Source organism: Lissotriton vulgaris, chromosome 11, assembly GCF_964263255.1.
Source record: "Lissotriton vulgaris chromosome 11, aLisVul1.2, whole genome shotgun sequence".
NCBI classification, from domain to species: Eukaryota; Metazoa; Chordata; class Amphibia; order Caudata; family Salamandridae; genus Lissotriton; species Lissotriton vulgaris.
The window spans coordinates 261,885,269-262,461,984 of NC_141699.1; the positions used below are offsets into that span (position 1 = coordinate 261,885,269).

General features: G+C 46.7%; 3 protein-coding genes across 3 annotated transcripts; 1 reads left to right on the forward strand and 2 right to left on the reverse strand.

Annotated features, from left to right (window-relative positions):
* Nucleotides 1-42,925: 42,925 nt before the first annotated feature.
* On the reverse strand, nucleotides 42,926-247,859 carry CCDC157 (coiled-coil domain containing 157). Its single transcript, XM_086944736.1, has 10 exons — nucleotides 247,509-247,859; nucleotides 207,212-207,383; nucleotides 175,517-176,204; nucleotides 171,590-171,667; nucleotides 165,400-165,590; nucleotides 142,256-142,432; nucleotides 136,477-136,645; nucleotides 70,452-70,591; nucleotides 53,081-53,178; nucleotides 42,926-44,022 (listed from the first exon to the last, which is right to left on the reverse strand). The coding sequence occupies exons 1-10, from the start codon at nucleotides 247,757-247,759 to the stop codon at nucleotides 43,806-43,808; spliced, it is 2,181 nt and encodes a 726-aa protein (XP_086800862.1). The 5' UTR covers nucleotides 247,760-247,859; the 3' UTR covers nucleotides 42,926-43,805.
* Nucleotides 247,860-256,357: 8,498 nt separating this feature from the next.
* On the forward strand, nucleotides 256,358-469,667 carry SF3A1 (splicing factor 3a subunit 1). The gene is made up of 16 exons (XM_086943206.1): nucleotides 256,358-256,553; nucleotides 282,679-282,791; nucleotides 282,897-283,098; nucleotides 284,336-284,593; nucleotides 314,948-315,022; nucleotides 317,688-317,838; nucleotides 340,237-340,454; nucleotides 364,296-364,413; nucleotides 364,859-365,044; nucleotides 410,561-410,682; nucleotides 413,472-413,783; nucleotides 414,043-414,250; nucleotides 449,819-449,967; nucleotides 459,902-460,003; nucleotides 460,887-460,958; nucleotides 468,313-469,667. Exons 1-16 carry the CDS (start codon nucleotides 256,506-256,508, stop codon nucleotides 468,412-468,414), a joined length of 2,436 nt encoding a protein of 811 aa, XP_086799332.1. The 5' UTR covers nucleotides 256,358-256,505; the 3' UTR covers nucleotides 468,415-469,667.
* Nucleotides 469,668-486,002: 16,335 nt separating this feature from the next.
* Nucleotides 486,003-490,968, reverse strand: LOC147679631 (uncharacterized). Its single transcript, XM_086942462.1, has 2 exons — nucleotides 490,406-490,968; nucleotides 486,003-487,251 (listed from the first exon to the last, which is right to left on the reverse strand). The coding sequence occupies exons 1-2, from the start codon at nucleotides 490,966-490,968 to the stop codon at nucleotides 486,003-486,005; spliced, it is 1,812 nt and encodes a 603-aa protein (XP_086798588.1).
* Between the last annotated feature and the right edge of the window lie 85,748 nt (nucleotides 490,969-576,716).

Below are 576,716 nucleotides of genomic sequence, written 5' to 3' on the forward strand. Positions count from 1 at the left end.
ATTGATCTATCGTGCCCATACCCTTTCTAAAACCATACTGCAAGACTGAAAGTTTATTAATTTCCTCCAGCCAGCCCGTTAGTTGGCTTAACACCACCCATCCTAGTACCTTAACTGAGGAAACAATAAGAGATATTGGGCGATAGCCGCTAGGAAACCCTCTATTGCCTTTCTTAAAGATGGGGACTATTACAGATTTTGCCCATGTATTAGAAAGTCACAAAAGCGGAGCTGGGAGGAACTTATAAAAAAATGAATATGAAAACTGCATACAGAGGTAACTCTCTGAAAACCCCAATCAAATACAATAAAACGTCAAGTAAAAACAGAGCGGAGACGAGTTTTTGAGTGCTTATTGGGTGAGGGATTCTAGGGCCGGAATTTGTTGAGTAGGTCTCTTAAGGCAGATGCCCTTCATGAGACGGCAGACCAAAAGGTTTTACCCACAGAGGATAAATTATAAAAAGGCAGTTGGGCTACAGAGAACAGAGACCAAGTGATAAACATTAATAATCCTGTGGGTAAGACTGTTGGAAAATAGAGATGAAAGGAAGTTAGACAGATTAATTGGAGATGAGAGTAAGGGGCCTTTGAGGCAGAAGCTCCAGCTCAGCAAGTGCCTTGAGTCCAGAACTCGCCGACCAGGTCTGCAGTGACTTCAGATAGGTTTCACCATTTTGAAGATCCCAAGAGATTTTCCACACAAACAAGTAGAGGTGGCTCAGCAGATGGGTTTTTGGGTTAGCCCTCTGGATTCAGGAGCAGGTAACTGAAGGAGACGAGGAGAGTCCATAGCAAGCTCTGGAAGTTGGGTAAATCAGGCATGAGAGGGCCAATGGGATGAGATCACTATCATGTTATGTAGGAAGCACCTTGTGAACAGGCCTAGAAGGGCAAAGAGAGGGAAGACATAAGAACAAAATTGGGACCAATCCAGCAGGAAGGTGTCTGTTGCCCAAGCTTCTGGGTGCTAGCTCATAAAGGTGAGGAGCTGGCAGTTCAGGTGTGCGAGAAAGAGGTCTACTGACTCCTGATCCAGCTGCTAGAACCTTTTGGGTGCCTGGTGCACCAGTTTGCAGTAAAAGAAAATCAATTACTTACCTGTAACTGCAGTTATTCAGTATTGTTATCTTTCATAGATTCACATGCTTAAATAATTCCCTGTCGTCATAGTGAGAGTCCCACGGTACCATAGTAAAGAAGTGTGTATAACTATCGTAGGCTATAATGGCACTAGTTCATCAGTTTAATAGCTTGTCTATGTGCTTTTTAAAAAAGGACCTCACTTGAACTATGACTAATCAGGCTAAAACACCCTCTAGAACACTCTCAGAAAGTTATGTCTTTGCCTCTGTACTTTCAATGTGAAGTTGGGGGAAAATAGTTATAGTTGCATTGTCAAAGGCCACCGGCGGAGAGCTGCGGGCTGTCTGAAGCACAACGTCACAGTTACATAAATTGAAGAGGCTGGCAAAGATGGGTTGCGGTGGTGCACCTGGATGAGGCCGCCTGCCCAGCACTTGTTGGCCCCTTTCTATAGAAAAATACTTGGAGGGCGCGGGGTTGGAGGTGGTTAAGGATAAGGTCCTCCACAAATAGATCTGTGGCTGGCTCTTCTTCCTGTTCAGGGACTTCCAGAAGGGGACATTATTATGCCTACATCTGCCCTCGTAGTCTTCAAGTCTAGCTTCTAGGATTTTGTTAGTGGCCTGTAGTTTGCCCACCTGTACTTAGAGGACCTCTGTCTCCTGACGAAGAGTTGCAGCTGAATCCTCCACCTCATTAACTCTTGCCCCCATGTTGCGCAGGTCAGCTACATCAGCGAGAATTAACCCTTGAATGGCTGCCATGATATCGTAGAGAAACAGAGTGGCACCCCCAGACAACTGGGTGGCCGAGGAGGGTAGTTGGTTTTGGGAGCCCTCTTGAACCTCCGGTCATTGGGAGCTCAAATTTGTCCAGTTTGGTTTGGTGGGAGCTGAGCATACTCTTTCCGCCTGTCATTCTGTTGAAGCAATTGCAAGAATCGGTATGGGGCTTATCGCCACCTCCACGCAGGCTGTCGGGTTTCTCACTGCATGTATTCTACCCTACCAATGTCCTCAAAACCACGTCTATCAGATGGCATGGAGCTCTCCTAGACACGGGGTTCATGCAGCATATGGCCGAATGAAGGGGGTCACACGAGGGTCAGCCCCTAAACACCCCAGCACAAAGTATGTTGTGGCAAGGTGGGACACCGCACTCCTTTTGTGTGGCAAAGCGTTCACAGAAGCCTCTATTTCCACCCTACAACAATCAGCAAGGCGTAATTCAGTGGTGCAGTTAGTTCTTGTTTGCCACCTCTGAGTGTCACTAGTGCGGCGTCGAGCAGCTGCCACGCCGTTCACCCAGGGGTGCTGCAGTCACCGTACTGGCCGCTTGTGCGAGGGAAACTCTCACAGGAGGCCCTCTTAATGTGCCACACTCCGCCACGGACTCCGACTCTTCTGCAGGTCAGAACACCGCTTCTCAGACACCGCATGGTACTCCCCTCTAGCTGCCAGTGGTATGAGAGGCGGGAAGGTGACTCTCTGTTCCCCCTCAGACACTAGTAGTGTGTTGCATGCATGGCGGTCGCATTCGCGGCACCAAGCACTACCAACCTCCAGAAGTGCCTTGCAGGCTCCCGACCTTCACCAAGCCGAAATCGAGTACAGGACGTGAAAACATGGTGTAGTGTTCTCAGCTTAAGCTGAGTCAACCTTTCTAGTTGTCTTCCTTGGCTCATGCTCTTGTATTATGTTCCACTGTAGAATGTAGCTTTCATAGAATGTTTGGTCCCAAACTGAAGTCAGTTGTATGCTGGACTTTGGAGGATGAGGTCTCTTACTTGAAGGTTACAATAAAAACCTTCTCAACTTTAGTTTACAGCACAGAAAAGGTGGCAGGTACTATTGCTGCACTAACAGACAGTTGTTACAACCGTTCTTTGGTTCACGCTAAAGTTTCCACTCTTGCCCCATTCCTAAGACCAGCCACCAATGTTGGTCTTTACATATAAACTTATTTTGCACAACTATGGAGAGGCAAAGTGTATCAGTACATATTTGTAGCTTTAAATGCCATACATATAAACGAACATAGATGACAGGAGTAATAGTTTTCCAAACAGTGACGTGATTTTCAAGTGCCTTTATTGTGTTTCATAAAATCCACAGCCTACGCGTTTCGCCCAACACGGGCTTCTTCAGGGCTGTAAATAATGTATATATACACATCATAAATAAAGTGTAAAACACACACATATATAATACCTATTTACAAAACAATTATGACATATTACAAATTTATTTATAAAAAACTCACATTTAAAATATCAATATCAGAAAAAGGAGAAAAAGAGAGTTTAACAAACGGCCTATCAAAATGCCACAGTATTGCATCAAAGTAGCTAAAACAGACGAGCCAAGATCAACACATGATTTGCTATAGGTGTTACATATATTTATATTAGTTGTCCTTGGAATGGTACTACCAATATTGGCATGCACAAGCTTGTACATAAATGTATCACAGTAGAGAATGTCATGTTATTGGAAGAGAGAGGTTCCAAACTTCACATTTAGTCATAGGTCACCTAAGTTAAGGGCAGTGGAAAACACTAGAATCATGACAATATTGAAAATTATTAAAGGAATGTGAAACAACTTCCTAAAAAATATATAGAGAGCTATTGAAGTCAAGGTGATTAAGGCTCTAATAATATGCATGGGATTGCTAATAACAAAGTATTCAATAAGTATACCTTAGTTTCGTATCTTGGTACTACAATGACTCCAAATCTGGGTATCTCCGTTAATGTAGTCCCAAACACTGGCGAATATGTCCCACTTCCTGAGATCACGCTTTCATTAAGGGATTAGGTATTGTCCTGTGATCTAAAAAGATAGTATTCCACCGATTTACAATAATTCTAAATAAATCTTTTTTAGAAATTGCACACAATGTCTGTGATACACAATAAACTACGCACGCTTACCCTTTCTATGTTGTCAAATTCCTTGCTTCTGAGGATGAGGGAAAAACTTAGAAAATAGCCGTGTCGCTATACCGTGCCGATTAAGGCACAAAGTACTGTCTGCAAATATAAGATGGAGATATACATTAGCCTATTCCCCTCTTACATCCGCTGATCCTGGTCTTTTCCAAAGTTAAGATACTACTAAATTACACGAAAATATAATTATATCATTCTTTTAACCCCGTAAACACAATCCTCGTATCCACTGCTTCTGCTTGTATTTATGACAACGTCGGAAAAATCTCTATGTCCACAGCTCCCTCTAGGGGTCAGATAGACATCGTTTATCTGCCAAAGTAACCGATATACGTTCGATACCCGTGTCTCAACTCATGACTCACAGAACGTATGGCTCCCTCTAAACATATGTGCCCAACAATTTACAGCAAATAGAAGCACAAAGAGATCTAAGTACAAGACCCTATTGGCCCCAATTGACCTTAACATCCATCCCACCGTGAAAGCGACTTCTAGCCTACATCGGACCAGTCAAGGCAACTGTCCTTACCTCCTACGTCGGAGCCCTTCTTCTTTCTTTCCGGAAAGTGTATGTGGAGAGACGAGAGGCTAGCCTGGCCCCTTTTTATGCTGAGTCTAATTAAAAAATTCATTTCACCTGTATCCCGCGCGAAAATTAACGCGGTGTCCCAGAAAACACGTACTGGAACCAGTGGAGACCGGCATCAATGTATATACCGGGGTTGTAGTTTTAACTTCGGACAAGGGATGTAGCAAAGAAAGGAATTTAGATCATGTTAATGCTGTTGCTAATTCTATTCGTGGCACCAGACTGCTCAAAATATATTCTAATGAAAAAGGTAAAAAATAAGAAGTGAAATTCAAAAGAGAGTAGTTTAGTCACCCTGTGCCGGCGCGAACCCCCCGTACCATGGGTTAGATGTCACAGGTTTCTACCAATGGTGCTATGTCCAATTCCAGTAAGAACCTACGCGATCGGCAGGGGCTAAATTAAAGGCCCTAAGGGGTAATGATAAGGTTAGTGTTTTTAACTAACCATATTTCCGTACACAGAAAGGGGAAGAGACCCCTAACATAACGCAGGCTAAGGTAAACCTTTGCAATAGATTAAAAATTATTATATAGAATGCCGTTACTGGTACAATTCTTTATATCTAAGAGCTCATATTTTAATCGGTAAAACAGAGGAGGTGTTGTTGCTGTGTACCAGCGAGAACCCACTATACCTCTGGTTAGGTATCACGCGTCTATACTGTGAGTGCTAACACCACCTATAACGAAAACCTGGATAAGCCTTGGGACTAAGTAAGCGCTGAGAGCTAGGGGAGAAGTTGACATTTCTAGCCATTTAGAAGTTCGATTGTTTGGAAAGAGAGGATAGTTAACGCAGCCTTGACCAAATAGGTCTAAGCATTTACTTCAGGAATAAGTGTGCAAACAGGCAGATTTGGAAAGGTCACTGATAAATGTTGTGTTGTATCGTCACCAGGGTCGTCATGGGACTATACAGTGCAACCTAGGTTGGAAATCATTATATTTAAAGGTTGCGGTATAATTTAAGTGATTATTGGTTCAACATCATCTTGTGGAGAAGGAAACTATATTGGACTTACAGATTCTGATGATACAATCGGTACCTCGCTCTTCCAATAGAAAATTAATTGCAAATAGAAACAGAAAAAACAGATAAAACAAGTAAATAACTAACTTTTCCTGGTGCTATCTTACATCTTATCACACCTGTATGTATCATTGTAGAAAATAATGCATCTCTGAGTCGATATTTAGACCTTTCGAGATGGCACGTAGCCTACAGATCCACTTAGCTTCCAGTTGGCGCAGTTGTAACTTTCTATCACCTCCCCTTTCTAATGCTGGTAGATGATCAATTGCGTGAAATTTAAAGTTGGATCTATCACCCGTGCTGTTGCACTGATGTGACACCAACGCATAGGACAAGTCTTGGTTTATACAGGCTCGTTTGTGTTCCTGTATACGTGTTTTAAGTGACCTGACTGTACTCCCTACATAGATTTTGTTGCACTTGCAAATAATGACATAAACCACAAACTGAGTCAAACAATTGATAACAAATCTGATGTCATAGGTTTTGTCTGTGTTGTATTTAAAACTAGTCATCTGGCTTGCTTGTGCACACATATTGCAACACCCACAGGGAAATAAACCCATTTTGGGGCTTAGCCACAGTTTTTGTCTCTCTCGTGTTGGTCGGGTGTAGCTTGGACATAAGGTTTCCCTTATGGTTTTGCATCTCTTAAAGACTACGTTGGGTTTATGATGAACCAAATTACCAATGCCCGGGGCACCTTGTAACAGATGCCAGTCTTTAGCTAATATTTTATATATGTCTTGATTAAGATTGGAGCTGGTGGTGACAAACGATAGTCTCTCCTTTGGGGTTTTAACTCTAGGTGTTAAGGTCACTCCCTGATCTAATTTTTTTGCTTTCTCAACTGCCTGTTTCAGAATCTCTTTCTTGTACCCCCTCTGTTTTAAACGTTGTACCAAATCCAAACTATGTTTTTCAAATTCTGCTGTCTCACTGCAGTCCCTTTTGATTCTTACTAACTCACCAAAAGGGATGGCATTTTTGGTGCAGTAGGATGTGAACTTTTGTAATGTAAAAGACTGTTCACTGAAGTTTCTTTTCTGTATAAGGTACTCTGTAAGATGTTGTCTTTCACATAAAGTGTAGTATCAAGAAATTCTATTCTAGCCTGAGACATGCTCATAGTGAATTTTACATTCATGGCATTGTCATTTAAGTAGTTATAGTAGGCTTTAAAACTGTCTTGCGATCCTGACCAAATGACAATAACATCGTCGATGTAACGGCCCCAAAATTGTATATGTTCTGTCCACTGAGATGCTGCATGGGCCCATACATGTCTCGCTTCCACCCACCCCATAAACAAATTGGCATATGACGGTGCTACCTTAGACCCCATTGCGGTCCCTTGTAGCTGCTTATACCAGGTAGTGTCATATAAGAAAAAGTTGTTATCTAAGATTAGGTGTAGCATTAACAAGAGCATTTGGTTATGATCATAATATTGGGCATGGCGTGAAGAAAGAAAGTATTCTACAGCTCTTAAACCCAGGTCCTCCCGTATACACGTATATAAAGATTCCACATCTAGTGTGCAAAGCCAAAATGAATCATCCCACGGTAGTCCATCCAGTTTGTTTAGCAGGTCCATAGTATCTTTGATGTGAGACGGGAGATTATACACCAGGGGCTGCAGGAATGAGTCCACAAATTGAGCCATTGGTTCAGTTAAAGGTCCAATAGCTGCAATTATGGGGTGTCCAGAGGGAAAACTGCCTTTTTATGGATCTTGGGCAATAGGTATATACACGGATATCTGGGATATTCCACCCATAGATATCTGTGTTCAGTATCCGAGAGGAGGCCAATCTCCATCCAATGGCTTAACTGATCTTTTTTTTTTTTTTTTTTGGTGTAAGATGTTTATTGCACATTTCGCATAGGTGAAATACATATCTTTGCCTACAACCTTTCGAGGCTGGCTACATATAGGTGCAAGTTATATAAGACTTTTAGTACTGTACACAGCCCATCAGCTGACATCTTTTGGGACCGGCGGCGAGACATGTAAAAGCATACAGAGTAGTAAACAGTGCTGTATACGCTGCAAAGCATGTTCATGTTCTTACATTTTTTGTATTATTTTTCTTAACAACTTTTGTTTATGAAATAAAACAGTTCATAAACCCTTCAACTACTATAAAACAACCTGAGATTAATTATCTTCAGTCACTGTGTCACAGCATTCTCCCTCTCCATTAATAACTGTATATGACTCATCCCTGTGCACTATGATTTCAGCACATATATGGTCCCTTTATTCTATTTGGTCCTTTGTGTGCGTCAACAAGTAGTCACGCAAATACATCCAATAGTCCTTTGGGCGTGAACCCAACGGCAATTCCTCTTCATAAGTGGCCAGTGTGTCATGGCAGTACGTCAGATCTTCCAGCCAATTTTTCATTTTCGGCCCTATCTTACTGTTCCAGTGTAAGGAAACCCTTCTTTTCGCCATTAAAAGTGCTACCACGCAGAACCTACGCCTCGCAGCCCGGAGCTGCGGGACAATGCCCAACAAACAGATCTTTGCCTTACACTCCAGCGATATCCCCAGCATGTCGCCTATGGCCTTTGTCACTTGCTCCCAGTATCGCGCTACAGTATGACAGTGCCATGCTAAGTGCATAAAGTCGGCATTTTCCTGCCTACATCTTACACATCTGGAGTCTTCCCTCAACCCGTATCTATGCAGCCTCTGAGGTGTGTAGTACATTTGGTGCACGTATTTATAGTGTATGATCCTCAGGTTCCCATTGGCAGTTAACATACCAGTGAGTAGGCACATGGTTAACCAATACTCTGTCAATGCTTCATCTAAGACTTTGCTCCATTTACCTCTCATCCCCTCTGTGTTTCCACCTATGTCACTCTGCATGCTTGTGTATAATTTCGACACTAGGTGGGCTGCTGTGGGAGTGGTGAGAACTAGTTGCAAGGAAGTCAGGGTCTGAGGTTCTTCAGGGAATGTAGGGAAATGTTCTTTCACCGCCCTCTGTAATCTGTAGTGGTTAAATCGGAATAGTAGTGTCGGATTGCTAATGTAGTCCAAGTTGTCTAGAGATTGAAAGACCCCTTCTTTATACAAATCTCCCATCTTATCAATACCAGCCCGTTTCAGTAACTCCATCCCAACCTGCTCCTGTGTGACCCAAAGCGCTGGGTGATGTGCCAGTGGGAGCGCAGGTGCATAGAGCGGGAGGCGATTAGTCATCTTGCCCATCAGCCTCCACGCCTCCGCAGTGATGTTTACTGGGTTTATGTATCGCTCGTGTAATCTAACTCGTTTATGCGGCAGTATGCTGGACAGCGGGATCGGGTCTGCATCACTAGCTTCCACCGCCACATGTGTCAAGAAAGGAATCTCGTGGTACCAGTAATGCGCGAATTGCGCTTGTGCGCATAAATAATACAGATATAGATCTGGCACTTTGAAACCCCCCTCTGCATACGTCAGTTGCATTGTTCGTAGTTCCAGTCTGGCTTGCTTTCCCGCCCAAAGCAGATTTAGCACCAACTTTTTGATATTTCGAAACACCTCCGCAGGAGGTTTTATTGGGATATTATTAAACAAGTATAGGAACTTGGGCAGAAGTACCATTTTCACAATTGCCACCCTGTCCGCCAGCGACAACGGCAGCTTATTCTATCGTTTAATCTTCTCGTCTAAGGTTGAGAGTACTCTCCCGTAGTTGGTCCGGATGACAAGTTCCGGGTCCCTATGGAACCATACACCCAAGTATCTGGTCGGCTCATCTTGCCACTCTAGTGGATAATCCATGGCCGTTGGGTGTGTGCCGTCCGTTAACGCCAGGACAAGGGACTTAGCCCAGTTGATCTGGAGACCCGAGTACCAGCCAAATTGGATATATTCGCGTAGCAGTGGGTTAAGGTGCTGGTCCGGATTTTTTACGTATAGCACCATATCGTCCGCGTACAGGGAGATGTGTATTGGACGTGTCGGTAGCTGTATGGCCGAGTAATGGTGGTGGTGTCGAATTTTGCAAGCCAGGGCTCTAACACCAGAGCAAACAGCATCGGCGAGAGCGGACACCCCTGTCTAGTGCCACGGCATATAGCAATAGGTTCCGAGACATGCCTGTTCACCTTAATGCGCGCTGTCAAATTGGTGTAGAGCATCGCGATCCATCCCGTGAAGATTGGAGGGAACCCCATTCGTATTAGGACTGCTTGCAGATATGACCAATCTATCGTGTCAAACGCTTTGGCCGCGTCTAATAGCACTGCCACTGCTTTTACTTCCGGGGCCAGATAATGAGCCAGCGCGAATAGGGTGCGTGTGTTATGTGTCGTTGACCTGTCCGGTATAAAGCCAGATTGGTCGGGTCTTATCAGTAGAGGCATGAGCGGCTTTAGTCTGTCTGCTAATAAACTAGCTATGATCTTTGTGTCCACGTTTATGAGCGATAGTGGGCGGTATGAGTCGCAATGCTCCCCATCTTTACCTGGCTTAAGTAGAGCAATCAGCAATGCCTCCCTCATAGATGCCGGAAGCTCCTGCGCCTCATGCGCTGCTCCATATAATCTCACTAAGTGTGGGGCGAGCAAGTCAGCGAATGTTTTGTAAAATTCTATCGTGTAGCCGTCGGGCCCTGGCGCCTTGCCATTTGGGAGACGCTTGATGGTGTCCACCACCTCTTCCACCGTAATAGGGCGAGCCAGATATTCCCTATGCCCATCTGCTAACCACGCTAATTCGATGTCTGCCATGTAATCCAGTAATTCCTCTTGTGATAGCGAGGGGCGTGCCTCATATAGTGTGCCGTACGTGTCCATAAATGCACGTAGTATCCCTTTTATGTCATGAGTCATGGGTCCCTCTTTGGTTTTAATAGCTGTGATGTTTTGTGGCTGTCGTCCTGTGCATATTTTCTCCACTAGTGCTCTCCCTGGTCTACCCCCCTCACTATATCTTCTAGCCGTTGTTCGTTTTGGAGATATATTTAAGTTCATCTTCTACAAATTGTCGATGTTCTGTCAGGAGGACCTGAATTTCCCCCAGCAACGCCGTGTCTCTAGTCTGTGTATATCTGTGCTCTAGTGTGTGTATGGCTCTTTCACGTGTTTTTAGTTGTTGCCTTATGTCTTTTAATATGCCCGTGGTCGTGCTAATGCACACCCCCCGTAGTGTAGCCTTGAAGGCTTCCCACAGCAGGCAAGGGTCTTCTGTCGTGGGGCAGTTTAATTCAAAATAGTCTAGTATTGCTCTATGTATAGTGTCGACGTATATAGGGTCTTTCAACGCTGTTGCATTAAATCTCCATGTAAAGGGCGGAGGCACATAGTGTGGCATATCTATCTCTAGCAGCACAGGGCTGTGATCTGAAAGTGTACGTGGGAGATGTTTTATGTGGATGGTCCATGACATCACTGCCTGTGTTCCCAGCCAGTAGTCCAGTCTGGACCAACTTTTGTGTGCAGCATTAATGTGCGTTGCCACTAGTTCTCCAGGGTGTTGGACCCTCCATATGTCCCCCATCTGTAGGTCTTGCATAATGTTCAGGAGTGTCGCCCTCGCCTTCACGTGGGGTTCCAGTGTGTTTGGTGATCTGTCAACCCCTTCCGCCAATGTCACGTTGAAATCGCCTCCCCATAATATATGCTCGATTTGGATATCTGCCAATTTGTTCCATATTTTCTCGAAGAAACCCGGGTCATCTATGTTCGGGCCATAAGCGTTCACCAATGTTATTTTTGGTTGTCTTACTGTGCCCACCACAACCACACTCCTGCCCTCGGAGTCTCTGTGTGTGTCCGAGATATCGAAATGCACCCCTTTTCTGATCAAAATGCTAACCCCTCGAGCGTAGGATGAGTAGTTTGAGCTGGTGATCGATTCTGCCCATCTAGCACCTAATGTGGATGTGTTGTTAGTCGCTATATGCGTTTCCTGCAGGAAGGCTACATCTATATGCAATCTATCAAAATATGCGAACATCTGTCGAATTTTCTTCGGGTTACCTAGGCCTCTTACATTCCACGTGATAAATTTCAACCCTGTGGTGCGTGTCATGTTTGCCGTTGTTGGGTCTCCTGGTGTTTGTTAGAGCATCCCTCCCCACCCAATATGGTAGCCGTTTTCTCCGTTCCACAGGTGTGTGTACTTGCTCTGACTATGATCAGAACTTGCAATACAGTGCATACAATAAATAAAGAGGTTGCAATGCTTCTCAGACACAGTAAATTAAGTCGAACATCTCCCAATTCCCCCCTCCTCCCCCCTCCCACTTCAGCACCCCAACTTTGCCAAAGCCATCCCCTTGTGATAACAGAACTAGTACCAAAACTTGAATTGGGGCGCACCCGCTTGGGGGTGTCGCCAGGTGCACACATCTCCATCCACATAATGGATGTGGACGGGCGCGTTCCCTTAACAGTATAACACGCTACCTTATTTTCACCTCATTCCCCCTTCCATAGTCAGTAGTTAAACAAATGCACCATCCCTATAAATGCGTTGGGTCCCCGTTTGCAGTGGTGGTTATTGAAATCGGACGTGGTATTTGAGTGTTCTACGGTTCCCGCCCCTCTGATTTCATAGTAGTCCTCACCTCAGTTACGCAGATTGGGCCCTGTGTACACCATCTAGCATGTATGACGCCGCATCTTACCGCCATTGCCATGTGGCCTCACTTCCATGTTCCAGCACCTTGTTTTCTTACTTGCCTTATAGCCTATTTTGACTGTCAGATAGCTCACTGTTCAGGACCTTGACTCACAATCAGACTGTCAACAGTTCCTGTGTGTGCATCTGGCTCCGTTCCACCGGTATTTCCATCCTCCTCCTTGAATGTCGTCTGTTTGCTTCTGCCCGCTGCATTGTCAACCCGCAAAAGTTCAGTGCGGTCCGAGTTCGGCGGCGTCACCTGTGTCATGTAGTGCTTTTTACATCGGTGACATGTGTTTGTGTAGCGGTTCAATCGTTGTCACTTAGCTGGCCATCTCTGTCCTGTGCCTTGCGCCGTTTGCCCAACCTCTTGATATATTCCTGCGCTGCTTGCACCGTTGGGAGAATCACGGGTTTGCCCGCGTTTGTGATTTTGAGCTTTGCCGGGTATAGCATTGCGTATTCAACTCCTAGCTCACGCAGCTTCTTTTTTACAGCTGCGAATTCCTTGCGCGCCAATTGCACCGCCATTGTATGGTCAGGGTAGAATTCCAGGGTATTACCTTGATATGTGATGGTACCCTTCTCTCTGGCCAGTCTGAGGACTGTGTCCCTGTCTCGGTAGTTGAGTAAGCGGGCAATTATCATGCGCAGAGTTGCTCCTGGTTTTGGAGTGGGCGCCAGAGAACGGTGCGCGCGTTCGACGAGGAACACAGAAGACAGGTTTTCCGCTCCAGTTCTGTCAGCATCTTCTCGATGTAGCTTTCCATCCTGCCAGTGTTTGTTGATTCCGGCAGGCCGGAAATGCGGACGTTGTTTCGTCTCGATCTCGCTTCTTGGTCCTCCACCTTCGCTTTGAGGACTTCCATCGTTTTCACCATGCCGTCACATACCTTCATTGTGGATCTGGAGTCGTCCTCCACTCTGGAGATCCTTTGTTCAGCCTCCACAATCCGTTCATCGTGCTGTTCTTTTTTCGCTGCCATGCTGTCTACACGTTGCACCACGTTGTCCAGTTTGTTATTCATTTCCTGTAGACTGTGCTGAATTGCCCTTAGGACTGCCTCCATGCCGGTCCCTTCATTGGCGTCCGGCTCCCCTTCCACATCTGAAGCGGTCGCATTGGTTTTGGTTTGCTTCCTTGCCTCTAATGACAGCTTAGGTTGCTGCTTGTCCGGTTTTCCTATGATGTTGGTACTCTGTAGAGGGCTTCGTCGTGAGTTCCCAGGGCTTTCTGGTGTCTTTGCTTTCGTAGTGGTGAGAGTTCGCCGTTGGAGTGTTTTCGCCGTCCGCTGCGTCGCGGAGTTATGCATCTGCCAACACGTTTACCCGCATGTCCGTTGAATAACTTTGCTATATTAATATCGGGGTCGAGATGGCAGTCTGAGAACCCCTCCCTCTGCTGCGCAGCGCTTCACTTCGTTGACTCTCGGTATGCTTGCAGCGCTGTGTGGAAGAGGCTGCACCCGGGAGCTTTAGGACTGTGGCAATTTCTCGCCTGCACCGCCACCCATAGTTCTCGCCCACACGCTGGATTCACGCATGCAGGTCCCTGCGTGTCACCCACCTCGGTAGCAGTCAGTGAGGAGTTGTACTGCAATCCGCCTCTTCTGCTCTGCATCCCCTTTGTCTGGTGCATATGTTTTAGCGGGCTACTCTCGGTTTCCTTCGGCAGTCAGCTTGGCTGGTTGTGCACTCGGCTCCGTCATGTAGGTGTGAGCGCCATTTTATTTTTGGATTCTTCCCGTTTCCGTAGTTGTGGTAGCTCGTCCTCCGAGCGAGCAGGAGTTCTTTGCAAGTACGAGATGCCCCACCCGTTCAGGCCACCACATTCGCTCTTCTTTCCAGATTGTCGGGAGTCGCCCTGCCTTCATGCGGCCCCGTAGTGGTACAGCTGCGCCGCGTAAGGGATGCGTTCCATTATTGCCGCCATGTTTTTCTCCGTGGAACGCAACCCCTTAACTCACTCTGCTGACTCCTCCCGCCAGAGTGCACGTTACCGTTTCGGCTTCCCTCGGTCCCGGTGATACGCGGTCTTTGTACTGTCGGCTCATCACACAGTTTCCTTTAGTGTTTGCAGAGTAATGTCCATCAGAGCCGACCGTCGGGGGCGGCCCTCTTGATTCGCTCCTCACCTCCACTCCGTTATTTCACCTTTTCGCCCAATGCCGACTGTGAAGCAGGAGTTCCCATACTGCTATTGTATGCTCGGCATGGTCCGATTCCCAATGGTACCCTTTTCGTCACTCAGGGGGTATTTGTTGGGGTGAAAATCCGCTTTTACTTGCACCCGTCCGGCGGAGCTGACCGATTAGTCAACCATCCCGCAGTGCGCCCTCTAGCGCCCCCGGCTTAACTGATCTTTGATTGATGCAGATGCATTTGCATAGGAGTTAGATGTTAATTTGTTATAGCATGTTTCCACAGATAGTTGTCTATATACCTCCAACTCATAGTCCTTCCTGTTCATGAGGACAATGTTTCCCCCTTTATCTGCCTCCCGGATTATTAAATCTTTATGGTTCCTGATCTTTTCTAACAATATCCTTTCTCTTTTGTTAAGATTTTCATACCTATAGCATTTGTTAGAGGTAAGTAATTTATCTTCCAGTTCGTGCAGACTTAGTGTAACTTGTTGGTGGAAGACGTCAATACTATTTAGATGGGCTCCCTGTGGGATAAACTTGCTACTGGGGTGTAGACCACTATCCAGTGTGTAGTCCTGTTCCATACCCATGTCTTTCATGGTCTGTTCCACAGTCTGAGAGTCCCCCTCCATGATAGACAGTAGCAAAGACACATTTTCCACAGCTGACACCGATAAATCTGAAGAAACCACAGATCTTTGTTCAACATTTTTATTGACCTTATTCAAATGCAAAGTGACATTTAAGTTTCGCCAATCTTGAAAATTTAAACAGATCAACATGTATGTCTGGAAAATTGCCTCTATTTACTGGACAAAAACTTAAGCCCTTATTCATAGCAGACAGTTCATCTTGATTTAATACATAGTTTGACAAGTTTACCACCAAATTAACCTCTTCCTGTATAGTCTCATCATGTGCATCATTCCCCTCTACTTCCATTGTTACTGTTTGTTCATTTGCTTTCTCTGATACCGGGTCTGGACTCCTGCTTTTGCATCGGTTTTTGCGCCTGCGCCCCCCCCCCCCCCCCCCCCCCCCCCCGTCTGGTCTTTCTGTTTTTTGTCTGTTCCCAATTCTGAAACGGCGTACTTAGTCTAAAAAATGCACCAAATTATTCTGTAGCCCCCTTGTTTCTGAACTGCTTGCTGTTTATTTCATCGACCAAACCTAATTTTGGCGACGATTGGACTTCACCCACGCATATAGACCTCAACTGAGCTCGTCATTTTTGGCATTTATTTTATCTTTAAATGGATTGCCTCTAAACTTGCCTCCTACCCTCTCTGGACACTTTACTTTTTACAAAGGGCCAATGCACCTCTGCTTCAGGATTGTATTTCCTGTTTCTACCTTGGAATCTATTTTCTACATGGGTTGCTTTCTACTAGATCGTGTCTCTTTTCATGGACTGAAAGCGGTGTCACTCTCTACTGGATGGTCTCTCATTTCATGGACTGGAAGCGGTATTTCCTTGTTTGCAGATCATTCTACAAACATTTGGATGTGAATTGCCCCTTACCAGCGGTCTCGGCCACAACAAGCGTTGGCCGAGCTCCTAGCAACCTGTCGTGTCTGCAGCAGCGTCAGCTTTTCCTGGAGCGACGTGTAAATTCCACGAGCACACCATCTCTGACGCACTGAGAGGAGCGCGTTATCTAACATTCCGGGTTACCAGCACCGATGCGCCTGACGTAGCGCATCCTCATCCTGCGCGCTGACGTTGCGCGCAGCGCGCTTACATCACTACGCTAAGCGTCATCTTGCTCTTAACGCGACGCTGTCCAGCACAGCTTATCCGACTGCCGAGTGCTGCATCCCTGCTTCATCTCACGCAGCGCCGTCAGCCTACGACGTCCCTACATTATCAAGTGAGATTTAGTCTTTGTTTCTTACTTACGCTGTTCTGCACAGCTCACCCCTCCACGCTGATTGGCACAGCTTTTCAGAATGCTGATCAAGTCAATGTTTTTGCTCTAGTAACGCTGATTGGCACAGCTTATTTTGACATTCTCAACTGCACCAGTTGTCTTTAAATCTGTGCTTTCCTTCCACGCTGATCAGCACAGCCTTTTCACGCTCACAGATCCTGGCAACTTTCCTAAGTTTGCCTTCGAGGGTCTAGGGCTTCTCTAGCACAACGTTTTAAAGCAAAAGAGGTTCCTTCCTTTCTCCCACACTGATCTGCTCAGTACTTAGCAGATCATTGCCTGAACGCCCTTCTTGCTTGCCTTTAGCTGAACTTGTTTTTTTTACTTGCCTGAGCCTTTTTTTTCTATAGTGTGTTTAAAATCATTTTATTCTGTGTTTTGCATGCCATAACCTCATTTTCTTCCTACAGTTGTGTCATACTTTCATTTACCTCAACCAGGTAAACACCACACATTTTTATTATTACTTTATTTATACATTCTCTTTTACTCTTAACCATGCAAAACGTTACAGCCCCACCATTGTTTCTGTCTGAGCCTGGAGATCCACCCATACCTTGGCTCAGGTGGAAAAAAGTCTTCTCTCATTATGCAAGGGTATGTGGCACCTCTTTGAGTGCGGAGAGAAAATCTTCATTATTTATGCACTGTTTAGGCTCAGAGGGACAAGATGTCTTTGGGAACCTTCCTGATTTATCTGATGCCGAAGGGGGGTCACTTAATGATTACGAAATATGTATTAAGAAAATGGATCTGCATTATCTTCCCAAGTTGAGCATGGTGTTAGAACGCTTTCATTTTGGAAGGAGAATGCAGAGGCAGGATGAATCCGTAGAACAATATGTCACTGTCCTACGCAAACTGGCTTCGACGTGTACTTTTGGAGGTACCCTGGATGAGCGACTTAGAGATCAGCTCATGCTTGGTTCATCTCTAGAAAAAGGCAAGGACAGTTTGTGGCAGAAAGACAATCCTACACTTCAAGAAGTAATAACTGCTCTCAAATTGCATGAGCATTCCAACACCTGTTCTGAAGTAATTCGCAAGAATAACATTGATGAGAAAAAGAATTCAACTGAGGTTAAAGAAATTAAAGCCTACGCCTCAGTTCTTCCACACAAAACATCTCTTCCTGAATCAGGAAACCTTGTAACAACAAGAGTTCAAACCCTACTACCAAACCCTCTACCTTCAAATGCTTTCGGTGTGGCAACACTGGTCACTTGGCTAATGCGAAGTATTGTCCCGGCTGGAAAGCAATCTGTTCCTTTTGTAAGAGAAAGGGGCAATTTTCTAGGTGTTGTAGATCCAACAAAACTCAAAGAAAGGTGAGGGAGGTGGATATATATGATCACAGTGAGGATGAATCTGTGGTATGTCAAGTTGATGACTTTAAAGTGGATGGACCAATAGAGAAAGTTCTAATTAATGGCTCTTTTGTGGATATGTTATTTGACTCTGGTGCCAAACTCACACTAATACCTAGGTCCTTCTTTGAGAAATAATTAGTAAACAAAGTCAAACTACTCAAACCTGACATTGTTCCCAGGGGTTATGGTGGTCAGATAATCAATCTCTTAGGTTGTTTTATGGGCACAATTGACTTCTAAGGAAGGATCGCGGCTGGAAAAATGTATTTATCAATGAAGGGGGATTCCCTTATCAGTTGGGCGCATCAGAGAGACCTTGGGGTCTATCTTGACCCCAACGAAGTTCCTGCTGTACGTCTGAGAGATCTTCCTCGTGTATCTGTGGTGTCAGAACATGGTGATTGGGTTAAAAGATTTCCGAATGTTTTCGACAAGAAACTTGGCTGCCTTAAGAAATACCTGCATCTTATTAATCTAAAGAAGGACTCTATACCCATACCCAAGATTGCCAAGGTCAGAAATGTTCCACTGCTGGTTAAGGACAAGATGAAGGCTGAGTTGGACTAGTTGATAACAAATGATGTTATACAAGAGGTTGAAGCCACAGAATGGGTTTCTCCAGTGGTGATGGCCCGTAAGCCTAACGGTGAGGCAAGATTATGAATCGATATGAGAAAACTCAATAAGGCTGTGGTAGTTGATCATTACCCACTTCCCAATATTACAGATATGTTGTCTTCCTTGGATGGGGCTGAGAACTTCTCCTCATTAGATCTTTTCTCTGCTTCTCATCAGGTCAGGCTTCACCCCTCTTGTCAAGACTTCACCACTTTCATCACTCCCTTTGGCACCTATAAGTTTCTAAGGATGCCTTTTGGATTGCTTTCAGCCGCCTCTGTGTTCCAAAGAGTGATGGAGAACATTTTGGTTGGTCTTCGTGGGGTTAAGGTCTACCAAGACGACGTTCTAGTGCATGGTGTAACTCTCAGAGAGCATGATGATAGAGTGTGTGAAGTTTTGAGTAGGTTACAAGACGCAGGTCTTACTCCTAGGCTAGACAAGTGCAAATTTGACGTGGATACTATAGAATATCTTGGCCATTTGATTTCTGGGGCTGGCATCAAGCCTAAGCCGTCTCTGGTGGAAGCGATTATCAATCTTAAATATCTCGAGAATAAGGATGAATTGGTAAAATATCTTGGCATGGCTGAGTTTTATAATACATTTGTTCCAGGATTTGCCCAGAAAACTAAGAGAATGAGAACCTTACTAAAGAAGGGACAGGAGTTTGTCTGGGACAAAGGCTGTTGTGCTGAATATGATCTAATCAAAAATTGTCTCAATCATGCTCAAAATCTTTCTAGTTTTGACCCTACCAAAGACTCATATATTATGACGGATGCCAGTTGCAAGGGTATTGGCACTGTTCTTTTGCAACAAGGAGAAAAGATTGACAACACCATCTTGTTTATATCGAGGCCTCTAAGAGGGGCTGAGTGCAACTACTCAGTCGTTGAAAAAGAGGCTCTCGCCGTTTATTGGGCAGCTCGCAAACTCAAAAAATGTCTGTGGGGTAAGAAGTTCTCTGTCTTTTCAGACCATAAACCTCTTAAAGAAGTATTTGAGAGTAAAGGGATTGACTGTGTTTCTCACAGAATAAGGAAGTGAGTAGTTGCACTGCAGGACTTCAAAATTACTATTTCTTATTTGCCTGGTTCTAGCAACATACTGGCGGATTGTTTATCCAGACTGGGTGGTGACTCTATCTCTGAGCATGAGGAGGATGTTTCTCTTCTTGGTGAAGACACTTCTGAAGATTTTAAAGTATGTGTTGTTACGGGAGGCGTTATCACAGAGACTGAATGGGTAACCGAGTTGGAGACTGAGTCCAGTTTGCAGCGTGTGATGGTCTTTGTACGTGATGGTTGGTGTGAGAAGAAAGAGTGCAATGAAGAGATTAAGGGATTTTGGTGTGTTAGAGAACAATTGTCCTTGCTCAATGGGTTGTTGGTGAGAGGAAGCAGACTTGTTCCTCCTACAAGTTTGAGACCTAAAATAATTGAAAATGCTCACTCTAGCCATATGGGGATTGCCAAGACAAAGGAAAGGGTCAGAGAAGTGTATTGGTGGCCTGCTATGGACACTCAAATTGAGAGATCTGTGCGGGATTGTGTCCAGTGCTCTGTAAGTGACAAAATACTCAAATGTAAGACTCAACCAATGGTTCTCAGGAAACAGTCCACAGGACCTTGGGTGGATATTTCTGTAGATATCTTAGGACCTGTCAAGGTTAAGAGTCTGGATAAGTATGTGTTGGTGTGTGTTGACATGTTTTCCAGGTGGCCTTTCATTAAAATAGTCAATCAAGTAGATTCTTCTTTAGTAATTTCTTTTCTGGATGACTTGTTCGCGTATGAGGGTTTGCCAAGCTCAGTACTAACGGATAATGGTGTACAGTTCACTTCAGGTGTTGTTGAGCGTTTTTTGGATGAAAGAGTAATTGTGCTTAAACGTGCATCTCTTTATCACCCTGAAAGTAATGGTGTTGTTGATAGGTTCATCAGAGTCCTTAAGGAAGCCATGCAACTTGCTCTTGTGTCCAGTTTTGACTGGGAAGAAGCTATTAAAAAAAAAAGGTTGTGAGTATAGGTTCACAGCGCATTCCTCAACTGGTGTAAATCCTTTTACCTTGTTCAAAGGAAGGTCGGCCTGTACTCATCTCAAACCTTCTTGGATCTCTGCAAAACTTTCTGGTGTTGCTGGTTTAGATGACAACACAGCCGGTTGGAGAGAAAGGGAGATTGAAGAAATGGATAGGAGGAAGAGTGTGTATGATGTAAGGAAAGCTGTAAAGAAAACTGTCATAAATGTAGAGAGATGGTGAGGATAAAATTACCTGAGAGCAAATTTGGTGTTTCTAAATATAGTCAACCTACCAAAGTTATCAAACTGTTAGGTAATGCTGTTGGAACGCAGGATTGTAAGGTTTGGAACCTCAATAGAGTTGCCAAATGCTGTTCTAATGATGTTGATCTAAATGCCTCTCTTCCTTCCACGTCTTTGCCAGATAACACTGTGAGAAGATCAGAAAGAGAAAGATCTGCTCCTTCTCGTTTGAAAGATTTTGTTTGACATGTTCATTTCTCTTTTTACCTATGTTGTTCTGTTGGTGATAAGAGGGAGGTGTTGTAGTGTTCTCAGCTTAAGCTGAGTCAACCTTTCTAGTTGTCTTCCTTGGCTCATGCACTTGTATTATGTTCCACTGTAGAATGTAGCTTTCATAGAATGTTTGGTCTCAAACTGAAGTCAGTTGTATGCTGGACTTTGGAGGATGAGGTCTCTTACTTAAAGGTTACAATAAAATCCTTCTCAACTTTGTTCCTGTCTGCTTGCTGTTTATTTCATCGACGATACTCACATGGCTTTACCAGATGTGAGCTGCGCCTACCTTTTCCCAGCCCCACATGTAGCTGTTTTCCTAGTGCGGGGACACACCTGTCGGTGTAACCAGGTGCTTTATTATTATTATTATTATTATTATTATTATTATTAAAGGGCTCCTCCCCGCTGTACAGGCCTCATTCAATACTACACAATCTGCGGTCGGGCAAGGATTTATATGGCATCCCGAAAGCCTGCAGACCTTGTAGTGGGTTGGGTCACGGCTAGGGGGCAGATTGTTTGCTGTATTTCAGGGGATGAGGTAGCAGGGTTACAGAGCCGCTCTAAGAAGCGGTCATCTTCCTCAGCAGTCAGCCACGTCCCCAATGTCTCTGCATTCCTGAGAGATCTTCAAGTCTCAGAACTCATAGAACTCAGGTGCCATGATTGCAAGTGGAAAGAGGCTGGCTGTGGATGTAATATCTGGCCCTGGTTCATCGTCAGGAGCATTTGCGTTGTTGAAAGCCATATGGGACTGATCTATGACAGGAAGATGAGTAGTTCCGTAAACCACTGCTGCCTGGGCCACTTGGGAGCGATCAAAATGAGGGGACAGTGTTCTGCTTTCATCTTGTTGAGAGCATTGGGAATTAGTGGGTAGAGGGGGGAAGCGTATGCATACATTCCGGACAATCTCATCGAAAGGGCATTTCCCCACGATCCTGGGAGGGGATATAGACCTGTGTTGAACTGGGATTTGATGTTGTTGTTTGTCGCGGAGATCCAGTGCTCGTTCCCCCACAGTGAGAAGATTGTGTCCAGCTGTAGATGGTCCAGTTCCCACTTGTGGCAACTGTCTTTGGTGTCAGCCAGGTTGTGGTGTACTCCAGACTCATGTCTGGTCTTCAGGGATATCTTGTGGGCCATGAGCCAACTCCAAAGCTAATGGGGTTCGTCAGACAGTGTGAGAGATTTAGTACCCCTTGCTTGTTAATTTAAAACATGCTGGTCGAATTGTCCATACGGACCAGTACTGAGGATCCTGCTATCCTAGGAAGAAAGGCCATCTGGGTGAGAAAAAAAGCTTTCAGTTCCAGGCTGTTAATGTGCATAGCCTTTTGACGAGTCAACCACTTTCCTTGGATCTGTAGGTCCTGCCAGTTGCCTCCCCACCCTTCTAGCGAATCATCCTTGGTGAAGACGAAATTGAGTACCGATTGCAGACACGTGAGGCCTTGTGATAGTTGAGGTCTATGAGACCACCACACTAGCGTGTCTATCATCCTTGAGGTTATGATTATCAAATCTTCTAAGACCCTTCTGATTGATACCCATTAGAGCGGCAGTTCGTCCTGCATGGTCTTATCTACAGGCATGCCTGCGGAACTAGGTTGATTGCTCAAGAAATCATGCCTAGTAGCGACTTGAACACTGTTCAGGATGTGATGGATGTCGGAGAGAGAAATCATCCGAAAGGATTGCTTGCGGAGGAATTTGTTTAGCTTCCTGAAATCTAGGATTCATCTCCATTCCTCTGATTTCTTTGTATTAGGAAAAACAGGAGTAGAATCCTCTTCCCTTTTGAGCAACCAGAGCCTTCTCTATTGCTCCCTTGGCAAGCATCATGAGGACCTCCTATCTTAATAAGTGAATATGAGGGGGTTGCGCTTCCCCGGCGGAGTGTTTGATGGTGTTTCCGTAAACTCCCCGGTATGGCCATAGGTGACTTGGTCCAATACCCATCTGTCTGAGGTGATGCTTTTCCAGTGATGGAGGAAATTGGAGTTATTCGCACCTAGGGGGTGAGAAGACGGTGGTGTAGCTGGTACCTCAATAAGGTCACTGTTGACAACCTGTGTCCCGGCTCTGAGGTAGTGGCTTTCTGCAGGGATCTTGCTTATAGAAACTCACTGGGGATGGTTGAAAGTGTGTTTGCTGTTGGCACGCAGACCTGTATTGGGGCTAGTAGGATTGGTATTGCTGGGAGCGGTGGTAGCCACCTCTGTAGGTTGAGACACCTCGCACATGCACCCCCCGAAAGGGCAACTTGCTGTACTGGAGGGTGCCAATGGATTTGGCTGTGCTAGTATCCATCTTAATGGCAGATGAGTGTCATCAATGTGCTTGCCAAATGTGTCCCCATCATACCCCATGTCAAGTATCTTAGATTGGCCTTCGGGCCTAAAAGAGGTTGTTTAAGCCATCCTGTGGGCCTTAAAACTGGTTGCGCCTGCCAATTGACAGAAGCTTGTGAAGGTGATGTCCATGGCGCAATCTATAATCTCGGAGGTGGTGCTCTCACCCTCCTGTAAGATCTTCTTGGCTTCAGGTCTTTTGTCTTCTGGGATGAGGTCAATGATGGATCTAATATCTGACCACATCTGTGGGTCCTAGCAGTGCAGAATTGCCAGGGAGTTGGCCGCACGAACTGTGATGGGATACATGGTGGAAAACCTCTTGCCGATGTTGTCTAAACTGTACCCTTATTTGTCCTGTGGTGCAGATGTAAGAGTGGAATGGGTTTTTTGGATCTACGTTGTGAAATTTTAGAAATTACAGAATCGGGTTTTGGGTGTCTTGTCAGGCATGCAGAGGAATCTCTGGGGCCTGGCCACTTGGGAGGACGAAATCCAACCTGCTACTCGAATTTCTGACATTATATCAGAGAATGTTAAGATTCGCTCTTGGCAGGGGCCGTTGTGTCGGAGGGTCCCTATATGACTACGACAGCTTGTACCTGAAGGGCGAGAAAGCTGAAGTTTTAGTGGGGCGAAATTAAAGATCAACCAGCTAAGGCATGGCTAGTGGTAAAACCCGAGGAACCCACAGATTGAAGGAAGGCCATGAGCCTCCTCCGTCACTCGCAATAGTTCCAGGACTCATAAGTGACTAAAACTTGCAGCACAGCCTACCCACTCTTACTGGACATTCTTACCAGATGGGAATCTGTCTTGTCTGCTGACTAGATGCTTACAATGTGAATGCATATCTCTGTTAATAGTAAAGGCAACAATAGCATAGTTCTTTAGTGGAGTTCATTAATTATCTGTCAAGTATACTTCAAGGTATACTTGACAGATAATAACATCTGTCACAGACAAATACTGAGACACTGAAAGATCAGCAGATATTCTACATGCCTGGTCACCTTTCTGTTTTCATCTTCGAAGCAAGTGTGTGGCCTAAAAGGGGTTCCCTGGTATCTTAACTTTCTAAAGCATGAAGGAAAAACTTATCTGAGGCGGCTGTCTTGCTAAGGCCTGGGATGCAGAGTCCTCATTGAGGTAATTATCGTTGACAGGGTCTTTGTCAGTGGGATCATCGTCGATGACAGGGTCATCGCCGATGGAGTCAACGATGGGACCATCGTCAAAAAGGGAGACAAGAAGCCGCGGTTAGGGGATCCAAACTGGCCCACAGCCCTAAACTGCTGTCTTCCTCCTCTTGTCATTCTTCTGTCCTTTCAGTGTTGTGCCTGGCCAGAGTGCATTTCAGAAAACAAGAATAATTATTTTGTGAAGTCTTCTGATGTGGGACCACAGGTTATCCTGCTTTCAGTTGTTGTGTTGTACTGGACATTGAACACAGCACGGAGATGGCACTTGTGGGTGGAACTACATTTTCCTATATAACCTCCTCGTACATCCAAACTCTCCTAACCATCCAACTGATTTTTCCCCCTCCACCATCTTACTTCTCAAGGAGATGGGCACCTCAGGAATTAGTGGGCCTGCTTGACATGTCTGCTGGTTAACTAATACTTTCTAAACACAAGGATATGTGTTTGCTGTGTTCACTTTAAGTTGGCAGGGTATACCCACACGTGGTCCCTTGCTCGCTTTGCCACTGGATTCAAGCTAGCCTGTGTGATGAGAGCTGTTAGCCCGAAACCGGTCCCAGGATGCTTGTTTCCAGTTCAGGGAAGACCTGGCTTGGCAGTTCGGGCTGGACTGTTTCCATGAGGCACAGGGTCAAGACTGATTTGCATATAGCTGTATCTGAACTGGGGTGGCGAAGTGAGCTAAAGCACGATGATGGATTCAACCCAGATCTGTGACTGGGGGTGAGTGTCTGAAAAGTTTCAGCGCTCCGTCCATCATCTCCTTGTGTTAACTAATACTTTCTACCTGCTATTTTCTTTTTTATCCGTGCTGCTGACATACAAAGACACTGCTGTTCTACTTCTAGTAAGGGGCTAAGAACAACACAGCTGTCCAAAGTTTAATATAACTTCATCTCTTTTAGCCATAGGTGGTTGCCTTTTCATAGAATGTCAATGAGATGGTTGTGCTCAGTGGCCAAATAAGTGAGAACATTCAGTAGGGGTCTTCAAGAAAACCTGACACCAGCTGAATGTGTAGTGACTGTGCACTGGAAGCAATGTGCCATATGAAATGCGTTACTTACCTGTAACTGCAGTTATCCAGTATTGGTATAATTCCCCGTCGTCGGGATGGGAGTACCCGGTACATAAATAAAGTAATGTCCCATTAGACATATAGAGTAATAGGCCAAAGGCCCCACATTAGTAACATATCCATGTCCTTTTGTAAAAAGGACCAAACTCTAGAGAAGAGCCAATCAACTATCACCTCCCTCTAGAACCCTCCTGGAAGGAGCTCTTGTCACTCAGATGTTCGTAAGCACCATGCTAAGTAGGCGTACTACTGAGAGAATTAGAGTCCTTCCAGGGGAGGCGGGAGGATTGCATGTGAATCTATAAAAGATACCAATACAGGATAACTGCAGTTACAGGAAAGTAACGCATTTCTTATCCAGTATTATGGTATCTTTCATAGATTCACATGCCTGAATCATAGTAGTAAGCAACAATAAGCACATTTCGGGTAGTACTGCATATACAAATCAACAAGATAATCACATATCAATGCGACAAATAGAAAATATCAAAATATAAGCAAAGATGCCATCAATAAGTACAATAGAGAATTGTGCGTATAATAGAAAGGATGGTTGGATGAAAAGAAGGCTCACCTCTATTGAAATAGATGACAAAGTACTGCTTGTCCCACTGCAGCATCCTTCATGGGATCCCACCCATACTGTTCAAGCAAGATCCCGAGTTTTGGGCAGCCGCCCTCAAACCAATATTTGTCAAGATTCTGCAGACATCATTAATCCCATCATCATGGAGGGGAGCCATTATTTCAAAAAGGAAGACCAAAGTGACCCAAAATATTATCGGCTAGTGGCTCTGCTCGATAACGAGGCAAAACACTTTGCGGGCCTGCTTCTAGAGGAACTGTCATCCTGGGCAGCTGATGTCTCAGCAATCCCATACAGCCAAACAGGTTTTTGAAAAGGTATGGGCACAACTTCTAATATATTAGCACTTTCTTTACTAATTGACGCAGCCCATGAAGCGAACCATCCACTCTACCTGTGCTATATTGATTATAGCTCGGCTTTCAACCATATCGACAGAAACCTTCTGTGGGAAAAGCTACACAAGCTGAACATTCCCCCGCTGCTTTTAAATCAATTAATTCTCCTACATAGCGAGACATTCGGTGCAAGTTAGGCTGGGCACCGGCGATTATCTTTCAAGAAAGATTCCAACTTACACAGGAGTAAAACAGGGCTGTGTACTTGCCCCAATACTTTTTTATCTTTTTATGGGAGATCTATCCACACTGTTGAACGATTGCAATTCGCACGCCCCAAAGCTATGGGGCTCACAGATTTCAAACGTATTCTATGCAGACGACTTGTTACTTATCAGCCGGACCCCGGTCGGCCTCCAGCGGCTGTTGGATATTACCTCAAGATATTCCGCTGCTAATAGACTTACCATCAACCGTGAAAAATCAAAAGTTATGTGTATCAATCTTTCTAAAAAGAAAGCTTCAAAAAACTGGCTTTTGCCATCCAGAAAGCTAGAAAAGGTTTGCGAATATCGATACTTGGGGGTCATCATAGACCGCAAAGGCAACTTTACGCCGCAACGCGAAGACATAAAAAGGAGAGGATTAACCGCTGCTGCGGCACTCAGAAACTTAAAAAACACAGTTTCTAGCCCAAGCTTACTTCCACTTATAAAGGTAATACAGGCAAAGCTAATCCCAGCCATCACTTATGACAGTGAAGCCATGAGAGGGATGGACGCTCCTCTATTAGACAGAACAGTGGCAAAAGCACTAGGCATGATCTTCGGCCTTCCTAGGTATTCATCGCCTGCCCAAATGAGACTAGAGTTCGGGTTACAAAAAGAAGAGCTGGCATGCAGCGGGCCCATGGCTGGCTTACAGTTCAATCGTACATCACTCCCTCGCCTCAAACCTATCTGCAGATAGGTTTTAGTAAAAAAATAAAAGAAAAATTCTTGAAATTTCGCTCAGGGCTACTGCCATCAGCGGCCTATCTACCTCTATGGCTACGGCCACACTCACCAACAATATGCCGACTTTGCGAAAATGGCAAGGAAAACATAGCCTATTTGATCACTACCTGTACCGAGCTCACCCAAGATCGACGCGTCTTCCTGCGTCCCCTTTTAAATTTCCGCATGATACGGACCTGCAGGCAAGCAGTACTAGCCTGCTTCAAAGGGGATGACACCCAACTGAGCTGCTGCATGGTAACATTTCTTGAAACAGCCGAGGCCCGCTTCAAAACTTTGAGGGAACCAAACAAATAGAGTAGTACCGTAAATGGTCCGACGGATGAGTTCAACGGTACCCCAGAAGACCAACCTCTAGAGTGACACCTTTGACCTTCCCTTACACTGACTAGTATTGAGCACACAATAGGGACATCCCGAACTGTTATTATAATTTAACTATTTTTCTCCGTACTCTGGCCTTTTTTATCTCCCCTTGGCTGGCAGTGAAGAAGAATCTAGTTTTTAAATTGTTTTTAAGATAATTAGACCGTTCAACAAGATGTTAAGCTTCCTTTAACCCCTTCGACGCTAATGACAAAGCCAGCTCGTCATGGGCGTTACCTGCGCTGCGCGGATGACGAGCTGGCTTTGTCACGTTACGCGGGATTTTTGAAAATGCCGCGCACAGCGGGAAAAGCCGCCGCAGCGATGCGGTTAATTGTGTTGCTGCTATTTCACCTTGTATTCTTGTTTCTCGTGTTTTATGGACGTAACTCTTGTTTTAACAAGTTTAAATTTGATCTACGTTTTATGAATTGAATTTCCTTTTTTCAATATTGTAAATGTTTTAAATAACCATGCACAATAAAGTAACATACTTCTTCTTCACTGCAGCATCCTTCATGAGTTCTGTATCCAAGCAGTAATGCTTGGTGAATGTATACGGCGTCTTCCACATTGCCGCTCTGCAAATGTCTATGATCAGCACACCTGCGAAGAGCGCCATGGATGTAGACATTGCTCTAGTAGAATTGGCCCGTACTTTAGATTGCAGGGGCTGCCCCGCCTGACATAGCTGCAGAGATCCAGCGAGAAATACTTTGTTTAGTGAGTGGAAGGCCTTTTCTAGGTCTACTGTAGGTCACAAAGAGTTGGTTGGATTTGCGGAAGGTCTTTGTCTTCTCAATATAAAACTTTAGGCAGTGTTTAAGATCCAGAGAATGTAGAGTTATTTTGCCATAGTTTGAGGATTTAGAAGGAACGAGCTTAAGACTACAGTTTCGTTTGAGATGGAAGTCCGACGGGACTTTTGGTACAAAATTTGGGTTTGTTTGTAATAGCACTCTGTCTTGTTTGAATTGCAAGAAAGGGTCTTGAATTGAGAAAGCCTGGAGCACACTTACTTGTCTTGGTGAAGTAAGGGCGAGAAGGAGTGCCGTTCTCCAAGAGAGATACTTGAGAACAGCTCTGTGTATCGGCTAAAAGGGATGTTTCATGAGCAGATTAACACCTTAACTGCTAAGGCAATTCCCCTCCTGTGCTGCAGATCCATGAATCCCATTATTCATGACGAGCTCAGCTCGTCATAAGCATACGAGCAGTGTACTGCATGACGAGCTGAGCTCGTCATGAGCAGCGAAGGGGTTAAGAACTGTGTTGAGCTGCCAAGTAGGAGGTAAAGTCTTCACCGGAGGAAAAGTCCTGAAGAGGCCTCTAAGAAACTGTTTGATCAATCTGTCAGACCAGAGAGAAGGGCCAGCAGAAGACCGTCTGAAACGGTATATTACCGCCAAGTGAACCCTGATGGAAGCATGAGCCAGTCCTGAGTTCGCCAAATGGAGAAGTTTAGGCAATATTTGAACTGGAGAAGAAGAAAAAGGATGTATTTTCTGAGTTTTACACCAAATGCAAAACCTCTTCCACTTTAAAGAATATGTCTTGTTAGTACTGTCTGCTCGCGCCCGAGCTAGAATGGCCCTACAATCCGGTGGAATATTTAAATTCTGAAACTCTTTGAACTCAGGAGCCAGGCGGATAACCTGAGAGATGCCGGATCCGGATGCTGGACTTGCTGGTGGTTCATCGTGAGGAGAGAAGGAAACTGCTTCAACCATATTCGAGGTTCCAGCGAGAGAAGGTGAAGCTCTGTGAACCAATGTTGGCGCGGCCAAGCTTGGGCTATTAGAATGAGAGTGTAAGGCTCCACTTTCAATTTCCTGAGGAATCATTGGAAACGAGCATGTAACGACGTTGCACCATGCAATCGGAAATGTATTCCCTAGAGCTCCCTTCTGGGGATGCCAGCTTGCGAAGTGTTGGCATTTGGCGTTCTGACTTGTAGCGAATAGGTCTATGAGAGGAGTGCCCCATCGTTAGAATATTTGGTGGAGGATCCCCTGGTCCAATTCCCACTCGTGACACGTTGTGTGTTGCCTGCTTAGTGAATCGGCCAGAACGTTGTCCGTTCCTGGGACATACTCCACCCGAAGGGAGATATTGTGCAGGATCAACTAGTTCCATATTTTTTGCGATTCACGAGAGAGTGGTAGTGAGCGAGCCCCTCCCTGCTTGTTGAGATAGTGCATTGTCGTGCTATTGTCCATACGCACAAGCACTAGAGAATTCCTGATTCTTGGAAGAAAAGCCTGAAGGGCAAGGAAGAACACTCGCAGTTCGAGGAGATTTATATGAAACTCTTTCTCAACAGGGGACCATTTCCCACTTATCTGCAGTTCTTGGAGGAAAGCTTCCCAACCTCCCAGTGAGGCGTCTGTTGTGATGATATGCGGCGAAGCTGGAAGCAAGAAAGGCCAGCCTTGAGAAAGGTTCTGAGGACAAGTCCACCATTGCAGAGCCTTGAACATCTGAGGGGTCATTCGAATAATGTCGTTGAATGAACCTGTGCATTGTACCCATCGCGCTAAGAGCGCTTCTTGGAGAGGGTGCATGCGGACACTGCAGTGTGGAACTAGTAAGATACATGATGACATCATCCCGAGTAGGGACTTGAAGAGGTGAACTGTCAGGGACCTTTTGGAAGTTATGAGAATAGCCAGTGACTGCAGCTTGTCCTTTCTTTCCTGAGATGGAAAAGCTTTCTTTTGCCTTGTGTCGAGGGTAGGGCCTAGGAAACTTATACGCTGAGAAGATAGAAGGACTGATTTGTCCCGATTGAGTGTGAGTCCCAGACGATTGAAAAGCTGTAGACAAGCGTTGGAAGACCTGAACGCGTCTTCTATGGATGGAGCCTTGATTAGCCATGATTAGCCAGTCATCCAGATATAGAAATACTTGATGGTGTCGTTGCTTGAGATATGCAGCCACTGGAGAAAGGCATTTCATAAAGATGCGTGGTGCTGATTTGAGCCCGAAAGGTAGGATGCGGAACTGAAAGTGTCTGCCTGCTACTGCAAACCTTAGGAACTTTTTGTGATTCCAGTGAATAGGGATATGAAAATAAGCATCCTGAAGATCCAAAGACACCATGTAATCTTCCACATCTAGAAGTTGTAGAACCTCCTCGATTGTCACCATATGAAACAACTGCTTTTTCAAGAAATTGTTGAGGGATCTCAAGTCTAAGATTGGTCTTCATTTTTTCTCCTTTTTCTGAATTAAGAAAAAACGAGAGTAAAATCCTTTCCCCCGTTGAGAAAGAGGAACTCTTTCTATCGCTCCCTTCTGGAGCATAAGAGAAATCTCCCAGAGAAGTATACGTAGATTTTTGTAAAGCATAGGCCAGGGAGGGGTTGGAGGAGGGATGTGAACAAATTCCAGTGAATGACCGAATTGAACAAATTGTAGAACCCAACGGTCCGTTGTAATTTGCGTCCAATTTGTTAGAAAATGGGAAATTCTTCCTCCAATTTTTGAGGGCAGAGATGAACTGGAGACTGGCTGAAGTGAAGGGTCATTGTCGTCGAGCAGTGCCTTTTTCTTGACCTTTTTCACAAAAGGATGATTTATTATAAGAAGATTGCTGCTTACGTTGTTGATACTATGGACGATGTTGTTGACCAGAAGAGTAGGACGACAGATATTTGTAATCGCCTCTAGAAGAAGACTGCCCTCTTCCTCTTGATCCACAAAAGGAAGGGTTTTTAAATTGGAGGGTTCCCAACGCTCTGGCTGTGTCCGTATCTTTCTTTATAGTTTGGAGATCCTCATCAATTTTTGTCCCAAAAAGAAACTGTACATCATAGGGCATATCCAAGATCTGTGTTTAAATTTCAGGTCGAAAAGAAGTTGCCTTCAATCAACCGTGCCGTCTCAACACTGCCGCGCCAGCCAGCTGACGAAAAAAAGTCGACGCGATATCCATCGCGCAATCTATTATTTCTGATGCCGAGCGTTCGCCTTCAAGCAATATCTTATTTGCCTCCTCTTTTGAGTAACTTTTGGGGAACTGTTTAACCTGCCTGATTGGGGCTGCTCATACGGAGGTCGCACCCTGCTTCATTTTTGCCCACACCTTGCAGCACCCGCCACGCGGGTGCCGCTTCGACTGCTAAGATACCGGGAGGTGTCCTTTGGTTGCTGATTGGGCTGTGCAAGTGCCTGGGTCCACGGAGGGTGAGCGAGTAGGATAGCGTCCGACGCAGGGACTCAGTTGTCCAGGAGTCTCTGCAAAACAACAACACCTGGTCTGCGTTGCTTGCTCGGCCCCGCCCACGGCTACCACGGCTTAAAATCCACCAACTTTTCCTTCCAAAACGGGAACTGTTTAACCTGCCTGATTGGGGCTGCTCATACGGAGGTCGCACCCTGCTTCATTTTTGCCCACACCTGGCAGCACCCGCTACGCGGTTGCCGCTTCGACTGCTAAGATACCGGGAGGTGTACTTTGGTTGCTGATTGGGCTGTGCAAGTGCCTGGGTCCACGGAGGGTGAGCGAGCGGGATAGCGACCGACGCAGGGACTAAGTTGTCCAGGAGTCCCTGCGAGACAACAACACCTGGTCTGCGTTGCTTGCTCGGCCCCGCCTCGGCTACCAAGGCTTAAAATCCACCAACTTTTTCTTCCAAAACGGGAACTGTTTAACCTGCCTGATTGGGGCTGCTCATATGGAGGTCGCACCCTGCTTCATTTTTGCCCACACCTCGCAGCACCCGCTATGCGGGTGCCGCTTTGACTGCTAAGATACCGGGAGGTGTCCTTTGGTTGCTGATTGGGCTGTGCAAGTGCCTGGGTCCACGGAGGGTGAGCGAGCGGGATAGCAACCGACGCAGGGACTCAGTTGTCCAGGAGTCCCTGCGAGACAACAACACCTGGTCTGCGTTGCTTGCTCGGCCCCGCCCACGGCTACCACGAGGGTATTAAATCAACATTGAAACCCGCTCCGCGGGAGCGCCCGGGGTGAAGCCCGGGCCAAGGGCGGGCCTGTTTAAGCCCGTTATAGTCCGGGTAAGACTGGACTGGGCCACCTTATTTACATTTGCACCGTGAAATCTATCTACCTATCCTCATTGGACTAATACTATCCTACATCTTCTTATATATTGTATTAATCTTGATAATCCCCCAATCACAACATGACAACTAGAAGTAACAGAAGCAAAACATCACAAGGTGCTGCACAGATAATTGGCCCAATTGACCAGTTTATCACTAGGGCTAACGAGGCAATTGACCAGGGCATCATCCTGCTAGAACGTAGGGTGTCGCAGGATTTGGCCATGGCCAAACGGTCCTCGTTGGGCTCCCTTGCTGTTGCTAAGACACCTTCACGCCTATCGGAACCCGGATCACTACTGGAAGTGCATGTAGAAACACACACTGCCATGCACGGTCGACCTGTCAGCATCTTTAGAGTTTTCAGACTCGCAGTCATCTATGCTGTTAGAGAAAACCCCTGTTCTTTTTGCGAGCCCGAACCGGGAGGATTCCATCACAGCACCAAATAGGGGAAATAGGGGATTAAGGGAGGGAGCGATACCTAAACATAAGAAACCAAAGAAATCGCATAAAGCGAACCACCCCAAGAAACAACCTAATTATAAAACCTTACCTACTATTCAGCCTTCAGGACAAGCTGGTCCAATACAGAGAGAGTTAATCTCTTCACCAACAGAAATAATTAATTTTTCCACAAATATAGCAAACCTCAGTGTAAACAGTAATACGGGTGGAGGGTGTAAAATCTGCGGTATAAACAACCAACTGCTAACTAGATTAGGGGAATTAATTAAAATCTATATGCAACCCATTGAACAGACCCTCCAAAAGATAGAAAAACAGATAGCAGCTCTGACTGCAACTTCAAAAACCCAAAAGGGGACGGGTCCTGGACAAACAGTGGTGCAAAAAGTAAATAACAAAACTACTAAGGCAGGGGCGCAAGCCACAAAACCCGCCACTGAAGTGTCATCTGTACAACAAAAGACCCCTGCCACAGTTGTGAAGAAGGGCCCTGTTACAACAAAAACTCCAGCTCCCCCTACAACCCAGACGTCCGACCAAGTTAAGCCTCCAGGGGTACAAAATACCAACACCAGGTCCGGGGGGGGGGTGGACGCCCAATACACCTACCACCAGAAGCAAGTCCCTATGTGGGGATTATGACTGGGGTTCCTGAGCGGAGTACAAATACGGAAGAACCAGGCTGGTCTTTGAAAAACAAAGTTTTGCACTGGTTGTCTATCAACAGACCTCTACCACCGTACTCTGCTAGAAGAGTCTCAATGGTCCGCAGGGTCCCATGGATAGGCAAAGAGCCGAAAAGAATCCTGGGAGACTGCGTCATTGTCAACTTTGATGACCCTCTCACAGTTAAGCACATTTGCTCCTGGGGTATGCCAACAACAAACGACGGGATAGATACAAAAAGACTCTCCTACTTCTACCCGCCAACACCTCGCTATAATGAAGGCCCAGAATGGAACTGGACCCAAGTAGGAAACTGGGACAGGAGAAGAGACTGGGCCGACTGGCCCGGATATGGAGGTAGAGATCCTGCTCTCCCCTTGGGCTGGAGAGGCATTCCACTTGCAAATAGATGTGACTGCCTAGAAATGGTAGATTGACCATCATCGTGTACTAGACAGGAAAGCATAGGTCCCCAGCTCTCGGAGTTTAAACCCTTACAATCATCTTCACGCTCCCCGAGATCATGTGCAACAAATGGTATCCTTGATATGACGACAGAACTAAAATTAATAATACCCTCCTCCTCCGTAGAAACAACCTCCGATTCATCAATGTCTTTAGCTGCAATAAAATTTATCGAGTTATCTGGTAACACTGGGAAGGTAGTTCCCCCAAGATCAACAGACCCAGATTTATTGCTAGAGAACTCTATCATCCCTGACGACCCCTCTGAATTACATCCCATTCCTTCAATATCACATTCATATTCACAGTCATGTACTTTAGCTCCCAACGCCCTCTCTAATATAAATGACCCGGTAAACTCTACCCAGACCCTTTCTGTCCTATTTTGGAATGTTGCTGGCCTCCGCTCCAAGATAAACCACAAACCATGGCTAGACACAGTAAGTGCACACCAAATAGTATGCTTACAGGAAACCTGGGCCATTGAGCCTATACACATTCAGGGTTACAAAACATACTATGTTACAGCTAGCCTTAAAACTTACGGTAGACCTAAGGGAGGTCTAGTAGTATATACCTCAAATAATTTACCACCCATGAACTTAACTGTTCTTCTTTCCAGCGAGAACTTTCACATTTTAATGGTCTCATTTAATAAGTGTACACTGTACTTTTTTGTTAACTTTTATAATAACCTCCAATCCGCCGAATGTGTCAAAACTCTATTGGAAATTACATCCTATCTAAAAGAACAACGGAATAAGTACACCTCTCTTACTTGCTATGTGATTTGGGGGGGGGATTTCAATGTTTCTCTGTGCAATAACCATAAGAATGGTACCTGTGGCCTCCAAGACGAAAACGGTTGCTCCCTGACCCATTTCACACATACAAACTTAGGTAACTGCCTGAACGAGTGTCTTTTCTCATTGGAGTTGGAATATGCAAATGACCTTGTGGATCCACCCGCTGAATTCCTTCCAACATTTCATGGAAGGGGTCTGTCAAGTCTCATTGACTATATTCTATGCTCCCAGATACTAAAGGGTCAACTGAAAACTTTTAAAACAGGTTCAGATATTAGTAGCGATCATTTTCCTAATAGTGTCACCCTGTCAATTAACAATGCTTTACCTCAGCTAACTAGGGTCAGCTTATTAAACCAACAAACATTGTCCATGGATAAAGTAAACGGCTTTTCTGTAAAATGGTCCAAAGTCGACCCAGAAGTAATTACTGGCAAAGTGATATCTAGAGCCCTTCCATGGATGAATAATTGTTTGGCAATAGATTCCTCACCCCAGTTGATTATATCTAGCTTTATGGAAATTATCAAAATTATACGGGCAGAATTGTTTCGCAATCATAAATCCAGAAAAACGGAAACAAAAGGTTGGTTTAACTCAAACTGTCGTAAAGCTTTAACTGATCTAAAAAGAGCCCTCCACAACCAAGACAGAGATCCTGCTGAGATAGTTAAACTTAGAAAGGTTTACAAATTGGCACAGCACAACCGCAAAAAGGAAATAAAGAAAAATCTATGGGCCCAATTACACGAGAGCTGCCTACGCAAAGACAGCTCTCTGTTTTGGCGCACGGTCAAATCACCCTTTTTGGTAGATGCCACATCTTCCCAACACCTAGATGTGGCAGTGATGGCCGACGAGTGGGTGGCTCACTTTTCAAAGATATTTGGTGGCCCCTCCGCAGATACTTTAACGGAGGTTCAGACGGTAAGTGAACGTACCGGGGACCAAATATTTCCCATTGACCTTCATTTTGATCCCAATGAGGTCATTAATGTGCTGTCATCCTCCAAAACCGGTAAGGCCCCCGGCCCGGGTGGGGTTCCACTAGATATCTCTGTAAATAACATGGAACTCTGGTCACCTCTCGTCACCCAGGTAATGGCAGCAGTTACAAAAATAGGCCTAATAGATTCTTGGTCTTCTTCTATCCTGCTCCCAATTTTTAAGACGGGCGAACGTAATAATCCAGCTTGTTACAGGCCCATCTCCCTCCTGGACTCCCTGGGGAAAGTTGCTGGCCGGCTGATCTTGGAACGTCTCCAGGATTGGGCGTCTATGAACAACATCCTGACAGATCTCCAGTACGGCTTTCAGGAGGGACTTGGTACTGTTGAGCAGGCATTGAACCTAACCCTTCTGATTGGTAAATATGTAGGGGCTAAAAGAGGTAGCCTGTACCTAGTCTACGTTGATCTCAGCGCAGCATTTGATTGCGTGATACACTCAAGGCTGGTCCATTCTCTGCCAATCCTCTTATCCAATTTCTCTGCGAACTCTACTCTGATGCTACTGCTTGCGTGAGATATGGGATTGGCGGCGAACTATCTCCATCTTTTCCAGTAAATAAAGGAGTTAGACAGCGTTGTGTCCTGGCTCCCTTCTTATTTAATCTTTACACCAACGGGCTGGAAGCAGCCATGCTAGAAGGGATTCAGGACCTTCCATCTATTAATCACCGCCCTATTCCCGCGCTGCTTTACGCGGACGACTCTGTAATTTTAGCAAGAACACTAATTCAGTTACAAAGACAGCTAGATAAATACTGTCAGTTTATGCTCACCTTAGGGTTGAAAGTGAATAAAAATAAAACCTTTGTTATGCACATCGGCCCCAAGGCGAAGAACCCTAAACCAGTCTTCATCGAACAAGTTAGGTTGGAACGCACCAGGGAATATCCTTATTTAGGTATTTTAATGGACAACCGATTATCCTAGAAAAAAGCCATGATATGTAAAAAGTTACTTTTTCAGAGAGCAACATCAGCTCTTGTTTCCTTTTCGAGGAAACTGGGTAAACCTGCCCCAGCTGAGTTGCTTAAAATCTACCACGCTAAATGCCATAGCGTAGCAACTTACGGCGCAGGGGTTTGGGGTTATGCTCCTGTAGATAACTTACAAAAGATTCAAAACGGGTTTTTAAAATACATATTGGCACTTCCCCAAAGTGCCCCAACATACGGCTGCCACATCGAGCTGGGTATCGATTACCTGGCAGATAACATCAGATGCCAGCCGATCCTGTTGTGGCACCGTATTTGGTCCAAAACGCAATGCCATTTAACCCGTTCATTGATAACCGACTGCTTAGCCTTGGCAAATTGGAGCAAAATCCCTTGGCTTCTATACGTCTCCAATTTCCTCAAGGATTTGAACTGTACAATTTACTTCTCTGAGCCCATGACAATGGCAGATATCACCAGGAAAGACCTGAAAAATCTCTGTCTAATCCATCTCAGAGATTTGCGTCTTTCCCAAGAAGTAATTAAACCATCAAATGTACAGATCCTATCGGTCCAGTCGGCTCTTGGTATTCAACCATACCTAACATTTTTCCTAACTAATCATGAAAAATATGTTTTGACTAGGTTTCGATTAATACTTTTTTTCGCCTTGTTACTTTTCCCAACGAACATGACTGGTTGCATGATTTAATGAAATGCCCATGTGACGGAACATCATCCCAGTCTACAATGCATGTAACTTTGTTCTGCAGATATTACGAGCTCCCCCGCAAGCGTTGGATCATTCCCCTTCTTCGTAAAATGGGCCTGAGAATCTGCCGGCCCGCTTATCTGGCCTTGCAGTCATTAGATTCTCAATACGCCGCTAAGTGTGTAGCTTGCTTTTTAAAATCATGTTTAAAAACTCGCTGTAAAGTCTGAGCTTCTGTGTACTTGATTTCTTGTTCACTTGCAAAGCACCTTAATGAATTAGTAGATGGAGGATGCAGCAAAATGACAGGCTCCAGCTGTAAATTTAAAGGTGGAGGCCGTGGTCTTGGTGGTGGAGACACCGCTGGGGGTTGAGGTTTAGAAGATGTTGGAAACCTCTGTTTGTAATCTGTAATGAGGTATTGCAAATCCGAAACCAAGAACGTTGGAAGTCAAACCATTGGTGGAGGAGGCGGTTGATATTCTTCCTCCTGATCCTGGTTTTCCTCATCTGAACTTTCTTGATATTTTACATTATGTTCAGAGGGGGTTGCTGCCCTTTGAAACAATCTGCCCTCATCCGAATCCTCCTCTTCCAGAAGACATGCTGGAGGCAGTGGTTGGACCCTACTTGGAGATGTTAGGGCTGGCGTCAACGTTTTCTTCGTAATTCTTAAATACACATAAGTGCTTTTCAGATTTGGATCCGTCGTAATCGACGATGTGGTCGTCGACGGTGAAACGTCGACAGGTGTCGTAGTCGATGGAGTTATCGGCGACGAAGCCGTCGTCGTATACTGTCGTCATCACAGATGGAGAACTCGTCGCCGGTATGGTTTTCGTCGACGGAGCCTTCATCGACGATGGCGTGGATGTCGACGGGACTGTCTTCGTCGTCGAGCTAGTCGACGACCCAGTCGTCGGCGATTGCAGCGCCGTCGGTCGGCTGCTTCGATGTCGACGGTGTCTTCTTGATCTTTATCGTCGTCGACACAGTCTTACCTGCCGTCGATGATGGAGTCGTCGTCTACTATGTTAATGACGACATCGCCATCGACGTGGAGACAGTTGTCGTCGACGAAGTGACACCCAAGGCTGTAGACACAGATCTCTTTGTCGCTGAAGTCGTCGTCGACGATGTCGTTGTCGTCGACTGAGTGGAAGAAGGCTTTTTGAAGGTGGTAACTTCCTGAGAGGACACCTTTGATGCTAGAGCCTCAGAATGGACCTCTGAAGACTTCTTAAGTGTCTTCTTTTGAGGAGGCTGCGACGAAGGGCCCGGAGATGCCACCCTTGGTCTTTTTGAGGGACTTTAGAGGATATTGAAGAGCCCTCACTCTCCTCTGAAGACTCCAGTTGGTCTCTGTCCTTCAGCCTTTGTAACCATATTAAAAGGCGTCCCGCTCGGTCTTTGAGGGTTTTTGTGGAGAAGGTACGACATAACCTTGCAATCTTTACAAGAATGGTCCAGATAGAGGCAGTAGAGACAATCTTGATGTTGGTCATCTACATGTAGTCGCTTTTTCCCCCAGGAACCACAGGGCATAAAAAGTCTCTTCTTAGGTGTCTCAGCCATGAGGATACCAAGGAACTTCAGTCAAGAGATGAAATATAAAGCCAGAAAAAACACTGGAAAACCAGATGAGAAGTAAACTGCACAGAGCTCAGAGGAGACTCCCTTAGCACAACGTGTGGCAGAAAATCTGAGGGACAAGAGCTCCTTCCAGGAGGGTTCTAGAGGGAGGTGATAGCTGATTGGCTCTTGTCTATAGTTTGGTCCTTTTTACAAAAGGAAATGGATATGTTACTAATGTGGGGCCTTTGGCCTATTACTCTATATGTCTAATGGAACATTATTTATGTACCGGGGTCTCCCATACCGACGACGGGGAATGATTCAGGCATGTGAATCTATAAAAGATAACCTAATACTGGATAAGTAGATATATACAGCAGAGCAATATGTGACCCTCTGTAATCTCATGTCCTTGTTGTTTCCATCAAAGGCAACAAGCAGGATATGATGGGCTTAGTCCTTTCATGGTAAGAATACTAGTCTCTGGAATATTTTGCCTTTTCAGTTAGGGAATAAAACTGCAAAAGGCACAAAGTGGTTAAGACGGAAGTAAAAAACTACCTTAGGCAAAATGTGGGGACTGCTCTGAACGTTCATCTTTTCCTGTGCTTTTTAATGAGGATCTGACCAAACAAACTGTATCTTATTAATATCTATTGCAATCAACAGCGATCAGTCGGGGAATCATTTAACCCTTCCAGGCTTCCTGACCCAAGCATCGGGTGACAGAGACACTGCCTACTCCCCCCAGGCTGAAAAGCTCCTCTGGTTTTATATCCTCCACCTAGGCATTAGATTCAGTGTGAGCGGTGACCATGTAAATGTACAATATCATGGAAGTGGTAAATGCTATTTATTAAGATGGTGTTAAGGGGATATGGAATGCAATGATCACAACAACTAATGACCTCCCCCCGCCCATCTGTTTTAATTGCAGCATTAAGGAGGCAGTGAATGAATGGATGAAGAATAATGTATAGAAAGCCACTGCTGCTTCCTTAGAAGCAGTGGTGCAACTCTAAAATTCCATCTACATGTCTTCAGGCGTGAGCCACGACGCCCCGTATAATGGAACTCGACACAGAGAACTTCCTTGGGGTGGGGGTGGCGAGTCCAAATAATCAAAACTCACTTCCTATTACTTTTTTTAATAGCCAGTCAGGTAGTGAATGTGAGCTGTGCGCTAGAGCAGGCTTGCTTAGCTTACTGTGGTTGCAAACTCATTAGATTCCTTCTCGAGCAGTGTGTGGTAGCGGAATCAGTTCTAGGCTGATTAATGCTGGGGCTTTACTGGCTACTTTGTTATTCAGCAGCTCGTTTAATAGCAAGAACTCTTCTGAGTTGAACCGCCGTGCAGAGTCAAACGGCTCAGATTTATGAAAAAGTCATGCAACTCAGAGCGGCAACAAAAGAGGCTGATCTGCGTTGCGTGAAAGGGAGAGAGCAAAACAGCGCCATATCTGCCAATATATGGTCCAGGTTTCTTCTACACTTGTGCTGGAGCACTTTAGGCTGTCGTGCACAAATGCACACACCCTTGCGCCATAGTGCAAGCAGTAATTAATTGTAGCCGGTGGTTGCAAGTGGGGCCAACCAGTACTCATTTTTGGAGACGGGCCCTTATTTTTCCTGAAAAAACTTCGTTCCAGAGCAACAGGTAGAAAAACACAAAAGGGTGAAGGGAGGAGAAAGATAAAGATGGAAACATGGTGACAAAGGATAGAGCAGCATTAAAAACTAGCCTGCAAGAGTGAGCTAAAAAGGCAGGTAGTATCTAGTAGTAAATTAAAAAGGCATGAGGTGGAATCAAAAGTACACAGCCTTGGTGTTTGGCACCCCTCCCTTCGATACAGCCCGCTCCGGGCTTCCGAAGAAAACTTTGGGCAGAGGCACTTCTAATTTGACAAATTAGGCACTGAGTGGGGTTCGTGCAATCTGTAAGGAAAACCTTTTGTACTTAATGGCCACCATCAAGTGCTTAATTTGCAAAAGAATGAGTGTCAGGGCCCAACGCTCAGCTCAGAAGCCTGTGGACAGCACTAGTACATGACAGCACAACGAATACCAAGGCTGCGTAGTCTGGAATTCATCATATGCCTCTTTAATTTACTACCCAACACTCCCTGCCTCTCTTTTGTACTCTTGCAGGTTCCTGCTTTCTCCCTTTGTTTCTGCCTTTCTCTCAGTCTCCTTTCCCTTTTGTTTGTTTTTTCCTCTCTTGCTCTCAGGAAATGTTTGATGAGGAAAAATAAGGGACGGGCTGGAAAAATAAATGCCGGTGGCCCCCACCGGCAACCATCAGCTCAAATTAAGCACTACACCCTTCCAGCATAAAAATCTTCCTTTAACCACATCCGTGCGACAGGAATTTCAGCACTGTGCTGAACATTCCAATCGCGGGTGTGGTCTTGACGGAACCATTCCGTCATCAGCACAGCTCAACCGTGACTGATGACGGAATAGTTCTGTCACCCTCGTCGAAGGGGTTAACGCTTCTCCTTCTTTCTATGTGTGCTACACAATACCATACAACGTAGGAAAATCGAGGAGAAATTGAAGTACCTTCCCTTATTACACCTGCTTCAAGGAAGAGTAAGATTCCGGCACAACCACTTGCGTACAAATGTTTGTAGCTAGAGATGTGCGTCAAACCCCTTGGGAGGTTGCATAGGAATGCCCCTGTACACCCCACCCCCCCTACGACTCCCCACAAATTTGTGTTACTAAAGGAAACTAAAACACATCTCAGCATAACAGTTTGCAAACCCTGCGCAAGCATGAGTAAATCTGCCACTTGGTTTCCACGCCAAAGTGCCATCCTCTCGTAAGTTTATGTAAAAAGGGCATGTCTGGGTTGGGCATAACTTTGCCTAGAACCCTTACACCAAGTCAAACAAGAGGGTGAGCAGTATTTTGTGTGGTATACCTATGTGTGACACGTGTAAAATCACACATCTTACATGAGTGTGAGTCTGCTTGGCATAATTTGCACTGAAAGGTATACAGATCCCTGCTAGACAACATTGATTTGTATTTCTGCTACACATATAAGCTCTTGTTGCACAAGCGCGGCTGGTGACATTATCAACCAGTGACCCTTTGCAAGCCTGGTGCTGCCTCTATATTTATTTTTTATCCATCGTTGCACATTTTCAGGCTGTAGTCCATTGTATGAAGGATAGTAACTCTAGGCCATGATTTTAAAGGTCTGGAAGTGACAGGTGTCAAGTTGTTGCACTATCACACTTACAAAGACTTGATAATCCCAGAGTTTACTGGTCCAAAAGGGTTTTGCTCCATAATCCATGTACGCTGATGGAGAATACTCATAGATGCTGAACACAATGTCCTTGGTACTTGTTTTTCAGTGAAATAAAGCAAATTGTTTAATAAAGACACGCAGGATGACACCTTCTGAAGATGATTTCATTGTTAACACATGACACAAACAAACACAACCTGGGCAGAAGCAAACGTATGAAAAGCATATGAAATCAAACACATTTCAAATTCAAAACAGCACAAGAATAACCATAAAAAAGTGAGGGCTCAGCTAAAATCCTAGAGGCCTCACTGTCCCAGAGCTGGACCTATATGTGCACTGCAATCCACAGTAATATGTCCTTTTCATAATGTGCAGTGAAGGCCTCTGCGTGAGGTCCCTTTTGCATATCCTGCTATCAGTCTCTTGTTTGAAGAATCTGCTTTACTCCCACAATACACATCTGACCAATGCATGAACTGGCTGTACCAATAACCCAATCAACAGTTTGCCATTCGCTAACCCTTCAGGAAATCTAATTTCTAATTACGATGGGGGTACGCCTAGAGTTCCTTCACTGCAAAACTGCCCACTCTAAAAGTGCCGGTTCCTTATATCCTCTGTGTTCATCCCATCAGCAGTGCTGAGCTAGACTTCATTCAACAATACTCCTTGCACTGATCTCACCAGAATTCCAAGGCAGGTACCTTTGATACTATATCCACTACACATGGCCAACAGACTGCACAAGGGTTGTGATGTTCATAAGACATCACCGCAGAGGCCCAATCAGAACAAACCAATGGAATTTAATTGGACCACCGCTTCTGCTGATATCTCACTGAAGGTCCACAGTGCTCAGACATTATCTCCAACACAACTCACAATCCGAGCCTACGTAGCTGAGGCTGTCGCAGGTTACTCCAGCACTAGATGCCACCAAAGGGCTGGGACTAGAGCCCTAGATATTCTGTCATGTTCCTGTTTCATCATTTCCTGTGAATTCTGCTCCCACCACTTCCTCTCCTCAACCGTGTGTAGGATCCAATTGCTGAGTTCTCCTTTGGAAGAGAGAGAAAGCTCAAAGCGGTGTGCATGGCATCTGAAGAGGGGGCCTTCTCCGGTTGGGAGCTTGGCGGACGTTGTGTCCTTGCTTTCTCTACTACACTTCCATCTTTACTTCCTGCTTCAGACACTCCGCTACCCCTGCAGCAGATATTGGATAGAGAAACAGAGGCCATGGTTCCCAAGAATGTCTACACAAAAGAGGTTAGACACGAAGTGTCCAGGAAAAAGCATACACAGGGGCAAAGAAGGCAATCAGATTGACGAGTAACAGTGCAAACAGACCAGGACAAAGGAGATCAACAGATTGGCAATTCAAAGAGAGTTCGATGCAACAGTAACAGTAAAAGTGAATGGGATTCGACTAATCACACACTGAGGGAAGACACACATCAAAGGGATACAAAGATTGTCAGAATACATGGTGAGTGCATGCACAAAAAATTAGATACATATCGAAAAGTCAACGGGTAAGTAGGGAACCCGGAGAATTGATACAGAGGTAATCCTGTCACATGGGGAGTGCATGCATAGGAAGAATGAGAGACAAACTAACCAGGCACATGGTGAATGCACAATTGCGAAAAAAAGACAAACTGACAAGTTACATGGTGACTGCACACAAAGGAAAAGGAAGGTTAGAATAGGGTTGGGTCACATGGAAAGTGTAATCACAAAGGAAAAGGAGATACACAAGGTTTTGTGGAGAAAGGAAGCACAATATAGGAAATACAGATTGACAGGTCACATGTAAGTACATATACACAAAAAGCATGCATTGACACAAGCCAATAGGTGTGGCTTGATAGTATGTGGAAGGGCTTCATTGTTGGCAGTTTGGTGGTGTTTGGTTCTGTGGGTGGCTGAGAGGAGGATTGTGAGCATGAGTCAGCAGCTGGATGGAGGTGAGTGATGTATGGTGACAAGCCTGAGCCCTGTTCCAAAATACGAAAGTGCAACTGAGGATGGATGGATGTGAGGACTGTCAAATAACAAGCATTAGCGTAGTCAATAGGTCTCGATACAAAAAAGAGTGTAAGGTCTGCGAGTGTAAAGGGGGTGTCATCACCTGCAGCAGCGCGGGAAGTGGTGATGTAGCAAGGGCAGATGGAACTGGGAGCATGAATTGCAGGCAGCAAGGTAGGATAAAGTGCCGGGGCAGGGACAGCTGGCGTATAACAAGATTAGGTAGCAAACTGTGAGTATATATATATATATGCCGCACACATAAAGAGTGTAACTGACAGACGTTCTCTTAAACTAACCTGTGCGGCATGTCAGGTAGTGTGGCAAGTCTGGGTTAGTGTGAGTGTAACGCAAGATGTGCATAAATATGAGGAAATATAAACAATGGACTGCTGTGAGTGCAACATAAGAGCGTCAACATTACGCTAGTTTTGGAACGCTTTAAGTTCTCATAAAAGCAAAAAGTGAGCTCAGCAACACAAGAGCTATTGTTTTTGTTAATGTTAATGTTTTTTAGCCATCTGCGAGCATAGTCGAGGGGGAGTGAGGGGTGATGGCCTTTCCTGCAGCAGTGGGGGAACCAGTGACGTAGGAGCAGCAGACGGAACTGGGAGCATGAATAGCAGAGGTCGAGGTGGAAGGGAAAGTGAAGTAGGCAGAGACAGCCGGCACATATAACAAGTTTATGTAAGAAACTGTGAGCATATATGTATGTAGCTCACATCAAGAGAGTAACTGACAGAAGTTCTCTCAAACTAACCTGTGCGCCGTGTCCCGTGGTTCAAAAAGTCTGGCTTATTCGAGTGTAACTCAAGATGCCAAAAAAAAAAACGTGTGTATGAATGCGGGGAAAGATAAACCACAGACTGGTGTGAATGGCCCATGAGAACATCAACATTATGCCGGTATGTTGGAACGGTTTAAGTTCTCATAAAAACAAAAAGTGAACAGTTGCAAAAAGCACGAGCACTGTCTAGAGTGCTGTTAATATACATTAAAAAAAAAGTCTGAAACTTTTTTTCTAAAATGGCTGCTGTATATAAATAGTAGTACTTGGACCATGCTCTCAGGGAGGGCTAAAGATCGGAAGAAGCATGACGCCTGCATGCCATGGACAAATGAGGAGAAGGAATAATGGAGCGACGTGAGAACCAGCAAAAGGCAAGCCTATGGGCAAGCAGCAGCTCATAAAGTACATACAACAGGTCTTTTTTAGAGACAGCACATGAGCACCATCTAAAGCCAAGACCTAAAAAGACAACTAAGTATGAATTCCTGTGACATCTTACGAGAGGATTCTCCTCACAGTCACAGCATGAAATGCAAAATAAGGTGGGGGCGGCCAGTACTACCAGAGCGCAGCTCGGAATATTGTGCCCTTGGCATCTGTACTATCTTTTTTGCTGAAGGCCTCGCACTACATTGAGCTGCAGATGCAATAGGACAGGAGTCTGTTAATGGTCGCATCTTGTGTATTGTATTGTATTGTATTGTATGTGGATTTATAGAGCGCGATTGCTGCCCGGGGGCGTCCAAGCGCTAAGAACCAACAGATCAAGGAATGGTGCCGGGGGATTTATTGAGGGGAGTTGAAGAGGAATGTTTTAAGCTGTTTCCGAAATGAGGAGAGATTGGGGTTGGATCTCAGATGAAGGGGCAGGGTGTTCCATAACTTGGAGGCATTGTGAGCGAAGGTCCTACCGCCAGTTCTGGATTTCTTTATTCTAGGTGTTATGGCCATATAGGCCTGGTTTGATCGGAGATTCCTGGTAGGTTGGTAGTGAGAGACTAGGTTGAGGGTGATGAGGGGGCCCGTTTTCCAGAAGGCCTGGTGCGCGATGCATAGGGCTTTGAATTAGATTCTTTGGTGGATAGGTAGCCAGTGTAATTTAATCAACCCAGCTTTGGCTGATTGGCGCCGAGGGAGCTGAAGTAGTGTGCGGGCTGCGCAATTCTGCACAGTTTGTAGTCTCCGCAGCGTATATTCTGGGGCAGCAAGGTAGAGGGTGTTGTTAAAATCCAGTCGGGACTGGATAAGGTCCTGGATGGCTACCTGTTTTGCCTCCATAGGTAGAAGATGGAGAACCTTCCTTAACATCCTAAGGAGGCCAAAACAGGTAGCTGCGAGTTTGGTGGCTTGGGTGCCAAAAGACAGAGATCTGTCCAGCCATACCCCAAGGCTCTTGATGTTGTCCTTGGGGGCCGGGGGGATACCTAAGAAGGATGGCCATAGAGCATTGAAAGAATTGGGGTCGGCAGGGCCCAGGAGCATTAGCTCTGTTTTATCCCCATTCATTTTGAGAGATGAGGAGGACATCCAGCTCTTAACCTCCTCTAGACATTTCTTGAGCCCTCCTCTCGTTGTCAAGTTAGCTTCCTGCGCCAATGAGACCACCAGCTGAATGTCGTCAGCGTAGGAAATGATCTTAACTCCAAACTGACGAACAACCTCAGCCAGTGGCCTCATATAGATGTTGAAGAGCGCCGGGCTTAATGAGGAGCCTTGTGGTACTCCACATCTTAATGGTCTGCTGGTAGATGATGATTCTCCGTCAAATACCCAGAAGGATCTGTCCTTCAAAAAGGATTTAAACCAAAACCATGCTTTGTCTTTTATGCGGATGTTCGACATACGGTCCAGCAGTATGTCATGGCTGACCGTGTCGAAAGCCGCGCTTAAATCAAGGAGGATCACTGCCACTGATCCTCCTTGATCCAGGATGGTTCTGGATTCCTCGGTAACCATGAGGAGCGCGGTTTCGGTGCCATGTTTTGGTCTGAAGCCTGTTTGAGTGGGATCCAATAAATGATGGTTTTCTAGGTAGTCGACCAGCTGGCTGTTGATATGTCGCTCCAGGATTTTGCTCAGCCAGGGCAGTAGAGAGATTGGCCGATAGTTACTGAAGTCTAAGGGATCCAGGCTAGGTTTCTTTAATAAGGCTCGAACCATGGCTCGTTTCCATTCCGGCGGGACTATGCCGGTAGTGATGGAAGAATTTAGGAGGTCCATTATGATGGGCAGGGTGATTTGGGAAGCTGACATAACGATGTCTGGCGGGGCTGGGTCGTCAGGAGACCCTGATTTGACTTTCTGAGCCACGGATTCCAGAGTCGTAAGGTTGAGGGGGGTGAAGTGGTCCAGTGTGGGAAGAGGCTGAGAAGAAGGGGATGTCGGGTTAGAATTGATCTGAGTAGAGGGGGTGTTGGGCACGGAAGGGAAGGATTCATAGATGTTAGTGATTTTTTGGAGGAAGAAATCTGCCATCTTGTTGCAGTGTTCTGTGGACTTGGTCTCACACAGGCTAGGTGGCAGTTTAGTGAGACTTTTCACGATCTGGAAGATTTCTCTAGGTTTAGATTTGGCTGAGATGATTTTTTTAGAGAAATATTCTGCTTGGCTAGCATTGATTTGTTCTTTATACTCTTTAAGTAGCTTTCGGTATTGAGTTTTGAATTCTGGTAAGGAATCCAGACGCCATTTCCTTTCAGCTTGCCTGCACTGGCGTTTCTTTGTCCTAAGGGATTCTGAATACCAGGGAGCAGATTTGTGGGAACGTTTAGTAGTGGTTTTCCTTTTGGGTAGGGAGTGGTCAAGTGATTGGGTGATCCATTCTTCGTATGTCAGGTTTGCGAGGCATGGGTCCTCATTATGAAGTGGTAGGTTGCTGGCCAATTTAGTGGTCCATTTCTCAGTTGAAAGGCGAGACCAAGGTCTGGTAATTCTTACAGTGGGTCTGACGGCTAAGGGTCTAGGTGTAGACCAAGAGAGGGGGACCAGTAGATGGTCAGTCCATGGGAGAGGGATGGGTAGACCAGTTTTCAGGTTAGGACAGTTGCTGAATACTGGATCCAGCAGGTGACATTGAACGTGGGTTTGGGAGCTGACCGATTGGTGTAATTGCAACGCTGCAAGGTCATCTGTAAGTAAGGTTGCCGTATGGTCTGCTTTAGAATCGAAGTGAAAATTAAAATCACCTAGCAGGGTGAAGTTAGAGGAGGTACTGGCTCGTTCGGCCACAATCAGTGCCAGTTGGTTGTGGAATTGCTTAGGGGGGCCGGGGGGACGGTAGATGAGAGTACCTGAAAAGCAGTTGTTCGGGGAGAGCTCAAGGCTAAAGGCTAGGCTTTCGCAATCCGGGATGGTTTCTGGGATGACTCGGCAAAGGAACTGCTCTTTGAAGAGGATTGCTAGTCCTCCTCCTCTACCTTTAGGCTGGTCTTGGCGAGAGATTTGAAAACCAGATGGAAGGGCTGTGACCAGGGCCGGGTCAGAGTCTGAGGTGAGCCAAGTTTCCGTCAGGAAGACAATGTCAGGCATACGTTCTTCCATCAGGAGTGCAAATTCGTCCTTATGTTTGGGCAGGGATCTGCAATTTAGTATGAACATGCGGTACTCGTGGGATTGGTCTAAGGGTGGCTGGGGTTTGAGGATCGAATTGCAAAGGTTGCATGTATGTGGGAGGCTTTCTACATGAAGCGGATGTTGGCTACACTTCTTTTGAAGGAGCCTTAGTTCTTGGAGGTTAGCATAGCTGTACTGCCTGGGTATTGCAGTTTGGGGTGTAGGGGGGGTGGCTCTAAGCCCGGACTCGGCGCGGACGAGAGCAGACGAGCTTGCCTTAAGCGCACCTTCGGCGCGCAATCGTCGCGCCCGCTGCGCTCGTCCGCTGCGCTTCCTCCACATACACATGATTTATTGGAGGTGGAGGCTGTTAGGGGGGCGTGGCCTCGCTGGGGGCTTGACCTGTTTGCACGCCGGTGATGGCGGCAGCTGAGGGGTGTTTGCCGGAGGGCCGCGGCTGCGATAGGATCCGCAGCGCGGAGTGCCAGCGACCGTCAAGAAAGCTAGTGAGTGCTTTTAAAATCAACACCACACGCAATTAGTGACTTGCAAGTGAAAACAATTATAATTTCAGACAGTTTTAAAAAAGCTCCAGGCTGTGCCTCAGGAGTGAAGGTTCTAACTGAACGCTCGTGTTTCAGCGCTAGTTATAGGTCAGGGGGCGTGGCCTCGCTGGGGGCGTGACCTGTTTGCACGCCAGTGATGGCGGCAGCTGAGGGGTGTTTGCCGGAGGGCCGCGGCTGCGATAGGATCCGCAGCGCGGTGTGCCAGCGACCGTCAAGAAAGCTAGTGAGTGCTTTTAAAATCAACACCACACGCAATTAGTGACTCGCAAGTGAAAACAATTATAATTTTAGACAGTTTAAAAAAAGCTCCCGGCTGTGCCTCAGGAGTGAAGGTTCTAACTGAACGCTCGTGTTTCAGCGCTGGTTATAGGTCAGGGGGCGTGGCCTCGCTGGGGGCATGACCTGTTTGCACGCCGGTGATGGCAGCAGCTGAGGGGTGTTTGCCGGAGGGCCGCGGCTGCGATAGGATCCGCAGCGCGGTGTGCCAGCGACCGTCAAGAAAGCTAGTGAGTGCTTTTAAAATCAACACCACACGCAATTAGTGACTCGCAAGTGAAAACAATTATAATTTCAGACAGTTTTAAAAAAGCTCCCGGCTGTGCCTCAGGAGTGAAGGTGTGAGGGCGCAGGAGTCATAGACAGTACTTTATTAGTGCTCACCTACATAAAAGTATAAGTGAAAAGTGAGCAATGTGGCTGTAACTAGTGGTTAGAGTGGTGGTGGTTATGGTAGGGAGGTGGTGATTAGGACAGAATGGTGGGGCTGTAGTTTGAGGTTGTGGTTAGGGTGGTGGTAAGGTAAGGCGTTGAGGTTAGGGTGGTGGTAGTAGGATGGTGGTGCTGGTTAGGATGGTGGTGGGTTAGGATCAGCTAGTGGTGGTGATGAGGGTGCTGGTGGTGGTAAAGATGGGGCTGGTTAGGGTGTTGATGGCAGGGTAAGGTGGTGGTGAGAATGGTAGTGGTTAGGGTGGTGGTGGCTAGGATGGTGGTCTGGGTTGTGCTGGTTAAAATGATGGTTTTGCGTGAATTTGGTGGTTGGGGTGGTAGAGATTAAGGTGACAGTGGTGGGGGTGAAGGTTGTGGAGGTGGATAGGGTGATAGTTGTTGTTGGGGCTGCCCTGTCTGCAGGGTCACCCCCAAACCTATTGCCCTCACACTTCCTATTTTTGCTGTATTCGTTTTTGTTGGCGTTTGTCAGTACACTTTACCACTGCTAACCAGTGATAAAGTGCTCTCTCCTTTCAACATGATAATATTGCATTACAGCCAATTGACACATTTAATTTACTGGTAAGACCCTAGTAAAGAGGTACTGCATGTACCCAGGGCCTGTAAATTAAATGCTACTAATGGTCCTGCAGAATTGTGCCATCCACTTAAGTAGCCCTTCAAACATGTCTTAGGACTGCCATTGCAGACTGCGTGTGCAGTTAAAACTGCTGTTTCGACCTAGCAAAATCAACCTTTTGCCACGCCTAAACCTGCTTTTTAAAACATATAAGTCACCCCTAGGGTAGGCCATAAACAATCCAGAGGGCAGTGTGCAGTGTATTAAAAAAGCTTACCAAGTTTTTTTTTAAGTTTTACATGTCCTGGTAGTGAAAAACTCTTAAATGTGTTTTTCACTACTGCAAGGCCTACCTCTTACATATGGTAACCTTGGGTTAACTTATTACATTTAATAAATGATAACTTTCAATTGGAAGCAGGGAGGAGTATTGAGTTTGGTGTCTAAAGAATTGTAATTTAAAGCTCTCCTTATAGTCGGACTTTAAGTCACAACTCTGAAAATGCCTCTTTTAGAAAGTTGGCATGTTCTTGAACTAATCATTTGGTGCCTGCAGTCTGTTTCCTGGGTCACATGGATAGTTGTAGCTGGCAGTTGGTCTTTGTATATTGCTCAGACAGTGAGACAAAGGAGCATAGATGTTAGCAGGATGGGCCATGTCCGACTTAATGAGGGGGAGGAGCTGTCACCTACCATACTTGCCCATCACAAAGGATCTGCCTGAGATTGGGGGGGGCAGGCTGGTGGTGGTGCCGTAGCAGTGAAGAGGGTGAGGATGGTGGTTCACTGTAGTAGTGGTGGTGATAAGGTTGGTGAAAGTGGTGGTGGTTAGGATGGTGGTGGACATTATAGTGGTGGGGGTTAGGGATGAGGTGGTGGTAAGGTTAGGGTGGTGGTCATAGGGTGGTGGCAGGCTGGTGCTGGCTAGGGGTGATAGTGCATGTTGCTGAAAGGCAGTTGGTGTGACAGTAATATTAGGATAGTGGCAGTAGGGTGGTGGTAACTAAGATGTGGTGGTTTGGGTGGAGGTCGTAACTAGGATGATTACTGTTGTGTATGGGTGGTGGTTAGGCTGAGGGTGGTGGTGGTTAATATGGTGGAGGCGGTTAGGGTGGTGGTGGGTAGGGTTGTGTGGTGGGGATTAGTATAGTGGTGGTGGCTAGTGCAGGGTGGTAGTGATTAGAGTAGGTTGGTGGTGGTTAGGGTAAGGTGGTGCTAGTATGAAGGGTGATGGTATTTATGGTATGGTTTGGTTATGGTAGGGTGGTGGTGGTTAGGGTGGTGGTCAGGGTGGTAAAGTGATTAGGGTCACCCTCAGAATTTTTGCCTTCATGCTTCCTATTTTTGCTGATCTTATATTTGTTGGCCTTAGGACTTGCCACACTTTACCACTGCTAACCTGTGGGGTTATGGTAGGATGGTGGTGGTTATGGTAGGGTAGTGTTTGTTTGATTGGTAGTGGCTGTGGTTAGGGTGTTGGCGAGGTTGGTGGTAGGCGGTGATAGTGGCATGGTGATGGTGTTTGAGTTTGGATGGCGATAGTGAGGATGGTGGTGGCTAGGATAGTGGTTAGGGTACTGTTTGGGTGGAGGCGGTGGTTAGAGTGCTGGAAAGGGTGATGCTAGCGGCTAGGGTGGTGGTTAGGTTGATGGTCATGGTGAGAGTGATGGTTAGAATGATGGTAGTAATGATGGTGATGGTTAGGGTGGTGGAATTTAGGGTGCTGTTTGAGTGGTGGATAGGGTGGTGCTAATGGCAAGTGTAGTAGCGGTTAGGGCATTGGCTGTGTTTAGGGTGGTGGTGGTTAGGGTGGTAGATGTAGTTATGGATAGGATGTGGTGTTGGTAGGGTGGTGGTTTGGGTGGTGGTGATAGGGTGATGGTTTGGGTGATGGTGGTTAAGGTGCTGGTGGTGGCAGTTGCTATTGTGAGGGTGGTGGTGGTGGAGGATAGGGTGGTGGTTATTCGGGTCGGTCGGGTGGTGGTGGCATTTAACAAATCTTGCTTGGTGGAGTCACAGAGCATAAGCGGGGCTTACCGGCTTTGATCTGTGTGAGTTTCAATTCTGCTGCCACCTGACCCACTTCTGCGCGCAGGAGTGTCAGACCGACACCAAAGCTGGGTCTGCGGGATGAGCTGAAGTGAAAGGGTAAAGGAATGAGAAAGGAACAAAACGCACATTATCTGCAAATGCTTGGATATCACAAAGAAGATCCCCTTCTCGCCGCATGATAATGTGCATAACGATGAATTACTGTCCAGAACCCCAAAACAATTAATGAAATTATGTACTGAGGGTATAAGTTCTAACGTCATGTTTGATTGATTTGTTATAAAAAACAATTGCCCCAGCTTGCTGTTCTCTGTCCACTTCTCCTGCTCAGCCTGCATATTTTGAATATTTTGTATCAATGAAATTATGATGATTCAGTGTCTGTGTATAACTCTAGGGGCAGAAAGACTAAGAATACAGTTACAACTAATGTATGTAAACTATACTCATTCTTACAGCCCAGCCCTTCACTCTTACGAAGGAGAATATTCCAAAGCATGAAAACTCTACAGAGATAAAACATGTGGTGTTCAGTATGGAATCAAACCAGAAATGTACTTTAATTTGGGCTGGCCAACCTGAGTGAGAACTCTTGAGCTAAGCTTGGTAAAATCCTCTCTTCAGTCCTAGACGAAGGGACATTTTGGTGCTCTATCACAAGGTCACTGTACCGCATTTGGTGTTAGGAGGGTTTGGCTTGGGCCCACAGCTGGAGGTGTGCTGAGCAGATATATAAAATTATGTCTTGTTTTTCATCCTGCCACACCTGAAACTAATGTTCAATGTGTTGATTTTACAAGAAGTGTGGGGCATAATCCACATTTACAACAGATTTTACATAATGTGAGAAAGATGTTGCTCTAGAAGTAAATAACAGACGATAACTTAGCTCTGTCAACATGTGAATAAACATCTTCTGGAGCAAAGATATTGTCTAACTTGCAATATCCCTTGAATCCTGAAACAAACTATACTCTCAGTGTTGCCCCAAAGGTATTAATGACTTCAGGCCTGATGAATGATTTATATGTCGGCGGACAGTTCCGCTAGGGGGACAGAGTAGGTTACTCGGTCTCCCTGGTGAAGGGACCACCTCCAAATGTATAAATGGCAGTCAAGCTGGCAGTCATTTATAATGTATTGGCAGGAACCGCTATCACTGCAGTTCCTGACAATGCTCTTCGCTGTTTGGTGCAGGGCTCCATCCATACGACGGAGCCCTGCACCAAACACTTTCCTGTTTTACTTTCAAAAAGAAAAACCTGAAGCAGGACTTTCTTTTTTATACAAAAAAAGACAATGCCCCATCACCAGGGGAGTTATCTCCCTGGACAAGGGGGGCATTAATCCTTTTATACTGTCTCTGACCCCCAGTGTTTGCCTGGCAATGATGGACAGTAAAAAAAAAAAAAGGAAACATCCTTATATCCTCCCATCCTCACAGGATCAGAGGACATGTAGGCATTTCTCCGAAGACCGTTACTCAATTGGGCCGTCGGAGAGGTTTAACTATGGTGGTAATGGAGTATTCACCACCGTAACCAAACCTATGGACCATCTGCATCTAAATCGGGGGATAAGACCATTATCTTGGCTGTATGCATATTCTGTCGCCTTTGCGCCTTAGCCAAATTATAAATCAGCCCTTAGTCTTATCCAAAAAATACATAAAAAGTCCTGAGAATGTTCCTCTATTTGCAGATAAGTTTGCGAGAAATGTTGTAAAATAAATCTCTTGATTCATATGACACAAAAGACTCTTATGAGTAGTTGCCCATGACATACAGCCTCAATTTTGAGCATTCCTGCCTGCCCGGTGTTTTTCTCTGCCCTAACGGTTCGAATCTTGGAAGCATTGAGGGACAATCTGTGATGATTTTGTTGCTGGTATGTATCATATGCTGCACTCTTCTAAACTGGGGTACTCCTAATGTGTATTCCCTCCTCCAATGGAAGGTGGCTACAATCTTCTCGCCTGACCATGGGAGAGAATGATGTCTGGTTGCTGCTGATTGTTATGTGTGCAGGGCAGAGACATCAGCCACTACCCAGGGGGTGAAGCCAGCATTGTGGAAGGCAGGCACAGCCCTATTCAAGGTTCAGGTGCGACTCCTCCCTCCCATCTAGATGCAGATCCCTCTATTCACCACTGGGTGACTCAGCCTGTCTCCTGGAATTCCCAGCCCTGTCACTCTCAAAACCAGACATAGGAATACACAACCTAGCAGAGGCAGGTTTGAATGGTTAGACAAGCAAATACCTACTTTCTAAAAGTGGTATTTTCAAACACTGAATATTAAAATAAACTTTACTAAAAGATGTATTTTATTATTCTGAGTTCAGGCCTACTAAACAGTTCTCTGAGACAGTTAGGATTATAAAATGTAATAACTCTAACAGCCCATTCTGGCCTATGGAGAACAGGTAGCCTTGCAATAGTGAAAAACGAAAATGGCTGTAATTCACTATTAGGACATGCCACACACCAGGGCTTGTCCTACCCTATACTTACAATGCACCCTGCCCTTGGGCCTACCATAGGGGTGACTGAAATGAAGAAAAGGGAAGTTTTAGGGACTGGGAAGTGAGTGCACTTGCCCAGTCAGCATGAGAGTACTAGACTGCACGCAGGCTCTGCAAAGGCAGACCTTAGACACATTTAACAAGGCTGCTTCTGTGGGTGGCACAACCAGTGCTGCAAGCCCACCAGCAGCATTTGGATTTACAAACTCTGGGCACACTCAGTGCACTAGACTAGGATCTGACAAGTAAACTAAATAGCCAAACATGGAACTACTGATTAATACATCAATTCACAATAGGGAGCACTTGCACTGTGGCACTGAATAGCAGTGGCACAGTGCCCAAAGCATCTAATACCAGCAAAAACACATGAGGCAACAGCAAAAATGGAAGGGAGACCCACGCCAATGGTGCCTGGTCTAACAGTACCAAAGTATGAGTGCAAGTTTATCAGTTAAATAAATACGGGAATATACCATTTTACATCTCCCTTTCTTCTCAAAACACAAAATAAATATGGAAAATACCAATAAGATGGGAAGAAATATGGGTAAATACAAATGGAAATGTTAAAAAAATAAATACCGTAAAACCAGAGCCCTATATTTAAAGCTCCCGGTGAAGGCTGCCTTCTTTGATTTGAACCAGAGTTTCTACAGATGGACATTGCCTATGCCTTTCTTTTGTTGGAACTGGTCTATCTGGTTCTGAATCATTTTGTTGTCGTGCTCTCATCTTGAACTTAGTGGTAAAGTTTATCTTGAACCTACTTGTAATGTTTTGCTCTTGTCACACCTTGGTATTCTACCTACCTCAACTGTGAAGCACTATGATACCCTCCTGGGTCTTGTTCGCGCTATACAAAACTTTATAAATAAAGAAAGAAAGAAAGAAATTGGCCCTCAGTGCCAGTAATTGGTCTATACAAATAAATTCTAATTGAATCTCTGATTCCCTGGTGGAGTTAGGAAGCCAAAAGATCTGACGAAAAAAGGCTTTATTGCTGCTGGTTTAACCTCCTCCAAATTTGTCTGGAAGGCTTCTAGGCCGTATATTAGCGAGGGCAAGAACTTAGCTTTTATGGCTTGCAGTAATGGAATTAATGAGGGGCATGAAAGGGTCGATGCGATAGGCCTACTTTTTTGCAAGCTTCCGTATGAAGGCTTGAGTTGCCCGAGGCCTGGAAATCAATGCCAAGATATTTGTAAGGATTACTCTTATTGATGGTGTGATCTCCTCATTTACATGACCAGCAGTGCTGCTTGCTGGTCCTTGTGAAAGTGACAATTTTAGTTTTTCTAGGGTAATTTCTTGCCTGTTGATATTGCAGTCAACCAAGTTATTGAGTGAGGATTTCAGCCTAATGGCCGAGATATCCAACCATATTGTATCGTCAGCATACTGCATAATATGCAGTGGTTGATTATTGAGCCTTTGGTGAATGGTTTTGATTTTTTCAGAGCAGATTCCATAGAGAGTTGGGGCCAGAACACAACCCTGCTTTAGCCCTTTGTTGATGGATACTCTTTTCGACAAGGTGCCATCCCCACTGAGTATGACTTAAATCCACTTATTAGAGTAATGGGCAATTATAGCTTTTATTATTTTTGTCAGAAGGCCCAATTGATTAGATTCTGCCATAGCCTAGACCTATCAATACAACTGAAGGCTTTTTAGTATCAATAAAACATGAATGCAGGGCTCGTTTATTGGCCAAGGTTTTATGAATTCGGTGAGCCAGTCCCAAGATATCATCAGTGGTACCAGTGTTTTGACGGAACCCAGTCTGGAACTAAGGAATTATGTTTGCCTGAGAGGCCCAGCCTTGCAAGTCTTGGAGGACCAATGAAGCAAAGAATTTAGGGGCATATTATCATGACAGGAGATAAAATCGCTGCTTTAGCGGCAGAAAACTGCCGCTAAAACTGCGATAATGGGCTTGATAATATGCTCTATTGTATTCCAATTGAAGCTCAGGTTAGATGTCCTTCACATCTAACATGGGCTTCAATTGGAATTCCATAGAGCATATTATCAAGCCCATTATCGCCGTTTTAGCGGCAGTTTTCTGACGCTAAAGCGGCGATAATTGTATCGCCTGTTTTGATAATATACCCCTTAGTCTCTGCATCAAGCAGGGCTATCAATCGTTTAACACTGGATTGTCCTTGATCCCTTTTTTGTGAATGGGCACAATATAGGACCCCTGCCAGGACTGAGGAGCCAGCTGGTTGAAAGGACATTGTCAAATACACTGCTCTTTACTTTGATCCAGAATTGCAGATTTGCTTTAAAGACAGCGATAGGCAAGACATCCGGCCCTAGGGCGCCATTGCTCTTTCCCTTGATAATGATCTTTTCTACCTTTAAGGACTTGGTCCCCACAAGACTTTAGAATAACAGTAGCTTGGCTGAGTTAGCCAACTGAAATATGACTGGATCTTGTTTAGTAGGTATAGATAGAGTATTTCAGGCATCAGTGCTAGTTCTTTATAATTGGCGATGTATGTTTCTCATATTGTGCTATGAAGTTGATTGCGCCGCCGTGAGTTTGATGAAGAGGTGAGCTGATTTACCCACTTCCAGAATTGGTGGCTATTGGCAGACATAGCGTTTTTGAATAAGAATACCCACATTTTTCAATTGCTTAGCTTCCCATACTAACTTCCTGTATTGATTTTGTATTTGGTGGAGTTTGGCCTTGCGTAATTCTACACTTCAGGGTCCATTGCCGATTGAGCCAGCTAATTTTGCTACCTTTCCTTTTTCGGTATGCAGACTAATTGTGTACCATGATGTCACCCCATTTGCAGGACCATCTGAAAAGTTAACTCGTTTGCATGCCATTTTACTTAGCTCTGAATGTAAATCTGATCTAGCATGCTCCCAGATTGAAGAGTAGCAAAGCTGTCCTCTGGAGTCCCAGACACTGGCCGTACTATTTAGGACCTTTGCCCACTCCGTCCACCACGGCTAAAAATGTGAGTTTCATCATTGTTGACAAACTTTCACTGAAACCACAGATAACTAAGGGCACTGCTATATGCTTTTCAACTCTTAAATGGATAAAATAATCCTCTGGTTAATTCACCTAGCAGCTCCAATAATGTCATTCAGGCGTTGGTCATATCCAGACTAGATTATGGCAATGTGATGTACCGGGGTGCACAGAATACCTCAATACTCCGTTTGCAGATGGTTCAAAATGCTGTACCTCGGCTACTCTTTTCCTTATCTCAGAGGGCCTCAGTTGCCCCCGCTTTAAAGTCCCTTTTGACAATTAGCTCTGATCCCGGGTTAACAATGGTGTTGTAATGCAGGTAATTGCTGAGATAATACACTTTGGCTTGAAGAGTTTTCCTATCCGGGTTTAGATATATTCTAAACAGAATGAGGTTCTGGGAGAGCTTATTTGGCAGTTTTATTGAAAACCCCAGTATCCATGATTTATTAGTCATTATTTGCACTGCTTTACAATTAAGCCTTGTATGGCATAATATTTAAAGATCCCCGGCTAATCAGCCTTTTGCGGTCTTTTTTTATACTAAGGCAGCAAACGATTCATACCCCATCCATATGATTGATTCACTGGCCCAACCTTCTTGTAGACAATTGAGAATGAATTGCCTTAGATATTCTGATGCGTCTTTTTGCACTTTAATCTGATCCCAGCCAGCGATGTTCCATGAACAGAGCATTACAACGTTAATTTCAATGTAAGGCTGGATAACCTGCCTGTACATTTGCAATGTTCAGGAACTCTCTATTGCTGAATGGGTGCCAACTTTTTTTTCTTGGTTGGATTACCTCTGGGTTACTTTGAGCCTGGACCAGTCTTATTACTCTTTGAAGGTGTGTGTCTCAATGTACAGGACCGCCTACGGAGGTTGACCACAGTTACATTGATCTCCTCCGAGTCTACCCTGCTACATCTCATTGGACCAATGCCCCTCTAAGCAGAAGAAAACAAGTTACTTACCTGTAAGTTTGGTTCCCCAGTATTGGTAACTTTCATAGATTCCCATGCTTTTGTATCATTCCCCGTCGTCGGAATGGGAGTCTCAGTAACAAAAATACCATAGCAGTAGGTACAAAAGAGAAAGAAAAAGGCCTAGGCCTCATTCCCTTTTGTAGCATATCACCCTCTTTTTGTAAAAGAGACCAAACTTAGGCATCAGCCAATCAGAAGTGCCTCACCCCTTAGAACACTCCTAAAGGAACCTCAGAGCCTCAGATTTTCGTAGCCGTTGTGTACCAGACACCATATCTGTTGTAGGCTGAGCTTTCCTCTGGGAGGTGGGTGGGCGCATGGGAATCTATGAAAGCTACCAATACTGGGGAACCAAAATTACAGGTAAGTAACTTGTTTTCTTGCCCCAGTATTGGAACTTTCATAGATTCCCATGCTTTTGTATCAGAGTAGCAAGCAGTTAGCAATAAAACCACATTTTGTGTCATAAAAGTATTGCAATAGCCAACATGACATAAAGATACAAAATGTGTAACACGGAAGGGGGGATAGAAAGGAAAGCTCACCAATTATTGGAAGAGGTTCCTCAGGACAGCCTGTCCCACTGCTGCATCATCTTGTTGTAAGGACTCCAGGCAATAATGCTTAGTAAAGGTGTGAACGCTGCTCCAGGTAGCAGCTCTGCAAATGTCTTTAATCTGTACCTCTGCAAAGAGGGCCGTTGAAGATGATACAGATCTTGTGGAATGTGCCCGAATCCTGCCAGTCAGAGGTTTTCCTGCCGCAGTGTGGCAATGCAGAATGGCACTTGTTATCCATCTTGAAATACCCTGTTTGGATAGCGGAAGGCCCTTGCTTGGACCCCCAAAGGCAACAAACAACTGAGAGGATTTCCGAAATCCCTTAGTACGTTCCAAATAGTATTTCAAGCATCGTTGTACATCCAACGAATGCAGTGTTTTTTCTGCTGGTTGAGGAAAAAATGCATTCAGAATAACCGGCTCATTCAAGTGAAAGTCCGAGGGTACCTTAGGTATACACCTAGGGTTAGTTCTCAAGATTACATGTTCCTTTTAAATTGTAGGAAAGGCTCCTGGATAGTCAAGGCCTGCAACTCTCCAACACGTCTAGCCGATGTGAGAGCGAGGCGGAGAGCCAATTTCAATGAAAGGAACTTCACGTAAGAACGATTAATTGGTTCGAATGGGCCTTTCATGAGCTGAGAAAGGACTAGATTTAAATACCAAGTAGGAGGCGGAGGCCTCACTGGTGGATAGACTCTGAACAAGCCCTTAAGAAACTGGTTGACAATCCTGGAAGACCACAAGGAAGGCCCAGACCCAGACCTTCTGTATCTCGAAATGGCCGCCAAATGGACCTTAATCGATAAATGGGCTAGTACCGACTTAGCCAGGGAGAGCAGATAAGGTAGGAGCTGATAAGGCTTGGAAGCAAAGGGGCAATCTTTTCTCTCCTACATCAGCAACAAAATCTTTTCCATTTAAGACGGTAAGTCCTGTTCGTTGAAGGAGCCCTTGCCTGGGAGAGGACCTCCTTAATTTCGCTTGAGATGGGAAGATTCATAAACTCTCGCTGCTCAGGAGCCATGCTGTCAGGTGTAATGACTGTGGATATGGGTGCCAAACTTGTCCTTCGGACATTGTGAGGAGATCTGGAATAACCCTCAACGGAAGAGGAGGAGCTAGCGACAACAGATGGAGTTCCGTGTATCAGAACTGTCTCGGCCAAGCAGGGGCTATCAAGATCATCCTGCACGGCTCCACCTTGATCTTCCTGATGAGCCGCGGGATCAGAGGGATAGGGGGAAAGGCGTAGACAAATGTCCTTGACCAGGCTATCGAAAGCGCATTCCCCAGTGACCATCAATGGCGAAATCTGCTTGCATTTCTTGTTGGTCGATGTGGCAAAGAGATCCACCTCCGGTCTGCCCCACTGGCTGAAGACCTCTTCCAGAACTCGCTGGTTTAATTCCCACTCGTGGCTGACTGAGGATGACCTGCTCAGTCTGTCGGTGTTCTCGATTAGAACTCCTGGCAAGTGTTCTGCCTTTAACGATATTCCCTGAAGGATCGCCCATTCCCAGATCTGTTGAGCTTCTTGCGACAATGGACGAGATCTGGTTCCTCCTTCCTTGTTCACGTAGTGCATGGCCGTGGTGTTGTCCGTCCTGATAAGCACTTGCGAACCTCCCAAGCGAGGAAGAAAGGCTTGCAGAGCCAGTCTTATTGCCCTTAGCTCCAAAAGGTTGATGTGGAGTCGTTGTTCCTGAGGCGACCAATCACCGCTGACATGTAGGTCTTGCATCACTGCTCCCCAACCCTCCAAAGACGCGTCCGTTGTTACTACTTGAGGAGACTGGTCGTTTACGAAGGATAGACCTTGGGACAAGTTGTCTTGATCTGCCCACCATAAGGCCGCTTCCCTCATCATTGGAGTGACAGTCACCTTGTCCTCAAATGATCCGTGAACCTGCTTCCATTGGTTGTCTAGTTGCTCCTGTAGAGGACGCATTCTTAGTCTGCAATGAGGAATTAGGGGAATACATGATGAAATTACCCCAGCAGAGATTTGTAGCAGCGTACTGAAAGACACCTTTCTAGTAAGTCCCGAGCCAAGGTCCGTAGTTTCTCCCTCCTTTCCAGAGTAGGGAAGGCTTTCGAGAGCTTTGAATCCAGGATGGCTCCCAGGAAACGAGCCTTTCTGGACGGGACCAGGGATGACTTTTCTTTGTTTAGAGTGAGTCCCAGATTCTTAAACAAATTTGTACAAGCCTGAACAGCGTCCAGCGCTGCCTCCCTGGACGGGGCCTTCAGCAACCAGTCGTCCATGTAGGGGAAGACCTGGAAATGGTTTCTCCGCAGAAATGCTGCTACTGGCGCCAGCACCTTTGTAAAAATCCTCGGGCTGAGCGGAGTCCAAAGGTTAAAAACCTGAACTGAAAGTGGCTCTTGGCTACTGTGAATCGTAGAAACCTTCTGTGTGCTGGGTGAATCGGGACATGGAAGTACGCATCCTCGAGATCGAGCGTGGCCATGAAATCCCCCGGGTTGATGAGCCTCAAGATGTCTTGGAGAGAACCGATCCGGAAGGACAGGGAGATGAGATAGGTGTTGATTTCCCTGAGATCTAAAATGGGGCGCCATTTCTCTAGCGTCTTCCTTACCAGGAAGAACCTGGAATAGAATCCTTGTCCCTTTTGTTTGTAGGGTCCGGCTCTATCGCTCCCTTCCGGAGCATTTGTTGGACTTCGCGCCGCAGGAGACGTTGGTGTTTCGATGGAATGGCTGCCGAGAGCTTGGGTGGAGGGACTTGCGTAAATTCCAAGGTTTGCCCTTTCCGAATGATGTTCAGCACCCAACGGTCCGATGTTATCCTGGACCAGTTTTGAAGGTATTTGGTCACCCTGCCTCCAACTGATGATCTCTTGAAGGAGGGTTCAGTAGGAAGAGCCAGGAGGCCGCTATTGGCGCTTGGACGAATCTCGTCCTCGTCCACCCTGTTTCGCCTTATTGTAAAGCCTGGAGTAGTTTGAAGATTGGCCTGGTCTCTGCTGATAAGGCTGACGGGATTGCTGGGAACCTGAGCCTGTGGATGAATAGCGCTGCTGTTGATATGATTCCCTGTAGTTATTACCTCTGCCTCTGGAACCCTTAAAAGGAGACTTGCGGTATTGAAGGGTACCCAAGGATCTGGCAGTGTCAGTATCCTTTTTTATTTCCTGAAGAGTGTCATCAATCAGTTTTCCGAATAATGCCTCCCCATCAAAGAGAAGGTCTAGGACTTTGTTTTTTATCTCAGGCTGAAACCAAGTAGCCTTCAGCCACTCCTGGCGACAGAGGACTGCCGCCCCAGCCAAGGAACGAAACGCTGTAGTTGCAATGTCCATGGCACAGTCAATGATCTCCATTGACGTCGCTTCTCCCTCCTGCAAGATCTTTTCCGCCTCTGATGTTGACTCTGGAGGTAGCTGGTCTAGGAACTGGGCAACATCACACCAAATTTGGCGGTCGTATCTACCAGATCGCCAGGGCATTTGCAGCTCGCACTAGAAGACTCGCCATCGATGAGAATCTTTTTCCCGCAATATCCACTCCCCGCCCTTCCTTGTCCGGAGGAGTTGTTAAGGGGGCAGAGGGGTTACGATATTTCCTCTGCGCTGCCTGTGAAATAACGGAGTCTGGTTTGGGATGGCCCGTCAAGGCCGCCGGTCCATCGTCAGGTGCCCTGTATTTCTTATACAGACGCGGTAGCACAGGGACCACCGTCGCTGGGTTATTCATTGCCTTCAGGCCCTCCTTCCACAGATGATCTACAATAGGAATGGACCTTGTTGTCTTTCTAAAGGGTTCCTTGAAGTCATATAGGAAACAATCCGTAGCCACAGCAGGCATGGCCAATTTGAACCTGCCAGCTGCTCTTTCCATCAGCTGATGGAAACCTCCAATGTCCGCTGGCGGGGAATCAACTGGATCCGGAACTGGCGATGAGGGATCCGGAATGATATATTCATCCCATTCAGTTGTATGAACAGGTTCATGATCCGAATGTTGATCCTCAACTGAGGAATCATCATGGGCATCTGCCAGCCCGGAAGGATCCTGTGGGAAAAATATTTGAGGCTGAAGGGATACCTGAGCAGGTAATCCAGGCATCACCGTTGAGGCAGAAATCAATGCAGGGTAGCAGGCGCTGCCGGAACCAGAATTGGTCTAATTGCCTTAGATTTGTAGTCCTGCAGCATCCTATGCAGGTCCTGAAGAAAAGAAGATGGTACTGTAACCATATCCTGCCCAGAATGATGTTGTGACTGGGCTGCCTGATGATGTCCACCATCCTCCTGGTCATATTCTCCTTCAGAGTCCGTCTCTTGACAGTTGACTAGAAGTTGAGAGGGACTATTGGCATAACTATACGAGTCCTGGTCATCCTCATCCGACTCCCCTTCCTCGAAGAGCAAAGCTGGTGGCAAGGGGGTCACTCTCCTAGGAGATGTCATCTCCGGCGTAATTCTTGTAACAGAAATTGTAATTCTCTTTTCAGAGGACAATACCGTAGACGGTTCTGTCGTCGACGGTTGTACACACGTCGACGAGATTGGTGTCGTCGAAGATGCAACTGTCGACAATCTAGCTGTCATCATTGTTAAAGTCGTCTTCGTCGACGAGACCGTCGTCGTCGACATTGTCGGCGACGTTGTCGTCATCATTATCGTCGGCGACGCTGTAACCCTCGTCGTTGATGCTGTGGTACTCGTCGATGCCTTCATCGTCGACACAGTCGTCGGCAAACCTGTCGTCGATGCTTCCTTCTTCGACGACGATCCCTTCGTCGACAAATCCCTCGTCGACGAGCTCGTTGACAAAACCAATTTTAATTTTGACTTCGATTTTTTCGTCTACGGAAACTCCACCGTCGACGCCTTTGTCGTCGAGGACTTAGAACTCCTGTCAGAAGACTGGGAAGAGGGTTTCTTGAAGGCTGAAACAGTCTTCTCACCCTTGGAAGGCGTAGCTGGTCCTACCCTCTCCTTTTCACCTCGGTGAGGAGATTTGCTGGAACCCTGGCTCTCAGACTCACTATGGTCTTTTTTGAGGCCTTAGTAGAACGTTCCACAGAAGGAGAAGGGGAACCCCTACCCCTTTTGACGGACCTTCTTGAGGAAGATGCCGATGCTGTATCCTCACTGTCACTAGAGACTTCCTGGATTTCAGCTTCTGGAGCCATGTCAAAAGCCTATCCTCACGGTCCCAGAGGGTCTTGGTTGAAAAGGTGCGACAGATTTTACAGTCCACAGCCTTGTGGTCAGGATAGAGGCAATAGATGCAGTCCTTATACTTATCCTCCATAAAAAGCCTTTTCTTGCCACAGGTGGAACATGGCTTGAAAAGGGCCTTGTTCTTCTCCTTGTCAGACATCCTGGAAGGCAGCTAACAATTCTGAAGTGAATCTGAAAAGAATCTGAAGAAAAAACCCTGAAGAAACTCCTTGAAGAGTAGAAGTTGAGCAGAGCTCAAACGAGACTCCCTAAGCACAACGTGCGGTAGAAAATCTGAGGCTCAGAGGTTCCTTAAGGAGGGTTCTAAGGGGTGAGGCACTTCTGATTGGCTGATGCTTATGTTTGGTCTCTTTTACAAAAAGAGGGTGATATGCTACAAAAGGGAATGAGGCCTATGCCTTTTTCTTTCACTTTTGTACCTACTGCTATGGTATTTTTGTTACAGAGACTCCCATTCCGACGACGGGGAATGATACAAAAGCATGGGAATCTATGAAAGTTCCAATACTGGGGCAATATACTCCTATGTTATGAGCAAGGGCTCAAGGTCTATTGACAGGTGTGCACTAGTAAGGTCTGTGTTTCCTGCTTGAATATGTTTGAACAAGGGTGTGAGTGGTGGGCAGTAGTAGCTGTTTAAAAACGGCTGGGTATCTCTCAGTTTTGAGGTGCATAAGCTTTATGCCCCACAGTTGAAATGCCTCTTTTGGATCCGGAACTGAAAGAGCTGCCTCCTTTGAGTTGAGTGTTAGTTTGGTTGACTCATTAATTTGACTGTACTTGGACGGAAAAGCCACTTTGCTGATCATGTGGGCTGAAAATAGAAAGTTAGTCGAAGGAGCCTGTAGTAGCTTAAGAATGTTGTTACGCCTGAGAAAATCGTGGGAACCACGGGACTGATATAATGGTTTTAACAGAGTTACTGCTTCTTATGGCATATCTGCGTCCTCCTGCAGTAGCCTCACTCTATTAATTTATGGAGGTTTGGCCTGAGGGGCTTGATTTGGGCTTGAATGGAATTGGCTGGCACACCGTCCTGAGGGACCTCTCTGATTATTTGTAAGCTGATATACGACCCGAGGTTGGATTTGTTTGATGCTGCTAGTCTTTGTGGGCACCTTGGACTGAAGGCTAACACTTTGGGCCAGGGTCCTACTGTGGGGCCAATTGTGGTACTTTTGGCCTCATCAGCTGGTATACTATGCGGGTAAGTCTGGGTGCCAGCTGTTTTGACTACTTGAGTTTTCCAAAGATTGACTAATGGTGGAGAAACTGACGTCGAAAGTAACACTGAAGCAGTGAAGGGTGGTGAATTTTGGGGCAGCAGTGGAGACTTTTGAGATTCCAGATCAATTATCTTACAAGCCCCTCTCTGAGCCAAACAATCAATACTTGCATCATGCTGGACAAGTGACAACAAAAAGCAGACTTGATTTTCATGCAAAGCTGGCCTTGTGTTCACTGTCACTGTGACTGATATGTATGTAACTTCACTCGGTTTTCGCCAGGAACACCACACCCTTTTTATTTTTATTTAATTTCCTAAGTCCCTTGCAATTCTTTTGTGATAATACTGGTACGAAATCTTCTTTAGTATTTAGACCGATAAGCGAAATTTCTTGCTTGGGGTTAGTCTATGGATGTAGCTCCACATTTTTGGAGGGAACAATCCTTGGGTTCTCTATATATGTTTGAGATGTAAAACTTTACTGGATTGCCTCAAGGCAACAGATTTTCTATGACAAATGGGACATGGTCAATAGGAGATTCTGCATTACTGGGCTCACCACCTGAAAGCGAGGGTGGAGATGGTTCAATTTGTATACCAGTTGACTTATAAGGCTGCCCACCTTTTTCTGACGATTGGTCCAAATGCATGGCAGGGTGAGAGAGCCTCCATTGGCCCACTGTGGACCTCAGCCGCGGTAGCACCTTTGTGGAGTTTAAGACGTTACTGTATCTTTCATTTGGCAGCATCCCATAACCCTAAGCGGTTAACCCTACGGTTGCTACTGAGGAATTTAGCAATTCACCCTAGAGCTGCTAAGGGTAGCTATGCAATGAGACCAATGTGAACATGTGGAGTAGGTAAACAAAAGTCAGCAGTCGGGCCACTCTTGTCCTAGACACTCACCCTCTTGAGTTGCTTACACAATCAGAAGCATGCAAAGTGTGTGCAAGATTTCCTTCTATTGCCCTGAAAAATATATGATGTTGGAAGCATTATGCTCACCCCTGGCTATTTAAGGTGCCTCGCTTGACAGGGTGGTGCAGTATATGCAGGGTCTATGAGGGCAATGCTGGCTATGCAAGCAATGCAGGAATTCCAGGTCACAGAGGAGCTACAGTGCCAACGCGGGCCTCCAGGCTCCTCAGACGAGCACAAGCTGCATCTGCCCAACATCAGCCGCCTCCATGCAGCACGGGAGGCCTGCAGCATAGTGCTCTTACCACCCCACAGCCGTCGACCGACGCCTTCTACCTGTCGCTTTCCATGTGTGTTGTACTGTGGCACCAAGGCCAGCCTGTGGGAACTTTCCCTTCCTTGCTCCTGCTGTTAAGTTGTCAAGGTCCGTGGCCACCCGGGATCCAGTGCCCGCTGCTTGCTGCCGCCTTGCACTCTGCCCTCTTGGTATTTTTTCTGCTTTAGTTCAGTTTACGAGAAGTGTTGCTCCATGCTGGGTCCCTAGTGGTTGTTTACTGTTGCATCCAGCAGGTTCAAGGCCTTTCCAACTGCACTGTCCACTGCTCATGGAGCAACACATGAGGCTGCGCCTCAGAGACGTTACAGAAATCGTCACCCTCACACTGCAGAGCGCAATCTACATTTTAATACAAAAATATAAAAGACCGAACTCAACCAGTTTGATTGACATTGGAAGACCTTTTTCCAAATATTTCTAAAAATATCTTATCCATGTGCTCTGTGTGTGGACAATACACATTCTGAAGCCATTTGTAGCTTTCCCTTTGTGTCAGGCTGAGAGCTGTCTGGGGATCAAAGGTACCCATCGTGGAGCTTGGCCTGTCTTGCCTCGGGTAAACATCCCCTTAATCATTTGATGCCTGCCTCATATCCTTATTTCTAAAAATGCCCAGAAAGATGTGCACACTACTGAGTGCAATCTCAGACCCCCGAAAAATGATAAGAAATACATTGCGGAGCCAGTTCCTTTAATACATGTGGTACTCAGAATGAACTGTGCTGCCAAGATCACAGGAGGCGTATGATAAACACACCATGTACCTGTTTCTCCCCAAGGTTGGAAGCAATCCTACGAGACACCAGGTTTTCAGCCTTGCAAGAAGAGCTGCTGGACTGCCTGTAAAACTGAGGAGGAACCCTGATCAGGAGGATAACAAAATAATGCACCGCTAACTGACAGCATGTGGCAAGCATGCTTCAAAGAAATGAGCCCCCCGGAAGTCATGAAGGCAATGACACCTGAACATCCAGAGGGCTAACAACGTGTGACAGACATTCAAAGATCGCAATTGTGGTGATCTTGCACTATTCTGTGACAGCTCCTGCTGTTGTTGGAGCCCATATCGCCAAATCTGTAGAATACGAATGTTTTCTTCTTCACCCTGGACCTTCGAGTAGTATTATCATTGCTGAGGCTGATCCCCAAGATGTTGGTACCTTTTGATCATACCTGTTCAACCTATAGTTCTAGAAATCAAAAACTAAATTTAGAGGTGTGGTCGTGCTCTCACCTGAAATCCCATTTCTATAATTGCAAGTGGAAACCGGTATCTAGTGAGTCCATTGTGTGGCCCACTATTTGAAACCAGCCATTTCAGAGCTGACGCCCCTAAAGTTTTAGCTCATTTGCCCTGTTGCGGGTGGTACCCAATGCAAAAACCAGTAGCCCCCATCTTTGAACCTTCACTTTGGAGACCAGTTCGAGCCACCCACAAAAATTCCAGCTGGCCTGATACCTGACTAATAGGACTGTGGTTTGGAACAACTCTTTGCATCATAAACACAGAATATATAGATGCGGATCCCAGTTTGTTCTAGAGTCATGCACCTTTGGTTATTTAATACATTTTTGTGCTTTGTGGTGTTTTTAACAGATTTTCACCGGTCAGGCTTAAAGCCACGTAGTACTTCACAGTACTCAGTGAAACAGAGAAGCTCAACTGGCAGGGCCCCAGAAGGTCGCAAAACCTTCTGTATTTCGAAGTGTGTTTTTTTTACTGATCTGCTTTTTTACAGTTGCAAATAAGAAGCTCCGACAGGACCATGATGTTCATGGAGTGTTGCTACTTTTATGAGAGAGCGCCAGAGTTTAAAACCCTAATCACTTCCTAGATTAAGCCTAGATGCTCCAACCACCCTACCCTTTGCGGAGTCATACCCCATGCAGGGATATCTGGCATCCAATCAAGGTCCTGCGGCAGCAAATGAAAAGGACAGTTACTCATCAGAGAATTGCACAAGAACCACACAACTGCCCAGGGACGTAGAGGCAATCTTTCACAAAACCTTAGAAACGAATGTAGAGTGTGGTCTGTTCATAAAACAACATTACCCCTCATAACTGCTGAATATGGCTCCTCAGCCCAGACCGCCTGCAGGTGCTTCTTCTCTGAACTGAAGTAACTGTCACAACAGACACTCAAAAAGCATATGAAGAAATCCCACACTAGCTGAGAGTTCTTCGTTCAAGAAAAGCTAAGGTAAACATGGTCACTGTGTGCATGTGACTGCCCAACTGGCAATACCTTTATCCAAAGCCACACAACAGAACATATCCATGCACTCTACTGTTGCTTTTTAAGCGGCTGAGTTCCTGGAGGTCAGATTTAAGATTTCTTCAGATGGACAGAAATCCAGGTTAAGTCAGCAGAAGTCAGATTTCACTGGGGGTGTTCTTGTACCGGTTCTAACCTCTACAGTCTGAATGGGGCTGTTAGTGGGCTCTTTGTTGGGAGTGTACTCCACTTCAGCACAGGTCCTCAGCATGTGCGAAGACTCACGCTAAGCACTACCATTGCTTTGCACACATTCTTCTGGACCCAACTACCTGATAATCGCAGTATTGGTGGCAAAGTCTCACCTTCAGGGCCCCGTGCTGGGCTGTCTCTCTCAATTTGCTCAGCATGGCTCGAAGTCGTGCGTTCTCCTCTTCTAAGACGTTGATTCGAATGCAGTTGGCTTGTAGCTGTCTCTCCATGTCCTCGGCAATGTTTCCTGAACCTACAATCAAACAAACTTAAGTGAGCAGAGCAGTCCGAATAGGAGCGTAACAGGCTTCCTGTCCTAGAGCCCGCATAAGTAAAAATATGTGATCCTATCTGTAAAGCTAGAGTCCTTCCTGACACAGAGCTGTGCTGGCCTCTTTCTGAAAACTCATAGAGGCTACAAAATGGCTGGCACAGGACGGCATAAAGGAAAAGGATGCATTTCTAGGACTGCATTTTCATTGCACTGTACTCATTTACATTTGAAATACTTGACTGAATTTGTGTCATTTCAGAATAACAAAAGAGGGTAAAATGAAACATCACATAAGGCTGTTGTAATCTTCGTATTTAAGCTGCCGGCACTGGCGAACACTCAACAGTAGGCCACTCAGTTTCCATCAGGAGTTGATTTCTCAATCTTAGACTTACTCAAAATATTATCTAGGAATATTCATCTCACAATGGATCACAAAGTGAATCAAAAGAGACACAATAAGTTAAGTCTTTGGACAAGCAATGTCTCTGTAGTGCAGTACCATGTATGTCAGAAGGATGGAACAAATCACAAAAAATCTTCTGGTCTTGTTGGTTGCTGTTAAATGGATCTCTTTGAGTGCCAACCAAATGTTTACATAATGCATTATCCACATTTGTGGATTGGAATTTTGTCCAAATGGCTGTGACTGTTTCCACTACAGTCCACAAAGCGTGTATAATTTGTTTCCCATGTTTGATTGTCTAATATTGACAAATGTTTGACCAGTTATGACCTGCTGCTAGTCTCCTTTATTAGGGTAGGATATTTTCTTCCAAACTACTTGCATGGAAGATCAGGACCAATGAAATCTACAGATCAGTCCTACCTAAAACTCACCCAGAAGCCAAAGAGGAAAGCCTGGGTTGCACGTGCCTCTTAAACAGAGTAGATATCTCACCATACTTCACGGCGCACCCATTTCATGCCTAGTGGCCTAGTGCTTTGCAGCTCATATTATGCAGCTAATGCTTCAAGCGAGAAGGAGTCTAGTGGTATTCAGGGGCCCAATGACACAAATACATCATAAAGCAAATCTTGATTTTTTCACTCAAGCAGAGGGCAAAAATCCCATGTACTCCTCTTTTAAATGTTTATTGCCTAGCCTATGCTGCCTACTGTGTTTGTGTCTATTTATAACTGCAGTTGTTGTAATGTGCCCTTTCAAATAAGTGTCAATAAATATTTGTTGTAAAAAAAATAACATAAAAATAAATCTGGATTCTCTGTGTTTGTTTTATGAAGTTTGAAGAGGAATGACAGTAAGCTGCTAGAGCTTGGGTCGTTTTTCAGCATTCCTTGTAATAAAGTGATTCCCTCAAATAGCTGTTCCTTATCTTCAAATGTTTAGTCGATTCCCTCCATTGTTTACCTCATGCTCCCCTCTCCATAAAAAATACAGTCTTTTTCCATTGACAAAACTGGCTGTTACATATGTCAGCTAAAAACATGAGGAGCACATGTACATAATATTCTCTTTCCCAGGTCTCAAATTACCTCTTTTTCAATGTTGATGGGAATTCTTTGTTCCAGTAAACAGGGGTGCGAAGAAGGTGATGAGGGCCTTCTTAAGCCCATGGATACCTTAACATATCTAGCCATTCACTATTTATATTGCATCACACAGTATGGAAGGCCAGTTTCCTTTGATAACCACATAATTCTCAGCGGGAGTCCTCACTCTAGCGTTATTCTCATCCTACATAAATTAATTTATCTTTGCTTCTTTAGTTGACCCCAATTTAAAAGGCAGTAGCACTCCCAACACTTCAGCCCCATGCCTTGTCAAAGAGAGAATATGTCAAGTTTACTAAACATTAATTTAAGCCCAAAGGCTGCCTTGAAGGGATAAAGTGTATGAACCCGTTCTACGGGAAGGCCCATCATTTATATATAAATATCATGACATCAATATGTGCTGGGATGTGCTTGGAGTTGGTATTACCACTACTGTTCCAAATAATTGTAATGTCAATAAGGCTGACTGTCCGCACAGAGTGGCAGAGTAGGTATTACTGCTGACTCCTGCTAATCAATTCTATTAGAATCTTTTGATTCTGACTTGGAATGCAATTATTTGGATATCTTCTGTAAATTAAACACTATGGTTCAACACTTTATTCTGTTACATTGCCATTCACAACTCTTTTCAACCCCTCCGTACATTAACTGAAGACATTGGTTCTTAAGTAATTGGAAGGAATGTGTAATGCTTTCAGGTGACATAATCTGTGGTTAAGGGCGCCTACTGGTACAGCCTTGCAGTTTAAATTAAATATGTAGGTGTGTAACTTTCACTTGATAAATACATCTCCAGCTGATAATGTAGGTCGCCTCTTGGATGTCATCTTCTCCACAGATAATTCCTTAAAAGTAGGTGTTCCCATTGAACTCACCTTTAGCGTCTAATCTGGTATCTCTTTTACAATCTCGATGGGAACGCCGCCAGAGTCAGGTCAACAAATACCCACTCTACTTCAAGGAAATGGAGCCAGTGTTCCCACAACTAAGTAGCCCCTCGGGTATCGACAGATTTTAACCTTAATTGTAACTAGCAGGTAAAGGAAAAAGCCCAAAATCTTGTGAGCAGTCCCAACAACAGTTTAACCAAGATACGAGACACACATAATTCGTCAAACTAAAGTCAAGCCAACAACTTCTCACAGACTTAGGGGCAGATGTATCAACGGGATTTTTAGTCGCAAACGCTGCGATTCGCAAAAAAGCAGCGTTTGAGACTAAAAATCAGGAAAACAAGATGTATGAAGGAAATGGCATCGCAAAATGAAGGAATCGCAAAATTTGCGATTCCTTAACTTTGCGCAAGCATTTAAGGAATCGCAAAAAGCGATTTCCTAAATGCTATGTAAGAAACATTTAAGTTTTGCGAATTCACCTTAAGAAATTGCAAATTACCACCAACTTCAAGTTGGTGTTAATTTTTGATTTCGTTCACAAATGCACTTTTTGGCATTTGTGAAGGTGCCATGTGGCGCTCATACATGCCCTTAGGGCATGTATGTGCAGCCATATGCGCACAAATATAAAATTCAGGGGTGCAGCAGGGTGTCCTCAAGATACCCTTGCACCCTTGAAATTATTCTCAATTTGCGATTCTTAAATTGCGAATCGCAAATTGAGAATAACTTCCCAATCATTCCTCTGGGCCTCCTGGCCCATAGAAATTAATGGGAAATTATTCCTTAATTGCGATTTCGCAATTTGCAAATCCCAATTTAGGAATATTAAGAAATCGCCAAAAAAAATCGATTTTCTACATACATCCCAAATTGCAATTCTCAAATAGCGATTTCTAAAAAATCACTATTTAAGAATCGCAAATGATGGTGATGATACATCTGCCCCATAATCTCTGGTTTACCTTCGAATTCAATCAACAAAAATTGCCAATATGAACTTAAATGGAGGTAAACTATGACATCTTTCTCAATTATGGAATCTACATCAATGGAAAATGGCTAAAAAGCTGTGCTTTTCAGATGATTTACTAATTCAGGAACTGGACCAAAGAAGATTTAGAATTACTAATAAGTTGCAAAATCTTCAGCTAATACATATCCCCATCAGAAGAATGAATTAATGACCTTCCCTCTTTCTTCAAGGGTAAAATTAGAAAAAAACAACCTCCCAGTGTTAGATAAGCCAAAAGTGACCCTAGATCACCTTAACTTGGTGATTCCAGATTCTCTCAAAGTTACTGTAAACAACATGCACCCTTCCCGCCCCTTTTTGTGTCACCTGCCCTACTGAGTGAAAACTCTCATCAACACTTTACAAAAATACTTTTTAACCATTGTTAAATGTTCACTTTCATAACTGTAAAACATTTGTTAAAAATGTCCTCTTGTAACTTAGAACAAATTAACAACTGTAGGCCTTCATCCCATCTCCCATTTTTAGGGAAAGTATTAGAAAAACTCGTGTTCAATGAACTCCATAGCTACTTTGAAACCAACAACATTCTGGGTACCTACCAGGCTGGCTTCCATCCTGGTACATCCACATAACTAGCTGTGGTTTAAGTGCTGGATGATTTAAGAAGACTGGACAATAATTGTGGTAAAGGGTTTCTAGTGCTACTCTTACTCTCTGCAGAATTCAATACTGCCGACCAGTACATTCTAATCACTAGATTTTGGGATACTGGTGTTGATAGATCAGCTTTACATTTGCTATCTTACTTTCTCTCGCCCCAGCTACAAACTGTGACTTTTGAAGGGGGTGATGAGTGCGTTTGATCAAATTGTGACTATCCTTAGGCCGAATCCTTGCTTTTTTAATCAGAATCAGGAGTCCAAGTGATGTAGAAAAAATACTGTGTTTCGCCCCCTGTGGCGGTTTGCGCCGGGGCTTTTTCAAGGCTGTAAAAAATCAGAAGAGTAATAACTGTAAGCGCGAGTGGTTAAAAACAGAACGCCTTTGACCCAGGTGCCTGTGCGATGGAAAACGGAAAGGAAGGTGAGTAGGTGTGAGCTAGCGTGATTTTGGAGTTTGAGCGTATTTACAAAGGGTAAGAAGGAAAAGGAAAGCCCTGTGATATTATAAGATATACAAAGAAAGAAAGATACATCATGTTCTTAAGTCTATCTCCGATGTAATTAAAAAAAATTTATTGGTTAATCACTAACAATTTTTATGGAGATATTTGTGAAAGGTGCAATACAGAGGATTGAGGGTAAACTGGTCATAACCAAAATGGTGTAATCGTGAGAGATCAGGATAAGCCACCAGTAGGATGAAAAGCAAACAGAAATTAAGCGTGTTATTTCCATACCTATTTACAGTATCATGTATTCATTAATACAGATCTTCAAGTGGTTAACTTTGTTTTCAGAATATCTTATTATTTGTCAAGCATGCTAAAGAAAAAAACAAAGTTCACTCCTTCTCTACCAGCAGGCAACTCTATTGACATGTTTTCAAAAAGAGTATCTGAGGACTTAGATAAGGAATTTCAAAAACATAAAGCCAAACAGAGATATATCCCTAATAACACCACTGCAAAGGAAAGAGCTGCTCTAAAAGAACTGAAATACAATGAAAACCTAACGATCAAAGAAGCAGACAAAGGGGGGAACGTTGTTCTCCTAAACACCAATGACTACCTGTTGGAAGCTCAAACACAACTGGAGGACAAGACATGCTATCAACTGCTGGACCATAACCCTACCCAACAAATTCAAGACAAACTAACCATACTGCTGGACTGCTGGCATGAAAAAGGCTTACTAAGCGCAGAAGAAAAAAATCTACTTCTCATCAAAAACCCTATAACACCTACACTATACCTGTTGCCAAAGGTGCACAAACCAGGAAGAATACCTAAATGCCGACCGATAATAGCAGGCATAGATTCCATCTGCTCAAATGTGGGAGCACTTATAGACGCGGAACTACAACCCCTAATGAAAGCGTTACCGTCCTTCCTAAAAGACACTAAAGATGTCCTACAAAAGCTCGAAAATATAACATGGCAAGATGACTACCTATTAACACCAATTGACATCTGTAGTCTGTACACCTCAATAAAACACTCTGATGGGTTAGCTGCAGCAAGAAAATACCTACAGACTAGATCAGTCCATCTAACTGCGCGAAATAAAATGATCTTGGACTTACTAGAATTCTGTCTTCTCAACAATTACTTCCTCTTCAATGGCAAGTACTATGCCCAAATGCAAGGGACCGCGATGGGGGCCAAATTTGCCCCGCCCTACGCCTGCCTCCTGATGGGAGCAGTTGAAGAAGACTGGCTCTGGCAAGAAAGATCTGACAATATCATCGAGAATATAATTATGTGGGGTCGCTACATAGATGATATTCTATTAATTTGGCAGGGCAGTGAACAGAAACTGAGAACCTTCATCAAGTCTCTAGTACCAAACAGATGGGGCATTGAAATAACACACAACATCTCAAGAACTGAAATTGACTTCCTGGACCTAACTATCTATGTCTCGGAACAACAACTACAGACAAAAATACACAGGAAACTGACGGCTGTCAATTCAATTCTCCACGCGTCCAGCAGCCATCCATCACACACAATTGCAAACATCCCAGGAGGAGAATACAGACGGGCCCGTCTGAACTGTAGCTCAACCAATGAATATCAAAGCTACTCTGAGGATGTCACACAACGACTAAAACAACGAGGCTACAATGAACAAGCATTATACAAAGCACAAGAGAAGTTTCTAAAAACTGACAGACAATCCCTACTTCACAATAATGTCATTAAAGAGGAGAAACCTATCATCCGTTTCAATACCGAATACCACAATGGACAATACATAATCCGCAAAATCCTGAACAGACACTGGCATCTATTGAGAGACAATCCTACTCTATCAAACTCACTAACTGATAAACCACAACTAGGTTTTTCCAGAAGCAGGAATCTACGTGATATACTCTGCCCTTCTCTCTTTGAAGCAAAAACCAAGCCCAGGGCCTTTCCACCACAAATCACAGGATTCTACACATGCACAAACTGCTCAATTTGCAAACTTGGCAAATCAAAGACCAAAGAAATCAACATAAATGGACAAAGATATAAAATCAATGACTTCATCAATTGTGAAAGCACAAATACAATATACCTGATCACCTGCCCGTGTGGCAAAAACTATATTGGAAGCTCAAGGAGACCCCTGAAAATTCGGATTCAGGAACATTATCGGAATATCCACAAATCAGATACAAGACAATCATTGGTGGAACATTTCCTGCAACATCATGAACACAACCTAACATTTTCCTTTGTAGGTATCAAAAAAGCAAAGACACCCAAACGTGGCGGAGATCTGGATCGTCTTCTGCGAAGGGAAGAGAGCTCACTGATTATAAAAATGGAAACAGTAGAGAAAGGCCTTAATCAAGAATATGAATGGCATCATTGGCTATAACCATAACTCTGATTAAGGAAACTGCAGCGCCTCTACTATTATGGCCACATACTCCTGATAGACAACAGAAGGCTTTCCAATTAAAGCCCTAGCATGGCCAAACTTGTGAACATTTTCTATCCTACCAAGAATATTACATCTTGTGGAACCTACATGCACTGATCAAAACTAATAATGTTAAACCATCCATGTATCGTCTGCATCTCAGACACTGCCCTACATTGAGTGTGATGTTTGTCTGTCATGTTTCCGATTAGTTTGTAGGGGAACCCTCTAATATGCATAACACTGTTGCAGACCTCCCTGAGCAACAAGCGCTTATTCTTCTATGGACCATGCTCAAAACTCCAAAAGTCATCGTTAAAGAATTCTTTCAAAAAATCCCTTGTCCGACTCATTCACCCCGTATAAACAAAACCTTATCCATACTTATGAGTCATTTTTTCCACCAGCTCAATATGACGCCCAAAATATATCCAGCTTGCATTCCTCCAGACACACAATGGAATGTTGTGGCCGCCTCCCAGTTTACCTTATTTTCATAGTCCTCTGTATTCCGCACACAATTTTGCGCAACTCGTATTTTACACATCAGTATTAATGACATACTACCGGCTGCACTGTTTTTCTTACCAGCACGTTTTTCTCGTGTATATTATTTCTATACCATAGTCGACGAGCATAGTATCCGACCTTTCCATTATGGCGGGTTACTAATACCACATAGACTTGTCCCGAGCATGACCATACCATCATGGCCGCGTTATAACATCCGGGTTACAGCCAGTAAACTCCAGACAATATAAATATACCCCATAAAAAGAGCGATAGCTGATTAAAAGTAACAATGCACATTCCACCTGTTCTCGCCGCTAAACGAAGGCACTTTCCCGCCCCAGCTGACATAAGAACTAACTAAATAATAACATCTGGAGACCGTGACTTCCGGGTCAGTTACACTCTGCCTCCGGTTCAAAAGTGGCAGCAGGCGGGCTACCAAACGCGAAAGCGGCCGTTTGCGAGCGGAGGAAGAAGACGAGACCCAGGGATTAAAACCTGAGAAGTAAGTGGCCCCCATCGGCTATGCAGACCCCCGTATGTTTATTTTCCCGCCCAGTTAACGTCCAACTTGGCCACATTTCTAATTAAATACCGGACCCTCATCCTGCCGCATCATGACTACATGCCGGCTTGCTAATTCCCGACTAAACGCAATAATGTTTTAAATAATTCCCTGTAAACTTCTCCTCGTTCTAAGTTAACAATCTGGCATTACTTTCATTCTCCTTCCCCCCGTCCCTCCATTATGATGACTTCCTTCACCCTGAAGGACTTAAGTCTTGAATGACTGTTCTTCCGTTTATCGGCTTGACATTGTGATTCTGAATTTAAGCAACCCTTTCTAGAGCCACATAGCTACACCTGCCCCACAAATATCTTACGCCTAACCCATGATAAAAAGGCATATGATCAATGTAACGTCTTTTGGGGAGCAAATCGAATGGAAATGAATGCACTATGACGTGAATAATGCCCAACATGCACTGAAGGAAACAGCATAGGCATAAATGTCCTGTATAAAATGCCTTTGCACACAATGTCTATGTACTGTTCTGAATGTACATATATTATATATTTTTTTACAGATTGAAACTTGACAAATAATAAGATATTCTGAAAACAAAGTTAACCACTTGAAGATCTGTATTAATGAATACATGATACTGTAAATAGGTATGGAAATAACACGCTTAATTTCTGTTTGCTTTTCATCCTACTGGTGGCTTATCCTGATCTCTCACGATTACACCATTTTGGTTATGACCAGTTTACCCTCAATCCTCTGTATTGCACCTTTCACAAATATCTCCATAAAAATTGTTAGTGATTAACCAATAAAAAATTTTTAATTACATCGGAGATAGACTTAAGAACATGATGTATCTTTCTTTCTTTGTATATCTTATAATATCACGGGGCTTTCCTTTTCCTTCTTACCCTTTGTAAATACGCTCAAACTCCAAAATCACGCTAGCTCACACCTACTCACCTTCCTTTCCGTTTTCCATCCCACAGGCACCTGGGTCAAAGGCGTTCTGTTTTTAACCACTCGCGCTTACAGTTATTACTCTTCTGATTTTTTACAGCCTTGAAAAAGCCCCAGCGCAAACCGCCACAGGGGGCGAAACACGTGTCGGCTGTTCATGTTTTAAACCCTATTTAATAAAAGTATTTTTTCTACATCACTTGGACTCCTGATTCTGATTAAAAAAGCAAGGATTCGGCCTAAGGATATTCACAATTTGATCAAACGCACTCATCACACCCTTCAAAGATTTATTTGTTATAAAACTCAAGCGGTCCAGAGTTTTTTGAGTGTGTTTTCCCCAATACATGAAACGTGAAAACCGGAATAGACTTGGCATTTCCTGTGGACCACTCCCTTTTCCTACAAACTGTGACTTTACCTCCATATTGATGCAAACCAAGGACGCTCAGCAGTGGTGTCTCGCGAGGATCCATACTACCTCCTTATTCATTTAATATCACTATGCATCCTTTGGCCATAAAAGATTAAAGTTGATTCATGGTGACCACATTGAGGGCACACTGGAGTCACTCCCAGGAACATTCTGTGGAGATGGTGTGGGGTGAGGTGAGGTAAGTGTGATGCAGGTAACTGAACTGGGTAAACTTCAACCGAGTTTTTTGGGAAATCCGTTTTACCTATTCAAGGACCTCCCTTCATTGCTTAGGAGTCAGCACAGTACCCAAACAGGCATCCCATCAGAGCTTGTGGAGCAGCGTCAGATCCACATCTGCCGCTTGTAGCATAGCATAGAGTACTGTAACAGATCTGCGACCCAATCCATGCATCAGTATACATCGTAATCCATTATGACTGGTAGGGGCCTCCTGTCCCATCGCCAAGACGTTCCGTAGCTCGAGTATCAAGGTATTATATGTTGTGAATTGGCCTGCTCCCAACTTAGTACTGTCCTCCAGCTCCTGAAAAGAGCACAAGTCTCCGGCAGTGTAAAGGTCATTGAGGCAGGTCCCCTCCGCTTCCCACCAAGGTGCGGGTCACGGGCATCCATCAGGGCCCTTAACACAGACATGCTCCACAGTGGCAATTGAGGGGCATACAGCTGTGTTACCCGACATGGTTGAATACATCTATTCCAGCATTGTGTCGCAATGCGTGCCAGTCTGCTCATACCCCTGGAAGGGCCTCCTGGCGATAGCAGCCATTCCAATATTCTATGGCTGTTCAGTTCATTGCCAATCAATTTGACCTCACCCATAGTCTCACCTGCAAACCACCGCATGGGCCATTGCAACAGTGTTGCCGCAACGTAGCATTCTAGGTCAGGTACTCCCAAGCCACCTTCCAATACTAGGTGTTGTAGTGTACAAAAAGATACTTGCATGCGCGCCCCTTCCCATACCAGATCAAACAGGAAGCTCTGCAGGTCCCTGAGGTAGGCCTTGGTGGGAATCACAGGCAATGCTGCGAGGAGGTAAAGGAGCTGTGGGTATATTAACATTCTCACTATGGAGGCCTGCAGACTGCCACAGAGCTACCAAGGTCTACTGTGATTTCCATCCAGGAGGTCTTTTTCAGTGTGATATACGTTGACGCCCAGGTATTGAAACGTCTCAGGTCGACAAGGGAGACGGTAAAATTCCAATCTCTCCACCTCCACATAGCTCACCAGCCGCAGGGGAAAGATACACGACTTACCCCAAATTTACTCAAAGTCCCGTCATATCTCCAAACAAGTCTAATAAATTAAAGAGAGCTGGGAGGTCCTGAGTAGGTGTCCGTAAATATACAAGGACTAGGAGAGCTCACCTCTAGAGGGTCACTACCAGTCTTGGGTAGCACCACAATGAAGGCTTTCCTTTGAGAATCAGGCAATCTGCCCTGCTGCTAATCTTCTTCGCGATACACCTCGAGCAGACGGGGGGCCAGGGAGGCCCTGAACATGAAAAAGTATTCTACTAAATAAGTCTGTACCCCAGACTTTATTACGAGCAATCTGACGTATAGCTGCCTGTATCACCTCTACAGGGAAGTAAGGTGAGAGAGGGCAGCCCCAGCAAGATATGCCCTGAGTCACTCTAAAAGAGGATCTGTGGAGGTGGATATAATGTCTCATAGTATTGCGCAAAAACCTCACAGATCTCAGCTTGGGAACTTACAATCCCACCAGTGGGAGAACGAATCGCTACAATAACAGTTCTAAAGACCTCAGAGTGTAGTAGACACGCCAACATGCGGCCAGGCCTATCTCTGTCTGCGTGTTCAAAGTCAATTCATAATTTAGCCACTCAAATCAAAGCTGAAATTTCACTAAAAACCCTGAAAGTTAAATTTTACTCATGTTTTGACAACCTGAAACAATGAGGGATTCCGCAGACGAGTTTGCATGCTTCAGAGGAGTAGGAGGGCATGGTGATGGTTTGGGTTCTTGCAGTGAGGAAGGAGCAGATCCATCAAGGTCACTGGATGCCTGATTCATGGAGTCGTCGAATTAGAATGGGCTGGGAGACGTATCAAAGGCTGCTGATACATCTAGGAGAATGAGGGCTGCGGTTTACCCCATGTCGAGGATCATCCAGATGTCATCCGTATCTGCTATGAGGGTCGTTTCTGTGCAAGCCTACATTCAGCAGAGTATATATTTTCTAAGAAACACAATATTTTAATTAGTTTCACTTAGGATTGATAGTGACCTTCTTTACGCATACACAAGCTTTGTAACTCTAAGTATCTGACAATTCCCTGTCCATGTCAGAACCACACCAACTCCTCAGCCTAAGTATTACCGTAGCTTTATATTTTGTACAAGGCTGCGTAGGTGAATGGTATTCAACAGCCATATCCCTTTATATATTCAAAATGACTTGAAAATACCTAATAGCCTTTGTCATGTTATGAAATCTCTTCCGAGTTGCATTCGTGAGCCTATCAACTACTGGATTCTCCCCATATACTTCATAATATGCGTAAAGGTTTTTCAAATGCTAGGAATTTGGTTCTTACAAATGAATCAATCGTTAAAGCACTTTCAGATCCAAGCATTAATACTATATAATTCTCCCAGAGAGTCTTGTATGCGTCGGAGAAGGGAATATTCACTTTACTCGGACCATAGTAAATTTAGATGGTAAACTGGCAGCAGTTAACCTAGGCATTATATAAAGTGATCCAGCTTTCTTGTGCTCTTATTCCAAAGACTGGATCTCAAGCTGCAGTTATGCAATGTATGCTTCATCTGCTTTATTTATGGTTGCGCATGCTTTATAAGAATCCCTTTGAGTAATGACCTCATTTGCCACAGGCTTTGTTGCATCATAACCTTTCATACCAGTGAGCCATTAGACAAATAACCATCTATTGCCCAGATTCATGTGAGTTTACTTTTGGTTCCCAAGGCAAAGCCTTACACCTCCTAAGGCACTTTCTGAAAAGTGGATCTGATCATATATATGTATATCTCTCCATTAGGCATAGCTTGGGCCTTGCAAATATGTAAACAATTATGGTCCAAATCATGTTTACATATAGTAGAAAGGAAAATCCTGTTCCCAGGCTTAATTCTTTCCATGGGTGAACAGGTAGGTATCTGTTGCCAAAATGTTCCTCGAACCTGGGCACTCAAAATGATCGAAGTTACATTTCACAACAGTGGATAAGCACAAAAGATGTACTTGGTTCAAGTGTGCATTTCACGTCAAAATATTTAAATGCAATGGAGATTTAACTTTGCTGTGCTAAGATAGGAAAAACCTAAGTTCAGTAAATACTTGGGCAGATGCCAAAAAACGGAATATCTGCCAGTATCCGAACAAAACACCGACCCAAGGACTGAACAGAAGTCCGACATACTTATTTACACAGACCAGAAATATGGACCTGTATGCCATTTGTACCAAGATCCACTCTCTAATCTGAAATAAACAAGTACCGCAGGGTTTGATATGGACCAAATACATATACTATGAAATTCAAATAATTGTACATGTGCACCCTTGACCAAATCCAACGCACGACTTACTGTTCTACAAAGACATCAAACACATATTTAGAGCGTTTGAAGTATGGCCGAGGCTCACCGCACTTCCTCCTTTGCCCTCCTCCTCTGCACCTAACCCTGCCACAGATTGCCCTCGTCCTGCTTCCTCCCTGCCTGCTTCTTCCTCCCTATCACCCCTGCACCCTTCCCCACCGATCCTGCCCCATTAACATTCTATATTGCTCCCTTGCTTTATAGCTAGGTTCACACTTTACAAAACCACATGCATCCATAACACTCCCAGATCTGATAAGCATCCCTATGACATTCTTACACTATATTCAAACCCTTCATCGAACTCAACACACCCCAAACTGTTTTAAACTGACTGAATATAATCAGCATAACAGGAGACATTTATGTGTGCCCATATTTATCCATGTGGACAGAATATAGCCTAGCGGCAACCCACCATGTTTACACATTTCTGCAGTTCTGGTGGAGATTTTTTAAAGAAAGTGGGTTTACGACACGGCACATTCACTTTCAGCAACAATGTATTGTCTCCAGAAAAAAACACCATAGTGGAGGGTTTTTTTCTCCGGAAAAACAACAATCAAATGACTGTGACATGCAAGGTTTTTTTTTCCTAAGCACAGGGGGCATTTTTGGTATTTTCCTTCCCAGAAAGCATTCGGGTAGGAAAAATCAGCACAGAAAGTCCCACCCTATAGATATCTAGAGGAAACAGAGGCTTGTTTATTAGCATGTTTGATTGCTCAATTGTATACTTTACATCCCTTTCAGAAAACCTAAAGCCAGCAGCTGTGTGTGGGATCAGCCGCTGGCAGGCCACTTCCAACGGTGGTTTAATCTAAGGTCCTAATATTGTAAACTCAATAAAAAAAATAAAAAAAGTTTTTTTGGGGTTCTCGTGATCCCAAGGGACTGCTGCGGGGCGAGTGCGACCTTCTCCCACCCATGACAGTCCCACTGGAGTACAGCGACCCGCCCTTGCCCCCTCGAGAGTCCTACAGGATAAGAATCTTTTTTTTTTTAAAGGTTGCGTGAGTGTCTTTTGTGAGTTGGCCGCGTGCAGTCGGTTGGCCCTGAAGCTAACCCAAATCGCGCATGGCCAAAAGCCGTGCACGACAAGGGGATGGATGCATTTGGGGTAATTGGGCCAACTCAACACCCCATGGCAAGGCCATGTACAGAGAGGGTTGATTTAGTTACATATGGTAATAAAATACTACTTTACGTTAATAAGCCCCGCCCTAACCCAGCCCCATAGCGCCAAAAAATAAAATGATAATAATTATTTTATTATCATTTCTTTTTCCTCTATCCTGCTCTGAGAGCGGTCGGGTGAAGCTCTTCTGCCTTAGTGGAGAAGCTGCCTCTGGCAACTTGTGCAACTGAGCCAGTATTGAGTGCAACAAAATTGATGATTGCATTTCAGAGTTCTTCCTGAAATGCCAGGTCCCTGAGGAAACCATTCGGGAAGCGTCACGCCCTATGCATCAATTTGATGTAAGGCAGATCCAGCCTGAGAATAACAGGGGAGTGATCAGATATGGCTTGTGGTATGCAATATATGCTATCCACATTAATACCTCGACAGAGGAGAGCCAGAAGTCAATGTAAGGGGGTGTGCAGAGTACAATAACATGAATAGGCCCTCTTTATTCCTCATCGTTCACTCCAGATGTCCCTTAGCCCTTCATTTCAATAATCTGTTTCAGCACTACTGCCGTTCGGGATTATTACTATGTAACAAGGGATGCATAGGTAGGTTGAAGTCCCCCCTCCTATATCACACTGCATGTGCTATAATCTCTACACAGCTGCATTATCTCAACAAAGAATTCAGGAGCCTCCATATTGGGTGCATACATTTTAATTAGCGTGACAAGGACGTTGTTCATATTCCAGCCTGGTATATGTATGTGCCTTGATTGTCTTTATGAAGGTGGAGCATCTAAAAGCACGGGGTTTTCTTCATCATAACAGCGACCCCTCTAGTGTATGTGCTGTAGAATGTAAAGTAAACATTGCGTCTACACGATCGGGCAAACATGCCATCCCCGACTGTGCCAAGATGGGTCTCCTGTACCATAAAAATCTACATTTGGTGTCATTCTAAGTAGGTAAGTATCTCGTCTATTCACAGGGTTGCTGTCTTGCCTTACACTCCCAAATAAAAGAAGTTCAGCACTCCCTAGCAGAGGAAGTCAGTAAAACAAGAAAACTCCTGGAAAGGGGCTCCACTCTCACCAAATGAGGCACATCAAGGGGCAGTTTTCAGAATAAAGCGTGGGGTTTTATTAGTGCAACACTCTCTAACAAAAGTAAAATGAAACAATCAAAACAACATGCAAATGTGTGTGTATATATATATGTATATATATATATATATATATATGTATATATATATATATATATATATATTTCCGCACTTGCGCCTTTACTGCGACAGACTTAAATTCTTGGCCATCTGACAGGAAGAACACGGAAGACCCAGAGTGCAGGTGAGTTTCTTTATTCCTCAGCACACCACGCCAGCATAACGTTTCAGCCTACACAGAGGCCTTGGTCACATGACACACTGAGAGAGTTGCGAGAAATTTAAAGTGCTCATGCAACAACGACGGAAACATTTGATTGGTTACATTTAAAACAGTGGGAGTGTTTAACCGTATTTCCAAAACCAAGTTTATTGAGCATAGGAGTATCAAGAATGTGGCATCTCCACACACCAAGATCACCACAACAACATCAATGCATCTATGACATATATAAGAAAGGATGAAGTAAATACAAAATAAGCTCAGTTTAGAAATGCCCCAGCAGCCTACTCTAACCCCCAACTACACCTCCCCCCCTGTACCAACACTCCCCCCCCAACCCCCCCACCACACGTGTACAAAAAGGCAACAGAAAAGGAAATATACAAAGAATAAGCAGGTATAGCGCCACCAGGGCTTTGTCGCTGCAGGCCAGAAGTGTCACTGTGTTCAAATGTCCTCCTCCTGCTCCGCCGGGGGGGTCCAAGGACAGGCCACGGTAGTCGGCCCACCGCTTCCAGATCTTGAAATGTTTGCGCGGGCAGCCCCGCGCCTCAAAGATCGGCTTCTCCAGGCCCATGAAATAGTCTAACCCAGCCTTCCATGCAGACAGGGGGGGGGCCCTCACAGACTTCCATGCCCGAGCCAGGTCTCGTTTGGCCACCACCAGCCCCAGGAGCAACAGGTGACGCTTATATACGTTGCCCCCAACCCCTTCCATAATATGCAGCAGGCCCAGCCGGTGGGTACGAGGAAGATCCCAACCCAGGACCTCAGCAAGGCAACTCCACACGCCCCTCCAGAATCCAGTCAGGCGACCACACGACCACACCGTATGCATTAGGGAGCCAGGCATCGCCCCACAACGCAGGCATTCCGGGGACGCAATCAAGCCAGCCTTCCACAGACGTTCACGCGTATAATAAGCACGGTGCAAGTACTTGAATTGAATCAGGCGGAGCCGGACCGCAATGGCGGTGCCGCGCGGGGACTCCAGCGCCTCCCTCCAATCGTCCTCGTCCAGGGCGCCCACGTCAGGGCGCCCACGTCCACCTCCCACGCTTCCCGAAGGGAGCGGAGAGTGGAGGAGCAGTGGATAACAAGCGTCTGATAAATCCTAGAGACCTTCCTGTCTCCCAGGTCTCCCATAAACACTTTTGCCTCAATCGGGCTGAACTCCGGTAGGGAGTCGAGGCCGGTAATGCTCGGGGCGAGGGCATGCCGCAGCTGGAGGTAGCGGAAGAATTGGGACTGAGGCATCTGGAACTCCGCGCGGAGTTCCTCGAAGGACTTGAGAGTGGTGCCTGACATGACCTGGCCCAGTTGTGTGATTCCAATGGCCTCCCAGCCCTCAAACCCGGCCAGGGCCGCCAGTTCCGGAAGCAGGCCATTGTGCCATAGTGGCGTTTCAGCTGTTAATTTGCCCCACCAACCCATGCGGCGTAGGGATTGCCGCCACACCGCAAATACTACTTTAGTGACCGACGGCAGGCCACGGCGTATGCGAGCCGAATAAAGAATGGTGTGAAGCGTGCGATCACCCATGAGCAGTCGCTCCAGGGCATAGGCCGGATCACCCCTGTCCCCATACCACCATTCATTAAGGACAAGTAGGTGAGACGCTTGGTAATAGGAGAGGAGGTCCGAGGTGGCCAAGCCACCACAGTACGTGGACAGAAAGCACGTCTTCAAGGCCACCCTGGCTGCACCACCATCCCACAGGAAGCGGCCCAGCACGGAATTAACCTGACGGAACCATTCCATTCCAATGGGGTGTGGGAAGTTTTGGAGTTGGTATAGAAGCCTCGGCAGTGCCACCATCTTGAAGATGGCCGACCTCCCAAAAATGGTGAGCGGCATTCTGGACCAAGTTTTAACATCAGTCTGGACCCGTTCCCACACCGGCAAGACACCACGTGCCCAGGCCACGGCCCCGAGTCCGAAAGAAAAACGCCCAGATATTTCAGGCCATCCGCCGCCACACGCAACTCGGCGGCCCATGGGTCGGCGACCTCTCCGCCACCCAAAATCCACAGGGTCGATTTGTTCAGATTAAGATGGAGACCAGAGACCTCGCCAAACACCCGCATGATCTCTAAAACCCGGGGGCCCGAGCGCCGCAGATCAGTGAGGAATAGAAGGACATCATCTGCATATAGGGCAATCCTATCCGTCAGGTCATCGTTCCAGACAAAGCCACGCAGCTGGGCATCTGTCCGTATCCGCGACGCCAGGGGTTCCATGGCTAGGGCAAACAGGTAGGGGGATAGCGGGCAACCCTGTCGAGTACCGCGACCGATACGGAAGCGCCCAGAGACAGCGCCGGCCACGCGGACCGAGGCCGTAACATTAGTGTAGAGGAGACGGATATATGACAGGAAGACAGGCCCCAGGTTAAGGCGGGTTAACAAGGTGAACAGATATGTCCAACTCACCGAATCAAAGGCGCGGTCCATGTCCGCCAGAAGGAGTGCCGCTTGTTCATCTCTAGTACCCATGGCGTCTACCGCCGCCTGCGCCCGTCGGATATTATGCCGGGTGGCCCTGTGCGGCATGAATCCGGCCTGGTCGGGGTGGACCAGGTCAGCAATGTGAGGCAAAAGGCGGTTCGCCAAGGCCTTCGCCAAGATCTTGGCCTCGATGTTGAGAAGGGAAATCGGCCTGTAAGAGTCGTGCCGGTCCGGCGCCCTGCCCGGCTTCAAGAAGACCACTATTTCGGCATGACGCCAGTCCGGTGGCAACTCACCCTGAGCCCGTACCGCCTCTAGGGCGCTGCGAAAGTGGGGTCCCAGCTGGACGTGAAACTTTTTATAAAATTCACTAGGATAGCCGCTCGGGCCGGGCGCCTTGCCAGTATTTAATTGACCGAGGGCCTCCCCGAGTTCTTCGGACGTAAGCGGGGCTTCCAAGGCGGTTCTGGTCTCGTCAGGGACTGCCTGCGGGAGCAGGTCATCTAGGTACGACGCGATCTCGTCCGCCATCAAAAGATCTCGAGGAGCGTATTGCGCCTTGTAATAAAGGGCGAAGCTAGCCGCCAGCAAATCTGGATCGGTCATGACCGAGCCGTCGTCCGCAGTAAGGCCCGGCAACACTAGGGGCTGGAAAGTCGCCTGGCATAGCCTATGAAGCATGGTGCAGGACTTGTCGCCCCACTGGTATACCCTGCTGCGCGTGGCGAGCCACGCCTGTCGGGCCTCCTCGTACAGGACTGAGGCATACATCTGTTGGGCCTGCAGGAGCTGTCTCACGACCCCCTCATCACCACGGAGCCGACCACGCTGCTCCAGTTCCTCAACACGAGCCGCGGCGGCCACAATGGCCTCCCGATGTTTACGCCGAGCTGCCACACACCAAGCTATATCAACGCCCCGGAGTGTAGGCTTCAGCGCTTCCCATACAACCAGCGCGTCCACATCCCCCACCAAATTCTCGCGCCAGAAGTGGTCAATCGCCTCGCGTAAATGGCTCACATACTCAGGCCGTTGCAGCTGCCAGGAGGACATACGCCAGCGAAAAGGTTGTCGTTTCGAAGGGAGGGTCACGGTAGCCAGGACAGGGGAGTGATCCGAGAGGCCTCTGGGGAGTATCGCGGCATCTCGGATGCGACTCAGGCAGGCACCCGGCACAAACAGATAATCTATTCTCGAGAAGGACCCATGCACCGACGACACATACGTGAACGCACGCACCGCAGGGTGGAAATGCCGCCATACATCAATCCAGCCTAAACCACTCACAGTCGCACGCAACCTGGTGGGAGCAGCCGCGGGGGGGGGGGGTCAGACACAACGGGTACTCGTCTCAGGCGATCCAGGCCCACATCCATAACCTCGTTCCAATCGCACCCCACCATGGTCAGCACCTCCGGAATCTCCTCCCACAGCGCGAACAGCCGCTCAGACAAAGCCCACTGCAGTGGGGGAGGGGCGTACACACTACCAAAAACCACTGGCTCAGAACCCAGCAGGCCCTTGATAAAGACATACCGGCCCTGAGGATCAATCCATTGTTGCTCATGTACATAAGCCACCCTACGGTGCACTAAGATGGCCACCCCCCGCGACCCCCTCGTGAAGCCCGCATGATAAACCTGTTGATATCCAAACCTCTGGAGGCTAAGGGCCTTAGAGCCCAGCATGTGAGTCTCCTGGAGCAGGAGCACATCCACCATCTCCCTCTTCCCCCATCGCAGCACAGCCCCACGCTTGATTTTATCCAGGATACCCCTCACATTCCATGTCACAACCCGCAGGGTCTTTTGAGGAGGCATAGTCACAGTATCAGCCATTATCGACACAAAGTCCAAAATCCGGCCCTCCGTCCCACCCTGGCACAACCCACGATTCAACAAAAACCAAGACCTTAGACACGTGTGGTCCCACCCCCCCAACCCAAACACTCAGCAACCCCCCCTCAATCCAGATCCCCCCCAACAATAGCAACAAAAGAACCTCCCCCCACACCCCGCACCCACCACCCCAATATCTCAGAGAACTTTGAAGTATCTGTCGCGGCATGGAGAGACCCGGGTCCAAAACAGAGAACCCAGGTCCCGCCATACCAATGGATCCCAACAACCCAACCATGACACATTCACCACCCCCCCAACCACACCCACACTCACATCCGTGAGGGTCTGAGGCCCACAGAAGGTACCCTCCGAGCCCCACTGCGTCCCCATGAAAACCAACAGGAGTCCTCACATGGGAACCGACTGGTATACGAAAAACACAAAAGAACAGTCTCACCAGCCAACGTAGGGCAACTCAGTGTCCAGCAAAAAAGTCCAGTCCCAGCAATGTTCAGCTGCTGGCATCGGAGTGCTCCGAGTCCCTGGCACCACCCGACTGCGATGCACTGGCGGAGGCCGACCTCTTCTTAGAGCGAGACCTCCGATGGCGACCCTTCCTGTTCGGGCGATCCGTCCGCTCCGGCGACGATCCCTGGGACCTGCCCGGGTCCAGTCCCGGCTGGGGGTGCGGTCTGAGTCGCACCGCCTCATCGGTCCAGCGGAACACCTCCTCAGGTGAATCAAAGAAATGGGTCCGGGACTGATACACCACTCGCAGGCGGGCTGGATACAGGAGGGAGTATTGGAGCTTGAGGCCCCTCAGCTTGGCCTTAGCAGCCACGAAGGATTGTCTCTGCTGCTGCACCGTCTTCGTGTAGTCCGGGAAAATCATGATGGTATGATTTTCGAAGGCGAGCGAGCCCTTGTTCCTCGCCTCCCGCAAGATAACATCACGGTCATGGTAGTTTAGCAGCCGAGCGATGACTGGCCGCGGGCGCTCACCCTCCGGCGGCCGCTGGGTCAGAGCCCTGTGAGCCCTCTCAATCACGAAGCACGCTGACAGTGCCCCTTTGGGGAGCCAGCTCTCCAGCCATTGGGTCAAGAACCGCTCCATGTCGTCCTTCTCGCACCGCTCCGGAAAGCCGACGAAGCGGAGGTTGTTCCTCCGCGCGCGCCCTTCGGCATCCTCCACGCGGGCCGCCAGTGTCTTTTGGACTCCCTCCACCTCCGCCAATCGTTTCTTTAGGGCGCCAATGTCAGCCTCGGTCACTGTGATGCGGGACTCAGCCCCGGTGATCCGCTCCACCGCGTTGCGGAGGTCTTGGCGCAGCAGCGTGACATCCGCCCCGACCGCCCCAATTTTGGCATCAAGCATGTCCCGGGACTGGGTGATGGCCGCCAGTATAGCTGCATTGTCCGGCCCAGGGCCACCGCCGCCACCGGCCGCCACAGAGCCGCCACTCGGTCCCGTGAATTTGTCGATAGGGCCATGTTTAGGCGGGCCACCTCCCCTATCCCTGGTCATGGCACACGCTGGGCAGGGCGGACACCACCCCCGACAAGGCTTAGGGACCCTTGGGCACTGTCACAAGTCCTGAATGGAACGGCAGCAACGAAGTCCCAAATGAGAAAGCGGGCCGGTCAGCACAGATCCGGTGTCGCAAAAATCGAGGTCCCGGCCTCACCCAGGCGGAACAGGCCTCACCCACACTCGTCGGCACGAGCGGCCGTCCAAGGCTCAGAAATAAGCTGCGGCTCCGTGATTCGTGGGCGGCCGTAGCCCGGGAGCCGGGCCAAGAGCGGTGTAGCAGACGCCACCACCGTCCGCCAGTCCGCCACCGGTCGCCTCGAAACTCAAGGACCCCGGTCTCCAGCCGGTCACGAGGCCTCGCAGTGTCGTCGCTTCTTTTCGGTCACACAGGGGAAGAGCCGTCCTCCCAAGGAGTAGGAGCAGGTGGCGCCTTCCTGATCTGCAGGCGACCGCAGCTGTAGAGTTGAGCCAAAGGCGGCGCGGCGGATGCCACCCGCACCCACCAGACCGCAACTGCCACCAGGCGTCTCGAAACTCGAGGACCCCGGTCTCCGGCCGGTCACCAGGCCGCACGTCGCCGTCGCCTCCCTCCGATCACAGGAGGGGGAGAAATGCAGGATCGACACACCAAAGCAGACAGGAGACTTCGCCAGATCGATGCCAGCCACTGGGTATCAACAGCGGGCTCGGGGGCCAGGATAAATGATCGGATTAAGTCCGGGCCGGCGGGAGCTCTACAAGGCTGCGACCGCCATCTTCGCCCGCCAAGCCACGCCCCCGTGTTTAACCGTATTTGATACTGATTTGCTTGCAATTGCAAAGGCGGGGAACCAAACATATTTACACACTTGCCCTTCACTTTGATAACTGTTTAAATACATCTATGATATCCGATAATTCAAGGGAGTTATTTTAGTTAATTCATGGGCACACACGGTATTTACAAACTGCATAAGAAATTTCATATAATTACAAAATGTGCAAAGAGAAACCCTCAAACGAAGTCAAAATACATTGAGAGCAAATGTCTGAGAGCTGCCGGCATAAATGCCTTAAATGTTGCAAAAACCAATGCACAAAATACCTAAAAGTCCCACATATATAAAATATATACACAAAATTTCATATATTTACATCTATATACATCATAAATACTCCAAACTACTACCATCTAGATAATTAATTGTGGTGTAGTAGTATAATAATCGGATAAGAAGGGCACAAACATGCATACATTTTGACCTATCCCCTACCCAACCCACTATTAGGTGTTTAAAAAAATCATACCAAAAACCATCGCTGTTGAAAGTGCTAAATAGAACAAGTGCAATTAAAAACAGAATTTTTTTCTGAGATACTATAAGCTTAACAATAGTTACATGAAACTTCTGAGGCATGTAGCAACCACTTTTATCAACGTTAATCGTATGACCTGGTGTCTCTTATCTTGCATAGTCATATCTGATCAACACAGGACCACCACTAATGATTGAAGCAGGTGAACATTTCTTCGTATAGCCAACACTATTTATGAGAGAAAGTGGTGAGAGTGCAGCGGGAGGTTCTCAGATGTTGTGTTTATTACAAACACGTGTAAAAGTCCTCCGTGGAATTGAGGCCATTCGGGCTTTTGCTGTCCATCTCCAGGATGTATCTGGTCTCAAGTGCCCTTAAGATCCCATCCCGGTTACCACCTCTCCTCAAAGGGCCCACCGAGTCAATAGCATAGTATTTAAGGAGACTGCTGTTGTTATCATGGAACTCCTTAAAGTGTCGTGCGACAGGGTAAGTGGCGTCATTAGTGTTGATTGCCCTGATATGCTGGAGTACCCTTTTGTGGACCTGCAATTTGGTACTACCAATATATTGCAGGCCACAGGGGCACTCCAGCACATACACCACATACTCCGACTTGCACGTGAGTTGCTTATTGATCTTGCGAGGCACTACAGAGAATGCTGTAAGGAACTCGGTCTTATTGAGCCCCTGGGAGCAAGCTTTGCAGCTGGAACACTTTCTAAACCCCCGACTGGCAGCTAGCCAATTTTTAGGGGGTATTACCTCAGGACTAGATTTGACTAGTGCGTCCTGTAAGGAGAACGCCTTCCTGTAAGTAATGGCTGGTCTATTAGGCATGTGTTCACCAATAACTGGATCCAATTAGATCAGGTTCCAGTATTGGTTGACGATCTTCCTGAGTGCCCCGTGCTGGCTACTGTAGGCCCAAATGAGTCTGACAGGTTGCTCAGTGCTAGCATTGATGTTTTTCTGTGCTTTCTTGTGGGTCAGTGCTTCTTTGCGGGACAGGGCTTTGGCTTTTCTAATAGCTGTATCAATTAGCTGCTCACTGTACCCCCGGGCGAGGAACCTTTGTTTACTGGCTGCCTGCGCAACTTTGCAGTGGGAGTCCGTACTACACACCCTACGAATTCTAAGCATCTCCCCATAGGGGATGCTTCTAATCAAGTGTGGGGGGTGATGACTTCCCGCATGCAGAATGGTATTGCCCGCTGTAGGCTTCCTATAAAGCTTGGTTTCTAGCCTACCTTGACTGACCTCCAATGTAACATCAAGAAAGTGTGCTTCCTGCTGGCTGATGTGAGACGTGAAAGACAAGTTGAATGAGTTAGAATTCAAGACCTCAATGAAGTTAACCGCTTCTTCATATGTTCCATGCCAAACCATCAGAATATCATCGATATATCTGTACCATCGGATGATATGACGGGTACAGATATCATGGTGGGTGCCTTTGAGGACCTGTCTCTCCCAATACCCCATGTGGAGACAGGCGTAACTGGGAGAGAAACAGGCCCCCATGGCAACACCCCTGACTTGTTGGTAGTATCGATTTAGGAACATGAAGTGATTATGGTGCAAACAGAAACTGATCATGGCCAGCAACATTTTGTTATGCTCGACTAATTCTATGGGTCGCCTACCCAAAAAGAACTCAACAGCCCTTAACCCATCTGCATGCACTATACTTGTGTATAAAGATGACACATCTAGGGTAATCAACCAAAAGTCATCATTCCACTCAAACTCATCCAATTTCCTCATCAAGTCACTTGAATCTTGAATATATGAGTCAAGTGACAGAACATGCTCTTGGAGGAACAAATCAATGTACATGGTGGCTTTTTCCAGCAGACCACCGCACGCCGATATGATGGGTCTACCTGGCGGCTTGGTCGCGTCCTTGTGCACCTTCGGGATCAGGTACAGCACGGGGGTTACAGGATGGTCATTCTTTAGACACTTTAACTCATCCATGCTGATAAGTCCGCTGGATCGCCATCCCATCAGGAGAGAGTGGAAGTCCGATTGTGCCTTCCTAAGTGCATTGAGGTCACAATGTCTATAGCAGTTCGGGTCATTGAGCTGGAGGTAAGCTTCCTCCAGATATAATGATCTGGGCCAGAGCAAAATGTTGCCCCCCTTGTCCGATTGTCTGACAATTATATATATATATTCACTGAAAAAAAACATAGGTTTCAGCCACGTTATAGTTAGGAATTAGCATTTTAAAAAACTTTAGAAATTCACTGAAAAAAACATAGGTTTCAGCCACATTATAGTTAGGAATTAGCATTTAAAAAACCTTAGAAATTCAGTGAAAAAACCATAGGTTTCACACATGTTATAGTTAGCTGGACACTTCCCTCATACAAAACCATTGAAATTCCCCACGTTATAGTTAGTTCAGCTAACTATAACTCGCGCGCCCGCAATGCACTGCTGATGACGTCACATATGACATCACTGGCACCCCGGGACACTGCAGGAGCCGGCCCTGGGGGCTGGCGGTCCCCAGGGTCATCAAGGGCTCCAGGAGGGGGGCTGCGCGGCCCACCTCCCAACAGTTAAAAGCCGCGGGGGTGGTGGTCCCCGGGGCTGGGGGGTCCATCAGGGACCCCCCTATTTTGAAAATTAGTGCCCCAAGGAGGTGGCGGTCTCCGGGGTGTGTGGGGGGGCTTGTGCCCCCCACACAGGATTTTTTTTATTTAAATAAGCCCCGGGAGGTGGCGGTCCCCGGGGCTGCGCGGGGGCCGTGAGCCCCCCCGCATACATTTCATGGAAGCCCCAGAGGTTGGGGGTCCCCGGGGCTGGGGGGCCCCTCTGGGCCCCCCATTATTACAAATAAAAGAAGCTCCGGGGATGGCGGTCCCCGGGGGCCTCAGAGTCCCCCCACCCTATTAAAATAAGCTCTGGGGGTGGCGGTCCCCGGGGCTGGGGGGCCCCTCTGGGCCCCCCTTTACAAAAAATCAATTGTCCCCGGGATTTGGCCCCCCTTGGAGGCAAAAAAAAATACTATTTTTTTTATCGGCAGGGTACGGGTACCCTACGCATATCCTACGATTTTTTTTTTAAACAATTTTTTGGGCCCCTGATCAGGCCTAGGGGGTCAGGGTGTTTCTACCCTGCCCCCTTTGCGCCTTTGCGCACTTGTTTTTCAATTTACTTGTGCCTCGGTTCTATCGAGGCACAAGATGGGTGCCAGCACTTCCTGGTTTGGAATGTTGACAGACAGTTTACAGCCAATCAGCATGCAGCTCGTGCTCGTAATGGTTCGCGTATAATCCTCGGACAGTACGCGTACGGTACAACTTTGCAAATATATCTATGATTTTACTTTAGATTTTGTCAGGAACTACTGAACGGATTTACACCATTTAACAAAAAGCACAATCTACGAACCAAACTTTACCTTTTTGCCAAATTTGGTGTAATACCGTTCAGCAGTTCGGGCTGTAGCCGTGTCTAAAGGTCCCTATGGAATATTGCATGGGGAAAACACGTTTTGGGAAATATACAAAGAATAAGCAGGTATAGCGCCACCAGGGCTTTGTCGCTGCAGGCCAGAAGTGTCACTGTGTTCAAATGTCCTCCTCCTGCTCCGCCGGGGGGGTCCAAGGACAGGCCACGGTAGTCGGCCCACCGCTTCCAGATCTTGAAATGTTTGCGCGGGCAGCCCCGCGCCTCAAAGATCGGCTTCTCCAGGCCCATGAAATAGTCTAACCCAGCCTTCCATGCAGACAGGGGGGGGGCCCTCACAGACTTCCATGCCCGAGCCAGGTCTCGTTTGGCCACCACCAGCCCCAGGAGCAACAGGTGACGCTTATATACGTTGCCCCCAACCCCTTCCATAATATGCAGCAGGCCCAGCCGGTGGGTACGAGGAAGATCCCAACCCAGGACCTCAGCAAGGCAACTCCACACGCCCCTCCAGAATCCAGTCAGGCGACCACACGACCACACCGTATGCATTAGGGAGCCAGGCATCGCCCCACAACGCAGGCATTCCGGGGACGCAATCAAGCCAGCCTTCCACAGACGTTCACGCGTATAATAAGCACGGTGCAAGTACTTGAATTGAATCAGGCGGAGCCGGACCGCAATGGCGGTGCCGCGCGGGGACTCCAGCGCCTCCCTCCAATCGTCCTCGTCCAGGGCGCCCACGTCAGGGCGCCCACGTCCACCTCCCACGCTTCCCGAAGGGAGCGGAGAGTGGAGGAGCAGTGGATAACAAGCGTCTGATAAATCCTAGAGACCTTCCTGTCTCCCAGGTCTCCCATAAACACTTTTGCCTCAATCGGGCTGAACTCCGGTAGGGAGTCGAGGCCGGTAATGCTCGGGGCGAGGGCATGCCGCAGCTGGAGGTAGCGGAAGAATTGGGACTGAGGCATCTGGAACTCCGCGCGGAGTTCCTCGAAGGACTTGAGAGTGGTGCCTGACATGACCTGGCCCAGTTGTGTGATTCCAATGGCCTCCCAGCCCTCAAACCCGGCCAGGGCCGCCAGTTCCGGAAGCAGGCCATTGTGCCATAGTGGCGTTTCAGCTGTTAATTTGCCCCACCAACCCATGCGGCGTAGGGATTGCCGCCACACCGCAAATACTACTTTAGTGACCGACGGCAGGCCACGGCGTATGCGAGCCGAATAAAGAATGGTGTGAAGCGTGCGATCACCCATGAGCAGTCGCTCCAGGGCATAGGCCGGATCACCCCTGTCCCCATACCACCATTCATTAAGGACAAGTAGGTGAGACGCTTGGTAATAGGAGAGGAGGTCCGAGGTGGCCAAGCCACCACAGTACGTGGACAGAAAGCACGTCTTCAAGGCCACCCTGGCTGCACCACCATCCCACAGGAAGCGGCCCAGCACGGAATTAACCTGACGGAACCATTCCATTCCAATGGGGTGTGGGAAGTTTTGGAGTTGGTATAGAAGCCTCGGCAGTGCCACCATCTTGAAGATGGCCGACCTCCCAAAAATGGTGAGCGGCATTCTGGACCAAGTTTTAACATCAGTCTGGACCCGTTCCCACACCGGCAAGACACCACGTGCCCAGGCCACGGCCCCGAGTCCGAAAGAAAAACGCCCAGATATTTCAGGCCATCCGCCGCCACACGCAACTCGGCGGCCCATGGGTCGGCGACCTCTCCGCCACCCAAAATCCACAGGGTCGATTTGTTCAGATTAAGATGGAGACCAGAGACCTCGCCAAACACCCGCATGATCTCTAAAACCCGGGGGCCCGAGCGCCGCAGATCAGTGAGGAATAGAAGGACATCATCTGCATATAGGGCAATCCTATCCGTCAGGTCATCGTTCCAGACAAAGCCACGCAGCTGGGCATCTGTCCGTATCCGCGACGCCAGGGGTTCCATGGCTAGGGCAAACAGGTAGGGGGATAGCGGGCAACCCTGTCGAGTACCGCGACCGATACGGAAGCGCCCAGAGACAGCGCCGGCCACGCGGACCGAGGCCGTAACATTAGTGTAGAGGAGACGGATATATGACAGGAAGACAGGCCCCAGGTTAAGGCGGGTTAACAAGGTGAACAGATATGTCCAACTCACCGAATCAAAGGCGCGGTCCATGTCCGCCAGAAGGAGTGCCGCTTGTTCATCTCTAGTACCCATGGCGTCTACCGCCGCCTGCGCCCGTCGGATATTATGCCGGGTGGCCCTGTGCGGCATGAATCCGGCCTGGTCGGGGTGGACCAGGTCAGCAATGTGAGGCAAAAGGCGGTTCGCCAAGGCCTTCGCCAAGATCTTGGCCTCGATGTTGAGAAGGGAAATCGGCCTGTAAGAGTCGTGCCGGTCCGGCGCCCTGCCCGGCTTCAAGAAGACCACTATTTCGGCATGACGCCAGTCCGGTGGCAACTCACCCTGAGCCCGTACCGCCTCTAGGGCGCTGCGAAAGTGGGGTCCCAGCTGGACGTGAAACTTTTTATAAAATTCACTAGGATAGCCGCTCGGGCCGGGCGCCTTGCCAGTATTTAATTGACCGAGGGCCTCCCCGAGTTCTTCGGACGTAAGCGGGGCTTCCAAGGCGGTTCTGGTCTCGTCAGGGACTGCCTGCGGGAGCAGGTCATCTAGGTACGACGCGATCTCGTCCGCCATCAAAAGATCTCGAGGAGCGTATTGCGCCTTGTAATAAAGGGCGAAGCTAGCCGCCAGCAAATCTGGATCGGTCATGACCGAGCCGTCGTCCGCAGTAAGGCCCGGCAACACTAGGGGCTGGAAAGTCGCCTGGCATAGCCTATGAAGCATGGTGCAGGACTTGTCGCCCCACTGGTATACCCTGCTGCGCGTGGCGAGCCACGCCTGTCGGGCCTCCTCGTACAGGACTGAGGCATACATCTGTTGGGCCTGCAGGAGCTGTCTCACGACCCCCTCATCACCACGGAGCCGACCACGCTGCTCCAGTTCCTCAACACGAGCCGCGGCGGCCACAATGGCCTCCCGATGTTTACGCCGAGCTGCCACACACCAAGCTATATCAACGCCCCGGAGTGTAGGCTTCAGCGCTTCCCATACAACCAGCGCGTCCACATCCCCCACCAAATTCTCGTGCCAGAAGTGGTCAATCGCCTCGCGTAAATGGCTCACATACTCAGGCCGTTGCAGCTGCCAGGAGGACATACGCCAGCGAAAAGGTTGTCGTTTCGAAGGGAGGGTCACGGTAGCCAGGACAGGGGAGTGATCCGAGAGGCCTCTGGGGAGTATCGCGGCATCTCGGATGCGACTCAGGCAGGCACCCGGCACAAACAGATAATCTATTCTCGAGAAGGACCCATGCACCGACGACACATACGTGAACGCACGCACCGCAGGGTGGAAATGCCGCCATACATCAATCCAGCCTAAACCACTCACAGTCGCACGCAACCTGGTGGGAGCAGCCGCGGGGGGGGGGGGTCAGACACAACGGGTACTCGTCTCAGGCGATCCAGGCCCACATCCATAACCTCGTTCCAATCGCACCCCACCATGGTCAGCACCTCCGGAATCTCCTCCCACAGCGCGAACAGCCGCTCAGACAAAGCCCACTGCAGTGGGGGAGGGGCGTACACACTACCAAAAACCACTGGCTCAGAACCCAGCAGGCCCTTGATAAAGACATACCGGCCCTGAGGATCAATCCATTGTTGCTCATGTACATAAGCCACCCTACGGTGCACTAAGATGGCCACCCCCCGCGACCCCCTCGTGAAGCCCGCATGATAAACCTGTTGATATCCAAACCTCTGGAGGCTAAGGGCCTTAGAGCCCAGCATGTGAGTCTCCTGGAGCAGGAGCACATCCACCATCTCCCTCTTCCCCCATCGCAGCACAGCCCCACGCTTGATTTTATCCAGGATACCCCTCACATTCCATGTCACAACCCGCAGGGTCTTTTGAGGAGGCATAGTCACAGTATCAGCCATTATCGACACAAAGTCCAAAATCCGGCCCTCCGTCCCACCCTGGCACAACCCACGATTCAACAAAAACCAAGACCTTAGACACGTGTGGTCCCACCCCCCCAACCCAAACACTCAGCAACCCCCCCTCAATCCAGATCCCCCCCAACAATAGCAACAAAAGAACCTCCCCCCACACCCCGCACCCACCACCCCAATATCTCAGAGAACTTTGAAGTATCTGTCGCGGCATGGAGAGACCCGGGTCCAAAACAGAGAACCCAGGTCCCGCCATACCAATGGATCCCAACAACCCAACCATGACACATTCACCACCCCCCCAACCACACCCACACTCACATCCGTGAGGGTCTGAGGCCCACAGAAGGTACCCTCCGAGCCCCACTGCGTCCCCATGAAAACCAACAGGAGTCCTCACATGGGAACCGACTGGTATACGAAAAACACAAAAGAACAGTCTCACCAGCCAACGTAGGGCAACTCAGTGTCCAGCAAAAAAGTCCAGTCCCAGCAATGTTCAGCTGCTGGCATCGGAGTGCTCCGAGTCCCTGGCACCACCCGACTGCGATGCACTGGCGGAGGCCGACCTCTTCTTAGAGCGAGACCTCCGATGGCGACCCTTCCTGTTCGGGCGATCCGTCCGCTCCGGCGACGATCCCTGGGACCTGCCCGGGTCCAGTCCCGGCTGGGGGTGCGGTCTGAGTCGCACCGCCTCATCGGTCCAGCGGAACACCTCCTCAGGTGAATCAAAGAAATGGGTCCGGGACTGATACACCACTCGCAGGCGGGCTGGATACAGGAGGGAGTATTGGAGCTTGAGGCCCCTCAGCTTGGCCTTAGCAGCCACGAAGGATTGTCTCTGCTGCTGCACCGTCTTCGTGTAGTCCGGGAAAATCATGATGGTATGATTTTCGAAGGCGAGCGAGCCCTTGTTCCTCGCCTCCCGCAAGATAACATCACTGTCATGGTAGTTTAGCAGCCGAGCGATGACTGGCCGTGGGCGCTCACCCTCCGGCGGCCGCTGGGTCAGAGCCCTGTGAGCCCTCTCAATCACGAAGCACGCTGACAGTGCCCCTTTGGGGAGCCAGCTCTCCAGCCATTGGGTCAAGAACCGCTCCATGTCGTCCTTCTCGCACCGCTCCGGAAAGCCGACGAAGCGGAGGTTGTTCCTCCGCGCGCGCCCTTCGGCATCCTCCACGCGGGCCGCCAGTGTCTTTTGGACTCCCTCCACCTCCGCCAATCGTTTCTTTAGGGCGCCAATGTCAGCCTCGGTCACTGTGATGCGGGACTCAGCCCCGGTGATCCGCTCCACCGCGTTGCGGAGGTCTTGGCGCAGCAGCGTGACATCCGCCCCGACCGCCCCAATTTTGGCATCAAGCATGTCCCGGGACTGGGTGATGGCCGCCAGTATAGCTGCATTGTCCGGCCCAGGGCCACCGCCGCCACCGGCCGCCCCAGAGCCGCCACTCGGTCCCGTGAATTTGTCGATAGGGCCATGTTTAGGCGGGCCACCTCCCCTATCCCTGGTCATGGCACACGCTGGGCAGGGCGGACACCACCCCCGACAAGGCTTAGGGACCCTTGGGCACTGTCACAAGTCCTGAATGGAACGGCAGCAACGAAGTCCCAAATGAGAAAGCGGGCCGGTCAGCACAGATCCGGTGTCGCAAAAATCGAGGTCCCGGCCTCACCCAGGCGGAACAGGCCTCACCCACACTCGTCGGCACGAGCGGCCGTCCAAGGCTCAGAAATAAGCTGCGGCTCCGTGATTCGTGGGCGGCCGTAGCCCGGGAGCCGGGCCAAGAGCGGTGTAGCAGACGCCACCACCGTCCGCCAGTCCGCCACCGGTCGCCTCGAAACTCAAGGACCCCGGTCTCCAGCCGGTCACGAGGCCTCGCAGTGTCGTCGCTTCTTTTCGGTCACACAGGGGAAGAGCCGTCCTCCCAAGGAGTAGGAGCAGGTGGCGCCGTCCTGATCTGCAGGCGACCGCAGCTGTAGAGTTGAGCCAAAGGCGGCGCGGCGGATGCCACCCGCACCCACCAGACCGCAACTGCCACCAGGCGTCTCGAAACTCGAGGACCCCGGTCTCCGGCCGGTCACCAGGCCGCACGTCGCCGTCGCCTCCCTCCGATCACAGGAGGGGGAGAAATGCAGGATCGACACACCAAAGCAGACAGGAGACTTCGCCAGATCGATGCCAGCCACTGGGTATCAACAGCGGGCTCGGGGGCCAGGATAAATGATCGGATTAAGTCCGGGCCGGCGGGAGCTCTACAAGGCTGCGACCGCCATCTTCGCCCGCCAAGCCACGCCCCCGTGTTTAACCGTATTTGATACTGATTTGCTTGCAATTGCAAAGGCGGGGAACCAAACATATTTACACACTTGCCCTTCACTTTGATAACTGTTTGAATACATCTATGATATCCGATAATTCAAGGGAGTTATTTTAGTTAATTCATGGGCACACACGGTATTTACAAACTGCATAAGAAATTTCATATAATTACAAAATGTGCAAAGAGAAACCCTCAAACGAAGTCAAAATACATTGAGAGCAAATGTCTGAGAGCTGCCGGCATAAATGCCTTAAATGTTGCAAAAACCAATGCACAAAATACCTAAAAGTCCCACATATATAAAATATATACACAAAATTTCATATATTTACATCTATATACATCATAAATACTCCAAACTACTACCATCTAGATAATTAATTGTGGTGTAGTAGTATAATAATCGGATAAGAAGGGCACAAACATGCATACATTTTGACCTATCCCCTACCCAACCCACTATTAGGTGTTTAAAAAAATCATACCAAAAACCATCGCTGTTGAAAGTGCTAAATAGAACAAGTGCAATTAAAAACAGAATTTTTTTCTGAGATACTATAAGCTTAACAATAGTTACATGAAACTTCTGAGGCATGTAGCAACCACTTTTATCAACGTTAATCGTATGACCTGGTGTCTCTTATCTTGCATAGTCATATCTGATCAACACAGGACCACCACTAATGATTGAAGCAGGTGAACATTTCTTCGTATAGCCAACACTATTTATGAGAGAAAGTGGTGAGAGTGCAGCGGGAGGTTCTCAGATGTTGTGTTTATTACAAACACGTGTAAAAGTCCTCCGTGGAATTGAGGCCATTCGGGCTTTTGCTGTCCATCTCCAGGATGTATCTGGTCTCAAGTGCCCTTAAGATCCCATCCCGGTTACCACCTCTCCTCAAAGGGCCCACCGAGTCAATAGCATAGTATTTAAGGAGACTGCTGTTGTTATCATGGAACTCCTTAAAGTGTCGTGCGACAGGGTAAGTGGCGTCATTAGTGTTGATTGCCCTGATATGCTGGAGTACCCTTTTGTGGACCTGCAATTTGGTACTACCAATATATTGCAGGCCACAGGGGCACTCCAGCACATACACCACATACTCCGACTTGCACGTGAGTTGCTTATTGATCTTGCGAGGCACTACAGAGAATGCTGTAAGGAACTCGGTCTTATTGAGCCCCTGGGAGCAAGCTTTGCAGCTGGAACACTTTCTAAACCCCCGACTGGCAGCTAGCCAATTTTTAGGGGGTATTACCTCAGGACTAGATTTGACTAGTGCGTCCTGTAAGGAGAACGCCTTCCTGTAAGTAATGGCTGGTCTATTAGGCATGTGTTCACCAATAACTGGATCCAATTAGATCAGGTTCCAGTATTGGTTGACGATCTTCCTGAGTGCCCCGTGCTGGCTACTGTAGGCCCAAATGAGTCTGACAGGTTGCTCAGTGCTAGCATTGATGTTTTTCTGTGCTTTCTTGTGGGTCATTGCTTCTTTGCGGGACAGGGCTTTGGCTTTTCTAATAGCTGTATCAATTAGCTGCTAACTGTACCCCCGGGCGAGGAACCTTTGTTTACTGGCTGCCTGCGCAACTTTGCAGTGGGAGTCCGTACTACACACCCTACGAATTCTAAGCATCTCCCCATAGGGGATGCTTCTAATCAAGTGTGGGGGGTGATGACTTCCCGCATGCAGAATGGTATTGCCCGCTGTAGGCTTCCTATAAAGCTTGGTTTCTAGCCTACCTTGACTGACCTCCAATGTAACATCAAGAAAGTGTGCTTCCTGCTGGCTGATGTGAGACGTGAAAGACAAGTTGAATGAGTTAGAATTCAAGACCTCAATGAAGTTAACCGCTTCTTCATATGTTCCATGCCAAACCATCAGAATATCATCGATATATCTGTACCATCGGATGATATGACGGGTACAGATATCATGGTGGGTGCCTTTGAGGACCTGTCTCTCCCAATACCCCATGTGGAGACAGGCGTAACTGGGAGAGAAACAGGCCCCCATGGCAACACCCCTGACTTGTTGGTAGTATCGATTTAGGAACATGAAGTGATTATGGTGCAAACAGAAACTGATCATGGCCAGCAACATTTTGTTATGCTCGACTAATTCTATGGGTCGCCTACCCAAAAAGAACTCAACAGCCCTTAACCCATCTGCATGCACTATACTTGTGTATAAAGATGACACATCTAGGGTAATCAACCAAAAGTCATCATTCCACTCAAACTCATCCAATTTCCTCATCAAGTCACTTGAATCTTGAATATATGAGTCAAGTGACAGAACATGCTCTTGGAGGAACAAATCAATGTACATGGTGGCTTTTTCCAGCAGACCACCGCACGCCGATATGATGGGTCTACCTGGCGGCTTGGTCGCGTCCTTGTGCACCTTCGGGATCAGGTACAGCACGGGGGTTACAGGATGGTCATTCTTTAGACACTTTAACTCATCCATGCTGATAAGTCCGCTGGATCGCCATCCCATCAGGAGAGAGTGGAAGTCCGATTGTGCCTTCCTAAGTGCATTGAGGTCACAATGTCTATAGCAGTTCGGGTCATTGAGCTGGAGGTAAGCTTCCTCCAGATATAATGATCTGGGCCAGAGCAAAATGTTGCCCCCCTTGTCCGATTGTCTGACAATTATATATATATATTCACTGAAAAAAAACATAGGTTTCAGCCACGTTATAGTTAGGAATTAGCATTTTAAAAAACTTTAGAAATTCACTGAAAAAAACATAGGTTTCAGCCACATTATAGTTAGGAATTAGCATTTAAAAAACCTTAGAAATTCAGTGAAAAAACCATAGGTTTCACACATGTTATAGTTAGCTGGACACTTCCCTCATACAAAACCATTGAAATTCCCCACGTTATAGTTAGTTCAGCTAACTATAACTCGCGCGCCCGCAATGCACTGCTGATGACGTCACATATGACATCACTGGCACCCCGGGACACTGCAGGAGCCGGCCCTGGGGGCTGGCGGTCCCCAGGGTCATCAAGGGCTCCAGGAGGGGGGCTGCGCGGCCCACCTCCCAACAGTTAAAAGCCGCGGGGGTGGTGGTCCCCGGGGCTGGGGGGTCCATCAGGGACCCCCCTATTTTGAAAATTAGTGCCCCAAGGAGGTGGCGGTCTCCGGGGTGTGTGGGGGGGCTTGTGCCCCCCACACAGGATTTTTTTTATTTAAATAAGCCCCGGGAGGTGGCGGTCCCCGGGGCTGCGCGGGGGCCGTGAGCCCCCCCGCATACATTTCATGGAAGCCCCAGAGGTTGGGGGTCCCCGGGGCTGGGGGGCCCCTCTGGGCCCCCCATTATTACAAATAAAAGAAGCTCCGGGGATGGCGGTCCCCGGGGGCCTCAGAGTCCCCCCACCCTATTAAAATAAGCTCTGGGGGTGGCGGTCCCCGGGGCTGGGGGGCCCCTCTGGGCCCCCCTTTACAAAAAATCAATTGTCCCCGGGATTTGGCCCCCCTTGGAGGCAAAAAAAAATACTATTTTTTTTATCGGCAGGGTACGGGTACCCTACGCATATCCTACGATTTTTTTTTTAAACAATTTTTTGGGCCCCTGATCAGGCCTAGGGGGTCAGGGTGTTTCTACCCTGCCCCCTTTGCGCCTTTGCGCACTTGTTTTTCAATTTACTTGTGCCTCGGTTCTATCGAGGCACAAGATGGGTGCCAGCACTTCCTGGTTTGGAATGTTGACAGACAGTTTACAGCCAATTAGCATGCAGCTCGTGCTCGTAATGGTTCGCGTATAATCCTCGGACAGTACGCGTACGGTACAACTTTGCAAATATATCTATGATTTTACTTTAGATTTTGTCAGGAACTACTGAACGGATTTACACCATTTAACAAAAAGCACAATCTACGAACCAAACTTTACCTTTTTGCCAAATTTGGTGTAATACCGTTCAGCAGTTCGGGCTGTAGCCGTGTCTAAAGGTCCCTATGGAATATTGCATGGGGAAAACACGTTTTGGGACCCCTCGTTTTTCTTGGCCCCCGCTTCACGATTCACCCCGAAACTTTCAGGGAAGGAGCGGAGCCTAACACCCCATCTTCTTTGAGAATTTCACGAAGATTCGTCAACCGGCGCCAAAGTTATTCCAAATAGAATGTTGCGGATTTCCTATTGAAACTAGGTCCTAACTATAACTACCTACTGGCGACCGCCAGTAGGATAAATATATATATATATATATATATATATATATATATATATATATATATATATATATATATATATATATATACACACTTGAAAGGCGTACTTCTGCCACTTGATGCCGCGGGCACAAGACAGGGTCGCCAAACCCTAAATGTCAAACTCCCTGGTCCATCTTTCATTCAGGAAAAAACCAGCGTCGAGGCCCCGATGTTCTTGCAGTGCAGGTTTATTGGCACAAGAAAAAACACCCTACGCGTTTCGAGGTCAGCCGACCTCTTGCTCACGGGTGGAGTTTCACTTCACAGCCATTCATTTTAAAGTGAAAATTACATTTTTTTCAAACAAATCACGTGATCTGTAAACATAACAGAAATATATATCAACGTTACATTGTTGCTTGTATACATTTGTTAGAATCAATAAAGTTTGTAATACTTTAACTTCATACGTTCTGCAGTACTGCCACCTCAAAGATAAAATAAAATATTTGGAAAATCCAAAAATTATATCGGTTAAAGGTGAAAGTCAGATGTATTGCCCAAGTGGGCGATTGTCCAAAGTCTTGGGTGCTCCTTATGTATTCACACAAGCAATAATAACACACTTACAAGTAATCAAATGCAACTTTTAAATGCAAGGGATAAAACACGAGCAGATAATAGTGATAAAACACACGCAAATATTGAGCAGTTACAAGTCAAATATTTATAATGGAGCAAACCACAAGCAGATTATAATAATGGAACATTAATAACTCAAATGCAAGAGAAATAGAATACGAGCAAGTAATAATAATAATAATAATAATAATAATAATACTGGACACCCACTGCAAGAAATAGGCAAAGTCAAATGCAAGTAATTAAACACACAAAATAAACCCTTTCAAAGGAAAGCTTGGAAACATATAAAATATATACACAGAATACATCAGATGATTATAATACACATATAAATGAATGCCAATAAACAAGAACCACTGAATACCTGAATGTGCACACGGACACACTTAAACAATATAATTTGAAAAAATACCTCACCGGTTGCAATAGCTTCATCTTGGCCCACACAAGTCTGGGGGCTCCCAAATGACAATCCTGGGGCCAAGACACTTCTCAAGCTGGGAAATGCAACAATGAGCAGACGCATCCTTCCCTCAGGAAGGGAACCCAGTTTTTCCAAGTCAAGAGTCCCCAGTTTTATAATATTCTCAATGCACTAGAAGTTTCCAAGAAGACCTTCTCTGCGCTAAGGAAGCTTCCCAGAGTTGGCCAATCTCCGATAAGCATTCCAATGGCAAAGGATTTCTGACATATTTTTCTGCACTCCCACACTACATGTTTCCCTTATCTTGCACCGGTTTGAGAAAGTACAAAACATTTCACAAAGTACAAAAAAACACCATTCAAAGAGGAAAATTATCTTAAATGCGAATAACCTGATTAACTGAGAGTAACCTGGGTGCTACTTGAGTGTGCAAAACTCAGGAGTCAGCATTCAAGATGGTATGTCAACGGCAATAGTAAAAACGTCATAAAACTTCCCAATGTACAACATAATGCACATTTGGGCCTCCACTGCCTATAACACTACACTCTGAGACAGAGACGTACATTTCTCTCTCTCATGTTTTCAAACGCACTTCCCACACATTTTGTTCCTGGCAAGGCTAAATCTGTCCTACTCTGTGAAACATTCCCACTGTGAAGCTACCAGGAGACACAAAATGAAATCATAAGTCAAAATGCAAGCTCAGAATGAATGATATTGTACTTTCATGATAGAGTACATTAAAACACATAAAGTCAATAAAAACAATGGTAGTCAAAGGTCATCACGTGGTACCAATACATGGGAGTGCCTATAGCACTACAGTTGCCCTTGCTGCAGATGTTTCATGTCACAATCTTAACCGTGCCCATTTCTCATCATAGGGTGTCGTAGACATATACAAAATGGCATTACAAGGCTAGCATTAATACAGCTTCCATGTACACATTAAACACCTCGTCCTCCTACCTTCCTACCACACTGAACACCCCAACTTTCCTTGCATCCTTCTGCCAACACATCCCTTGTTTCAAAAAGGCAATTAAAGCACATTGCTTAGAGGGAGGTTTACACCAACTACCTTCTGCTCCACACCTGCTAGTCCCCGTCAATCTCAGTTCAACAGCAGGGAAAGAGTAGCATAGTTATTGTAGCAAGTATCACCTGAAGGCATGTTACATTAATGTGCAGTCAGCAACCTCCATTGATCCTGTGAAGACAGCGGTTGTTGGCACTCACCAACTAGTGTGCTGACCATGCAGTCCTGTATACAGAGCATTCTCTTGTGGGCTGTAGCTTCTCTATCTTGCCACTGAGTCTGCAAATGGCTCTCAACCTCAGTTAATCGTTTATCCGTGGAGTTGCTAGGAAGTATCCCAAAATCTGCTATGCCTGTTTTTTTGTCGAAAATCAGGGCTTCTTTAGGGTTAGCAAAGATATGCACCCAGTCATCGTACTGAACACGCTATTGAGTTGAATGGAGGATATCATATTTAATGTCCTTTGATCTCAGAACCTACCTTGTCTTGGAGAACGCCTTCCTGGCCTCTTGTACCGCAATGGTGAAATCCGGGTAAAAGAATATCTCAGAGCCCTGATAAGTTAAAGGGCCTTTCTCTCTACCTAGTTTCAGTACCATATTCCGGTTACTATACTAGAAGTAGTAGTAATATTTATTGTTTAGATTACTTAAAATCACATACAATAAAAGAGTACAAAATAAGACAAATATCCATCTGTAAAAAGAAGATTATCATTTACACTACACAAAAATAATAATAGAAGTACCATATCCCAGTTGCAATAGTTTAGTAATCGGGCAAGGACTAGGAGAGGGGGAGCTCCGGGTGGTGGCGTGGGTCCCTATGATCCATGGGCCCTTTTAACTACCAAGATGTCCGAAAAGTTATCTCTACCAAATAGCTCTCCTAGTGGTGCTTCCTTAAATGGCTTGGGTTTTTCCATATGGGTAGTCTCAGGGAAACGCACTAAACATATATTGTTCCGGCAAGATCTTGCTTCAGGGTCGTCGTTCTTTGCAGTTATCCAGGCCAACTCCTGCTCTATGCGTTACAGTGTTGCTTTAGTGGATGGGGCATCATCTTCGAACACTTAACTCCTATTCTCTACTTCATTTAAGCGATTTTCTTGTTTATCAAGTCTGTCTTGCATTAGGTCCATTATTCAAGTTAGATGCTTTATTTTGGAGTCAATCCCTTTTAATTTTATTTTCAGAAGAATCACCGTTCAGTTTAAAGACCTGATTTAGATCTTGGCGGATGGGATACTCTGTCACAAATGTGGCGGATATCACGCCATATTCAAGTGCATTGTATACTATAACACTTGTAATACAGCGGACGGGATATCAGTCACGTTTGTGACAGAGTATCCCATCGTCCAAGATCTAAATCAGGCCCCAACTCTGCAGTGGTTGTGCCATTGTTAGCCGATAAGTTGGCTGTTAACACCGGTTGAGATCCTGATCCCGCCTGTGACATCATATAAAACAAGAGCTTGTTCTGTTTGGCATCTGTTTTTCCCATGTCACAAATGGTCGTAGCAGGCAGTGAATGATAGCCAGAAAAGAGGCAGGAGCTATTATCAAAGCAAGGTTACCTCATGTATATGTCTTGTAGATTGAGAGCAGGCTGGAGATGCTCATTGGAGTGTAATATAGACTGCAGCCCCCGTTTTTAAATGTTGCATGATCAGACCTGCACTCCTCAAACAAATTATTGCTCTTACCAGAACCACAGGGCCCCCCATACCCATTGACACCACCAGCATGAACAGCACTGTATGGGGCTATTCTCGAAGATCAGAGGATGGCGATCATGTACAGTAGGATTTGGGCTACACTAACACTAGCTGTCATCGCTTGAGCAAACAGAGGGCTATCAAGCCACAAGCGTCCGGTCGGGGAGATCTCTCTTCTCTCCTCACTAACAAGGTAGAGCTCATCTGCAAGGTCCTCTGCTCCATCTACTCACCGCACCAAAAGCAGGGCACTGTAGTAATTTCACTCAATGAACCAGTTACTTACTTTCGGTAACGCATTTTCTGGTAGAGACACTATCTATCCACAGATTTCCCACCTTTTGAATACCTCCAGGCGTGAGACTGGTTCTGTAAACTTTGCATAGCAATGTTCTCCAGTGTCGACAAGTGGTGTTGTGCAGCATCATGGTTCCACGTGCTAATCCATTTTATGTGACTGTCATGTCCTTGCTTGTGCTGGCGTCAGTTTCTTTCTGCACTCCGCCCGTATCAACTGATGTGGAGCCTAAAGATACCCAATTGCAATGTGCATGTTATGTATTAAATTTTTGTGTGCAGATATTCAGAATTGTGGGAGGGCAGGTGAGGGATCTGTGGTTAGATAGAGTCTCCACCAGAAAAGATATTACTGAAGGTAGGTAACGCTTGTCTTCTGATAGAGACTTCTAACCGCAGATTCATCACCTTCTGAATAGATACCATAGCAGAATCTCCCAGGTGATAGGTCTGTGGACTGACTCAAACGAGGACACTTGCAGGACATATGGGGCAAAATGCCCTCCTCTCCTGAATTGACTATCTATCAATAATGCTTGGTGAATATGTGAAAAAATGCCAAGTTGCAGCCTGATATATATATCTAACAATGGTACACCTTGGGCCAAAGCTGTATTAACAGCCTTTGCCCTAGTTGAATGTGCACACAGACCCTGTGGAGGCTGTTTTTTGGCCAGACTATAACAGATCTTAATTTCTAAGACAACTCACCTAGACATTGTTCTTTTTTGTTCTGCCTTCCCCTTCTTTACTCCGGAGAACCTGAAAAAAAGTTTGGCATTGTTAGACCTGTCAGCCCTAGGGTGGTCTTTCCCTGTATTTTTTGCCCTTGCCTCATTTTTCACACCTACTTTTTGTTGGCTTTAGGACTCTGGGCACCCTCCAATTGCTAATCAATGCCAGGGTGCAGGTGCTCTCTTCCCCCAACATGGCTGCCACTGACCCCTGCTACTGCAGCGTGGTCTGATTAGGTGCACTCTAGTAGCCAGAAGCTGGCTGGAACCCTTAAACAATGTTGCCATACCAGCCTGCCAGCCTGCCCATAGCTAGAATGAGGGAAGCTCCTGGAACCTTCCAGAATAGGGGAGACACCAACTGCCACTGCCAACTGTCAACTGACACTATATAAGGAAAAGGAGGGAAACTTTCTAGTCAGTTGGGGCATCACTCACCTGGGGAACCCACGCAGGAGTTTTAGGCGGGAGGGCCTAGTGAGGAACCTATGCTACTGGGAGTGACAGGATTTAGGTGCTGCCTCTTAAGCAGGGTGAGGTGTCCTAAGCTAGCCCCCTGATCTGGCCCAGTGGTAGGAAACCCCAGGGTCCATCTGCAGTGACTGAGGAAAAACTCCTCAAGCCTTCAACTCATCATCACCCCCCACCCCCCCCAGTAACTTCAAGAAACAAGCAACCAAGGGCGCAGAGCCATCCACGCGCCAAGAAGACTGCTTTCTGGGACCAGGTACTGGACTGTGCTGCCCTGCGCATCCACTGTGCTGCCCTGCGCATCCCCTGCCTACAATTGGGCCGACCTGTATTCCCCTGACTGAACTGTGGGCCAAGCGCTGTAAATTGCTCCCATCCTGCTTGTCCTGAGCTGACTGTGGCCTCGAGACTCTAGTGCTGAAGCCCTCCTGTGAGGCACTGGTATTTTAAAGCGCTTCTCCCCCTCAGGGATCATCCTGTCAGCAAGGCGCTGCATCTGCCCTAAGCGCTCACCTGCTGACTCCGAGCGCTATGTGGGCCTGTCGCTGTCTGCCGCTGTCGCTCCGGGCCTGGAGGCGCCCGTGGCCTCCTCCTTCTGCTCAGCCGAGACTGCCCCTCAGGCGCTGTCGCGCAGTGCACCGGATCGCCCCGCGGCTGCGGAGGCGCTGTGACATCCCTCGGCGGCCCCCGGAGCTTGGGGAGGGCCGCCGCGTAATCCAGTCAGGCCTCGTTAGGCCTGAAGCCAGATCGCTGCCTCCGTCACGTGACGAGGTGTTCGGCCTTGTCATTGGCCGCGCCCCCGTCTCCCTGTGCCGCAATTGGTCCCGCGGCCCGGCCCACACTGCTCTTGCCTTGGCCGTCACCACGGGCCCCGCTGACACGGCCCGGCGGCTGAAGAGAGCTGCACTTCCCTACGGAGGGGGCCGCTGAGCCTGAGAGCCCCCTTCCTTTGCCGCCCCAAATGCGGGCCCAGTTTCCCCCCGGCGCTGGGGCTTCAGAACTGCCCCCGCGTCACACAGGGCCGAAGCTCCTTTCCCACAAAGCAGATACTTCGCAAGGGCCCCGGAGGGCCGAAGAACACAAGGTAACCCCCTGGGGAGGAGGGCGGTAGGCCGAGGGAGGTCCGAGGTCGCCCCTCCCCCGGGGTTAACTGAAACTGGGCCCTGTTGGCCCACCTTCAAAGGTGCCTCAAGAGTATGGAGGTTGGAGCCTGAAATGTTCATAGTGCACCATATTTACAAGCCTGCAATGTTTATAGTGCACCGTATTTGAAAGCCTGTAATGTTCAGAGAGCACATAATTGTAAGCTGAAATGTTCATAGTGCACCATATTTACAAGCCTGAAATGTTCATAGTGCACCATATTTACAAACCTGAAATGTTCATAGTGCACCATATTTACAAGCCTGAAAGGAGCGGGAGATTCACTTCACTGTACTGAATTTTCTTGCAGAGGTGGGCTTCCATAGTATTCTGATGATCTGATCTAGGTCGCAAGCCGACCGGTATTTACAAGAAGAAAGGCTTGTCACAAATGACTAAAGGTTGTGTTCTTTGGAGTTCATTGTTAGACTGATAAGTACTTGCCGATATGTTTTATTACCTTTAAGGAAAAGCGTCCAGGAGAGGTTTGATGTGTTATTTAAACGCATTACTATAGTCGCTTCTTGTAGGATCCTCCAGGTTAATACAGATACCCCTTTGCCTGTCAGAAAGTTTGATACGCCAGGTGGGGTTAGCTAGTGTTTCACTGCTAGATAAGCGGGTTATGATTTTAATGAAATGTTCACTCATTCATAGGAAATGTAACCTGAACGTGATTCATGAAATGTCTTAATGGTGGCAGCGTACCAGGGGCTCAGCAGGAGCCCACATTCTGGTTACCCAAGGAGGTGATAGCGAGCTACACCAAGGGGGAGGACATTGCCAGGTGGTTGGAGGCGTATGAAGTGGCCTTGACTGCCCATGGGGTGCCCGAGAAACATTGGGGAGGTGGCTTGTACCGATATATACCTCCTGATGTCAGGGACACCCTCCTGTATTTGGAAAAGGCAGACCAGTTTAGGTACACCCCCATAAAGGAGGCGCTTATCACAAATTTTGGCCTCAACCCTGAAAGGTATCGCCAGAGGTTTCGTGGCAGCCATAAGCTGTCCACACAGAATTGGGTGGATTTTTTAGAGTATGCCCGAAAGGCTTTGTATGGTTGGGTGCGTGGCAGCGAGGTGCGTGATTTTGAGGGTCTGTATAACCTTTTTTTGAGAGAGCACCTCTTGGATAAGTGTTTTCCAGAGCTACGCCAACATCTGGTGGACCGCAAGCTTACTGATCCCCGTGAGCTTGCGAAGGAGGCAGATACTTGGGTTAGCACCCGGGTGTCACACAAGGGCCCCGGGGGATATGGCCTGAAAGGCGAACAGGGCGCCCCTCAGAAGAACGAGGGTGGAGATAAAAGACCGGAGTTCTCACGAGGCCCACAAACTAGACAGTTTGGGAAAGGAGTAGGTACCCCACCTCAGAGGAATTCCCCAAAACCCACTTACCCTGACAAGAGCCAGCAGCCAAAAGTGGTCCAGTGCTATGAATGCGGAGAGGTCGGACACTACAAGGGAGATGCCCAGTGTCGGAAACGACCCCCAGCCCCCACTGGTGGCAAGAGTCCCGGGGTGGCTAGTGTAGCGCTTGGGTTGGAGCTGCCCCTAGATAGGGAAGGGGAGTGGACAGGCCTGACCCTGGTTTCACTTGGGGATAGAGAGATGGTCCCAGTGACGCCCTTACCATCGAATACTGCTAAGTACCAGCAGAGGGTGAAGGTCAATGGGGAGGAGGTGGACGCTCTGAGGGACACAGGAGCCAGCATGACCACCGTAGTGAGGCGGCTGGTGTCCCCTGAGCAGGTTGTTCCTGATGTGTACTATCCGGCCGTGTTGGCTGACGGCAGTCTGAGCTACTATCCAGTGGCTCAAGTTCCCTTTGAATGGGGAGGAGTGTTGGGCCCGTTGAGAGTTGCAATTAGCCCTGCCTTGCCTTTGGACTGCCTGCTAGGTAATGACCTCTAACATACCGCCCGGAAAGAAGTGGAGTTTAAGGCCCACACTGAGATGCTGGGATTACCAGGGTGGACTTGCGTAGTCACGTGGTCCATGGCTGCCCGGCAAGAAGCTAAACCGGGGTTGGAGCCTGAAACAACAGCCCCACCCACTGTCGGTCCAGAGGAGAGTGTTGTGGAGGACACACCCCGTGTGATGGATGGGGAGCCCGCGGAGGTAACCCCGGAGTCCGTGGAGGTGGATGTCGTTCCCGTGGGGGACCTGCTGACCCCTGCCGAGTGGCATGTGGAAGGAGGGCCTACCCGGGAGGAATTCTGTCAGGCGCAGAAGGAGTGCCCCACGCTTGAAGGCATGCGGCGACAGGCTGAAGCCCAAGCGTTGAATAAGGAGACCGGCAGTTACCACGCGTATTGGGAGGATGGCCTCCTGTACAGTGAACCAAGGGTTCCGGTGCATGGATCTTCAAGGGCCTTAGTGGTCCCCCAGTATTACCGGGCCTTTTTGATGGAACTGGCGCATGAAATACCCTTAGCTGGACACCTGGGCCAGGACAAGACCTTTGCAAGGCTAGTCCCACATTTTTTTGGCCTAGGATGAGAGTTGCCTCTGACACCTATTGCAAGACCTGCAAGACTTGCCAGGCCAGTGGCAAGACGGGCCCAAATTGAAGACCCCTTTTGAGCGGGTCGGTATTGACATCATTGGGCCATTGGACCCTCCGACCTCTGCGGGACATGGGTTCATTCTGGTGTTGGTGGACCACGCCACTCGGTACCTGGAGGCCATCCCTCTGAGGACCGTTACTGCACCTGTGGTGGCGCGGGCCCTGATGGGGATATTTACCCGAGTGGGATTCCCCAAGGTCGTGGTGTCGGACAGGGGCACAAATTTCATGTCGGCCTACATGCAGGCCATGTGGAAGGAGTGCGGAATGACCTATCTGTTCTCCACTCCTTACCATCCCCAGACTAACGGGCTCGTAGAGCGCTTTAACAAGATCTTGAAGGGGATGATCTGGAGTCTGCCAGAAGACCTGAGTCGGAAATGGGACATCCTCCTCCCTTGCCTGCTGTTTTCCTACCGCAAGGTACCACAAAAGGGAGTCGGGTTCAGCCCCTTCGAATTGCTCTATGGCCATCCCGTTAGGGGACCCCCCAGTCTGATCAAAGAGGGTTGGGAGAAGACTTTGCAGAAGCTTCCCCGTGATGTTGTCAGCTACATGCTGGCATTCCGCAGCTAGATGGCCAAGCTGTGGAAGGAAGCCTCAGACAACTTAGAGGCTAGCCAAGCCGTCATGAAGGAGTGGTATGACCGCAACGCTCGGACGGAAGAGTTGGACATTGGACAGAAGGTGTGAGTCATGGAGCCTGGGGAGCTTAGTGCCCTCCAGGACCGGTGGACTGGTCGGTACGAGATTGTGAAGCGTCGAGGCCAGAACACCTACGTCGTTGACTTGAAGACCCCCTGTCAGCCCCATCGGGTGCTCCACGTCAACCGCCTGAAGCCTCACCACGAGCGATCAGAGCTTGCTCTCCTCATGGTGACAGATGGGAGCGAGGAGAAGGAAAGTGAGCCTCTTCCTGACCTTCTAGCGGCTCAGGAAAAGAATGGTTCAGTGGAGGAAGTTGTCCTCTCCCCATCCTTGACCCCAGAGCAACAGAGGGACTGCCGCCAGGTATTGGCGCAGCACGCCTCGTTGTTCTCCCTCACACCTGGGATCACCCATCTGTGTACCCATGATGTGGACACAGGGGACAGCCCGTCAGTGAAAAACAAGTCTTACCGGCTATCCAATAAAGTAAAGAGCAGCATCCAGGGTGAGGTGATCAAGATGCTGGACCTGGGAGTGATTGAACCCTCCAGCAGCCCGTGGGCTAGTCCGGTTGTGCTGGTGCCGAAAGCCGCTCCACCGGGCACCACACCAGAACTTCGGTTCTGTGTGGATTATCGGGAGTTGAACTCTGTCACCAAGACAGATGCTCACCCGATACCACGGGCAGATGAGCTGATTGACCGGCTGGGAGCAGCCAAGTACCTCAGCACCATCGACTTGACATCAGGGTACTGGCAGATTGCCATGGTGGAGCAAAGGAGAAGATAGCATTCTCCACCCCCGAGGGCCACTTCCAATTTCGAGTGATGCCCTTCGGGCTCAAGAATGCTCCGGCCACCTTCCAGTGGTTGGTGAACCAGGTGCTATCTGGCCTGGAGTCCTTCTCAGCGGCGTACCTGGATGACATAGCTGTCTTCAGTATCACCTGGGAGGACCATCTGCAGCATCTCCAGGAGGTGCTGCAGGCTTTGCAACGTGCTGGCTTGACCATCAAGGCTAGCAAGTGCCAGATTGGACAGGGCTCTGATGTGTACCTGGGACACGTGGTGGGCGGAGGTAAGGTGCAACCCCTCCAGGCCAAAATTGAAACCATCATGGCCTGGGAGCCCCCCAAAACTCAGACTGAGGTCAGAGCTTTCCTCGGACTCACTGGCTACTACCGCAGGTTCGTCAAGGGTTATGGCACCCTCGTGGCCCCCTTGACCGAGTTAACGTCCAAGAAGCAGCCACGCAAGGTCATCTGGACGGCTGCTTGCCAGGAGGCATTTGAAACACTGAAGCGCGCGATGTGCACCGCTCCGGTGTTGGCCACTCCGGACTTCCAAAAAGAATTCATCGTGCAGACAGATGCCTCAGAGCATGGCGTAGGCATCGTGCTGTCGCAACTCAATGATGATGGCCAAGACCAACCTGTGGCCTTCATCTCCAAAAGACTCCTCCCTCGGGAACAGCGATGGAGTACCATCAAGCGAGAAGCCTTCGCTGTGGTCTGGGCTTTGAAGAAGTTGAGGCCATACCTTTTTGGCTCTCACTTCCTGGTTCAAACCGACCACCGACCCCTTCGCTGGCTCATGCAGATGAGAGGCAAAAACCCAAAGTTGCTAAGGTGGTCCATTTCCCTACAGGGGATGGACTTTAGGGTGGAACATCGACCCGGAGCTGACCACGCCAATGCTGACGGTCTCTCCCGGTTTTTCCGCCTTAGTGACGAGAACTCCCTAGAGGTTGGGTAGCTCTCCCCACTTTCAGCTGGGGGGGACGCATGTTAGACCTGTCAGCCCTAAGGTGGTCTTTCCCTGTATTTTTTGCCCTTGCCTCATTTTTCACACCTACTTTTTGTTGGCTTTAGGACTCTGGGCACCCTCCCATTGCTAATCAATGCCAGGGTGCAGGTGCTCTCTTCCCCCAACATGGCTGCCACTGACCCCTGCTACTGCAGCGTGGTCTGATTAGGTGCACTCTAGTAGCCAGGAGCTGGCTGGAACCCTTAAACAATGTTGCCATACCAGCCTGCCAGCCTGCCCATAGCTAGAATGAGGGAAGCTCCTGGAACCTTCCAGAATAGGGGAGGCACCAACTGCCACTGCCAACTGCCAACTGCCAACTGCCAACTGACACTATATAAGGAAAAGGAGGGAAACTTTCTAGTGAGTGTGGGCATCACTGACCTGAGGAACCCACGCAGGAGTTTTAGGTGGGAGGGCCTAGTGAGGAACCTATGCTACTGGAGTGACAGGATTTAGGTGCTGCCTCTTAAGCTGGGTGAGGTGTCCTAAGCTAGCCCCCTATTCTGGCCCAGTGGTAGGGAACCCCAGGGTCCATCTGCAGTGACTGAGGAAAAACTCCTCAACCCTTCAACTCATCATCACCCCCCCCCCACCCAGTAACTTCAAGAAACAAGCAACCAAGCGCGCAGAGCCATCCACGCGCCAAGAAGACTGCTTTCTGGGACCAGGTACTGGACTGTGCTGCCCTGCGCATCCACTGTGCTGCCCTGCGCATCCCCTGCCTACAATTGGGCCGACCTGTATTCCCCTGACTGAACTGTGGGCCAAGCGCTGTAAATTGCTCCCATCATGCTTGCCCTGAGCTGACTGTGGTCTCGAGACTCTAGCGCTGAAGCCCTCCTGTGAGGCACTGGTATTTTAAAGCGCTTCTCCCCCTCATGGATCATCCTGTCAGCGAGGCGCTGCATCTGCCCTAAGCGCTCACCTGGTGACTCCGAGCGCTGCGTGGGCCTGTCGCTGTCTGCAGCTGTCGCTCCGAGCCTGGAGGCGCCCGTGGCCTCCTCCTTCTGCCCAGCCGAGACTGCCCCTCAGGCGCTGTCGCGCAGTGCACCGGATCGCCCCCGCAGCTGCCGAGGCGCTGTGACATCCCTCGGCGGCCCCCGGAGCTTGGGGAGGGCCGCCGCGTAATCCAGTCAGGCCTCATTAGGCCTGAAGCCAGATCGCTGCCTCCGTCACGTGACGAGGGGTTCGGCCTTGTCATTGGCCGCGCCCCCGTCTCCCTGTGCCGCGATTGGTCCAGCGGCCCGGCCCACACTGCTCTTGCCTTGGCCGTCACCACGGGCCCCGCTGACACGGCCCGACGGCTGAAGAGAGCTGCACTTCCCTACAGAGGGGGCCGCTGAGCCTGAGAGCCCCCTCCGCTTGCCGCCCCAAACGCGGGCCCAGCTTCCCCCCGGCGCTGGGGCTCCAGAACTGCCCCCCCGCGTCACACAGGACTGGAGCTCCTTTCCCCCCAAAGTGGATACTTCGCAAGGGCCCCGGAGGGCCGAAGAACACAAGGTAACCCCCTGGGGAGGAGGGCGGTAGGCCGAGGGAGGCCCGAGGTCGCCCCTCCCCCGGGGTTAACTGAGACTGGGCCCTGTTGGCCCCCCTTCATAGGTGCCTCAAGAGTATGGAGGTTGGAGCCTGAAATGTTCATAGTGCACCATATTTACAAGCCTGCAATGTTTATAGTGCACCGTATTTACAAGCCTGTAATGTTCAGAGAGCACATAATTGTAAGCTGAAATGTTCATAGTGCACCATATTTACAAGCCTGAAATGTTCATAGTGCACCATATTTACAAACCTGAAATGTTCATAGTGCACCATATTTACAAGCCTGAAAAGAGAGGGAGATTCACTTCACTGTACTGAATTTTCTTGCAGAGGTGGGCTTCCATAGTATTCTGATGATCTGATCTAGGTTGCAAGCTGACCGGTATTTAAAAGAAGAAAGGCTTGGACAACCTCGCCAACCTCGGTCTCAAGCAGCTGGTGACCACTCCCACCCACTACGCTGGACACACACTCGACCCCGTCTTCTCATCTAGCAAGGACGTCGCCTTCAGCCACGCCACCGGACTCCACTGGACGGACCACAGCTGCGTCCACTTCAGCTTCAGAAGGACCACGATCCACCACCACCAGCAACAGGTTGCACGCAGAAGCTGGAACAAGATCACAGCCGACCAGCTCGCGACTTCCCTGAACATGAACCCTCCCACCAGCGCAACGAACCCAAGCCAGGCGGCCACCAACCTCGCGAATTGGATCAGCAACTGCGCAGGCGACCTCGCCCCCCTGAAGACCCCGCCTAGCAGACCTGGCAGCAAGAAAGCCCCATGGTTCATCGACGAACTCAAGAGCTCCAAGAAGAACTGCCGAGCCCTCGAGAAAGCCTGGCGCAGAGACCCAACACCGAACAACATGACTGCTTCAAGCTCGCCACCCGAAAACACCACCAACTGATCCACGCCACCAAGAAAACTGCTTTAAAGGAACGACTGGACAACAATGCCCACAACAGCAAGGAACTCTTCAACATCGTTAAAGAGCTCTCCAACCCCAACACCGGAAACAACGACATCACCCCTTTGCAAGACCTCTGCAACTCCCTCGCCTCCTACTTCCACAACAAGATCGCGGACATACACAACAGCTTCAGCCCTCAACCGACGCACGCCACGACTGAACCACCGCCCCCCACCACCACCCTCCGCGCCTGGACCCCGATCAGCACCGAAGACACCGTCCGCACGATGAACTCCATCCACTCCGGTTCTCCGACCGACCCCTGCCCTCACCACGTCTTCAACAAGGCCGACGCTGTCATCGCACCCCACCTGCGGGACATCATCAACACCTCCTTCGACACCGCTACCTTCCCGGAGAGCTGGAAGCACGCCTAACTCAGCGCTCTACTAAAGAAGCCATCAGCCGACCCCACCGACCTCAAGAACTACCGCCCCATCTTGCTGCTCCCGTTTCCTGCAAAAGTCATCGAGAAGACCGTCAACAAGCAGCTGGCCGCCTTCCTCGAGACGAACGGATCCCTCGACCTCTCGCAGTCTGGCTTCCGGGCCAACCACAGCACTGAGACCGCCCTGATCGCAGCTACCGATGACATCCGAGCCCTGCTCGACAACGGAGAAACAGCGGCCCTCATCCTCCTAGACCTCTCCGCGGCCTTCGACACGGTCTGCCACCGAACCCTAGTGCAGCGTCTCAGCAACGTCGGAATCCAGGAGAAGGCACTGGAATGGATCACCTCGTTCCTCGCCGGAAGGACACAGAGAGTCCGCCTACCCCCGTTCAACTCAGAAGTCACCAAAGTCATCTGCGGCGTTCCTCAAGGCTCCTCGCTCAGCCCAACCCTCTTCAATGTCTACATGAGCCCCCTCGCAGCCATCGCACGCCAACACAACCTCAACATCATCTCCTACGCCGACGACACCCAGCTGATCCTCTCCCTCACCAACGACCCCGCCACCGCCAGAGCCAACCTACACGAAGGGATGACAGACGTAGCCAAGTGGATGATGAGCAGCCACCTGAAACTGAACTCGGACAAGACGGAAGTCCTCATCCTGGGATCTTCACCCTCCGCCCGGGACGACTCCTGGTGGCCCCCCGCCCTGGGCAGCGCACCCAAACCAACAGACCACGCACGCAACCTGGGCTTCATCCTGGACTCCTCCCTCTCCATGACCAGACAAGTCAACGCTGTCTCCTCGTCATGCTTCAACATCCTGCACATGCTACGCAAGATCTTCCGGTGGATCCCCACCGAGACTAGGAAGACGGTCACCCAGGCCCTCGTCACCAGCCGTCTGGACTACGGCAACTCTCTCTACGCCGGAACCACCGCCAAACTCCAGAAGAGACTCTAGCTGATCCAGAACGCTTCAGCACGACTCATCCTGGACATCCCCCGTCGCAGCCACATCTCCGGACACCTGAGAGATCTGCACTGGCTCCCGGTCAACAAGAGAATCACCTTCCGTCTCCTCACCCACGCACACAAGGCCCTACACAACCAAGGCCCAGGATACCTCAACAGCCGCCTCAACTTCTACGCTCCCACACGCCAACTTCGATCGAACGACTACGCCCTCGCCGCCGTCCCCCGGATCCGAAGAGCCACCACAGGAGGAAGGCCCTTCTCCTACCTGGCCGCCAAGACGTGGAACTCCCTCCCGACCCACCTCCGCCTGACCCAGGACCACCTCGCCTTCAGGAAGCAGCTCAAGACCTGGCTGTTCGAGCAGTAGCGGACCCCCCTCCCCCAGCGCCTTGAGACCCTCCGGGCGAGTGGTGCGCTATATAAATGCTGTGATTGATTGATTGATTGAAATGACTAAAGGTTGTGTTCTTTGGAGTTCTTTGTTAGACTGATAAGTACTTGCCGATATGTTTTATTACCTTTAAGGAAAAGCGTCCATGAGAGGTTTGATGTGTTATTTAAACGCATTACTATAGTCGCTTCTTGTAGGATCCTCCAGGTTAATACAGATACCCCTTTGCCTGTCAGAGAGTTTGATACGCCAGGCGGGGTTAGCTAGTGTTTCACTGCTAGATAAGCGGGTTATGATTTTAATGAAATGTTCACTCATTCATAGGAAATGTAACCTGAACGTGATTCATGAAATGTCTTAATGAAATGCTTACCTGAAATGCTGATGAATTAATAATGCAACGCTCTATTTGAAAGCCTATATAAAAGATCTTGATTCTTTCAAATACAACTACTGGTGTGGTCTCCATTATTGCGCCACTGTGTGTTTCATTGGATGTGTGTGTCAAGTAGCTGCTTTACACGCAAGCCCCTGGCTGCCTTCCTGCTCGTGCCATGCTACCCCCTTAAGAGCTGGTGACCCCAGGTCTTACAGGCATGCATTCGAAATTCTCTTCAGTTAAAAACTGAGAGCTCCCTTGGGATCAAGACAATGTAACCCTTCCTCCTCTTTGTAAGGATGAGGTGGTGTATAAAAAGATGACAAAGTGATGGATTGTCTCGTATGAAAGGGCATTAACTACTTTAGGAAGGAATGCTGCTTTTGTTTGAGATATCAACTTTTTCTGCTTTTGTTTGAGATATCAACTTATCAGGAACAAGCATTTGCAATGCAATAGGTCTCGCATTAGGAAAGTCATTTACAATGGCAATAGTTATAACTTTCGCAAATGTGACACCTATAGCATTTGTAATGCAATATGTGTCGTATTTACGTGACTTACATGTATTGTATTGATATTACAAATAACAATGGCTTTTAATTTTTTTAATAATTAATACTTAAATAAAAGTTATTGTAATTTATAATGGCAATAGCTTAAACTTTTGTAAATAACTGTTGTGAAGATTATGTTCAGTGTATTTTATTGTTACGAAAATCCAAGAACAGAAGTGAAATATTAACATCTTTTTGTTACATTTGTCATAAAGTTTGAAACATTGAGAGAACATATTTGAACCAGTTGTTGTTGAATGGATGCACAGATTGATGCTGTGGTGGCGCTGAGTGATGTTGAATGAGTGCTGCTGCGGCGTTCAGTGATGCTGTGGTAGCGCATTGTGATGTTGTGGTGCCCCTGAGTGATGCTGTGTGGTGCTGAGTGATGCTGTATGCTATGCTATGTTTTGTTTTGCTATCCTATGCCATGATTTGTTATGCTATGCTATGTTTTGTTATGCTATGTTTTGTTATGCTATGTTTTGCTATGCTATGTTTTGCTATGCTATGTTTTGCTATGCTATGCTTTGTTATGCTATGCTTTGTTATGCTATGCTATGCTTTGTTATGATATGCTATGTTTTGCTATGATATGCTATGTTTTATTGTGTTTTATTATGCTATGCTTTGTTTTGCTGTGCTATGTTTTGTTATGCTATGCTATGTTTTGTTGTGTTTGGCATGCTGTGCTATTTTTTGTGATGCTACTATATGTTTTGTTTTTCTATGCTATGTTTTGTTGTGTTTTGTTAAGCTATGCTATGTGTTGTGTTTTGCTATGTTTTGTTATGCTATGTGTTGTGTTTTGTTATGCTATGTTTTGTTATGTTATGCTATACTATGTTTTGTTATGCTATGTTTTCTTTTGCTATCCTATGCTTTGTTATGCTATGCTATGTTTGGTTTTTCTATCCTATTCTTTGTTTTGTTATGCTATGCTTTGTTGTGTTTTGTTATGCTATGCTATGTTTTGTTGTATTTTGATATACTATGCTTTGTTATGCTATGCTATGTTTTGTTATCTTATGCTATGTTTTGTTCTGCTATGTTTTGTTATGGTATGCTATGTTTTGTTATACTATGCTATGTTTTGTTTTGCTATGCTTTGTTATGTTATGCTATACTTTGGTTTGTTATGCTATATTTTGTTATGGTATGCTATGTTTTGGTATGCTATGCTATGCTTTGTTGTGTTTTGCTATGCTACGTTTAGTTTTGTTATGCTATGTTTTGTTTTGCTATCCTATGCATTGTTTTTTTATGCCATGCTATGTTTTGCTAACCTATGCTTTTTTTTGTTATGCTATGCTGGGTTTTGTTATGCTATGCTATGTTTTGTTATGCTATACTGGTGAGGGTGTGTGAGAGTGTGAGTGATGATTTGTGAGGATGTGTGAGGGTGGGTGAGGGGATGTGAGGATGAGGGGATGTGAGGGTGAGGGGATGTGAGGGTGAGAGGGTTGTGAGGGTGAGGGGGTGAGGTGAGTCAGGGGGTGTGAGGGTGAGGCGGTGAGAGGGTGAGGGAGTTTGAGGGTGAGGGTGAGGGTGTGTGAGGGTGTGTTAGGGTGAGGGTGTGTGAGGGTCAGAGGGTGTTTGAGGGTGTCTGAGGGTGAGGGGGTGAGGGGTGAGGGTGAGTGAGGGTGAGAAGGTTGTGAGGGTGAGGGGTGTGAGGGTGAGTGAGGGGGCGTGAGGGGGTGTGAGAGTGAGGGGATGTGAGAGTGAGGGGGTGTGAGGGTCAGGGTGTGTGAGGGTGAGGGAGTGTGAGGGAGTGTGAGGATGAGGGGGTATGAGGGTTAGTGAGGGTGTGTGAGGGTGAGTGGGGGTGTGTGAGGGTGAGGGGTGTGAGGATGTGTGAGGGTGAGGGGGTGTGAGGGTAAGGGGGTGTGAGGGTAAGGGTGGGTGAGGGGGTTTGAGGGTGAGGGTTGTGAGGGCGAGGGTGTGTGAGGGGGTGAGGGGGTGAGGTAGGTGAGGGGGTGTGGGGGTGAGGTGAGTGAGGGGGTGTGAGGTTGAGGGTGTGTGAGGGTGAGGGTATGTTAGGGTGAGTGTGTGAGGGTGTGTGAGGATGAGGGGGTGTGAGGGTGAGGGGTGGGAGCTATGAGGGTGAGGGGTTGTGAGGGTGGGTGAGGGGGTGTGAGGGTGAGGATGAGTGAGGGGGTGAGAGAGTGAGGGGGTGTGAGAGTGAGGGGGTGTGAGGGTGAGGGGGTGTGTGAGAGTGAGGGGGAGTGAGGGTGTGTGAGGGTGTGTGAGGGTGGGGTGTGTGTGAGGGTGTGTGGGTTAGGGTGTGTGAGGGGGTGTGAGGTTGAGGGAGTATGTGGGTGAGTGAGGTTGTGTGAGGGTGAGTGAGGATGTGTGAGGGTTAGAGGGTTGTGAGGGTGAGGGGGTGTGAGGGTGAGGGAGAGGGGGGGTGAGGGTGTGTGAGGGGGGTGTGAGGGTGAGGGTGTATGTGGGTGAGGGGTTGTGAGGGTGAGGGGGTGTGAGGGTGAGGGGGTGACTGGGGTGAGGGGGTGGGGTGGTCAGGGGGTGGGGTGGTCAGGGGGTGTGAGTGTGAGGGGGTTTGATGGTGAGGGTGACGGGGTGTAGGTGATGGGGGTGAGAGGGTGTGAGGGTGAAGGGGTGTGAGGGGATGTGAGGGGGTGAGAGGGTGTGTAAGGGTGTGTGAGGGTGAGTGAGGGTAATGGTGAGGGTGTGAGGGGGAGGGTGACGGGGTGTAGGTGACGGGGGTGAGGGTGTGTGAGGGTGAGGGAATGTGATGGTGAGAGGTTGTTTGAGGGGGTGTGTGAGGGGGTGTGGGGTTGAGGGGTGTGCGGGTGAGGGGTGTAAGAGTGAGGGGGTGTGTGAGGGTGTGAGGGTTATTGATGGTAAGGGTGTGTGAGGGTGAGGGTGGGTGAGGGTGTGTGAGGATGGGTGAGGGTGGGTGTGAGGGTGGGTGAGGGTGGGTGAGAGTGTGTGTGTGGGTGAGAGGGTGTGTGAGGGTGAGAGGGTGAGAAGGTGTGGGAGGGTGTGTGAGGGTGAGGGGGTGTGAGGGTGTGCATGTGTGAGGGGGAGGGGGTGTGAGGGTGAGGTGGGTGAGGGTGTGTGAGAGGGTGTGTGAGGGTGAGACTGTTTGTGAGGGTGAGAAAGTAGTATGCCTGGAAGTAATCTATATGATTTTGGGAATTTGAAGAGACCTATGCAAATTTAGGCAGAAATTCACATTGCCTAGACTGCCTCATTTACTAGTGATCTGACCCCTCAGCGCCCATAATGACCAATAGCTGGCGAGTTGGGATTTTGGAGCATTTATAGTGAAAGATGATTTCCTACATGTTAAGATTTGATGTGGGCATTTCTTTTTCCCAAAGGCCAAAGTGTTGGGGCAGTAACCTTAGAACATCACTGGAAGCAGCATAGCACACCTCTCGACTAGCCATGACATGAGCAGCATGTACATTTTACAAACAATTGTGACATATTTGCTAGCCCCCTAAGCATGCCTTCTGGCACCTCAAATTTGCCTTTCATGTACCCGCAGTCCACGGTGCCCATCAGGAGGCTCGGCTGCATTGTCAACTTTACTGATGTGAAGGCTAGACGTATAACCCAGGGCTGAATGGAAAGCAACCCATTGTTTTGAGACCAGGTCATCGCACATAAACTTTGCACTGATTAAAAAAAGTGCAACTTTATTTGCATTATTTTTGGCTTCCATTACATCGAATTTGCTTCAAACACAGATGCATATTTCACATATGAAAAGCGAAGGAAACCTGTTTTATCCACTTATTACATTAAGGTTAAGAGACCAGTGCAGTGGGTCAGCTTCCAGGGTTGACCCGGTGCAAATGCTATTTGCTCGATTTCTATTTTTAAAAAAAGTACCAACTAAATGGCAAAATTGGTAGTAACACAAATTGGAAATCCGGCTGGATAGATAGGAATAATTTCGTTAGCCAATTAAGTAAATGGTGTTTAGGGAGCAAGAACAGTTATGAAATGTCACGAGGAAGGTGTCCTGTTTTTGTTATCCCACTAAAGCACAGGGTAAACAAGTCATGAGTGGGCGGTAACATTGGGGTGGGAGACGCACACACCACACACACACACACACAGACACACACAGACACACACGTTATCCTATCAGATTATTTCTGTTATTATTAGCAATCCTCTGAGCGAATGCAGCAATTACTGTGAATCTAGGCTATTACGACAAGTGACCAACCAGGTTTAAGCCCCTTTGTTATGAAAAAAATGTTGGAAAAGCGCTGTTCATGGGTGGTGTAGGCGTGGGTTGTCTGTGCGCTACTCACTTGAGCAGTGCTCCTAGCCCGGTTCATATAATCCATCAAAGGTGGCACACAGGGCTTGGCACCCCACTTACTGCGGGTTACTTACTCTTGCATATAATCTTGAATTTAATATATTCATCTGGCTAATTAGGAACAGCTTCAGTGTTAGATTACGTCCTCAACTAGCCTTCTTTGAGCGAGCCTAGCCCATTACGTGGTGAGCAGAACCCAGCGAGACGCTGGACGACAGTGCTTGTAACTCCATTTGTCAGCCAGATGTTGGGATCTCTGTAGTAAAGGAAGATGGGACACAGCACTGCTCAAACTTGGAGCCATGTGGTTTTAGGTGCCCTGAAGTCAACAGAGGAAATTAAACCCTGGTGTCATCACTGTCTCACAAATGGCAGGATAAATAAATATCTCTCACCCGGCTCCAGCTCTTCAGTTGACAGGGTCCTCTCAGCAGAGCTCATGCCGGGCCGCTTCCGGCCGTCGAGCTGCTCCCTGCGTAGTTGCTGTCTCTCCTTCTGGCCGTCTTAAACCGGAAGTTCGGAAGCATCATGTCGTGGGGCGGGACTTCCGCTTTTTGCGGTAAGCCTGGCCCACGGAGAGCAGCGGTGACGCGGGGCTCCCAGGCGTGAGGGAAGCCCCGCGTGTGGTGATGCGGCGGAGAAAACACCAGGGGAGTTCCGGAGCCTGTAGAGCACAGCGAGGCGATGCGACAAAAGAGCACAGTGAGTGGAGGGGGGGATATGTGTGTGTGTCTGTGTGCGTGTGTATGTGCATTGTGCCCGTGAGTGGTGGGGGGGTGCGCGAGTGGCTGTGTGTGTGCGCGTGAGCCCGTGAGTGGTGGGGGGGTGCGTGCGTGGCTGTGTGTGTGCACGTGAGCCCGTGGGGGTGGGGTGCATGTGTGTGTGCGCGCGTATGTGTGTGTGTAGCTGTGCATGTGTATGTGTGTGTGTGTGTCTCTGTGTGCGTGTGCGCGCGATTGCGAAAGGCTGACTTGCTGTGAAAGTGGGACAGGGGATGTGCACGGCGCAGGAATGGACGTGCACGTACAGGCGATTTAATCGCCGAGGGAAAGCGCGTGCCCATCCCCTGTCCAAAATTCCCGGCAAGTCGACAACAATAGGTCTTTCGCTGGAGGCAGCGCTTCGCGCTGCTAACACCAGCGAGACCTAAAAAAGGAAACCTGAAGAGGCACCATTAACAGAGCCTGAAGTTCACTTACTCACCTAGCAGATATAATGGCTATAAGGAATACTGTTTTCAGAGTCCACAAAGTACAACTGTCCATAGGCTCAAAATGTAAGTACATTAGATAAGTTAAGAATAGATTCAAATCCAATTGTCGCATTATAAAAATAACAGGAGGAAACTTATGGACCAACCCCTTAAAAAAACAGATGATTTACAAAATGACACTTGATCCGGTAAACGTAAGCTAGCAGAAAGGTCTGCTAAATAACATTTAACTGTAGCTACAGCCAGACCTTCCTGAGCCAGTGATATACAAAACAAAGAATATCAGAAAGGGAAACTTGTACGGGTTGGATCGGATGTGAGGCACACCAAAAACTTCTTCCAGCATTCATCATAAACAGTCTTTGTAGATTGATACCTGGCAGCCAGGATTACACCAACAACAACTGTAACCCTCTTGGGCTCTGGTGCAGAGCCTGCCTCTGCTGCTGTGACAGGAGGTCCTCCCTCAGAGGCAGCCGAATCGGTGGAGTGATGCTCATGGACAAACGTTTTGGATACCACACACACTTTGCCGAGTTTTGAGCCACTTGGATGACTTGGGCCTGGTCTCTTTTGATCTTCTTGAGCACTCTAGGCAGAAGAGGTAGTGGCCCCAACGGGGTCTCCTAGAGAAGGCTGCCCTGGATACTCCAATGCACAAAATCCTCAACCCTGTACGTTGCCTACGGTGGCGAATAGAACAAGACTTAATTCTCCCTATCATTTGAAGACACCCTAAACCACCTTCAAGCACAGATGCAATCTGTGTTCCACTAGGTATCGCAGGCTGAGCTTGTTCGCTCTGACATTTATTAAACCCCGCTATGTGTTGCCTGATCAAAGATTAGCCCTGATTGCTCAGCCACTACCAAAGACAAAGAGCTTCTAGACACAGAACCCACAAATCCACTCTGCCCTGTTTCTTGCAATACCCCATGGCCGTCGTATTGCCTGTGAGCACCTGCACTCATTGCCCTTTGATCCTTGGAAGAAAAGCTTTTAAGGCCAATCAGATCGCCCAAAGTTCTAATGTATTTATATGAAGACGAGCTTCCGCCAGAGACCAGTATAGCTCGAAACAACACTGTGCCCAGTATAGCTCCGATAAAAGGGAGTCTTTGCGAAGGAGTCAGGTGGGACTTCAGCATATTGATGGTAAAGCCCAAAAACATCAATAGAAATGAATAGGTCGTCCATTGTCTGGAGATGGTTGGCAACTACCTATGAGGATCCCGCCTTTAACAGCCAGTCGTCAAGGTACAGGAGGAGTGGTATTCCACTGCCATCACCTTTGTGAACAAACACTGAGGTGCACTAGTCAGCCCAAAAGAAGGTACGGAGAATTGAAAATGCTCCTGTTGCACCTGAAAAAGCAAATAACATCTAAGTGGAAATGTGAAAATATGCAGAGTGGGAATGTGACAATATGCATCCCGCAAATCCAAGCCTACCATCCAGTCTCCTGGATCCAGGGCAGATAGAACTCGGGCCAAAGTGACCAATTTAAACATTTTCAAAAAGAAGTTCAGGGGTTGAAGATCTAAATTGTAAGGAAAACCCTCGTCCTTTTTTGGTAAAAGAAATTAACAGGAGTAACAACCAATTCCTACTAGTAAAAGTGGAACTCTCTCTATAGCCAAATTTGCTAACAGTGCCTGAACTTCTGTCTGAAGAATTGACAAATGGTCCACCAAAAGGAATTGTAATGGTGGAGGAATTTTCGGAGGGGCCAGTTAGGGAGTAACCTTGTGCCACATTCTGAAGTAGCCATTGGTCTGAAGTTATGCTCCTCTAGGTCAAAAGGTAGCAGGTGATACAACCCCCAAACGGTCGATCATAAAGAATCAAGGTCAGCCTAGAGAGGCTTTAAAGATGTTGTAGAAGGGGGCTTGTATTTTGGGCAGATTGTTGTGTTTGGGTGGTTGTATGATGTCTACCGTCTCCTTGACCATGTCCTCTAAATGCCTGGTTGGACTGCTGCATTGCTGGTATGCACCGGGCCTACCTCTGAAGGTATGCTCTACCAAACATTTGAAGGGAGCACTGTTGTTGAGACAATTCGTACATCGGAGGTGCTAACCCTAATGAACGAACTGTTGCTTTGCTCTCCTTAAATCTCTAAAAGGCTGTATCAGCTTCCTCCCCAAACAAAATAAAGCCATCAAATGTCAGGTCCATCAAACAGTGGTGGACCATGTTGAAAAGACAGTTGAACAGATCCAAGCATGCCTTCTTATTACAACACTGGGCCCCAAGACTCTACACGAACAATCAGATGTATCTAGTCCAGATTTTATAGAAATATTGCAGCATCCTGCCCATCTGAAATGAAACCTAGCAACATTTTTCAAGTGGCATTGCAGGTAACACATCAGCAACTCTATCCGACAAAGCATGAGAATATCTCCCCAACAGACAGGAAAATATTTACTGAATGTGAGGCCAAACTCGTTGAAGAAAAACTTTCTTTGAATATGCTTCCATCTTTTTAGACTCCCTAGCAGAGGGAGTGCTTGGATAAGCATTCAGATTAGAACGACTTCTAGAAGCTTATAATATTAAAATTTCCAGAGTGGGATCCTGAAGGCAAAAATCCGGGTCTGCCGGGGCAGGGTGGTGCCTTCTCGCAATCTGCCCGTTTATTGGAGGCCAAGATCCAGGCTTAGCCCACGTGTCCAACAACGGTACACAGTCAAAATATTGAGTTTTAAATTTCGACCTACCAAAATATTGTGTTTGAAATTTCGAAGGTGCAGAATATCGATGTCAAGAATATCGTTGGACAGAATATCGACCCTAAGGTAAGTAATATTGAAAATCTTTATATCGATGTAAGTAATATCGAAGTTAGTAATATCGATAGCATATATATCGATGTAACTAATTTCGATGACACTAACATCGATATTTGTATTATTTTTTTGTTTTTTATTATGCATGTGTTATATGTTTTAGTTAAGTATTTAAAATAAATTAGTTTATATGTGTATTAATTTTATATATTAATACATTTATTTATAAGTCAATTATATGTTTTAGTTCCGGAGCGGGTTGTGGGTTTATAGGGGAATAGGGTGGGAAGTAATTTAATTGTAATTACTAAAATATTTTTTTATGTATAATTTACTTTGTAATAAATTATTATTTGGCAATTAATTATTTTAATTGATACATTAATTATATAATTGGTAATTAATGTTATTTTTAATTAAATGTTATGTTTTAGTACCGGAGCGGGTTGTGGGTTTATAGGGGAATAGGGTGGGAAGTAATTTAATTGTAATTAATAAAATATGTATTTATGTATAATTTATTTTGTAATTAATTATTAATTGGCAATTAATTATTTTAATTGATAAATTAATTATTTAATTGTTAATAATGTTCATTTTAATTAAATGTTATGTTTTAGTACCTGAGCGTGTTGTGGATTTATAGGGGTATTGGGTGGAAAGTAATTTTATAGTAAATATTTAATTATTTATACATTTTTAGTTATGGATAATTAATGTATTAAATAATTATTAATTGGTAATTAATTATTTTAATAGATAATTATTTTTTAAATTGTCAGTTAATATTTGTAAATATTTTTAAATAACTAGAAAAAGTAATTAAATATTTGAAAAAGAAATTCTAAAAATATTAATTTGTATAATGTATTTTAATTTTTAATATTGATTTAAATTTAAATAATATTTTATTGTTATGATAAATAATGTATTCTTTAATACGTATTATTTGGTGAGTAATATTTAATAATGATTATTTATTTGTGTTTGTTGTTAATTTATAGTCAATAAATTATTCAAATGTAATTGGTTTTATTAATTATTAATTGTTTTTTATTGATGTTGATGTACTTGAAAAATTAATTATACATTATTTTAAATATAAACATTATTTAGAAGTATGTGAAAATAAAAATCTATGTTATTAAACGCTTTCCTTACTGTTGCACCCTTTGGAGTTGGAATAGTAATTTTCCCCCCTACGCTATCCAAAGCTTTCCCTACTGTTGCACTCTTTGGAGTTGGAATAGTAATTTTTCCCCCTACGGTATCCAAAGCTTTCCCTACTGTTGCACTCTCTGGAGTGGGAATAGTAATTTTACCCTCTACACTATCCAACACATTCCCTACTGTTGCACTCATTGGAGTGAGAATAGTAATTTTTACCTACCCGCTATCCAACGCTTTCCCTAATGTAGCACTCACTGGAGTGGGAATAGTAATTTTTACCCACCCGCTATCCAACGCTTTCCATACTGTTGCACTCTCTGGAGTGGGAATAGTAATTTTACCCCCTACACTATCCAACGTTTTCCCTACGGTTGCACCCTTTGGAGTTGGAATAGTAAAATTTTTACCCTTACGCTATCCAACGCTTTCCCTAATGTTGCACTCATTGGAGTGGGAATAGTCATTTTTACCTACCCGCTATCCAACACTTTCCCTACTGTTGCACTCTCTGGAGTGGGAATAGTAATTTTTACCCCCTACACTATCCAATGCTTTCCCTACTGTTGCACCCTTTGGAGTTGGAATAGTAATATTTACCCTTACGCTATCCAATGCTTTCCCTAATGTTGCACTCATTGGAGTGGGAATAGTAATTTTGACCTATTTGCTATCCAACACTTTCCCTACTGTTGCACCCTATGGAGTTTGAATAGTAATTTCTAGCCTTACGCTATCCAATATAATTTATAATTATTTATGTGTTTCATAATATTTTTATTATGTTACATAATGTTGTATTTAATTAATTTTTTTAATATTGAAAGTATATTTCATTGTTTTTATGTATGAAATATAAATATTTATTATTATTTATGTTATTATTTTATGAGTGTTGATGTATTTGTAATTTATAGTATTTGTTAATATTTTTAAATTAATTAAAAAAATAATAAATATTATAATTAATTAAATATATATTACATATTGTATGTTTAATTTTAATTAAATGTTTAACATTAAATATGTATTATTTATTCATTTTAAACATTCTAAAATATTTTGACATAAGTTTAAATTATATAAAAGTATTATTTACTTTATATTTCTTTTTTTATAATAAAAAAACGATATATTTAATTACGATATTTTTAACATCGATATTTTAGTTTCGATATTTTTGTACTTACCATGTTGTAGATAGGGTGTCGATATACTTGCCTGCGATATTCCAGACTCGATATTTTGTCTGCCGATATCCTGTCTCTCGATATTCTGTCAGAGATTCGTCCAACAACACACCTGTTAATGTATTAAATGATAATAAAGACTCCTGTGAAGGACTTGACGGATCCAAAACTCCAGTCAATGAAGTAGTTTTAACCTCTTGTGTAGGTAAAATAAAATCAAGAGATTCTGCTGCTCTGTAAATTGCAGTCACAAAGGATGATATCTCCTCAGTAGCCATAACTGGTGTAGGGGATGATAAAACGATATCAGGAGTACTGTCAAACCCACTACCATCTTGCAAATCCTGCAAAATATCATCTTAAGGATATTCTGCATCACAAATAAGGCTCACTGTTTTCGGTTTTATTGATTTTTACAGATAAAGACTATCCAATTGCTTTATTTGATCCTGAAGGTCAGTTGTCTTCTACTATAGTGTATGCTAGGTCAGAACCCAATCTATATTTGTGATTAGGGCTCCCGGTTTTATGGTATTTATTTTTTCGACATTTCCGTCTGTATATAACTGACCTTCAGAATCAAATAAAGCAATTAGATCTGCTATTGGTGTTGGTGATGCCTTTTATGGTGTCGTATGCCACCTCGGGCAAGGAATTTGTGATGTCAATTGTGGCACCGATGAGAACAGTCATAGGTTCTACAACGGGTGGTCCCAACGTCTTCAGCCTCGAACTCTTAAACAAGAGGCACAGTTTGCGTCAATGACGGATCTGTTGATGTCTGACCAACCGGAGCCCTCCTCAAACCCGTGGAGCCCAAAGACATACCAACAGGATCCGGACTGACACCAGAGATCGAGTCCACAGCTTGCTTAAGCTGCTGGATCTGATCTCGTGTTGCACTGGGATTCGAAAGGGAAAAGATGTCGAAGAAGGATCCTTTGAAGGTGGATCCCCAAACGGAGAACAAATTCAAGTTGAAGACCTCTGCACCTCATGCAACTCCGAATGGCAGGAACAATGAGAGTGGAGAACAAGACTGCTCTCTTGACCTCAACTGAGATCGACTAGCCATGGACATCGAACAGGACCGAGTCTTCAATTTCCTGAACTCTGCTACTACGAGTTTTGTTTCTCATTCCCGAATCGCCTTCTTGTTCATCTTGGCGTATGACGAACACAAAAATCTTGTGGAGCTGTTGGTAACAGATCATACATGGCTTATAATCAGAAGGCTTTGGTGACATCCTGCACACAAAAAAAGCAATTTCTAGGCGAAATTACCCAACAACTGTCGAAGGACATTTGAAGCTCGGATCCGCGTCAGTTGATTCGGAAAGAAAGGAACTGAAGCCCGCACGAGCAGGTGATGTATATGTAAGGAAGCTGACGTTACAGCCACACGAGATGGAGTTACATAAGGAACCATGACATCACACGACACCACCTGTCGACGTTGGAGGACATCTCTATGCAATCGTTTCTGGATCCAATCTAACGCCTGAAGAATGTTCAGAAGGTGAGGAATCTGCAGTTACTATCAGAACTGCACTGTTACAGCATGTGCAAACCCCAAATCAACTGCATTGATTTTCTTTGCTGTGGTCAGTGACTGCTTCTGAACTGGCTTACTGCTGGGATAAGCTGGGTTCTGAGTCTCAGGGCTGCCATTCTGCTAGCAACCCAAGCGCTGGTAATCTGGTAATAATACTTAGGTCGGAGCCAAGGGTCAGGAGCTCTGCATCAATCATCCATCATGTCCGGCAGTTAGCCTTGAGTGAGTTGTTCTTGATGCAGAACCTTCCATACACTCTCATAGCTGGTCATTGTAACATAACTAATGAAATCAAATGACAAATGTCAAATAACAAACAATACTCTAGAAACACTATTTCTTCTCCATGTCATCACTTACTTTCAACATGAGCCTCGGGAGGAATATGCAGGTCTGGAAATGCCACAAGCAGTTTCTCCCTCTCCTTTCCTGCCTGGATCACGGCCTCGAGTTCTGAGATGTTCTTGTTCAGTTGTGATGTAGTCTCTTCCAAACTCTGTTTCTGCTGCTGAAGCTTTTCTATCATTTCCTATAATAGACCAATCATGCTCAATATGCAGAAAACGTCACCTTCTCAAATAACACCTAACTAAAATATGATGTATTCATTGTTGCAATACTTATACAAGGGATATCACCATACAGTGATGTTCTATGCACTCAGGCATAGATTTAAACCTCAATGCACTGTCTGTCTATACCTTACTTTCACCATGTGTGCCAACCACCACCTATTAAGTTAGCCTTGACTGACAACTATACGTGCAACCTGTTCTCCATGAAAAAAATAAAGTATATGCACCATCTCGGACCATTTACGGAGTTTCGCAAGCATTATTATACCTGTAGGATAAGGAATTTAGGCTTAGTTTATGGCTTTGGTTCAGTGCACATTTAATAGCTAAAGCTATTCCCTTCTTGGATAATTGGGCATGTATGCCTGTTATCATAGAATATTGTTTTATGTTTTTGTAATGGTGAAGATAATCTGCCAGTGGTATTTCTCTGTTGTCTACTTCTTTGTAGTAGTTTACTAAAAAAAAAAATGGTGTGGAAGGACTATTGATTGTCCGAGTCATTGTCACTAATGTAATTCAGTTTTTTTTCTTCAAACTCCGAGAGTATCACAGTAGCACTGTTTGTCATAGAAAGCATAATTTGCACCATTCCAGTGGTGACTTCCAGTTGTGAAATGAAAAAGAAATTAAATTAAATGAAGACTTGCATAATGTCAAAATGGTCACTAAATGGCCTCATTGTGCTAGGACCACTGGAAAATCAAGAAACCAGATATGACAGAACGAAAATAAATCACACATTAAAGAGAAGAATTATGAGATCCTCCCATAATACAAGGTATTCAAACATCTGATGCAACTATTGATGAAGATGTTCTCAGACACAATAGATAATAACAGGAAGGGGATGCACCCCTGTTCTCACTGCCTGCCAGGATTATAGATAAACTTATCCATGATGATCTTAGGGACAGTCTAATGGAAGACCTAATCTCAAATAAAAAGAGTCTTAAACATTATCAATTGGGTAACTCAATGCGACTCTCTCTTAGCTTCAGAGACATAATCATATCTTTGGTCTCCTGACTGGGAGAAAACTTTCTTACCATTATCCAGGTAATCCTTAATCAAAGAATTAGTAAGGAAATAACTTAAAAGGACATTTGTGATATGCTGTAATGGTAGTTAAATGTTCTTGTCTAAAAGATAATTGAAGGCCAGATCTATCCGGTTTGAGATAATCAGGCGGTACTGAATTTTCCTGGCAAGTTTCCCAGTGAAAGTTCCTCTCCAGAAATCAGATGCAGAACCTTTTCAATGTGAAAGTATATCAATATCTTGTGAAAGGAGGCTTTGCTTCTTACAAGAAAGTCATGCCATTATTTCCAAGATTCAGGTGGCCATAATCAAAATGCTCAAGAGATTGGTGGACATGCTAAACAGTGATTAGCTGGGATGCAGGATCTTGTCTCACATCCTTAAAAAGTAAATCGGTGTGTACAGAAAACTTCCTCTGTGTATGAATAGACAGATTACCAAAGATAATCAAGAGCGATGTGGTTCATTGTTTGAAGTGTTCCAGTTCTCTAGTCACTTTGGGAAGGAAAGGAATCAGAAGATATTCAAAGTAAAATGTCATTTACCGTTCTTTCAAAACGGTATTCCTTATGAAGAAGATCCCTAGATACCTGGATGCGTAGTCTTGTTATACTGTGTTTCCTTCTACAGTAAAAACATCAAGATCTGGAAAACCCTATACATGAAAGTGACCAGCACTTCATCCATCCACATCCACTTTACGTAGTGCCTTCCCATTAAGACTGTGAATACCTGGCAAGGGAACTGCTCTGATGTAAGTGTTCTGTTTCAGAAGCCAGAGCTTCCTTTGAGAGAACTGCTAGAAGGATATTTAATGGTGGTGAGCAGAGCAATATAGTAACTCTAAAATAACTAAATAAAATAATCCTGAATGTAGCCCACACCCCCTCTTTGTTAAGGTAATAATCATGACCATCCTCACCACCTGTAACAGGAGGAAATTAGAGATCATGGGCAGGAAGGATTTGAGGGTAAGAGGGACCATCCTTCACTCCATCATGTATATGCAGTATGTCTGTACTTTGTCTGATCACTTCCCCTTAGCAATGCAGTCGCACATCAGAAGTTCCCATCCCAACATAAAGGAGTTTATCACTACCAAATGACAGGGACAGGGAAAGGGTCTCCCCTCTGTCATGTTTTTCTTCTAACACCACCTTACCAGCGACAGTAGAGCCTCCTTAGTTAACAAAACTTGGTCATCGTAGGCTCCTGTTCTCTGGAGCCATTGTTCTTCTAAATACTCTTAAGAGTGCTCACGTGGGCAGTCTAGAATGTGATGATAATAGAAAAATGCAGAATTCCATTTAGCTTAGACCAGAGGAGACATGCTTGACTATTGGACAAGAAGTCATTTGGAATCACATACACCTGCTCTGCATATAGGCAGTCTGTCCTTTTAAGGACAATACTGTGTATGGATATAGCTATTTGTCAGAAAACACCTGTATTGTGGGCAACTGAAAGAAAGGCATCCTATAAATTTGTAGGGCAGATGCCATGTGGATGGAAAGAGGAAAGAAAGAAAGGCATGGAAAGAGAAAGGGAGACAAGAGTGAGTTGCAGTGTGTGCAGCATTAGGGTATGCTGATCAGGAAAAACACAAATACATCAAGAGAGGGACAAGTACATAAACCAAGGAAATGAGGAAGTGGGGAGTTTAGGGTTATGGAACAGAGGTCCATTGAAGAGTGAGGGCACAGGTAGGTGTTTGAAGGCTCTCCACAAGAGAGGCAAACACAGAAGGAGTAGGAGAAGTGGAAAGGGAGTAGGAAAAAAATGGGAGCAACATTAGAAGAGTGAAAATGGGGGCACAAGTAGCAGAAGGAGATGAAGATAAATAAGTATTGGGCTCCCCCACAACCCTGACAAAATAATATAAAAGCAATATGCAAGAAAATATTTATGTTATTTGTGTAGAAAGGGACTTGATAATGTATTTTTGACATAGGATGCGGTCACAGGATTGATGTTGACAATCTGGTTAGAGTAATTCATCTTGGAAAACATGTGGAAATGTGTTTTAGAGAAAGGCTTCATAGGAATGGGCTTCACTCACCTATACCTTACATGCAACTATCTGTGGCACTTTAGTCAGTATTTCATATATTTTACTTGATAATGAATTGCTTTTCTTGCGGTGGATATACAATTTAACCCTGTTTTACCCTGCAATGGATATCCTGCTTTTCCTGGCAGAGGTCTATCCAGAGCTTCACTGCCTGGTAAAACAAGCTTCCCCAGAACCTTGCTCACATTTAGTATGTGTCTGTAAATACACTGGTTTATTCTCTATTAAAATGATGTCTTAGTTGGAAGTAAATCCCATGATAGAGAATGTCTGGTGCATGGTTCGGGCCCTCAGCTCAACACACATCAACAGGGGCAACAATTTACTTCCTTGTCTCAGAGTCTCACTGGCACAATAAAACTTGTAATTTACACATTGCTTGCCGAATAACCAACTAACAGTCTGGCACTTAGGCATGCAAATGAACTGAGACCTATCCTTAGTCATTAGGGATAAATATGGGCCAACATATGGTGGTTTAACGGACAACATTATCAATGTCAATGGTTGGGAGGATCGCCATGATGAAGACTGGGCTGCTATCACATTATCTGTCTCGGTTTATTAGCATTCCTTTCCCACTCGCACAAAACTACCTTAAGGCACTTAGGTCACTGATTGGGTTTGCTTGGGGCACAAAATAGCCCTGTATTAAAATGTTAATCCTCCCATTATCATATAAAGGGGAGCATGGCCATACTGGACCTTAAGGTATATTGTTATTGTGTAGAAGTACAATATGCACACCAATGGTTTAATCCACTTCCCTTCACTCCACATCTAATAGTAGAAGAGGACATATTAATCTGTATGGTCTCAAATCAGTACAATTGTGGTGCTATAATAGCTGCCCTAGAGAGGCTGATCCAGTTAAATGTGCTTGATGGACTTTGGAAGAAACTATGGGAAAGAACATAAAATGATCCGCTCTATTCCCCAGAGGACCCACTGGCAGGTAATCCAAAAAATCCACCTACACTAGAGCTCAAAGGACTGTTCCATGTAGTAAGATGGGACTTTGTCCCATAGGAGAACAATAACCAACCAATAATTTTACAACACTACAGAATATTAGAGATAACAAAATTGCCAACACCTAGACATTTTGCTAAATATTTACCTGCGACTGGCAATGCACAAAACCCTTTCATTATATTCTCTTGAACTTCAACAGGTGCTCCCCTCACATATCTAATTACTACCATGAATAGTGGTAATTTGGTTGCCCTACATGCTTTCTCTGCCCCATAGTTTCAAGGAGGAACTACAAGTGAAGGAAGCTTGGGAGACGGAATTGTTTGACCCCTTTTCGGATAAACAGTGGTCATATTGTTGTGCTCAAATAGGGGGTGATTCCCTGAAATGAAAAGCATTGACAAATACACTTGAAATTTCTACACATAAACCACAGAGGTTATAATAATGTGATCTCCTAGCAGACTCACTTTACACTTGGCCTAAAAAACTCAAACTTTATATATTTAGTCCCGAAGTGTGCAGCAATATCTAACTACTTATCAAAAATATTTCGGAAAGTGTCTATCATGACAGAGATCACAGTAGTCCCATCACCATTGCTGGCCCTGATGGGGTATGCATGCAAGATACACAAGTTCACTGGCATAGCATTTTTGAGGCAAAAAGATAGGTGGCATTCAACTGAGGGAGGGGCCAATTACTAAAACACAAGAATGGATTAGAGTCCTGACATACTGTGACAACAACACTGACCTATGGTCCTCAATCATGCTACCCATAGTAAGGCCCAAAGATGTCTGCTCCTCATTACAATCTTATCTCATTGACCGCCTATTGACTACACAGCAACGAGAGAAGTGGACGGAAAAAGGCTACACAAAAAATGAAGTGCTGAGGGGTCAGATTTGTGGGACTGGCAACTCTGTACATGGTTATCGCCCGAGTAAAATGTGGATTAATATGTCCTAGGAGCGATGCATGCCAACAGCTGTAAACTACGTTTTCAGTGTCTTTCAACATCATCACATTTCAAAGGTTGTTTCATAAATGTACTCTACAACTATCTTTCATACTAACATTGATCTCATTAATCGAGGCAATGTAATGTTCTGTTTATTATCTTGTGAACATTGAATACATATTTTAAAGACACATGCATTTAAACATTAATATGAATCAGGAATGTTATATTATTATGATTCAGGAAAAGGACTTTGTCACAAACTACCATTCTTTCAATGTTGATAAAAGGAAATCGAAGACTGATTAGAAACTATTACAGTAATTGTGTCGCTAACTGGTTTACACACAATAGAGACTTGATGGTAGGAAATCTATTAAAAGCGATCTTTCCCCAGAACCTAGCTCCATCCTCACCCACTGCCCAGTTTAAAATGATTTTTCACACTCTCTCTAGCTGATTTTGGACACAAATAGCTTACATGATGCTCCATTCATGAATGTGTGCACTCACCCGTTGTTGCTTTAGTTGGGTCTCATCCTGCAGCTTACTTGTTTCTGCCATGCTCAGCTGCTCCTCCAACTGGGTCTTTTCCTCCTCTACCTCGCTCATGCTTGTTCTCAGTTCCTCACATTCCTGGTCCAAGCAGTCAAGTTGCTTCAGGAGAGCTTTTTGCTTGGTTTGTAGAGACTGCAATGATATTAACAGATAAAGAAAAATGCAGAACAACTAAACTATCACGGTAGTCAACATCACCAAGAACCTTCTACTTTAAGAGACAAAGAGAAAGCTTGTGAGGTAGAGCATTTGAGGACTGCGCTTTATATGGGTTACTTGCTAAAAATATCCAGAAAACAGATATCCAAAACAAAAAATGAAAAACTTATTTTTTTAGAGAATGAACGCTTGAAATATTTTAATGCAGTTCAGTATGGTTATCGTTGCAAAATGCATAATTTCTGAAGAACCCTGACAGAAGAAGTTGAGAGGTAAGGGAACACACTAGATTTACAACAACAAAAATATTTAGAAAGTTACCTCCATATTGCCAAGGTCATTGTAGTTATACTGTGACTCATGGTTTATCTGCAAGGGTGTGTCCACGGAAATTTGACAAAATATGGGGGGCATGGCTGGAAACAGATTGAGGCTACACTATATCGAACCTGGTATGTGGACACAGTAAACCACAATGTTATATGGTTCTCCTATGTTACCCAATGATCCAGACTTATGTAGAGATAGATGGATCTTTATTTAGCAGAAACATGGATTTATATATTGTCCTATTGAAGAGTCTGTAACAATGGTTGTTCTTTTTATTGTGTTATATTTATGAAAATAAAAACAAACCTTGAAAAAAGAATACTGCTGACTGTGCAATTTTTTAACTGCCAATTCACAGTTAGATTGTCATTGACAACTCTAAGTTAGCTCCTCATTTAGTCATTTACCTTTCCAGTCAGCTCATAATTGTCAGTTGCTAGCAAGTTATCAGTCAGCTTACTGTCATTTTCTAGAACACACATTATGACAACTTATTCTTGTCCATCCACATTTAACGTTTTCCAGAAACCAGAGGGGCATACATCGCCAAAAACGTGTAAGGATATCCTTGAGGTTCAAGTTTTTTGCCTGACCTGACCTAGTAATAAAATAACTTATCATTATAGCTCCCTGCTGAAATGGTTCTATAGTTCAACCATAGAAATCTGTATGAAACCACTATATGTGGAGAGGTTATCAAGGAATAAAGCTTTAGTTGGTACAACTGTGATAAATGTGAGTTGGTGTAGCTTCATAGCCTTCTTCAGGAAGATGTGCTTTCTCTGAAACAGTCTCATGTAGTTATTCAAATAAAGAATCCTTCTTCGTTAGAAATGTCAGAGTTTAGATGTACACTTCTGTCCTAAGCAGCGATTGAGAAGGAAGCCTGGACAAACTATTTCACAAAAAAGTGAAAAATGGTCTGTTGGTATCAGGCTTGTCGGAAACAAATTGTTTAAGGCGGATGCGCCTGAAAAAACAGAAGTAAATCCTCTTGTAACTTGAAGAAGTTACAGCGATCAGCGGGGACAAAGGAAATCCCCTTGCTGAGGAGTGAGATTTTGTCTGCGGACAAGGTGTGTTTAGACAAATAGGACCCCCTACTATCCCGGTGCCTTCTGGGAATCCCTCACTGACGTCTTCATTGATGCAGTATTACCATCTCAGGTAGTTTTTTGTCCCCTACCTGTTAATCTATCATCTACCACTATCATTTACTTGTCTCCGGGGCCTCAATTCGCATTTTTCCTTTTCCCTCTCTCCTCTCTGTACAGCACTATATTGAAATCAGTAACCATTGTACTGATGATGACCTGGAATTGAACAGGTCGAAACACTGTTGACTATTCAGCGCAAACCGTGGCATAATGTGGTCAATCAATTCAGTCCAAATCAAGATACCTACCTTGTATATATCTGATTTGTATCAATGACCACACAATTACTTGCTTTATTTGTTTTTCGCTATTCACTGTTTTCTCACCCCTGTGTCACTGGGCCATTCACCGTCACTAGCACGTTCAGTGCACACTTGTGTGTTATGGTTACCTTCTGTAAAATTGTACTGTAGTGCTGATACAACTACTTACGAATAATAATCTATACTCAATGAAACTTTCTCGTTGTCTCCCTTTCTTCTCCCCCTTCTTTAAGCGATTTATACAATCCTTGTAATTGTCCTCGCCAATGATTGCGGTTGAGACACAGTTGTTTTGTTACTTACTCCACACGGTCTCATCTGGGTTAACGGGTTTACTCATGTGTTTTGTATTCCTTCTCCTATATATGGTCACAAACGTCTCACTCATCATAAAATGTAGTCAGGGAATCTTTACTCCCTTTATAACATTTTTAAAGTTCACCTATGTTAGAGGTCTGAGCTAGCCTCGAACCCACAGGGTCTTAATGCTTTTAGGATTTTAGACAGAAATTGTTTTTGATGTGGTTTGGCGTGTTATTTAAATATATTGATTGAGTATATTGGAAAGCCTGGCCTTTTCCTGAGCGGACTAAAATAAAATGACTACATTTTCCAACACATCTCGGACTTGTTCTGATCCCTGTAGAGATATGGCTAAGCTGCAGGAGGTATATTCCGGAGCTGTGCTTTGGTAAGTCAAACACCCAGAGCAGGAGTGGGTAGCAACAGCACAGATCTACGCCCAGCTAGTTGGAAGTACGGGTTGTCCCCAGGACTTGGGTTCAGGGAACCAAAACGACAACTGCAGAAGCTTTAAAAACGCGCATGGACTGGCCACAACCTTAAAGAAGAAAGGAATATCATTGCACCATAATGAGGATTTGCTTTACCTGATAAGATATTGGTAACAACACAGAACTATCAGTATCCCAACTAGGCTCTTAATCATGGTGCCTGAATTTGCTCTATCTAAATCTCACCGCATTTGCTACATCTTGGTTGTCTAGGAAGAAACACAAAGTAAACAGAAGCGTTAAGAATTCTAAACTGTGTTCATTCACCTGGTCTAAATCATACCAAAAAAAAATACTACCCCAATAACTCTGCAACTCCAAAAGGAGTGACCAGCAGCCCAGGCTTGCCATTGGAATGCACCTATATTAAAGCAACTGACTGAAAGGGTGAAGGCCAGTGTGATTTCAGTAAGCGTCACAATATACACCTGGGCCCAATTCATGAAGGCACTTACATGTAGTAAAGTTACATGTGAAGAGTCTCCGCACTCATGAGGGAGTCACCTCATTTGTGTAGGGATCTCCGCACAGCGGACTGCAGAAAGTACGTTGTGTAGAGATTTCACCCCGAGTGCGCAGATTCCGCCATGATTGTGGAGACTCTGTACTTGTAACTTTACTACACGTAAGTACCTTCGTTATTTGGGCCCTTTGACTTTAAAGATAGATAATATGCAAGTAATTTGAAATGAAGGAAGCTTCTTAGAGAGCTGCAGCCATAGAAGATTCAATTGATACTCCGAAAGTTAAGGTGAACAAAAATGAGGCAGAAATAAAGACCAATACAAAATAAATTAAGATGTTAAGGGAAAGTTAAGCAGGACTAAAGTGAAGATGATTAGCATGAAGCGACACAAACTTGCCCACTGGAAATATTCACAGAACATTTTTAAGAAACTTACTCAATGATCCTAATGCTCTGAGAGCACACACACTCTACTAAGAGAAGACAAGTAATAAAGGTTGTTCGAGAGAAAGGGTACACTGGGTATGAGGGTGATAACATTTCTGACACTGGCTTCAGTGTTGGAGTGGAAGAATGATAGGCAACAGTTCAAAACAGATTTACTAAGATGACTGTCCAAAAATCATCACACATTACATTATATATACATGCATTCATAAAACAAGGTATTTCAATATTTGTTTTCAATTCCAGGAGAATAAAATGTGTAAGTGAGTAAGTCCATAATAGACCTCACTATGCTAATAACTTTGGCACAGTTTGACGAATATATACAAAATATTCAAAACTAGTTTGCTACTCATTTCAGCTGCAGTCCAGAAAGTTTCAGGGTGATTTGTGAAATGAGGGCTGAGAAAAGTAGGGTGGAGGGGTCCCAAATCATGTTTTCTCCATGCAATTTCCCCATAGGAGTTTCAGACACAACTACAGTCTGAATCACTAAACAGAATTACACCAAATTTGACAGAAAGCTAGATCTTGGTCTTGAAAGAATGGTTGTTGTAATTATGTGTAAATCTGTTAGGTAGTTTTGGAGTTATTAAAGAAAAAACATGCATGGCCAAAAACTTGTCGATTTGTCAATCGGGACAAGGTTCGCGGAGGGGGTAAATTAGAAATAGGATATAGGGCTGAGGATAGAGGTATTATGACCCATGAGACTTATCAAGGGGGTCTCTGAGGGACCCCCGCATGGCCTAGAAAATGCCCAAAACTGAGTTTATGCAACAAATCCGTGAATCCAGATTCCAATTTTTAAAAAATGCACCCACTCACAGACTCACTATTCATTTTTTACACTCCCACACAACCACTCACACATCCATACACCCATTCACACACCCATAATCACTCACAAACCCTCTCACACACCAATACAGTCACTGATACATCAACTCACAGACCTGTAGAACCATTCACCCATCCACTCACAGAACAACAAAGGCACTCACACACCCACTCCCAAACCCATACAGACACTCCCACGACCCCCATGTGAATCTGTGACAGAACCACGGGTCCAGATTAAAATTAAAAAACAATACATCCACTCATAGACCCACTTAGACACTCTCTCACACCCCCAAACAACCACTCATACATCCATACACCCAATCACACATCCATACAGTTATCTCAAGTAACTATAACTTGTGCCCTAAGGGAATTATAACTTGCGCCCTCACCATGCACTGCTAATTATTTCACATATCACTCATTAATTTTTCTATGACATCATTGATAATATCATTCAACATTTGCAGTGAAATTATTGATGAGAAAACTGTGCATGGTGGGAAGCGAGTTATAGTTACCTTAGGGCACAAGTTATAGTGACTTGAGATAACTATAACTATAACTGCTGAATTTCTATGGTTTTGTATGGGTAAAATCTGAACCTAACTGTAACGTCCCTGTAACCTTTGGTTTTTTTTTGTGAATTTTGACTTTTTTTAAGTCTATTTCCACACTATAACGTCCATGTAACAATTTTTTTCAGTGAAAAAAAAATATATATATATACACACAAACACACATATATATATATCCACATAACATTACCCCTACAGCCCTTTTCCACTACCCATCAGTAAAACCTAACATTTCCCTTACCATCCCTTAACCCTAAAATTACCCTTACCATTGTTTCCCACTACCCATCCTATAACCCTAAAATGTCTCTTACCACCCATCACCACTACCCAGCCCTGAACCCTAAAATATCCCTTACCACATTTTACCACTACTGCACATTAAATGTAGCTTTACTGTTATTTGTAATATAAATATATATGGTACCCAAAAAACTACTGAATGAATTACACAAATTCAACAGGAAGCTAGATTTTGGTCCACAGATTGTGCTTTTTGTGATTTGATGTAAATCCGTTCAGTAGGTTTTGAGAAATGAAAGGACAAGCATAATTATATATCTGGACGGTTGGGTCCGCGAGAGTGAGCGCCAATTTAAAAATAGAGCATTCTGATTGGCCCAGGGAGCTTTTTTATCCTTGGGCCATCTCGCTCCTGTTGGAGTCAAACTTCAGCAAGAGTGAACACTCTGATAGGCTACCAGCAACATGAGAAAAATGTTGCTAGCAGCCATTACAGGACTCTGGGACTTAGTCCCCTGTCCTGAAGTTAAAAGATAATATAAGGAGGCAGGGTTGGGATACCCTGATGCCCTAGGCCCCATGGGGGCACAGACGGACCAACGCCTCTGCCCCTCAGGCAAAAAATAAAACAAATCAGCAAAAAAAGCAGTAATCCAGTTGGATCAAAAAAGGAAAAAATGTTGGGTAGGCAGCATTTATAAAGTTTAAGCCCCGGGTAAGCCACCCTGGTGGCTGTATTCATAAAGGAGAGGGTGTCTGAGCCCCCAGAGCCCCCGGGGACCACACCTGAAATTTGTTTCAATGGGGTGGGAGCCCAGGTGCTCCCTCCCGAGGCTCCAAAGGCAGATCAAAATATTCCTCCCACTCGTAGGAAGCAGCATTAGTAGCTGATCCCTGCGGGCGGAAGCAATGCTGGCTCCTGCTACATGCGGGAAACTGGCTGAGGCTGTGGTGCCTTAGCGCTCCCTCCGTGGCCCCCAATGAGAGAATGGTGGGTGCCTTGGGTGGGCAGCAAGACACCCACCTTTTACAAATGTGGGCGCCATGGGTTGGGGTCCCGGGGGTCGATAACGGTTTCCTTATAAAAATGCACAGCCCTGGTAGATAGGGTCCTCAGGGCATAAAGAGGCTTTGGTCCCCCTCCCCTTTTAACTTATATGCAATACCCAGGGGGATGGGGTCCCCAGGGCCTAAAGAGTCTTGGGGAAGGTGTGCCGTGTGTCCTCCTTACCCTGTAATAAAAAGGCCCTGGGGGGTGGGGTCTCCAGGGCCAGGGCCTATGGCCAACCCCCCGCCACGCACAGCCAAAGGTTATGTGCAGTGTAGGGTTGGGCTGCCTTTGGTGAGGTTAATATTTAGCGGAAACAATGGTTCTGTTGTGGCCAAATGGTCCAATAGAAAGTGACCATGTGGGGTATACTATGTTGGGAATGGAGACAATTAGTTAAAAAAAATTCATGGGAGCGGTAAATATACAGAGGGACATGTAGATCAATTTATGACTGTAATTTATTTTCGTGATGGTGATTTAAAAACAAAAACATTGCATTGACGACAATATTGGAGACTCCTCAAGAGTTTACATAATGTAAGGAGTTCCTGTTGTAGGGGGTGACGGCGTTTCGATCTCAATTATTCGAGATCATCTTCAGGACATACAATAGGTGAGCAATTAGGTCACCTAAATAACCCCAGCTGTTCGCAAAACTTGGCTCTCAACAATTCCAATTCTTGCTTATCTTGGTTTCTGCGAATAATTCCGGGCATAATTAAGAAGTATTGATCACGCTTTCTCTTCATTCCTCTCATACTGCGCCGTCTAGGACCAGACCTACTTGCTCACCTATTGTTTGTGGAGGAACTATATGTTATGAATATATATGTCCCTAATTCAAATGATCCTACCTTCTGGCATGTAATTAACCTTTCTTTAGACCCTATTGTAGATAGACACTTAGCATTTAAATTTAGATCTCCCAGGGCACACAAACAATTGCTTAATATGTGCACTTCACATAATCTTCTAGATGCCTGAAGACTTCATAACCCTACGGGTAGTGATTTCACATTCTTCTCATCTCCTCACTCAAGCTTGTCTCGCATGGATTACCTTCTTGTCAAGGCCTCCCTTCTTAAAATTTTTATTTTTTTCCATTTTACTCTACTCTAGTTATTCATTTCTTCCTCTCTTTCTCTGCTTCTGCTCCTTTTACCATTGTTACTCTGGTACCCCCCCTTACTTTAGATATTACTTTCTTTTTTCCTCTATTTTTCTTGTTTTCTTATCTTCATATTTTTTGCTTTTCTCTTTTGTCTCAAATTTTTCTTTCCCTTTTTATTCGCTCTGCTTTTTATATACCACAATATATCCGCATTTATTCTATTGTTCTCCAATATTGGGTTATGATCTGCTATTAACTATTTCTTTATCATTTTCACATATTTGTTCTATTTTGCATTTGATTTATTATCATATGTATTTTCTTCTCTTGCTATGACATTTTACTGCTTTGCTTTTATCTTTGTATTTTATTCAATATTTTAATAAAAAATTTCAACACAAAAATATTTCGGATACTATAATCCACCCAATAGTTACTTCTGATCATGCAGTGATTTCATTGTCTATTCTTAGCCTCAAAAAAACAAAAGGGAGCCGAAACTGGTGCTTAACCACTTCAAAGCTGGGCAAATTCCCCTGCTGTGCTGGGGGCGGGGGGCGTGCACAGCGCCCCCAGGCTCATGACGAGGTCAGCTAATCATGAGCCGCGGTGGTCGTGTGCTCTCGTCATGACCACACACGTTTCTTTAGAACACTCGCACAGCAGGGGAATTAGCCCAGCATGCGAGCGTTCTAATGGTCATGACGAGCTCAGCTCGTCATGAGCACACGAGCACCGTGGCTCATAACGAGATGAGCTCGTCATAAGACTCGAAGGTGCTAGATACGTAGATTTCAGACAATTATGCTGACGTTGTGGATCTTAACAGTGAGATCAAGTGTTTTTTCAGAGAAAACAAACAATCGGTTGACTCTCCGATAATACTGTGGGATGCGTTCAAATGTGCCAGGGGGGGTCAAATAATTAAAACATGTCTAAAAAGAATGGGGATATTAAGAGAACCCTTCAATCTCTAGGAGACTAAATTAAACTAAAAGAAAAGTTATACAGATATTGTAGCAACAACCCCCTCCTCCAAGACATAAAACAGTTCAACTCCATAGTCAGTAAAAGCGCCTAACCTGGGGTTCACAGCCAAAAATCTCGTCAACTGGTGTTACGTAACAGAGTTAGTAAATCACTTGCAACTATGCTCAAATTTGTCAATACCAATACTTCGTAAATTACTCATATCATGGATAAGGATGGTTCGGAAAAATTCTTCACCCAGGAGATCCTTGAAGTATTTAGTGATTTCCCTGCAAATCACTAAATACTTGTTTTTTAGTTTACCCTGCAATTGACCTGCAAAAGACCTGCGTTAAATCGGTTTGTAAGAAGTTTCTCCATTCATTTCCCATTTCTACAGTATGGAAAGACGACTAATTGAATTTAGGATGACCAATTGAATGGGAGGAGATTATCAAAGCAATCAAAGCCACCCGCTCAGGGAAAGCTCCTGGCCCGATGGTTATCCCATCGCCTTTTAAACGACCTTTACCTCGCTCATAAAGTATATCAAAAATATTTTTGACCATTACATTTTGTCCGGTAAGGTCTCAGGAATGGCCACTGAGGCTACCACAGTGGTCATACTCAAGTAAGGTAAGGATAATTCGGATTTAAAAAAATCGCCCTATTTCCTTATTAAACATGGAGGCAAAAACTCTGTGCAAAAATACTAGTAGATAGAATGGAAAGTCACATTCCGAAACTCATCCATAACTAGCAGGCGGGCTTTGTCAAAGGTAGACTTGCAAGGGGTAAAATTTGTACTTTCTGTCACATCTTAGAGAAAGCTTGTCTCTCTTCGTAACCGACAGCGGCAATTTCTTTTGACACAGAGAAGGCATTTGACAAGGTATCTTGACCTTTTTTACATGTGGTTCTAGAATCACATAACCGAGGTACCCCTTTTACTAACAAGGTCGTGGCACTCTAAGCCAACCCCAAAGCTAATATTAGAATTATTGGCACAACCTCCCCCTTTTTTGACTTCCACCGAAGAATGAGACAAGGATGTCCCCTCTCACCTTTCTTCTAGCCATTGACCAATTACTTAGGCTTCTTAATGCAGACCCGGGCAGCAAAGGACTCAAATTCGGTGCACACACATTCAAGATGGTTGCATACGTAGACGATGTCCTCATCTTCCCAGAAGATGTCGAATCAGCAATTCCTTCTATAATTAACATTACACATGAATCTTCGATAGTCTCTGGCTTTACCCTTAATAAAGACAAAACGGACGTGTTCCCCTTAAATCCACTTTGCCTTCCTTCTCAGCAAGGTGACTCGTGCCTTAAATGGCATCTCACACATCTAAAATATTTGGGAATTTGGATTTGCAGGGACCTTAAAAACATTGTATTTTTTTACTGAATCTCACACTATCAACTAAGTGAAAGATCTCTTATTGGCCTGGTTAACCAAATATATTTGCTGTTGGGGTAGGCTACAGACACTTCCCTCTCGGAACATTCGCTCTGCTCACCTCTCACTTCTTACCATACCCGTATTCAAACGAGTACGACAGGGTGGCCGCCGATTTGCCACACTCTCCCCTAGACTGTGGAACTCCTTCCCGCTGGAGATCTGCTCCTGCACTGACCTATTGCAATTTAGGAAGTCCCTTAAAACGTGGCTATTTGCACAAGCCTATAACTAAAGTTGTCTGCTGATAATCTCTGAGCCTTCATAGCGCCATGAAACTACCCGGTGTACGTGCGCTTTATAAATCATTATTAAAATTAACATTAACATAACACTTAGATGATTAACCCAACAGTTATTTTCCTATTTTCCATGCTCCCTCTGAATCTTTCCTCGTCTTTCTTCCAAGAAATTTACAAACTCGCCACTAGATTTCTACGGAGAGACAAGAAGGCACAGATCTCCTAAAAGTCTCTCAGGAAAACGCTCACTTTAGGGGGTTGTAATCTTCCGAACTGGAAACTATATTATCCAGCATTTTTAGCTTCCAGATTGCCCCTATACTCCACCGTGAATATATATTGAGCGAGAACTGTGCTCTCCTTTTAATACAGCCTCTCTTGTCACAATGTCGAAATTCACACCAATACACTCTCAATGTATTATTTCTGATACGGCTCATGCGCTAAGAAGCCCTGATAGGCGTTCTGCAACACCCATTTAAAAAACAGAAAGACATCATTATTGCTCAACCCTAAGCTCATTACTGAAGTTGAGCTCAGTAACGCTTCTGAATGGGCTTCCAAAGGTATCGGATTAGGTAGAGACCTTTACGACACCAATCACGATCCGCTTCCCTTCTGTAACATATCGAGGAAATACAATCTCAATACTATAAACTTTTACATGTTTTTAAAAATCAAAGTTAAAATATCTTAACCTACCCTCTCTATGAACTCTGCACTAGTCACACATCTAGGCCCCTGTAATGTTCGGGGCACATAGGGGGTCAATAGGATGGCGGGCGGACTTTGCCCGCCCGCCATCCTCACGGGGATTGGGACCACCCGCCATAAGGGTGGGGGTCCCGTGGGCGGTATTAGGATGTGCCCGCCACAGTGGCGGGCACACCCTGCATTGTTGGCATTGTGGCGGGCAGCGCTCTCAGCACCGCCCGCCACAATGCTAACAATGCATTAATGCATTTGCATAGACAAAGCGGCAGGCACCGCGTGGTACCCCCATGTGCACCCCCACCTCTCCTTCACTCTGGGGGCCTGCAAGGGGCCCCTGAGTGAAGACCGCATGCCTTTCCATGGCGCCATCGCCTCGCGGAAAGACATCATAATATGGCTGGCAGGGTCTATTAAACACCGCCACCATATTAAACCTTTTCCGCCCCGGTCGCCTTGCGACCAGGGCGGAAAAGTGGCAGACGGACTTTCCGTCCGCATCGGTCCCCCCCCGCCATCCTAATATGGCAGGGGGAAATATAGATGCGGATGGCGGGCGGAAACGCCAGCCTGGTGGGGGCAATCCGCCTGCCATCCTAATGGGCCCAATAGTGTCCAAAGAGGAAATTATTTTTTCTCTTCTTCCCTCCCCGCAGCCTATGATTACCTGTGCCAAACGGTCAAAACACTTCGAAGAAGAAGTCTATCAACACATCTCTTCTGATACTTGCCATTCGATTGGGAAATCCACTTTATGACATAAAATTGCTCCATCACTCATTTTAGAGAAAGTTTTCACAATGAACCTTTTACACTTTTGAGATATGAACACCTGCTGGAACTGTAATCTAGAACCTGGCAACTACCAACATATGTTCTTTAAATGCACATTTTTAGATTCATGTGGGATGCCTATACAGAAACAGCAGTCTATAATCTTTAATACTCCCATTAACCTTTCGTTACCTATGATTATGCAGGGCCCCTGGGCCGCACAATTTTACCTGCCTCTTGACATTATGGACTTAGCACTGCTGGATTTCCTATTAACTATTGCAGTTAAACTCATACTTTCTAAATGAAAATCTTTTCAACACTTATCTTACCACATGTGGTTGGCCTGGGTGTCATATCTTTGGGGAGCAGATTCACTTCTCTTGAGTAAACAATTTCGCCTCCCATTGCTAGCATGGTCTGGCACTCCTTGGATAACTATATGGATCTAATTTCTCAGGGCCTGGTGGCTCAACATCCTTTTGGACCTCCTTCCTAAGATTTCTCGTAATATAGATGAAGCAGATATCCATTCACTGCAAACCCTTAAAGCCTTCCTTTCTTTCCCAGCCTTCTCCTTCCTATTTGCTCCTCTTTTTCTAACTAACTGGCGATACATACTTTCATGCACATCAGTGATGTCACTGACCATGACATGGGGGATGTAATATGTGAGGTCATGAGCAGTGCGTTGCGGCGTGCGAGTTATAGTTAGCTCAGCTATTTATAACTGCGGAATTTCTCTGGTTTTGTACGAGTGAAATGTCAGCATAACTAGAAACAGGAAAACAATGCTTTTTGGGCTCAAAGGGCTTCAGCCCCCTCCCACTCCCCCCCCCTACCGTTGTGTGTGTCAGCCCGACTGAGACAGCTTCCCGGGCACACACACAGCTGCACCGAGTACTTCACAGGTCTTTAAAAAGACCATTTACTTGCTAACAAGGCTTTGTTGTGTCTCTACCCCTTCTTTAAGCCCCTGCATCTCCACTCTGCATATTGCTGGAAGAATCAGTCCCCCCTCCACTAAATTTTTAGTAGCCCCCCCCCCCCTGAAATTTGGCTCTAGTTGCGCCTCTGACTAGAACACCCCTGTAACCTTTGGTTTTTTCATTCAATTTCTAAGAGGTTATTAAATTTTATTTCCTAACTGTAAAGTCCCTGTAATCTTTCAGTAAATTTCTAAGTTTAAAAAAAAATGCTAAATCCTCTCTGTAACGTCCCTGTAACCTTTGTTTTTTTCAGTGAATGTCTAAGGTTTTTCAAATTCTATTTCCCAACTATAACGTCCATGTAACCTATAATTTTTAAATTGAATTTTTAAGGTTTTTAAATTGTATTTTCTGTCTACAATGGCTCTATAAGAGGTATTTTTATAAACTTGTATTTTCTTCAGTCAATTAATAAGCGTTGAGTTTTTTAAGCCTTAGATTTTTTATATTTGCAACAACGTCGCGATACCCGAGGGCACATTGTGAAAACGTGAAAAAAGCAGACATTCAATGACCACCAACACATTCAAAAATAATATGTAAAAAAATCCATTCTGAACATTGCCCTACGCATATTACTATATACATTCTTCTTTCAAAGCATGTTTAAACCCATATTTTTGTAATAAGTTTCTTTAAAAGCCATCTTTCAGACCTATTTTCAGTTTTCACGGTTATTAGGGACATTGCGACAGTTGTGCCTTTTAAATAAAGTGAAAACACATACATGTACACATATTACTGTATTTTACACACTAGGGGTTTATTACTGTACACTTCAAAATCATGCTTTTCTAGTGTATTTCAAGAACAAGGATCCCTACAACCTTTTATCCGAAAGAGGAAAGCAAAAGCAGGAATTCAATAGCTACCACCACATTAAAAAATTATAGCTATATAATTAATTCTAACCATCATAGTAGATACCTCACTATATAAATAACTGTATAAAAACATTGATCAAAATCTCAATATCTCTATAAGAATACGTATTAATTATTCACTGACATCTTTAAATTTCCAATATGCGCAACAAAGCTTTATAGTGGCGATGTCCCTGCGATGTTACACAGGGCGGTGGCACCGCGGTTATCATGTGCAATGAAAAAAATCTATTTTGGGGACATAACTTGTTTCACTAACACCACCATTGCTTTGACCCCTTATGTTAGCTATTTTCCGAAATTTTCAACCCCGGGAACCATTACTGATAAATTAAATGGCGGTCGCAACTTTCTGTTCAGGTTGCGTCACACCAATCAGAGCATTCCCATTGGTGCATGCATTCGCGATTCATCGCAAAATCACAGTGAAAGATCCATGGCCAGAGATATCACTATCATTTTAAACTTACATTTATCAACAACTACTGAACGGATGTACACCGAATGAGCAAAAGGCACTTCCTTGAACCAACATCTACCACCCTACCTAATTTGGTGTAAGTCCGTTCAGTGGTTCAGGCTGTAGGTGTGGCTTAAGGTTCCTATTGGAATTAACATTACAAACGCAACCTTATTTCTTGCACCAAATTCTCGGGACCCACTGCACGGACCACCTCCAAATTTTCCATAACAATAGAACCCACCTTGACACTTTTTGGGGACAATATCATGAAGATTGGTCAAACAACACCAATGTTATAGCCAGTAGGTAATAATATTGTAAAAGCGCTTGCATGGAAAAGACATGAGTGGTATAGGCTGTATGGTACAAGTATTGGGTTGTAAATGTTGTGTGGTAAGGCTGTTTCATATCTACTGAAGTATTTCACTGTGTAATGTGTTGATTATACATTGAATACGTGGTGGTTTCTCATTCAAGGCTATTTGATAAAATGTATGTGAGAAGGTGTGTTAAACCTTGCAGGTATCTTAGAACGTACTTTGAGATTGATTAGGAGATTGGTGGGAATGACCTTGCTATTTGAGAAGAATAGTGCTCATCTGGGTTTGGGAGTCACCGTCCACCTCTTGTTAGTCAAAGGATGCATTGTTTTATCATGAACCGTTGCTAGTGGAAGCTAAACCTAAAGTTGTTTGTATATTAATTAGGGCCTATTTTCTAAGTTCTCATGAGACAACCTAATCACTCGATCATGATTAATTTTCAATTAATGAGTCCCAGAGCTATGGTATAAGTAAATCAATGCCATGCAAAATTCGGTTAAGACTAGTGTCTCATTGTGTATGAAAGTAAGGATAGTTTGAGAACTATTATACAGTTGTGCAATTATGCTCTAAAAATTTTAAGTTTACTAACAAGAATATAAATCAAAAAAGAACACAGACAAATAAACACTTGAAACCCAGTGTAACATCACAAACTATATGCCATGTTTTGGCACGGACACTGCTTTGACGCTTAATAGAGTGTGAATCTTAAAAACATATATATGATCAAGAAAACTGAAAACACAGATTTGGAAATTACAATTTGCACACATTAGATAAAAAATGTATGAAGAAAGAGAAATTTAGAGTAACAGAAGAATCGTTAAAGAGTGCTTTAAAACATAAGAGATAAGTATTCATGCAAATGTATACAATTGTAATACGTGGAAGAGAAAAGCTTAGCCTAGTGTGATTAAAGAGTGTTATAGGGAAATAATATGGAATAGGAATGTTGGCGGTATTACTACTAAAAACGTGCTAGAAGTTTGAAATTTAGATAAAGATATTAGAAATTATATAGGTTATGAAAATGTTGAAACTAATTTTAGATCTTGTAAGTAGAAAAACGTGAACTTTCATAGTATTAATGAAATTTGCAGTAATCAAGCATATCTAGGCATAAGTAATGCATTATGATGATAGTATATGAATATAAATACTGATTTATCAAAGTTATTATGAATTTATATAATTCAGTAATAATCGCAAATGCATGGTTGAAGTAAATGTGAAGTCAAGTTAAAAGCTTCGTGTTAGGACATGTCTAGCGTTTACCTTTACTCTAAATTCTTAACAATGGCTTAGCGACTGAATAATGTTGCATTTTCGTATTCCAAACTGTGCATTCCATGTTCTCTGCATAATTCCATTTCCGTGGGAATGGTAAAACCATGAACTGAATTACCTACAACGCTGTATATTGCTTTTTTGCTTTTCTTTGACAGCCGATGTGGACCTGTGAATCTTTCCGTTCTCATGGCGAACATGGGAAACTTTGCTGATGTTTCTATTCTTTAGATGGCCCAATGTGCATCCTGGACTGGTGATGGTCTTTCGATGGTGGTGTGACACCACATGACACGGACATTTCATTATGAATTTATAAAAGAAGAAACCACTGAAATGGGCATAACACTCAAATTATTTTTGGCTGAACGCACATAATTTATTTTGCTTATGGGTTGAGACCCACTTGATTGGTTGGTCTGAGCACTTGATTTTTTTTTCTAATTGTGTGCACAGAATACTCTATTCTTTCATCTATTTCCTATTCAGACTAAACTCTGAGGATTTTCAAAATTATTTTACCTTTCTTGCCGAAATTTAACTAGAACTATCCTCCTTTTTTAGTTTTTTGGACAATGCCCAAAGAGACTTTCAAATGTCTTTTTTCTACGTCAAAGTAGGTTATTGATGTAAGTCCATCCTACTAAATTATTGGTAGCAGGAGTTTGAGGGTAGGTTGTTTAGTGCTCTTATTAAAACTGTTACATCTCTAACTGAAATGCTAAAGATATTGCTTATTCTAATGAGTTTTGATTGGGTAAGGATTCAATTCAAAGAGAGAAAGTGATGGTTGTGTTCGGGTAATTTTAGAATCACCCATCCTATTGTCAGAAAAAGATTAATCGAGGAAGGATGTATGCCTTTTGGGTTATGGATCCGGTTTATGAGGTATAGAACTACATGGGAGATCACTATACTTGTAGGAGGGCCCAATAAATGTATTTCCAATTTATGACATGTCACATAGTGAGCAGAGAAAAGAGAAATATAAAAAACTCCATCCCCTTCATGTCTGAACCATTTCTTCGTGTAGGAGCTCTTTTTAGGCATCAGTCTCGTAACAGTGCCAACCCCTTCCAACAAGTCTTGACAATATTTCCTGGGTTCTTCTCTCAAATCATGACCTGAAGGTTGCTACACTGCTACACAACCAGCTCTTGGCTCCTCATGGTCACACTTGCTATGTTATTTATTTCCTTAGCTATGAATTATTTAGGTCTTGACCGTCCTTTAGTACTAATTTCTTAGAAAACTGGACATACACACAATAGACAAATGATTCTGAGTGACCAAACAGGCACTGGGGATTTTTGGGAAGGAGATGGAAGGGGTGGGGATGGATTTATTGGCTTGGTGTACTATTCCCATTCGCAAACTAGGGACGTGATATTTGTAGACCGATTGGTTTAGCATTATATTTGTGATGCTATCCATGTGGGGATAGATTGCATTGAAAATTATACATTCACAGTAAATTGCACATTGGCGTGCCTGATGTATACTAATTAGGTGGATTGCAGTTTTCAACCCTTTGTGATGGGCTGCAAGTGTAAGGATGGAGGCCTGAATGGAACAGCAAACCTTTGTCCAAACATTTACAGTCTCAAACATGAAACACGTTTTTCTAAAGCAACCCATTTCCATTAAAAGGGCAGTGCTGCTTTAAAAAATGTTTTTTCTTTTGGGAAGACATCAAGGAGAGCAAGCATTGGCCTCTAGATCCCTCACACCCTGCGCCCCACAACGCAAACATCATGATTAATAAAGGAGAAGATTTTGCTTATGAAAAGGGGCCGCACACAACTTCGCCTCAGGGCAAAACGCAGGAGGGCGATGGCGGAAAGAAGGTCACCCTTGATGACATCATGAAGGCCCTTGCTAATGTACAATCGACAGTTGGGACAATCTCCACGGACGTCACCCTCCTCAGGGCGGACCTTCACAAAATGGCGGATAGGGTGAAAGAGGTGGAAATAGAGACGAAATCCCTGGTTCAGGACACGTCGGAACTCCAAATATCTATGGTGCGCCTAGAAAAGGATAATAAGATGCTAACGGAAAAGCTGGGCGACCAAAAAGGACATGCTCGGCTAACAACGTGAGGATTATTGGTATTCCGGAGACGGAGGGGGCCCAGGCGATGGATCTATATGTCGAGGAACTGATAAAAACCAGGCTACAGCCTAAGGGACTGTCACAATTTTTTTCGGTCGAACGTGCACATAGGGTACCTGGGGAAGGCCGAAGCCAGGGGCCCCGCCGAGACCGGTCCTTGCCCGTATTTTTAACTTTAGGGATAGAGACGCCATTCTACAAGCAGCAAGAATATCCCCCCCCTATCCGGATACTAAACTCGGTCGTGACCTTCTTCCCGGATTACACGGCGGCTGTTTCAAGGAGGCGTCGCAGCTTCTTCGAAGTCAAGAAATTACTCCGAGCCCAGGAGTTACAATATTCTATGCTCTTCCCTGCAAGACTCAGGGTAGTGGTTGAGGGACAGACTTGGTTTTTTGACTCCCCTGAGGTGGCCAACGAATGGCTGGAGGGTTGGCTCCCGGTGACTGGACCGGGCCGAAAACCAAGATCTCAACGTCGCAGAGAGGCAGACGATTTCCCACATGCCCTGAACTCTGGTAGCCGGGAGGCTCATCGAGAGATGCCCCTAGATGAGGAATGACATTGGCAGTGTTGCAGACAACGCCTAGTGCATGATACGGATATTTGAACTTTTCTGTTTTGGCTGGCTTGTGGTCCTGGACTGGGGTGAGCCTGACGGGCTCCGAAAGGCTGTTGCCTCGTAGAACTCTTTCCCCCGACACGCAAGTATTGCAGCTATGGGAGGGAAGAAGCACTCTGCTGAGTTGGGGTGGCGGGCAGTTGTAGGTTCGCTAAGCAGGGAGGCAGGTGGTGTTTGGGTTGGGAAGATACCTGATCTGTTTGATTTTGTTGATTCCATTGTATGCATGGTTTTCTTTTTGAGTTTTGTTACACACAGGCTGGACAGGACAGTGACTTCTTTTGCTACAATAACGCTACAGGATATTCGCACTCCTCAATTCTTGATGCACCTCACCTTTACTGATGGCTGACACTATTTCACAAGAGCAGACGGCTCCACTTACGACACTCACTCTAATGACCTGGAATGTCCGTGGGCTGGGAGACAAGGTGAAGAGGGGTCTTGTACTGCAATATCTGAAACGCTGCGGTCCTGCGGTGGTCTTATTGCAGGAAACACACCTGGTGGATTCCACGGTCCGGGCTATGGATCGCTGGGGATACAAGATGATTGCCCACGCTGAGTTTTCCTCGGGCTCTAGAGGCACGGGGATACTCATTAGGAAAAACTTCCCCCTAGTGATCAAACAAACACGAGTTGACGAACAGGGTCGATTCGAGGCCATTACCTGTCAATGGGAGGGACGGCTATTTAATATTGTCTCCGTCTATGTGCCGCCCGCACTCCACACACAGGCCCATGCTGCTCTTACGGCGTTTCTATTGCAACTGCCGGTGGCAACACTTCTGATAGAAGGCGACTTTAATGAAATCCTTGACGATACACAGGATAGATTCCCTATTAGACGGGACACGAGGGGTGGGAGCCGTTTGCTTGGTCTTCTGGATGCCCTTGGATTTACAGACAGCTGGAGATTCAAACACCCGAATGAAACACGTTACACTTTCTACTCCGCACTGCACAACTCCCTCACACGCATTGACTATTTCCTGACATCCGCAGATGCCCTACAGGGGGTAGACAAGGTCACTATACGCCCTAGGGGCATATCCGATCATTCCCCGATGCTGCTCAAATATACCTTTCATCAGGCTTGCAGGAGACGTATGTTCCCGATTCACGCTGGGTTCCTCCAGGTGGCGCCTATTATGTTGACACTCGCACTCAATACTAACCAATTTTTCCAAGAAAATCAGGGCTCGGTGGACTCGCCCAGTGTGCTCTGGGAGGCATATAGGGTGGTCCTTCGGGGACAGGCGATGGCTTCCATCACAGGTCATAAACGACAGCGGGGGCGGACTTGGACAGACTTGAGACTGAACTGGCTTCTGCCACTCTTGAGCAGGAAGCTCGACCCTCTCTAGGTTCTGCCTGTACGGTTCGACTTAAACAAACCGAAGTCCTTACCCTCCAGAGTGAGATGGCACATACGCAGATCCGAGCCACTCGGCATAGGGTCTACGAGTTGGGAGGCAAGGTCGGGGAAAATGCTGGCTTGGCTTAATAGGAAGGAAAAGGCGGATAAAGTCATCGTGCAATTACAATCACCTGAAGGCTCCATTGTCTCTGACCCTGAGGATATAGTTAATGTTTTAGCTGACCATTACGAACGAATTTACGCTCGCCAGTCGTCCTATACAATTGCGGAGGCGTACAACTACGTTAGGGATAACCGCACAAAACTCTCCCCGGAGGCTGCGCTTCTATTGGAGGCGGACATTACCATTGAGGAGGTGGAGACAGCTACCTATGCACTCTCATCTGGCAAGGCGTTGGGACTAAATGGGTTCCAGGTAGAGCTACATAAGAGAACGATACAAACGACGGCTCCCTTTTTTCTGAATATGCTCTCCGACAGCCTCAAGAATGGGGAGCTACCAAGGGATCAGCGCTTAGCTACAATTGTTGCTATTCATAAGCCGGGCAAATCCAAGACAGACTGTGCCTCCTACCGTCCAATTTCTCTTGTAAATGCGGAGCCTAAGATATTGGCTAAATTGCTGGCGACGTGACTGACCCCGTACCTCGAGACACTGGTCCACCCAGACCATTCGGGGTTTATGCCGCACCGAAGCACGGCCCTTAACCTCCGACGGCTCCAGGCGGTCTTGGCGCGCATTGCAACTATTAAGGAGCCTGCGGTTATCCTCTCACTAGACGCTACTATGGCGTTCGATACAGTAGAATGGCCCTACCTATTCGCAGTGCTCCTGCACATGGGGTTTGGCCCCAAGTTCTGCGCCTAGATTTGGTTATTGTATACTAAATCCCTGGCACATGTCACGGCTAATGGACACATTTCGCGAGACTTTCCCCTTGGTCGGGGGACAAGGCAGGGATGCCCGCTGTCTCCGTTGCTTTTTGCTCTGCTTCTGGAGCCACTCGCAATTTGGCTTAGATGGGAGCCCTCTATCAAGGGGCTCCGTTGGACCGATGGGAGGGAGAATCGCATATCCCTATATGCGGATTATATCCTTCTATACCTCACCTCTCCCAAAAAAACTATTCTCGAGTTGTTAAACGTCTGTGAGAAGTTTGGTAGAGTATCCGGTTACAAGATCAACTGGACTAAGTCCATCCTCTATGTTCTCGTTGGCCCCACGCCTGCCTTGCCCCCGAGCTGCCCCTGAGGACCTAGACGACGGCATTTAGATACCTGGGTATCTTCATCACACCAGACCCTGACGAATTCTACTCTCTAAATCTTCGCCCCCTCCTTGAGAGGTTTCGGCGCGACGTCATGGTGTGGCAGACTCTCCCCATTACACTTCTGGGCAAGGCCGCGTTATATAAAATGATGGCACTTCCCGCTTCCTCTATGGGCTTGAAAATTCCCCGTCATTGGTCCCTGAAGCGTATTTCAAAGCAATAGCAGCAACAGTATCCCATCTGCTGTGGAACGAGAAGGCACCCAGAATTGAACAAGATAAGTTGACTAGAAGCTGGTATGATGGGACGATAGCACTCCCAAATATTGAACTATACTACTGGGCGGCACATCTCAAACAAATTAACTTCTGGTTGCACGCCCCACAAACTGAAACGGCATACTTCGCTGATAGACACTCTTTGGAAGGCAAGGGACTGCTTCGTAATCTCTATAGCCGCCGCACCCCCCCTCCCCCCCCCCCCCCCAGATCTGATAGGTCCAACGCAGCATTCCGTTCAGTTATGGTACAAAGCCAACAGACGTCTTAAATGCTCTAGAATCATTACCCAAATGACCCCACTGTGGGACTCCTACCAACTCGGCTTCCTCCGTAATAGTAAGGGGTTTTAGGCTTGGGACGCTATAGGCATATCGGTGGTGGATGATCTCTGGAAGAAGGGTGAGGTGGTGGAATTCGCCCACCTTCAAACGCAATCCGAAATGTCACAGACGGAGAGGTTTCGATACTTACAAATTAAACATGCACTGCAGTCGACTATACCGACAGGCACTATTTTGCAGGAGTCCTCTCCTCTTGAGGATAGACTCTTGACAGAGCACATGCAGGGCAAGGCTATTTCCTTCACTTATAGGAAGCTCATTAACAACCTCCCAGACATGACGTCCGCGCTGAAGCAGGCCTGGTCTGTGGAAGTGGGTCCCTTTGACGACTCTGACTGGCAGGAGGCCCTTTCCTCACCACGGGAGACTGCCATTCCCTCCAGGCTGAAGCTGGTCCAACTTAAGGTACTCCACCGCACATACTACACCAGGACGACCCTATTCAAAATAGGAAAAGCTACGCACAAATTCTGTCTATGTAACTGCGGGGAAGAGGGAACATTCTACCACACCATCTGGGACTGTAGGAACATGACATCATACTCGACAGCAGTGATGCGCACTATTTCCCAAACGATAGACATCTCCCTGCTGCCGGAGCCTCGCCGCTGTTTGCTTAATGTGTGGGAACCTAATGATCTTAACCACCGGCAGCAGGACTGGGTGATGCTGGGCATGTTGATGGCAAAGCGCAACATCGCCTTGCTGTGGGGCTCGGCTTTATCACCGACGCTCAATAAACGGTGCAATGATATGGACGAGGCAATGGTGGCAGAAAAAGCTGTCTACATCCACCGGGGCTGCCCCGGGAAGTGGGGGGAAATTTGGGGGGCTTGGAACAAGTTTTGTGGTGACATTTGTAAGCCTCCAGGTGTTGTTGGGGTAGAGGAGGACCTGGACTAATTGGCTGAGCCAGGATGTGAGGGTGGGAAAATGTGGTGTTTATGTACTTTATTTGATTTTAATTGAATTTTGGGCAGGGTTGCAAAAGCCCTCTTACAAGCTGGAAGGGCTTTTCTGACACGTAAAAAGGGTCCTGTAATTCGTGGTCTCAAGCCCTGTCTGATTTTGTGAATTGCAGGCTTTGCAATAAAAAGATACCTTTATACATATGGCCCTATGTTTTGAGAGTTTTTCATTAGGGAGAAGGATAGCTCATAATGTGAATGGAGGCAAAGTACCAAATTAGCTCTAACCGACAATGTCAAAAGTAAGAGAATAATAAAATGATATCTCTGCTGAGTCTGGTCTACAGTAGTTATTCAGTTTATGGCTGTGTGAATAGAAAATCAACATATGTTTTAAAACTCTACTAAAAGCCTGAGAATGTTCTCTCTCAACGTTCTCTTTCTCAAGACATGCACAGCAGATAACCTGGCATTATGACACAGCTATAGCTTATACGTCCTCTTGCCAGAGTACAGCCTGCCTATGGGTGCTTCCTCTGTATGTGTAGTCTCTGTGTGTTTTTGAATTGTGACATTGCCTACACTGCACGTAATGGCTATATAGCACAGCCATAGGTAGCTTTTACCTCCTCATGCCTGAGCAGACTCTCTCCACGGGCCCTCTCCTTCTCCAGCTCGGTGTTCACACTGCGTAGTTCCTGGCTTGTAATACGCAACTGGTTCGTGAGGAGTTTCACTTGCTCCTCTAGGGCAGTCACTTCACTCTTATCCACCAATTTAGTCTTCATTTCCATCAACAGTTTCTCCTTGGTCAGCTCTAAAAAAAACAACCAAAATGTGTTACTCATCTTGAAGGCAGACACTTACCTATAGAGAGGATGGTCACTCACCAGTAAAACTGTGTGTCGGTGATACAAAATGTGGACAGACATCAGAAGCAAACATTGCAGAACGATTAAGAATATAAAATCTTATGGCAGATGAGAAGCACCAGGTTAACTAAGAGTGGCTGTTTCCATTTCAAACCAAGAGCCACAATTGTATTTAATAACACATCTTCTGAAGCACTGCAATAGTCTAAGACTTCTGGGGGGATGAACAGAAAATTACATTAGGAGATGACAGATTTATCAAGATTTTGATAATGTCACATATAATCAATGGTCACATGTAGGTTTCCCTGTAAGATCCTATTATTTTAACTAACATCTGCTGGTCTCCAGTTATACTGCCTTTTCTTAGGTAAGAGAGACTTCTATCAAACAGGGTGAAGTGAATTCCTAAAAAGTGGGCAGGTTACCGATAAAATATGTTTATTTAAAATAAAATACCAAATCATGAAGAGATTTTCTTCCTGTTCTTCCTGCTGCCCTGATTTCCAGACCTTTCTGGTAAGAAACATTGCACTGAGTGACTATTTTGGGGCATTTATAAGACGTGCAAGACAAACTAACTAGTCTGTTGAGGGTTGGCCTAGGAATGAGCAGTAACTTCAACTTGAAATTGGCAGCCACATGGTGCATTGGGGACTGGTCCGCTGCCAGGAGCAAAAAAAGATATCCGAAGGACAAATCATTTAAAATGGGAGGGAATTCAATTTCGTACAACCTTAGACAAAGAAGCATCTGCCTCTGTTGGTCACACACGGTTGTGCATGATTTCAAGTAGGGCTAAGCCTGCTCATGTACCAATGGAAATTAATTTGAAACTTCTCCAACAAGATCACTATGACTAACAGTAACACATTGAAAATATATACTGTCTTGACGTTGGGGCCAACACAGTGCACTTCTGATCTGAGACATGATACGTTTTTTAGGACCAGGTGCTAGTCTTCTGGTAGATTTAGAAATGTTGCTGCTTACAATAAGTATCTTTATGAGGATAAAGAACAATACTTTTGTTCATTCCAGTTGTAAACGCACCATTGGCTGAATAGTCTACTAGTGAACAGCAGATTTTGTTGACTGTTTTTAGTAGAGTAGATAATTTTGACACAAGAACTCATATGAGTAGAGCACACATAATGCTGGGGTCAGATACTCATGATAATGATAATGAGAAGTACACTTGGTGTGCACATCATGTTAGCCAAGGCTTATCAATTATGTCTTTGCTGGCTGTCCAAGAATCAATATTATGGAAAATGTTTTGTGGGAGAATGTATTGACCAGAAGCTCCTGGGATCCCAGGATACAGTTAGATTTTGTCAGTGTATGGCTAACAGGGCGTTCCGTATTCATTCTTCCCACACACGTTTCCCAGTTCCTTCTCCCCTGGTTCTCCCCTGCACTCACGTTGCGTCAGATTCTAACAGGCCTATACCTCTGATATGCACATCCTATGAATACTGTTTACATCCCGATGGCACGTCTGTACCATTGTAATGTCACCAATTGGATTCAGATGTACTGTGAGCCCTTTTTGAAAAAAGGTTAATACAAATATTTAAAAAATAAAACAGGGCGATCCGTAGCTGTGTAATACTATCAGCAGAGAGTGCAAAGATTGTTAGATAGAAAGGAAGATGGCACAGTGTTCCATGGACCCCCACATCATCCCTGAACCAAGTGTGGCTATCCTAAGGTGAAGACAAACTAAGTTGACAAGATCAAACCAGATGACAGAACCAAATGAAGCTGCAGCAACCAAGAGGTTATCTAAAAGGCCAGAAGGGTTACCATATTGCAAATGGCAGTGAAGTTTGAAGCTTGATTGGACATTGTAGTTGCCCTTGACTATGAAAATAGTGTTGGGCATGTTTATTACTGATAATATGGAAAGAAGTGGTTGATGAGCTATTGCTTGATAGCTGGGAATATTTCAAAAGACAAAAAAGTGTTGTCCATAAATTCATAGATGACATGCCTCTACGGACACTTACAGATTCGGTGAGTAAGGACTTAGATGCCCCAATAACGATAGAGGAACTTCAGAGGGCACTCTCTGAGATGCGTCCCGGTAAAGCGCCTGGCCCCAATGGCTTTCCCTGTGAATTCCACAAGAAATACCAATCCCGACTGACAACTCAGTATCTAGCGGCATTGACGCACATTGTCTTCCACGGGATTGGTGCCATGCACAAATCGTGGTGTTTTTAAAGCCGGCTAGACCTCCTGAACATCACGCTTCTTATTGCCCGATATCGCTCCATAATGTAGAAGCCAAACTTCTCGCTAAGGTCAGAGCCAACCGCATTGTGCCATACATCACTTATCTAGTTCATACCGATCAAGCTGGGTTCACTCCGGGTCGTGCCACACAACATAATATCCGTCGTGTGCACAATGCGATAGCGACGGCAGACCGCCTGGAGAAGCCAGCTGCGCTTCCACTGGCCGATATCGATAGGGCCTTCGACTCCCTTAGTTGGACCTATCTCTTTGCACTCCTGCATCATATAAATGTCAGTCCCGCCTTCTTCAATATGTTCGACTCCTGTATACTGATATTACCGCGTTGGTTCGTACTGCTGACTCCACGTCACGGGCTTTCCCCATGGTACGGGGCACTCGCCAGGGCTGTCCCCTTTCTCCCTATCTTTTCGCTCTGGCTATGGAGCCGCTTGTGGCCTGGGTGCGCGTAGATGTGCAAATCCGGAGCTTTGAATGGTCACGGGAGGTCTCCGATACCATAGCTTTATATGCGGACGGTGTTCTGTTCTTCCTTACGCGACCGGACCGATCGGGACCGAGACTGCTTCGGATGATGCAGATCTTTGGCGAGATATCGGGACTCTATATGAACACCCGGAAATCATATCTAAGGCCCCTGCGGGGTAGCCGCCCGTAGGCGAATGGTCGGGCTGGATGACGGTTGTCCTGGATGGGTTTAAATATCTTGGGGTACATCTGTTGTTCTCCCAGTCGGTGTCTTGGGAAAATAATCTAGCCCCGCTACGGGCACAGACTCGCTCTTGGTCACATTTACCACTTTTGCATGATCTTCTTCACGGTCAGACCTAAAGTCCTTCCAGGAACTGCAGCAAGAGTATGAAATGCCCTGGTCACAATTTTATGAATACCTTCATTTTTCGTCATGCATTCTCCCCCTACATTACACATCAGGAAGCTCTGCCTGAGTTTAATCCCATAGAGGCTAAAGTGTTCATGGGTGAATTAGAAGCACACAAGATCACCAAGATCTATTGTACATTAGTGACAAATAGCTCCACTTCTCTTAGCAAAACACGCAAGGCCTGGCAGAATGACTTGGGCCCCCTGGATGAAGACGACTGGACGGAGGCTTTGGAGTCCCCACATGGTGCTTCTATCACAGCACGGTTAAGGTTCATACCATTCAAATACCTGCATCGCGTTTATTACAACAGATATAGGCTCTGGCGTGCCGGGCTTATTGAGTCCCCTCTCTGCCTGCGCTGCCAAGTTATGGACGGCACCCTCATACACACCGTATGGCAATGCAATACACTCCCTAGGTTCCGGCGGGGCAAACTCACATGTCTGTCAGAAGTCCTGGGCTGGGTTATCCCTTACTCGCCTCGGCTAGTCTTGCTTCACATTATGGATGGTATCGGGGGCAACATATATAAATGCCATCTATTGCTCCTGGGCCTCATGCTGGCGAAACGGGATATAGCAAGGGCATGGAAAGACCCCTCCCCACCACGGGTCGGGACATGGAAAAAGGTCCTTGATTTCTGCATGGGTCTAGAATTACCAATCGATAACGCGAGAGGATGTCCCCAGAAATATCCCAAGATCTGGAAGAGATGGGCAGACTATCGGGGATTATATTTGGAACCTATCCCAACTGAATTGTTCGATTAGTAGTGGGTGAAAAGGCTGTATTGTGGATGGGAGAAAACGGCTGTCATTGTATAGGTATGCGACTGGGGTGGCGAGGAAGGGCATGCATTGTATTGTTTATTAGATATATGACACTCTTGTTTATAGCTGGCGGAATATATTTGGAGTGGTGTGGCTCACTGGTTAGAGGCGGCAGACCCGGAAGCAGAGGTCGGCCTGGGACCAGGGTTCGATTCCCGACGCGGCAGGGTCTTGGGCCATGGTCAGCGGACTCGATAATTCTCGCCTCAGTGCCTACTCCAACCATGGGTCCCACTCAGCAACTCTGGGCAATAGCTTGCTTAATCTCTACTAACGGCCCCATCAGCGCCGGGGATGCTTGTCTTCACCTTGGAGATGCCCAGGAGGGACCATCTCACAGGGAAAGCCAGGATGGGTTCCCCAGCGGTATACAGCGCCGGGACGCCCCTTTGCTGGGGCAGCTGTGCGCTTTACAAGTATACAACATTTAACATTTATTTGATTGTATTCAATTTTGAACTGTTCTATTGCAATTCAACAGTCGACATCACTATTGCAACTCTGTACATTGTGCTACTGGTTAACCTGGGCTGGCCAGGCTTGGTACGGCTGTTGACAATAACATTTTGTTGCGAAAAAAAAGATAAAGATGTGGCAGAGGAAATAGCAACCATTAAAATGTGTCTTTTAGTTTACAATTGTATAAATATTTCTCAGAGGAAGGTACCAATCATCTTGGCGATAAGGGCAGCAAAATGTTTTCATTTACACAGTTATGTGTAAAATCAGTACTAGAATAGGAAACTAGTTTCATTAAAAAGATGGAAATTAGAAGAATGCACATTGACAGTAAGGCAGAGACATGGGTTGATGGCTTCTGAAGAAGATTTATGTTTATTAGAAACATAAAGGTTATCCCAGAAATAATCTGAGATTTTGTGGTATAATTCTGCAGAATCAGCAATGGTTACTAGGGTAACAGGCCTAATTCCCATACAATTCTGGTGGCAGAACCAATTTGCAGAGAATGGTAGTTATTGCCCTGATTTTCAGACCTAATCTTTTACTATTCTTTCTAGTTTGACCATCAGACTATTTGACTGATGGAGTGGACACCCAGACCATTCTGGAAACATCTCTAGCGACATTTCATAACGCAAACCTGACTTCCAAGCAATTCCATTTTCAGTCCTGGATACCAGTGTATCATTGCAACAGACTTGTCTTCCATCCAACTATTGAAAGAGGCTAGGCCCAAGGGACATTCCAGACACGGGTCGGATTTTTGGAATTTGCTGGTACACATGACAGGCTGCCTGGCCTCCAGAACAATCCAACAGTATGTGTGACTTGAACTCCATTCTGGTAATTGACTTATTATAGAGCTATATTTAGATGTTGGTTACCCCCCTCCCCTCCCCCCAGAAAAATCATGTGGGTCATAAACCAGAGCCCCTGATCATTCTGAGGACAGGCATGACTCCCAGAACACTGAGCCAACAAGCTTGATTCCACAACTATTCTGGTGACAGGCTGACTCCCTGACTAAATAACCCTTTGGGGGCTGTCTAATAGAGCATTCTAGAGGCAGTCCAGCTCTGAGAAATCCTTCCTTATTGGCTTTGACTTAAAACAGTCTTTACTCTTTGCCACATTCTTTGCGGCACCCAAAAGTCCTGCACAAAACTTAAAGCAATGTTATGTTATGTTATGTTAAGGTAGGCTTATAAAGCGCTCTGACACCGAGGGTTTCCTGGCGCTGATCTAGGTGCTGAAGGGGGCAAGGGAGATTAGCTAGATTGTGGGAATGACTTTCAGATTATCCAGATACAAGCAGCTTCTCTCCTATACAATACTGCTCAAGCTGAGGAGGGCCCATGGCCCAAAACTACTTCATTAGATAGGATTTCTGACATTCTAAGAATTGAAGCTTGTTCCGAAAGAAGGCTCTGGAAGCATTTCCAGTTCAGAAGGCCTTCTTCAAATGAAATTGCAGTGACTCCTAACTAAGGGTACTGATGCTCACCGAGGTCGCGAATGGTGCTGTGCTGTGACTTCAGCTCTTCTTTTAGGATTGAGACCCTCTCCTCGAGGACAGCAGCTCCTAAATAAACACAGAGGGGGATGTTTGAATAACAAATATTTTAATGAGCCAAGACAGCTGTCAATTATCTGAGAATTACTAGTTCTTATCTCAATTGATGCTAAACTTTCAAAAAAGCACATGTGCTTCTCTTAACAAACAGAAACAGGTTCAGCTTCTTCCAATACTGCAGCAGCTGCTATTTTTCCAACTTAAACATGTGCAGCTCTCCATACGACCACCAGCAACCATTATCTCTATAAACTGGCCACAAAGGGATCTTGTTCTCAACCACCAATACCCACTCTTAAACCAAATGAACACATATGTTGTGACTACCGTCACTAAACAGTATTTTCTTAAGGTGAGCATAAATGTATGTGAGCATAAATGTATGTTTTAACAATTCCAACAAAGCCCAAACACTCTCTTCCTAAATAACCAACAACTGTGCAACTTAGAAAACATAAATAGATGATAAAGTTGATAGCAGAAATAGTATATTTTGTATTAATTATGAACTGATTTTATTTCAGTCATGTGGCCACAGAAAGTATAATGTTGTTACCTTTAATAGAACAACATTTATTCCTGGCTCTTAACTCTTACTCTAACATAGGGTTCACAATTATTTAACTCCTGCAAGTTACAGTCTTAAAACACATGTCTTGGTTTCGTGATTACCACAAGACTTTTTATTACATATTGTTAACCCAAGATCCTACAGCTATTCTAGCCAGCATTGTTCGAATTATATGCACTACATGAGAGACGGGGCAGGGCAAACAATCCCCTTTAAAGGGATCATTCTCTATAGCAATGCGTTATAAAATAAATACAAGGATGAATGACCACCACCAAGAGAGACATGCCTTTAGTATTAAGGAAAAACAATAAGGTAGTGGAAGAAATGCTTGAAATAATCTCAGCCACTGGCAATAACCAGGGTCAACATTCCAGACCATCATTTTTCGTCCACTGTGCCATACCAGACAGAGACCTACCTTATGCAAATTATTCTTGATCCTGTTCCAATAGGAGCAGACCAGCCAGAACTGCCTGACCAGGTCCTTTCCAGATAAGAACACAAGCAATCCCAGAAAAGTTTCAACCTACGCAGGTCTATCAGTAAGGTACAGCTTGAGACCTTCAGCACGCTAAGTATGGGTTTCACATCTTGGCATACCTAACGCACTGAAGGTGTCTACCGCAAATACAACAAGCTTATGGAAGCAATGCTTGAATTGATCTCAGCCACTGGCAATTGCTCAGAGAACCAAGCTGAACCCGAGTGAAGAGGCCCAAATAATCTGAAACCGGCTCTGGGTTCTGGTTCAGAGAGCACCTGGCTTAGTAGTTCAGGAGGACTACATCGTTTGGAGCAAGACCAAGGCTGATTTGCATATAAGGATCTATTCTGAGGTCACGTGGTGGGAAAAATAATGATGGACTCACATGTGTCCCTGAGCAATTGCTGGTGGATGAGATTAATTCAAGCATTGAATCCTTCACGTTTTTTGTATTCTTCATTGTGTCACACTTTGTGTGAAGGGTATGCCCAGGAGTGGGTCCTGTGCTCTCTGTTCCACTCAAACCAAGCTGCACCCAATGGAAAAAGCCCAAATAGGCTGAAGCCTTTCTTGAGTTGCTTGTCTTCTGGTTCAAAGAGAACTTGGGTTAGCAGTTTGGGCAGGACTGTTCCTACTGGACAAGAACCAAGGCTGATTTGCATAAATCAGGGTCTAATCTGAGGTGACATGTGAGCAAAGAAACGATGGACTGAAATGAAGCCCACATAATTGCCAGTGGCTGAGATTAATTCAAGCATTTCACCCATCACTTTATTGTATTCTTCTTGTGACACTCTATGTGCGACAAGTATTCACAGACGTGGTCCTGTGCTCACTGAGCGCCTGGAACCAAGGAGCACCAGACTGAAAAAGCCAAAGAGGCCTAATACTGCTCTTGGATTGCTTGTGATGTGGTTCAGAGAATAGCTGGCTTAGCAGGTTAGGCTGGACTGATACTACTGAAGCAGGACCAAGGCTGATTTGCAAATGGCAGGGTCCAATAGGAAACAGTGGGAATGGCAAAATAATGAGGTGCTGGGATGTGGTTCAAGTACTTGCCAGTGGTTGAGAGTAATTCAAGCATTCCAGTAATCACTTTTTTGTATTCTTCATTGTGATGCTTTATTTGGGACGGGTATGCCCAGAGTTTGTCCTGTGCTCATTGTGGCACAGGAACCAAGCTGCACCTGACTGAAGAGGCCCAAATCGGCTGAAACTAGCCTTTGGTTACTTGTGTTCTATTTCAGATATGACCTGGGTTGGCTGTTTAGGCGGGACTGTTTCCATTGGAGCAAGACCAAAGCTGGTTTGCTTATAACTGTGTTTAATCTGCGGTGGCAATGTGTGCAAAAAGAATCATGGGCTAGGGTGTGACCCAAAGTTACTACTAGTAACTGAGATTAATTCAAGCCTTCCATCCATTAGTTTGTTGTATTCTTCATTGAGTATTATGGAATCAGGGCACACCTTAAAATAAGAGAGCTATAAAGAAGTTGTTAATCTCTTACTGAGATAAAGTTCTAGTCCCTTTCCTATAGCTTGTCTTAACACTTGTTATAACTTACGATAACTGAAAATGTTCTCTATTTTGGCAAAGCTGTGGTCCTATATGGTAAGGTTTGACAACATAATGAAATTTAGAAGTAGTGTATGTGACACCCACGTATCCTGAAATATTTGCCTGACTAATGTCGTAATGTCAAATACATGAAACATTGACTTTTGACAGACAGAATGTTTGGAATCAGATTCCTCAACCAACATAAATATTTCTCCCTGATATTTAGATACTTAGGACCTGATTCACAAAGGCAAATTTACAATTTTGTATAAGTTTATGATTGCTTGCTATTCACAAAGGGAGTTACAAGTAGTATCTATATGAGTGCATCCTAGTATGCTTGTTTCCAGGCCAGGGAGGACCTGGCCTGGCAGTTCGGGCGGGACTGTTCTCATTGGGTGCAGGGTCAAGACTGATTTGAATATGGCTGGGTTCAAATTGGAATGGCATGGTGAGCAAACAAACTATGGATTTAGGCCCAGATCTACGTACTTGGGTGAACGTATGACATTGATCTGGAATCTGTCCATCAATTGTTCTTTTTGTATCCACACTTAAAAAGACCTATCTTTTTATGAGCCAAGACTCCGCATTTGTAAAGATACAACTCGTTAATCCCTTTGTATATAGCAAACAATCATAAACGTATACAAAAGTGTAAGTTTACCTTTGTGAATCAGGCCCAAAGTCTTCCATAAATTAAGCTATTGTGGAAACAATCATTCTAAACAGATGACAGTTATTGCGCTAAATCTTATCCAAACTGCTTAATCTCACTAGGATAAACTTAATCCCGACCCTCCATGTTAACTGAAGCCTTGAGCTATGCCACTCCTCCTGAAATAACACTTGTTAAATAGTGTTTCTCCTTGTTTATTTTAGAACTTCCTATTCTCAATTAGTGCAATGTTCTAAAAGCATTACAGCTCTTCTGCCTTAGGTCAAACCAACTGTTAATAGCACTCTTTCTCGACCCGGGCTTATTACCCAGGAGAGGGCCTTTAACAACGTGTATAGCACTCTGCAGCAGACAATCATGCTGTACTATGATATTACAAATAAACCAGGAGAAACAGAAAGAAACACATTGGAATTTTGAAACAGGAAGTCTGTACCAATTGTTACTGGCCCTCTGCCGCTCCTCTGTTTCAATGGAGCTTTCAGACCTCTAAAGTTCTATTCCAAGTTTTACCACTGTCTGTACTTCAACACAAACATGCCCTGGGAATAGTACCTGACCTTTCTTCAACTCATCTTTATCCTTTTCAAGTCTGGCGACAACTTTGAGATTCTCTTTCTCCTTTTCCTCCATTCGCTGCTCAGATACTTTGGCCTGCCATTGCTGCTCTTCTTTCTCCCTCTGAAGTACTCGGTCAAATGCCTCAATACGCTGTTTCTGCTCCTCCTTTTCCTTCTCTGATTCTTTAAGCTTTTCCTTCAGAGGACTGACTAGTTGCATGAGCTCTGAGAGGTGCTTGTTGATTCGGGACAGATCTTTGCTCTGCTCGCTAGCCCAGTATCTCATCTCCATAGCAGACAGTAGCTTGTTCCCCACAGTATCTTGGATGACTTCCTGGAACTTGCATAAGGAAGATGGTAGGTTTTGACTATTGCAAACACTAATAATTAAATTATTGACCTCATGCAGGCTGGCCTGAGCAGAAGCGCATGCATCGCAGGGCACCAGGGATGCTTCAAATGTCTGAGAACCAATGGTACGTGTGTCTTTTGCAATAGAGAGGGACTCTGGCCGTGCCTCATGTGTGCCAGCTGCAGAGAAACGTCTGCCTTGAGAGTAGTTGGACCTGGCAGAGCAAACTTCCACTGAAGACATTTGTGATGTTGACCGTTTTTGTTTCTCATTCAATTGACTCACTGCCTTGACTTTTGCTTGAAGTGAAGATGTATTTTCTCTGCCTGAATGTTTCTAAAAAATAAACAAGAACAGAAGAAATAAATGGTATATATCAAACAAAGAAGCAGTTCTATTGATCATCTGAAACTGTAATGAGACATCACAGAACACGGTCTAGATTGTGGGCTAAAATCTGTTTATATTGAACAAAACACAATTACATAAAACAAGCACTGGCGTTGCCAATAGGTCTCGCAGTAGGAAAGTTGGAGCTATTGGTTTTGTAAATGACAAAGCCCTTTATGTATTTAAAATGATAACCAAAGTGAAAGGCATTGTTATTTGCAATTGTAATGGCTCCAACTGTCGTACTGCGAGACCTATTGGCAACGTGAGTGGTTTTTCCTGTGTGAGTGGCGTTGCATGTGTGAGTGGCGTTGCGTAGTTGAGTGGCGTTGCGTAGTTGAGTGGCGTTGCATGTGTGAGTGGCGTTGCATGTGTGAGTGGCGTTGCGTAGTTGAGTGGTGTTGCGTAGTTGAGTGGCGTTGCGTAGTTGAGTGGCGTTGCGTAGTTGAGTGGCGTTGCGTAGTTGAGTGGCGTTGCGTAGTTGAGTGGCGTTGCGTAGTTGAGTGGCGTTGCGTAGTTGAGTGGCGCTGCGTAGTTGAGTGGCGTTGCGTAGTTGAGTGGCGTTGCGTAGTTGAGTGGCGTTGCGTAGTTGAGTGGCGTTGCGTAGTTGAGTGGCGTTGCGTAGTTGAGTGGCGTTGCATGTGTGAGTGGCGTTGCATGTGTGAGTGGCGTTGCATGTGTGAGTGGCGTTGCATGTGTGAGTGGCGTTGCATGTGTGAGTGGCGTTGCATGTGTGAGTGGCGTTGCATGTGTGAGTGGCCTTGCGTAGTTGAGTGGCGTTGCGTAGTTGAGTGGCGTTGCGTAGTTGAGTGGCGTTGCGTAGTTGAGTGGCGTTGCGTAGTTGAGTGGCGTTGCGTAGTTGAGTGGTGTTGCGCAGTTGAGTGGCGTTGCGTAGTTGATTGGCGTTGCGTAGTTGAGTGGCGTTGCGTAGTTGAGTGGCGTTGCGTAGTTGAGTGGCGTTGCATAGTTGAGTGGCGTTGCGTAGTTGAGTGGCGTTGCATGTGTGAGTGGCGTTGCATGTGTGAGTGGCGTTGCATGTGTGAGTGGCGTTGCATGTGTGAGTGGCGTTGCATGTGTGAGTGGCGTTGCGTAGTTGAGTGGCGTTGCGTAGTTGAGTGGCGTTGCGTAGTTGAGTGGCGTTGCGTAGTTGAGTGGCGTTGCGTGTGTGAGTGGCGTTGCATGTGTGAGTGGCGTTGCATGTGTGAGTGGCGTTGCATGTGTGAGTGGCGTTGCATGTGTGAGTGGCGTTGCATGTGTGAGTGGTGTTGCGTAGTTGAGTGGCGTTGCGTAGTTGAGTGGCGTTGCGTAGTTGAGTGGCGTTGCGTAGTTGAGTGGCGTTGCGTAGTTGAGTGGCGTTGCATGTGTGAGTGGCGTTGCATGTGTGAGTGGCGTTGCATGTGTGAGTGGCGTTGCATGTGTGAGTGGCGTTGCATGTGTGAGTGGCGTTGCATGCGTGAGTGGCGTTGCATGTGTGAGTGGCGTTGCGTAGTTGAGTGGCGTTGCGTAGTTGAGTGGCGTTGCGTAGTTGAGTGGCGTTGCGTAGTTGAGTGGCGTTGCGTAGGTGAGTGGCGTTGCGTAGGTGAGTGGCGTTGCGTAGTTGAGTGGCGTTGCGTAGTTGAGTGGCGTTGCGTAGTTGGGTGGCGTTGCATGTGTGAGTGGCGTTGCATGTGTGAGTGGCGTTGCATGTGTGAGTGGCGTTGCATGTGTGAGTGGCGTTGCATGTGTGAGTGGCGTTGCGTAGTTGAGTGGCATTGCATAGTTGAGTGGCGTTGCGTAGTTGAGTGGCGTTGTGTAGTTGAGTGGCGATGCGTAGTTGAGTGGCGTTGCGTAGTTGAGTGGCGTTGCGTAGTTGAGTGGCGTTGCGTAGTTGAGTGGCGTTGCGTAGTTGAGTGGCGTTGCATGTGTGAGTGGCGTTGCATGTGTGAGTGGCGTTGCATGTGTGAGTGGCGTTGCGTAGTTGAGTGGCGTTGCGTAGTTGAGTGGCGTTGCGTAGTTGAGTGGCGTTGTGTAGTTGAGTGGCGTTGCATAGTTGAGTGGCGTTGCGTAGGTGAGTGGCGTTGCGTAGGTGAGTGGCGTTGCGTAGGTGAGTGGCGTTGCGTAGTTGAGTGGCGTTGCGTAGTTGGGTGGCGTTGCGTAGTTGGGTGGCGTTGCATGTGTGAGTGGCGTTGCATGTGTGAGTGGCGTTGCATGTGTGAGTGGCGTTGCATGTGTGAGTGGCGTTGCGTAGTTGAGTGGCGTTGCGTAGTTGAGTGGCGTTGCGTAGTTGAGTGGCGTTGCGTAGTTGAGTGGCGTTGCGTAGTTGAGTGGCGTTGCGTAGTTGAGCGGCGTTGCGTAGTTGAGTGGCGTTGCGTAGTTGAGTGGCGTTGCGTAGTTGAGTGGCGTTGCGTAGTTGAGTGGCGTTGCGTAGTTGAGTGGCGCTGCGTAGTTGAGTGGCGTTGCGTAGTTGAGTGGCGTTGCGTAGTTGAGTGGCGTTGCGTAGTTGAGTGGCGTTGCGTAGTTGAGTGGCGTTGCGTAGTTGAGCGTTGCGTAGTTGAGTGGCGTTGCGTAGTTGAGTGGCGTTGCGTAGTTGAGTGGCGTTGCGTAGGTGAGTGGCGTTGCGTAGTTGAGTGGCGTTGTGTAGTTGAGTGGCGTTGCGTAGTTGAGTGGCGTTGCATGTGTGAGTGGCGTTGCATGTGTGAGTGGCGTTGCATGTGTGAGTGGCGTTGCATGTGTGAGTGGCGTTGCATGTGTGAGTGGCGTTGCGTAGTTGAGTGGCGTTGCGTAGTTGAGTGGCGTTGCGTAGTTGAGTGGCGTTGCGTAGTTGAGTGGCGTTGCGTAGTTGAGTGGCGTTGCATGTGTGAGTGAATGAATGAATGAATGAGGGGAATCTTGTATCGCGCGAACTTAGCCCAGTGGGCGTCAAGGCGTTGCATGTGTGAGTGGCGTTGCATGTGTGAGTGGCGTTGCATGTGTGAGTGGCGTTGCATGTGTGAGTGGCGTTGCGTAGTTGAGTGGCGTTGCGTAGTTGAGTGGTGTTGCGTAGTTGAGTGGCGTTGCGTAGTTGAGTGGCGTTGCGTAGTTGAGTGGCGTTGCGTAGTTGAGTGGCGTTGCGTAGTTGAGTGGCGTTGCATGTGTGAGTGGCGTTGCATGTGTGAGTGGCGTTGCATGTGTGAGTGGCGTTGCATGTGTGAGTGGCGTTGCGTAGTTGAGTGGCGTTGCGTAGTTGAGTGGCGTTGCGTAGTTGAGTGGCGTTGCGTAGTTGAGTGGTGTTGCGCAGTTGAGTGGCGTTGCGTAGTTGATTGGCGTTGCGTAGTTGAGTGGCGTTGCGTAGTTGAGTGGCGTTGCGTAGTTGAGTGGCGTTGCGTAGTTGAGTGGCGTTGCGTAGTTGAGTGGCGTTGCATGTGTGAGTGGCGTTGCATGTGTGAGTGGCGTTACATGTGTGAGTGGCGTTGCATGTGTGAGTGGCGTTGCATGTGTGAGTGGCGTTGCATGTGTGAGTGGCGTTGCGTAGTTGAGTGGCGTTGCGTAGTTGAGTGGCGTTGCGTAGTTGAGTGGCGTTGCGTAGTTGAGTGGCGTTGCGTAGTTGAGTGGCGTTGCGTGTGTGAGTGGCGTTGCATGTGTGAGTGGCGTTGCATGTGTGAGTGGCGTTGCATGTGTGAGTGGCGTTGCATGTGTGAGTGGCGTTGCGTAGTTGAGTGGCGTTGCGTAGTTGAGTGGCGTTGCGTAGTTGAGTGGCGTTGCGTAGTTGAGTGGCGTTGCGCAGTTGAGTGGCGTTGCGTAGTTGATTGGCGTTGCGTAGTTGAGTGGCGTTGCGTAGTTGAGTGGCGTTGCGTAGTTGAGTGGCGTTGCGTGTGTGAGTGGCGTTGCATGTGTGAGTGGCGTTGCATGTGTGAGTGGCGTTGCATGTGTGAGTGGCGTTGCATGTGTGAGTGGCGTTGCATGTGTGAGTGGTGTTGCGTAGTTGAGTGGCGTTGCGTAGTTGAGTGGCGTTGCGTAGTTGAGTGGCGTTGCGTAGTTGAGTGGCGTTGCGTAGTTGAGTGGCGTTGCGTAGTTGAGTGGCGTTGCGTAGTTGAGTGGCGTTGCATGTGTGAGTGGCGTTGCATGTGTGAGTGGCGTTGCATGTGTGAGTGGCGTTGCATGTGTGAGTGGCGTTGCATGTGTGAGTGGCGTTGCATGTGTGAGTGGCGTTGCGTAGTTGAGTGGCGTTGCGTAGTTGAGTGGCGTTGCGGAGTTGAGTGGCGTTGCGTAGTTGAGTGGCGTTGCGTAGGTGAGTGGCGTTGCGTAGGTGAGTGGCGTTGCGTAGTTGAGTGGCGTTGCGTAGTTGGGTGGCGTTGCATGTGTGAGTGGCGTTGCATGTGTGAGTGGCGTTGCATGTGTGAGTGGCGTTGCATGTGTGAGTGGCGTTGCATGTGTGAGTGGCGTTGCGTAGTTGAGTGGCATTGCATAGTTGAGTGGCGTTGCGTAGTTGAGTGGCGTTGTGTAGTTGAGTGGCGATGCGTAGTTGAGTGGCGTTGCGTAGTTGAGTGGCGTTGCGTAGTTGAGTGGCGTTGCGTAGTTGAGTGGTGTTGCGTAGTTGAGTGGCGTTGCATGTGTGAGTGGCGTTGCATGTGTGAGTGGCGTTGCATGTGTGAGTGGCGTTGCATGTGTGAGTGGCGTTGCGTAGTTGAGTGGCGTTGCGTAGTTGAGTGGCGTTGCGTAGTTGAGTGGCGTTGTGTAGTTGAGTGGCGTTGCGTAGTTGAGTGGCGTTGCGTAGTTGAGTGGCGTTGCGTAGGTGAGTGGCGTTGCGTAGTTGAGTGGCGTTGCGTAGTTGGGTGGCGTTGCGTAGTTGGGTGGCGTTGCATGTGTGAGTGGCGTTGCATGTGTGAGTGGCGTTGCATGTGTGAGTGGCGTTGCATGTGTGAGTGGCGTTGCATGTGTGAGTGGCGTTACGTAGTTGAGTGGCGTTACGTAGTTGAGTGGCGTTGCGTAGTTGAGTGGCGTTGCGTAGTTGAGTGGCGTTGCGTAGTTGAGTGGCGTTGCGTAGTTGAGCGGCGTTGCGTAGTTGAGTGGCGTTGCGTAGTTGAGTGGCGTTGCGTAGTTGAGTGGCGTTGCGTAGTTGAGTGGCGCTGCGTAGTTGAGTGGCGTTGCGTAGTTGAGTGGCGTTGCGTAGTTGAGTGGCGTTGCGTAGTTGAGTGGCGTTGCGTAGTTGAGTGGCGTTGCGTAGTTGAGCGTTGCGTAGTTGAGTGGCGTTGCGTAGTTGAGTGGCGTTGCGTAGTTGAGTGGCGTTGCGTAGGTGAGTGGCGTTGCGTAGAGTGGCGTTGTGTAGTTGAGTGGCGTTGCGTAGTTGAGTGGCGTTGCATGTGTGAGTGGCGTTGCATGTGTGAGTGGCGTTGCATGTGTGAGTGGCGTTGCATGTGTGAGTGGCGTTGCATGTGTGAGTGGCGTTGCGTAGTTGAGTGGCGTTGCGTAGTTGAGTGGCGTTGCGTAGTTGAGTGGCGTTGCGTAGTTGAGTGGCGTTGCGTAGTTGAGTGGCATTGCGTAGTTGAGTGGCGTTGCGTAGTTGAGTGGCGTTGCGTAGTTGAGTGGCGTTGCGTAGTTGAGTGGCGTTGCGTAGTTGAGTGGCGTTGCATGTGTGAGTGGCGTTGCATGTGTGAGTGGCGTTGCATGTGTGAGTGGCGTTGCATGTGTGAGTGGCGTTGCATGTGTGAGTGGCGTTGCGTAGTTGAGTGGCGTTGCGTAGTTGAGTGGTGTTGCGTAGTTGAGTGGCGTTGCGTAGTTGAGTGGCGTTGCGTAGTTGAGTGGCGTTGCGTAGTTGAGTGGCGTTGCATGTGTGAGTGGCGTTGCATGTGTGAGTGGCGTTGCATGTGTGAGTGGCGTTGCATGTGTGAGTGGCGTTGCGTAGTTGAGTGGCGTTGCGTAGTTGAGTGGCGTTGCGTAGTTGAGTGGCGTTGCGTAGTTGAGTGGCGTTGCGTGTGTGAGTGGCGTTGCGTGTGTGAGTGGCGTTGCATGTGTGAGTGGCGTTGCATGTGTGAGTGGCGTTGCATGTGTGAGTGGCGTTGCATGTGTGAGTGGCGTTGCATGTGTGAGTGGCCTTGCATGTGTGAGTGGCGTTGCATGTGTGTGGCGTTGCGTAGTTGAGTGGCGTTGCGTAGTTGAGTGGCGTTGCGTAGTTGAGTGGCGTTGCGTAGTTGAGTGGCGTTGCATGTGTGAGTGGCGTTGCATGTGTGAGTGGCGTTGCATGTGTGAGTGGCGTTGCATGTGTGAGTGGCGTTGCATGTGTGAGTGGCGTTGCGTAGTTGAGTGGCGTTGCATAGTTGAGTGGCGCTGCGTAGTTGAGTGGCGTTGCGTAGGTGAGTGGCGTTGCGTAGGTGAGTGGCGTTGCGTAGTTGAGTGGCGTTGCGTAGTTGAGTGGCGTTGCGTAGTTGGGTGGCGTTGCATGTGTGAGTGGCGTTGCATGTGTGAGTGGCGTTGCATGTGTGAGTGGCGTTGCATGTGTGAGTGGCGTTGCATGTGTGAGTGGCGTTGCATGTGTGAGTGGCGTTGCATGTGTGAGTGGCGTTGCATGTGGGAGTGGCGTTGCGTAGTTGAGTGGCATTGCGTAGTTGAGTGGCGTTGCGTAGTTGAGTGGCGTTGCGTAGTTGAGTGGCGTTGCGTAGTTGAGTGGCGTTGCATAGTAGAGTGGCGTTGCATCGTTGAGTGGCGTTGCGTAGTTGAGTGGCGTTGCGTAGTTGAGTGGCGTTGCATGTGTGAGTGGCGTTGCATGTGTGAGTGGCGTTGCATGTGTGAGTGGCGTTGCATGTGTGAGTGGCGTTGCATGTGTGAGTGGCGTTGCATGTGTGAGTGGCGTTGCGTAGTTGAGTGGCGTTGCGTAGTTGAGTGGCGTTGCGTAGTTGAGTGGCGTTGCGTAGTTGAGTGGCGTTGCGTAGGTGAGTGGCGTTGCGTAGGTGAGTGGCGTTGCGTAGTTGAGTGGCGTTGCGTAGTTGAGTGGCGTTGCGTAGTTGGGTGGCGTTGCGTAGTTGAGTGGCGTTGCATGTGTGAGTGGCGTTGCATGTGTGAGTGGCGTTGCATGTGTGAGTGGCGTTGCATGTGTGAGTGGCGTTGCGTAGTTGAGTGGCATTGCGTAGTTGAGTGGCATTGCGTAGTTGAGTGGCGTTGCGTAGTTGAGTGGCGTTGCGTAGTTGAGTGGCGTTGCGTAGTTGAGTGGCGTTGCGTAGTTGAGTGGCATTGCGTAGTTGAGTGGCGTTGCGTAGTTGAGTGGCGTTGCGTAGTTGAGTGGCGTTGCGTAGTTGAGTGGCGTTGCATGTGTGAGTGGCGTTGCGTAGTTGAGTGGCGTTGCATAGTTGAGTGGCGTTGCGTAGTTGAGTGGCGTGCGTAGTTGAGTGGCGTTGCGTAGTTGAGTGGCGTGCGTAGTTGAGTGGCGTGCGTAGTTGAGTGGCGTTGGGTAGTTGAGTGGCGTTGCGTAGTTGAGTGGCGTTGCGTAGTTGAGTGGCGTTGCGTAGTTGAGTGGCGTTGCGTAGGTGAGTTGCGTTGCGTAGTTGAGTGGCGTTGCGTAGTTGCATGGCGTTGCGTAGTTGCGTGGCGATGCGTAGTTGTGTGGCGTTGCGTAGTTGAGTGGCGTTGCGTAGTTGAGTGGCGTGCGTAGTTGAGTGGCGTTGCGTAGTTGAGTGGCGTGCGTAGTTGAGTGGCGTGCGTAGTTGAGTGGCGTGCGTTGTTGAGTGGCGTGCGTAGTTGAGTGGCGTTGCGTAGTTGAGTGGCGTTGCGTAGTTGAGTGGCGTTGCGTAGTTGAGTGGCGTTGCGTAGGTGAGTTGCGTTGCGTAGTTGAGTGGCGTTGCGTAGTTGTGTGGCGTTGCGTAGTTGCGTGGCGTAGTTGCGCTGCATAGTTGAGTGGCGTTGCGTGGTTGAGTGGCGTTGCATGTGTGAGTGGCGTTGCATGTGTGAGTGGCGTTGCATGTGTGAGTGGCGTTGCATGTGTGAGTGGCGTTGCATGTGTGAGTGGCGTTGCATGTGTGTGTGAGTGGCGTTGCATGTGTGTGTGAGTGGCGTTGCATGTGTGTGTGAGTGGCGTTGCATCCGTGGCGTTGCGTAGTTGCGTGGCGTTGCGTAGTTGCGTGGCGTTGCGTAGTTGAGTGGCGTTGCGTAGTTGAGTGGCGTTGCATGTGTGTGTGAGTGGCGTTGCATGTGTGAGTGGCGTTGCATGTGTGAGTGGCGTTGCATGGTTGAGTGGCGTTGCGTGGTTGAGTGGCGTTGCGTGGTTGCGTGGTTGCGTGGCGTTGCATGTGTCAGAGGCTAAATGTAGCACAGGGAGACCTCCAGCGGTAAGACAATCAAAAACAACTTAGAAAACATTTCACAGTATGAAGAGATCAAACTCATGAACGAGCGTGATACACCTCAGCTAAAAATCATGATAAATAACAACACACATTAGAAGTGAAACTGCAAGTACAGAAGGACCAGCTTTGCTTGTTTAAAACTCCCACTTCAGGCAGATGAGTGTAATGTGTAAAGGGTCTTGTGCACATGAGCAGATCGGAGTCTGGAAGCAAATACAAACAAGAGGAATGACTGAGGCGCATTGGTGTGAAGCACATCAAAGGGCTTCTCCTCCCCTAATTAGGTGAGGAGAAGCTGTTCCGGGAAACTGAAAGTAAGGCCGGCCTGTGGCCGGCCATGAATAATTAGGGGTGGAGAAGCCCTTTGATGTGCTGGGCTGGCTGGCCCTGAATGCGCGTGCATGTTATCACGTGGTTCACGTGAACAGCATGAAAACCGCGGGGCTAAGCCCTTTGGTTTGAAGAGAAAATAGCCGACTTGAATTCTCCCCATTTCCCATTCCTGCGGAATGGTAAAGGCGAGACCTAAAAATACTGCAGGAAAAATGTACGGTAATATTACCAAAATTTAAATAAATCACTACAAATGTGATTTTTCATCACTTTAAAAAATATAAACCAAAAGCTAGGCATGAGAGTAACTTTGAAGAGACCTGAAAAGGTCTCTTCAAAGGGTCAGCCATGGTAGGAGGCAGAGACATAACTGGAAAATGAATTTGGAACGGTCACAGATGGCAGATCAGACTGTAACTGGAAATAACACAGGCATCCAATAGGGAACTGGATGTGGAAAAGATACAAGGCCCAGTATCAATGTGTGAATGGTTTAAGATCCGATGGAAAAAGGAAAATGAGCCAGGAGAGGGAGAAGAATACACATCAGGGGGAAGACAAGGTAAGGAGAACAGTCTATACATGGAGTTTGGAAGGCCTAAAACAGCATACACACAATTAAGGAAAGCTAAGCGAAGATCGACAAAGGAATCATAAATGACAGATTCTATTGCTGAAGTATTGAAATGTGCTGTATGGGAAGTCAGTGAAAGTAGAAAGGAGGCTGTTAAGGTCAGGTCCTTCATTGTTGGCGAGCAATTGTTTTTCACATGATTTCCTCACTACCTATTAACTTGTGTTATTTTAAATTCAAATGTACTTATTATGTTATGTGCAAGCCATGTGTTTTTATTTCTTCAGTTTTTTAATCATTTAATATTTTTTACCGATCCATGTACTGCGATCCGAAGAGTCACTGTTCCAATGTCCTAACTATACTTGACAAGTACAACTAGAGTCGTTTCTATAATTTTCAACAATTTCTAAAGAGAAACAGAGAGCACACAGATTCATTGTTTTCAAGAAAAGAAAATATGGGAAGTGTGGTAGCTGGTTAAGAATTTGCATGGTCAGTCCCCTCAAACATTCATTGTTATAACGATGTCCAACACATGAAGCTTGCTCAACATCTTCTGTATATCCACCTTATAAAATATCTCCAAGTTTATTATGACACTGTGCATTACCAGGGGGATTAAACAAGGCTCAAGTGAAGGGATTTTGAGGAGACTGCAGCCGTAAGGTCCACTTCACAATCAAGAGTCCAAACATTAATTGATTGTGAAGGTATGTTCAGATGCCCAAATTGCAAACTTACATATTTACAAACTAAAGATTGAATGTCCCTTGCTTACTTTTAGCACACAGGTATTGAGAATGGCAATATTCTCTTTGAAAATGACTTTATCGTGTAGAGCTTTGGTCAAAAGTGGAAGGATGTATGTGATCATTCCACAATCTTCCAGATTGTGTAACCTCTGAGAAGGGCACATCTTGTGTCTAAACATCACACAGGATCAGCAGGAAAGTAAGTGTGTCACTTTTTTGAGGTGGTGCAAAAACCTTCTTGGTCATGACGGGCAGCTTTGGAGTCAAAAGATCTTTCTGCACCTTAAGATCTTCAATACCAGACTATGCGCGTACAGAGGGATTACCGTGTGAGAATCCTGTGTCTCCTACTGTAATCCAGAATCCTGATTGAAAATCCATAAGCGCATGTGCCCAACAATTCCGAGGAAGCTGCCTACCACATCTCCCAAAGGCACTGCCAACTACCACTACCCACTTTTCCCACTGACGCTACAAACTTCCCACACTGGTGTCACCCGCTGCCTGCATGTACCATGCCGAAAGCAACATTACAACGTTTGGGCATGCCTGCCTCAAAAGGATTTCATGCGGTTTGTCGTTTTATTAACAAATCTGGTAAAATAGTGCTTTTTACAGCCCGAATTTCTAATACAAGTACTAAAAAACATTGTCTCTGAAAGGGTACTCAGAAAGCGCCGCTCATAAATTTTTCTAGAACTTTCATGGTCTGGATTTTCAAGGGCTGGGGCTTGTGACGTGTCACTTTGTCCCTTGTTTCACTAGTTTGAATAAAATATTACATTTATATAAGCAATGAAAGATGACATTTTGCCTTTTTTGCACTTGATTTTTTAGTCTGGCCCATGATCAAAGTGAAATGTTTTCCATAGGTGAGCTACCATTTAGGCCATCAACATAAGATGCGTAGCTTCAAAATAATTGTATAAACAAACACTTGCCATGCTATGTAAACGCCTGAGCCAGGCTCAAAAGCATATGCTGTACCAACAAAGCGTCAGTCAGCAACAAGGTTGAGACAATAAACAGAGAAGAAGCAGTAGGGTCAGTTTAGAAGGACAATCTGTGACTATCTAATATGGGAAGGCAGGTTGATACAAACCTGGTTAAGGAAAGTCGCCATTCACACGAATGGGCTAGAATGGGGGTTTGGCAATCGAGACATTGTCATGAACTGTCTCATCAGACTGCCTTCTGAGAGCACCCATCACTGGGGTTTTATCTTCTCACTCTGAAATAATAAGGTGAGGGAACACGATTGGTGGGCAGGGCGTGAACAGGCAGCAGAAGACAATGATATATGATACAATGCAAATAGATGCATGCAGTGGTATTAATTTCACCAACTGGAGCAGGGAAGTAAAGTACATATTGCTCCCACTGAGCTTTCACTCTTGTTCCTAAGCACACAGAGTAGCTCGATTGGTATAGAAATGCAACAGCAAGCCAATGATATTATCTAGGTGCATTTACAAACATGTGTTGTGCATATGATTCCTTTCACATAATCATGAGGCACACTTGAAATATCAGCTACAATAATGACATGTTTTAGATAGAGCATCATACAGCACTTTCTAAGCATCAAGAAGTGACAATAGCTGCTTGCTAGGCTCTGCCTGCTCGCTGGCAACCTGGAGCTGACCGGGAACCGTGGACTGGGCCTGGACACTGCGTACTTTGGGTGCTGCTGCCTGGACCACCTCACACAATAGTGTGCATACGTTTCCTAACAATGCAGCCTAGCAGGAGCATACAGCACCAACAGTGGACAAGAGAGTGAAATTACCAATGCCATGATGATGTCATCCAGACACCATGCAAATAGCCTTGGCTTGGGTGAGTCACGTTCCTTGCATTAGTAAAATTACAAGCTATGCTCACACTCATAATCTTCAAGCATGACTTTGCCAACAGTCCATACATTGTAATATTGTACAAGAACAACCCTGCATGCCCACGGGGACCAGGGTCAATAGCTATATACACAATGTCCTGTGAGACTCATTCAGAGTGCGGGACGCCCCTTCAAACATTTCTGGGAATCCACCATTCAATGTCATTTCATTAAATCACAGAAATATCTTATTACTTGAAACTAAAGAAGAAAGCAAGGGACTGATAGCATTCACAGTCATATGCAGTGGCCAGTGGAATAGTGTACTGTGCCAGTCCACAGCAATAAAGCATGCACCAGCAAGTGAAAAGGCATAGAATAAGTGAAGAGATCTGCCACCTACTGCTGCCTAAAGAAGGACTCTAATTTCGCCTACCTCTTCAGGTCACAGTGACAATCATATATGGGATGAAAGTAACAAAGTCCATCCCAGCAGAACCCCTGACCACCTCACCCTCATCCTATTCCTGCTTAAGACCATATACTTTAAACACAAATTAGAACAGTGTGGGGAGCGGATGGACTAGAGTTAGACGATGAAGACTGGGTAGAAGCTGTTTTCTCTATGTTAGACCTGACATCATTGGCTTGAGTCTCTCCTCCATTTTTTCTGTTTGCCTCTACTGTTTTACGATGTTTTGCTGGTATATGCTTTGGGCGCCGTGTCACTGCTGATCAGTGCCATAGCGCAAGTGCTCCCGATGTTAAATTGATGCCCATTTGTCCGCTGCGTTTGACACGGTTGACCACTCCATTCTTCTCGACCGTGTCAGCGCAGCGGGCATTCGGGGCGCGGCCTTTTCTTGGCTCGCGTCCTTCCTTCGGGATAGGTCCCAGGCTGTTCACCTCTCCGGTTTCTCTGCCCCTCCCCGCTCGGTCTCTTGTGGTGTTCCCCAAGGTTCCTCCCTGTCCCCCCTCCTTTTCAATCTCTATATCTGTCCTCTCATCTCTTCCCTTCTCGAGCTGGGGGTCTCTGTGTACAATTACGCCGACGACCTCCAGCTCGTCTTTGATCTCTCTTCTTCCCCCGACTCTCTTCCCAAATTTTGTTCCACTTTAATTTTCATTTCCGAGTGGATGAGCGCTAATCATCTTAAGCTCAATCCTGACAAAACGGAACTTGTCCTCACTGGTGGTCCCTCTAACCCTTGGTCCCCTGCACACTGGCCCCCATCTTTTGGATCCCCTCCCTCACCTGTATCCTCCGTTCGCACTCTTGGTATTAAAGTCAGTCATGACTTATCCATGCACAACCAGATCAGTTCCGTCGTGTCCTCCTGTTTTCTGTCCCTCCGTCTCATCCGGAAAATCTCGCGTTTCTTTTCCACCGACGCACTCAAAACCATAGTCGCGGCTTTAATCATCTCCCGCCTCGACTATGGGAATGGCCTCTACGTGGGCATACCTGCTTACGAGACTCGCCGCCTCCAGGCCATACAAAATCAGGCCGCCCGCCTCATTTTGTCTCTCCCCAAATCCTCCCATATCACTCCCGCTCTCAAATCTCTTCATTGGCTCCCTATCCGATTCAGATCCTTCTTCAAATTGGCTTGCTTAGCTTTTCGAGCTCATTCCCGCTTCGCTCCCTCTTTCATCACTTCTCTTATCTCTTCTCACGCCCCTAGTCGCACGCTTCGATCTTCCTCTCTTTCTCTCTTGCACATCCCTCGTTTTCGCAAATCCAGAACTGGCGGTACTCGGTTTTCTGTCCTGGCCCCCCAGTTCTGGAATAGCCTCCCACTTTCTATTCGCTCTATTCCCATCTACACTCACTTTCGTAAGGCCCTTAAAACTTTCCTTTTTTCTCAGGCTTTTCCCTCTTAGTTCTCCTGGTTTCCCGTTGTGAGCTCTGAACAGGTCCCTAGCGCCAGGAAGCCGCTTGGCCGCAGTGCGCTTTATTAAATATTTTTTTTCATTTCATTTCATTTCATTTCATTTCATCTATTGTATCCATGTTTGGCCCATTTGGGTTACTGTCAGTCCCTAGTCTAGTGCACCAGGCGTGCCGGGGCTTGTAAATACAAATGACGCTCGTGGGCTTGCAGCACGTGTTGTGCCACCCACAGGAGCGGCCTCGTAAAAGAATGTCTACGGGTCGGTCATTGCGAGACCCACGTGCAGTCTTGTACTGTCACGCAGGCTGCGCAGGTATACCTACTTGCCAGCCCCTCCAACCTTCCCTTGACTTCATGTTAGTCACCCCTATGGTAGGCCCACGGGCAGGGTGCATTATACGTCTAAGGTAGGACACGCCTGACCAAGTTGGCATGTCCTGATAGTGAAGTACCGCCATCTTCGTGCTTCACTATTGCGAGGTAGCCTGCTCTCCGTTGGATAGAATGGGCCGCCGGGATTGTTAACGCTATGATCCTAGCCGGCTCGGGGAGCATGGTGCAATATCGAGTTTGGTATCCCTGAACTCGGGGATTAATTACGCATCCGTTGGTGTGGATGGTTTTTGGACTCTGGGTTCGAAAATAGTACTTTTAGAAAGTGTCTATTTTCTTGTCTAATCATATCTGGTTTCTGCTGGTCTTGCGTGTGTGTGACAGGAGCTGGGTGGCTCCACAGGTCTGGATGAGTCAGTGTGGGATGAGTGGGACATTTACGTTGAGAGTAGGGGGAGAGTAGTTGTTGATAGCCTGCCTTGCCTGATACAATGCCGGCTCCACCTCCTGCTACGAGACTGATGGCTCTGTGCCTGCCATGGACGATCCTAGCCCCACCTCCTGCCAGGAGGGCGAAAGCTCTGCTCCTGCCAGTATCAATGCTGGCTCCACCTCCTGCTGGGCGTCTGAGGACCCAGCCCCGCTCAATGAATAGGCCAGGTGCTACTGCCTAGCTCCACCCACCACAGACCCAGGATGTTGGGAAATCCCCGGCATAGACAAAGGGATCAAAGACGAAAAGGGGTATAAGAGAAGGACCCCTGAACTAGGAAATCAGATCACTTCTGACAAGGAACCCTGTAACCAAGGACAAGAGGCCTGCTGATCTAAGGACTGCCTACCCCTTCTGCCAGAGTGCTGTTGTTGGGGGAATCCTGTAGTGCTTCTTTATTTTTGCCAAGGAACCAGGAGAGAGGAACTGTGTGTGTACTCTCACGCTTGCTAAGAAAATCTCCAAGGACTGGAAGAGTGCCAGTCTCCTGCTGAAGTCACAGGGCTAAAGGACTTCATCTGCGAAGGTGCTATTTGCTGGAAGTGTGAATCCAGCTCCTCTGAAAGAACCAGCAATCACGACGACCGGACGCCGGGCCCGACCGACGCCAGCAGCAACGCCAGTGAGTGGGAGTACGGCTCTAGCTCCAGAGGACCTCGTGTCTGCACCGCTGCTGATCGCATCAACCGTGTGCCCGCCGACGCCGTGAGCGCTGCTCACTCTGTGCAACCGCATCATCGACGACGCCTCCTGAGGCCTGCTTGACACCGAAGGCGCGACGCCGGATCGTTCGACGCCGCTGATCATCGTGTGCTTCATTTTCCAAGGTACTGTGTTGTTGGGAGTCCGTGTGACTCCGGGCTCAACGTAGCGCTCCTCGCGGTCGACGCCGAACCCTTGGATTAACTTTGCCTCCACGTCGTGTAGCCCCCGTGTGGGTTACCCTGTTGCCAAGAACTGTATTGCCAAGAAGAAGATTGTTTGATACTAAAGACTTTTGTGCTAAAGAAGAACCTACCTTGAACTATCCCTTTTTCCTTCCCAGAGTATTTATTCCGATTGTGTACAGTTTTGCCGTTATTTGGTCTTGTGCTAAACCTTATATAAAAATACTTATTTTTATAATACTACTGTGTCGTGTCCATTTGTAGTGTATTCACTGTATTACTGTATGTGGTCATAATTGCTTAACACACAGCCTCTGAGATAAGCCTGTTCTGCTCTGCCAAGCTACCAAGGGGGTGAGCAGGGGTTATCGAAGGGTGTGATCCCCTTGCCCTGACTAGAAAAGGAGTGTCCCTATTTGTCAGAAGTGTATGCCTCTGCCAACTAGAGACAGCCGGTTCTAACATTGGATGCAGCGGTGAGGATTTTGGACCTTGCATTTATGACCCATGTACAGTGATTAGTGTGCGCTACGTAGTGAAAGCAGACCATAACGCAGTCACAATCTAATTTGGAAGGATCCTATTTTTGTTCTACGCTTTCCTGAAACTTGATTTTTTGAACACTGCCAGTTTTAACCATGAGTGACAACGGAGTCACTGCCCCTGCTATCGTTGTTGTGGAGGAGTTCGAGAGGAACAAGCTTAAGAAATACAAGAAAGATGAGCTGAAACACTTTTGCGACCAGTTTAAAGTTCCTACCACAGGCCTCTCGAGAAAAGATGATTTTTATAAAGCATTACAGGCCTGGTGGGAGGCCAGAAATCCCTCTGATGTGGTGGTGGTACCCACAGAGGAAGGGGATGAGGAGGTGCCAGTGAATGGACCTGTGCCCTCTCCCGGAAGCAGTGTTTCCTCCAAAGGTCTTTCCCCTGAAGAAAGAGAAGAAAGGGCGAAAGAGCGAGCTTACAACATGGAGATGGCAAGGCTAAAAATAAATGGGCAGTTGGAGTTAGAAAATGCAAGAGGTAGAAGGGAAGCTGATTTAGAGATCAAAAAGTTGGAGTTTGAACGAGAGAAGTTAGCTTTGGAGCGTGAAGCCAGGTTGAGGGAACTGGATATCCAAGCTAAGAAGTTAGAGTTGAATCCCTCTGGTGGCAGCATTCCATCCGAGCCTGCAGAAAGTAAGTTTTACTTCCCGAAAGATGTGATCAAAGATTACAATAGGAATGAAGATATTGGTCAATGGTTTAAAGCATATGAGTTAGCATTGTTGGCCCACCAGGTCCCTGAGAAGAATTGGGGAGCGGGGTTGTGGGGTCGCTTTGTGAATGAAGGAAGAGATACCCTGTTAGACATGCCTGTTGCGGATAGGATGTCGTATGCTCATATGAAAGATGCTTTAATGTTGCGATATGGCTTAACCCCCGAGAAGTACAGACAAGCTTTTAGAGAATGTAAGAAGTTGCCTGGTACGACGTGGGTGGAATATGTGTCTTATTTTTGCAGAGCCATGGATGGTTGGGTAAAGGGCAGCAAAGTGGAAAGTTATGAAGCTCTTTATGATTTGTTTGCTTGGGAGCACTTGTCTAATAACTGTTTTCCAGAGCTGCGCCAGCACCTGATTGATAGCAAGATATCTAACCCTAGAAAACTTGCTGAGGAGGCGGACCGCTGGGTCAGTACCAGGGTCCACAAGGGTCCAGTGGGAGACTCAGCCAAAGGTGGGCAGGGTCCCCAGCAGAAGAGTGGGGGGGACAAGGGTAAACAGAAGGAGCCTCAGAAAGGGCCCCAAAGTAATCCCCAAGGGAACCAAGGGAAAGGTTCCCAGCCTCCCCCTGAGAAGAAGCCAGGGGCCCCGACGGGTAAACCTGTTCATAGGGGCCCCCTAACCTGCTACGGTTGTGGGCAGGTGGGACACCGGTTTTATGACCCCCAGTGTCCCAAAAAGGATTCGAATGCACCGCCGCGTGCACCCCCTCGTCAGTTGGCGAGTGTAGCCTTGGGAGGGGAGGAGATGGTTGTCCATGGTGGGAGGGGTCCCGCAGAAATGTCCCTGGTCTCGCTAGGAGACATGCAATGGTCCCTCCACCCCCTCTGCCTAGTAACACTAGTAAATATAGGCAGTGGGTGACCATTAATGGCCATAGAGTGGAAGCTCTCAGAGACACCGGAGCGAGTGTGACGGCTGTCAAGTGTCACTTAGTGTCCAGAGAGCAGGTGGTTCCCCACGCATTCTACCCCGTGATAGCTGCCGATAACTCCCAGAAAGAGTGTGAGGTGGCTCAGGTTTCCTTTGAATGGGGGGGAGTTTCAGGTACTCTTCAGGTTGCTGTGAGGCCCGCCATGCCTGTCGATTGTCTCCTGGGCAATGATTTAGAAGACTCCCCTTGGGCTAAGGTGGAGAGAGCGGCGCACTTGAAAATGTTGGGTGTGCCAGAGTGGGTGTGTGCAACCACTCGATCCATGACAGCGAGTAAGGGTGTTGATGGGGTCCCGGAGCCTGAAAGTACGGCCCAGGACCCAGCTGTGAAGAGAAGAGGCAGGAGGCGCGGGAAACCGGCCCCCGTAGTTCCCGTGGTCCAGGAGGAGGTAGACCCTGAGGGGGATGCCCTGGAACCCACAGGGGAACAAATTGCCGAACTGGGAGACCTGCCCGAGCTGACCCACTGGCAGCAGGATGGTGGTCCCTCCAGGGAGGAATTCTGTGCGGAACAGAAGGAGTGCCCTTCTCTTGTGGGCATGAGGCAGCAGGCCTCAGCCCAATCTTCAGGTGATCAGTCAGGGTCACATTTTGTGTACTGGGAGAACGACCTCCTGTATAGCGAGCCTAAGGCTGCTGAGCCTGGGTCAGCCCGTGTGCTGGTGGTACCCCAGCGCTTCAGAGCCTTCCTACTGGGTTTGGCTCATGACGTACCTTTAGCTGGACATCTGGGGCAGGACAAGACCTATGACAGGCTTGTCACCCATTTTTATTGGCCTCAGATGCGTAGGGATGTAGACATCCATTGCAAGACTTGTCGCACTTGCCAGGCAAGTGGGAAAAGCGGAAGGAAGCAGAAGGCTCCTCTCCAACCTTTTCCAGTGGTCAGCACCCCCTTTGACCGGGTGGGTATTGACATTGTTGGGCCCCTGGACCCCAAGACAGCCCTGGGCAACAGGTTCATCCTGGTCTTGGTGGACCATGCCACAAGGTACCCGGAAGCCATCCCTCTCAGAACAGTTACGGCCCCCGTGGTGGGACGGGCACTGATGGGTGTTTTCTCCCGGATGGGGTTCCCCAGAGAGGTGGTGTCCGACCGGGGCACCAACTTCATTTCGAACTACATGAAATCTCTGTGGAAGGAGTGTGGGGTAACCTACAAGTTCACCACTCCTTACCACCCACAAGGAAACGGGCTGGTTGAGAGATTCAACCGGACCCTGAAAGGCATGATTATGGGTCTTGAAGAACCGATGAGGCGGAAATGGGACGTCCTCTTGCCATGCCTGTTGTTTGCTTACCGTGAGGTGCCGCAGAAGGCTCTAGGTTCAGCCCCTTTGAGCTCTTATACGGTCACCCGGTAAGAGGACCTTTGAGTCTGGTCAAGGAAGGCTGGGAGCAATCTCCCAGGAAAGCTCCCCAGGATGTATACAGCTACATGCTGGCCATTCGGAACCAGACTCGGCGCTTCAGAGAACTTGCTCAGGCAAATCTGGAGGCCAGCCAGGAGGAGATGAAGCGTTGGTACGACCGGAATGCCACTCTGGTAGAGCTTCAGCCTGGTCAGGAAGTGTGGGTCATGTCCCCTGTGGAACCTTGTGCGCTCAAGGACAGGTGGACTGGACCGTTTAAGGTTGTGGAGAAGAAGAGCGATGTCACCTACCTGGTGGACTTGAAATCTCCCAGGAACCCCTTGCGGGTCCTGCATGTCAACCGTTTGAAGCCCCACTTAGAAAGGTCCGAAGTGGGCATGCTCCTAGCTACAGATGATGGAATGGAGGAGGAGAGTGAGCCTCTTCCTGACCTCCTGTGTGCTAAAGAGCAAGACGGGTCAGTGGATGGTGTGGTCCTCTCTGACACACTGACTCTTGAACAGAAACAGGATTGTCGCCACCTGTTGGGACAATTCCCGGATCTGTTTTCCTTGGTTCCGGGTGTCACTCATTGGTGTGTCCATGACGTTGACACCGGAGACAGCCCTCCTGTGAAGCACAAGGCTTACAGGGTGACTGACAAGGTCAGAGCGTACATTAAGGAGGAGGTCTCCAAAATGTTCGCGTTAGGGGTGATTGAGTCCTCTAGCAGTCCTTGGGCCAGCCCAGTGGTCTTGGTCCCGAAGGCTGCGGAGCCTGGTGCTTCACCAGAACTCCGGTTCTGCGTGGATTACCGAGGACTCAATTCGGTCACGAAGACTGACGCGCACCCCATCCCCAGAGCTGATGAGCTCATAGATCGGTTGGGGGCTGCCCGGTACCTTAGTACGTTCGATTTAACGTCTGGGTACTGGCAGATCGCCTTGACTGATGGGGCAAAAGAGAGGTCAGCATTCTCCACACCAGATGGGCTATACCAGTTCCGGGTGATGCCCTTTGGGATGAAGAATGCCCCCGCCACCTTCCAGAGGTTGGTCAACCAGGTCTTGGCTGGACTGGAGGATTTCAGTGCCGCCTACCTGGACGACATCGCAGTGTTCAGCGCCAGCTGGGAGGAACACTTGCGCCACCTCCAGGAAGTGTTGTTGGCCCTGCGCGGAGCAGGCCTCACAATCAAAGCCAGTAAGTGCCAGATTGGGCAGGGTTCTGTGGTGTACTTGGGGCACCAAGTAGGGAGCGGTAAGGTGGCCCCCCTGCAACCCAAGATTGATACCATCCTGGCTTGGGCACCGCCCAAAACCCAAACTCAGGTGAGAGCCTTCCTAGGACTCACGGGTTACTACAGGAGGTTTGTCAAGGATTATGGTAACATTGTGCACCCCTTGACTTCGCTGACTTCCAGGAAGCAGCCGCGAAATGTGATCTGGACTGATGCCTGTCAAACGGCCTTTGACACCCTGAAAACTGCAATGTGTACAGCACCCATTCTCCAGGCACCCGACTTTTCGAAAGAATTTATTTTTCAGACGGACGCTTCAGAGCATGGCGTGGGGGCTGTTCTAGCTCAGGTGAATGAAGAGGGCCGAGACTTACCTGTAGCCTTCATCAGTAGGAGGTTACTTCCCAGGGAAACGAGGTGGAGTGCGATAGAGAGAGAAGCATTTGCTGTGGTTTGGGCACTGAAGAAGCTAAGACCCTACCTGTTTGGGACTCACTTCCGGGTTCAGACAGACCACAGGCCCCTCAGATGGTTGATGCAGATGAGGGGTGAGAATCCAAAACTGTTGAGGTGGTCCATTTCCCTACAGGGGATGGACTTTACGGTGGAACACCGCCCTGGTACAGATCAGGCCAATGCTGATGGTCTGTCCAGATTTTTCCGCCTTAGTGCTGAGGACTCCCTAGGTCAAGGGTAGTTCTCCCCACATTTCAGCTGGAGGGGACACGTGTTAGACCTGACATCATTGGCTTGAGTCTCTCCTCCATTTTTTCTGTTTGCCTCTACTGTTTTACAATGTTTTGCTGGTATATGCTTTGGGCGCCGTGTCACTGCTGATCAGTGCCATAGCGCAAGTGCTCCCGATGTAAAATTGATGTATCTATTGTATCCATGTTTGGCCCATTTGGGTTACTGTCAGTCCCTAGTCTAGTGCACCAGGCGTGCCGGGGCTTGTAAATACAAATGCCGCTTGTGGGCTTGCAGCACGTGTTGTGCCACCCACAGGAGCGGCCTCGTAAAAGAATGTCTACGGGTCGGTCATTGCGAGACCCACGTGCAGTCTTGTACTGTCACGCAGGCTGCGCAGGTATACCTACTTGCCAGCCCCTCCAACCTTCCCTTGACTTCATGTTAGTCACCCCTATGGTAGGCCCACGGGCAGGGTGCATTATACGTCTAAGGTAGGACACGCCTGACCAAGTTGGCATGTCATGATAGTGAAGTACCGCCATCTTCGTGCTTCACTATTGCGAGGTAGCCTGCTCTCCGTTGGATAGAATGGGCCGCCGGGATTGTTAACGCTATGATCCTAGCCGGCTCGGGGAGCATGGTGCAATGTCGAGTTTGGTATCCCTGAACTCGGGGATTAATTACGCATCCGTTGGTGTGGATGGTTTTTGGACTCTGGGTTCGAAAATAGTACTTTTAGAAAGTGTCTATTTTCTTGTCTAATCATATCTGGTTTCTGCTGGTCTTGCGTGTGTGTGACAGGAGCTGGGTGGCTCCACAGGTCTGGATGAGTCAGTGTGGGATGAGTGGGACATTTACGTTGAGAGTAGGGGGAGAGTAGTTGTTGATAGCCTGCCTTGCCTGATACAATGCCGGCTCCACCTCCTGCTACGAGACTGATGGCTCTGTGCCTGCCATGGACGATCCTAGCCCCACCTCCTGCCAGGAGGGCGAAAGCTCTGCTCCTGCCAGTATCAATGCTGGCTCCACCTCCTGCTGGGCGTCTGAGGACCCAGCCCCGCTCAATGAATAGGCCAGGTGCTACTGCCTAGCTCCACCCACCACAGACCCAGGATGTTGGGAAATCCCCGGCATAGACAAAGGGATCAAAGACGAAAAGGGGTATAAGAGAAGGACCCCTGAACTAGGAAATCAGATCACTTCTGACAAGGAACCCTGTAACCAAGGACAAGAGGCCTGCTGATCTAAGGACTGCCTACCCCTTCTGCCAGAGTGCTGTTGTTGGGGGAATCCTGTAGCGCTTCTTTATTTTTGCCAAGGAACCAGGAGAGAGGAACTGTGTGTGTACTCTCACGCTTGCTAAGAAAATCTCCAAGGACTGGAAGAGTGCCAGTCTCCTGCTGAAGTCACAGGGCTAAAGGACTTCATCTGCGAAGGTGCTATTTGCTGGAAGTGTGAATCCAGCTCCTCTGAAAGAACCAGCAATCACGACGACCGGATGCCGGGCCCGACCGACGCCAGCAGCAACGCCAGTGAGTGGGAGTACGGCTCTAGCTCCAGAGGACCTCGTGTCTGCACCGCTGCTGATCGCATCAACCGTGTGCCCGCCGACGCCGTGAGCGCTGCTCACTCTGTGCAACTGCATCATCGACGATGCCTGCTGAGGCCTGCTTGACACCGAAGGCGCGACGCCGGATCGTTCGACGCCGCTGATCATCGTGTGCTTCATTTTCCAAGGTACTGTGTTGTTGGGAGTCCGTAGCGCTCCGTAGCGCTCCTCGCGGTCGACGCCGAACCCTCGGATTAACTTTGCCTCCACGTCGTGTAGCCCCCGTGTGGGTTACCCTGTTGCTAAGAACTGTATTGCCAAGAAGAAGATTGTTTGATACTAAAGACTTTTGTGCTAAAGAAGAACCTACCTTGAACTATCCCTTTTTCCTTCCCAGAGTATTTATTCCGATTGTGTACAGTTTTGCCGTTATTTGGTCTTGTGCTAAACCTTATATAAAAATACTTATTTTTATAATACTACTGTGTCGTGTCCATTTGAAGTGTATTCACTGTATTACTGTATGTGGTCATAATTGCTTAACACACAGCCTCTGAGATAAGCCTGTTCTGCTCTGCCAAGCTACCAAGGGGGTGAGCAGGGGTTATCGAAAGGTGTGATCCCCTTGCCCTGACTAGAAAAGGAGTGTCCCTATTTGTCAGAAGTGTATGCCTCTGCCAACTAGAGACAGCCGGTTCTAACACTCTACCAAAGTGGTTGCGATTCAGATGAGGCTCAGGTTGGTGCAACTTAAGACTCTACATAGATCATATATTACGGGGCCGAGATTAGTGCACATGGGACGAGCAGAGAGCGGAGACTGTCGGAGAGGTTGTGGAGAATTGGGCACTTTCATACACATCCTATGGCATTGTGAAGAGATACAGAATTATTGGATGAATTTACATGATGTGATCAGGGAGTGCTGGGGGAGGAGATACAACCAGAGGCCCGGAGATGTATATTGAATGTGTGGGAACCCACGGATTTGAATGGATATCAGAAGCAATGGGTGACTTTGGCATGTATGGTGGCAAAGCATAATATTGCTCAATTGTGGGGAGCCAGCCAGTCGCCCCAGCATACTAAGTGGACCCAGAATCTAGACTGGTGTATGTTTGGGGAAAGAGCAGTGTATGTGGCAAGGGGCTGCCCGGAGAAGTGGGGGAAGATCTGGGGGGCCTGGAATAGTTATTTTGGCGACTTGTGTACACCCCCGACGAGACAAAGAGAGGTTGAAACACAGGACTCCCCGTGATCCCAAAAATATATATATATTGTAATTTGTTATTCTGTACGAATGACAATTTAAACCCTGCAATGATGCTATATGTTGACAACCTGATGCCAATGGTTTATTTGTTCCTTTTTTCATTGTAAAAAGAATTTAATAAAAAAAAAAACTTTAAACACAAATGTCAGAATAGACAACTCAGTGTGGTAACCAGTTTGGTGGACTATGATCATAACAAATATCATAAACGGAAATGAGGAGCTGTTAGAAGTTGGCAACTTAGTGAAAACTACACATTTTTGCTTGTCTCACATTTCTTTATTCATCAGACGCCAAGCACTGAGCCCATAATATGATAACTGTACCTCACTTACCATATAGGATCCAATAAACCTTCATTGCTACCCATGTAGGCAAGTGCATTGGCGCTCCATTTATGGAGTAACTATGCCCTATATAAATGTTAGACTACACTACACTGTGAGGACAGAGATTGTCCAGTGGCCTAGGATATTTGTTCAGTGATGGAAACTGGGCAGTCCTGGTGGTGGTGCTTAGCTGCCGGCTACCAGGACTGCCGCACCTGGGAGGGACAAAAAGAGTCCCAGTAACCCAAAATGAGTGCTGTAGGGTATACAGGCATCTACTGGCACAAATGAGCCTGGATGCAGGGGTGAGGATGGCACCAATAGGTGGAACTGCTGACCAGAGCTCTTAACGAATTGGTGATTACAGAGCCGGCCCCACCATGCACCTTATGGGGGATACTATATACCTGGAAAGGGAGTTAACAATGAGTCTCTCCTGAAACCATAAGTTTACATGACTATGTGCATGTGTAATAACTTTCACCATTGAACTAGTGAGTTATTAGATGATTCCTCCGTATATTGTTTGGGGATATTTTGATTCTGATGAAGTCCACATGACCAGTGGGGGCAATCTGACATTGGCGTAGCATGTTGACCTAGAGTAAGGACATGGAGGCTATCATTATCCTCAGAACGTCCTCTTGGTACTAATTCAGTACTTTTAATTTTTAATCTTATTAGGATGAATATTAATAAATACCCTCATATATGGTTACATACTAAGGTAATGTTAACCTAATTTTCTCTCACTCCTGCAATATTAAAGAGCTCTCGGAGCTCACCCTAACGCAGTCATTCATAGGGTGAGGGTCCATTGATGAAGCATTTCACGAAGGCTCGTGGGTAAGGACCCTTTCAATAAACCTAAAGGGTTTTCCTCTGAATGGGCAGGGCTCTAAAGGAAAGGAGTTTTTACATGATTGAACAGAGGAGAACCTTACCTTGGTTGATATATATGTAGGGTGACTGGGAGATGATAAGTTCCCATAATTCTTTCTCCTTGTTCCTCCTTCTTATATTAAGGTAACACATTAGTGACTGCTAAAAAACCTTTTCTCAATTCTACACCCCATTTTAAGTTTATCTGATAGAACAAGTCTGGCATATACATTAAGTACAGTACAGGAATACAGAGAGCCACTTAAAGACCATGAATACCAGTAAGAGAATGCTTTGCCAAAAGCCAAATACAGTAGGTGCAAATGAAACCCTCATAAATGGCAAACTCTCAGTTTTGGGGATAAGAAATGAAGATCCCAAGGGGATAAGAATCGAGAGTTGTAAGACGGAGAAAGCTAACTGAGCTAGTTAGACGGAATACTGGGATCTACAGCTCATTGTGCCATGAAGCTCACACAGGTTTGAGTCGATAGAGACAAACAGCCATAGTTTTGCAGTAGGCAGTAGTGCTCAGACTTTTGAAAGAGTATCAATGCAGGGGGGCTGCTCTAGAATCAATAGTGTAAGGCTGTCTATTCCCATCAATTAAAAAGACGCAAAAAGAACAAATAATGGACGGAATCCTAAACAATGTCAAACACTCACCCCTGTACAGAGATCTGGACCTACATCCTAAGACGTGGGTCCGTGCTCACTATGCCATTAGATTCAAGCTAGCCTGGCTGATATGGGGTGGTACCCCAAAACCGGTCCCAGGATGCTTCTTTCGGTCTGGGGAGGACATGACCTGGGAGTTCAGGCTGGACTGTTCCCATGGGGAGCAAGTTTGAGACTGATTTAGATATGGCTGGTTCCAAACTGGGGTGGCATGGTGAGCAAAAAAACGATGGATTAAACCCAGATCTGTAACTGGCGGTGAATGTTTGATTATTTCAGCATTCCATCCATCATTTGTTCTTTTTGCTTTTGATGCCCTAAGTGGGAGGGTGATGCCCAGACACGGGTCCCGTGCTCAGTGGGTCACTGGATTCAAACTAGCTTGGCTCATGAAGGTGATACCAGGACACCAGTCCCAAAATACTAGTTTCTGGTCCAGGGGGCACCTGACCTGGCAGTTTGGGCTGGACTGTTCCCGTGGGAGGGGGTGTGAGGCTTTTCAGGGTTGAGACTAATTTGAATATCTCGCCATCTGACTCAGTTTTTAGAGTTAGACGGCGGGAGAAGATTTATTCGTACTACCTGTAAAAGCAGTTCCAAGTACAACAGTCGCAGTCCCATGTTTTTGTATTCCTCCCGGCAAACGCATCAAACGCTGGCTTCATACATTTTGTCAAAACTGCTCATACTAAGTGAAAGGGAGGTTATTGACTAATCTTATCCGGGCGTGTGGGAGTCAAGACCCATCAACGCCGCGAAGTTCAAGGCTTCGACACCCATTAATTACCAAGATTATTCGTGATCAAAACTCACACCTTGGAAAAACTAAGGGCCCACCTTCTCTTAATCTTCGACTGATTTATCACGCTGCTGTCAATCAGTGCTCTCTCCCCCTTCTACTTTTGTCATGAGGAAGACCCCAGGATAAGGAACTAATTACCTTTATTGCCCATAGGGGTCGAAACGTCGACGGTCCTTCACTACTTTTCAAGCATAGACGACTGAGATGAATTATCTGAGCCTCCAAATTGCTATGTTTGTTTTGTATTTATTTGCCTTTACTAGGCTGGATAGGTTTCAGCTATTTTGGATGTATATATTTAACATTGCCTTTCCTTTCCTACAACCCTCACAAGCATACATTCCCTCCTGAGCACTCTATCCCCCTTCTTTGTGCACTGTTTTAACCAAATGTACAGACAATCATGCTGTCCTCTATAACCATGCGATGAAGAGAGAATAAATTGCATTCATTTGATTTGTCGTGGTGATGTTTGAATTATTCAATTTCGTATCATGCAAAATTTACCTCCCCTGTGACCATTTTTTTGTTGTACTGTACTTTACCCGGGCACAGTGGTATTTCGGTTTACCCCATTGTTACATAACCCTTCATTATCCTTTAGCAGCATCCAGGGCTTGCGTCTCAAAGACATCAAAGGGTTTCACCTTTGACTAGTATCTGGCATGTAATCCACAAGCAGGTCACAGATTTGTCTCTGGTCTGTCCACAAACACCCCACACATCCAGCTGACTACTGAGACTTCAATGGAAAGTACCAACTGAGGAGGTACAAAGATGCCCCCAAATAATGAAGACCAAACATGCAAGCCAGGATAAATGCTGGCATCATTAGAGGGTCAAAGATGTGCTGGAGAACCTTAAAAACACTACGCATACAGGTGGACCCCTTATTCACACTCGACCACCTAGGGATAGGTGATTTGTTCTGAGGAATGTCACAGGCCCCTTTTAAGTTTGTGGGTGCCCATAACACCCATTTTGAGAATCACAGGATCTTTACAGATTTCCCCTCTCACTCTCAAATTCCAGTTGAGTAGGTGACTGGCTAGGGCTTATCACAATATATTCAAAACCAGTGAAACTATCAGAATGCAACTTACAGTTACTGAGCTACTGCACCTTGAATGTCTGATCATGGCTAACCATAAGTTGCCCCTTTGTTTCCAGAAAGAGATAACCATTCCCTTGGGGGCCCATGCTAACAGAAAATCTTTCAAAAGACACACAACTGATTGACGGAATGCAGAACAAATCAAAACATTCACCCCCAGTCAAGAGATCTGGGTTAAATCCATCATTCTTTTGCTCACAATGCCACCCCAATTTAGACCTGGCCATATGCCAATCAGTCCAGCCCGAACTGCCAAGCCATGTCCTCTCTGGACCGAAACAAGCATTCTAGGACCGGTTTCGGGATTTAACCCCTCTTCAGCCAAGATAGCTTGATTCTAGTGGCACAGTGAGCCCAGGACCCACGTCTGGGCATACCTGGCGCACTTAGGGTGAGAAAGCAAAAGACCCACAATTGATGGTCGGAATGCAGAACAAATCAAAACATTCACCCCCAGTCTAGAGATCTGGGTTAAATCCATCATTCTTTTGCTTACCATGCCACCCCAGTTTAAAACTGGCCATTAGCAAATCGGTCTTGACCCTGTGCCTCATGGGAACAGTCCAGCCCGAACAGCCAAGCCAGGTCAACCTGGGACCGAAACAAGCATCCTAGGACCGGTTTCGAAAATCTTGATCACGACCTGCAGCTTCCATGATATAAGCACCTAAATATGTTACCATTGAAGTGCCAGCCAACCAGGGTGATTATTCAACTCCTTACCACTCCTTGACACTCTGAACAGCTATGGGCTAGTTGAAGGGTGGCACTGTTTATGATCAGTGTACCACTACCCTACCCCTACCAGTACACTGCAGATCAGACATGCATAAATCATTGCCTGTAGCTGCAGCATAAAGCACTATTTCGTTGCTAATAGTTTTCTTATGCCAAAGCACAGACCCTTTCTCCAAAGAGCATAAGTTCAGGCCACAGGCACATACCTCAGATATAAATGCCATCACTCCAGCACAACCCGGACTCCTCATGTATGCTAATGCACAGCCAAAGATGACAGACTAAGCAGGCATGCCATTGTGCCCCATTCATACGGAGGGAACAGGCCCCATGGCATAACTTAGACTAAGAGAATCCTAGAGATTTGATGCTGCAGAGCCGCTACAATAGTGAAAAACAGTGCAGCAGTGTTCACCTCTGCCATCTATGAGAAAGTAACACTAGTCTGTGTGATTCATGCAGCACCTGACATCATAGGAATGGACCTGGTTCTCCATTCCTGGTCAACTAATCTTACACATGTATCCCCATGAGCAGCAAGTGCAGTCACCCCTCCTGGCAAGAAAGACTCTATCCTACTGTCATTTTACAGTAGCTTTCCTAAGCACCTGCTACTTCTAAGGGCAATACAGTCCTCAACAAAACGATAACGGGCAAACTTGATGTAGTGTTTCCTCATCAATTAGATAATAACTTCTGTGAGCATACAAGCCTATCTTCAACAATTAGATTTAAAATGTCCTTACTTCTTGGGGAGAATCCGTGAGCACTTTGAAAAGATGAAACTATTTTCTTTATTTTGTTCCTGACTTCTCCGCCACATAGGTACCAAAATGAAACTACCCCAATTTTGTTGCAGAGAAGCAAACTCTTCGCAGTTTTATCAGGTGGTTAAAAAATACACACCTCTATACCATCTAAAAGATCCTTGAAAGTGTAGAAACATACTTTTTCAAAGAGATTGTAAGATATTATGGCTCTTCATTTCAACTTTGAAGACGATTTCTGATTGCATCTATTATTTCTTCACTACTATTGAAATACTACTTCTAATTTAACACTGTTCTGTTGTTTTTTTAAGGGTACTCAGGAACCAAATGAGCAGGGGAAAAGCAGTTTGACATCATGCAGGTAGGCCGATAGCCATTTTGGCACTGGAACAACCATCTGCCACCTGAACGTAGCTTGACATCTAGGTCTGCTTTGAGAAAGGACAGCTTAGGGCCCAATGTCACAGGCTTTGGAGAAGAGGTTTGATATAATTGCAGGGGGACAAAATAAGTCTGGCTCCCACTGGAATGGGAAAAAGAGGAGGAAACTGACTGCTACAGATGGGATTCGGAAAAACAGTCTGGTACCAAGGTGAGGTACAGAGAAAGCAGTTTGGCAGACTGGTGGAGTAGGTGGGGTATTATAATAAATCACAAAGCAGGAGATGGAGAAAATTGTTTGGCGGTATGAGGCAAAGGAAGAAGGCAGAGGGACAGAGCATTCAGGCACCCCTTATAGAGTAGAGAGAGCAGTCTGACACTGATTGTGGTAAGAAAGAAATCAGTTGGGCACCAGATGTGGTAGGGAGACAGGAACCTGCCATGGTTTCATGTCAATTAGAAACATAGACCACAAAATCACATACAGACTGCTAAAAGTAAAATAGACCTGCAAGTACTTCTACTAACAAAAATGTTGACTTCACACAAAGTTCCAAACAGAGCCGAACTCACTTCACACCTATTGTAGAGCTGGGAACATAAGAATGAAAGCTAAAACCAGGCATTGTGGGTAAAACAGAGTATGGTACACTGGTACATGCTGTGGTAGTGAACAATCTGTCCCGTCCGGCAAAAGATGGGGGAAGATGCAATCAGCCTGGCAGCAAGTGGGGCTAGGTAAAGACACAGAGTAGACTTGTACCTAGCAGTGAGTGAGAAAGGAATTTGTCACTAAGTGGAGAGAAAAATACACAGTTCGGTATAAGGGGCAATGGGGATAAATCAGTCTGACACACGGGAGTGACAGGAGAAAGCAGTCTGGCACCAGAAGGAAAAGGGATGAATGAGTATAGGATGAAGGTGAGTCAGATAAAACAATATAGAAAGCAATCTAAAACCTGGCGTATTGTGTGGGTGCAGTTCAGCAAACATGTAATGATCGGTAACGGCAGGTGGCAGTGGGAATGATAGGGAGGAAACCGTCTAGCGAGAGGTGGGGTGATCGTTAAGATTCAACACCTTTCAGGGTTGGGGAACAAGTCAAATGAGACAGGCGAGAATGGGGAAGGAGGTTTGGCAGCAGGCTGGTGGGGAAAAAGCAGTTTGGCATTTTGATGTATGAGGAGAAATATGCTCGATAACCAAGTAGAGAAGGGAGCACATAGCGTGACTCCATGTCGAGTGAGAGTAGATAAAGTACTCCAGCTGTAACATGCAGAAAAGTAGTAGTATGGCACTAGAAGGATAGAAGACAGTGGTCCTCCACCATGAGAGGCAGGTGGAGAGCAAGCAGTCTGGCAGAAAAAGGGGGGTTATGAAGAGAAAGTGATCTGGCAGCAGGCTGGAAAGAGAGAAATAAACCTAACATCCGGTGGGCGGGTAAGTGATGATGGTCTGTAACCAGGTGAGGTACGCAGGAGAGAAGCAGGGTGACAACCAGATGTAATGGAGAGAAAGCAATGTCTTCTAAGCCTAATCAAGCTATTGGTTTTTACCTCGCTTATTGCCTGCTGGTAGAGGGACCCAAGCTTCTGCATGCTGCTCCAGTACTTCCTGGCTGCCAAACCGATGGACATGCTGGGACCCACTACTCGAGAAGGGGGAACTGTCTCCTCTCTTGTAAGACTCTCCGTGTATCCAGCAAAACTTTGAAGTAGCAGCAGCAACCTATAGGAAGTAGATGAAACGAAAAATCAATCTTTGGTGTAAGCTGGTTTGTAGGAAGAGGAGCTCACTCTGAGAGGGAAAAAACGAAAAACCTTCGTGCGTGCTACTACATAAATACAGAGGGAGAGATTCTCCCCATCACTACCAATTGCTGTTTCACTTAAGTAAAGAGGACAGAAAACTAGCGGTGGATGAATCAGTGATAATAATACTTTTATTTGATTTGTTAAAATCATGAAAAGAGTGGAACATACCACCATGATGAAATCATCATAATTCAGATCCAGAATAAAAATTGCAATAAAACATTTTTAGTTGTTGTAACCCTAACGTGGTATGGTACCATGGTACAACAGATTATTATAACAGCAATGTAAACATGTCCGTGCTTTCCATTGTAAGTAAAGTGCAAATGGCAACGAAAAATGAGGAAGGAGAAAAGTGAAAAAAATGCTACGGATAACCTTCTTTCCAGTTTCTTAAGCCAAGGTACTACAGATTATTATAACAGCAATGTAAACATGTCTGTGCTTTCCATTGTAAGTAAAGTGCTAATGTCAACTAAAAATGGGGACGGAGAAAAGTGCAAACCTGCTACGAATTATCTTCTTTCCAGTTTCTTAAGTCACTATGGCTTTCTATCCCGAAACATTTACTGGTATGAGCGTATTTATGCCTAAAACTTGTCGTAGAAAAGAGCTTTGAAAGAAAGAGAGTACAAAAAAGATCTAAAAAAGACTTAGGCCGGCTACTTTATGGCCTTCTTCCAAGATTCCTGTTTCGGTGTTTCTTTCTTTCCAAGTTCTTGTACTGTATCTTTCTTTCCTAATTCTTGTGCTGCTAGTGACAAGAATTTGACAGTCTTGCAAGACAGTTGGACTAAGGATCCACTGAGGCTTTTTATGGCGGCCGCTCTGCAAGTCCAGATTTGAGTTTCTCATAAGATTGGCCTTAAGAGCGACGTCCTTAAATTATGTAATGCCGGGCAGATGCATAATAGATGTAATAGTGACTCTGCATCATTACTACAGAGACGGCAGTCCAGGGATGGCCAAGTCTGTAGCCATTTTGGAGTAAGATCTTTATTTGAAAAATAACCCAATCGAAGGTAAGGTTAATTTTCGCTTGTAATGGTCTCTGAAGCATTCTTGCAGGTAGGGTTGTGGTTTCATTTGCTTGTAAGTTGGCATCACCGACCATGCATGACTTTTGCCGGCAAGTAAGGCTTTATTGGTTTGCAACAATATTTTTTTAGTAGATTTGTTTGTGATTTTTTTTTTAAAACAGGGTATGACATAGGTGTTTGCCAAACTTCCTCAAGATTTAGCGTTAGAAGCGCTTGTTTTAAAATATGGCATATAGAGTTTTTGTGCCTTGATTGTAATTTCAACCTCCTTCCAGCAATGGTGAGCTAGTGTGTTGTCTTTGGCTGCCCTCATTCGCCAGTAATATTTGGCCAGGACTCCTTGTCTGGCCTGTATCTGGTTCGTTAGTCCATATTCCGGACGAATCTGCACCTGAGAGATATGCCGCAGGATTCAAAATTGTTTTTTAAATAATCTGGACTGGGCTAGATTTAGCATTTGGGAGTCCTTGGTATTCAGCATATCCGAGCCGTATGTTATCGCTGGCAGAAATTTTGCAGCCACTACCTTTAGGAGATGGTTTGTTGAGCCGCCACTTAGGCTTATCTGTAAAGTTTTGAAAGCAAATAATAATTGTTTGATTTTTGTTTGAGCGTGTTCTAGGTGTTGTTTGAAACTTAAATGGCGATCTAAGAGAACCCCCAGGTATTTGTATACTTCCACCTGCGATAAGATGCTTGAATTTATCCTCCAGATTAATTTGGGACAGAGTGCTGGAAAAACATAAGACGTTAGATTTTTTTAAATTGATTATCAGTTGATCTTTCGAAATGTATATTGCTAGTTGTGAGATCAGGCGCTGCAGACCAAGTGGAGTTTGGGAGAGTAACACAATATCGTCCGCATATTGCAAACTTGCTATTGATGTCTTTCCCAATTTGGGAGGGTCTCCCAGGATGAGAGTGAGGTTGCTTTCTAAATCAGCAGTATAGATGTTGAAAAGACAGGGCGCCAGAACGTATCCTTGCTTTAGTTCATTTTTTGTTAGAAATTTCTTAGTTAGACTCAGGCCATCCCCTTCTTTTAATCTAAACCCAAGTTAGTGAGTATAGGTTGATAATTGCTTCTAATAATTTGGGGGGGATTCCCCATGCTTTCATTTTGACCCATAGCTTGGCTCCTGGCACTTTGTCAAAGGCTGCTTTTAGATCAACGGAGCATGTGTAGAGGATGTTTGAATTGACGATCGCTGTCTTTGCTAAGAGGGTGAGTGCTGAAATATTTGTTAAAGTCCACGTGCCGGCCCGGAACCCAGTCTGCGTTTTCGGGATTTGATTTTTACTGCTTACCCATGTCTCCAGGTCTGCCAGTAAATGTGTTGCGTAGATCTTTGCCTCTACGTCTATAAGGGATATCAGTCTATAGTTGCTGGGGTCTGAACGTGTCCCTGTTTTATAAATGGGTTGAAGAATGCTGCCCCTCCAAGAATCGGGAAAAATTCCGGTATCTAAGCAATTGGAGAACAGGGGGGTTAAATAGCAGGACCGAAACTCGGGATCGTACCTGAACAGAGCATTCGGTAGACCATTGGGGCCGGGTGCCCCATCCGATCTCAAATGTTTGATTGTATGCAAGATCTGCTTTTGTGTTATCTGTACAGGTTCTTCTCTTTGTGCATCCTTGATTAAATCGCTGCTTTCTTTCTGTGCTTCGCTGATTTCGATATGAAGTTTGGCTTTGGATAAGTTCTTTAGGACGTTGGCTGATGCCTCCACTGGTGTTCATTTTTCGTACTCTGACTCCTGGCTTCTGATTTTATCTCCAGACTGGAGCCCCTTTTAATCACGTGTGTATTGTCACCACTGCTGACCGTTGTCTGTGCAGTTGTGAAATTATATATATCTTCGATATGAGTGCTCCAAGATTGTTCTGTTATGTCAGAGGTGAATTGACGATGTTTGCCATTTAGCAGGAAGTTGATTTTTGCCCAAAACTGTTGCGAGTTTCTCTGCTTGCTTGCGTGGAGCAAGTTAATCTCAAATTTTTCCTTGGATGTTCGTTTGGCCACCTTTACTTCGTGTTTTAGTTTCTTTTTCATCTTTTCTATAATTGTAAGAGTCTGTTGCGAAGGCTGGGGACCCTTAGTTCGAATGAACCTTAGTTGTTTATTCAGCCGCGTTTTTATTGCCCGTATTTTTGGCGTATACCATGGCCCTCCTCCGCTTCTAGGAGTTTTATGATCTCTGTAAATGGTTTGACATTTTTTATTGATGTTGATTGTGAAAGACTCCCAAACCCCCGTAATATCTCCAGCGTGGTCTGCGTCTGTAGGTGTTAACAATGACCGGCATGTCTCTATTATTTTATCAATGTTCTTTTCATCCCAAATTAGCCGTTTTAGGTTGTAGAGTTGTGTTGTTAATGTGAGAGAATTAGCCTGCTCTGACCCAGTTGGAGTGATGGTTAATGTGAAAGTTTGAGGGTAATGATCGCTTTCGACTCAGTCTTGGATTTGAAAATCTGTTACATAAGGGAATAGATCAGAGTCAGCTAGCGTGAAATCGATAGTTGATCCCGTTTTACTTGTAATCCTCGTAAACGCAGCTGGACTGTCCAAAGGGCCCCTACCATTTAACATGTGTAGGAAAAGGTTGTTCAATTTTGCTGAACATTTTTTAACCATAGGGTCTTGTCTGCTTCTGTTGCCCTGTCTTGGCTGTATGAAACTCGGTAGATTGCACTTTTGGCCTTGGAGTTAGTGCATGTTAAAATCCCCTGTTATTATTGTGTTGGCACTTGGGTAAGTGCTTTTCAGCGTTTTGATTGCCGATATTAGTTGCTCGATTCTTTGGCCGTTCTGCTTTCCTACTGGATGAATATAGAGATTCAATATGTGAATGACTCCTTTGGAGAGAAAGACAGCTTTGGGTGCTACTTTGTAAACAGATAGATGAAAGAGTGAGAAAGATTTCAGGTCAGGGTCTGGGTGACGGATGTATCTTGATCTACATGTTTAAACATTTGCCCATGCAATGAACAGCCCAAAAAAGTTCTGGCTTGCATTTCAGTATGGCTCATTGAATTAACTTGATCTCCTATAAATTATTATCCAGTATTAACCCATTCTGACACACATTAGGACTATAATTACAAATGCCATTGATTAATCTCTGTTTTTACAAAGCAGTGATATAACCTAATGTACTAAAGTGTAATAGGCATTCAAGAAATACCATTTTTAATCTGAAAGTCATTGTCATGTTTTTGCAAGGTGGTTTCTGCATAATTTAGAAGTGGAATCTTTAGATGGGTCAGCTTGTGATTCCTTGTATTGGCACTCCCTAATTTCCTTGTGTGTCCACCTCTACTCAGCACTCACTGTTAGGCCTTCTCTGCAGCCTGCCCAGACTCTGGGTGCAGCACTCACCATTGCTAGACGGCTTTTGTGCAGGTACTCACATGAGTCAAGATGTGGTTTTTCATGTAGTTACAAAGGCCGCAATGCAGTCAGAGCCCTGAGCTGAAAGCAGCTCAACTTAAACCAGTTATTTCTCTACATGTCTGTATGCAACATCAGAGAGGTGGCAATAAATCAGGCACATCATCCATACTCACTAGAAAAACACACAAAAGGGATCAGAATGAGAATCCTTGTGGCTGTCCTCCAAACTACGGACCAATCCATGGAACTGGTCTCCAAACTACGAAAAAGATTCCCTGACCTGTATTCAAAAAGTATGGGATACAGACAAGAGAAATGGGCTTAAAATTGCTGTGTGATCTTAGATATCAGGATGTAGCCATAGACCGCTATAGCCACCGGTCACTACCTGCGAAAAAGTATAACATCTCAGATTAGGTCTTCTTCCTCTTAGTGTTCCAAGATAACTGTCGGCTCGCCCTTAAGCTGGCACAGTGGTGTTTTGACTGTGCAAGTAATATGTCGAAAGCTGATGGTTATTTTTTATTATCAATCTTTTAAAATGTTTTTAGTATGTGCTGGACTGTTTCTAAGATCTAACTGAGACCTGTTTGCATCAAGAGGGTGATCTGGCAAGGCCTAGTGTGAAAAGGGAAATTCAACCTGTTAACAAGATTGATTAAGAGAACCCATGTGATTCTGATAAGCTGCTGTGCACACTGCACTTTACAATGTTATACTGTATTGTGCTGCAAGTTAATGGTTAATTCTGCATTTTGTTGTCTTTTTAATGTGTTTTTAATATATGAGGGATTTTGGGTTGTCGACCATGTGCTGTCTTTTAGCGTTGGACTGTTAAGTGTTTAAATGGCTATTAGCTGAAGTCATGTGTGGGTCAAATTGATCCAAATGAGTGCTGCGCACTATTAATTTTATGACATTTGAGATTGTTCACTTAAGAACTGGGTAATGTGCAATATTTCTATAAGAATGTATCTCTTGGAAATAAAGTATTTTTGATTTGACTTACGCCCTTCACAAAATGTTCCCTGGTTCTATCAAAATAGATCTTTTTTAGAGGGAGAATGGGTACGAGGGAGATGAAAGACAAAAGGGATATCATGCCAAAACAGGGAGAATCAGCCAGGATCCAGTGCTACAAGGGATCAGACCCTGAGCATGTGCAAGGTATAAAATCTTATCAGGATATCACAATTAATTATAATGAAAGGACCCTGACAGAGATAGAGAACAGAGTACTAAATAAAGACCTTGATTATGTGCCCACTCCCAAGGAAAACATCTTCAAATTGAAATTGGAAACAGCTGAATTTTTACGTAAGGTTAGACTAAAGGTTTTCTTTAATGAAACTTCTCCTGAAGAACAGGACTACGACCAAAATCCTCTTTTAATCCTCTTATTTTCGAAATGCCATCGGAGGTATTGCCATTCGAGAAGGCGGTGAACCGCAAGATTGATTCCCTGGGCGATGAACACCACACTACCTTCTTCAATACTACAAAGGATGAGATAAAGGCATTAGCTGATTTGGCAGCGGATGATTCTATAGTTATTAAGCATGCTGACAAAGGTGGGGCTAATGTGATCTTATCAAAGAGTATGTAAAACAATAAATGTCTGAAACTTCTTAATGATGCCCGCAACTACAAAAATCTATCAAAAGACCCCACCCCTGAAATACAGGAGGAGATAGCTTTTTTGGTAGCAAATGGGCTCGACAACGGTTGGATCACTAAACATGAATCGGAGTTCCTCATTCAGAAGGAACCAAGAACTTACTGCTTTTATATACTTCTTAATGTACATAAGAACACATTTTTCCACCTCGGAAGCCAATTCTGTCTGGGATAGGTTCCATTGTCAAACCTCTCTCACAATTTTTTAATGTTTTTTTCATACCACTGGTCAAAGAAATGCCCACTTTCCTTGAAGACACCAAGGATGTTCTCAATATATTGAAAGATATGTCTTTCGATATATAGAGAAACAAGCATTTACAATGCAATGGTTTTGCCTTTGTTAAAGTTAGAGCTATTGGCATTGCTCTTGACATTATTTTTATTTATGTTTTTTTTAACATAAATAAATGGCATTGTCATTTACAATGCCACTAGCTTTATCTCTCGCAAATGACACACACAAACACACACAGAACCCCCCACACACACACCCACACAGAGCCCCCCACACACAGCCACACAGAGCCCCCCACACACACAGCCACACAAAGCTTCCTACACACACAGCCACACAGAGCCCTCCACACACACCCACACAGCACAAGCAGGCAACAGGGGCACACAGAGGCACAAGCAGGCAACAGGGGCACACGGAGGCACAAGCAGGCAACAGGGCACACGGAGGCACAAGCAGGCAACATGGGCACATGGAGGCACAAGCAGGCAACAGGGGCACACGGAGGCACAAGCAGGCAACAGGGGCACGAAAACGGAGGCACAAGCAGGCAACAGGGGCACACGGAGGCACAAGCAGGCAACAGAGGCACACGGAGGCACAAGCAGGCAACAGGGGCACACAGAGGCACAAGCAGGCAACAGGGGCACACGGAGGCACAAGCAGGCAACAGGGGCACACAGAGGCACAAGCAGGCAACAGGGGCACACGGAGGCACAAGCAGGCAACAGGGGCACACGGAGGCACAAGCAGGCAACAGGGGTGCACGGAGGCACCAGCAGGCAACAGGGGCACACAGAGGCACAAGCAGGCAACAGGGGCACACAGAGGCACAAGCAGGCAACAGGGGCACGAAAACAGGCACAAGCAGGCAACAGGGGCACGAAAACAGGCACAAACAGGCAACAGGGGCACGAAAACTGAGGCACAAGCAGGCGACAGGGGCACAAGGAGGCACCAGCAGGCAACAGGGGCACACGGAGGCACAAGCAGGCAACAGGGGCACACGTAGGCACAAACAGGCAACAGGGGCACACGGAGGCACAAGCAGGCAACAGGGGCACACGGAGGCACAGGCAGGCAACAGGGGCACACGGAGGCACAAGCAGGCAACAGGGGCACACGGAGGCACAAGCAGGCAACAGGGGCACACAGAGGCACAAGCAGGCAACATGGGCACACGGAGGCACAAGCAGGCAACAGGGTCATGAAAACAAGCACAAGCAGGCAAAAGGGTCACAAGCATGAATTGTAATTTAGACGGGGCTGAAGTGGAGAACGGTCAGTAGGGAACTAGTGCGGCTGGTGCAGTGGTACCAGGCCGAAAAGTGTGGCTGTGTGTGTGGGGGGCTCTGTGTGGCTGTGTGTGTGGGGGGCTCTGTGTGGCTGTGTGTGGGGGGCTCTGTGTGGGTGTGTGTGTGGGGGGGGCTCTGTGTGGGTGTGTGTGTGGGGGGGCTCTGTGTGTGTCATTTGCGAGAGATAAAGCTAGTGGCATTGTAAATGACAATGCCATTTATTTATGTTAAAAAAAAACATAAATAAAAATAATGTCAAGAGCAATGCCAATAGCTCTAACTTTAACAAAGGCAAAACCATTGCATTGTAAATGCTTGTTTATGGAGGGAGTTGGGAAAATTCCAAATCTTCCACTAAACTGAAGCGAAGCTAAAATGCCTTTTGCCACTCTTAAGCCCTTGGCGCTTGGGTTGAGGAGGAGCTTTGAAGAGCTTGAAGTTCTGCTTAGGAGCGGGTGTCTCAGGGCCTTAGGGTGAGTTGAATGCCCGTGGAGCTTAGGGTAAACTGAAGCCTCAAAGAAACACATGGTAAACATGATCCCAATGACTAAGGGGGAGAAGGATCTTCCAGGTCAGAATAAGGAAGATCTATAAGGCCTGAGGGTGAATATGGCTATCAGGGGACTGGAGCGCGAGAAGGAATGTAAGGACACCTGAGAGTGAGCAGCAGTGCTAGGGGTCTGATACCGAACAAGAATCTCAGGGGACACAAGAATGGACATGCGCTGAAAAGTTCTGAGTGTAACTGGATATTTTAGAAAACAACTATCAATGCACAAGAGCCTCGATGAGTGGCATGAGTGAGTGACAACATTTGTATCGGACCCTCCAACTCACAGGGCGTCTTCCTGCTGATTCGGTGTGAGCATGGCTCACTGGTCCCTGAGGGTGGACAGAATTCTCCAGAACTTTAGGTCTGATCCTCTGGAGACGGGACCTGTTGGTACCTGGGAAAAAAGGACACCTGGATGCACAGGAACATTGGGGGCTGAAGGCTGTTCAGGGACCTGAGGGTGAATACTAGGAAGAGGCTTAAGAGTGAGCGACACATTCTGGAACCTGAGGGTGTGAAAGAAATACATAGCCCTGAAGATGAGTGTCAGGAGATTTGTGGGTTATATACATGTGAAAAATTGTGGTTCCAATCTTGACTAAAGTTACTGGCCCTACAAGCTTTAAAACCCTTTAATGATCACAAAATGTTCCCAACTTTAGCGCCAAGATCCGATCTAAATGTCTTGCGAAGCACTGCATTCTGTGTATCAGGGACACTTTTTGGATGCTGGAGCCTCTTTCCAGTTCAAATCCCACCCTGAGCAGTGGCGTCTGAGACCAGTAGATTCTGGGCAAATATGTCACATTTCCCAGGCAGATGGAGTTTTCACCGATTGCAATTTGTTTGCAATATGGTTACAAAAATCCGACTTTTCTGTTGTCTTCTATTTGACTATTTCAGGGGCCTGGTCAAGTTTTAACTCCTATGTGTGACTGCCTACACTGCAGCAACGAGAGACCACCTAGCCAGGTTTGAGTACCACGTAGATCTCGGGTGTGCATTCACCTCATCACAGGAGCAGCACCTCGAGCTGCGGTGCATGCAGTCTCATCCTAAGTATTTTGGGGCACTGGGCACAGTGTTTCTACAAAAGGGTCTCTCTGACAAAGTTGGGAACAAAAAGAACCTGATCAATAGTAGAGTATCGATCGCTGCAGTTCAAAGGGCAGGGGCTGGTAGGCATCTACCCCTCAGATGTTCTGCCAAACGGGCGAGAAGTCCCACACTCGTGCACACAGGTTCACGCTGAGGTGTAAACAAGCTGCTTCCACAAACATGCTCAGCTCTCGCCAGGAACGGTTCCAGGAATGGGCTTTGTGTCGCAGGTCTACGGCTTACTTGCAGTGATTACTTACAGCTCAAAGTATGTTAATCCCTTTGCGTCGGGCAGAAGACGCGAACAGTGGCCCATACAATCACGGCATCTCTCGTCACGGTAGAAAGTGCGTGCACTGCAGTGTGAAGACGGACGGTGAATTAGCGAGACAAGTGCAGCAGCCGCCACATGGCGGACTACACAGCCGCAAGTTTAAAACAATTACAGTTGTCAAAGACGGATCTCGCCCTCAGACAAACGGAGAGGAAAGGCCTGTTGGACCTCATATGCCACCTTCGCCCAACCCGCCCGAGGCTGTGCCACGCACCTTCTACATATGTCAGTGAACTCAATGGCCAATAGACATTGATGTGGGCGTCCTGCCACGTGCGGGAAGGGGCCCAGTGACTCCCATAAAGTAAAATAAAAAAACACATACGTGAGCACTAGTGTTTATGAGGGCTCCCTGAGGGTGGTCCTCCCTCTGCGCCGCATTAGCCCCTCAGTGAATTCCTTGCATGCCGATCCTCGGGGGACGATGACTTGGAAATCATTCTGCTCCTGAACGAGGTCACCCGCGTGAAGGGCGGAAGTACTCGCACAGCAGTAGCCACCCACCCGCCCTGAGCTGGAGGCAGAACGGAGCGACAACTGGCGTCAGCTCACACACCCGGCAGCACGTGCCTCTACCGCCCATGCTCCCTGCATCTCTGACAGGATTGCATTCAGAGGGCTTCTTCTCCTGGGCTGCCGTCTTCCTTCTTCCCCCGGGCTGCGGGGGGGGGGGGGGGGGGGGGGGGGGCGGGCACTTCCGGCCGGCCGCGCTAGGATTGGCCGGCCGGCTAGTCACTTCCGGGTCGCTGCGGGCAGCGCGGCGGCCCGTCTCTAGCTCAGGCAGGTGGCCGGCGAAGTTTCCCGAAGAGTGGGCTCCCTCGCGGATCGCTGATGACGATCGCAAGGTAGGACCGAGTTATGCGGCAGATTGGATAACCTGGGTGGTATGAAAAAGCAGATTATGCAGTGTGACGCCGCTCATTCTGAGGCAGGAGGGCCATTATATTGCCGAGCCACGCCACGGAGAGTGAAACCACGCCCATAAAGCAGATTATGCAGTGTGACGCCGCTCATTCTGAGGAAGTAGGGCCATTATATTGCCGAAACCACGCCACGGAGAGTGAAACCACGCCCATGGAAAAATTCTCGGGAACGCCCCCGAATCTGGTCCGGCCTTGACGGACAGATCTCTGTTCCAATGGCTAGCCTCCATTTATGGAGCTAGCCAATGGAACAGAGGGGCGTATTCAAGTGTCCCTTACTAAAAACTACAGATTTCTCCTGGGGGCGGAGCTAACGCTCTGTGCCCCAGGCAAAACCTAATAAATACTAATCAGTCTAGATGTACAATACCTGTACACGAGCATTCCACAGGAGACCATTCTTGAAGTGATTAATAGGAGTCTTAATGGGAAACAGTTTGGGGGCCTATTACACCACGATAATTTTTACTAGACCATGTGCACTTGGCACTGACATGCAAATTATTTGAATATGAAGGAGAGTTCTTCCTTCAAATGCTTGAACTTCTATGGGGAGCACTTTCACCCCAAGTCTAGCTTGCCTATATGTCCATGCTTTTGAATCAGAAATGTTCTCCATCACTCTAACCCATCCAGGAATAGCGTAAGTCTGTGGAAACGTTACATTGATGATGTCCTGTTGATCCGAGAAGGGAGTAAGGAAGAAGTCCTAACTTTCTCACATTGGCTGAATGCGCTTGACCCTTTACTAAGATTTTCTATCACAATTGGTGAGACTGAGCTAGCTTTCCTTGATCTCCTGATCAGTGCAGGAGAAGAGAACAGAATTATTCTATAAATCAACTGCTATGAATAACCTTCTCACGAGCCAAGCCCTTACCTGTGTTGCTGCTGTCTCTGGGGCCATTGCAGTGTCGCCACGGGTCCGGCCACGCTAGTTTGAACGCCGCCATTCTCGGTCTGCACTGGGACCCAGGAACTACATTCCCCAGTGTGTCCAGGGGCTGCGCACTGCAACGCCATCACAGCTAAGCGCCCTGAGGCGCTTAAATCAGCGCGGCGCCTCCCGCGGCGTGGGAGGCGTGCGTGCCCCGGCGCTGCCTGGACCAAGGGCGGGCCCGTCCGCGCCCGTCAGAGCCCAGAGGAGGCCGGGCTGGGCCACATCTCTAACTTTCACTGCAGAAACCAGTAAGACTGTAAGACTGTTCACATTATTGGGACTTCTAGTGTTGACTGTTGTGTATGGTAACCTGCCAAAGCTGATCCCTGGGGGTTTCCTTTTACATTCAATCTTGCAGCTATGAACAAACGGAAGGTTGGAGACAGGGTGGTGGGCACACTTGACGCTTTTTCAAATCGAGCAGAATCAGTTTTGATCCATGAGATCCAGGCAGCTGAACGTAGGCTCTCCCTGGAGCCTGTTCTATAAAGGGGAGGATCGCTGTCTTGTGCCCAGTTACCTGTTCCTTAAATGAGCATTGAAGTGAATCGCTCAGGCGATAGTTCTTTACCTGGCTCATTAGGCGAGCTGTTCAAGCCCCCCACTCCTGATGCTTCATTGCTTCAATCTAGAACCCAGAACCCATGGTTAAAACAAGGGGGAGAAAAGCACTAGATGGGGTAGAGGCTGAACCGCCCAGTAAAAAAAGGAAAGGTTGTTGCCCAAATAAACAAGCCGCAACTGTGGCCACAATTGGTACCAATGGGGTATACGTTTTTGGGAACTCTAATGCCAATGCTCCTACAAGTAAATATTCTGCTAGTGCTAATGCTCAGCCTAATATAGCAAATCTGTGCTCAATACTAAAGGACCAGTTAGCCGCCCTCATCGAACCCATTCTTAAAAGGCTCGATTCAGTAGATGAGAGGCTCAACCAAATTGGAAAATGTTTGTCCTGTAGTAAGCAAAGGATTCCAACTAATTCTAGACTACAGGATAATGGGGGCGCTCCATGTAACCATATAGAGGTGGATGCCAACGCGCAACTAGATGACACCTTACATGCACAATTAGGTACTGCCCGGGTCCCTCAGGTGCCGGGCATTGTAATGCCTGCCAGGACGGATCTAAATAATGGCACTAGGGCCCAACCACAGCAGCGGAAGGAGGTAGTGGGTAATGGGGTAAGGGTAGAAGAAGGGTTTGTAGGGAGTTTGGATATGCTACCTAGTCTCCACCTTCCCCCCGAAGCTACACCCTACACTATCATTTTAGCAAATGTACCCCCACTCCCAGAAGGTACTCGCGAACACTGGTCTAGCCTTAAAAATAAATCTCTTCACTGTCTGGGGTAAAAGACTTGCAACAGCAAGGCACTGTTTGATGAATTGAAAATGGTGAGGCGTATTAACTGGATTGGTCACTCACATAAGACCTTGGCGGGTGATTGCGTGGTTTTGAGTTTTAGGTCACCGTCTTTTGTACAACACATTTTAGAGTTGGCTGCCCACTATCCCCCCACTGCTGACGACACAAAAATTCTACCACTAGGGTTTTTTATAAGCCTGGTAGGACCCCGCGATTTAAGGAGACCTGGGTTTCCCATAGGGCTTTTAGTTTGGCTGATCACCCAATTCAGACCAGCAATCGTTTTGAGTTATTATCCACCCTAGAGGATAATGACTGACTGAGAGGAGGTGCTATCCGCCCACGGGTCGAAGAATATGTTTCGAAGTTGACTGGTGGGTACCCACCCGGCTCTTATAACGAGTTGGGTGGTGGTAGTAAATCCACTCAGGCCATTGTTACTGGCACTGCAGGTAATACCAGTCAGAGCCCGGATCAGCGAGTGATTACTGCTGACCACGAGGTTAGCCCGGTGGCAAGCCCCTGTTTAATGAGACCCTCTGCAACCTTATCCTCGTGGAATATCGCTGGCTTGGAATCCAAATTACTCTCATCATACTGGGCAAGCTTCATAGAGAAAACGGATATATGGGTTTTCCAAGAAACCTGGGCAGTGGAAGAAATCTTTCACGTGGGGAATTTAAATTTCTTTAAACCTGCAGTTAAATGACCGAGGGGAAGACCAGTTGGTGGGCTGACTCTTTGGGAACGGCAATGCGAGGGGTTATGGGTGGATGAGGTTTCCATCAATAGGCCTGACATTATGGCTATCCAGGTTAGATCATCGAAGGGCCTTAATGCGATTATATATATCGTCTATGCGAGGGGTCTTCCGGGTGGTAGGAGCTCCCAAGTTGTTTCAATTCTGGAGGGACACCTTAATCTGGAGGATAACGTTAGCTATCGGATTATTGCAGGTGACTTTAATACGTGTTTTGAGCCCCTGGACCTGGATGATGGTAAGCTCACCGAAGCTGAGGATGTATTGTGGGGTATTCCACAGCTGGACCTACAGCCCATAAGGAAATGGTCCATGGCTGCTCTGCAACTAAAGGGGTTGTGTTTGGATAAGGGCATGAGGGCGGTAAATGGCAGGACCCAGTCTGATAGGTTGGGTGTGCAAACGTTCAACAACGGTAGATCTGGTAGCCGCATTGACTATATTTTAGTTGATGTGGCCGAATATCTTAGATATGGTGGTCGTGAGTAGGCCAGAATGCGATCACAACCCTCGGATTCTTTCTGTCAATGATAGTAGCTTTAGTAGTTCCCCCGTGTATGAAGCTGCAATAGTTCAGAAGAAGGTAATTATTACCAATGACCAACGAAGGGTACGGTGGCCTAAGATAGCCACTAATGAAAGGATCCGGGCCGACATTCGGGAAATGGTCTCAAGCTCCATGTGTAAACTTAACAGCTGCGAGTCACAAGAGGTCCTCAATGATAAACTGTTGAGCATCCACAGTGATCTTTTTTTGGGCCTCAAAAAGTATTTCATCAAAATACTTCCATGTAACAAAGACAAACCGCCGAGGCCTAGCACATGGTATAATAACAGCTGTAGGCAGGCCCAGCAAGCCCTGGTGGCAGCTATTAAAACTAGATCACCCGATATTACTAAGAGATGTAGGACTAACTACAAAGCAGCGCAGATAGATGTCAAGAAAACTTGGGATGAAGATCGCTGAAGGGAGTTGCTACAGGCATGTGATGGTCGTAATATGACCCACTTTTGGCACTTACTAAAGTGGGGGAACTGCCCGCAACTATTGACACCTATTAATTACGTTGAGCCACAGCAGTGGGTAACTTTTTTTGAAAATCTATTTAAGATTTTTGATGGGAATGCCAAGGTTGCTTTGCCCCCCAGTTATGATGCACCGTTGGTATTTGTACACAGAGAGGTGGAGTCTGTGTTGAAATTGATTCCGAGCGGCAGAGCTCCCGGGCCTGACTGCATTCCGGCAGATTAATTTAAACACGAGCATGATATATGGGTCGCTTATATAACTGTATTAGCAAATGCCCTAGCTAGTGGTGCATCGGTTCCCGATTCTTGGTTCGGAGCAGAGATTTTACCGATCTTTAAGAAAGGTGATCGCTCTGCTCCAGCCAACTATCGACCGATAAGCTTAATCAATGTGATACAGAAAATAATAGCACGCCTAGTACTTGGGAGAATACAGTGTTGGATGACCGAATTTGATATCCTAACTCCTCTTCAGGCGGGCTTTTGGTCTCATATTGGGACCCTGGATCAGGCCATCAGATTTATGCTACTGTATTGGAAAGAGGTGTTTTTAGGTGGGGGCATGCTTTTTGCGGCATTTGTGGATCTGAGATCCGCTTTTGATCTTGTGCCAAGGGCAAAACTATGGGAAGTACTTTTGGAGCAGGGGATGCCTAAGGAATTGGTTGCAATCTTGGTTAAACTCCACGAACACACCTATGCTTAGGTGCGTTGGGGTAAACCAGGGGAGGTAACCGACAGGTTTGAGGTGTGCAAAAGAGTCAGACAGGGGTGTGTGCTGGCTCCCACCCTGTTTTCTTTATTTATAAACGGGGTGGTCCAGTACTTTGCAAATTACCCGACTGACGCGCCAACACTTGCTGGCATTAAAGTCCCACTGCTCATGTTAGTAGACGACACCCTGCTTTTATCTAAGACGAGACAGGGATTACAACTGGCACTGTCTCGTTTTGAGGTGTTTTGCCGCGAACATGAGCTGGAGGTCAACGTGGGAAAAACCAAGTTCATGGTGCTCCATGGGTCAAGGCCTGTTAGAGCACGGGTTCATATCGGAGGTGACCCTTTGGAGCAGACACCTGTTTTTACGTACTTGGGCGTCACTTATAGTGACAAAATGAGCTGGAAGCCCCAAATTGACATGCTAGCTTTAAAACACATCCAACTAGGTGGCGCTCTGATCAAAGAGCATAGGCTGTCCTTAACCAAGCCAATTGCCCCACTTGTTAAAATCTATGGCTCTAAAATTTTGCCTGCAATTTTGTATGGTGCAGAACTATGGGGCTTCAGTAATCTGTCCCCATTTATTGTTGCACAGAATAAATTTCTGAGGTCGGCTGTAGGCTTACCCCAATCCTCCCCGGGTATTCCCTTAGTTCTAGATCTTGGTTGCCAGGCAGTTGAGGATGTGGCACGCTACAGACCCCTGGCTTTTTGGCGACGTCTTTGGACTACACCAGAGCTTTCTCTATATGCAAAAGCCATGATGGAAGTTAAAGGGTTGGGTGGTTCACATAAGATCTCCTGGCTGGCCGAAATCAAGTCATTATTGTCAGACATGGGGATGGGGGAACTTTGGGCTAACCCGGCAGCTGAGTTACCATCAAAAAAAATCTATAGTGCTGTGTCACTAAGAGATACTCCTCCCATGTTGGCAGCTCCTTGACAGCAGTCTTCCTTGATATTAAGGATGAACCCCTCCTGGAAGAGTATTGGGACACCATCATGAAGCTTCTAGATCGCAAATTGTATCACCAGCTCAGAGTAGGTACACTACCACTACAATGGTTATCCAGTAGATGGAATACTGCCGGTAGCGATAAATGTGTATTTTGTCTAGATCACATTGAAACCATCGACCATTTTTTATTTGCCTGCCCTGCATACCCACAACCCAGGCGCGTATGGTTAAAACCTGTTTGTTTGCTTATGGGAACAAGATCAGCACAGGTCGCAAACAGAATATTGAAAAATAATACTACTAACCCAGTTGTCATCGGTTTAGCAAAATTTTTGAGTTGGGCGTGGGTCCTTCTGATTAAAAAGGGTGGGGTTTAGCAGGCAGGAATGATCGATTTCATGGCTATCTGTTGTAGGATCTACTGTTGGGAATTATTACAGGATTGGTGACCTCACACTAGAGATCTTTAAATAGAGATATTTTTAGATATGTCTAAGTCTATTGCCTATTTCCACATTTAATTCTATTTTAGGGTTTTTATAATGTAAATATTTAAGTACTCATGTATTATTGGATTCTAGGAAAAAAATGTTATCTTGTATTTGATGAATTTTATCTTGTATGGATTTTTGTATTATTGTTTTAGATTGTCTTTTATGATGAAGAATCGCAATAAAGACTTAATGACTGACTGACTGACTGAATAACCTTCTCCATTTTGAGAGCTTCCATCCTCGTTCCTTGAGAGGAACTCACCAGTACAACAGTTCCTACGACTAAGTCGGAATTGTTTAGAAACTAATGACTGTAAGTCTCATGCTAAAAAAACTCTGTAACAAATTGTCTAAGAAAAATATCCACCACATTTGATTGAGAAGGCAAATAAGAGGTCTTTTAAAAACAACAGAGACCAATTCTTAACTAATTATGAAAGAGGTGCCCAGGATAGACTCATCTGTGTTACTATCTTTAGTCCCCTATCAAACAGACTACAAAAAATCATTAGCAAGAACTGGGGGATCTTACAATCACGAGGCCTCAACTTCAGTAAACACATGTACTCATTTAAAAGAGCTAGAAATATAAAAGGCATCTTGGTACACACCCATCTTAGACAACCAGAGAAAAAGATCAGTTATTCCACCATCTGGAACCAACAACTCCCAGTAAGTGATTCTATTTGTGGAAATTGCAGGGTATGCCCTTTCACGAAGAGAGTAACGGAGATCAACCTGGGCTTCAAAACTCTGTGAAAACTTAAATTCCATTAATGTGATTTCTGTCATTATATGCCCCTGCAGCCTTGTGCATATGAGCATGACAACAAGAAGTGTGCGAATAAGAATAACAGAACACTGCAGCACCATTAGGTGCAAATGTAATGCGACTAGATTGACTACACATTATATTGAAAAAGGACACACTGAGAGAGACATGGAGTGGTATGTCATTGAAAAATTAAGACCCTCACGAAAAGACATGAAAAAACTCCTTCTGGCTTTTGAACAGAGATGGCTATACAGACCCCTTTGTACACGGACTGAATGGTGCAGTTCCCTGGGTCCTTTTAAACTCCCAATTACATCGTAAAAAAATGTTTTCTCCCTTTAAATACAGCCTTTTGTCCGAGAAGGACCAATTACCAGAAATACAACAGGTTGGAGCGCTAGCCCCACTTATGGATCTTCCTAGATGGGAAATTTCTAAGCCGGAGAACGTGGGTATTGTACTTTCTTTTGGCAAAGAATCTCTTCCGAGTACTGACTGGTCCATAAAAAAAAGTTAACCTTATTTTCATGGTGCACACGTGTAATCAGCATTGAGGTTTGGTATATCCCAAATATGTGTTAAGTGAGTTTGGATTTTCGTGGCTAAATGTTTTTGTTTTTGTTTTTCGCTGAGGACATTTTTATTTTTTATTTTTTTACTTGGCCAATAAAATCAATATACATTTATATTTAGGGTCATTGAAACAGCAAAACAAAGTATAATGAGAGGGTTCAATACATACTTTTCGTCATCCTATACTTTTAACATATTTCACAAAAATATAAACCATGTTAGAGACCAAACATCCATGTAATTATAATATTTAAAAAAAAGAACAGAGGAAAAAATCAAATATAAATCAGGGCATGTTAACATGTGGGTTAGGAAAGATAGGACTTATTGCAGGGTACTCTACAAACGCCCCCCATATCTTAATACCTTACCTGCGTTTCTGAGGTCCCTTGAGAGCGCAAAGGCTATTTTCTAGGTTACATATGGAAAAAAGTCTGCCCCTCCACATTTCAAAAGATGGTGGCTCTTTCTACCTCCATAGTGACGCTATACATAATCTAGCCACCGCTACAGCTATGAATATAAAATACCTAAATTCGTACATTCCCTGTGTGGCTAATGATTCTTCCAGTACTCCCAACATCATCCCAGTAGATGTAATCCCAATCCGCACCCGTCAGCTCTATCAAAAAAATCTCCATCTTATTTATAAATTGTCTCAAGTCTGGGCATTCAATAAAAATATGCAAGCTATCAGCTTGGTCTCTCCCACGGCGCGTGCATTTACCTTCATTTTGGGCTCCCCACCGTGCAATTTTGGCAGGAGTATAATACAAATTAAAAATAGTTTTATAATGTTGCGTTTTAAGACTAGAGGAAACCAAAAGCTTTTCTGAGAGTGCGATTGACTGTTGTAGAACATTCCCTGCCTAATTTAATCAATTATTCCATTTGAGATTCCGTATTTTGGGATCATCCCTTGCAGTTCCATAAGATTCTGGAATAAGATACCAATCCTCCCAGGCTTCCCGATTGTCTCCAGCAAGACACTTTTTAAGCCAAATTCAATAAATCTCCTCTCTTTTGTTAATAGTCACGAATTTGTGGATATTTGAAAAAATCAGTTTTGGGGAGCTCATATTCAGATACTTCCGAGGAATAAGTCTTGATACCACTACAGTCAATTAAATCCCCCAAAGTCATAAGTCCTTTCCGTCTCCATCTAGCCATAACATTATCAGAAAAAAATTAAGTTTACCAAGCTTCAAATATTTTTTTCCTGTATCCATATTTTGTAGACGGCTTGAAGCACCAGCTACTCCTTTTTACTGTGTAAATAAAAGTTAATCAAAGGACTTCGTTACTTGGGATTACATACGGTTGGTGGAACCCCTTCCTTTTTTCCTCCCCCTTTTAATTGTGCTTCTCGGTTTTGGTCCCACGAGATTAAAAAGGTGTAGAAAAACAATTACATAGTGACTTCTGTGATAAAGTGTATCAACAGGTGTGCCCAAGTTTAGTGGTATTCTCACTGTTTTCCTACATGTTCTGTTTCCAACAAGAATCAAATTGAAAAAGCACGTCTGTACAGAGCCTTTAAACAATGTTATGGGAGGGACTATAAGCCCCATGATTCCTATAGCATCACCTGCCCTGGACAAAGATGCGATGTGTGTCCTGACTTCATCCACCAGGATTAGCATGCCGGTCATCTCGTACCAGCACTGGTTGAGGAGCATGGACGGGTGTCAGGCACAACAGACCTCTTGACGAGGTAAGTGGGGCCCAAGGATGGGAATGAAGAAATGCAGTGTGACCACATGCATCTTGAAGGAAGTACCAAAAGTTTTATTATTTCCTGATTAAGGCTTCCACTTCCACTAATGAAGCTGTGACCAAAAGAGTTCACAGCATTTTCCCACTGTCATCAATTATTATTATCCTTATCAGAAGCAGTGAGCACTTTTCAATCATCTAGGAAGCCCACTAGATTACACAGTAATGATGTTTATGCCCACTAGATTACACAGTAATGTTGTTTATGCTACACCTTTAGATAACTGACATTTTCAAATTATTTGGACCTAGTGGTCTATTTGTATTAGATTATGTCCCTTTTTTGTCTGAGTTGTCTGAGTTGATCAGAGTAAGATCAGAGAGTGCACAGTTCTAGGCCTTTAAGTCTTGTAACATTGGGCATTGCTTGGAACGGCATCCATACCCAAATTTAGGTAAAACTGGCTAGGAGTGGATAGTAATCAGGCCTTGAAAAATCTACTCGCCCACTCCCTATGGCGAGACAATTTTATCAGGTCGCGCTATTCACAGGACCTACTCATCTGTTCTGGCGAATGAACTTAAGCTGGAATAGAACAGGTGTTCTGTTCATTCAGAAACTGAATGAACAATAAAGACGCCTTTAAATCTTGTTTTTATCTTGACACATTTGCTGTCTGTGCAAGGACAGAGGTCAAATGTCTGTTTGTATTTTTACTAATTGCTGCTTATCTTATCCTGGACATTGTGCTTCTGCCCCGAGTGGTCGCTCCCCTGCCTCTCCACCGTGTAGCGGTATCGTTGAACTGCGCTGCTTTGAGCGACTGTAGCATATTTGAAGTGCCATTTAATTAATTGTTTTAACCTCGCTTGCCTGTCGGTATCATTGAACTGAGCTGCTTTGAGCGACTGTAGCATATTTGAACTGCCATCTAATTAATTGTTTTGACCTCGCTTGCCTGCCGATATCATTGAACTGAGCTGCATTATTTAACTGTGCCTTTAACTGCATTGACTGCACCTCGCTTGCTTGCACCATTGTTTTCTTGCCAAAGTTAACTGCGCGATACCCCCCAGCGCCCTGCTCGACTCCCCCCTCCATTTTGTAGCTGTTGTTGTTGTGCTTCGTGTTGACCCGAGCCCGCCCCGCCTCCCAGCTGAGCCGCCCTCACCCCTCCCTTTTCCCATCATCCATATATGACAGCAGCCCAAGCGCGCAGCGTTCACGCGCAGCGACCGCGCCCAACCCGCGCCGAAGGTGCGCCAAAGGTAAGCCCGTCTACGCCCGTCCGCGCCTGGACCGCGCCCAGCGCCAGACCCCCTGCCCCCCGCGCTGCCCAGCCCTCCCGCATTACCTTCGATGCGCCACCCTCCTAACCCTTAACCCCGGTCGCGCCCCCGATTGCGTCCAAGCCGCTCCCGGACACACCCATGGACCTTTCTCCTGCTACTCCTGCAAATTCTCCGGTACCGTCACCAACTCCGCTACGAACACACCTCAGATTCCCGACCCCAACCACCTACAATGCATCCTGCTCAACACCCGATCGGTCCACAGGCACGCCATTGACCTATGGAACCTATTAGACACCATCTCTCCAGACGTCGCCTTCCTAACAGAAACATGGATGAATGCTTCCTCCGCCCCAGACATCACCATCGCCATCCCTGAAGACTATAAGATCACACGCAAGGACCGCACCGGCCACACTGGAGGAGGAATCGCTATCGTCCATAAAAAATCAATCCGCATCTCAACCAGCTCTGACGCCAACCTCGCCAACTCCGAACACCTTCACTTCCAGATCCACATCGACCCCAAGACCACACTCAGAGGCACCCTCCTCTACAGACCACCAGGACCCCGCGCAAAATTCAGTGAAGACATCACAGACTTCGTCACTCCACACGCGCTCCCCTCCAAAGACTACATCCTTCTGGGAGACCTCAACTTCCACCTTGAAAAGATCAACGACCGCAACACCACCACCCTCTTGGACAACCTCGCCAAACTCGGACTTAAACAACTGGTCACTTCCCCAACCCACATCGCAGGTCACACACTCGACCCCATCTTCACCTCCAGCAATCATGTCTCCTTCAGCCACACTACGGATCTCCTCTGGACTGACCACAGCTGCGTTCACTTCACCTACAACAAGCCAAAACCCATCAACCACCTCCAACCAACTCTGCAAAGAAACTGGAACAAAATCACCATCGACCAGATCTCCTCATCGCTTCTTCTAAACCCCCCAGCCCACTCTTCCAACCCAGACCAAGCCGCCGCCAACTTCACCCTATGGTTATCCAACACCGCCGACACCTTAGCACCACTGAAAAAACGTCAAAACAAACCTGGCAGCAAGAAGGCCTCATGGTTCAACGATGATCTCAAAAAGTCCAAGAAACTCTGCCGCTCCCTTGAAAAGGTCTGGAAAAAAGACCCAACCACCAGCACCAAGGACGCCTTCAAAAACGCCACCCGCACACACCACCAACTAATCCGAAAGGCCAAGAAAACAGCATTCAAGGATCGACTTGACAACAACGCCCACAACAGCAAGGAACTTTTCAATATCGTCAAGGAATTCACCAACCCCTCAGCCAACTCCAACGACATCACCCCCTCTCAAGCCCTCTGCGACTCCCTAGCTTCATTCTTCCACAACAAAATTGCTGACATCCACAACAGCTTCGATAACCAACCCGGAGACCAACCCACCCAACCATATGCTGAACATTCTACCTCCTTGAACACCATCAACGAATGGAACCCAATCTCCACTGAAGACACCATCCGCCTGATGAACTCCATCCACTCAGGATCCCCCACAGACACATGTCCTCACCACATCCTCAACAAAGCAGACTCCGTCATAGCACCGCACCTCCGAGATGTCATCAACTGCTCCTTCAACTCCGCCACCTTCCCGGAAAGCTGGAAACACGCTGAACTCACCGCCCTTCTGAAAAAACCCACAGCGGACCCCACCGAACTCAAAAATTACCGCCCCATCTCGCTCCTTCCATTCCCGGCCAAAGTAATCGAGAAAGCTGTCAACAACCAGCTCGCCACCTTCCTCGAAGCCAACAAATCCCTCGACTCCTCACAGTCTGGCTTCCGAGCAAAACACAGCACTGAAACCGCCCTCATCGCAGCAACAGACGACATTCGAACTCTACTGAACAATGGAGACACAGTCGCCCTCATCCTCCTCGATCTCTCTGCAGCCTTCGACACAGTCTGCCACAACACCCTCTTACAACGCCTCAGAAACATCGGAATACAAGGAAAAGCACTGGAATGGATCACCTCGTTCCTCTCCGGAAGAACCCAGAAAGTCCGCCTCCCTCCATTCAAATCAGAGGCCACTGAAGTCATCTGCGGCGTACCACAAGGATCTTCACTCAGCCCCACCCTTTTCAACGTTTACATGAGCCCCCTCGCGGCCATCGCCCGCCAACACAACCTCAACATCATCTCTTACGCGGATGACACTCAACTGATCCTTTCTCTCACCAATGACCCCAGCACCGCCAAAACTAACCTACACGAAGGAATGAAAGAAGTTGCGGAATGGATGAAACACAGCCGTCTGAAACTGAACTCAGATAAAACAGAAGTCCTCATCTTACGACTCTTGGTGGCCGGAAGCCCTTGGAAAAGCACCCATCCCGACAGACCACGCACGGAACCTAGGCGTTATCCTAGACTCCTCACTCTCAATGAACAGACAAGTCAGCGCTGTATCCTCATCCTGCTTCAACATTCTCCGCATGCTCAAAAAAACATTTCGCTGGATCCCCACCGAAACCAGAAAAACAGTCACCCATGCTCTGGTCACGAGCCGACTGGACTACGGAAACACCCTCTACGCAGGTACTACCGCTAAACTCCAGAAGAAACTCCAACGAATCCAAAACGCCTCAGCCAGGATCACATTAGACATCCCGCGCAACGAACACATCTCTGGCCACCTGAAAGACCTCCACTGGCTACCCGTCAATAAGAGGATCACTTTCCGACTGCTAACCCACGCACACAAATCACTCTACGGCATCGGACCAGAATGCCTCAACTCACGTCTGTCCTTCTACACCCCCTCCCGCCAACTACGCTCCTCCAGCCAAGCCCTCGCCACTGTACCTCGCATCATCAAGACCACCATGGGAGGCAGATCCTTCTCATACCTGGCTGCTAAAACATGGAACTCACTCCCCACTTACCTTCGCCTCACCCAGAACCACCTAGCATTCAGAAAGCAACTTAAAACGTGGATATTTGACAAGTAATCCTCCTCCCCTCCCTAAGCGCCTTGAGACCCTCTGGGTATGTAGTGCGCTATATAAATTCTCTGACTTGACTTTTCTTTCTCTTATTACAGATAGAGAATGTTGTCAAATGAGCAGTCTGACAATCATTGTGAAACAAAAGGCTGTAAGATGTCAGGTTTTTTTCTAACACACAACATTTAAACAGCTTGTAAATTAATAGTACAAATATTTCAAAAGATATCCAGAATTACGAAAGCACATTTTACTTTATGATTGCAGAAACTCGAGTTCAAAACATGTTTATACACAATATAGTTTTATCAGTAAAACCACATCCGTGGGAAATTTTGTGGCCATTTCAATAGAAAATCTGCTGGCTGCAAGTAGGTGTCCTACTACTTCATGGTTCACGTATGCATGTAAGGAAAGTGATAGCTTTTAAACATGATGTGAAAAATATTCCTGCCCCGCCCTGATGAAAATGTTGTTAATGAAGTAATAGGCAAGTAAGCTGCCATGAGTATCCTATATATGGCTAGATTTGTGTTATATATGTATTATATATGCACCCAACAGTCTTCTCCAAGAAGGATCCGCACTCAGTAGTAAGCCAGTAAATTTAATGAAAGGTTACGCGTTTCGTCAGACAAGCTGACTTGTTCACACCTTTTAGTCTTCTCCAAGAAGGATTCACACTCAGTAGTAAGCCAGTAAATGTAATGAATGGTTGCGCGTTTCGTCAGACAAGCTGACTTGTTCACAGTTCAGTATCCGGGTCGTTTGTGTGTAATGTATTATATATGGAGCAAAAGTTTAGTCTATTAAATCAAACAAAAGTGTTTTTTACAGCAGACATGCTGAACTTGTGTATTTGAAGATGCTCTCATATGTGATAAGGAAGAAAATGGTGGCTCAGTGAATTCAACTATTTGCCTAGGATCACATAATTTGAAACCAGTTTATGGGTCTATAGCATTTTAATTAGGTCAAGTAGATTATTTAAGTCACTAGTCCTGCATATCTAGTAACATTTTAAGATTTTTAGAAGCCTGGTAATGGTATCTTCCAATACGTTTTAACCTGTGTCATAAACAAAAGAACACTTCTTTTAATTAGGGTGTGACTACAGAGGACATTGTCTCATCTCAGACCAGGAAGATAGCATTATCTAAATTAGGGTAGGAAATGGATCTCCACTTGCATGTGTATATTTCACTTAACATGTGTGCTTTTGTATGGTGTGCAGTGTAGTGTCTATAGTTTTCCACTATCAGATGTTAGGTCTTTGCACGTGAGAATTATTAGCAGTGCCAATCTTTTTTTATAAATATTTCTATTATTTGTCTCAAATTCTTTTAAGAGCAACTAAACATAGACAAGATAGGACTCACCTAGTGTGTATTGGTTACACACTGTATCATTTAACGGTGAATAGGCCTGTCCATTACGGATCCTTGGCCCTGATTATCTGTGACCTGAACAGCCAATTATCAAGGGCAGAAACATGCTGGCGTAATGTGGATGGATTAAACCATTGTACCTCTAGGTAATTTAGTTGTCTGGATTCCTCACTGTGCATGTGGAACTTTATCTAAGAACTCCCGACCCTTTTTTCTCGAGGTTAAGTCCGCCCTAGTGGTACTATCCTACCAGGGTGGACAGAGGTTTCCTATGATGAAGCATGTCACATGATGTGGGTGAGGCTTCCTCTTCGAAAACGATTAGTCTCTTGCTAGGAATTTCCAAGCCCAAGTAGGGAATTGCCTGAGGTAAAAAACATTTTGGTTGAACTCTTGCAGCTATCGCACCTTGTGTGAGTTTTTCCTGTCTGACAGCAGTGTCAGCCATTGACTGCGCACACTCAGATCACAGGTTCATTCACTCAGGCTGCCCTATGAAGAAATATATGTTACGGATGAAATCCTATCAACATGTGCAATCCTAAAAAGGATGCTCTGATTTGTTTAAAACCTTCACAGCCACAGAGTAATGAGTGCTTCCACAAGTCAGCATCCACTGTGACTGAGGCTGCAAAACTTGTATCAATATGTGTAAAAACCATCTGCCTCTATTTTACCACTTATTCTTAGATCAAAAAGCATTAAACTCCTGTGCATTGTGTGAGATTTCAGGCCTCTGGGGCCTAAATCTCATGGAACAAGTGCCCGAAGAGATGTTGTGCATAAGTTATTATTCAAATGGCCAGATTGTGAGAAGTTGGCCCGATATGCAACGTTCGCTATTCTAGCGACCGCTATGTATCGTTCCAACGACCCTTATGGTGTTTGGTTGTAAGTCAACCTATAGACCAGCTATCCTAGTAGCGTGGATACGAGCAGTCTAAGGCTAAAGACTCGAGAGGGCGTGTTAAGCCAGCTGTTTACCACACATGTACCCCTTGAATACCAAGTGAAAGGACACCACACAAGTGTTATGAAAATAAACAGGATATTTATTGAGAATCACAACAGCCCTGTACTCTTTATGAGGACAGGGTACTAAGCACAAACCAAATCTCTTTAGGAAAATACTTCAAGTGCACAATTAAAACAAGTGTCCGAGGACACGGAAAGTTTAAGGTCTCGGGCGGACCCGATAAGGCAAGTCAGAAGCGAGGGACTCGGGACCCTAGAGTAAAGAGGCTATGCAGGCACCGAAATGCCGAGTTACCTAGCCACGAGGGCTGCGGCTGCACAAGTCTTACAGGCGTCGGGGTCTTCGCTGACGAGCCAGGAGCCGGAAGAAAGGAGTTGCTGGCCGGCGACCAGTGATGAATAGTTCGTAGGGATCCAAGCCTGGATCAGAGATTGTTGATACCTGAAAGCAGAGGGGACCAAGTTCGTACTACTAGCCAGTAGTCAGAGGGTACCAGGAGGGCACCGGTTGGCCGTCACCTCGACCCGGTGGGTGGGCGACGCTAGGCTCTGCAGTCTCACGGACCAGGAGGCGTTGTCGGCGACCACGTCGGAGGTGCGAGCTGTCCCACGAAGGATGATGCTGTCGGCGTCGCTGGGCCCAGGATGGGGCAACAAGCCTTGGCAGATCTCAGGGCCACGTGGTGGGCCTAAGATGGCGTCGTGAGTGGACCAGGAGGGTCCGGGGTGCTTCTCGCAAAGATGGAAGCAAGGGCCAGTCTGGAGCAACCAGACCGGCAGAGTTGTTTGTCGGTCGTCGTCAAGGAAGGGCACAAGCCGGAGGCTAGTGACCAGACAACGTGCTGAGCAGCGAGCAGAAGGGCCCCACGCAGATCGTGGAGATGCTGGGAGACTGCACTTCGGTGCTGGAGCGGCTCAGGGTCGGGGCTTCTCGGACCCCAGAGCACTCACCAGGGAATTGCTTCGAAGGTCGTGCTGGTTAAGAGCGTGCAGGTTCTGATGATGGCCGGTCCCTCGAGGTCTCGTCGCACCCACAGATCACAGCTGAGCTGATGACGTGGGTAGAGGTCAGAGGTGCCAGGGAAGCCGGTTCTCGTCGAGCTGGGCCGTCGGATTCCTTGAGGAAGGACTTACAGCAAACCGCAGAGTTCTTAGATGGTGCCCGCTGATGCAGGGTGACTACTCCTTAGTCACAAGGGAGAAATCTTGAGAAGAGTCTTGAGTGTCCTTTCGTAGAAAGTAGTTCTTGATTCAAAGATGATCTGATTTGGAAGGGTCCCCGCTCCGGCCTTTATTCTAAAGAAAGGGGTGGGTACATGACTAGGTCCTGCCCTAAGGGTGGGACCAGGAAGGGAGGTAGTTACACCCCTCTCCCCTGCCAGACTTTCCCCAGGCCAGGGTTGGTGCCCCTGGAACTGGTTCTGACCGGCAGATGCGTAGTGAGCACCGGGGTGCCACTCCGCAGTCACCTTCTCGCAAAAGCCCTACCTACCCAGAATACACAAACCCTGTCTGGGACGGTGCGAACACCGCCCTCGACAGGAAACCCTTTGTCCAAGCTCTCCTCGCTGGAAGGACTCCCAGCAGCAGGAGGTCAGACTCGTGTCTGTGGTGGCAGCATCCATTTTGTGGAGCTGAGGCTTTAGTTAACTTTAACCGGGGTTCACAGTTACGTACATGTTGTGTCCCTCTAGAAGGGCGGAATGCTAACCTCGTCGCCAGAATTGGTGCGGGGGTAGCATCCCGATTCGTATGACACCTTACTCGACATGTCTTGATAACGCGACACCGAAGTTACCGATGTGGTACGCGTTATCATGGAACAGCCATTGGGTCTTGATTCCGCAAGCTGCAACCGGGCTCGGCTCGGGCCAGAGCCTAGTTCACACGAGCCCACGCACTCTGCCTTCAGGATTGTCAAGGCCTGCCATAGGAGTGACTGATAGAAGCTCGGGTGTCCATGGTATGGTTAGATATAGGGCTACTATATCTAAAGCAAAGTGTGATTACACGACTTCGCCCCAGCTGTCATGCAGCCAGTTGTGTCAAATTTAGGAGGCCAGCCAGGGGTGGCATAATACATGCTGCAGCCCCTGGCGGCCCTGGGTACACCTATGCCCTGCGTTACGGGGTCTGATAAGGTGGCCCAGTACCAATTGGTAAATGCACCTAGGGTACATATCGTAATTTAGAAAGAGAACAGCCAGGCTGTGGGTCTGATTGGCAGGCCCACAGCCAGAGAAAGTCGTAAACCAGTGAAACAAAAGCAAAAAATCTGGGTGATCATAGGATTGCAGACCCTACTCTCCTACATGACCCCCCCCCAAACGTCGGAACAATAAGCTAACCTTGACCAGGTGAGTCTTCTTGTTCTAAGTGGAAATATCTGGAGAGCCCATCGGCATTGCCATGATCAGTACCAGGTCTATGTTCCACTGTAAAGTCCATCCCCTGTAGGGAAATGGACCACCTTAGCAGTTTGGGGTTTTCACCCTTCATCTGATTTAGCCACAAGAGGGGCTTATGGTCGGTCTGAATCTTGAAGTGAGTGCCAAACAAGTATGGCCTCAGCTTCTTCAGGGCCCAAACCACAGCAAAGGCCTCCCTCTCAATAGCTGACCAATTCTTCTCTCTAGGGGTCAGCCTTCTGCTTATAAAAGCAATGGGCTGGTCTTGACCATCGAAATTCAGTTGAGAAAGAACAGCTCCCACACCCAACTCAGAAGCATCTGTTTGGACAATGAATGGTTTGGAGTAGTCCGGACTCTTGAGGATAGGCGCCGTGCACATGGCCTGCTTTAGGTCATCGAATGCTTTTTGACAGCTCGCTGTCCACTGAACCTTTTTTGGCATTTTCTTACTTGTCAGTTCGTTTAATGGTGTCACGATGGAACCATAGTTCCTGACAAACTTCCTATAGTAACCAGTCAGGCCCAAGAAAGCTCGAACCTGAGTCTGGGTGGTTGGAGGAGCCCAGTCCCTGATTGACTGTATCTTGCTCTCCAGTGGCTGAACCTGGCCTCCACCTACAAGGTGGCCCAGGTATACAACCTGTGTCTGCCCTATCTGGCACTTGGTGGCCTTGATAGTGAGGCCTGCTGCTTGCAGAGCCTCTAACGCTTTCCGCAGGTGGACCAGGTGATCCTCCCAGGTGGAGCTAAAGACAGCGATATCGTCAAGATACGCCGCACAGAAGTCATCCAGCCCAGTAAGGACTTGATTCACCAACCTTTGGAAGGTGGCAGGTGCATTTTTCAGACCAAAGGGCATCACCACGAACTGATAATGCCCACCAGGGGTTGAAAATGCGGTTTTAGGCTTGGCGTCCTCAGCTAACCTGATTTGCCAATACCCAGCGGTCAGGTCAAACGTACTTAAGTAGTTGGCCGAAGCCAATCTATCGATAAGCTCGTCTGCCCTTGGTATTGGGTGGGCGTCAGTCTTAGTGACTGCATTGAGACCCCTGTAGTCTACGCAAAACCTCATCTCTCTCTTACCACCCTGGGTGTGAGGTTTCGGCACTAGAACTACGGGACTAGCCCAAGGGCTATCCGAGGGTTCAATGACTCCCAGCTCCAACATTTTCTGCACTTCACTCTTGATGCAGTCTCTAACGTGATCAGGCTGCCGGTAGATTTTACTCTTAACGGGCAGGCTGTCACCAGTGTCAACCTCATGGGTGCACCAATCGGTCTGACTGGGTGTTAGAGAAAACATATGTCTGAACGACTGAAGAACCTGTTTACAGTCGCTCTGTTGATGCTCGGAGAGGCTGCCACAAAAGACAACACCATCTACCGATCCATCGTCAGGGTTCTGAGTGAGCAGGTCGGGGAGAGGGTCACTCTCTTCTTCCTGTCCCTCATCTAGGGCCATGAGCAAACTCATGTCCTTCCTGTCGACATATGCCTTGAGCCTGTTGACATGAAGCACCCTGTGGGGGCTCCGGGGAGTTCCCAGGTCAACCAGGTAGGTGACCTCTCCCTTTTTCTCCAGGATGGTGTAGGGCCCGGACCATTTGTCCTTGAGTGCTGCTGGGGCCACCGGCTCCAACACCCACACCTTCTGTCCGGGCTGGTAAACAGTCAAGACAGCCTTTTGGTCATGCCAAGCTTTTTGGAGTTCTTGGCTGGCCTTAAGGTTTTCAGATGCCTTCTCCATGTACTCAGCCATCCGCGAGCGGAGGCCAAGCACATAGTCCACTATGTTGGCTGCAGGCTTTTTGAGAGGTCTCTCCCATCCTTCCTTCACCAAACACAGGGGTCCTCTTACAGGATGCCCGTACAAAAGTTCAAAAGGGCTGTAGCCAACCCCCTTCTGTGGGACTTCTCTGTAGGCGAACAAGAGGCAGGGGATCAGGACGTCCCATCTACGCCGAAGCTTTTCAGGTAGTCCATGAATCATCCCTTTAAGGGTCCTGTTGAATCTCTCAACAAGCCCATTGCATTGTGGATGATAGGGTGTAGTGAACTTGTAGTTGACACCACATTCCTTCCACATAGCAGTTAAGTAGCTCGACATAAAGTTTGCACCTCTGTCGGAGACGACCTCCTTAGGGAAGCCCACTCTGGAGAATACTCCAACTAGGGCTCTTGCCACAACAGGTGCTGTAGTGGTCCTAAGGGGAATAGCTTCAGGATACCTGGTGGCATGATCCACTACCACCAGTATAAACTTGTGCCCTGATGCTGTCGGTGGTTCCATGGGACCGACGATGTCGATCCCCACCCGTTCAAAGGGCACCCCCACCACAGGCATTGGTATAAGGGGGGCCTTTGTCGTGCCACCTGACTTACCACTGGCTTGGCAAGTGACACAGGAGCGGCAAAACTCCTTGGTATCTTCGTTCATATGAGGCCAGTGAAAGTGTGAGACAAGCCTGTCCCACGTTTTCGTCTGGCCTAAGTGACCTGCTAAGGGAATCTCGTGGGCCAAGGTAAGTAGGAAACCACGCTGAGACAAGGGTACAACCAGCCTCCTGGTCATGCCAGGCTTGGGGTCTCTTGACTCAGTGTACAGGAGTCCATCTTCCCAGTATACCTTGTGGGTACCTGTGGCGTTCCCAGCAGCCTCAGCAGCAGCCTGCTGTCTGAGGGGTTCAAGAGAAGGGCAGTCTAACTGGTCCTTCCCCAGGTCTTCCCTTGAGGGTCCCCCTGAACCCAAGAATTCAACTTGATCAAGTTCGAACTCCCTAGGCTCAGTTTCCCTCAATTCCTGTAGGTCAGCCTCCTCTGAGACTTGATCCACGACCTGGGGCAAGGGGGAAGGCGCAGCCTTAACCCTACCGCTCTTTTTCTTGGGAGATGTCTGGTCCGTTGTTCCAGGATCCAGCACCTGTTCAGTCGGGCATTTCCTGACCTGTGACCTGGTCACAGCAAACACATGTGCTGGCAAACCTAACATTTCCATGTGAGTCCGGTGCTCCACTTCTGACCATTGTGATGACTCCAAATCATTGCCCAACAAACAATCCACTGGGAGGTCTGGACTAACTACAACCTTCTTTTGGCCAGTTACCCCTCCCCAGGAGAAAGCTACAATTGCCATACTGTGATTGGTAGTGACATTGCTTGCATTGGTCACCAGGAATTCCGTACCTGGCATGATCTGTCCAGGGTCCACAAAGTTAGGCGTCACCATGGTGACGCTGGCACAAGTGTCCCTATAGGCCTGAGCCATCTTTCCATTTATGAAAGGCGTCTGTCTGTATTTGCCCAAGGTATTGGGACTTATGTCAGGGGACACGTCCGCGTCCCCTGTACTGACAAGGACAGCCTGAGTGAGTGTGCCAACTAAGTTGTCACGCCCCTCAGAACCCAGGGTTAACCCTACTAAACCCTTGGGAGGCGCACTACCACTGCTGACTGTACTAGGGGGCACAGGTGCCTTAGGGGCTGCAGTGGCAGGAGTCTGCCCTCCTCCTTTCTTGGTGCACTCACTAAACCAGTGAGATTTACTTTTACAGTACTGGCACCATCTTTTGGATTGGCCTTCTTTCTTCTTTTGGGGAGCCTGACCCCCACCCTCTTTGGGTTGTTGGGGACCTGTCGAAGACTTCTGGTCATTTTGTTCCCCCTTAGAATCTTTACCCTTCTGGTCTGCTTTCTTCTGACCACCTTGATTCTGGCCCTGGTTCTGTTTAACTCTCGTACGAACCCATCTGTCTGCCTTCTTTCCCAATTCTTGGGGAGAGGTCAGATCCGAGTCGACAAGATGCTGATGCAACAACTGGTTCTGACAATTGTTTAAAATTTGTTCTCTCATCATCAAATTATACAATCCTTCGTAATCAGTAACCTTACTGCCCAGCAACCAGCCCTCAAAAGCCTTAGTGGCACAATCGACAAAATCAGACCAATCTTGAGACTGCGTCTTCTGGGTATCCCTGAACAGCACCCTGTACTGCTCAGTGGTTAGGCCGAACCCTTCAACGAGTGTATTTTTCAAGACTTGGTAATTGTTCGCATCCTCCACCCTTGTGGTGAGGAGCTTGTCTCTTCCTTTTCCTTCAAAGGAGAGCCACAAGATAGCTGCCCACTGACTCTGGGGTACACCTTGCACAGTGCAGGCCCTCTCCAAAGCAGTAATCCATTTGTGGATGTCGTCCCCTTGTTTAAAGGGGGGCACTATCTTACCAAGGTGTTTTGTATCAAAACTCCTTTCCCTATTGCTAGGTATATTGCTGCCACCAGTGGGGACCGCCCCACTTAACTGTTGCTCTCTAGCAAAGGCAAGCCTCTCTTTGGCCAGGGCAAGTTCTTCCCTTTCGATCCTCAGATTAGCTGCCCTTTCCTTAGCTTCGTACACTCTCCGCTGAGGGGACGTCATCCCTTGTTGCGAAGAGTTGTGAGAGCCATTGGTTTGAAGGGATCTGCCAGAGCCTCTTGACAGAGATCTGGCTCGTCCATTCCCAATGTTAAGCTGACCTGATAGTGGTCCCAGGAGTCCCCCAGTACCACTGTCATGTTTGCTTAAGTTGGACCTGCTTAGTCTAACGACTTCTACCTGTCCCTTATCTGCCTCATCCCCAGAGGGATCCTCATCCTCATCCTCCTCCACATCTTCGTTCTCGGTTGCGAGGTGGATGAGGTCAGGATCGTCTCTGGTTCCCTCGAGGGGAGGCATGTCTCCTTCTGGATTAGAAGGGCTAAGAAGCTTCTCAGCCTTTCTGGCATCATAAGTCTCTAGGAGACCAATCAGAAAGGAGGTGGTGGGGTTAGCCCCTTGCTTAATCTTCCTAGAGGTACATACTTGTCGTAACTCATGAAAGTTAAGCGCAGTATATCTTGAAGGGATGACCTGTGGAGGGTCAACTGACACAAGGGGAGACTCAGAGTTTCCTCCTTTGTCCGACATACTGTTTCTAGTGTGGTGTAAGTGATGCACCTACCTACACTATGGGTTTACCTACTGTTCCCTTGCTAAGAGTTGCAGCCAAGGTGTGCTAAGCCTTGAGGAGCTGCAACAGCTGGTTCAGTAGAACTCAGAGTATTCTAAGCTTTAGTTATATGTACTAACAGTACTTATGCGATCTTTCAACCAGATATTCTTAAGATACGTGTGGTAAAACAACAGCAAGCTCAAATCCCACCCGCTGCTCACCAATGTGAGAAGTTGGCCCGATATGCAACGTTCGCTATTCTAGCGACCGCTATGTATCGTTCCAACGACCCTTATGGTGTTTGGTTGTAAGTCAACCTATAGACCAGCTATCCTAGTAGCGTGGATACGAGCAGTCTAAGGCTAAAGACTCGAGAGGGCGTGTTAAGCCAGCTGTTTACCACACATGTACCCCTTGAATACCAAGTGAAAGGACACCACACAAGTGTTATGAAAATAAACAGGATATTTATTGAGAATCACAACAGCCCTGTACTCTTTATGAGGACAGGGTACTAAGCACAAACCAAATCTCTTTAGGAAAATACTTCAAGTGCACAATTAAAACAAGTGTCCGAGGACACGGAAAGTTTAAGGTCTCGGGCGGACCCGATAAGGCAAGTCAGAAGCGAGGGACTCGGGACCCTAGAGTAAAGAGGCTATGCAGGCACCGAAATGCCGAGTTACCTAGCCACGAGGGCTGCGGCTGCACAAGTCTTACAGGCGTTGGGGTCTTCGCTGACGAGCCAGGAGCCGGAAGAAAGGAGTTGCTGGCCGGCGACCAGTGATGAATAGTTCGTAGGGATCCAAGCCTGGATCAGAGATTGTTGATACCTGAAAGCAGAGGGGACCAAGTTCGTACTACTAGCCAGTAGTCAGAGGGTACCAGGAGGGCACCGGTTGGCCGTCACCTCGACCCGGTGGGTGGGCGACGCTAGGCTCTGCAGTCTCACGGACCAGGAGGCGTTGTCGGCGACCACGTCGGAGGTGCGAGCTGTCCCACGAAGGATGATGCTGTCGGCGTCGCTGGGCCCAGGATGGGGCAACAAGCCTTGGCAGATCTCAGGGCCACGTGGTGGGCCTAAGATGGCGTCGTGAGTGGACCAGGAGGGTCCGGGGTGCTTCTCGCAAAGATGGAAGCAAGGGCCAGTCTGGAGCAACCAGACCGGCAGAGTTGTTTGTCGGTCGTCGTCAAGGAAGGGCACAAGCCGGAGGCTAGTGACCAGACAACGTGCTGAGCAGCGAGCAGAAGGGCCCCACGCAGATCGTGGAGATGCTGGGAGACTGCACTTCGGTGCTGGAGCGGCTCAGGGTCGGGGCTTCTCGGACCCCAGAGCACTCACCAGGGAATTGCTTCGAAGGTCGTGCTGGTTAAGAGCGTGCAGGTTCTGATGATGGCCGGTCCCTCGAGGTCTCGTCGCACCCACAGATCACAGCTGAGCTGATGACGTGGGTAGAGGTCAGAGGTGCCAGGGAAGCCGGTTCTCGTCGAGCTGGGCCGTCGGATTCCTTGAGGAAGGACTTACAGCAAACCGCAGAGTTCTTAGATGGTGCCCGCTGATGCAGGGTGACTACTCCTTAGTCACAAGGGAGAAATCTTGAGAAGAGTCTTGAGTGTCCTTTCGTAGAAAGTAGTTCTTGATTCAAAGATGATCTGATTTGGAAGGGTCCCCGCTCCGGCCTTTATTCTAAAGAAAGGGGTGGGTACATGACTAGGTCCTGCCCTAAGGGTGGGACCAGGAAGGGAGGTAGTTACACCCCTCTCCCCTGCCAGACTTTCCCCAGGCCAGGGTTGGTGCCCCTGGAACTGGTTCTGACCGGCAGATGCGTAGTGAGCACCGGGGTGCCACTCCGCAGTCACCTTCTCGCAAAAGCCCTACCTACCCAGAATACACAAACCCTGTCTGGGACGGTGCGAACACCGCCCTCGACAGGAAACCCTTTGTCCAAGCTCTCCTCGCTGGAAGGACTCCCAGCAGCAGGAGGTCAGACTCGTGTCTGTGGTGGCAGCATCCATTTTGTGGAGCTGAGGCTTTAGTTAACTTTAACCGGGGTTCACAGTTACGTACATGTCGTGTCCCTCTAGAAGGGCGGAATGCTAACCTCGTCGCCAGAATTGGTGCGGGGGTAGCATCCCGATTCGTATGACACCTTACTCGACATGTCTTGATAACGCGACACCGAAGTTACCGATGTGGTACGCGTTATCATGGAACAGCCATTGGGTCTTGATTCCGCAAGCTGCAACCGGGCTCGGCTCGGGCCAGAGCCTAGTTCACACGAGCCCACGCACTCTGCCTTCAGGATTGTCAAGGCCTGCCATAGGAGTGACTGATAGGAGCTCGGGTGTCCATGGTATGGTTAGATATAGGGCTACTATATCTAAAGCAAAGTGTGATTACACGACTTCGCCCCAGCTGTCATGCAGCCAGTTGTGTCAAATTTAGGAGGCCAGCCAGGGGTGGCATAATACATGCTGCAGCCCCTGGCGGCCCTGGGTACACCTATGCCCTGCGTTACGGGGTCTGATAAGGTGGCCCAGTACCAATTGGTAAATGCACCTAGGGTACATATCGTAATTTAGAAAGAGAACAGCCAGGCTGTGGGTCTGATTGGCAGGCCCACAGCCAGAGAAAGTCGTAAACCAGTGAAACAAAAGCAAAAAATCTGGGTGATCATAGGATTACAGACCCTACTCTCCTACACAGATTGTCAGAAAAGTCCACTCCAAACTATCCCAATTGTATTTTTAGTGATAGGTCCTTTGATTTTCCTATTTCCAAGTCTGCCCTTCTTAGCCGGAGCATAAGATGGCTTTTCAATCAGAGTAGCTCCTCGTTCCAAACCATCTCCATCTTTTCTCCAGGTAAGTAATGTCCCAGGGTCTGTTTAATCGACGATTGTATCACTTTAAGAGGAAAAGCTCTTCTATTCAATAAACTTCAAGTAAGATAATTAAGCATATTATGCTAGTAATTGTTCATTGTTGCCATAGCGGGTGATATTGTATTTGTTTTATGTAATTCAGTCTTTACATGTAAATAAAACCACTGAAGGGATGCAGTTTTCCTAATTGTTCAGTGAATCCAACACCACAGAAACCCATTTTAGTTTTTGTGAAATTAGTAAGGTAGAACTATCTCACATAATTTAAGTTAAATGTAATTTGCAGAACAGTAATAGGACAGTTATGCAGAAAATGCATTTGAGTGCTGAGCTGTCAATGGCTGCAAGGAATATGCAGGATCTGAATCCTGTATTCGCAAATCATACAAAGAATTCTGCATTCAGAAATGATACAAAGTGCAACTCATATTTATTAGTTTGCATTTTTGTAAAGATCTAGCATTTCACTTCAGCATCACACATATCTGCTGTGTGCCAAGCATAGGTGAATTATACTCTCATACACAAGGGCTCCAGTAATGCAGCTCATCAAACTGGAGATCCACCATGGCATTGGGCCGTAGCCTTTGAGAGTATTGCTGGCTCCTACGTGTAGTTGGTGGTCCTTAGAACTTAGATGGAGGATGGAGTGGGCTCATTGCTGTTGATTTGATAGTCAATTTAGAATTACTTATATGGTGATTATGGCCAAATGTAGTGGGGACCACATTTCTGTTGATATGGTGGTCAGTTTCCTCCGCAGGCTTTATAAAGAGTGCATATTGTTTTAAGTTGTAATATGTTCTCCATGAAGAGCCAACGAAACTCTTCAAACAATGTTTTGTTCCTGATTCTTCAAGTTAAAACACAATATATCCACCTGATTCTTCAGCCTTTTTTTTTTTTAACTTAGCCACCCCAGCGAGCTTATTTTTCAGTAGTGGAGCCAGGAGAGAACCACAGCCCTTTTGCTTCTTGGGAGCAGAAGGGCTGTTTTAAATGTAACAAATTGGAAGCTGTTTGTCACAATTTCTGTGATTTGTTGTGAAAAGAAGAGCTGTAGCTCAGAGAAGATTCCTGTATTTTTCTTTTTCTGCGTGGGTTAGGGGTTAGACTCATGTTTTTGAGGCAGTGTTCTAATTCAGCCTCCTGAACCCCAGATCTTGGTTTTGGATCCAATGGGGAAACCAGACTGATTTAAAGCTAGTTTATAGTAGAAGAAATGTCTGCTTTCTAACAGAGAGCTTATGAAAGCAGCATGTGCCCATAAAGCATCTTCTCCAATCGGATGCCAAATGATATAGAACTCTCGGAATACATTGTGCTTATGTAGGGGGTACCGCCTTTCGCAGTGTACACGGGGATTTTGTAGAATACAGTTAGGACTATATTAACAGCATTTGATGATCACCTCCCATTTACGAAGGAAGGAAGGAAGGAAGGAAGTAAAGACATGACTTTAGCACCACAGCTGTATATTTGTATTATGTGCCCGAAAAGTGGTGAAGTTAGCACTAAGAAGACATTTATGGCATTTAAGCACTCTATGTACAAATAACTATGCATCTGAGACAGGCTAATCAAATCGTGTTTTTTAAATCAGAGATGTGTCTTCCCATTTGTAACCACACAGCAGATGTGTGATTGCTTCAGGCAGAGGCTGCACCTAAGTAATATAAAATACCAATGACTGTCTTATTTTAATCTGTTGCTTTTCTTCTAATATAAATAACCAGATCAGCCGCAGGGGAATCCTTGAGAATCCAGCAAGTTCCTGCAACGTCTCAAGAAAAAAATGATTGGTCCATTGTGGCTTATACGGTTGACAAATTTAGTAGTGTTAAAACTTTGTATTATTCACTACCCGGGTCATCAAGAAATGCTCACTGGTGTCAGAAAGGGTAGTTTCTATGCTCTTGATGAGTCTGCAACCTGGCTGGCAGATGTTGAGTATGTTGTTAGCTTTCAGTTTGTAGTTAGTGAGTGGCCTAATCTTTAAAGACCTTACAGAGAAGGAAGGTTAGATATTATGCTTTTATTATCTGTTGTCAATTAGTTCAACAACAGGACTGTTATAGTATACTTGGCTCCCTTGTGACTGACTATTCCTTGTAAGTGGGGTGCATTCAGTATTTCCATAACTGGTGAAATGATGGTGCTGACAGAGTTAAACTGCCAGGACTCCTGATGCTTGGAATAGCTAATAAGGTGTAGGTTTTTAGAAGGAGATCCAGGACAAATAGAGTTTACGGAGGGGGATGCAAGAGGTAAATAGAAAAAATATTTATGGGTTATTCCAAACAGTGGTCCAGGCTCTCTCTATTTTGTACAGACAAATGTAATCAACATTCTCGTAGAATTACGTAGAGGTCAGTGAAATATTCCTGTTTATTCAAATTCTGTAACCTTGCTGAGGGTTCTGAAGGTCTAGTTGGCTGCTCATTCTTCGTAATAGTGAGTTTTTTTGGCCCATGTATACATGAGTTTCTAACCTCTAATGTGGAGCATGCAGCAGAATTTGCTGGCAACATCAAATAGTTTCTTCCACCAGGTTGTTTCCACGCGGTGTACCTTGGGGAGGTTGAGTGGGTGCGTAGATTCTGATTAGTGATTTATATTACTTTTGTGGAAATTACTCCTTGTGTGCACATTAGGAGACGCTACACCGTCGTGTATAGATTAAACCATTGTTTCCACGTACCTTTATATGTACCAGGACCAAGTCAAACCACCTGTTGGCTGCCATTTCAACAGATTTTGGTTATTTTCCAAACCCAAGGCCACTGTGCCAAGGGTGCACGCAATTTGCCTTCCAAAATAGAATAGGCAATGTGAACTCCTTTTGCATATTTGATTTCTTACTATTAGCTGTTCAAGCCTCAATTAAAGTTAGAAAATAACAGAAGAGCAGAAATTATTTAATCATCAAAATCCAAGCTGACAGTTGCATTTATGTAGCACAATACCTTTCTGCAGCTAATAAAAAAATGTATGCTACAAAGTGGAGAAGGTAGAAATTATGCTGTGTCGTCTACTGGTGGTGTGACTTTTTACTTGTGACTTCTTGTAAAGTATTTTGGGGAAATTCCCTATACAGATTAGATCTTCAACATGAGCAAAATCTAAAAACCAGGTCACAGCAGTTTTATTGGCACTAACCAAAAATCAAATAATTTCAGCATTTTAGTAGCAATATCCTTTAAAAAAAATCTGGGTGATCTTTCTTACCGATCAATTACCAGCTCTAGTAAAACAACGTGGGAGTGCTGGGTGAACTCGGGGTCTCCCTCCACGTGGTCATAACGCTCTAGCAGTATCACCAAGTCTAGGTCACAGGAGACCTTATCAGGGAACTTCCAGGAAGGGTAGCGCAGTGCACCCACTCTGGAGAAGACGTCGATGATGGCCCCCTGCAGGTCCATTATGTCCTTTCTCAGGCTATCCATGACTGTGCTGCTCCCCAGTAGATGAGCCATCATCACGTGTCCTCTTCAAACAACTGTGCAGGAGGGCCAAGGATGGAACACAGAAAGAACCCCCTATGTCGCATGGGTCCACAACAAAAGGAACTTCAGCTAAAACTGTGAATGAGAAGAAAATAACGAATTAACTAATTCTGGGTAAAATAAAACAGTTAGCAATCTGATCTGCTGAAATCTTAGCATGCACTGCAGGATAGTTTGAATTATAAACAGTGTACAAAAACAATACAGAACTTTGTTTCTTTGTATTTTGTCTAGGTAGCCTTGGCTATGAAAATATTTACAAATTGGAGAAGCGGTCATTGTGTAATAAAAACCTGCATATGCAGGGTACAATTAGTGCAAAGGTGTTGAGAGAGTGCAAGGGTGGGTAATAGTAAGGAGGAGACATAAGCAATGTGTGGATGACCCCAAGTGTCTTTTGCAGAGTACCATTGTTGATGGGAAGTGATGAAGAGGTAACAATGGCTTGCAAAAAGTGAAATGATTTAAATCAGCATGTGCTTGCCTCTCTGTATGTGTTGAGGTGGTGTTTGTTTCTAGGGCTTTGCCATGCTCGGATAGATGCTATCTTTATTGATGGTAGCCTTAGTCAGTGAACTAACAAGGATTGTTTGTGGACTAATGCCAGCAAGGAAAAGATCTCCAATACTCACTGCGTTATGGGTCAGTAAAAGACAGACAAAATTGTGGTGAAGTGGGCTTGGTAAAAAAGAACTTTGCAGAAAAATGCAAAGCTGGATGTTCCATATGCAGGTATAATTATTGATGAGATTACAGTTTCTCAGCATATTTCAATGAATGAATGAATGAATGGGGAATTTATGGTGCGCAAACTTAACCCAGAGGGCATCAAGGTGCAAGACACACACAAACATACAGTCTCAGAGAAGCGGATGCCAGGACATTAGTAAGCCTGAGAGAAGAGCCAGGTTTTTAAAGGTTTGCGGAAAATCCCCAGTGAGGGTTGACTAGAAAGTTCAGGTGGGAGGGAATTCCATAGCTTAGGGGCCAAGGTGGAGAAGGCTCTTCCTCCCCACTTCGCATTTTTAAATCTGGGAACCGAAAGCAGATTTCTAGAGGCCGAGCGAAGGGTTCTGCTGGGAATGTAGGCGCTCACAAGAAACCTGATACCTTCAGAGCCCAATCCGAAAACTGCCCTGTGGGCTATGCAAAGGATCTTGAAAGAAATTCTGAAATGGATAGGGAGCCAGTGAAGATCTTTCCTGGCCTGAGTTGCAGATGCGATCCTAGGGAGGTTCAAGACCATCCTGGCTGCGGCGTTTTGTACCATCTGGAGGCGATGGACAGACCTCTTATTTATGCCGCAATAAAGTGCATTGCAATAATCAAGCCTGGAGGAAACAAGGGCAACTGTTGACTGTTTGCGGGCATCAGCGACAGATAGGGGGCAATCTTTCTAAGCGTCTGAATGATGGCACAACAGGTGGACACCATTCTGTTGACCTGGAGGTAGAAGGAGAGGGCCGGATCTATCAATACGCCAAGATTCCTGGCGGAACGGGTCGGGCGGGGGCAGTCCCCCAAAGAGGAAGGCCACCAATCCTCAGACCAAATATCTTGATTTCCTCCAAAAATCAAGACATCTGTCTTTTCCCCGTTCAATTTTAAGAAGTTTCGTACCATCCATTGTGATACTGCCTCCATACATGCTCTGAATTTAAGGGCTTAGTTGTTTACCGACTGAGCAATAGAGACCATAATCTGAGTATCGTCGGCGTACGACAAAACCTGGAATTCAAAAATCGTACCACTTCGACAAGTGGTGTTACATAGATGTTAAATAGCGGCGGGCTTAAGGAGGAGCCCTGCGGTACCCCACATTGCACATACTGGGAGGGGGACAGAAAGTTGCCCAATTTTACTCTCTGCTTTCTTTGGTGAAGGATGGAAGAGAGGAGACTAAGGGTGATCCCGCCCACCCCTATCCCTTCAAGCCTGTCCACCAGGATCGAAGGAGACAGGGTGTCAAAGGCTGCCGTGAGATCGAGCAGCACCAGTAGCGTAGTCTGGCCCCTATCGACCTCAGAACGGATGTTGTAGATCACAACTCTGATGGTCGACTCAGTGTTGTGAGCAGCACGAAACCCATGTTGAGAGATGTCCAGCAGTAGGAGGTCAGATGGCAATTGAGATGGGCCGCAAGTATCTTGGCCGGGGCCTGGGAGTAGTGAAATAGGCCGACGTTTTTTAGGACTCCCGGATTCAGAGAAGCCTTCTTAAGAATAGGCTTGACAACTGCGGTTTTTCAGAATATGGGGAAAATACCCTCGGTGATGGCCAAGTTCATGACCTCTAGAAGGGGAGGAAGAGCGACCTCTCTGCAGGCCTTCAGGGTTTTTAGAGGACAAGGGTCCAACGGCGAGCATGACTTGGTGGCGTCAAGGAGGCAATTTAGTTCTTCCAGGGTCAGAAGAGGAAAGCCTGCGAAACCGAAATTGGGGCCAGATTCAGAGACCTCATCCTGGGAAGGGAAAGGAGGAGGAAGTGGGGATGCACAGTTAGTATCCAACTCCAAATTGAGGATTTTAAGGTAGTTGTCAATCTCAGCAATTTTTGAGTGGAAGAAGCTTGCGATATTATCGCAGAGCTCCTGTGTCTTGACTACGGGGTCAGCTGCTTTAGGTGTCGACAGAGTATCAATGATTTTGAAGATCAATCAATAGTCATTTATAGAGCGCACAGCTACCTCTGAGGAGGTGTCCAGGCAGACTAGCGAAAGACCAACAGGGAGACTACACCTGAGTAAAGAGACAGGTTTTTACAGCTTTCCTAAACTCCACTTCTGTCTCAATCAGGAGCAGAGCAGGGCATTCCAGAGTTTTCCAGTTCTTACCGAGAATGACCTGCCACCTTGTCAGGTTTTGATATACCGTGTGACCCGAAGTGTCGCAAGTGATTGGATCTCAGTGTCTGTTCCTGCTGATAAAGACTAAGTCTCTGCTTGAGATACATGGGCCAAAGCCCCTGGTTGCTCTGAAGGCCAGAGTCAGAGACTTAAACTCTATCCTCCTGATCAGCGTAAGGTAGCCCCAGATAAATGATATTAGCATAATCCAGCTGAGAGGTCACCAGTGAGTGCACCATGACCTAATGCCTCTACTCCGGCAGAGAGCGTATGAGTTTCCTGTTGGATCTCAGCTTCCAAAAGCATGTGGAAGAGATCTGTCAGACTTGTGTCATTAATGAGAGATCCGTATCCAGTCTGATTCCTAGTTTTCTTGCTGAGGCAGCTGGGATTGGGGGTGGGGAGGGTTCAACTCCATAAGCCACCAGAGATTCGATGTTGGAGGTGGTGCCTGATTGAAGAATAGGACCTCGGTATTATCAGCATTCAGTTTTAGGCAATTACCATTCATCCAGATAGAAATAATTTTCAGGAATTCCTTACATTTGTGGAAGGCAGCCATGGAGTCTTCTTTAAAACAGAATACCAGCTGCATGTCATCCGCATAGGAAAATATCTTCACATCTCAAGATACGATAAGAGTGGCCAGTGGGGCAAAGTAAAGATTCAAAAGCAACGGGTTCAAGGCCAAGCATTGTGTCTCTCCGCACAGCAATGGTTACGGTGAAGATGAGAAAGGACGAAGAAAGACCTGTTGGGAACGGTCTCCCAGGAAGGACTGAATCCATGACAGTGCCATCCCCTGTATGCCTAAATGGCTTAATCTCCACAACAGGATCAGGTGAGCGGCCATATTGAATGCTACTGATAGGTCTGAAAGTACTACCATGGCAGATGCGCCACCGTACACAGTCTCTCTCACTGATTCAGAGACTTCTAGCACAGCAGTCTCTGTGCTGTATGCAGCTCGGAAGCCTGATTGAGAATCATGTAGGAGGCCACTGAACTTCTGCTAAATCAGCTGGATTTAAACACTAATTTTAACCAGGGGGCCAGCATTCTAAAGAACTGAGACGGGCAATGGTCCTCCGGAGAGCCAGAATTGCACTTCAGGAGTTCCAACAATGAGGCCTCAGGTGACATAGAGAGGAATTCTGAGACGAAAGTAAGGGAATCTGTGGGCCATCATTGCTGGTTAGCTGCGGGTCCTACATCCAGTAGAAATGAGGAATAAAGTTTTGGGATTTTTTTCTCAAAGAAATCTGAAAGGCTGGTACAAAGACACGGAGAGGAGTGGAAGGTACTATTGATCGCTGCCGGGCTGGTAAAGGAGTTTACAATATTAAAAATGTATTTAGTGGAGTTATCTGAGCTCTTAATATGACTTGCAAAGTATTCCCTCATCTTACACAGCATTAGTTTGAAGATTTTTTTTTTACAGCCTCTTTATAGGTACTTTTTGCTGAAAAATTATAAGACTTTCTCCAACAGCGCTCTAACTTCTTATAGATGTTCTTCTCCAATTTGAGTTTTTGAGTTTGGTCGAGAACCAAGAGGCTGAAGGTTTAGGTTTCCAGGAAGTGGTCAGTCCATACCTGACGCAAAGGATCCTCCACTCTAAGGTTTTGAATATTTGTAAAAATTAAGTCCAGCATATGGCCCGCTCTGTGGGTTAGTAAGGTTACACGCTGAGAGAGGTTAAGGCTATCTAATGTTGATGTTAGCTGGAGAGCCTGGGGCAGCTTGGATCATCAATATGTAGGTTGACATCTCTTAGAACAGTAAAATTGGCATATTGCAGTGACAACTGAGCAATAGTATCACAAAGTTTTGGCGTACAACTGCTGAGGCAATCTGGTGGCCTATTTAAAGTTTAGCTATTAGATGACATTGAATAGTCTGAATTATTTTAGCAAATTTTAGTTTTAAAAACAAAAAACGTATTTTTGTTTGTTTCCTAGACAGCATTAGTGATGCTGGGTCATGTACTATATTACAGTCTCCAAACTTCAACTTTGTCAGCCTCCACCCACATCATATTTCTCTAAAGTGACAGTATGTTGTAATTACAGTGAGCTGATCATCGGTCATTTGGGGGTATGACATCATTAAGTTTGGAAAATTCTACCTTTAGGCATCTACCCACCCTTGGATCCACTGCTCTGATATCCTTCGGAATCAAGTTTGCGCTATATAAAACTTTATAACGAAATAAATAAATATACTTGAAAAGTCACATCTTAGAAAACAACCTCTCCCTAAATGACTATGTCAGCAAGCTAACTAAGTGAACATCCTATTAACCCCATTTGCTCAATAAACTAAAAATTAACACTTCTCATACAAACTTCGATCTGTATTGCAGGCCCTAGATCGCAACGATCAAGCTGGTGAACTTTGAAGGCCTTCCAAACTCTACCACAAAGTCCTTCAAGCCATACTTCATGGAGAAGCTTAGCTAGTTGCCAGAGAAAAGTAATCTGATCACACCTTCCCCATCTTAAAGTGCCTCACTGTCTACCTCTTGAAGGAGAAGTGGACGTCAAGACTGCATGCTTCACACATAAAGCAAAGCACACTATTTTACATCCTTACCTGAAATAGAAAGTCAAGCCGACAGGTGGTCAATGAAATACGAAAAGCAAAGATCATCTAATTCCCAAAGTCAAGAAATCCAAAACCATAAAACAGGTTTCCCATGCCTTCCTCATTGACTGTGGAACTATACTACAGACTACATATTACTAAATCCTAACCTTGGTTTCAGGAGTGACTAAAAAAAAATCTCTTCAGACGTTAGTTGACTGATTCTAGTCTAACTCCTCCTAATATTCTTTTGAACCAACATAGTCCTCAGTTTACTGGAAAACACTGTACCTGCACTCTTTTTTCTATGCTCTTAGCTCATTGCTGTGTGCTAATGTTGCCCATTTTCTTCTGTAACTGCTCTGTTTTCAATTGTTAATTATAAAGAGCTGGACTGCCCTATGGTTAAACTAATAGCTTCAAATAAATCATTGATAAATACATTATGGCAAGAATTCCAGAACAGATAGCTGACAAGAGTTTCCCTTATCTACAGTGTATCTTACACTTAATCCATATTACAGAAATATATTCTTTTGCCTGCAAATACGGTTAGTTATTCATCACAACACTTCACTGGAGATGTGGCTGGGAGTTAACAACACGCACATACAGCAACATGTAATTTGCATTAGAGCACAAACTCAAAGGCCTTCCACTGTTCATTTTCACTTTCTCAGCTCTGCATCCTCCAAGGCACACTTTTCAATTCTTGAACATGTGTCACTATCTCACCAGGAGCGATATTCACATTCTCACCCGGTGTTGTACCTTGATGTTTTAATTCTTTAGACTTCATGGTTCACTTGTTTCCTTCACCTCCATGTTCTTTTGCATTCCAACGTCTTCCTTCCTCATCATTTTAAACAAAATTCCTTCATTCTAACTATCTCAACTGAACCATGAGGCACTGGGTGACTGGCCCATGCTAGGTTCCTTGCTGTCTGGTTCCAGTCCAACCCCTCAAGTAAGGTTAACTGTAACCTCTCTTACAATACCAGATTCCATTGTTCCACAAGTCCATTACTTTGTGGGTAGTAGACAGACGGGTGAATGTGTCTAATTTATCTGCACTTCAAAAATTCTTTAATTTCTCTTGAATCCAACTGGAAACTCATTTTTAGTGACTGGTTTTCACATAAACCAATCCATAACAAATAAAAAATTGAAATATTCAACTACTACTTTCGTGTTAATCAAAGTAACAATTTTTAACTCTGGCCAATTGGAATAATAATCAATTGACATAACCTCTCCTTCCGAATGTGCCACTAATTCCCAAAATGTACACAGCCATTTTTTTCCAGAGGTTACTTAGCTAGGAAAGTCAGTGACCAATAATGAATGATAGGAAGGCTAATGTGGTGCTGCCATGCCACCATGAGAAAGTTAAGCAGAACGGAATTAGGAGTTTGTAATGTGAATGTTAGATGATTGTTGAGGTTAACTAGTACATAAGGTTGAGTTGTGCATGTTTTGTGTTACTTTGAATTTGGTGGGCGTGGGTTATTTTTTCACGTTGGGTTGAAGATAGGTCACTGTAGAATGTGACAAAATGAAATGTGGAAAGTTCTACATGGTGGAATTATTAAAAGAACTCCAAAAGTGGCACTTGGCAAAGTTTCTCCTCCTTCACAGTATATCTTGTGCTTGTTCAACATTGAAGATTATTTTAAATGTGACAATGAATGGTTGTTCACCATAGTACTACACAGCACCTGACTCTTTGATAAACCAAACAGCTTGATTGCTTGGAGTGAAGTGTATACTACTAAACGGAGGAGCACTTGGTGAATTCCATTTAGGTGGATTGCAATCAAAGTGTAGCATTTCCCAATCCATCAGTAATCCATCCACCTTATTCTTATTAAATATTTGACAGATGAATTTCTGGATTCCTGCTTTGACATACAATCGCCAAAGTTATTTTATGTTGTGTTTTCAACACAAATAATTACATAAAAATGCACACCATTACACATTTTAAAGTTAAGTTCCATAAAACTTTCAAGTAGTATAAACAATACAATATGGTTTTCACTTAAGAGAAAGGAATATGTTGCATTCAAACTTCTATGTAAGTAAAAACCTAGTTTTCATCACGCCCTAAAAGAAAAAGATAAAATAAATCGAACTGGATAGCTTCCAATTGAGTCTGCACCACGTTTTAACAAGCACATGCCAACATTACCACCCCAGGTGAAGAATATCCTGGGCATGTGAAATACCCCCAATTCCAATCGTTAAGTAGGTTGGTTTCATACACCGATGTAAGTGGCGAAATTAATTTAGATGAGAGGAAGGTGCTTGGAAAAGTTGAACGAAGGACGGTGCATGAGCGTTAAGTTGGTGAAACTGAACAATGGACGTAGGGAGGTAAAGTGTGGCGTTGGAAAGATGTGGCTGAGATTCGGCAACGAATTGGTGATAGAGTTCGCAAAGAACTGCGCGATATAGGATGCGCGCACCCACCTGTACCGTCTTCCCGACTGGCGGTGTACAAATGTTGCTATGGAAACCGTAATCATACTTGCGCATGACGTAAACATGCTCCACATGGATCACAATGAACAGAGCGTAGTTGCACTTTGTCGTTTACAAACGTTCGTCTTTTGTGGTTTAGTAACATATTTCTAATAAGGAGTTACAAACACAGACGTTTAAAACGCCATTCGTTGCCTTCCAAACTGTATCTGAGTTCAGATTTATTTTAAGAGCTAGTGGGTGAGAATGATGAGAGGACGTAGTCTGGAGATACAGTTGTCCTCAGGGTATGTCAGAATTCACGCTATTACCCATCGAGCATTGTTAAGAAATACGCAGTATTTTATTAAAGCGATTTAGAACCTAGAATTTCAAACATGAGATGGAAGTTATAAATACTTAATAGTAAATAGTAACTTGTATTTCCACTGCTACTCTTCAGAACATGGCCTCCAATGACAGCCACTTTTGTTCAATCCTTCGTTTAAAATGTCAGCATTCTAGTTCTTTGTTAGAATTGTGTGGCTTTAGTCTTTCTGCTAGGTCGATGAGTCTCCGCTTCCCATGCTTAAGGCCCTCTTTTGTTTCTAGTCTATGTTATTTGGCTGAGTGGACGCTGAAGTCTTTTTTTCCTGTCTAACTTTATTGCTGGATATGCGTTGTATCCATGTCCCTTTTCGATGTCTACGCTCGCTGTTCGGTTCCTTCAAGCTCCCGATTCCTTATAGTACGGCCTAGTAGTGTACCTGCCGCTGTGTACGTTTAGTCGTACCCGGATCAGGGAGCGGCAGCACCAACCTCAGGATGCCTGCCGGACCCATGACCACCCTGCCCGGGGCAGAAAACAAACCGGTATGGACACAGCTACGTCAGATAGATGAGCACAATTCCCTGGGAAGGTGTTTCATATATTGATCTCACGAGACTAATTTGGAAGTTTTAAGAATGCGTTATAGAAAAGTGTATTTGTAATGCGAGGGAAGTTTTGAAAGGGTGGTGGTATGAAGGGCTTTGGCTTAGACCATCTAAGAAGGTAGAAGTATGACCAGCTGAGCGCTGGACTGTGTTCGAGCGTGGCACGCTGGCGAGGTGGCAGAATGTGTGGGTTGAAATCGTAATTTGACAGCATAACGTACCTGCCAAGTTGTCACTTTGCTTACGGGTGACGATTCACTTTGCTTATGTGTGACATCAGGACCGGATTTAGGGCAGTGCGACTGGTGCGGCTTCACTGGGTGTTGACTTGGAGAGGATGGGGGTAGAGGGGGGTCTCTGATCTAAGAGGGAGGGTGTTGTAGCAGATTTCCTTGTAGAATTCGTTTATAGGGCAGCATTAACAATGTCAAGATAACGCTTGTGATTAATGTTCCAGCTAGAGAGAGAGATCGGGGTTTTGTCTAGTGGCAGTTTTGACTCGCCATAAAGTAGCGCAGAAGAGTAAATGCCTGCTGCAAAGAACAGATCTGCATTTCATGTGGATAGCTGAGTGGATAAGTAAAGCCAGCCTTTACCAGAGCTTTAAAACAAATGAAATGTATGTGTGAAAGTGCTGTGGAGAGTTGAGGGGCACTTTTGCGGGTGTTACTGAAGGAATCCGAGGAGGAGGTAATCAATCATTTGTAAAGCGCACTACATACCCGCGAGGGTCTCAAGGTGCTGGGGAGATGGGCGCTACTGATCGAACAGCCAGGTTTTGAGTATCCTCCTGAAGGTCAGCAGGTCCTGGGTCTTTCATAGGCTCAGTGGGAGGGTGTTCCATGTCTTATCGGCGAGGAGGTAGAAGGATCTCCCGCCGGTGGTTGTTATTCAGATGCACGAGTGAGCGGTCGGTGGAGCGTAGTTGGCGGTCAGGGATGTTGAAGGAGCGCCGTCTGTTGAGGTAGGCTGGGCCGGTCTTGTGGAGTGCTTTGTGTGCGTGGATGAGGAGATTGAATGATATCCTCTGGTCGACGGGGAGCCAGTACAGGTTTCTCAAGTAGGCAGTGAGGTGACCGTGTCGTGGTACATCGAGGATTAGTCGTGCCAAGGCGTTTTGGATGCGTTGTAGTTGTTTGATGAGCTTGAACGGGGCTCCTGCCTAGAGGGCATTTCCGTAGTAGTCTGCTGCTGATGAGGGCTTGGGTGACTGTCTTTCTTGTATCTGTCGGGATCCATCTGTCTTGCGGAGCATGCAGAGGGTGTTGAAGCAGGAGGAGGAGACGGCGTTGACTTGCTTGGTCATTGAGGGCGTTGAGTCGAGGATGATTCCCAGGTTTCGTGCATGGTCGGTGGGGGTTGGGGCTGCCCCCAGTGCCGTCGGCCACCAAGAGTCGTCCCAGGCTGAAGGATTGAAGCAGAGGATTAGGACCTCAGTCTTGTCCTGGTTCAGCTGCAGACGGCTGATCTTCATCCTCTCGGCGACTGCCTTCATTCCTTCGTGGAGGTTGGCTTTGGCGGTGTTGGGGTCCTTGGTGAGGGAGAGGATCAGTTGAGTGTTGGCGTAGGAGATTATATTGAGGTTGGGCGAGCGGGGCCATGTAAATGTTAGAACAGTGTCGGGCTGAGGGAGGATCCCTGGGGTACGCCGCAGATTATCTCGGAGGCTTTGGAACGGAGTGGGGGAGGCGGACGGTCTGGGTTCTGCCGGAAAGGGAGGAGGTGGTCCATTCCAGAGCCTTTTCTCGGATCCCTGCGGCGTGGGGGCATGCGCGTAGAGTGCCGTGGAAGACTGGGTCGAAGGCGGTGGAGAGGTCTAGGAGGATGAGTGCTGCGGTCTCACCATTGTCCAGCAGGGTCCTGATGTCGTCGGTGGCGGTGATGAGGGCTGTCTCTGTGCTGTGTATGCTGCGGAACCCTGACTGGGAAGGGTCCAGGATTCTGTTTTCTTCGAGGTATCGGGTTAGCTGTCTGTTGACGATTTTCTCGATGACTTTTGCCCTGGAAGGGGAGCAGAGAGATGGGCCGGAAGTTCTTGAGGTCTCTTGGGTCTGCCGTAGGTTTTTTGAGTAGGGATTTGATCTCGCGTGTTTCCAGCTCTCTGGGAAGGTCGCGGTCTTGAGTAAGAGCTTGATGACGTTGTGCAGGTGGGGTGCGATGGAGCTGCTTGCTTTGTTGAAGACGTGGTGCAGGAATGAGTCTGATGGAGAGCCGGAGTGGATTGTGCTCATGGTCTTAATGGTGTCATCGACGCTCACGCTGGCCCAGGCTAGCAGGGGGTTGCGATCGATGGTGTGCGGAGGGTCTGTTGTGTGACTGTCTGTTGGGGCTGTCTGGGTGTTGAAGCTGTCGTGGATGTCTGCTATCTTGCGGTGGAAGAAGGTGGCGAGGGATTCGCACAGGGCTTGCGACAGCGGGATGTCGTTGGTGTTGGAGCTGGGGTTGGAGAGTTCCTTCACGATGTTGAAGAGCTCCTTGCTATTGTGTGCGTTGTTTTCGAGGCGGTCTTTGAAGGAGGTCCTCTTGGCTGCCCTGATGAGGTGGTGGTGGTTGCGGATGACGTCCTTCTGTGCTGCGCGGCTGTCCGGAGTTTGTTCACTGTGCCATTCCTTCTCTAGTTTCCAGCAGGTTTGCTTGGAGGCAAGGAGTTCTGGGGTGAACCAGCTGGCCCTCTTGCTGCTGTCTCCGTGTGGGGGTTTCTTCAGCGGGGCGAGAGTGTTGGCGCAGTCCTCGATCCAGCGTCTGAGCCTGTGATCAGTGTCGTCTGTGTTTGAGGGTTCGGTGGGTGGGCTGAGAGCGAGGTTTGCATGTAGTTGGTCTTCAGTGATTTTGCTCCAGCTGCAGCTGAGGGTATGTTGGGTGCAGTGGTGTTTGGTGGGTTTCTGGAAGGCGAAGTGGATGCAGCAGTGGTCGGTCCAGAGGACTTCGGTGGTGTGGCTGACGGAGACGTGCGGGCTTCAGGAGAAGACTGGGTCGAGCGTGTGGCCGGCGGAGTGGGTGGGCGTTGTGACGAGTTGCTTCAGCCCGAGGTTGGCGAGGTTATCTATCAGGGTTGTGGAGTTGTTGCCATTGTTCTCAAGGTGAAAGTTCAGGTCTCCGAGGAGGATGTAGTCGGTGGAGGTCAGGGCTTGCATGCTGATGAAGTCGGCGATGGAGTCGCTGAACCGGGGAAGGGGGGGGTCGGTAGACTAGGGTGCCTCTGAGGGTGGAGTTAGGGTCTGTGTGGATCTGGAAGTGCATGTGTTCGGCGGTGCAGAGTGTGTGGTTGGTGCTAGTCGAGACCCTAATGCTGTTCTTGTGGACAATGGCGATTCCTCCTCTGTCTCCGTTGGTGCAGTCTCTGCGGGGATAGCTATGGCGATGTCTGGTGCGGAGGAGTCTTTCTACCAGGTCTCTGTCAGGAAGGCGACGTCCAGGGATGTTGTGTTTAGCAGGTCCCAGATATCAATGGCGTGTTTGCATGCGGAGCGAGTGTTCAGTAGTATGCATCGGAGATGGTTGAGGTCTTACTTGGCGGGTGGTTCGTCGGCTCTGAGGCTGGTGTAGCTGCAGTTCCGGTCATGGGAGGTGGGTGCCAGAATAGACTGTTGCACCGGACGCCACCAGCGCTAAAGCCGGCCCCGTGTAACCATCAGTATGTTGTGCCATATTGGTTCCTTTTTACTGACTCTTTATCACAGGTAAAACGGCTTTCGAAAATTACCACCATATGTCCAATATGATGGTAATATACAGTTTTTTCAGCATTCGTTTTAGGCAGTGCGAAAATTGGGATGTAAAATAAACCCGTGTGGTAATAGCCCGCTGCAGGCATTTTGGCACAACCACGACATTTGCTGCCCCTGAATCCCAGATCGTGGACAGTGTGATGTGGTTACACTGATGGGAATTACTTTAGCCTCTAGAGCCAGCAATGCCTTACCTCTGTCGCGTAGTCATGCTAAAGTAGTAGTTCCCCAAGGTATCTGGACACAACATGAAGAAATCCTAACATATCAGTATCTGTGTCCATTCTTATCCCACTAATGTTGTGTATGTGTATATATATATATATATATATATATTCATTCATATTCGCACACTCCTTGGGATGTCCAACTTGCAGGTCGCACTTACTCCCGGATGGGTGGTTCATTATAACACTGCACGTGTTGGGCTGACCAGGTGCTTTTAAATTAAGACTAACTGCTGCCCATACCTTTTGAACGCTGTGGGGAAGGCGCACACAGGACTGAGTGCGACCCGCAAGTTGGACAACCCAAGGAGCAGAATGTTTAAGCGGCAATCCTGCCGCTGGGTCGCACCACCTCGGTAAACGGGGGTCACGGGACCCGTCATTTCAGAGAGTCCCGCAATTGAGACCTGCGCGATGGATCGAGGGTAGCAGCGGAGTCTGAGGCTCATGAAAGAGCCTTGGGATTGAGCATTCATAATAAGTGCATCCATTCAGGACTTAATAAATGGACTACTTCTCCCACAAACACTACATGCAGTGTCATAATGAACTGCCCATCTGGACGCACGATATAGGTGAAATCGGGATGAAGGTAACCGTCATGCACTTTACTGAGTGCCCCTGAGGAAGAAGATTTCGATATATATATATATATATACCGGGAGGCGAGACCGTATGTTTTCCGGTAGGGAGCGTCCTCACAATATGAGAGTATGCCCCGTTGTCTTGCTGACTGAGAAGCCTACGCCCAACATAATTTGGATGGAGCCTGGCATCTCACAACACCACCAACACACTAACACGAGGAGAAGCTACTCTTCCCTCGCTAAATTGATAGAGTAGGGTATTCCCCCACTTAATTATCCCCACACATAAAGGGGGTTAACTTATTTATGCCCTGAAGAAAGTCCGGGACCTTTATGGCCACCTAAGGACTGAAACATGTCGGCACTTCACTAGCGTCATAGGACCATAAAAATCCTTGCAAGACCCATTTTACTTTATTTTTAACAACCCAACCAGACCCATGAATAAAGGGAAACCTGGGGTCTGATTGAGGTATTTTATTTATATCCACTTGCCTTCACGATCACAAGAGCTTCCCAACACTGTGGTTGAGCCCACCCTGACCTATAGGAGTCTGGGTGACCCGATGATGAAGCATGACACCACTAGGGTGTGTGAGGGTAACTAAAAACAACTAATGTTGCCCCTCTTCCATCACATAGATATGATTAGCATATCATACACATCCCTAGTGAGTGGGTGTTTAATCTCACCCTATTCATAAGTTCCCTATTTCCAGTTGCGCTATCTACATTGATCCAGTGGGTCTCATAGTAGGTCTCCTGTGGAGTATTTGTTGTTGTAAAGTATTTGTAAGGGAGGACGTACTCCATATACCCTCTCATACCCTTAGGGACCTCTGAATTAAGGTTACAGAGGCCCGTTTTTGTTCGACATTTGCACTCTGAGAGTGTCAGAAAGTCTGCACTGGGGGCACATTTGGTGTCCCTGTGCAAAGTCAAGCTCAAACCAGTTCTGTGAGCCATTGGCTCCTGCTCTGGCACGAAACTGGAGAAAGGACATGGGTGTAGCCACCCCTCTGTCCTGCCCCTCCCCTAGGAGGGTCCACATAATCTTTCCATGGGTATAAAGTGGGTTACCCGGCTACAGGACTTTAGATTTTACCTGGACCAGATTTGGCTAAGAAGAAACCAAGTACTTCGACTGCCTGCATGACGCTGGACGACTGAAGAATCTCCCTTGGAGTAAAGGAGTTACTCCCCTGCAAAAGCAGGCAACTAAATGCATCTGACCAGTTTGCTTCTCCCGAGCTCCTGAGGACTCTGAAGATTTCAGCAACACAGGAGGTTGGTTCCCGAAGGTCCCTGAGGTCGATCTGCCCTCTCAGCAATTCTGAGACCAATATCTCTAATAGTAACCGTGCAACCCGAATCCCTGTGCACCACGTTAATTGCAGTTGCATATGCTTAGTGACGATTCCCAAGCTTGTGCATTGGACTCCATATAGTCCTGACCCAGAGCAGTATTTGCACCGAAGATTTACGGCCTCCCTTTGCAAACTTGCTTGAGGTCTCCTCTTGATCCTTGGTCTGTTGGCCTGTGTGTCCTGGCGAGGGTCACCTTATTTGTTGTTGGTCTTACCTGGTTGCTTCAGACGTGCCCTGACTTTCAATGCTTGGAGAGTCCCCCGGACCTTACTGGTCCACACCTTAACCTGTTTCCTCTGACCGCATGGGTTGCATTTGCCAAGGCATAATGGTGTTCCCGCTGGATATCGACCCCTCAGCACTCGACCTCCTTCGTGGGACAGCTCACCTCCGGATCCTGGTCGTCGATGCCGTTTCCTGGTCCCCATGGCTGCAGGGTCAAGCAACCCTTCTTTTCTCCTGAAGCACCAACACCTGTGGGCATTCGACCACTGAGCCCCTGGTCACCTGAAGTGACCCAGACTCTGTACCCTCTGCTTTCAGGTTCCTCTCACCTCGAATCCAGGCTTAGATTCCACCAGACACTCTTCGCCATCCTGGCAGCAGTACTTCTTTGCAGCTCTCCATTGAAAACAACTAAGGTTTCCAACACCACTTGACCCCTATGGACCAGGCTCTTCTGGGATAGGTAACACTGGTACTTCGGTACTCACTGGTGGATTGACTTTAGAACCTCCTTTGTTCCAAAAGGTTTGCTTGATTTCCTCTTGGAAGTGTCCTTAACTTGTACATTTGCAACCGTGACTTTCCCATAGAGTTGTATGGAGCATTAGTCCGTGTTTCTTCACTGCACCCGTCCTCCGTGGGCTCCCTCCGTCACCCTTCTGGGTTGTTCCTTGGGGTCCCAGCAATTCTACGTGCTCTAGGCACTGTGTCTAGTCAAGTCGTTATTGTTATACCATTTTTAGGTCTCGCCTGTCGATGCGCATGCGCATCGAGCAAGCGAGAGTATTGGGACTTATCCACTCTTTACCTAACTTGCAAGGAATCGTGGCGATTCCTTGCAGTGCCCGTGACTTTTAAGCTCAATGCGCATGCGCATTGAGCTTAAAAGCGCGTGCACGTCCGTCTTGGTTTACCCGCTCCGCCCCCTCCCCTTCCCGCCGTGTCGCATTTCTCCTCCCCCCTCCCCTCTCTTCCCTCCGTCTTGTTTGGTTGTCCCTCCCCTTCCCGCCGTGTCGCATTTCTCCTCCCCCCTCCCCTCTCTTCCCTCCTTTGCCGCAGATTGAATAGAAACTATTGGTTTAAAGTGGCATATATTCTGGAAGTACTACAATTTAAGAAAGAAAAAAAAGAACACTCACTTGGCACAAGTCCTACTGTCCATGAATTTGTATTTTTAAAGTGCCTTCTGATATTTCTGCTGATACTTGGCTTTAATAGTTGATATACTGAAAAGAACCCTAGAAATGGGCCTTTTTTTCCCCTTCATTTGCAATCCGTGGAAAAAAAATACAAAGAGGAGAATCGCAGCACTCTATTAAAATTCTAAATAAATAGATGGTTGCGTAAGAGCTTTCCTAGTAAACTGCTTGTGTGTTTTCTGTTTTTGGCTGGACAGTACTGTTTCTAAGCCATGTTATAACGTGCATCGGGCTAGGAATTAACTAGTCTGACACGAGGGAGACATACTGTTCTCTGTGGCAAACGCAAGGAGCTATCTCGCCAGCTTTTTAAAAGGGGCACCTTAAAGAAACAAGTGCACAACAGTACTGAGTATTATTTAGGATGGAGAGAAACACAAACAACGATCAAAATCTGCAAGACGCCTTCATTCACAGCAGCACCGTGTATACCAGCAACACTTTTAAATGCATTAAATCCTATATGTCTTCGCGTTAAGCCAATAAACGTTCATTGTGCTACATTCTGCAGCTGGAAAAAATACAAACAGCACCCTTCTCCTCCCCAACGACTCACTTTACCCTCCAACTTTGGAAACAGGATGTAAACTCATGGGTGCCTGTTAAATCCATCTCCCAGACCCAATTTTCGGTCACACTTACCGGCTGAATGGAGCTGGCCACGAGTGTTGTGCTGCTCCGATCTCGTGGGTGTGTTGTGCCTATCTCCCACCTTCCTGCGCCTGTACCCCACCCCCCTTTTCCCCCACAACAACCCTAGCAGGTCTAGCCTCACACCTCCCTAACAAACCCCCTTCATGTCGAGCAGTTGTCGAAGCCCCTCCCACTGACAAATGGGGCACGAGGCCTTCTGCCTCCCTAAAACAAACACACATCAAAGACCGCCCCTTCAAACAAGCGGTTTCCTGGACGGGTGAAGAAATAGGATGAGGAGAGGAGAGACATGGGGGAGGGGGAGCGGGAGGGCTCGTGCAGGCACTTGATTATACCAACACGAAGACTGCGCTGCACCTCGTGCCACATTGCACCTCATTAGCACTCTCTGGAGCGCCACCTGGCTCACCTCACCGCCGCTGCGCTGAAGGCTGGAAGTAACACGGCACAAACGCACTCAGTGGGGCCGGCCTGCTGTTTGCACAGCACCTCGTGTACACAGACAGCCTCAGGGCGCTAGATATGACAGACCGCGTCCACGACAAAAAGGGAAAGCGTCATATGTCCATAATTAATTTACTAATTCCAGAATGGGTTTATCGTTCCCAACATGTGTGTCCATGTGGGCACAGATACGAAAGCAATGTCAACTCCCTTTGAAGGAAAGACCTGACACGAGGAAGCAGACAACCTGAGGAAACTCAGACAAAAGACAACTGGAATGAGAGGGAGCTGGCAGACTTGTTACATTATGTTTTGGGGATTTGTAGAGTGCACAGCTCAACCAAGACTGAAAGGTTTTTTGGTCATATTAAATGTTTTGGATTTTATCGTCATTAATATGTAAACACACACATGAATTGACTGTGTATTATTCATGTTTAGATTCATTTTAGCTAATACAGCCTGCATTTTAAAATAGCTAACGTCCGGTTGCCATTTTGTTACAAAGGCGTGCGCATTTTTTTATGAGAGAAGCTAAAGTACGTATTATCAAACACAATGTATTTTGTTTTCATTCCAGTGTGAATTGTTTTCTTTTACGCGATAACTATAGAATGACCTATTTAGTTGCACCGGTACACCTGCAGAGTACAAGCTAGTATAACGAATCTTGTTTTGTAGCAGATAACTAAGTGTGAAGGACGTTTAGAGAAGCTGTATTTGGGGGGCTACGGAGCTCTACATGTTATCTCTATGCTTTAACCTGATTTGAGCGTTTTATGGGAACCGTGAGTAGGTGTATCAATTGTTAGATTTGTTGATTTAAGCGAGAGCAATGTACAAGATAGCTCAGAAACTTTTTGCAGACATGCTTTGTCCACTTTTGACATAACTTAGAGTAGAGTAGGGATTAGTTAACTGTTCCCTTTGAGGTGACTGTATGATAATTCATCCTCTGGCTTATATTGTATCACACTCACCCTCACCCTCACACAGTGCTCACAGCCACCAGTCAGCCTCCGTCCTCGGTGCCTCCACACCATTGTTGCTGCGTAGCAGGATCGGTACAGCGCTGCCACCTCACCTCTCAATGCTGTAGGTCAGGGCGCAAGGTGCGTGTCCCAGCGGCCACTCCAGCATTCAGCACCTCCTCGCCTCACCGCCTCGGTCTGCCTCTCACCTTCGCCGGCATCAGGCCTCCGCCCGCATCCCATAACTGCCATCTTGGGAGCGTAGTGCACCACAGGAAGGTTAAGGCGATCTCGCCCTCCAGACTTCTCCCCCAGGACTGCCGCCTCCGCAGTTTTCCGCTGCGAGTCTGCACGCCGAATCGCCTCCCAGCCGCTCACAAACAGAGTGCACATCTCCCGTTGCCGCAGCCGGTGGAAGTCTCCCCCTCAGTGCGCTGCCGTCATTTTAGATGCGCAGCGCCCAGCGCTCAATCGGGTGATTTTGCTGCACTTACACCCTTGTAACAGCACCAATGCGCCCCAGCAGCAGTCCAGCTCATGCACCAGGATTTCCGCAACCAGTTTTGCAGTAAGGGGCCACCTTAGAATCGCCAACCCCTCACCCTCACTCACTCACCCTCAACCCCTCACCCTCAACCCCTCACCCTCAACCCCTCACCCTCACTCACCCACCCTCAACCCCTCACCCTCACTCACCCTCAACCCCTCACTCTCACTCACTCACCCTCACTCACCCTCAACCCCTCCCCCTCGACCCCTCCCCCTCAACCCCTCCCCCTCAACCCCTCCCCCTCACCCTCACTCACCCTCAACCCCTCACTCACCCTCAACCCCTCACCCTCAACCCCACACTCACCCTCAACCCCTCACTCATCCTCACTCACCCTCAACCCCTCACCCTCACTCACCCTCGCTCACCCTCAACCCCTCACCCTCACTCACTCACCCTCAACCCCTCACCCTCAACCCCTCACTCACCCTCGCTCTCACTCAGCCTCAACTACTCCCCCTCACCCTCACTCACCCAAAACCCCTCACTCACCCTCACCCTCACTCACCCTCAACACCTCACTCACTCACCCTCACTCACCCTCAACACCTCACCCTCAACACCTCACCCTCAACACCTCACCCTCAACACCTCACCCTCAACACCTCACCCTCAACACCTCACCCTCAACACCTCACCCTCAACACCTCACCCTCAACACCTCACCCTCAACACCTCACCCTCAACACCTCACCCTCAACACCTCACCCTCAACACCTCACCCTCAACACCTCACCCTCAACACCTCACCCTCAACACCTCACCCTCAACACCTCACCCTCAACACCTCACCCTCAACACCTCACCCTCAACACCTCACCCTCAACACCTCACCCTCAACACCTCACCCTCAACACCTCACCCTCAACACCTCACCCTCAACACCTCACCCTCAACACCTCACCCTCAACACCTCACCCTCAACACCTCACCCTCACCACCTCACCCTCACCACCTCACCTCACCCTCACCACCTCACCTCACCCTCACCACCTCACCTCACCCTCACCACCTCACCTCACCCTCAACACCTCACCCTCAACACCTCACCCTCAACACCTCACCCTCAACACCTCACCCTCAACACCTCACCCTCAACACCTCACCTCACCCTCAACACCTCACCTCACCCTCAACACCTCACCTCACCCTCAACACCTCACCTCACCCTCAACACCTCACCTCACCCTCAACACCTCACCCTCAACACCTCACCCTCAACACCTCACCTCACCCTCAACACCTCACCCTCAACACCTCACCCTCAACACCTCACCTCACCCTCAACACCTCACCTCACCCTCAACACCTCACCTCACCCTCAACACCTCACCTCACCCTCAACACCTCACCTCACCCTCAACACCTCACCTCACCCTCAACACCTCACCTCACCCTCAACACCTCACCCTCAACACCTCACCCTCAACACCTCACCCTCAACACCTCACCCTCAACACCTCACCCTCAACACCTCACCCTCAACACCTCACCCTCAACACCTCACCCTCAACACCTCACCCTCAACACCTCACCCTCAACACCTCACCCTCAACACCTCACCCTCAACACCTCACCCTCAACACCTCACCCTCAACACCTCACCCTCAACACCTCACCCTCAACACCTCACCCTCAACACCTCACCCTCAACACCTCACCCTCAACACCTCACCCTCAACACCTCACCCTCAACACCTCACCCTCAACACCTCACCCTCAACACCTCACCCTCAACACCTCACCCTCAACACCTCACCCTCAACACCTCACCCTCAACACCTCACCCTCAACACCTCACCCTCAACACCTCACCCTCAACACCTCACCCTCAACACCTCACCCTCAACACCTCACCCTCAACACCTCACCCTCAACACCTCACCCTCAACACCTCACCCTCAACACCTCACCCTCAACACCTCACCCTCAACACCTCACCCTCAACACCTCACCCTCAACACCTCACCCTCAACACCTCACCCTCAACACCTCACCCTCAACACCTCACCCTACCCTCAACACCTCACCCTACCCTCAACACCTCACCCTCAACACCTCACCTCACCCTCAACACCTCACCTCACCCTCAACACCTCACCTCACCCTCAACACCTCACCTCACCCTCAACACCTCACCTCACCCTCAACACCTCACCTCACCCTCAACACCTCACCTCACCCTCAACACCTCACCTCACCCTCAACACCTCACCCTCAACACCTCACCTCACCCTCAACACCTCACCTCACCCTCAACACCTCACCTCACCCTCAACACCTCACCTCACCCTCAACACCTCACCTCACCCTCAACACCTCACCTCACCCTCAACACCTCACCTCACCCTCAACACCTCACCTCACCCTCAACACCTCACCTCACCCTCAACACCTCACCTCACCCTCAACACCTCACCTCACCCTCAACACCTCACCCTCCACACCTCACCTCACCCTCCACACCTCACCTCACCCTCAACACCTCACCCTCAACACCTCACCCTCCACACCTCACCTCACCCTCAACACCTCACCCTCCACACCTCACCTCACCCTCCACACCTCACCCTCCACACCTCACCCTCCACACCTCACCTCACCCTCAACACCTCACCCTCCACACCTCACCCTCCACACCTCACCTCACCCTCAACACCTCACCTCACCCTCAACACCTCACCTCACCCTCAACACCTCACCTCACCCTCAACACCTCACCTCACCCTCAACACCTCACCCTCAACACCTCACCCTCAACACCTCACCCTCAACACCTCACCCTCCACACCTCACCTCACCCTCAACACCTCACCTCACCCTCAACACCTCACCTCACCCTCAACACCTCACCTCACCCTCCACACCTCACCTCACCCTCCACACCTCACCTCACCTCACCACCTCACCTCACCCTCCACACCTCACCTCACCTCACCCTCCACACCTCACCTCACCCTCCACACCTCACCTCACCTCACCCTCCACACCTCACCCTCCACACCTCACCCTCCACACCTCACCTCACCCTCAACACCTCACCTCACCCTCAACACCTCACCTCACCCTCAACACCTCACCTCACCCTCCACACCTCACCTCACCTCACCCTCCACACCTCACCTCACCCTCCACACCTCACCTCACCTCACCCTCCACACCTCACCTCACCCTCCACACCTCACCTCACCTCACCCTCCACACCTCACCCTCCACACCTCACCCTCACCACCTCACCCTCACCACCTCACCCTCACCACCTCACCCTCAACACCTCACCCTCAACACCTCACCCTCAACACCTCACCCTCAACACCTCACCCTCAACACCTCACCTCACCCTCAACACCTCACCCTCAACACCTCACCCTCAACACCTCACCCTCAACACCTCACCCTCAACACCTCACCCTCAACACCTCACCCTCAACACCTCACCTCACCCTCAACACCTCACCCTCAACACCTCACCCTCAACACCTCACCCTCAACACCTCACCCTCAACACCTCACCCTCAACACCTCACCCTCAACACCTCACCCTCAACACCTCACCCTCAACACCTCACCCTCAACACCTCACCCTCAACACCTCACCCTCAACACCTCACCCTCAACACCTCACCCTCAACACCTCACCCTCAACACCTCACCCTCAACACCTCACCCTCAACACCTCACCCTCAACACCTCACCCTCAACACCTCACCCTCAACACCTCACCCTCAACACCTCACCCTCAACACCTCACCCTCAACACCTCACCCTCAACACCTCACCCTCAACACCTCACCCTCAACACCTCACCCTCAACACCTCACCCTCAACACCTCACCTCACCCTCAACACCTCACCTCACCCTCAACACCTCACCTCACCCTCAACACCTCACCCTCCACACCTCACCCTCCACACCTCACCTCACCCTCCACACCTCACCTCACCCTCAACACCTCACCTCACCCTCAACACCTCACCCTCAACACCTCACCCTCCACACCTCACCTCACCCTCCACACCTCACCTCACCCTCAACACCTCACCTCACCCTCCACACACCACCTCACCCTCCACACACCACCTCACCCTCCACACCTCACCCTCAACACCTCACCCTCAACACCTCACCCTCAACACCTCACCCTCAACACCTCACCCTCAACACCTCACCCTCAACACCTCACCTCACCCTCAACACCTCACCCTCAACACCTCACCCTCAACACCTCACCTCACCCTCACCACCTCACCTCACCCTCACCACCTCACCTCACCCTCACCACCTCACCCTCCACACCTCACCCCCTCACCCTCAACACCTCACCCTCAACACCTCACCCTCAACACCTCACCCTCAACACCTCACCCTCAACACCTCACCCTCAACACCTCACCCTCAACACCTCACCCTCAACACCTCACCCTCAACACCTCACCCTCAACACCTCACCCTCAACACCTCACCCTCAACACCTCACCTCAACACCTCACCCTCAACACCTCACCCTCAACACCTCACCCTCAACACCTCACCCTCAACACCTCAACACCTCACCTCACCCTCAACACCTCACCTCACCCTCAACACCTCACCTCACCCTCAACACCTCACCTCACCCTCAACACCTCACCTCACCCTCAACACCTCACCTCACCCTCAACACCTCACCTCACCCTCAACACCTCACCTCACCCTCAACACCTCACCCTCAACACCTCACCCTCAACACCTCACCCTCAACACCTCACCCTCAACACCTCACCCTCACCACCTCACCCTCACCACCTCACCCTCACCACCTCACCCTCACCACCTCACCCTCACCACCTCACCCTCACCACCTCACCCTCACCACCTCACCCTCACCACCTCACCCTCACCACCTCACCCTCACCACCTCACCCTCACCACCTCACCCTCACCACCTCACCCACCCTCACTCACCCTCACTCACTCACCCTCACTCACCCTCACTCACTCACCCTCACTCACTCACCCTCACTCACTCACCCTCACTCACCCTCACTCACTCACCCTCACTCACTCACCCTCACTCACCCTCACTCACCCTCCCTCACTCACTCACCCTCACTCACCCTCACTCACCCTCCCTCACTCACCCTCACTCACCCTCCCTCACCCTCCCTCACTCACCCTCCCTCACCCTCACTCACCCTCCCTCACTCACCCTCCCTCACTCACCCTCCCTCACTCACCCTCCCTCACTCACCCTCACTCACTCACCCTCACTCACTCACCCTCACTCACTCACCCTCACTCACTCACCCTCCCTCACTCACCCTCCCTCACTCACCCTCCCTCACTCACCCTCACTCACCCTCACTCACCCTCCCTCACTCACCCTCACTCACTCACCCTCACTCACTCACCCTCACTCACCCTCCCTCACTCACCCTCCCTCACTCACCCTCCCTCACTCACCCTCCCTCACTCACCCTCCCTCACTCACCCTCCCTCCCTCACTCACCCTCCCTCACTCACCCTCCCTCACTCACCCTCACTCACCCTCACTCACCCACCCACCCTCCCTCACTCACCCTCACTCACTCACCCTCACTCACCCTCCCTCACTCACCCTCCCTCACTCACCCTCACTCACTCACCCTCACTCACCCTCCCTCACTCACCCTCCCTCACTCACCCTCCCTCACTCACCCTCCCTCACTCACCCTCACCCTCACTCACCCTCACTCACCCTCACTCACCCTCACTCACCCTCACTCACTCACCCTCACTCACCCTCACTCACCCTCACTCACCCTCACTCACCCTCACTCACCCTCACTCACCCTCACTCACCCTCACTCACCCTCACTCACCCTCACTCACCCTCACTCACCCTCACTCACTCACCCTCACTCACCCTCACTCACTCACCCTCACTCACTCACCCTCACTCACTCACCCTCACTCACTCACCCTCACTCACTCACCCTCACTCACTCACCCTCACTCACTCACCCTCACTCACTCACCCTCACTCACTCACCCTCACTCACCCTCACTCACCCTCACTCACCCTCACTCACCCTCACTCACTCACCCTCACTCACTCACCCTCACTCACCCTCACTCACCCTCACTCACCCTCACTCACTCACCCTCACTCACTCACCCTCACTCACTCACCCTCACTCACTCACCCTCACTCACCCTCACTCACCCTCACTCACCCTCACTCACCCTCACTCACCCTCACTCACCCTCACTCACTCACCCTCACTCACTCACCCTCACTCACCCTCACTCACCCTCACTCACCCTCACTCACCCTCACTCACTCACCCTCACTCACTCATCCTCACTCACTCATCCTCACTCACTCACCCTCACTCACTCACCCTCACTCACTCACCCTCACTCACTCACCCTCACTCACTCATCCTCACTCACTCACTCATCCTCACTCACTCATCCTCACTCACTCACCCTCACTCACTCACTCATCCTCACTCACTCATCCTCACTCACTCATCCTCACTCACTCATCCTCACTCACTCACCCTCACTCACTCATCCTCACTCACTCATCCTCACTCACTCATCCTCACTCACTCATCCTCACTCACTCATCCTCACTCACTCATCCTCACTCACTCACCCTCACTCACTCATCCTCACTCACTCATCCTCACTCACTCATCCTCACTCACTCATCCTCACTCACTCACCCTCACTCACCCATCACTCACCCTCACTCATCCCTCACTCACCCTCACTCACCCTCACTCACCCTCACTCACCCTCACTCACCCTCACTCACCCTCACTCACCCTCACTCACCCTCACTCACCCTCACTCACTCACCCTCACTCACCCTCACTCACTCATCCTCACTCACTCATCCTCACTCACTCATCCTCACTCACTCATCCTCACTCACTCATCCTCACTCACTCATCCTCACTCACTCATCCTCACTCACTCATCCTCACTCACTCATCCTCACTCACTCATCCTCACTCACTCATCCTCACTCACTCATCCTCACTCACTCATCCTCACTCACTCATCCTCACTCACTCATCCTCACTCACTCACCCCTCACTCACCCTCACTCACCCACTCACCCTCACTCACCCTCACTCACCCTCACTCACCCTCACTCACCCTCACTCACCCTCACTCACCCTCACTCACCCTCACTCACCCTCACTCACTCACCCTCACTCACCCTCACTCACTCATCCTCACTCACTCATCCTCACTCACTCATCCTCACTCACTCATCCTCACTCACTCATCCTCACTCACTCACCCTCACTCACCCTCACTCACCCTCACTCACCCTCACTCACTCACCCTCACTCACCCTCACTCACCCTCACTCACCCTCACTCACTCACCCTCACTCACCCTCACTCACCCTCACTCACTCACCCTCACTCACTCATCCTCACTCACTCATCCTCACTCACTCACCCTCACTCACTCACCCTCACTCACTCACCCTCACTCACTCACCCTCACTCACTCATCCTCACTCACTCATCCTCACTCACTCACTCATCCTCACTCACTCACCCTCACTCACTCACTCATCCTCACTCACTCATCCTCACTCACTCATCCTCACTCACTCACCCTCACTCACTCACTCATCCTCACTCACTCATCCTCACTCACTCATCCTCACTCACTCATCCTCACTCACTCATCCTCACTCACTCACCCTCACTCACTCATCCTCACTCACTCATCCTCACTCACTCATCCTCACTCACTCACCCTCACTCACCCTCACTCACTCACCCTCACTCACCCTCACTCACCCTCACTCACTCACCCTCACTCACCCTCACTCACTCACCCTCACTCACCCTCACTCACTCACCCTCACTCACTCACCCTCACCCTCACTCACCCTCACTCACCCTCACTCACCCTCACTCACCCTCACTCACCCTCACTCACCCTCACTCACCCTCACTCACCCTCACTCACCCTCACTCACCCTCACTCACCCTCACTCACCCTCAACCCCTCACCCTCAACCCCTCACCCTCAACCCCTCACCCTCAACCCCTCACCCTCAACCCCTCACCCTCAACCCCTCACCCTCAACCCCTCACTCTCACCCTCACTCTCACTCTCACACTCACTCACTCACTCACTCACTCACTCACTCACTCACTCACTCACTCACTCACACTCACCCTCACCCAGTGCAATAGTTCTCAGACCATTTCAGTTAGAGCTTTTAGAAATGTTTATGGCTTCTTTTATTTGTAATACTTTAGCATTGGCTACAGGAAACAAAAATGCTAAACATTTACAAAAAAAACCCATAAACAATTCTAAAAGCACTAACTCTAATGGTGCGAGACCTATTGCATTTCCAATGCTTGTTTTAGTACATGGTTCAGCCTACCCAAGGAGCCCGCTGTGTATTTTGCTATTTACGAATGTTCTATTGATTCATTATTGCCCTAGTCTCACATAGAGACTAGTATAGTGTTATATTAATAAATATATATTTTTATATAAACACTGTGTGGTTCTCCTTTCATTTAGTCATTTAGAAGGTGATATTCTGGTAAAACAAGCTGCTTTACATTCCTTCAAGATTAAGCCTGAATGCTGCTCTCCATAGCTACTACTAGGATAGCTTTCAATAAAGTTATCTTTGACCTCGTGCATCATAAGGGTCTTTTGGACTGGTACAGGGTGCCCACTTTAATTAGTGGACAGCATATACCAGGCCACCTTCTCACATTGGTGGTAAAATCAAGCTTGCTATTGTTTTACTAGATAAATCTCATTGAATGATTAACTGAAAACCACTATGTATTAGGTACATATAATACATCAAGATTAGAATAAAGTAAGTTCTACTGACCTTGGACTTGGTTAGCCAAGAGTCTAGCACACCCTTTCTCCAACTTAAGAGAGTTTAGTCTCGCTTAGGTTAGGTAGGTGCCTGCACCACATGACACTTGTATGTCGTCTCGAGGAGAAGCCAGTGGCTCTCTGCCAACTAGATACAATGGCATCTCATTTCCAGAATTGAGAACCATGTGTGCATCTTGGAAGTTGAGGACAAGGAGAACAGCAACCACCCAACGTCTCATTGAGATTTTGCTCTTAGATGACCGTAGAAAGACCCCAGGGTCTGATGAGGTAGATGGAGCGGGTGGGGCAGGGAATGAGTAAAGGCCAGAAAGTAAAATGTGTTTTGATCTGGACTCAAACTCACACCAGGAGAATCAAAATAGTTCTAATCTGGGCAACATAGATCTTCTTTTAGGTGGGGGAGAAGGCCTCAGTGGCCCTCTCTTTACCCCACCAGGAAGTGTACAGAGTTTACCTAGGAGATCCAGAACTCACTCTGTGGAGTCTAATCACTCAGGAACTTCTGTAGGGACTTTCATATCAAGCAAGAGTGAACCCTCTTATGATACAGTGCCAATTTCTGTAGCTTGAGAGAGTCAAGCTCAGGCTTAAGAAAGAGCAATTGGCCCTATACCGGGAATCCCTAGAGCTACAAAAAGATTGGGACTTGAGTCCCATGGTTGCAGCAACAGTGTCCCTAGGGGTAGAGAATAAACTCATGAACATAGGAACCTGAACAAGATAGTCCCTCCTTAATACATTTGTGCCATCTAAACTATGGTTACACCTTTCAACTTAATCTGTCGCCCTGCCACCAATCTAGAATTGTAGCCACTTCCAATGAAACACTTTAGCTAAGTAAGTGAAAAAGAAGACAAGCGCTACTTAGCAGCAGTTCTAATGATGTAAATCCTGTCACAGTCTAAGGCTTCCATGGTGCAAATCACTTTATAACGTTGACACAGAATGGTCTACCACAAAGAGGTAAAGTGAGCAAAAAATATAAGCTCTTCACCTCTTTAAGAAGGTGAGGAATCCAGATGCTGCAAAATGCACATTATTCAGGACTCTGGCCCTCAACAATCTGTAGCTAATGTGAGCAGCACAGAATCGTTCCATATCCATCTCTTCCACCACTTCATCCATCTTTTACTACCTTCAGACTCATAGCAAAGGTGGGTGGCAGTAGTGGCAAGGCTGCAGCAAATCAAACCATCTAATTTTACAGTGAAACCATGCTCCGCATGGGTCTAATCTCGTATCTGATATCATAGACAAGTCCTTCTTAGGCCCACTAACTGGCCCACTGACTATCCCAAACCTCTTGTATCTCTTATAGAAAACAAAAGCCAATGCCTAGGCTCTAGCAAGCTATGAACTGATCTCTGAACTTTCATACCGCCGCACGGTTCTGGAAAGAAAGGAAACCACCCAGTTGTAAGGATATGTGGAACACAACACTATCCTGTATGACCATCACTGTGAGACTTACTTTACTTCAGAGTCCAAAACTTGGCTGTTAGCCTACTGTTGAAACTCTCAAGGCGGGCCCCATCTGACCTAGCTCTTGTCAAGCTGCACTGGTTGCCGCTGAGAAAGAATCTCATTTAAAGCTGTGTGCCTATGCGGCAAAATCTTAAACGACAAAGGCCCTCAATATCTCTGTACTCTCATCAGCCTAGTCTTAGACTTAGATCTACTGGCTTTGTGCTCGTTGTGATTCCCTTCATAAAGAGAATATGCTTGGGTGGCTGCTCATTTGGTTTATGAGCTTTCAAGATGTGAAACACTGCGTTTTGGTTTGAGTCTATTCAGAAACAACCTTTCAGAAGAGACTCGAAACAGTTGTTTAGGCAGACTTGGAGCTTTTTAGTTAGTCTGGTCTTTCCATTTTAGATTTTTCTGTTTTTAGTTTTTCTCTTCTTTTCGGGTTATGTAAAGGGCAATCCTAGCGCGGGGACGCTCCAGTTCGAGTAACAAGGTGCTTTACAACAATTTATTATTATTATTATTATTATTGTCACTTAGGTTTCACACTATAGAGGGGTACAGAACCCATCCTGGCAGACATCAGAGTGCAAGGGGGAGGGAAGCACACTGCCTCTCATCCCAGCACTGTTCACCTCATAGCATTCTGGTAAACACAGTATGTTTACTTAAAAGTTGCTGTAGTTGTTCACCAAAGCTGGTGCACTGGTATCTCTAGACATGTGTTTGAGTTTAGCCCTTCGTCAGTAGAGATCAGAAGTAGTAGAGAGCAGAGAAAAGTCATCAGGGGTTGCTGAAATGATGCTGAAATCTTCACAGTACCACTCCATAGGGACACAGATGCATCCCAGGTGAGCTTGTCAATTGAGTTGGATACCATTTCAATACAGCACCAGTTCTTTGTTAAATGCTTTTAATGGGCAAAATGTCTGTCTGGCAATAGAAAAAACATTGTTGGAAGGTTAGATGACTTACAAATGCAAGACCAATTCAGGCTCCAGCCACCAGGTCTGTATTCCATGCCTAATTTCCAGGATAACCGATGGTGATTTCATTGATCCCATTTAAATGAATTCATTTACATAGCTGATGTAGATATACAAATCAGGCATGGATTTGGTCTATCTTGGACAAACAGCTGGACAGCTTTAAAATAGACATTTTAAGAGAGCGAGCACTTCTATTGGTTCAAACTCCTATCCCTTCATTGTTGCATATTTTTAATAAGTTCGTATTGATATTCTTCAGCATACATTTACAGAAAAAGTACATGCCGTGGGCAATTAGGGGGGGGGGGGCTACTGTAAAACATGCATAGGAAGATCTGAGGTAATTGTACTCTTTCATTACAAAACCTTTGCTTTTTACCAGGGAATATATTTTCTGGATTTTTATCTTGGGTGGAGGGAAAATGATTTTGTGTTTTGAACATTTCTCAGTAACTGCTCTTCCTTATATTTTTCTGACAAAATCCATGTTAGGTTTCATGCTTTTCCTTTTCTAAAACCTAAGTAATTGTCTACTCCATAACTTGGTTTTTAGGTCTCACCTATGCAGCGTGCATCTGTGCATAGGAGGGCCTTTAGCTGTCGTTCTGCTCATTTTCAAACCCACACTTGTGCTTGTGGCGGCATCCACCTTGTGGGAGCTGGCAGCGGCACGCCACGCCACAAGCACGAGTGCAGTGCTTGAAAATGAGCAGTCTGCTCTCTCAAGCGTGCGCGCACCACTCGCGGGCTCACCTCCTGCTCCCCCTTTCTCACGCACGCACCACTCGTATTGTGAAACCAACAAAAACAAGAAGTGTTAAGTGGCCGTCTCATCGATGGAATGTACCACCTTTGCGTTTGCAGATGCCAACCAAAACATGTTGTTTCTAGCGTATCAAAAGTTGCTAAGAATGTGGCTTGGTGTTGCTGCGTTGTGGATAACCTTTGTAAAGCTAGACTGATCACCTTTCAGCTGAATATTGTATTTAGCTGTTAATGAGGTAGACCGATTTAACAGGCACAGAGTACACAGTAATGACGTAATACTATAAAAAATGTGCCACATAATTTAGCTTTTCTTGTCCTGTAATTTACCTAACCCTGCTGCTAAAATGGGTCTTCCGTTGCCGCATAATTCCACTGGCCTGGATCTTATCCACCCGGGTGTGCAAAAGTAGAGGTGTGCGCAATAGGGGTTGCCTCCTCCGGGCATTCTCGGTGTGGCTATTTTCATGTCGTAGGGCAGCTCCTCTCATCAGTCCCTGCTCCTGGGACACCACCGGAGCCAGAATACATCTCAACACCGCCCTCTGTGCTCTCGGCGGCTTTGGTCAGAAGAATGTCCGGTGTCAACATTGGCACTCTTTTCTCGTGGACAGACTCCGCCAACTACCACTGAAAACTCTAATCACAGTCTTTGGAACTACTGTTAACATGGTGTTCTTTTGTTGACACACTGACTTAATTTATGCAGGCACATCATGTCAGAGAAGCGTTCGGAATCTTTTATTAATGCAAGTGTAAGGTCTGGCTTTCACCCCCGGTGTGAAGACGTTCCGTGAAACCTGGCACTAGCTACAGGCTACAATCAGGGGTGGGGTTTCTTTTATGTACAGTAGTCCGTACTGTGGTGAGGGTGTATCGTTTCTGCGTGTGCCCTTTTTCAGTGGCTTGTGTCTGTAAGTTTCACATGTATGCCAAGTGGTCATAGCTATTCGGCAGGGGGCTTGCAAGGGTGCTGATAGTGTTGAAGTGTGACACCATGGTTTCCCTCCTCATAATTTAAAGCAACCATTGCCCCTAGGAATTAGCTAGCATAGCATAAAAGCCAAACCTTCTGTTTCTGCTTTTCAGCGGCGCTAGACCCTACAGCTTTTACAGTCATCTGATCACTGTGAATTTTACATGAGCGCATAAACTCCAGATACTTGAGCAAGAAGAGAATGTTATTTTCCGGGAGGGCCTTGTTAGGCCAAATGTCATATAGTGTCACTTAAGCTGATTCCACCGGTATGCTAATTAATTGTTTTGAAACCTAAAAACTCCTACATCTATTTAAGTCACAGCATGTTGTCCAGTATGGCGTGGTGAGTGCCGCACACTCTGATGGGGAGACTTCCCCTATAAATTCCTCCTGGTCAAGCGCTTTACTCTCGGAAGGATCATGAAATTCATATATATATATATATATATATATATATATATATATATATATATATATATATATATATTTATATATATATATATATAATATTTTTTTTTTTAATGTGCGCATGCTTGAGGCATAAAGTGGCATTTATTGATGATAACCTTACTCAGTAACAGCCCATGGTGTCTAGTAGTTACCATTACTTTTGCACTTCACGGGTGACTTTTATTTCCTTCTCAAAATGTGTTTTTTACGGACACCAGGGGCCCTAGCGGGACTGCCCCTGCAGAGTCTACTGCACTAGTTCAGCACAGGGCACACCAACGTCTAAACCTTGGTTGTGCTCCATAAAAGGGGTGACAAGACATTATTTTTCCCTTCTCTGTGTCTCTAGACACATTTGTTCTGATAAACAATGTGTTTTGGCTGGTTTTCCAAGGAGCGTTAATGTAAGCCCCTTAGCAGTGAGATGCTGGTATTTGCATCTGAAAGACTTTCTTTGCCCTCTCACCCAGTGGGCTGTTTAACCCGTAAATGCCTACAAGAAAACAGGCATTGGCATAGCCAATAGGTCTCGCCTTTGGAACCTTATACGTTTTTAGCTATGCAACAGTTGATGTTGTTGCACCAAGGATATTGTGCTGCTTAACTAAATACTTATAAGGCCCCAAAGGCAAGACGTATTGGCTATGCCAATGCTTGTTAATCTGGGCAATATCCTTCTTAGGTAATTTAAAGTGCAACTTTATTTGGCATCTTTGTATTGGATTTCAGTCTGTGTTCCCATTATCATGGAAAAGCAGCCCAGATTCATAGAAAAATTTAAATATTTGGTGAAATTTGTTAAAAAGACCGTGAATAATCTTTCCTTTTATTATGACTGCCAGAAATAAGCTCACATAACTGCACTTACTGTATTTATACTCGACATTTCTGAACGATAATTTTTCTCCCTTTTATTCACATTTCTCCAGCCACAATTTGTGATTTCTGAGTCACGGTCTTAGCCATCAAGTATCCCTCTGCACACATTTCATGGCTATCATTCAGGGGTGTCCAGTCTCTCACACATTTCTGCTCAGGCTGGGTCTTTGTTACATGGTTCTAGCAGGAAGCTGGAGTGGAGCTTGGAGCCTCTTACCAGGGGACACCACAAACAAAGATAAGAAAGGCATACTGTCCGATTTAACCACATATTAGCCTGTGTTGGAGGTAGCAGGCAGAGCCGTTTCACTGAACAATGGACTAGGAAATTGCAGTGGAATGTCACTCAGAATCCGAGGGGCCTCTGTCTCTTCTCCTTCACACCCAACAGTCTAACCCACTACAAAAGATCCTTGGAATGTCCGGGAGGAGCCCGGCATTGCACATCTGCTCTCCAGACTTTCCCCAGCTTGCCACCTCTGGTACCACTTGAATGTTGGTAAACAGAATATATTCTAGTGTATCTATAGTCAGATGTACCACACATGCTCCAGACCCATCTGTGCACAGACATTAGACATAACTGCATGGATGAGCAAATCCCACATGGATGGACAATGGACCTGGTTACAGGGGTCTGGCAGACAAATTGATGAAGATGAGAAAAAGACTAGGGGCCTATTATACGTACGGGGCATATTCCGTGATTGCAATGTGCATGCCTTTTAAAATGTGCGCACAGCGAGATCAAGGAAAATGAACCGTATTAGGGTGGATGCACTGTCATTAGGGCAGCTTCGAGCTAATGTTGCCCAGGGGCAGGGCACTCATGTGAAAAACAGAGCAGCTACTTTGAAGCCGCTCTGTGTTATCACTGTGCCGGCAGGAACCCGCCTGCACTTTGAAGGGAGGCCAGAGATTCCCTTGCAGGCATGTGCAGGGAGTGACTGCACCCGCCTGCAAGTGGATGTCTGGGGGGTCCATGGGACCCCCTTTCCCTCCTCCAGAGGGCCTCCATTAAAGGGGCGTACTGACAGTGCGCCACCTTTTAGGTGGAGCACTGTCAGTACGCCTCCTGAGAGCTTCTTTGTCTCTGCATCCACATCTGTTATATGGCTCGGACACAGACGCAAAGGGATTCCCTCATTTGCATGAGGCCCTGCCACCAATTGAAATGAGGGAATGCCCTCTTGAGGAAACGCTGTATGTGCACCAGCGCTTTCAGTATTACAGAATGAGACGCACACGCGTCTGCGGGCCTCTCTGTCGTACCGTGCCCCGGGAGTGCGCAAAGCAGGCTCAAACTCCCGTTGCGCCCCAGGGGCACTTCTATAATACGGCCCCAGGAAGTGATTCTTCCTAGCAGGGACTAGTTATAATAGGGCCTGCCTTGCCAGCAAAATCTTTACTATTGACACCACTGCCAGTCCTCTAAATCCTGGAAGCTGACTGTATTCATGCTTGTTAAATAAAGTTCACATACAGACCCCAGAACTCTTCTGCAGGTTGCAATTGATCTCACAAAATGCCTGTAATGCCCACAGTGCACCTACTTAAATATTATTTGTGCTGAGGTGGCGGTCAAATCGACAGAGCTTGCTATGATTAACTGGAGCAGGGGTGTTAATTCTCCAGAGGTGATATAATGGACCTTTCTCCATCTTAACTCTGTTTTTTAATGTTCTCTTTTGTTTCTTGTGAACAGCCTGAAGAGGAACCAAAGGAAGAAGTGCCAGCTCCTAAACCCATTGTTGGAATTATTTATCCACCTCCTGAAGTAAGGAACATTGTTGACAAAACAGCCAGCTTTGTTGCCAGGTTGGTAGTAAGCAGTCATCATTCCGTGACCACCAATGTGTGCTATGTTCCAGTTTTTACTTTTTTGATATTCTAATACCGACCACCCCAATTTTTCTGTTCCAGAAACGGCCCAGAATTTGAAGCTCGAATCCGTCAGAATGAAATAAATAATCCCAAATTCAACTTCTTGAATCCAAATGACCCGTACCATGCCTACTACCGGCACAAAGTTAATGAGTTTAAGGAGGGCAAGGGGCAGGAGCCCTCCGCTGCCATTCCAAAGGTTATGCAGGCACAACAGTCAGCCCAGCAGCTACCCCAGAAGGTAAGGTCTACATTTGAAGGATACATGCCACTTCATCAAATTGCATCTTGTGGGAATCCTGTAGATTTCAGGGCTGCACAATTGTTTGAGTGAAAACTAGGTCTGATTCTTCATGTTGGGTCACCCATATAAAATCACAAAGTATTTTATTGTTGGGATATGCTTATCGTTAACCCTTCCCATAGTAGCGGCGGGCTGTGTGGCTCTCCAATTCGTTCTAATACAGAGCTGGTTTTTTCTTCCTTACCACGTATTATATAGAATTAGGCTAAGTTTATTGTCTTTGTATAGCAGAGCATTGGGCCGTACAAATTGCTTTTCCCCTCTTATAGCAAAGCGTTTGATTATATAGATTGTCATACAAAGCCTTGAACGTTGCACAAATCCGTACATTTGCTTCTGTAGATGGTTGCCACTATTATAGACCATTAGGCTGTATCACTAAATTGTCTTCTACGAAGCATTAGACTTTGTAGGTAGCTGAACCCATGTGTGGATGAGATGATATTTCCTCTGTGCCACCTTTCTTGGTAGACCATTGATCCCTCATACAGCAATGTCTTGGGCCATGTAAATTGTGTATATTTTGTACATCTGGAAATTTAGTTTTGTGCAGTACCAAGCCCTCTTTTAGCAAAAAGAAATTGAATATGTATGTTTACTTTCCAAATGACTGACTAACCTATCCACCACTTAAAATGTTCTTGCATGTTTCACTATACTAATTCAACGCTAATCCTCTAAGAGTCCCGGAGGAGCGTGCTACCCGCCGAAAAAGGGCTTCGACGCCTCGTCCGGGGTAGTAAGCGCTATATAAATGCAATTACAATACAATACAATACCTGCAGCAAATTAAGCAAAAGTGTATGTCACTAGGTTGTGTAGTTTAGCTTTGGAGATTACTGACTTCTGATGTAACAGAGGATTTGGTGTTTAAATTACCCTTGTTACTACTGTTTCAGAACATGCACATCTTCACTATGTACAGAGGTTGAGGTGGTTATGCAAACAGAAGGCCCATGAAAGATTTTCAGTTTTTTTTTTCCCCCATCCGGTCTTTATTATCTTGGGTGTATTTCAGTTTTCTCTTCATTTAATAGCCTTGAATACTGTATAAGAGTACCCATTAATATTAGTGGATTTGTGTCACTTCTAAAGCTGGCCCCTGGTGTTACGGTTTGGTTTAGCATTGCTGTGTGTGTGTTTTCAAATAATTTTGCTATGTCACTTATTATAGGTGCAGGCTCAAGTTATTCAGGAGACCATTGTTCCCAAAGAGCCACCTCCAGAATTTGAGTTTGTAGCAGATCCTCCCTCAATCTCTGCCTTTGACCTGGATGTGGTGAAGCTAACAGCACAATTTGTCGGTCGCAACGGACGTCAGTTCCTGACTCAACTAATGCAGAAAGAACAAAGAAATTTCCAATTTGACTTCCTTCGTCCACAGCACAGTCTTTTCAATTACTTTACCAAGCTTGTGGAGCAATATACCAAGGTAGGAGACCACATTTTGAAGTGCTCTTGATCATTCCAAACAGGGGTGGCAATCTTTGCCTGTTCATAAGTGAATATAGTACACCTTATGCCACTGCCTGGTCATCTATTCGTCCGGAGAAGTTATTTAAACATTTTCTGTAATGTGGATATGATCAAAGATTATGTTAAAGGTTTTTCATAAAAATGATACAATAATAGTTTGATCAATTACCATGATCCAAGGATAAGGAAAGGTACATTTATTTAGCATTTTGTCGAAGTTGTGGCAAATTAAGAATGCAGGTTCGCAATAATTCAGTGTGAAAATTTAAATTAGGAAGTGCAAATGCACAAGTGTGTACCTGATGGATAGGTTACATTGGTGTAACCACCAGTATATGATAAGTAGGATTACTGGCCAGAGTGAATTCACAAGTTTAATGGGGTTTAGTGAGCAGTTTACGGATGAGGGGATTTTGTAAAAAAAAGTTTACAAACTAGTAATGTGCTTCCACTCCCAATTCCCAGCTGACAGTCCCGTTTGGAAAGGGGTTTATGGATTGCCTAATTATAGAATCTGTTGTGTGTCTTATTTGTAACTATTAGTCTGTCTTTGCTGTCTCCTCCTAACCACTATATATATTTTTTCCCACTTCATTCCTAGTTACAGGGAGCCCTTTAATGGAAGACAGTGGTTAGGCATGAGGGTATAAACGTAACCCATCTCCCACTTCTGATAAACACTGTGGGCGCGCAGGTTGGATAAACACGAGTGGAGGTTGAAGATAGGTGCGAACAGGTTGTTTATTGATAATTGGTTTAGGTTCAGGAGAGACAAAGGTCCGTGAGTCACTGTATGTTTCTTCCGGCGTTTCTTCCTCTTGAAGTAGGGCTGTTGGGGATGTCGTTCCAGGCTCCTCTTCATCGGAGACCACAGGATTACCCCGGAGGCTCATAAAAGAGAAAAAAAGAAAGGGACCGTCAGAATGCTAATTCTACGTGACTTAAGGACTTTAAACCATCACCACACCTGACAGTGTTTGTTTTCTGGGTCGTTCTTGGGTCAAGTGCTTTTAATAAAAAGGGAATGGTAATATCGAACTGCTGTGGTGGAAAACAAAAGGACATCGATCATCACATCCTATTTGGATGCGTAACCGAGTATGCAATCCCAATCAGAAACCATATGAAATAGGAATCGCTAACGATGGCAGGTGTTGGTACAAAGTAAGTCAGGATATTAACTGCGGCTAAGAACTGTAAGCAAGGCTTGCCGTTTTATTCTCTTCACCTTCCCGTGTCCGATTCCCGCAACATCCCACTCACCGGCCCTGCCGTAACTCTCCAGAGTCCCGGCCGCTCTCCAGCATCCTTCGGGGGACTCCACCAGTCCTCACACCACGACTTGTCCGGTTCCTCTTCTACGCTGTCCTCTTTCCGGGGCTCTGTCACGCTGGTCGGGTCACGCTGAGAGTTCTCCGCTTCTCCTCCTGGCGTCCTCTCGTTCGACTCCACTCTCCAGATCTGCCCCCTTCCTCGTCACGATCTCGGCCTTTCATTGGAGGAGTACTTGAACTTCCTGGGTTGATTCCAACCCCTTCCGGGTCTTGACTGCCGGCTCTCTGCATAGATACGGAAAGACGGCATGGAGTTTCAGAAGTAAGATCGGAACTCCTGATGCCGGTCCGACACACTTGATCCTTCAGTGGACAATGGAATAGTCTGCCCAGGGGGCTACCTCGGTGAGTCCCTCCTCACATCCCCTTTCCCTTGCTGTCCTACTACTTGGGGTCGACTCTTGAGGAAATCGAGAGAAGAAATCTGCATTGCCTTGGTCACTTCCCTTTCTGTGCTTGGTGTGGAATCGATAGGGTTGTAAGGAAAGAAACCACCTGAGTACCCTCTCATTATGACCTTTATTTCTGGCCAACCACTCTAAAGGAGCGTGATCAGTATATAGGGTGAATTCTCTACCCTCTAGATAGTATCTCAAGGATTCTACAGCCCACTTGATGGCCAGGGCTTCTTTCTCTATGGTGGCATAATTTTGTTCTCTCGGAAACAGCTTGCGGCTAATATACAAGATAGGTTTTTCTCCTTGTGTCGTTTCCTGCGGAAGGACTGCCCCAATCCCCAGGTCCGAGGCGTCAGTTTGTAGGATAAAGGGGAGGGAATAGTCTGGACTGGTTAACACTGAGTCCGACATTAGAGCCGTTTTAAGGGACTCAAAAGCCTGTATCATCTCTAAGGGGGGATGTTTGAGAATCTCTTCGGTTTTACAGTTTTTTTGCAATAGGTTGGTTAGACGGGCCGCCTTCTGTGAAAACTGAGGGATAAATCTTCGGTAATACCCCAGTAATCCCAGGAAAGCTCAAGTCTTTTTTGGATCGTGGCAAAGGGATCTGTGTTATCACTGTGAGTTTGGAGGCCTGTGGCCTAATCACTCCTTCTCCTAACAAGTAACCCAAATACCTGACTGTTTGGGCTGCGAAATGGCTTTTGGCAGGATTTATCCGTAAACCATAATTCCCCAGTGCCTTGATCACATTGGAGAGATGACTCAAGTGTTGTTCCCAAGTCTCGCTATAGATGATAATATCATCAATGTAAGCGCCAGCATACTGCTCGTGTGGTCGTAAGATTACCTTCATGGGTCTCTGAAAAGTAGCCGGGGCTCCATGTAACCCAAAGGGTAGGACCTTAAACTGGTATAACCCATCGGGTGTAGAGAACGCTGTTTTTTCTCGGTCTTCTTTGCGAAGGGGAATTTGCCAATACCCCTTACAAAGATCAAGCGTACTGATGTATTTAGCTCGTCCAATTCTTTCCACCATCTCATCAACCCGGGGTAGGGGATAGGTATCAAACTCTGATATTTTATTGACTTCTCTGAAGTCGATACAAAAACGCACCGACCCATCGGGTTTGGGTACTAGAACAATCGGGGAGTTCCATTCACTCATGGAGGGTTCAATGATATCCATCTGTATCATTTTCTATATCTCTTCACGTATGGTTTGTCTACGTGCTTCGGGAATGGGATATGGTCTTAACCGCACGCGTTTCCTTGGGGTCGTTCTTATTGAATGTTCAATAAAAGAGGTCCTGCCTGGTGAAGTGGAAAAGGTTCCCTGTAACGGTTGTAAAACCTGTGATAGATGTTCTCGTAAGGAACCAGGTAAATCAGTATCTATACATTGGTCAAATGAGGTGGCCACTATCCGCGCCATGTTTACTGTGGTCGGGACAGGACCCTCCCATTTCTTCAATAGATTAACATGATATACCTGGGATACATGTCTGATGTTGTCCAACTCAATGCGGTATGTCACTGGAGTGACTTGTCTATTATAATGTATGGTCCCTGCCACTGTCCTAATAGTTTATGGTCAGAGGAGGCCATCATCAGCAACACAGGATCTCCTATTTGGAACGTTCTTTCTTTAGCCCCTTTGTCATATTGTTTCTTCTGTGCTGTTTGGGCCTCTTCCAAGTTGTTTCTAACAATCGCCCTTATCTGACTCAAATGGGTTCGTAGGTTGGACACATACTCCGTGATGGGTTTGTTATTGTGTGGCTCAGTTTCCCACCTTTCTTGAGCCATCTCTAACAAGGTGCGTGGTTTGTGGCCATATAACAATTCAAAGGGGGAGAATCCTGTACTTTTCTGCTCTTTACACCTAATAGCAAACAAGGCCAAAGGTAGAATGTCTTCCCATTTCCTGGATTCCAAAGCCAGGAGTTTCTTTAGGGTGATTTTGATGGTAGTGTTATATCTTTCGACTAATCCATCCGTCTGAGGATGATAAGCCGAGATGCGAATCTGTTTAATTCCTAACTGGGAACACACCTGCTTCATTAGTCGAGACACAAAAGGTGTCCCCTTGTCGGTTATGACCTCTTTGGGAAATCCTACTCTGGAGAAAACCGTAATCATGGCTTTGGCAATATTAGTAGTGTCTGGTCTACGTAGTGGAAGGGCTTCTGGAAAGCGAGTGGCATAATCCACGATAACAAGAACATATCTACATCCACTACGCGAGGGCAACAAGGGTCCTATTATATCCATACCTATTCTACTGAAAGGTTCACCTATGATCGGGAGTGGTTGTAGGGGAGCTCTTGGTGGGTGGTATCTGCTATTACGCTGAAATATGTGACACTCTCGACAGTATCGCTTCACTTGTTGGTCTATCCTTGGCCAATAGAATAGTTCTAGAATTTGTTTTGCTGTCGTATCGGCTCCAAAATGTCCCCCAAGTAAGTGACTATGAGCCAGATATAACACCTTCTCCTTAAAAAGGACCAGGAATCAACAGTTGGGCCTTTTGTGTCGGACTTCCTTTTCTGTATAACAAGCCGTTCTTCTTAAAGAAATAGGGACCTACGTGATGAGGATCCTCCTCATCCAGTGCTCGATTCCAGGTTTCCTGAAGTGCAGGGTCTTCTTGTTGGGCTGCATGAAAACTTTTTTCCCTTTCCCATCGGTTTTCGTCTGGAATCACTGGTAAGACAGCATGATTCTTAATTTTCTCCGCTCTTCTTTCTCGTTTGCTTTTCCGTATTTTAGCCACTGGCCACTCCTTGCCTTCCTCTTGGACAAATGGGGCAGAAGACCACCACTCATCCTCCTGTGGTGGTTTATCATGCAACAACTGTTCCAACTTTGGGTAATCGTTTCCCAAGATTGCTTGTTCGGGCAATTGAGGTATTAACCCAACGGTCACGGTGGTTCCCTCATCTCTTGGATGTTGTATTCTTACTTGTGCTGTCGGGTACGGTTTGGTGTCCCCATGTACGCATCGTATCGTGACCGCTCCATCAATAGGACCAATGTGAGGACCCAAGTCTTGGGGACGTACCACACTATGCAAGCATCCGGTATCAGCTAGGGCAGTTACTTGTTGACCATTTACAGAAACTGTGCAATGATACGGGGGTTGTTTTCTGTCTGATGAGGAGCAATAATAATTACGCACTACTCCGATCTCCATGGGCTCCTCTTTCTCTTTCTGTGGGCAAAACCGAGCAATGTGTCCCATACCTCCACATTGATAGCACTGGGGTCCCATTGGAGCTCGAAACATTGGAGGTCCGGGTACAATGGTCAAAGGTTCTGGTTTCTTATGTGTGGGTGGGCGAGGACGACGATGCAATACGGGCCCACCTGGTTTCCCTGAAAAATCCTCTCAACCTTTCTGCAAGTCCTGGTCCCTACTATAAGCACTAGCGATTTCCACTGCCGTCTCAAGACTGTTAGACCTGACATCATTGGCTTGAGTCTCTCCTCCATTTTTTCTGTTTGCCTCCACTGTTTTTCGATGTTTTGCTGGTATATGCTTTGGGCGCCATGCCACTGCTGATCAGTGCCTCAGCGCAAGTGCTCCCGATGTTAAATTGATGTATCGATTGTATCCATGTTTGGCTTATTTGGTTTACTATCAGTCCCTAGTCTAGTGCACCAGGAGTGCCGGGGCTTGTAAATACAAATGCCGCTCGTGGGCTTGCAGCACGTGTTGTGCCACCCACAAGAGCGGCCTCGTAAAAGAGTGTCTACGGGTCGGTCATTGCGAGACCCACGTGCAGCCTAGTGCTGTCACGCAGGCTGCGCAAGTATACCTACTTGCCAGCCCCTCAAACCTTCCCTTGACTTCATGTTAGTCACCCCTATGGTAGGCCCACGGGCAGGTTGCATTGTAAGTATGAGGTAGGACACGCCTGACCAAGTTGGCATGTCCTAATAGTGAATTACAGCCATCTTCGTTCTTCACTATTGCGAGGTAGCCTGCTCTCCGTTGGGTAGAATGGGCCGCCGGGATTATTAATGCTATGATCCTAGTTGGCTCGGGGAGCATGGTGCAATGTCGAGTTTGGTATCCCTGAACTCGGGGTTTAATTACGCATCCGTTGGTGTGGATGGTTTTTGGACTCTGGGTTTGAAAATAGCACTTTTAGAAAGTGACTATTTTCTTGTCTAACCATTTCTGGTTTCTGCTGGTCTTGCGTGTATGTGACAGGAGCTGGGTGGCTCCACAGGTCTGGATGAGTCAGTGTGGGATGAGTGGGACATTTACGTTGCGAGTAGGGGGAGAGTAGTTGCTGATAGCCTGCCCTGCCTGATACAATGCTGGCTCCACCTCCTGCCAAGCGGCTGATGGCCCTGTGCCTGCCATGGACGATCCTAGCCCCACCTCCTGCCAGGAGGCCGATAGCTCTGCTCCTGCCAGTGTCAATGCTGGCTCCACCTCCTGCTGGGCGTCTGAGGACCCAGCCCTGCTCAGTGAATAGGCCAGGTGCTTCTGCCTGGCTCCACCCACAACAGACCCAGGATGTTGGGAAATTCCCCTGCATGGACAAAGGGATCAAAGCCGAAAAGGGGTATAAGAGAAGGCCCCCTGAACCAAGAATTTAGATCGCTTCTGACAAGGAACCCTGTAACCAAGGACACGAGGCCTGCTGATCTGAGGACTTGCCTACCCCTTCTGCCAGTGTGCTGTTTGCTGGGGGGAATCCTGCAGTGCTTCTTTATTTTTGCCAAGGAAACCAGGAGAGAGGAACTGTGTGTGTACTCTCACGCTTGCTAAGAAAATCTCCAAGGACTGGAAGAGTGCCAGTCTCCTGCTGAAGTCACAGGGCTAAAGGACTTCATCTGCTTAAAGTGCTATTTGCTGGAACCGGTGAATCCAGCACCTCTGAAAGAGCCAGCAATCTCGACGCCGACGGACGTCGCCGAATCCAGCTCGACGTAGTGGGTAACGGCCCCAGTGTCCCGCTTCCTCGACGACCGGCCGCCGGGCCCGAACGACGCCAGCAGCAACGCCAGTGAGTGGGAGTACGGCTCCAGCTCCAAGGGACCTCGTGTCTGCACCGCTGCTGATCGCATCGCCCTCGTGCCCTCTCGACGCCGTGAGCGCTGCTCACACTTTGCAACCGCATCATCAACGACGCCTGCTGAGGCCTGATCGACACCGAAGACGCGACGCCGGATTGCTCGACGCCGCTGATCATCGTGTGCTTCATTTTCCAAAGGTACTGTGTTGTTGGGGGTCCGTGTGACTCCAGGCTCAACGTAGCGCTCCTCGCGGTTGACGCCGAACCCTTGGATTAACTTTGCCTCGACGTCGTGTAGCTCCCGTGTGAGTTACCCTGTTGCTAAGAACTGTGTTTCCAAGAAGAAGATTTGCTTGATACTAAAGACTTTGTGCTAAAGAAGAAACTACCTTTGAACTATTTTTTTTCCTTCCCAACGTATTTATTCCGATTGTGTACAGTTTTGTCGTTATTTGGTCTTGTGCTAAGCCTTATATAAAAATACTTATTTTTATAATACTACGGTGTCGTGTCCATTTGTAGTGCATTCATCTTATTACTGTATGTGGTCATAAATGCTTAACGCACAGCCTCCGAGATAAGCCTATCTGCTCTGCCAAGCTACCGAGGGGGTGAGCAAGGGTTATCAAAGGGTGTGATCCCCTTGCCCTGACTAGAAAAGGTGCGTCCCTATTTGTCAGAAGTGTATACCTCTGCCAACTAGAGACAGCCGGTTCTAACAAAGACTAAGATTAGCTTGTTGGCGTACCCATTTTTGTATAGGGGGATGAAGAGAGGATAAGTACTGTTCCAAATATATTTTAGCCATGATGCTATCTTTGTCAGTGGCAGCCTGTTTCAACCAACGATCTGCCATGTCTTTCAATCTAAAATACAAAGCTCGGGTCCTTCTTTCATTTGACGAAATTTCTTTTGATAGGACTCATCATCGATCCCTAACCGCTCCATGATGCATTTCTTTATATCTGCATAGGTGATGCCTCCTTGTACTGTTGCTGCTTGATAGGCAGCTTGTAAATCGCCCGATAAGAGGGGTCCTAAGTATTGACCCCATTTGTCCATAGGCCATGACGCTGCAGTTGCCATTCTCTCGAAATTGTTGAAGAAGAAATCTGGATCCTCTCCGCTTACATATCTTTGTAGCACCACTGAGGGTAGGGTGGTGGGGCCTCTGTTGTCCTAAGGCCTCTGTCAGTTTACCTAGGGCTGCCTCCTGGGTTTCTCCTTGTCCTGCTAGGACTTGCTGTATTTTTCCGCGGTCCTCCTCTACCACGGTCAGGAACCGCTCTATCACTTTCCCCAGGTGTTCTTGATTTTCCGCCATTTTGGCAAGTGCGGCCTCCATTTCGCCTTTCGATCCCACTTCTGACACCACTTGTGGGAGCGCAGGTTGGTTAAACAGGCGTGGAGGCTGAAGATAGGTGCGAACAGGTTGTTTATTGATAATTGGTTTAGGTTCAGGAGAGACAAAGGTCTGTGAGTCACTGTATGTTTCTTCCGGCGTTTCTTCCTCTTGAAGTAGGGCTGTTAGGGATGTCGTTCCAGGCTCCTCTTCATCGGAGACCACAGGATTACCCCGAAGGCTCATAAAAGAGGTAAAAAGAAAGGGGCCGTCAGAATGCTAATTCTACGTGACTTAAGGACTTTAAACTGTCACCACACCAGACAGTGTTTGTTTTCTGGGTCGTTCTTGAGTCAAGTGCTTTTAATAAAAAGGGAATGGTAATATCGAACTGCTGTGGTGGAAAACAAAAGGACATCGATCAACACATCCTATTTGGATGCGTAACCGAGTATGCAAACCCAATCAAAAACCATATGAAATAGGAATCGCTAACGATGGCAGGTGTTGGTTCAAAGTAAGTCAGGATATTAACTGCGGCTAAGAACTTTAAGCAAGGCTTGCCTTTTTATGCTTTTCACCTTCCCGTGCCCTCCAGTTACTACCTTCCCGTTTCCGATTCCCGCAACACCCCACTCACCGGCCCTGCCCTAACTCTCCAGAGTCACGGCCGCTCTCCAGCATCCTCCGGGGGACTCCACCAGTCCTCACACCACGACTCGTCCGGTTCCTCTTCTACGCCGTCCTCTTTCCGGGGCTCCGTCACGCTGGTCGGGTCACGCTGAGAGTTCTCCGCTTCTCCTCCTGGCGTCCTCTCGTCCGACTCCACTCTCCAGATCTGCCCCCCTTTCTCGTCACGATCTCGGCCTTTCATTGGAGGAGTACCTGAACTTCCTGGGTTGATTCCAACCCCTTCCGGGTCTTGACTGCCGACTCTCTACATAGATACGGAAAGACGACCTGGAGTTTCAGAAGTAGGATCGGAACTCCTGATGCCGGTACGACACACTTGATCCTTCAGTGGACAACGGGTATAGTCTGCCCAGGGGGCTACCTCGGTGAGTCCCTCCTCACAAACACGTTGTAGTAATTCGAGAACCATCAAATTCAAATTTTACATAAGACGAACACTAAATATGCATTACGAATTCTGTGCTTAAAGATTTAGCCCATTGAAGTTACTTAAGTATCTTATTTGTCTCTTCCACTTGCCCTGCGCTCCATTGTCACTTTCATAATGGATTTAATGAGGTGGGATTGGTCCACATCTATGTCTCTCAGAGCAAGCATAATTGGGCTAAAATGGCAGATAGCATGCCAGCTTATGATTTTTGACATTTCGCTTCATCATAACAACATTGATGATGTGCACTTGAATTTGACGATACAATTGTTATCTTTCTCAGTTTGGGAAATAGAAATATAATATTAGCCCGAATGAGACCAGTAAAAATGCATGGCAGCTCCAACGATATGCATAACCAGACCGGCAGTAAAAAGTATTACCAATCATTCATGAGTACTTCACTGTAGGGAGCTAGCTCTTTATGTGATATATCAATAATCTGATATACCATTTAAAGAGTCCACGGGTGCTCTAGCAACCCCACGGTGCTCTATTAGGGGTAGTGGAGCCGAGCAGCCTTGGGCTTAACCGAGTGGATTGTAAGACATCGGCAAATACACACAATGATCAATAAATGATTCACACAACTCAAGAAGGAGATCCACACCAATTCATAAAAAAAGCAAGTATCTCTGTATGTTTGGCATCAGAGAAAAATCGTTCAGGTAAGTGCGTTTTTAAATATGAATTCTTTTTAGTTAAAAAAGTGGACACTGCAATTTTTGAGTTCTGCAATGTTATCCTATGGAAGGAAGAACAAGTTCTACATACAGGTACGGTACAGCGACTTAAAGAACCAATCTCCAGGATTTAAGGTGAGTGGTGGGCAAGGTCCAAGGCAGCACTAACAGTACAACACCAGCATCAATAGGTGCGGCCGGGTGCAGGATGCAAAACAGCGTTGAGAACCCAATGTTATTCTATGGAGATCTGTCTCTGCGAAAAGAGGCTGCAGGCTCTGGCTAGGAGGCCAGTTGAACTGAACCAACGGGGGGGCTCAGGCCTCACGATGCTTGGGAACGTAGGTACACCTTTAGTCCACTTCTCCACAGCCCGGGGGCGATTGGTGCAGAGGTGTCCTTAGGTTTCAGGTTTTTCCTTACTGGAGCAGTCTCAGTAGGGGGAGCCTGCGTGCAGAGGCTGCAGGCGATGTTGGAGGGTCCAGGAGGCATGAAACCACAATAGACTTGGGCTTTGGAGGAATGGGGGGGGGAACCCTGATGACACAGTTGTCCTAATTTGACTCTGGCTTGGAGCGACGGATGCAGTAGTAGCTTCAGTTGTTGGGTTTTGGCGGTTCCGGAAAGCGCAGATTCCTTTATTTTGGAGTTTCTGCGAGAACAGTTCCGCTATCCCACAGAAGTTCTTCGTTCTTTATCGAAGGAAGGAAGGCAGGCAGTCCTCCCAAAGTTCTGGAGTCAACAGCTGCAGGATGAGTCGACTTTGGTGCAGTTTTTGACGAGGGATGTGGATAGGCCGGTGGGGCTGGTACTAGGTCTGCTGGTGCTTCTTCTCTCCTCCACTTTTGCGGCTCTTCAATGTCCTCTCTCTCTTCTTGGGTCATCAAGATCTGATTCTCTGGTGACAGGGACTCGCCCTAAATACTGAATTTAGGGGGTTTGGGGGAGTTTAGGGTAGTAGCCAATGGGGCTACTGACCCTTGTGATCTCTACGCCCCCCATATGACCCCTTCCTGTGGGAAGTGGACATAACCATGTCCCAGAAATCCTAAGTATGCCATCACAAAGATGGCTACTACTAAAAAAAATCATGTCCATCTCGGTGTAGCCCACCTTAGGGGTAGTACTAGCCTTGAGGTAGCACACCTACCTGACTAACTAGCTTTCCAGATGCCAATGGTGTCTTGGACAAAGGGGGGGTAGCATCCTCTCCTGCGAGGGGAGCCAGATTTGGGTTTAAAAGGCAGCAGCTCTTTGAAGCTTTCTGCCCTAGGAAGGCTAATCAGCAGGTCATCCTATGGGAGGGAGTATACAGCTTCTTCCTAGACAGGCTTTTGTTGTGGGCCTCCTGAGAGCAAAGGCTCTCACCCCAAGATGTCCGCACTGTGTCTCGGGTGGCAGGCTGGTAGAAACCAGTCAGGGAACACAACAGAGGCTGGTAGGTTTTCAGGGGGCACCTCTAAGGTGCCCTCTGGTTGCATGTATTGGTATATCCATCACTTGGATCAGTGTGGGGTTATCAATACGAGATGGTTGATACCAAACATCTTGTATCTTCAGTTAAGCCATCATGTAGCTGGGGAACTCTTTTTCACCAGTGGCCAACACCCTGCCTTAGGGCTCTCAGACCTGCTTTAGGGGTGACTTACAAATATTACATGCAATGTTTTGGGGACGCGGCATGTTGTGTTTTCACATTTGTCTGCACCAAGACACACAGCCTTCAAAGACAGCCTTACATGTGCTTGTTGAGAGGTCCCTTAGAGTGGCATATTTCGTGCTGCTGCCCTTGGGGACCTTCATTAGTACCTTGGGCCCCAGGTACCATGGGCACAATTTACTAGAGACTTAAAGGGTGCTAAAAGTTTTGCCAATTGGGGGGGACCATTGTACCGTTTTGGACAAGAGCTCTGGACTTCCAGTCGAAATCGCATCAGTTACCAGGTAAAAAGTGGGGGTGACCATGTCAAAAAAGGCTACTTCCTATATTCACAGCATCTACAACATCGACTAATAAACATTGGCCAAGCCAATAGGTCTCACCTACAAGTGAGCTATTTTCATTTGACAGTGTTGCTCAGCAGCACGGTTTCTGTGCAGCATGGCTGAAGGAAGTAAAGCAAAGTGCGTTGACCTGACCAGTGCTAGCTGCGTCATAGCACTTTTTTTTTTTTTTATTACTGGCGGGACAGGAGGCAACACAGAAAGGGAGGGCGTGTGGGGGCAACACAAACAGCAAGTGGGGGAAAAAAGCTTGGTGACACAACCAGTGCTAACTATGTTGTAGCGTTTATTTTTGTTTTTTGCTTTAGCAGAAAGGTAACTAACAGGGAAGGTGAATCAGCGAGGCAATACGGACAAGGGAGGTGGGAGGGATTGTCACTGCCCCAGTGATTGGACAGTTCTGTCCCCATGCCTTTCTGGCACTGTGCTGCAGGTGAGTGACTGTGCCTGTGCCTGCAGATAAACAGTACCTTGCATGCTGTTCTGGTACTATGCTCCAAGGTAGAGGCATGGTACCTTGTCATTAGCTGTTCTGTTATTTTGTTGGAGGTGGGCCAAATGCCAGGGCCTGTGCAATACTGCTGCTCTGCTACTGTGGGCAGCAGTGCCATTACCGGCGATGTGGACTACCTGGCCTCTTGGTGCTGATCTGATACTGTGCTGCAGGGAACAGTCCCGGGCATTGTGTAATTGATGATTTACTGCTGCTGCTGATGTTGTGCTGTTGGGGGAAGGGTTAAGCCTGGTGATTGTGGTGTCCCTGTCCTGCTAATTTGTTGTGTTCTGTTAGGGGTCCATAGCAGTGCCACTCTAGATGCAAGTCTGATACTGTGCTGAGATGGGCAACCGTGCCTTAACCTGTGGCTTTGCATGTGGCTGACAAGTACCAGGCTTGGTGTTCAGGTCCTGTGCTACAGGTGGGCGAAAGTCGCTCCCGCAAGCAGGCACCCAGCTCTTGAAATGGAAATGTTGAAGTGCTGGTACTCGTTATGTTGAAGTACCTGCTTGCTACAAAAAAATACTGGAACTCACCCATAAAAAGTATTGCAGATTTGCTGAGAAGTGCTTGTGCTCTACTATTGAAATTAAACACCAGGTACTCAGTGTCTGACAGCACCAGCCCAGATAAAACGCTTGGGGTACCAGTGCAAATCCTGGGAGTCCGTGCAGTACCCGGCCTGCTGATGCTTTGTGGTGGCTCTGACATTGGAAGTGGGTACCGCTGCCTGCCCCAGTGGTTAATCAGTTATTGGTCTGGTGCTGTTCTGATATTGTGCAGCAGGTGAGCTGCAGCCCTGTCCTTGTGTGTGAGCAGTGCCTTGCATGTAGCTCCAAATCTGATACTATACTGCAGTGGGGTTGCAAGTGTCAGTCCTGGTGGCTAAGCAATACCTTGATTGGTGTTGAAGTGCTATGCTCTGTTTTTGGAGCAGTGTCTGTGCAAATGCAACTATGAAACTGTGTTGCAGGTAAACAGCAGTGCCTGCTATGGCAGCTCTGCTTCTTCAGAAAGCCCTGCTCCTTCTTCTCCTTGTCTTATTTGATTATTCAGCTGAAGATCCTCGGCTAGCGTAAATGAAGTAAATATTTCCAACTTTCTCTGTTAGTTTGAAATTGAGTGAGATGGTGTGTGCACTCTCCCCTCGCAACCGGCAGGACATGGGGAGCCTGGTAATCCCGTATACTGGGATGTGTCCTTGAGGGAAGCTCAGATTGGAAACTCTATATCAGCAAGAAGCCCTGGCCACCTGGAAATAAACTATAAAATGCACAGCTCTTTGTAGAAAGCATTTATGGGCTTGTTTGGCTAAGCTCAGAATTTCTGCGTATCATTGTGAATAAAAGACACACCGTCCCCTTTATGTTGCGCTGTCACAAGCAATACACGTTCCAGGTGTTGCTCTCTTCTCTATCAACATCGGTGCATGGAATAACAAGAAAAATAAGGGGGCATTAAGTGCTATAGAGAGAGCAGCAGAAGTGGGAGGGAGAAGAAATAGTAGTACAATCCCATTGGGAGCAGCAGACAGGCTCTGATTAAGTTGAATCAGTTTGCTTAGTCTGTGCTCCGCAACAGCATCGGAAGTGACTTTTCTAAAGACGAGTGACTACCGTACCTAGTGCTTAAAGATGCGTTCTGACGCACGATATTACTAACCACCCTTCAAGGCTGCATGGAAAACCTGGTGGAGGAAGCGAGTGGTTGGATCTCTAAAAAAAGAGGCTGAATACCTCTTCATAACAGATCCAAAGACCTCATATTTTTACTACCTTCCGAAGATTCACAAAAATGTACCACCTCATCCCGGATGTCCAGTCGTGTGGCATTGGCTCTATTCTAGAACCATCGTCACAGTTTGTGGACCTTTTTCTCCACTGATTGCACAATTCATGTATACCTACCTGAAGGATATGAGAGATCATCTCAATCTACTTCAAAACTTGTATTTTGACCCCACCCTCCATTTCTCAGTGGGGCTAGATATCGAATGTTTATACACCAGTCAACCACAGGAAGCCACTTTGGAGAATATACTATTCAGGGAAGATTAGAATTATAACACCCCCAGACACTTTGTCCTAGAGTGTTGTAGACTTCGAAAACACAGGACCTCAATGGGTAGTACATTCGCCCTGAGCCCGTCCAGGCTGTACGTAAGCGATTTCGAGAGAATACACATACTCTATGATGCCAATCCCTATAGGTAAGAGATATGATTCTGGAGAAGATACATTAACGGCGTGCTAGTGCGGCAAGGAAATTAAGAATCTGTTCAGGAATTCATGACCTGGCTTAATATCAGAGATAACTTCTTAAAATTTACATGCTCCAAATATGTACCGAGTTAGCCTTCTTGGATAAACATCTTCTCGGAGGGTATGAAACTAAGGACAACAACGTACTACAAAGCGACATAGAAGAACAGCTTATTAGCATTTGATACCTTTCATCTATGTCCCCTTAGGGAGAACCTTCCTTAGAGCCAGCTATTCAGAATTTGTCGCAATTGCAGCAACCTTAGGGATTACAAAGCACAAGCCCATGATATGATGGAGAAGTTGAAAGAAAGGAAATGCCCAATTCAAATCATAAAGAAATGCAGCAAATGTGCAAGGAATCAAACAAACCGATCCAAGAGCGAAGACAACGTGACCTTTTCCACCATTTACTGCTGAACATCCAGTAAGGTGAAGAAAGCTAGCCACAAGCATTGGAGCATCATCGCCGCTGGTGCACTAGAATGGCCAATGTTTGGTGTGCCATCTCACGAAGAGGACCACAACCATAGACCTGGATAATAATTTGAAATGGACAATGAAACACAGCAATTGCAAAACCACCCACATGGTCTGCATGATCACGTGTCAACTCTAGTATTTAGGCATGACATGCTGGAAGTGCAGCTAGGGGAACACTGGCATAACATCAGATGCGGCAAGATAACTAAACAGATGAGTAACCATTATCGGATGGAAAAGCACACAGAAAATAATGTGGAATAGATTGTCCTGGAGACACTTGACAAGAATGATGCAAACATAGAGAACACTCTTCCAAAAAGAGCAACGATTGGTATGTCGCCTTGACCTTTGAAAGAGGTCTAAACAACGACATCCCTTGGCTTGCATTCAGCAAATAACCCAGAAGACTTCTGCAACTATACTGTACGAATAAAGAAAAAAACAATCCATTGCAGTCCACTGCAAATATCATCCCTGACAAATGATTAAAATAGCACAAGAGACTACTCTACCACTCCCTATACTGAACCCCTACGTCCCACCGGACTAAAGTATGGGTACATCTCATCACGATGAGGCACACTACCCCAAGATATATATCACTTTATCCCCTAGGAGTCCACAAACTTAGTATAACTGAGTGTTATTAGTAAATTGTAGCTCATTAAACATGCATTTCGACCACTTTATCAGTCCTTTGAGCTATAACTTGAACTGTCATTATTTTACACTCTTTGTCATCACTTTAGAAAAATGTATGGGCACAGTCACTTCTATGTCTATTTCTGCTTAGATGATTACTTTTGTATCCCATTTGAGCCATTTAATCACACACTGAACATTTGAGAAATGTTTTGAGGTTTCTCTTGATACACCTGTTTTCACTTAGAATCATTTACCCAGGGTTTATAAACCGTGTTTTAGAATGACCACGTCCTCCTTTTAGGTCGGATAATGATGATTTAAGTTGGGATACCGAGGGCTTGCTATTGACAAGTAAGTGAAATTAGCAGAAGACAGTCCCCTTAACAAATGCTAAACATGTAATGTGATCCCTCCCTATATGAAACTACTTCCACAAGGAGTCTCACTAAAATATTTTATAAACACCAAAATGGCGCGAGCTGCCCATGTTATTGCTATGGGTTTAAAACTGCTGCGTGTAAGTCCAAATGCTACAAGAGGCATTTTAAAACCATCATTAGTCACACTTAGGTCACCGCTCTGTTAGCCAAGAGCGGTAACCAACTGAAAGGGACTCCGTCCAGCACGCTGTTTGAGCTAGGAACATCATGAGCAGCACCTCTCTATTAACCATGAGAAATAACCAACTGAAAGGGAATCAGTCCCAGTGCGTGTTCAAGTTAGGAATGGAGAACCCAGCTCTGCTCTATTAACCAAGAACTATAAGGGACTCTGCCCAGCATCTCCTTTAAGGTAGGAAAGCTATGCCCAGCAGTAGCACGCTGCTTAAAGTGGCACCTCCATTACAATAAGGCCCACCAGTTGTTTCAAACGTTTTAAGCGTTATCCCAATTCATGAAACTAAAGGATTCTGATCTTAGCAGACTCTTACCATTCCTTAAATAATGGAACCGGAACTTTGAGGATTTTTTAATTGAGCATGTCACAAATTTAACTTATGATGAAATGCAGAGGGTACTAATCTTCTTTGAGCAGATGATCCAAAGGTAACACATTTTCACAGAAAAAATACTGACTGCACTTGGTGCATCATTATTGAAAAACACTGTGGAATTATACAATGATAATGGCATACCAAGAGCGTAACTGCACTTGAAGTGGCTGTATAAGAAAAATACCAATTTATAAAGCACCAAAAGCCCGATGACTAATTCTACAGAAAATCACGACAGTAACTTAATTTCCATGCAGAAGATAATGCCTACTCATTCATGTGAACATCATAACCTGTCACTCTTTAACTTGCAAGCTGTGCTTTATTGTAACACTAGCAGCCCGTCCCGATGTTGTCCGGGTATGAATTGCTGCCGGCCAGTATTATATTGTTTTGTAGGATTTCGTTTTGATAGCATTTCTTATCTGTGACAGGACTGTGAAACGCTCTGATTCACAGTGCACTGCTGATTCTCTTAAGAGTGCGCGTTCAGTAGTGTGTGAACTTGAGTTTCCCTACTTTATTTTTCCTTGCAATATTATATAGCGTGAACTCGACAACATGGCATGAGCACAATTTACATTACAGAAGAACACATTAATTTGTGGTAGGTACGGGGAGACAAAGCGATTTGCCTGGAATCACAGGATGTTGAGCTGATGCCGAGATTCGAACCTAGCTCCCCAGCTCTAAAGTTCGCAATTCTAGAACTTGTGGCGGGAGGTGTGTCTAAAAGTGTATGTCGGTGCTGGCCATCAATGAGAGACCTGTGCATTTTTCAAATCGGTGGTGAAAAAATATGAGCATGTTGCTGGAGATGTGGGCCGCCGTGCCACCAATGTACTTTCGGGGGAGGGTAAACACCCATTATTCCGCAAATTTCTTTCCGCATACCATCACTACTCATACTTTCATAACGGAAGTACCATGACTCCGCAATGCCATTATAACGCATGGCATTACATTTTATATTATTTTACCACGCACACATTTACAACGAAATTCGTTGTAAATGCATGAATGGTAAAATGTTTGGATAAGGTAAGTATGGGTATAGGGGTATATGTTTTGGGGTACTGAGGTATATGTTTTGGGGTGTTTGGGTCTTTTAAGGGTTCAGATATAGTTTTGGGTTATGGGGTACAGGGGTATTTTTAGGGTTCAGGGCTAGGTTTGGGTTTTGGGGTACACAGGTATTTTGAGGGTTCAGGGCTAGATTTGGGGTACAGGGGTATTTTTAGGGTTCAGGGCTAGGTTTGGGTTTTGGGGTACAGGGGTATTTTAGGGTTCAGGGCTAGGTTTGGGTCTTGGGTTACAGGGTTATTTTTACGGTTCAGGGCTAGGTTTGGGTTTTGGGATACAGGGGTATTTTTAGGGTTCAGGGGTAGGTTTGGGTTTTGGGGTACAGGGGTGTTTTAAGGGTTGTGGGCTAGGTTTGGGTCTTGGGGTAGAGGGGTATTTTAGCGTTCAGGGGTAGGTTTGGGTTTTGGGGTACAGGGGTATTTTTAGGGTTCAGGGCTAGGTTTGGGTTTTGGGGTACAGGGGTATTTTTAGCGTTCAGGGGTAGGTTTGGGTATTGAGGTACAGGGGTATTTATATGGTTCAGGCCTAGGTTTGGGTTTTGGGGTACAGGGGTATTATTAGGGTTTAGGGATAGGTTTGGGTTTTGAGGTACAGGGTATATTTATAGGGTTACGATGGGTTAGTGTTTAAGGGTGTTGGGGTATTTTAGGGAGTAAGGGTGGGTTATGATTATGGGGTGCATGGGTATTTAAAGGGGGCAAGTTGGACACCCGGAGCTGGAATGTACAGAACCTTGGACGAAAAAACAATGAAATATTTGGTACAAGCTCGCTTTTTTTTCTGTAATCCCGCGCCCCGCACACGCCCCAGCACACGATATGAGACGTGGCATGAAGGGCGGAAAGTACCACACGTACCGCCCCCAGCACACGCCCACAGCACAACGCAGACACGCCCACAAGGGACTTCTTTGCTGGCAAGGTTCTTTTACTTTTTAAATGTATATGGTGGGCGCCTACATAGCCTATGTCCTTCTGCTGCAACTGCCCTTTCCAACGCTGTATTGGGTGTTGTGATTGGTGCTGTGGTTCCTGAGATTACCCGCCTCAAAGGTTTGGGCTCTCTTTATTATATTAGTATAAATTGTCCAGATTGTGGTGCCTGTTATTTTGTTAATCTTCTACTAGATTGTCACAATGCCCTCGCCTCACCTGTAACCTATGAGGCGGATTGAAGAAAATGATACGGTAATACGGTAATTCCATACATTTGCAAGTACCGTGCAAAATACCGTATGATCCTAAAATATATTGTTACATTCGAGTACTCAATACAATGCAGTCTGACGCTAGAAGGTATTCAGTGTACATTGCATTTGCTAAATGTGTCCAAATAAGCAAAAATGTAATATGACATACCTGCTGGTCTTGAATCATGAACCTTTTTGTTCCCTAATGAATTATAAGCTCAGTGGAAGCCAGTACAGCTTCCAAAACGTTATTGGAATGACGACCTGCAAGTAAAAACGTATGGGTTGACCTAGTGTTAATAAGGGATCAGTAGATCTTGGAAGTCAGTTCTGATGAAGGCCTGGACCCTTGTGGGCAGCAGAGGCCGAAACATTTTGACTGTATTTGTGTGATGCTTAGGGTAAATTACACTTCTGAACAACATCACCACCTCACCTTTTAATCTTACCCCTTATATACTTCACCTATATTAAACATACATTTTTAGATGTAGGAGTTTATTTTAAAAATCACTGCACAGGATCCCACTGAAACTTTCAATCGGTAGGAGGCAGTACTCACCCAGGGAAGTGAGCACCTAGATATTAAACCCAATGAAAATTCAGCCAGATTCAACACCATAGTGGTGATCACTTACACCACCAGTGGTAACTATTGGTTGAGGCGTTCGGGTCGACAACTGTTCTACCTTGATACCAGAAAATCACCTAGTTCACTCCCCTTTGATTTAGATACGTTGCATCTGTGGAAGCTGAGTGAACTCTTCATATGTTTCTGCCTCACCCCTCTCCCTCCTTTGATTGTTTTTTTTCGGCTGGACAAGCCAATTGGAGATGCCTCAAAGAAGAGGGACGCAGAAGCCCACAGATGGTAAGCAATGAGAGGACCCCAATCTCTTATTGTAAACAATAGTGTCTCGCAAGCGAGATGCATGTTTTCGCAGACTCTACCCTAAAAATAGATTTCTACGTATGTTGCTTAAGCAGCCTGTTGCTCTTGTATAGTTTTAGGAAACTGGGAGTAGATCTGAAAACAACAAAAGTTCCCAGGAGGGTAATTTAATTCAGTAATGAATGCTGATCAAATATAATTCTCTACCCTGGCTCCTACATAGTTAGTATTCTTAAGACAGAGGGCACACTTTTGATTGCTAGAGCATTTGTTTCTTCCTTTCAATACACTGAAGTCATCCAGTTGTAGGGACCAGACAAGCATATATGGGAAATGAACCCCTGTCTGTTCTATATATCACTTATACATGTCCTCTATCAGTTTTGTAACTCATTAGAACAGGGAGGCCCTTTTTTTCACACTAATATTACATGTGTGTTTGAAGGAAAGTGCCCCTTTTTAGGTCTCGCTATAGCCATTGCTTTAGCAATGCTTGTTGACCTGGTCAACCCCCACTTTTTGCCTGGTAAATGATGTAATTTTGACAAAGTGCACCGGGTTCCTGCTAACCAGGTTCTCCGTGTTAGATCTCTTGCCCAACACTGTACAATTGTTTCCCCAACTGGAAATACCTTTAGCACCCTCTGTAAGTCCCTAGAAAATGGTACCCGGGTACTAAAGAGGGTCCCCCAAGGGCTGCAGCATGAACTGTGCCACCCTAAGGGACCCCTCGTCAAACACAAACAAGACTGCCGCTGCAGGCTGCATGTTTTGTTGCAGACAGAAGTGAAAACACAAAATGACACACACCTCTGTGTGTAATACTACATGTGAGAGCATACCTGCATGAGCAGTTATGCCCCTGTACTGGTCAGTTCCCTTACTGCCTGTGCAAGTGAACAGGGAAGCCATTTTAGATGTGCGTTGAACAGTGGTGAAAGCAAGTTCCACAGCTACATAATGGCTTAACTGAAGAAATGGATGTTTGGTATCAAACATCTCGTATTAATAAACCCACACTGATTTCAATGTTTAATTTATTAATACATGCACCCAGAGGGCACCTTAGAGGTGCCCCCTGAAAACCTAGTAGCCTCTGGTGTATTGGCTGACTGGTGCCTACAAGCCAGACACCTTAAACAGATTTCTGACATCCCAGGGTGAAGGCCTTTGCTCTCAAGAGGTAATAACGCCTAAATGGGAAGAGGGTGTTCACACCCCCTTCCTCAGATTGACCTACTGATCAGATTGACCTACTCCTTGGGCGGTGAGCTTTAAAGAAGCTTCCGCCTTTGAAATGCGAATCTGGCATTCCTCACAGGAGAGGAGACTGGCACCCTTTGTCCAGAGCCTTTTGGAACCAGGACAGGTGGGGAATTAGCTAGTTAGGTTGGCGTTGCCCACTCCCAGGCTAGTACCACCCCTAAGGTGGCCTAACCTGATGTTGGTACGACTTTTCAGAAGTGGCTATCTTTGTATTAGCACACTTGGGAACCCTTGGACTGGGTTATGCCCACTTCCCACAGCAAATGGTCATATAGGGGGCATAGTGACCCAAGGGGTAAATAACCCATTGTCTACTAACCAACAGTCCCCTAGCGCCCCTAAATTCTGTGTTTCGGGGAGTCTATGGCACCAGGAAATCAGATCCTGCCAACCTAAAAGATTAAGAAGGATGTGAAGAGTTGCATCCTGCAAGAACTGAAGACCCAGCAGCTGACCTGTCGCCAACCTTACCTGCCTGCCTGCTTACTCTGACAATTGCATCAAGTCGCCTTGCCACCCAGTTGCTGCCCAGGAGACCTGCTAGCACTTCACCCAGGAACCAAGACCTCCCCGAGAAGTAGCATACTTGCTTCCCTGCAGGCAACCAAAGACTCCTGTGAGGACTTCGTGACCGCAGAAACCGGAGGTCTGAAGACACCAATCGCTCCAAACCAGAGTTGAAGTGGGCTAGTGGTGTCATTGTATTCCCTCATCTCTCCATAGGCCAAATACACAGTGATTTCTCCCACAGTGAACTTTCTGACATCACCTGCAGCCTCTGCAAGAAGTCCCCCTGGGTCGTGGAGAAGAGGACAAAAGGTGTTCCGATGTCCCTGATCATCGTGAAGCCTTAGTCCCTCCCCTCCCGGTTGATTCAGCACGACTTGCCTCCCATTCCGAGCCTGCAGACCCTTTACGTGTAGACTGATCCCCCTAGAGTAACATTGGGCACCCAACACTGCTTGAGATTGGTCCCGTAAGTCGCTGTACTGTACTAGAATGCTGCATTGACTTTTCATCCATAGGCTAACATTGCAGCTTCTAAAAATTGCGCGAAGTGTCAACACTTTGAACTGAATAGAATGCGTATTTAAAAATGTACTTGGCTGAACGATTTGCTTCTGATCCCTAAACATATTAAAGAGACTTGCTATTTTTATACATTGGCTAGGATCTCCTCCTTGAGTTGTGTGTCTCATTTATAGACCAGTGTGTGTATTTTCATATGTCTTTCACTCCACTGTGATCAGCCTAATGCAGCTCGACCACATTAACCCCTACCTTAGCAAGGCCCCTTGTCCAATCATAAGGTAACCCCTGGACTCTTTACACAATATCTCATTTGATATATCCTCTAAAGAGCCAGCTTCCTACGGTGTATTAAACTTACTTCTCTCTTTTTGGATGCACACAAGATTTGAAATCTTTGGCCTGGGTTCTTCGTCAGTTTTTTAACTGCGCAGATCATTCAACGAAATGTGCCTCTTGTTGCACACTAATATTGCATTCATAATCATTAGTCATCTGACTTTCTTGTCTCCATTTACTTAAGGTTATTCTTGCCGAGTCACAAAAATCCGGTGGATCCTCCTTTTCATCCAGTAGTGATACATTCAGGCTTTGTCCTTAAACAGCCAGATTTTTTTGTTTATCTCATAGTTCATAGTCACTGTAAAGGGATTGTTACTACTCCATCCTATTGATATTTTGTCGGCAACCACAAGATATTCAAGTTATATTATCTGCACTGGATAACAAATTGCTGTATACACCTATCCCTCATCAAGACAGATTGAGGCTAGTTTTTATTTAGTGTTTTGTTTTTTTCAAAGAATTAACACCAAGAGACTATTTTACCTTCTTGGTACAGTTCCAATTAATCAATCAATTAAGGGTTTATGAAGCGCAACAACTTGCCCGAAAGGGTCTCAAGGTGCTGAGGGGGGAAGGGCGTGCACATCTTTCACGGAGCTCCGTCGAAGAGCCAGGTCTTGAGGTCCCTCAAGAACTTTGGGGGTGACAGCGTCTGTCTGAGGTGGAGAGGGAGGGCGTTTCATGCATTGGCAGTGAGGAGGGAGAAGGAGCGAAGGAGGGTCCTCCTCCTCTGATATTCTTGATGCGAGGTACTGTTGCAAGGGATAGCTGGGCCGAGTAGAGGGATCGTTGAGGTGTGTGGAACGTGAGGCAGTGGTTCATGTAGGCGGGTCCGGTGTAGTGAGGGGCCTGTGAGCATGGGTGAGAAGCTTGAAGGTGATTCTCTTCTCAGCTGGGAGCCAGTGTAGTGTATGTAGGTGTAGGCTGATGTGGCAGTGGCGTTGTAGGTTGAGGACTAGTCTGACGGCAGCGTTCTGGAGTTTGCAGGCGAGGTTCTTGTTGATCCCGGCGTAGAGTGTATTGCTGTAATCCAGCCTGCTGCTGATGAGGATGTGACTGACAGTTTTCCTGTGTTCGGGGGGGAATCTTATCGAAGGTCTTTCTGAGTAGGCAGAGGGTGTGGTAGCAGGAAGAGGTGACTGAATTGATCTGGCGTTTGGAGTCAGGGATGATTCTGAGGTTGCGTGCGTAGTCTGGAGGGGGGGTCCCGATGGCTGGGTCCACCAGGTGTTGTTCCAGGCATCGGGTGTGGGTCCATGATGAGCACCTCAGTTTTGTTCATGTTGAGTTGTAGGCGACTGTTCTTCATCCACCATGCGACTGCTTCTATTCCATCTTGAAAGTTGTGTTTGGTGATGTTGCTTCAGCACACACTGTACGATAGCTACTTTGAGTTTCAGGCATACTTTTCTCCAACTCAATGAAACATTAATGGGATTCCCAACATCCCCCTGTTAAGTTAACCTCTATGTGGCCTATGGTGTATGACCATTTCCATGAGTAACAACAACTGGAAAATGGACTCAAGCTCATTCAATGTCCTACTTATTGTTTGGAAAAGAATCATGGAAGACCTAAAGTGTAACACTGAAGATCTGCAGTCGGTCAATTTGAGTGCTGAGTTCACAGTCCATATCCAAAACCAATAATTTGCATTCCTGAATGTGAGGATTAGTGTGGAACACATGAATTTGAAACCAACCTGTGAATGAAGCAATCTGTCACACAAGGGGAGTAGATTATTCTGTGGTTGGGAGATAATCATGTCAGTCTTTATCAGGTCCAGTTAGGTTTTCCTAATCAAACCCATACCTCGGTCCTGGCTAGCTGTGTCACAGAGCAGTCTGGCTTAATCAAAGCAACACGTGTAACGCATTTGGAAGTATAAAAACAGTCAATGAATAAAACACAGCACAATAATAATCTGGCACCAATTTACGAAAATAGTGTTTTGTCCTATTAAATTAGACATCAAAGTGACAAAAATCTATTGAGGGAAACCATAGATATGAATTTTTGAAGGTATGTGAATCCCTGTAGTTCACTCCTAATAAATGGAATAAATCGCTGCAAACGTTTTAACAGTTTTAGCCCACTGACTAGTGCAGCGACGTCTCTCCACTTGGAGAAGATGACCATACCGTTGGCCTGAGCAGGTATTGTCTCTGCCCATTAGAGTGCGGGCCCTCAAGTGCAGGTGATCAGAAACCGATCTGTGGTGGCAGGCTGGTCTACACCAGTCAAGCAGTGCACTAGAGATTGGTAGTTTTTCAGGGGGCACCCATAAGCTGCCCTCTGAGTGAGTGCATGTATCAATAAATCCATCTCTGGAATCGGTGTGGGCTTATTAATACGAGCTGTTTGATACCAATCCTCTTTAGTTTCAGTGAAGCCATCATGTATCTGGAGAAACTCATAATTACCAGTGCCCAGTACATATTCTCATAATGGTTTCCCTATTAACTGGCAATGTCCAAGAATTGACATGGAAATTGTAGGACGCTGGTTCTGTATATGGTATACCACTGCGTGGTTATTTAGTGCACAGAGTTCAGATATTTCCAAAAGTGGACAGGGCTCACTGTAAACCCAAAGTGCTCTATTGGTGGTTGTGTGGGCAGCCTTAGGCCTAGCACATGAGTGTAAGACATTTATTGCACAACATTGACCAATAAGGGACACACAACTCAAAAAGGAGATCCACAGCAATTTTATGAAAATAAGCTTTGGAAAATCTTCGCAATAAGTTAAGTACGTTTTGCAGGAAAAATTCTTAAGACTTTCAAAAGAGTGCATTGTTATCCTATGGAGGAAAACAATAATGTGGTTATACAGGTTACTTACAGTTCCGGTCTTCAGGTTCAGACTGCAGGTGCCACCGTGGAGACCAGGAGGGGTCAGCCAATGATGAACTAAAGATCAGGATAGATGTGGAACCTGTTCTGTGTTGGTGGTTCACCTGGAAAAGGTCTGGAGGCGTCTGGTGCAGAGTGGGCAAAACTTGCAGATTTGGAGGGCACCAGAGTCCTTTGTGTAGGTTTCTTGCGGACAGACTCTGTCCTCGAAAGTCTCTGGTCTTTGTTGAAGGGCATGCAGTCTTCCTTGGGTTCTGGAAGTCGTGCCTGCCAGACAGGCGTCTCCTTCTTCGCAGAGTATTTGAAGCTGGAGACAAGCCGGTAGTTTTGGAGTCAAGTCAGTAGTAGTCTTCAGGCTTCGCTGCATGGTCCCTTCCTAGTCTTTCTTAGGTCGGCAGGTAACTTGGTTCCAGGTTTGGGAGAGCCATCGAAATACACATTTTAGGGGTGTTTTAGGGGGTAGCAGGTAGGGCCGATGGGCACCTTATCTGGGGTGGTTACACCCTCTATTAAACCATCCTCCTGTGAGAGGGGTCATAGACCTAGCCCTGTTTGGAGGAGTCTCCCCATCTGAAAGATGTGCTTAACCTCAGCTCTCCCACCTTAGGGATGGAGTTGGCAGAGTAAGGCACACCACCTATTCTCCCAAGTTTTCCCACTGGTTTCTCCCACTCTCCCCTCCCACCCTCACCCCCCCCTCACCGAGTGGGATGTAAATCGTGGGCTGCTATCTGCTGCTAACAGCAGAGGCTGGCGATTGTATTACAAATGCGGCAGGCCTTTGAAGCTTCCCTTTTAAGCACTGTACCCATCCTGGGGGAGGATGTGTGACATCTCTGCCCAGGATGTGCATGGTTTGTGGTCCCAGACCGCAAAGGCTTTGGACCCAGGGGTCCAGAAACATGTCTGCTGGTAGCAGGCTGCCTACAGCCAGTCTGTGACCACACCAGAGTTGGTAGGTTTTCCAGGGTGGCACAGCTGAGGTGCCCTCCGGGTACATGTTACAATAAATTAATCCCACACTGGCATCAGTGTGGGTTTATTGAGAGGAATAGTTTGATACCAAACAATGCTGTGTTCAGTGTAGCCATCATGGTGATGTGGCACTGGAGTTGTTGAGTTTCCAGCCCATGTACTCTCTATGGCTGCCCTGGCACTTGCAATATTAAGGAATAAGACCCTAATATTGTTAAGGCATATCTGCTCCTGCAGATATGCCCATGCCTGTGCTATAGTGTACCCTACCTTAGGGCTGGTAAGGCCTGCTACAGGGGTGACTTGTATATATCTTAAGCAGTGTTAGTTGGCAAGGCACACAGTGTGCCATGCAGACTTTGTCATTTTGTCTGCACCAGGCATGCATGCTGCAGTGGCAGTCGGCATAGCCTAGGTGAGGGGTCTCTAGGGAACCCTCTTCAGTCCCAATGCCCTTGGTACCCAGATACCATTTACTAGGGACTTATAGGGGGCCTGAAGGGCCAACTGTCGAATAGTTTTTAGGAAAGAAGCACTGGCACAGGGGACCTGATTGGCAGGGACCCTTCACACTACAGTTGAAACCACATCAATATCCTGGCAACAAGTGGGGGCTAACAATGTCGTCAGAGGCACTTTCTCACAGACATCACAGGGGCATATCTACTCATGCAGATATGTCCTCACTTGTAATATAATGCACACTTCCCTTCAGGGCTGTAAGACCTAGAGTAGGGGTAACTTATAAATTAAATGCAGTGTTTGAAGGCATGGCACACATGTGCCATGTCGTATCCTGACTTTTCTCTGCAGCATGTCCGGCAGCCTGCAGTGGTAGTTTGCAAGAGTATGGTGAGGGGTCCCTTGGAAAGGCACAATATATGCTGGTGCACTTAGGGACCCTCTTTAGTCTCCCTGCCTGAGATACTATTTACTAGGGACTTACAGGGGGGTGCTAAAGATCCAGTTGGGGGAACAATTGTACAGTTTTATTGAAAGAGATCTGGTACTGGGGACCTAGATAGGAGGAACCGATTCCACTTCTGCTAAATCATGTTGAATCATGTTTCAAAAGCACTCTGATGTAGTAGTGAACAAAAATGAAAACCCATTTGAATAAGAAACCAATTAGGGGCCTAATATTGAGTTCTCAGAGTTTTATCTGCTGTTCTCTAAAGATAAACAACATGGGCTATTTTATGCATTTCCTCCATTCTCCTGTGACAGTGCAGATCAGAGCGAACAATTCCACCAAAATACTTTCCACTTGTATTTGGGATTTCGTAGCTGTAGGAAAGTGTCCCTTTTTGCATGGTTACCTCCTAACTTGTTGCCAAATACCCGATGCCAACTTGACTGTGTGTGTGCTGGAATCCTGCTAACCAGACCGTAGCACCTGTGTTCTTTCCCAAAACTGTACTTTTGTTACCCACAATTGACACACTCTGGGCCACCTGTAAGTCCCTAGTAAAAGGTACCACTGGTACTAAGTGCCTGTGACCAGAGAAGGCCTCTGAGGGTAGCATAATACATGCTGCAGCCCTCAGAGACCCTCGCCTTAACACCCCCACCCTGGCATTGCCGACCGGGAGTTTTCGGGCAGAACAAAGTGAAATGAAGAGTCGACATGGCACACAACCCAGTGTGCCATGCCCACCAACACTGCCTGTGACATGAGTAAGTCACCCGTCAAGCAGTCCTTACAGCCCTAAAGGCAGGGTGCACCATACCCCAGGTGAGGGCATAGCTGCATGAGTAATATGCCCCTACAGTGTCAGTGCCATTCACAAACAGTGGAAGTTGAGTGGAGCCATTTTGAGCACAAGGGCTGGGAGTTTGTCAACACTAAATCCACAGCTCCATGATGGTTTTACTGAAGTCTGAGAGGTTTGGTATCAATCTTCACAGCAAATTAAACATACACTGGTGCCAATGTTGGATTTAATTAAATCTGCACACAGATGGCATCTTAAAGATGCCCCCTGAAAAAACGACAGACTCTGGTGTGTTTCTTGATTGACTCCCAGCCATCTGCCACCACCAGACAGGTTTCAGGAGTCCTGGATAGAGAGACCTCGGCTCTCTGGGTCCGGAAACAAGGCACATCCTGGGCAGAGCTGTTATGCCTCACCCCCATGATGGGCAGGGTCCTTAAAGAGGCAGCTTCAAAGTCCTGCCGCCTTTTGTTAGCTACTCCATTCCCTTTGCTGCGATCAGCAACTGGCTCCCTCCGGTCCTTACCCACTTTTTAGGAGCGAGAAATTGACATCCTGCACTCTGCACCCAGCTGCTCTGCACCCTAGTGCTGTTGGTGGTGCCCGTTGAGGGCCAACATGCACCTTGGGAAACCTTGGTTCTAGCCCCTAAATCTACAATCCTAAAACAGTTTTACTCGCCTGCAAACTTAACACTTTGTTTTCTCCATAGGACTGAGATTTTCTCTGAAATCTTTTAAGTGTTTAACTGTCTTGTACTGTACAAAAAGTAACCTAATGCCTTCACAAGGTTTAACCTGCATGCAAATGTCCTGTGTTTAAACTGTTATGTGTGTTTCATACCACACTAGGTGAGTAATCCAAAAGTAATAACAAGCATTTTTGAATAGTTTAGAAATCGTTTTCTTAGTTGATAAAGTAATCTGAATGTTCCTACAAATCCATTATTCACTGTATTGCTCAAAGTAACATTGTATGAAGAGTTTATCTTACCTGATACTAAGTAAATCTTAGTTCTAGAAATATAACCACAAAATAACAACTTTTTATACAAACAATTGGTCTGGATTCAGTCCTTGAGTGAGTGATATCATTTCTTGCTTGAGTTAAATGCCTAACACTACCCTCCTGATAAGCCTGACTGCTCAACCCCACTACCACAAAAGAGAGTAAGGTATCATCTACCTTAGCCTCTGCTATACCTCTAGGGATCCACTGTACTTTGTGCACCCTATACCTTACCTTGGTATAATATATACAGAGAGATCTTCCTTAGATAGAGGCTTCATCAATTACATTGTATGTTTCTCGGATCCATTATCTTAGCCCAAAGAGTTAGGGCCTTCGTCCACAGCCATTCCACCCCAGCCTTTGGACTTACTGCTTGTATGCAGAAGCCATTGCAGCGATTCTCTTTGATCCATCTTCACATGCCTTAATTTCTTATTGGGTAGTGTTTGTTTCGAGCTACGACCCTTTAACCTACCACACTGTTTTCTTTGTTCTAACTCCACATACTCCTTTTCAGTGACTGGGGTGGGAGAAAATAATTTACACACTTTCTTTTTAATTACAATTTTACCATTGTATTAATTTATCGTTCCTTCAGCTCGTTATTGGAGTCAAAATTTAGTTATAAGAGAAAACAAATGACCCTCCTGTTGATGTGCTGTTAAAATCTAGTCAAGTTGAAATTTGACCAAGACTATACAAGCATTTCTTTCCTATCCCGTTTTCACAGCTGCGCGTACTGTGTAGAAACATCTGGCGTAGTACTGCTTTATTCTGTTGACATGCTTCTACTTGTTCTATCCTTATGGTATACTTCTTCTGTTCTCATGACTGCATTAAGTCGAGTGTGATATGAGATGATTGAGATGCTATCGCAGAAATGCCTCCATGTGGTCCGTCAGAAGACTGAAGCAGGTTTTTGTTTGTATTAATAACCAGTTTGTTCTGTAGCCAGTGCAGGAAACCTGGTATGGAGGATGCTCGAGATCTTGACTTGACAACAGTACTTTCTTGATACTTGTATGACCATGGGCTTGCAGGAGTGAAGGAAAAGGTCTTATTTAGCATCAGTGATGCACTGGGGGTAGTCCCCTTGGATCAAAGCAACTGAGTTGTCTAGGTCATTTATCCCTTTTTTCCTTTTACAGATTCTGATCCCCCCGAAAGGTTTATTGGTTAAATTGAAAAAGGAAGCAGAGAGCCCAAAAGATGTTTTAGATCAGGTACATAGTTATGCTTTCTGTATTTTTTTTGTGTGTTACTGTTGTCTATTACCATTCTGCTTCTCTTCTATATCTGTTTCTTTGTGTTATTTTCTTATGCTGATTATGACTACGGCGGTACATCTGGTGATTGACAATATTTGGTAACTTTATGGGTATAAAACATTGGGCCAGGATCATGGTGTCACTCTCAATTGGCTACAGTATTTTTGATCAAACCATCACATTTTAGTGGGATCCGCATAGTCCTCAGTGAGAAGAATGGTATGCAGGGGCCCAGCGGGACGTAGCCTTTCCTACTGTTAAATATTTTGTGGAGCCCACAAGTCCAACTTAAGTTCCAAATGTACACCGACGATGCTTAACTCCGCTTCCAGTGACGCCTCATCCCTAAAACAAGTTTATCGCTGGATGAAGAAGCACTATCTTTTTCTGAACAGCTTGAATACCACAATTCTGAGTGGGAGAGCATGCAGATTTTAGTCTGCTTCACCCGTAGTTGAATGGACTGGCAACCTAGGTTTAGGCATAACAGAACCTAGGGGTATGGTTTCATATAAAGATTTATGTTGACCACCAAATCTCTATGGTACTTTAACATCAACTTTTACTTCTTGTTCTGAGATAAATCCACCCAGTGCTACAGTTACCATCTCATATTGAACTGATCAAGGCATTGGCCTTATTAAGAATAGACTGTGGCAAGGTTGCCTATATCGGTGCTCACAAGAAAAAGATCTCAAAGTTTCAGGGTCTACCAAATCCAGCAACAAGATTCTGTTTCAAGCTGAAGAAATCTATTGGATCATATTTCACCTGCAAATCAAAAATCTTTATTGGCTGCCAAAAGCTCAGTTAATAAAATTCAGACTGCGCAGTGCCATCTCCAAATCTTGGGAGGTTCATGGCACCAATTATTTACAGGCCCCTTTCCCACCCTGCAGACACAACAGTGATGGGAGATATATTAAGTTAAACATGATTGTACTTGACGGACACAAGCGCAAGAAATGGGGATTGAGATTCATATTGGTACTGAGCACTTGACTCTGGATTGCAGTGTTCCCAGAACACCGGTGCCTTAACTATCTGGTTGTGTTCAAGAACAAACTGAAAACTCACCTCTCTAAAGTGGGCTTCCATCATACAAACTCTTTTTAGAGTCCAAAACGACCACAGAAGTAATCTTTTAACTTAGTAACTGATGGGTGATTCCTGACCTCCACTGTCGCTATGAGAGCATGGCCACCCAGGAACTTCGCTCGTACCATCAATTGCACTACAAAGTGGCTACCAGCACAAGGTATAACTTATCAGAGCACATAAACACATCGCTTAGGACAATTCTAAAAGAATATTGTGATATACCGTTTAAGGTGTTGCATCTTGGCATGGGGTTCTTACACTTGGCACAAGATATTCTTTCTGCTACCTGGATGAGACAGATGTGGGGGTTTGCTCCCTTCCTGCTGGCCCGCATGTCTAAACTATGCCCAAAGAATCTAAATTTCTTCCCACCTGCCATTGGGATGGGTGCGTTATTCAGACTCTGATTTCCGGGATTTGGGCTGGACTGTTTGGGGTCCAAGGGTTGGGGTTGAGGTTGTGAACAATGTAAGGGATGGCTGTCGCTCCCCAACTCTACTCTTTAAAGAAAACCATCCCTGAGCCTAAATTACACATTGGCACACTGTCCATCTTTAATCAGGTATGCCTGGTGCAGACCAAGACAAAAAGAAACAATGCCCTCAGCGCAAGTGTGAAGTCTGACACTTTTACCTATTGAGGACACAGGAGCCTAATATCCCGCTATATTGTCTGTTGTGCAAAAAAGACTAGATGGTGTAGGAGTGCAGTCATAGCTCCATGGGGTTAGGTCTATTTCCCCACGTCATAGTAATAAAAACACAAACGATTGCAGGGAACTACTTAAATAATTTAAAACAAAGAACACTGTCTAGAACATAATTATATGCCAATATTTGAAACTGATACCTCAGTTTGTTAGTTTTGTGTCTAATAAACACATAAACAAATTGTTACCTAATTGTATTCATTTGAGGTTGGCTGCTGATCTGTCCAGCATCTCCTGATGTGTCTCCTCTGTAAATATGGGGCACTCCTACCAAAAACAATTCCTGGTGCCTCTGGGGAGTGCTGATTTAATTGAAATAAATATATATTTGTATTTATATGTATATATTTGGATTTCATGGGTGGACAGGCGGACCTTTGCCTAAACAAACAGGCCCTATCTATTTTTTTTTTTTTTTAAACATGTCTAAGACACTCTCTGGTGAATAATTTGCTTACTGCCCCTCCCCCGTCACGCATTCTGTACTTGAACAGTTAAATTAGTGCTCAGTTCCACAACAAGGTATGACTATCGCATCACTTCAGAAATTTAGAGATGTGGATTGCAATGGTGTTGGTGACATTGGCAGTGTGCTTCAAATTTGAAGCTTGCATGTTTGTTGCATCTGTTGGCTTTGTCTCTCCCGTCACTCACTTTATCAGATGGTTGGCTGGCTTTGCGTGCAGTATCTGTTGTGTTTTGGGAGAGGCAATGAACATTCCCTGCATAACTTCTTTCTATCTCCTTGGGTCTCTCTTAAGAGAGATCACTTGTGATGCCCACTTAATCATGTCTATCATTTTATCTTAGGTACGTTATAGGGTCGAGTGGGCCAAGTTTCAGGAGAGAGAACGGAAAAAAGAAGAGGAGGAGAAAGAGAAGGAACGAGTTTCCTATGCACAGATTGATTGGCATGACTTTGTTGTAGTAGAGACTGTGGATTATCAACCTAATGAACAAGGTGAGAAAACCACATATAATGTAGACATTTATAGCTATATGGGTCAATAATGTACTTTAGAATGAGGGGAGCAGAGAGCCCACCAGGTTTTTGATTTCTACACTCTGCGCTTTGTTTACAAGACCCTTCATGGTCCTGCATTTGTTCTGCTTTACTAAATTACTGTCACTGTGCCACCTGACCAGGTGCTTATGGTCTGCCACCCAAAACATATCCTACAGCTCAGCCAACATTACAGACCCCAGACACCACCTATGACCACAAATTCATTTTGTCTGCAAATTATCTTCTTACCTCATATAAAAACAATAAGGTCAAACAAATGAGGAGAAGTAGGGCAGCTCTACACCACTCCAGAAGCTAGGATGATAGAAAGCCAGCATAAGGTCTTGACGACAGAGAAGAGGTATTGTATCACGAGTAGTGAGGATTTTTAGGTCTCGCCTGTCGATGCGCATGCGCATCGAGCAAGCGAGAGTATTGGGACTTATCCACTCTTTATCCACTGCAAGGAATCGTGGCGATTCCTTGCAGTGCCCGTGACTTTTAAGCTCAATGCGCATGCGCATTGAGCTTAAAAGCGCGTGCACGTCCGTCTTGTTTTACCCGCTCCGCCCCCTCCCCTTCCCTCCGTGTCGCATTTCTCATCCCCCCTCCCCTCTCCTCCGTCCGTCTTCTGTTTAATTTAACCCGCTCCGCCCCCTCCCCTTCCTGCCGTGTCGCATTTCTCCTCCCCCCTCCCCTCTCTTCCCTCCGTCTCGTTCGCATTTCTCATCCCCCCTCCCCTCTCCTCCGTCCGTCTTCTTTGTTTAATTTAACCCGCTCCGCCCCCACACAGGTTTGATTCTAGTTACTAGTTTGCCTTTCGCATGAGGCTGATCTATATTGTTGTTCTTGGTTCCCCTTAGAGCTCCAAATGTGCCCACACTATCCAGGGTTTCACCCCCCCCCTAATTCAGCTTCAATCACAGCAGACATTATCTGCTCTGAGCCCCCAGCAGCGTTTTGACATACTGCTTCTTGATTAAAACCCTCAGACGCATTATCATTATTTACTTGCTCTAAACAGATTAAGTTAGTAATTATTTTGACTAATTTATTGGTTGTTGTGGAATCTGCGTTGGTATCAGCCTCTAGCAGCTCAGCTGTCTTCCTCGAATGCAGATAACGCAGCACCGGCTTCCCTAGACCAACAGCCTGTTTCGCGTTCTCTGCTCCAGCTGCATCAGCCTTCCCTGATGCCCTCATGCCCCCGGCGTCTCCGCACTCACCGGCAATCGATTTGTGGCACGAGTCCCTCTAGTTGGATTCTTTTGCGGGGCTATTTCAGACAGCAGAATTGACAGCCGTGCCCGCAAGGCTAATCCTGAATTAAAGCAGTTGGAGACATGCTGGGTTGCTAGACGCGCCGCCACGTAGGTGAGCAGCAAGCGAGGTGTGCACCTAAATCCGGCCCTTACTAGCGTCTGCATCCAGCACTGTGGACTGTTGGTGGGGCCGCCGTCAGGTGAGTGGAGTTTCGTGGAATGAGTTCCGGGCTCGCAGGTAAGTTCCAGAGCGGCAGCACTCTCCCCTTTCTCACTACACTCAGATATTCAGCTTCCCGATTTATCGTTGCATTTCTTTCCTCACCAGTCCGCTAGCGTTCCTCTCCCATAGCTAGTGAGAAACGCAGGAGTCACAAACTTCTCGGCAGCCACATCGTGGTACAGGCTCACAGAGACAGCGTCAATCCGCCATCTTGCTCCTCCCTGATAGACCCAATTTCGTAATCAGCACTTTAAATGCAGTGAACTGTCGTTCAAATTAAAGACTACTATGAGAGTATTTACAAAAACAGTGACTCCAATTGTAGGATTCCTTCATCAGGGGGGATTGCATATCTTCCCATACCTGAACGACTGACTAATCCATATTCCATCAGGTATTTGACTCAAATGGCAAAGAAGAGAGTTGCCTAATAATTAATCAAAATATGCCACTCTAGATTCCACCACAGACTTTGGAGTTTATTGGGAATCTTTTCAGGACGGACCTAGGAAAGGTGTTTCTCCCAAAGCAAGTATTGCAGTCATCACTTCATTCTTTTTTTATTGTAACTTGGCTCCAGTCAGGTCTTGCGTTAATGTACAGTGACACATGGTATCTAAGGTGTTTCTGTTACCATGGGCGCATTACCTATTGAAGAACTTACTTCACCACCTCCATAAACAATGGAATCCAACATACAGGATGACTCTGCAGCTGTCAATCACTCTTTTTCTTCAGTTACATTGGTAAATACACATATTGAGTGCACTCACCCTCAACACCTCACCCTAACTCACCCTCACCCTCACTCACCCTCAACACCTCACTCGCCCTCACCCTCACTCACCCTCAACACCTCACCCTCAACACCTCACCCTCAACACCTCACCCTCAACACCTCACCCTCAACACCTCACCCTCAACACCTCACCCTCAACACCTCACCCTCAACACCTCACCCTCAACACCTCACCCTCAACACCTCACCCTCAACACCTCACCCTCAACACCTCACCCTCAACACCTCACCCTCAACGCCTCACCCTCAACGCCTCACCCTCAACGCCTCACCCTCACCCTCACTCACCCTCACCCTCACTCACCCTCACCCTCACTCACCCTCACCCTCACTCACCCTCACCCTCACTCACCCTCACCCTCACTCACCCTCACCCTCACTCACCCTCACCCTCACTCACCCTCACCCTCACTCACCCTCACCCTCACCCTCACCCTCACCCTCACTCACCCTCACCCTCACTCTCTCTCACCCTCACCCTCACTCTCTCTCACCCTCACCCAACACCTCACCCTCAACACCTCACCCTCAACACCTCACCCTCAACACCTCACCCTCAACACCTCACCCTCAACACCTCACCCTCAACACCTCACCCTCACCCAACACCTCACCCTCAACACCTCACCCTCAACACCTCACCCTCAACACCTCACCCTCAACACCTCACCCTCAACACCTCACCCTCAACACCTCACCCTCAACACCTCACCCTCAACACCTCACCCTCAACACCTCACCCTCAACACCTCACCCTCAACACCTCACCCTCAACACCTCACCCTCAACACCTCACCCTCAACACCTCACCCTCAACACCTCACCCTCAACACCTCACCCTCAACACCTCACCCTCAACACCTCACGCTCACCCTCACTCACCCTCAACACCTCACCCTCACACAGTGCAATAGGTCTCAGACCATTTCAGTTAGAGCTTTTAGAAATGTTTATGGCTTTTTTTATTTGTAATTCTTTAGCATTGGCTACAGGAAACAAAAATGCTAAACATTTACCAAAAAAACCCATTAACAATTCTAAAAGCACTAACTCTAATGGGGCGAGACCTATTGCATTTCCAATGCTTGTTTAAAGTGCTGTGATGAACAGAAAGTAAAGTAGGTGTAATATATAGCTAGTATAATAGCTACTCAGTTGAACAGTTGTTGAAAGGAGTTGTTGTTGGATAGATCCAGTTCTTTTGAATAAACAACCAAAAGCATCATTTGATATCTACTTTTCTAGTCTGATCCAGACAGGAGGACGGGCTTTTTCTTGTGTGCATATTCTGATTGCACAACACTTTGTTTTGGGCAGGCCATGGGCTTTTGTAGTGGGCATCATTTTGCTAGTTCCAGTTTTGATTCAGTAACTACTTGTTAGTTGTATATATTTCTCTGTTCCGTGGTGACTGTTTTAAGAGGCTTGTTTTGGTCTATAGACACAATATTTCCTCATGGACCATCATCTTTCTGCTTTTTGTGTTGGCTCCTAATGGAGTTTGGAGATGGTCCCCAGGACTTCTCAGTTATTGTATTAAAATGTATAAAGAACCTTCCATGAAGGTCTTTAGAAACGAGGTAACACTACACACAAATCCACTATTTTTCACTAAGATTACTGTAAAACTTCACCTTAATTAAGTGATAGTCCTTAAAAAGTTTTCCAGAAGCTGCAGGTGCATCAGAAAGTTTTTATTTTGTGTGTGCAAGGAACAAAACACCCACAGGGTTAGATAACATTGTCTCATTCATGGACTTCAAATGCAGGTACAGTTTGCCTTTAATATCCTTTGAGATTTTTCAGGTTCTTCCTTTTTTAACAAATATACTCTATCCGCCCAGGTGTAGGTTAGGGATTACTTATTAATTTTATTTAGTCCTTGAAGAAACGCCACGGATCCCTCCCTCCTGGACCACACACGAGTGAAACGTATCTATCTTTAAAAAAAATCTCACATCGGAATTGACTCTGCTCATTATACTCCAGTGACATTTTTCGCATTTGTTTTTAACCCTACCAAGGGGATTATACATTAAGAAATTTGCTGATACTCCTTTATGCCGTTTTATTGCACAAATGTTTCACCCTGCTACACTACCCTACGTTCAAAGATCCTCACTCACTCATGCGGCTTAAAGAGATAATCTCCGCCAAAGAGTCCACTTGCTGGGCCTGTGGGGCATTGCAGAGCATGCCCCACGAGGGGCTAAGCCTTATGATGAAGCATGACAACCACTTTTTTCTTTTAAATATCTTTATTGAAATTTGTGGTACAGTTCAATTGTAGTCTACATTGTCCACTCCAAAGGTGTTACAGTGCCTTGGTGTGGGTTAATCTGGTTCAGTCAGCCTGTGCAGCAAAACTTGTACCTGTGAACGATTAAACCTCAAGAGTCCTAAGGCCATGCCATCATGAGCCAACTGTCACCATAAAGGAGAAACACATACCAAATAAAAAAAATTAAACCTTCTCATTCCCCTGTACCCGGCCCCTCCTCTCAATTACTAAATGAAGTCAGGCTGGATGTCTCATAGCACCATAGTAATCGGCAGTACTCCCTCAATGGATTGATCAAACAGCCTCAAGTTTGAAGTATATTGGTGTGGTCAATAGGATCAAGGATCATATTTAATTTGGTTAAATTCTCATTTCATTGTTCCATAAGATTATACCTCGCATCCCGAGCTCTGGTATCCATTCAAACCGAGAGCTCTGCATACGCTCATCGAATCATATCTCTGCTACCCCCCCCCCCCCTCCTTCCCCCCCACTGTAGAGGCGAGTGGAATCCTCCAGGCCATCTGCAAAAGGTTGTTACACTAGTACCATTGCTAACATCTGGAAGCCTCTGTTTAGTGTGTTTTGTCGCCATCCCAAGTGTAAAAGGCAGAATCCTATGGCAAAATAGAAGTAGGGACCTCTGACACACAAGATTAATGCCCACCATAAGACCGCGCTCTGTGGACATCCCCAGACCACGTGGAGGAAGTCAGCATTAACCTGTTGCCATCTAGGAAACATCGTCCCTGTACCCGGAAAAAAAGAATACTGTTCTGTCTGGAGAAAGGAAGGTGTGATGAATCTAATTGAATTGCGTAATTTTAAATCATGCATTTCATGTGGTCGTTCTTACTAAGCCTAAATATCTTCGCCATGTGGAGTCCTGTAATTCCCTAGTCCATTTCTCTTAAGTGTCCGGAATCCCTTGTTGTGCCCTCCTTCTGTTTCGCCTTGTGTATATATGTGCAATAGCCCATCCGGAACCCGTCAATGTTCACTCCAGTTCCAAAGGGCCAGCCTCTTGTACAGAGTTCCCATCCAACCTCCACAGTTTCTTCGCCACTCCCTGCAGCGTGGCAAACAAAAGAAACTGCTCCAGGTCAAGTCCACCCCCCACCATCAACTCCTCAAAAGTATTAATTCTCCCATACACTATTCTATTACCCCACGTCTCATACCCTGCTGTCATCCAGGATTCCACCGGGTATATCCCAGTAAAATTTTTGCACTGTGGGAGTGCCCAGAGGGGGCAACCAGGTGCATAAGGTATATTACACTTACCCTGAAATATGTACTTTCTCGACACCACCTTCACCAACATGTTAGTAATAGCAGTTGGTGAAAAATCCCCAAAGGCAGAGCCCACCATATGCCTCTTCGGGTTAACCTCCTCCAACAGCCAGCGAAGTGGCCACTGGAGATGGTCCGTGGCATAATAAAGCTCATAATTGGGAGCACCCAACCCTCCATTGTAGCATATAACATCTCTAGTTTCACCCTATGCTTTTTATCCGCCCATATCAATGTGACCATCAATCGCCGATGGTCCACAAAGAAAGGGCTCTTGAATATCACCGGGAATGCTGCAAAGAAATACAGGCATTGCGGAAGGACCAACATTTTAGCAATAGACACTTTTCCCAGGGGCGATAGAGGTAACTGTGTCCAGAAGGGTAGTGATTGTCTGGTCGAGGACAAGGCTCTCCCAAGCTTTCCTTCCACTAAGTCTTGTTCAGAATGATATCATTGCACTTCTAAATATTTGAAGGTATCATACTCGCACAGCAACGGGCCATCCCCAGTGGGCTGATGAGGGGATCAGGTGTCTGTAGCAATGGAAATAAACAAGAATTCCCACAGTTGATTCTCAGTTCGGAGATGCGGCCAAAGGCGTCTTAAGACCGACATAATCCCTGGTAGAATGGCAGGGTCAGCTCATAAATATATCAGCGTATTGTCCGCATACATGGAAACTATGTTTAGATGATCTCCAACTGTGTAACCCAAGAATGACACCCATTTGGGTGTGTGAGGGCTCAATCTTCCCATAAGGAAGACTCCTCCGCAACTGTTAGATTGCCCACCTACACCTTATTTGGTATATCTTTTTCAATAGGAACAGTTACCCTCCATTTGTATTTGTACATTGCCTAACAGGAGCATGGGTTCTGGACCTCTAACCTGCTCCTAGTGCCTGTCTTTTTTGGTTGACTGTTTAATTTGGAGCCAAGCTTTCAAACCAGTCCTCTCAAGACATAGCAACTTGCTCTGATCTTAACAGGTTTGTTCTTCTTGGTTCAATAGGATCCATGCTTCTGCAGAATTTGTTCAAGGTAACTTTCTCGTCTGACACATGGAGCTGTTTAACAGGAATAACATTTACAATTTGTGTTGCACTGCTGAGATCAAAATATCACATCCTAACATAGAAAGTACTATATTTCCCTTCAAGGTGTATGATTTTGCACCCTAATAAGTGAAAATCTGCAGCCAATACTTAGTGTTATCGTTACAGATTAGCCATATTGCTTCATGAGGATTCTTCTATTTGGTCTGATGACGAGTCCATGGTTACTCAAGAACGTATCTGTTGGTGTCTTTGCAAGCAGTCATTCTGAGCTTTTCTCCCAACTACTTCATCTTTATAAAAATATTAACCATTTGCTGGTAGTTTATGTTCCAATAGCCAGGCTTCTCAACCTGTGCAATATTGTTTATCTCTCTCTCAATTTACTAAACAAGGCTCAGTATATATCAGAAATCTTCATGAGTGTTAATACTTTGACATATGAAATATAACAACCTAGGATATAAATTCTTAACAATTGTGAAGGAAGAGACACAGAAAAAGAAAAGGAATTTATAATACCCCAAAAATTTCAAGACAAGAAATGTATTTATACATTAAAACAATGGGGAAAAAATTCTATTATAATCAAGTAGAGAAGTACATTTAAATCAACACTGTAAAATGCAATATACAAAAAACAAACACAATCGAAATTTGCCTAGCTTACGTAACGGTAAGTTTCAATTCTATTAATGACACGGAGGCGAGGATTATGCTATATCTTCCTTCGCTTTATTAACATAAAGAAACCACAGCAGCTTAGGAAAAGATATAATAAGAACAAAAAATGCTTTAAACATAAAGCATTAACGTAATGTTCAACAAAAAATCAACAACAACTCCCAAGAGTCTCTTTGTTATAATCATAGTCCACAGTCCTTTGTCACTGTTCATCATCCCTATATAACCGGACTTCCCATCATCTTCCTCCTCTTTCTTCGCGCAGATCACGCTAAGCCTCATTGGTCCTGTTTAGCACCGTCGTTGCCTGCCAAAAAAGGAACAGCATCAGCGAGGTGGCCCAGGAAAAGGTCACAACAAGGCGAGGAGCATTCAGTGAACGACACAGTACAGACAACGTAAAGGAAAACGCTTTACTTACTGCCATACGGGTGGGAAGAGACACCACCGTAGTCCGGGTGGGATAATCCTCGCCTCCGTGTCCTTAATAGAATTGAAACTTACCGTTACGTAAGCTAGGCAAATTTCGATTCTATGTCAGGACCGGAGGCTTCAGATTATGCTAGTTTAAAGCTTACTTACCACCAACTGAGCTAAATCCACCACCGGCTTAAAATAAAACCTCTTGAAGGTGGAATCCGAGGACCAGTCCGCCGCTCGCATAAGGTCCTCCAGACGAGCACCCACCGAGAATGCCTTAGAGGCCATGGCCCCCCTGGCGGAGTGTGCTCCAAAGAGAGAAGTATTGATGCCCGCTTCTTGCATGACCCAACGCACCCACCTAGCGATAGTGGGGGAGGAGACAGCTTTGTGTGGCTTCCGCAGGGCAATCAACAACTGACGCTCGACCGGAGGGCGAAGATCCAATGTCAGGTCTTCATATGCTTTGAGGCATTGCACAACACACAACTTAGGAGTGTCAGTAAAGGCTGGATAAGAGATGGAATGCGACGACGTCTTAGTGCGTCGACCCACCGTAAAAGTAACCCCCTCCGGGGAAAAAATGCGTGCAGAAACATCCAGCGCGCGCACGTCCGAGACGCGCCTACAAGAGACCAGACATAACAACATGGCTAATTTCGCCGAAAGCTCCTTCAGAGACAGATAAGAATTCGCTGGCCACGACAGGAACAGGTTCAGAACCAAATTGACGTCCCAAAGGACGGAGTACCTGGGCTCAGGCGGCAGTGCGAGGCGAACCGCACGCAGAAGCCGGCACACAAAAGGGTGTTCCCCTACCGGGTGGCCATCGATGTTATCATGGCCCGCAGAAATCGCCGACCGGATAGCATTGATCGTTCTATACGCCAAGCCCTTGTCGGCCAAATGAGCCAGGAAATTCAGCACGGGAACAAGGCCGGCGACCATGGGATCCAAATCCCTTCGTAAACACCAACGCATCCACTTAAGCCAAGCGGATCTGTAACGCTTCGTCGTACTATCGGCCCATGCCTTGGAGAGCAAGTGCTCAGCTGACCCCGAAAGGCCCGGGAGCGTCCAGCGTCTCCTGAGAGCCTCCACGCCACGAGGCGGAGAGTGTTCTGCATGACGAGAGGGTGAGGTTCCCGATCCGGGCTCGTCAGGAGCAGAGGAAACAGGGGGAGTAGGATTGGAAAATCCCAGGAAAGTTCCAGAAGAACCGGAAACCAAACTTGAGACCTCCACAGCGGTGTAACCAACACCAGGTCCGCACCCTGGCGGCGTATTTGAGCCGCCGTTCGCATGATCATGGAGAACGGGGGAAACGCAAACGGCTTTTCCCGACTCCAATCCTGCAAGAACGCGTCCGTGGCCTCCGCCAGAGGGTCCGGCCTCCAGCTGTAAAACCGCGGCAGCTGGTGGTCGAGACGGGACGCGAATAGGTCCACCGAGAAGGGGCCCCAAAGGGAGTGTAGCCACCGGAAGACCCCCGGATCCAGTTTCCACTGGCTGGCATCCCTGAGATGTCGAGAGTGCCAATCCGCCACCTGATTGGACTGGCCTGGTAGATACTCCGCCGTCACCGCAATGTGACGAGACCGGCAATAATCCCAGAAGTCCTTCGCTAAATCCGCCAATGCGCGGGACCGAGGACCTCCCAGGTGGTTCACATATCGGACCGCCGAGACATTGTTCATCCGTAGCAGGACACAAGCCTTGACCGAATCTTTGTTCCAGCAGCGAACCGCGAAGGAGCCCGCAAGGAGCTCCAAACAATTGATATGCAATTGTTGTTCTTCTGACGACCAGGCGCCGCCGGTGGAAAAATCCCCGCACCGGGCGCCCCAGCCCGACCTGCTGGCGTCGGACTCTATTATTAAGTCCGGGGCCGACCCGAAGATCGCTCGCCCATTCCATGCCTCCATGTGAGACAGCCACCATGACATCTCCTCCTTCACTTCGTCCGTGAGGGGAACCCACTGATCGTAACACATCCCACGGCGCAAATGCTGCGCTTTCAGGCGCTGAAGAGCCCTGTAGTGCAGTGGGCCTGGGAAAATCGCCTGGATGGAGGACGACAGAAGACCCACCACCTTGGCGACATGGCGCAGTGACGTACGATCCCTCGCGATCGTCTGCCGAAGCAGGTGTCGTATCTTTGCGACCTTCCGGCTCGGCAGGCTCAAAACCGCCTGCACCGAGTCCACCACGAAGCCTAAAAAACTGATCTGCTGAGTGGGAACCAAGACTGACTTGGAGCCGTTGACGACGAACCCCAGTCTCTGAAGCAGGTCGACCGCTTGACGCAGCTGTCCTGCCAGCACCTCCGGGCACTGCCCCACGAGGAGGATGTCGTCTAAGTATACTATCATACGGACCCCTTGGCTTCTGAGAAACTCCACTACCGTGTGAAGGACCTTTGTGAAGCACCACGGGGCCGAAGAAAGGCCGAACGGCAGGGCGGTGAATTCGAACACCTGGCCGTCCCACAGGAATTGTAGGAAACGACGATGAGGGGGGTGGATGGGAACGACCAAGTAGGCATCTTTGAGATCCAGTCGCACCATCCAATCCCGAGGGAGGAGCACGTCCCGAAGGAGGTGGATCCCCTCCATCTTGAAGTGACGGTAGACCAACCACCCATTGAATTCCTTGAGGTTGATCACAGGCCTCTTGCCCCCATCCGTCTTGTCTACTAAGAAGACGTTGCTGAGGAACCCATGCGGGTGGCGCGTTGATAGGCGGATGGCTCCCTTGCGCAGCAAGTCCGAGACCTCCCCGTCTATCAATCGCGCGTCGGAATCTGAGAAAACCATTGGGCGCGGGGGCCTCACCTGAGTTGGCTGGTCGTGAAACTCTATATGGAAACCTCTCACAGTTTGCAAAACCCAAGCATCGGCAGTGAGCAACTCCCACTCCCCGTAAAAGCTTGCCAGCCGCCCCCCAATCGGAACTTGATCCAAGCAAAGTACACTTACCGGGGGCATTTCCTTGTCCGGACTTCTTTTGGAATCCTCTTCCACCATAGCGTTGTCCCCTTGTGGGGTAGAAATTGGTGTAGTTGGCCGAGGTCTGGTACTGACCTCTTCCGGAGCCTTGTCCACGGTTGTTGGTCTGCTGACCACGGCCGATCGCGCGGCCCCTGCCGCGACCGGCCCCTCCAGAAAAACGCTGGTGGAACACCCTCTTGATGCTGGACTGTGCCTTGTCCAGCGACGTGAACGTGTTCACGAACTTCCCAAGCTCGCGGATGAAAGGTTCACCGAAGAGGCCACCCTGGGCCACGGCACCTGCCTCCGACGAGGCCAGGTCCCCCCAGCTTCGGGTCCAGCTTAATAAGGAGCGACCGCCGCCGCTCCGTGGACAGGGCACAGTTGGCGTTGCCCAAGAAGACGATCACCCTCTGGGCCCAGTTGGAGAGCACCTCCGGTGAAATGGCGGTGCCATTCGCTCGAGCCTCCTCCGCCATGTCGAGGATCTTCGTGGCGGGCCCGACTGCGTCCAACAGCTTGTCCTGGCAGGCCCGCCAGGACCGATCGATCCCCTTCCTGGGGTCCTTCATGAATTTCGCCAGGAAGGTGGCCATCTTGGGGTCCAATTCTGGTGTCATGGCCACCTTCCCCTCCAAAGTAGGCCGAGGGCATTCCCCGCGCAGGCAACCCCTCGCCTCCTTCTCCAGGGGCTTGCGCAGCCGGCCCGCGACAAACTTCGCCACCGTCTCCCCCGGGGCCCAGGCCGCGGAACGGGGGTGGACGATCTCGTCCGGGTCCAGCATGCCCGACTCATCTCGGGGCATCTCCTTTCCCGAAGGCGCCGGGAGCCAAGAACGGGTCGACTCCCCGTCGTCATCCGTGTCCGGAGAGTCGTAGATCGGGGAGGCGGGCGCCGTCGACAGGCCGCCCGAAGTGCCAGGGTCCACCAAGGGTGTCGGAGGCACCGCCGTCGCCTTGGCCAGGAAGGCGTCACGAAGACGCTCGAAGGCGCCCTTATCCACGCCATGGGCCTCCGATGAGGGCCCCTCACCCCGGGGCCTCTTCGGAGCGGGCGGCAACTCGCCGGACGTCCCCGGGAGCACGGGGGACGGCGGCACCTGCGCCGCTGCCAGCTTGGCACACTCCTCCACGATGCGGGCCGAAAGGCGGTCCTCCATGGGCCCTACCACCTCCGTCACACAACGATAGATGGAGTTGTCCACCGCCTGATAAAACTCATCATCCTGCAGATAGGGGCAGGCCTCCTCCTCATACTCCCCTTCCATCTCGGAACCAAGGGCAAATGCGGGGCACCCAAGAGGGCGGCAACCGAGAAAGTTCTCGAATGTGGGCAGGCCCAGCGGCTGCGATCACGTTTTGGGCCAGCTGACGTGGCAGGTGGGCTGCACCAACCCCCAAGCGCGCAGACCCTCCTCGCCGGGACCGGGTCTACGTACCCCTCAAGCGCGCTAGGCCACACACGAATAAAGAGGTGCACAGATCTCGCCCGAAGGCGATTCACGCGGTCACAACCGCCATACAGACCCCAAAGGGCGTCAAGTTTGTGAAAGTACAGACCCGGATCACCAGGTGTCAGAGGGGTACGCGAGGGTCGGCCCCTGCGCAAGCAGACCCCACGGCGCGGCTCCTCGTACCGCGGAGGCGCGCCGGAGGGTCGGCGAGGCGACAGGCCGCCCCCTTGCGGTCTATGTACACACCGCACACAAGTGGGAAAAAAGTCGCGTAGGAACGGCAGAACGTTCCCGCAACTAGGGGACTCTGAAAGGAAATAAACCATGCAAGGAGTCCCCAAAGACCGCAAGACAATCAATCACAATAAAAGAAGACAAATAGAAAAGCACTTATCTGGCTGCGGGAGCAGCGAAGAAAGAGGAGGAAGATGATGGGAAGTCCGGTTATATAGGGATGATGAACAGTGACAAAGGACTGTGGACTATGATTATAACAAAGAGACTCTTGGGAGTTGTTGTTGATTTTTTGTTGAACATTACGTTAATGCTTTATGTTTAAAGCATTTTTTGTTCTTATTATATCTTTTCCTAAGCTGCTGTGGTTTCTTTATGTTAATAAAGCGAAGGAAGATATAGCATAATCTGAAGCCTCCGGTCCTGACATAGAATTTAAAAAGTGGCATGGATAAATTCTCGACGCGCGTTTCGGCGACCAGCGCCTTCTTCTGGAGTAGCCACGTAATGCCTATAAGAAATAATGATATAAAATATATGCTATTTTTATCAAATTAACAGCGTTCTAAACAGTCTACAACACATAAAAACAAAATAATATTTAAAAAATAATATTATATAAACTTTTCTGTGTCTCGAACAGGCCTACAACACATAGACAAATTTTCATAGTCAGCGAACATTCGAATTCATTTTAGATCATTGCTCGTTAACCCATAAAAAGTTCATAAATATGGGACCGTTGGATATGGGAAGGCGAAGGTGAAAGGAGAAAAGGATAGTGGCCAACTTTAACTAAACAATAAAAGCTAGGCGGCACTCTATTACTTTAAATGTTAATAAGCTTATTTCAAAGAAAGTATTGTCTTATTAATATATAGCGAGAGTTATGGTTATACTCTATGATACATGCAAAACGAATTTAGTAAATGTAGAACTTACAATTTTTAAGAAATTAGGAGAGTGTCTTGATTTCGATAAAATCCATATAGAATATTTTGATCAGGAACTCCTATGTAGTCAGCTCGGAGTATTCACTTAAAGGAATGAATTTTCTGCAAAAAATATATATTTAAATGAAGGTGAACCAGATTGGCCTCAGTATTGTATAATTCATATTCCTGTTATTTCTACCCTATATGCTGTATATTATTGTGTTATGGCATAGGGATAGCAATGTAACAGGTCTATCTATGGCATTAAGCTGGTGATATATTCGGTTTATTTTATACCGCTATATTTTATGTAATGCTGCTAAGCGCCTATTCCATAATACATTCCTTATAGAGACCAATGTGTACAAGCAGGTCAGAAATTAAGTAAGCTTGATTTTAAATTAAATCTAGTAATCTCCTAGAGAGACCTATCTAAAAAAGACATCTGCAATTTAAAAAGGGGATGCGCAGTAAATAAACTAAATGGACCTATCTAGAATTTACATAGAAAGGTCAAAGAATAAAAAAGATTCGCATAATTACCTTTAGGATAATATACAAAACATTTCGATATCAAAAGGCAATGACGCTGATAATAACGCACACGTTACAGTCTGTAAGCTGCAAGTAAAATAATTGCAGTCACTATAAATAATCAAGATGAGGTACGACAATTGAGAGTTCGTTATTCGCAAACAATTACCTGAAATACAATGCAATGTGCATAGCCTCCTAGTTGCCGAAATAGGTAAGTGATAAGCTGGTAAGGAAAAGCAAAACGAGTATTTAAAAACCAAAGTCCGATACGTTTTTGATAATCATGAGATTTGCAAAACCTCCAAAAACAAGGTGTTTAGTCATAGGATGTCCTGAATTTACCTTAGATTTTAAATTTGATGGCAGGATACCTCTGTTCAAATCTGTTTTTATTGTGAACACAGTGATAAGCCTACAACCTCATGGTGAGGCCGGCCGCGCATGGAAAAACTCGTAGGTATATACCAACTGGGGTGGGAGAGAAGCGGTAACACAGCACCTTGCCTACAACCCCTCTAATGGGGCCGGCCGCGTGGCTCAAGGATGAAGGTCGCGAAGGTTGGCTTCACGCGGGTGCTATGTTGCTACACGAGGGAGGCGCACATGGAACAGCTAGCTGTAGTGTCACAGAAATTTAAGGCCCAACAGGGGCTCAACTGCCCCATAGTGAGGCGAAAGCCAGGATGGCAAGTAGGAAAGGAGAAAGAATCAGAGGATAGGAAGGCAGAAAGGAAAGGGGAGGCAGGGAGAAAGTGCGGCAGCATCATCAATCCGGTCAGGGGGCAGAGTGCGAGAGGACATGTACGGTTGCAATAGCGCCTGCAGGGGGAGCGGCAATCCAGGGCAAAGTCTGTCGGGGTCTGCTGGGATAAGGGCGTCTTCAAAGAGGTGGAGAGCACGGAGTCTAGGAAGCATGTGGCACGCGTAACTGACTGAGCATAGGTGGCACACAAGGGGTTCCCACACTGCTTTGAAACGCGCGTCCCTCGCTTGTAGCCGCGCCGTAAGCATTTCCATAGCCAGGACCTGCCAGAGGCGCACAAACCAAGAAGCTATCGGCGGTGCTTCGGCCCGCTTCCAATACAATGCGATGAGTTGCGCCTAGCATTTGAAGCGTGAGGATCCAGTCGCTGCACGTGAGGGCCCTAAGCGCGGGGGGTCGGAAGCCTAGCAATAGCGTGCAGACCTCCTCGGGCAGGGGAAAGCCCAGCACACTTTTGATATGACTTAGTACCTCCTTCCAGAAGACAGCTAGAGTGGGACACGTCCACCAGATATGCACAAAGTCACCAGTCGCAGATCCACACCTCCAGCACAGCGGCGAGGTGTTAGGGAAAATTCTGCTTAGTCTCAGCGGGGTATAATACCACTGGGTGAGCAACTTGTAGGCGTTTTCCCTTTGGGGGATGCTGCGGTAGATTTTGGGGGTATCGTTCCACAGCCTGTTCCATTGGGAGGGCTCTATGTCGACACCTACTGCCATTGCCTCTGATGGGGGTGTGCAGGTGTCGAGGTAGGGTGCTGCAGTATGCTATATATCTGAGAAATAAGCCTCTTCAGCCCCCCTAGGGAACGTGCTAGTTTCTCAAAGGGTGTGTAGGCCCTGGTGGCTGCCCGGTACATGTCATCACCCATAGTCCAATGGTGCAGCTGGGTGTATTGCAGGCCAGCAGTCGAGGGTAGTCCGAATTCCTCCTTGCAGTCCTTCCACGATTTGGGCAAGCCTCCAGTGAAGAGGTCTCCTATGACCCTGCAGTCTCCGTGCGTCCAGCTCTCGAATGCTCGAGTCCGGGCGGCGGGTGAAGTGCGGGCTACCAGCGATTGGGGTTTGCGGGGACGGGAACGTGGTGAGGCCTTTGGACACCGCTATCCTGTCCCAGATATCCAGGACCGTTTTCGTCGGGACCGCCATGTACGCACTCCTGGAGTGCGCCACTCGCGGCAGCCAAGGCAGATCCCAGATAGTGCGCCCTGTGACCGCCCGGTCCATGTGGAACCAGTGCTTGTCGCTTTCACGTGCACCCCATTCCACCACGAACCGGAGGTGCCCTGCCCAGTAGTAATGTAGTAAATTCGGACAGGCGAGGCCGCCTCTGTCTCTCGGTTCCATAAGGACCTTCTGGGAGAATCGGGGGCGTTTTCCACCCCAGATGAACGACGTGAGATCGCGCTGGAGGCCCCTAATGCAGTGGAGAGGGATCGGGGTGGGCAGACACTGAAAGACATAAAGAATTCTGGGGAGAATCGACATTTTGACCGCGTGAAGGCGCCCCAGCCACGAGACCATCAAGGGTTTCCACTTCCGTAGATCTGCCAGGACTTCTTTGCGGCATTTTGTCCAGTTCACCGAGGACCAAGAGTCCAAGTGGGGTGTCTAATCAAGGCCCAATTACTTGATGTGGCTCTCCGCCCATTGATAAGGCACCGCCCCTTCCAGGAACTGGGCCTCTTCCTCAGGAATGGTGAGGTTGAGCGCCCAGGATTTGGTGTGATTTATTTTAAGGCCGGACACCCTCTCGTACAGGCAAAGCACCTCGTGGACCGCTGGGAGGGAGTCGCGAGAGCGGGTAAGGGTAAGGATCAGGTCGTCCGCAAACAGCGCCACCTTGTTGTCACGTCCCCCGTGGGGTATTCCGTGGATGTTAGGAGCACGCCGTATCAGCGCCGCCAGCGGCTCCACCGCGAGAGCGAACAAGAGTGGCGAGAGCGGGCACCCCTGCCTCGTGCCTCTGTGGATCGAGAGCGGCGGTGTCAACTGGCCATTGACCCTGATTCTGGCCTGTGGCCCAAGATAAGGGGCCATGATCCTAGCGATCATTTTGGGACCAATACCAACTTTCTGGAGAACCTCCCTCAAAAAGGCCCAGTCAACTCTATCAAAGGCCTTCTCCGCGTCGAGCGAGAGAAGACAAGCCGGGATGTCCCAGTGTCGCGCCTTCCCTACTAGATGTGCCAGCCTGCGCACGTTGTCAGCCCCCTGACGATCCCGGATGAACCTCACCTGGTCCGGGTTTATCAATCCCGGCATATACGGGTCTAGTCGTTTGGTCAGTATTTTGGTATATACCTTTAGATCGGTATTCAGGAGGGCGATAGGGCGGTAGGAAGCGCATAGGTTGGTGTCTTTCCCTGACTTAGGAATCAAGGCGATTTCCGCCAGACCCATATCAGGGGACGGGCCAGAGGTGTCGGAGAAGGAGCGGTATAACCGCAACAAGTACGGGCGAAGCTGGGTCAGGAACACGCGGTAAAAGGTCAGCGGCAAGCCATCAGGTTCCGGTGTTTTCCCGGTGGGGAGGTCTTTGATAGCCGCAGAAATCTCCTCCTCCTGTATGGGGTTTTCCAGTTCAGCCGCGCAGGCCGGCGGCAACGGGGTCCCTTCATAGTCAGCAAGGACGGCCGCTCGCGCTTCCACCGTTGTTGCTTCCTCTGCATATAGGGAGGAATAGTAAGCAACAAAGGCCTCCTGCTTGGCTCTTTCAGTGGTGGCACAGGTGCCGTCCTGCCGTCTTATATTGGCTATATGAGCTCTAGCCGTTCGTGCCCGCAGTCTACCAGCTAGAAGACGTCCTACTTTGTCCCCACCTTCGTAATATCGTTGTTTAAGTGCCAGCAGGGAGCGCTCCGCCTTTTTGGTGCGCAGCGTTCGTAGTTGCCCCCTAAGGTTGGCGAGGGTTCTCCTAGACGCCTGTGAGGGACAGTCTCTGTCCTGGGTCTCCGCCTGCTTGATCTCGCTTGCTAAGTCGCGTTCCAGTTTAAACGCCTCCCGTCGTGCTACCGCCAGGGAGGTGATGTGGCCTCTAATGGTGGCCTTAAAGGCATCCCAGACTGTCGGGAAGGGCGTGTCCGAATCGTCCTTAATGGCGAAGTACGAGTCTATGGCTTCCCGGATGCTGGCGACATCCTCCGGGTCCCGAAGGATGGTCGGGGGGAGGGTCCATCTCCGTTCCCGGGGAGCGCGAGCCAGCGGATCTTGTATCAGAAGTTCCACATGTGCATGATCCGACAACGAGATATCTGAGATGGTGGCCTTCAGTGAATCTCGCGTCAGCTCAAGGGAAGTGAAAAGATAGTCAATACGTGAGTACGTCCTGTGAGAGTGCGAGTAAAAAGAATAATCCCGAGTTCCCGGGTTGTGGTAGCGCCACACATCCACGAAGCCCAGGTCCGTGATCTGCGCCCTAAGGGCAGAGGACATTGCGCCCGCGCCAGTAAACGAAGTCCCTGCGCGGTCCAGCTCCGGATCCCACACGAGATTGAAGTCCCCACCTAGTATCGTGTGGGGGTCGCCGGGTCTAAACTGGTCTTGCAGAAGCGTTTGGAGGTATTTATCCTGCGACTGGTTGGGTGCATATACACAACCCAGGGTGAACTGTGTGCTCCCCAGCTGCACCGTGGCCCGGAGGAAACGCCCGTCCGCACTCGTGTAGGGTTTAGTGGGTCCCCGTCTAAAGCCAGCCCTACATAGGATAGCCACCCCCGCCGTTTTAGTGTCAGCTGAAGCCCAGATGGTGTGGGGTATCTAGGGTGCGCCATGCGCCTGGTGTCCCCCCGCATAAGGTGAGTCTTCTGGAGGAGGATGATGTCGGGGAAGTGGTGTAGAAGATAGCGCCATACCTGATTCCGCTTATTGGGGGAATTAAGACCTTTGACATTGAGCGACAGGATCTTTAGGGGAGTGGGAATAGTCGCCGTCATCGCACTAAGGGGGTCAAGGTCGCTCTAACACCCATCGCACACCTTCCCCCGCAGACAGGGCAGCGCCCTCCTCCCTCCACCCCCATTGCGCCAGCGCCTGCGGTGTCCACCACGCCACCACACTACAGGGATAGAAAAGTTGCCAGGAGAGAGGATAGCGCAGGCAAATAGTAGGAGAGACAGGAAAGGTAGGGGAATGGAGAGTATGTAGAGAGAGTGTAACCACAACAGGCCAACAGGGCCACATTACATTGTCCCAGGTACCGGGCATCCTCTTCCCAAGGGTTCGGATGAACACAGGAATGTCACTTCCTATGGGACAAAGTGGAGGGGCGGGTATCTGAAGATAAGAATTCTAATCGTCCCGCTGCCCGTCTGCCCCGCTGTCTCGAGCAAGTTCGGGGGCAGCCAGTACCAAAACCCTCAAAAGGTAGATGCGTCAAGGTCAGTGGTGCAAATGGACAGTAAGGCTCGGTAGGGTGGGTTCGGGCAGCGAGGAAGAAGAGTGTCACAGTTTGCACCCCCCGGTCCACCAGGGGGGGGCGAAGGCACCCCGTGGATAACGATTGTAGACTCCATCAGTGCCGGCGGCAGGGCAAGTCTACTGTTAGCGACTGGTCAACCCCGGACAGCCGCGGGGCAGTCCCAACCTCCGGAGCATGCGTCCGTCCTAGAGGAGTGTCGGCCATGCCATCATCAGTCAGCGGGCATCTGGAGTCAGGGGCTGGTCTTCTCCTTCAGTCGCAGAGGCCAGGGGTTGGGAGGACTGTTCTTCGCGGTCGCCCTCAAGGGAGCGAATGTGCGCTATAATGTCCTGTTTGGCTTGAGAGGTAGAGCAACTATCCACTGGGGGGGTTCGGCGATGTCGGTGCACCGTGGACCAGTCCGGACGGGGAGGGGCCCTCTCCTGGCGGCAAGGGCGGGAGGGGCTGTGGTCTGGGGACTCTGACATGCCAAGCAGGTGGGCCGCTTCGCGGTAGGACCGGATTGCCCTGCGTTTATCGTCCCACCGAAAGATGAGGGCGAAGGGATGACCCCACTGGTAGGAAATGTTGAGGGCCCGCAGTCTCTCAGTGACCGGACGGAAGACTTTCCTCCTGTGGAGCGTGTTGGGGGCCAGGTCTTGGAAGATCTGGATCTTGTGCCCTCCGTAGCGCAGGTCCGGCTTATCCCTTGCCGCCTTCAGTATGGCCTCCTTGTCCGTAAAGTAGTGCAGCCTGGTGACGATATCAGGTAAGAGGCCCGGTTTGGTCCCTGCCCCAAAGACTCGGTGGGCACGATCCAGGAGCAGCGAGGAAGTGTCATCTTTGTCCGTCTTCGTGGCCCCTAGGCAATGTCCGGCAGGATACCTCTGATAAGATATCTCAAAGCAAGGGGCTCGGGTTCGATGCTCCCACTGAAAAATAGGTAAAAAGTGCGGCATAGTAAGATATTGCGTTTAGAGATATACTAGCCGCAACTTTGTTATATACAACATTCTCCCTAAATCGGCCCACACTCACCGTATTTTTTGTTAATGTGTAGCAAACCAGGGGCGGCATACAGGCAACTTAGTTTCGGGATACAAGCGGAGCAAACCAATGTTTACCGCGCAAGCTATTTGAGCGTTCAAGTAACGGTCAAAAGGCATCTATTTCCGGAAAAAATGATGTCAATGGGTACACAAGGCCGGAATTGTAAAGGAACCAATACGTGAACATTATTTAGTTGTTACGAAATTAAGTTTATATTATTTTTATATTTAAAGGATGTACCCGTTTTAGCGTTTTATTAATATAAAACTTGTTACGTGTCCGACTGATTACAGAACAGTACCCGACCTGTTAATACTTTGACTACATCGTCAAAACAAAATGCAAGTGTCACTGGCCAAAGTGATACTGTTCCGCTGATAACTCTGTCTGCTGTGATGCCTGACCTTTTTAGGGCTTGCTGAGGCAGATATTCCTGTGTTTCTTCTGTTCTGTGTGCTTGCTCATGATGCGATCTCTGCTGGAATGTCTAGAAGACTATAGTATTCAAGACTTCAGTCAGTGGAAGGTTTCAAACTTCCCACTAACAATTGGAGATTCACCAGGAATTTCTTAACCATTTTTAAGCTTTACACAGGGAAAAACCCTCACATCGACATTTGGGGGTAGTGTTAATAGTGCAAATTCTGTACCTCCACATACCCGTAGTTGGAAAGGTTCCCTCTTGACTTTTCTTCGCTTCCTCCAGTCCTTAAGATAATCCACAAAATAACAATTTCAGTTCAAATTTTGTCCTCCTTTATTAACCAGGCCATGCTTGAATTACTTAAAATTTGTCCACCTATAGTGCATCATTCTTCCAAAAAGTTACATTCCGACCCTAAAAGAACCTTATCTAAACAGAACCTAAATCTAAGACTTCAGTGTAAAAAGATAACTCATGCACATTATGGATTTTTTTCTAGTTATTATCTTCTTCAAAGACTGTATCAAAATGTGTTGCCTTCTCACTAACCATTCCTTCTTGGTTGACCTAGCGTGCACTCTTAAAATGTTTCTCCAGCAGTCCTTTTGTTACATTTTCTTGATGCTGACTTGAACTAATCTTGTGATTGAGCAATTTGTCCTCAAAATCATTGACCCTTCATTCCTAAGTGCTTGCTTCACTATGGATTCCTTACATGTTGACAGTATATTCCTGTACTAATGGTACTAACCTCTAAAAGTAGGTCACTGCATTGAATGTCCTTTTTAGTTTCACATTTCAAGACCTGTTCATACATCACAGGGAAACAGAAATTAACTTAAATGTTATTGTTGGGATCTTTTGTGTCATTCACAAAGGATGTTACAACCCAGTAACAGATTCGTTTTCATCTGTTAGTCAGCAACTTGTGTTGGAGAATAGCTGCATGAGATGTCACTGTAGACATTGAGGTAGAAGGAGATGGCTTTCTCTGCCCTAGAATCATGCACATTTTATAAAAAATACTTCTATTCCTCCAATCCTAATTCTACTCATAGCCCCGAATTCTACTTCCTCCCTTCTTCCTTTGCCTCCTAGGCATTTCCAGCCCAATTTCTTTTCCTGCTCACCTACCACTCCAATTCCCCCATGCCAAGTAGACACCTTATGCCAGCTGTGCATATATCGCACTATTACTTATGCCAGTGGAATACTAGTGATGTGGGGTAGACATTCTAGGAACAAGGCTACTCCCTTATTCCCTTTAACATGCCCTCTCATTTCCTCTCTCATACTTCCTCTTTTCCATGCCTCAGCACTTTTAGGAGACCTATGGAAGGCATAACGCAAAATGCTTATTGTCATGACATTTTCCATTATGCATGTGGACTATAGTAGATCGTTTCATAGTATAACCATTGGTAACATTGTTACTCTGTCTTAAGTCTGTAAAATCTAAATACTGCCCCAGTGTGAACATTTATTTTTATATGCTTTCCTCCTTAATAAAATGTATAACTATCTACAAGTGTGCCCGCTTCTTTGCAGGAAACTTCCCTCCTCCAACTACCCCAGAAGAGCTGGGGGCTCGCATTCTAATCCAGGAGCGCTACGAGAAGTTTGGAGAAAGCGAGGATGTGGAAATGGAGGTGGAGTCAGATGATGAAGACGAACCAAAGGAGGAGAAAGCAGCAGCTGCAACAACCACAGCCACAGAGTCAACATCTCAGCTTGACCAGGATACACAAGTGCAAGATATGGATGAGGTAGGTCAAAGTGAGCCTCTGCCAGTGGCTCCAAAAGCATCCGACTTGAAAAATCAAACATTGTGCTGGCAACTAACAAAGTAGGCCACTCAAAGTGGCACACTACGGCATATGTTGATAATGTTACATCTCTGAGACACTGATGGAAACTTCAGGGAGAAATGACTTATCTTTTGTCTTGCTCTAACTGTTTCTGGCAACTTAACTGATTAGTCTCATCTCACGACTGTAACCAAGTTTGGTGGGGTCGTGAGATGGTTGCAGTCCCTATTTATGCACAGATTTTTTTCTTGTGGGAAAGGGGTTTATCTTCCTGTCGGGAGATGGCTTATCCATGACCTCAAAGCATCAATAGGCAATACATGGCTGCCAGAGCAATGGGCTGCATGTCGCATTCTCTTGCTTGATTGAAAGCTTTCAAGGTTCAATTCTCATCTTTTATTTTGAGTGCGCTTATCTAGAGACAAGATAAAGCAGGGAAATGGTCTCCGTAAGATGGGATTTGCAACAGCCAGAATGTGTGGTTCACTCTCTATGCTCCTGCTACGGGTTCTTTTTATTCAGTGCTAAGATTTTTCAGGTTTATGGGATTAGTAAGTAACAAAACCAATGTCCTGGCAAAAGAAGAGTTTTGTGACTTTCTCTCACCCTTGCAGCATGATCAACTGCAAAATATACAGCATATACTGATCTGAGCTCTTATAACTCTCCGGTCCTAATCGCTAACCATTTCGATTCATTGCTAGTCCAGTTTGATTTCACAGATATCCATTACCATGAAGATCTTTTACCATGTAGCTAGTACCTAAGTAACCGGGAAGCCTGGATCTTCTTGGATTTGTCTGTAGGCATCCTAAATGTTTGTAGGGTTAACCTGTCCATAGGTTTGAAAAGTTCAAGATAGTGACAGAAGTTAAACCAATTCATAAAGGAGATTGATTATGTTATATAGATATACAGGTCGCCTTTTTCCATATCCCCATTCATGCATGTTATCTGACACTGGCAGTCCGCATTACCACTAGAAGACCTTTCCTTTTGGTTTCTTTATTGTCCTCAATGGCCTGTCAGTGTACATCACACAAAGAAAGGAGATAGGTCCTTGGCGGGGCCGAGGGGGGACTGGACCCTATATGATGCGAAACAACAGAATGTGCCCCCTCCCTCAATTACTTCAATGTTAGGGACCCAATGAACGAAAAAGTTAAATCAGGTCCGGTATGTTTATTTATACCTTTTTCTTTGAATGAATGTTTCAAAAAACACTTTTCTATGACAGATAGATAATACAACATACACAATTATTGACAATAAACATTAACCTACATAAACACAATGATATTGACAAACTATGTGAAAAACGATTTCAAGTGTAACATCCCACAAATAATCCAGTGCTAAATCATAAGCATAACGATAAGACAATTTATACAGACAAATCAGAAATACGAAAAAAGAGCCAATCCAATACAAGAGCACACAGGCGTAAGGCAATATGTTTTAGTACACAGTCAATGTATATAATTAGCTCTTGCTGGGTTGCCGACGCGTTTCAAGTTTGGGCATGGAGTTTCCAAACTATCATCAGGGCTCTTGGTAATGTTCTGTTGGAATGTAAAAAAACTGTTTTAATACAACCAAATGGCCTCTTCAAGGAAAGAAGAACCGTTTGAATAGAATTAAAAGTACCTGAATGTTGGTAATAGGTTGGCCTGTGTGGGTTTCTATCAACGGACCGAATCCTCTATTCAGGACACAACCAGAATGACTTCAATGACAACACCAACCTAGAACAGAGGTGTTGTCTTCATTTAGTATGCGGTCTCCAGTGTATGGAATAACATCCCACATTAACTTTGCAACACAGGAATGATATTGGCAGATTCATACCTTATGTAGATCGGTTTTATGGCCAAAAATGGGGGCTGAGGGGCGGAGGATTATCTTTTCTTGGAAACCTGTGCGGGAAAATTGTACCCATTTGTCATGAGAGGGATACATTCGAAATTACATGATAGTTTATTTTCCTTAAAAAGCACGATATTCTATTGAGTAGTCATACCTTTCAAGCTCTTTTACTGGGAAGCGGCAGGAACTTCTACCCTGTGCCTGTAAGAGCAAAGGACTGAATAAATATGGGCTTTTTGATGTATTGCCAAATACTCGACTTAGCGTTGTGACGCTCTGCTTAGCCGAAATTAAATGTACCTTTCGATTTGATCTTGGCAGCACACCTCGCCCCCACTCTACGGCCCCGGCCGGGGCTGTCTGGAATCGCAGGGGTTCGATTCCAATCGGCGCTTCACAGACGCGAACCGTCGTATTCTGAAAAGACGCACGAGTGGTTAGTTTACGGGAGGCACACTAAATGAAGATCTCCAAGCAGATCGGCCTGGCTGTTTATTACGCTTACCTTGGAAACCTTTTTCTTTAGCGGCTTAGACGCGGTGCTTCTCTCTCGCTTGCTGTAAGCAGGAAAAGGCGGCGGCCATTTCCATCTACTTAAAGGGACACTGTTTTAGAGAACGGGAGGGCGCTGCTTGAACCGAAGTGTATTCTGGGATTTGGAGTACAAAACCCATTATTGTGTACTTAAACCAATCCAGGTCGGTTCTGTGGCGAAGAATGAAGGTCAATCTGGCTTGTAATCAATTAAACACTATGTAATACCGGAATCCCTCATTAGTCATTAAGGGGAGGAGTGCAATAGTGACAAGGCGGCAGTATGGCACCAGGTCTCAGATTCTCGACAGTTCAGACATGGTGTTGAGGCCAGTCAGCGTGCAATTAAATTTCAAAATAAGATACGCTTCTTTCTCAAGTAACATTTTGTCAATGTCCGCAGGGCGCTGTACGTAGTTCATGGTGTGTAGAACAGTCCACTTGAAATCATTTTCATTATGGGACATTTCAATGAAATGCTCTACCACCGGGGCTGTTAATATTCTCTTTTTGATCCTTGATCTATGCTGTCCTATTCGGAGATTCACCTGCTGATTAGTCTTCCCTATATATAGCCTGGGGCAGGGGCAGATCAAAGCATAAATAACATTTTTCGTTTTACAATTTGAAAACCCCGAATGTTTCCATTTAGTTCCTTGATGTTCGAACTCACTACCCTCAATGGTGGTACTGCACGAGACACAATTCCCACACCTGTGGTGTCCCTCTACCGGTTTCATGTCCCACAAAGCTCGGAGATCATGTTTGGGTGGGGACTTTGGGAGATCTGCTCGCACAATATGTTGGCCCAAACTGCGGTTCCTTCTGTATGCAAAGTTGGGGCGTTGAAAGGGGCATTCTAAGTCCTCCAACAGATGCCAATTTTTGAGGACTGCCTGCCTCAATTTGTGAGTGTCCGGCCCAAAGGTGGTCACGCATACTAGCCTGTCCAGTTCCTTTTTCACATTGGTTTGTAGTAGGGTTTCACGTGGAGTACAGCGTGCCCTCTTGTATGAATTCCTAAGGAGCTTCCTTGGGTAGCCTCTATGAATCATTTCGTTACAAAATGTTTGTGCATGTTGGTCATAATCGTCAAGCTCCGAACAATTTCTTCGGATGCGTAACATTTGCCCATAGGGCAAATTAGCCTTAAGACTTCTCGGATGGTAGCTTTTATGGTGGAGGATGGTATTCTTATCTGTCGGTTAGGCCATACTAAAAATGGATAGTGTACATGGCACAAGCTCACATAGGGATACCTTAAACAGTATTAACTCTGATCGGTGTGTAGCTGTACCTCATGCAGACTCTTATTACAGTAAAAAACCACGCCCTCAGTGTAGCTGTGATAAGCTATGCTAAGACTACACACCTTCTGCCCAGAGCCTGCACTGCTATCTGTCTACACATAGTACCCCAAAGCGGAGAGTTTGTCACAACTATACTAAGCTCCTCCCACTGTTCTAACCAACATAAAAAGCCACATGCACAGCCCACTTCCATCCTCTTTCTAAGAAAAACTATACTAAGACCACAGAGATGGTGGTGGCATCTCTCACTAGCATAGCAATCTATGGGTGTTGCTTAGTTTGGAACTGCTCTATCTAGATGCCACAGAGTTTACTATCCTCTTTCAAAGACTCATGCTGAAAGTAGATAGGAAAAGGTAGTTCTCTTCCAGGGGATCCTCATCAATAGTCATAAGCACTGAATATTCCCGCCCATGTGGGGGACCCCGGAAACAATATAAAAATATATATGTAAAAACACACATATCTCGCTCCCCATATATGTACATACATATATTATTTTTCTCACAGCAATGCAGCTCCAAAACTGAGGCTAAAACAATGTAAACACATGTACATGTACTGCAATTAGTAAGGAAACAAAAAACACATTAGATCAAATTTCCCTTGAACTTTGTGTTTTAATGAGTAAAACCACTCATAAATCCTGAAAATTGCTTATAAATAGACCTTGTTAGCCCTCAGGCTGCATTGTAAAACAATAACATAGAAAATGAAACCATTTTCAACAAACTGGCACCGTGCCTTTCAGGCAGCCCTGACCCCAGGCTTCCCATCATGCCTCTGGGGTGACAGTTAGGGCAGTTGTTCTTTCTGGCTCCTTCAGTCAGGACCCTGGTGAAACAGCTCCCTTTCTTTTTGACTTTCTGTCAAAAAAGATTCTTGTTAATCTACAATTTTTGATTTCACTCAACGTCTTTTAGACCTAGGGTGCTAGTACTACCTCTTTTAGGCTTAAAAAAGGTGTTTTTCCTGCCAAAATGCCAACCCTCTTTGACAAATGCCCTTCATGTGGAAGGAAGATGGCCAAGACTGACACTCATTCAGTGTGTATCCTGTGCTTACCAGACTCTCATTCTTCGAAAACCTGTGAACACTGCCAGGTTTTAACATCCAGAACTCTCAAAGACCGAGAGAGAATTCGAGTTTATGGACTTTCTGAGAGAGGAAGATCTCCCAAGAAGCAGAAAAGTCAGAGGATGCAGTCGACGTCGAAAAAAGCCCCGACTTGTTCACCTTCGGCGTCTGGTTCGGCGTCGAGGAAGCAGTCGACGGCGACGAAGAAGGCGTCTTCAGCGTCAACATCCAAGGTACCTCCGCTACAGACAGCGTCGAGGGGTAGGTCACCGTCGCAGCAGAAGAGCTCGACGGCGAGCCAACCGACGTCGAAGCAGCATCGTCATGCTGTGACGTTGAGGCATTCTCCGTCGACGCCTGGCCACCGGCGTTCGGCGTCGAGACATCCTCCGTCGACGACTAGTCGTGGTCGTTCTGTGTTGAGGGAGCCTCTGCCGACACATCGACGATCGACGTCGAAGCAGCCCACGTTGACGCCCTGTCAATGGCGTTCAACGTCGAGGCAGCCTCCTTCGCATTCGACATCGAGACAACCTCCGTCGCAGCCAGATCATCGGCGGTCGGCGTTGAAGCAGCCTCCGTCGTCGTCGAGCAGGCATCCTTCAACGGCGAGACGCTCTAGGTCGAAGGACAGTCATCGACACTCGAGGTCGAGGGAGCGTCTATCTGCTCTGTGCTCGGCGTCGAAACAGCCACCGTCGACGGTTCAACGGAGATCCAGAGAGCGGAGCGTCTCGCAGCCAATGAATATATCTCCTTCAAGATCACAGGAGAGGTCACCTGTGAGGCAGGTGGTACATGAGATGGAGAGTGAACCTTTGGGCCAGACTCGAGTCCTAAGGTCTCAGCTGTGTTCCCCAGGATCAGCATCAGCTGCAGAGGTGGAGAAATCACCATTACAGGATCCTCCCGCTAAGAGAACAAGGGTTTCAGAAGAGAAAGGTCGGTCTAGGTCCTCTAGACGGTCTGTAGTGAGCCTGTCCTCATCCTCCTCGGCATCCCGAAGTGGCAGATCCTCGGATGGGGAAAACAGCTATTCGGATAGGGACAGGTCAAAGTCCCCTGCAAGGTCGCAGCAGGATCAAACGGATCAGCATCCTCAACGTTCACGTTCTCCAGTACGGGATCGCGCCCAAAAATCTCCTCCTGTTCGTCTTTCCCCAAGGTGGTATAGACCTCTTCACCACTGGGCCAAGGACAAGGAGACGGCGGATTGGTTGAGGGCGTATCGAGATCACACCTCCCGCCGCAAAGAGCGGTCTCGTTCTAGAGGACATTCAAGTAGAAGGAGATCTAGTCACAGGGAGCGATCTCATTCTAAAATGCGCTCAAGTAGGAGAAGATCTAGGTCCAGGCGGACTTATAGCTCTTCGAGTTAATCGAGGACCCGATCACACAGGAATTACTCTCCAACCCTAACAAACAGTCCACACTCGAGAATATCTCCAACAGAAGATATTTTCTCGTTCCAAGACCTCTTGGGCAGGGGAGCCCTGAAGCTAGGAGTGCCTATGACACCCCCGCAGATCAAGACGAAGGTCATCTTTGAAACCCTGCAGCACAGAACGGCTCCCAAACCTTTATTACCGTTGGTCCCGGTGAATGAAGTTTTCCTGACTCCGGCTACGGTGAAGTCAGTCCCAGCAAGGATTCTCAAAAAGTATCGTCCTCCTGAAGAGGATCCTCTGTTCCTCAAGTCCGATCCACCGCCAGATTCGGTAATCATTGCGGCGGCTAAAAAATCCAATGCGGTGGCCTCCTCTTCCACGGTACCGCCAGATAAGGACAGCAAGCTACAAGACTCATGGGGGAGAAGAGTATGTAACACCTCGGCTTCTTTCCTCAAGGTCTCCAATGCGGAAGCTCTGCTGAGCAGATAAGATAGATCTCTGTGGGACTCGCTTCAGAGGTTTTCTGCAAAACTTCCTCAGGAAGACAGAAAGGACTCCGAGGAGATTCTGATGGAGGGCAGTCAAGTCTCCAATCAGATTATAGGGGCGGCGGCAGATGGAGCAACGCTGGCTGCGCATGGTTATGCGCATGTAATCACAGCAAGGAGATTCTCGTGGTTGCGCCTTACAGCATTGAAACCCGAGGCTCAGGCCAGAATACTAAATCTTCCTTTTTCAGGCACATCTCTCTTTGGGGCGAGCGCTGATGAGGAGATGCAACGGATAAAGACGGAGTTAGACACCCTTTAAGCCGTGGGGCTTGAAAAGAAAAAAGGAATTCTGGAAGAAATTCCGTTCGGACAACAAGGGCTCTTCGAAGCAGAGGGTTCAAACCCCTCACTGGCAGAAGGGTCAGAACCAGCAGGGCCAACAAAAGACTCCAATATAAAGGGAAGCGCAATTCCAAAGGAAACGGAAATCGGCGCCAAGGCAACAGCTTCAATAAGCCTCAGCAGAAGCAATGAGTCTTCACTTCCCCCAGCGCCGTTGTCCACTCCAGTGGGGGGAAGCATTGCGCATCACAGGACAGAGTGGCAGGCCATTACAAAAGACCAATGGGTGTTGTCTACGCTGCAGAATGAGTACTGTCTTCGTTTCCATCGCCTACCTCCATCCGTTCCTCCGATGTCAACGTCAAGCCACCAGCTACAAATGTTAAAGAAAGAAGTAGCGACACTCCTCAAAAAATCAGCCTTCGAGAGGGTGCCGGTGGCGCAAAGGGGGAAAGGAGTATATTCAAGGTATTTTCTGGTCAGAAAAAAGGGCCAAAAGGCGGAATACAGGCCCATTCTGGACTTGAGAACACTCAATCTACATGTCAGAAAAGAAAAGTTTCGCATGTTGGCGCTTCACCAAATATACCCACATCTCGGGAAGGGGGAATGGATGTGTTCGATGGACCTTCAAGATGCGTACTTTCATGTCCCGATACAGCCAGATCACAGGAGATTCCTTCGGTTCCGGGTGGGGACCTCTCACTACTAGTTCAAAGTCCTTCCGTTTGGGTTGAAGTCGGCCACCAGGATGTTCACGAAGTGTGTCGCAGTGGTGGCGGCAGCTCTACGACGCAGGGGGGTCTTCGTATACCCATACTTAGACGATTGGCTGTTGAAAGGTCCTTCTCTAGACAACGTAAGGAATCCATTCCAGACATGCATAGAACTCTGTCAACGTCTAGGACTGTATATCAACTGCAGCAAGTCTGTCTCCCAACCCACTCAGAAGATTCACTTCCTAGGAGCTCTGCTAGACTCCGAGGTCGGAAAAGTGTTTCCTTCGGAGGAGAGACAGTTTTCGATAACACTCAAGTGCCAGCAAGTTCTTCGCAACAGGACTCAGAAAGTGCGAAAGATAGCCTCCCTCGTAGGGTCGATGGCGTCATGCATCTTCTTAGTACCGAACGCCAGACTTCGGATGCGTCCTCTTCAGCAGGATCTGGAGGACAAATGGGACCAGCAATCAGATCGCTGGGACGATCAGATCACTTTCAGAGGTAGCTCGAGCTTCCATCCCGTGGTGGACAAAGAAACAGAACATGCAGGTGGGAGTTCTTTTCCATCAACCTCCTCCTGCACAAACGATCATCACAGACGCGTCTTTACAAGGCTGGGGGGGCACACATGGGACTTCTCCAAGTGCAGGGTCTGTAGTCGTCCAAAGAGAGCACATACCACACCAACTTGCTGGAATTGAGAGCAGTCCACCTGGCTCTCAAAGCGTTCCTTCCCTCGCATCAGGAGGAAAAGATTCTAGTACAAACGGACAACACCACCACGATGTACTATTTGAACAAGCAGGGAGGAACACGTTCAAGGACTCTATCACTGGAAGCTCAGCGCATCTGGCATTGGCTTCTGGCAGACAAAGTTGTCTGTTCAAGCAGTCCATCTCCCTGGAGAGCAAAACGTGAGGGCGGACGCACTAAGTCGGCTCTTCGAGGACAGAGAGGACTGGGTTCTCAACGACGAAGTGCTAGAAGACGTTTTCCAGTCTTGGGGTCGTCCTTCAATAGATCTCTTTGCGGACGACGTAAACAGCAAATGCCCAAACTTCGCCTCAAGGTTCTACCGACCAGGAACGAGAGGGAATACTCTTTTGATTGACTGGTCAGGGGAATTTGTGTACGCCTTTCCACCCCTTCCGCTGATCCTTGCACAACAATGATCCTGATTGCCCCCGACTGGCCGAGGCAATGGTGGTACACGGACTTACTTCACCTATCAGTGTCTCCTCACAAGAGGCTTCCATGCAGGCCGGACCTGTTATCGAAGATGAACTGTGGATTCACCATCCCAACCTTCCATCACTGAACTTGGCAGCATGGCTCCTGAGGTCATTCAGTACGGCCATCTAGGACTGCCACAAGACTGCATGTCCATTCTGAGAGAAGCACGACGTCCTTCCACAAGACAGTCTTATGCATGCAAGTGGAAGAGGTTCTATATGTGGTGCATGCAGAATGGTCACAATCCGGTGAAGAGTCAGGAAGAAGCAGTTCTTCCATCCTTGTTGTACCTGGTTAAAGCAGGGTTGAAGTTTAACTTCATTAAGGTGCATTTGGCCGCTATAACTGCTTATAGGCGATCACCTTCACAAACCTCTTTTTTCCAGTTGCCAGCAGTAAAAGATTTTCTGCAGGGTCTGAAAAAGGTGTACCCTCCTGTACGTCCACCTTCTCCCTGGGAGCTGAACCTAGTACTATCAAAGTTGATGGGCCCTCCTTTTGAGCCCATTCATAAAGCTACTTTACAGCATATTTCCTGGAAAGCGGCTTTTTTGGTAGAGATTACGTCAGCCCGCAGGGTGAGCGAGATTCAGGCCCCCTGTACCAAGGAACCATATACAATGTTTCATTTGAATAGAGTAGTGCTGAGAACGCACCCTTCTCTCCTGCCAAAAGCGGTGTCAGATTTTCATGTCAATCAGTCGATTTCTCTGCCCACTTTTTTTCCCAATCCCTCTACTCCAGCTGAGAGGGCTTTACAATCTTTGGACCTGAAAAGGGTTTTAAAGTTCTATTTGGGCAGGTCCAAATCGATTCGACATTCTGATCAGTTATTTATTAACTATGGATCGATCAGAACTGGTCATGCAGCATCGAAACGTTCCATTTCCAGATGGATTGTCTCGTGTATCAAACTTGCTTACCAATTGGCGCAAAAGCCTCTGGGGTTTACCCCTAGAGCGCATTCCACTAGAGGTAGAGCTGCCACGGCAGCTTACCTACAAAATGTGCCCATGTCTGAGATTCGTAAAGCGGCGACCTGGAGGTCTGTCCATACATTTACCAGACATTACTGTCTAGATTCAGACACAAGAGCAGATACCCAGGTAGGCCAGGCCTCCCTGAGGAATCTGTTTAGCAGCTGAGTTTTTGGCTGTTATGATATGGTTGGGTCATGTACTTATCATTTACCTGCAGGGGGTTGATGGGCTTGCTATTCTATTCAGTGCTTCTGACTATTGATGAGGATCCCTTGGAAGAGAAGGATAAGTTACTTACCTGTAATCCTAGTTCTCTTCCAGGGGTATCCTCATCAAAGTCATAAGCAACCCACCCGCCTCCCCAGGTAAATGAGATTCGGTACTATTGCAATCTTATGGTTGAGCCCTGTCTTCAGGGTTATGCAAAGAACAACTGACCTAACTGTCACCCCTGAGGCATGATGGGAAGCCTGGGGTCAGGGCTGCCTTAAAGGCACGGTGCCAGTTTTTGTTGAAAATGGTTTCATTTTCTATGCTATTGTTTTACAATGCAGCCTGAGGGCTAACAATGTCTATTTATAAGCAATTTTTAGGATTTATGAGTGGTTTTACTCATTAAAACACAAAGTTCAAGGGAAATTTGATCTAATGTGTTTTTTGTTTCCTTACTAATTGCAGTACATGTACATGTGTTTACATTGTTTTAGCCTCAGTTTTGGAGCTGCATTGCTGTGAGAAAAATAATATATGTATGTACATATATGGGGAGCGAGATATGTGTTTTTACATATATATTTTTATATTGTTTCCGGGGTCCTGCATATGGGCGGGAATATTCAGTGCTTATGACTTTGATGAGTGCTTATGACTTTGATTGCTTATGACTGGAAGAGATCTAGGATTACAGGTAAGTAACTTATCCATCAAGAGTTTAGTCTACCCATGTTAATCGAAAACTTAAGGCTTAAACCTGCAGAATCAACTGGGTAATGCATTCTCTTACTTAAACTTTTAGAGCCAACTCGAATGTGTCACATAGATCTACCCCCCTACCATGAACTAAACTGTGTATAACGAATTTTAATAGTCTCACTGCTCACATCCAATGTCACTTAGACTTGACAGTCTTGAAGCGTGTCTTACTGCCCTTTGCCATTCTGCACATGCATGCTCTTAAATCCATTCCTCCGCGAACCACCATCACTTCCTCCTGCAATGCAACTGTTGCATTGGTAACCCCTTCTGCTTGGAGTTCCTAAACTTTGCTGGCTCCAGGGTTTTTTAAGTACTCGTGACTTATCAGCTTTTGATATTCCCATACCGCATGTTGTCCTGCATCTCCAGCCGTATTCAGACTGAATTCTTTTGAGGTCTGCTTATAAAGTGTGTATTTTTCTTTTTGAGAAAACCAAATGGTCCCAGTTCTATGTTGTATATCGCAAACTGGGTAAAGGTAGTGCATGTCTTGACTACAACTTGAAGTGGCACAGGAATTGTTACAAAACTGTTTTGTGACATTCTAACTGTATCCATCTTCTGTCCTTTCCTTCATCCTGCATATTGAGGAGTTCAACTCTTTTTCTGTACCTAAAATTTAAGACCTTGCGATCTTGATTCTTTTTCATGACTCATAAAACCTACCTTATTGAATTGATTTGTAGGTGGAAGCCTACCAGACAGCGCAGCCGTCTGGTTTGTTAAAGGCATCTTGTGGACGTTCAGAAAGCTTTATTTGTTTTAAGCTGTTCAGCGTTAATTTGTCCCTCCCAAGGACAAAATCTATTCACAATACCTCTCCTTTCTGTAAACAGGCCTGTAAATCTTGTTATTATCTTGTTACATTTGTTGTGCATTTAAAGAATGAGGTCAAATGTCCGGCTCTGTTTTCCAGTGGAGCTTGGTGTTCACTTTTCTTTCTCCAACTTCAAAGTGAGGGGATTTATGTGACAAACTTGATGGATCCTCAAGGTAGAAAAGGTTTTTTTTCTAGCACACAACAACTTTTAAATGAACTGTGCAAGTCTTTCAGAATTTGTCGGAATTAGGAAAGCACAAATGAAGCAATTTTTTTGTTGATTGGAAACAAGTACTTTAATTTGATTTAAAAAAAATCAATACTTGCAATTTCCACACATTATCATTTGTGTGCTGTATAGATTGATCAGTAAATCTGTATTTGCAAACGTAATGGTCATTTCAGGTGAAAATGTGTTCACTATATTGGTAGTGTGCTATCATACCATGCATCCTTCACTCAACACCACTCCACTTGACACCCCTCTGAGCTCGACACCACCCCTCTGCACTCTACACCACCCCTCTCTTTGCCCCTGTTATTTTATGTTGCAAAATTTTATAGAGCGCAAACAGCTGCCCCAGATAAGAGGCGTCCTGGCACTAAGCAACAAGAAAATAACACGCACCGAAGCACAGGAGGCCTACAAGAGAGGAAACAGAAATGTTTAATGGCTTTCCTAAAGTGAAATGTAATTGGGAAGCCCTCGAATGTGGGCCGGCAAAAAGTGCCACAGGATGGCCGCTCTATTACGAAAAGAGCGCCGCCCGGTGCGAGCTCTTCTCACCCGGGGGTCCCTACCAGACATTGTCCCATGGATCGAAATGATCGTGTGGGAATACAAAGAAAAAGATCAGTCCGGATTTGTGGGGATGCCAGTTTCAGACTTTAATAGGCTTTACACAGTGCTTTAAACTCAATTGGCCTGGCCACAGGAAGCCAGTGGAGGCGACAAATGGCACTGGTCACTGCGCAGGTTCTACGCAGGCCTAAAAGATCTTGTGGCCGCGTTCTGGACTCTCTGTAGCCTCTGTATTTCAGATTTATTCGCTCCCAGATACAACGAGCAAGCATAATCGAGCCTAGACAAAATCAAGGCTTGAATAATGATCTGCCTAGTCGTAACATCGAAGAAGGCCAGGATAGGTTTGAGCCCACGCAACAAACCAAAGCATGTGCCCGCCACCTTTTTTGTCTGAATCTGAAAATTGAGCGTGGTGTCCACCCAGACCCCCAGGTTCTTCACTACAGGCTTAGGGATGGGAGCCGTACCTAAACTCTTGGGCCACCAAAGCTCACTCCAACAATCATGGTCCCCCCCCGCCCCCCCCCCCGCCCCCCCCCCCCCCCGCCAACAACACTTCTGTCTTGTTGGAATTCAATTGGAGACAGTTGGTGGTCACCCACTCGGCGACCGCCGAGAGGTCGCCCTGAAATTTCCTGGCGTCCTGCTCCGGATCTCTCGAGAGAGCCACCAACAACTGAGTATCGTCGTCATAAGAGACCATGGCCCCTGCACTATACATCACTTTGTCTAGGCCTCTCCCCTCTGCACAATTCCATCCATGGAAAAAGACTATTGTCAATGCCACTGCATTCTATGCAGTGCACTCTACTCTGTACCCCTGTTCTGTATGCCAATCCACTGTACACCACTCTACACCACTTTATTTATTCATTCAAAGTTTTATATAGCGCGAACAAGATCATTGCAGATATCAGAGCTCTTTACAGAAACAAAGGGTGGGGGCAACAAGAGGGTGATTACACAAACTATTGGACGCAATATAATAGTCGGTAGTAAGTGAGTACCAAAATAGGATAGCAATCATGTAGAAAATATAATACCAATAAAACAATCAGGTAACCAATAGTACAAAAGGCGTGCAATGTCTTTGATCCAGCAACATTAGAGTTCAGGTGAACTTAGCCATAAGGATGGCTTTTACCTCTTTCTTAAAAAATGCAGTGGAGGAGATAAGCCTGGTTTCAGGGGGGAGTGCATTCCAGATCCTGGGTGCCATTCCTGAGAAGGAGCGTTTGTATGTTTTTTCCTTCCGGAATCTTCGAGGTTTCAGGAGGAGATTTTTTGTGCTTCTATTGGATCTCGAGCCTCCTGATATAGTCAGCTTTTGAGTGAGGTAGTTGGGTAACTTGTGGTGAACGGCCAGGTGTGTAATACAGGCAATTTTCAGCTGCATTCTGGCTTCAAAAGGTAGCCAGTTCAGGGATTTAAAGTCAGGGGATATATGCGAATGCTTTCTTGAGCCAGTGATAAGTCTCGCTGCAGCGTTCAAGGAGGCTCTTGGGGGTGCGGTTGTTGATAGGGGAAGTCCGCTGAGAGCCACAATTCCGTAGTCTATGCGAGGGATGACTAGGGCTTGTACAGCAGTTTGGAAGTCCTTAGCTGGGAGGAAGGGTTTAAGTTTCCTCAAGGTGTTGATTTGGAAATTAGCTCCTTTAGTTGCTTTGCTAATGTGCTGCTGCATGTTGAGATTGGCGTCAAGTGTGATGCCTAAGGATCTCGCGGAGTCCACGATGGTGGGTTGGACATTGAGTGCAGTTAGGTGATTGAGCCAGGTTTGGGTGGTGGCGATTTTCGCAGGAGGTGAGATCAGAAGGAACTCAATTTTTAGAGCATTTAGTTTGAGGTGATTGTCGGCCAACCATGATTGGGTGTTTCTTAGTGTGGAGTTCAGAAGTTGCCTTCTGGGGATTGTAGCTTGAGGTAAAGTTGAGTGTCATCGGCGTACATATGGAAGTGTACATTCGATGCTTGAAGCAAGGTGGTGAGTGGTTCCATGACGAGGTTGAACAATGTGGGGGATAGGGAGGATCCTTGTGGGACGCCTAAGGTTACAGGCACAGATGAGGACAACACGTTGTTGGTCTTGAACTTCTGAGACCGGTTATGTAGGAAGGAAGTGAACCATTTGAGGACAGTCCCGGATAAACCCATTCTGGTGTTTAACAACTCCAGTAGATTCTCATGTTTGACAGTGTCAAATGCTGAGGAGAGATCAAGGAGGATGAGGAGGCAGGAATCGTTGCGATCAAGGATTTGGAGGGCATCATCGATTATGTGCGTCATAGCCGTTTCCGTACTGTGTTTTGCTCGGAAGCCTGATTGATGAGGGTTGAGGAGGTCAAACTGATCAATGTGGTTTGTCAGTTGGAGTTGTACGCATTTTTCCAGCAGTTTGGCCAAGGTGGGGATATTGGTGATAGGGCGGTAATTGTTTAGATCGGCCGGGTCAGCTGTAGGTTTCTTGAGTATAGGAGTGACTTGCACTACCTTGAGGGAGTCTGGGATGAGACCTTGTTGAATGGAACTGTTGATGATTTTAGTCCAGAGTGGGAGGAGCAGGGGGTGACGTCTTTTACAGCATTAGCAGGTAGGGGGTCTATGAGGTGATTAGAGGGCTTCAAGATGCAAAGCAGTTTGTGAATTGTTTCTTCAGAGTAGGTGTCGAAGGCCGTCCATGACGCGTTGTTTTTAGGTCGAGTGCTGGTCATGTTAAAGGGGCTGGAGTATCGGCTTACATCATTGAGGAGATCACTTCTTATATTGTCGGTTTTTAGCTTAAAGAAAGCAGAGAAGTCTTCACAGTGTGGTGTATCACTTGTTGTGCTGTTTGATTGTGAAGGTTGCATCTTGGATTGAGTTTTGACTAGTTCGAACAGTTTTCTTGGTCGGTTTTTAGCTTGGTCCAGCTGGTGGCTAAAGAAGTCAGATTTCGAACGCTTGATTTTCCTAAAGTAGCCATTTCTCTTATTCTTAAGCGTTTTAAGGTGCAGGGCTGAGGGGTCAGATCTCCAGGTGCGCTCTGCCATTCGCATAGCACGCCTGTCCTCATTGAGAATACCATCATACCATGGGTTCGAGATCTTGGTGGAGACTCTCTTCAGTTGCAGGGGAGCGGCTTCGTTGATTATTGAGGTCATAGAGTCGAGGTAGAGGTCTGTCAGAGATTGAACATCCGAAGCGCCCGAAGGGGGAAGGAGGAGACTGCAGGTGTGGGAAGGCAAGGAGTTGAGGTTAAGATTCTTCATGTCCCTTTTCCAGATCTTGGTTTTGGTGGGTTGAGCCGGGTTAAGTTTAACTTTTTCGTTGATGAAGAATGTGATAATGTGGGGGTCTGACCAGTCACAGGGTTGGATTGCCCCCAGTTGGATAGCCTCTTTGGCGATGATAAGGTCAAGGATAGAGCCTTTGTCGTGAGTCGGGTTATTGCAGATTTGGGTGAGGTGAAGCGCATTAAGGAGAGTTTTGAGACTATACACCACTGCGTCTTTCTGGTCGTTCCAGTGGAGGTTGAAGTCACCCAGGTAGATTTGAGTGATCTGCCGACCGGCGTTGGATGATATCGTGTCAATGAGTTGTTGGGTGAAGGTGAGGTTGTCCCCGGGTGGGTGGTAGATGACCTGTAAAGAGCATGCAGGTTTGCCCTCGCTGGTGATATCGAGGCAGATGAGTTCACAGGAGGTGAGGGAGGGGGAGGTGACTTTAGTAACAGCGAGGTTGCTCCTAAAGATGCATGCAATACCCCCGCCCGTCTTGCCGGTCCTGTTGAGTCTAATGATGTGATAGTTGGGGGGGACTAATATGTCCATTATAGGTGTGGAGGCTTCAGTTAGCCAAGTTTCAGTCAGAATGGCTAGGTCAAGACCCATTGATATGATGAGATCCGCGATGTCGGAGGAGTGTCACGGGCCGATCTGCAGTTGAGTAGGATGCATTTGAGTCTGGGGGTAAGTAGGGTGGTCGAGTGTTCTAGAGAGAGGGGGACTTTTCTGAGATTATTGGGGACGGAACGTCTGTTGTTTAGTGTGGGGGGCCTAAGGGGATTTGTGAGAATCATGGGTATGGGGAGGTGTGTGGCGGTTGTGTGGTTTAAGGGGCCTGGGCCATATGAGCGGAGGAGGGTGAGTAAGTCGCTGTCAGAAAGGGGGTTGAGGGCGCGACGGGGACGGCAAGTGTGATTGCGGGCGGGGATAGAGGGCCAACGCTGGGAGTATTGGGTGACAGGGTCTGTGTGGGGGGTAGGGGACTTGTTGTGCGAAGCGGTGGTGGGTAGGGGGTGTCTGGGGTGTGTGAAAAGAAGTTCTTTGATAATGTGGATATCTTCTTTGACTTGTAGGAGGGTGGATATAATCATGTCCAGAGTTGGGTTGGGGATGGGAGCCGTGGGCGAATGGTTGAGTAGAGAACTGGAGTGGGAACTGGAGCTGGGGGGAGGGATGTGCTAGCATCATTGCAGGGCTCTGCGGTAATAGCAAGTGGGGTGGCATTCGATGGGTGAGAGAATTTGTGGGTAAGGGGTGTGGATGATGTAGGGGGAGGGTGGTAGCATGGATGAGGATGATGGGGGAGGCAGCGCAGGTGAGTTGAGGGATGAGTGGAGGCTGGAGATGGGGGGGGTGCCAGTAGGATAGTGGGGACTGAGAATGGGGGGGAGAGAGGAGGAGGGGTTGAGGTAAGGGAGGTGATGTGTTCTGTGGGTCTAGTTGGGAGAGTGGGGTAGTGGGGAGTGAGAGTGGGGGGGGGATAGGGTGGGAGATGGTCCTGCCGCGGGGCGGGGGAGATAGGTTCAGGGCGGTGGTGGGTTCTGCGAGACTCATAGGCGGTGTGAAGTGGGGGGTAGGGAGGGTGGGGGTATGGATGATGTATGAAGGAGAGTGATCTTCGCCGGTGGATGAGGCGTGTGGAGAAGTCGCATCGGGTGGGTGACTAACTACCGCACTGGGGGGAGGGGAGCGGTGTGAGTCGTTCAGATGTTGTGATAGGTTAGGCAAGTTAGATTGGCGATTGGTAGTTGAGGGTGTTGTGTAGTCTGAGATGTTAGGAGTGGAGGTCCGCCGGTTGGAGATATGTTCTATGAAGGTGGGGAACAGGTTGTCTAGTAGGTCAAGGTTCCTATCTGTGGCTTGGAATAGGATGATCCTGATGTTGCAGATGGTGATAGTGGCTCTGCCAGGGAAAAGTTGGGAAGGTGTAATGGAAAGTGTTAGCCCATGAGCGGATTTTCTAGTGGTGGGGATAGCGAGAGTGGATAGGAACGCCTTCCTCCACTGTGCTCTACGTAGAGTGTAAAGGAGGAAATCGGTGCTCGTGGCGCCATTAATCAGTGAGAAGTAGATGTCCACAAACGGTGTTTCAGGGTGGGCTTTACTCTACTTTACTCTATACCACTGCACTCCACCCTGCCCCACTTCACCCTACTCTAAAACAATCTACTCAATACCACTCTGTGCCATCGCTTTCTGCACCATGACTGTCTATACTACTCTGCATCACTGCACTCTTGACACACTCCACTGCACCACTGCCTTCACTGCCACAGCCCTCTGCACTATTGCATTGTATGCCAATGCACTCTGTATCACTCCACTCTTGTCACTCCACTCTTGTCACTCCACTCTTGTCACTCCACTCTTGTCACTCCACTCTTGTCACTCCACTCTTGTCACTCCACTCTTGTCACTCCACTCTTGTCACTCCACTCTTGTCACTCCACTCTGCGTCACTCCACTCTGCATCACTCCACTCTGCATCACTCCACTCTGCATCACTCCACTCTGCATCACTCCACTCTGCATCACTCCACTCTGCATCACTCCACTCTGCATCACTCCACTCTGCATCACTCCACTCTGCATCACTCCACTCTGCATCACTCCACTCTGCATCACTCCACTCTGCATCACTCCACTCTGCATCACTCCACTCTGCATCACTCCTCTCTGCATCACTCCTCTCTGCATCACTCCTCTCTGCATCACTCCTCTCTGCATCACTCCACTCTGCATCACTCCACTCTGCATCACTCCGCTCTAGCCCACTGCACTCTGCATCACTGTACTCTGGACCACTATACTCTGGACCACTATACTCTGGACCACTATACTCTGGACCACTATACTCTGGACCACTATACTCTGGACCACTATACTCTGGACCACTATACTCTGGACCACTATACTCTGGACCACTATACTCTGGACCACTATACTCTGGATCACTGTATTCTACCATTGCTGGATTATAAGATGCTGAATTCTATGCTACTACACTCTACGCCACATTAGTCTGCAACATTCTACACCAAAATACTTTACAAAAGTCCACTCTACTCTACCCAACTGTATGCCTCTGCACTCTACTCTGCACCACTGTACTTCATGCCATTACTCTCTACGTCACTCTACACCCCTGAACTCTGACACTCTACTCTGCAACAATGCAGTCTATGCCACTCGACTCTGCACTACTGCATTCTATACCAATGCCCTCTTCATCACTCCACTCTGCAGCATTCCACTCTGTGCAACAGCACTCTATGCCACAGAACTCTACAGCACTGTATTCTACTTTTCACCACTCTGCACCACTACCTCTCTACTGGGCACTGTACTACTCCACACCATTGCACTCTACACCACTGCACTCTACTGTGCAACACTCAAATCTTCAACACTGTATTCTACGAGTCTACATTGTACCCTTCTGATTTCTATGGCACTACACTCTGCAACATTCTACACCAATACATTCTACACCAGTCCGCTCCACTCTGTGCCACTCCACTCTGTGCCACTCCACTCTGTGCCACTCCACTCTGTGCCACTCCACTCTATGCCACTCCACTCTATGCCACTCCACTCTATGCCAATCCACTCCACTCTATGCCAATCCACTCCACTCTATGCCAATCCACTCCACTCTATGCCACTCCGCGCCACTCTATGCCACTCCGCGCCACTCCACTCCACTCTATGCCAATCCACTCCACGCCACTCTATACACTATATGCTTCTCTACTCTAAGTCACTCCAATACGCTTGGAGAAGGTAGTAGCACGCACACGCGCTATACTGCTGATTTGTAATCCTCAGCGCTGCTGTCATTTTAAAATATCGCTTTTGTATTTGTGTTCATCTAATTTGCATTTCCCCTGTTTTTAAAAGCAATCTTTGTCTGCCCTCTCACTTGCACCTTAAATTGGGCCACCCACCGCGCTTTTCGCGGATCTGTCACACTTTTCCTTCTGCCTTCGTGTTTGGCGCTGGGCGCCATCTTGGGGGTGTTGTGTTGCGAGTGTGCCACCTGTTTGAGCGCTCTAGCGCTCACTTGGAACACAGGTGAGCCCTATTTAATGCTCGCCTCCTGCGCGCAGCGGTGACGCGCAGCGGTAGCGCCGGACTCTCGCCGGAGTCAAGCCAGAGTCCTGCCCGTCTGCGCCCGTCAGCGTCCCGGAGGCGGACGGCGCGGCGGGTGGGTCTCTACCACCAGGGATGTGTCCCCCCGGGACCCCTGTCCTGCATTACTCCCCTCTTGAACTTCGCTCTTTCAACCCCCAGGGCTCAGGCTGTCGCACTGTCTTTCCCGGACGTCATCTTGGGAAATCCTGCTGCCCGGGCTGTGGCTGGCGCCCGACCCGCTTGCTCTTTCCACGGCCGATCAATAACACCCTTAGCGCGGGCTTTGGTTGCATGCTATTAAAAACCAGGTCAGCATGTAAACATGCGCAAGACATCTTTGAGCTACTAGATATAGAGAAGCCACTATGTCTCATGCTCACGGAGACGTGGTGGGGTGATTCCTCTAACCCTGATGTCGCCATGGCAATCCCGCCTGATTATAACATCTTCAGGAAGGATAGAGCCAAGGGAAGGGGCGGCGGAGTGGCACTGCTGGTCAGGAAAGGCACCCCGTGTGCGATCCTACCAGTAATGGACATCCGAGGCTCGGAGACCCTAGCCTTTTCTATTACTCTATCGCCGCATCAATCCTTCAAGGGACTGCTCGTGTATAGGCCACCTGGTGCACCCGGCACTTTCTTTGAAGATCTGGATTCGGTGCTGGTGGGGCTGGCCCTGAAAGCGGAACATTGTATCGTGGCAGGGGACTTCAACTTCCGGATGGATGATCCGTCCGACCCTGCTGCCATTAAACTTTCTGAGGCGCTGACCCCGCTTGGGCTGATCCCTTATGTACAGGAGCCTACGCACGAGAAGGGGCACACTCTTGACCAGATATTCTCGTCCTCCCCTCTTGAGGACATAGAGATTACTCCCGTCTTATGGTCAGATCACTTTCTTGCCAAATTTGTGATCAAGGGCATAGTCAAACCATTGCCTATCTTGGCACCTCAACAGGGTCGTGTCCATAGGGCATATCACCGAGTAACCCCAGAGATGCTGGCTCAGGCAGCAGTGGTCCATCCTTGCCCCCTCTCCGGCGATTTGGACAGGGATCTGCAGACCCTGCAGGACTGGCTTTTTGACAGGCTAAATGATCTTGCCCCGGAATTGACATCTCGCCCGACACCGAAACGGGTCTCTGCGCCTTGGTTCACCGCTGCACTGTCGGCTACGCGGCAGCAGTGCAAGGTAGCCGAAAGAGCCTGGCGGGCACAATATGATACTGGTGCCAAGCAGACCTACAAAACGGTGGTTAAGGCTTATCACCGGGACATTCGCCTGGAAAAAAAAGCATATTTAGCCAGGAGAATAGAAGCTGCTTCGAACTCCTGCAAGGAGATTTTCTCCATTGTGAGAGAATTCACTTCTCCATGGTCTAATACCTCGGACGAGAAGCCATCAGGCACCTGGGCTACGGACCTTGCTGATTTCTTTACGAGCAAGATTCAACGCATTCAGGAGGCATTCCTGACACCAGTGTCTACGGTCCAGATTGAACCTGACATCACCGCATCGCCACTGGCCAGGCCAGGTGTGACGCTGAGTGTGTTTCCACCGATCTCTGCTACTGACTCCTTAGCTCTAATGGGCAATTTAAAATCAGGCTCACCCCTTGACCCGTGCCCGGCTAAATTTCTAGCGAAAGTGGCGGAGGTGATTAACCCACTGGCCAACCCGCTGTTAAATCTTTCGCTGAAGCATGGAGTGGTCCCACAAGCTTGGAAACAGGCGATGGTGATTCCCTTGCTCAAAAAGCCTGGCCTAGATCCGAAGGCCCCAGTTAATTATAGGCCCATTTCTCTGTTGCCGGCTCTCACGAAGATTTTGGAAAAACACGTGCAAGGTGTGTTGTCCAATTTTCTTGAAACTAACGAGATCCTGCATGCCACCCAATCGGGCTTTCGTCCCCATCTTAGCACAGAAACTGCGCTCCTCGAGGTCTCAGAAACCATTAAAGGGGTTCTGGACTCGGGGGGCAAAGTCATGCTGGTGATGTTAGATTTGTCGGCGGCGTTCGACACCGTTCCCCATGATGGTCTTCTCGCCAGACTCTCTGAGATAGGCCTACGGGGGACGGTGTTCGATTGGTTTTCTTCCTTTCTAGCCGGCCGCCGGCAAACGATCTGGGCTCCGCCGGATTCCGCCGTGATGCCGCCTCTGGGAGTCGGGGTCCCACAGGGCTCTATTTTGAGCCCGACCCTCTTTAATATCATTATGACCCCATTGGCGGCGCTGGTGGAGTCGTTGGGCGCCCAGATCGTATCCTACGCGGATGACACCCAGCTCCTCTTCTCTTGTAAGAGAGGAGGTGACTTTGATGGGGAGAGTATTCGGGATTGCCTTGGGGCTGTTTTTCACTGGTTCCATCTGAACAGCCTCAAGTGCAATTCCGATAAGTCCGAGGTACTTTTCTTTGGGTGTGACACAGAGCCAGACTGGCAGGCCTGGTGGCCAATGAATATGTTCCCTCCGTCTTGTTCCTCTCAGGTTGCCAAGAATCTGGGGGTTAAGATGGATAATAGGCTAACCTTGAAATCCCAGATCTTGGGGGTGTCGGGCACTTGCTTCGGCATCCTTAGGATGCTGCAGAGGTTTCTGCCCCTGCTTTCCGAGGAACACAGGAGATTGACAGTCCAGGCTCTGATTGGGTTTAGGTTGGATTATTCCAACATTCTTTACCTGGGCCTCCCAGAGTACTTGCTGCAGCGGCTTCAAGTGGCGCAGAATGCCGCTGCAAGGGCAATTTATGGTCTGAATAGGCGTTCCAGTGCCTCGGGCCTGTTGAAAACTTTGCACTGGCTTCCCATCCGCAAGAGGATCGCCTTTAAGGCTCTCACTCTGGCCTATAAAGCTCTTCACAAGGGGGGAGCTAAGTACCTCCAAAAGAGACTGGTCTTTTATCAACCGACCAGGTCTCTGAGGTCGGAATCCCTGTACTTGGCAGTTGTTCCACGTGTAAAGAAAGCGCGCCTCGGAGGCCGCTCTTTTGGATTGCTGGCACCACAGCTGTGGAACTCTTTGCCGCTTGCTTTGCGGGGAGCCACTAGCCTGCTGGCCTTTAGAAAAGGCCTTAAAACTTGGCTGTTCACTCAGTAGTCTGTTTATTGTGAGTTTTTGTCTGGCACTCCGTTTTTTTTTCTTTTATCTGGTGTTATGTTATTATGTCGCAGTTTTTCCTTTCTCCAATAAAGCGCCGGGACACTCTTTCTGAGTAGCCGAGCGCTATATAAATCAATAAATAACATAACATATCATAACGCTATTCTTAATGCTTCTCCACTCTGCCATTCCAATTCACAGTCCTCAATGCTTTTCCACTCTATGCCACTCCAATACACTTTCCTCAATGCTTCTCCACCCTATTCCACTCCAATACACTATTCTCAATGCTTCTTCACTCTGACACTCTACTCTTCACCATTCCACTCTAAGACTTCACATCACTCTTCTCTATGGCACTAAATATTAGCCATGCTGAACAGCAGAGACCCTGGTGTACAATATGGCAAAAAAATACATTGGCAAAGCCAGTAACTTCTTTAGACAATACCTATTGGCTTTGCCAATGATTGTCTGTCATTTAACCATGAATGATTTTATTTGTTTTCTATATTTTATGTATCATTAGTGATTGTCAACACATTTACATTTTCAGATATATTATGATATTGAAACACCACAAACTGAAAGCATGTGGGGAATGAACAGCTCTCTAGAGAACCAGCGAATCACTATGCTTATTTTTTTTGCATGGACCACTTCTCGCTTGTAATGAGTTCAGTCTCTGCTTAGTGCTTCAGTTCCCAGGTCTAGTGGCAAAACATGCTCTACTAATGTTTCTTTTGTCCTGTTTAAGGGATCCGATGATGAGGAGGATGGCCAGAAAGCTCCACTACCTTCTGAATCTCCCATGCCGCCACCTCTCCCACCTACTCCAGACCAGGTTATAATAAGGAAGGACTATGATCCCAAAGGTATGTTTGCTGCCTTTTGTCTTTGAGCCTTTGCATCATCCCTTCTTATTTTTTCTATCTCTTCCAATGCCCTGGATTCTGTCTGGGGTTAAAAGGTAACAGTGCACCATCCCGGTCTTCTTGATCTTACCCTGTAAAATCACTTCCTTCCTGGTTAATGCTGTTATCAGACTACCTTATGTAACCATGCCCATATCTTTAAGAAAAAATAGTTCCTTCATTTTTGCATTTTGCTTTGCTCATTTAGGTCCGGTTGTAAGTCTTTCATCACTCTGTATCTGAAGCGCATCTCTCCTGGGAGCTAAGTTTTTGCACATACTTGTCTCAAAAGTATCAACTCCTTTCACACACGAGGCTTTAGCCGTTAACAGCTTCTTGTCATAATGCATCATCCCCTCACCCTTGTTACTAGCATGTCTAACGTTAATATGTACCTTTGTTTCAGCCTCAAAACCTCAACCAGCAGCACCAGGCACAGATGAGTACCTTGTCTCGCCCATAACCGGCGAGAAGATTCCAGCCAGTAAAATGCAGGAGCACATGCGTATTGGACTGCTGGATCCAAGATGGCTTGAGCAGCGGGACCGTTCCATCCGAGAGAAGCAGGGTGATGATGAGGTGTATGCACCAGGTAAGTCCCCTCCCCCCTATTCAATTCAATTATTTCATTATGATTTGGAATTCCGAGGAATTCCACATAAAATACAAATAAAACATCATTTAATTTCTTCCATTAAGTTCTTCACTGCAAGGGGCAAAAATATTCTAATAAAGTACACTTGCGGCCAATAACTATCGATCTTAAATGGATAAAACTTTTGGCTATCACCCTGGAATTTTAAAATAATCTACGGTTAAGTGGCACAAGATAAAAAAGGTACAAATATCATCCAATATACACATACCAATTTACACAAATAATTAAAAACTTTTTCACGGAGATGAACATGGAACAGTAATAGCAGCAAAAAAAAAAAATTTATTATTTTTATAAAGGGCATATTAAAGTGCTAATGCTTTACATAAAGTGCCAGTGCATTGAATACTCTATTCTAGAACATTTCTCATAAATGACTATCTAGAGGCTATAATTCAAGTAGATACGCATGATAAGTTGACTATTTTACAGGAATGCTAGTTCAGTATAAAAATAGTATATAGATTATCATATTTAATAACTGATTAAAATACTTAAAGTGCATATAAAAGTACTAATGCATGGAATCACATCGCATAGTACGAAAAAAACCTACAGGTCACCCTCGCCCACTAATTTTCAATAAACATTCAAAAATTCTTTAAAAAAACGAAATTTTTCTAAACAGATCAATTCAGATTGGGGGAGCAAAAGAAAGTTGCGAGCCTGCTCTGCTGTAGAGATGTTATACTGTAAAAAACCATGCCTTAAGTATTTACGACATATTAACAGGAGTGCTGGGCACACAAACAGAACATGGTTAATATCTTGTATGCCGCCGTTACATAAATCACAGTGCCTTTCGTTTTTGGGGATACCCTCCCAGGCACCTGTTACAATCTTCAGAGGTAGCAGGTTCATTCTTAATAACAAAATCACTCTGGTAAGTCCCCTCCCCCCTAGATTTGTTGATGTTTTCAATGAAAATTGTGTCAACAATTTCAAAAAGAAAATTATAAAAATTAAAATCCATACTTGCCCTCAACAATTGTTTATAATGAACTGTCCAAAAGTCTCTTTTCCAGGACGCTATTAGATTTTGAATTGTCCTCCAGCTGTCTCCCCCAAACGTTTTACAGTCTGTCCTCAATGCCTTGTACTTTGAAGCATAGAGCAGTCTCTCTCCTTGTCACTAACTTGCTTCTTTTTGCACCCCATGGGGATTTTTGTTTTTGGGGCCCATTTTTCTAGAGGGAAGAAGACATTCAAACCAAAAACATATTTGAAATAATGGAACAGTTTTGACCTTGGGCATATTTCTATGTAGGTTTGATTGTATGCTGTGCCAGAAAATAATTAATGATCAACTAAGAGTTACAGAATCAGGGGATATTTATTACATTTAAGCAGCAGCAGGAAATGATGCATTGAGAAGGCTCCTAGTCCTTGGGACATGAGAGTTGCATGAGAGTGATCCCTGTTCATAGGGATGTAAGAGATTTGGCAGATAGAAGTTATTCAGTGAGATGAACTTCCTAACCAACAAGCATTTGCAATGCAATGGTCTCGTCTTTGTTAAAGTTAGAGCTATTGGCATTGCTCATGACATTATTTTTGTTTTTAAAACATATAAATAAATGGCATTGTCATTTACAATGCCAATAGCTTAATCTCTCGCAAATGCGAGACCTATTGCATTTGCACCCACACACACAGCCACATACACACAGACAGAGCCACACACACAGACAGAGCCACACACACAGACAGAGCCACACACACAGACAGAGCCACACACACAGACAGAGCCACACACACAGACAGAGCCACACACACACACAGACAGAGCCACACAGACAGAGCCACACAGACAGAGCCACACAGACAGAGCCACACACACACACACAGAGCCACACACACACAGAGACAGAGCCACACACACACAGACAGAGCCATACACACACAGACAGAGCCACGCACGCAGACAGAGCCACGCACGCAGACAGAGCCACGCACGCAGACAGAGCCACGCACACAGACAGAGCCACGCACGCAGACAGAGCCATGCACGCAGACAGAGCCATGCACGCAGACAGAGCCACGCACGCAGACAGAGCCACGCACGCAGACAGAGCCACGCACGCAGACAGAGCCACGCACGCAGACAGAGCCACGCACGCAGACAGAGCCACGCACGCAGACAGAGCCACGCACGCAGACAGAGCCACGCACGCAGACAGAGCCACGCACGCAGACAGAGCCACGCACGCAGACAGAGCCACGCACGCAGACAGAGCCACGCACGCAGACAGAGCCACGCACGCAGACAGAGCCACGCACGCAGACAGAGCCACGCACGCAGACAGAGCCACGCACGCAGACAGAGCCACGCACGCGCAGACAGAGCCACGCACGCGCAGACAGAGCCACGCACGCGCAGACAGAGCCACGCACGCGCAGACAGAGCCACGCACGCGCAGACAGAGCCACGCACGCGCAGACAGAGCCACGCACGCGCAGACAGAGCCACGCACGCGCAGACAGAGCCACGCACGTGCAGACAGAGCCACGCACGTGCAGACAGCCACGCACGCGCAGACAGCCACGCACGCGCAGACCGAGCCAGGCACTCGCAGACCGAGCCAGGCACTCGCAGACCGAGCCAGGCACTCGCAGACCGAGCCAGGCACTCGCAGACCGAGCCAGGCACTCGCAGACCGAGCCAGGCACTCGCAGACCGAGCCAGGCACTCGCAGACTGAGCCAGGCACTCGCAGACTGAGCCAGGCACTCGCAGACTGAGCCAGGCACTCGCAGACCGAGCCAGGCACTCGCAGACCGAGCCAGGCACTCGCAGACCGAGCCAGGCACTCGCAGACCGAGCCAGGCACTCGCAGACCGAGCCAGGCACTCGCAGACCGAGCCAGGCACTCGCAGACCGAGCCAGGCACTCGCAGACCGAGCCAGGCACTCGCAGACCGAGCCAGGCACACACAGACAGAGCATATAAGCATATAAATAAAGCTATCAACTTCTCGTAAAGTTCAATATTTCCCATGCCACCCCACTCTCCGCATGCTGCCCCTAAAGTAGAACACTGCACACACACACACACACACACACACACACAGAGCCACACACACAAAAACGATCACAACCAGGGAACAGAGGCAAGAAAAAACAATCACATCCAGGAAACGGAGGCAAGAAAAACTAGCACAACCAGGGAACAGAGGCAAGAAAAGCGATCACAACCAGGGAACAGAGGTAAGAAAAGCGAGCACAATCAGGGAACAGAGGCAAGAAAAAACAATCACAAGCAGGAAACAGACACTCGTTGTAGTTCTTTCACAGTCTCCTCATTTCAGAACTGAAGCATTTTCAATATTCTATGCAACTAAGCCATAGTTGTTACTAATTTTTCTAATGCAACTAACAACCATTGGCAAAGCCAATAGCCTTGGCTTGTTGTACGTATAATGTTAGGTGTTTTATTACATTATTCGGATCCAATAACAGAAGCAGCAAATTACCAGTCGGGTGGCACACTATGCTAAGCACAGATTTTTAGTTTACGTGTTTTAAGCCCCGCACTAATTACATCGGCCACACTCCCTTGAGAGACCCCTCCATTTTTGTCATCCCACTTAAAGCCCTGGGTTTGTGCAATATGAGTAACTACAGCATATAAATAAAGCTACCAACTTCTCGTAAAGTTCAATATTTCCCATGCCACCCCACTCTCCGCATGCTGCCCCTAAAGTAGAACACTGCCCATATCCAAGGGAATAGTCAAAGTCTCATATTTCATTTTTATTAAAGCCCAGAATGCTCACAAAGTCCCTGAACTTTCACAGTGTTGCACACTTTCTACAGTCTTCTCGCGAGGCCACCAAATTGCTATAGAAACCAGACCGCGAGACGTGTCTGATCAGCACAATTCGCCATACCGCAGGAAATCCTAGAACACGTACTGCTCACTGCCCGCGAACCACCACCAATAGTTATTGCACAAACAAGTTCACCATTATTCATGAGAACTCTTCTAATTAAGTATCTAGCCTCCCCCCTACCCCAGTACTCGCATTGCTCAAGCAATAAGACTTGGGCAAGCAAGAGAAAAGGTTAGGCTAACCGTGCGTTACTGCAGCAATAAGTAGCATATTGCTCATTAAACATTTAAAAACAACAGTTGCCAGCTCTTTCTGCCAATATTTCGGGCTGTCAGTTTTACGGCGAGGCCGCGGCGTGGCTTCCGAGATGCTTTATTCATGCCTTGGATGGCCGGGCGCTGCTGTGCAGCGGAGGGCCCGGATCCCACGGTACCCGGCGAGGCGGAGGCTGGCGGAGCGGGCCCAGCCCCCCGAAGCTCCGCCGCGGCGCTGAAACAAAACAGCGCAGCCGGCCTCGCCAAATGTGTTCACCAGAGAGAAATATTTTATCCGCAGCTTTTTGCTTTGCTTTTTTTCAGTCTCGTTTGGTCACTGGAGCAGTATCCGACCGAGCTGCAATGCACAGCCGGCGATGCTGCATTTTTCTTTTTTTTTTTTAATGAATGCTTTTTGTTTTTACCCTGCAAACATTTGTCCGCTAATGGCGTTTCTGGCCGAGAGATGAGGTGCTGGGCGGCGGGCGGTGCTGGATGTTATTAACTTCCGGGGCTCTAAGGCATGGGTAAAAGCTGTGCTAAGCGGTGAAAAAAGTAATCATAGCCCGGCTTTATCTCTTCTGTACGTGAACCTTAGCCCGGATCGAACCCGTCGCCTTTCGACGGTGACGTCATGGGCCTCGTGCATGTTGATGTGTCTGGCAGCATCCTCTCACATCATTGTCCGAGCGGACGTGCCCAAGCGGGTCATTAGAACCCCAGCCAATGAATCCACAGCGTACAGTTCAGAATAATCTACCTTCTACACTCGGCTGAATACACCTCAAACACGCAAGCAACGCACACTTTGTTTATTCCATACCAGTAGAACCAGCCACTTGCAGGCCACGAACAAACAAGCGAGCTCCGGCTGGAAAGCGGACCACGCCATGCACACCACCATGTCTCTCCGAGGTCCAGAAGAAATGCCTAGGAAACACCCCGTCATTTTCGGACTGGGGGGCATGTTTTTTCTTTCTCTCCTCTTCCCATTGGCTGGAATGTAAAATTCCAGCCAATGGGAAGAGGAGAGAAAGAAACTAAAAAAACACCCCCCCCCGAATCCCAAAAAGACGGGGCTTAAATGGACAGACGCCCCTCTCCTCCAATGGCTGGCCTCCGTTTAGGAAGCCAGCCAATGGAGAAGAGGGGCAGGTTCAAGCCCCACACTGAGAAACATAAGATCTCGCCGGCGAGACTGCGCAAGCGCAGCCTTCGCAGGCCGAGACCTAAAAAGGAAGGAAGGAAGCCAGTCAGCAAAGAAGATGAGGAATATTTGTAGCTGTTCATGCAAGAAACTAGACAATTAAGTGAATCCTTCCAGCAGTGGTGGAAAGCTTTCAAATCGATGTAGCCTTTTGGCAGTTGTACACAGAAATGGTTCGCCACGTAAGTTGCCAAGAAACTGAGCAAAGAATGTCGGAGAATGTGAAAATTGAGCCAAGCATACTTGCCTGCCTCACAATCGCATCAGAAAGATATTCAGATGGTACAGGATCCCCTCCCCATAGAGGGAGCATAGTAAAGGAATGTGACAGTCATCATCCATAAACCATGCTTTCATGTAAGTTGTGATTTATCACCTGTTGACTGTACTGGCTGGTGTTGTACTCTCTCCTGTTCCCTGCAGTTAGCACCATGACACTGGTTATTGATTTCTACTGAGATAGCGTGGCAAGTTTTTTTTGCTGAGTGTCCCCTAAAAAACAAATGTTGGATCCTAATTTAAATTTAATTGTAAAGGGGTACAATTAGCTTATCTAAGCACAAGTATAAAAATTATCCAAAACGTTGATCTGCATCAGCTAATGAAGCGTACAAAAAGGTTTGCCCCTACATACTGTTGCCCTGGGGTTCCTTTTTCCCAAATTGTTTGAAAATACCTTTACTGGCAACCAGGATTGAAACGGCTTGTTGGAGTATTAGATGTGTTCTCCATTCTTCTTCAGCTGACCCTTCTGTTATATAGTTATTCAGATTCCTGTATTTTGACCATGAAGATTTCAGTTCTCAGAACTTCTGCTTCTCCTGAAGTGCCTCAGGTTCCAGATATCTGTTTGGGGCGGGGCTTAATTATAATCTCCTGCCTACCATTGTCAATCGGTGAGCGTGGTTTCTAAAAAGCAAGTTTATGAACGAACAGTGGAACTTCTCTCAAGATAACTTTGCTATTATCTCTACTGCTAAAGAAAACTATACATAAAAAAATGTGTAAGTTCTGTTCCCGGCAAAATTATTGAAACCTCCCTCGTCTAGGCATGCAGTGTTATTTTGATGGACTATTGCAATTTCTTCCGTAAGTGCAGAGTATGCTTATCAATGAGGTCTCAATTTAGAACAGTTTTTTCTACATCGGCTTTGTTCAGAACGTCGTGACCTGAAAGACTGCTTGATGCAGATTGTAATCTGTGTCAGAAGAGTCTGCAAGCTTTGACTGTCTTAACAAATATATATCTATTCTTTCACATAGAGAAGTTTGTTCTTGGGACTGTCTTGCTTTACTCCCATGTTCTTCAGACCCTCGCACTTCTTTGGCCGAGCTGCTGTTACTCAATGTATGTTACCAGCTCTCGTTTCGGTAATATATATTTTATTTCACCAAGCAAAAAAGGAAGGATAGGTGATGAAGCAAAGTGAGCATTGGAAGTTGCACAGATTCACCACTGAAGAATTGGAAAATAACAGCATAGCAAACCTATTTACTGTGAGTGCAGCAACCTCATAAGTTTGAAAGTATAATAGCTACAGAGCAAGCTAATCAGTGTTGGAAGTATTAGAATGTAGGAGGCTGGCTCTTTGTGATGTACCAATAATTGATTATATCGTGTAAAGAATCCAGAGATTCCCCCAGAAGTGTACAGGGCTCAATGTAAACCTATTTGTGGCAGTGTGGCCGAGCATCCTTAGGCCTAACAGAGCAGTGTAAGACACACAATGATTAATAAATGACACGCTACTCAACAAGGAGATCCACACCAATTCTACAAAAATAAGCTTCTTTCTAGATTTATTTTAAGACCAAGATGTTGTTTAAAAGGGGAGTACGTTTTTCAATTAAAAGAATTTTAGCAAAAAATTCAGTTCAGCAGTGTTAACCTATGGAAGGAAAACAAGAATGTAGTATTTTAAGTAAGTACACGACTTACAAATCCAGTCTTTGGGGGTTCAGGTCAACACCAGGCAAGGGTCAAGTTGGCTCAAAAACTGCACCACCAGGGGCAGCTGGGTGCAGAAGTCCATTTCAGAGTTGCGTGTCCAATGTTAACCAATGGAGACTGGGGGTGATCAAAGAAGCACTGTTTACAGGTAGATAACAGTGGTACCAATGGTCAATCTCCAGGGGTTAAGGTAAGCACAGTGGGGGCCACAAGAAAGCACCTAATGTACACCCTCGGTGGCCAGGTGCAGAGTGCCAACACAGCATTGTGCGCCCAATGCAAATCAATAGGGGAGATCGGTTTTGGAAAAAGGCGGCAGGCTCTGGTAAGGAGGTTGGGCGAAGAAAACTCACAGCTGCCCATGTAAGTTCTGATGCTAGGGGACGTAGGGACACCGTTGGTCAAACTCTTGAAGGCCCTGGGGCTTTAAGTGCAGGGGTTTTCTTTTGCGTCAGGAAGGCTTACAATCGATGGGGAACCTTCGCAGTACCAGTGTGCCACTTGGATTCAGGCGGCGGGTGCAGAGGTGGATCAAATGGTCATTCCTCAAGGCTGAGTTCTTTGTTATTCTGGACAAAGGAGTTCTTGATCTTTATTGAATGCAGGCAGGTCTCTCGGGTTTTGGAGATTGCTGGTGCTTGCAGAATGAGTCGACTTTTGTAGCAAGAGTGAAAGGCATCAGACAGGCCATCAGGTCTGGCGCTGAGTCAGTTAGTGGTTATTTCTTGCTTTTGTGGCTCTTTGGTTTCCGATCTTGTTAGGTTGTTAGAAATATGACTTCAGGATCTGGGGGTGCCACCTAAATACTAGCTTTAGGGGTGTTACAGAACGAGTGGCAGCTAGGAGCCACTGGGTCCCTTACGTGGGGTTTCTAAGCCTTCTATTATGTGTTCAATACAAAAGAGTATGGAGTTCCTGACTGAATAAAACAGGTTGCATAAGAGCAACAACTCACTTGGTATCTAGATAGAGGAGGGGGAATTTCTCTTGTTGGAATTAGGACCCTCACACACCCAGCCCGCTAAGTGTCATGCTTCATCATTGGGTCTGCTCCTCGTCGGGTCTGCGCTGCAATACCAAACAGGCACCCATGAAGGGGCTCTTTGGCCGAGATCTTTCATTTCTTGCCATAAGGTGCAGTGTGTGTGTGGGGCCTAGTGAGTGTAGATGTTTAGGAAAGTGAGGTTGGAACAGGAGGTTGGGGTACAGTCAGAGCTATTTTAATGTGAATGGACCCACTCCTGATTAAAACTAAGGGTGGCGCACCCCTGTACAAATGTTACAGGGTACCGTGCTCTAGGGTCAACATGTTTCTTGCCAGACTGTCTAGTAGACGGCAATTCTTCCGGACCAGTAGCAATTTAATCTACACTATCAGTGGTGGTCAATTGTAGTATAAGTGAAAAGACCACATACAGCACCCTAAATGTGGTACCTGTCACTCTAGAAGGTCAACCCCGTTGGGGTCAGTGGTTCGTGTCCCCGTATTTCAGCAAGTGTCGACACTGAAAGAACTAGTGCCGCGTCTTCTCCGTGCAATAGTGGAGGATCTACCCCTCACTCTGCTGGAACCGCCTTCTATTATGCCACCCCCTAAGGCCCTTCTTGCAGGGCTTACAAGCCCTAAGGCAGGGAGCAGTATATCTCCGGGTGAGCATATCTGCATGAGCAGTTATGCCCCTGCAATATTTAAGTCTGTTCTTAAATATTGTAAGTGCCAGGGAAGCCGTGGAGGGTACATGGGCTGGAAACTCGACAACTCGAATTCTCAAGACTAGTTAGCCTTGGTGAAAAGCAACCCCGCATCTCTTGATGGCTTCACTGAACCCAGGGGGGTTGGGTACCAAACAACTCCTCTTAATAAACCCACACTGATGACAGTTTAATATTTATTCAAACATGTACTCAGAGGGCACCTCAGCAGTGCCCACTGAAAACCCAACAACCGAGGTGTGGTCGCAGACTGACTTTAGGCAGCCTGCCACCACCATACATGTTTTCTGGACCCCTGGGTCGAGAGCCGCGCTCTCTGGGACCAAAAACAAAGCACATCCTGGGCAGAGGTGTCGCACCTCCTCCCCCAGGATTGGCACAGCGCTCGAGAGGAAAGCTTCAATGGCCTGCTGCCTTTGTAATGCGATCCCCCAGCCTCTGCTGCTAGCAGCAGATGGCAGCCCCCAGTTTAGACCCCCTACTTTGTGCAAATTCTACCAAGGAAAAAAGCCACGCCAGCCTACTTGACAAACACATTCATAACCAACATTTGCAAGGCTACCTCATTCTCATTGGCCCATTCTTTAACAAATGGTACTATGTGGATATCCACACTATGAAGAGGCTTAGGTAAGGTAGAAGGTACTTTATTTTTTTTTATTTTTTTTATGAAAACAATTCCATTACAGTTTATCCATATACTTTAGACATACAAGAAAAGCAAATTGTATACTTTTCCAAGGAGAGAGGGAAAAAAACCAACCAGAACAAATATTAATAAATTACATACAAGAAGTGAAAAAATACTGATAGCTAATGTTAGCACTAAATAAGACAATCTTAAAGCAAAGCTACCAAATTTTCAAGGCTCACGGTTCTTAGAAAACATTGGGGAGGCTTACATATCAATTAGAGGAGGATAAAGCGGACCAGGCTGTAATGGGAGACCAAACCTTTTCCCCCCGCATCCTAGACTTTAACCCCCTGGTAGCATAAATCGCTGATTCATAATTATAAACTGCCAGAAACCGGGCAAGCCACATTTGGAAGCTCGGAGGATCTTCCTCTTTCCAGCGAGCGGCCAAAATGATGCGGTATACCGCAGTACCAATAAATAGCATTGATTCCTCATTGTGGTGTATTCTTAGAGTGCAATCATATCCCAGCATAACAATTGTGGGAGATTCCGGCAAATCCCGTCCAAACACCTCCTTCCAGAACTCCCAAATCATTTTCTTAAAAAGCCCCAAGGTGTCACGTTCATAGAACATATGCACAAGAGTCGCGGGTCCACTTTTACACCTAGGACAGCAGTCGTTATCAGTTTTCCCCCATGAGTGCAATTTAGCGGGGTTATAGTAGAGATTATAAACTGTTTTATATAGTTGAGCTCTTAAGTTGGTAGAAAGTAAGAGTTGGCAGGCCATTGTCAACACCTTATCTAAATCCACATCTGGATTGTCGAATTTGCAGGCCCAGGTTGCTTCTGTACGTTCCGTGTCATCTGGTGAGTTGGCGAGAAGAGTGTTATATAATGTACCTATTGTGGAGGAGGATTTCGTGATATCTTCAATAAGGGATATTCTATTCCAATTTATAATGGGAAGCAAGTGATTAATGCTTGACCTAACTTGCAAAAATTTCAAATAGTCGCTGCTAGGTATGTGAAATTGAGTCTGGAGGAGACTAAAATTGAACTTTTTCTCAAAGACCTAGAAGATGAAAAAGAGAGGTGATTCCATACCTCTCCCAATTAGCAAAAGTCCCATCATTTATGTTTTGCGGAAAAAGAGACGATTGCCGAAGTGGGGTATATCTGATATATTTAGGAATTTGCATATATTTTACTATTTTAGACAAGGCTCTCCAAGCCCCTGTAACAATCTTGAATTTGACTTTTTTATAATAGCCAGGGTCATAGTGTCTCAGTAGCAGCCCTCTGGCTTTAGGACCAAGGGCAAGCTGATATATTGAAGGAATGCCAGCCACTACTTCCTCCTGCATTGGACTGACCATAGGAGCAAATTGCTGCATATAGGCAGCCCAATAGTACAGGAGTAATGGAGGGATAGCCAGACCGCCACGATTGTAAGGCAAGGACAAGTATTTTAATGATCTTCTGATCTTGCTGTATTGCCAGATGAATTTGGAAATCTGGGAATTAAGAATTGTAATAAATTTGTCGTCTACTAATATAGGAATGGCATGGAATAAATATACAATTTTAGGAAAGATGGTCATTTTAATATAATTCCCCCTACCTGAGATGGAGACTATTTACTCTAGCTAGGTCATGTCTTATCGTGTCGATAAGGGGTTCATAGTTACATTTGATGATGTCTTGAGTTTCGGTAGTAATATACACTCCTAAATACGTAGCCTTATTAGCCCGCCTAGAGTCAGAGCAAAGCATATTTTGCGTGCATAAAATTACTGTCTTGCCCTTGTTTAGGGAATAGCCTGAATAAGACCCAAATAAAAGTGCGGTTTCCTCTATCTCGGCTAGGGCTGTCTCAGGGTCGGGTGTTAAAATAGCGACGTCATCCGCATAGGCTAGGATTTTGGTTTCAAAGGTGCCTGTCACTACCGGATGAATTCTAGGGTTAGCAAGAATTTTCAGAATCAGGAGATTAATATACAGAGCAAGGAGAATTGGGGAGCATGGGCACCCCTGCCTCGTTACTCTTGAAATGTTTATCACGCCTGATTCCTGCCCCATTATATGTAATTTTGCTGTAGGATTAGAATACATTGCTTTTATTGCTCTTATAAATAAAGACCCAAAGTTGTAGTGTTCTAGGATGGCCCACAAATACTCCCAGGACACCTGATCGAATGCCTTCTCGGCATCGTGAAGGATCATTGAAGCTTGGCCCCCTGTCACCGACATAATGTCAAATATTGTAATTGCTCTGCGGGTATGGTCGGTGGTGCCCTTTTCGGGGATAAAGCCATGTTGCCATGGACTGACCAGTTTTGCAATGATTCTCTTCATTCGGTTGGCCAAAATCTTTGAATAGAGTTTAGAATCGGAGTTGATTAAAGAAATTGGTCGGTATGAAGCAGTGGAGTCAGCAGGCTTGCCTTTTTTAGCAAAATTAATAATACTGGCAGCTTTCCAGGACTCGGGCGTACTTCATTGTATCCCCAGGAAGAGATCTAATAATAATGGGAGTATTCTATTACCTAGGATTTTATACAGTTCCAGCGGGATTTTATCGGGGCCGGCCGCTTTCCCGGATGCCAGTTCCGACAAAGCGAGTTCAAGCTCTGAAATGGTAATTTCGCTCTCTAGATCAATCTTAGTAAGGCTGTCAAGACTATTGTCTGGGCAGGATAGGAAACTACTAAGAAAAGATTTAGTTTCTTCACTATTATGATCCCGGTCCTCATGATAAAGCTTCTGATAATACCCCTGGAACACTTTGAGTATGTCTTCTGTTTTAGTATATTCTACGTTGTTCTCTTTTATTGAGGAGATTGCATTCAGGGAGGCCTGCTGTCTGGTTCGCAGGGCTAATTGTTTCCCTACTTTTTCGTCATTCTCGTAGAGACTTTTACGCTGGGATCTATAGGATTCTGCCGATTTTTACGTTAATACTTTATTAAGCTCAGTTTTAGATACTAAAATCTGACGAAGTATAAAAGACCCATCTAATGTCCTGTTCTCAGCAATTGCTGTTACTCCAGTATTGGAACTTTCATAGATTCACATGCCTGAATCATTCCCCGTCGTCGAGACGAGAGTCTCAGGTATATAAAAAAGCAGTGCTTAGTAGTATAGCAAACTGAAAAGAGGCCTAGGCCCATTTCCCTTTTGCAACCCATAGCCTTTATGTAAAAAAGGCCCAAACTTTTCCCTGAACCAATCAGAGCTCCTCACCCTCTAGAACACTCCTGAGAGAACCTTCTGCCCCTCAGATTTTTCTACCGCACGTTGTGCTAGGGAGTCTCCTTTGAGCTCTGCTCAAACTCTTTACTACTACAGTATTTTGACTTAGATTTGAGGTTTTTTACATCAACCATGTCTGATCAGGAGAAAAAAGGATTATTTAGAGCTTGTTCCACCTGCTCCAAGAAGAGGCTTTACACAGATGACCCTCACAGGGACTGCATCTGCTGTCTTTATCCAGATCATAAGGCAGCAGATTGTAAGGTATGTCGTACCTTTTCGAATAAGACCTTGAGAGATCGTGAGGGAAGGCTACTGATCTGGCTTCAGAAGGTCAAAGCCAGGAAGGAAATCCTCTCAAGTGAGAGTGAGGAGGAATCTGTGGCGTCTAAGAGATCTAAGAAGAGAAGTAGATCTCCTCAGACACATTCCTCAGGGGAAAGACCTGAGAAGGCCCCAAAAAAGACCACTCCAGGGTCTTCAGGGCGCAGTACCTCAAAATCCCCTTCAGTCTCATCTAAGGGGAAGAAGGGTTCTGCTGGTGAGGTGAACGGAGCAAAATCCACCTCAGATCCGCCGCAGTCACCTCAGAAGATCAAGATTACCATCAAACTGTCTTCTTCTACGCCTTCTGAGGAGAAGGGGGCTGTTTCAGCTCCGTCGACGGGACCGTCGACAAAGAAGGGACCATTGACGACGACAAAAACACCTCAGTCGTCGACGAAAAAGGATAATGTTAAGGCTGGTGAGAAAACGGCGTCGACGATTTCACCGTCGACGGCGATATCGTCGACGGTTTCACCGTGGCACCGACGACGGCAGCGTCGACTAGGACTGTGTCGACTACGGCAGTGTCGACAAGGACGACAACGTCGACGAGGACAGCGTCGACGATAACTACAACGTCGACGACGATGACTTGGTCGACGGCGATGGGAATCTCGTCGACTGGCTTGTCGACGAGGGAAAAAACACCAGAAAAAAGGTTGGTGCCTTGGAAAAAACCTATAACACCGGAGGTTACATCTCCAAGCAAGGTCTCCCCATTGCTGCCATCCCACCTGCTGGAGGAGGAAGATTCCGAAGAGGATGAGGAGTATGGAATTGTCAGTAGCCCTTCGCAATTACAGGTCAAGTACCAAGAAGACGATTCTGAGGAGGAATATGGGGGTTATCCAGAACAACCCCAGGAACAGCACCGATATCGCCAACAGCAACTGGAGGAGATGACAAGTGTGCCATCCTCTTTGTTGAGGGATATCCAGGGAATGTTGGAGGATTATAGGAAGAGATACCCAGCAACTCCAGTCGCTCAACAGGCCCTAGAGGCTATTCCATTTCCACGATCGGTTCCAGGGACGCCGATTCGTAGGAGAGAGATTGTACCGGAACCTACTGCTAGGTCCCCACCACCGCCGACGACACACCACGATACCTCAGATGAGGATCATGAGGATGGTAAGATTGCGGACACAAATGCAGAATGGCATGACTATATCGCCCCATCACCTTCAACTCCTCCGCAGAGACCAGTAGATTCCCCACCGGAGGACATTGGTGGATTTCATAATTTGATGGAAAGAGCCACTAAGAGATTTGCACTGACCATGACAGAAGAGAAAACAGAATGTTTTCTATATGACTTCAAGGACTCAAATCGGAAATCCGTACGATCCCTGCCTATAGTGTCTCATATTTGGAAGGAAGGATTAAAGGTCATGGAGACGCCAGCAACTGTAACACCGGTTCTGGCCAGACTGGAGAAGAAGCATAAGGCACCAGCTGATGCTCCATCTTGCCTTTTGGGTCATCCCAAACCGGATTCTGTTATCACTCAGGCGGCACAACAGAAATCCAGGAACCCTTCTGCTCAGATTGCAGCACCTCCAGACAAAGAGGGTATGTGGGAGGGCAGGCTTGATAAACAGGCGAGGAGCTGAAGTATAGGTTTAAAGGAAGGTTTATTAACAAAAGGTATAGAAGTGGTAGGTTGTTGGGTTATTGGTATTGGTTGTTTTACAGCTTCATCTGAGTCTGAAGAGGATGAAGAAGTCCGGTCTTCGGTTTGTCCTTGACTGTGGTGTTCTCCCCGGAGGCTCATAGAAGAACAAAGAAATGGAAGGAGCCGTCAGAATAATATATTACTGTTTCAAAATGTCATACCGTTATTACACCTCGGTGCACTAGGTTTGTTGAAGTGTTTTGAGAACAGTCCCACAACCAAAGTAAAGGTGAAAAGAGGAAAGATCAGGCTTTTCAAGAGTAACCGAAACTTTATACGTATTGCTTGTTCATAGGTTCATCTAGTGCACGACTGGAAAAAGAAAGGGTGCTTGAGCACGTTCGTTTGTACGGACAAAGTGGTTTAACTAAGGCGGCGTTTTCAGTCACAAAGGATTCAGAGATACGTATAGTCCCTTTGTTGGACGCTACCCCCACCCACTCTTTTCCACCCTCTCCAGTCTGTTCCCAGTTCCCAATCACTAACCTGGCTCCGCCGTAACTCTCCTGAGTCACGGCCGCTCTCCAGCCACCTCCGGACACCACCAATCTTCGGACCACGTTTCGTCTTCGTCCTCGATATTTCCTGATGTCCAGGTCTTCTCTTGGTCGGGTCCCACGTCTTCTTCCTGCAGACCGGGTTCCACGTCTTCCTGCTTGTAACCGGGTCCCGCGTCTTCCTGCTTGAAACCGGGTCCCGCGTCTTCCTGCTTGAAACCGGGTCCCGCGTCTTCCTGCTTGAAACCGGGTCCCGCGTCTTCCGTCCACGCTGCACTCGTTCCACCGACTTCCTCCCTGTAACGATCGTTCCACTCCTTTCTTATTGGTCCTGGGTAACTGCTTCTGGTGCTCGAAGGTGGGACTTCCGGGTTGTGTTCCCGTTCGCATCCCTGCGAAGACAGATGAGGAGTCTGGATACCGTAGTTGTGGGGATCGGGTAGGCAGTCTCTCACATCCCCTTTCCCTTGCTGTCTTTCTTCTAGGGGGCTGCGTTTCTTGTGGATATCTTGATAAATAGTCAGCGTTTCCTTGTTCTTGCCCTTTCCTATGTCTGGTCTGGAATCTATACGGTTGTAAAGATAGAAACCACCTCAGCACTCTCTCGTTATGACCCTTGTTTCGAGCTAACCATTCTAAGGGTGCGTGATCTGTAAACAGAGTGAACTCTCTCCCTTCTAAATAGTACTGTAACGTCTCGATTGCCCATTTGATGGCAAGGGCTTCCTTTTCGATTGTCGCATAATTCTTTTCTCGAGGAAAAAGCTTACGGCTAATATATAGAATTGGTTTCTCTCCTTGTGGTGTCTCTTGCGATAGCACGGCGCCTAATCCCTGATCAGAAGCGTCCGTTTGTAATATAAATGGACGAGAATAGTCAGGACTAATCAGAACAGTTTCTGATGTTAAAGATCGTTTTAGAGCTTCAAAGGACTGTTGAACAGGCCTAGGTGGGCATTGCAGAATCTGTTCGGCATTACACTGCTTTTGTAGCAGATCAGTCAGTGAAGACGCCATCTGTGAAAATTGGGGAATGAATCTTCTATAACAACCCAGTAAACCCAGGAATGCTCGTAAATCTTTTTTTGTCTTGGGGAAAGGAATGTGGGAAATGGCCGACAATTTTGACGGTTGCGGTCTTATGACGCCTTCTCCCAACAGATAACCCAGATACTTAACAGTTTGGGCTGCCAAATGACTTTTGGCCGGGTTAATCTTCAAACCTTGTGAGCCTAGGGTTCGCACAATTGTAGCAAGATGTTCTAAATGCTGTTCCCACGTATCGCTGTATATGATGATATCGTCAATATAGGCTCCAGCAAAACCATCATATGGTCTCAGAATCGTATTCATGGCTCGCTGAAATGTGGCAGAAGCCCCATGTAAACCAAAAGGTAACATCCTAAATTGGTACAACCCATTGGGTGTGGAAAAGGCTCTTTTTTCCCTATCTTCTTTTTTTAATGGTATCTGCCAATATCCTTTGCACAGATCCAAAGTGCTGATGTATTTGGCTCTTCCTATGCTTTCTACCATTTCATCCACTCGAGGAAGTGGGTAAGTATCAAATTCTGAGATTTTATTCACTTCTCTAAAGTCAATGCAAAATCTAATGGAGCCATCCGGTTTCGGCACAAGTACAATGGAAGAATTCCATTCACTTTTAGATGGTTCTATTATTCCCATTTGCAACATCTTTTGTACCTCCTCTTATTGTCTGTCTCCTTGCTTCAGGTATACGGTAGGGTCTCAATCTAACTCTCTTACCGGGTGGTGTTCTTATGGCATGTTCAATTAGATTGGTCACGCCTGGTGTATTGGAGAAGACAGATTCATGAGGTTGTAATGCCTCCATCAACTCATCCGTTAGAGTTCCAGGTAATTCTGGATCGATGCACTGTTGAAAAAGGGGTTTTTGAACTTCAACGGTATGAACTGCCACTGGTGCTGGACCTTCCTATTTCTTAAGCAAGTTCACATGATATATCTGAGAGATTTTTTTGTTGCTGTCTACCTCTATACGATATGTTACTGGGGTAACCTGTTGTAATACTGTATAGGGACCCTGCCATTGTCCTAGTAATTTCTGATCTGATGATGACATCATAAGCAATACAAGGTCCCCCACCTGGAAAGTTCTCAATTTTGCCCCTTTGTCATATTGTATCTTTTGTGCGTTCTGTGCCTCTTCTAGATTGTTTCGGACTATTTCTCGCATTTGACCCAAATGTGTTTTTAGATTCGCTACATATTCGGGTAAGGGTTTGGTATTGTCGTGTTCGGTCTCCCACTGTTCCCGGGCCATATCCAAGAAGGTGCGGGCTTATGACCATAGAGTAACTCAAAGGGAGAGTACCCAGTACTTTTTTGTTCTTTACATCTGATGGCAAAAAGAGCCAAAGGAAGAATGTCTTCCCATTTTCTGCTTTCTAGGTCTAGCAGCTTCTTCAGAGTCGTTTTAATAGTAGCATTATATCTTTCTACCAAACCACCTGTCTGTGGATGATAGGCAGATGTTCGGATTTGGTGTATCTCTTACTGTTTGCATACGTCTTTCATCAATTTGGAAACAAAAGGAGTTCCCTGATCTGTTAGAATTTCTTTGGGAAACCCTACCCGGGAAAAAACTCCAATCATGGCTTTAGCTACATTAGTAGTGTCAGGACGACAGAGAGGTATAGCCTCAGGGAATCTAGTGGCATAGTCAACCATCACTAGTACATATCTATAACCACTTCGAGAAGGTAATAGAGGACCAATTATATCCATGCCCACCCGACTAAATGGATCATTGATAATGGGCAGCGGTAGTAATGGCGCTCGAGGAGGATGATATCGACTATGTCGCTGACAAATGGGACATTCTCTACAGTACTTTTTTACTTGCTGATAAATTCCTGGCCAGTAGAAGTTTTCCACAATGGTTTTCTCTGTTTTATCTGCCCCAAAATGACCTCCCAAAAGGTGACTATGGGCTAAGTACAACACTTTTTCTCGGAAGGGTTCTGGTACTAACAACTGAGATTTTTGTTCATGACCCTTCCGATATAACAATCCATTCTTAATAAAAAAATAGGGACCTACATGTGCTGGATTTTCTTCGTCGAGGGCATTCTTCCATGCCTCTTGCAGTACAGGGTCCTCTCGCTGAGCAGCATGAAAATTGCGATCTGTTTCCCAGGGATTTTCCACGGGAATGGCTGGCATTACCAGAGGTTTCCTTCCCTTTTCAGCCCTTCTCTGATTTCGACTCTTCCGTGGTTTAGAAGGTGGCCATTCTTTTTCAGCATCTTTGGAAAAAGGGGCTGTAGCTAACCATTCACTCATTTCTTCTGATCCTGTTTCCTGTAATAACTGGGGTAGCTTATCGTAATCGTTGCCAAGGATAGCTTGTTCTGGAAGTTGTGGTATTAAACCTACAGTCAAAGATGTGCCCTGATCTTGAGGATGCTGGATAAGGACCTTGGCAGTCGGGTATGGTTTGGTGTCTCCATGTACACACTTGATGGCTACCATGCCGTCAATGGGTCCTATTCGGTCACCCAAGTCTAGTGGTCAGACTACAATATGTAAGCAGCCTGTATCAGCTAAGGCTGTAAGTGGTTGTCCGTTTACTGAGACTGTGCATTTATAGGGAGGTCGTTTCTTGTTGGGAGGAGAACAATAATAGTTGCGAGCTAACCCGATTTCCATGGGTTCTTCTCGTTGTGGGCAAAACCGGACTATATGACCCATTCCTCCACATTGGAAACATTGTGGTCCAGTCAGAGGGGGTCTGTTGAGAGGGATACTGGGCACTGGCAGGTTAGGAGTACCAGGAACAAGAGCAAGGGGTTCAGGTTTCTTGGGTGGAAGGGGTCTGGCCGGTCTATGAAGTGAGTGTCCCACAGTTTTTCCTACATCCTCTTTACCTTTCTGAAAGTCCTGAGCCCTACTTTATGCACTGGCTATCTCTACTGCAGTTTCTAGGGTGAGGTTTGCCTGTTGCCGAACCCAACGTTGGATGGGAGGATGTAAGGAGGTTAAGTATTGTTCTAGATATATCTTTGCCATAATTCCGTCCTTGACTGTAGTGGCTGGCTTCAGCCAACGGTCTGCCATGTCCTTCACCCTAAAATAGAGTGCACGAGGAGTCTCTTGTGGACCCTCCTTCATTTGTCGTAGCTTAATTCGATATGTTTCGTCATCAATTCCCAGTCTTTCCAGGATACATTTTTTTATATCTGTGTAGGGAACCGTTCCCTGGATTGTGGCAGCTTGATATGCGGCCTGCAAGTCTCCTGATAACAGGGGTCCCAAATATTGTCCCCATTTATCTGTGAGCCACGAGGCTGCACTTGCCATGCGTTCAAAGTTACTAAAGAAGAAATCCGGGTCTTCTCCTGCTACATACCGCTGTAGCACTACTGAGGGTAGGGTTGTAGGACCTCTTTGTTGACTAAGGGCGGTGGTCAACTTGTCCACAACGGCTCCTTGTGTTTGTTCTTGGTCGGCGAGTACTTTTTGTAGCTTTCCTCGATCTTCCTCTACGACCGTTAGAAATCGTTCCATTACTTTCCCCAAATGTTCTTGGTTTTCAGCCATTTTAGCTAAGGCGGCCTCCGTTTTGCCTTTGGATCCCACTTCTAACACCACTTGTGGGAGGGCAGGCTTGATAAACAGGCGAGGAGGCTGAAGTATAGGTTTAAAGGAAGGTTTATTAACAAAAGGTATAGAAGTGGTAGGTTGTTGGGTTATTGGTATTGGTTGTTTTACAGCTTCATCTGAGTCTGAAGAGGATGAAGTCCGGTCTTCGGTTTGTCCTTGACTGTGGTGTTCTCCCCGGAGGCTCATAGAAGAACAAAGAAATGGAAGGAGCCGTCAGAATAATATATTACTGTTTCTAAATGTCATACCGTTATTACACCTCGGTGCACTAGGTTTGGTGAAGTGTTTTGAGAACAGTCCCACAACCAAAGTAAAGGTGAAAAGAGGAAAGATCAGGCTTTTCAAGAGTAACCGAAACTTTATACGTATTGCTTGTTCATAGGTTCATCTAGTGCACGACTGGAAAAAGAAAGGGTGCTTGAGCACGTTCGTTTGTACGGACAAAGTGGTTTAACTAAGGCGGCGTTTTCAGTCACAAAGGATTCAGAGATACGTATAGTCCCTTTGTTGGACGCTACCCCCACCCACTCTTTTCCACCCTCTCCCGTCTATTCCCAGTTCCCAATCACTAACCTGGCTCCGCCGTAACTCTCCTGAGTCACGGCCGCTCTCCAGCCACCTCCTGACACCACCAATCTTCGGACCACGTTTCGTCTTCGTCCTCGATATTTCCTGATGTCCAGGTCTTCTCTTGGTCGGGTCCCGCATCTTCTTCCTGCAGACCTGCTTGAAACCGGGTCCCGCGTCTTCCTGCTTGAAACCGGGTCCCGCGTCTTCCTGCTTGAAACCGGATCCCGCGTCTTCCTGCTTGAAACCGGATCCCGCGTCTTCCTGCTTGAAACCGGATCCCGCGTCTTCCTGCTTGAAACCGGATCCCGCGTCTTCCTGCTTGAAACCGGGTCCCGCATCTTCCTGCTTGAAACCGGGTCCCGCGTCTTCCGTCCACGCTGCACTCGTTCCACCGACTTCCTCCCTGTAACGGTCGTTTCCACTCCTTTCTAATTGGTCGTGGGTAACTGCTTCCCGTGCTCGAAGGTGGGACTTCCGGGTTGTGTTCCCGTTCGCATCCCTGCGAAGACAGATGAGAGGAGTCTGGATACCGTAGATGTGGGGATCGGGTAGGCAGTCTCTCACAGGGCAGAAGGTTGGATAACGCGGGAAAACGTTTTTCATTAATGTCGGCTCTGCTTGTGAGAGCTGCTAATGCCCTCGCTATCTTGGGAAGGTATGACAGGCAGATGTGGTGTGACCTGTCCCCATACGTTAACCTGGTGCCAGACCCAGAGAAGCAGGAGGCAAAGAAAATTCTCATGGAAGGAGAGAGGACTTCGGCGGAAGTCATAGACTGCGCTATGGATATAGCTACCACGGCATTTAGATCATTGGGAGGAGCAGCGGTCCTGCGCAGACGAGGATGGCTGCGAGCAACAGCTTTTAGGCCGGAGGTGCAAAACAAGATTTTAGACCTCCTGTTCAATGGAGAAGAATTATTTGGAAAACATATTGATGATACTCTAGAGAGTATCAAGAAGGATACTGATACGGCAAAGGCTCTGGGAACGTTGCAATACAGGAAAACCCCTTTTCGTGGCTCCAGGGGTAGAGGACAGTCCTCGTATAGAGGAGGATACCAACAGGGGAGATATTCTTCTTCCTATCAGTCCTCTTCGCAGCCTTACCGTCAGCAATACAACCAGCGTCAATCAGGATGATATACAAAATCAACTCCAAGAGGACGGGGTGGCCGAGGAAAGGACAACACCCGTCGACAATGACAAACTCCATCTTCCTGCTCTGTCAGATGCTCCCCTGGGTGGAAAGATTGCCCACTATTTTCACAATTGGCAGAAAATAACAACGGACCAATGGGTCCTCAAAATAGTTCAATTCGGTCACACCCTAGAATTTCTTCAAGCGCCCCCTTGTACACCACCGATGCACCAGAAAGCCAACCATCTGCATCAACTCCGGCAGGAGATTCGGACAATGCTCCGAAAGGGAGCAATAGAACCGGTACCGAAATCCCAGGAAAACAAGGGGTTTTACTCTCGTTTTTTTCTTATCAAGAAAAACAAGCTCGAGTGGCACCCCATTCTGGATCTCAGATCCTTAAACACCTATCTCAAGAAACAATCTTTCAGGATGGTATCTCTGCAGGACATCCTTCCGTTATTAAACCCAGGGGATCATATGACCACATTGGACCTACATGGCGCGTATTTCCACGTGCCGATACATCCTGCACACAGACAGTACCTTCGGTTCTGGGTAGCCGGAAGACATTACCAATTCAGGGTACTGCCATTCGGCTTAAAGTCAGCGCCAAGAGTGTTCACGAAATGTCTGGCTCCAGTGGCGGCTGTGTTGAGGAAGCAAAAACATCAAATATTTCCTTACCTCGACGACTGGTTAGTCAAAGCACCATCAAAGGTGCAGGCCAGAGCGTCGACGCAGGCCTGCATAGGCCTATTCGCCGATCTAGGATTGAGTCTTCACGAGGGAAAGTCAAACCTCCACCCAACAAAAGTGATCACATTTTTGGGGGCAATATTGGACAAGGAATGCAATAAAGCATTTCCCTCCGAGGAAAGACAAATGAGGATTGTGTCCCTCTTCCAATACTTGGTAAAAAGAAAGTCTCTTTCAGTCCGCCGGTACAAATCCTTGCTGGGCACAATGTCCTCTTGTATTCCACTGGTGCCTTGCTGCAGGCTAAGGATGAGACCATGGCAGGAACAGATCGATCTCCAATGGCGTCAGGCAGAGGGATCCTTCAATACAATAAGGGTGACACCAGTGATGCTACAGGCAGCAAGGTGGTGGACACAAAGAGCAAATGTGTCTCAAGGACTGACGTTTTTGGCAAGAGCGGCTCCGCTAGTAGTAACGACGGAAGCGTCGTTAGAAGGATGGGGAGCTTTCCTTCAGGACCTTCAGGTCAGCGGTCGTTGGAAAGCACAGGAGCAGCAATTACATATAAATCTGCTGGAGCTCAGAGCGATCCGCTTGGCATTACTTGCTTTTCTGCCAAAGATAAAAGGTTCGCCGGTGTTGGTAAGAACAGACAACACCACGGCGATGCATTATGTGAACAAGCAAGGGGGGACAAGATCTCTCTCCCTGTCTCAAGAAGCGCAGGAGATATGGGAATGGGCTCTGCAGCAAGGAATATCATTGGTAGCAGAACAAGTCCCGGGGGATCAGAACGTCAAGGCGGATACTCTCAGCAGGCTAAAATCCTCCTGCCACGAATGGGAGCTAGACCAGGGGACCCAGGACAGCGTCTTTCGAAGATGGGGAACACCGATAGTGGACCTCTTCGCTAGAAGGGAAAACAAAAAATGCCAATACTTTGCCAGCTGGCTTCCCCAGAAGGGATCTTGGGGTAATGCGTTTTCCATGGCATGGTCCGGCATCTTTGCCTACGGTTTTCCTCCAATTCCTCTTCTCCCCCGCGTACTGGGGAAGATCAAGAAAGAGCCGTGCAGGCTGATCCTAGTAGCCCCGTGGTGGCCCGACAACACTGGTTCACGGAACTACTGCTGCTGTCGGAGGACCGTCCAATTCGGTTGCGCCTAATTCCATCGCTTCTGACAATGTCCAAGGGGCAGGTGCTCCATCCGGACCCGAAATCCTTGGGATTAGCATCCTTTCTCCTGAACACTGAGTTTAGCCATCTGAACATCTCACCCAAATGTAGGGAGATCCTGTCCAAGGCAGAGCGGAGAGTACCAACAAAACCTACAGGATGAAATGGAAGAGGTTTTGTCTGTGCTGTAAGAGACCTGATGTTCACCCTCTTACTGCTGCACCTCATCAAATTATACCTTACATTCTGCTGTTAGCCAAGTCAGGATTAGCACACGCCTCCATCAAGGTGCATTTGGCTGAGTTATCCCGCTACAGGAGGTCATCGTCAGGCCCATCTTTATGGTCCTCAAGGATTATCAAACAATTTATGAAAGGGATATTCAGAGTCTTTCCACCAGTAAAGCCTCCACCACCATTATGGAATCTGAATATTGTACTCTCTCAATTGATGAAGCCACCATTTGAACCTATACACAGGGCAGACCTGAAGTTCTTGTCCTGGAAAGTGGCTCTTCTCATTGCGTTGACTTCAGCAAGAAGAGAAGGTGAACTACAAGCGCTCACGATTCAGGAGCAGTTCCAGGAGGATGGAATGATTCTCAGGACAAACCCGAAGTTCATTCCGAAGGTGCCAACTGATTTTCATTTGAACGAACCATTGGTGTTGAAACGTTTCTTTCCTCATCCATCAACAGCAGCAGAAAGAGTATTGCACTCGCTGGACGTTCAGAGATGTATGAAATTTTACTTGAAAGAAACCAAGGCATTTTGCAAGACATCTCAGTTATTCGTCTCCTTCAGCGCACCCAGGAAAGGGTTCCCACTGTCGAAGAGGGGAATTGCCAGATGTATTTCCAGTGCAATTGTCTACTGTCATCAAGCTGCTGGAAAGCCTTTGAATGCACGAGTCCGTGCCCATTCCACGAGGGCGGTGGTCACATCCACTGCATTGTTTGGAGGAGTGGCAATCCAGGATATCTGCAGAGCAGCAACCTGGGCATCTACGCACACCTTCACCAGGCACTACTGCTTGGAGGCAGTCGCAGAATCTGATGCGGCGGTGGGAGTGGCGGTACTGCGGAATATCAACCAGTAACGGTGAGCCTTTCTTGCATCCCTCCATCCATAATTTCTCTTGTTTACAAAGTCACATTTTATATAAGTGTGGATATATGTATATAAGATTATGCTTCATTTCTAATGGTATTGCATAGTTGTGTAATGTATCGGGAAAATGTGCTTTGTTTTTTTACTGCTCGCTATTCTGATTCAGGCATGTGAATCCATGAAAGTTCCAATACTGGAATAAGAAAACCAGTTACTTACCTGTAACTTTAGTTCTCCAGTATTGAAATCTTTCATAGATTCACATGCACCCACCCTCCTCCCCTGAGAGGCTCACCTCGGATTTAACACAGGAAGTGTGTTATTTGCACAAGTGCGCGAAAAATCTGAGGGGCAAAAGGTTCTCTCAGGAGTGTTCTAGAGGGTGAGGAGCTCTGATTGGTTCAGGGTAAAATTTGGGCCTTTTTTACATAACAAAGGCTATGGGTTGCAAAAGGGAAATGGACCTAGGCCTCTTTTCAGTTTGCTATACTACTAATCACTGCTTTTTTATATACCGGAGACTCCCGTCTCGACGACTGGGAATGATTCAGGCATGTGAATCTATGAAAGATTCCAATACTGGAGAACTAAAGTTACAGGTAAGTAACTTGTTTTCTTATATGTGCCGTTTCCAGGTCAGCTAGTTCTGACATTTTCCTAGAGTGCTCAGAGGCCTGTTGCTTCTGAAGTCTAGCTACATAACTGAGGGTTTCACCCCTAAGAGCAGCCTTATAGCTGTCCCAGACTGTATTTCTGGTGGCACTATAACGATTTATATCAAAATACACTTGAGTCCAACTCCTGATGTAAGTGATAAAATCATTATTGGCCAGCAGCTTCCGATCGAATGTCCAGTTGCGAGTCTTCCGAGTTGTGGCAGATATATTCACTATCAGAGCTAAAATATTGTGATCTGATATCAACTTCGGGTACTTTGTGATGGCGGCTTTATTTGAGATATTTCTGGTGGTAAAGATATAATCAATCCTGGTATACTTATTGTGAGGGTGAGAAAAAAATGTGTATCCTGGGTCCTTAGGGCACTTTATAGACCAAATATCTACAAGATTATGGCTAGCTATAAGTGAGCTACCGGCTTTAAATACCCTAGGTTTACGGCCAGAATAGTTTGGGCTGGTTATATTATTGAGGTCTGAACCGAGTGAGATATTAAAATCCCCTGTAAGGATTAGTGGACTGGGCCATCCTGCTAGATCAATTTCTAATGTCTCAAATACAGATGGGTCGTCTAGGTTGGAGCCATACACCGAACATACGATTGCCCATCTACCATGTTGGTCCTGGGCCTGCCGCACTGGTTTGCCTAAATATCTTTTGCCTAGGATGGCAACACCCCGTGTGTTAGCCGTATGTGTTGTGGTTACTAGGATATCATACCCCCGGATTTGTAATATTATTGCTCCAATCAGGTGAGTTTCTTGTAGACATATAATGTCTGGCGAGTGCCGCTTAACTACTTCCGCAAGCCGACCCCGTTTGTCCCTATCTAAGAGCCCAGCAACGTTCCAACTCCAAACGGTTATCCTCCCCATTGAATGCTGTACTTTGTTCCTTTATTTCCTGTCACTGAATTTGTGTCTCCTTTACGAAAAATGATCTTGTAGATGGAGTGTAGTTTTCTTTGCAGTGGAATTATTTTCTTTTTTTGTATTTTCCCCCCTCTCCCACCCAGCTTCCCCCCTCCCCGTCTTCTCCCCCTCCCCCCTCACTCACCCTCCTCGCTCCCAAAATGAGGCAGACAGACTCCATCAGAGTCCTAAGAGTAATGTGTGTGATCACAGCAGCCAGGTCCCCCCCGACATGCTAAAAAAAAAAGAAAACACTTATTACCAAAAGAAGTAAAAAAAATATATATATACAGAGCACGGTTAAAAAAACGGACCAGCTACATAAGTTTTGTTTTCTTTGTTGCTTAACGTTTGTTGAGCCACAAAAAACTTTAAAGAACACTTTAATAAAAAGAAAAAAAGAGTGAGGAAAACAGTCCACCAGTGCTATCCTTCAGGCTGCTTGAGATCAATTCCTGACCAACCTCAGGGTAGGGTGCCATAAATAGTACATTATTTACAAAAGAAATAACATGAAAACAAATTAGCATTGTGACTTATCCGTGCCCTAAAGCTTATCAGTACACAGTGCTTAGGAGCATTCCTTCAAACACTGCGCTAGGTACCTGGGCCAGCCATTCAAATTCCTCCTGCCTTATTTAAGCTTACATAGAGTAGTTTCAACGATTTGGCTATTTTAGGCTATCCAAATATTCTTGGGCCTTAATTTCAGAGACAAAGAACTTAGTCTGCCCCCCATAAATGACCTTTAGGCGTGCAGGGTTATTGAGGTAAACCGTCGCCTTTTTATCTTGAAAAGGTTTAATGAGCTGGCGCAGCCTCCACCTCCTTTCAACAGTGGTGTGGCAGAAGTCGGGTCTCGTAAAGTAGGAGATGTCTTTTAGGGTACGTTTGGCCTCTGGCCTAGCTTTCTCAGAGACCGCCTGTCTGAGCAAGAAGTTCCCAAAATAAACTAGGATAGCCCTGGGGTAAGCACCAGGTTTCGCGGGGGTCCTCCGTGTGGTGGCATACGGGGTGCCCGGCATCCCAGTTCCATTTCGACAACTCTGGGAGGGATTCGCGTAGCAAGTTTATAACAAAGGAGTGAATATCATCCCCCTCGGCTTTTTCTGGTATGCCCAAAATGCGCAGGTTGTTCCTGCTCTGGCGATTTTCGAACTCCTCTAGCTTCCAACGAATGTCTCCAATTTGCGCTTCGTTGGACTCAACTCGTTCTCTAATAGCGACCACCTCAGTCTTGTTTGTTAGAGTTCTAGTTTCGACTTCTGTTAAACAGTCACCAAATGATCCACAGGTCTTTACTAGTTTCTTTACTACACCTTGCACCCTTCGTAGTGCTGCTTGAGCTCTTCGCCCATCTTGGGAAGTCTCTTCGCGATGGGCTGCAATTGCCTGTAGGACCACTTCAATATATGGTGGAGCCGAAACCAAGGTTGAGGCAGTGGTGACACCAGAAGAAGGGAGGGCCATGGGAGTTAATTGCTCAGTATTCGAATGGTCCCAGTTCAGGCCTGCCCCGTGGATCTTACTATTCCTCTTTCTGCCTGCCTTTTGTCTAGGTTTGACAGTCAAGGAAAGGGCTTCTGCAGCATCACCCTCTTCAGACAGGCTATCAGATTCATCAGTGAGATATGATGTATCCCCTCATTCATCTTCCTCGAGGTCAGCCTCGTCAGAGAAAGAGAAAAAGTCTGTGGCCTCTTTCTCAGGATCTTTTCCCAAACCCCTGAGCGTGGCGTCCCCCTTGCCAGAGTCTATGGGGAGGCCAGGAGTATCCGATAGTACTTGTAATGGGGTGCTCCCTGCTGCAGTAGATAAGGCTTTTTCTCTAATTCTCCCAACGGAGGGGCTCAGGCTCACGCTTAGGCTTTTCGAGTTGGCATTATCTGGGACTTGCAAAGAAGGATTAGCGCCGGGGTTTCCTTGGGACTGCGCTTGCCCTTGATCGCTGCGTGCCCCATTAAGTGTGCCAGTGTCTCTGTCAAGATCGTTGCTTTCATCTGCCCCCCTTGAACAGGGGCTAACCTCGGTTGACTCAGGCCCCCCATTAGTATAGCTAGCCACAATATTACTCTGCGTGTGCAGCACTGGCACATTATTCAATGAGTTGCTCACCTCAGTCCACACGGGTACCAATAGCTCTGCTGAGCTGCCGAGAGTGGGCTCAGACTCAGTCTCAATACAAATCTTAATCCCAGCCGCTATTGAAGTCTCCGTAATATCACTTGGAGCGGGGCTGTTACCGCTGCCTGCGGGTGAGCCGTGACGCTGCTTCTCATGACCCGGAAGCAAATTCAAACCCTTCCGCATCAGATCGACGATAGTCTATCCAGATGGATCCTTACGAACATTCTTCTTCCGTGCCCCGGCTGTATCTGAAATTGCAGACCCTTCCGTCCTGGATGTTTGTGAGGGTGAAGGTACTGCCGGGGGTACCGCCGGATTCGCCGGTTTTCCCTGTGTAGCATTCTGCTTCTCCAAGCCGCGGCGCTCGGCTGCCCCTCTCTGGGTCTGTCTAGCGGCCTTTGCACGGGCGGCTGCTGAAAGTGCTGGTGGAACCTCAGCCTTAGGAGCCATCCCCGCGGGAGCTGATACTGGGACTGGAGCTGTGGCAAAGGTCCAGTTCGCACTTGCTTCTGTACGGTGAGTCCTGCACACGCAACAGACAGGGGTTCTGGGGGACTGCTGCAGGGGTCGTGTTAGGAGGAAAAAATGCCTTAGGACCGCACGGCCAATATAAATATAAAGTACAACCGCTGGATGCATGGAGGGGGTGGGTCCGGCACTGCTGTAACGATTCGGCAAGATAAGTTCCACAATTTGCGTAGGCTGGTTAGGGCTAGCAGTTCAAAAACGGTTCAAATATTCGGCATGTTAGCGGGTCTTCAATGTTGGCAGGTTACGACCCGTATTGGTTAGAAAAGGGAGCTCCATAGCATGAACGGAGGGAACCTGGAGCGTGACCACCGCGATCCACGTCAGATCGCCATCTTGCCTCAAGGTAGAAGGTACTGAAATGCCTGTTTACAACCACACATAAGCACTTGAACCCAAGCTTGTAAACGCAGGTTATCCCAGAATGTGTTATATGCACAGCATGTGAATTCAGAAAAGATTCGTGTTGCAAAACAAAAGGGTTATTTACCTGTAACTACAGCTTTGCAGCATGTCCTTTTTTAATTTCAAGATGGCCTCAGGGGTAGTGAGCTCTGAAACCGAGCTCCTGGCATCATTGAAAATAACCTAATCAGAGCCCCCCCCAGCGCTGCCCAACACCAGGAACGCGACCGAAGCATAACACGGATAAGTGCAGCCTGTCCCGCCTAGGAAAGCAGAGTCCCGCTGCCTGATCTTGCTCTCTGGTGATCGGCGCCCCCTGCCTTCCTTGCGACCCCAGGACACTCGCCCGCTTGCTGTAGACCACAGGCCGGATCCAGCATTCCACCTTCAGCGCCCACACCAGGAACCACGAATAACTCAGGCCCGCTCAACCGCTCAAGAAATATATCCCTTTACCGGAGCTCCGTGACTCACGCCACTGCTAATCCTCGCGCCTGTCTCCAAAATGGCGGCCAAAAAGGACATCGCCTGACCGGAGCCCCCACCGGAGCCGCTTTCTTCTCCCTGCAAGTTCACGGACTGCTATGTGGGCGCCAAGTTACAGCCCAGACCATCAATAAAAGTAAATAGTCCCTTCACCGAAGCTGCTTGCTCCCCTCCACTTCAGACCCCACGCCTGTTTTCAAAATGGCGGACAAAGTAGACGCCGACTGACTGGAACCTCCACCGGAGCCGCCGCTTCCACCCGACAAGGTACCGTCCACTACGGGGACACCAAGCTACAGCCCTAACTACCTTTTACTACAATGTGAAGTCTCTTCATAGGCTCCCTTTGTTCCCCACCGCCGCCGACCCCGTGCCTGACCTCAAAATGGCGGCCAAGGAGGACATCGCCTGACCTCGCTGTGAGTTACTGGCTGCTAAACTCGTGTGGGTCGCCAAACAGGGAAGCAACGGAACGTCCTTCTCCCATTATTTACAACCACCTGTCCCCAAATCGGCCAAGGAGGACCTGAGACTTAAAACCTACCTTTACGTCAGACTGGGTACAGCTCTATCAGAAAGATCAGTGCCGATAGAGCTCACTAACAGCAACCATAGAACGGCGTCAGGTTAGATCCTGCACTGATCTGGCTGTTGAAGTGCTTGTCTGGGAGGCAGCTTGCATGTCCTCTCCTGATCAGAGTCTCCATCACACACCAGTCCCATGGTGCTAGTTTACAAAGGTCCAACTGCCAATTAGAGCCTGGTTACCTGCAAACTCCTAAGAAGAATCACTCGGGTTTAAGACCCCCTCCTAGGCCTGGAGCCTCACCCTCATCGTTCCACGGGTACCCCACGGTTCGCCACCATGGGCCACTCAAGCTCCAAGCTGCACATCGCAACTTAATCAGGCTCCTCTCCCTCTTCCATCCTCACGATGGCCCGGGACCAGCCTCCCCCTCCTCCTCCAGTCCCACTTGCCCACCTCAAACCTCACAGTCGGAACTCCTTCACCATCATCTTCCCCCCTCCTCTCTACAAAGCTTTGACGCACCTTCAAGCAGAAACTCATCCGCAAACATAAAGAAACCCTAATCATTGATATCTACCACTCGACCTCCATAGGACCGATGAAGATGGATCTAATATTTCACACGAAAGACCCGAATATTGGGTCTCCACGATCAGAACGCGGATGTTCATCACCAAAACTACCTCCACTCCTCATAGCTGCAAACTGCTATTCTTCCGTCCAGATCAGCTGGCAGAGGCTATACAACCGTGACTATCTTCACCAATGGCACAGTCCTCATACAAGCCAATAATGATAACCTGGAAGCTTTTGACTCCTTATTTCCCTCTCTCAAGTCAGCCCTCCGTACCCCTCCTCACCTCGCCTCAACAGCCTCACCGACCACTCCCGCAGTTGACAGAGAAGACCTCGACACGCCCCTTCTCGATCCACACACAGCCCTCCAGGCTCCCCCTCCCCCACCATATCTCATCCCCCTCGCCCACCCATCCACCACCAACCGGAATCCCAACTCTCACCCCCTTCCCCTCCCTCTAACCACCTCTTTCCCCCCCCCCAGCCACAGCCACCAACCACCTCCTAGGACAATCACTTCCCTGCTGACAGGCAGTCCCCAGCCAACGAGCCTCCCTCCCAAGTCTCCCCCCAACTCCCCTGTCTAATCCTCCTCCTGTCCCTCTCCCTATCTCTCCCATGTCTAAACCTCCCCCTAGCCCTCTCCCTACACCTCTACCCCGATCCCCATCTCCCAACCCATTCTCTCGAACTATAACCCGCTCGGCCCAACCACAGTTGCCCACAACCCCCCCCCCCATTGACTCCATAACAAAGCGGCTCACAGCCCTTGTAAACCAGGTCGACACTATCACCCAAGGCTTAATAGACATCCTCTTTGACCTCGGTATAGCCTGTAATCCCCACAAACCCCCTCTCCGAACCCCCCTCCTCGCCAACGCCAACATCACCCAGGGGCCCTCAGTAGCCCTCAATGCCCACCCGACCGATCCCTATCCCAAGGACCTGGTTTGCAGTCCCAAAAAATCAGAATCCTCCAGAGCCCCATGCACTAGGCCCCCGACCACAATCTCATCTCACACCCTAGCAGGCTCAAAACACCTGATCTCCAGACCGCGCAGATCAGAAGCTCCTATGTCAGACAGAGAAGCAGCCTTACTAGCCACTACCTACGACCCTCCCATCTCAGTTTCACCCAAATCTAAAATCCAAGTAATCACGAGCTATCGGAAAGATCCTCCCACCCTCAAAGGACAGAGATTACCAGTCCTCACCGCTATACCTAGAGAGGCTAAAGACAAAACCACCAGCAATCAGGAGAAAATCACCAACTGCCTCCTAATCAACTGCAGATCGCCCTCACTACATGCAACGGACATAGCCGAAGCTATCCTCACACACGACATTGACGTTGCGTTCCTCACTGAGACCTGGCTAAACAAGACATCTCCTCCCTGCCTAGACATGCTGGTACCACCTGGTTTCTCCCTCATCTCCAAAGACAGGATAGAACAACGAGGAGGTGGGGTTGCTATCATCCACAAGTACAGTTGGAGCATCACAGAAACATCCTCCTTCGAGTACAACTCATTCGAATGTCTATCCACTGTCATCAAAACCAAAGACAAGGACTCTCTACTGTGCCATCTACTCTTGCACCCCCCGGGCAGAAACAATGAGTTTGGAGATCAACTATCCAACCTGATTGCACAAGACGCTCTCGGTGATTCCAACAACCTAATTCTTGGTGACCTGAATCTCCGATGGAACGAAATCCATAACCCTCTAATCAGATCGCTATCCAGCCTCCTCGCCGACAGCAGCCTTACTCAACATTGCACTGAGGAGACACACTACAAAGGAGCCATACTGGACGCCATCATCGCACAAAAGAATTCAATCACGGTCAACCACATACTACCTGTTGAGTGGTCAGATCATCATATGATCCTATTTCACATCAATCCCTCCATCATCCCGCTTAAACCTCCCCAAGACCCCCCCAAATGGTCGAGAAACCTCTCCCAAGTACCCCAAGACATTCTAGAAGGTCAACTAAGTTCACTTCTTCCAGACAACTTTCTGCACCTCTCGACCAACGATCTCATCGACCACTACAACTCCGAACTAGTCTCCATTCTTGATAATCTAGCTCCTCTAAAGCTCAAAAGAAGCCGAGCCACCCCTTCTAGAACCTGGTTCAATGCGGACCTCAACGCAGAAAGAAGAACCCTGAGAGCCAAAGAAAGAAAGTGGAGAAACAACCCAACAGCCATCCTTCGCTTACAACTAAAAACAGCACACAAGAAGTACAACAACCATATCAAAAACAAGAAATCCACCTTCTTCCGAGAGGCACTAGCCAATTCCAAAAACAGACCTAAGGAGCTCTACAACATAATCAGACATCAAACATCCAAGCCTCTGCCCTCACCCCTGCAGGCGTCCAAAGAACTATGCGATAACTGCGCCACCTTCTTCAACTATAAAGTCTTAAAAATCGAATTATCTCTAGACATCAACAACTTACACCTCCCGAAGAACAACGCGGCCATTCCACAGGCCCTACCATCCGGCTCCTCTCCCCTCCCTTGGCTAAGCTTTCGCCACGTGCAGGAAACAGAGATAATCTCGTTGATCTCGACCTCCAAACCATCAGCTCACATCTCAGACCCCATTCCTCCCTCACTAATCAAAAAAATGAAGTTCACCGTAGCACCTATCTGGGGCAAAATCATAAACAGCTCCCTACAAAGCGGAGCGGTCCCCAACTGTCTAAAAATGGGACCAGTTACCCCTTTGCTGAAAAAACCCGGTCTTGACTCCACTGACTTGAACAATTTCAGACCGATATCTAACCTCCCTCTACTTGCCAAAACACTGGAACGATGCGTCCTCCTGCAATTGACTCATCATCTGGATAACATCAATCTCCTGGACCCCCTCCAATCCGGCTTCAGGCAAGGCCGCAGCACCGAAACCGCGATGCTGAATATCATAGACGACATTCACGGTTCCCTTGACGCTGACAAGTGCTGCCTCCTCATACTCCTTGATTTATCCGCAGCTTTCGACACGGTGGACCATAAGCTCCTCATCAAGACTCTGCAAGTAAGAGCTGGCCTCGGCGAGGTAGTTCTCAAGTGCTTTTCCTCCTTTCTACACAACCGCTCGCAAATAATAAAAATGAAGAACTTCACCTCCGAAACCCAGCAAGTCAACAAGGGTGTCCCCCAAGGATCAGTACTTTCTCCTCAGCTCTTCAACATCTATATGGATCCTCTCGCCAAACTACTCAGGAATGCCAATATCCACTTCCACCTCTACGCGGATGACACACAGATCTACCTGGAAACCTCTTCACTTAACGAGATCCACAGACTAAATGCCGTCTTAAATGATGTTCAAGATTGGCTGACAAAGAATCACCTGAAACTCTATCCCGACAAGACCGAAACCATTCTCATCTCAAACAAAGAAGACAACCCTCAAATCATCGAATGGCTGAAGTCGATCGATGCTCTCAAAGGTTCTCTCACGCTAGCTGACTCCGTAAAATCTCTGGGTTTCACCCTAGACCCCAAACTAACCTTGACAAACCACATTACGAACTAGGCAAAAAGTGCACTCTTCAACCTCAGACTTTTGAACAAAATCAAACCTTTCATTCCCAACAAGGACCTTAAACTAGCCACGCAATCTCTAGTTCTATCTAGACTGGACTATGGAAACTCAATCCTAACAGGCATCCCCAAATCACACCTGGCTCCATTAAAAACAACATTGCATGCGGCAGCAAGAATGATCACAGGATGCAAAAAATCTGACCACATCTCCCCTGCACTCAAAGAACTTGAATGGCTCCCGGTGGATATGCGTAGCACCTTCAGAACGGCCTGCCTAACCCACAAGGCCCTCCACACCGGAAAACCAGAATACTTGGCTAACAAACTCACAAAAGCTGGCCAAAGTAGAAACTTGAGAAGCTCTAACTCCCTGCTGCTCATCCTACCAAAAACCAGAAAGAAGAAAACTGCGGACTGCTCCTTCACAGGATATGCCCCCAAAATATGGAACTCTATCCCCCTGCATATCAGAACCATACCATCCTATGCGGAATTCAAGAGCCAACTCAAATCCTTATTCCTCATCCGTTCCCTAGGTCCTGGGTAACTAGGATCAACAACCATCCCAGATCTATGTGTTATCTCTGTATCCCATTACCAAGAAGTCCTACTGTACGACCCTCTCCTCCTCACTAATTGTCATTCGATGATCGCCTCTATTTGTTATGTGTCTTTTTGTTCGCTTTTGCATTCCTTTTACTGTAAAGCGCTCTGCTACCTTCGGGTCTTGTTAGCGCTATAGAAAACTTCCAAATAAAATGTTCGCTTTTGTGGATTCATGTGAGCGACCCTCTCACCTCCCCAATGAAGATGTGTGGTTTTGCAAAGAGAGCAAGATAGTGCAATAGGTAGATACTGAACCCAAAATCAGTCCGGGTTCCATGGAAGGAAGACATTAATCGAAAGATGGTGACCACGCACTGATGCTTTGTGGAATTTGGTCGAACGTCAAAGGCAGATGACCCTACTGATAGTAGTGGTTGCCCGAGAGAGAAAAACAAGAATTTGTAATGCAATAGGTCTCGCATTAGGAAAGTGTGAGCTATTGGTATTGTAAATGACACATTTTTAGGTCTCGCGACCTATCAATGCGCGCAAGCGCATTGAGCGGAGCGAGAATTCAAGTGGCCAAAATGCTCGTGAAACCAAGGGTTTCATTCCTGCGGTTTTGTTTGAGTTCACGTGAATCATGTGACCAAACAAGCACGCGCATTCCCGGCCGCACAGCACATCAAAGGGCTTCTCCTCCCCTAATTATTCATGGCCGGCCGCAGGCCGTCCGTACTTTCAGTTTGCTGGCATTATCAGGTACGTGTTTTTTTCACTTTGTCTCCGTGCGTGCTTTTTCGTTCTAACCTTCTCTAATTTCTCTCTTTCTTTGCAGCATCGTATATATCTTCTGTCTAACCTTCTCTAATCTCTAGCTGTCTTTGATTCTATCTACAATCTCTCTGTGTCTACCTCTTCCCTCCCCTCTTGTTAAAATTTACATTAAATCATGGCTGCAGGAGTCTTCTTGTGCGCCGCTGAACCAAGTCGTTTTTTTAATACTCAATCACTCCCCCTCCCCAGCCAGCTTCCCCCAGGCCGTAGCAGCACTCCTCCCACTGCACTCGGCCCCTGCTGCTTCACACAGTGTCGCATTTCTACTCCCCCCTCCCCTTCTCTGCCTTCCCTCCGTCTTTGGATTGTTGGCACCGAGCTGCTCCGCTGCCACACAGATGCTTAGTGTTCGGCTGATCTAATTAAGCTGTGCAGGTTGGGATTGTAGTTTGCATCAGCAGTGTCCGGTGCGAACTCTTAGATAAGAAAGCGCCACTTGTGCCGAAAGCACAGATTTCTGCATTATGTATGTTAGCTCTGGCTCCTTGATAAACCAGCTGCCATTTGTCACTGCCAGATTAAAAATAGACCCAACTCTCAGCCTTGCACGATTTATATTTAAAAAGGCACGCATAACTCTGCGGGTTAATTACATTGCCGCAGCATTGTATGAAACTGCACAGGGCGGGCTTGTTACTCAATCCTCTCCCAGGATTCGTTTTGCCAACAGCCACTTCATGCACGCCCCACTCCCCCTACTCCTCCCTCAAAGCAAGACATTTCCCAAAGCCTCTTCACGCGCTCCGCAGGTCATAAACCGGCCCATCTGCTCGTGAATCAGCCCCCCTCCCAGTGCTGCCTGTCCTTCTTCAAAGGCAGCTTGTAACCCGAGCTGCCTTCTGCCATTGCATTCTGAACTCTTTTTAAACACTCAATCATGCCACCACCCCATCTTGTGCGCTGGTCGCCCTTCGTGTTTTATGCACTTTTGTTTTAATTTCCCCCCCCTTACTTTTGTACCACCACTTCAAAGTTGTCAGAATGCGGACTCTAATCCAGTTCCCCTGCATCAAAGTCGACCGCTCCAGCCATTACGCCAGAGCCTCTTCATTGCCTAGTTCTGCCTGATCAACCCCCCACCCCCTCCCAAATCACAGGCATAACGGGATCAGCATTTTCGTGAAGGTCACTTTATCCACTGTATAAGGAAGAAGCTCTTCAGATGGGCAGAGTTTTGAATAGTTCAATTCATTGCCCGCGGACCACTGATCAGCTGTCTACTCCTCATGACCAGGGAACCGTGCTTAATGTTTCAGCTTAGCGCCCGTTTTTATGTAAACACAGGTAATACAAACAATGGCAGCTGTAGCATTATTTTCACAGCAGGCACCCGCTCCCATAACTCGTTTTTTAAAATTTACATTAAATCATGGCTGCAGGAGTCTTCTTGTGCGCCGCTGAACCAAGTCGTTTTTTTAATACTCAATCATGGTAGCACCGTCTTGTGCGCTGGTCGCCTTTCATGTTTTATGCACTTTGTTTTAATTTCCCCCCCCTTACTTTTGTACCACCACTTCAAAGTTGTCAGAATGCTGACTCAAATCCAGTTCCCCTGCATCAAAGTCGCCCGCTCCAGCCATTACGCCAGAGCCTCTTCATTGCCCAGTTCTGCCTGATCAAACCCCCACCCCCTCCCAAATCACAGGCATAACGGGATCAGCATTTTCGTGAAGGTCACTTCGTCCATCTGAAGAGCTTCCTCATTATACAGTGGATAGAGTTGTGAATAGTCCACAATACCTTAGATGTTGCCCCAGTGCTTAATTTGTAAAATATTAAGCGCCAGGACTCTGACCAATTTTGATGTATACATTATTCCTAAACAACTGTTCTACACATCTCTAAATTAGATGAGCAGTGCCACCAAATGGTAGACTGTTCTAAGTATGGTGTTGACCATTAGATGCCAGTGCCGAGAGCACCGATGTTTCCGCTGATTAAACAAACAAGCACTGGCGTTGCCAATAGGTCTCGTAGTAGGAAAGTTGGAGCTATTACAATTGCAAATAACAATACCTTTTATTTTTGTTTTCATTTTTAAAACATAAAGGGCTTTGTCATTTACAAAACCAATAGCTCCAACTTTCCTACTGCGAGACCTATTGGCAACGCAGTGCTTGTTTTAATATGTGTTGGCTTTGAAAATATCTAAATTAATAGAATTGATATTCACAAAGCCAATAGCTTACACTTTCCTAATGCTAGTCCTATTGGTGATGTGGTGGTGTCTCCGGGTGATGTGGTGGTGTCTCCGGGTGATGTGGTGGTGTCTCCGGGTGATGTGGTGGTGTCTCCGGGCGATGTGGTGGTGTCTCCGGGCGATGTGGTGGTGTCTCCGGGTGATGTGGTGGTGTCTCCGGGTGATGTGGTGGTGTCTCCGGGTGATGTGGTGGTGTCCCAGAGTGATGTGGTGGTGCCCCAGAGTGATGTGGTGGTGCCCCAGAGTGATGTGGTGGTGCCCCAGAGTGATGTGGTGGTGCCCCAGAGTGATGTGGTGGTGCCCCAGAGTGATGTGGTGGTGCCCCAGAGTGATGTGGTGGTGCCCCAGAGTGATGTGGTGGTGCCCCAGAGTGATGTGGTGGTGCCCCAGAGTGATGTGGTGGTGCCCCAGAGTGATGTGGTGGTGCCCCAGAGTGATGTGGTGGTGCCCCAGAGTGATGTGGTGGTGCCCCAGAGTGATGTGGTGGTGTTCCCGGGTGATGTGGTGGTGTCTCTGAGTGATGTGGTGGTGTCTCTGAGTGATGTGGTGGTGTCTCTGAGTGATGTGGTGGTGTCTCTGAGTGATGTGGTGGTGTCTCTGAGTGATGTGGTGGTGTCTCTGGGTGATGTGGTGCTGCCCCAGAGTGATGTGGTGGTGCTCCTGAGTGATGTGGTGGTGCTCCTGAGTGATGTGGTGGTGCTCCTGAGTGATGTGGTGGTGCTCCTGAGTGATGTGGTGGTGCTCCTGGGTGCTCCTGGGTGATGTGGTGGTGCTCCTGGGTGATGTGGTGGAGTTCCTGGGTGATGTGGTGGTGTTCCTGGTTGATGTGGTGGTGTTCCTGGGTGATGTGGTGGTGTTCCTGAGTGATGTGGTGGTGTTCCTGAGTGATGTGGTGGTGTTCCTGAGTGATGTGGTGGTGTTCCTGAGTGATGTGGTGGTGTTCCTGAGTGATGTGGTGGTGTTCCTGAGTGATGTGGTGGTGTTCCTGAGTGATGTGGTGGTGTTCCTGAGTGATGTGGTGGTGTCCCTGAGTGATGTGGTGGTGTCCCTGAGTGATGTTGTGGTGCCCCTGAGTGCTCTCGTCAAGAGGCAGCTTGCACCAGCCCATTTCTCCTGTTAGCTCCACCTAAAACAGAACCTACTGCTATCCATGAATGGGAGCGGGTGTGGCGTAATGGCCAGAGCTGCCAACTTCGGCTCAACATTCTGTGGTTCTAGGCAAATCACTTAATCTCCAGTGCCTACAAAAATGAGTGTGTCCTTAACTGGCGCTGATGAAAAGCGCTCTAATTGGATTGAGTTCACGCTACAAGCACCCGTGTTGATGATTAAGTGTCGGTGCTGAGCACCGGAAACCACTGGCTCAAATTAAGCACTGTGAAGGACAGTGCTGTAAATAGAAGAGAAGGGACAGTGAAAGGCTGCAGGAATGAGGCAGAAGGAGGGGGGTGAAGTAAAGAAAAAGAATATAGAGGAATATAGGAAAGAAGTGAAAAAAGAGGGAGGACAGGTTAACAGAATGCAACAAAGAAGAGGAAGAAGAAGGGGATGAAATGTGGTAGCAAGGAGGAAAAGAGGGGAATGCCAAAGTGAGGGGCAAAGGAGGGAGTGACAGTATAGAAATAAATGAATGAAGGAATGGGAGTAGCGAGTGAGGAATGGGGTGGAAGGGATGTACAAATAAGAAAGGACGAATGCGAGGGAGGGATGGGATTAGGGGAAAGTGTAATTAGAGAAAGAAGATAAAAAAGAAGTGTGAGAAAGAAAGAGAGATGAGACTTGTCATTTTAACGCATTCTAGTCTGTTGAATGGGCCATTGAGTTATTATAAACAACAGAACCCCACTAGTGCACAATTTCAATCATGGCACGTTGCGATTTGTGACACACTTTTTGTGAAAAATAGTTTTATATCGAATCTTTTTAAAATGTATTTAGTACGATGATCTGTGTGAAGGAAACGTGCAGGGTGAGGTGGTATCCAGGACAGTCCCATGTTTACCCCAACCATCCCAGCAAATGTCAGTAAATTAGAACTGAGCGGGAGCCGACTGGACTCAGATGGAGGCACATTTTCAAGTGTTCTAGTACAGGGTACATAACTAATTTGAAGTCCCTTAGTAGAAGGCAATTTAGTTAAAATACAATTAAAAGATGGTGATTAAGTTATTCATTGTGCAGCTTATTGTCGACGTCAGCATTTGCCATATAAAGCTTCAGCTAAAATTGACTTCCTAGTGTGAATGCAACTAACGAAAACAAGAACAGAAGTGAAATATTAACATCTTTTTGTGACATTTGTAATAAAGCTTGAAACATTGAAAGAACATATTTGAAGCAGTTGTTGTTGAATGGTTGCACAGATTGAGACTGTGGTGGCGCTGAGTGATGTTGAGGTGGCGACGAGTGATGCTGTGGCGTTCAGTGATGCTGTGGTAGCGCACAGTGATGTTGTGGTGCCCCTGAGTGATGCTGTGGTGGTGTTGAGTGATGCTGTGGTGATGAGATAGATAGTGTAATTATGTGGCGTAACTATGTGGTACTGAGTGGTATTTGGAAGATATGTTGCATTGAGTGTAGTGTAATTATGTGGCGTGCAATTATGTGGCACTGAGTGGTATTTGGAGTGTATGTTGCATGGAGTGCCAAAATAGCATTTTTTATTGGTGATAACAACAGTGCTAGCAGCAAGCCTAAATGCAAATTTCTAACCTCCCTAGAGAACCTAGTAAACCTCAACAATATTCTCAGCATTCATCACACCTCCCCTTGTTTTTTACTGCACCCAGAATGATGGTTCACCTCCCCTTGTTTTTTACTGCACCCAGAATGATGGTTCTTCTGTAGGATCCTGCGCATGCCTATTTAAACTGCAGACTCCTACCAGGAGCAAGGACTATGCTGCTCGGGATTCTGGTCTAACTAGTGTTTATGCCAGTTCTACATACACAAAGACAAGAATACATTCCAAACAGAATAATCTGTAAGTGAGAGCAGGGACAAATGTAACAAAAAGGAGGAAAGAACCAACACAATGATATCAGAAACAGTTAGAGGCTCCACAAGTGGCTAAAAAAACGTTAATGTACAGCGTGTGCAGTTGGCTCAATATAACAAATCTGCCTGAAACTTTCCAAAAATCTAACATGTACACCTAAGTTGGTTTTTGGAAAATTGTGGACACATTGGTGGAAGTGTTATTAAGTACCAAAAGTTACTTTTTCCCGTAGAAAATTCTAAGTTACAACGCTAAAAATATTGCTGAAGATCATGTCAGCTGGAAATTGAAGGCATGGTCACAGAGCACATGCAGTCCCCAAATACCTTTGCCAGTGCAGATCCTCATTAAATGCTAAGTCTGTCACACATCTCTTGTGCTGTGCCAAAGCACACGACAAAAGCTAGCGGGCAATGCGTTGTCGACGATGGCGACAGGATTAGTATGTGACTGGGGTTCCTCGCCTTAATCGTCACCCCCAGCCTTCTGACAATGCAGTGGCTAATAACACAATCGTCCAGTTTAAGAGCAGCCTGTGTTTCCTGCTCTTCCCAGCCGACAGCGTTGCAAACAATGCCAAGTTCCTCTTTCCATTTCCGTTTGCAGAAGTGCCCTCGGGTGGAGAGAGGGGAGGCGGGAAGAATGGAAAGCACAGGAGGAAAGCAGGACACGAGGGGGCGGTGGTGGGGGGTCGTACGCGGCATGAGAAGCATAAATATTACTACCATCCTTGCGCCTCGGGCATGTAGCTAAGAACACAGTGACGGAATATGGAAGCCCCCACTTTACAATGCATGAACGAAACACGAACAATAAAATACCAGTTTAGTAACAGGATGGTATTGTTATTAGATGCGCGAGCCGAGCGCGCCAGCTCGGCTCGTGAATCACAGCACATATTCAAGAATATCATCTATGACAGTAGACCCCAACGTTTGGAATTAGGTGTTTGTATGACGGAAAAGAAGATAAATGTACCCGACTACATCATAAAAAAAGCCTCTCAAAGCTCTTAGGGGAGAGGAGCTGTTATCAAACACTGAAATTAATACTCCTCCGTTAGGAAGCTCTATATAAAAGCGACAATACAAAACAAGAGGCTTCCTTTCAAGTCGGTGGGAGAGAAGGATTAACAGGACTCATCAGAGGCAGATGAAGGCAAACGCATCGAGAGTGGAGGGCGGAGAAGAAATGAGGGAGAAAGGGAAGGTTAAACAAGCAGTGTAACAAGAGGCTTCCTTTCGAATCGGGTGGGGGGGCAGGGGAGCGAGCGAGTGGGAGCGAATGAGGGCCGAGCGATGGGAGGGGGGCTGGGCAAGCATGCCAGCATTCACGAGCAGATGGTCCTGTTAATGACCTGCGGAGCGCGTGAAGTGGCTGCTGGCAAATGGACTCAAAGCGGCCGGTCGCTTTGATGTTCTTGGCTTGTCGCGCTTGGTGGGGGAGCGGATTTCTGTGCACGTGCATTTCTCATGAACTGCATGGAATCCGGGCTTGTTCAAGAGAGTTTGGTCACATGTAATAGGTTCAGAGCAATAAATAGCTCGACCTAAAAAGAATGTTGACTTGCTAGGCCCAACCACTAGTTGACGGAATAATACACAAAATGGAATTCAGAACCTAGTCCAAGTAGCAAAATTGTTACAGGTAACTAACCTTTTCCTTCTAATGGAAATAATCGATCTCGGAGTAATTTCTGGCAACTATTACTACCCTTACACTGATAAGTGTTGAATAGTTAAAACATTTTGCCTAGCTGTTCACTAATCACCCTTAGACGTCTGTAGGGAGAATAATATACATTATTTTCCTTGCTCCAGGGCTCCTGGGTCCACAGCCGACTGTGAAAATGATATGGTATGAATGTCTTAATGTGGCCCAGCGGGGATAAGACAGGATGCAATAACTATCAAAATTTCAGAAAATAGTGCTGATTTATATAGTGCCACACTTGCCTTTTAAATTGTGAATACGCCACACCTGAAGAGTAGCTTAAAGACCCTCTGCAATAAGTGTTGACCTGATGAGCACTCCTAAAAAATTCATTGTTAGTACTGTTTAGTTTCACTGTGCATAGGACAACAACTCATCCATTGTTCTGTCGTGACACCAGACAGTATTTGGACTCTTTCGGTAAGGTTAATGCTCTTCACCTTTACATGGCAGCAATCCAGGAAACAGTGCAGATATTCTGGAGAGCCATCAGTGAGTAAATTAAAATCCTCTGGCAGGTCATCATACAACTTGGATATGTATGAGCAAAATTTAGTACACCCCCCATCACCACCACCACCACCACCACCACCACTACCATCACGAAGAGAATATGGAATTGTCACTCAGTATGAGAGTTGTATCCAATACAAGTGACACTGCAAGACTGTTTAGCAGCATTCATCCCTTTAGAAGTACAGCTGGCGATTGTCATACCCATGGGGAGATCTCTACATATATCAGTGCTTAATTAGCCAAAAATAATAATAATAATGAATATAAGTAGCACAGGGGCCCAATTTGTTTCCTAGAAAGCCACCACCAGCACTGCTGAATGCCGGGGTTGCTTATCACCATGGCTAACTAGTCTTGATTCTACTTCAGTCATATTTCTTTACTACCCTATATTTCCTTTCTTTAGCTCACTCCTGCATGTTCTTTTTCAACAGTTTTCTCTCTTCGTTACTTTTACTTTTTCGGTCTTTCTCTTTGTGTTCTATGTTAGTCTGATGACCTATAAATCTAGGTCCCCAAAAAGGAGTACCAGTATCCACCATCTGCAACCAACAACACAAGTTAAGCACTGCTGGAACGCACTTTCCACTGGAGACCTTTCACTGGAGTCCTTTTAGTGGAGAGAAGATACTAAAGTTTATTTTGCATGTGCTATGATGGTTTTTAGAGCCAGCAACAGATGTTTGATAATCCGCTCCCTTCGTACTGGGGCCGCAGTGGTGGAATAGAAATAAAGGCCTTTTGCAGAGCCATCTGTGAAAGGATTCTGAAAGTTTCCTAACAAAAAGTAGGTCTGCAAATCCAGGAGCTACCTGGTAACCATCTCCTTTTAAATAGAATGGATGTTTGGGTGGTAGAGCAGTTCAAGTGGGCTTTGCATGGTTTCCAGTTGATATTGCAGTGGTTCTTCTTAAAGAGACTAGTATATCTGACACCACCTATTTTCTTTTTCAAATGAGATGATTCTGGATTCAACAAATAGAAGGTAGGATAATTGAAAGCGAATGCATACATAAGGCAGTAAGAGCAGCAAAGGTATTTTCATGTAAATGAACTTCCTGCATTTCCCAAACCCCTAAAATGTATTATGAAAGGTTGGGATAGGGGACTAATTAAATTTGAGTCAGTATTTTGGGACTGCTCAATGTTTCTATTTTGTTTTTCCTCGCACCTTCTTTTTCTACTGCCTCCACTTCCCTTGACCATTTACTGCTGGAGAGTTTGTTTTTTACCTTTTGTATGGTTTAACCTCATAGTCTGATTCTGAGAACATTGGTGACGTAGAAACCTTTCTCCTCCCTCTGCACACATTTATCTTGTCTTGAGAGATGTTGTCTAAACTACCTCGGGTCAACCTTTTGATTTGTTTCTCCTACATCTCTCTGCCTCAGCTGTCGAACAAAAGATTGAGGAATGTCTTCTTATGGTCATGCCATTAGCAAGCATATCTGCATTGTTGCAATGTATGCTTTGGACAGTGTGTGCCTAGAGAATGTGTCTAATTCCCACTTTTCCTTTTCTGTTTGCAACCTGTTATTTGGTTCGGTTTTATAATTATTTTCAGCAATCATGATTGGTAGAAACGTACAACTACTGTAGGAAATATAATGTAACTAATGCTTCTATGCACAATCCTTATGCCTACCCCCGCCCAATCTATATGCCATTCCCTGGCTACTCCTCTAGAGGAGGAATGTGTTTTTAACTGACTGATTTAAAAGAACATACAAGTCCAGGTCCTGTGTTGGGAGTGGTGCGGGCACTAGCTACTGGGGCATAAGCTTTGGCACCTTACCATGCTGCACATTCATAATTGTCAGTTCACACTACGCATCAAAAAGACAAAATAAGTATTATTCTATGCAAAAATGGACAGTTGAACAAGATGCATGTACAAGTAGGCTGCTTGTCCATTTTCTAATTTAGTTTCTCTAGCCATGTCAAGGCTACAGGGCTGACCATGTCATTGTATTTTCTGAAAACGTTTTTCACTTTAACAAGTTAATAACTGTGACTGGATTGGAACATAATCTGTGAAATTGGGCAGTGCATATTTGTCACTTATAACTTCACCCCAACTTCTGTCAATGTAGACTCTTTAGAATGCAAGTGTTAAAGCTCACAGTCTAACACATTTTCAGGCTTGGACATCGAGAGCAGTTTGAAACAGCTGGCTGAGCGCCGTACCGATATTTTCGGTGTAGAAGAAACTGCTATTGGTAAGAAGATTGGTGAGGAAGAGATCCAGAAGCCCGAGGAGAAGGTGGGTATTATTCTATTTAACTGTTCACATATCAGGGAACTGCGTGTGTTTTTCTTTCAATAAATCAGAGGATTCAGGGATCAAATCAGTCCATGGATGAAAGCTTAGACATTCACTGCTCCTCGCAGTTGGCATTTGTTTACTTTTTGTATTTCAAACATTTACATGTCTTGCTAATATAATATGTATTATAGTCTATGTATGGCTGCCTCTCCCATAGCTGCTTGTAAAATTTACCCAGAAATAGTTTTAAATGTAGACATGGAAGCTCATGTCTAATGGAAAAAAGACTACAAGTTCTCGGAGGCACAGTGTTGCTGGTTAAAGAGTTGGACTGGCTGAAGATGTCAAACCTTATATGGCACAACTTGGCGGCACTGCTATTACCTGTCAAGATTGTCTCAGGAAGACTGGGTTAAGTGTTGCAGAGTCTGTCGCTTGTCAACATTACCATTGGCTTACTCTCAAGACTATTCAGTCACATGCTAGTAGATCTACACTAGGGTCAGTCACTAAACAGATATGCTCAGAAAAGTTGGTTGTGCTATTTTCGATTTAGTTACGTAAACCAGTGACTGAAAGATTAGAAGTGTCATGCCAGGATCTCTTCTGAAAGAAAGGCTGGGCTGGAGGAGACCCACTCATATGTTAAGTCTTATACCACTAGAATTCTTACACAACAGAATGACTTTGTCATAACATTACTGCACCACTTGATGAAAATTAAGTAGACACAAAAAACATAAGTGTCATTTGACATTACTGCTAGATAACTAATATTTATTATTATGGATGAAAGACTGAGTGAACCCTCTAGATCAGAGGTCTTCAAATGATCAAAGTTTTTTGATGCCTAGACCCCCCCCCCCCATCAAACAGTTTTAGACGTAAGGACCCACTTTTGACAAAAATGTCTACAACTTGGTCCCTCTCATCATTGCCAACTATCAACAACCATAAATGCCCACGATTCCCACCGCAAATCATTTTTACATCGGGGGAAAAATTAACAGTGTTTAGCAATCCAAATGTCAGTGAATGTGGGGGCATGGTCGAAGGTGTGGCTAAAAACAAAGGGCCTCATTTATGAGGCATTGGCGTAAAGCAGCGCTGCCGGTCTTCCTGCTGCGCTGCCCTACGCCAATGTTACAGGTCAGGAGTCCACCTTATTTATGAAATATGATGCATTCCAGTCCTTCCCCCTGCGTTAACACACAAATTGCAGCCTAGCGCCAACAAAGATAGGATTGCTTTGGTGCAGAAAGGGGCACCTTACTGCACAAAAACAATCCTGAGAGGGGTTTTCCTCTTTCCATGTGTGGTGCAGAATGCAGCTTACATGGAAAGGGGAAAAACGTGGAGAAATGAAAACCTTTTTCCTCGTTATGCCTGCTGTGGGGAGGCCTAAGGTTTTGGTGCTGCCCCAGGTTTACATGGTTTTGCTAATGTGGGACAGTGTCAAAATCCATGGATGTTGCGTGGGAGCACCGGCTGCAATGCCCATGGAATGCCTACTTGACATAGAGTAAGGCAATGCAACGACTTGCCCTGCTTTGTCTTACTCCATATCTAAGAGTCCAAGCAAAGCTTTGCCTTGCCTCATAAATGTGATTGAGACGCTTGTGCCGCCAAAGCTTCAAAAAAAGCGATGCGCCGGAGGCGCAAATCTCTCAAAAATTGGCCCAAAAATATTCTGTTTTTTTTTAGGTCCTTAACCATCAGGTAGCTACATATAAAATAATGGGTAGCTTAAATGAAAAATACATTTTTAAAGTTGTTACTCAATCGGAAATGCATTGTAGTGTATTATAAAACCTCTATTATTTAATGCACTGCAGAGGTCTGTGTGTAACCAGAGAGCCACAGAATTAAATTTGGTTGGTACAGTGGAGAATAGTGACTTGTATATTTTGGTGCTATGAGGTCACAACCTGTGACAGTAAGCCCTGCGAACGCAAGTCATTATTCGATACTTGCATTATACACATTATAAGATAGACTGCTACAAACTGTGCAAGTAGTTTTAGGATAAAATTTAGCTTCCAAAATTAGGAATTTAGTAATATCTGACCATAACTGTCCATTCAACACCTCCTCTGGGATACTAAGCGCTGTGTAAATACACTTATGATTAAAATCATGCACATCACAGCCCAGTTGTTAACCACCATGCAAAAAAAACACATCTTTACCACAATGCTTGGTCTGATTTGAGCAATTAAAGCCAGATTTTCTTTACATTTGCAGATTAACGCTTAGTGCACATTTGCATTTCATTCAGGCAACAGACACCCTGGCATGAAGGCTTGTTCGAAGGATTGTTTTACCTGTCGGCTGGGCCTCTTCGTTTTACAGCACATGAGACTCAATTAACTTCAGCTGAAGTATTTTAACGATCAGAAAGGAAGAGCACATGTTTTGTATTCCAGGCAGAAGTTGGGCCTGGAAATGCCCGACCCCCTTCCCAGGACTCCTCGTCCCACAGATAGATCACCCCTGCCCTAGATTTTATCCTGTGACTAGAGGTTCAAACACCGATCCCTGCAGTGAATGTAGAAGTCCTCTGTTTCACCAACCCCGACTTAATCAGTTATGTATATAAATTAAAATGTTGCATCTAAAATGTATTAACCTCCTATTCAAGTAAACCGGGTTGAGGGGAGACATTGTGGGACTCTAACATTTGTTATGTTACTCGACCTATGTTTATAGTGATAATCACATGGTTTTATGCTATTTATCTTTATTTGAAGGGGAATTTGCATATCTTCTTTCTCTCTTTTCTGCAGGTTACTTGGGATGGTCATTCTGGGAGTATGGCCCGAACACAGCAGGCTGCTCAGGCCAATATTACACTGCAGGAGCAAATTGAAGCCATCCACAAGGCCAAGGGCTTGGTACCAGAGGATGATAGCAAGGACAAGATTGGACCCAGTAAACCCAGCGAGAATCAACAGACTCCTTCGCAGCCATCCCACTCTACGGCACCAACCCCACCCACCTCCTCTTCGTCAATGACTTCTATGCCTCGACCGCCCCCTGTGCGTCACCCACCTTTGCCAGCACCAGTCCCTTCACCAGTGCAGCCACGGCCTCCTTCGGTAGGCAAATATCTGTGTTTTCTCTTTCAGATACACAATTTTATGGTGTCTAGCGATTGAATGAATGAGTAGGAGTTTTTTTTGGGGGGTGGGAGAGGTGTGTTGTGCGTGAGTGAAATCTAATCATGACCATATCACTATTGTGCTGAATCTAATTATTTTTGTAATGAAGGATTTATTGACGTGTGATATACTAATGTTTGTCTTCTATTCAATTGTACTCTCCCTCACCCTTTAACCTCTACAAGGCTTTTTTCAGATGCCGCCTCCAATTCGAACTACAGTTATGTCTGCTGTTCCAGTTATGCCTCGTCCTCCCATGACTTCAGTAGTTCGCCTGCCACCTGGGTCCGTTCTGGCCCAAATGCCCCCCATATTGCATGCTCCACGGATCAATGTCATGCAGATGCAGCACAATGCTCAGGCCATGATGGGCCCTCGTCCACCTCCAATGATGGTGCCAACAAGTGAGTGACTCAAAATTATCTTTTACTGAAGAGACACAAGTTGGTATATTATCCTATTTTATTGTTTAAGGTCAATTGTGTATGTCATTTGTATATTAGGTGCTCATTTTGAAACCATGAACCACAAAATGGCCAATTAGGAACAACCGAGAACCCATGTTGAGTGTGAGCTCAAAAGCATTCTCTAACCAAGCCTTACTGTCATAGGTTTCTTATTCTGGATGTAAGTTTGCACATTTAAGTTGAAACAATGGTTTTTAAGACTTCTTTTCCCCGTGTTTTGGGGCTGCTGGAGTTTATTGTGCACTACCTTTGTAGGTGCTCATTTGGCACTGATGTTCCAGGGCCTTGTGTGCTATTACTCTCTAACTGGATTTACCAACTATTTGAGTACTCCTAATTCTCCAAAGTAACTCAGCAGCTAACTTCAGAAATCTCCTCAAAACTCTTCTAAGCCCAGCACTAACCTAAATTTCATTAAGGTATTCCGGCTGGTGTTGCTACGATCAGCACTGAAAGGCCCGGTCCTGTAGCTATGGGCTATACAAAAACATTAGGATAGAATAGATGAGGAGTCAAAGCTTGCAATAGAAAATGTGGCTTGGAATTCTGGTGCAGCATGTCACAATAATCAAACACAAGAAAATCCAGGTCTTTATTTACAGAAAAGGTAAAGTAAAACTCTATAAAGAAAGCCAGAAGGTCCATTTGGGGCTCATTTATGTCTAGCTTGTACCAGGCGACGTAACCCATCTGACTTTATAATCTATGGACCGTGTTATCCTCATGGAATGAATATGAATACTCGGCAAACTTTAGATTCATTATGGTCATGGCATATTTACTATGCCATTGGTCCCCACTTTCTCAATGAGCGTAGGCTGGTTTCTAAAGATGTGGTAACTCTTTATATTGAATGACAATGATCCGTCAACCCTAGTTTCTCTTTATTTCAAGCTCAGGAAGGGGTACCTTGGTTTATTTGAGCTAACCCTGTGGCAGCTATGTTTACTTCAATAACCCTACCACCCATAGGTTTCTCATCTCGAACACTGGAAAGACAGTTGAGGGGGCATTACTGCTTTCCACAAAACACTGGGGTTTCTGTCATAGCTTGCGCTCTGGGAGATGGCAGGAGTAGTTTCCAGACATATTTCAAAGAGAAAGTTTAATCAATCAATCAAGCATTTGTAGAGCGCACTACTTACCCGTGACGGTCTCAAAGCACTAAGGGTGGGGGAATGCTGCTACTGTTCAAAGAGCCAGGTCCTGAGGAGTCTTCTGAAGGTCAGTAGGTTTTGGGTCTGCCGTAGGCGGATGAGGAGGGTGTTCCAGGTCTTGGCAGCGAGGTGGGAAAATGATCTACCGCCACCGGTCACTCTTCGGATGTGGGGAACAGTGGCGAGGGCGTGTCCAGCGGAGCGGAGATGGCGGGTGGGGGTGTAGAAGCTGAGTCGGCTGTTGAGGTACTCTGGTCCAGTGTTGTAGAGTGCTTTGTGTGCGTGGGTGAGGAGCTTGAAGGTTATCCTCTTGTTGACGGGGAGCCAGTGCAGGTCTCTCAGGTGGGATGTAATGTGGCTGCAGTCTGGCCCAAATAAAGTCCTAGATGATAGCGGTTATTGGAAATACTCTAGTTTAATGGTTGGCGAGCACGCACTGGTCATGGTGGCGACCATTGCAAGCAGGGGCACTCTAGTCTAGAGTAACTGGTAATGAAAATAATTCTGGCAAAATAAGATGTAGAAATACTGTACCTTTTGATTCTAAGATTTTCCTATATGGGTTCTTGTTAAGGGTAGTGACCCATAATGAAAGCATGATAACCATAGCGTTCCTTTAGGGATACCGGCACCCTCTAGGTCATAATGGGTTGGTATCCATCTCAAAGCCTCGCTTCTTGGTCAGTAGTCCACTCGCTCCTCATCAAAATGTATGGAGGCCAGTTGACAGGCCAGTGCAGACTGATCTGCAAGTGCTTTTCTTTGTTGTGTAAGGCACATTCCCAATCTTCTTGCGATGTAGATGATCTTTGCTCATGATCATTCCATTTTACATGGGAAGCAGATCCTCTGGCCTTCCGGGCAGACTTTCTGTTTGCAAATCTCCATCTGCTGGTTCTTGAATTTGTTTCCAAGCATGAACAGAGGCTTCAGTCCTGTTCTGTAGTCCTAGGTTTAGTCTGAACCTTGGCAAAAGCAGTAATAATGTGTCCTGCTTCTGGCACTATAGCAGGACGCTCAGATGCACTTGCTCAGGGGAAAACATTTCAAATTCCAAAACTATTGCTAGGTACTGGTCCATGTGGTATGCACTTGCAGAAATCTGGTAACTAGTGGGAAGGCAAGGTCGAAAAGGTACACCACGTGCTGATGTCATCTCCACACTTCAGAGCAGGCAGTTTCTCCTCAGACTGCCTCTGATTCTTCTTGTAACTGAGGACAAAGGGAGCAAGAAACGGTCACTTGGATGTGGTTTGGGGAGTCATTCGGGGCACTCCAAATAGTCAAGTTGCTGCTTGGTAGATCAGAAGCCTGCTCTTTACAGGCATCCAAATGAGCTCGAACCAGAGAGTGTTGCTGGGCTGATCCCTGATATAATGTTTATTGCAATCTAGAAAACAGACACTGGTAAAACTACTTGGACTCCTAAGCTTCGCATCCCTTAGTCTTAATGAATTGGACCGCTACATTGTGCTCTAAAAATTGTCCTGAAAGAGGACACATTTCTTGTAGGAAGCTGGCTCTTTATGTAGTATAGTAATAATCTAATATACTGTGTAAAGAGTCCAAAGGTTCCCTTACTAGTGGACTGGGCTTGCTATGCAATCCCAAAGTGCTCTATTAGGGAGCAGTGTGGTCGAGCAGTCTTAGGCTTAACACAAAGAGTGTTACACCTTTGCAAAATACACACAAGGCTTAATAAATGACAACACAACTCAAGAAGGAGATTCACACCAATTTATAAAAATAGCAAGTATATTTACGTATGTTCAGGCATCAAAGAAAATTGCTCAGGTAACTAAGTTTTTAAATATAAATTATTTTCACTTGGAAAAGTGGACACAGTGCACTTTCAGAGTTCTGCAATGTTAACCTAAGGGAGGAAGAAAACATTTAGCATACAGATAGTTAACATCGACTTACAAGACAAGTCTTCGAGAGTTAAGAACAGAATTGTGCAAGGTTCAGCTCCGCACCAGCAGTAGACCACCAGCTTCACGGGGCGGCTGGGTGCAGGGTGCAAATGCGGTGTTGGGTGCCCAACAATGCTCAATGAAGAATCGGTCAGATGCTGCTTACAGGTAATTAACAGCAGCTTTGGAGACCAGTGTCTCGGGGTTGAAACGTGCACTGGGCAGGGTCCAAGGCAACACTAACAGGACACCGCCAGCGGCATAGGGGCGGCCGGGTGCAGGTTGCTAACACAGCGTCTGGTGTCCAAAGGTAAGCAATGGAGTAAGGCCAAATCGGTATAAGAGGGCAGGCTCAGGCCAGGAGGCCGGTCGGAGCAAGCCAATAGCTGGAAATGTAAGTTGCAATGCTCTGGGATGTAGGGACACCTGTGGTCCTCTTCACCAAGGTGTGTTTTGGTGTTGGAAACGGCTTACCAGAGCTGGTCACAGTTGCGGGAGGTCTCTGTGCAGTGGCTGTTGGTGACGCCAAGAGAGGTCAGTTCACAGTGGACTCAGACTCTGTAGTGCTGGGGAACCTCGCTGGAACCAGTGGTCACTTGTACTCGTGCCGGAGGCGTCATGTGCAGAGGTGGAACCAGGGGTCAGGTTTTGCGGTTCTTCAGGTCATAGACACTTTGCTTGAAGATTGTTGTTTTTGAACAGGTCTGCTGATCTTGGGAGGTCTTGGCCTCCAAACCCCTTCCAGGGTTTTGGAGGTTGCTGAGCTGCAGAACAAGAAGTCTTTGGCACAGGATCATCGAAGGCTGCAGACAGACCGGTAGGTCTAGGGAAAAGTCAGTAGTTCTCTGCAGTCTTCTCTGCTGTTGCGGCTCTGTGATATCTGGCTCTTCTTAGGTCGTCAGCCATGGGCTCCCCTAAATACTCAATTTAGTGGTGTTAGGAGAGTGTAGGGTAGTAGCCAATGTCACTACCCCCCCCATGTATGACCTATATGACCACTTCCTGTGGGAAGTGGGCATAACCCTGTCCCAGAATTCCTAGGTATGCCAACACAAGGATGGCTAATTCTCAAAATTCGGGTCCACTTCATAGTTAGCCCGACTTAGGGGTGGTACTAGCCTGGGGGTTGCATGCCTACCTGACTAGCTAATTTTCCCACCTGTCCAGGTGCCAATGGGGCTCAAGATGGGGGCTTCCTCTCTTGTAAGGAGAGCCCGATCCGCATTCCAAATGCGGTGGCTTCTTTAAAGCTTGCCAACCCAAGGTGGCTAATCAGCAGGTCATCCTGTGGGAAGTTGGTGTTGCACCCTCTTCCCGGAGAGGCTTTTGTTCCTGACCTCCTGAAAGCAAAAGGCTCTCGCCATAGGTGGTCAGAAACTTGTCTCGGGTGGCAGGCTGCTAAATCCAGTCATAGAGCACACTAGAGGCTGGTAAGTTTCCAGGGGGCATTTCTAAGATGCCCTCTGAGTTCATGATTTGATAAATCCAACACTGGCATCAGTGTGGGTTTATCAAGACCGAGACATTTGGTATCAAACATCCCTATTTTCAGTGAAATCCTAGTCATAAGGAGCAGGTCACATTCTTAGATGATATAATACAAAATAAACAAGAGCAACTAGTTACAAGTGTTACCAGTTTTTAGTATACACGAGCACTTTCACTAGTATTGTAGCATTCTTTGACCACGTTCGGAATGGACACATTTTCGTTCACCTTACGGTTCACCATTTAACGCAACTGTTATTACCAGTCACAACTCTTATGAAAACGAGGTCACCTTGTATTCTGATGATGTCACAATGTTAATTCTATGTTTACAGAATAAGTCCCCTGATGAAGGGCAACGCCTGAAATGCATTGGGCGCAACACCAGAATTTTATGCCTTAAAATGGATATTATTGATGAAAGTAATATTCCATGAACATGAAACATAAGCTGAAATTGAAAGAATAACCATAATCAAGATCAATAAAAAAACACCCAAAAAAGTTGCAACTTTATTAAATTATTTGTATCAACCTTACTGAACAGTCAAATCAGAGTGCGACTTGGAGACGCTCCCCCGTTTTGGGAACAGTGCTTGTTCATACAGTTATCTCATCCTCCGGAGGATTCACCAACCAGCATCAACGAAAAATATACACATTTTAGTTTAACCACAAGTTACAGCAAACCACATAATCACCTAGGAGTGTGACTGTCAATTCCCCACTTGGCAGACCAGCAGAGGGTCATATCTGCTCATGCTGATGTGCCCTCACATATAATATTAAGCACCCTGCCTTAGTGCTGTCAGGTCTGCTGTAGGGGTGACTTACACACATCATATGCAGTGGTAGGGTACACTGCCCACAGGGATGCATGACATGTTGTGTTTTCAGGTTTCAGGTTTTAAAGTCTTTATTTCGATTTAAAAAAAATCATAAAAGACAAGTAATAACAAACATTAACTGACAATAAATACACATTCATTAAAAAAGCATTAAACAATGTAAAGACAGTCCTGAAGCAAGTTTTCCTTAAAGGAAAAGAGAATTACAAATAAATTCCAAACGGTAAGATATAATACATCAAAAGTAATCCGTAACAGGAGCAGATGAGCAAACTTACAGAAAAGAAAATGCACAAACCATCGGTATGTTAAAACAATCCAAGGTTGGACTATTGTTTTGCCCTGAGTATCCAGACCCAGCCCAGGTATTTGGCCATGCACACTGTAATAATTTCTAGTGTATTAGTTTTTAATACATGAATGGCTTCTTCAGATTTTCTAATGGGCAGGCGCTGAAACAGTGGTTTTAGCCATTTGGCCCTTGGTGCATGGTATCTAGGGCAAGCAAACAAAAAGTGACCCACAGTTTCCTTATGGCCTGGGCACCATTTACAATGATCCGTGGTGCTTGACGGCCAATTTTTCGTAAAGGTGTTCAGTGGCAGTGAGCCCACCCGGAACTGGTGAAAGAGTTTCCTGTCTAAGGATTTTGAAACCGTATCCCAATATTGTTCACGAGATGGGTCCAACTTGAAGGAAAGGAACCTACCCGTGAGGTTAGTAGAACTGGAGGCATTGATTCTGTTCAGACGGAGCGTAGTCCAATACAATTCTTTAAGTGCCAATTTAGTTGGGAAGGTACTGGTGGCGGGGGATATCCAGAGCTGCTCTAAACCCATATCCATCAGGATGGATTTTACCATTTGGAACCAGGGGATTTTTCCCGATCCCCTGATTGACCTAACTTCTGCTACCCCATTTGCAAATAAGGTAAGATCAGGGGAGGTCCATAGGCGCCTCCAGAAGGCAACCAGTCTAAATCTGGCCATCTCATTAATAGGAGGGCATCCTAGGTCCAGACAAAGGGGAATGGAGGGCGACGACTGTGGCAAACCTACCAAATTACGGAGGAATTTACACTGTATTTTAAACAGACCCGTAAGATCCATATGGCCCCACAGATCTGCACCATATAAAATCGCTGGATTGATTTTTGCATCATAGATTTTGAGTGCTGGGGTAACCTGCTTGGTGATCGATTTTCTTTGCTCACTAAGGAGGCAGCCAGTAAGTCGAGCAAGCTTAAGATGTTGAGCATCTACTTGGGCTTTCCATTTCAGGCGACTATCTAGCGTGACCCCCAGATAGATCATATTCTCTACTTGGTCCAATTTGACTCCACCCATACTAACTGAGCTCCGGACAGGGCAGTTCTTAGTTAACACCATAAATTTGGTTTTTCCCACGTTCACCTTAAGGTCGCTGATGACACAGAACTCCTCAAAGCGGTCCAAAGCCCGCAGTAATCCGCTGCGTGTTCTGGAGAGGAGTAAGGTGTCATCAGCAAAGATGAGCATTGGGAAACGCTGTCCTGCCAGCATAGGGGCATCTGTCGGGGTCGATTCAAAAAATTTGACCACTTGGTCAATGAACAATAAAAAAAGGGTGGGTGCCAGTACGCACCCCTGGCGGACACCTCGGGTGACTGGGAAGGGTTCTGTCACTTGGCCCTGTCCTCCCCACCTTACCCTCGCAAAATTCTCCTCATGCAATTTAATTATCAGATCGAGCAGTTCTACAGGCATTCCTAGATTCCTCAAGACTCCCCATAGTTTGTCCCTCGGGACTAGATCGAAGGCGGACTTCAGATCAATGAATGCTGCGAAGATGGTACCGCCGCCGAGCTGCACCACCTTCCAGTAGATCAGACAAAATCTGAACACCTGGTCGATGGTGCTTGTTCCCGATCTGAAGCCCGCCTGCATTGGAGATAGAATGTCCTCCATTTCGATCCAGCCTTGGACCCTGCCCAGAACCATGCGAGCGATTAGTTTTTGCATGGAGTCAATAAGACTAATCGGGTGGTAGTTACCTGGGTTAGACCTACTGCCCTTTTTATAAATCGGTAAAATCTCCGCCCCCTTCCAGGATTTGGGTATTCTTGCACCTGCGGCTATGGAATTTGCCACCTTGATGATATATGGTATCCACAGGGCGGGGTTTGCTTTAAACAGATCAGCGGGTATAAGATCCATACCCGGCGCTTTCCCTCGCATGGTAAGATTTAGTGCCAGCTCAACCTCACCTTCCGTGAAGATGATAGTCTCGCTTTGGGTGGTGGGGTGGGATGTCATTTCCACAGTGCTGGATGGCGTGGAATTCACAGCACAAAACTGGGTTGAGTAGAAAGTCACCCACTCCGTAGGGGGCACATGATTTGCGGGAATGCGTGCGTCCGGATCTTTCCCCCACTTAACTATTTCCCAAAATTTAATGGGGTTATTGGACAAGGAAGCTTCCAATAGGTCTAACCAATACTTGTCCTCCCACTCCCGTTTGGCTTCCCCCTGTGTTTTCCTATAGGTTAGTCTAGCCGCTTTCACTAAGCCCATATTCCGGGACTTAACTGCTTTGACCAAGTCAGTGTGGGCTTCCCTACATTTTTTGTTGTACCATTTCTGGGGGCGAATAGGTGTTTTATTGTTTCCCTGCCGGCGAGGTTGCGAAAGCAGAGATTTTAAATCCTCAAAACAACGATTATGAAGATTTATGGTAAGGTCAGCTGTTTCGGGGTTGTCCCCCAACTCAGCGTGGGTCAACATTTTGTTATATGTATTCTTAACCACGCTAATAACCTTATTCCTCAGTATTACATCCTCCTCAATTTTTGACCATTTTAACCTCTTCCTATCGTTTGTTAGATAAGTGTCCCCCGTCTGTGAGGTACCGGGTTCCGCTAGTCTCACAAGTCCTGGCAACCTTAGTTGCAAGGTCAGAGGGTTATGGTCACTTTCTGGACGGGAAGATACCTCCATATCCACCAACAGGGACCAGTCTCCTACTTTCAACAGGATATAATCAATGCGGCTTCTTCTTAACCCATTATCAAATGTGCAGTTGGCTTCCTGGTCTGATTTTGTTCGACCATTACAGGCCCGGAAGCCACTGTTTAAACAAAAGGCCATCCAATTCACCGCTGCCTCTTTGGCGGGTACCGGTTTGACGGGCAGCAGGTCGGGTATGCCCCATACTGCGTCCTCCGCGGAACCCCAACATGTTGTGTTTTCACTTTTGTCTGCACCAAGACACGCAGCCTGCGATTGCAGTAGTCCATGTGTATGTGCTTGGAGAGGTCTGTTAGTGTGGCAAAATTTGTGCTGCAGCCCTTAGAGGCTCTCTTTTGTACCTCAGGCACTAGGTTACAGAGGGTGCTTAAGGTTTTGTCAATTGAGGGAACAATTGCACAATTTTCAGAAAGGGCTCTGGCACTGGGGACCTGGTTAGCAGAAACTCAGTGCACTTTCAGTCAAAATCACATGTACTAGGCAAAAAGTGAGGACAACCATGTCGAAAAGGGGCACTTTCCTACATTTTCCCATTACACATTTTCAACATACATTACACATAGGGACATGTTAAAGGACCCAATTTGTAGGAAGTTGAACACATTTTACAATTAGGGTTAGACACTTCTTTAGGGGTGTGGGTAAAATCATCTTCATTATCCCCGTAGCCTAGTGAGCACACAGGAACCACCTTCTACTACAAATATATGTATGCTTTTGATGCATTGTCGGTTCCTGGAGGATGGCAAAGCAACCTATCAACTTGAATGACATAAAGTGGACTTGAAGATATCAAGACCACTAGGTGGGGAAAACAGGGTCATCTAGATGTGTTGATAAAAGAGCAGGATGGCTCAACTATCTTCACAGTGCAAGGACTGTAGTGTAGTTCCTATATTCCCAATAGGCTGTGCGCATTGGAATAACATAAACTATAGTTTAGACGTAGGACTGAAGTCGACTAGGTCTCTATGGAGTATGTTAGACTTAATTTTAAATGCCACCTAACTCAGAGGTCACTAGAAACTTTCTCGAATAAACAAGAAGGGATTAGTTTCAGACAACCATATAGCATGACAACTTTGTTCCCCAAGAATAAGGAATATATCTCCAGAGTCGCAGAAACAATAGATGGCTATTTCACTCAGTCAATCGTGCATGCTTCGTTTCACCAGGGTTTTTGCAGAGAAATGGAGAGACAGCGTTTTCAATAAAAAGGTTATTTATTGACCAGTCTTCTTTCTCATGCAAGAGAAGTTAATTGCTACAATCGTAATACTTGCTCAGAAGTAAAGTGCGTACAGTAAAAGGAGTATTATGAAATAATACTGTAAAAGCATTTGTATGGTTTCTAAGCCATAAGCTACTTAAAATAGATAAAATACATACAATGATAAATAATGACTAAAAGTACTCAACTGGTGCATCTAAAATACGCCTACCCCGGTGTACCTAACCTAAGCCTAGTACAAGGGATGAAGTAAGTGAGGTGTAGGTTGAGTTACATAGTTTCTGCCAAGAATCTATCCAAGAATTCTCTAAGGGTCTGAACAGCTCTGTACCTTGGTTATAGAATGAAGGAGGTCTTGTATCTCTCTCTCAGGACTCGATCTCCCAGTAACCCTCAAGGGTAGCAGGGAAACACTGGAGCTGGATTTCTCGGCAGGAGAAAAGACAGCGTCTCTCTCAGTGCGTCAGCTGGAGGGTCGGCTTCCTTCGGCACTCGCTACAGCAGGTCGTCGGGCAAGTAGTTAGTCGATCTGCTCCAAACCACTGTGTGTTTGCTAGGGCAGATGTGGGTATATTTATACCTGGAAGGTGCCGAGTTTGACGTAAGGGTGGACATAATAACGTCACTAAGAACTTTAAGTTCTTTACACGCTCCAGGAGTTCTGGGACAAATCAATACTGAAGCAGGGGGAAGTCCCGTACTGATGAAGGCTGGTTGTCTTCAAGAACTCGTTGTACTCTAGGATCTTAGTCGAAGTAGCCATGCCGTATTTGGACTGCATTGGCTGTGCCTAAATATGGTTATGATTCTTATGCCTATATAAGGATATGCTAAGTTATACCTATACAAGGGCATGAATCTGGAAAATTACACTAGAGCCCAAGATACGTTACAACACCCAGTCCACGCAGAATGTCCATCTTTACTAAATACTAAGCATTTATAACATTTCTAAGCATGTATTTACAATCCCACCCCAAAAATACATAAAATGCATTTGAAATGGTTTGTACATGAAAAGTGAGTACTGTACATTTTCTAAGCAGTGGTATCATTCAAATAATGCATATAGTTTTACATTTGAAATGCTTGCTAAATGATTCATGAAATTACATTTATGAAATGGCTCTTAATACAGAAGAGAAGGTCGAGACCATTTCATCACAGATTTATATAATACTGTACATGTGCTAGAGGCTAAGTTTAAATAGTGTCTCTATGTTTCAAACAATAGAAATCTTGTTCTCTAAGAATAGGTCTACATTAAGCAGATTACTCTGTGCCACAAAAAAGGTAAATATTTTGGTATCGAGAAAAAATAATGTTGTAGTGAAAAATAGTTCCACATATTTAGAAGTTCTGTTTATCAAAACTGAAGACCGAAATCAAAGTTCAGGGAACGCTGTGTGCTTGTTTCTCAAGAGTTATTCTCGTTGTTAGGAGAAAACATTAACTCAGACTGGCAAAGAATTTGTCTACCACAGTAGGTGAAAGTTGGGCCATTTTCGAAAATGTAGAAATAGTGCATATGTGAGATGCATTACCGTCAGCGTGGTCTGGATCAGTAATGTTCACAGAAAGTTGTACCTGTGTGCCACTTTCATCTCGTACCTCACCACCACCTAGTCCTAATGGTGAGATCTCAACGAAGGCCATCATCAGAATTGGTAGCCGCTGGGGACAACACGTTGCATGAGCCATTACCGAACCAAGCAAAGTATCGACATCCATAGGTACTGCTGATGGAAGTGAGAGACAGATGTCTAACACGCATTCTTCTCCGCAGAGCAGGCATCGTAGAACAGGTAAGATGCAATCTTGCCAGATTGGTCTGAATGATAGAAACCATGTGGTATTCAGATCTCTTAGACGAGCCAAGCAGAGAACCTGTGTTATCCTATTTCGGTACCGCAGTGCCTGGATCGCTTGTTCCATGGTAACCTGGGTATTGCTGGTGACTGGACTTGCCATATCGGAGCAGAAGAAACAAAAATAGAATTCCTGCTACGAATCCCAAAATGAGAGGCAGACCACCAATCACAGAGTGCACGAAATTCGGAAAAATGCTCAGGACTGCTTCAAAGGGTGCTAATAGTCCCGAAATGTACGGGGCAGTTTGTTGATAATAATGTATGTATCTCTGCTGAGGTCCTTGCAACTTGCAGATCATACGTTTCTCTAGACGAGGTCAAAGGCACAGTTTTGCAGCGTGAATCTTTCTGGATTCACTATGCTGTGCATTATTCTGCGGTCTTGTGGTTGAATCCGGATTCGTAGTCTTTTCTCTGTGTTTTTTGGGGGGGTTTTTTGTAGCCCAGGTGGGCGTCGACGTCCCACCTTTGGTGTATTTCCGTTGACGTTGGCACGCTTCCTGCGGAAGCTCCCACTCCTGGGCGCCATCTTCAGATTCTTTTTTCCGCGGTTGGGTCTGGATCGTTCCCGCAAGGGCTCCAGACATTTTTGGAGAAAGAAGAAAATATGCACCTTTTGCAAGAAAAGAGATTGAGAAGACTGCAGTAGACTACATCATCGAAGAGGACGACGAAGGAGAAGAAGAACTTCAAGAACTTCAACGTCCATCGGAGAATGCAAGCTCAGGGGGCCCCCTGAACGCATGAGATGGACAACACTCCTTTCAAATTCTGCCGTAACTGCCACCACAAGTACGTGCAGAAGGACCAGCACCCGGTCTGCAACCTTTGCCTACCGGTCGACCACGAGAGCGAGGACTGCAACACCTGCTCTGCCTTCACGCCGAAGACTCTTCGAGTGAGAAAGAGACAGAGGATATCCAAAGCCACGATGCAGGGCAAGGGACAGCCACCGTCCCTTCGAGACCTGGGGCTATCATCGGAAGAGGAGGACAACGCCGCCTCCGAAGACGACTGCTACACGGTCGTAGAGACCGATATTACGAAGACTCCAAAGAAGGTAGGAGACTCTACGGCCCCTAAGGGCCCCTTGAGGGCAAAACCTCGAAAGCGCCGACGCCGAAAACTTCGGCGTCCGCGGCTACACCAAGGCACAGCGGATCCTCTGAGAAGGACTCCCGGGTGCCGAGAGCTGGAGAACAGCAGAAGACGTCGAAAATCGCCCCCAAAAAGGAGCGTTCGGCGGCGAAGGAAAGGGACCCGAAGGGGGCTTCAGCGTTGACGAAGGACCCAAAAGCCAGCTCGGCACCGAAACCTTCAACGACGAAAGTCAGCTCGGCGCCAAAAAGAGCGGCCGATCCATTCGACGCAGACCACGCGGACAAAATGGAGAAAAAGAAAAGACGCCTCGAGGCCGAGATGGAAAACATCCTGCAGCGGAAAAAAGATTTCGACGCCAGGATGAAGGAATACACAATCCTGACGAAACCTAGGGTACAGGTGGTCGAGGAAAAGGAGGAGGAGGACTACGACGTCGAAGGACAGTCGGGGGGGGGGGGGGGGGTCGAGACCTTCGGTGACCAAGAAGAGGAGGAGGCCTCCTACTACGAGGATGAAGGAGACGACGACCGCAGGACACTCCTCGGGTCTGCATCCTCGGAGACTCAGGAAGTAGACTGGCAGGACGTCGACACCGAAAGTCCAGAGGAAGCCGTCGATGTGAGAAGTTGGCCCGATATGCAACGTTCGCTATTCTAGCGACCGCTATGTATCGTTCCAACGACCCTTATGGTGTTTGGTTGTAAGTCAACCTATAGACCAGCTATCCTAGTAGCGTGGATACGAGCAGTCTAAGGCTAAAGACTCGAGAGGGCGTGTTAAGCCAGCTGTTTACCACACATGTACCCCTTGAACACCCAGTGAAAGGACACCACACAAGTGTTATGAAAATAAACAGTATATTTATTAAGAATCACAACAGCCCTGTACTCTTTATGAGGACAGGGTACTAAGCACAAACCAAATCTCTTTAGCAAATACTTCAAGTGCACAATTAAAAACAAGTGTCCGAGGACACGGAAAGATTAAGGTCTCGGGCGGACCCGATAAGGCAAGTCGGAAGCGAGGGACTCGGGACCCTAGAGTAAGGAGGCTATGCAGGCACCGAAATGCCGAGTTACCTAGCCACGAGGGCTGCGGCTGCACAAGTCTTACAGGCGTCGGGGTCTTCGCTGACGAGCCAGGAGCCGGAAGAAAAGGAGTTGCTGGCCGGCGACCAGTGCTGAATAGTTCGTAGGGATCCAAGCCTGGATCGGAGATTGAAGAAACCTGAAAGCAGAGGGGACCAAGTTCGTACTACTAGCCAGTAGTCAGAGGGTACCAGGAAGGCACCGGTTGGCCGTCACCTCGACCAGGTGAGTGGGCGACGCTAGGCTCTGCAGTCTCACGGACCAGGAGGCGTTGTCGGCGACCACGGCGGAGGTGCGAGCTGTCCCACGAAGGATGATGCTGTCGGCGTCGCTGGGCCTAGGATGGGGCAACAAGCCTTGGCAGTTCTCAGGGCCACGTGGTGGGCCTAAGATGGCGTCTTGAGTGGACCAGGAGGGTCCGGGGTGCTTCTCGCAAAGATGGAAGCAAGGGCCAGTCTGGAGCAACCAGACCAGCAGTGATAATTCTCGGATGTCGTCACAGAAGGACACAAGCCAGCGGCTAGTGACCAGACAACGTGCTGAGCAGCGAGCAGAAGGGCCCCACGCAGATCGTGGAGATGCTGGGAGACTGCACTTCGGTGCTGGAGCGGCTCAGGGTCGGGGCTCCTCGGACCCCAGAGCACTCACCAGAGAGTTACCTCGATGGTCGTGCTGGCGTTAAGAGCGTGCAGGTTCTGATGATGGCCGGTCCCTCGAGGTCTCGTCGCACCCACAGATCACAGCTGAGCTGATGACGTGGGTAGAGGTCAGAGGTACCAGGGAAGCCGGTTCTCGTCGAGCTGGGCCGTCGGATTCCTTGAGGAAGGACTTACAGCAAACCGCAGAGTTCTTGGGTGGTGCCCGCTGATGCAGGGTGACTACTCCTTAGTCACAAGGGAGAAATCTTGAGAAGAGTCTTGAATGTCCTTTCGTAGAAAGTAGTTCTTGAATCAAAGATGATCTAATTTGGAAGGGTCCCCGCTCCGGTCTTTATTCTAAAGAAAGGGGTGGGTACATGACTAGGTCCTGCCCTAAGGGTGGGACCAGGAAGGGGGCAGTTACACCCCTCTCCCCTGCCGGACTTTCCCCAGGCCAGGGCTGTCGCCCCTGGAACTGGTTCTAACCGGCAGATGCGTAGTGAGCACCGGGGTGCCACTCCGCAGTCACCTTCACGCAAAAGCCCTACCTACCCAGAATACACAAACCCTGTCTGGGACGGTGCGAACACCGCCCTCGACGGGAAACCCTTTGTCCAAGCGCTCCTCGCTGGGAGGACTCCCAGCAGCAGGAGGTCAGACTCGTGTCTGTGGTGGCAGCATCCATTTTGTGGAGCTGAGGCTTCAGTTAACTTTAACCGGGGTTCACGGTTACGTGCATGTCGTGTCCCTCTAGAAGGGTGGGATGCTAACCTCATCGCCAGAATTGGTGAGAGGGCAGCACCCCGATTCGTATGACACCTTACTCGACATGCCTGGATAACGCGACACCGGAGTTACCGTTATGGTACGCGTTATCATGGAACAGCCATTGGGTCTTGATTCCGCAAGCTGCAACCGGGCTCGGCTCGGGCCTGAACCTAGCTCACACGAGCCCACGCACTCTGCCTTCAGGATTGTTAAGGCCTGCCATAGGAGTGACTGATAGGAACTCGGGTGTCCATTGTATGGTTAGATATAGAGCTACTATACCTAAAGCGAAGGGTGGTTACACGGCTTCGCCCCAGCTGTCGTGCAGCCAGTTGTGTCAAATTTAGGAGGCCAGCCAGGGGTGGCATAATACATGCTTCAGCCCCTGGCGGCCCTGGGTACACCTAGGCCCTGCGTTACGGGGTCTGATAAGGTGGCCCAGTACCAATTGGTAAATGCACCTAGGGTACATATCGTAATTTAGAAAGAGAACAGCCAGGCTGTGGGTCTGATTAGCAGGCCCACAGCCAGAGAAAGTCGTAAACCAGTGAAACAAAAGCAAAAAAATCTGGGTGATCATAGGATTGCAGACCCTACTCTCCTACAGTCGACACGTATCCCTCGAGGCCCTCGCCGCCAGATGACATTGGAGTCTACAACACAGTCATCAGGAATGCGGCTGCAGTTTTCAAGGTAAAACTCGACGAAAAGCAGAAAGCAGACTTCCTTCTTGCGACACTGCTCCCTACACAAACAAGGAGCCAGTTCCTGCCCATGCTCGACAGTGTCATGGCACAGGGAAAAGAGGCTTTCAAGGAACCAGCTACATGCAAAGCAGTCACTCCCAGGACGGAGAAAAAGTATAAACATTCCTCCAAGGACCCACCCTACATTCAGGGATCGGTCTCAGCAAACTCCATCATCGCAGCCACAGCAAGAAAGAGGGCCTATGTGCCTACCACTTCTGGGCCCCCTCCAGACAAAGAAAGCAAGAGGATGGACCTGGTGGGGAGAAGAATTGAACGGAATGCCGCAATGCACTGGCGCATGGCAAATTCCAATGCACTGCTCAACAGGCACCAATACCAGATCCTGGAAGAGCTGGGCCAGTTAATAAAGAACATGCCACAGGAATTCAAGCAAAGAGCAGAAAACCTTGTCGAAGAGGGGAAGAATGTAGCCAATTCTTGCCTTAAGACTGCCCTGGACGGAGCAGACACCTCCAGCAGGCTCATGATGATGGGCATCACGGAGAGAAGACCGGCTTGGCTCAGGATTTCGGGCTTCAAGCCAGAAGTACAACACCGCATCCTCAACACTCCGTTCAACGGAGAAACGCTGTTCGTGGCCCCAGTTGACGAGAAACTCAGCCAACTGAAAAAGGATAACGAGACTGCAAGATCCATGGGGGCATTACAGTTCAGAGGTACTAAAAGGGGCACCCCGTCACGAAGACCTAACTGGAGGGGAGGAAACCAGCCAGGGACATCACACCAGGTGTTCCAGCAAGCCCACCAAACAGACGTCCAGACACAGCCGGGGCAGCAAAAACAGTCCTGGCAGTACCAACCAAGAGGCCAGTCCTTTCGCCGGAGAGGAAATGGACGTTGGCAAAATAAGAGAGGGGGACAGTAGCCCGCCTCTAAGTGACTTAATAAAACTCCATGTGCCCACCCGAGCAAAAACTCCCAGGGTGGAGCAGAAACACATCGGACAGGAGTTACACGAACTAGACACCTACGTACATGTAAGACCAGTGGGAGTAAGACTGAAACACTTCTTCAGGGAGTGGAAGAGTACAACATCAGACAAATGGGTACTCAACATCATACAGTACGGGTACTGCATAGAGTTGGAGGGAAAGCCAACGGACAGGAAATCAAAAAGAAGGCCACTAGCAAGGAAAGACCTAGAGCTCCTTCGGGAGGAAGCAAAGGAGCTCCTGCAAAAACAAGCCATAGAGCCAGTACCTTACAGGGAAAGGAACAAGGGCGTATACTCCACATACTTCCTGGTACCAAAGGTGGACGAAACTAGAGACCCATCCTGGACCTAAGATTCTTAAACAAGTTCGTAAGAACGCAGAGGTTCAAGATGACCTCCCTACAAGAGGTACTTCCTCAATTGCAAAACGGGGACTTCATAGTCACCATAGACCTAAAAGATGCCTACCTGCACATCCCAATGAACAGGGGCCACTACCAGTTCACAACCCTGGCGTTCGGGCTCAAATTGGCACCAAGGGTTTTCACAAAATGCCTCGCAACAGTTGCAGCACACCTACGAAGGGAAGGGATACACGTGTACCCTTACCTGGATGACTGGCTGATCAACGCAAGCTCATACAAAACGTGCAAGCAGCACGCACAGAGAGTGACCAGCACACTGATGAACCTAGGATTCTCCATCCACTGGGGAAAATCCTCCCTGGAACCAGAACAAATAAAAATCTTCCTGGGAGCACAGATCGACACCTTACAGAGCAAGGTGTTCCCCAGCGAGAAGAGAACGATAGCGTTCATGAGGGAGACGCAGCTCTACCAGAAGGGGCAAGCTTGGGCAGTGAGGACAGTAAGCAAAATCATGGGCATGATGGCATCATGCTTACACCTAGTGCCAAACGTACGGCTCCACATGAGACCTTTACAGGAATGACTACAGGAGCAATGGTCACAAGGTCGTTGGGAGGATCTAGTGGTTGTAACGCACACAGTGCAGAAAGAGATGGCATGGTGGAACATGGGGAACATAACAAGGGGGAAGCCTCTGACGCAACCAACGCCAACAGTGACCATTACCACAGACGTGTCCCAGAGGGGATGGGGCGCTCACATGGAGAAACTCAAAGTAAGAGGCCTGTGGACACCAGCAGATGCGGTCAGACACATCAATTACCTGGAGTTGAAGACAATTTTCCTAGCCATAAAGGCCTTCCAAACAAAACTGTACAACCAGAGTGTGTTGATCCAAACAGACAACACAACAGCGATGTTTTACTTCAACAAGCAGGGGGGGACACAATAACCCCGCTTTCGAAACTAGCGCAGGAGATATGGAGATGGGCCATCCCACGCAAGATGGACCTGCTAGCCATACATCTACCAGGAAAGGACAATGTGGATGCAGACTGGCTCAGCAGACAGATATCGGCATCCCACGAGTGGGAACTCAATGCACAAGAGACGAGAAGGCTCTTCGACAGGTGGGGGACACCGTCGGTAGACCTATTTGCAACACGCCAGAATGCAAAATGCCAAAACTTTGCATCCAGACAGCCCGGGGAGGGCTCCCTGGGGAATGCCCTATGGATAGACTGGTGCAGGACATTTGCTTACGCTTCCCCCCCCTATACCGCTGATACACAAGGTACTCAGCAAGTGCAGAGCGACCAACATGACCCTGATACTGGTGGCACCACAGTGGGCCAGGCAGACATGCTACTCGCAGATCATGGAGATGAGAGTGCACCCCACAGATTCGGGAGAAGAAAGGACCTACTCTCGATGCAAAATGGAGGAGTGCTGCACCCAGAGCCACAGAGCCTGAGCCTCGTAGCGTGGCTCCTGAAGACCTAGAGTTTGCGCATTTGAAACTGCCAGAAAGCACCCTGAGGGTACTTCGGGAGGCACGAAGACCCAGCACACGGAAGTGCTACGTAGCGAAATGGAAGAGATTTACACTGTGGTGCAGGAGGGAAAAGCTACACAATAAGATGAAAAAGGACTCGACAGTGCTAAAGTACCTCACGCACCTGCTCGACAAAAATCTGAGCTCATCCTCACTGAGGGTTCACTTGGCAGCGATAGTCGTTTACGCGAGAGGAGAAACGTGCAAGAGTTTCTTCACATCACAGGTCGTTAAGAGATTCCTAGAGGGAGCAAAAAGGATCGCACCGCCAAAGAGGGTGCCTTCACCTGCATGGAACCTTAACCTAGTCCTGACGGAACTCTTGAAGGAACCTTTTGAACCGATTCACAAGGCCTCCCTAGAAATGCTGACCATGAAAACAGCTTTCCTGGTAGCAATCACTTCACTGCGCAGAGTGAGCGAACTGCAGGCACTAACACTACAGGAACCCTACATACAGTTACACAGCGATAGGGTGGTGATGAGAACGGACCCACACTTCATGCCAAAGGTGGTGTCAAGGTTCCACTTGAATCAAACTATACAGATACCAAGTTTCTTCCAAAAACCGGCTACAAGAGCTGAAAGGGCACTGCACACTCTGGACGCCAGAAGGGCAGTCATGCACTACATTGAGAGAACGAAGGAACACAGGAAAACAAAGCAGTTCTTTGTGTCCTTCGCTAACAGTTTCATGGGGAAACCAGTAACTAAAGGAACAATTGCGTGATGGATCACCCAGACAATACAGTTCTGCCACAAGCATGCAGGGCAGGAACTAACAGAGGGGACACGTGCCCACTCTACCAGGAAAAAAGAAGCTAAAATAGCTTTCCTAGCTAACACACCAATTCAGGACATATGCCTGGCGGCAACATGGGCTTCTGTGCACACGTTCACGAAGCACTACTGTGTGGATATACAGATGAACAAGGAAGCACATGTCGGACAAAGGGTGCTTCAACACATATTCAATAACCAACGCTCATCTTCCACCCAGCCGCCACAAACAAGAGAAACCGCTACAAAGTCTATGCACAGCATAGTGAATCCAGAAAGATTCACGCTGCAAAACTAATAGTTTCGTACCTGTCGGTGTAGTTTTGCAGCTTGATGATCTTTCTGGATTCACTAGCGAACCCACCCACCTCCGCCAGAAAGATGAGGCTGGAGAGATAAGGTGGTTGAAACAAAGACAATACTTGGAAAAGAAGCCTTAAAGGTTAAAGCGGTGAAAGAACTTTAGTTGAACATTGCCATAACTTCGGTAACAAGACGCACACGAGAAAAAAAGAATGCGAAGATGGCGCCCAAGAGTAGGAGCTTCCGCAGGAAGCGTGCCGACGTCACTGGAAATACACCAAAGGTGGGACGTCGACGCCCACCTGGGCTACAAAAAAAAAAAAAACAGAGAAAAGACTACAAATCCAGACCCAACCACAAGACCGCGGAATAATGCACAGCATAGTGAATCCAGAAATATCATCAAGCTGCAAAACTACACCGACAGGTAAGAAACTATTCGTTTTTTGTAAAAGAATGGCTTTCATTCTGCTTAATGTATCAATTCGAATAGGAGAGATATTCAATGAAGGCCAAATCGTTGCCTCCTTGTCTGGCTTGCTGTTTGGATACAATACTTGCATACAACAAGTGACCCTGGATGTAACACTGACGAGAGAGGCCGTTCCTGGCAACATGCTACAACAGCTGTGGTCACTTAACATAACGTAGCTGCCGTTGGAAAGCTGCCTGAAAACAGGTTGTATTTGTGTGGCTGGGGTGCCATGCAAGTGGCAAGAAAGGTCATTAGACGAACCCTCACAGGCTCCATGTAAATTAATTTCTGGACACAAAAGTGTACCACTTAGCGAGTTTTCACAATTTTTCCCACTAAGAAATACTTCTTTGTTACGCCCACTCCAACATCTATGTGTGTAAGGTAAATTCCAGGTCGACTTAATGTATCCTTTACCCAACCTTTCATACAGGCCCTTTGTAGGCAGTATTGAAACTGGAATGTCGTTATTGGTATTGTTATGGTACCATGTATTATCCATTCAATGACAATGACAGGCCTCTCTGAAACTGTTAATGGTAATCTTTCTAGTTTCTCAATGCTCAGCACTGTATAGTCTGCTCCTTTTTGTGCCAAAGAGACTTGTTTGTCTGTAAGGTTAAAGATAGAAAATAAAGACGTTGTGTTGATTAGACGCCAAGGCACGTAGCCTGAACGCAGATTTTGTAACGTCCAGCCTAACTGTACAATAGAACGTAATTGGGACATCCCATGTTGTAACATTAGCATGTCCTGTTCTATTATATAAATAGCAGATGATACAATGCTGTCCAAAGAATAAATTCTGGAGGACAGAGTCGTTAACCCATTGTCCACTACAGACAGTGTATTTTCCAAATTAATATGATCAATTTCGTATATTTTTTCAGCAGTTTCAATTTGCGTTACTTTCCAAGCTTCGTTGTAAGCAGCATATATACCGGCGTATGTGAAACATTTTTGACGCTGTTCGCGAGGTCCCAATAAGAAATCCCGCAAGTCAGCACCTTCTTTAAGTAAAGTCAAGTGATGCTTAATTTCAGGTAGTGTGGATTTCTCTAGCCATTCGAGGCATAGTTTTCCTACACTGTATGTTATTATCCCTGGATGTTGTCTCTGGGAATATCTTGGGTATGGCCTGTTCTGTTTGAACCCCTGTGTTTTGTTCAGGAATCTATCTTGACAGTTATTAGTGTCTGTGGGCCAGATCAACCATTTTTCCCAATCAGGATTAGTTCAGTTTGGTGTAAAATATGGGACACGTCTAACCCCTCATCTGTAGTGCTATTTCTATCAGGCACAGGCTTTGGTATAGACGGGTTGTTTAAATCTTTTATCTTGGCTAGGCCAAGACAGGTTGTATGTTGAATGGTGCCTCCAGGAACATTATTTGTTCTGGGATCATGCAGGCTCTGAATAAATATTCTAATCCCTGTACTTGCCAATCTTTTGAACCCCAGATTGTTTTTCTTTCAATGTTATCTTTCCAGAATTCAAAACCAAATGTAGATAATTGTTCATAAAATTTTGCAGAATAATTCTGTTTTGTATTGGTCAACATATTTTTCATTCCTGTCTTATTCACATTTTTTAAATAAAACGTTTCTGGATCTGTGACATTAAACCCTGAGAAGTATGGACATTTCTCATAAAATGTTTTCGAGCTGCCTTTTGGCTGTGTTGGACAATGTTCCCATTGATTATAAGTAAAAATATTTCTAGGTTTTGCAGATTTATGCAAATAGTGGTGCCCAAAATGATTAAAGCAATACATTTCTTCATAATCAGATGAACCTTCTAAATAATCATGATCTGTAAATTTTGCTGACATTTCTAAATCAGACATCATATTATTAATAGTCTCAAAGTCCCAATCATCAGAGAAAGTGCTCGGTGAGACAAAGTCACTTAATGAAACCTTGAACTGGTGTGGATGCTTCAAGAGTTCAACCGGGCCATAGATGTCATAATCAGTAGCGTCCCTTGCTACACCACCAGGTATAGGAATGGCTGTGATGTTTACCGATGACCGGTTTCTTTTTTGAACATGAGATGACTTGTGAGGTTTTAGGACCAAGTTGATTTTCTGACTTGCTGTGTCCATTGTACTGTATTTTCCATTAATCATTCTTCCCAAGCTTAAAACTAAAATGAGCCAGAGCAGGAGGAAAAGTACACCTAACACAATCCACAATTCAATCCATGCTGAAATCAGATATATTTCTCCAAGTTGATGAAAGAGTTCTCTTATTTTTCTTTGAATGTTTTGTTTGCTGGCTTTTCTTCATGTTCACTGGGATCTTCAGAAAAGTCATCGAAATTGATGAAATAGCCAGAGGCAGTTCTGTCAATTGTTTGAATCGCATCAGGATTGTTATTAATCTTTGTAGTTGCTTCTTCATTTGTCATATTAGTATACTCAGAGGGTACATCATTGTAGACAGGTGTTTCTTGACGAACTGTTATTTGGGTTTCAAGAGGCACAAGTTCCATGGCTTTGTTGCATAGTCCTTTTTTTATTCACTGCAGATTTATCAGATGTGATTAGTCTCTGTTTGAACCTCTTGAATTGTAGCAAGGTTTGGTCTTCTGCTACATCTTGGGAGTCCACTGGGCCTACTATTTATTATTGGCCACATGATTGTGGTTTTACCAGGTCAATTGATACAACTCTGTTCTCCTTTTTACCAGCAAGGGGCGGTAGTACTACCGATCTTGTTCCGTTGATTGCTAAGACAGGTGCTGCTTTTCTGTAAGAAAGCCCAAATTCCTTCTTTACCGCGATCTTTTCTCTGACCAGATCCCCAATCTTTGGAATCCAGACAGGTCTTGCTGGGACAGGTGGTTTTTCTTCAGTGGCCATTTGCTTTAGCTTTATGTTACTCAGACTTCTTCTTGCTTCATTTAAGTCCTGTAAAACAGCCAAACGATCTTTGATATCAAAGGTTTTTTGTTCCACCACTGAAGTCTGACTATCGAGGTCTTCGATTATCATTCTAGTACCAAACAAAAGTTCATACGGAGTGATTCCACCCAGGGAATTTCTTGGCAGATTATTTAGACTACGTTGGACACTTACTAGATGTTTGACCCACCCATCACCCATACCCTCGCTGTTATAGATTGCTTTATGAACTGAGTTGTGTATACAGAAAAGCTTCTGATACATCCCCTGTTAAGGCACACCGAGGGCGATCAGTGATGTGATTCGCAGTATAAACAAATGTTTAATTCATAGTTTTTGAAGGCTTTATTCACAAATATTTACACTGATATTAACAACATATCAGTGGCAGCGTGGGTCCATTGAGTTGGTGCATAAACATGTCCCCAATGCTTTTCGGGCAGAAATGCCCTTGATCACGGAGTGCTGTAGAGGAAGCCAAAGGAAGTAGGGTAAGGTACGGTTCAAGCGTTTAAAAAGTGGGGGTTGGGTCTTATTCGTGGTCTAGGTGAGGGACAGTGCGTTACAAGTAGCCCGAATGGAGTTGACTGGTGCAGCGGTGCTAATCCGTGAGGGAGTAGGTAGTGTAGGAGTTTAATCGTGTGTGCTTAAAAAGAAAGCGGAACGCATGCATTTACAAAAAAGGTCATGTCAAATAGCGTTAATAGCAGACTTACTTTATGCTAACGCGTAGCGGGTTCTGCTATCCGTTCCGTTCGTAGATCGCTGTCGGGGGTGTTTGTGGGTGGGGGTTATTCATGCAGTGAATGAGAAAGCGCCGACGGCGCGTTAGAGATAAACAAGGGACTAAGTGCACAATATAACAAAAGCGGGCTGAGTACTCTGTGAGGCGGCCATGTTGTAGTGGGGTGAAGTGAAGTGTTAAGGAGCGAGTGTGGAGGGGGGTTCGATCGTTAAGACCAAAAGTTTTTAGGGTCTGTAGGCGGTAAATCCATTCTAGTTCTCGTTTCAGTAACAGTTTATGGTTATCAATTCCTTCTTTTTTGATGACAATTTCCAATACAATGAATTTAAGTTGGGCGATGGTATGGCGAGATTCAAGGAAATGCATAGCAACATTGGATTTTTCAAGTTTCAATCTTATGTTGGACTTATGTTCGTTTAAGCGTGTCTTTATTTTACGTTCCGTTTTGCCAACGTATAATTTCCCGCAGGGGCATTTCAACGCATAGATCAAGTTCATTGGGTCACATGTTGCGTCCACTTGGAGTTGGATGTTATAGCCTTTCATGGGATGTTGTATACTGTTGCCCTTGATTACGCTATTGCAGTGATTGCAGTTTAAACAGGGTTGAGTTCCACGATGTTGTAAAGTGATGTCAGTGGGTCAGAATCTCCTTGATGTTCCTGCTTCTGGTGTGGGCAAATATGGGTGGATTTTGGAAAATCCCCTGGAAGTCGGGTTCCATCTGCAATATGGGCCAATGTTTATGTATGATTTTCTTGTATGTATGGCTGACAGTCGAGAATTTGGAGACTAGTACCATGCGTTCTTCTTTCTCCTTATGAGTTTTGAGTAAACTGTCTTTCCTCGAAATTTGTTTCACTCTGGTTTGTGCTTCACTTAGGATGTTCTCGGGGTACCCCCGATTGCGGAACCTGTCATGCATTTCTTTGATGCGTGTTTCAAACGTGGGTTCATCTGACACAATGAGCTTGACACGCAACATTTGGGAGAATGGCAGGTGTTTCTTCAGGGAGCCTTGGTGGAAACTTGAAAAATGTAAAGTGTTATTCCGATCTGTGCTTTTCCTATGCAAGTCTGTGACTAGTCCTTGAGGTGTTATTTTAATATGGACATCCAGAAAGGAGATGTCTGTATCGCTGATTTGCCAAGTAAGATTGATCCGTGGATCCTTAGTGTTGATCTCTGATAGTAGGTTGTTAAGTGAGTCTTTGGTGTCTGACCACATGATAAACAGGTCATCAATGTACCGGACGTACATTTTGGTTTTGTTTTGAAAACTTTGGTTGGTATATATGTGTAGGTTTTCAAAGTTCTCCATGTATACATTCGCATACGTCGGGGCGGCGCAGTTTCCCATCGCCATCCCGGATAGCTGCAGGTACCATTGATCGTCTAGTCTGAAATAACTGTAATACAGGATAAAAATCATTAGTTCCATTAGAAAGGTCTGCATGGATACGTCGATTTCACTGTTGAGTATGATTTGTTCAACTGCCTCGATTCCCCCTAGATGGGGTATCGAGGTATAGAGTGAACTCACGTCAGCTGTGCAGAGGATAAGGGGTTCGTTGGGTGCCAATTGTAGTTCTGATAATTTCACTAGAAAGTTGGTGGTATCCTTGATGTAGCTTGCTGATTTGGTGACAAATGGTTGTAAGTACTTATCAATAAATTTGCCAGTTGTCTCATGTATCGATCCCTTTGTGGACACTATAGGTCTGAAAGGTGGGTCACAAAGGTTTTTGTGGATCTTGGGGGCACATGTGGATGGTAGGACTTTTAGGATGTTCCGGTAATAAGTAATTTTTGGTGCGCTCTTCAATGGTACCAGCTTGGTGAGCTTTGCTGACAATGTCTTTCAAAATATTTTGAAATTCTCTGGTGGGGTTGTTGTCAAGTGCCATGTAAGTCATGGTATCTTCAATATGTTCATGCAATTTTTGTGTGTACATACTGGTGTTTAGAATTACCAAGGCTCCTCCCTTGTCGGCTTTGACACATTTGATGAGCGGGTTGTTAGCAAGTGATTTGAGGTTATCACGGTCTTTTTTGGTGAGATTTTGCAATTTCCTAGATGTTTTGAAATTGATCTTTTGTATATCATTGCGAACCAAGGTTTCAAACAAATCGATACATTTGTGGCTGCTGGGAGCTTGAAAGGCACTAGGGGGTCGTAGTCCTTTAAGTTCATCCTCTTTCTTCGTTGTCGTAGGTGGAAGTATATTATCGAAAAAGTGACGTAGTCTTAGTTTTCTGGTAAACTTGAAGGTGCTAACCTCAAGTTCCAGGAGGTTTGTAGGTGTGGTCGGAATGAAAGATGTTCCTCTCTCAAGTAAATCCATCTGGTAGGTGGAAATGTTGGTATCGGAGATGTTAATAACTAGACGGTCTTTTTTAGTTTGAGGTCTTTCTTGGCAACCGTGCTCCGCGTGGCGGGTGGGCTCTTTTCTTTTTCTTTTGGTCTTGCTCCGCCTGAGTCGTCGAGTTGATCTGGGCTTACCTCTAAAAAATGACTTGTAGAGGTTTGTTCCTGACTGGTTGCTGATGGGCTGGCTTGTTCAGTATTTGGAGCTGGTCTAAAGGTAGGGGCTCTTCTTGTTGTTCTGCCTGTTGAATCTGTGTCTGAGGATGATGTGTCAGTCTGTGCGTTAGGTGGTCGGTTGCGTCGTCTTTGGGCATACACATCAGCCCATGAGTAGACCTCATCAAGCTTCTAATCAAGCGTGTCCCGGCGGAACTTTCTCACTTTTCGTTCATTAATTTCTTTTTGATGCTTATCAAGTATGTTTTTGATGTCGTCTAAGGAAGACGTCAGTTCCTCAGGTGTAAGTAAGTTTTTTAATTCATTATCAATTTCTTTGATCTCAACTTCCAAATCTTTGAGAATCCCAGCCATCAAAAAAGAAGGAATTGATAACCATAAACTGTTACTGAAACGAGAACTAGAATGGATTTACCGCCTACAGACCCTGAAACCTTTTGGTCTTAACGATCGAATTGAATTTAGTTGTTATCTGTAACTCTTTGATCATATTACTGTATTGTGTACATTGCTCCTAACCCTATTGTTTTCTTTGACCCCCCTCCACACTCGCTCCTTAACACTTCACTTCACCCCACTACAACATGGCCGCCTCACAGAGTACTCAGCCCGCTTTTGTTATATTGTGCACTTAGTCCCTTGTTTATCTCTAACGCGCCGTCGGCGCTTTCTCATTCACTGCATGAATAACCCCCACCCACAAACACCCCCGACAGCGATCTACGAACGGAACGGATAGCAGAACCCGCTACGCGTTAGCATAAAGTAAGTCTGCCATTAACGCTATTTGACATGACCTTTTTTGTAAATGCATGCGTTCCGCTTTCTTTTTAAGCACACGCGATTAAACTCCTACACTACCTACTCCCTCACGGATTAGCACCGCTGCACCAGTCAACTCCATTCGGGCTACTTGTAACGCACTGTCCCTCACCTAGACCACAAATAAGACCCAACCCCCACTTTTTAAACGCTTTAACCGTACCTTACCCTACTTCCTTTGGCTTCCTCTACAGCACTCCGTGATCAAGGGCATTTCTGCCCGAATTGCATTGGGGACATGTTTATGCACCAACTCAATGGACCCACGCTGCCACTGATATGTTGTTAATATCAGTGTAAATATTTGTGAATAAAGCCTTCAAAAACTATGAATTAAACATTTGTTTATACTGCGAATCACATCACTGATCGCCCTCGGTGTGCCTTAACAGGGGATGTATCAGAAGCTTTTCTGTATACACAACTCAGTTCATAATTTTCCAGGTGTGTGGACGGACGACACCACCCTTGAGAGCACCCAGAAAAAACTCATTGAGACCATTTTGTAAATTTGATTAAACCTCGCAGTGCACCCCCTACTCATTACATTTTTATAGATTGCTTTATGTCACGTTTTTTTCTTTCCACTACCGCATTACCCTCCAAAGGGAAGGGACTAGAGTACCGCAATGCAACACCCAAGCTGGCTATGGCCTCCTTGTAAGCCCGAGCCCTAAACGCAGGACCCTGGTCAGAATGTAGAGTGCCGATTGCGTATGTGCCGATAAAGACTCGCAAATCTTTTATAACCGTTCTGGCGTCAGCCGAGCGCTGTGGCCACATCCAAATGAATCTTGTCCTAGTAGTTGTGGGGCCGCATCCGTCCGCAGGGACGTCTGCGTGTAGACAGTCTAATGCTATCTAACAGAAGTGTCTGGGCTGGACTGACTGTGCTTTTCTCAGTTACCTGGTCCGGTTCATAACTGCGATCTCTGTTGCAGTTCTGACAATCCATTGCAAAGTTATAAATTGGCATGCTCATTCCCGGCCACCAGTACTTCATTTGTAATTCTATTAGAGATTTCGAGATTCCTTGATGTGTCAGACCCTCTCCCATATGTGCTTCTTGTACCAAGTAAGCCCTCCGTTTCCTGTTTGGGATTATTCTGTCCCCCACTCCAGGGATTTGAGCAAAAGGAAAGGAGTTTGCATCAATTATGTATGTATTTCCGAGTGGATAGTTTAAAGGTAACGCCGCTTAATTGCCTTTCATTGAGGCTTTTACTGCTAGTAGCGTTTCACCGTCTATTCTTTTTTTAGAACGCTTAATTGTAGCTACGGAAGCCGTGTGGACGGCTGCCTTTGCGGCTTCATCAGCCAATGAATTCCCTGCAACGTGAACGCCATCACGAGGATGGCTGTGTATGGATCACGTGAGTCTTTTGTAGTTCTTTCTGTAAAAGAACTACTTGTTCCCAAAGCATTTTATGCTTTATTGTGCCACCTTTCGCATCTTTTAAACCGTTTTGAACCCAGTTCTGCAAGTATTCATTGTAAGACTGGACGCAGTAATACAAATCGCACACTATTAGTGTGGGGAATTCGCGATCGGTATTCTCAAGCGCCATCTTGAAAGCCTGTAGTTCAGCTCGCTGAGCTGTACAGTCTCTGAGTGATTGAGTTTTTGTGACCATTGGTCTGAATTTACCTATGCGCCATCGACCTTTTACAATCGCGCATGCAGCATTGTATACTTGTTTTTAGACAATCCAGTGTTGTGCAGATCCATCTGTGTAGATTACACAGACGTACTGTTCAAGAGGCAGAATTTCGGTCAGCAGAGGACATTCGTACTCGTATTGGAGAAATTTTTGTGTTTTCAAGCTAGGGTCAAAAACGTATTCAATGTCTGTTGCAGCAAGAGAATTAAGCCATTCTATCCATCTTGGATGTAAAGCTTTAGCATTTGGAATGCTCGCTCTTGTCACTGCCTCGAAGGCAGGTACAGGTGTAACGACCGATATGCGTTTTCCCTGTGCGAGGGCTCTTTCTTTTGCTATAGCAGTTTGAACCGCTGTCAGAATTTTCTCAGTTTAAGTGAATTTTATTTCAATTTTATTTCAGTGTGATTTGTAAGCTATTGGTACCGTTTCACCTTCGTTATAAGTCAGGTACGTGAATCCGCATCTTCCTGGTATGACTCGGATTACAAGGTTGCGAACGTTAACACGTGTTTGCAGCTTTGTTTTTGCTAACATGTCTGTTTGTATTGAACTTAAAATTTGTGTGTTTCTGAGTCCAATTAGTTTGTTTGAAATCAGGTTTTATTAATTCGTAGAGAGGTTTAACCCTCTCTGCGTAATTCAGAACGTAAGTTCTTCCAAAATTCAGGAAACCTAGAATTGATTGTAAGTTTTTCAGCGTTTTTGGTGCTTGGAGCAGCGCACATTTCTCTAAGAAATTGGCTACTAGGCTTTTCCCTTCACTTGATAATTCATATCCTAGAAATAGGACAGTGAGGTGGGCAATCCGTGATTTTTTAAAGTTGAATTTGTACCCTTCAGATGCGAACTGAAGTATAATGGTGTTCACTCTTTTCAAGTGCCTGTCCAAATCATCGTCTGTTAGATAGATGTCATCGACATAAGATAATGCCTCATCATCATACATTTGTAGTAACTCTGTTACTCTGGCTGAAAATAATCCTGGGCTATTCTTGAATCCCTGGGGGGGACGGCAAAATTGCCTCTGGGCCCCCCATACTTGAGAAAGCGGTCAAATACCTGCTTTCTGGTGCAATGTTTTGACAGAAGAAACCATTTGAAATATCTAATGTTGTTTTATATTTTTTGCGCATGATGTTATTCAACAGTGCTGCACTGTGTGAATTTTGTACTGCAAATGTTTTGCAACAAGAGTTTAAGTGTCTGTAGTCCAATACTAGACGATATGAATTGTCTGGTTTGGAGACAGGAAACAAAGGATTGTTCATTCGTGAGGTGCATGTTTCAATCAGCCCCTGGTACTCTAGTTGATCTAAGATCTCCCTGACTTGTTTTTTAGCTTATTGCTTAACAGGATACTGCCTTTGTGCAGTAGGTTGATTTTTTATGGTGAGGGGATTCCTCATCCCATCCTACATGATTTTTATATAATGCAGGCGCTTGGGCCTCTGCCCATTTTCTTGCATGTGTGTATTTTTTATGAATTGGAATATGATTTGAGAAGGCAGGCATAATCATTTCTTCGCCATGTGGGCACTCCCTAACAAATTCTGGTGGCCAGTCTTTCTCAGCTAGAAGAATATCATAGCCTTTAGATAACTAGGAAAATAAGAACTCTCTTTTGGGAGAAGCTATGTCCCCTTCTATACGCAATGTTATTTCATATAATTTATGGGGTACACTAACTCTGGTGTCTGCAGTTTCCACCTGAATATACTCCTTCGTGTCCACTGTCTCCAGAAGATTCATCAGGATCTTGCGAGCTATGGTCACTTCTGCTGCGCTGTCTAGCATTGTTTGGGCCCACTCTCCGTTCTTGAGTTGTGTCCTCTGGATCCTCTGCATGTTTTATCTTTATGCTTGCTACCTTCTTTTTGGAAAATTGAGATTTTTTACTTTAGTGAGCGGGTTCCTTGTCTTTGGACTTGACGCGCTCTTCTTTATGTTCTGACCGTCCTCTTCTTTCCGATTTCTGTGAGGAAGTCTGAAAAGATCAAGAGGGACGTGTATCGTTATCTTTATCTGTCAGTTTTTTTCAAATTATTCCTATTTTTGAGGTTATATCTTTTCTCAGAATATCTTTTCTCAGAGGGCTCCCGTTGCGGAGACCTACCCCCCCCCCCCCCCCCCCCCGTTCTGGAGATCTATCTCTCCGTTGGGGAGACCTTCCTCTGGACTGAAACTGTTTCTCTTTAGGAAGAGTCTGTCTGATAGTTTCCCATTTCTTTTTAGGTGTAATTAAACTATTTTTAATGAAACTTTTTTCAGGATTTTCTGTTAGTTGTGGTTTTAGTGGTTTCCCACCCAAACTATCTCTACCTAATTCTTCATAGGATTTTTCAATTATTCTGGCTAGTTCAAAAGGCTGTTCTGCTATATCTGTTTCTTTTAATTTTTGGCGGATCGCCACTGATGCTGCTTTTCCTTTTATGTTGGCTAGTAGTATAGCCGAGACTTGTTTAAAATCTTTCAGTAATTTCATACCTAGATTTAAAGCAGGCTCTGGACAGTATTAATTTTGAATCTGTCTTAGTACGTCTGGTATAACCGCCATAGACGGAACACCATGTGTTTTTTGTTGATTGAAGCAAAGACTATTCCCAAAGTGTCAGTCTTCCACATGTGGTGCGATCCCCATTGGTAAATAGATTGTTAGAAATCTGTGTTTTTCATGAGGTGTACTATCAGGGAATATTGCCTCTATTTGAGTAAACTTTTGAGCCAGCCAGAATGAATTTGTTCCCGTTTTGCGGGTAATTTACCAATGACTGATTGTATAGTCTGTGGTGTAATTATGTTTGTATTCCCCTGGTGAGGGGTATGCTGTGGAATGGTTATTGCTGGTTGGACTGTGAAAGTCGGCATGACATATTGGACTAATTGTCGAAGTATTTTAATTAAATGTTTTAGTTGAACTAACAGTTCTCTGTCTGACATTTCTTCAATGTCAGGATGTGGTGTATAGCTAGCTAGAACCGTCCATGTGGCTCCTGGTCTACCCAGTGGACCGAGCCTCACAATGTGATTTTGATGTTTTAGGGCGCCATTAAACCAGAGCTGATGCTCCTGGTAAGTTAGTGGAATTTCGACATCCTTGAAAGGAACGTATTCCGCTGGCGGTTCCTCTTCTTTGTAGTAGTGGAACTCACGTGTCGCAGCATTTGCTGCTGGAAAAGTTATCCATGAATAGAATACTTCTGTCTGACGATACTCATGTGCCTCTACCACAAATATGACTATACCACCTCTCGGTGATACTCCCATTTTTTATTAGTTTGTAAGTTACTCTTTCTTACATTTACCAGGATGATTACTGCATCCAGGTTGTTTTGCTGAAGACTTGTGTCCTCTGCTAATAGTTGAGTTGCTATTCTAGCTCTCTCCCTTTCGTCGTCACTCTGTCATTTTGCTGACAGAATGTTTGCAGAGTACGTTTTCAAGGAAACAAAGATTAGGTGCACAATATTTTGGAACACTGTATCCTTCAACGTTGAATAAACCAAAAAACTAATACATAGGATTCTCCTCCTACTTAGTTCTGGCGGATACTAACCTTTTACCCACTCCAGACATCTATTGGAGTTTTTACGGAAAAAGGGGTCTGTGTGAAAAGCACGACAGAGTTACTCTAGTATCCAGCGGTTAATTATCGCCTTACCAAACGTTGGGTGCCATGTAGTGTAGTTCCTATATTCCCAATAGGCTCTGCGCATTGGAATAACATAAACTATAGTTTAGACGTAGGACTGAAGTCGACTAGGTCTCTATTGAGTATGTTAGACTTAATTGTGAATACCAGCTAGCTCAGAGGTCACTAGAAACTTTCTCAAATAAACAAGAGGGGATTTGTTTCTGACAACCATATAACATGACAACTTTGTTCCCCAAGAATAAGGAATATATCTCCAGAGTCGCGGAAACAATAGATGGCTATTTCACTCAGTCAATCGTGCATGCTTCGTTTCACCAGGGTTTTTGCAGAGAAATGGAGAGACAGCGTTTTCAATAAAAAGGTTATTTATTGACCAGTCTTCTTTCTCATGCAAGAGAAGTTAATTGCTACAGTCGTAATACTTGCTATGAAGTAAAGTGCGTACAGTAAAATGAGTATTATGAAATAATACTGTAAAAGCATTTGTATGGTTTCTAAGCCATAAGATACTTAAAATAGATAAAATACATACAATGATAAATAATGACTATTTGTACTCAACTGGTGCATCTAAAATACGCCTACCCCGGTGTACCTAACCTAAGCCTAGTACAAGGGAAGAAGTAAGTGAGGTGTAGCTTGAGTTAAATAGTTTCTGCCAAGAATCTATCCAAGAATTCTCTAAGGGTCTGATCAGCTCCGTACCTTGGTTATAGAATGAAGGAGGTCTTGTATCTCTCTCTCAGGACTCGATCTCCCAGTAACCCGCAAGGGTAGCAGGGAAACACTGGAGCTGGATTTCTCGGCAGGAGAAAAGACAGTGTCTCTCTCAGTGCGTCAGCTGGAGGGTTGGCTTCCTTCGGCACTCGCTACAGCAGGGCGTCGGGCAAGTAGTTAGTCGATCTGCTCCAAACCACCGTGTGTTTGCTAGGACAGATGTGGGTATATTTATACCTGGAAGGTGCCGAGTTTGACGTAAGGGTGGACATAATAACGTCACTAAGAACTCGAAGTTCTTTACACGCTCCAGGAGTTCTGGGACAAATCAATACTGAAGCAGGGGGAAGTCCCGTACTGCTGAAGGCTGGTTGTCTTCAAGAACTCGTTGTACTCTAGGAGCTTAGTGGAAGTAGCCATGCCGTATTTGGACTGCATTGGCTGCGCCTTAATATGGTTATGATTCTAATGCCTATATAAGGATATGCTAAGTTATACCTATATAAGGGCATAAATCGGGAAAATTACACTAGAGTCCTAGGTACGTTACAACAGGACAATCACATTTAACGTGTATTACATAACACAAATTTATAGAACCCACTTTATGTTTTCTGTAGGGCATTATATTGTCGTTACTTTTTAGATCATACTTAAATAGAGAGATTTAGGGCTGTTTGTTAGGTGCAAAATCAATTTTTTTGTAGTTTCTTGGTGCTATGCACGTTTACTTACTGCTGATTACGTAAGCAAGCACGATTACCCTTTGAACATGCAAGTTTTAAATAACTTTCTAGAAGTGACTAGAGTGGGTGCACACTGTTTGGTCAGTCGGATGTTGTTCCAATCTTGAACAAGCAGTAACTGTGAATGCTCTGCCTCCCCATTTCTGTAACTTAAATGTGGATTTTGTAAATGCAGAGCATAGGGATGTACTGCTTTTATACTGAGTGTGCTTTTGTTGAATACAAAACTGTACAGAACTGTATTCTTTTCCTCACTGGTAATCAGTGTAGTTAGTGAAGATGTTGAGGCTCATGGCTGAATTTCTTCAGCGTGAATAAGGCGGGCTGCTGCACTTAGGATGTTTTGGAGGCGGTCGAAGGTCTTCGCTGCCATGCCTCAGAAAAAATATTTCCGTAGTCTAGTTTGGAATGGATGAAAGTGTTCATAAAGACTATCATATGGCAAAATTAAAAAGTGAAGATCCAGCCTTTCTTTCTCCGACGGAAAAAAACAGAAATAATAGTCTAGGAGACATAAGATTCAAACGAGTTCAGGTTTGATTGGAATAGCAGCTTTTTAAAACGAAACCCTTCCAAGAGCAAAATATTTACTGACGAATAATAAAGTGAATGCCTGGTACACTGCTTTACATTCTACTTCAATACCCTTATCTTCCAAAACACACACACCACACATACACCCCTAACCACCCGCCCCCCCCTCACACACACACACACACACACTCACACACACACTCACACACTCACACTCACACTCACACTCACACACTCACACTCACACTCACACACTCACACTCACACTCACACTCACACACTCACACTCACAGAAATTGGGTATTATATAGATTTCATAGCATTGATTGTGGACCTAGGAGTGTGGGGGTCTACACCGTGTGTTTGCCCTAGCATTCAAACAGAAAATATGTTCTGCTTAGAATAGAGAATAATTTCACTGAATTGATGTGGTATGCCAAAAAGTATATATTGTATGCTAAAAGACCTTGCTTATGTTTACCGGGGATTATCACTTAACAAGCTAGGGCTGTTCAAAGAACAGTAACCTTAATTCGCCGTAGTGGTTGAGTGTCCGAAATTTGTAATGCTAGAGTAGTTCTTAATAAGCATATGCCACATAATTATTCTGAGCAAATGGGGAGGTATACAATTCTTTTTTACCTACAGAAAGTTTAAAAAAATCCATTCGACATTGCGGAATCTTCATTAATGGTCATGTCATCCTTTGTGCTTTTAATGCTCTCTAAATGATTTACATAGTTCAACATTTGCTACATTGTAATAACCCCCATAAAGTAGTCGAGTGACCCATTTAAAGTGCGCAGATCTGGGTTTGTTACAGTGCAAATGTGCCCCTTTAATTGGTAACCAGGTCTGTCATTTAATGTTTTTCTACCACAGCGTTTGTTCCTGCTCCTCCTGCCCCAGTGCCTAATCAACAGATGCAGCAGGTGCACCCACCACCCCCCATGGATGACGAGCCTTCATCTAAGAAAATGAAGACTGAGGACAACCTAATGCCGGAGGATGAGTTTTTGCGCAGGAACAAGGTATGTATTGCACTGCCTATCTATTTTCACTTTTGACAATGTATCTGGAGTAGAAGGTATTGAAAGCTGTCCAACTTCAATATCCTCTAGCCCAGTAATACTCCAAGTACGGTACGGAGGGCTGCATGTGACCCTCCTGAGCTTTACATAACTACACCCGACAAGAACAACACTGGGCTGCAGTTTATTCGACTCAGCTCGGACATAAAAAATATGTTAAATAAACACGAAAGCATTGTTTTAAAGCTAATTGAAGTTAAAGAACGCAAATAAGTAGGTTGTTCTGAATCACTTAACTTTAGTTACACCTTCATTTTTAAATGCATCTTGCAGCAAGAGTGTAAAAAAAATGTGTGTATGTATAAGTGTGTGTGTGTGCATGTGTATAAGTATGTATATGTGTATAAGTGTGTGTGTGTGTATATATATATATAATATATATATATATATATATATTTTGAGGCATACAACGTCTTCAAAGATTCAATACTGCAGAGACGAGACGAACCCAAGACTGGTGCAAATATTATTTATTGGAGCCCAAACACCAAGTCAACCATGACGCGTTTCAGCCCGCGAAGGGCCTTGATCACATGACAAACGCTGAGAAGGTAAGGTGACCTTTTTAAAGTGCCAGCGTGCCGAAAAGTTACCATGAACATAGAGGACAGACTATTATCTGCCTACTTGCGGTTAAAACAATCTTTCCTTTTATACATGTAAAATACAATAATGACCCGCGCTAAAGTACATGATTTTTAAAACCCCACAAGATGTAAAAGCATGTTTTAAAAAAATTGTGTTAAAAAAATTTGTCAATTCATAGATATTTTCTAAAATATAGAAATATTAATTTTACAAAAACATTCCTTCTATTTACATGCCTAATCATTTCGAACCGGTCATTCACTAATCATTCTCTTGGCTCAGCTACGGGATTTGGTAACAGACCGAAAATCAATTGAAAGGGGACCAATTTAAATACTGTTATCCTTAAACAATTGTTAAGTCTTAACCATCCATGTTACTGCAAATTCTGGGAAAATAAAGCCCAATTGGGCTAAATTCAATGTGCAAACAGTAATTTAAATACAATTAACTGTGTGAACTCCGCAAATAAATACTTATAAATACATTTCAGCACACAATGAAAAAACAAGTGTATAAAAAAGTGTCAAATATTTCATAATGTGTAGAAAAAAGTTTTTAAAAACCATTAAATAGGTTAGAAGAGCAGCAATATACTGATATGTTATAAAACAACAACAATAACTACAAACAGGTAAAATAGTCTTCACTAGAGTTCATACCATTAGGGATCTTGCAATCGAACAGTATTATGTGTCTTGTCTGCAGTTTGCGTAGGAGTGCCTCTGTATATGATAAAGCCTCTTCAAAAGTGGCTTTCATTTGCATGCAAAACCTTTCCACCTTAGTACATCAGATTATTGCAGTTCATTAAAAAGTGTTTGGGGGGGGCGTGGCCAATAGTCAGAGAAGATGGTGGCCTTCTAGAGCGGGTCCGTAACCCAGCTACCCTATCCCTGGATATCTGTACATTAATCCGATCCCCAGCCGCAACCCACGAGCTCACATAGTCGACGGGCACCTGGAGATCCTGCTGACCGGTATTTCAAGTTAATCTGAGGCCGGTGCATATGTCTGTTGAAGAGAGGCCTGTGAGGTGGGGTGGAGCTCTGGTCTCTGATGCGAAGGTGAACGGAGACCTAACAGTTTCTGGAGCAGTGAGACGCAACATGATCCCGCCCTGGGAGCTGGATGCACGGCCCAAGACACCTCGCGGTTATTTATTTTATTTATTTATTTATTTGAGTCTTATATAGCGCGTGGTTACCCTTGGGCATTCCAGCGCTTATCAAGGAGTCCGTCACACCGATGCGAAGCTATCCAGCGTGTTAAGATGGGAAAAGGTGTGTTTTCAGAGACTTACGAAAACAAAGGATGCAAGTCTCACGACGCAGTTGCATAGGGAGCGAATTCCAAAGGGTGGCTGTATGCACCGAGAATCTTCTGCCTCCAGTGCGAGCTTTGTGGACTCTGGGGACCTGTAGCAAAACTTTTTGATCAGAGCGAAGAGCTCTGTTGGGTTTATAAGGCACCACTAACTTCCCCAAAGAAGGGGGTCCTTTCCCTTCAAGAATCTTGTGGGCCGTACAGAGAGCCTTAAACTTGACCCTCTCTCTCACCGGAAGCCAATGCAATGCTTCCAAGGCGGGCTTAGCTGATTGTCTCCTTGATGTGTTAGTCAGCAGCCTAGCCGCAGCATTTTGCACCTGCTGCAGCTTACTGAGTGTGGCTTCCGGAGCACCAAGGAATATGGCGTTGCAGTAATCAAGCCTGGAGATAATTAACCCCTGGATGAGTAACCTCCTCGATGGCAAGGGGAGGAGGGGCAGGACTTTACGGGCTGAACGAAGAAGCCCAAAGCAAACCCCCGCTGTTTTGTGGCCTGAAGTTTAAAGGAGAGATCCTGCTCCAGACTCCCAAGCTCTTGATCTCCTGCTTGGGGCTGGGGAGCTCCCCCAGACAGCTGGGCCAAACGGTCAAGGGGAGAGAGGGAGTCTTGTGCCCTAACAGCATTATCTCCGTCTTGGAGCCGTTTAGTTTAAGCGACGATTCACACATCCAGGTGTGTAAGTTGGTCAGGCGCAGCGCATTTGGGTTCTTCTCCAGTTAAGACAGTGCAACCACCAGCTGGGTATCGTCAGCATAGCTGACAATTTTTATCCCAAAAGGGGCCACCACATCCTCCAAGGGGGCCATATAGACGTTAAACAACGTAGGGCTCAACGAGCAGCCCTTTGGCACACCACACTGGAGGGGGATAGATGGAGACTTATCGCTGCCTTCCCAGACCTGATAGGTACGGCCATGCAGAAACGACCTAAGCCATTGCAACGCCACTCCTGTGACCCCCACATTGGACAGCCGCTTGATCAACACTTGATGGTTTACAGTGTCAAAGGCAGCACTGAGGTCCAGGAGGATCACTGCCACTGACCCTCCTGAATCCAAAATGCTCCTTGCTTCCTCAACAACTGCCAAGAGGGCGGTGTCTGTGTCTGTGCCGAAAGCCGGTTTGAGAGTCTCTCAGCAAGCCATTGGATTCCAGAAAGACGGATAGTTGTCGATTAACCAGTCTTTCAGCGATCTTACCAAGACCCGGCAGCAGAGAGATGGGCCTGAAGTTAGCCAAATCTGACGAATCCAGATTGGGTTTCTTCAGAAGAGCCTTTACAACCGCTCTTTTCCAGCTCGGCGGCACCACACCCTGGGTAAGTGATGCATTAATCAGGTTCGCTATAGGAGCTGCAACCACAGATGTGCCTGTTTCAAAAATCTCATTGGAGCTGGATCCTCTGGTGAACCACTCTTCATGGATCTTAGCTCCTTTGCGACCTCAGCTATAGGGATTGGACCGAAGGTATCCAGGCGGGGGCCTTCTCCTGCTATCTGATTGCCTATCTGTGCAACCTGTACGACTTGGGGCAGGGCAGCTATGATGTTTTAAATTTTTAGATGGAAAAATTCTGCTAGCTCTCTACACTTCTCAGCAGGGTTATCCTGAGTTGGTGGGGGCTCCGGGATTTTGAGGAGTTCCTTTACCACTGTAAAGGTCTCTCTCGAAGAATTAGAGGCACTTTTTATCCTTTCTTCAAAGAATTGCGCCTTAGCACTGCGAAGGGCGTTTTTATATGTTCTTATTGCAGTGCGATATTCATCCCGGCTTGCCACCTCCCAGTTTTTTCTCCAAGTTCTCTCCAGCCTCTTGCATCCTTTCCTAAGGATGCGTAAGTCCGGCGAATACCAAGGGGAGGAACCCAACCTTTTACCCCTCTTTGCTACTCTTGTTTTGGGGAGAATGACGTCCAGGGAGTTGGTTATCCACAGCTCAAAATCTGTATCCGCTGTAACCGGATCCGCTGCATGAGCTCTCAAGTCTTCTTTTTTTTTTTTTTTTTTTTTTTTTGTCCTCATTAGCCATTGAGTCGATCCAACTGTGCTCCTATCCGCACAGACATGAGGCCGGACCCCCCTATAGCACCAAGAAGCCCAATAGTAAGCTCCAAGTACTCAGAGAGTCAGTCCCAACGTCGCCAGCAGAGCTTGGACGAACATTCTCCCTTCAGACCAGTTCGGCCAGTTGTCCAATAACTGTACGGTGCCTCCCTTTGGACAGAGAGATTTTAAGCCTAATCATCTGACCCGGGGAAAAAAAACCAACAAAAAAAAAAATCCCTTCTCCAATTGATCAAGGGGTCCCAAAATCTCAAAGATCGAGGGCTACATGTTCTAGATAGATCCTGCTTTGACATTGCATATAATGAAGACAGCCACTCTGCATGTGTTGGGGGGTTTATGTTGACCCAGTTTTTGCAGATTTCTCTTCTTGCCAGTAAAATGGCGTAAAACAGAAATTCTCTCTCTAATCCCTTGATATTGTCGTTTATTCCAAAAATAATTAAAAGCCATGAGCACGGGATAGATAAACCAAGAATAGATTCAAGTGTTGTTCTGACTTCGTTCCAGAAGGTGGCAATGTTCGGGCACTCACAGAACATGTGAAGATCTGAGGCAGCTGGAAAAGAACATTTGCAACAACACTTCCCGGGTTAAAATTTCGACAGGCGTTTAGGAGAATAATACGCTCTGTGAAGTGTAAAAAAATGGTTGTGCCTCAGCCATGCTGGCTTGATAATTTTATAGAGAAGGGTAAAAGATTCCTCCCATATGTCCTCCATATGTGGTTCTCCCTCCGCACCCCAGAGTTTTTCCGGGAGGTTGAGATCCCTCTCTCCATCCTCTATGATATGCCAGAAAAAGAGTGCTACTTCCTTTTTCCCGGGAGGTCTTTCAACTAGGATATTTTCAAGTCTTGCAATCCAGTTATCAACTGATAGCCTGGACCAAGCTCTCTCCACAGTACAAACTCTCGGAGAGAGAGACGCTCTCGGGTCAACCTTCAGACTGACCTGAACCAGGAAATGGTCAGTCCAAGGCAACGGACAGGCGGGCAGAGCTGTAAGATACGGAATATTTGAGAAAATAGGATCAAGAAGGCGACCCTTGGAGTGGGAGGGTCCCAGGTTTTTTTGGATAAGATTATAAGCTTTCAGATCACTCAGCAGAGGAGGTTGGGGAGGGATGAAGAAGTTATGGCCCTTCTCTTGTCCTCGCAGGCAGCGATCAAGGAAGATCGTGTAACACCACAGGCGCGCAAACCGACTTAGTGACTGTGGAGGGGCCGGGCCTGAGCGGAGGGAAACATTGGAGAGGTGGGGTGTGCAAGTGTCTCTCACACACCTCTCTGCGCCGAGGTGTTGCCAGATCTAGGTGGCGCGGTGAATTAAAGGGTGAGCAACGGATACCCACTGGAATAGTGTGGGTAGAATCGAAAGCATAGAAAACTACCAAACTGCAACAGCATAGACCGCGCTGTCGCCGGGTATGCATGGTCACATCAGTGGGGGAGCGCTGACCAAGACCTAGCAGCGAGAGGCTGGGATTCATGCTTTTATCGCCAGCCCTCCACCAAGCCCACTCTAGTGGTCCCAACAACATGACGGGCTGAAAAAACATGAAGGGAACACACCAAACTGAATACATCTGCACTACCTAAAGGATCGAAGGCTCAAGAGAGTCCCGTGATCACTTATCCACCATGACCCCTCAGGCATCCGGAGGGGACACACTATCCCTCCTTGATATTATGGCTGCTATACAAGAGATCCGAACATCATTGGAGGTGTGCATAGACACTGTCACAGTGGTGGTTTTGCTGATGCAAGCGGACCATGGTAATATGAGGGCAACAGTAAAGGAAGTGGAGGCTCAGCGGCGACTCTATTTGGAGACACCAAGACCCTTAATGTTCATATCGACGAGCTTCAGGCGGCGAATAAAAACCTGGAAGCTAGACTCTGATTATGAGGGCAGGGCAAGGCGCAACAATTTCCGCATTCTAGGAATCCCGGGTGGAAGGGCCAGCCACAGATTTATTCATAGAGTACCTCATTCTCAAGCACTGCCGGCCCGCGGTCTCTCTAAGTTCTTCTCATTGGAGAGAGCAAACCAGGTGCCGAGTTGTCGACCCCATCTGGGTGCCCCACCGAGGCCTATCCACTCCCACCTCTTTAACTTCCGTGACCGGGTGCTACAACCAGCCTGCACTGCTCCACCAGTGCTCTACGATAATTCCCAAGATGCCTTTTTTCCAGACTGTACCCTTGAAGCACATGGGCCGAGACATAGCTTTCTGACATTCAAAAAGACACTGAGGGAAAGTGAAATACTCAATGCTTTTCCCAGCAAAGTTGCAAATTGAGTCCGAGAGTAAGGCCTATTTCTGATACACTGGAAGCGGCATGGGAATGGCTTGAGGGATGGCGAACAGTCAGCGGCCATAACCGCAGGGTGCGGCATGAGAGGCGGAGAGGGTGGTTGACGGCACCTGGTGGACATTTCACAAAGGACACTGTACGGGTGGAAGTCCTCTCAATAACTCACCAGGAGAACTAACAACCAAGACCTGTGCTCGATACATTGGGAGATATCCTTTTCTTGAAAGTCCTAAGAAGTAGCAGTGACACACTTTTGAGTGAGAGGCCCGAGACCTCTATGGTGGGGTGGGGGCCTACACCGTATTTGGTTTGATGTAGCCCTTGTTGGCTCGAAGAGATTGCTGCCTCGTGCTCCGACGCCTGTTTGTTTACTGATGTTGTATTATTATCCTAACTGGTTCAGTGGTGTAACAGTGCGACCACTGTGGGGAGGGGGGCTTGGTACGACGTAGGTTCACAGTCTCCTTAGTCTTCTTTGTGGGGGTGGGACGGCAGGCACTCTGCTGAGTTGGGTGGCGGGCAGTTCTGGGTCAGTCAATCAGGAATGCAGGGAGCAGGGTTGTTCTAAAGGGGGAGGGCATGAGAGGGTTATGGGTTGCTTTGTTGTGCTTAATCGGTTTTCTTCTTACTTTGTATTGCGATATAAGGCCGACAGTTGACACAATATTCCAGACTTAAGAGGCACAACTGATAGGGAATGATAGTGATGACGTGCAACACACCTTAAGCCTCAAACAGAAATATAAAGACCAGGTGACCGAGTTGGCTAGAGTCTCAAACAAGGGGACGCAACACCTCTACATATTCCAAAACACTCCGTTCCATGTGCCAGATACCTATTTTAAAGCCTTACAGAGTGAGATCAGAACCATGTTAAGGGATGGAGGCTCCCCACGAATCGCCCTTAGTAAGCGGACTTGCGGTTGGTATGATGGAGGGATAACCTTGCCTGATATCCAAACCTACTACAGAGAGGCGCAGTTGACAACTATCAACCAGCAGGGTAATCAACCATTGACTGAACCTTCTTACCTGATGGACCGTCTGGTTCCCCAACTAAAGGGGCATCTCAGAGCACTGTACACTAAGTGCGTCGCCTCACCTTGGAGGGACTGGTGGTAATGACAGTCCAAATTTGGCCCTCGACACTCACCAAGCTGAGATGGAGAAATAGAATTACTCAGGCGACACCATTGTGAACTCCGAGCTTCTAGGTACAATGGGCACAAGACAGGGCTTCGACAAATGGGACCTGTTGGAGCTCTCAAGGGTGGGAGTCTTTTATTCCGGGTCAGAGATGATACCCTCTGCGGACTTACAAAAGTCCTACGTCCTAGCTCTCACTGAGACTTTCCGTTATTTGCGATTCACCACGCCCTGCAAGCGCACTGGCCCACGAAGCGGTCCTCCCAGAATCATCGTCATTAGAAAATAGACTCCTAGATGAACATATTACTCGCAGGGCGATATCGCTGACATATCAAACGTAGATACAATTCACATGATACTCTTAAACGCTTACGGGAATGCACGAAGCCGATTGGTGAGAAGCCTTGGCATCACCTAGGGATGTGCCCATCAGGACTCTGTTCCAATTGGTCCAGCTTATAATACTACATAGGGCCCACATCTCTTGTAGCGTGATCGTAAAAATGGGCAAAAGAGTAGATCGGTTATGTCACAGACGTGTGCAGGAAGGGTCATTCTACCACATAATTTGGGCTTGTCCCAAAGTTCAATCCTATTGGGACACAGTGGTGCTGTGCATGAATGGGATTTGTGGTGAGAATCTAATGCTCTAGCTCAAGTAGTGTATGTTTAATGTGTGAGAGACTTAGGATAAGCCGATCAAACCTGGGTTAACTCTAGGTTTGATGATTGCAAAGCGTAACATAGCTCGTCTTTGGGGGGCCGAAACAACACCAATTCTCCTGGAGTGGAAGAGAGACATGGATTGGTGTATGGTAGCAGAAAAATGGTTGTATAATGCAACCACGATTTGCCCAACGTGGTCTGAATTACGACTGCGTCTTAACCACTCATTCCTTTACCACGCATTCCTTAACTGCGGATTCCTTTACCGCAAATTATTGTAGTAAAAGCATGTATGGTAAAGGGGCATGTGTGGCTAAGGTCACCATCCCCCCTCCCCACTGCTCTAAGGTACATTCCTCCCCGCCTGAGGTGTAAATAATCTTACCCCCTCCCAACTCCCATGCTATGCCTTCCCCGATGACTAAAACCCTGTCCCTGCCCAACCCAGCCCTAAAAACTGCCGTCCCCTCCCCTAAAAAGTACCCGGACTACCCATTACCCTCCCCTACCCTGAGGCCTAATACATAACTCCTAATTAAAAAAAAGACCCAAACACTCCCACAGCCCTGAAAACTACCCCTACCCCGCCCCCCATCCCTGAAAACTAGCCCGAACCCACAGCCCTGAAAAATAGCCCCAAAGCATCCAGCCCAGAAAACTACCCGACCCAATCCCCAGCCCACAAAACTACCCCCGCCTCACCCTCAAACCAGAAAACTACCAGACTCCTCCCCCATAGTCCAGGTTCTCTAATATGTGATATTGAAGAAATAGGAGGGAAAGTGAACTAAATCAATTGCCTAGGATCACACAATTTGGTAAAGTGGGGAAGCGGAGATTAATCCCGGGTTTTCTGATTTCACATTGTGCAATTGAGCCACTAGATGTATATGCTTCACTTCCCCAAAAACCACAGTACTAACAGTGCCCCCTTAACTACCACCCCTCTGGCATCAATGCGGCCCTTAGTCAGATCACAGACCAAGCTTATTGGCCCGTGCAAAAATGTTTTCGAGTACCCACACTTTACCACATACCCCTCTGCTGTTATGGGTAAACGACTGTCACCCAGCATGGTGTCACGACCGCATTGTGACAACACATGCCATTACCCCGCAAGTGGATTTAAAATCCAACACCTTCCCTACAGTCCGCACAGACTGTAGTTGGAATAGTAAATTGTACTATTCCAACATCCAGCGCCCCCCTCCACAAGTTGTTATTATGACTTGCAGAGTAATGGTATGCGTTGTTACAACGTGATCATTGTTACGACCGCGTTGTGACCGCATTTGGGGTAATGGTATGCGGGAAAAAGACCCATATTCACTGTTAAGATATATTCAAAATGAAACCAGAATACTTTCTCACGCCTTGGGGAATGGTATACTTTGATTTGGCAGTACACTTGCATTAGCACACCCTCTAGTCTTAGACATTGTGTGCTTAACCTCATTTGAAATATCACCAATGTGGGAGAAGGTGGTTACTGTTATTTGCATCTCATTAAAGTGAGGTACAAACCAGATACACAGATCTGAATCCTGCTTGGTGGGATTAAGATCTTGTCTTTAACATGGAGACCTCACATGAACACTGATCCGCAGGTCTGTTGCATCTTGGATTTTGTATAATAATTGAGACATCCCAGGTTGGGTCACTTTTCTAGTAATAAGCTCCTATTTTGGCATGAGAAGTTTAGTTCTGTTAATTATTTGCTCATTTGTAATTCATGTATCTCTCTTGTTCCTTTATAGGGTCCAGTTACAGTCAAAGTCCAAGTTCCTAACATGCAAGATAAGACAGAATGGAAACTAGGTGGACAGGGACTTATGTTTACTCTCCCACTCACAGACCAGGTGTGTAATTTCTGTGTATGCTGCCAGCCAGCTATATATATTTTTTTAATTTGGAGGTGAAGGTATGTGTTTTATTTAGCAATGCTTGTGTTATCATGGATATTAAGGCATATCAAATTGAAAAGCACAGTTTGGGTGAGTTGTAGGTAGACTGGTACTGTTATGTAGAGGGGGACTTCCCATTGATGTAAATTAGATTGAAATCTCATTCTTTCCATGCTGCAGTTTCAACGTTTTTCCTGCAATTGTGCATGAGGTTTCCCTCTCCTCTCATTCCTTCTTTTACCTTTGCTTATCCAAAGGTGCTAGTGTCATCTGCTCACTGACCAGTCTGAGCTTACCCAATCCTTCTCTTGATGCCCTCTCCAAAGCATCCATACACTTATGGATGCTTTGCATAATTTGATCAAACCCTTTTCTCCCTAGTCTGAATTTATTTACTCCCGAGGTCTGTCGGTCACTTCCATCTTCGACTCAAAGGTTAATTTCTCACCCAGGTTTAAGATTTCTTTCTCAATTTCAAAGTTCCTTTTTTACCCTGGGTGGTGATCTCTTCTCCCGCAGACTTTTAGCTTTTGTACTCCCACACAACCCAGCATTTTCACTACCCCAGATCACCAGTTGGCGCACCGCCTGGTTGCCAGCTCGCGGCTCCCCCTGGTTGCGAGTTTGTGGCTCGCCACCTCGCAGCTCCCCCGGGTCACCACTTTATTTCCCACTGCACTTCCAAGAGTCCGTTTTCTGAGTGGTCCTCTCCTTGGTTTCTGCAGGGTTGCTTCCCCAGGAATTCTTGGGATTACCTTTTCTTAAGAGGCTTTCTTGTCTTGATGTTTCTCTCTGCCAGTTTCTCTTTGACATACTTATGTTTATATGTCCTTCGTAGGTGTCTGTTATTAAGGTTAAGATACATGAAGCAACTGGAATGCCTGCTGGAAAACAGAAACTTCAATACGAAGTAAGTTTTTAAAGAATGTTTTTAATGCTGTGGCCTACATTTAATTTAATACCTCCTCTCTTTCCTCAGCTGTTGGCACTTGGCCAAAACATTTGGCATTGTCTCGGATTTTGCTGGTTCTGCAGCACCTGCTGGGGTGGACATCAGTTTGCAAACCTGTTGCGCAGGACGCATTAGAAGTTTCTGAATGGGAAATTAACCCCAAGTACTTCAGAGTTACTTTCACAGATGGGGCACACCCACAGTCTATCTGTCCGCCACAATGCAAAACCTAAAACTTTGCCTCCAGGTACCCACAGTTCCTTGGTAATGCAATATGGATTAATTGGTCAGAGGTATTTGTTTACTGTTTTGTCTCCTCTGTCTCGAGACAGGTGTGGTTCTTGATGGTGCTGGAAATGCCTGTACATCCTTACAAAAAGCTTACACTAAGACCGGGTTTATTCACACAGCGACAGGTACAGCTCAGATACTTGGAATTCAGGCAGTTGAGTCTAGCAGTTCGGCACCTGAGATCCAAAGGTTTGGTTACCTGCAACTTCCAGAGAACTGTATGCAAACCCTGTGTGAGGCACGTAAATCTACCAGACTTGCCTGTTTCATAACTAGTGGAAAAGATTTGTCCATCACTGTTAAGAAAAACGGATAAAAGATTCTCTGTAAGACATTATCTTCTGTCTTTTACACATGGCATAAACCTCCAGGCAAACCCAAGAACATTGATCTCGCTTTAGAATACCTGCAGTCAAGGCATTCATAAAGGGGCAATTCTTCTAAACTCCTGCTGTGCCAGCCTGGATTTTGAGAATAGTCATAACAAGACTGAAGGGTCCTCCTTTCAAGTCCTTACATGTGACATGCAGTTCTTGTCTTGGAAGGTAGTCTTCCTGGTTGGTATTGCCTCTCTCAGGAGAATCTGTGAGATGCAAGCACTAACATCAGAGGACCTTTTATAGTCGGGTGCATAGGGGTAGTGGCTTTTATAACAAACCAAATATCTCTTCCATAAGTCTATTTCCCTTTTTCTGTAAACCAGACTGAGTTGCCCATTTTCTTCCTACATTCAGAGGCTGTGGCAATAAGGACATTACGCACACGTGCTGTCAAAGGAGTACTGATGTACTGCATTGAAAGAACTACATCCTTTCTTTGTTGCTTTTTCAAAATCTCATACGGATACCCTTTTTCCAGGGGTGGTATTGGGAGATGGATTGTCGAACATGTACAAGTTGCTGTCCTAAGGCTAAGTATAAGTTTTATTAGGTGCCTAGAATGCATTCCACTCGAACGAAGACAAATACCATGGTCTGCTTAAGGAAGATTTCTATGCCAGACCTATGTAGGGCGGCTACCTGGTGAAAACGACACATTTACCAAATATTATTGTGTGGCCTTCCGAGCCCATCGGAAGGCTTCAGTTGGACAAACAGTCCTAAGAAATGTGTTTCAGACGTCTCTATTATCCAGTCATTAACCACCTATTAGGGGAGGTACTGCTTTATAGACTATTCAGAACATTTGTATCTAGCGTAACACATACTACGCTGTTAAAAATGGAAAATGTTCTGTGCCCTGGAACCATTTATTCAGTGTGTGTAGCGCTTTAGATACACATGTGCCGTCTCTCCTCCCCAGAAGCGAGCAATCATACAAGATGTTTTCCACTGTTTGTCCCTCTGCAGTGCACAGCAAATGCATTATGTTTTAGTTCACTGCCCTCCATTATCATTACCCACTGGGGGAAAACCAGAGTTGGAGGTGTTGTCCTTGTGCATTTTTGGCTAAGGGGGGAGTTATGATGTACCTTGTGACTCGAAACTACTACAGAGAAAAGCAACTTGCAGACGTCCACGCCCAACACTAGATGGTAGGAGTGAAAAGTGACATCACTGAAGATGATGTGCGTTGGTACTTTACAAAAATATATGCAACATATATGTACATTTGTCTCTATGGGCTGATAAAGTGCTATACTATTGGCAAGACTCAAAATAAGAGTACAGTGTAAATATCATGGTCAATCCGACCAGTCCACCAGTTCATTTGTCTGCGTTTCGACCCAATTAGAAATTATATATCTGGGTCATTATCGAGACAACTAAGTGATGGTAGCAACCTGAAAAGAATAGGAGAGCCAAACTAATTACCATGCGCCCTAATAATGATAAAGGCAAATACAATGTATTATCAACTGGGGAAACCCACCAGTGTAGAGAACGATAAACTAGTGGACCTTGAAATCCTGCGGAGGTGGGTCTTTAGAAGTGTACTTTTGTGGTGGATTGGGACTTAAAGGATTAAGTCAAAAGGTTAAATCTTTGACCATGACGAATCTGGTTAGTGTATCTGACCCGCATTCTGTTGTGGTCAGCCCCAAATTGTACCTAGGTCCATGTCTGTAGTGACCATGACCATTAACTATGATTGTCACTTTGTGCTTTTTGGAGCTACTTATAGCTGTTAAGTTTCCCAGATCCATGTGTGATGTGCTAGTCCAGTCCAAATTTTTTCTTTGAATTCTAGAACATGTAGTCCTGTTTTAAAATGGAATAAACATGACTACAATTACCAGAATTTAAAGAAAAAACCTGGGCCGGAGCAACTCATCACGCGTAGACCTGGTACACTTGGAATGGCTGACTACTTCTACTTTAAAACTTTACAAATTCAGATCTGTGGTCGGTTCCTCTTACTGGATTTTTGTCATTTTGGTGTTATTTTATTTATTAACTTTTACTATGTTTTTCCATTTCGGTTTGGGATTTTTATTGTTTTGCATTTTGACTTTATTACTGTTTTGGTACTGCTTAAATACTTTACACATTCACCTAAGTTGAGCCGATTTGCTCTGTGCCATAGCTACCAGGGGGGTGAGCTCCGGTTAATTTAGTGACTTTGACCGTTCACCTTGATGGGGGTTGTGATTATTCCTGCAGGTGGGTAGCCACCCATCCCAAATCATCCAATTTTGTTCATCCTCCCTGGCTCAATCAATTAAGGATGGATCAGATGCAGCCATAGAAGTCATACTTTCTAGCCTTCATATGTCCAGTTGCTTGGGGCACGAAGATGACACCAGTGTGGTGCTCTGTTGCCATGCATTGATTCATTCCATAGGGTTTTGAGGATGTGCAGGAATCTCTTATGGACATACCTTTTGATGGATCCTGCCTATTCGTCGAAAAAGCTAATTCTGAAACCGGCCATTTTAAGGAGAGCTGGGCCACAAGACGTTCCTTAGGCTTCTCCTCTAGCACAATTTTCTCACCGGTTTCAGGCTTTTCACAGCTACTAAAGCAGGTTGGTTTACAGGCAGTGGCAGGACCCTCTTCCCTAACGGCAGTCACTTGTGGCCTTTGATAGTTGGGGATAGGGATCAAGCAGGTGCCTACAGGTTCCCAAGAGCACCTATTTTTCCCAGGTACTATCCCTTGAGGCATCAGCTGCCAAACAGCTTTAGTTTGTCCTTATCAGTGTATATATGCCCAGTGGGAGGCAGGATCGAACTCTTTCTCCTAGGGTGGCAATCCATCACCTCTAACAGATGGGTCCTCCACAGCGTACACCAGAGTTATGCCCTTCCATTCCGACCAACAGCAGTTTCCTCCCACATCGGCTCTTAGAGTACCTTTTCATCCTCCTGCAAGAGGTGCAAGCTCTACTTTCCAGCAGAGTCATCAAGAGGGTTTTGGTCTCAAAAATAGGGTGGGTTGTTGCTCTTGTTATTTTCTCCTACCTAAGAAGGATGGAGGCTTCTGTCCTATTTTAGATCTTCGCCCTCTGAATGTGATCTTCCTGACGGACAGATTAAACATCCTCACACTGGCCCTGGTTCTGTCTGTCCTGGATCCATGCGACAGGATTGTGTCCTTGGACCTGCTGGTATTTTCACATCTCATATGTCGTATTTCGTATTTCTGCAGTTCCACGGACAATATCTGTGGGTCAAGGTATGCCAGAATCATTTTAAATTTGCTGTTCTCCCTCCAGCTTTACCAGTGCCCTTCGGATGTTCACACAAGTGATGGCGGTAGTTGCCACAGTCAATCGGGTATCACCTTGGGACAGCACGAACTCCTGATGTTGGGTTTCTCAATCAACAACAGAACTTCTTTGCAGTCTTCCTTTCATAGGAGTGGTCTTGGATATAGTGTAGCTCAGGGCCTTCCCTCTATCACGAATAGTCTAGAATATTCAGATTAGGATCCTTATATTTCAGCCTCTGTCCTGGGTCTTTGTGAGAGTGAATCTTTGGCCTCCTTACCGGTTTTCCTCTAGCATCCTGCTTGTGAGCTGTGCCATGTGGCAAATGAGAGTTCAGCAGTGAAATCTGAAGTCTCAGTGGGTCGAGCACCAAGGAAACGTGTCTGATTCAAGTTTCAGAGAAGACCGCAAGAAATAGCTTCTTGACTGCAACCGGGCCAGACTTCACATCCTGCCACAACCACAACTGACAATTGTGACAGATGTAATTACTTGGCTGGGGGGTGTTATATGTGGAGGTAGATATCAGAGGACTCTGGTCTGTGGCAGACTCCAGGTTCTATATCGGTCTGTTCGAGTTGTGGACCATTTGCCTGAAGCTGAACGTTTTTCTGCCATCCATCCGTCCATCAAAGAGAAGCGGGTGCTCTCAGACAACACAACCGCCATGTGGTACTACAACAAACAGGGCTCTGCGCCTCCGGAGTTGGTGATGCATCAAGCATCTCCCTGATCATGAACAACTTAGCTGGATCTTTAAACTCCAGGACCGATAAGCTCAGCTGGAGGTGCCAGGCAGCCTTCTTGCTGAAAGTAGTGACTTCTTTTTACATTGTACAATCCATCACTCTTCCAGCGTCCATTGACCGGTCAAACTATCTACTTAAAAGGTGAGGAATCAGTAAAGCTCCCTCTGGTGGATACTCTAACTGAAGATTCCTCATTGCCCTCTAACCTCCCCTATCTGTAGAGTGTTTACTTTTTACCATCTAAAAAGGTCTCAAATTGGAGCTATGCACACTGGTAACTCAAATTGCATTGTGATCCATGTCGAAGGGTGCAGAAAAAGTCAATCAAGGCACTGATGTCCACGTACAGGGGTGGATCTTAAATGTACCTCCGCTACATCACTTCTGGTGCAAAATCAAGTCAAGGTGGAGCTGCACAATGCCACTTAGTGGTACACAAGAGCAGTGCTGAGAAAATGTCTGGATCCAGACTGATGATGCCTGGGTGTATTCTAAAAGTGAAAAATCTGCACTTGGAGTACCCAGCAGAGTGTTACAGAAGAAAAGTAACTTGTTATTTGGAGTATTTTGTTTACTGTATATGTTCAAAAGGGAGGGGCTGAGGGACGATCCCTGTGGGACACTGCACATCAGTTTATTATCCTCTGCTGTGAAGGGTGCCACCCTGACCCTTTGGGTTCTTCCCATGAGGCAGGAATGGATCCTAGTGAGAGCAGATACTTATATGCTAATCTCATGGAGTCTTACAATGAGCGTGTTGTGCGAGACTGTATTGGAGGCTGCAGACCGGTCGAGCAGGATGAGGGCCGCAGTTTCTCCTTGATCCAGGGTGATTCAAATATTGTTTGTGGCCGCAATGAGTGCTATTTCCGTCCTGTGGTTCTTTCTGAATCCTGGTTGTGTGTGGTCTAAAACATGGTGAAGTTTGAGGTGGGCTGTGAGTTGCTGGTTGACTGCCTTGTCAGTCACTTTGACTGGATAGGGGAGCATGGAGATGGGTCGGAGGTTGCTCAGTTGAGTTGGACTGTCTGTTGGCTTCTTTGGGAGAAGGTTGATTTCTCCTGGTTTCTATTCATCCGCAAAGTGGCAGGTGTGATAGAGGTGTTGATGATGTGGGTCATGGCGGTGCTGATTATGATGTTCCCAGGTTGTAGATGTGGTGGGTCATGGGTCCGTTGGGGCCCCTGAGGGCATGATTGCTGCTGTGTCATTTCTGGTGAGGTTTGTCCGTTTGGTCAGGTGGCTGTGTTGATTGGTAGGTTAGCAATGAGTTCTCTGGGGTGGTGTTGGTGTGCAACGTTGCTGTAGATGTTTGTGATTTTGCTGTGGAAGAAGTTTGATAGATTTGTCGCAGAGTTGTTGGGAGGCAGTGATGTTGACAGTGGCTGAGGGCGAGGTGAAATACTTGATGATCAAGAAGATTTCCTTACAGCTGTTGAAGCTTCCTTCAAATGGGTCTACGTGTGCCTTTTCTTGGTGTCTCTTATTTGCTGATGATAGCAATGAGTACAACCTTTTAGGTAGTTCTGCTGTGGTCTTGTGGCTGGCTCTCCATTTTCATTCTAGCTTTTTTGAGTGTTTGGTGTCTCTGAGGTCTTCTGTGTACCAGCTGCCCTGCTTGTTTGATCTACTATTCTTGTTGGGTTTGATATGTGTGAGGGAGTCCTCGCAGTTGTTGATGTCCTTGTTGAGGTCGTCTGTGGGGCTAGGTTGATCTGTGCTGAGTGCACTGAGACAGTCTGCTTCTGTGATTTTTCCCCTGCTGCGCCTTGGCATGCTGAACCTAGTAGGGGTGTTGACTTGAGGTGTGTTGATTTGTAAGTGGATGATGGAGTAGCCAGGCAATGTGAGCAGTTTGATGGAGTTGTGTTTGATACTGTTCCATATGATGAAGGGGTCCAGTGTGTGTCTGTGGTGGGTTGCTTCTGAGACAAGCTGGGTGAGTCCGATCTTGCTCAAGCTTTCGAGGAGTGCTGTGGAGCAGGGGTCGTTGTGGTCTTACAGGTGAAAGTTGAGACCACGGAGGAGAATGGAAGCTCTGGAGTCAATAGTGAGCGGAAGGTCGAGTTATGTGATAAGGTTCATAAAGGTAGTTTGCCATCCAGGTGGTCGGTAGGTGAGGGTTCCGTTCGGAGTAAAGTTTTCAGAGAATTGCATCTTGAAGTGTAAATCACTCAGCTCAGATGGCTTTATCTAGAGTTGGTTAACCAAGCGCAGGGTGGTTACTTGTGACTAAACATGTCCTCATGATTGACTTTTGTGCTCACGAAGGCTGTTCCGTCCTTAAAATTAGAAGATACCACCATTATACACTGCCTCAAAAAGAGAGCTAAGTTGAACCTACAGTTTGAGCTTTCATAGAGTTTGTGATATAGAGTGAATGTTGTTTAAATAGCAAAAACGGGGTTTCCAAACCCCTCCATCAACTCTTCTGATATTCCCTATCAGCATTATGGCCTATCTGTAATACTTATGCTGGAGAACCATTATTACATGTTAGTAACATTTACTTTACCTCAGTCTGGTCTTGGAACAGGGTGTTGTATGCATAGCTTTCCTGTACTTTTACTGCCCATGTATGCATTTCTTTATGCCTCTCACATTGTTGTTTGTTTTTGTAGGGCATTTTCATCAAAGATTCAAATTCTTTGGCTTTCTACAACATGGTAAACGGATCAGTCATTCATCTTGCCTTGAAGGAGAGAGGTGGCAGGAAGAAGTAGAGAACAGAACCAATCTGATGCTATCCCAACAGCAGTGATAGGATGCAACCCAGGCTGTACCACAGATGCCATTTCTCTCAACAGGGCCATTCCCACTTTGTGGTTAAACTTTAAAATGACAGCCATCTTTTGCTCCCTCGTTGAGTGCAATCTGGATATAAGGACTGTACTTCTTTCTCCAAAGTACCCTGGCACCATTGTCTTGCATCCTTTCTTTCTCCATTCCGTGCCACAGGTCCATTGTCACCGGGCTCGTGTGGTGCTTGACTTAAATCAGAGTGGCGGGTAAGCTCAAATCCTGCTGGCTTGCTCTATCATAATGACGAGATAGAAGTAAATTGGTTTTCTAGTGTTTCCACAACTGAGTTACACATTAATATCTGTTTAATTTTATTTTGACTTTGTGTGTATTATTAATTCCTGTTTGGTAACAGATTTGTGTTCTGGCTGACACCTTGTTCTGTTTAATGCAATCAGGGTGCTTCTGTCTCGCATATGTTCTTTTTAATGCAATCAGGATGCTTCTGTCTTGCATATGCTTCTAATTGGGTAGAATTTGTTTTATGTAATCAGTAGTCTACTTTGTTGGAAGATTCTTGAATTAACTTATTACCATGTTCGAAATGGTAGAGTTCAAGAACTAGTTAGTTGCTGTTGAAGTCGTCTGCATTTCTGCCATTGTATTGAAACAAGTATATATTGATGAAAACATGGACCCTGTAGCAGGATGTTTGTTTTTGCATATTTGGGGCTATATTTCATGATTTGGATATATTCCTGTTCCCACAACATTTGCAATTTGAAAAGCTGCATTACAAAATTGCAATTCTTGACCATTACTTTAATCTGGAGTCTCTCTTTTCGTACAAATTTTGATACGCTAGCATAGTTTTAAATCTACATTTGTACAATATTTTCTGCTTGAAATGTTTAACTATTTTATCTTGTTCTACAGGTCTTTTAGTTTGCTTTTGTAAAACACTTTAATAGTGATTTGATTGCTATTTCTTTCTGACATTCAAAGCAAGAGCACTGCGGCAGCAGGATCCTTTAGTGAAAACCTTTTGGACCCTCTGAAAACTAGCTAACTAGACTTGAGAAATCATTGAACAAACCATAGATAATACGAGTTCTGGCTGGTTATGTATGGATGGGAAAGGTGAAAGTTTTTCATGTTAAAAAAAATTCTGTTTTGCCGAAATAACATGAAAAAATGAATAAAGAAATGGATGTCAGGCTTTACTGAAAGAAAATAATGTTGATACTTTTATTTCCTTTAGCTCGGTCTCTTCTGTTTGTTGTATTCCATGCATTAAAACCGATTATTTTTAAAAGAGATGGTATCAATATTCCTAAAGTACTCTGGACCTCATTTTAATGCACATTAATCTCAATAATACATATTTAACACATTCTGTCACCTGCGTCTGATGCAATCCCTTATCTGTTCAGTTTTTAAGATATTTCACTGGTTTGAGACAAGTCGTTTTAGAGTGACTGGCACCCCAACCTTGGTTGTGGACCCAAGGCAGGAGGTTGCCCCTTGTCTGCCCTCCTCATGCTCCTAGTGCTAGAGCCTTTCGGTCACACAGGGTGCTTCTAGTCTGGACTGAGGTGCCATGTTGAGCAAAAAAACAGAAGATTTAGGCCCAGATCTCTGTACTGGGGTGAATGTATTACATTGTTATGCATTCTGTCCATCAACTATTGTTTTTGCATTTGTGACCCAGAGTGGGACAGGTATGCCCAGATGTGGGTCCCATGCTCTCCATGCCACTGGAGTCCAGCTCTCCTGCCTGAAGAGGGGTGAAACCCCGAAACCGGTCCTAGGATGCTTGTTTCCAGTCCAGGGAGGACCTGGCCTGGCAGTTCGTGCTGGACTGTCCCTAATGGGAACAGGGTCAAGCCTGATTTGCATATGGCTGGGTTCAGACTGGAATGGCATGATGAGCAAAAACACAATGGATTTAGGCGTAGATCTCTGTACTGGGGTAAATGTATGACATTTTTCTGCATTCAGTCCCTCAGTTGTCGTTTTTGCCACCCCGAGTGGGACGAGTATGCCCAGATGTGGGTCCCGTGCTTTTCATGCCACTGGAGTCAAGCCATCCTGCCTGAAGAGGGGTGAAACCCCGAAACCGGTCCTTGGATGCTTGTTTCCAGTCCAGGGAGTACCTGGCAAGGCAGTTTGGGCTGGACTGTTCCCAATGGGCACAGAGTCCAGACTGATTTGCATATGGCTGGGTTCAAACTGGAATGGCATGGTGCGCAAAAAACGATGGATTTAGGCCCAGATCTCTGTACTGTGGTGAATATATGACGTTATTCTGCATTCTGTCCGTCTATTGTTGTTTTTGCTTGTGTATGCTGATGATCTCCTGGATGTGGCTGACCCAATATTGGTATAAGTTGGATTTGAAGCATGAAATCTCTTCTAGATTCATATGTTTTGCATAATTCTGCCATCTAGTGGTTGGTTCCAGAAGTTTGTTTCCTAAATCATTTCTGTTGTCAGGTCTGATGTCTTCACCAGAGGTGACTCCAGGGCCCGACTGGCTGTAGCGGACATCGGGCGTTTCCACAAGAGGCTGGAAGGGTGGGGGATGGTTTTGTTACTAGGGCCGTTTTGCTGCAATATTTGCCCTCTGTAACAAAAACAGCTGTGCTTCACACTTGCAAACCCTGGGGGCTGGTCCAACAAAATTGCCTTCTTGGGGTTCCCAGTCCAGCCCTGGCGGCTCATTTGGGCCCACCTTCTGGTACCATTGAGTCTGACTGTATACAAGAGCAGAGGATTGATGTGGCCAGAAGTGAATGTGGTTGAGAATAGAAATAGGAATATCAGGAAATGAGACCCGGAAAATATAAACAAGAAGTTATTTGTAGCTGGTATGGTAATGGTAAGTGATACACTCCTATTAAACAGACAGAATTGTAAGTATTCCTTCGTAGTGATGTTTCTTTTATATTCGGACACCAGGTACGATAATGCTTTTCAGGCAGACTGCTGAATTGACTCTAAATTGAAAACTCAAAGCTTGGCATAACTTCATCAGTAAACTCAGCTCACTTCTCTCATTCAGGTATTAACCAATAATAATGGCACCTTCAGCACTAGTCTTTTTTTAATGAAGGTGTGTATACCCCGAAGACAAGATCAGGGTTGATACTATATATATATCTATATCTATATCATTGTGTAATGCTGAGGTACTTCAGTAATGAGCGCAAACTTCTCATTTTGTGTGAATTGCCATAGAAACTACTAACATCCAGTATACATGTTCTGCCTGCCAAGACACCATAAATCGTAGGCTTGTTTTTCATGGTCTATGTCGATTAGGAATTTGGCCAGTAGAGACAATCTATTTAGGTAAACTAGATGGCGGCTGACATGGCAGGACTGGAAGTTAGAAAAGTAGAGGCAGGGTTCTGTGTCGGAGGAGATAAGGTTTCTGCAGAACACAAAGACTAAGACCCAAGGAAGTTAAACCAGAGGTCGGGGAACACCATAAAAATGGCTGAGTCCTTGCAAGCACACTTCTAAACATGAACTGAATTGCATCTGGATTCTTCCAACATATGTTCTTTATTTTACAGAGTTTTATATAGCGCAAACTAGACCCGAAGGTATTGGGTGTCACAGCACATTACAAAGCATCAGTTTTGTTAAATGAGGACACATTCATTTTTTTGTTCGGCACAGGGAGATTAAGTTATTTGCCCAGAATCACAGGATGGTCAGCGTCATTGCCAAGACTCGAACCTGGTTCCCCAGATTCGAAGTCAACCGCCCTAGCTGTTAGGCCAACTCATCTCCTCATTAAAAGCCTGTAGCCAACAAGAATTTCAACCAGCTTCTTCGCATAGGCTTCCTCAGGCCTACTATTGAAAGTAAATCTTCTTAAAGTCCCAAGATGAAAAGGAAATGTTAAGTAGATCCATTGTCCATTTATGTCTGAAAGAAACAGGTTAGTGTTAGGTTCCTTAGAATGTCCCCAGGTGTCGGACTGGATCCGGAAAGTTTGGCGTAGCAGTACCCCTGCGCTTCGGTTGGCGTTGTCTGAGGCTCTGCGTCCGTCGTCTGTGTCGGTGCCGGGATGACGTCGTCGGAGTACTTAGACGCTGCCCTCGCGCGCAGACGTTGGTTCTTCTTTTTTCTGTGCCGGCAAACTCAGATCTGGAAAAAGCAGTACTTCTTAGTCAATTTCTGACTAAACTTTTTTGATCTCTTTTGATCATTTTTCGAGTCTTTAAGACTCTCGGTGCCGATAGGGATGCCTGGGTTCAAGCCCTGTGCCGATTGTAGCCGACTGATGTCGGTTACCGACCCCCACCGTCGGTGCATCTATTGCCTTGGGGCCGACCACGACGACAAGTCGTGCCCTGACTGCCGGGCCTTGACGTCGAGGGCTAGGCGGGAGCGGTCCCGTAACCGCCTCAAGCTCCGGCAGTCCCTCCGCGCCGTTCACGGTCCTGGTCCAGGAGGGGGTTGAGGGACCGGTCGCGGGGCTACAGTCATTGCAGCTCGGCGAGTCGTCACCATTCGTTGGGCTCCAAGTCCTCAGGTAAGAGGCACAAGAAGTCGAAGAGATAACATCGCTCTTCCGACTTCCCCCGACGCTCGCGAGATGCGGCCGGGGGTTCGGGCGACACCGCCCACGCTGCTCCGCCAAAGGCGTCGCAGCCAGCTCCATACCCACCGGTCCCTGGGCTGAACGCGACGCCGGAAATCGAACCCTTCCTCATGGCCATAAGGTCGTTCTCTCCTCTGTCTGGTCCCGCAGTGGTGCCTTTGGGCCCCGCGGGCCCGTCTGGGGGCCCAAGCGGGCCGAGGACTTCAGCCCCAGCGCCGTCGGGTGCTTCGGCGCCGTCGGTGACTTCGGTCCCAACGCTGCAGGGCCCCACTGGATTTAGGTCCGGATCCGGGTCGCCGCTGGTCGACCTTACGACCCCGACCGCCAGGGTTTCGCCCTCTACGCCGTCCCCGGACGATGTCGTCCCCGGTCCCTCCCTCGGTCCGGATCCGGCGTCGCTCGACTCTGCATTCGACGCTGCATTCGACGCCGGGAGAAGAGCAATTCTTCTATGATCCGGCCCCATCCTTTGCACCTGAATTTCAGGGGATGGAGGGCAAGGAGGATTGGGAGGGATCTGAGGACCCTCTGGCACGGGTGTGCCAGTCGTATTAGGACTGGGCAGATGAACTAGGGGAGGCCAGTGGTCTGGACACTTTGCCCGACACTGGCTTCGTCTCCCCTCCTACCGGGACTACGGAGGTGGGGGCAGCTTACAGTGTGGTGTTGATGAGGGCGGCCAAGGCCTTGGCTCTTGAGCTCCCCGTCGCGGCCGTGAGGACTAACATCCTCACGAGGTCCTTAAACCGCAGGCAAGCTTTCGGAGCCTCTACTGCCGTTTAATGATGCCCTTACTGACGTTCTGTTGGGCACTTGGTCCAGACGCCACCGCCCGGCCCCGGGCGACCCTAGCTTCCTGTCCACCCACCCCAATCCCGAGAGCCTAGTTATTCAGACCTCTAACTCGCAGTCGGCATTCCCGACTGCTCCTCCTGATCGGGAATCCAAAAGGTATGACCAGTTCGGAAAGAAGCTGTTCTCCTCACTTAGTTTGGGGTTGCGGTCGGTCAACACCGCTTGCCTTTTGGGATGTTACACCCACTCTTTGTGGGACACGGTTGCGGCCGAGCTGCCCGGAGGAGGCCCGGGTGAAGCTCGCTCAGGCCCTTGCGGAAGGGTGGGAGGCGGCACAGACCTCTATTCGATGTGGGCTGGATACCACGGACTCGCTAGGCAGGGTGATTTCCACGACTGTGGCGGTTCGCCGCCACGCCTGGCTGAGGTCCGCCAACTTTTCGGCTGATGTCCAGAACACGCTCATTGACATGCCGTTCGATGGCTGTCGACTCTTTGGCGACAAGGCAGACAGTGCGCTTGAGCGTTTCAAGGACTCCAGGGCTACGGCCAAGTCCTTGGGCCTGTCGGGTCAGCGCCAGCAAACTTCTGCCTTTCGTGGCCAAGGAAGGGGTACCCCCACACGTCCTGCCAGCCACAGGCTGCAAACTAACATGCAGCGCGGTGGCGCACGTGGTAACCGCCGTGGCGGTGCCAGGGGACAACGGCGAGGCCAGTCCACATCCACCTCCGCAGCATCTGCCTCAAAGCCTTCTTAGTCCGAGCTTTCAGGCCCATTTAATGCCAGTTGGGGGCAGGGTTTGCCATCACTTCCTCCACTAGCGCACCATCACATTGGACTGATGGGTGCTGCAAATCGTCTGAAGGGGCTACTCCCTCCCCTTCGAGGCGACCCCTCCAGCCATGCCACTGCAGTACCTCCGTATGTCGGGGGATCACTTGCAACTTCTGCAAGAGGAAGTTTCGGCCCTCTTGGCCAAGGGGGCCATCGAGCGCGTTCCTGGGCCAGAAGTAGGGTGTGGTTGTTACTCCCACTACTTTCTGGTTCCCAAGAAGGGCAAAGGGGGCCTACGCCCTATCTTGGACCTCCAGGACGTCAACGGCTTCCTCTGGAAGGAGAAGTTCAAAATGCTGACTCTGTCAGGTCTTAGCTGCCCTAGACCCCGGAGAATGGATGGTAGCGTTGGACTTGCAGGATGCATATTTTTACATCCCCGTCCTGCCGGCCCACCGCCGTTACTCGAGTTTCACGGTAGCCCACAAGCACTTTCACTTTACCATGCTCCCCTTCGGCCTTTCCAGCGCCCGTCAGAAATTCACGAAAGTGATGGCGGTGGTCGCAGCTCATCTGCGCAGATTAGGGGTGTCAGTCTTTCACTATCTTGACGACTGGTTGTTGAAGGTGGGCTTGCCCCAGACAGTTGTCAGCCATCTCCAGACTATGGCCGACCTCCTGCACCTGCTGGGGTTCTCCATCAATGTGCCGAAGTCACACCTGAGTCACTCTCAGAAGCTCCTCTTCATCGGAGTGGTTCTGGATTTGGCGCAGTTTCGGGTGTATCCTCCTGAACAGCGGGTTCGGGATATTCAGGCTCTGATTCAGATCTTTCAGCCTTTTTCCGTGTCTCGGTCAGGTTGGCGCTACGGCTTCGGGGGCTGATGGCCTCCTGCATCCTTCTGGTGCATCACGCCAGGTGGCGGATGCGGGCTCTGCAGTGGGACCTGAAGTTTCAGTGGGCCCAGCATCAGGGCAACCTGTCTGACCATGTCCTGATCTCGGAGGGCACTGCGAGACAGTTGCAGTGGTGGCTCACGGACCGCGATTGGGTCAGCGGCAGATCCCTCTCCCTACCCCAACTGGAGCACGTAGTTGTGAAGAATGCGTCCCTCCTGGGTTGGGGGGGCCACATAGGAGAGGCGGAGATCAGAGGCCTCTGGTCTCCGGCGGAGTCCCGGCTTCACATCAACCTTCTGGAGCTGTGGGCAATCCGGCTTGCACTGAAATCCTTCCTTCCCTCTGTCCGGGGAAGTGTAGTGCAGGTGTTCACGGACAACACCACCGCCATGTGGTACTGCAACAAACAGGGCGGGTGGGGTCGTGGACCCTTTGTCGGGAGGCTCTGCGCCTCTGGTAATGGCTGGAAAAAGCGCTGCGAGACCTCAGGGTAGCTTATGCGCTATATAAATGCAATTTTCATTTCATTTCATTTCAACATCGGGGCGTCACCCTGGTGGTTCAACACCTGGCAGGTTCCCTGAACGCCAGGGCGGACAAACTCAGCCGTCGGTGCATGATGGATCACGAATGGCGTCTGAACTCTGTCTCTTTCAGCAGTGGGGAGAGCCTTGGTTAGATCTATTCGCCACAGAAGAGAACGCGCAATGTCATCAGTTCTGCGCGTTGGAATTTCCAAGGCGGCACTTGCTCGGAGACTCTTTTCGTCGTGAGTGGAGCTGCATTCTGTTGTACACCTTTCAGCCTATACTACTTCTGCCCAGAGTGCTGAAGAAGATCATGCGCGACCGGGCATGATCCCTGTGGCTCCGGACTGGGCGCGAAGATACTGGTATCCCGAGCTACTCAGCATGTCAGTCGATCCCCCAATTTGTCTGCCTCTTCAGGAGGACCTTCTGTCGCAGCAGCAGGGGACGGTCCTCCACCCGAACCTGTCCAGTCTCCACCTCCATGCATGGAGATTGAGCGGCGACAGTTGAGGCCATTTTACATGCCCCCTGAAGTCTGTGATGTGATTAAGGCAGCCAGGCGTCCCTCCACACAATTCGGTATACGCCTGCAGGTGGAACATATTTGTGGCATGGTGCACAGCAAAGGCTGAGGATCCCCTTTCTGCCCCCCTTTCAGAGGTTCTCCTCTTTCTTCTTTCTCTTGCCCAGCAGGGCTCTGCTCTGGGCATTATCAAAGGCTACCTCTCTGCCATTTCAGCCTTCTTAAGGCTTCCTGATCAGCCTTCTCTTTTCAAGTCCCCTGTTGTAAATAGATTCTTGAAGGGCATCACTCGCATGTTTCCTCCTGTTCCTTTCGTGATGCCTCAGTGGGACTTGAGGAAAACAAAGGAAGGCTGGGCTGTTCCTGGGGGGGTCAGACGGTCAATGAGGTTTAGGAGGGAGTGCTCGTAGAAGAACTACCCCAGGGTATCCATTATGTTGGATATAATGGCCTCACACACCCTTGCGAGTGTCATGCTTCATCATAGGCAATGCTCCTCGTTGGGTAGGCGGTGCAATTCCCAACGGGCAACACCTCTAGGAGGAGCTCTTTGGCGGAGATCTTTTTAACCAACTGCCTATGGGTGAAGTGGGGGTGTGGGGCCAGGACAGTGTAGACGCTGTTAGTGAGGGTAAAATGAAGCAAGAGGTACCGGAAAACAACTTTATTCAGGTGGTCCTTTGCCTTAATTAAAATAAGGATTAGTCTGTACTCGCTGGAACTTAAGTTTCCACGTACGAGACAGTACTAAGGTGTGAAAGGTATGGTCAACATGTTTCTCGCTATACGTTCATTGACATGCGATTCTACAGGACCTAAAATGGAGCAGAACTACTGTCTACAAAACATGACTTACATAAGTGTCAGTTTACCAAAGCACAACATTGTACTACCTGTTTAACACTTTCTCTTGCCTAAAATGGGAGACAAATGTGACCGTTACTACAGGTACGTGACAAGATACATTCCTCAAAGTGACCGTGAGCACACTGTGACATGGTGACATACTAGTGAATGTGCAGCTAGAATGTGAATAAAACCAAAAGTGGATACTCAAATTGCATAACCGGTAACTAGCCCCTTAAATGAGTATCTAGAGAACAATAAAAACATTTGCAAGCAGCCGCATTCACTCAAGGTGGGATACTAGAGCATCCAGTGAGACCAATGTACGATTTGACTCACCTAATAGTCAGAGTTTATAGGTGTCAGCAGTGCCCAGCGGGTCAGACATCAGGGGTGAAGCCAATTTAGCTTAGGCTGGGGAGAGGTAAAAAGGTGTTGAGATACTCAAATTGTGAATCAGAAAAAGGGGTATGTTCGACATCCATTGTACAATGAAGCCAACTGATTATCTGTGTACTGGAAACATATCACTTGTGGTCCTGCACAGTGTAGGGCACTATTAGGAATAGAGTCGGGTGCTAGTATACATTTAGTATGTGCCGTTTATGAAGCGTTTGTATAGCAGGTGTCGGGCGGTGGAGTCTGTTCACATAGCCTGTCAAGCGACAGACCGTGTCGGACCACCCTATACATAGAAAGATATGGGCTAGAAAGTCAAGGGTTAGTAGTGGGTCCATAATGATGTTGTTCCTTTTCTAAGGCATAGGGCCGTACAGGAACCACCTGCTATGCTGCATGTGCTCCGCGAGTTTGGGTGGGACCGGTGTGTAATATACCTGAAACATAGCCTCATGTAACCAGATAAGACTGCAAGCACACAAAAATAACACCTGCAGTCACGGTAAACTCTTTCCTGATGTAGCCACTGAAGTGATGCCAGCGGTGGCCCCTCCGAGTCAGTAAATCGGTCGGGTGTTTGTAATATCAGTAATGCTAGATATTAAATAAAAGTAAACGATTTAAGCCAAAGCGCGTTTGTGTGTGCAGGAGCGCAAGCAGTTTCATGAAAGCCCTTGTTAACCCCGGGACGCGTGGAGCACGCTCCCCATCGAGGTATCATAGGAGGCACTTACTACTTCCGCCTGTGTCCGTTCGTTATTGCCTACCCCTCACCGCCGGGCCCGGATAGTGAGGAACCGGTAGGGCGACCATGGAGATAAAAGGGAGTGGGCGTGGCTGTGCTCACAACCGGGACCGTGCGTCATTTGTAGGTCATGTGACAGCGGCTGCGGTGGCCATTGCAGAGTGGAAGACACATTAGGATGTACAACAGTACACTTACAAATTCTATATGTAGATTTCGTAAACAACTAAAAAAAATCATATCCGGGTCATACGCGGCAGCACAAGCTGCGCAAGAGAATTATAGCCTAAAGCAAGGCATATTCCCCCTTGCCCCTGTTCCGAAGAAGTGCCTTCTCAAGACACTTGAGGTACAACGTGGCCTCGCATCTCCCCAAGAAACAGGTCATAATATTGCCTATTTCTCACATGGTAAGAACCATATTGTTGTATATTTTCACCACTTCATATCTGTCACTGGTCCTGAAGAAAGCCCACCGACCTACATAGGTGACCGGGGCTGAAACATGTCGACCTTCTTTTAACATCACCAATTTTGAAAGTGCGCTAGAATTCCTAACAATTCCATAGCCGCCGTAATTATTCCGAAAGGACTACTTGAATCCAGACCTATTAAAGTTTCCTTTCTGGCCCTCCGAGTATTTTAATCCCTTCCTGAGCACTGCCCACTATTCATGATCACTACTGTTTTTAACGAGGGTATATACCTCCGGGTGGAGGTTGCATAAAAACTGACCCCAGGATTATGCACACACGTGTATGAAAGAGCGGGAAGACAACATATACCGCTACCGAAACTTTACCAACACGTGCATGAGGGTCTTTTAATTGTGAGACACCACGTACCTACCTGCATACCCGGGTTATGCAGGACAAGAGATCCTACCCCCCATGATTATTTGAGTTACATTAGGGAGACTGAATGGATCAGAACTCTTCCTCCCCCCTTTTGATCATTTGATCATTGCAGAGTGGAGCCATAGGGTATTCCTCAGTACGTAAGGTATCTCAGTGCACTGTCTGTGCAGTCAGTAATGTGCCACCCCCGGTGCACCGGGTCAGCAGCAATTGCCCAACGTAGCGAAATAAACAAAGAGTCCCCTTAGTGGGTCGCGATTGCTTACTACAGTGATAGTAGGGGTGCAGAATGTAATGAGGAAAATATCCCAGGATAGTGTGGTACACAGTCCTCAGAGTGCGCTCCATGGGATATCCTCATTCAGCCCCCGGGTGTCCGTTGCTAGTCGGTGTAACCACCTCTGTTCCTTCAGGAATAGGTTGTGTTTGGTTTTGTTTGAAGTGGCTTCCAATACTAGCCAAGATAGTGAGTCAGTCGTATGGTTCTGTTCCACGAAGTGTCTACACATTTTAGTATTAGTCTTTTTGCAACGGAAGTTGCTCCTGTGCTCAGAGACGCGGGTCTTAATGGGGCGGGTGGGCATACCCACATATTGTAGTCCACAGGGGCACCGCAGTAGATCTATGCAATTAGATGTATTGCAATTGGTGTGTCCCCGTAACTCCCATGTAAAGATGTCTGTCAGTTGAATCGTTTTATGTATTGCCGTAAACGGGCACGCACTGCATGTGCCACATGAGTAAGGTCCCTTCACAGGTGGTAATTGCCACAAGGTTGTCTGCTTGGTTTTATCGATAATGCATAAAAGGATCGGTAGTGGTGTATCCAAAATTGGAAAAAAACGCACATACACTAGTAATAGTATATTGGAAAACAAAGCTGGAAAAGTCAATACAATCTTTTAAGTGTCAAAGACGGAATGCTACATAGACCACTACCCCCAACACCAAAGGGGATCAAAATGTCAAAACAAGATTGACAAATATACAACTAGACAAAATTGGTCAAAGAGAGCACAATCCTAAAGTACATGTACATATGAGACTAATTGGTTGTATAGTCATAACAGTATTAGATCTGAATATAATTTGTAGATTGTAGTGTAGGACAGAACAGATCAGTAGATAAAGTTCATGTTTGTATCATCTTTTTCTTTATTAGAAGATCCATAAAAATGTATTTTTTTTTCCTTTTTTTCTTCTTCAGTCGATAAAAAGACAGCCGACACGTGTTTCGTCCGTACTCACAATAAGTACTCAGACTTTTTCAAGGCTGTAAATACAAGATAAGAAAATATATACACAATATTACAACATTGCAAAATAGTTCGTTTTTAAGGAGACAAGCATTTAGCGGGCCTAAGCATTACATAAATAAGAAATATTCTAGTGGTAATAGGTAAAGCATAAGTCACCAAAAGAAGCCAGAAACGTGCTAAGTGATAAAGAAAAACAGATCATGTGGTCTTATAAGAGAAGAAAAGAAGATCAGCTACCTAGTGAGGACAATAGTGTATCCATTCAGTAATAAACACCCAGTATGAACATAATAAGGAATATAGTCAGTGCAGAGTAAGACTCTCAACAAAGAAAACACCATATTCAGAAAAAAGACTGACCTAATAAAGATGGATTATACGGCGCATGTGTCATCAAGTCATACGATTGTGGCCATGTCCATAAGGCTCCTAAGTCAAATGGGAAAGAACGGGGTATGCATAAACACAAAATCAAATGTAATGTGAGGAAACCACAAAGGGCACAAAGGTGTCAGGAAGTGATTGATACACACATATAATAAGTCAAGAAGGATTATAACAAGTCTGGGTCATATGACATATACCTGAATAAAAAATTGATGTAGTTAAGAGATAATACCGGATGCAAAGGTGGTAGAACATGACTATAATAATATGTTAAGTACAAGAACTCTCACCAAAATAAATAACAAGAGTCCAAAGTATCCAAATGAGCCAAGCGCAGTAAAATGACGTTGTAGGTGGAAAGGTAAGGTTACCAATTCGAACTCTATAAGACAAAATATAACCTTGAATAAAGAGCATGGTATGGAATTAAATACACTGGGATATATCCCACAAGAACATCAGTTCATGATTCGATGAACAATTAGTTAGAATAAAGTCTAGCAAGGAGTGCTAGTGATGTGGCTAGTTACTGAAGATCAAGAACTTCCAAATCAATCCAAGCGTACTCATCTATAAGGTAAAAAGTTTACATGAATATCTCGGCTCTAGAGCTCGGTCTTGATGAAGTAATGCTATCTCCATATAGCTAATTCAGATTGTATAAAAGTTATGAAGTCTAATAGTAAGGAAACTTTATGAGTAAAATGCTAAGAGCTGATCCATAACGTGATCGTATTCATGGTCAAATATACAAAACCAGCACGCATGGGAAACTCACCAGCACGAGCTAAACCTTTCCCTCATTCGGATAATGGATTAATAAAGAAAGAGCACAATTCATGTTCCTGTATGGGAAAATAAATGAAAATAATAAGCCACCGGTGTCCAAAGAAACGTGAATCGCAGAGCAGTCAACAAGTAACAGGCTGCAAAGTGCCTAGAACATAGTAATTTGTTAATGCCATAAGACCTGGGTCCATGTGTAGCTATCAAAATAATAGTATCAGACATAAGACACCCATGTCTCATATAGTACTAGTAACGGCGCAAGACCCAAACTAAATGTGTTTAATGGAATCTACAAACGTACTGCAAAGTGAGAATGCATACCCAGTAAGCAATGATCAATAAACTTCCACAATCGTTATAGCGGCACAATCCTGAGTCGAATGGCGTGTAATGAGTGAGCTGTTGCACAAGCGTACTGCAAAGAATATATAAAAAAACATGATAAGAAATATAAATCAACCAATCCCAACAATATAGAGACTCTGTACCCGGGAGCCAAGCTTACCTATAGAGTCGCCTCGGTTATATGTGAGGCTGTGAAGAAAACAAAACATACACGCCTGAGTAAAATAACGAGTATGAGTAATGGAACTAATCCGTCACAAGAATAACTAGCACCACGCACAAATGCGCGCTTACCGAAAAAGATGTGTCTGGCACCACCTGATACTGGCACCCTGCGAGATGCCATCCCCCGTCAAGCAGCCGTAATATATACGGAAGAAAAAGCGGGGCCGGTAATTGTAAAATCCCGCGCACGAAGCAGCGGAATAGAAATCGGACTAGAAAAGTATTGTAGCAGCAGTGAATGATGACTGCAATAGAGACAAGTGAATACCCGCCATATTGAAATTGGTAAACAGCACAAGTTAGATATGCAAGAGTAAGGAACGAACGAAAAATATAAAAACCTATAGATTTTAGCTCGCAATAACAAACTGAATGATCAAGTAGAACACTGATAGAAATGTAAAATACATGGATACAACCAAGTGAGGAAGAGTGTACTGGGGTAGGGTCTGGAGGGGAAGGAACTGAGTCAGAAAGGCTGAAATAGTGCTTTTAGAGAGGGTTTTATTTTTAAGTAAGCTTTTTTCCTTCGGTTTGTAAGTCTTATTCGGGCGAACTCATCAGGCTCCGTTCTGATGCCCTTTGGAAAAACAGGGAGTTCCAGGGTGTTGCGGCGTTGGCAGGGAGGTGTTGCAGCCAGAATGATGGTCTTTAAGCAGCCTCCAGATGATGTTCGGAGTACGCCGACACCAAAGAAATAAAGGACAATAAGTGGGACACCCGGAACACTTCTTGTTTAGGGACCGGGAGTGAGGGAAACCACGTGCCAAGTGTATTTACAACAAAAACGGCCTGTCGGTAGTGCTCGTGAGGAAGGGGTAAAGGGGAGTCGTAGGTGGATTATTTACACAGTGGGCTGGCCACTCCAACCTGCCCAACCCGCAACTTTGCCCCGTACCTTTGTAAGCCACACTCCTCCCGCGGGAGCGTGGCGGGGCACTTCGCCGGAATGTTGGCCTCCTGGCTTGTTGGATTCAGCTGGGCTAGTCGAGGCTTCGGTTTCCACGACACTTCTCTCCTCGGCACTCCGTCTCCACTCCACACCGCACTCGTCCTCCGGGAAATTGCCGTCCGTCGTCTTCCGGGAGCCTCCTCCTTTTGGCGTGGTGACGCTCTGGATGAGCGGAGTCTCACCTTCGCGGCAATCAGTCTTAAAGGTGTGATGTTCCTTTTCCTCCTCGCATCCCCAAGGAAACACAGAGTCAGCGGTCGGCCAATCCTGCGCAGAATGGGAAGTAGGTTGCTGGATGGAATGAGAAAGGGGCAAGAGGGGAACAGCTGACCACCAGTCACGAGCAATGGACTCCTCCTCACACTCTTTGTCCTTACAGGGGTGACACGCCCCTTCACACACCTCCCCCCCTGGAATCTCCCGAGCGGGGAGAGGAAAAGCCCGGGATAGATAGTCTGCATTGCCGTTAATTTTGCCTTTTTTGTGTTGCACTGTAAAGGAATAGGGTTGAAGGGAGAGGAACCATCTGAGTACCCTGGCGTTTAGTGTCCGGTTCTGATACATCCATTTTAACGGAGCGTGATCAGTTTGCAGGATGAAGGTCCTCCCTTCCAGATAGTATTGAAATTTCTCGACGGCCCATTTAATGGCAAGACACTCACGTTCTACAGTGGAATATCTACATTCCCTGAGGAACAACTTCCGACTGGCATACAGAATGGGATGTTCTACGCCATCATCGCCCAGTTGTGATAGAACAGCGCCTAGCCCTACATTGGAGGCGTCAGTGGCTAGGACGAAGGTTTTCTCAAAATTGGGAAACTCCAGACTGGGACAGTGGTTATGATGTTTTTTAGCTGTTGAAAGGCATTCTGTGCCTCACGGGAAGGATGCTGTATCTCCTTCGATCTGATGTCCTTACGTAGGAGATCCGTGAGAGGTGTAGCGACTTCAGCAAACTTAGGGATAAAGCGTCTATAATATCCAATCAAATCAAGGAATGCTCTTAGTTCTCTTTTGTTGCTCGGGAAGCCAGTGTTTTGAATGGCCTTTATCTTCTCCGCTTGTGGCGCGATCGTGCCTTCTCCCAGAACGTATCCGAAGTAGTTAACTCTTGTGAAGGCTGCACAGGACTTTTTCGAGTTGATATGTAAGCCGGCTTGTTGTAGTGCCGACAAAATGATACTGACGTGTTTCAGGTGCTCTTCCCATGTTTTGCTGTAAATTACAATATCGTCTAGCTAGGCTGAACTGAAAGACGAATATGGTTTTAACACACAGTTCAGAAGTCTCTGAAAAGTGGCAGGCGTGCCAGGTAATCCAAAAGGAAGGACCGTAAATTCATAGAGTCCGTCGTCTGTGATGAAGGCTGTCTTCTTTCTGTTCTCTTCACGGAGGGGCACTTGCCAATACCCTTTTGTAAGGTCAAGGGTGGTGATGAATACAGCGTCTCCCAGTTTCTCTACCAGTTCGTCGACCCGGGGTATGGGATATGCGTCAAACGTAGAAATAGCATTTAGTGCTCTGAAATCCATACAAAATCTTTTGGACCCATCGGGTTTCGGAACCATCACGATTGGGGAGGCCCAATCACTTTTCGACGGCCGGATCACACCTAAATTCAGCATGTCCAAAACCTCTTTTCTCATGGCTTCTCGTCTGGACGCATGGATCCTGTAAGGCCGCTGCTTCACTATTTTTCCGGGGGTCGTCTCAATACAATGTTCCACCAACGTGGTCTTTCCAGGTAAGTCGGAAAAGATTGTGGACAAGGGTCGTAGAACGTCAAAGAGCTCCTCTCTCATCTGTTTGGTTAGATCAGGGTTGACAACAAGGTGTTCCAATGTTGAGATTTGTTCGGTCATCAGGGGGAGGACCAGGTTATCACCTCTTGGAACGGGTCCAATCCATTTCTTTAATAAATTAATATGATAGCTTTGTGTTTTCGTTGGAGAAAGCCGTAGTCTATATGTGGTGTCCCCAATAGTTTCCACTACTTCATAGGGTCCTGTCCATTCCTTTTTGTTAGCAAGGGAGGGCAGGAGCACCAACGCCCATTCCCCGACATTGAGCCTTCTCAACTTGGTTCCTCTGTCATAATATCGTTTCTGTTTTTGTCGTTGTTGTTCTAGATTAGTGTCTGCGAGACTTTCAGTTTCCCCAGTTTGGCTCTTAGTTGGGATGTGTACCCCAGGAGCGTTTTCTGTTCTTCTGCCTCCTGGGTTTCCCATGTCTCTTTAGTGATCTCCAATAATGACCTGGGGAGGCGTCCGTATAAAAGCTCAAAAGCTGAACATCCAAGACTGCTCTGTTTTTGAGCTCTAAGCACATACGATGCCAAGGGAAGTAGACGGTCCCACGCGGGCCCTTCAGTGGATAGCATTTTCTTTAAGGTGGACTTCAATGTCTGGTTGTATCGCTCCACCAGACCATCCGTCTGGGGATGATAGACCAATGTTTTTAGATGTTGTATGTTCAAGGTTTTACAGACTTCCTTCATCATACGGGATGTAAAGGGCGTTTCCTGGTCTGTGAGGACCTCTTTAGGAAATCCTACCCGTGCAAACAGTTCCACAAATTTTTCGGCAACATTGGCGGTGGTAGGGGCCCGTAAGGGAAACGCCTCAATGAATCTCGTGGCGTAGTCTACAATGACAAGAGCGTACTTGATGACCCCTAGATGACTTCGGAAGGGGCCCGATCAAGTCCATCCCCACTCTCTCAAAGGGCACACCGATAATGGGCATAGGTTGTAACGGTGCAGCCGGAGGTCTGTGAGTGTTCCTCCTTTGACATATGTAGCATTTCTTGCAGTACTCCTGAACATCCTTGTAGATTCCCGGCCAATAAAAATGCCGGACAATACTCTCGGTAGTCTTTTCTTTGCCTGCGTGTCCAGCTGTCAGATGAACATGAGCAAAAAATAGCACTTGTTCCCTGAAGGAGGTAGGTGCCAGGAGTTGCAGAGTACTTCCTACATCGGCTTCCCTATATAAGAGATCATTTCTTATAACAAACCTGGGAAACGGTGTGTTAGGTGTATCTTGGGTAGCATGAGCAGCTTCCCATGCGTTGTACAAGGTTCTGTCCTCTGCTTGTGCAAATTTGAAGTTGCGATCCATTATCCAAGGGTCAGGAGTTATGAGAGCAGATTGAGGACCCACCACCTTTGGAGACCGTTCCAAGAGAGTCTTCTTGAACAAGGCGAGGAACTCTGGATTATCTACCCCCAATATCAAGTCTTCTGGGAGAGAGTTTACTACACCCACTTTCACTAGACAGGGTGGTTTGTCTTTTGGACGTATGACAACCTGTGCTAAAGGATAGGGCTTGACGTCTCCATGGACACAACGAATATGAACTAGGGTGTCGGGAATATACTGTTTGGGGTGTACAAGGCGTTCTTGGACCACCGACTGTCTACACCCTGAATCTAAAAGAGCTTTCACTATGTTGTCATTTATAGTCATACTCACATAGAACGAAGTTCCCATCTCTGCGGAGTATAGAACTGTTTTTGGTAGGTAACCCACTTCCATTGGTTCTTCCGCCTGTTGTTTCCGGGGACACAAACGGGCAATGTGGCCCCATTCACCACACTCGAAACATTGGGGTCCATGAGTCATTGGGGATTCCATTCTCAAAGGTCTAGGTCTGATCGGTTCAGTTACCATCTTTGTTTTCTTCTCGGGTTTGGGTGGTATCGCGTGCTTGGAGTGTTTCTCCAGTTCCCAACCTGACCCGCGTGGTTGAGCACGGGCGTAATTGGCGGCCATTTCTATGGCTTGCTCCACCGTGAGACCCGAGTGTTGCCTCAGCCATCTCTGAGACCCATATGGAAGAGCCTCCTTTAATTGTTCTAAGTATATTTTACACACACATCTACACTTTACTCACAGCATAGATAAAGAAAAAATGATCTTCTTAGACTTTGAAATCCAAAAAAAACAGGACACCTTGATCACGAAGACTCATTTCAAACCTACGGCCAAGAATAACCTTCTTAGGTTTGAAAGCTTCCATCCGCGGCCCCTACGGGAGAACCTCCCCTATGGCCAATACCTTAGATTACGGAGGAACTGTACCAATCTCCAGGATTTCAAAGAACAAGCAGATGACCTGTCCACAAAACTGTCTCAGCGTGGATACCCCACCAAAATCACAAAAAAATGCCGACAACGGGCAAGGAACCAACCACGCCAAGCACTTCTTGAGGAAGTTGTAAAAGATACTGAGAACATACCTCTGACATGTGTCACGACCTACAATGTCATTTCCAATGAAGTGAGTAAAAGTATCAAAAAACATTGGTCAATCATCAACTCTGGATCATTCCACTGGGAAAACCACTCTTTTCATACAAAAAAGCGAACAGTCTAAAAAATACCTTGGTGAACACTAGACCCAAAAACAATCACAACACCAACGAACCAACACTGACTCAGATTTGGGGTTTACCACCAGTCACTGGACATTCACGCTGTGGGGACTGTAGCGTATGCCACCTCACTGAAAATACCAAGACCATCAACTTGGAACCAGGAAAGACATGGGAGCAGAGATCCCATACTAATTGCAATAGCTCCAATGTGATTTATCTTATCACCTGCACCTGTGGCAAACCGTACGTCGGCATGACGACGCGAAAAATCAAACAACGAATCTGTGAACACAGGAGTACAATAAGATGTAAAAAGAACGTGACAAAACTCACAGATCATTTTCTAACGGCCCACCACACTACAAACGACATGAAGTGGACGGTCATCGAACAGCTGCAAGCGGGCCCTAATATCCAGGCCCGCCTATTTGAAAAGGAACAAAGATGGATATATAGACTTTCCACTCATATCCATGGGCTTAATGATAATATCCCATGGAACTCTGTGCTGAGATGAACCATCTTCTCTGTCTGGACATTATCTCCCACAGATACGATTACTCCTACGGCTGTAGGACACTTTTCCTTTTCTCTCTTAACAAACGTTTGAAGTACCATACAAATCCCATCCTGTTCCCCATGGCCTAAGCACCGCCTTTTCACCTCCTATGCCCTTGAGCAATAGGCCCTACAGACTGAAGACATTTCTTCAGTCCGTTTATAAGTCCCCCGTGACACCTCCGGCCAGCTACCAAGGAGATTCCTTGTCCTGTTCCCCATATTTTTCCAGTGTTTTCTATGAATGGCTCTAGTGGCATATAAACCACATACAGTACCCCCCTGTGTGTTTTTATCACCATGTATGCCCGCTAGTTATACTCCCTACAGACTGAAGACACTTCTTCTGTCTGTTTATCATGCGCCAGTTGTCATCTTCGAAGAGGTCCCAAGGAGATTCCTCGTCCCGTAGACCAATAATCTCAGTAATTCCTTTTCTGAGATTACCCAACACTCGGCGCCGGGCGGCATACACCGCCACTCCCGGGCCACCAGTGTTTACATTTTTTCTGCGCAGGCGCAGCGCATCGCTGTTGCCATGCCAACCCCTTGAACACTCTCATTGCCCTAACACTCGGCGCCGGGCGGCATACTCCGCTACTCCCGGGCCACCGGTGTTTACATTTCTTCTGCGCAGGCGCAGCGCCTTGCCATTGCCATGCCAACCCCCTGAAACACTCTCATTACGGTGCCGAGCGATTCCCACGCCCACCACCAGCAGTCAGCCTCGCGCTACCACGCATGCGCGGCTTCTGCGAGTAACTATGCCTACCCTTGTCCCTCCCAGGCTCCCATACTCACCCTGGCTCCACCGGAAGCGACCATACGCTTTTAAACACCACGCCCACGCTGACTCATTACGACCGAGCAGCGAGCACGGGGCAGTAGGTGAACCGCCTGATCTCGCCCTGACAACTGTAAGTTATTCTTTTCTTTCCTTACAGACAGGACCAACAACGGAGGCCATCGCCAGTGCCTAACAGGGAACCCCCCTTACAATCAACATATCTTTTTTTCCTTAGACTATGTTGTTACCGGCATAGCGCCCCCCTCCTGCTTGATGCAGCTCGAGTTGAGCTACAGCATTGTAAGCCCTGTTTCCATCAGTCTGCCATATCTTAAGTTGTGAATTACTCTATGTTGTGTATGTTTGTCAGTCCAGTTTGTCTTTTTCTGTTGACCACAAACTATGATCAGGTCATACAAAAGTAATTAAATATTACCTAGCTGGCACATTATCCAATCCACGGCGGTACACAATATGAGCACTCCTACATAGTGCACCCCTGACTTTGATGCCAGCATGTCTCTTTCCTATATAGCACGCACTAAGGCTAAAATCAGACCTTATTCCTTAGATATTTTATCTCCATAGCTAAGAGCACGTTTGCACAACACATGTAGACACGCTCTGCTTCGATGAAGGCACTGTGTCAAACACCACTGTGGGAAGCCAGAATAATTGCACGAATCCTGCACTCTAGCACTGCACTACGTAACAGGATAGTAATTATTTTTTTCATTTCTTTTCCTTCCCCACAGGTTTTAAAGCACCCTCTATTTTAGGTGTGCGTCCCAGAAGCTGATTTTTCTTCTGGCTGTCCAAGGATTTAGGACTGGGTGTGTCTTTTAGGGGGCACATACCACCCACTTCCTTGTTTTGGTCCTGAGGAATACCGGGGATTTTCCCCTTATGGTAGAAACATGTCGACCAACACATAAAATAGAGATAAGTGGGCCGTAACTTCCCCACTAATATCTCAACCTTATCTTTTAATTTTTGTCCAGTATCTTTTTTATTAAAACTCTATACAAAAGAATACCAGGACAATTTTAACACTTACATTCTTTTTTGTTTGCACCCCACATTTCACTACCAGCTCCACTGCAGTTGCAGGTGTTGAAGCACACCCAAGTGACGCTAGGCCACTTGGGTGGGCCCCGATGATGAAGCAAGTCACCACTAGGTGGTGAGTGAGGGGTTTCCTAACAAAGGAACAATTCTTCCTGAGTTCAGACAAGAGCCTTCACATACCCTCATCGGGTAGTACTCCTCCATTTTGTTCTTTTGATCCTAAGTATATTTTCGCCAGTATGTCCTCTTTGGTACTGGCCTCTGGCTTTAGCCACTTGTCTGCCATCATTTTGAGTCTGAAGAATATGGTCTTAGGGTTCTCCCCAGGGGAACCCTTCTCCTTTCGGAACCGTACTCGGTGTGCTTCGGGGTCTAACCCCAAGTGGTCCAGGATCACATTTTTGATAAGGGGATATGGAGCATTACCTACAGGATTAGCCACCTGGTATGCAAACTGGGCCTCTCCAGTTAACAATGGCGCCAAAAAAAAGGGCCACTTCTCTTCAGGCCAACCCAGTGCTCTTGCCGCTCGCTCGAAATTTATAAGGAAGGCATCGGGGTCTACGCCATGAACATATTTTTGTAAGGCGATCCCTGAAGGATTAGGCACATGAATCCTGTTCTCAACATGAGGTACCCCTGATGGTGCCGGCACAGTCTTCTGCATACATTCCAGTTGGGCAGTGATGGTATTTTTAAACAAGTCTCGGTCTGCCTGAGCAGCTGACAGTTGTCTCTCAACAGCCCACTCCAGTTTTTCCTGCCCCTTGATGAGATGTTGGATCAGGGCATCCATCTCGGGATCACAGATGGATTGGGATGGAGATCCCACTTCTGACACCACTTGTACTGGGGTAGGGTCTGGAAGGAAAGGAACTGAGTCAGAAGGCTGAAATAGTGCTTTTAGAGAGGGTTTTATTTTTAAGTAAGCTTTTTTCCTTCGGTTTGTAAGTCTTATTCGGGCGAACTCGTCAGGCTCCGTTCTGACGCCCTTTGGAAAAACAGGGAGTTCCAGGGTGTTGCGGCGTTGGCAGGGAGGTGTTGCAGCCAGAATGATGGTCTTTAAGCAGCCTCCAGATGATATTCGGAGTACGCCGACACCAAAAGAAATAAAGAACAATAAGTGGGACGCCCGGAACACTTCTTGTTTAGGGACCAGGAGTGAGGGAAACCACGTGCCAAGTGTATTTACAACAAAAACGGCCGTGTCGGTAGTGCTCGTGTGGTAGGGGTACAGGGGAGTCGTAGGCGGATTATTTACAACGTGGGCTGGCCACTCCAACCCGCCCAACCCGCAACTTTGCCCCATACCTTTGTAAGCCACGCTCCTCCCGCGGGAGCGTGGCGGGGCACTTCGCCGGAACGTTGGCCTCCTGGCTTGTTGGATTCAGCTGGGCTAGTCGAGGCTTCGGTTTCCACAACACTTCTCTCCTCGGCACTCCGTCTCCACTCCACACCGCACTCGTCCTCCGGGAAATCGCCGTCCGTCGTCTTCCGGGAGCGTCCTCCTTTTGGCGTGGTGACGCTCTGGATGGGCGGAGTCTCGCCTTCGCGGCAATCAGTCTTAAAGGTGTAGTGTTCCTTTTCCTCCTCGCATCCCCAAGGAAACACAGAGTCAGCGGCCGGCCAATCCTCCGCAGAATGGGAAGTAGGTTGCTGGATGGAAAGAGAAAGGGGCGAGAGGGGAACAGCTAACCACCAGTCACAAGCAATGGACTCCTCCTCACACTCTTTGTCCTTACAGGGGCGACCCGCCCCTTCACAAAGAGTAAAAAATTAGATATGTAGCACAAGCCACATGTATGTTGGTAATAAATACTGAGCAACTACTTTGAAATTGGTCACACGGAAATTATTGAGTTAAATAAAATGCTAGATTCCATAACACTAGCCAGAGCGGCCTACACTGCAAGCTACAAATTATATTCAGATCTAATACTGTTATGACTATACAACCTATTAGCCTCATATGGACATGTACTTTAGGATTGTGCTCTCTTTGACCTCTTTTGTCTGCTTGGTTTTATCCAGTGTTTTGGGTCTGGTATGGACTAAGATGTCCTTGATATTCCTGGACCTCTTAAATGCAAATCTTGGTGTTTCTAGATTAAGTGTCCCTGTATTGAGAATCTGCCAGTTCCGTTTGATAATCTTCTTGACCTCATTGGAAGCTGGTGTGAAAGTCTTGACACAGGTTATTTGGTCTTGACCCTGCGAGGTTGGAGTATTGTACTCGAGTAGGGCTCCCCAGTGGTTATTCCTGGCACGTTTTCAGGCCTTAGAAACCTCCCTGCTGGGGTAACCCCTGTCCTCAAGGTTCCTGGACAGTAAGGTGGATTCGGTCTAGTAATCTGCCGGGTTGGTGCAATTGCGCCTAACCTTCAGGAATTGCCTAAAAGGTAGATTTAGCCTTAGTGCTTTCAGGTGGTGGCTCGTAAAGTGCAGCACGTTATTGCGGTCATTGGGTTTCCGGTACATGGTGGTGTCCACTTTACCTCCTATGAGCCTAATCGTCAGGTCCAGAAAGGAGATACTAGTGGTGGAGGCAGTCATGGTGAAATTGAGGTAGGTGTTAAGGGAGTTAATCCAATAAAAGAACTCTTTATATGAACCAGAGCTACCTGCCCAGAAAATCAAGATATCATCAATGAATCTCCTCCACAACTTGATGTTAGAGTGGTAGGTATTCATTGGTCCATTGATGTGTCTCTCTTCGAAGTCGGCCATGTACAAACAGGCCACCGAAGGGGAAAGCGTACTCCCCATGGAGGTACCCTGGGTCTGATGATAGTATTGCCCTTTGAATTCAAAGTAATTCTTTGTCAGGGCTTGGGTGGCGCACTCCATTATGAATGCCGGTGGTGTAGGAGAGGTCCACTCCTCGGCACTTAGGATCCTCTGTATCAACCCCAGTGTGGCCCTCTGTGGGATGTTAGTGTAGAGGGCCTCCACATCAAGGGTGATTAAGAAGTCCACCTGGATTCCATCCTGTAGGTGGTCCAAGAGACGTAGGACATCGGTGGTGTCCTGGACATAGGAAGGGATACGTTTGACTAAGGGCTGGAGGAAGTGATCACAGAATTGTGAAAGTGGCTCCAGCACAGAGTCTATACCAGACACTATGGGGCGTCCTGGTACGGGGGTGGTCTCCTTATGAAGTTTAGGGAGGATATAGAAATAAGGAACCCTTGGTTCTTTCTTGATCAGGAATTCCGCCTCCTTTTTACTTATCCACTCCCGGCACTCAGCAGATTCAACCAGGCCAGTAATGGTTCTCTTCAGGCGCTCTGTAGGGTTGGAAGGGATGGGAGTGTAGTATCGCCTGTCCCCCAACTGCCTAAGGCATTCACTGTCATAATCCGAGGTGTTCATAAGGACGGTGGCCCCACCTTTGTCTGCCTGCTTAATCGTTATTGATTGGTCGTTAGCTAGACAGTCCCACATCTGCATTTCAGACTTGGAGATATTCAGATGTTTCATGTTTGGTCTCATAGCCCCAATGTCTTTGAGCACTGCCTGCTCATATGTCAAGACTTCATTGGGGACCATCCCACTGTGGGGAGTGAAGTTGGCAGGGTTATGGAGGCCTGAATCCTCAGTGGTCTCCTGTGGTTTCCCATCAAAGAAAGCCCTCAACCTGATTTTGCGGAAGAATTTTTGAACTTCGCATTTCTGTTTGAAGTGATCTACCTTAGGGGTCGGGACAAAACCGAGCCCTTTCTGCAGCACTTTATCCTCTCCTTCTGTGAGTTGGCGTGAGGATAGATTCACCACCAAGCTCACTTGCGGGCGGTTTTGCTCCTGGTATCCATCCCCTGGGCCTGTGTGTCCTCCCACTGTACTCTCTTGTCCTGCCCGTTTCCTCGCTTGCGCCCGCGCCCTCTGCCCAAACCTCTGCCTAAAAAAGGCGGTTGGTTAACTCCATGTGGGGCAAACTGAGGTGGAAACTGGGACGCGTAAGGTGGTAAAGTATGCGGGAACTGTGGGTATTGCCAAAAAGGATGGCCCTGGTAAGGAGGGTGTGGATAGAACTGTTGACCACGTCTCCCCCCCCCCCCCCATCGGGGTTGTGGCTGCCAGTCATCACCGCTCGAATTGCTGTCGCTGTTAGATCCTCTTCTTGACGAGGTAGCGCTCGAGTCTGAGAGGTAGCCTGTGCCGGGTGGGACATAGTCCTCTTTTAGATATGGGTAGACCTTTTCCTTTGAAAAGCGTTGAATATCTTTCTGCAATTTGGTCACCTTTTGTTTCATCAGATACTCTTTGTGTTCTGTGAGTTCCTTTTTCAACTCAGCTAACTTATTTTTAAACCCTGGATTCGGTATGGCACTTTTGAGTGCACTTTCTGCGATCTGAATCCGGCTGAGTAGTTCGTCAGCTAGCCGTTTGGCTGTGTTGACTCGCAAAATCAGGAGATCATGTGTAAATTTCCATGAGATTTGAGACCATTCGATCTTGAATTGGCCATCCTCTCAGAACATTCTGGGGAAGGTTTTAACAATGAGTCCATTGGGTGCAATTTTGGCCCTGAAGTACTCAGCCATGAGTGCCCCATGGAGAGTAATCCTCACCCACTATCTCTTCAAATCCGAAAGGGTTTTCCAGTCTGCTGTATTGCTTCCTGTGCCTGCATCGGTCTCAATGCCAAGGATTGATGGTATCCTGAGAATAGCTGCTGCGTCATCGTCACCAAAACTCAAACTCTGTCCGTCCATCTTGTGGTGGTCAGGTAGAGGGAGGTGTGGTGGAAGTGTCTAAAAAGTGAAGGGTTATAGGTGCACCAATCCCAGTGTGGAGGTGCACACAATACCCTCAGTACTGTACAGAGGGTAGGTAGGCGGGGGGGGGGATTGAACTAATCTTACCCACCAAAGGGAAAGAACTCTCACAGTGGTTAGCCGTGCTTAAAGTCCAACAAAAAGGAGGGGGAGAATAGGGATTGTTATGATCCAGAGGGCTTGAATTACCACTCAAAGGGTGAGTGGAAGGTTCAGCCACAGAAGGAGCCCTCAACAATGAGGAAAACAAAGGAAGGCTGGGCTGTTCCTGGGGGGTCAGACGGTCACTGAGGTGCAGGGGGGAGTGCTCGTAGGAGAACTACCCCAGGGTATACATTATGTTGGATACAATGGCCTCACACACCCTTGCGAGTGTCATGCTTCATCATAGGCAATGCTCCTCGTTGGGTAGGCGGTGCAATTCCCAATGGGCAACACCTCTAGGAGGGGCTCTTTGGCGGAGATCTTTTTATCAAACTGCCTATGGGTGAAGTGGGGACAGGACAGTGTAGACGGTGTTAGTGAGGGTAAAATGAAGCAAGAGGTACCGGAAAACAACTTTATTCAGGTGGTCCTTTGCCTCAATTAAAATAAGGACTTGAACCTTGTTCTGACTTATTTGATGTGCGCTCCCTTCGAGCCACTTCATAATTGCCCTCTTCGTCTTCTACCTCTTAAGACTGCATTCCTGGTTGCCATCACCTCTACCAGGAGAGTGAGTGAGCTCCAGACTCTTTCTTCTAAACCTCCTTTCCTCTCTGTCCATCCGCACAAAGTTGTCTTGAGAACACGTCCCTCTTTCCTGCCCAAAGTTGTCACAGCCTTCCACATCGGGAAGTCCATCACCTTACCCACCTTCTTTCCGCATCCCTCGAAAGGGGAAGAGAGGCTCCACCGTCTGGAGCCAAAACGTGCGATCTCATTCTATCTGGACCGCACACGCCAGTTCCTGGGGGAAAACCAGCTCTTTGTTGGTTACAGAAGGGACGGCCGGTGTACAAACAAACCATTTCTCGATGGGTCGTTTTGTGCATCTGAAAGAGACACGTTAGTGATAGATTCCTTACCTTACAATATCCCCAGGCGTCAGACTGGATCTAGAAAATTTTGCATAGCAATACCCCTGCGCGCCGGCAGGCGTAGTCCGCGTCCGTCGTCGGCGTCGTTAGCGCCGGAAAGACGTCGTCTGAGTATTTGGACGCCGCCCATGCGCGCTGACGTCAGTTCTTCTTTTTTCCGCACCAGCTGGCGCAGATCCGGAGAAGCTCTACCCCTTAGTCTTTTTGACTAAACTTTTTGATCATTTCTTTGCTCGAGTCTTCGACTCCTACGGTGCCGGTAGGGATGTCCGGGTTTAAACCCTGTTCCAGGTGCGACCGACTGATGTCGGTTACCGACCCCCATCGCCCGTGCCTCAAGTGTTTAGGCCTTGACCACGACGACCGCACCTGCTCCGACTGCCGGGCCCTGACTTCTAACGCTAGGCGAGAGCGGTCTCACAAGTGACTGGAGCTCCGGCAGTCGTCCCGCGCCACTCCAGGTCCCCCGGGAGGTCGAGGGACAGGTCGCGGGGTCGGAGCCCTCGCGGCTCCGGGAGTGGACATCGGTCGTCGGGATCCAAGTCCTCAGGTAAGAGGCATAAGAGGTCGGAGAGACATCATCGTTCCTCCGACCCACCCCGACGCTCTCACGATGCGGCCGGGGGTTCGGGTGACACCACCCGTGCTGCTCCGCCGGAGTCGCTGTCGTCACCGTCTGCCCCACACCTTCGGGTCCCTGGGCAAGACGCAACGCCTGAGGAGGTAGACCGGTTTCTCATGGCCAAGTGGTCCCTCCCTCCTCAGCCGGGTCCCATGGCACCTTCGGGCCCAACTGCCCCGGCTGGAGGGCCTAGCGGGTCTGGCGCTTCGGCTCCGACGCCGTCGGGTGCTTCGGTCCTTCACGTCCTCGCTGATGCCGGCCCTACGGGTGTCACCCCCGGTGCCTGCCATGGGCGCTGTCCCTAATCCTACCCCCGGTCCGGTTCTGGCGCCGGAGTGGCGCCCAGGGGCGCCGCTGCCGACGGCTTTTGGAGATTTCTATTTCCATAAACAGGACCCATCTGTTGAACCGGTGCTACAGGAGATGGGTGACGAGGGTGATTGGGAGGGGTCTGAGGACCCTCTGATACGGGAGTGCCAGTCACCACAGGACTGGACATATGAGCTTGGGGAGGTCAGTGGCATTGACACTTCGCCAGACACTGGATTTGTCTCCCCTCCGACCGTGGCTACAGAGGAGGGGGCAGCTTATAGTGTAGTGTTTACACGGGCAGCCAAGGCCCTAAACCTTGAACTCCCTGTCGCGGCCGTGAGGACTAACCTCCTCACAGAGGTCCTTAAACCGCAGGCAACCTCCAGTGAGCCTCTGCTGCCGTTTAATGAGGCCTTGTGTGACGTTCTTGTGGGTACTTGGTCCAAGCCCGCCTCAGGTCCGCCTGTGGATAGGAACGTGGCCAGACGCTCCCGCCCGGCCCCGGGCGACCCTTGCTTTTTGTCCACCCACCCCACCCCCGAGAGCCTGGTCATCCAGGCCTCCACTTCCCAGACCGCATTCCCGACGGCTCCGCCCGATCGGGAATCCAAGAGGTACGAACAGTTCGGGAAGAAGGTGTTCTCGTCCCTCAGTTTGGGACTGCGGTCAGTTAATGCCGCATGCGTCTTGGGCCGCTATTACCACACCCTGTGGGACGCGGACACGGACGTGCTGCCACAGTGTCCGGAGGAGGTCCGGGCAAAACTCGCCCAAACCCTTGAGGATGGTTGAGATGCAGCACGGTATTCCATCCGGTGTGGGCTGGATACCACGGACTCACTGGGCAGGGGCGATGGCAACGACAGTGGCGGTTCGACGCCACGCCTGGTTGAGGTCCGCCAACTTTTCGGCCGATGTCCAGGCCACTCTGCTGGACATGCCGTTTGATGGCTGTCGCCTCTTTGGCGACAAGGCAGACCATGCGCTTGAGCGATTTAAGGACACCAGGGCTAAGGCCAAGTCCTTGGGCCTCTCGGCCCCTCTCCACCAAACGGGTGCCTTTCGCTCCTTTCGTGGCCAGGGAAGGGGCGCTCCCAAACGTGCTGCCAGCCACACGCCGCAGAATGTCCAACAGCGCGGTGGCGTCCGTGGAAACCGCCATGGCGGCGGTCGGGGACAACGGCGCGGCCAGTCCACACCTTCCCCCGCAGCACCTGCCTCAAAACCCTTCTAGTCCGTGCTTTCAGGCCCATGTGACGCCTGTGGGAGGCAGGGTTCGCCATCACCTCTTCCACTGGCGCACCGTCACGTCTGACAGGTGGGTGCTGCAAATCGTCCGAAGGGGCTACTCCCTCCCCTTCGAGGCGACCCCTCCAGCCATGCCACCGCAATTCCCCGCGTGTTGGGGGGTTCACTTGCAACTTCTACAAGAGGAAGTCACGGCCCTCTTGGCCAAGGGGGCCATCGAGCACATTCCTGGGCCAGAAGTTAGGGTGTGGTTGTTACTCCCACTACTTTCTGGTACCCAAGAAGGGCAAAGGGGGCCCACGCCCTATCTTGGATCTACGGACCGTCAACGGCTTCCTCCGGAAGGAGAAGTTCAAGATGCTGACTCTGGCTCAGGTCTTAGCTGCCCTGGACCCAGGAGACTGGATGGTAGCGTTGGACTTGCAGGACGCCTATTTTCACATCCCTGTCCTGCCGGCCCACCGGCGTTACCTCAGGTTCACAGTAGGCCACGAGTACTTTCAATTTACCGTGCTCCCCTTGGGCCTTACCAGTGCCCCACAGGTGTTCACCAAAGTGAAGGCGGTGGTTGCAGCCCATCTGCGCAGGTTAGGGGTTTCAGCCTTCCCCTACCTCGACGACTGGTTGTTGAAGGCGTGCTTGCCCCAGACAGTCGTCGGCCACCTCCAGACTACGGCCGATCTCCTGCATCTGCTGGGGTTCTCCATCAACGTGCCGAAGTCACACCGGTGTCCCTTTCAGAGGCTCCTCTTCATCGGAGCGGTTCTGGACTCGGCGCAGTTTTGGGTTTATCCACCCCAACAGCGGGTTTGGGATATTCAGGCTCTGATTCCGATCTTTCAGCCTTTATCCCGGGTCTCGGTCAGGTTGACGCTGCGGCTTCTGGGGCTGATGGCCTCCTGCATCCTTCTGGTGCATCACGCCCGGTTGCGGATGTGGGCTCTGCAGTGGGACCTGAAGTTTCAGTGGGCCCAGCATCAGGGCCACTTGTCCGACCATGTCCTGATCTCGGAGGGCACTGCAAAATAGCTGCAGTGGTGGCTCATGGACCGCGAATGGGTCAGTGGCAGATCCCTCTCCCTACCCCACCCGGAGCATGTAGTTGTGACGGACGCGTCCCTCCAGGGCTAGGGAGGCCACATGGGAGAGGCAGAGATCAGAGGCCTCTGGTCTCCGGCGGAGTCTCGGCTTCATATCAACCTTTTGGAGCTGCGGGCGATTCGTCTTGCACTGAAGGCATTCCTCCCCTCTGTCCGGGGGAGTTTAGTGCAGGTGTTCACGGACAACCCTACCGCCATGTGGTACTGCAACAAACAGGGCAGGGTGGGATCGTGGATCCTATGCCAGGAGGCTCTGTGCCTCTGGCAGTGGCTGGAACATCAGGGCGTGACCCTGGTGGTTCAACACCTGGCAAGTTATTGAACGCCAGGGCGGACGAACTCAGTCGACGGTGCATGATGTATCACGAATGGCGTCTGAACTCGGACGTGCCGCAAGGCCTCTTTCAGCAGTGGGGAGAGCCTTGGTTAGATCTATTTGCCACAGAAGAGAACGCGCGATGTCGTCAGTTCTGCACGTTGGAGTTTCCAAGGCGGCACTCGCTCGGGGACGCTTTTCGTCGCGAGTGGAGTTGCGGTCTATTGTACGCCTTTCCGCCTATACCACTTCTGCCCAGAGTGCTGAAGAAGATCAGGCGCGACCGGGCCCAGGTTATCCTTGTGGCTCTGGACTGGGCACGAAAATACTGGTATCCCGAGCTACTCAGCATGTCAGTCGATCCCCCGATTCACCTGCCTCTTCGGGAGGACCTTCTGTCGCAGCAGCAGGGGACGGTCTTCCACCCAAACCTATCCAGTCTCCACCTACAAGCTTGGAGATTGAGCGGCGACAGTTGAGGCCATTTGACTTGCCTCCCGAAGTCTGTAATGTCATTCTGGCAGCCAGGCGTCCCTCCACAAAGTCGGTATACGCCTTCAGGTGGAACAGATTTGTGGCATGGTGCACAGCAAAGGCTGTGGATCCTCTCTCTGCCCCTCTCTCTGAGGTTCTTCTCTTCCTTCTTTCTCTTGCCCAGCAGGGCTCTGCTCTGGGCACTCTCAAGGGCTACCTTTCTGCCCTTTCCGCCTTCTTAAGGCTACCTGATCAGTCTTCTTTGTTCAAGTCCCCCATTGTCAACAGATTCTTAAAGGGCATCACTCATATGTTCCCTCCTGTTCCCTTCGTGATGCCCCAGTGGGACTTGAATCTTGTACTTACTTATCTATGTGTGCTCCCTTTGAGCCGCTCCATAACTGTCCTCTCTGTCTTCTTACCTTGAAGACTGCTTTCCTGGTTGCCATCACCTCTGCCAGGAGAGTGAGTGAGCTCAAGGCTCTTTCTTCTACACCTCCTTTCCTCTCTGTTCATCCGGACAAGGTTGTGTTGCGGACGAGACCCTTTCCGCCTTCTTAAGGCTACCTGATCAGCCTTCTTTGTTCAAGTCCCCCATTGTCAACAGATTCTTAAAGGGCATCACTCATATGTTCCCTCCTGTTCCCTTCGTGATGCCCCAGTGGGACTTGAATCTTGTACTTACTTATCTATGGGTGCTCCCTTTAAGCTGCTCCATAACTGTCCTCTCCGTCTTCTTACCTTGAAGACTGCTTTCCTGGTTGCCATCACCTCTGTCAGGAGAGTGAGTGAGCTCCAGGCTCTTTCTTCTACACCTCCTTTCCTCTCTGTTCATCCGGACAAGGTTGTGTTGCGGACGAGACCTTCGTTCCTACCCAAGGTTGTCACGGCCTTCCACATTGGGCAGTCCCACCTTCTTTCTGGCTCCGCATCCCTCGAAAGAGGAAGAGAGGCTCCACGGTCTGGACCCAAAACGTGCGCTCTCTTACTATCTATATCGCACACGCCAGTTCCGGGTGGATGACCAACTCTGTCTTCGTGGGCGCTAAGAAGGGAAAGGCGGTGCACAAGCAGACCATCTCGCGGTGGATCATCTTGTGTATCCTGGCGTGTACTCCTTGGCGAAGAAGGAACCCCCTGTGGGTCTACGGGCTCATTCTACTCGGGCCACGGTGACTACAACTGCCCTGGGCCAAGGAGTACCCTTGCAGGATATTTGCCAGGCAGCTACGTGGGCCTCGCTGCACACGTTTGCGAGACATTATTGCCTGGACAGCCAAATCCGGAGTGATGGCTTCTTTGGCCGTTCTGTCCTCCAGGACTTTCTGGTGTGATTATTTATTCGCAGACCCACCACCGGGGTTGGTATTGCTGGGTTATCTATTCTAAGGTAAGGAATCTATCACTAACATGTCTCTTTCAGATGCACAAGTTACTACTTGTGTAACGATATATCTGTAAGAGACATTAGTTAGTGATAGATTCCTTACCGACCCACCCATCTTCCCTGTTCTGCGAACCGATATCTAGGGTTAAGGTCATCCCCTTTCAGGGCCCTAGTTTCATGGCACCAGTGCTGATTCTATCATGGCTCTGCATATCTGGCGCGGAAAAGCTGTGTATCAGAAATGACGTCAGCGCACATGGGCAGCGTCTAAGTACTCCGATGACGTCATTCTGGTGCTAACGACGCTGATGACGGACGCGGAGCTGCGGATGACGCCTGCCGGTGCGCAGGGGTATTGCTACGCAAAATTTTCCGGATCCAGTCTGACGCCTGGGGATATTCTAAGGTAAGGAATCTATCACTAACTAATGTCTCTTACAGATATATTGTTACACAAGTAGTAACTTGTGCATTAAGGCTTGTTATTCACTGGCTAAAAAGGAGCCTCCTGTGGGGCTGCGAGCCCATTTTACTCGGGCCACGGCGGCTACTACTGCCCTGAGTTGGGGAGTCCCCTTTCAGGACATCGGTCAGGCAGCTACGTGGGCCTCGCTGCACATGTTCGCTAGACACTACTGCCTGGACAGCCAAGTCCAGAGAGATGGCTGTTCTGTTCTCCAGGACTTTCTGGTGTGATCATTGTTTCGCCGGCCCACCACCGGGGTTGGTATTGCTGGGGTATCTATTCAAAGGTAAGGAATCTAACACTAACCTGTTTCTTTCAGATGCACAAGTTACTTACCTTCGGTAACGATATATCTGTAAGAAACAATAATTAGTGTTAGATTCCTTACTGCCCCATCCATCCTCCCCGTTCTGCGAACAGATAGCTAGGGTTAAGGTTCTTCCCTTTGAGGGCCCTAGTTTCATGGCACCAGTGTCGGTTTTTATCATGGCTCTGCGTTTCTGTTGCGGAAAAGCTGTGTATAAGAACTGACGTCTGCGCGCGAGGGTGGCGTCTAAGTACTCCGTTGTCATCCCGGCGCCTACGACGATGGACGCGGAGCCGCAGACGACGCCTACTGACGCGCAAGGGTACTGTTATGCAAAACTTTCTGGATCCAGTCGGACGCCTGGGGATTTTCAAAGGTAACAAATCTAACACTAACTACTGTTTCTTTCAGATATATCATTACAGAAGGTAAGTAACTTGCTTAGAGAGGAGAACATTCTTGTGGGGAACTGAAGTCATAAATCCAAGTGCAATAATTCAAGTAAGGGTTCTCTTTGTGAAGAAAAATTGGATCTTAAGCCTACTCTAGACTAGCTGCCTCGTATCATCTACGAAACCAACTCTGGAAAAAAAAGAAAAACATTCACTCCTACGTCACCCCACCCAGCTAGGACTTCGTAAACACCTGAAAGTGCATTACTACAGACATTTGGGTGATAAATCTGTTAAGATGTGTATATTGTGTAGGTTTTGCATGAAGAAACTCCTACAAGACCACCAAAGCAACCGGCATACAAGCTAGAACTACAGATCCTGTAAAGAAAAGTGCAAGAGATGCTGATGATAGAAACTGTTTCTCTAAAAGAAAAACTTATGTGTACGGTTTACTTAACTCCCAAACAAAATGTATCAATGTGATCTATCCTATATTTAGAGATTGTGAACACATTTGTAAACCTAGCAAGAGATCATACCTCTGCTAGGAAATGGTCCTACCTGCCAGTAGTAGACCTAAAGGATGCCTACTTTCGCATCCCCATACACACTGCTCAAAGAAAATGTCTCCGGTTTGTGATGAAGGAGGTACATTTCCAGTTCAACGTCCTAGCTCTTGGACATAAAATCTGCACCAAGACTCTAGCGGTAGTGGCAATTGATCTCAGAAGACAACCATGCGTGTCTAATCTTACGTAGATGACTGGCTAGTGAAAGCGAGCACATTCTGCCAATGTTGGTGCAACCTAAAAAGATAGTAACTTTTACACAGATTAGGTTCTCATAAAATTGGAGAAAATATTCTCCCACTTCAGCAATGAAGAACAACTTCTTGTGAGTTGACTTCAACACAGTGACAGCCTATCCAACTTCAAAGAAAGAACAATCAATGCTAAACCATATGTCTCAAACTCTGACAGCGAGGCTAATAAAACTGTTGTGTATGGAATCTGAATTCACCTAATCACAAACACAGTACTACACAAAAGGCTGGTTAAACAGTTCTTAGACAATCAATGCAAACAGTGGGAAATTGGGTTTTAACAGTCAAGGTTAGCAGGGAAATTAAATTGTGGAGTGCAGAAAACATGGTAAAATGGAGACTTTTCAGAACAACAGTACAGACAATCATAACATCAGATGCCTCACATATAGAATGGAGAACACTCTTGAACCTGCAAGATAATGGGACTATAGTCCTCCCAGGAAGCAACCAGATACATCCCCTACCTGGAACTGAAAATGATTTTCCCACCACTGTAGGATTTCCAGAACCAAGTGCAGCACAAGACAGTACCAGTCCTAACAGACAACACAACTGTAATGTTCTACCTAAAGAAACTAAGAGGAACAACATCTTACCTGCTCTCAAAGCTAGCAAAACTATTGAGTTGGGCAATGGCGACAAACTTTACAATGATAACCAAAACATTATTCCAGGAATAGAAAACACAATGCGGGTGAGTTGAACAGACCAGCAGCTCTCATGAGTGAGAGCTTATGCAGGCTTCTATCACTGGGGAACTACACAGATAGACCTTTCTCAAAAGCAGAATACGTAAAATGCTGCTACTAAGCACTACCAACCCCTGATCCTATGTTTCATAGGTAGGCTTCCCTGTTTTCAGTTTCTATTGTTGGTACATTCTGGTGGGGGGGTTTTAAGTGTTTTCCAGTGATTACAATACCTTTAAAAAAACAAAAACAGTGGTTACACATTTTGCACCATTAAAAACAACAAAACTGTGTTTTCTGGTGATTATGGAACGTTTTGCTTTCATTATTGCTTGCTTTCTGCACTGATAGTGCACGTGTATAGACAGTGTGCGTACAAGGTATATGAGTTCCAAATACATTTTTACAAATGAAACGTATTGTAGTACACCATACAATACCATACTATAGCTTTCCATGACCAATACTGAGCGCCTGAAGATTGTGAATCGCTGGGACAGGTTCTGAAACATATGAGTTGAACTGGGCACATATGCCCTCAGTTATTGAAGTAGTCAAAAATTAAGGAGTACTTTTCAAATCCGGGGAAAATTCCTCTTTATAGAAGGGATCTAGAATTTGTACAGAGTACCTCAGTGAGGTTTCATTGACTTCAAATGCCATGGTTGGAGATTGGACATTTCTATGCATCATAGGAACAGGGGTGGGATCACACTGCTTCACCTCCCAGCAAAGTTTGCCCCTGGCATTGTGGTAAATGCAGTTTCATTTGCTTGCTTCAAGAGTGTTAGAGTGTTTTGCCACTGTTGGTGCAAATAGTGCTGATCTCTAGACACATGTTTCCGGTTCTTTAACCGTCATCAGTAGAGATTACAGTCTTTGAAATTTGCGGTTTGCTGAGTAGGCTGCCAAAATCTTTCGCAGATCAGGTACCTCTCACAGGCATGCGGGTGCTTCGTCCACGAGCTCGTCAGCTCAATGACTCGGGGGAGTACTATTAAACAGGAACAGGGGTGGGAGAACACCGCTTCACCTCCCAGCAAGGATCGCCCCTGGCATTGTGGTAAATGCAGTTTCATTTACTTGCTTGCTTCAACAGTGTTCGAGTGTTTCCCCACAGTTGGCGTAGATAGTGCTGATCTCTAGACACGTGTTTCTGGTTCTTTCAAAGACTGTAATCTCTACTGATGACGGTTAAAGAACCTGAAACGTGTCTAGAGATCAGCACTATCAGCGCCAACAGTAAAAATGTAAGAATGTACTTTTTTCACATCACTATCAATATGCGACCGAAGATCCTCACATTTCTTGCCTTTGGCATCATCGCTAAGTGAAACTTTTGTACACTGTCACCACATGGATAATATAGCATTCACAGCCTCTAGGGCTGTGAGCCACCGGCTAAATGACACAGTTGGGTTGACTCTTTCTTTGATGCCACACAACGCACAAAATGAGAAATATTTGCAATTTAGTTCCTGCGCCTAAAGGAGTGCACCAGAATGGACTCCAAAGTCATCATCATTAACTCTGAAGATTGGAAAGATGCTTTCAGCATACAATCTAGCAAGTGTCAAAGATCTCTTACAGGGAAGCACTTCAGCTCAGGTATCCATTTTGACAGTTCCTTATACAACTTTTTCATATATACAGCTGAATTACTGCAAATACAAATAATATCACTTCAGTCTTTGTTGAACTTGGTAAGAACAATTTGCAGCAGTATGCCAAATGGCACTTTTACATGTTTTCCAAATGTCTGGTGTCATGTTTTCACCACTATCCTAGATGCTTGGTGACAGCGCTCTTTTCATATGTACCTGTCACTACACCTTGATTTGAATGTTTAAAGCCAAGGGTGTTTGGCAATTCATCTACTATCCATACTAACTCGCTAGATAAGGAGTTTGATGTATTAAAGGGTTTCACCCATTCTGTGTTGGTGGGTAAATGTGATGGCACATATTAGGAAAGATTGTTATGAAACCAGCTATTTTACCTATCTGTGAAGGAATCAAACTTAGGCAAAATATCAAATATGATTTTGATATTTTCTGATTCTCTACAGTTTATATATGAAAATAACACATAAAACATGATTTTAAACCCTGCCCCTTAAGACCAAAGACCACAAAAGTGAAAAAAGCAAAAAGAAGAAACTATTTTAGTGATCTCCCTGAACAAAAAAACTCAAGCAGACTGTTAGCCCAGTCTTTCTTGCTGCTGCTTTTTATAAGAAAGTTCCATTGTATTGGCCCATCAGGAAGTAATAAAAATGACTCTTTCACTCATGTTTTCCTTTCTTTGAATGGCATTTAGTTTTTGGTTGGAAAAGGTGTTTTTTCAGTGTTTATATGTTTACACTGATGAGTGCTATTTTCCTTTCGGTGGGGGTTTATCAGTTATTTTAGGTTTAAATCTAAAACAGGATAGCCTATTCATAGGGTACCCCATGATAGGCTTGAGTAGTCCCCTAACCCTTCACCTACATTTACTCTAGCATTAAACTACATAACGGATTTTGGTATTGACCTTTTACCTAGTTAAGCGCTGCATAAATGTTGTGTGGTCTTCCCCGAAAACTAGCCTTGTTTAATTACGCATGAGGATTCTCCGAATCACATCATTACCATCTTATGCATATTAACTATGTATAAGAGTCATCCCTTCCGTCATCCTCCGCCAACATGACACAGCAAGGTATAATCCCTTGAGTGTACCTTTTGGGTAAATATACACTGCATCTTTGCAAGGGTAGGTAGAGGAGAAAGACTTCTATGCTGATGCATGACGCTGAGGTTCCTGCATGCACACATTCCAGCTCACAGTGGTCTGACATCCCTCGTGGGGTGTCCATCTCAAGACCAAGGCGGGGTCCCATAGTCTCTCACTTCAGGTAATGGGGTTGGCTTCAGCCTAGGGGGATTCTTTGCTCTACACCTACATACATGCTAGGTACATCTAGTTGCATCGTAGGAGTATGCATCATTACTGTCATGATTGTATATGCATATATAGGGGTGTCATGTTTGATAGTTGCCAATAACTATTCTCTCTCTGGGAAGAGGAGTTTAAAGTGGAACTGTGAGCTAGCTGGTATACAGGAAAACATACCCGACGGGGATGTCTGGAATCAGTCTGGACACCAATCTCACAGTTTATGTTGTCTTAACATGCAGACAGTGGTGGGGCGTTGCCCCACTAGCCCCTTCACCCCTAATTTCATTATAGCAAGCAAATGAAGCAATTCTCTTAACTCCTCCACTCTCGCGCTGCTGGGACACGCGTGCGTGGCAATCGGCTGCTGAAGGGGGCAGCGCAAGAGTGGAGGAGTTGAGAGAATTGTTGTTTGAGTGACAGTCTGACTGTCCCTGACAGCGGCGCGTGTTCTGGCTGGTCATTTTTATGACCAGCCCATACATGTGCACTGCCAGCCACCACTATATCTGCTTCAGGAGAGGGAGGGAGGGAGGGGGGAACCCGAGAGGCCGTTGCAGCCCCTAGGTCTCCTGTGCCCTAATCAATCCGTGGCGCTGCTAATGCAGCGTCTGGATTGGCTGAGAGTGAGACACCGGCCACTCACTCACTCATTCTGAAGGTGTTCCTGCTCTAGCGTCTGGGTTGGCTGAGAGTGAGACACTGGCCACTCAGTCACTCTGAAGGTGTTCCTGCTCCGGACCGGCCCAGACCTGTTCCTGCTCCGGAGTCCAGACCGGGCCATGAACTGGCGGCGCTGGATCGGGATCAGGAAGGTAAGTTTACTATGTTACACCCCTCTCCCCACAAAACTTCAGTGGTCCCGCGCGCTCTGGCCTGCACTGATACTCCCATTTTCAGCTCTGGTCCCTAGCGCCTCAAATGCTGAAAATTACGACTGTAAAAACGATAACATACCTGCAACGACGTATACGTCACAGGCACCTCACAACTTTCACCCTCTTCTGCACAAGTGCCCAATTCTATGATTTTGATGGTCTACTTACAGCTTTTACATGGAAATTAAGGCCACAGTGATCGAGAGGATGTTTTTCACCCTGGCCCTGGGACCCCACCAGGGTGATGAAAATAGAGTCCATAGTCTTGGACACGGTCTCCACCTGTGGACTGAATCCTTTCCATTTTAGGTCTCGGCTAGCGTAGGCTGCGCATGCGCAGTCTCGCTGGCGAGATCTTATGTCTCCAGAGTAGCGAGGCTTGAACCCACCCCTTTCTCCATTAGCTGGCTGCCTAAAAGGCGGCCAGCCATTGGAGAAGAGGGTTCTGTGACGGCATTTTTGGTAGCTAAGCCCCGTCCGTTTCGGATTGAGGGGCGTGTTTTTTTCGTTTCTTCCTCTCCTTGAAAAACACGCCCCCCAGTCTGCAAAGGACGGGGCTTAGCTTCCAAAAATGACGTTGCCTCCTCTCTCCCACCCCTTTTCTCACCTCTTGATTGGTTTGTGCGCGACCATGTCAGGCCGATGGCCGTCTACCAGCCTGAACCGAGTAGTTGCGCAGCTGTGGGAAAATACTGTCCTCCAACATCTTCGTGACCTTCCATTTAAGGGGGTTGCAGCGGTTTCATGATTTTGTTAAGAATTTCCCAGCGGACCCGGCCGGGACCCAGGCGGCAGCCCAGATAGTTTAAAAGCCGCAAAGCGACCAGCCTGAGGCGCAAGCGGTGCTCTGGGCTCGCGGAGGATGTGTCAACCAGCAGCACAGCAGTATAGGTGGAAGCCATGATAGCCGCGTTGCAACCCCCTGGACAGCTCCAGAGACCGCAGCCCTAACTGTAGTCAAAAATCCACTCCTCCATGCCCCCTTCCAGTTCTAGGTTCACTTCCACTTCACAGTGATCAAACATGTCTCGCGCTCCTCTGCCCCAGGCTTGCAATTAGTCCACACGAAAGACGCGTTTGTCTGATTGGGCCAGTGTTGTTATTTTGCTCTCTCCAATGGGCACATAGTAGTATGATGAGAGTGCATCATTTCAATTGGAGGGTGAATCTACTCTAAGCCAGACAGCAACTCTTTTTTTATCGTGCGTCCGGTTTAGCAGCCACGTTAGGACAAGTGCAGAAACATTTTGGGTATAATAATCGGAGGAAAAGGATCAGCGCTAGGGTGCCCTTGCCGTAGCATGAGCACAGAGACCTTTGATCTAACGCGAACACGTTATTTAATACTAACCAACAAGTTATCATGCAACACTGATCTTAGGCCTAAATTCCTACAGCCTTAAATGTTATGTAATGTAACTGGTCCTTTTATAAAGCGCTCTTACACCTTCGGGTACAGAAGTTTGTGCTATATAAAAACGCATTAAATAAATAAATGTCACTTGTCAAGGGGCCCGGGGGAGGAGAAGCGAGCAGCTGCACCTTCCAGTCACGGTGGGCCGTGGCTTTGCCTCTTGTGTCTCTTCTGGGTCTGTGGAGACCTGATTAGGGTGGGGGGCAGGGGCCTGTTACTCTGACAAAGGTGCTGAAGGCTGGGGGGTCACAATAGATTCATCACGTTGCACCCAGTGGACAGGTAGGGAGAGGGTCCAGTTTGCCCATCAAAAAGTTAGAGTTCAAATATAATAGTAGATCATGGGGAGGGCCACTGGAATTATGCAATCCTGTGTTTGCTGCTTCTGCTTTATTTTGCATAATTATCCCTCATCTGGCGCATAATCTGGAGATAAATTGTTTCTAACTCAAAAGGATCAAAGCTTACTGAAAACTGTGGATGTGTGTGTGTGTGGCTTTCTGTATGTGTATGTATGGCTGTGTGAGTGTGGCTCTGTGTGTGTGGGTGTGGCTCGCTGTTTGTGTGTGTGGCTGTGTGTGGGAGAGACAACAGTGTGAGTGTTCTAGTGAGAGCATGGTGTGTGTGCATGTGTGAGAGATTAAGCTATTGGCATTGTAAATGACCACGCAATTTATTTATCTGTTTTCAAAACCAACACATAAATAACAAGCATTTGCAATGCAATAGGTCTCGCATTAGGAAAGTTTGAGCTATTGGTCTTGTAAATGACAATTTTTTTTTTATGTGTTTGTTTTTGAAAATAGCTAAATTATTAGCTTTGTCATTTACAATGCCAATAGTTATATCTTTCGCAAATGTGACACCTATAGCATTTGTAATGCAACATGTTTTGTATTTACGTGACTTAGATGTATTGATATTACAAATTACAATGGCTTTTAATTTTTTTAAATAAATAATACTTAAATAAAAGTGATTGTAATTTATAATGGCAATAGCTTAAACATTTGTAAATAACTTTTGTGAAGAATATGTTCAGTGTATTTTATTGTGATGAAAATCCAAGATCAGAAGTGAAATATTAACATCTTTTTGTGACATTTGTAATAAAGCTTGAAACATGGAGAGAACATATTTGAACCAGTTGTAGTTGAATGGTTGCACAGATTGATGCTGTGATTGCGCGGAGTGATGCTGTGGCGTTCAGTGATGCTGTGGCGTTCAGTGATGCTCTGGTAGCGCATAGTGATGTTGTGGTGCCCCTGAGTGATGCTGTGGAGGCCCTGAGTGATGCTGTGGAGGCCCTGGGTGATGCTGTGGAGGCCCTGAGTGATGCTGTGGAGGCCCTGAGTGATGCTGTGGAGGCCCTGAGTGATGCTGTGGAGACCCTGAGTGATGCTGTGGAGACCCTGAGTGATGCTGTGGAGACCCTGAGCGATGCTGTGGAGGCCCTGAGTGATGGAGGGTGGAGTTGGAGTTGGGGTTGGAGTTGGGGTTGGAGAGTGGGGTTGGAGAGTGGGGTTGGAGTGGGAGGGTGGAGTTGGAGGGTGGAGTTGGAGGGTGGAGTTGGAGGGTGGGGTTGGGGTTGGAGTTGGAGGGTGGAGTGGGAGGGTGCAGTGGGAGGGTGGGGTTGGAGGGTGGAGGGTGGAGTTGGGGTTGGAGTTGGAGGGTGGAGTTGGAGTTGGAGGGTGGAGTTGGAGGGTGGAGTTGGAGGGTGGGGTTGGAGGGTGGAGTTGGGGTTGGAGGGTGGAGTTGGGGGGTGGAGTTGGAGGGTGGAGTGTGGAGTGGAGTTGGAGTGTGGAGTGGGAGTTGGAGGGGGGAGTGTGGAGGGTGGAGTTGGAGGGTGGAGTTGGAGGGTGGAGTTGGAGGGTGGAGTTGGAGGGAGGAGTTGGAGTTGGAGGGTGGAGTTGGAGCGTGGAGTTGGAGGGTGGAGTGTGGCGTTGGAGTGGGAGTGTGGAGTTGGAGTGGGAGTGTGGAGTTGGAGTGTGGAGTGGGAGTGAGGAATGGGAGTGTGGAGTTGGAGGGGGGAGTGTGGAGGGTGGAGTTGGAGGGTGGAATTGGAGGGTGTAGTTGAAGGGTGGAGTTGGAGGGTGGAGTTGGAGGGTAGAGTTGGAGGGTAGAGTTGGAGGGTGGAGTTGGAGGGTGGAGTTGGAGGGTGGAGTTGGAGGGTGGAGTTGGAGGGTGGAGTTGGAGGGTGGAGTTGGAGGGGGAGTTGGAGTTGGAGGGTGGAGTTGGAGGGTGGAGTTGGGGTTGGAGAGTGGAGTTGGGGTTGGAGGGTGGAGTTGGGGTTGGAGGGTGGAGTTGGAGGGTGGAGTTGGAGGGTGGAGTTGGAGGGGGAGTGGGAGTGTGGAGTTGGAGGGTGGAGTTGGAGTTGGAGTTGGAGTTGGAGTGTGGAGTTGGAGGGTGGAGTTGGAGTTGGAGTGTGGAGTTGGGGGGTGGAGTTGGAGTTGGAGGGTGGAGTTGGAGGGTGGAGTTGGAGGGTGGAGTTGGAGGGTGGAGTTGGAGTTGGAGGGTGGAGTTGGAGTTTGAGGGTGGAGTTAGAGTTTGAGGGTTGAGTTGGAGTTTGAGGGTGGAGTTAGAGTTTGAGGGTGGAGTTGGAGTTGGAGGGTGGAGTTGGAGTTGGAGGGTGGAGTTGGAGTTTGAGGGTGGAGTTGGAGTTGGAGTTGGAGGGTGGAGTTGAAGTTTGAGGGTGGAGTTCGAGTTGGAGGGTGGAGTTGGAGGGTGGAGTGTTGAGTTGGAGGGTGGAGTTGGAGTGTGGAGTGGGAGTGTGGAGTGGGAGTGTGGAGTGGGAGTGTGGAGTGGGAGTGTGGAGTTGGAGGGTGGAGGGTGGAGTTGGAGGGTGGAGGGTGGAGTTGGAGGGTGGAGTTGGAGGGTGAAGTTGGAGGGTGGAGTTGGAGGGTGGAGGGTGGGGTTGGAGTTGGGTTTGGAGGGTGGAGTTGGAGGGTGGAGTTGGAGGGTGGAGGGTGGAGTTGGAGGGTGGAGTTGGAGGGTGGAGTTGGAGGGTGGAGTTGGAGGGTGGAGGGTGGGGTTGGAGTTGGGTTTAGAGGGTGGAGTTGGAGGGTGGAGTTGGAGGGTGGAGGGTGGGGTTGGAGTTGGGTTTAGAGGGTGGAGTTGGAGGGTGGAGTTGGAGGGTGGAGTTGGAGTTGGAGGGTGGAGTTGGAGTTGGACTGTGGAGTTGGAGTTGGAGGGTGGAGTTGGAGTTGGAGGGTGGAGTTGGAGTTGGAGGGTGGAGTTGGAGTTGGAGGGTGGAGTTGGAGTTGGAGGGTGGAGTTGGAGGGTGGAGTTTGAGTTGGAGGGTGGAGTTGGAGTTGGAGGGTGGAGTTGGAGGGTGGAGTTTGAGTTGGAGGGTGGAGTTGGAGTCTGGAGTTGGAGGGTGGAGTTTGAGGTTGGAGTTGGAGGGTGGAGTTGGAGTTTGAGGGTGGAGTTGGAGGGTGGAGGGTGGAGTTGGAGGGTGGAGTTGGAGGGTGGAGTTTGAGGGTGGAGTTGGAGTTTGAGGGTGGAGTTGGAGTTTGAGGGTGGAGTTGGAGTTTGAGGGTGGAGTTGGAGTTGGAGGGTGGATTTGGAGGGTGGAGTTGGAGGGTGGAGTTGGAGGGTGGAGTTGGAGGGTGGAGTTTGAGGGTGGAGTAGGAGTTTGAGGGTGGAGTAGGAGTTTGAGGGTGGAGTTGGAGTTTGAGGGTGGAGTTGGAGTTTGAGGGTGGAGTTGGAGTTTGAGGGTTGAGTTGGAGGGGGAGTTGGAGTGGGAGTGTGGAGTTGGAGGGTGGAGTTGGAGGGTGGAGGATGGAGTTGGAGGGTGGAGGATGGAGTTGGAGTTTGAGGGTGGAGTTGGAGTTTGAGGGTGGAGTTGGAGTTTGAGGGTGGAGTTGGAGGGTGGATTTGGAGAGTGGAGTTGGAGGGTGGAGTTGGAGGGTGGAGTTGGAGGGTGGAGTTGGAGGGTGGAGTTTGAGGGTGGAGTAGGAGTTTGAGGGTGGAGTAGGAGTTTGAGGGTGGAGTTGGAGTTTGAGGGTGGAGTTGGAGTTTGAGGGTGGAGTTGGAGTTTGAGGGTGGAGTTTGAGGGGGAGTTGGAGTGGGAGTGTGGAGTTGGAGGGTGGAGTTGGAGGGTGGAGGATGGAGTTGGAGGGTGGAGGATGGAGTTGGAGGGTGGAGTTGGAGTTGGAGGGTGGAGTTGGAGGGTGGAGTTGGAGGGTGGAGTTGGAGGGTGGAGTTGGAGTTGGAGGGTGGAGTTGGAGGGTGGAGTTGGAGGGTGGAGTTGGAGGGTGGAGTTGGAGGGTGGAGCTGGAGGGTGGAGTTGGAGGGTGGAGTTGGAGGGTGGAGTTGGAGGGTGGAGTTGTAGTTGGAGGGTGGAGTTGGAGGGTGGAGTTGGAGTTGGAGGGAGGAGTTGGAGTTGGAGGGTGGAGTTGGAGTTGGAGTTGGAGGGTGGAGTTGGAGGTTGGAGTTGGAGTTGGAGGGTGGAGTTGGAGGGTGGAGTTGGGACTCGAAGGGTCCTCGTGAGGGGAGGGAAGAGAGATGTTGCCTAAAAGAAAAATAAAACGGACAAAATGACCCTGATACTTTAGGTCCACTCCAATTAAGAACGTTGCTTATTTGCTATAAATCTGTCCTTTTTGCATCCAAATATGTAATTGCAGTGCATTTCTATGTAAAGTATTTCCTACGAGGCCAACGATCCAGGCAGCATATTTGTATTTCAAAATATATATGAGTTTGTCTTTTCAATGAAAACATGCATACACTTTATCCACCATGAAGCTCGTCGCAAATAGCACTCCTACTAAGGTTGTATTTTCAGAATACCAAAATCTTATGTGGAACATAGTTTCCAGACTCAACTGCATTCCTTCCCACTGGCATTGTTTGCCGCGTTTTACAGGCTGTGTAACACAACCCATTAATGGAGGAGGGTGTGCGTACTTTGGCCTCAAGCAGCCATTTGTGAATAAGTTAAACACATCGCATGGTCGCAGCCCCGTGTCCTGATCAAGGACTGAGGGGAGGTGAAAACACACATTAGGTTCTACAGTTAGAAGACTTTGCACTCAAGCAAGTTCATTCTGTTGCATAACATTTCCAGCACGCCGTCTGTGAAAAACAAGCAGTCAAGTTCGCCTACCTCAAACTTCACAAATGAGCAGTTAACACAAAAAGAGACAGGACGCTTTATTAGAGTTTTATAAACATCAACTTTATCGACTGTTAACACCTCTCTTGGATCCGAAAAACCCAAACAGGAAATCACGATGATCATCACAAAACATGTAATTGCGCAGACAAAGCTTGAGAATACTTTCATCATTAATAGCCCATAGCCAACAGCAAGATCTCAAATACTCTGTACCCAACAATACCTAGGGTACACAGCTAGATTGATTTAGTATGGCACTGGAAGGGGAGGTGTGTGTACGAGGCCTATCATACTGTCTTCACAAATGTAAAAAGCCTACCTGTTGTGCTGTTCGGTAACTTTGCCCTAGGGCTCCGAGAATATTTGCTGAAAGAACAAGCGGGAGGCGGCTCGGGCGCAGCACGTCTTCCGGAGACGTGCGCGTTCACAGAGCTGAATCGGCTCGTGCACAGGCCAGTAGCGGCTCGTGCACAGCTCTATCTCCCTTGCCAGTTAACACGGTGACTATAGAAGTCGCTGGCGGGAGCGCTTCGCGCTCCAACGCCAGCTCGACCTAAAAATTTTGTCATTTACAATGCCAATAGCTCTAACTTTTGCGAAGGCACGACCATTGCATTGTAAATGCTTGTTAAGGTAGGAAGGGAGAAGCGCCTCTATCAAACCAAACAGGGCCAGACTAGGAACAGAAACCGGTCCTGGCAAACTGCTCAGCCGCCCCCACCACCCCCACCCCCTGGTTGAGGGGAGTGCAGCCGAGCAGTTTGCGATGACCGGTTTCGGACGATTTTGTTTCAGGGGGCTGATATTGCCAACACCCGGTAACAAAAACGGCCCTCCAGTGTCACAAAACCGACCCCACCCTAGCGGCCTACCGGGGAAACGCCCGGTGCCCGCTATGGCCAGTCCGGCCCTGAAACCCAACCCTTTTTACACCCAAGGAGGCCGGATTTGTTCCCTGCCAGGTGCCAACATCCGATAACGACTTGGAGACACTCTCAACGCTGTTGGCGAGGACCACCATTTCCTGCGAAGGAGTTTTTCAGGGAAAATTCACTAGCCTAAGATCACACATTTTGTGAACAATATTTTCTCCCCTGTTTTACCATCATTCATCGAACGGGCATCCAACCGACGCTTTCAGTGCATTAGTTAATTTATTCCATGGCAATTAATCCAACGTCAAATAATACATACAAATTCCAAAAATTAATCCATCACACATTACATGCAATATGCAGATAAAACAGATTAAATTCATAACGGTCAGCACAGGCTCGAAGAAATTCCTACTGCAATATAAAATCGCCCTTGGCACCCTCCTAAGGGCTACAATCAGAAATTTAAACATTTTATGTAAATATCCAGTATTAGCACAGGGTAAAAAAAAGGTTGCTGCAGAAAAATCTGGCTAACCAGAATCGTCTTCCTTCTAGAAGGACTTTACAAGTGCACACTGTGCATTGTTGCTTCATTCTTAGATGAGCAAAGCCTGCAGAGATCAGAAGCCTCCTTGGAAAAAGTGTCCTGGCTCAGTTCTGAAAAGGGGATCGGCATGCATATGAATTGATCACTTTATTATCTAGTTTTCACTGAAGTGGAATACAATGTGCGTGCCTGTAAAGCAGTGCATTCCTTGAATGTCTGAGCCTTTCAAAGTATGTACTAAAACACGGGCGCCTCTGTTTGCGTTGTTTGGGCCGGCCTGAAGTTGTCTAATTTCTGGAGACCACCTTTTTATGTGGTATGAACCTTTTGCATCCAGTAACCAGTGTATACCTCTTTGGACCTCGTAAAACACACACAAACTTTGTCATGCCTGCATATGTTAATGTAAGCCAACAAGCTTTCCAGAGCACGTTTTAAAATGTATGTTCTAAAGGTACCAGCAAAAATAAATAACCTATAACTTTAGGTGTCTTGAACGCTTCCCAAACTTCGATAGGTTGTATGTTAGCCTGTTGTTTCATTATCAGACGTACATAACTGATCTTTTTGATAATTTTGCGTTTTTGTTATCTATTTCTTTGCGGTGGTTGTATAGCAAGGACCTAGTCATGGAGAGTCCTAATAAGCATAAGTTAGACTGTATAAATTAAAATTGCACTATCTTGAAAATGTATATTTAGTCCAAGTTAAGCGTGCAATACAAAATCTGAAAATACCCGCAGTTCGCCATTTTATAGTAGGAATGTAATATTTGCGCCCACCATGCATGCTTTTTATAAATGTTACTACGGATACAACCAGTTACAACACCTGCGATATCACTATAATTGAAGCATGGACGGTCTCACACTTTGAAGGGGAAAAGCTATAAAACACAACCGTACAGCATGAAAACTAAACTCATACAGTGCCATACAGTGCCATGTAATCACCCCTTCATGCTGCTGCAAAACTTAGATGGTGGTACCAACCCTGCTGTGGAATGCTGTGAGATTCCAGACAAAAAGACCTTACATGTAAAATGTTCAATTCATTTTTAAACCATGTTGCATTTTTATTATCCATTTTATGTGCTGTACATATTGCATTTAAAAAAGTGTGCTTTTTAAATATTCACTGCTGCTAGACATAGTTGGTCACTGCATTTGTGTTCATGAGTGTCTCTGGGGCTATTGATGTCCCTTTCACTCATCTCTTCACATAAAACCTGCTCACAATGCCGGCACAGTGAGCAGTAGCATCTGGATTATGAAAGCCTGTGGCTTTTGTGAGGTGGGCTACGTAGTAAGAGTTCACATCTCATTATGTCGCACGGGGGTCACAGAAAGACCTGCATATGTAATGAATTATACGTTCAATTGGAGTTTATGATCCTGTAGTGGAGGGAAAAAAGCCAGCTTTCGGTAATGTTCCTAACTTTTGTACTGGTCGAGACAACACCTCCACAACGCACTGAACTCTGCTCGAGTAGGTGGGGGCCAGAGAGGCTTGGCGTGGGCCTCTTTCATGAAGTCATGTCGAGAGATCGAGGGACAGGCATGCCTGGAGGTGCTGTACAGTGTGCAGTGAATGACACAGCGAGCAGCTTTTTATTATTTCATGCAGTGATCCAGTGAGAATAGAGGACAGACAGACCTGGCCGTGTTCTGTCTTGTGAGCAGTGAATGACGCAGTGAGATGCTCTTTATTTCATGCAGTGATCCAGTGAGAATAGAGGACAGACAGTCCTGGCCGTGTTCCGTCTTGTGGGCAGTGAATGACACAGTGAGATGCTCTTTATTTCATGCAGTGATCCAGTGAGAATAGAGGACAGACAGTCCTGGCCGTGTTCTGTCTTGTGAGCAGTGAATGACGCAGTGAGATGCTCTTTATTTCATGCAGTGATACAGTGAGAGCGAATGGTAGGCGTGCCTGGATGCTCATTGATTGTGTGCAGCAATACAGGGAGATCGAAGGTTAGACGCACCTACTGATGTTATGTGTAGTGATTATAGGACAGACATGCCTGGGTGTTGTTTATTAGTAATACAGTGCCGTAATACAGTGAGATAAAAGGCTAGAAACACCTACACATGTTTTTATTCTATGTAGTAATAGTCAGACCAAAGGTTAGAAATGTTCTCTGTTTTTTTATCCCATGCAGTGATACTCAGTGAAAAGGAAGGATATAAATGCACAGTTCTGTTTTTCCATGCTACTAAGAGGTTCCATCCTCATGCATCAAACCTAAAACAGGACAACTCACCACCACCACCAGCTGCCTGTTGTTTAGGACAGAGGGTCCTCGCCTCACCAACCTTTTGTGAGGCACGAACATGAGCAGTGACTGTCAGGCTGAGCAAAGGCCAGCCTGATAGACATTCGTTATGTTCGTGTCGGGCTTGCAGGTGCTGTACTTGTGCTAAATGCGCAGGCCCTTGGCTTCTTGAGCCAAAATTTGCCAGGCTGAAGATTTCTCAGCCTGGTGTGCGTGACCTCCTCAGCTCGGAAAAGTCTTCTGTGAGCCTTCTTATCATGACCAGGGGGCACGCCACTGATAGACTCTAATGCTCTAGGAACCACGAAGGATTCCCTCCTACCTCTCAATATATGGCCTGGTAAGTTTTGTTTTGTAATGTTGGATGCAAGCGTGTTTTTATGAATGTTGTATGTTTATGCATGTATGTTTTTAATGGGTGTATGCATGCGTATGTGCTAGATATGAGTATGTGTGTGAAAGGGAGTGTGCATGTGTGCTCAACGCACCCCTTCTACACATCACAAGTACCCACTGCTCACCACGTCCCTTTCAGTAACTATTGCACCATATTTTTCTGAGTCAAGCACTGTTCCTGGCCCATGGCAGCCTTTCTCTTGCTTGCATTCTGTGAAAACCTTGCCAATTGTTTAAAAACAGTGGTTTAGAAGCAAAGTGTTCACCTTTCATGAAACCCTGTTCATTATTTAAAAGAATCACAGAAAAAGACAATTTTACTATACCAATGATATCCAGTGACTTTTGGTGTGAGCTCAGCCCAATTCTGCTTGCCAAGGCCAGCTTCCCATATTTTGTGACACTTTGGCTTCTCTTCGGATAAATGGCAACCACAGAGTACACACCCCCCTGCCACGTGCCACTTCTTTTACAATCACTCAGCACAGCCTAATTCTCGCTTGCAGGAGCCATTAGCTGGTCCGGGCAGTGTGAGTTCACACATCATCCTTGCCAATGCATCACTGGGCCTCCTGGGCACACACATTGTCAGCTTTGACTCTGCCCCAAACGAAAAATAGTTCCTGAGACTGTTCCTGAAAAGACTGAACACCGAGGTCAGATAAAGCAACATCTTCACTGATTCATGGCACTTTTACACAAGCCAACTGCTGCTAAAAAATTGTAAAAAAAATGCTGGCTCAATGTTGTTGTTTTTAAAGAAGTTGGTAAGAGGAACTGTTGTTTGTGCCAGTCGGTCCGAGTAAGGGCTGCCCACGCTTGGACCACTGTAGGTGTTTGTTTCTGCAGTGTACAGTAAATGCAAATGTTGCTTTTGCACTGGATTGTCAGTGGCGATGTTGTTTTTACACTGCTCTTTCTGTCTAAACATTGTTTTTGGACTGGTTCTTCGGTGGAAACATTTTTTATTACACTGGTGTTTCTGTATAAATGTCGTTTTAGTACTGAACTGTCAGTACAAATGTTTTAGCACTGGGCTGTCAGTACTAAAGTTGTTTTTACAGTGAATGCAAGTGCAGATGTTTTTACACTGGTTTTCATGTTTGAACGTTGTTTTTGTAGTGGACTGTCCGTGCAAATGTTGTTTTTCCACTGGACTGTCAGTAAAAATATTGTATTATACACGTTACTTTCTGTGTTAATGTTGTTTTAGTACTAGACTGTGAGACACAAGTTGTAAACATGTTTTTATGCATGTTTCTTTCTGTGTCAACGTTGTTCTATCACTGGATGGCATACAGAAGCTGTTTTTGCACTGGACTGCCACTGCACAAGGTGTTTTTGCACTGTACTGCCATTGCACAAGTTGTTTTTGTCCTGGACTGTCAGTGCACATTGTTTTTTGCACTGGTCCTTCTGTGTACTAATTTTAGCTAATATATTCCAAATTTGTGCTTTAAATGCAGTTTGATTTAATCTTTTTCAAAATGTTCACAGGGCAGGGGAACCTCCTATCAAAACCTTACTATGAGCAAGGCTCCCTTGCTGAAATTCAGATCGGGTATTATGTCTGACTTTTAGCAGTGCCAGTTGAGGAGGTGGTTGGAGCCAATAGAGTAGGTGGGTAGAGCCAGTGGAGGAAGTGGGTGGAGCCAGGGAAAAGTAGGTGTGGCCTCCGACCAATACTTCAGCACCTGCACTTCATATTTTACAAATTAAGCACTGCTCTCCATCTGCCAGATATCACTCTATCGGTGATTAATGGGTGAGGCTCCGGCGCCAGGCATGAGGCACCGCACCAGATCAGTACAATGCCACTGCCCGGCCCAGGGCAGGAGAAGGCTGGAAGAAAGAGGGCAGGGGTTGGTGCTACACAGCTCGTTTATTTAACCTTACCCAGGCCGGACTTCATGTGGAGCTGGAGCAACCACGCCGACGCTGGTGACTGTCACGTGATGCCATCATGCCACCCACAAGTCCACGTACGCCACGGTCCACCAAAAAATACTGTTTTGATGTAATGTAATGGCTTATGGCTGTTACTTACCGATACTGCCCTGGTGGTGGTGGGCAGGCGCCCAGCCACTGGCCTGCCTGCCTTCAATCAGTTATATTAGATAGGCGGTCTAGGCCAAGCTGCAGTGCCTGCAGTATAACGGCATCTGGCTGTAACTTCATCTCAGTACTGCCTCAACCGCTGATGACTCCTGTTCATGGTGGGGATGGGTGCGTGCGTGCCGGGCGTAGCATTAAAAAAAAAAATCTACGCACGCTGCCTGCCGCACAGCCCTACCCCTTAAAATCCAGCCCCCTGCCCAATCAGGGCTTAAATCAATTTAAAAATGCGCATGGTGACCGTCATTCACACTCTCATCTGCATATTGGATTCACGTTCATTCCTGCCATAAATATATTGAGTTGGACGGTCTGGACACTGGACCAGTATGTGACGCGCTGAGTCAGAAGTGAGGTAATTAAGTTTTATTTACTGTGTAGTCTGAGGCTACGCGCGCAGAACGCGTATGTATGCCACATACATTCACATTGCCATATAACGTGCAGTCAGAGTTGCAGACGCCTGGTGTTACAGTAGACCCGGCCCTCATATAAAAGTGCTGTGCTAAGCACCGGAAAGCACCGGCACAAATTAAGCACTGGGGCCAGGTAGAGCTTAGCTCTGCTGCAGCATGGGATCTGAATGTGGGTTTAAGGGTGGCTAGTGAGTGGCGTGCCTGTATGAATGTACGGTCAGTTGTTTAACTGTGTGAGTGGAGGTGATTGGTGTGCGTGTATGAATGCATGGTGAGTAATGGTAAGATGGAGTGTAGAGTGAAGGGTGTGCCTTTGTGAGTGTTATGAATGGTGTGCCTGACTGTGTGTGCCCAGAGTAAGTTGTATGACTGTATAAGTACACGGGATGAGAGATGTGCTGCCATGATTGTGGCATGAACGGTGTGAATGCACTGAATGACTGATGTGCTCTTGTGAGTGGAGGATGAGTGGTATGCTTGGTGAGTGAAGCAGTGTGAGGTGAGAGGAACGAGTTTGTGTTAGTGCAAGTTGAGTGATGTATCTGAGTGAATAAAAAAAGAAAATTGTAGCAGATTTTCTTGAAAGATATGTTGAAAATGCATCATTCCCACCCATTTGTTTCTCAAATGTTCTTGTGGGGGAAGAAATCCCTTCGCTGCCAACCCTTATATGATTAATTTTCGCTTTACTTGCACTTTATATTCATTGTAAATGTTTCTGCCCTACCACTTATAGGAAGCTTCACAATGTTATTCTGTGGCTTCTTCTGAAATGAAATAGCATTAGACTCATTCGTTCCTTTTCAGTGCAGCATTTTGTTTTTCGAATTGTCATTTACTGGGGCTAATGGCAACAACCCTATTCTGAGCCATAGCTCTGAATACAAAATGACACTGTCACTCAGTCATTTAAAGATGAAGTATCAGAAAAACATTTTTGATCAGGCTCATTTTCAAATGGGTGCAGTATGAATAACAGTACTTAGGGCCAGGCATTTATCAATTGGTAATACCAAGGGAGGTCCAACGGCCACCAAGGCATTAACGACAAGGAAATGCCCTCGTCTTCAGTCAGCACTGCTGAATAGCAACTCCGATGCATGTGCCTTTCAGTTTGTTCTGTGAGACACAGTATTAAAGTGGTTATGTGAAAGTAGACTAGCTATATGTTTCAGGAAGAGCAATTTGTATGAAACAGAACTTATTTTCATAGAACTGTGCCACTGGCCGTATTCCTCTTTATATGTTTTACTAGACTAGATATGTCCTTTGGGTGTATAAAACATCGGGTGAGTGGTGAAAATGGTGTGAAAGGGCAGTAAATTAACAATAAAATGGGAGTAGGAGAACTCCATTTGTGCTCACTTCAGTGTTTGCCCAGAATGCATAGACATTCATACTGGCAGGAAGGGTGCACAGTGCAACTATGCTGTCTAAAATTGCCTTGAAAATGCACCATTTGCCCACTCTTTTTTTTCAAAAATTTCTCGGGCGCAAACCCCTTGAAACCCCATTAGGTTGTTAGGGCAGGCTCGCTCGCTGCTGTGCACTCCAACTAACATTTTCGCCTCACCACTTTCAAATTTCCCCAGCCGCCACTGCATGCAGATCCTATATGGTTTCATTAGACCTACACAACATGGCACCCGACGTAGGTTGGGTTTTTATTTAACAGTCAAATCTGAGTAGTTCAGTCGTGCTTTTCTCAGAGAGCCCTACTCACATTATTCCAGAGGAGTCTGGAGTGGGAGCGAAACAATCTGCCACAGCTGAGTAGGCATATCCTATGTATTGGCTGTTGGTTTATTCAAACTTGAAGGACTAACTGTTCCTATTGTGCAGAAAACCTTATCTCCGTTTTGTTTAATCTCTCGGGAATAGCAAAAACACACCTTGCTCCGCTGAAAACAACTCTCAATGCGGCTGCCAGAATGGTCACTGGAATAAGGAAATTTGACCATATCTCTCCCGCACTCAAGGAACTTAATTGGCTACCAATAGAAATGCGCGCGAACTTTAGAACGGCCCGCCTCACCCACAAAGCTCTCCACACAGGCAAACCCGAATATCTGGCGTCCAAACTCAAAAAAGCAGGTCAGAACAGGAACCTCAGAAGCTCTAATACCTTATTTCTTATCCCGCTTAAACCACGAAAACAAAAAACCGCGACCAGATCCTTCGCCGGAAATGTGCCCAAAATATGGAACTCTATACCTCCCCACATCAAAACTTTGTCCTCCTTTGCTAAATTCAAAAGTTAGCTCAAAATCCTTCTCCTCAATCGATCCTTAGCGATTAGATAGGTTCAGTCGGAGTGCTGAAAATGACACTGATCCTCTCTCGGCTGGGGGATAACAAACCCCTGATACTGAACTCTTCAACATCTTCTTTACTATGTCTCTAATCTGGATTGTCTCCCTTTACTGCAATATGTTCTGCTCGCTTTATTGTGATATGCTCTGCTCCCATTTGTAGGCTAACAAATCCTTGTAACGGAACTCTGCAACATCCTCTTTACTATGACTCTCATCCGGATTGTCCCTCTCTATTGCAATATGTTCTGCCTCTTTTGCTCCCTTATTGTATTATGTTCTGCTCTTGTTTGTTCTCCTCTGTAACTATTGTTAAGCGCTCCGATACCCTCCGGTCAGGCTAGCGCTATACAAAACTTCCTAAATAAAATAAAAAATAAGTTAAAACTTTTTCAACAATGGCTGACGACCTCGTTGTGCCATTGGATGAAGGAGAACAAGAAGGCGATGTAAACATTTCAGAAAATGTCAGAACTGCCCTAACTTTAAAACTAGCAGACTATGGAGTCCCAGTTAGGGGTGGGACAGTAAGATTTGTGATTGAGGCACACAAATCATATAGAACTGAGGTATTCTATTCATGGGTTAAATTCCCACCAGCAGATGCATGCACAAATACATTTCATTTTTACAATGAAGATGAAACTCCAGAGGAATATTGTCCATACAAGGACATTGAAGTTCCGCTCACCTACCAGGAGCACATAAAGGCGCCCTCCCACACACAAAATATGAAGTAAGACTCAGTCTGGTCAGCAGAGATGGAATGGCTTGACCGGTCCCAGCTGCCATTGCTGCCACAAGCCCTGGCATTGATGCATGCTGCTGCTACCACTCCATCCACATCTCTGCCCCCTGAAGTGTGAGTGACCCACAGTGCGGCAGACATTCCACCTTTGGCCCCTGAGATATCACTGCAACACCATGCTAGAGACAGAACACCACCAGCCACACGTGAGGCACATGAAACAGCAGAAGATGAAGATGAAGATAAATCTGCCTTCATGGTAAGAAGGAAGCAGTAACATTCACCTCCGCCATATGGCCTGTTTCTGCTTGGTTCTGCCCTCTGCATCATCACCTTCCAGTGTCCCCCGATACACTCTGCGACACTCAACTTGGACCTCGACATGGACTGCCATATTCTGTTTGGTCACCAATGACACAGCAATCAGACAGCAGACTGAGCTCTTCCCCTTCCGTTGAACTTGTCATTCCCTGAAGGGCTCTGGCTGGCCCTTCACGGGCCAACAATGTAAAGTGGGGTTTGCATGGCCCTGTACTGCTCCAGCTACAACACTCCACTGAAGGTGCATTAAACACAGATGTGTCACGTCTATGATCTTTCAAAGTGTGGAAGTATGGATGAATGTAGGGTCAGTGATTCACCCTTACGTACATGTTGCTCATGTTGTGGGACTTGTGTCATAGGGTGACACATTGCAGATTGCTGTCTGGGTGTTGCCGGCACTGCAACAGGGACAGACGTATTAGTTACTACCATGGCCAGCCCAGGACGGAACCACGCCCAGAGACCTGGGGTCATTGTTCACACCCTTACTCTGGACTGGTAAACGCCAGGCCAGCCCACTCTGCTTACGCTCACAGGGGGGAACGACAACACTACATGTCTTAGGTCTTCCGTGTAGTGATCTGCTGATCACTGGTCTAGTTGTCCGCATGCCACAGCCACTCCCTCATGGCTGGTTTACACCCCCACCACACCCATCTAGCAAACGCGTCACATGACATGTGACCCTGCCAATAAAAAGAGCCAGGCGCACGTGCTGGACACCATTTCCACTCTCTATCTGGGTGGATCTGTGTGGTTATTATTTGCCCCGTCCTGGCAGTCCGGACTGGTGAGGATTAGTGTGAGCCCTGCTGGACCACAGTGTAGGCCTGAGCCAGCGGACAGTGCTGGCCTACCGCCACATGGCATTGCCTCACAGGTCACAGAGTTAGTGGCACCTAAAGGGCTGAGTGGGTCTGCAGCCTGCAATGATGCTGTGAGCACTGGTATGATCTCTGCCATAGCAAAATCAAGGCCCAGAATCAAGTGTGTGACCTGGTGGCCAGTGGAGTGGGACTGCATGATGTCGAGGGTGCCATGTTCGTGGCCTTGGGGCTTGCACCGGCACGTGGTGGGCCCTCTTGTAGACACGCCGGTGGCGGAAGGTGAGCAGTGTGGCCTGCGTGCGCAGGGGCCGGCAATCATCTGCTGGGCGGCGGGAGGAGCTGGGGTGCAACAGCCTGTGTGCCCAGGGGTGGGCAAGCGATGATGGCATGTGCAATTGTATGGGCTTTGCCATTCTTAAATCTGGACTCTGTTTCAGATAAGGGACCTGGCGAACTGCAGTACATACCGGCACGTGGTTGGAGACACACCGGTGGCAGCAGGTGAGCAGTGAGGCCTGGATCCGCAGTGTCTGCACTCTCTCCCTCTCTTCTTTTCACGGTCTCTCTCCCTCTATTTCCCTCTTTCTCTCTCTCTCTTTCTCTCTCTCTTTCTCTTTCTCTCTCTCTCTCCCTCTCTTTCCCTCTTTCTCTCTCTCCCTCTTTTTTTCTCTCGCCCTCTATCTCCCTCTTTCGCTCACTCTCTCTGTTCTTTGATGAGCCCAGGAAACATCTTCTTATTTAGAATTTTGACTTGCAGGCTGTGACTTGCAGATTGTCCTGAGAAGACCCGCCATGATTCTTCTAAATTGTTGTTTTGAGTGTTTTTGAATACAATTTTTTGTTTGGTAATTCAAAGATGAATGAGTGATTCTCCTTTTTCTGAACACACATGCATGTTAATTGTTGTAATTGTGCGACGTTAGGTGAATTGTTTTGTGCATGATTTCGTGAGGTTGATGTAACATATCTTTGTCTGGGGTGGAAAGGGGGGTAGCGGTGGGTGTTGTGGTCCTCTTGGGGCTCCGGGCTGCATGTTCAGTTGCTCCATGGCATCTGTTGTTCTTCAGGTGTGGTTCTGGGCTGGGTTTCCTTTTCTGGTGCAGGTTGTCATACAACTTTACACCAGGTCAGAGCAGGTGTTAAATTCCTGCTGCTAACATGCCTTATCGCCTGTTTTGGGATCTTATCGCCAAACTGGCTGGTCGTTGAGAATGTTGCGGAATGATGTTGTCGCAGCTTTTTGCAAGGGAACACCTACTCTGCATCTCATTAGTGATAGTTGCCGGGGTCATCTGTGGCGATGTTCTTTGCGGCGGCTGCTACCACAGGTAAACTGGTGATATTAGCTGTTAGCACCAGCTTATGAACGGGGCAATACATTTACCGCCACTTTGGCTGCGATAAAGTGCCGATAACTTGATGATAAATTCTTAAGAATATGCCCCACAGTGTACTTCGGACTATAATATCAAAAAAGAAGATAAAAATCAAACCTCAATTTAAAAAGAAGAAGGTAGCAGGACTTAAAGTTAGATATTCCCAGGATTCTGAGTACTTAACTTCTGAACGGGGAATGGGCTCTGATGATGCTAGACTGCGCAGCAGAAGTAAGAATGGCTCACCAGAACCTGATGGAATTTCTGGTGACAGCAGCTTTGAACGAACATATGACGGTGGAGACACCTGATACCAGGGTAAGTTCCCCACACCTCTTATTTGAAATAACACGTGAAATGGATCTGGACAAACCTAGAAAAATTAAATGTCTCTTTTGGCAGAACCTGACTTATGGCTCTGACTTCCTTTTGGTTGAAAAAGATTGGCCGCCTGAGATTGTTATGGCGTGCCCAAAGGGAGAATCGGTTATTTTACCAGCCTTTTCCGACCTCATTCCAACATACATAAAACATGCATATGCGCAGGAGTGGCCGTTAACACTTGTTCCATCATTATATCACAACCATTTAGGGTGGGATGCTAAGTCACCTCACCATGAAATACCAGTAAAAACTACCCCATCTCCACAGACAATACCCTATTAAACAAGAAGCGAATAAACCGGTCAGGGAGATCTTAGATCAACTTGAATACCAAGGTGTGAAAGAAACTTGCACCTCTTCAATGAATAATCCTTTGTTTCCTGTAATGAACTCTGATCATTCATATCGTCTAATTTTAGATTACAGACATCGGAACACATGCACAAAGACATTTGCAGTACAGAACACAACAGTGCTGTATTAATAAATAACATTGTGCGGAAACAATACAAAACACTGGCTATCTCAAATGGGTTTTTATGCCAAAATATAGCTTGAAAGCCAATATTTGACCGCATTCTCAGCGCTCAGTTCCCAGAGTCAATTATGTAGACTGCCCCAAGGGTATAAGATTAGCCCCGGGTTGTTCTCAGCTAGGGTAACAAAGTTGCTTCAAAATTTGGATGAGGGGGCATTGTTCCATGTAGATGAAATGTATCTGATGGATGATGATTTAAAGGATCATTTGACCAGGGGTGAGCAACATAATTTTGGGATTTGCCTCTAAGGGCTACAAATTCGACTTTAAAAAATCAAAAACAGCCCACCTCAATGTCCTATTTTTGGGGTACGAGTTGTCAAGTGAAGGGAAAAGCCAAGCAGCTAACTTTTTAGAAAAGTGTGTGCTGCTCCAACCTCCAAAGACTCTGAAAAACTTACAATCCATATTGGGATTCCTAAATTTTGGCAGAAAATACATTTTGGATTAGGAAGAAAAAGTAAAACCTTATTATGATTTGATCAGACCTGATTTTTCAATAACACATTGGACACAGGAACACAGATATACTTCGTTCCTTACAAGCTAACATGATAGCTTCAAAACACCTACACAAACTTGTAGCTGCAATCACTTATTCTAGTGTGAGAATATACGGAAGCATAAATGATAGCTGTCATTTCTTCAAGGAGAAACAGCTCAGCCTTGCCGAAAGGCTTTCCACTCAAGTACTCCTACAAATTAGATGCAAAAAACATTCTGTATGCTCAAGTTCCAGGAGTGGAGGATAGAGTAAAAACAAACATCGATAGCAGATTAGGTTTAATTCTAGCTGCACCCAAGGGTCTGGCCTCTGCATACGCAGGGATTACCGCAACTGTTTGATTATTGAAACAACGCTATTGGTGGCCAAGTTTAACTAAACAGACAAAAAACATGTGTTCTAAAGGGCTACATGTCAGCAGGAGAAGGGTTTGACTGTAGTACGACCACCACAAACACCGTTACTGATATCAGACCGACCTCTCTCTTGTGTCTATTTGGACCACTGCGGTCCCTTACGATCTGAGGGGGCTTACAAGTATATCTTGGTGGCAGTGGATTCATTTTCTAGATTCCTGTAAGTTTGGCCTCCGTGCTCAGCTGATGCGCGAACTGTTATAAAAGATTTGTGAGTCTTCATAGGGACACACATTACATTTTGACCATGTTTAGCTTTAGGACTTACAAGGAAGCTACGGGAAGTTTGGGTTTTGGGGGAGACCTGGAATGAGATGTTGTCCTTGATTAGCTTTCCTTTCGTGTTTAGTAAACTCTTTGAATATATTTAACATGGGTTAAACAATGACAACATACCTGTAAAAGAAAAACAGGTTATGCATAGAACAGTCGTCTTCTCAGGCTTGACTGGCAATTTTTCTTACTATAATTCTTAAGGATACAATGTTATGGCTACACAACCATGTTTCAAAACGAAGCACACATTCCTATAAAGAGCCACTTGGCTTTAGACACAATGCTTCCGTAATGATGTGCTTTAACCACTGTTAAATATCACAGTGGTACTTCCAACAACCTTTTTGCCATAGATCTGCTAATGAGGCAGATTAATATTCAAATGCCCAAGGGAGCGCTTCAGTGCTATGTATCAGAGTTGAATTATGCAAATGTCCATGAAGCGTATCAGCGCGATGCACTGAGTCCAAATATGCAAATGTTCAAAGAGCGCATCAGCGCGATGTGACACAATGCCAAAGTCATCAGGTATGCAAATCTCCCCAAGAGCGCATCAGCGCAATGTGCCAAGTTGCAAAAATCCCCAAACATGAAAATGACCAAAGAGCACTTCTGCGCAATGTACAAAGTGCAAAAATTACCAAACATGTAAATGCTCAAAGAGCACTTCAACGCGATATGAAACTTTCTTTCAAAATGCGAAATAACAAAAACAGCACATAGGGCCAGATGTAGGTAAGTAACATTTACCGATTCTGAATTACCGAAAATTACCGAATTTTACCGATTCGGTAATTAAGAATCGGTAAATGTGAGGGGTGGGTATGTAGGGAATCCAGATGTTCCCTTTTACCGAATCGGTAAAAGCCGGTATTTACCGATTCCGTAAATACCGAATCGGTAAAGCCTATTGATTCCTATGGGCTTCAAAGCCCATAGGAATCAATAGGCTTTACCGATTCGGTATTTACCGAATCGGTAAATACCGAATTTCACAAGGGTGCAGGGGGTGTCACTTTGACACCCCCTGGCACCCCCTAAACAGGATTGGGTGCCATGTGGCAGGCATACAAGCCCTAGGGGCAGGTCTGCCTGCCACATGGCATAGGTGTGCATGCACACATGTGCATGCACACCGTGATCGGTATTTTACCATGAAGTTGGATTTCATGGTAAAATACCGATTCGTTAAGGCCTTTGGGACTCAGAAGAGTCCCACCTACATATGGAATTTACAGAATCTGTAAAATTACCGATTCGGTATTTTACAGAATCGGTAATTTTACCGATTCTGTAAATGTAGATTTACCAACATGTGGCCTTGGATTTAGGCCCCTACATACCGATTGGCCATTTACTGGTCGGTAAATGGCCTGAAACGGCCACCTACATCGGGCCCATAGTTCCTGTCACAGTCTGTTGGTTAACAAAGGAACCATCCTACCTGATTGTAGCTGAGAGAGGATCTACAACCTGGGGAAAGAAAACAGAAGTCTCCTTGCTGCAACCCGAATCTTCTTTCAGCAAACGGAGAACAGGAACAACTGCTGCTCAAGCTCAGGGTTCTCAATAACTAGCAATGAGAACAGCGTGTGGCCCCTATTTCAAGGGCTCAGGAAGAAGCTTCCAGATTCCAGCTCACAGGTAAACTACTGGAGCTGAGAAGGGACAATAGGTCTTGATAACATCATTGTCTGCAACAAGCATTGGCACAGACAATACGCAAAGTCACAACAAGCATTGGTAAAAACAATAGAAAACAGCCAGACAAGGTGCACCAGGAAACTGACGTGGCAGGATCATGACACTTAAAGCAATCTTTAACAGCAAGGTTATTAGGTTCAGGTGGTAGTTGGGTCAATCACCTATAAGGGGTTCAAAGGGCACTGAACAATGTGTCAAGACGTTCTCTAGGAGGTGTCACACCTTACGAAGGTCTATTTGGAATGAGAATGTTGGTACCTGATCTTGATTATGAAAGCACAGTGGTGGATGAAAATGCTTTTGATATTGATTAACGTTTGGGTGTTTTACTGGATCTTAATGAATTCCGGGCACTACAAAGCAACGTGCAAGTAAAACACACCGCCACTGGGGTTGTGAAATCAGTAACGGCAAGACTTGCCTGTGTCCCAAAAATCGGGGATCCAGTCAGGAAAAAGATATGGACAAGAAAGAATTTGGGCCATCGTACAGAAAGCCTGTGCCTGTACCTGTCCTGGCTGTCGAAGGAACAAAAACAGTACTTCTGCCACATGCCAGCAAAAAAGAGAAGAGATTTGTCTCAAGTGATCTGATCAAACCACACTATGTGACCAATCCTTAATAGCAGGAGCCGCCACTCTCCTCTTGCTACCATACAGGAAGTTCAGACAGAAAGACTGGTGGAGAAGTGTGGCTCAATGATTACAGCGGCAGACCCTTATGCAGAGGTCTAGCCCGGGACCAGGGTTCAATTCCCCGCCCCGGCGGGTCTTGGGCTCAAAAATTCCACGGACCTGATAATTCTCGCCTCGTGCCTATTCCAATCATGGAGTCCCACTCTGCAACTCTGGGCAATAGCTTGCTTAATCTCCACAACGGCCCCCACAACGCTAAGGATGCCTGGCCTTCACCCTGGGGGTGCCCAGGAGTGGACGCCTCACAGGGAAAGCCAGGATGGGTTCCACAGCGGTATTCGTACAAGCGCCTTGAGACCCTTGCGGGTGAGTAGTGCGCTATACAAGTATCAATTTATCTTTATTTATCTTTATAACATTTGAAGATTCTACTCAATGAAATAGCGGAGTTACCAACAATGAAATGGAACTCATTCCTACTGAAATTGAACAACAGCAAAATTCAAGTGAACCACAAATATCAATTTGGCCTACCACCGACCTCTACATAAATATATGCCCCTACAGGAGACAACTGCCAGTTCAACAAAACCTGCTGGGCTACCAAAGATAGGTTGAACTGCATCTGGCTACTTCATTGATTTCAACAAATTTCCTCTGAATCTAAGTCAGAGGTCTTCAAACTTTTGTCGGCTGAGCCCCCCCCCCATACAAACCTTTGTACACGTCGAGCCCCCCCACCACCACCACTTGACAAAAAAGTTCTGGAAGCTGGTACTCTGCATCACTGATGGCCATTCCCTCCTGCAGAGCTCAAAAAAATTACATTGGTCCTTTAGTTTTCACATAAAAAACAACATTTAGGATAGATTAGTAAAAACATTCCCAAAACACAGGTAAGGGGTGTGCCTGTTTTTCTCCACAGAGAGTCAATGTGTGGATGGATTCTTGCTTCTGCCATCCTTGGGTTGTGCTCCACTTCCAGTCTTGAGCAGTACCCGGAAACGGGAGTGCTCACAAAAGTTTGTAATATATTTTTTGCTGTTTTATATAGTGCGAACATGACCTAAAGGTATTGGAGCGCCAACCAGGAGCATATTTTACATTACACAAGCACACTTGAATTTTTTGTAAGCACAGGGATATTAAGTGATTTTGCCCAGGATCACATTCGGTTGAGCCGATGCCAAGACTTGAACCTGGGTCCCCAGAACCAAAGTCAGCAACTATGGCATTATCTCCAAATCCGCTCCTCCTTGAAGCCTCCAACGTTCCCACTAGTAGTAGGACGAAGGGGAAGGGAGGGAAGCTTTAAAAAAATAAAACAAAAAGCTCTACACTCTTACCTGCCAGAGAATTAAATCTTCAGGAAAGATACAAATTCCTTGCAGTAAAAGGCAGTAGCTGCCAGTGTACAAACCAGGATAACCTTGAGGGGGGAAGGATTCAAAAGCGAGGCGAACGGCAGCAACCAGATGTCAAATTCAGCAACCATGAGGCAAAAGGCAACAGTGAAGAAGTGCTGTTTCATTAGCAAAGTTTATGTATACAAAATTTGCGTCACTCCCTGGCATCTCTCCTGCTGTCCCGTTCATTGGAGGAATGTCAAAGCAGTGCTCTGCTGCAGGAACTACATGCTGATTGGCGGTTCTGAATGACTACTCCAATGAGAGAGCCCTAACTTGAGAGGGGGGAGGGGGTTGAAAAACAGGCAACAAAAGTACTTCTGACCTGGGAAGCAACCAGGGGTGCAACTAGACCTAAACTTCGGGGTGGGGGGTTTACTACGTTTCCCAGCCAGGGCTGACCCTAACACTCGTTGCCCACTGTGCAACAGTCTTTTTGAGCACCCCTTTCTCATTTCCTCCTTCTCCATGAATTCCCTCACTACCACTCACCAACAATGCACCTGATCTCTCTATAGCCCCCTTCTGACCAACATTTCACTTTTTTATGAGGGTACCGTAGTTCACTAACACTCAGTTCTGTGATCTGCATGGTACACGTTCTTTGTAGCAGGCACATTAGCCCTCTGCGCTGTGTGGGTGACAGGAGTGCTCATATGAGTGCAGGGTGAATGATGCGACAGTGTGAGAGTAGGGTGAGAGGAGTGACTGCAGGGGGATGAGGTGACCAAATGAATTTGGTTGCAGATGTAAGTGCAGAGTGGGACAAATGAATGTATGGTTAGTGATGGGCTTGTTTGAGTGAGATTGCAGATTGAGCAGTGAGGGGAACAGGTGAATGAAGTATCACATGAGCAGGGTGAGTAGTGTGGTCATGTGACTGCAGGGCGAGGTACAGGGTGAACAGCGCAAGAGCATTGTGAGTGCAGAGTGATTTCTGTGAATGCAGGGTGATCAGTGTGAGTGCAGAGTGAGCGTTGTGTTCATGTGGCTGCAGGGTAAGTGGAGGGAGAACGATGTGAGTTCATGGTCAGTGGCATAAGTGCAGTGTGGTCACTGAGTGCAGGGTGAGTGGGTTGTGTGAGTGCCTGATGATCAGAGTAGTGCACTGTGAACCCTGTGAGTGCAGGGTAAGTGTGAAAGTGAAGGGCGAGAATGAGGAGTGAGTTGTCTGAATGCAGGTTGCATTCCCAGACACAGCTGAAGTTAATCAGCATGTAATGGAGGGCTGGCATAGGTTTTCAGATACAAGTTAAACTATTGCTTTTATGGCATTATTCAGTGTCCAGGGATCAAGGGTGAAGGAAATAAATATTGTGCTCATCCTGAAACAAACTTCCAGTCATGTGATTAGGGTTGCCAGCACATTATATTGATGTCCCAGTCGGTACAAAAATAAGCAGTCCCTTAAAGTCTATTTTCAGCACTTATCTGTGCATGTTTTGAACAGAAAGCATTTTTAATTGTGTTCTATTCTAGGGCTGCCTGAATGATCTATGACTGATAATTAAAGAAAACAAAGATTGAAAAGTCACATTGCAAAAGTATACATACAATTTTATTTATAACCCTATTTAGTGTCAAGGCAAGGCCTTTGCAGGCTCTTTAAACAACAGCTGGCTGGCATTTTTCGTTCTGTAACCCTACTGTATATATTTATTTTAATGAAATACATTCTCACACTAAGGAAGTGAAAAGTTAAATCCAAATGGAAGAAATAGGCAGAGTGGGGGCCCATGGGGTATTCGAACCAGAAAACAAACAGCCTCTGTAACCAGTTTACAAAAGGTATGTAAATATTGTAATTGCATTTATATAGCGCGTACTACCCCTGACGAGGCTCGAAGCGCTTTTTGGGCGATTAGCCCGCTACTCCGGAAACCCATAAAGGTTTAGTGGTGAATTAGTATAGTGAAATATGAAAGTAATTTGAGTGGTGGATATATGTAACCCACCCAAAAAAATTGATCAAGTTTAGCAGTGCTCAACTCGTGCCTGGCAGGTCAATTACACAAGGTGTATAGCTGGCTACACATAGGAACATAGGTAAAATATGAACACGAATGTTCAGAGTTCATTTAAGGAAGCACCAGGCTCACCTCAGCTCTGAAACTGGGTCAAGTCCATTCACTGAGGTAGTGGAGCCTGGGTAAAGCACTAAACAAATAGTCCTGCCCCTTTACCTGCAACATCAAAACAGTAGTAAAGGTCAAACAAAAGCCCGAACAAAAAATACTATGTAAAAAGATACTGTCTAGGGTCAGATGTTTTATTTGAGATGATGCTAGTTCTTTTAGTGTGACCTTAACGTTTGTACAATTTGAAATAGTTTTTGAAGCAAACGAAAATCGGAGTGGCAGCATTAGCTGCATTTGACAGACGGTGCAAGGATCCTACTAAATACGGAGTGGGATGAAATTTGCATTGGGTGCTAAAGGGAATATTTTACTCTCCAGCAGCTGCAGCGACCGTTTATATCCACAACATTTCAGTAATGCGACTAGTAACAGTACATGCAGCCCTTGAGAAAATCAAAAATATGAACTCATGGCACAAGTAACTCTTGAATAAAAATAAACAATCCTGTTATAAACAACCTCTGCACTCTTCTCCAAATGAAATTATATTATTGCAAAGTTACAATTGTCTAGTTATTAAAAGCTGCTGTCTTTCGTTTAACATGAACATGTTAATTTGAGAGCTATAACCAGGGAGACTGGAATTATGCCCCAGGGGAAGCCCACGATATACATTTGTTGCACATGGTCTTTAAAGACCTGTGAAAAATTCGGGCGTGCCGGAGATAAGACTCCAGGCACTGCCCAGACGAGCCTCCAGCAGCTCGAGCTGCAGCAGCAGCCCGGGCTTGACACACAAAGCCTAATTAATGGGCCTGGAAGGAACAATGGTGGTTAAGTGGTGGGGTGGAGTGCGCGCCCCCCTGAGGGGATGCTGCGGCCCCCCAGGGGGGCGAGCCCCACAGTTTGAAGACCCATGATCTAAGTGAACCTGAGTTACTGCAAGCTCCAGTTTCTCGCAAAAAAACAACTTTTAAAAAAAATTCTGAAAAAGACATACCTAGTCTCACCATGGCTACAGCTCTGGATAATAACAGGCATACTGTTTCTAATATTTGGATAGGTTTAGTGATTGCCTTTTCCCTGCTCAAGAATGGACACTATCTCCCAGAATGCTCTGCAGAATCAAAAGTGAACTTGATGCTGAAACCTCAGACGTCATCTCATTGTGAACGAAGAGACCTGCCCTATGTGAACATTACATTGGTTCCAGTTCCTGACAGAATAATTTGGGATACGGTTTCATATGATGTATTTGATCCCACTGAACTTTTATCAATAGCACATGTATTCAAAATGTCTTTAAATTATCACACCTCCAGTACATATTCTGACAATTGGGATTGTGAGACTGTAAAAAACATGTTGTCTGCTGCATTTACAAGAAATGAAATGTTTGACTCTTCTGATTTTAATGCAATGTACTGTTACCAACATTATGGTCACCACTTTCTGCTTAGATCAACCGCGCACCAAGTAATGTTTATGCATATGCCCAACACCTCCAGAAGGTAGTTCACAAACGTTTGCACAAAAGTTTGCTTATTTTTCTGGATTCAATACATCAGATCCACGCTCAATTTATTATATGCTTTCACCATCATCTGCAAAGAAAAGTATGCTCAATAACACAAAACTGATATATTCTGCATCCTTTATGGCCCAACTGTCTGAACAGGGTTTTGACTTATGGAAGGACAGTATAGACATACAACCTGTCTGGGGTACTAAGGACTGGCAAGTTCAGGGAACAGATGCATTATTTAGAGCTTGCCTCATACCGCAACAAATCATATTCTTGAACGACACTGCAACAAACTTCCTGTCTTGGATTAGCCAAGATTAAGGATTTGAACACACCACGTATCCCTTTGCGTTCATACTTTGTGGGTTGGCAAAATCACACAGAAAATAGTGAGTGCACTCTAGATGACATCATGCAGGGCATTTCATACAATTTAACAGACCCCAATTGGAAGGGATGGGTAGTTTGGCCTATCGACACAAATAGGTGTCAATCAAGATTCAGGGGTACCACCGAAGGGTTTAGTATCCATAGGCCTGATTTACGCTATGTACAACAATTCATCCCGGGTAGTGACATCATACAGTGTTGGGAAGTTATGCCTAGATTGGCTAAGAACCTCAACAGTGTCACAGGTGAAACAACACTTGTCCCTATTGTCTGATGACATGGATATCTGGGATTTTCTACTAGGTCCCCAAAAGCCACATCAGAAACGCTTCTTATATGCTGTTTATAATGAAATTTGGAAATTCTACCAACAGGAGACATTATGCAAAATTGACTTAGAAAAGGCTTTGGCTGTGGTTGACAATGGCATGACCACACTAACATCCAGGATTTATTCACTGGGCAACATTGTATCTTCTTCTGTAGATATAATGGAACAGGATCTGTACATCTTACAACACGGACAATCACATTTACGTTCTATTATGTTATTAAGCTGAATGCTACCATCACTGTGCTCTGATCAGGTGCCCTGGAGATATATCAACAGTACGTCACTGTTTTCTTCATTTAATTTGACTGAAAAGCAGACAGCAATGGCACTGAGAAATGCGAAATATACAATGCTACGCATTGAAAAATTAGACAAATTACCTTTCACTGTGGCAGTCACCGTCCACAGAATCATTAATTCATGGCCATATAACGTTACCAATAACAACTTTCCAGTTTCAGTATTGTCATCCTTGAACCTTGGGAATTACCATATAGATTTAGATGCAGGAACGGGGACACTGTAGTGTTTCTCTGCGGTACAGACTGCGAGAACTCCTTGAGTGGATCTTTCATTTGCCAGGACATTATGCTTCACAGGGGCCTGTAATGATTTAGTAGCTAACTTGTCCTGTCATTTGAATGGTTCCCCAGCTGCCATGATTAATCCATTGTTCAGGATGCTCTCAAAATAAAGTTACTTAATGCAGAATGATCAAGGTTGTTGTGGGCCGCTTCCATGCTTCGCACATCTTGCCACTGTAAGTTCCAGGGTTACTTATTGTATGCAAGTATTATTTCCTCCAACCCACACAGTCGGGGAGGCGCCGTTATGGCCTTCATTGAATGTTTCCTTTATATGGTTTGATACTCTGAGGCGAATGAAAGCCATGCTTTTACAGAAAGATGTTCCCTTAACCTCAGCCCGAGAGACTTTTGATCTTCAGGTTGCAAGATTTTCAGCTGAGATACCAGCACTAATACTAACTAACTGCCCTTCCCATTTCAGAGAAATAGTACAGCGTATCTTTAACATGTCTGATACGAAGGGTATAGTACACCAATTTAAGACTATAGGTTCTGGACTGTAAAGTAGCTTTCAGACCGTCTTCGGAGTAATCCCAGCCTTCCTACACTCCGTATTCAGAAGCATTTTTGGATGGCTTCCGCTAATCCTGCTACTGTGGGTATCCTGATTTTACGTTTTTTGCAATGGACGTCCCAGTCACCAAGGAAATGGAAAAGACTTTCTTGGAGCAACGGTACTTTGATTGCATGGTACTCCATCTTGGCAGACCTCGACTTTGAGAGCTAAGTGAGTCTTGGTTCCTATCATTTCGACCAGTCTGAATTGACTGTGTTTTGCCTGTTCTCCGCTGCTTGTTTTGCAGCTATGAATGCATGTTGGACCTCTGTCTTAACACTTCCATTGGTTGCACCACCGGACATGGATGCATTTCTGGATTTTTTAACTGCCCACGTACTGCAGTGTCCCCAGCGTATTCCAATGTTGATGTCGGCATTCTTAGAGCCACCACGCGATGCTTCATCTCCTGTTGGACCGGGATACTGGTTCTACTACAGGCACACAGGTGTTGGATGTTACAAATGCTTCCTCAGCATCACCTGTGGGAACTAAGGAAGATCATCTGTGCTCGATTGACCTGATCTGTGAGGTGTTACAGGGACTGTCGTCTATAAAGGCAAATGCAAAAACCACAGTTGATGGACAGAATGCAGAACAATGTCATACATTCACCCCAGTACAGAGATCTGGGCCGAAATCCATTGTTTTTTTGCACTCCACACCACCCCAGTTCAGACATGGCCATATGCAAATCAGTCTGACCCTGTACCTCATGGGAACAGTCCAGCCCGAACTGCCAAGCCATGCCTTCCCTGAACCTGAAACAAGCTTCCGGGGACCGGTTTCTGGCATTCCAGCCGTCTTCAGCCCGGCTCGCTTGAATCCAGTGGTGTGGAGTGCATGGGACTCACGTCTGAGCATACCCATCCCACTCTGGGTGACAAATGCAAAAACCACAGTTGATGGACAGAATGCAGAACAATGTCATACATTCACCCCAGTACAGAGATCTGGGCCTAAATCCATTGTTTTTTTGCACTCCACACCACCCCAGTTCAGACATGGCCATATGCAAATCAGTCTGACCCTGTGCCTCATGGGAACAGTCCATCCCGAACTGCCATGTTGCGTCTCCCACACAGGACACATAAACATTTGGCTCCCCGTGTGCTGGGAAGAATTCGGCCTTTATTCCAAACCAATTGAAATTGGAATTTTAAACAAAAAACTTTTTCATTCTATGCTATTACTGAGTACAATGGCTTTCCGACATACTCAGTGGCTCAGACTATATATATGAACATATTTTTAAAGGACTTTTAGAGATTTTATGTATTTTTGAAAGCTTTTTAATGCCTTATTTACAATGCTTGGTTAGAAGAGAAATCCCTTTTTTAGTATGCCGTCTGGTCGGAATAGTAGAGGGTGTTATGTTTCTTAGGGTACCCCAATATAGGCTTGAGTAGTCCCCTAACCCTTCACCTACATTTACCGTACCATTACACTACATAATGGATTTTGGTATTGACCTTTTACCTAGTTTAGGGCTGCATAAATGTCATGTCGTTTTCTCTGAAAATTAGCCTAATTTAATTATGCAAGAGGATTCTCAGAATCACAGCAGGATTACCATTGTCTGCATAATAACTATGTATAAGGGTCATCCCTTGCGACATACTCAGTCGACATGACACAGCAATGTATAATCCCCTGAGGGTACCTTTTGGGTATATATAAACTGCATCTTTGCCAGGGTAGGCAGACGAGAAAGACTTCCACGCTGACACACTGGTGCGAGATGCTGAGGTTCCTGCACACAGACAGTCCATCTCACTATGAACTGACATCCCTCACGGGCTGTCCATCTCGAGACCTGGACTGGTTCCCACAGTCTCTCACTTCGGGTAATGGGGTTGGCTACAGCCTAGGGGGATTCTTGGTTCTACACCTACATACATGCTAGGTACACTTAGGTACATCTAGTTAGGGTTGCATCATAGGAGTATACATTATTATTAACATGAGTTTATATGCTTGCATATATTCATTGTTTTAGCACTATGGTAGAAATCTACCATCCATTTACTATGTTGGTGCTTAAAATCATTTATAGCTGTTTCTGTCTTAAGGTTGTTTCAGCACAACTTTTTTACATTAGAATGATGCTGGTTCAATAAATGCTTATTGAAAACATCCCCACCGTTTATTCAGTGTATCTCTAAGTCAAAGTGAGCACGAGTGACTGAGCGAAAAGTACTGTATTGTTTCCACGATACCCGATGGGACAGGGTTGTCATGTTCAATAGTTCCCAAGAACTATTCTCTCCTTGGTAAGAGGAGTTGACAGTGCACTGTGAGCAAGCTGGTATACAGGCGAACATGCCTGGTGGGGGTGTCTGGAATCAGCCTGGACATCCCACATTATGTTTTCTAAACTCGCAGATCCTATATGATTTTATAGGAACTACACGACAATTCCTCTGAAACAATGCTCACGATTTCAATTATTCCCAGTGGAGGTCACGTCTTTAAAAATGGTGAGTGAGCTACAGGCACTCGCAATACAAAGGTCATATATAACCATATACTAAGATAAGATGATTATGAGAAGACGCCCTAAATTCTTACCTAAGTCAGTGTCACATTTTCACATTGATCACAAACAAGGGAGAGAAAAAAGGTATTTGGGTGGAAATATCCTTGGTCCCCTTAGAAAAGTCTAATCAAAACATTAGGAGGGGTACACCCTAGAGACATGGCAATGTCTCTGAAGTCAGTCAGGAGGTGCACATACAAAAAGGAAAAGATTCTCCTTTTTTAGAAGACCCCTCACTCACCAACCTAGTTGGTGACATGCTTCATCATCGGGTGTGCTGCGACACCTGATTACAATGGAGCGGGTATTTTTGTGATTAAGTGAAAAAGTGAGTGAATTAAAAATTGGCCAGTTTTAACTCCTTGCCGGGAACTATTTATTCTGGAGCAAACGGAACAATATTAAAAAAGGATTTTGGCGATACCGTGTTAGGTATGATGTGACCCTCTGTATCTGTATGTGAAAATGTGTATGTGTATGAGGATTGCTACTGCCATCCTCAGGTTGTGCTCCAAATCCAGTTTTGAACGGTACTTCGTCTTTAATACCGCATGTGCTGAGAACCCAATAGTGGTGGTCTTATTGGAGTGAGATTGCAGATTGAACAGTGAGGGGGACAGGTGAGTGAAGTGTCAAGAGTACAGGCTGAGTAGTGTGCTCGTGTGACTGTAGGGTGAGATACAGGGTGAAAAGCGCAAGTGCATTGTGAGTGCAGAGTGATCACTGTGAGTGAAGGGTAAGTAGGTGAATGGTGTGAGAACATGGTGATCAGTGTGAGTGCAGGGTGAGCGGGTGAATGGTGTCAGTGCATGGTGATCAGTGTGAGCGCATTGTGATCGCTGTGAGTGCAGAGTGATCACTGTGAGTGGAGGATAAGTGGATGTATGGTGTAAGTGCATCGGGGTCAGTGTGAGTGCTGGGTGAGAGTGAAAGCGAAGGGCGAGAATGAGGAGTGAGTGGTCTGAATGCAGGGTGCATTTCCAGACACATGAAGTAACTCAGCATGTTATTGACTGCAGCGTAGGGTTTCAAATGTGTTAAACTATTGATATTATGGCCGTAACCAGGGATCAGGGTGGAGGAAATAAATAATGTGCTGATCCCTCAACACACTTCCAGTCTTATGCATACTTTGAACAGCAAATATAAATAGAAAGAACTTTTAATTGTTTTCTAGAGCTGCATAAATGATCCATGACTGATAATAAAAGGGAAAAAAGATAGAAAAGTCACATTACAAATGAATCAACAAAAAGAAGGGGGGACCGGGAGCTCGTTAACATTTCAAATGAATACATACTTCTTATTTATAACCATATTTAGCAATTTGGAAGCTGTTTAAACAACACATGGTTGGCTGGCATTTTGCGTGCCCGTCTGTGTAATTTTAAAAGAAACTTTCGGGGACGTTTTAAGGATTTTGGGGCCTGTGGGCCAAATGTATTTTTGGGGCCCCTGTTCGGACCAGTTTTGATTTTATGATCTAGTCTCAGCTCTTTCATGCCTTCTTTGGTCAAATACTAAATGTGTGTACATCGGATATTCAGGGATAGTGATGTGTGTTTTTAATATGTAACACAACAGGAGTTCACTAATATTACTGTAAATAATCTGTCACACTCTTCTATTTCTCATATGTGAGGTCATGTATTGATCTAAAATAAACTTTTTATATGGTTGTCACATGACGCATAAACACATTTTGTCTGCAAAATGTCTGTAATAGACTTTCACACATTAAAAATTAATGATTGAAAAACTCTATTTTCAACATTGTGTTATAAAATGATTCAAGGTCATGAGGGTAAGACTCTGTAGAATAGAGCTGGCTCTTTCAAACCCCCTCACCCCCAACTCTCACCCCCTTTGAAAGGCTGGGGCCCTGGGCCAGAGCCCACTTTGCCCATGCCTTACTCTTCTCTGGAAACTTTGTCTCCATTCTGGGAAGAGCTAACTCTCCCAGGAGGGGGTTAATTCACAGAGCTGACAGCTTCAGGTGAAGTGGGAGGCAAGGGGTCTCCTCTGCTAAAACTGAAAAGGTGTCTGTTTGTTTGCTTTTGGTTTTAGCAGAGGAGACTCCTTGCCTCCCACTGCAGCTGAAGTTGTCAGCTCTGTGAATTAACCCCCTCCTGGGATAGTTGACATGACAAAAGACCGGCACCTCCTGCCCCATCGATCTCCCCTCCCTCGCCCTCCCACATACAAGAAGACTTGCACAGACAGACAGACGCAGTGAACAAAGGTCAGATTGAAGTGGAGTGAGCGCCCCCCCCGGGAAGGTTTCGTGCCCCCCACAGATTTAAGAACACTGCTCTAGGGTGTACCCCTCCTAATGTTTCTTTTTTAAAACAGATTTTTATTGAGTGCAAATCAGGCATATATTCTGTAACGCTCTGACACCCAGAGTCGATCACCATCATCGTTAATCCAAATACATAAGCAGTCATTTTCTTTTGTTACATTATTGAATAAAGGAAAGAAATGTAAATCAAGGATGTAATGAACTGGTCCCTCCCTCCCATCTCCCGACCACCCACAACTCCCCACCCCCATTTGCGCTGCTGCCTGCTCTGCGTAGATAAAACACATTCAGTGCACGGTACATCACATGCACTGACAATTGTTCAGTATTGTCAAGGTAGTCCGGCTAAATCCGAGGCTGGTCAGTAGTGTCCTCGGGAGGCGGGTCCAGTTCTAGACCACGATAGTCTGCCCACCGTTTCCAGACCCTGTAGTGTTTGAGCGGGCACCCCCTGGCCACAAAAACTGGCTGATCCATCCCCATGCAGAAGTCCATGCCCCGCTTCCACGCCGCCAGAGAGGGAGCCTGGGACGCTTTCCATGAAAGCGCAATGTCTCGTTTTGCCAATGTTAATCCCAACAGAAGCAAATGACGTTTGTACCTGTTTCCTCCCACCCCAGCCATAACATGCAGCAGAATCAGTTTAGGGTCCCTCTGAAGCACCCAGGCTAGGACTTCGTCCAAACATCGAAGCACTCCCGTCCAGAATCTCTGCAACACCCTGCATTCCCACACGGTATGTAGTAGCGTTCCAACCTCCGTCCCACACCTAAGGCGATCCGGGGACGCAATTAGACCCGTCTTCCATAATCGCTGCCTAGTATAGTATGTGCGGTGTAGGTACCTAAATTGTATGAGTCGCAGGCTCGTGGATATTGCAGCTCCCCTAGGGCTCTCCAGTACCTCCACCCAGTCCTCCATGTCTAGTTCACCCACGTCTTGTTCCCAGGTTGTTCTGAGGTGCTGCAGGTGGTTTGATATATACGGGACAGTTTCTTGTCAGGTAATTCCCCCATAAAGACTTTCGCCTCTATCGGGCTAAATTCAGGAAGAGCATCCAACCCCACACTATATAGGGCGTCAAAGCATGTCGGAATTGGAGATATTTATAGAACTGGGTTCTCAGCATCTCGTATTCTACGCGCAGGTCATCAAAGGACTTGAGCACGCCCCCTGACATAACGTCACCTAAGGTTGAGATGCCGATCGCATCCCATCCCCGAAAGCCCATCAAGGTGTCCAACTGGGGCAGGTGGCCATTGTGCCACAGCGGGGTCTCCTGTGTTAGCACGTTCCACCAACCCATCCTACGTAGCGTCTGCCGCCAGATCTGAAAGACCACCTGTGTGACAGATGGCAGAGATTTCCTGAGGGGCGCTGAGTACAATAATGTATGGACGGACGCTGTGCCCATCAAAGCCCTCTCGACCGCGTAGGCGGGGTCACGTCTGTCCGCATACCACCAGTCGTTCAGGACCAATAAGTGGGACGCCTGGTAGTAGGAAAGAACATCTGAAGTGGCCAGGCCCCCGGTATAGGTTGACCGGAAGAAGGTCCGCAGGGCAACCCGCGCCGTACCCCCCTCCCACAGAAACCGGCTGAGCGCCGAGTTAAGGCGCCTGAACCAACTCTGCGCAATCAGGACTGGGTGATTCTGCAATTGGTAGATCAAACGTGGGAGCGCCACCATCTTAAAGATGGCCGACCGACCATGAATGGAAAGTGGCATTTTGGACTAGACCTTAATGTCGTCTCGTATGCGCTCCCATACCGGGGTAATGTTACGCTCCATAGCAGCGGATGCGTCCTCCGACAGTCAATCAATCAATCAAAGACATTTATAGAGCGCACTACTTACCCGTAGGGTCTCAAGGCGCTTAAGGGGGGGGGGTGCCGTTACTGCTCGAACAGCCAAGTCTTGAGCTTCTTCCTGAAGGAGAGGTGGTCTTGGGTCAGGCGCAGGTCGGCCGGGAGGGAGTTCCAGGTCTTGGCGGCCAGGTAGGAGAAGGACCTTCCTCCTGTTGTCGCTCTTCGGATGCGTGGGACGGCGGCGAGGGCGTGGCTGGCTGATCTGAGGTGGCGTTTGGGAGCGTAGAAGTTGATTCGGTTGTTGAGGTAGCTCGGGCCTGGATCGTGTAGGGCTTTGTGTGCGTGGGTGAGGAGACGGAAGGTGATTCTTTTGTTGACGGGGAGCCAATGCAGGTCTCTCAGGTGTCCGGAGATGTGGCTGTTTCGTAGGATGTCGAGGATGAGTCTGGCTGAGGCGTTCTGGATCCGCTGGAGTCTCTTCTGGAGCTTGGTGGTGGTTCCGGCGTAGAGGGCATTGCCGTAGTCCAGTCGGCTGGTGACGAGGGCCTGGGTGACGGTACACCCCCAAGTATTTCACTCCGTTGGTGGCTATCTGGAGCTCTTCGGCCCAGTCCCCAACAGGCTGCGGGCCGCCCAGAATCCATAATGTAGATTTCCGAGGATTCAAATATAATCCAGATGTTTCACCAAAGATTTGCAGGATTCGCAGGATTCTAGGCCCCGAGCGCTCCTCAGCAGCGTATAGCGCTATTCTATCCATCACGCCACCCGCCCACTGGAATCCCCTGAGCTGGGCATCTATCCGCACCCACGCCGCAAGGGGCTCCATAGCAAGGGCGAATATATAAGGGGAGAGGGGGCCCTGTCTCGTCCCACGCTCGAGCCGAAAGGAGCGAGAAATCTCCCCCCCAACTCGCACCGCCGCCGTGAGATCTGTATACAGGAGCCGTACATAAGCCAAGAAGCGAGGGTCCAGATTGAGACGCCCCAAAAGAGCGAACAGATATGTCCAGCTCAGGGAATCAAATGCCCTGTCCATGTCAGCTAAGAACAGTGCAGCCCGTTCCCCCAGCCCTCGCCAGGCCGACACCGCGACCTGCGCCCATCGTATATTATGGCGAGTAGCCCGTGGTGGCATAAAACCAGTCTGGTCAGGATGCACCAGGTCGGTAATATATGGCTTGAGTCTATTGGCGAGGGCCTTGGCTAGTATCTTGGCCTCTGTATTGAGTAGAGATATTGGGTATTGAGCAGAGATATTGGACGATAGGATGCATGAGACTCTGGAGGTCGCCCTGGCTTCAAGAAAATCACTACCTCCGCATGGCGCCAGTCCGGTGGCAGCGAGCCGTTCTACCGTGCCTCTTCTATGACTGGGCGGAAATGTGGACTCAACTGGGTCATGTAGCGTTTAAAAAACTCACTAGGGAACTCATTAGGCCCCGGAGCTTTCCCCGGGTTCAGTTCACCCAGCGCCGTGGCGAGCTCCTCGGCCGTCAGGGGGCGGTCTAATATCTCATGTGCCTCGTCTGTGACGGCCCTAGGCGGCAAGTCATCAATAAATCGTTTTACTACCTCCGCTTCCAAACATTCCCGTGGCGCGTAGAGGGCCTCATAATATGTAGCAAAGCTTTCGGCTAACGCCGCCGACTCCAAGAGGGGCTCCCCCTCGAGTCCAACTATCTGGGGCAGGGGTTGAGCGTGCATGACGCCCTGGCATAATCGATGTAGCATCTTACTGGACTTATCGCCCCATTGATATATGCGACTACGCGTAGCCAGCCAAGCCTGTCTGGCTTCGTCCAGAAGCACTGCGGAGTATTGTTGCTGAGCTAGAACCAGCTGTCTCCTGGCCGGCCCCCCCGCCCTCCTCTCCACCCCTACGTTCCAGCGCCTCCATGTCGGCCTCGCACCGCACTAGTTCCCTACGCCTCTCCTTACGCGCAGCCGCGCACCATGAGATGTCCACCCCGCGCATCGTAGGCTTCATCGCCTCCCAGAGCATCGCCGCGGAGTCCACCGTGCCCACGTTCACAGATAGGAATTGAGCAATTTCACACGCCATATGGGCCTGGTAAGATCCCTGCATCAGTTGCCACGGTGACAACCGCCATCTGAAGGGCTGCCGGGCTCGTCCAGTATCAAGTATTACGTAGACCGGCGAATGGTCAGACAGCGCCCTTGGCAGGATTTCAGCAGACAGTATCCTGTTCGCCATGCCCCTCGGAACGAAAATGTAATCAAGCCTGGAGAAGGAGTCTCGTGCTGCCGAAAAATAAGTGTACTCTGCGCGAGCCATGCTTGTGTCTCCATGTGTCCACCCAATCAAGACCCGTCACCAGGGCCCGCAAACGGGATGTGTGGCTTACCCCTCCCGCCGCGCCACGATCGCCATCAGCGCTGCACCACCTATCACTTGCAACATCCACCACGTCATTCCAATCCCCTCCCACTACGGACAGGGCGTCTGGCATGTCCACCCATAAGGAAAGCAGTTTCTCGACCAGGGGCCATTGTAGCGGAGGCGGGGCGTACACGCTACCAATAAGGACTGGGTCACCTCTAATTTCTCCATGAACAAAAACAAATCTGCCCTGCGGGTCAGTCCATGTGCGTTTATGAGTAAAAGGGACCCTAGCGTGAACAAGGACCGCCACCCCCCGCGATCCTCTCGTGAACCCTGAGTGGTATGCGTGTATAAACCCATTTCTTTGAAGGCACATCGCCTTGGTACCGAGCAAATGAGTTTCTTGCAGGAGGAGTATGTCCGTCCCCCTCCTCTTGGCCCATGCAAATACAGCCCCCGCTTCACTTTATCCAGCAAGCCCCTCACATTCCAGCGCATGATCCGTGTCCCACCCGGGCCTAACCGCACTCCCTCACCAACCACACCCATTTCTGTTGTGTAGTGTGTCGCAGCCTCTCCCTGCGCCAGCAACCCTGGCAACCTTGAGAACAGTCAGCAAGCAGTAGTATTAGCGCAAACCCTCTCCCCTTCCCTCGAAACCAACCCCCAACTTCTCCCTGCCCACCCCCCACCCCGCACCTCCCAAACATGGAAGCACCTGTCGTGGTCGAAGCATGATCCCGGCCCCAACTGGGAGCCAAGTACCATCCCCTCCAACTGAACCCTTCGCAGCAGCCCATATTGAACTAGGCCGTCGCCCCCTCCCAACCAAACCCTGTGGGTCGCCAGCCTCGACAGCATTGTGGCTGGTCACTTTAGATCAAACATTCAAGCAAGTCATTAGTCAGGTCTCTCAATTGTCAAGATGCATCTTCATGAACTTCCGGAGCTTCCTCATCTCGACACGTGGTTGATCTGGATTTTGAGCTGCGGTTTGAGCGCGAACGTCCACTGCGCTTACGCCGACCCTCCTGGCCTCCCCCGGCTGAATTACTCGTTGAGGAGTCAGACTCCCCTCCCTTCGCCGTGTTGGGTCGAATTTTTACAGTCTCATCAGTCCATTGAAAAACCTCCTCCGGGGTATCGAAGAAGAAGGTGCGGGACTGAAATATCACCTGCAGCCTCGCAGGATAAAGCAGTGCGTACTGCAACTGCAGACCCCTGAGACGGGCCTTGGCCGCAGCGAAGGACTGGTGTTGTTGTTGCACTTGTTTCGTATAATCAGGAAAGATCAGGATATTGGCGTTGTCATTTGTTAGCTTGCCCTTCAGCCTCATGTGCTTAAGGATCGTGTCCCTGTCGGCATAGTTCAGAAGTTTAGCAATCATGGGGCGCGGGCGCGCGCCAGCCGGCGGTTTTTGTGTTAGCGCCCATTGGGCCCTCTCGATCACAAAGCAGCGAGAAAGAACATCAGGTGGAATCCAGCTCTCCAGCCAATGTGTCAGGAAGCTCTCTGCGTTGCCTTTCTCACAATCCTCCGGGAAGCCAATAAACCTCAGGTTACTACGCCGTGCCCGTCCCTCCGCTTCCTCCGCCCTTTGGACAAGGCCCTTCTGCGTTCTCTCAAGGACTGGGACTCTCTTCTTCAGGGAGGAGACATCTTCCTCAACCTCTGTTATGCATGTCTCCGTGCCCACAATCCGCTCCACGGCGTTCCGCAGATCCTGTCGGAGAAGCATGACGTCTGAGCCCACTGCCCCAATCTTGGCGTCCAGGACGTCCCGGGATTGTGTGATCGCCGCCATGAGTGCTGCATTGTCTGGTACCTGCGTCGGTGCTCCCTTCGTGCCGGCCGCCTCTGTGAATTTATCAATGGGCCCCTGCTTACTCTGGCTACCGGCGCCTCTCGTCATGTTGCTCACAGTGCATGGCTCAATCACTCCACGAGGCCCCAGGTCTAAATATGGCCGCCAACCGTCCGACTCCCGCCCCAGAGATGGCAGGGGGGGAGGAGGTATCGGGCCCTCCACCAGCGTCTACAACGGCGGCGAGTAGGCTCCGGCTGCACCACCCGGCACGCACACCCCCGCGTTCGCCGGTCTCGAGATCAATCCGGGCTCAGCGCCACCAACAGCGTCACACGGGGGCCCGACACGACCCCCGAGTAATTGTCGCCAGCCGCCATGGCCCCACTCGCGGTAGCACTGACCTGGGGATTTATTAGCGGCTCTTATCCGTCCAGTCGTGCCCGTCAATGAGCAGGCGCCGCCGCTCCACGACCACTCGAGAACTCCACCGTCCCATGTGTATCTGGGGACACCCAACCGGGGCCTCCGCTGGGCTCAGCTCATCTAGCACCACTTGCCGTTGCTCCGCAGGAGGTGCTGTCCGTGAAAGCTCCGGACCCCGGATTATGCGACGGGTCCGCGCCGCCTCCGCCCGCGGCACAACCGCTCCCAGTCGTTGGGCCACACCAAAATCGAGGCCCCGGCTGAGTAGGCCGCTCCGGAGCACTTCGATCACGGGCGACGCCCTGATCGCTAGGATCAATCCCACGCCACCTCTCGCAGTCAGGGGATGGCCACCGGGTCTGGCACCGATCCGGATCGTCTGGACCTGTTTACAAGGACCAGGGCAGGATATTCTTGCAGGATTTCAACAAGGCTGGTCGGAGCTCGCGCCCTACACGACTGCCATGCACGCTGGCTAAGCCACGCCCCCCCTCCTAACGTTTTGATTAGACTTTTTCACATTGACCAATACATAACTACCATCTTTTTTTCCAAAGGCCCTCCAATTCACCTGAGAGAGCCTCTCACACCTCAGATGTCAAAAGGGTCTTTATCAGACCCTCCAGAATATTGCGGCATGGACTAGCAAAGTGTGCAGCACAAATATGGACATTTGGTGGCACAAATATGGATTTTTTGAGGCAGCTTCTATTCTTTTAACACAAAACATGTATTTGTGTCACGTTTCGGAGAGTTTGATAAAAATAAATGCCCCCTGTGCCCGCGGTGTGTCCCGTGGCCAGCAGGCTCTAATCATTTAGAAAAAAATAAATGCCTCCTGGGCCCACCGAATGCCCTGTGAGCCCTAATCATTTTAAAAACAATAAATGTTACCCGGGCCTGCTGCGTGCTCCCTTTTTAGAATCTGTAAAAAACAATTATAGCTGTTTTTAAGATACATACAGTAAATCAGAAAACATCGAACGTGTTCAGGGATGTCAAAAATGTCACGCTTCATCTTTTTCTGAAAGAGATTTTATAAAAATAACAATCCTACTATCTTAGCACTCTGAATTTACAGTACCAAGGCAGGTCATGAAGAAGGTTAATCACCATATCAGACACTTCATCTGATTCTAGCCCAGAGACACCAGCACCTTCCACCCCCAGTTTCCCACACCTAGGTGTGCAAACTTTTTCTGGCAGAGGCGGGCACACGAGGAGTGGTAGGGGATGGAGAAGGCATCCTCGAGACCAAGGAGAATTGAGGACAAGGAGGACAACGTAAAGACGTTAATCAACCCAGCCTCCACCAAGAAATTAAGCCATGCTGATATATAATCTTTTGTCTCACACACTCACCGCAGCTGAGATACAAGTGTTGAATGAGGGCTTATAATTCGTGCCACTGACTTTGCAAGACCCTGTACAAACGAAAAGTGAAATACTACAATTCTTAAGCAAAGTAAGGTTGAAGGCCTTTTTCTCAGAACATATTGATGAGACAGAGATCAGCACCAGGCTCAAAACTAAAATCCTGTTTTTGCCCGGAGAGCAGTAGCATGCCCCCTGAAGTCTTGCTCTTTGAGGAAAAAGTCATTAGGGAAATAGATCACCTTGTCATGCGCAATACATTCTTTAAACAAAATTGAAGTAAAAATGAAATGCAAGCCATACAGTCTGGCTAATAACACATCAATAGCGATCAAAGCCGCTGATAAAGGGGGAGGCATAGTCGTATGGAATAGCACATAATATGACCAAGAGCTGATGAAGCACCTCAACAAGCCTTCTCACTACTGTGCAATACAAGAAGGCCCCACAAGAATGATAGCTATTAAGATTAATGATCTCACTTCCAAAGCGCTAGATGAAGGATGGCTCTGTAAAAATGAATTTGAATTCCTGAACAGTCAGGGTTATAGAACTCCAACTATATATGTTGGCCTAAAGATACACAAAGTTCCAATCAATCCCCCAGGGAGACCCATCATTTCTGCATGTGGCTCGATATTTGAACCTCTGGCCCAATATGTGGCCTTTTTTATCAAGCACGCAAGCATACCATACGGACTCAATGGATATCATCAATAAGGTGGAAAGCAAGCCCTTCGAAGAAACCAAACCATGGCTAGTGACCTTAGATATTGAGGCACTATACAAGAATATCCCTCTGGATGAGGCACTTCACATGATAAAGGATATTCTAGACTCGAGACCTAGGCCAACAGAATTCCTGGTAGCCTTAGCTACACTCTGCTTGAAGATTAATTTCTTCACGTTCAAGGATAACCTATATTTACAGGTTAAAGGAGTAGTGATGGGATGCAGTTTTGCACCAGAGGAGGCGAACCTTGTGATCTCATACTTAGAAAGCAAATGGATATATACCAATGAAAACGCATATGAGGCCAACATCAGTCATTGGGTCCGATACACTGACCATGTATTCATGCTTTGGGAAGGGGACACACAAACTTTAGGGGAATGTTTCCAATGTCTTACTGCATAAACACCTGATTTGAAGTTTAGTATGTCAAGTGAAAATAAAAAAACAATGGCGTGGGGGAGTGGATTGGAGTGCGATCCAAGAAAAAGCGGTTTATGAGACACGAGGGTGCCCAAATAAATCTGAGCGAATATTTGGTAAATGGATAGGATTATTGGACTGATTGCTCATGGTGCTAATGGTAGAGTCTTTCTTATTTAATCTTAAATCTATTGCTAGGAAGATAATAAGGGGACGTGTAATGAAATGTCATTTATGTCACAGTGCTACATATATTTATTATAACTGTCTTGTTTTTTTTACAAAATGCCAATAAAATTGGTTATCAAAAAAAAAAAAGAAACTTGTTAAAGCTGTGTCCAAAAGAGCATAGTTTACACCAAGGGAGACACGACTCACTCCCAAACCTTGCCAAAAGACTAATCCCCTCATGCTTTTTGGCACACAATCCTAAAGCCAATAAGGTTAAAAACATAATCCAATTCTCAGTCCCTTAGAAAATCCCAAACATATGTTCTCCTTCAGGAAAAGTGGTAATCTGCGTAATTATCTAGTGGAAAGCTGCATGCCTTACAGAAAAGAAAAGTGATTTACTTGAAATATTAGGCTTGCCGCCAGTCAGCGTGCACATCAGATGTAACAACTGTACTGCTTGCCAGTTCACAAATGATTCGAAATTCATTGTAAATAATGGCAAAACACATCACCAATCGAAATTCTCCAATTGCAACACGAAAAATATTGTGTATTGCGTAAAATGCCCATGTGAAATTACATATATAGGGCAAACGACAGACAGTGAAGGCTAGAGTGATGAAACAAAGGTCCACAATTAGGTGTGCAATGTTGGGTGACTCTCTTGTTCAGCATTATAAAGATTTAAACCATTCAGAAAATTATATCAAATGGTCCATCCTCATTGTAACATACAAAAACCTTAGGAAATCAGCAGTTGACACTAGGCTCAAAAATACAAGTTATAATGATTATAAAATAACACAGCGAGGAGAGGCCTTAACGATCTAGATGAGATGTGGGCATTAATTTAAACATTTCTGCTTGCTTAACTGTTAAAAAGCCTTCACGTTTCACATTCTCCTGTCTTATAAAGGATTTTGGTACTGTGTTGATGACATTATGTATGTCTGCTTACCTCCGGACCGAATTATTTTTCTTTAATATATGGTCCACTATTGTACATGATGGTGCAAGTCAACTGATTTTTATGTATTCTTGATTCAAGTTGATTGTATACATGAGCGGTTACATTTTTCACAGATTACTGGCGTCCTCATTCACAATGGCTTATTGGCTTGACATGTTGTCATAAGCCACCTACCTGGATCCCAGTTGATTTCAATGGGAGTGACAACGCTAGTTCCCGAATCCTCCTGAGACTTGCCTCACGTCCTCTGACGAATGGGCAACCCTAACAGAGATGAAAAAAGAACTTATAAGAATCACGATCCACGGTATTATGATGACCGAATACCTGAGGAGTAACATAGCCTCACAGGGCCTAATCGTTAATATAGTTCCACGACTATTTCTGGAGGACAAGCAGTTTAAAGTCGACTGGTGCCAGGTATCCTGGAAATGTACTAAAGACCTACTATTCCTGGTTTCGCAAACAGCGAAGCGCCTTTCTGATGCCTTATTGGAAAAAATCTCAGCCCTAGAAGCCACAATGAAGAGCGCCATTCACAAAAATAACAAAGCAGCCTTTACTACGAAGCTAGCCGATATCAACCAAGAAATGGCTGACCATCACGAGTTTCTCTTAAAACAAAAAACAACCAAACTTCAAAAAGATATCACCAAATTTGAGAAAGAGAAAGTCTACCCCTATCTTAAGGATGGTTTTAAAGGGAAAAGGATTAGTTATTCTTCTGATGATAACTCAGACAATAACAACAGACGTGGCTCAACGAGCAGCGATTCCAGTGGTGGCTAGCCTGCAAGAAACCCTCGAGCCCCACCACGTACCAACTGGCAACACGGTTACCAACAAGGTCCGGCCTTCCATGGCCCGCCTCATATGACACCACCTTGGCAATACCCATTCTTCCCACAAGGCCCTCCACAGTTCTACCCTCTTAATCCTCCACCTTTTCAAGGCAGAGGTTGGGGCAGAGGAAGAGGGCGAAAGCGAGGCGGGCAGAAAGGAGTTCAGTGGCAAGACCAGCCGACACCGCCAACAGCAATGGAAACCAGGAGCACAACCTCCAGGGGGAGAAAAGCCTGATTGTTAATCTCTCTAAAAAAGTCCTCTCACTGACGGAGAAGAGCGTTTTGGAAAAAGGCCTCGGTTTTGTTCCAACACCGACCCCAGACAGCTTCCAAGAAATGATTGAGGTAAAACAACTATTCAGGAAAGTGCGGCTCCGTGCTTTCTTTGATAACAAACCTGAGCCCACCAGCCAAGACAGTGGATTGAGGAAACCGTCCACTTTTACCCCCACTGATGGGATGGTCCCCCCGGAAGTCTTGACTTTCGAAAGAGCAGTTCTGACGAGCCTGCAGAATAAACCATACGTCAAACAGTTTCACAACTTGACCTCTGCAGAAAGACAAGCATCCATCAACCTGGGTAAGGATGAATCTATTGTCATCAAACAGGCAGACAAGGGGGGAGCAACAGTCATACAAGACTATGAGGACTACGACCGCGAATGCAGACGACAACTGTCCAATACTACCCACTATAGACCACTCACCGAGGACCCTACTAAACGGCTCACGACGACCATCATGAGCCTCATAATTGAAGCGGAGACCAACGAACGGATCAGTAAGAAAGAGGCTGATTTCCTGACCACCACGGAACCTGTCACGCCTTACTTCTACACCCTCCCCAAGATTCATAAAGGGACTACCCCAGTCCCAGGGAGACCCATTGTCTCCGGAATTGGGTCCCTTTTGGAGCCACTATCCCAATTCTGTGATGCCTTCCTTCAACCTTTGGTGAAGCAGATCCCTTCATACCTACAGGACACCAGAGACGTCCTCCGTCTGATTAATGAAGTGGACGGCAGAGAAGATGTTGATCTCCTTCTAACTCTTGACGTAGAAGCGTTGTACACCAACATCCCGCAACAAGCCACCCTGGAGGCTGTGGACTCCGTTCTGCGGCAGGAAGAATGGTCCTCCCCCACCCCTATAGCCTTCATCATGGAACTAGCCCATATAGCCCTCACTGAAAACTTTTTCAGGTATGAGTCGCAACTCTACCACCAGATCCGCGGCACCTCGATGGGTTCGACTTTTGCACCGAGCCTGGCCTGCATCTATATGGCAACCTTTGAAAAAAAACACATCTACCCACCCGAACAGAACCCGTTCCGTGAACATCTCACACTCTGGCGTTGATATATCGACGATATTCTAGTCTTTTGGAAAGGTGATCGGACCAGCTGCGAAGCCTTTTGCGCATGGATTAACCTGCAAGACCCCTTCTTGAAATTCACAGGCACGATCTCTGAGGAGTCTGTACCCTTTCTAGATCTGACAATCAAGCTGGAACCCGCAGCAATCACAACAACGCTGTTTAAGAAAGGGACAGACAAGAACAGTCTGCTTTTGTACAACAGCCACCATACCAGAGCCCTAAAGGATAACCTGCCTTTTGGGCAATTCCTGCGGCTTCGCAGAAACTGTACATCAATAACAGACTACAAACAAGAAGCTAATAATCTCCAACACAAGCTTCAGGACAGGGGGTACCCGACTCGACTTCTCAAGTCATCATCTAAAAGGGCTCTCAATAATAACAGAGACTCACTGCTGGAAGTCCATACTAAGGAGCAAGACGACACAATCACATGTGTAACATCTTACACAAGAAACTCCAACTTCATAAAAAAGACTGTGAACTCGCATTGGGGAATCCTCAATACGGCGGGCCTGGAAATACCTTGGCCGCGCTTTGCTTTTAAGAGGACATCCAACTTCAAGGATACCCTGATCCATACTCGCCCCAAGAAAACAAGCACCCGCCCAGTTAATACACTCTGGGACCTGCCACCGGTTACGGGACATTATCGTTGTGGTTCCAGTGTTGTTTGCCCTCAGACCATCCAAGGTAAAACCATAGAACTTCCAAAGGGTTTTATCTAGCACCTCAACAAGCACACAAACTGCAACAGCGCAAGATGTATCTACATGCTGACATGCCCATGCAAGATGATCTACATCGGCATGACGATGCGCACCGTGAAACTACGCATCATGGAACATAACAGCAACATCCGCTGTAAAAAGACACACACCAGGCTGTATGAACACTGTAGACAACACAACCACCTGGCGGAAAACATACAATGGACTATCCTTGAATGCCACCCTTCCATTAACCAACAGGCATTATTCAGAATGGAACAGCGATGGGTGCATCGTCTCCAGACAGATGAACATGGTCTAAATGATTCTGTGCCTTGGAATATGTTAGCCAGATAATCCAGTCTTGGATTGTTCCTACCCAAGACTAAGTTCCATCCTTCTATACCCATTGAAGGCACCCGTAGCATTCCCCCAATTGGGTCTACTCCCTTCCAAGATGGCGCCTTGCTGTGTACGCTGTCTCGGACTGAGGCTGCCCTCTCTTTCCACGCCACGCTTGTCCGCGTTACCTAGCAACGCTTTGCACACACGCCCACTCACGGCGCCCGCGGCATTCTGCTTCTTAAGTAGCTCAGCCACACACCGATTCGCTGTCCTGCGATCTCGCCGCTGTGGTAGGGGTAGGTGCTTACAAGCCTAGTGCCTCGAGCAAACAAGGTAAGATGTGGTCTACGGACACGATGGTTCTGTGTGCCATCAATTGGCGCTCCCCTTGGCTTAACCACCAGGGACCAACTTAAAACCGTCTTTCTCCGTCAACCACAATCATAACCGGAATATTCACTCTATTCAGGTAACTACCTTACAGCTCAGGCCCCACAGGGACAGTCAGTGGGGTCCGTCTACCAGGGACTAAGGGTAAGGACCTCTTGAGAATATTCGACCCTGGTGTTCCCATTTGTTCTTCACCTATTGAAGTGCCTTGGTTCTGATTTTAATTTTCATCACTCAATTCAACGAATACACTACCCCTTGGCTGTAAAACACATATGAGTGACTAAGCATGGAGTGTATAGCCTTATGTACATCGAATTTATACACCTTTATCACTGATAACATTTGGCACTTAGAATGTAAACCCTCTCCCCGCTTACTTTAATTTGTAAGTTGTTTCTCTCTCTCTTGCACCTTCACTTTGGTTTGGTAGGGGTCATTATACCATACCTTTTGTGCATGATGTCTCTACGTGTACAATTTTCCAGCTGCTAGGCACAACATTGATTGTGCCCTTTTCTCCTTCTTTTCCCACACCTAGGGCAGGAAATCACGTAGGATCCCATCCTGCGATACCCTGCAGGTTGTATATCTAATTTTTGCTAACGGTTGAAAATCCCTGCAAGTTGATGAGCATTTAGGTCCTGAAGAATTGCCCGAGTGGCATGAAACATGTTGACCGCACCATAGGCGAGGGTTGAACGAGGCCAAATCACCTTACTCTTTGTGCCTCGGTACCCCTCCCTTCACCACTTTTAAACGAGGCAGTGAGCCATATCATTAAAGGGTTCTTAATGGACTCTACTGACCTTTTTTAACTTTTCACTCACGCTCACTATTGCACTCCTTTTTTGGCCCCTCACACACATGCATCTATTGGCTGAGGAATAAAAGAACTCCACTAAAGAGTAGCACTCAGTGCTACCCGACAGGCATTGCACCGCCAGCCTGCCGTTGGAGCAGGAGGCCAATGATGACACGATACAATCATCGGGTGGGATGGCAACAGTCGTCCAACCTTTGAATTGTGTGAGGCATCCTTAATTCCGTCAAGGGATTACCTTATTCCCTATCACATAACACATTCTAGAGAGAGAGTCATTCCCTCAATTTACTCCACCCTTTGTGGGGAACTCTGTACACCCTTTTTGATTTCTAATAACGTGCCTTCCGTTAACAGGAGTTGAGACCTTGCTCCAGTGGCACATCCCAGAGGGAAGGGGTTGGGATGGAGAGAGCGTGTGGAGTCAAAGATGCTGTGGCTCATCTACTTAACAGCAACATTGCAGTAGGTATTCACACCAGTCTAATGAATGGTAACAATAGCTATGATACCTATAAACTAACAAATAGTAAGGCTTTAGTCTAGTATTTACTCTATCTCTTAAGGTACCACCTCACAAAAGCTTTTCAAATCTCAACCAACCTTTACTTTTGTTGTTGTCTTGTTTTCATTTAGATTGTATGTAGAGGCTCCTTTGTCAAAACAATTCGAAACTGTAGGGAAAATGATTTCAGCATCAAACTCACAAGCAAATTTGGATGGGGTTAGCTTCACCCAAGTTCTCTCTAGCAAAGCCCTGCCAACAGTATTTACAAATTGAACAAAAACACTGTTTACCTTTTGTTTGCAGCACGATGTTGCGACTGAGCCCGGCATGTAGTAAAATGACGTCTGTTAATGCCTCCCTCCTTTTCTTCTTCTTCTTTTTTCCAACCTGGTGCAAGACTATTTCAGGACGTTCTTTGCCGTGAAGTCGAAGCGGAAGTATCAAGGGAGCAGGCAAAACAGGGTCCTGGAAGCTGGGAATCGGGAAAGTGGCAGGCGAAGAGGCTCGGCGAAGGAGAGAAGTGTGGACAGTCTTTAAAGAAGACTGCTTTTGAACATTCATAAAGATCACATTTGAATTGTTTGTAACAAGGAACAGGTGCAGATAATTAACTTGATGAAGCTGCCTTCTAGAAGGTGCTTTAGAATGTTCACAAATGTTACATTCTAATTGCTTATAGCATGGAATGGGTGCAGGGGATTAATTTGATGAGGGCTGCCTCCAGGAAGTATCACAATGAGGTCATCTATGCTGGTCGCTTAACGCTTATTCTGGTGGATTTTCTGGATGTTTCAGTGGTGCCTGAAACCTGACCGTGCATAAGCACGGTAAAACATTTGTGAAAGCTGTTAAGCTTTTTCAAACAAACTGGGAAACGCCAGCTGCTGCTAGCTATCCCCAACAGCACGTAATATGGTCAAAAGGCAGAGTTCAAGAGGTTTGTTCATTCATAAGTGTTGGGAGGGAAGATATGAGTCATGCCGGTATGTTGTGATAGTCAAGAGAGGTGAGCTGTGGCAGGAATCATGGCAGTCACCTTTCCCAAAGGCATTCTTATAGGTCATGGTTTGGTGGGGTGAAGGGCATGAAATAGACCCACCACACGGGGAGGCATGAATCAAGGAACACTCTTCCAATCTATATGGTAATATAGTTTTCCCGGAGATCGGTTAGAGTCCAGGATAAGGTGAAATTCGTACTCTTGCTGCCCGTTAATCAGAACATGTGGGGGTGGGCTATCTTTTTGTGTGGCAGGGTGGTATGGCTTGATCAGTAAAATGTGAAACACTGGGTGGGTTGTGTATTCAGGGGGAAGCCGTAGCCTGACGATGACCGGATTAATTACTTTGGTAATGTCATAAGGACCTATAAACTATGGTAGTAGTTTCCTTGTCCAGCTTTGCCACAGTAAAGACATAGGCTTAAATTGCGTCAACGTTCCATTTCCTCATTATATAGTGGACCCCATATACCTTTTATATGCATAGGTTCAGTGTCAAGAGTCTTACTGTCAGGGGGAGGAGCCTAGCCAGCAACCGCGATGGCCGCCTGAGCCCTCGGCTCCGCCGACCCGTCCGCTTCCCTCCCGTACCGCTTCTTCTCCTGTGTGCTGAATCGTGTCTGTGGTGCGGTAACGGGTTTGGGAAGCGACGCTGGATCCAATGATGTGCTCCCCGTCGGTCTTCTTGCAACGGGAGTGACGGAACGCCCGGTACTCCTGCTGGTGGCCGCTGAGTGGGACCGGTCCTTTGTTCTCGGCTGCGTCCGGCCGGACGACAACAACGTCGGCCATTGAGGGAGGTGCTGAATCCGCCGGCGAGACGCGGCAGAAGTTCTGGGTCTTCTGAAGTGGCGCAACAGTTTCTTTTTGCAATTTTCCTGCTACATGGCTTCATCATCGCCGATGCAACAAATGTATCCCCCTCCCCGGGCGATTCTGTGAGTCTTCTTGCTACGCAGCGGAATGGAGGGGGCCATTTTGGGCTGAGTGAATAGCGCTTGCATACGGCGCCTGCTAAGACCATCACTGTGTTGTCCCCGTGCGAGGCGCTGGAATGGAGGGTGCTGCCCTGGTCCCTGCGCCCTGGCTGTGCTTGTCTGGGAGTTGCTTTGATATCCGACAGCTGGGAATGGATGCCGAAGATCGGGATCGAGGGTTGCCACATGCCTGCGAGCCCCGTGGGCAGGGAACTGAAATATCATCCTCTCCCGTGATGCCCTTGAGTATCGGCGATATCCTGGGTGCTTTGGCTGATCTGCGAGATGCCTTGTGCTACGACGCCCGTGACCTGGAGTGCCGACTGGACGACGTTTTGCCCCCACTCTCCTCGACTAGCCGAGCTGGCGCCTGTGTGCGGAGCATATCGCCGCGCCCTGGGCTCGGCAGTTGCGAGCAGCCTCTTCGGAGAAACGTGGAGGTGCTACATGTGAGTGAGCTTAACATCACCGCGACACTGCCTGTTGCAGCAATGGGGGAAAGTATGCTTTCTGTACTTGTACAGATACTAGAGGATCGCCGTCGGACGCCATATCTAATACCACCAGCGGGATCTGTTGGCAAGATTGCTCCGCTTCTTCTGGGCTTGTTGCTTGGGATTTGGTTACCGAACTTCGGCGGACTACTGCTGTGTGCTTGTCTGTACTGTACTTTTATGGATCGCATTGTCCTGCTTCGGATGAATATTGATGGACGGCGCCCTATCTCGAGGTGGTCATACCGGCTGCTCCTCCTGCTCCGCAGGGCTACTCCGCTACTGCACTTCGCTGACGCACTGAATCGTAGGGGTCAGGGTTGATTCTGCTTTTTTCCTGCCTTACTACCGTTATTTACATTACTAAGACTGTGATGGACGGACGGGGATGCTGGACGTGGGTTATGGTTTGATTAGGGGTCGGGGAAGTGGTGGCCGATAATATTCCTGTTGGTTGTTTCGGGTGCTCATGGGTGGCCCTCCTCCGGTAATAAATGTTTCCTTTTTCTCTCCTTTCTTCTCTTTCTTCTTTATTTCGGGTGCTCTTTTTTGGGCGACAGGCACACTGCTAGGGGGGGGGGTAGGCCGTAGCCTCTGCATGCGTGTAGGGTGGGGGGTAGGGGGGGGGGATATTATTTTGTCCGCTTTGTTTCTATGGGCCTCAGTTTTTTCTTATTTTTATGTTCCTTTTTCTTCTCCTTTTTCTTGGGTCAATGGCGTCGGTTGTAAGGGGGTGGGTAGCAATTGGCACGCAACGTATTCTGAGACTGCCTATCCTTGTGTACTGTTTTGGTACCGCCATTTTGATGTTGTCTCCTTGCTTGCTGGATTTCTTTGCTACGTGTAACCCATTTCAGTTTGGGTGGTATGCCTGGTCCTTGATCCTGCCTAGTCTCTCTAGTTATTATTCTTCATAAAAAAAACTTTTAAAAATGAACCTTCACTTCTCCTCCTCCTCAGTAGTACGTATTTCCTCCAGTGTAACTTGAGTCTACTGTATTTTGTTTGACGAGCTACTGTGGTGTCGTAATGTGTACGGATGTGCTCTACACATTGTCGAGGCCGGCCGGATGGTTGTAGGCCCGTATTTGTTTCACGACATCGTGCAATAAAGGTTTTCAAAAATTAAAAAAAAAAAAAAAAGAGTCTTACTGTCTGACTCCTCCTTCTCGGTTTTGAGAACAATTACTTTGGTGTTCATGAGAAATTGGTTGCCCTTTCGCTCACCCAATGCGTCATCTAGCTTAACCACAAGAGCAAAACATTCTGCCGAAACTTAGTCAATGTAGTCTCCCAACAGATCTGCACATTCTGACCGCCCCATGTAATATGCACAAAGTCAGCCTCCTCTTCAAGACATTTAAGATGTCCAGAGGAGTATCTAGGGTTAATTTTGCACTGTTTAGTTGGGGTTAGAAGGGTGATCTAAACACGGGTACATTGAATTATCTTGAATCATGCACTGCTTAATACAGTGTTGACTCCATATGTATCCTTTCCCACTCTGCATCTGTGGTGGGGTTGAGCTGCACTGCCTGCCATCTATGTCCTTTAATCTTGTTAGGGGTCTGTCTGTGCGCAATTATATTACAGAGTGATGGTAGCCTTTCTAGTTATAGTTAGGAGTTGCAGAGATCAAAATTCCTCTTATTTTTGATCTTCAATAACTTTGTGTCCCTATGATGAATCCCCACAAGGCTTTGCAGACCTATATCTTTTTCTATATGGACTGATGATTCATAGTTTTGTGGTGAATTGGCAAGGGGGCGCAATCAAAATATTGGTCCCAAAACAAGTTTTTCTCCCAATGCATTTTGCATAGACTTTTGTATTGAACGTAGCGTGAAAACTTGCAGTATAATTTCCATGAAATTTGGCGGATTGTACATTATGATGTGCAGACAATTCTTTTTGATAGTACAGCTAAGTAGGGTGCGTAATTTACATTTTTTAAGGCATTTTATTTTTGTGATATCTTTGGCCGATGTAGTTTCCCAAAATTGCACGAAAAGTATAGCAGTACATGCCGATGAGGAGTCATTATGTGATTGATTAATTATTCCGTTTACAAAAGTTAAAGGGAGGTATGTTTTAAGTACACTTTGGCTGTGTTCTGGGTTAAGGCCTTAGATATTGGTAAGTATTGGGTTTTATATTTTTCCCACCTATTACCACTTTAGCAGAGGGGAAAATTATTTAAATGTTTCTGTATATTTAAAAAAAAAATTGAGTATACATTACTTAAAAAAAATGAAATGTGTAAAAAACAAACACTATATTTCACAAATAGTGGACTACTGTGTCAGTTTCTGACATTTACTTTTTTACAAACAAATCTACAGAGTATCGCTGTAATACCTACAAATGACTGATGCTTACGTTTTTTTATAAGTTTGAGGAAATTATAAATCTACTGTATTAGAATATATTTCACTGATATAGTGTTCGAGAGTTTGTTTTAATTTTTTTTATATATATTTTGTTTTTGCTTTTTCTTAGCATGAGTTTGCTGAGGATAAAATGCTTAGCATTATCCTTCCATTTAGTGTTGAGCTTGGATGATTGCTGTGGGTTTGCTGCGCTACTCCTCATGGACCTCTCGGCTGCCTTTGACACAGTTGACCATGACACTCTGAAACAAAGGTTCTACGAAGCCGGCATAGAGAGAACTGCTCTAGACTGGATCACGTCCTACCTTCAAAACAGAACTGATGTCATCCATACCCCACCTTTCTCGTCCAAACCGTACTCCACAAAAGCAGGGGTCCCTCAAGGTTCTATCTTCTCGCCCATGCTTTTCAACATCTACATGAAGTCATTACCGGTACTGATCAATCAATTTCACCTCACGTGCTATAACTATGCAGATGAAACGCAAATACTCCTTCAACTGGAATGCCCCAAAGACATTGAAAAATCCCCAGTGTTCAGTTGTCTCAGAGCTGTGGATCAGTGGAGGACTTGGAGCCACCTCAAATTGAATGCTTCAAAAACGGAAATACTCATGTGTGGCGATTGGAAACATGACGACCAGCTTGCTGCCTGGCCTGATGAACTGGGATCACCACCTACAGTATCGAAGGAAGTAAGAAACCTTGGAATGACCATGGACTCCAAGCTGTCGATGACTGCCCAAGTGGACAAACTAGCAAGATCAAGCTTTGTCACTATAAAAACGCTGCACCTAATTTTCCCTCATTTGGGATTTCCACACAAGGTCCAAGCTACCATCTCCCTTGGTGCTGCCCAAACTCGATTACGCCAATAGCCTCTACCATAGATCACCTTTAACGACCATGAAAAGACTACAACGGATTCACAACTCGGCTGCCAGACTACTCCTGCAGATCAAACCGCGAGACCACATCTCACCTGCCTTGAAAGCCCTGCATTGGTTACCGGTTGTCAGAAGATCCACGTTCAAGCTACTTTGTATCACCTACAAAGCAATACATGGAATGGGACCTCTCTTCATCAGGAATAAAATCACCAAACACATTCAACAAAGGAACCTACGCTCTAAAGGGGCATCTCGCCTCAAAATCCCAAGATACAAGAAAAACAAGCATTTACAATGCAACGGTCTCGCCTTTTCCAAAGTTAGAGCTATTGGCATTGTAAATGACAAAATGTTTATTTATGTGTTGGTTTTGAAAACAGATAAATAAATGGCATTGTCATTTACAATTTCAATAGCTTAATCTCTCGCAAATGCGTGACCTATTGCATTTGTACCCACCCACACACCTACAGAGAGCCCCCCACACACACAGCTACATATGACACACACATATGACACAGTGCCAAGCTCTCACTGAATCCTGTACCCAGCAGAGACCTATTCGACGGCCAGAACCTGACAAACTCACCACTTGTTCTGGAAAGGCCTGAGAACAATCTCCGGTGTCCATGTTTTCATCTTTGTCAGTGTGGTGGGAAAATAGGATGGATAGGGGAAGGGGTGGGGATTCGGGGGGCAAGAGAAAACAGAAAACAGACTTCAAAAGTGTTTACTACAATTTTCTGTAGGGCCAGTTTGAAGGGAGACTGCTGCAGGTTGCTCTTGCGCCCTGGGCGTGAGAACTGTTCGCTTTTGCTAAAGACTGGCCTGGCTACAAGTCCCAGAATGCAGAGGGGAAAACAAGAAAGAAGTGCAACGGAGAAGTCAGCCGACGGCAAGCAGCAGGCGGGATTACACGCCAGTATACTGCTTACTCCAGGTCTGTCTAGGCTCGACCTAAAAGATCTTTGAATAGCTTTTCACTCCGAGTTAAATATTACAGCTGTCCTGTCCCTTGCTGTGTGCAGCTAATTGCTGAAACTGGCACTTTGTCAGAGAAGAACAAATCTGGGCTAATGTGCGCTGCATAAAGGCTCTCCGGGAGCCACAGCTCTTCATTCCGTGCGCTCCGTATAATTGCCGTTTAATTGGGTGACAAGAAGTTAAAACTGTGTCTACATTACCAGGGATTATCTTTCACTCCTGAAGCCTGCCTCCGATTTAAAGGGGCCCATTTAGCAGTCCAAGGGCTGTTTTCCAGTGCCTCTGTAAGTAGGCAAGAATATAGAGAACGAGAAGGGGGAAAAAATCAACTCATAGTCAGGAACAAATATTGACAATGTCTACTGTGTGTACATGTGCTGTGGTGTGTGTGCGTTTCTGCTGTGTGCCTTTGTATGTGTGTGTGGTGTGTTTTTATTTTGTGTGATGTGATTGCGTGTGTTGTGTCTATATGTGGGCACATGCGTGTTTTTTGTGGGCGTATTTACGTTGGTATTGTTGTGCTTCATGTGAGTGCGTGGATTGTGTGCGTGTGTATACGCACGCACGTGTACGCACACGTCGGAGTAGCAGATTAAAGGTCATTTTCCCTTTCTTCTTCTTCTGCATTTTGTGAACAACATGAGGGAGGAGGGTGGTAAAGCCATCGGAAGGGTGGGGGGGGGGGTTAAGTTAAATTACGGGTAGTAGGAGGAGAGTGCGGGGATGCTAAGCACAGCTTATTCTGAAACGTCCAAAGATGGAGCGTTTCCAGCCATCACTGAAATGCTGTCCCAAGCTAGTTTTAGTGAATACATGTATTTAAATAAAACACATCTCACAATTACTTGAAAGCTACTATCTAATAAAACATCTATAGCTTCCAAAGCGCCAAATTCCTGAGTACATTTAAATCTTCAGTTCAGGCAAAATGTTGCTCTGACGCAAGTCATAGACGAATGTTAATGATAATCACATGCATAGCACGGATTTAAATGTCGTTAGGAAAAGATGCACTTTAAAAATATTTAAAATTCTGCTGCACCAGAAGCTATCGTTTCCTGGCACCTTAAGTAGCAAACGTTACAACTAGCTGATCATTACAGAGCTCTTAATGGTCAAACGTGACTTCTATCTTGTGGAGATTTAAAACGGTGTTTATTCGTTTACACAACCATCTCTCTGCAGGAGTCGTCCAGCAAGTTGCAAAATTAAAGGAATGTAATTTGCTGTGGAGCAAAAGCCGCCTAAAGGTAGAGACCTGCTTGTCTGGCCTTACACAATCTATTTCCAGGCGATTTATGTCCGCAAGCAAGTACAGTGATGAGGCAGGAGCTGCTCGCACTGAAAAGTTACCTTTTCCGACCTGTTGCCAGCCGTTCCTGCGCACGTAAACTACATTTGCTGTCAGTTCCCCACCACTCACTATTCTACCAGTGCTATTACCCAGCCTGTATTCTGGGTCGTATTACCAGGTTGGGGGAAATCAAGTCCTACAGCAGTTATCGCGCCCGGAGCTCATTCACTTCAGGTGACGACTCATTGGCCCCTTTGATGCGTTTTGTTGATGGGGAGGCTTGTGGGTGGGAGCGGTGCCCTTAGCAATTCGAAGAATCTTCCTCAAGCACTGACATACACAGTTCTAACTTCCTCATACGGAAGACAAGATTGTTAAAGGCTCAATGCGCCGAATAGACATAGGATCATTCCGAAAAAGATTTCTGTTCAGTTTAGTGAACAGCCGCAGCCAAAATGCTGCTTACCTGCTTGGAAATAAAGAAAAACATCCCGGCAACTTAAATCGCGCAGCCCACTCCTGCAAAAGACAAGATGGAAGTGACAAAAACATGCTGAGAAAAAAAAAAAACTCCCGCCCACTGCTGCATTACGTTCGCAAAGGGGCGGAGCGAGAAAAAATCACCGGAACGCCCACGAATCTGCTCCGAGAATTACTGACAGATCTCTCTTCCAATGGCTAGCCTCCATTTATGGAGCTAGGCAATGGAAGAGAGAGGCGGGTGAAAACCCTTACTGAAAAACATAAAATTTCGTCTGCGCGACACTGCTGGCGCAGTAAACGCCAGGCGAAACCTAAAAACATGGGTGGCACATCCTTCTCTGTTCAAGTAGCCATACTATGGAACTCTTTATCCCCAAACATAAGATCCACTGACAACCACCTTATTTTCAGTAAACTACTCATCAATTGGCTTTTCCCCACATAAGCACCATAAGCAAATAGAAATTTACAACATATTCCTCTGTATATAAGCAATTATTCTCACTATAGATATGTACCTATCTTTGTGTATTGCTTTGTATAAACAGAATAATTATGTTGTTGTAAATAAATAAATAAATAAAAATCATCTTTGGTCTACATGTACTTACTTCCATTGTGCATCTATGTACCTTCCATGTAAATGTAAATGTAGTAGTATTTGTATAGCGCCCAAATCGACCCCCGAAGTGGTATCTCAGGCGCTTGTACGCATACCGCTGTAGAACCCTTCCTGGCTTTTCCCTGTGAAGTGCCGACTCCTGGGCACCCCCAAGGTGAAACCAGGCATCCTAGCATTGTTGGGGCCGTTGTGGAGATTAAGCAAGCTATTGCCCAGAGTTGCAGAGTGTGATCCATGATTAGAATAGGCACCGAGGCCAGAATTATCAGGTCCGCGGAAATTGAGCCCAAGACCCGCCGTGGCAGGAATTGAACCCTGGTCCCGGGCTAGATCTCTGCATCAGGGTCTGCCGCACTAACCATTGAGCCACACTTCTCCACTACTTGGATCTGTGTGTCTGTTACCTTTCTCCTGAAAAAGCATATCCAATGCACTACCCTATTTCTCATCCTGTACCTCTCTCAATATCTTTAATCTATATATACTTACCTCCTCTATGTACTTATGGATCTATATATTTGTCATTTTCTTCTAATTTAGCATTTCAAATGCACTACCCTATATCTCAGCCGATACTTCTCTCAATATATCCTCTGGCCCAACCTTCTGACTCATCTCAAACTTCTTTCTACTACTCTTTCCAATGCACTACCCTCTCTCTCACCCTATACATCTATCTATATATCCTCTACATCCACTCTCTCATTTATCCCAAACCTCATACCACTACTATGATCCCCAAAATAACCCTTTCTAGACTCTCTTCTACTCTACCCCCTACTTGCATCATCTGACACCTCTTTTTACTATACTTATCCCCCAAGATAAACTTTTATAAACTCTTCCCTCTGACTCTTCCCCTCAAAAACACCTTTTACATATCCAAGAGCCTATGACTTCAAATAAAAAAAACCCTCACTCTTCTGTCACTCCACTATCCTTTTCAATAAAAATGACAGACTAACATGTTTACTTCTCAATTTCCATATCCCACTATACTAATTCACCACTAATCCTTTATGAGTTCCAGAGTAGCATGCTACTCACCAATAAAGTGCTTCAAAACCCCATCAAGGGGTAGCAAGCGCCATATAAATACAAACCTCTTTCCATCTTCTATCCCACAACCTACCTACTTCATACCTCAGTATACTAATGTTCAGCACTAATCCTTTATGGGTTCCAGAGTAGCGTCCTACTCACCAAAAAGCGTTTCAACACCCATCAGGGGTAACAGATGCTACATGAATGCAAACCTTTCCTCCCTTTTATCCCTCCGCTACCCTTCTCACTCCAAATAACTGACTAATATCCACCACTCAAATGTATTTCATATTTCACCATACTAATTCAGCACTAATCCTTTATGGGTTTCCGGAGTAGCTTGCTTCAACGCCCCATCAGAGGTAACCAGCGCTATATAAATACAAACCTTTTATTTTCCTCTTCTATCCTTCTGCTATCTTTCCGAATCCAAATAACTGACTAACCAATCCACCACTTAAAATGTTTCACTATACTAATTCAACACTAATTCTCTATGGGTCCCGGAGTAGGATGCTACTCACCGAAAAAGCTCTTCGACGCCTCGTGAGGGGTAGTAAGCGCTATATAAATGCAATTACAATACAATACAACACACCAAGGAATAGTTTGTTTCTATTAAAGGGTTTGCCCAGTTATAGCGTACACCTACCAAATAGGAGATTACTGTAGCAGCAGAAATGAGAAACTCCTGAGGTTTGCATAGGAAATGTAATTGGCATTGACTCATAAAGGCTGCAAATTCAGTACTGTTGCCATAAAAGTGTTCTGGGGCTGCTAAGGGCACAGGACTTGGTGTAGAAGCAGATTTATGCAGATTCTGGTCATTAGTTGTAAACGTCCCTCTCTGAAATGGTTCTCCAAACACAGTCTGGGTCAAAACTAAGCAACTTTCCTTGGGTTTAGTTTCCTCTCTAACTGCTGGTCTTCCTTAAGGGTTGCATTTTCTGCTAATTAATCTATTCAGATCTAGTTGCAACTGCTGCATTAGCTCAGATTGTTAGCGTCATTGGCTTCCCCTGATAAGGCACATGCTAGATCGTCCGTGAATATTTGGTCTTCGATGGTCATGGCACTGCCAGAAAGGAATGTTAGGTGTGTGGCTTAGCCTTCCATCATTCGTCAGTAAAAAATCACCCAGAAGAGTGTGTGTGGGGGGGGGGGTAGAAGCCTGTGTGAAGATCACTCTGATTCCAGTGATTTAGGCTGTCTTAATCAAACTGGAATGATCTCTCTGGTTGTGTGGGTTCAGAAGTATCTATTGTCTATCCCAAACCCTAAACCAATATTTTGACACTGGTGGTGTTAAGTGGTCACCACTATTGTATACTATCTGGCAGCGTCATCATCTGGTTTCACACCTAGGTACCGCCTCCTGTCAAGGGAAAGTACAGATGGGGATCCGTGTGAAGAAATAAAGTTAAAGTTACCTGCTGTATCTCAGGGTGAAATTTAATATGGGGGTAGTAGATTAAAAAGAAGGTAGTGATGCTCTAGGCAAGTGTTAGTTATACCAAGTATCACACTTGTTCGGTGGACATTTTTCAGCTATAATTGCCCCTAATGGTCCTAGCCTCCATCAGGATCAATTGTGAGATCAACAGGTCCCTTGTGAACATTTTCTTATAGACTCGTAAGACACTACTCACTGATAAATTGAATCATGTGTGTCAACGGCTATCAATGAGCCTTGATATCATTGGATGTCCTTGTCATAGACAAGGAGAGTGTGTCATGACTATTTGTCAATGGTCGGCTCTCTACGTATCCACCTGCGATGTCCTGGTCTCATCCCAAACAGATTTCACAATGGGCCTGATGAAAGCTAGGACCCTTACACGCAATTACAGCCGAAACATGTTGACTAAATGAGGGTGATACTTGGGATAACTAATTTGCCACTAGAGCATCATCATCTTCTTTTTAATCTTACCCCTGTCTACTACCCCCAAATTAAAATTGAGCTTGAGATACAGAAGGTAATTTTAACTTTCTTTTTTACATGGATCCCTACTAGTACTTTCTGTCATAAGCCACCTACCTGGATCCCAGATGATTCCAATGGGGCGGAGATGCTAGTTCTTGAATCCTCCCAAGACCTGCCCTTGGTTTACAGGAGGAGACATTGCTCTGGTGGCAAATCCCAAGGGGAAGGGGATTGGGATGTAGAGAGTGTGTAAAGTCAAAGATGCTGTGGCTCGTCTACTCAACAGCAACACTGCAGCAGGCATTCACCCCAGTCCGATGAAAGGTACCGGCAGATATGTTACCTATAAACAAACAAATAATAAGGTTTTCGTCTAGTTTGAACTCTATCTCTTAAGGTATCCCCTCACATAACCTTTTCAAATCCCAACCAACCTTTAGTTTTGTTGTTGTTTTTTTTCATTTAAATTGTCCATAGCGGCTTCTTCATCAAAATTTTCAAAACTGTAGTGAGTATGATCTCAGTATCAAACCCACAAGCAAATTGTGGTTGGCTTCACCCCAGTCCTCTCTCGCTGAGTCCTACCAACAATATGTACAAGTTGAATAAAAACATTGGTTACCTTTGTTTGCAGCCGGATGTTGCGACTAAGTTTGTGCCTAGTAAAGTCAAGTCTGTTAATTCATCCAGGTGCAAGACTAATGCAGGATGTTCTTTGCGGTGAGGTTGAAGTGGGAGGATCAAGGTACTGGCAAGACAGAGTCCTGGAAACCGGGAAACAGGTAATTGGTAGTTGAAGAGGCTAAGAGAAGGACAGGAGTGTGGACGGTCTTTAAATAAGACTGCTTTAGAACGTTCATAATGGTCACATTCTAATTGTAACAAGAAAAAGGTGCAGATAATTAACTTGATGAGGCTGCCTTTTATAAGGTGCTTTAGAATGTTCACAAAGGTCACTTTTTAATTGCTTATAGCAAGGAACAGGTGCAGATGATTAATTTAATGAGGCTGTCTTCTAGAAGGTGTTTTATAATGTTAACAAAGTTTGCGTTCTAATTGCTTATAGCAAGGAACAGGTGCATTTGATGAGGGCTATCTTCCAGAAGGTTCATGTTGAGGTCATCCACGCCGGTTGCTTGATGCTTATTCTGGTGGATTTTCTGGATGCTTCCGTGTGCCTGAAACCTACCTTTGCATATGCATGGTAAAATATTTGTAAAAGCTATTAAGCCTTTTCAAACAAACCAGGGAACACCAGCTGCTGCTAGCTATTACCAACAGCATGTAATAAAAGTCAGGGTACAAGACGTTTGTTCATTCGTGAGGAATGATATGAGTCATGCCATATATTTTGATAGGCAAGAGAGTTGAGCTGTGTTAGGAATCCTGACACACTTAACAAGGACTTGTGACGTTGACCTTGCTTTAAAGTGGAATAGTTTTTCTGTCAGGATTCTTAGGATTCTAGCCTGTTGTCTTGAGGAAGATATGTAATTGTGACTTACATGGTGGATCATGTGAAATCTGTATAATCACTATTGTAATTGCATTTATATAGCGCTAACTACCCCTCATGAGGCTTTTAGTGGTAAATTAGTATGGGGAAATTTGAAATTAATTTGAGTGGTGAACATGTTTGTCTGTTATTTGGGTCAATAAGGATAGTGGAGGGATGTAGAAAAGGGAAGGCTTTGCATTTATATAGAGCTTGCCACACCTGTAGAGGTGTTGAAGTGCTTTTCAACAGCTAGCAAGCTACTCCGGAACCCAAACACGATTAGTGGGAACATTTTAATTGGGGAATATGAAGTTAATTTCAGAGGTTCACATGCACGTTTGTTATTTGTATTCAAAAAGGATAGTGGAGGGATATAAGAGTGAATGGTTTGCATTTACCCAGATCTTGCTACCCTTGATGAGGTATTGAAGCGCTTTTCACCAGGTAGCAATCTACTCCTGAACCCAAAAATTATTAGTGGTGAATTAGTATAGGGAAATAGGAAATTAATTTGAGCGGTGAACATGTTGGTCTGCTATTTGGATTGAAAAGAGATAGTGGATGGATAGAAGAGGAGGGGGTCTGCATTTATATAGCGCTTGCTACCCCTGATAGTTTTCAAATTGCTTTTCGGCAGCTAGCATGCTATTCCAGATCCCAAACAGGATTAGTGGGAAATGAGTATAGGGAAATATTAAATAAATTTGAGTGGTGGCTATGTTAGTCTTTTATTTGGATTGAAAAGGATAGTGGAGGGATAAAAGAGGTAAGGATTTTGAATTTTTGGGGGGAGCTTATAGCAGTAAGAGAAGGTTTGGGATGAGTAAAGGGGAGGTGGAGGAAGAAGAGTCAGAGGGAAGGGTATAGAAAGGTTTGTTTGGGAGATTTGAATAGTAAAAGAGTTCGAAGATAATGCGAGGAGGAGTAGAGGAGGGAAGAGCCTAGAAAGGGTTATTTTGGGGATCGTAGTTGTAGTTGTAGAATGGGGTTTGGAATGAGAGAGAGTGGAGGTAGAGAATATATTGAGATATATAGGGTGAGAAATCGGTTAGAGTCTAGAAAGGGTTATTTTGAATAGCATAGTAGTGGAATGGTGTTTGGGATAAGTGAGAGAGTGGAGGTAAAGGATAGATTGGGAGAGCTATAGGGTGAGACATAGGGTAGTGCATTGTAAAGAGTAGTAGAATGATATTTGAGATGAGTCAGAGTGTGGAGGTAGTGGATATATTGCAAGAGGCATATAATTGGAGATGTTGAATTAAAAGCAAAGTAATAAATATAAAGATACATACGTCTATGGAAGGTATATATGTATAAGGAAGGTAATATATGTAGATTTAAGTTGTATTTAATAAACTCAGACTTTTAAGTGTTGCTGTATTTATGGTTTAATTCTTTTTATTGCTGTTTTCCACCAGACCAAAAAAGGGGGAAACAAAAAGACTGCCAACAGACAATCTGACACAAATCTGGGCTACGTAGAGCATCAAAGCATGTAGCCTGCAGCAAAAAAAGAACAAACCCCTAGCCCGCCCTAACCCACCCAATCCCCACCCTTCCTCCAATCAAACCTGTTCCAATCCTAGATAGTTTGAGTTTCTGTGTGTCATTCCTACTCCGGGGCCGGTGGCACCCTGTCTTCTGGTAACCGTAGAAAATACTTGAGGCACGTGAGCGATCAAAACTCGTGTGTCAAAAAGGGCCAGAAAGGGGAGCCAAACCTTATGAAAGTCTGCACCTTTCCCAGCAAGTGTAAGAGTAATTTGTTCCATTCCCAGGATGTGCCATAGCCCGAGTTAGCTAGCCTGTGTGTATGAGTATTTGATGGGTACCCCAATGTGAAAGGATATTCTTCATGGCAGAACCCAAAGCTATACCTATCAGCCACCCCCTCCTTGACTTCAGAAGGTAAGCCAACGGATCTGGTACTCCCAACAGAATGTGTGCAGGAAATCTAAGTAGTTGATTTTCAAGGTGTTTGTCAATTTCATCCAGGACCTGGGTCCAGTAGTTTTGAATTTGGTGACAGTCCCATAGTAGATGTCCCACAGCTTCTCCAACAATCTACACTAGATGATGGGTTGATCTTGTGTACTCTCTCTGGTGTATAGTACCAATAAGTTGCCACTTTAGTGAGCGTGTCCGTCAGGGCCATGTTACTAGCAGTGTGTTGTGTTCTATTGCAGATTCATTCCCACTCCTTGCTGCTTAGGGGCCTCCCTATGGCTTTTTCCCCATCTATCTCTTCCTGCATTGTATGTAGATGTGTTTCGTGTATTTACCAGATTGTATAGGCCGGAAAGTCTTCCCCTGTCTGAGGACTTTGACAATAGCCATCTCTAATAGAGAATGAGGTGGTGTTGTGCGGCCTCTCTATTTTGTGGCTGCATAACCCAATATCTATGTTGTAGGTCCCTTAAACGCTCCATTTCTGGGATGCCGTAATCTGCTTTGATTTGTTGCAATGAAAGTACCCCCTCAACATTAAAAAAATAACCCATGGCGCGACACTCGAAGTGAGGCCATAACATAAACTGTCTCCCCCACTCCTGGCTTGAAGTCCAGGTTGTCAAATAGTGGGGTCAGAGGCGATGGGAACCTCGTGAGGTTATGTTTAATATTGGTCTGGTCTCATGTTGTCATTGTTGTCTGTGTGATATCAGACACATAAAGGGTCCGCGGTCTGTGGGTCTTCTTTAAAAAGGGAATTTTCATCAAGGATGTACCCACTACCACACTATCCTAGACTAATCAGTGTTTTCCTGACTCTGCTTGATTACATTCCACTGAATGCCTTAACTGAGGTGCTTGATAATACAGCTGTAGGTCGGGAATTACCAGCCAGCCCTCACCAGATGGTAGAAAGCTGAGGCCCTTTTTCATCCTGGGTTTACGACCCTGCCATATGAATTGTATGATCTCCGTTTGCATTTTGGGACTCATGCCCGGTGGTGGACGCAGTGGTAGTGTCTGGCACAGGTATAGTATTTTGGGGAGGGTCATCATCTTAATAGCCTCTATTCGCCCAACCAAGAGATCGGGTAGTGTTTCCATCTATGTATATCAGCACAGACTTGTCTGAGCAGGATGGAGTAGTTGGCGGTGGCAGTGGTATGGGTTGACGCAGCTATTTGAATTCCCAGATAACGAATTGTGTCGCATGTGAGAAACTGCCATCTTTCTTGCCTTGGTATGCCCCCACTTTTTTCTGAACTGCTGATGGGCTTTGACTGAGTTTGCCCTGGGTTCCTGCCAACCAGGTACCCAGGGTCTGTGTTCCTTCCCTAAAACTGTGCTGAAACTAAAAACCCAATTGGCATCGCCGGCCACCTATCAGCCCCTAGTATATGGTACCCTAGGTACCCTGGGCATGGTGACCAGAGAAGACCCCTGAGTGCTGCAGCACTTATTGTGCCACCCTCAGGGGCCCTGTACCCTGGCACCCACACACTGACTTTGTAGGCTGAGTGCCTAGGTGCAGAACTAAACCAAGAGTCGACATGGCACACATCCCTGTGTGCCATGCCACAGATCCCACTGCCCTGGCATACTTCAGTCACCCCTCTAGCTGGGTGCCCTATGCCAGAGGTGTGGGCACAGGTGCATGATCCCTGTGCCCCTACAGTACCCAGGGCCATTCCTGGGCACTGTAAGTGCAGTGATGCCATTAAGAGTATATGGTGCTGGGAGGTTGTTATTACGAACTCCACAGCACCATAATGGCTGCACTGAAGACTGACAAGTTTGGTACCAAACTTTTCAGCACATTAAACCCGCACTGATGCCAGTGTGGGATTTAATGTAAAATGCACCCCAATTGGCATCGCCGGCCACCTGTCAGAGGGCATCTTAGAGATGCCCTCTGAAACCCTAACCTACAATCCGCGTCTGGACTGAGAGGCTGCAGAGGCTACCACACAGCAGACATGTTGCTGGCCCCGTGGGTGGAGAGCCCCCTGCTCTCCTGGGCCTGCAACAATGCACATCCTAGGCGAGGTGCTAGGTCTCCTCCCCCAGGATGGGCAGGGGAAGCTTCAAAGGCATGCCGCCTCTGTGAGTTTCTCCATACCATTTGCTGTACCCAGCAACCGGCCCCCACCAGTTCTGACCCCCACTCTGGCAGGAAGAATGGCGGGAAAAACTACGTCAGTAAGGGGGGTGTGCCAGCCTTTGCCAACCCCACCCCTCAGGTGGGAGAGACAAGGTGAAGCACGACCCCGGGCTCCGGCCATCTTGTAGATGGGGAGCCCTGCCCAATCCCAGCTAGGCTCCTGCCCCCCTCCCACAGGAGAGGAGCAGGCTAGGGGGTGTACTCACCCCAGGACAGGGACCCATTTGTCCCTTTCCTTGCCCTACCTGTAACGCCCCTAAATTCAGCATTTAGGGGCTCCCTGAACCTTCCTTACTCAGATCCCAATACCAAAAGAAGAAATAAGATCAAGAAGAAGAAGACCCGCCGTGCAGCTGCTAACAACAGAACGACAACAACTGACTTGGCCCCAGCCCTACCGGCCTGTCGATCCTGGAACCTGCTCCTACCCAAATCCCGGCGACTGCTGCGGACAGCAACCTTGGGACACCCGGAGGACCTGACTGCCTTGACCTTTAAAAGACTGGGACTCCAATCCGCAGAGGCTCTCTGGCAACAACCCACCTGTTGCCAACCAGGAAGCTCCGGACCAGCCCACTCTGCACCCGCCGAGCCCGGGCCAGGCCCCACCGAACCAAGACCATGAGGACATCCCCCCCGGTGACTGGGACCCAAAGTCCAGTGCCCAAAGACCCTACCCGACGAACCAGCCGACGCCTGCAGACTCAGAATCAGGGGCCACCTCAACCGCGACCAGCCGAGGGTAAGCTTTTCCGTCACCCAAAGACACCCTTGCACCCAGCACCTTACAGCCCCCTGTGCCTCCCTTTGGGGTACCTACCTGTGCTCCAAGATCCCAACTTACCTCTCGAAGTGCTGGTCGCCCCTAGAGAGTCTCCGTCCCCGAGCCTGCAGCCTTTGTTCCTTTTTGACCGTTCCCATTGGATAACATTGAGCGCCGAAGGCTCAAGAGCACCCTGCACCCAGCCGCCCGAGTGCCGCTGGCTGTGCCACCCTTGTCCTATCTTACTTCCCCACTTGCCCTGAGC

Bases quoted from the DNA above. Each gene is read 5' to 3' on its own strand.
- CCDC157 (XM_086944736.1), bottom strand. From the start codon at position 247,759: ATGATGGCTCATCTACTGGGGAGCAGCACAGTCATGGATAGCCTGAGA. The intron at 207,384-247,508 runs GTAAGAAAGATC...TACTTCCTATAG, and splicing joins CTAGAGCTGGTAATTGATCG to GTTGCTGCTGCTACTTCAAA. The intron at 171,668-175,516 runs GTCAGGTACTAT...GTGTTTATTTAG, and splicing joins TAAAGATGAGTTGAAGAAAG to GAGCTGCTGTCCTCGAGGAG.
- LOC147679631 (XM_086942462.1), bottom strand. From the start codon at position 490,968: ATGGATGCCCTGATCCAACATCTCATCAAGGGGCAGGAAAAACTGGAG. The intron at 487,252-490,405 runs GAAAATATACTT...TAGATGTGTGTG, and splicing joins ACCAAAGAGGACATACTGGC to TAAAATATACTTAGAACAAT.
- SF3A1 (XM_086943206.1), top strand. From the start codon at position 256,506: ATGCCTGCCGGACCCATGACCACCCTGCCCGGGGCAGAAAACAAACCG. The intron at 410,683-413,471 runs GTGGGTATTATT...TCTTTTCTGCAG, and splicing joins TCCAGAAGCCCGAGGAGAAG to GTTACTTGGGATGGTCATTC. The intron at 460,004-460,886 runs GTGTGTAATTTC...TGTCCTTCGTAG, and splicing joins CTCTCCCACTCACAGACCAG to GTGTCTGTTATTAAGGTTAA.